Source organism: Microtus pennsylvanicus, chromosome 12, assembly GCF_037038515.1.
Source record: "Microtus pennsylvanicus isolate mMicPen1 chromosome 12, mMicPen1.hap1, whole genome shotgun sequence".
Taxonomy (NCBI): Eukaryota; Metazoa; Chordata; class Mammalia; order Rodentia; family Cricetidae; genus Microtus; species Microtus pennsylvanicus.
The window spans coordinates 3672281-4194950 of record NC_134590.1 but is presented as its reverse complement, the minus strand read 5'-3'; the positions used below and the strand labels follow the sequence as shown (position 1 = coordinate 4194950).

Here is a 522670-nt window from a genome sequence, read left to right as displayed (position 1 = left end):
ACCTTCACCATGTTGGAAAGCCTAAGTAGGTGGAGCCAGTAGCCAAAGCTGCCACATTGGTCTTAGCCATGCCTGCTTTGCAGTTTAAATCAGTGTTAGAAAAGAATTAGAGATACACATTGAATACAATTCAGACAAAAATAAACCACTAATTGGGTGATAGTATGTTTATAAATGTACATAGACTTGAGAGAGAGAGGAAACAGGAGCCAGTCATATAATAAAGGATAATCTAAAGATAGTATATTGTGGGAGAATTGTCTGTATTCTGTCAGTCATATTTTAAATAAATGCTGATTGGCCAGGCATATAGTATAGGCCGGAAAACCAAATAGGAAGTAGAAATGATGCAATGAGAACAGGAAAATTCTGGGAAGGAAGAAGTTGATTCCCCCCAGTCCTGCACAGATCACCGAGGAAGCAGGATGTGACCTCCAGCTGTAAAAAGTACTGAGCCATATGGCAAAAATAGATCAAAATAATGGGTTAATAAAGCTACAAGAGCTAATAAGTAGCCTGAGCTAATGGGCCAATCAGCTTTATAACTTACAGAGATCTCTGTGTTATTTTCTTTGGGGCTTGCTGGTTGTGGGTTACCGGGTGGGACAGAAACCCCAAAGAGCAGGCCCTTCATGTTAAAGTAAATGAAGTCTTTGAAAAAGGAATAGAATAATGAAAATTATAATAAGCCATGTAAAAGTAAAAAATACATGGAGAGTCTGGATTATGAATATCATTGAATTTTATTTGAATTGTTAATGAATTAAGTGCTGAGAGACATTTCATTATGGGGGCTACTAAGTTAAATCAATATGTATGATTTCAAGGTATGTTGACTTCAAAGGTTAAAAATTAAGTGCAGGTTGCTTTAGAAAAGAAGTTTGTTTTTTGTTTCCACAAAAGATGAGAAGCTATGGATCATTTCCAGGTTAATATGGTTTGAATGAGCAAGAACCTCTGTAAGAACTCCGATGGGAACAATGGCCCAGGTGATCCAATATTCAAAATAGCTACAGGGCTACTGGTTGAGATGGATAAACCATTCAAAACACCCCATTCAGGACTTGACCTTAATTCTCAGGATCTCCATAAGATTGCCAGCACCCCTAATCAAGAGGAAGTAGTATAAAAAAGTATACCAAAATTCTCAAAATATTGTTTATGACTGTTTATTTTCATTAAAGGAGGCTTGTGCCGGGCGGTGGTGGTGCACGCCTTTAATCCCAGTACTCGGGAGGCAGAGGCAGGCGGGTCTCTGTGAGTTCGAGGCCAGCCTGGTCTACAAGAGCTAGTTCCAGGACAGGAACCAAAAGCTACAGAGAAACCCTGTCTCGAAAAATCAAAAAAAAAAAAAAAAGGAAGAAAGAAAAGGAGGCTTGTTATAAATGGTTTATGGTATTAGTAAATCTATTTCTGAGGATATTAATGGGAATGTTAAAAGTTCAGCTTCCATGGTTCCCTCTCAGGGTTCAAAGGGAACTAAAATCTGAGGACTAAAAATCTACTCACAATATGTTCTTTCTATCTATTTCTCTGAATTTTTCTCTCTTCCTTGTATTCTATTCTAATTTTTCTGTTCTACCTGTCTATAATTTCTTATCTCTAATTCTCTGTCTCAATCCTAATTTAAATTCCAGTTCTCTGTTATATTCCTTTTCTTCTTCCTTTTCATTTTCCTGTCTCTGCTAATATCTGGGACACTTTTGCTCTAACTAATGCTCCAGCTTCTGTCTGTCCCTGCTCCTTTCTTTTCCTGATTCTTCCTTTATCTTTGTTCTTACTCAGCTATGTAGAGCCACAAAATCTTGTAGGTATAGGTATCCAGGCAACCTATATAAACAGAAAAGGGAAGAGTATTAGCATTAACGTTTTTTAATGTTTATTATTTATTAACTTTTTTTTGTCAAATGTTAGTAAGTTTCAGTGTTAGCAGTCTTTTAAGCTTGATGCTTATCAGAGGAACCAGTGAAGGTTTGTCTTCCTGTGGGCTGTGGGTAGATGGCTAATTCTTTGTCCTGAGAGTAAGGCACAAGCAGTAAATCTACTGAACTAAAATCTTCAGTACACTGAGGTGAAGGTGAGGTGAGGAGTTCAGAATCTTTTAATGCAAGGTTAGTTTGATGTCATTGCTTTCTTTATCTGTACTTGAGGTAAAACTAAGGCATGCTTATTTTTTCTGTCTGTGAGATGTTATGAATTAACAGCTTTGAGTGAGAAGAATTCTATGTCCTTGGATATCTGGAAATGTTTTTAATGGAATGCCTTTGCCTTGACCTTAAATGATGACCAAATGCCTGTCATTAAGGTAACTGCAGAAAGGCAGATCTTTATTTTTACATAGTAGAGGGGAACAAGACCTGGTAGTGGAGAGTATGTTTCCTGACTGTGTGGCTGTCTTCACACAAAACTCATATTGTGCTGAACAGTGGGAAGTAAATTCCAACAGAACAGGAGTCAGCTACACTGAAAAATCTACAGCAAAAAATGTCACTTTATTCCCAAAGCAATAATTAGAAAGAGCCCTGTATTTTGGTTTCAAACTATAACCAAAAGTACCTGACTCTGAATTGCTCATAAAATGAGAGTCATCTGTCTAAATCAAAATATTGCAAAGTAGCAGGATATGATATAAAAGGGTAGATTTTTAAAACTACATTAATTCAGAAAATAGCTGTTAATCTCAAAGTACTTTACATTGGAATGGATTTTGGTTTATTGACACAAATTTGTGGTCAATTCTGTTTAACTATATATATATATTTCTCATCTTGGTTAGGGTATTATGTTTATGAAGTTTATTTAAAAATATAATGTATAGTTAGGACAGATGGACAGGTTATCTTTAAACATTTCTAAGACCTTCTAAATACAGCATTTAAAATGTTTTAAAAACTTTAGACATTTTTCTACAGTGAGACATGTATGTATTGGTAGCACTAATTACTTCAAGAGGATGATGGACATCAAAGAACCTCCTTATGGATTTGCTTTCAATGTGGCAAGGTTAACAATTTGGTCAATATCTGCTCTTCTCTGGACTTCTTGAAAATATTCTGTATAAACTGGACATGCAGAACCCACAAGAAAATGATGGCTGAATTTGCCAAAACAAGGTGGGACAGCTCTTCAGGTTCTTGCTTTATGAAACAGTCTGATAGACATTCTGCAGGACACATAAGAAAATGACTAAAATGTTTTTCCAAAATAGGCCAGACAGTCCTTCAAATTTTCTACTTCACTGAGAAATCTGCCGGATAATCTATGTCTGTAGGGTGAAGATGAATGCCCCAACATTACAGAAGAACTTTGAGTGACTGTTCAGGTAGCTAGATACCTCTGTGATTTCTAGAATTTTGAAAATAGCTTATAATGCACTTCTTATTTCTTCAGGAAGTATTATATCCTTCTGAAATATTTGATGGAGTTGAAAACTAGATAGCTTTAGCTTTCCTTAGTAATGATGACAGATAGATATGAAAGTATAGACTCAGAAATATAAGATATATGATAGAGTATTTTTTTTAATTTTGCCAAACACACATAACCTAGATATTGTAACTGTAATTCTTACTTGATAACTGTTTTGTTATATGTAATTTTACTATGCCAAAGTAAAAATCTTCACTTTTGAGTACACAGAAAAGGGGAAATGATATGGGATATCTTTCTGTACACTGTGATTATGTGTTGCTCTCATTGGTTGATAAATAAAGTGGCTTTGGCCTATGGAAAGGCAGGATAGAGTCAGGCTGGAAATCCAAGCAGAGAAACAGGAAAAGAAGGATGGGGTCTGGTAATGCCAGCCAGTCACTGAAAAAGCAAGATGTGTAGAAGATGAGGTAACACCACAGTCATGTGGCAATACATAGATTCATATAAATGTGTTAATTTAAATTGTAAGAGCTTATAAGTAATAAGCCTAAGCCATTGGCCAGACTTCATAACTATTATTAAGCCTGGAATGCTTATTTTAAAAGAAGCTTGCGGACTAGGCAGAACAAAAAGCCTCCATTTGCAGACCACAAATGGGATAAACTTAAGAAACAACATAAAATCACTTCCAGTTTTGGATCCTGGGATTTTAAAATAGAGTACAGGCATGCTGGTTTCTGTTGAGACTTCACCTAAGTAATTGACCACTGCTCACTTGATGGAAGGAGCCAGTGAGATGTCTGCGGAGCATTGTATAAGAGCACTAATTCCAGTCACAAGAGCTCTGCACCTGCCAGTCAAACATTTTATAAAAGGCTGCCCATCGTGATTTCACCACCTTGTATGGTAGAATCTGAGAGTTGAATTCTTGAGGGAGCTAAATATTTAGTTCATTGTAGTAAGAGTTTGTGATTATAGGCTCACAGTCTCAGAACCTTGGATCTTACTGAGATGAAGTCTTGATATTTGTTTCCCTTCTCTTGGTCCTTAAGGACTGGGGACTCTGGTGATGACTTACATGGATGCGATCAACAGTGGAGCTGTGCCTTGTCTGGATGATGCGGCGATAATGCTGGCCCAGTGTGAGAACTCAGCAGCTGTGCAAAGGGCAACTGACCATGACAGTGAGCAGAAGCCCAATGACTGAAGCTCCCCATTAGCATACTTCAGGAGCTGTATGTGTGAACTTTTCCTGTGAGGAGGAAACCATTCTTGTATTCTTAGTTGTGAATATGACAAGTTATTTTTTTTGACTTATTGTTTCATGTCTTACATCACAATACTCTTCTCATGAGAAATGGTCAAACTGACGTTCTACTGGGTTCTTGAAAGTTTCTCTGTTCTTTCAATTTGGTCACATCTATGCACATTTCTGTTGCAGGAATCAATAGAAAATGAAGGAATTTCTTCAGAAAAATAAAGAGACACCGGTGAAATACAGTCACAGAGGAGAATCAGCTTTAGAGGGTCTAAGAGAATGTATTTCAGCCTTGATGTTTTCCATGCCTAGAGGTTACTTGGGAGAAGTTTGAGCATGGCTTTTGGTGGGTGTCATAAAAGGAGTGGAGGCCTGTTGATTGCCTTGGCGGGTTACTTAGTCTAGGGTTAGTAACCCGCCTGGCAGTTCAGTTATTCCAGGGTCCCAGAGAGGCACTATCTGGAAGATATGAGCTAAGAGAGAGAAATAAGGCTAAGCGGGGGTTCCTGTCAAAGCCTCCGTTTATTAGAGATGGGGTACAGCTTATATAGGGTAAGGAGTTGGGGGGTGGGCACAGGGGCCTGGGCTCTTGCCACGTGGTTCACGTTGGTCACATGGTCCGGAGGTTACCTTCCATCAGGACACCTAGGCCAGGAAGTCACGAGTTGACACACCTAGTTCTCTAGATAGTTTGGAATGTGGGGTGGGTTCTGCTAACAGATAGCTCTCCATTAACAGCCAATTTGGGTGTGGGGTAGGCTCTGTCAATAGAACGATTCTTAACACAATTATGGGTGTGGGGTTCTCTGCAAACTCCCCAGGGTGATGGTTCCTGCAATGATTTTAGGTGGAAATTGGCTCCTGACAGAGGCCAAGATCTGGGAGCATGGTAAAGGGTGAAGCTGATGATTAGGGATCACAGAACAGGAGTGAAGAAGGTGGAGTAGGGAACACAGAACAGGGGTGAATGTGAGGAGCAGAGGGCACTGGATGGGGTGAGGCTAAGTAGTAGGGAGCAACTGTTCTGTTCATTTTTCCTAAGTGACTGGCCGAAGAGCAGGTGTGAGAACATTTAGTTTCTTGCTTGATATTGTTTATATTGGTTGCAACTATAAATTTTGTACTTGATATGTGTTTTTATTATATATAGTTCCGTATTAGACTTAGAACTCTTTTATTCTGACAAAAGGGGATATGATGTGGGAACTCTCTCAGCCAATAGCCTTTAAGATACTTATCCACTTTTGATGTGGTCACTTGTACTATAAGTAGAGATATAAAAGCTTGTGCAACCCATTTTTAGCTGATGGATTTTGCTTCTGATCCTCACTCATGCATAGGACTGCCAGTCTGTGAATCTACCCTTAAATAAAGAAACTCCATTTTGGGCTACTGTGAGACATTTTATTATAATCAACAACTTGTTCTTCTAGCTTGTTGAGGCGATTCTTCCTGTACTTTCTTCCATGCTGGCTCTTCCAGGTTATCAGGTCCTTCAGTTTCCACGTGAATCCCCAAGCTGGCATTTCAAAGGCATGCCCCTGTAATCCCCTTTTCATGGTGTTCTTAGATAGAAATCAGGTTTCCAGTCTCTGCAGATAGCACCCTTACCTGCGGTAAACTACTTGCTACACCCTGAATGGTTTTCAGAGCCATTTCCTTGGTCATGGTTCAGAGGATTAAATTAAGTGCATTGCACATGCTAGACAAGTTCTCTGGCTGCCCTGAGGGATTTTTAAATATAAAAGCTTTTTATCCACTAATAGGGTAATTAGACTTATTTCCTTTCCTGTTTGTATCACTTTCTTTTTCTTTTTTTTGTACTATTTCTCTGAGGATTCAATCTCTGTTTTAAATAATAGTTGAGGGAATGGTCACCCTTGACTTTATCCTATATTTAGAGGAAATAATTTCAGTTATTTACTATTCAGTATATTGTGGTTGGTAAGATTTCCCCAGTATTCTTTATTATGTGTAGGCATAAGCTTTCTCTTCCTGGTTTGTTCCTGGCTTTAATCAAGAATGTGTCTGGTTTTCAATGCCTTCCTCCATCTATTGAGATTATGATATCATTCTTATTCTTTATTAATTTGCATATGTTGAACCGAGTTTGAATAAAATACATACTATTCAATCGACATATTTTTCTGTAGTTTCTCTTGTTGTTTACTTTAACTCAAGTTTCATTATGAACTGATAGGATACAAAAAAATTATCTTTTTGATTTGTTCAAAATTTGTGATGAACTGTTTCAGTTTTTAATATACGATTATCTTTATTTCCTAAGTTTTACTGGATATCTGCTTTGTCAGGTAGAGTGCAGCTTTTGGAGTCTGTTTGGTTAAAATGTGATTTTCCATCCTTTCACTCTCGGTCTCCATATGTTTCTCACTGCAATAGACAATTAATTATCATTTCTTTGCTTTTCAATTTAGCCTGCCATTGTATCATTTACTCCAGAATTGAGACCATTTGTATTTAGGTTAGTGTTGAAATGTTTGTACTGAATGAAACCATGTAATTTAGTAGACTTATTTTCATCATCATCTGATTTTCTGTTTGGGCTTCAATTCTTATGTGTTCTTTTCTTTCTCTATCATCCTAAATGTTTGCTGGGTCACTGACAGTTTGCTTTCTAGTCCTGTGATGAAACATCATGATCACAAGCTACTTGGGGAGGATAAAGTTTGTTTGCTTTATATTTCCACATCACAATCCACCACCAAAAGAAGTCAGGTGTGACCTCAGGCAGAAACTGAATCAGAAGTTATGGAGAAATATGGTTTACTAGTTGCTCCTCATGGCTTGCTGAGCACATTTTCTTAAAAATGCCAGAACCCCAATGTGGGCTTGGCCCTCCCACATCAATCATCAATCAAGAAAATGCCCCACAGCCTTGCCAATCTGATGCAGGCAATTCCTCAGCTGAAGATTCTTCTAAGTGACTCCAGTGTGTGTCAAGCTGACTAAAGCTAACCAGCATACTTCCTGAGTTACTGCTGTTGATTCCTTAGAACTACAGGAGTTATTTTCTCCTAAGCTCTTGTGATCCTAGCTTTCTGTCCTCTTCCTTTATGATTTTATTTTCCTGTGAGTGTCTTCTTCACCACTGTCTCTGTGGTCATGCATTGCTTTAGCTGTGTTCATCTTGAAGGTCTTTATAAAGGACAAACTTGTTTGTAGTCACATTGGCTGTCAGTTCTTTACTTTGAGGGCTTAAAATACACAGTTGCACACTCTGATCTTTAGCATTTCTGTCAAGGAACATACTGTTGTTCTGAGTCATTTGCCAATCAGGTACATTTTAGTAACATGGCTCTTTTCTGTAGTTACTTCCAACATTCTTTTCTTCTTCTGCATTCTCTGAATTTTACCAACAGTGTGATATTACAACAATATTTTCTTGTCATGTCTATGTGATGGTCTAAATTACTCTGTGCTCACACATTCTAATCTTTCAATAGATAGGGATACATTACTATATTGCTTCAATTAATACGTTCTCTATATATTTAGCCTTTATTTCAGTATTCTATTCTAATAAAAATATGTTTCTGTTTGGTCTCTCAGTCTTGACCTGGAGGTCATCATAATTTTTCTTTATTCTTCTATGAATGCAAAAGCTCATTGACATTATATTTGAATCCCTAATATTTTATTTTTCAGTTAATTTAGTCTGTTGGTTTCTTAAGATTTTAAATTGATTTTCAAAGTTTTCCAAAATTTTCATTTTAAAAAATTCTCTATTTACCACTCATAAGCTGTATTTCCTTCAGTTTTCTACCTTTTTAATTTGCAATCCTTTCAAAGTAAACTTCTTGAATAATTTCTTCAGTACTTTACTTAATTTAAATATGCTTAGATTCTGTTGCGCATGTGTTCTAATCTTTTGAGCAAGTTTTGTTTCCTCACACTCTTGTGTTTTGTTGTTGTAGTTCCTGCAGTTGTGGGAGTGAATATGGTTTGCACACTGATGTGAGGATTTGTACAGTAAGCTTCCTTCTACAGAGGGCTTGTTTCCTAGCACTGATCAGAGCAAAGAAGGTAAACCACAGTAACAATATCAGTGCAAACTTCCCTCAATAATCATAATGGAAATAAAAAAGTAATGGACAGAAGGTGGTGATACATGTCTTTAATCCCAGTGCTTGGGAGGTAGGGGCAGGTCAATCTCTGAATCAAGAGAAGTCTGGTACACAGAGTGAGTTCCAGGTCAGCCCGGAACAGAGTAAAATTTTGTCTCAATAAACAAACAAATATTGAGCAAGAAAGTTTATGTAAAAGAAAAGAAGAGGAATGATCAGGAGATTAAAAATGTAGTTATAAAGTTAAAAATGTAAATAAAAGAGATAATGTGCAGGCCTATGACCCTGACCACGGAAGGTGAGGTAGGATATCACAGATCTGTGGCAAGTCTGAACCATCCTCATAGACCCGGCCTCAGAGTCAACAGCAGCAGTGTTAGGTCTGACTGCTACTGTGCTGCTGCTCTGTCCATGTGCACACATCTCTCCAAAGCTTAAACTGAGACAACCTGGCAGGTAGTTTCTGCTGGTGGGGCTTGCATACTACAAGAGAGGCCAAGCGTTTCTGTTCCCTAACCTCCCCTGATTTCTTGAAAGAAAGAGAGAGACTTGGCAAAGTCTGTTCCCCTCTGCTGTTCTCTCACTCTTTCTTTCCTGTGGCAGGGCCCAAGAACAAGGTGACAGGGAATTGACTGACTGTAGTCAATGCTTGAATTCTGATCAGAATATCTGGGGTTAATTGTTTGACTAGAAAAGTTAACAATCTTTTGCCACCGTACTGTGTGGCACCCCCTTCCATGCTGGTGGATGGGATTCACTGCAGCCTGCCCTTGGGTCTGCCCAGGTTGACTTCTGGCCAAACAGGTTTGCCTCTGGGTCTTAGGGTGGTGGGGTGGGGGAGGGTGTCACTGCCTCTGGGTGCTAATCTAAGGCAGCTGTGTTGTGACACTGTAGTCAGTCTGCCATCTACCAGGGCTGCTGGTGTATCCAGATCCAAGGGACTATAATTATCTGCCATCATTTAGAGGGGTTGGTTAAAAATTATTATATTATGAACTACTGAGGAAACAGCAAGATAGATTTGATACAAGTTTTTATGTTAACTGGAAAGTGGGAAAGAAGGCAGGAGACTAAAATAATGAAGAGAGTGGAAGGGAAAGAGGGAGTTGTCTGAAGTAAAAATGCCTAAAGAATCAAAGGAAGGGACTCAAGGTATCTAGAAAGTTGTAGAAGGCCAGAGGGGATGTGAACTACATCTTCTGAGGCTTCTCATACCTGCAAAAACTAAATTTAAAAAGAAACCACAAAATAAGTTAAAAATTTGAACATATTAGGTTAATTCTGGATAAAAAAAAGTTTTATCTGTCTTGTTAAAAAGTTTTGTCTAGTTCTTGAGAAAATTGTATGTTTTTGTTTGGTTGGAAAGTTTGTCTCAGTTTTCTGATGAGCTCATAGTTTTTCTTGCAAGCATGGATCTGAGACAAAAATGGTTTGGATATTTTTGCTGCCTCCACAGCAACACCAACCAGTCAACTGCCACTGAGACCACATTTTTGAGCACGACTCAGAATTTATTTCTGAGCTCTGGTTACTAGATTTCGATTTCCAGAATTCAGATTTTTTTTAAAAAAGATTTATTTATTATGTATACAACATTCTTACTCCATGTATGCCCACATGCCAGAAGAGGACGCCAGGTCTCATTACAGATGGTTTTGAGCCACCATGTGGTTTCTGGGAATTGAACTCAGGACCACTGGAATAGCAGCCAGTGCTCTTAGCCACCGAGCCATCTCTCCAGCCCCCAGATTTTTTATATAGATAGAATTAAAACTGTTTTATGCTGTTCTTTATTAAATGCCTAGCTCTAGAGTTGAATTATGGCTCTTCCTTCACTAGACCCAGACATGCTTATTTGTAAGTTTTCTCTATGTTGCTCTGTCAGCCTGAGCCCCTGATACAGTGACAAAGAGAAGAAAACAAAACAGAATAGCCAAAATATTTGACTTAGTTCTTATGAATATTCTCTACTTTAAAGTTAATAAGTTTATTTTGTTAGATATAATTAAAAATCTGTTAAAATTAAACAATTTAAACAGTTAAAATTAGTAACACTGGAAATTGAGAATCTGAAATCTATGCATGGGTAATTTAAAGGAACCATATGACATGATTCCAATTTGGATTGCCACCATTTTTTAGTCAGTCACATGGTTTGTTGCCATTTTGCTAGAGTTAAAATAAATGAATGTAGTAATATGAGCGGCGGCGGGGCTATGTCCCCAAAACCCCAGCCGCCTGGCTCTGCCCGGCTAGCTTATGCCCCAAATAATTACACGGACACTGTATTCTTTTAAACACTGCTCTGGCCCATTTCTAATAATCTATGTAGCGCCCCTAGGTGCGCTTACCAGGAAGATTCTAGCCTAAGTCCATCCTGGGTTGGAGCTTCATAGCGTGCGTCTTCCCTGGAGCAGGTAGCATGGCGTCTCTCCTGAGGCGTCTGCTCCGGAGTGCAGAGCTGTGGAGTCTGACCTCACTTCCTCTTCCTCCCAGCGTTCTGTTCTGTTTACTCCACCCATCTAAGGGTGGGTCTATCCAATGGGCCTAGCAGTTTCTTTATTGCTTAACCAAGGAAATCAACAGATTGATATATGACACTCCCCCATCACTTCCCCTTTTTCTGTTTAAACAAAAAAGAAAGGCTTTAACTTTAACATAGTAAAATTACATATAACAAAACAGTTATCAAGTAAAAGTTACATCAGAAACATTTATACATATAACAAAATTGACCGTAAATCTCTATCAATAAAGCAAAATGTATACTAATGCAAATTATTCATGTCTATATCATATCCCCCTTTAAATGTAAAAGAACATTTATAAACTATATTTGGGAACATGGGCGCAGTTTTTTCTCTCCAAACTGCTTCCTGCTGAATGGGGGCGTCGTTAATTAGGTCTTTCATGGAATAACCTGTGTGTCAGGGTCAGGTTGGCAGTTGAGTGAAGTAGTTTTCTGAAGATGTTCACAGCAACCCTTCAGGAGGACGTGGTCCATCATACCAAATCGGAATTGAAGAAATGAACAGGGTCTCATCCTCTGTGAAAACAAAAGAAGACTCTCTCCAAAGCATCATATCCTTAGACCCAAATTCTGAAATCGTAATACCCTTATATCCATTCTGGTTTAGCTTGGCAGCCCATGTAATGAAATGTCTCTCTGTACTTAGCTCCTTCACAGTCAAAAATTTTAAAGAAAACACAATGTACATAATCCAGACTCTCTGTGAATTTTCCATCTTTTACGTGGCTTATATTTCTTTATTTCTTTTAATCTCTTAACTATCTGTACTCTGTCTCTTTAAAGACTTTACTTTTACTTTTTTTCTTTTTAAACCATTAACTTTATTCTCTGTATTCTTTTTCTTCTCTCTCCCAAGCCAACGTACTCCAACAGTGTGACTCATTTAGTGGTCTGAATCTGTCCTATTGTGAATCTGCAATTTTTTACTATCCAGGAGCACTTTTGATTTGCGCCTTTAAATCATTAGGCGCTTAAGAATCTAAGCTGTGACATTTCTAGGTTAACTTTTTGCTTTCTGAGCGTACATCTTTGACCTGGAATAACTCTGTAGACCAGGCTGTCTTTGAACTCTCAGAGATCCGCCTGTCTCTGCCTCCCAGGCATTGGGATTAAAGGTGTTTGCTACTACACCTTGAACTCACAGAGATCTGTTTGTCTCTGCCTTTTAGGCACTGGGATTAAAGGCGTGTGCTACCACACCTTGAAGTCACAGAGGTTTGCTTTAAGAATTTTAACTTTTAGTCTGCATATATTTTTAACACACTTTAAACCATTCAGAAATTTTCTGTCTTTGAATCTCTCTTTACTGTATATCTCTCTTTTTCTGATGACAAGAGCCTTTAATTTGCCAAGCAATATCAGTAGGACTAAAGGCGTGGCTTTGCCAGCTAGATCCAGTCCATTCCTTAGCTTTCCAGCCTCATGGCTGAGGTACAGGCTGCAAGGTCCCTGCCAGCCAGCGAGCTACAACAGACAACACTCAAATCCTCTCTCGGTAGCCGGCCCTCCTGCCTCAAACAGTCAGAGTTTGCCCTGGCAGGACAGCCCAGAAAGCCGGCATTTTTAAACGGCACAGCTTTTTTCCAGCTACGGCTGAAAACCGAAAAGCATGTGTTTAGCTTTTCATCAACACTGTTTAAGTGTTTTGTGGCAGGACCTCTTAATGAGCCGCAGAGTTTTGCAGCTAAAGCTGAGTCAGGAAGCCTCTTGAGGCTACCAGGTAGGAGCGGCACTCAGCACTTTAATTCTGAGACTGAGCGTGCAGCACAGAAATTCTTTTCATCCAAGTTACATCCAGATCTGACACGCAGAGCACTACGCAGTCTGAAAACATGTCTCTGTATGGCAGCAGGAATCCGCCATGCTCTTCCGCCTGCCTAAGCCTGATTCTGCCTTCTGCCCAGGGGCAGGCGGGGAGCTCTGAGTCATCGTCAAGGTCTCAGAGCACTCTCCTTCCGATCCCAAGCGGGAACACAAACATAGAGCCAGAGTTTGCACTGGTGGCACTTTCTATGTGTACTACAGCAGCCTTAAGGGCTTGGGACAGAGTACAAGACCCAGGACAGAGAATGGAATCATTTGTCACAGTTAAACAGGGTCAGAGAGAACCCTTCAGTGACTTTTTACAAAGATTAACTAAAGCTGTACAAATGGGGATACCTGACCCAGAAGCAAGACGTATAATAATTGAGTCTTTGGCCTATGAAAATGCTAATGTGGAATGCAAAAGGATCTTGAGGCCTTTAATGTTCAGATCAGCGTCCTTGGAAGAATGGGTCTTGCATACACTAGATGTTGACACATTTGACTATGGCACTGAAGCATGGGTAGAAGAAGCAATTTCCAATGGTAAAAGGAGACACCAGAATACCAAATGTTTTAATTGTGGCAAAATGGGTCATATGAAAAGGAATTGTAAACAACGGGTTTTCAGAAATAATAATAATGCGTCTTCTAGAAATAACAGGAATAGAAGGAATCAGCCTTCAGGTTTATGTAGAAGATGTGGGAAGGGCAGACATTGGACGAATGAATGCAGGTCTACAAGAGATAGACAAGGCAACCTGATACAGACGGGAAATGTGAGAGGGGGGGCCTCTCAGGCCCCCATGGCAAACATGGTTCAGACATTCCCAGTTTCTGCAGAGAACATGCCTCGTCAGGACAATTAGAAAGCCACATGCCTACTGTTACAAGCAATAGTAATCAGAAAGATGAGTTACGTGTGTTTTGGCAAACTTCTATAAATGATCAAAGACCTAAGCTGAGAGTGTGTGTAAATGGCATTTTTATTACTGGCCTACTGGACACAGGTGCTGATGTAAGTATCATTACCCCAGAATCTTGGCATCCATATTGGCCTCTTCAGAATGTAAATGTTCAGCTCCTGGGAATTGGAACCCTATCTCGAGTAAGGCAGAGCACGAGATGGGTTGAATGTATAGGGCCTGAGGGACAAATAGGAAAATTAAGGCCTTATGTAGCCAATATTGCAATGAATTTATGGGGTCGTGACCTATTACAACAATGGAATACTCAAATTAACATTCCTGCTACTTCTAGAGCCCATATTTCTGAAAGGAATATTAAAAGTTATTACAAAAGGACAAAACCGGCCATTAGGGCTGTGCAGGAACAAGCAATTGATGTCCCTTCAGAAATACCAACAGCCTTGCCTCTAAAATGGTTGACTGAGAAACCAATATGGACAAAGCAATGGCCTTTAGCTGAGGAAAAGCTACAGGCTTTAGAACAGCTGGTACAAGAGCAACTAGATGCTGGACATATAGAAGAATCTACCAGCCCTTGGAATTCTCCTGTATTTGTGGTTAAGAAAAAATCAGGTAAATGGAGAATGGTGACAGATCTCAGGGCCATCAACAAGGTTATTCAACCTATGGGCCCTCTGCAATCTGGAATTCCGTTGCCCTCTTTATTACCAAAAGGATGGCCTCTCATAGTTATTGATTTGAAGGATTGTTTTTTCACTATACCTTTGCAAAAAGAAGATAGAGAAAAATTTGCCTTCACAGTGCCTACTTATAACAATTCTCAACCTTCGAGGAGGTACCACTGGACTGTCCTCCCCCAGGGTATGTTAAATAGCCCCTCCCTGTGCCAATATTTTGTGAACCAACCATTGCAAATAATACGCAAGAAATTTCCCAAATCTATTGTATACCATTACATGGACGACATATTGTTATCTGATTCAAACATAGATACCTTGAACAGGCTGTTTGAAGAAATACAGATACTGTTACCTAAATGGGGATTGCAAATTGCTCCTGAAAAGATTCAGAAGGGAGATTCTGTTAATTATTTAGGTTATAGAATAGGTTTGCAAAAAATTAAGACACAGAAGGCACAAATTCGGAGGGATCGCTTACGGACTCTTAATGACTTTCAAAGACTGTTAGGAGACATTTCCAGTTTACGACCAACTATTGGGATAACACCTGATCTAATAATTCATTTGAACAAGACCTTGGATGGTGATAAAGATTTAAACAGTCCCAGAGAATTAACAGCTGAAGCAGAAAAGGAACTGACAATGATTGAGGAGAAATTACAACAGGCACATGTGGACAGAGTGAATCCAGAGCTCGATTGTATTCTCGTCATATTACCATCGAAAATTTCTCCTACAGGAATTTTAATGCAGAGAGATGATATTATCTTGGAATGGATCTTTTTACCACATAAACCAAGTAAGAAACTGAAAACTTATGTGGAAAAAGTCTCTGAGTTAATTATAAAAGGCAAGCTGAGACTTCGTCAACTAGCAGGCATAGACCCAGCAGAAATTATAGTGCCTTTCACTGCTGATGAACTAAAGAAATTATGGGAAGATAATGAACCATGGCAAAGAGCTTGTGCTAATATTTTGGGAGACATTAATAACAACTATCCAAAAAGCAAGCGGCTCAACTTCATAAAGAGAACTTCTTGGATCCTTCCTCGAATAGTCCGTGATGCTCCAATAACTGGAGCCCGTACATTCTATACTGATGCCAATAAATCAGGGAAGGCAGGTTACAAATCAGAAGACTTGGGTAAGGTGGAACAAAGTCCTTATGATTCTGTCCAGAAGGCAGAATTATATGCCATTCTTATGGTACTAAGAGATTTTAAAGAACCTATTAATATAGTTACTGATTCACAATATGCAGAAAGAGTTATTTTACATATTGAAACTGCTGAATTTATACCTGATGATACAGAACTAACCTCATTGTTTATCCAGGTTCAAGATTTGATCAGGAACAGGCTTTGCCCTATGTACATAACACACATCCGATCCCATACGGGTCTGCCAGGTCCTCTAGCACAAGGTAATGCAGAAATTGATCAATTATTGATTGGTAGTGTGCTTCAAGCCTCTGAATTTCATAAAAAACATCATGTTAATAGCAAAGGTTTGAAGAAAGAGTTTTCTATTACATGGCAACAAGCTAAGGAGATTGTGAAGAAATGCCCTACCTGCTCTTTCTATAACCAAACGCCACTGCCAGCAGGAGTTAATCCAAAGGGCACTCATAGAAATGAAATCTGGCAGATGGATGTGTTCCACTTTGCAGAATTTGGCAAATTGGAATATGTTCATCACACCATCGACACTTATTCAGGCTTTCAGTGGGCAACTGCTTTAAGTTCAGAAAAAGCTGATTCAGTAATCACTCATTTATTAGAAGTCATGGCTATCATGGGTATACCTACACAAATAAAGACAGATAATGGTCCTGCTTATGTCTCTAGGAAGATGAAACGGTTTTTTGATCATTACAATATCAAGCATGTTACAGGTATACCATACAATCCTACAGGTCAAGCAGTCATAGAAAGATCAAATCGAACTATAAAGGATATGTTGAACAAACAGAAAGGGGTGGAAAACACCCCTAGAAATAGGTTACATAATGCTTTGTTAACCTTGAATTTTCTCAATGCTAACGAGAAGGGAACGACGGCTGCAGAAAGACATTGGATAATGGAAAAGTCTGCTGAACTAAATCAACCAGTTTATTTCAAGGATGTACTAACCTCACAATGGAAGCCAGGAGATGTGCTGCGTTGGGGAAGGGGTTTTGCTCTTATCTCCACAGGTGAGGAAAAATTATGGATACCGTCAAAATTAATAAAGGTTCGGTTTGAGGAAGAGAAGTCACTTGGAAAAGATAAATAACAATTCATTCACAAGGATGACCGACATACAGATGGTAAGGATTACTAATAGGATGGGGGCAGGGTTCTTTTCTTATCTCCACAGGAAAATATTCATCTCCAAAGAATTTGAGGGACCCTGAATATTTAATTACTGATGGATGGAAAATAGATACGACCCATTAAACATCAACAATAAAATTCTATACGTATCGTAAGTATTGGTTTTATATATATTTATGTATATTTATATGTTTTATTGAACACTTCTTTATAAATGTGTAGAGCTGGTTTTGGAGTTGGACTATGGCTCAGTCCTTCTTCAATTCCAAGCCTGTTGATAAGAGATATTTCAAAGTTTCTGTCTCAGGTCAGGAGCCATGAAATGGGACAGAATAAGAATAATTTTATACTTGATAAACTTTCTTTGCCTTCCCTCACATCTGTGTCTTTCTTTATATGTCAGTATAAGTCCTTGTTGTTAATGTTTAAATTTCCCATAACAAGCAACATATTTTCCTACAGTAATTTTTGAAGTTTCCAGGATGAAGATGGGGCCCCACAACATCAACTCAACTGGTTTTTATGACGTCATGAATTTTTTTTTTTTTAAGCACTAATTTTGGATCTGTTTTTTGGTACCAATTGCAAGAGACAATTTCATATGATGCACATTTTTGACAACACTCTGGCCGGACCTTCTCGAAACACACAGAGACTAGTTATAGTCTTCTTAAGTCAAAGGTTAATTTGGGAATTTTACCATCGTTTGCTTTCACAGGGGCCCCTAAGAAGAATGTCGCCCCCATGTCAGCTAGAAGCAATCTAAGAGGACGACGTCCCCTCTCCCAACAGAGTTTGCCCACAGGGTTAGGGACATCTTTTAGTGGTTGGTTTAGGGGTGAGGGGATGGGGAGATATTGTATGGAATTAGGGATATATATATAAAAAAAAAAAAGAGGGGGATTAACTGGGTTGATGGGATGATTGGTATTTGTGACTTACTGTTTTTAGAAAATTATGTTGGTACTGTTTCTTGTATATTGATATATTGAATATTGAATGTGAGTGTTCCTACCTCTATTTTGGTATAAGAGTATGCTTATATTGTATGGATACATCTATCATATCACAATGTACATTTCTACCTCTGGTCCTATTTATGTAATAACATTGTTTACATTTGATAAGTAATGACATTGTTTACAAGTGAAGATCATTGTCTTCATACATTGCACAATTGTTTATTCCCTTAGTTTTCAAATTAGATAGGTATTGAGAATTACATGTTTGTCATATTATTTTTAGGTTAATCAGGTTTTTTAGATACATAGAGATTATTTTCAGTATAGATAGTATAATCTTCAGCCTCTTTGAAGAGCTGTAGAAAATGGCCTTTAATCTAACCTAAAATTATGTGCCATTGAGACACAATTTACTCCTGGCAACACCACTCTACTCCCGAGAGAACGTTGAGCACCAAAGACACTCCACTGGGAGCTTGTCTTCCTGGCAGAACTGGCCTTTGGGTTAAGAAAAACCCATACCTCAACTACTGACTAAGATATAAACAGGATTGTCTTATCTTGCCAAGACAGGGTAGGATAATCCTAAGAAAGTTCCTTGCATTTGAGAATGGTATGTCAGTTATGTTAGGCCTTAGCCAAAGTTGGTTGACTCAACATTGCAAACGAGATTTTGGGTGATTGCCCAGGCAGTCAGTTGTCTCTGTCATTTGTTGCACATTTTGGATATCTCTTTTTTGTTAAGTAATATTTACTCCCTTCTCAGATCTTTGATGGAGTTGAAGATTATTTAATTGTAGTTACTCTTTAGCAAAACTTTTGCTCTCAATATTGTTTGTTATATTTATCATTTGTTATTATTGTTATAGTTATATTTGGTTTAGTTGTATCTTATTTAGACAAAAGGGGGAGATAAAGGGGTTAAATCAGCTCCCTTTAGAGGGCGGGGTTTGCCTCAGGCAAATCCCTGCCAATAAAGAGTGCGCGGAGAGGCGGCTCGGCCCTTTTGTTCCTCGCTACCTGTGCTACGCTGGAACTTTGGTTCAGTAAGTTTAACAATAAACTGGTAAATATTCTTTGATATCTGCATTGCCTTTATTCTGTGCCGGTACAAATGAATGCCTCATGTTTTCACCACCATCCTGATTAAAGATGACCATGTGGAGTGGGCCCAACTGGTAGGCAATAACAGATCCCTGAGATAGTTTGGATTGGGATAGATTTTTATATGATGAGTCATATCATGTCCTGAAAACAAGGTTTATAAAAAATAGGTTTTAAAGTAATAAAGCTACACCTCAATGCTTTTATACATAAGTCTGTACATTGCTCAGCAGTTAAACTTCATAATTTAAGAGACACCCAGGTAATAATTGTTTTTAAGACATAAAGGGACCACAGGGAACAGCTGAGACTAGAGTCCCAAAGAGAGTACAGTTTCAAGAAATGCCAGTTTTAACAGTTTTAGAAATGCCAGTGCTAGGTGATAGTCACCAGAAGCACCAGCTACAGTGAAATGGAGCTGACTGTGTGACATTTGTGCTTATAAAATGTTTTATATTGTTAATATTTAGACTTAAAATAAAAAGCCAAAAGTTAGGGCCACAGCATAAGCATCATATGCTAGCCAGAAACTGGGATGTTCATTTCTTGTGATGCAGCAAGACAATAGCAATTTCTCACCACCCCGCTCCAGTAGCTTTAAGGAATTCAGAGACAGTGGATGCCATGATGGGTTGATAAACTAAAGTCAGGGCACCTTGATGTGAGAGCCCTTTCTGTGTGTTGCTTGTATTGATTAGTGAATAAAGAAACTGCCTTGGCCTGATAGAGCAGAACTTAGATAGGCAGGAAAGATGGAACTGAATTCTGGGAGAAAGAAAGCAGAGTCAGAGAGATACCATGGATCTACCAGAGACAGATGCTGGAAATTTTATCTGGTAAGCCACTGCCACATGGTGACACACAGATTAATAGAAATAGGTTAAATTAAGACATAAAAATTAGCAAATAAGAAAATAGAATGAATGGGCCAAGCAGTGATTTAATTAACATAGTTTCTGTGTGGTTATTTTGGGTCTAAGCTATCTAGTTGGCCGGGATGAACAAACAGGCTCCCCGAAACAGCGCCTGAGGAATTTTCAGGTCCCAATGGCAACCTTACCACTAACCAGCGCTCATTATTGTTGGCTTCCCACTGACCACACCAAAATAGGATTTTAATTTACCTGGAGTTAAGGAAAGCCTTCAAAATCTATCATCAGATTCTAATGTATGTGGGGGGTGGGAGGCTCAGAGTTGCTGCCAGGTGGCCCACCAATTTGACCAAAATTCTTAATGGGAAGTCCCTACCAGCCTTCTTAGAGAGAAGGATAGGCGACTTCAGGGCCCAGGCTTTAATAGATGTGGAAGCTGCTGACAACAAGCCAGCTGTTATTCTAGTTTTTGTAAATCAGACTGATCCAGACATTAGAAAAAAGGTATAGAAATGAGATGGTTTCACAGGAAATTCTTTGTCTGAACTTCTAGAAGTAGCAGCTAAGGTGTATAACAACAAAGAAAACACAAAGGACAGATGGACAAAAGAACTGGGTTCAAACTCATAATTAATAAGACTGTTGGTGGTCTATGGGTGTCCAGCTTTTGCACAACAACATGAGATTAAATTTCTGGCCTCTGGGGACAACAACATAAGATTGAGTCTGTCTGAAAAGAGAAATAAAGCTCACACACTTGAGATCATATGCCTTTAACCTCAACACTAGGGACCTGGAGATCAGAGTGATATGGCTGGGGTGGAGAGAGGTATATATCGCAGGAGATGTCAGAAGCCAATGGCCATCTGAGGTTTGGTGGAGACACAGGCAGTCTGAGGACAGGATTGCTCCTTTGGCCTGAGCATTTGTAGAGGTAAGAAAATTTTCTAGTTCTGCTTTGCTTTTATGGTCCTTCAGCTTTCATCCCCAGATACCTCTCTCTGGGTTGTTTTATTTTATTTTTTGGATTTTTTGAGACAGGGTTTCTCCATAGTTTTTTTTTTGGTTCCTGTTCTGGAACTAGCTCTTGTAGACCTGGCTGGCCTCGAACTCACAGAGATCCACCTGCCTCTGCCTCCTGAGTGCTGGGATTAAAGGCATGCATCACCACCACCCAGCTCTGTTTTTTTTTTTAATAATTAAGACCAATAGAATTCATGCTACACCATCCAATGTATGTACGACTAGACACAAGTCAACAAACTGTCAACTCTGTCCTCAAGATGTCTGTTTACATGAGCAGCACAAATTGTAGTGTCCTAGTTGAGCTCCTGTTTGTTCAGACACTGGATGCCTGGAGTCAGCTCTGTGCTTTGGAGCAATCTAGCTTTCTTTAGGCAACTTCAGCAGTCATTTCTCTGTGGGTTCTGAATGCCCAGTTCATCAAGCAGTCCATTCAAAAGCAGTTTCTTGCCCAAATGGCTAATCAACTCCATAAGGAGACTCTTCAATGCCCATCTTCCTCTTGAAGTAGACTGGTGCTGCCAGAAGCAGATGTGTCTCATTGTCATGAAAAGCCATACATTCTTAAACATTTTAAATGCCATATTCTATAGTCTTTGAAAGGTTTGAAATTTATCTCTGTACATCTAGGAAACCTAACTATCATGACTACAAACTTGACTATTATAGATGACTATTACATTATGTTTTTAAATGAGCTGCACAAACATAATACCTTATCAAGAGCAGAAATATATAAATACATATATAAATATATATGTATACGATATAACAAAATTGACCTTCAATTTGTATCTATAAACTAAGATCCATACCCTTGAAAATCTCTATAGTATATCCCCCTTTAAATATAAACAAACATTTATAAACAATATTTGGGAATATAGGCATAGTTGTTGCACGGAGAGTGGGGGACCCTTTTTTTCCCTCCCAGCTGCCTGACTAGCTTACACCTAAAATAATCACACAGAAACTGTATTCATTTAAACACTGCCTGGCCCATTAGCTCTAACTTCTTATTGGCTAAGTTTTACACCTTAATTTAACCCATTTCTGTTAATCTGTGTATCACCATATGACTGTGGCTTACTGGCAAGATTCTAACCAGTGTCGGTCTCAAGCAGGAGATCCATGGTGTCTGCTACTCTGCCCTTATTTCTAGCATTCAGTCTGTCTCTCCACCTACCTAAGTTCTGCCCTATCAGGCCTAGTAGTTTCTTTATTGATTAACCAATGAAAGCAACACATAAACAGAAGGACCTCCTATGCCACATAGATCTGCCCAAACTTCTTCCTGCTGTTTATTGGGTGAAGTAATTTTTTGAGGGGTATTCAAGGCAACTTTTTAGGGGGTCTTGGTCCATTAAACCACATTAGTCTGGAAGGATCTGACAGGTTCTCATCCTCTGTGGAAACAAAAGAAGAACCTCTTGTCCAAAACAAAATATTCTTAGACTCAAATTCTGAAGTCAAGATACCTTTATGTTAGTTTAACTTAGCAGTACATACAATGAAATGTCTTTCTGTATTTAACTCCTTCTCAGTCAAAAAATTCAAGAAGACACAATAACATACATAATCCAGACTCCTTATATATATCCTGTCTTTATATGGGCTATTTATTCCTACAAGTTTAATATTTATTTTATTATCTTTACTCCTATAATCTATGACTGTCTCTACTCTGTGGTTTTACTCATTTTCTTCTCTCTTCCAAGCCTACATACATTTATCCAATACTATGACTCATCTAGCAGTCTTTTATGTCTGAACCTGTCATATTGTGTATCTGTAAATCTTTCCTGTCCAGGAACACTTCTTAAAATGCTAAGCACTTCTTAAAAACTTAAGCTGTGCCATTACTAGGGTTTATACAGACTTTCTGCTTGTTCTGTTTAGTCTGACATGACAGAGGAGGTCCATTCACTGCCTCTGAGCCTTGCACACTGCCCCAGTTCAAAGTATGCAGTGGATCTATGTCGAGCCAGCAAGCAGTCTTTAACCTGCTGTTTACAAACCCCATTTAAATGCTCGGCCTCCTGAAAGAGCCAGAGGTTCAATCGCAGCATGGACCAGAATGCCAGCACTTCTTTTTTCCGGCTACTGCTGAATCAGGAAAACCTCTCTTAAAGTAGCCATGCCTTTGCTTCTTTCTAGCAAACAGAACCCACCCAAGAAAATGCCACTACCAAACCACGCTTACCTCTTTTCTTTTGTGTCTAGGATTCCTTTCTAAGCTTTCTCAGGGTTTAAGTGGATTTTACTTGGTCACATGGGTGCCAGTTTGTTGGAGGAGAGAGCTGCTTGTTTGTCCCAGCCACCTAGAACTGAGATAATTACACAGAAACTATGTTAATTAAATTACTGCTTGGCCCATTAGCTCTAGCTTCTTATTGACTATCTCTTAAATCTTAATTTAACTCATGTCCAATAATCTGTTTTCTACCAGCAAAGATTCAGCTCTTCTGTCTCCAGAGGTGGCTCCATTTGATGGAGGAAGGTCATTTGTTAATTATAATAAAGAAACTGCTTGGCCCTATAAGTTAAAACATAGGTGGGAGGAGTAAACAGAACAGAATGCTGGAAGGAAGAGGAAGTGAGCTCAGAGGCCATGCTCCCCTCTCCCAGGCAGATGCACGCGATGAAGCAAGTCGCCAGGTCAGACATGCTGAATCTTTCTTCGTAAGACCGGTGCTACACAGTTTATTAGAGATGGGTTGATCGGGATATCAGAATTAGCCAGTAAGGGCTAGAGCTAATGGGCCAAGCAGTGTTTAAAATAATACAGTGTCCGTGTAATTATTTCGGGGCATAAGCTAGCAAGTGGCTGGGGTGCTGGGGACACAGCCCCGCTGTTCCTACTACTACATCTATTAATACAGTTTCTGTAAGCAGCTGGGAACTAACTAGCAGCCTCCTTACTACAGTAGTCTGTGAGGCTAAGTAGGTTTTCTTAGGTCTTCACCTTACTAGTGTAAGCCTCTTTCTATGTTCTCACTTTAGGAATATTTGATCATGTTTATTGACATGCCTAGAAATTTGCAATTGAAATTTCAGCTCACATTTTTTTTGACCATTCTTCCAGCAATGTCTGCCACACTGATGTGGCAGAGGTTTAGCCCCATAGTTTGTTTTGTCCTAATTCCCAAAGCCTAAGCTTCTGGATCTCAAGGCACAGGGTTTAGAGCATGCCATTGTTCTGAGGATCCAGGTTCCCATGGTGTTGGAATGCTAATGTTTTTCCTAAGAATAACAGAACTTCTGGCAGCTTTGTTTAGCAAGTTTTGTTTTCCTGCCTTTTCTGGAGTTGGGAGGTTTTATGCCTTATGTCAGGAAGGAAGGTAGGAGGGCTTGGCTGGCTTCAGTGCTGCTGTCCCTTAACCCTGGCTGCTTTGGTTGTCATCAGAGCTCTTCACACAGCTGCTCCCACCCTGTCTGCTTTAAGGATGCTCCTGGAGGAGGCTTGCTTGAGCAGCTGGTCCCTCACAGGCAGGAGCTCGCCACTCAATACGGCAGACATTAGAAAGGAAAACTGGCTGTGTTGACAGTGGTATTTTAAACTGTTTCACATGCTCAGTTCACTAAAGGTCATGCTTTAAAGCAGACACTGATAACATGTGAGATGAGACATTCAAATTCCATTGTATTGTTTTTCCTTGGAAGTTTTAAGCTGCTTTACTACTGATTTGGTGTCCCGAATTATGGTCCTTTTGAAATCTATGTCTTCCCAGAGGTTTACTTATTGTCTTTTTTAAAAAATGTGTTTAGTATTGTGTGTCTACCTGACAGGATACCCTGGTAGAGCTGAGGGGACAAATTGTCCCCTCCACCTCTGTGTGGGTTCCAGAGACAGAGCTGGGTCACCAGGCTGGCACTGCTGGAGTCTTTAGAGCCCTTCTCCCCACTGAGCTATCTCACTATTCCTACCTATTCTTTTCTGATTGCTTCTTTTAAAAACTGTTTTTAGATGAAGGCTTTCCATTTTAGAAGAAGTGTTAAAAACATTCAAGCTCTTCACTGAAGAAGCCTGGGGACTTTCCTTTGAGAGAAATATGTTTGCAGCTCTCCTGGGTTGTGTAACTTCCCTAAGTTGGTGCCTTGGGTTTGCTGTGACGTTTTCTGTGCCAAGAACACTGGAGAGAGTTTAAAGGGAAAGAAAATGTAAAAATTATCCACAGTGAGAGGACTGCTCTCCCTCTGGCAGCAAAGTCACTTCATGGCCTTCCTGCCCTCCACCCTCTTAGGTAAGTTAACAGGGCTTTGAGTAATTTACTTTCAGTTTCATTTCTGCTGTACCATGTGATTTTTTTGAACTCTCTCTCCTCTCTCTCTCTCTCTCTCTCTCTCTCTCTCTCTCTGTGTGTGTGTGTGTGTGTGTGTGTGTGTGTGTTAGCTTATAAAAAGAGCAGCATAGGAAGCCAGAGGCAGGAAAGAAAAGGCAAGACTGAGGCAGCTGAGAACTGTTGTTGCACCTACGGAATGGGGCCCAGATATATTTACTTTTTCTTCTTTTAAGAAACAACTGATTCTGAAAGCTGAAGTTAATTTCCATTTCCAAGAGGCCACAGAAGGACATTCTGAAAGGCAGGTATGTTTTGTCTGGTCTGTAGGGGTGTGACTGGCTTTAGGTGTAAGAAGCCCAGTTTCTTTTGACAAGAGACAGATTCTAAGTGGCAGCCTGACACTCCAGTTCCCCTGCCCTGGCAACTTCAGCTCAGGCCACTGACAGGGCTATATGCACTTTGTCATGCTATTGATTTTATTCACATATATGGGAGGAGGTTGAAGAGAACCTGTGACATCACCTGTTATCTAAATGTTCATGATTCTGTACATTCTCCTTCCTCAGCATAATATCCTCAGGCTCATCTGTGTGGCAGCGTGCAGTAGAATTTTATTCTTTTCTCTGGCTGAATAACATTCCACCGTGTGGGCCATCACACTCTGTGAATCTACACATCTGTGGATGATCTGTTGATGAGAGATTGGGTTAGGGTTACATTTTGAGTACTGTGACAATGGCTACTGTGATCATTGGTGTTCAAATGTGTCCAAATCCTTATCTGTGTGTTGTATGTAACTAAAACAGAGTTCTTAGACCAAAGGTTACTATTCATCATATAAAAAGCCAATACTGTGTTCTCCAAGATGTAGCATCATTCTCTGTTCTTAGCTGCAGTGCACAAATATCTAAGTGATCTGAATTCTGGTTCACATTTATTTGCTTTCGTTTTGTGTGGTAGCTGTCCTGGTGGGTACAAAGTGACATCTGGTTTTGAGTGGCAGTTCCTCAATGTTTCTGAAAGCCTCATTATAATGCAGTCTGGGTTTGAAAGATTGTTGAGCAATTAAATCAAGTAGGTCTTAAAATAGCCTCATTCTTGTGTAAACTGCAAACACAAGCAAAATCAAGCAAGTGATTTCAAGTAAGTATGCATGTTTCCCAGAAGCAACACTCAACCTCAGTAAAGTCTAAGAAGTCAAGTCACATGAGATCACATGACTGTAGATGTTTACACCAGTCTCCAAATCAACAAGACAGAAATCTTGTAGCTAAAGTTTCTTAATTTTGTTCTTATATTTTTGTAATAAATTAGACTGACATGTTGCTGTGGGAACATAGACACTTTATCTTTCAGTCTGGTACTTCCCAGTTTGTACCTGCATCTTTTCAAGTAATTTCTTTAAAATTTTAGAGTTGTCTTGTACAGAATGACTAGCAATGCTGAATGTTTTCTCATGTGCTTATAGCCATTCATAACCTGCTTTGGAGAAATAAGAGTCTAGTGTTCTGCCCATTTTGAAATTGAGTTGTAACTGTAGAGGTTTAAGATATTAATCTCGTACCGCATATTTAATGTACAGCGCTTGACACACATTCTTGAATTGCCCTTTTATTATTTTTGTAAATCATGTGGTGCTCAGAAGTTCTTAATTTTACAAAGTAGATTTTTATCTATATTAACTCTGTTGAGATTTTGATATCAGATTAAGAAATAATCTGTCCTTACTATTCAAGTTAGGTAAAACAGAGACCAGGTTAGCCCCAGGCTAGCCTGTTGCAATTAAGGTCTCCTTTGCTTTCTGCAGAGAGAATCTGTCAGGTGGAGGAGGGAAAGTAAACAGTCAAAAGTCATGTAAATACCCATGAATTTCACCTTGATTATTAATTTGGAATCTTAGTGTTTGTGTAATTCATGGGTGTGTTCCAAAGCTCCTATACATTTTCAGCCATTTTAAATTCACAGAGGGAGTAAGTGCTTAGAACCCACTGCTCTGCCGCTTTGCTGGGTCTTTAAGGCTTTGCAAACTCGCCTACCTTATTGGCAGGGTGCAGTAAACTGTAACCTGTAGGCTCTTACAGATTGTGGGGTTTACAAGGTAAGGCATTCATTACAAGGCTTAGCATATTGACAGATTTTTATGAAGATAGCTGTTATTTGGTCTTTATTACATTTGGTCTTTCTTCATACAGGCAGCCCATGTCTTACATAAATCTTTAGAACTGTGGAAGAATGATAGAGAATGTCCTCTGTATCTGCTTGCTACCTTAGGAAATGTACAAATGTCATCAGTCCTAACTCACCTTGGGCTTGAGTAATACTGAGGGGGAGAATGGCTTTGTATTCTTCTTGCAGATTCTTCTAGCTTGGCAAGTTGCTATGGCCAGACCACAAATGATGGCTCCCATTTGTCTGGTGGAGAACCACAAGGACCAGCTGTCTGTGAACCAAACAGCCATCGAGATTCTGGACAACATTTCCCAGCCAGTGGTAGTTGTGGCTATTGTTGGATTGTACCGAACAGGGAAGTCCTATCTGATGAATCGTCTGGCAGGACAGAATCAAGGTGAGTGGCATGCTAGGTACTAGCCAAATGTCTGACTGTCTTTGTGCCATTATCTAAATTTTGATTCTCAATTAAAACAAAGGAAAGCCAAATTCCTTTCAACACATCTACCCTCTCATGATAATTTGCATGAGTAATTACTGTTCTCCAATAATTGGTTCCTGCACTCTCTCATGAGTGCTTAATGTAAGAGGAGGTCTGCTTGTTCGTCTTCGCCAACCAGTACCGAAATAATCACACAAAAACTCTATTAATTAAATCACTGCTTGGCCCATTAGCTCTAGCTTCTTATTGGCTAACTCATACATATTAATATAACCCATTTCTTTTAATCTGTGTATTGCTATGTGGCTGTGTCTTACCGGATAATGTTCCCAGTGTCTGTCTCAGATAGAGGATCCATAGCTTTTCTCTGACTCTGTCCTTTTTTCTCTCATCATTCAGCCTATCTTTCCCTGCATACTTAAGTTCTGCCTTGCTATAGGTCCAGAATAGTTTCTTTATTCATTTACGGTAAACACAGCACATTGACAGAACTGCCACATCAATTAAAGACAGGTCCTTTTCTGATTCCCTAAGCAATGATATCCTGTGCATCAATCTCTTGTCTCATACTTCAGGTTTTCTTTCTCAATAAAATATTTTACCAGGGGAAAGTTGCTTTGAATACGTAAGACTTTATACATCATGGGTTGGGCTGGGGAGATGATTTAGGCCACTCTTGAAGAGGACAGGATTTGGTGCCACTACCCATGCGGTGACTCAAAATTTTCTGTAACTCCAGCTCTGAGGATTTGATGCCATTATTTGGCCTTTATGCATTTGGGGAATGTGCATGGTGCACTTACATATGTGCAGGCAAAATTCTGATATTTTTAAAATGCAATAATTGAATCTTAAAAATTATTTATTTATATGGAAACAAATCATTAAAGAACATTTTAAAGGACTTTATATCCTTTTATGGCTGCACACTCCTTTTTGGTTTTGCTGCTTTTCTTTAATAAATTTGAATATAAAATCTATTTTAACAATTTCCTTTTTCTACTTTCCTGTTTTTCTCTTCTTGATTGTCTCTGACATGGAACCTATATCATTTCCAAAAACTTGTAAAACATACCTCCCTTTTTGACTGTCTTGTTGTTTGGCCTGGCTCTAGCTATCTAGTATCAGCTGCTGTCAAACTACTGACAATTCCCCTGCCTCTGTCTCCTGCCTTCAGGGTTGGCAGGTGTGTACAACCATGGCTGTCTCAAAAACACAGCAGCCACTAGAGTGCACCATGTTCTTTTGTTCCTGAATGCCCTTATGTGGCATCATTCTCTTATTAAATGCCTACTATAGATTGAAGTAGATGAGTCGTAAACTAATATATTTTTGAGGAAAGATAAAGCACCATTGTTAGTGTTGAGAGTCCCAATACTGCCAATTCTACTGCTTAGATCTGATTTTTGTGTTTATTGCTCTCTTTTTTGCTTTTTCATGGCCAGGTCCAAAACACCAGAGAGAATATCAATGGAGAAAAACTTACCTCAACACAGTTTTAGAGATTTCACTCCCCGGTGATTGGGTTCATTGGTCCTGCGACTCTAGTGACATCACAGAGGCAGCTGCATGGAAGATAGGTAGCAGAAACTTGAGGAAAGGATTCAGATCAGTTCAGACTTCCAATATCTCTCCTCTTGCCTCTTTATACTCTGTTGAAGGGAGGCCGATTGTTGGTTCCCATCTGCCCAGCCCTGAAATAATCACAGAGAAACCATATTATTTAAATCACTGCTTGGCCCATTAGCTTTGTCTTCTTCTTTGCTAACTCTTACATCATAATCTAACTCATTTCTCTTAATCAGTGCATCACAATGAGGTTGTGACCTACCAGCAAAATTTAAGTGCATCCATCTCTGGCCACAACTCCATGGCTTCTCCCTGACTCCAGCTTTCTTTCTTCCTCTTTCTTTCATTTTTGTTTTTTTTCACCTACCTAAGTTCTGCCCTGCTATAGGTCTCAATCAGTTCTTTATTAACCAGTGGTATTCAAAGCATACAGAGGGGAATTCCACATCTCCTCTCTTTTTCTATTTAATTAAAAAGAAGTGTTTTAACTTTAACATAGTAAAATTACATTTAGCAAGACAGGTATCTCAAGCAAGAATTATAGTTACAATATTTATATCAACTTTATCTTTTATCATAAATAAGGAAAACTATAACTATAAATTCTTCAACTCCATCAAAGTCTCCAGAAGGATGTAATATTACCTAAGTAAACAGGAAATACATTGTAAGCAACTTCTAAAACTCTAGGATTGACAGAGGCATCTCTTCCTGGACAGTCATTCAAAGTTCTTCTCTACCATTTGGGCATCTATCTTCAGCCTACAGGCTCATATTATCCCGCAGACTTTTCCATGTAGCAGGAAATTTCAAAGACAGTTCTGCCTATATTGGCAGTTTGCCAGTTACTTTCTTCTGTGTCCTGAAGAATGTCTGGTAGACTCTTTCATAAACCATGAACCCTGAAGGACCATCTCACCCATTTCTCTGTGGGTCCTGCATGTCCGGTTCCTCAAGCAGTCCAGGCAAGAGCACTTTCTTTCCCAAATGGCTAGCAAATTCCACCAGTAGCCTCTTTGATGCCCACCTTTTTCTTGAAGTAATTGGTGCTGTCAGGATCAAATGTGTTTCATTGTCATGAAAAGTCCTAAGTTATTAAAACATTTAAAATGCCATATTCTGAATGTCTCTGAAAGATTTGTAGAGTATCTGTCTGAAATATATCTCTACGTATCTAGAAAACCTAACTAATATGACTATAAGTTGACTATTATAAATGGCTATCTATTAACTTATATTTCTTAATTATGTATACACTATTAAGTGAGTTGCACAAACATAATACCTTAATCAGGAGCAAAAATACACAACACATTATAACAAAATTGACCTTAAATTTGTATCAATACACCAAGACCCATACCAATGCAAATCTCTATGGCATATCTCCCTTTAAATATTAAAAAAATATAAACAGTATTTGGGAATTTGGGTTTAGTTCTTCTCCAAATTACTTTATGCTTTTTGTTGGCATAGAAATTTTGGAGGTGTTCACAGCAACTTTTCCAGGGTTCTTGATACATCAAACCATATTAGTCTTGAAGCTAACCACTAGTTCTCATCCTCTGTGGAAACAAAAGAAGAACCCCTTTCGAAAGCAACATATCTTTAGACCCAAATTCTGAAGTCAAGATACCTTTATAATATACATGCTGGTTTACTTCAGCAGTCCATACAATAAAATGTCTCTCTGTACTTAGCTCCTTCACAGTCAAATAATTCAAAGAAAACACAATAATACACATAATCCAGACTCTCTGTGTATTCTCCATCTTTATGTCGCTTATTTTTTCTTTACTCCTTTTAATCTATGACTCTCTGTATTCTGTCTCTTTAAAGACTTTGTTTTATTATTTTATAACTCTCTGTACTCTTTTTCTTCTCTCTCCCAAGCTTGTGTATATTTTAAAAATACACCATGTCTCATTTAGAGGTCTTTTATGTCTGAATCTGTCATATTTTGTATATGTAATTCTTTACTGTCCAGGAGCACTTCTTAAAATGTTAAGCACTTCTTAAAAACCTTAAACTGCATCATTTCTAGGAGAAACATGTCACTTCCTGCTTTCCCCACCCAGACCCAAATGGTGGGGCTGAGGTCTGTTTAGTGCGAGCCATGCTCACAGCCCCAATATCAGGCACCCAGTAGGTCTAGGTTACCATTAAGCAAGTGGCAGCAGTCTGCTTTTAAACTCCATTTAAATGCTTGGTTTCTTCAAAGAGCCAGAGGTCATGCTGGAAGCATGGCCCAAAAAGCCAGCATTTCAAAGCTGCAGCTTTTCTGCTACTGCTGAATCAGGAAAACCTGTCTTAAAGGAGCTGCAGCATACTTCCAGCAAGCAAAGCTCATTCAGGAAAATAAATGCAGTTAAACTTTGGTGTTTTTTAGTGTCTAGAATTTCTTTTCAAGCCCTCTTAGGTTTTAAGTGGATTTTAATTGGCCTCATGGATGCCAATTTGTTGAAGAGAGGCCACTTGTTGGTTCCTGGCTGCTCAGCCCCAAAGAAAACATACAGAAACCATATTATTTCAGTTTCTGCTTGACCCATTAGCTCTAGCTTCTTATTTGCTAACTCTTACATCTTAATTTAACCCATATCCATTAATATGTGCATCACCATGAGGTTGTGGCCTACCAGCAGCTTCAGCATGTCTGTCTCTGGCAGCCACTCCATGGCTTCTCCCTGACTCCCTTCCATCTAGTCTTCAACTCCCCAAACCTTCAAAATCCTTCAAGATGTTACTGGCTTTCATAAACTGAAATTTTAACACACAAGGCTTCTGGACACCAAAGATTTAGTACACAAGGCTTCCAGGCACTTATGTTTAGCACACAAGACCTCTATGCACTGATGTTTGAGGCTACCTGTGTAGGATGTTCACAAACCAACCCTTATTCCTCACCTCTTCCCTCAGGGTTCCCTCTGGGTTCCACTGTGCAGTCTAAAACCAAGGGCATCTGGATGTGGTGTGTGCCACACCCCACCAAGCCAAAGCACACTCTGGTCCTCCTGGACTCTGAGGGCCTGGGCGATGTGGAAAAGGTAGGATGAGGTTCATGCTGACCGTTATGAGCCCTTGTTCTCTAATGGATTAATCTATTCATGAATAGATTTAATAGTTCTACAGACTTAACTATGGTAAGTGAGATAAATACTGATTTATTTAGATTTCAAATTTAGATAAGTTTATATTTTTGTTGTTTCTCTTGTTTTTAAGACAGGGCTTCTCTGTGTAGCTTTGAAGCCTTTCCTAGAACTTTCTCTGTAGACCATGCTAGTCTCAAACACACAGAGATTCCCCAGCTCATGGCTCCCAAGTGCTGTATTAAAGGCCTTCACCACTACTGCCCAATGATCAGAAGTATCACATTAGGTGGAATGTGCCTTTAGATTGAATAATTTGATTTAATCCAATAAAATTTATCTATTAGTTAATTTCCTGGATTCTAGGAATAGTAGTTAGATATTAGTGAACAAGATAAAAGTTTTTCCTCCCAAGAACCGTCCTAGTTTCATTGAGGATTCTTCTTATGTGTATCTGATATTGTCCAGTACTTGGAAAGAAGCAGGATAGAGAGAAGAAAAGTAGTCACAGGGCAGCCTCTGATCTCTGAACTCCAGAAGAAGAACTAGAGAGGGAATTTTAGAACTAACCTGTGTTGGGTCAAAGGTGAGGGAATCTATCTCTATTGCCTAGCCATCTGTTGTCTGAGGTTTTCTGTCCTGCCTGGTTTCTGACTTCCCACCAAATTTTATAGCTGTTTAGCCCCAAAGAAATCACATAGAGGTCTATATTAATGATAAACTGATTGGCCCATTAGCTCAGGCTTCTTATTAACTCTTATAACTTATATTATCCCTTTATTCTAGTTTATGTTAGCCACATGGCTCAGTACCTTTTTCCGTGGGGTAGGTCACATCTTGCTTCTTCCATGGTTGGAACAGGACTGGGGAGGAATGGGCATCCTCCTTCCCAGAAATCTCCTGTTCTCATTGACCCACCTCTACTTCCTGTCTGGTTGTCCCACCTATATTTCCTGTCTGGCTACTGACCAATCAGCATTTATTTAAAACATAATTGACAGAATATAGACAATTGTCCCACACCACCCATCACTGGAAGTCTTCCCTGGAGGCCTTTGTCATTCTAAGTAGATATGAGAGCTGTTACCAATCAGCTCTCACAGAGCTAGATGAACAAGGTCTTCCCTTCTGAAAGGTGAGCCAGGTGGCACAGTGTTACTTCTACTAAAAGTAGTTACATGGAAAGATGTTCCCATGAGAATGTGAATGACATCACAGTAGAAGGAGTTTGGTGAAAGAATGCTTTGATGAGAAGGTGGATGACATCACACAAGGTGCAGTTGGGTGGATGATGCTTTGATGAGAAGGAGGGTGACATCTGCAATCTCAGTTGATGAAGAATGGCTGACTCACCTTCTGAGATACCAAGGATACATTTTGGAAATGGGTTTAAGTAATTAGGTTTACATTTTGTGAGTTATATTATTATTGTGTTTAGTGTATGTATCTACCAATGGGTTTATTCTTGGTTAAAAAAAATAAGGTTTTATCAAGGACCATCCTCTGAAAAATCTCCAATAGGAGCAGATGGCCCAGAGGAGCCACATTTTAGAGAAACTTTGTTGTAGTTTTCTCCAAGTTCTATATCCAGAACAGCTTTAAGACTGCTGGTCAAGATGATTTACCCTCACAGAATATTCTAGTCAGGACTTGACCATAATTCTAAATTTTATTTGGATCCCCATGAGATTATCAGCACCCCCAATCTGCAGGAAGTAGCCTAGAAAACAATTCCCATATTTCCAAAAATGGATTATGAATGTTTGTCATTGTTTAATGTGTTGGTTACAAGTTGTTATGGATAATGGTCAGAAAAAAAGGTTAATTAAAGGTGATTAGATTCAAGACCATTATATTGAGAAGAAAAAAAGAAAGGGTATAGATATAATCTTGTTTTGAAAAGAAAAAAAAGCCAGATTTTTGATACTTGCCTTTAATCCCAGCCCTTGGGAGGGGAAGCAGAGGCAGCAGAACTCTGTGAGTTTGAGATCAGCCTGGTCTATAGAGCCAGTTCCAGGACTGGCTTAATAGCTAATGAGAAACCCTGTCTCAAAAATAAATAAATACCACAAAACTGGAAAATGTAAAGGAAATGGATACTTTCTTAGATAAATATCATTTACCAAAGTTAAATCAGGACCAGGTGAACAATCTAAATAGACCTGTTAGTCGCGAAGAATTAGAAGAGGTTATCAAAAACCTCCCTACCAAAAAAAGCCCAGGACCAGATGGTTTCAACGCGGAATTCTACCAGAACTTCCAAGAAGACCTAATACCTATACTCCTTAATGTATTTCACAATATAGAAACAGAAGGGTCATTACCAAATTCCTTTTATGAAGCTACAGTTACTCTGATACCAAAACCACACAAAGACTCAACCAGGAAAGAGAATTACAAGCCGATCTCACTCATGAATATCGATGCAAAAATCCTCAACAAAATACTGGCAAACCGAATCCAAGAACACATCCGAAAAATTATCCACTATGATCAAGTAGGCTTCATTCCTGAGATGCAGGGCTGGTTCAACATACGAAAATCTATCAATGTAATCCAGCATATAAATAAACTGAAAGAAAAAAACCATATGATCATTTCATTAGATGCTGAAAAAGCATTCGACAAAATTCAACATCCATTTATGTTAAAAGTCTTGGAGAGATTAGGGATACAAGGGTCATACCTAAATATAATAAAAGCTATATACAGGTAGCCGACAGCTAACATCAAATTAAACGGAGAGAAACTCAAAGCCATCCCGCTTAACTCAGGAACACGACAAGGCTGTCCACTTTCGCCATACCTCTTCAATATAGTGCTGGAAGTTCTAGCAATAGCAATAAGACAACATAATGGGATCAAGGGGATTCGAATTGGAAAGGAAGAAGTTAAACTTTCGTTATTCGCAGATGATATGATAGTGTACATAAGCGACCCCCAAAACTCCACCAAAGAACTTTTACAGCTGATAAACAGCTTTAGTAATGTGGCAGGATACAAGATCAACTCCAAAAAATCAGTCGCCCTCCTATACTCAAAGGATATGGAAGCAGAGAGGGAAATCAGAGAAGCTTCTCCATTCACGATAGCCACAAACAGCATAAAATATCTTGGGGTAAACCTAACCAAGGAAGTGAAAGATCTATTTGACAAGAACTTTAAGGCATTGAAGAAAGAAATTGATGAGGATACCAAAAAATGGATGGACATCCCTTGCTCTTGGATTGGGAGGATCAACATAGTAAAAATGGCAATTCTACCTAAGGCAATTTATAGATTCAATGCAATCCCCATCAAGATCCCATCAAAATTCTTTACAGATCTGGAGAGGATAATAATCAACTTTATATGGAAAAACAAAAAACCCAGGATAGCCAAAACAATCCTAAACAATAAAGGATCTTCTGGAGGCATTACCATCCCTGACTTCAAACTCTATTACAGAGCTACAGTAATGAAAACAGGGTGGTACTGGCATAAAAACAGAGAAGTCGACCAATGGAATCGTATAGAAGACCCGGATTTTACCCCACAAACCTATGAACACCTCATTTTCGATAAAGGAGCTAAAAGTATACAATGGAAGAAAGAAAGCATCTTCAACAAATGGTGCTGGCACAACTGGATGTCAACCTGTAGAAGAATGAAAATAGACCCATATCTATCACCGTGCACAAAACTCAAGTCCAAATGGATTAAAGACCTCATTATCAGCCCGAAAACACTGAACCTGATAGAAGAGAAAGTGGGAAATACCCTACAACAGATGGGCACAGGTGATCGCTTCTTAGGTATAACCCCAGAAGCACAGGCATTAAGGGCAACATTGAATAAATGGGACCTACTAAAACTGAGAAGCTTCTGTAAAGCAAAGGACACTGTCACTAAGACACAAAGGGAACCTACTGACTGGGAGAAGATCTTCACCAACCCCGCAACAGACAAAGGTCTGATCTCCAAAATATATAGAGAACTCAAGAAACTAGACTTTAAAATGCTAATTAACCCAATTAAAAAATGGGGCACTGAACTGAACAGAGAATTCTCAACAGAAGAACTTCAAATGGCCAAAAGATACTTAAGGTCGTGCTCAATTTCCTTAGCAATCAGGGAAATGCAAATCAAAACAACTTTGAGATACCATCTTACACCTGTCAGAATGGCTAAAGTCAACAACAACAAGGATAGCCTTTGCTGGAGAGGCTGTGGAGGAAGGGGTACCCTCATCCATTGCTGGTGGGAATGCAATCTTGTGCAACCACTGTGGAAGTCAGTGTTTTGGTTTCTCAGGAAACTCGGGATCAACCTACCCCTGGACCCAGCAATACCACTCTTGGGAATTTACCCAAGAGATGCTCTATCACATGTCAAAAGCATTTGTTCAACTATGTTCATAGCAGCATTGTTTGTAATAGCCAGAACCTGGAAACAACCTAGATGCCCTTCAATGGAAGAATGGATGAAGAAAGTATGGAATATATACACACTAGAGTACTACGCTGCGGTAAAAAACAATGACTTCTCGAATTTTGCATGCAAATGGATGGAAATAGGAAACACCATCCTGAGTGAGGTATCCCAGACCCAAAAAGAAGAACATGGGATGTACTCACTCATAATTGGTTTCTAGCCATAAATAGGGGTCACAGAATCTACAATTGGCGAACCTAAAGAAGCTAAGTAAGAAGGTGAACACAAGGAAAAACATATCGTTATCCTCTTGGATAAGGGAAGTAGACAAAATTGCTGGGGAGAAAAGTGGGATCTTGGGGGTGGGGTGGGAAGGGGGTAAGGGGATATGGGGAGAGAATAGGTAGAAGGGAAGGAGGGGGGACTTGGGGAAATAGGAGGATCGGGATAAAGGAAGGTTGGATAGGGGAGCACGGAACCACAATCCTTAGTTAAGGGACCCACTTTAGGGTGGGCAGGAGAATTGACCCTAGAGGGGCTCCCAGGTGCCCAAGCTGAGGTCCCCAGTTAGTTCCTTGGGCAGCTGAGGATAGGGAACCTGAAATGACCCCATCCTAGCGCAATACTGACGAATATCTTGCATATCATCTTAGAACTTTCATCTGGCGAGGGATGGAGATAGAGACAGAGACCCACACTGGAGCACTGGACTGAGCTCCCAAGGTCCCAATGAAGAGCAGAAGGAGGGAGAACATGAGCAAAGAAGTCGGGACCACGAGGGGTGCACCCACCCACTGAGACAGTGGAGGTGATCTACTGGGAGCTCACCAAGGCCAGCTGGACTATTACCAAAAAAAGCATGGGATAAAACTGAACTCTCTGATCATGACGAACAATGAGGGCTGATGAGACGCCAAGGACAATGGCACGCAGTTTTGATCCTACGCAATCTGCTGGCTTGGTGGGAGCCTAGCCAGTTTGGATGTTCACCTTCCTAGATATGGACGGAGGGGGGAGGACCTAGGACTTACCACAGGGCAGGGAACCCTGACTGCTCTTTGGACTGGAGAGAGAGGGGGAGAGGAGTGGGGGGAAGGGGAGAGGGGTGGGAGGAGGGGGAGAAGAGTGGGAGGAGAGGGAGAAGAGTGGGAGGAGGGGGAGGGAAAGGGGAGGCTGGGAGGAGGTGGAAATTTGTTTCTTTTTTCTTTATTCTTCTTTTATCAATAAAAAATGTTAAAAAAAACAAAACAAAACAAAACAAAAAAAAACAAAAACAAAATAAATAAATAAATAAATAAGAAAAAAAGTAGGAAAAGTATGGGGATATAAATAGGATTGGATAAAAGGGCAGATTATTGAATCTACTCTGGAAAGAAATAGGGAGTATATAGATATAATAAGGTAAAAAGGTAGATTATTGAATCTTTTTCAAAAGCAGCTGCTAGCTTTAAATGTTTTACATTGGACTGAACTTTCTATAGAAATGTTGTATATAAATACAAACTTGAAATTAATATTGTTAAATCATACTGTACATACATTTCAAATCTTGTTCAATGTATTGTACTTATATAACTCATTTAACAATGTAAGGAAAATTTCTAGTCCTTGAAAATTATTACCAGGTATTTAGGATAATAAGAAAGTGTAGGTTAGTAGTTAATCACCTAGTATAATCAAACTTGTAGTCACATGAGGTATGTTTTCAAGATCAAACATATATATTTTTGATAGGTTATCTTCAAAGACTTCAGAGATCTATAGAATATGGCATTTAAGATGTTTTAATAACCTTGATTCTTGTTTTTTTAATGACAATGAGACATGTCTCCTCCTGGCAGCATCAATCTACTTCTGAGAAGATCATGGGCATCCAAGAAACCTCACTTGAACTTTCCTTTCTTTGAAGCAAAAGTAAGCCACTGGGAAAGAATGCCCCAGACAACTGCTGACAGTATTCTGTCCTAATTAGACAAGCAGGACACAAATTATTCTGCTTCACAGAAAAGTCTGTCAGATATTCTAGGCCTATAGGTCAAAGATTGATGTTACAACATTGCAGAGAAACTTTGAGTGACTGCCTAGGCATCCAGCTGTTTCTGTCATTACCCACATATTTGGAAGCCACTTGCTTACAGTTCCTGCTTACTCAGTTAATATTATTTCATTCTTGGTTCTCTGAGGAAGTTGAAGATTAGATTACTACATTTATAGTTTACGAGATGCAGAAAGCAAGTTATGATAGAAAGTAAATTAGATACAAGACTATGGACTCACCAAGTCAGGATAGATATGAAATATTTTCTCTGAATTTGTCAAATGCAGATGAACAAGACACTATTGATGTATTTATTGTCTGTATATTTGTAGTTATTGTACATAATTTTTCTCATATTAGTTATATACTTCTTTTTATTATAGACAAAAATGGAAATGTAGTGGCACTTTGTTTGTATTTTAATAAATAAAGTTTGCTTGAAGACCTGAGAGTCAAACATCACCACTGGTCGACAGTATACACAGTACCTTTAACACACACCTTTAATCCCAGTTGCCTCACTCGTTTGCCATAGAACCTGGGCAGTGCACATCTTTAATCCCAGTCCTAGACAGTATTATAAAATGGGAGGAGGCAGCTCTCAGACACAGTCTTATTTTGAGATCCTTGAAGGCAGGATTGCCATTTTCAGACTGAGTTCAAGGTAAGAGCCAGTGGCTGTCTGCTTTGCTTTTCAGGTTGAACCCCAACTTCTCTCTCTGAATTTTTATTAATGGTTCCTCACTCTGCCTTCTTGTGTCTTCCAGGGAGACCCTAAGAATGACTCGTGGATCTTTGCCCTGGCTGTGCTTCTGAGCAGCACCTTAGTCTACAACAGCATAGGTACCATCAACCACCAGGCCCTTGAGCAGCTGCAGTATCCTTGCAGGACCTGACTGACCACGTTTCTTTGAGTGTTCTGGAATGCATATGGCAGCACTGACCTGCCCTGTCACTGTGTGGCTTTTGGTGGGGCAGAGGACACCCAGGGCAGCAAAAACTCTTTATTGTGATTTATTTTTAATAAGAGAATCATGAGAACGTGCATGTGAATTCACTTTTTCTTAACCCAGTGCCAGTTACGTCACAGAACTCACTGAGCTGATCAGGACAAAGTCTTCCCCAAGTCCTGATGGAATAAAGAATTCCACAGAGTTTGTGAGTTTCTTCCCAGACTTCATCTGGACTGTTCGGGATTTCATGCTGGAGCTGGAGATAGATGGAGAGAGCGTCACGGAGGATGAGTACCTGGAGAATGCACTGAAGCTGATCCCAGGTAGAGGGAGGGCTGGGGTGGGGGACTGGGAAGGGCTGGGATCTGCTGAGTTGCTCCCATCCTCAGGGGGTCCTTCTGTATTTGCAGTGGGATGGAGGTCTGTAGAAATGCTGATTGTCATTGGCTGGTAATGCCTGGGAACTGGAGTTTGATTTCTTTTGAGAAAAGTAGAACCTGGAACACCTCCAAATTATTCCAAATCATGTTCTTTACAGTTTGTACTTTAGCATCTAGAGTCTAAAGCATCTAACCTTCTCCAAGTCCAGACATCCGTCTTGTCTGTTTTGTGTCTGTTTTCCTTTAAGAAAGAGCTGGCTACATAATTCTTATTCATGACTTTGTCATACATAGCCCATCTCAAATACATTTCACAGAGTTATACATTGTTCTTCTTTTGCAGGAACAGAGGTTTTCAATGTTGAATTGGTTATGTTGTCCACAAAAAAGCTATGTTCTAAGTATAATGACAGATGTAATTTTTAAGTCTATGCCATGATAATTCATCACAACATGCTACATGTCAGGATCAGTTATATTGTGATCTATAATCTATTTGCATGTATGTTATTAGCATGAATAATGTGACTTTACAAAGTGTGAAGCCCATGAAGCCTAGTGAAGAATACCAATTCTGATCTGCTCAGTGTTATAATTTTTCTGTCTTTGATCTCTCAGAACATTAAAAACATAGTCGGTAGGAAAGCACTCTGTGAAACCAGTACTCACAGTCATAAAATTGGTTATGAAAAGGAAAGTATCCAGTCCAGGACACCCCAAGACCAAACTCTCAGTACAAAGAAGAGACAAAGGGCAGGGAATGAGACAAACACAGGAGATAGAGGATGAGTGAGAAGGGGAGGAGAAGGGAGAGGGGACACAGATATTTGTTCCAGAATACAAAGGACTGCCTCTGGATAGAGAGGAAACAGATATGGCACAAAGACAAATGGCAGTTTATAAAATGAAAAAGGAAATTTCATGTAACGATGAGGTCTTAATTTTAATTTGGCATGTTAATTAGGTTCAACAAGGGGGCTTAGGGTTGTTGGCCTTAAATACTTCCAAAGAGGGACCTTGGTATTTTGTCTGAGGAAGATGAAATGGCATAATAAAGAAAATGACTATGGTAGTTAGCTTTGAGAATGTAATCTAAAGATCTTTAGCAAAGCAGAAGGAAAGGGGGAAATGGAAAGTCTGCCAGAATCATGCTCACCACACGCGAACTGTCCAGAGTCCCTTTACTATAATCTTTTATTATGGTTTATTTTATTTTATTATTTTTTTTCTGTTGCAGACAGTTTCTTTACTTATCTATATGCCCTCTGTTGAGGGTCGACATTCTTTATGATACTCTTTTTGTTTTTATCATATATGTATGATTGTACACATTGTCTTCAATTCGTAAAATACTTATATGTTTTAAAATCATTTCACATTGAATTTCCTGTTTCCAATTTCATCACTAAAATTTAATATTAGTAAGAACCAGCATTATCCTTATCCTACAGATAAAGAAACAATAACCAAAATAATGAAGATGAAATTATAACCTATCATAGTTAAATGTTAATGATTTAACTATTTTAACCTCTTTTATTTAATTGGCCAAGTTATAGTTAAATGATCTTTTTTGTTATGTACTCCAAAGTGAGATAGGGAGTATGAAGTATGGATACTATTTGTATAGTTAATAAATAAAAGTGAAGATAACAGTAAAAAAAACATATATGGTTTACTAAGCCACAGTATGTTGAGGAATGTGTACTAAAAAATAATACACTTTGAATAGAATAAGAAAGTAAAATTGTAATATCAGTTTGGCAACTAGCATGTCCTTTCCAAATTTAAATTTAGACCTGATTCTGTATTATTTATTTTTATTATTTTATTATTATTTTTATTGTTTATTTTAAAACCAGGAAGCAAATGTAGCCCTTAGCTGTCCTAGTGTTCACTATGTAGCCCGAATCACACTGGCCTGGAACTGACAATTTCTTTTGCCTTTTCCTCCCATGTACTGGGAAAGTGTATGTTACCACCCAGCTTTCCTTTCCTTTCCTTTCCTTTCCTTTCCTTTCCTTTCCTTTCCTTTCCTCTCCTCTCCTCTCCTCTCCTCTCCTCTCCTCTCCTCTCCTCTCCTCTCCTCTCCTCTCCTCTCCTCTCCTCAGTTTTGTAAAATACTGTTTTAATGTAGCACATATGATCTCGTATAGACTTAAGTATTTTGCATATTTTCATAGACACGTCTTCCTTCCCCAGTTGTGAAGAACACATATTTTCTATGAGTGTATACTTATCATTGACAAGAAATGAAGTCTTTAAAAGTCAAGGTAGTTTTCATTTGCTATCCATGGCATCATTCTGAGAATTGCTAATGCTGCTATTACTGCTCTATTATCCTTTGTGGGTCTTCTTTTGAGCCCCTCATCTCCTTCTCTACAAAGCAGTGAATGGGTCAGAAATCACATTTAATCTTTTGTTGCTCAGTCAACAGGATCCACAACTAAAATGTGTAACTAAAATGTGCTTGATGGCATGTTCAGGTCTGTGGATATCAGCTATAAGATCGTCCAGTGGAGTCAAATGTCTCCTCAATATTTCACCAGATGTCTACCAAGTACAAAGCTGGTATACTTTTGATCTGTAAAGAAGTGTTGAATGTTTATGGTAGAGACCTGAGAGTGCAGAACACTTCACAGAGACAAGAGAGTCCATCATTTGTTCTCTGCTCTAAGACTACCGCCATGGATTTGTGTTTCCCTTAACACTAGGTGACGATCCCAGAATCCAAGCATCCAATCTGCCCAGGGAGTGTATCAGACGTTTTTTTCCTAATCGGAAATGTTTTGTCTTCGACAAACCAGTGCGCAACAAAGCGCTTTTACGCAAACTTGAGACTACCTCAGAAGATCAACTGGATCCCATGTTCCAGGAACAAACAAGGGCTTTTGTTTCTTACATCTTCACCCATGCAAAGATCAAGATGCTCAGAGAGGGAATTAAGGTCACTGGGAATCGTGAGTGATATTTTTTAACACACTTCTGCATAGAATAGTATATGTTGAAATTAGTATGTTTATTTTTAAAATATTATCTATACAATGATAATATGCTTCTGCCCCTACTCTGAAAAACCTATATGGTTTATAATTGATTGTAGATTACAAATCCTTTAAAAATGCAGACTTCATCATTGGTATCTATAGCTCTAACACACCTATATGAATTTCTTAACTGATAATAAAATCTCAAGTGAAAAGGTATTTAATTAACTATAAAATCAGCATTTGAACTTCTTAGCTTGATATATTTTCAGAGTGGGGATATTTTGTATATTAATTATTCTTTGAAATGACAATGTGAAATGTAATTTGGAAATTGAAATATTTCCAATATAAGTACTCGTGTTTAAACCATGTAAATCCAGTCTTTTAAGATTTAGCAATAAGTTTTTCCTCGTTATTTTATGCAATCTATTTTCCTTTAAATGCAAAATTTTAAGATTTAAAGACAAAATTATGTTTTTATAGGTAATTGATTTTTTTAGGTAAAGATTGATATTAATTTTTAACTAGAACTAGAAAACCACCAAAGCAAAGAGACAATCCAAAAAAAGATGATGTCTGTAAGGGGTGTGTTTGTATGTGTTTATGAGTGTTCATGTGTAGTTGTGAGAGATTAAAAATGTAGTCTTAAAATTGGATCTCATTCACTTATAAGTTCAATTTATCCCTCCAACTCCTGGTTCGTGAAGGACTGGGGACTCTGGTGATGACCTACGTAGATATCATCAACAGTGGAGCTGTGCCCTGTCTGGATGATGCGGTGACAACTCTGGCCCAGCGTGAGAACTCAGCAGCTGTGCAGAAGGCAGCTGAGCACTACAGTGAGCAGATGGGCCAGCGACTGAGGCTCCCCACAGACACGCTCCAGGAGCTGCTGGATGTGCACACAGCCTGTGAGAAGGAAGCCATTGCTGTCTTCATGGAGCACTCCTTCAAGGATGAAAACCATCAATTCCAGAAAAAGCTGCTGGTAATGTTGGTGTCATTAACTGTCATGATTCTATTCATTCAAGGCTGTGGTGCTGCTGTGCCTTCATGACCTGGGTGTGTGATTTATTAAAAAACGAGCACTCTGTGTTGTCATAGTATACACAGCTGTGGAAGTCTCATGCCCTTTTCTCAAACATCAGGTGCTTTTTATCCACAAATCTCTAATGCCTAGAATAATAAGAATATAGTGTCCTAAATTTTTCATGCAGTTAATGTCTGTGAATTGCAGTTCAGCCTAGAACAACCTACAAGTCATCCCTGAACATGTTATATTCTTCTATACCTACAAAACAGTTTCTCACAAGAGTCCCACTGCAGGCCACTGCTCTTTCATTGCTTCTTGTCATGTCATTGTGTCATTGAAGATAGAATTATAGGATGTAACCCCAATAGGAACCAGAGTTTGTAGCATGCAGAACCATCATTTTTCAGAAAGTCCTGAGGACTAGGAACATCGGGAACATTTCCTGTGTCTTGAACAGATTTCTTAGAGTCTTAATTCAGGGTTTATCATTTCACATTCACTTGTGGTCTTATTACACTACAATACTTTCTTATGGGTAATAGGCTGACTCTTCTACAAAGGTTCTTGGAACTTTATCTCTTCTATTCCTTCAGCATGTCAGATCTCTGTCCATATCCCTTATAGGAATTAATAGATGAGAAGAAAAGGATGTTCATGTTGAAGAATGAAGAAGCATCAGGTCAATACTGCCAGGAAGAACTCAATCGGCTTTCAAAGGTTTTTATGGAAAATATATCAACATTTTTTGTTCCTGGAGGACACAGGCTCTACCTGGAAATGAGGGGGAAGATTGAGCATGACTATTGGCAGGTGCCCCGGAAAGGAGTGAAGGTGAGGAGCAGGGAGCATGGGAAAGGGGTGAGGAGTAGGGAGCATGGGAAAGAGGTGAGGAGTAGGGAGCATGGGGAAGGGGTGAGGAGTAGGGAGCATGGGAAAGAGTTGAGAAGTAGGGAGCATGGGAAAGAGGTGAGGAGTGGGGAGCATGGGGAAGAGGTGAGGAGCAGGGAGCATGGGAAAGGGGTGAGGAGTGGGGAGCATGGGGAAGAGGTGAGGAGTGGGGAGCATGGGGAAGAGGTGAGGAGTAGGGAGCATGAGAAAGAGTTGAGAAGTAGGGAGCATGGGAAAGAGGTGAGGAGTGGGGAGCATGGGGAAGAGGTGAGAAGTAGGGAGCATGGGGAAGAGGTGAGTAGGGAGCATGGAAGGGAGTGAGGAACAGGGAGCATGGGGAAGAGGTGAGAAGTAGGGAGCATGGGAAAGGGGTGAGGAATAGAGAGCATGGATGCTCATAGGAGAGGAAAAATGATGTCATAAAACAGAAGCATGATAGAAGGGGGGGCTGCTTATTGGTTCCCGACCACCCAGCTAGCTGAGACCCAAAATAATCACAGAGAAAGCTGTATTAATGAAATCACTGCTTGGCCCATTAACTCTAGATTCTTTTTGGCTTTCTTATATTAATTTAACCTATTTCTATAAATCTATATATTGCCACATGGCTGTGGTTTACCAGCCAAAGTTCCCAGAATCTGTCTCGTGGTAGGGCATGACTTCTCTTGACTTTATCTTCCTCCTCTCATGCTATAGGCCAAGTCAGTTTTCTTTATTCACTAACCAATAAAGTCAACACATAGACAGAAGGACTTCTCACAGCATTTCCCCTTTTTTGTTTAAACAAAAAGGAAGGCTTTAAATTTAACATAGTAAAATTACGTATAACAAAACAAGTATCAAAGAAGAATTGCAGTTACAATGTTTATATCTATTTTATCTTTTATCATAATTAAGGAAACTATAGCTATAACCATCAATTCTTCAACTCCATTAAAGTCTCCAGAAGTATATAGTATTCCCTAAGTAACCAGGAATTACATTGTAAGCAACTTCTAAAACTGTAGAATTTGCAGAGACATCTTGCTGCCTGGACAGTCACCCAAAGTTCTTTTGTACCACTGGGGCATCCATATTCATCCTTCAGGGCCATAATATCCAGCAGACCTTTCCACAAATCAGAAAATTTTAAACACATTTGCACCTATATTGGCAGTTTGTCAGTAGCTTTTTTCTGTGTCCTGCTGAATATCTGGCATACTCCTTCATGAATTAGGAATCCAGACGGATGGTAACCCCTTTAGGTAAGTCCAACAGTCATTTCTCTGTGGGTTGTGCATGTCCAGTTCATTAAGCAGTCCAGGCAAGATCAGTTTCTTGCCCAAATGGCTACCAAACTTCATAAGGAGACTCTTTGATGCCCATCTTCCTCTTGAAGTAACTGATGCTTCAGGAGCAGATGTGTCTCTGTCATGAAAAGTTCTAAATTCTTAATGCATTTTAAATGTCATATTCTGAAGGTCTTTGAAAGGTTTGAAGAATGCCTATCCATATGAAATTCATATCTTTTCATCTAGAAAATCAAAGTAACATGACTACAAACTTGACTATTATAGATGATTATCTCTTAACCTATATTTCTTAATTATACATTACATTTCTAAATGAGCTGCACAAACACAATACCTTAACCAAGATCAAAAATAAATATACACAGTATAAAAAATTGACCTTAAATTTGTATCAACAAACCAATATCAATACCAATGCAAATCTCTATAGCATATCTCCCTTTAAATGTATAAGAACATTTATGAACAATATTTGGGAATATGGGCATAGGTCTGTGCAAACTTCATCCTATTGTTTATTCAGCAAAGTAATTTTAATAGGGGTGTTCATGGCAACCTTTAAGGGGGTCTTAGTCCATCAAACCACATTAGTCTGGAAGCAATTAACAGGTTCTCATCCTCTGTGGAAACAAAAGAACCTCTTTTCCAAAGCAACATATTGTTAGACCAAAATTCTGAAGTCAAGATCCATTTATAATATACATGCTGGTTCAGTTTAGCAATCTCCAGAATAAATCAAATGTCTCTATGCAGCTAAAAATTCAAAGATAACACAATGATATACATAATCCAGACTCTGAATTTTCCATTTTTGTGTGCCTTATTTTACTCTATTACTTTTTCTAAAAGCTTAATATTTATTTTATTATTTTTACTTCTTTAATCTATGACTGTCTGAACTCTGTCTCTTTAAAGACTTTGTGGTTTTTTTGGTTTTTATAAATGATTTACTTCTTTTTATAACTCTCTATACTATTTTTTTCTCTCTCCCAAGTCTATATATTTTTGTTCAACACTGTGACTCATTTAGAGTTTCTTTCCATCTGGATTTGCCTTTACTACATATCTGTAATTATTTACTGTCCAGGAGCACTTTTTTAAAATGCCAAGCACTTCTTAAAATTTATGCTGTGCCATTACTAGAATATAAACAGTACTTTCTCCTTGCCCCGTCTAATACAGCTTGGGGGAGCCACTTGCTTGCACCGCTGAGCCCTGCAGACTGCCCCACTTCCAGGCACATAGCCAGTCCACATTGCCACCAAGCAAGATGCAGCAAGGTGCTCACAATTCCCAACCAAATAAATGCTCAGTGTCCCAGTTTCCTGAAAGAGTCAGAGTTCATGCTCACAAAAGGGAAGCTGCTTTTTTGAAATGGCATGTTGCTACTGTTGAATCAGTAAGACCTCTCTTAATGGAGTTGCACCTTGACACCAGTAAACAACAAGAAGCTGTGTTAAACTCTGTATTTTTGTGTCTTGAATTCCTTTTCAAGCTTTCTCAGGTTTTTAAGTGGATTTTAGTTGGCCATGTTGGCACCGATTTGGTGGATTAGCCAGTCACCCGGCTAGCTTAGACCAAAATAATCACTCAGAAAACTGTATTAATTAAATCACTGCTTGTCCCATTAGCTCTAGCTTCTTTTTAACTAATCTCTTACATATTAATTTAACCCATTTCAAGTAATCTGTGCATCACCATGAATTTGTGGCCTACCAGCAAAGTTTCAGCACATCTGTCTCTGGTGGCTCCATGGCTTCTCTCTGACTCCACCCTCTTTCTCTCAGCATACAGCCTAGCTTTCCCTGCCTACCTAAATTCTGCCTTGCTATAGGTCCAAAGCAGTTTATTTATTAATTAATGATAATCACAGCACACAGAGGGGACTCCCACATCATCTCCCCTTTTCTGCATAAGTGGAATAAGAAAACACAAGCATAGCATGGCATCTCTAGCTTCATGTTGGTGTTTGTGGCCAACATTTGCAATCAAGCAAATCCTTTACCCTCAAGCCCTATCACCGGAACTATTCTTGACTGAAATGGCCACTATTTATTGTTAGTTCTGAGAAATATTCACATAAAATTCTCAGTAACAACGTTTTTCAAGTTTGTCAGGATGGTCTACTTATTGGTTACTAGTAAATGTAAGAACACAGGTAACATATTACTCTGTTGTTGTCAACAACACCATGGTGAGTTTTTTCCTCAGACCTTTATTTATCTAAAAGACTTTGGGTGATGCCTTGCATTACTATGAGAGTTTACACATATGTACCTTGAAGTCCAAGCAGGTGGAGGGACTTGACTATGAATACAGTCAGCAAGTGCAGAAGGAAGTCAAGCCCACATAATTATGTAGCATTTTACATGGGGATACAATATTTGAAAGCATCATAGGTTGCATTGAGCACATGTGCATGTGATGTGAACAGGCTGGACCTCGGAGCAGGAGGTACCAGCTGGCTCTAGTGAAGATGACTGGGGAAGCCAAGGACCCAGAAGTATCTATTGCCAGTGAAGAGAAGGGGCAGTCTGCAGGCTTCACCATAGCATTTGACAGTGAGGCACAGTGGAGACCATGTTAACTCACATAGATTCTTTCCCAGGATCTCTCAAAGTCTTTGCTCCTTCTTGGTCTTGCAGGCAAGTGAAGTCTTCCAGAGATTTCTGCAGTCACAGGCCACCATTGAGAATTCCATCCTGAAGGCAGATACAGCCTTAACTGTTGGGGAGGAAGTCATTGCAGGTACAGGAGCATGTCTCTTGGCTTTCAGCAGGGGTTAGATTCCCACAAGGCTTCCTGATAGAGGCCACAGTAAATCCATTCCCAGATTAGCAGCTTTCTACCCTTCTGTGGAAGCTCACTCTGTGAGCACAGGAAGTCCAGTCTGTGTTTCAGCCACATGGGCAGGGTCGCCTCCATTTCCTCTGGAAACACTCTCTCCATTGTGTGGACCAGTTTGGAGTCTGTGGTTTCCTTTAAGATCTGCATTGCTCTCTGGGTTCTGGAATGTAGACATTTTACTTGACCCATCACTTTCTTCCTCTGATTCATCCTCAACCTCCCATCACTTTCTTCCCCCTACCCATCCTGAATCTCCCATCACTTTCTTCCCTCCCTGAATTTTCCTGGGGCAGAGGAGCGGGCACAGAAGGAGGCAGCTGAGAAGGAACAGGAGCTGCTAAGACAGAAGCAGGAGGAGCAACAGCAACTGATAGAGGCTCAAGAAAGAAGTCACAAGGAAAACCATGAGCAACTGAGAATTAAGCTGATACATGAAAGAGATCAGCTCATTGAAGACCATAAAGTAATTCTGGAGAATCAGCTGCAGGTAGGACTCCTCCTCCCCCTGGTGGTTGTCATACCCTAGGTAGCAGGAGAAATTATGTAGCCTGCTAATAAGTGGAAGTACCTCCAAAAGGTTGTTGCTGAGGAGGTTTTCCCTCAGGCTTTCAGTTGCTCCTTTAGGGTTTTAATGATTGTAATATTTTGATACACTAATTCAGGATATTTAAAAACAACCTCATTGGTACTCACTGAACAAACTCCCATCCAGGCAGCTTAATAAGGTCAGCAATGGGCCTGGGTTAACAAGGCCCTTATTATGAGCACCTGACACCAACCCTCTCAATCTGAGAATGACCTATGCTGACATAAAACTGAAAGAAATATCCAGACTTTAAAGAGCAGACAATTGGCAGCTTCTGCAGGTCCTGTAGCTGTCTCCAGAGTGGACAGCTGCTTGAACTAGCACATGGCAGGAGAATGATTCTCTCATTGCCCAATTTCAAGCAAAATGGTAGCATACTTCTGAAACAACTGATTGGCTGCCACTGTCTGTATGATGTTGTTGCCACACTGTTTTAGGGGATTGAGCTCAGCACAATCTGACCAGTTGCTTTTCAGTGGGCATGAGTGTAGGAACATCTTCACACCTCTGCCAGCATTATAGCCAAACAGACACGATTGATCAATCCCAGTGAAGTTGCACTATCCTTCCTCACACTGTGTAGGTCTAATTCAGATGATCTTCTTCATGGAAAGGGAAATCACATAGAGGGTACACTAAGGACCACTTGCTGAAGATTTGAAATTATAACTCATGCAATGTTGGAATTTCACAATATTTACTTCACTCTTGTGTTCACTGTTTTAGCATCAAAAGAATTGGCTTGAAGAAGGATTTAAGAAGAAATCTGAGGAAATGTGTGGAGAAATACAGCGGTTGAAATCTGACATTGAGGAAATGGAAAGAACAGCAGCTCCATTATGTACAGTATTATAAATTAATTTGCTACAGTGATTTGTTCTCCTATTTTATTTCTTGTATAGGCTGTACAATGCATTATTTCACTATTTAAATAAAATTTATTCTTCTGATGCAATAATAGACTGTGAATATATACTCAGTCTTTTTATGAAGCTTCATATTTTCATTTTTGTTTCATGAATATCAACAAAAAAAGTACTAGTTAGAGGACATCTGTGCCTGGCTCAAATTAGATAGACCATATACATATTTGCACAGACAATGTTTTTTTTTAGGACAAATTTTTGTTTGTTTTGTTTTTCAAGACAGGGTTTCTCTGTAGCTTTGGAGCTTGTCTTGTAGACCATGCTGGCCTCAAACTCACAGAGATCTGCCTGTAGGGCACAAATTTTTTAAAAGCATTCCTGTGGAAGCTCTGTGATTAGTCATTGTACACTGTCACAGTTACTGTTGGTCAACTTGACTGGATATAGTATCACCCAGGACACAAGCTCTTCTGCACCCTATGATGACCATCTCCCCTAGGATGGCTTGTGGAGGGTCATCTCAGGTTACTATGGTAGAAAACCCACTCCAAGTGTGTGCAACACCATTCCTGTGGACTGGGGACCTAGCTAAAATGTGAAAGCAAGCTGGGCACTAATGTCCATCATTTGTGGCTTCCTGATTGTGGATGCCAGATGGTCAGCCAACCTCCACTTCTTTCTGCATGCCTTCTCTACCATGCTAAGTTGTTGCAAATAGTGCAGGCCCCTTGGTCCATCCCGGCCAGCTAGCTTAACCCAAAATAATTACATGGAAACTGTATTCAGTTAAACAATGCCTGGCCCATTATATCTAGCCTCTTCTTGGCTAACTCTCACATCTTGCTTTAACCCATCTCTAGGAATCTGTGTATAACCATGGGGTCGTGGCTTACTGGGAAGATTCTAACCCATGTCCATCTCAGGCCGGGGAATCATGGCGTCTGCTTGACTCTGCTTCTTTCTCCCAGCATTCTGTTTGGTCTACTCCACCTATCTAAATTCTGCCCTATCAAAAAGCCAAGGCAGTTTCTTTATTAACCAATGAAAGTAACACATAGATAGATGACCCTCCTACACCACTAATTGCATCATCTGGAACCATGAACAAGAACAAAAATTTTCTTAGGTTGCTTTTTTTGTGGCATTTTGTCTCAGCAAGAGAAAATATCATTGTTGATAAATCTGGAAACTACTTAAGCATCATTGAATAATATTGATAACAAATTTTAATATGTTTTGAACCTGGAGTACTATATAGTCAAGAAAGAAAAGTCAGTTTTACTTCCTGTATACTAATATAAATTGAGTTTAAAGCTATCTTAGAAAATAATGTGAAAATACCACATAATAGTGTAATTGTTATTAAAAATGCTACTATCTCAGGCAAATGCACAGGATCACAGATGAAGTGCCTCTGTAAGATTAATAAAAAATGATCTTTTCTCTTTATCTAGGGAAAATAATTGGAATCAGAAGTTGAAGGAACACATTCATTTTATTATGTACTCAGTCATAGGATTCATGAACAATACTTGGAAAACATGAGACATTTGTATTTTAAAATAGTGACAATAAGTTAAAATTCACTATTACATGATGACATTTTGCTTTCTGGAAGTGAAAGCTTTCAGAAGATGAGGATCTGAGTGCCAGGAAGCATAACATTTAGATCTTTATGCAGTTTATTCCCTGTGGCTTTAAAAAAGAATGATTGTAATAATATATTTTATGTAACCCAAATATATCAAAATATTTTTTCCACATGCAGTCAGGATAATTTATGCATGCCACTTACACATTATATTTACTTATTTGCAAACTAAGAGGGAAGCTGTATTCTAAGAGAAATGATAGTATAGAGTATAAAAGAATACATGAATAAAGTGAGAGGTAGACTGTTCAGCAATGGCTCGTTGGTCAAGAATGCACACTGCCATTCAGAGAAGCTTAGTTCACAGCATCCGCATGGCTTCAGGGGACCTGACTTCCTTTTCTGGTCCCCAAGGGCACAAGTAATCCCATCACATTACCCTGACTCCCACATAAACATACTTAAAATAATTTTTAAAGAAATATACTGTCAAGATTGACAATGGGCCATATGAGTGGAAATACTCAAGGACCCTTTCTTATTGCATGTATGAATGCAATGTATTTATGTTATGTCTACTCCCCCTCCATCTCCTCTAAAACTCGTTCAAATACCCCTCCCAAGTTTAGAACTTCTGCCTTTTCTTCTTCCTCCTCTTCTTTATCATCTTCCTCTTTCTCCTGTTCTTCATTTCTGAATCCAATTGGTGCTGGCCTCAAGTTCACGGATATAGAATATCATCTATTGGAACATGGACAACTTATCATGAGTCACACCCCTGCAGTAAAATACACTTTCCTTCTCGCAGTGGACCGCTATCCACCACTAAGAGTTCCTCAGCTAGGAGTGGGGTTTCTTAAGCCTCACCGTTAAAAAGTATAAATCCTGTGAATGAAGGATCTTGATGCTGTTTAATGCAATGACTATTCAGAGGTGGCTATAAATATGCTTTTTCAGAATAAGATCCCTTCATGGGGAATGAGATGCAAACAAAGGAATGATGTAGAAGGGTCTTCTGTCTATATGTTACTTTCATTGGTCAAATAAAGAAACTGCCTTGGCCTTTTGATAGGCCAGCCCTTAGGTGGGTGGAGTAGACAGAACATAATTCTGGGAGGAAGATAACAGAGTCAGGGAGATCCCATGCTTCTCCTACCTAAGACGGATGGTGGTTAAACTCATGCCAGTAAGCCATAGTCAAGTGGTGATACACATTAATAAAAATGGGTTAATCAAGATGTGAGAGTTAGCCAGTAAGAGGCTAGAGCTAACAGTGTTTAAATGAATACAATTTGTGTGTTGTTATTTCAGGTGTAAAGCTAGCCGTATGGGAGCCGAGCAGGACAAAAAGCAGGCCTGCTCTCCTCATCACTACAAAGGAGCATTCAGAAAAAAAAGTTTGATCAAATGCATTGTCAGCTGTGGAACAGACAGACAATTGATACATAAAAACAAACATCAACCGTTGTGTATTTTGGGGATTTTAGTTTGGTGCCTGAAATTGTTTTTGGGAGAGTGGAACTACAAGAATTGAGAGGTCTGTGTGCAGGGTTGGCCAATCACATGGGTGTTGAAGTCACTGTAAATGACAATAATAGCTATGGGAAGACAGGGGAAACAAGTTTAAAGTCAACCACCAAGGAGAGAAATGAAGGAATAGTGGCCTTGTTGAGGACAATGTGATGAAGGAGATTGGATATGTATGGTGGTTGAAACACTTCGAGGAGGAGATAGGTGGCAAGTGATTAAACTAATGCAGGCACCTACTTCCAGTTTAGTTCCTAAGACGGAAGGAAGGTAGAACTTCCAGGGTCTGTTTTAGCTAATTTTTCAAAGCCAAACCATCATGAACCAAGCAAATTCTGTGATCCCAAATCTATAAGAGGGAAGTGTGCTTGTGATGGATGTTTCCCAAAGGCACTGTGCCTGTCAACCTGATTTCAAATATGGCAACCTTTGAACATGTGGGCTGTGTACCCCAGTGCATCCATAGAGATGTCACCAGTTCTCAAAACTCTAACTACATATCACACACACACACACACACACACACACACACACACACACACACACCATTACAGAGAATCTTTGCTCACTACTATGATGATAAGCAGAGACCATCTACAAGTGGGCTCACAGCAGCCCTAAGAGTGAAGTAGGCAGACAACATTTTTCTTTTTTTTTGTATTTTTCGAGACAGGGTTTTTCCGTAGATTTTTGGTTCCTGTCCTGGAACTAGCTTTTATAGACCAGGCTGGCCTCGAACTCACAGAGATCCACCTGCCTCTGCCTCTCGAGTGCTGGGATTAAAGGCGTGTGCCACCACCGCCCGGCCCAGACAGCATATTTTACTACTTTTCAGTGGACATAAAGTCCAATTGGACATCTGTTGGCCACCCCAAGAAATAAGTACTGCTTATGGCAGAAATAGGGATATCCCACCTGACCAATCATTGATGTGGTCATGTGATATATTTATATATTCAATGGAAATATGCTATAGGGAATGCTAATGTCCCCACCTCAAGACTCATCGACACAGTCTTTCTAAGAGTATTTCATTACTAACAAAGGTATTTCAGTACTAACTCTGGTTAAAGAAGTTTAAATGGAACGAAACTGATCACCACATGGGACTCAACATTTTATTTGGAGCGGATTTGAACTCTTGGTACTGGTGGATGTTGGCAGAGATTTATTAATATCTCAAAAGTGTGATTCCATCACAGGTCTCGGAAGCAGTAGGTCTGGATCTTTGGGAATGAATTCTTGTCTGTAGACAACAAGAGTAGCTGAAGAGGTCGAGGACGAAGCCAGTCCCCTCTCTGGCCGTTGCAGGACATGTGCTGAATGCTGACTCCAGTGAGCTGGAAGAAGAAATTTTAGGCTTAGGAATCTTTTGTCCTTTGGCGAGTCTGTACCTTGACAGTCTTTCTTTTTCTGAAAAATTACATTTGTTAATCCATTTATGCACATGGATATGTGCACGCATGCCATGTTGAGTGTGGAGGTCAGTGGACAGGTTTCAGGATTAGTTCTCAACTTCTACACATGAATCCCAAGGATTGAACTATTTTCTGCTGCCTTGGCAGCAAGTGCATTTCCCACTAAGTCATCTTGTCAGCCCCTTCTGGTCAGATTGAATGCAATCTTTTTTTTTTTGTCCTTCTATCACCATCCTATGATCTGAAACCCAGATTTATAGGACATCAGTTGGACCCAAATTGGCTGAATATGAGCACAGAATGAAAGGAAGACCTATCAGAGAATACTGCTCAAGCCTGAGCCCTCGGCAGATGCATAATTTGTCTAAAGTTTCTATCCATTCTGGTTGCTGCTGTGGTCCTTACAGCCTGGTGCATGGATGTGTGCTTTGTGCCTGGTGACTACACCAAGCCACCTACTACTTCCTTCAGCAGTTCACGAGTTTGCTTCTTCTGTTGTAGTTGCTGATGCAGCACTACCATTAGGTTACCTGCAGTCTGCTGGAGAACCTGGAGCTGACTAGATATAAGAAAGCTGTAGGAAGGTCTGGGTAGGACTACTGATGCCTGTTTAGTCCAGTAACCCGGTGCTGCTGGCAGCATGGACACACTGGCAAGGTTCTGAAGATAATGTGGTTACATAATAATCGAAACTCGTATGCTCTGCATATTCACTTCTTGGTTCAGAAATAGGACATTAGATAAGTTATACCAGTTAATCTGCTATTTGAATCTCTTATAGTGTTTATCCAGAAATGGCATAAAGCAACTGTAAGTCAGCAAAGAAGGACATAATCAGCATAGGTCAATGATTTTGTGATCTTTCTCTTAGGAAATGAGTGTGGGTACAATTTTTAACAAGAGTAAAATTAGAAAGAAGTGAGGGATTTGAGTTTACACACACACACACACACACACACACACACACACACACACACACAAATCAGTCTTAAGAAGGATAATCGTGTTGTATTTGGTCCTGAATGAAGGCAAATGTGTCATACCTGGGGTTATGAAAGATGCAGAAAGGGGTGACCAGGAGCCTGCCTCAATAAAGCTAGCAAGAGCATGACATGGATGCTGGACTTCACTCTAAGAGTAAAATGAACTCTCTCCAAATTTCACCCTGAATACTATTGTCACTCAGCTTGTGTTTTAAACAGAGTCCCTTGTCAGGTATCTGGGAAAAGAAAATGATCTCTCCTGCCCATGTCATCAGGTGTGAATGCAAAGCCATAGTTTTAGCTTCTGAAAATCTCCAACCTGTGAAATATTTTAAGGAATAGCTGTCATATACTTGCTCTTGGACAACAAAAAGTGCTAGATATATTAAATATATTTTTTATTTGCCTCCTTCATAAAACACAGACTTCCAGTCATTTTGTTTTTCAAGCTTGAGGGAAAAAAAACTCCTTCAGTTATCTGAAAATGTGTTAAGTGGGAGAGTATGGAAATCCAGCTCAGACCAGAACTGGGAGTGACAAGAGCCATTCGCCTAAGAGGCTGACATCTAAGAAACCAAGATAATCAGATAACCAAGCTACAACCCTTGGACCCATAGAGGTTATGTAAAGACAAGGGGTCTACGGGGGATGCAAGGATTACCCAGGAAAGAGGACATAGATTTTACTGGTGAACCTGGGATTGGTTGGGATGTGAACAAGAGGGATCTCATGCGTGGAAAGAATGGGATAGAGGGAAAAAGTGCAGAGAGAGATGGCTGGAATTAGAGGGAAATTGGGGGTGGAGTGCAAGTTCAGAACAGTGGAAACTTCCTGGAATTTATGAAGGTGATCCTAATGCAGGCGCCTAGTAATGGGGAATATGGAGTTTCTCCAGGGTCTAGCCTGGTGAGTCTCCCTTACCTCTTAATCCATGCACCCTTGCCAAACTGCCAGATACAGCCTCAGTCTCATACCCAGTGATCTGATATACTATGTCCAGTTTTGTCCACATCACAACTACTTTCTAGGCTTCTTCCAGGACTCTACCTATCTACCCAACATCCTATAGGCTCATCCTGCACCACATTCCGTCTTCTGCCAAGTCATATCTTCCCATACTCCAGGTTTAGTCTAGGATACATGTTCTCTACACCAGTCAGTCCCCTCTGCCAACCTGTCTTCATTCCACCCAAGACATTTGTAACTTCTAGGCCCAGCCCCTCTGCAAACCTCTCTTCTACCCCTGTCTGTTTCATTCAGACCTAGAAAACAAAAGAAGTTCACAGCCCATGTATATTTGCAAAAATACAAACTAGGTGAAAGATAAAGCCAGGATATTCTCTTCAAAACCTATTGATCCTGTAGAAATGTTTGCACTGGGAATTATCTAGATGAAACCCAGGACATAGAATTTAAAAGAAAAATCAAAAACTTCATCAAAGAGTTCCATGAATTTAAAAAAGATGCAAAGAAACAGCTGATGTAAAGGAGAAATAACTTAAGGAGTTCTTTAGTGATGCCCAGTAAAACACAAACGAGCCAAATCAAATGATGAAGACAACCCAGGACTTGAGAGTGGGATTCAGTAAGGTGATAGAATAGAATAGAGCTAAAGCTGTGATGGAGATAGAATTGGCAAATCAAATAACACAAGAATAAAACCCAAAGAATCTTGAGTAGATATTTTGAATAGAATAGTACTCAAAGCTAAAGTAGAGGTTCTAGACCATATCATCAAGGAATATGAAGAAACCCAGAAGAAAGGTACACACAGAAAATGTGGGATACCATGAAGAAACAAAACCTTTGAATTATAGGCATAGATGAGGGAGAAGCATTCTAAGTCAGTGACAGAGACCAGACCATCAGCATAATCATAGAAGAAAACTTCCCCACACTAAAAGATACACTTATACAAATCCAAGAATTACATAAAATACCAAAGAGACAAGATCAAAAAAGAAAATACCCACAGCCTATCATAGTTAAAACACTAAATACACATAACAAAGAAAGTTATCCAAAGCTGCAAAAGAATAAACACAAGTCACATATGAATGAAAATCCAACAGAATAACTGCTGATTTCTCAATGGAAACTTTGGAAGTTTTGGAAACCAGAAAAGACTGAAGCAATGCACTCCAGTTCTAAAACTGCTTTAAGAAAAAACAAAACAAAAATAAAATCAAAACATACAAACCAGAGCTGTTGAGATAACTCAGTTAGTCAAAGCATGTGATGCAAAGGCCTGGTTTGATCCCCGAGAAATGTAAAGGTGGAAAGAGAAAACGATCTGCACAAAGTTGTTCAGTGATCCCCACAAGCATGCCACCTCTGTCTCTCTTTCTCTCCCCCTACTACTACTACTAATGATGATGATGATGATAATAATAATAATTTATGAAGAAAAAAATGAATGTCAGTATTCTGACGCAATTGCATAGGTCTAATTTTCTGAGAAAGTGAAAGGATCCACTTCATGGTACTTTTACTACTAAACCAGAAATGTAGGTTTGGAATTGGTTTTAAAAGCCTCTACCACAGCTGGAGGGATGGCTCCACAGTTAAGAGAACTTGCTGTTCTTCCTGAGGACCTAGGTTCTATGCCCAGCACTGACATGGATGTTCCCAACCATCTGTAAATCTAGTTCTAGGGGAATCCAATGCTCTCTCTTGTCTCCACATATATCAGATATGTTAAGTGATGTACAGACATACAGGCAGGCAAAAACACCAATACAGATAAAAATAAAGGAATTAAATGTTCTAGTCAGGTATTAGGCATAACCATTTCCTCCATTGCAGGGTAGAGGCCATGTCTAGAAGCTGAGTTTCTGGAACCTGCACAGGCTCCATCAATGACCAAATCAAAACAAAGACTGTGGCAAATGAAATTTCCTCTTGGCGGTCATATCTCCTCCTGTTTTCAGTATTGTTTGTGGGCATGTGTTTGTATGTATGTGTGCATGTTTGCATATGCAAGTGCACGCATGTGGAAGCCAGAGGTCAACTTAACGTGTTTTTTTTTATTACATCTACCTCAATTTTTTAAAGATTTATTTTAGACCAAGTCTCTCACTTGGTTTAGTACTCCGTGTCAATGAGGACAGTGATTTCCAGGACTGTGTGCATTATCCACTACCCCAGCTCTACAGTCACTGTGTGACCACCTGACCCACCTTGTGCATGTGTGTACTGGGGATGAGTAGGTCCACATACTTGTGCAGCAAATACTTCATTGCCTCTCTCTCCTCGGCTGTCCTCTTCTTTTTTCCAGTTTATTGGCTGTAGAGCAGGTGTGAGAGCCAACATCCAAGGAGAGCAGCACTGAAAGCAGAACCTGCCAACAACCTCAGCATTGGGAATGAAGCCATCATCGTGTGTCAAGTCATGACTCTGGGGCCTTTTGTGCCCTTGTCAATCACTTCCAGAAACCTGTAGCACGGAGTTGAGAAATAGAGAAATTCCCTCAATTATATTTATTCTCAGAGTCTACAGAGGAAGTGATGAATACACTCAAGAATCTGTATCAATATGTACTTATGTGTCAAGAGTTACCTGCCTGTTATCAATCCCTTCCACTTCTCAGTTTTTTCATTATGAAAAGCTCACTAAGAATTGCAATAGATTTTCATTAGTTTCTTGTAATAAAGACTCCTTTACTTAATGTGATACTAAAGCTGTTACATACAAGTATTGGGAAAATTCAACTGACTGTTAGGTCAGAGTTGAGTTTCATTCTCCCATTTATGAAGTAATAATGATATAGTGAAAATGTCTTTATTTTGTCTGGAAATGTATTGCATGTTATCTGCGTGAGGCATGGTTAGGTGTTTCTCACATGACATCTGGTCTAAACTTTGAATCCCCCTGGCCTTCCTATACATTTTCCTCTGTCTTTGTTTTTAAAATGTTTAATGACACACCTTATGTTCTTGGGGAAACAAGAACATTTCAAGTCAACAGAAACAGATGTAAAGAAATAAGATTAGGGTAGAAAATAGTGAAAACAAAACAGGAATACAAAATAAAAAAATAAGATGTAGAACTGGTTCTTTAAAAAGATGAGGAAGATAAATAAACCCTTAGTGAAACTAACCAACTGAAAAGGAGAGACAATTGAAATTAATAAAATTAGATAAAAAATGAAATATTACTTCAGATGCCAATAAAATTCAGAAAATCAGAAGGGCATATTTTATAAGCTAATATTCTATTAAGTGGAAAAATACAAAAGATATTAGTGAATTTCCAGGTATTTATGACCTATCAAAGTTTAATACACTTAGATAAAGAAGAAAAATGAGATGGAATTAGTACTACATCAACCCCAAATGTGCAGGCTCAGATAGATTCAGTGCAGAATTTTACCAGGCCTTCAAAGTAGAACTAATAATAGGTTTTGTCAAATGACTCCCTAGAATAGAAAATGAAGAAATGCTTCCCAAGCCATATTATTAAGCTTACCCTGACACCAAAACCTGTTGTGCGACAATAGTCTGTATTCTGTCAATTATATTTTAAATAAACGCTGATTGGCCAGTAGCCAGGTAGGAAGTATAGGCAGGACAACCAGAAAAGAAATAAAGGAGGGTCAATGAGAACGGGAGAATTCTGGGAAGAAGGAAGCAGATTGTACTAGTCCTGTCCCAGCCACAGAAGAAGTAAGATGTGACTGTCTCGCTGAATAAGGTACTGAGCCACGTGGCTAACATAGACAAGAATAATGAGCTAATATAAGTTATAAGAGCTAATAAGAAGCCAAGCAGTTTATAACTAATGTAAACTTCTGTGTGATTTCTTTGGGATTTAACGATTGCGGGAACAAGGCAGGACAGGAAACTCAGACAACAAAAATCAGACAAAGACTCATCAATAACAAAAAGATGGGTTACCACAGTCATGATTTAAAGAACACATGAAAACAATTGACCATCAAAATTAATTCAACTTCACTCTAGAGAAAGAGAGATCATACACAAATCAATAAAAGTAATACATCACATACATAAACTCAAGGACAAAATCACATGATCATTTCAATATACGTAAGAAATGACCTTGACAGAATTCAACACACTTTCATGGAAACAACCCTGAAGAGAATATGAATGGAGGAGATGTGTCTCAGCGTGATATAGACTAAATGACCTGCAGCCAACATCATTTCACATGGAGAAAAACACAAGGCAGTTCCACTAAAATTAGGGTTAAACCCGGGCAGTCTGCCTTTCTACTTCTGTTCAGAACAGTCCTTGAGATCTTAGCTAAAGCAGCAGGACAAGAGAAAGACAGAAGCAGGGCAGTGGTGGCACATGCCTTTAATCCCAGTATGAAGCTGACTACTTTTTCACACTTAACATTTTGGTCTGTCTAGTTGTTCTATACTGCACACAGTATGCCATCGGACTGCAGGTTAACAGTCTACACTTAGTGCCCCCTCCCCACTTGTTCTTAAGTCACAGAGTTTGATATTTATCCCCGGCATCCAAGCCCCAAAACCTGTGTCAGCCTCTCAGTTATAGAAATTACAATTGTGAAGTGAATTGTTGCTCAAATGATCTCCTCAGAAATAAAATGAAGCTGTAAATAAATTTATATTAACAACCTGGGGTTTTGAAAAATCATATCCTCAGCTGTACTAAACCCTATGTTTGTTACCCCCTCATTTCTTAACTACCTTGTCTCCAGAAACATGACTTTCGTTTTCTCTCTTCTTGGGTTCTGGTTGCCGGCTTCTCATCCTCCAGCCTAGATGTTGGCTGGGCATAGGGCACAGTGCAGAACGCCCAGCTCTCTGGAAGCTTGCCCCGAATGGGAGCACCCCAATCTCATGGCCCCACAGCACCCCCAAACCACAGCGTGCTGACTCCACCCTCTTTCCCCCTCCCTATGACATCCTGACCAGCTCCTTTCTTTCCTATCTTTACAAGACACATAGGTCTCCACCCTTGAAGGAGAGCAGTAGAAGTGGCCTGGATACAGAGGCTCTAGGACACTGTGCGGCAGAAGCCAGAGCCTCAGGCCAGAGCTGCATCTCTCCTCCTATCCTGTGCACAGGAACACTGGCCCTCTGCATCTGACCCTGGTGAGTGTGGGCAGACAGGGCTGGGAAATCCTTTGCAACTCATTTCCAAGTGTAAAATGCAAAGTCCCGGTTATGTCACCTGTCTGTAGAGAGTGTGGTGTTCAGGGTGGGTTGAAGATGTACAGCCTCTGATTTCTCCAAATGTGTGAAGGTGAATAAGGTTGATGATGTTGGGTGGGTAAAAATGTTATCAAATAGTGAAGTTACCATAAGTGCGAAAGAATTTTGTTAACACTGGAATTGTAAGGGACCTGAAAATTTATTCTTTTTATTTATCTCATGATTTAAAACTTGTCCAAAAGTCTTTAGTTTGCTATGCAGATATTCATCAACATCGTACAAGTCTTACTCACCTAGTGCGTAAGAAGTTTGAACAGACAGAAAAACTAAGAGCCAAAACAACTAGAGTGTAAACCTGCCACTGGATTATGTATCTATAATGCTGTCTTCTTTTATTTTCCTGTGTAATACTAGAAATCTATTTGCTGGTCATAAAGTTTAATAGTAACACCTATTTACTAAGCACATGTGTCCAGGCCTGGGCGTTTGCACAGAAGAGTCCTTTTTATGGTATTAACACACATCTCTCTCCATCAGTGAACATGTATCATAACGCACACACATGCAGAGCCTATTTCTGCACTAAACAGTGGCTAAGCATCTGTGAAGCAATTCAAAGGTGGATAAATATGATAAATGAAAAACGTTAGTATCAGAAAGATGAAAAATACCAACATTTTGGGGTTTGATTGATTATCCAACAAAGGCTCCTTTTAAACAGGGTTAGGGGAATTCCATGGAAGAGATATTAGTTTGGGGACCGACTACTGGGTCTGCACAAAACGTTTGTAAAATTGGTAGGTGGCTCTAGTGGTTAGTAACTTTCCAGCTGCAGGGTAGGAAGCTATCTTTAGCTAGCATAAGCCTGTGTGGCGCCTGCTGCTAAGTTAGACCCTGAGCTGTGGTTTTTCCTGATAACTGCTTTCTCAGATCCAGCCAGCTCCAGCAAACTGAAACCTAAGGTCCAGCCTCTGGGGGAGCATCTAGAAGAGCATGCCAGTGCACCTCTCTGGCTCCTTGACCCTCACAGAAAATAAAATACAGACTAGAATGGAGAATTTTTGTGAGAGAGAACATCAGAATGAACATAAACACATTTAGGGGCCCTCAAAGCTGAATTGAGTTACATTTTAAGTGATTTATTCAGTTTTATTTGGTGTGCATGAGTGTTTTGCTTGCATGAATGTAAGTGCACTACTTGAACACCTGGTGCCCCTGGAGGTCAGAGAGGACACTGGATCCCTGGGACTGGAGTTGCAGACAGTTGGAAGTCCCTATGTGGGTGGGAAATGAAATTCAGGTTCTCTTCAGGAGCAGTGTATGTTCTTAACTGTGGAGCCATCTTTCCAGGCCCTTAAGTTGTATTCGTGAGATCATAGCAAGAAGAGGCCAATCAGAGTCCCAGCTCAGGAACAATTAGGGGAAACATCATGACTTTTCAGAAAAGCTTCTCCTGGCCTTTGCTTTTGAGGGACCATTTTTTGTGTGTGTTAATTTGGGTTGTTGAGGAGACTTGAAGGAAGGCTATGCTTAGAACCATCCCATAATGCCAGAGCAGTGCCTCTGCTAAGGTAAACTGTAGTTGTAATATTCCTTACCCTGTTACAGACACCTTGATGAGCAGGTCTTACTTAAAGATGAACCAAGGTTTTCTATAGGTTATGTGAATTTTGTGTTCTTTAGGAAGCAGTTCTCAGGGATTTCCCCCCAAATGTAGGGTACTCTTACATCAATCATCAATCAAGAAAATGCCCCACAGTCTTGCTAATCTGGTGGAGGCAATTCCTCACCTGAGGATTCTTCTTCCCAGATGACTCCAGCATGTGTCAAGCTGACAAAAGCTACACTTCCTGAGTTACTGCTGTCGACTCCTGAAACTACAGGAGTTATTTTCTCCTGAGCTCTTGTCATTGTAGTTTCCTGTCTCCTTTGTGTTTTTATTTTCCCGTGAGTGTCTTCTTCACTGCTGCCTCTGTGGTCAAGCTTTAATTATGTTCATCTTGAAGGTGTTTATAAAGGACAAATTTGCACGTAGTCACATTGGTCATTAGTTCTTTTCTTTGAGTGCTCAAACATACAATTACATGCTCTGGCCTTTAGCATTTCGGTCAAGTATCGTGCGGCTGTTCTGGTTGTTTTGCCAATCAGGTACATGTTAGTAACTCGGCTCTTCTCTTAATAGCTTCTAGCATTCTTTAATTGTCCTGAACTCTTTGACCTTTACTAAGAGTGTGACAAAACAAAAATATTTTTCTGGTCCTACCCATGTGGTGGTGTAAATTACCTCTGTACCCAGACATCCTTATCTTTCTATAGATAAAGGGTATTTTAGAATGTTTCTTGAATGAATAGGTTTTCTATTTTTTCCGTCTGTTTCAGCATTCTATTCTAATAAAAAAAATTCCTGTTTGGTCTGTCTGTCATGTCCTGGAGGTCATCTTATGATCAGCTTTTTTTTTTTAAGGTCAACTTTTCTTTATTCCTATCTGAATGCAGTAACTCATTAACCTTGTCTTTGAAGACCTGGTATTTTTATCGTTCACTTAATTTAGTCTATTTTTGATTCTATTCTTGAATTTTAAAAATTTATTTGTAAATTTTTCCAAGATTTTCATTTAGAAATTCTTTCCTTACTTATTATTCTTATCCTATATAATTTTTTGCTGTTTTCCTTCAGTTGTCTATATGTTTGAGGTTGAAATTATTTTGTTAACCTCAGGAATGATTACTTCAGTGCTCTACCTAATTAAGTATGCTTAGATTCAGTTCCTGACACTTTATGATCTTTTGAGGAAGTGGTATAACCTTGTTTCCTCTTATTCTTGTGTTTTGTTGTTGTGGTTGGTGCACCTGTGGGAGTGAGTGTGTTTTACACATTGATTAGGATGTGTCCAGTAAACATTCATCAAGAGCTTTATCCTCAGCATTGGTCAGGATGGAGAAAACAAACCTCAAAACAACAACAATACCAGAGTCATCTTCCCCAGAGTTATCACAATGGGCATAATAGAAGTAATGGGAAAAGCTAATTCATAAAAAACATGATGTTAGCAACTAATAAAGGTACAAACAACAATAACAACATAATTGAATAAAGGATGTATAGAAAGAAAGGTTAGAAGAAATAAAAGGAGAGGAAGGAGAAAAGAGCAGGAGATTAAAAATATAGTTACAAAGTTTAAAATGTGTAAATAAAACAGATAAACCTCAGACTGATGATCCTGACCCATGGAAGGTGAGGCAGCAGAATCACAAGTTTGTGGCAACGTCTGTACCAAAAAGACTCTGCCTCACAGCCAATAATGGCAAGATTAAGTAAACACAACACAGGAATTTTCTGAAAGATTAAAAATTTTTACATCTTAAAAATGTAAAAACAATGCACTATATGAAAATCACACAAAACAGTTTAGTGTCAGGGAGACAGAGACTTGGAAGAGCCTCTCTCTTGATGCTCTCATAGAACTTGTCAGATCTGGGGCATCGCGATGACAGTTGGTGTGCATCATTCCTCTCTGTTGCCGCCTTCCAGGTTGGTGCTGTCGACGGTACAGAGATGTCATAAGAAGCAAAGTATCATTCGCTCTAAAGACCTCCCATCTTTGTATAGTCTTCCCTACTGCTAGCCAAGAGGCCTGTGGTCCAGGTAGGCACTTCTATTTGTGGGTTTGACTAACCAAAGCCATGTCTCCCAGATGCTATGAAAGGCGGGGATGGCAAAGAAAGCATGGAGTTCCACAATGGAGAGAAGTTTTAGGAGCTGAGCTGTTTGCCTAAGCATCTTCAGATCCTATCCAGCAGCAAACTATCATGCAATAAGGAAGAGGCTGGGGAAATTGAATAACCCTTTCAATCAGGTTCCCAGTTCGCAGCTCCTGTCCGTGCACACACATTGCAGCATGAGGCAGTTTCAGAAACTAAAGAATCTGCCAACCACCTGCTCAGAACTCTCATGCTCAGCAGTCATGCAGAGGAGCCATGTCATTCCTGGTTACAAGAGGCCAGGCTGCCTGTCTTCATTCCTCCACAGCCTGAGCTATGAATCTCTGCCAGTCACTCCCTCCTGCACTACGGTCTCTCATGGTGCTCTACCCACCAGTGTATCTCAGGGCACCATGACATGTGCTAGATGATTTTGGACCTCACCACAGCTCAGACTCAGAGAATAGAAACTCCTGGTTCTGGCACTGTGAGAGATGGGATGTGTAGAGCTTAGACTGTGCCCATTTGTGTTCCTTTGTATTACATAGGACAGGAGTTTTCAGAGTGTGCCTTACCCTGAGTGACTCCATTTATACAGCAGTGCTTTGCTTCATTTTGAAAGTAAATTCTGAGGCAAAAATAACTCTCTATCTTGTGTGTGCAAGGGCCCAGCATAGACAGTAAACATATGTTTATAGATAACTTATTAATACAAACAAATTATTCCTACCTATAAAATATCAAGCCAGGAACAGCTAGACCCATGGATGTTTGAAGACCTAGTTCAAGAAACCAAGCTTGTGTGCTTGTCTAAACCACCAGAACAATGAGAGCAGCAATGCCCTCACTTGGCACAGACCCACTGAGCCATCATCAGCCCACCCCATGCATGCATCACCAGATACAAGGCAATAAATGCTCAACTCTGTCCCCAGGATGTCTGCTCATAGGATCAGCCCTAATTGAAATGACCCAGTTGAACTCCCATTTGTTCAGACTCCCATGCCTGCAGTCAGCTCTGTGCTTTGGAGCAATGTGCCCTTGGAGCTATTTCTATATCTTGAACTGACATTATGCCCTGAACCAACTGAGTATTTATTGGCCTCCCTGTTATGCATGTTCATCTGCTATGTAATTGTGACTTCTATAAATCCATCTGCACACCTGTGCATGTGCACATACGCACAAACACATGCACACACAGGACTTGTGGTAATGGCGGTCATGTATTCAGCCTCTGAACTTATATCATAATATGCTTTTGAAGTAAGACAAATCTGCCTCATTATCTGTCCCCTTCTTCCTTTATGAATTATGAATAGCATTTATACTCATTAGTGCTCATTTGTTTCTTAGGAATTTGGCATCCAAAAGAGTTTATGTCCTCAGTTATGTCTGCTTCTCGTTGGGTCCTTAGGTGATCACTAATCATGTACTGCTCATCAGTGAGGAATCTGCCTATGACTGCACAGTTTAAACAAGCATTAAGTGGGCTGCTCTGTGTAATGATGTTGCTTGTGTGGACCATCAACTTAATATTGCTGTTCCTTCTACAGGAAGGAAGAACCTCTCGAGATGTCTTCCAATAATGACCCTGTTGCAATTCCAGTGACAGAAGTAAATCCCAGTGACCATCCTGGAATGGACACCAGTGACCAGAACACATTGACTGGAGAGGCTGTGTTAAGTTTTCATAACATCAGTTACGTAGAAACAGTGCAGCATGGCTTTGCATGTTGTAAAAAAACAAGTGTGATAAAAAGACTATCAAATATCAGGTATGTACATGAACTAAATAGACAAGTATATTGAACAACTTTTTCAACAGATTCAGACTTTCTAATTATCAATAAACTGTGTGTATATATGTGTTTGGATGTATGCATATATATCTGTTTATGTGTGTAAGTGTATATGTGTATATCTCTGTTTGTATACATATAAGTGTATGAATGTGTATGCCTATATCTGTTTCTGTGTTTCTGTTTGTGTGTGTATAAGTGTATGTGTGTGTTCACATGTGCAGATGTGTGGATGCTATGGCACACTTGTGGTACAAGGCTGCCAGAGGACAATCCTGAACACTGGTCTTCACCTTCTACCATGTTGCAGACAGAGTCCCTCATTGCTCACTGCAGTGTGTGCCAGGCCAGCCGCCTGCAAGTGTCCTGGGATTCTCCTGCCTCTGTCTTCTATCTCTTCATAGAGCATGGAGTTACAGGTGCCCACACTGCAACCAACTTTATGTGAGTTCTGGAGGTTTAACTTAGGTCCTCACCCACACATAGCAAGCACTTCACCCAATGAACCATCCCAGCCTCACCTTGTAATACAGACAGACAGATACATGATCACAGACAGATAGATCCACAATCACAGTGAAATTCATGCTATGGAGACTGAAGAACAGCACAATGGATGAATGGCACAAAACCTGTTTCTTTAAAAATACAAACAAGCTTGATAAACCCTTAGACAAATTTCAAAAACAAAACAAAACAAAAACAATCATGAGAAATGGTTTTAATTCAATAAAATTAAGGATGAAAAAGTAATATAAAAGGCATACTGTTAACATCAAGGAATATGAGAGATTATTGCAAATTTAAATTCTACAAATTAGAAAATATAAAAGAATTGTGTACACATCTATACACACATCCCCTCCCTAAACTGAACTGAGCGTTTATAACAGGCAGACTGGGTCAGTTACCAGTGATGAGATGGAAGTAATGAAGAAGTCCCAAGAGCAGAAAGGCCGGGTCCTCAAATATTTGCTCACAATTCATTAAGAGCTAAAAAGAGCGAAAGCCAACATTCCACACATTGTTCCATAAGATAAAGAAGCCATGCCTTGAGGGATGTCCCTCAATTCTAAACTGAGTGTATTCTAATTAAGAAAGGAAATTTTCATTTTGTGGGTGTGTGTTTGGCTTTTCTATTTTGATTAAGGATCTTCTGTTTGTTTTGAGTGTTAAACTTGGCAACCCTCTCCTGTCCTGAGTTCTTCTTTCTGGTCTTTGGATTTCTACTTAAGATGTATAGATTTTGGTTTGATTCTATTTTAATAGTAAGGACATTGCTACTGGTATTCTACAACTCTGTTTTTTTGCAACGAGGTCTACGAAGCAGCAAGCAGGGTTATATGAAGACACTGCTCATCAAACAGCAAGAAGCTGTTATATGCTCGGCACATAAAGGGCATGTGTGTAATAAAGTCCTCCTGAGATCCTGCTACTTGCTTCACGGACATTGAACTTAAATACACCATGCTTAAAAAATGACAAGTCCTTAAATAATAAACAACAGGTGTTTTGTGATATCTGAGGCATTTTTCTGATAGTGTAGTTTTTGTGAGTTTGTGTTTTTTTTCTGTGTACAATTTCAATAGCATATTTAGTGTAGATCCTAAAGGAACATAACTTCTTTTAAATTGCAAATTCAAGCAGTATGATTTTGTGTTTACAGTGGGATTATGAAAGCTGGCCTCAATGCCATTATGGGACCTAATTATGAGAGCAGATCATTGTGAGTATAACAGACAGCATATGCAAGCCCTTTGTATCCACTTTCTGTGTTGCAAAATTACTTTTATAGGAATTATTTAAGTATTGTGTGAGTGTATCTAGTCAGGTCCTATGTGCTGTTTATAATGTGCAGGTGGATGCTTCATAGCTTCATACCAAGAGCAGGAAGTCTTACAAGGTCACTTTACTGATAGGAAATGATAGAGTGATTGCTATATGATGCTGGGTTAGTTTATTATTTAATGTGGGAGAGATAGTATTAAAATTAGAAAGATGAAGGAGAAGTTTTAAGGAGACAAGAAATTACTTTACCAATTTGAGCAGCATATTACCAGTTTGAGTCCCTAAGGTCAATTACCAGGGAGGAGCAGTCCTGTGGATCACACCTTTCTTTCATAATTTTGGGATGTATTATAGCACACACTGAACTGAAAGGAGTGTGTGTGTGACTTCAGTTAATCTTATGCAGAATTTTTATTCTGAGTATCTGATAGCTTTTACTGAAGGGAGGAAGTAAACCACACAACATATGTAACCCTTGTAGGTTATTAGATGTCTTAGCTGCAAGGAAAGATCCACATGGATTATCAGGAGATATTTTGATAAATAGAAAACCTCGACCTGCTAATTTCACATGTACTTCTGGTTATGTGCCACAGGTAAGTGCTGGTGGGTTTGTAATTTTTAGATTTCTCCTGCTTTTGTATGGGCAGATGCAGTTTATAGATATGTGTGTTTCCATAATTATACAACACATTTATAGGCTATGCTTCCTCTTCAGTGGCTTTTTACAATGGCTCATTAGCCTAAGATTAACATTATTTAGGAAGGTGGGGAGGGATTGGAATATGACATCTGTGGCACAGTATTGGTAATTGCAGCTGTGATTTAATTCTACAGAGGACTACAGTTGTCTTATTTTGCTCTTCCTGCATCTCTCTCCACTGCTTAGAAGATCCTTCTGTAAATAACTGCAGGTAGCAGTCACCAAAATCCCTCTGCTCTACTTGGAAGGCAAATGGAAGGGCAGGTTCTCTACTTGAAATTAGTAAAATTGAAAGAATATTTTTCAGTAGAGTATTACATTGCATATGTTTTATATGAGGATTAGGCTACATTTATTAGAATGATTGTCTTAGTGATAACTGTATTTAATTGAAATACTATTTAACCTTAAGAATGACGTGGTGATGCACACGCTGACTGTGAGAGACAACATAGAGTTCTCAGCTGCTCTTCGACTGCCAATGACTATGACAAGAGAAGAAAAAAGAAGGCGGATTAATGAGGTCCTTGAACTTCTGCATCTGGATGAAGTGGCAAATGTTGAGGTAATGTGAAGAAAGGTCTTGAAATACTCAGAGTCAAAATAAAAAATGGCCACGATGATAATATGACTCCGTTGTCACTTTCCTATAAAGTGTGTGTCAATGTAACTATTGTCTGTATTAATGAGTGTGCAACTGGTTACATGATGTAAAATGGAAAGTGAGCTGCAAAGCCTTCTTTACAATGGCTAAACCTGGCAGTGGACTGTGATCCAGCAGGGAAAAGTGCTCCTCACGTGAGCCTCCTCTTCCCTCAGCCTTAAAGTCTTAATTTTACAGAATTGGACAAGTGCTTTCTTCTGTTTATTGTCTCTTCCCCTAGAGGACTTGTCCCTTGTTGTTTCTGAATGTGCTTCTGCCCTGACACAGGACGTGAGATGGAGAACTCTGGCTCTGTGTTCACTCTGCATTTGTTTCCCTCCAGGGTTGTCCTTGGTCTCTTAGCATTTACTTCTCACTTGTGTCACGCTTGTTATCTTCTGCAGTCTTTCTTTTTGTGTTTATATCTCATCCTGTCAATTTGACACAACCTAAAATCACATTGGAATCCTCTAGAAGAGTCTCAGTGAGGAATTGTAGTCAGGTTGGCTTGTGGGCATTGCCTTGATTAAGTGGTGTAGGAAGACCCAGCCCACTTAGGCAGATCCATTCTTTGAGTTTGGGTCCCGGGAGGCATGAGCATGGAGAAAGTGAGTTGACCACTGACAGACGTGTATGCATTCACCCTCTCTGTGCTCTTGACTGGATGTAACCAGATGTGGCAGCTTCCTACCTTGCCTTCCCTACAGTGATCACCTGTACTTTTAAACTGTGTGTTGAAATAAAACCTTTCACTCCCTGTTTACTTTTTGTAAGATCATTTTATGTTAATAACTAGGTGGAAACCTAGGATATCCTTTTGCTCTCACTCCTTCCTTCTGTATCTTCTGTCAATATTTATTATCAGCTCCTTTTGTCAGGATTTGATGATAGAACCTTGGGCAAGAGCAACAATGAATGGACCTGCTTATTCCTATGAGATTTGTGCAGGATCAGGAGGGGTAATAGATAAGTGGTGAACTTCACAGTTAACTATGTGAGAGTTAGTTAATTTCTTACTAACCTATTTCAAAAAACTTTTATGTGATACTTCATTAATTATTATTAATGTTTAAAAATTAAAGATATATGTTAATTTAATAATCCCATTCTTAAGTATCAAAATTAATAAGTCTTGATATTCTCAGCCCTGTCAGGTCTAAAACTATTTGCAATTCCATTTTTTATTATTATTACATTGGTTATAGAACCTTATCAGGCATTTAACTTATTATATGCCTAGTGTTTTTAAAATATTAGTGGTGTTTCCCTCTTTTTGTCTCTTCCAAACCATCCTGCCTCCACAATGACATCGACTCATTGAATAGATTGTATAGAGATGTCTGCTGAGTAGACATTTGGGGCTATGGATGAAAATGGGCTCCCCAGAATATGATTTTTATGGATTAACTCCTGTGGTGTCTCCTCCTTAGAGGCAATGAGGAATAGGAAGGTACTAGCTGTTGATTCCCATGATCTTCCTCTACAGTTGTTTATGAGATGTTTGCCTTCTTGAAAGAATAATAGAAAAGTGGACATTTACCACACTTTCTTTTGTCCCGAGTGATGGAATTTTGTGGGCTTTGCTCTGTTTATTACATGTTTTTATGTTCACCATAAGGTTCTTTCTTTTGTTCTGTTTTTTAAACAATAATTAGTTATTGCACTAAGTTGTTTACTTTTACTTTTTAGAGATAACATATCAAGATACTTATTAAATTCTTGAAGTCATGAAATGTAATAGATTGCAAGAACTTTAGTATAATTTTTAATGATAGTTTTCAAAAAAGATGTGTGTGTGTGTATGTGTGTGCCTGTGTATTTTTTTACGTGTCTGCCTAAAGGCCATATCACACACATGGAGATCATAGGACACCTTTGTCATGGGTCCATTTTCTTTTCCCACCTTGTTTGTCTTGTTCTGCTGAAGCCCTACATGTACACATGACTGATGCCCTGATCCATGTCCCATCTCAATGTAATTCCATCTTGATGGAGTTACACAGGCAGTTCTGTTGCTACTGCTTTATATGTGAGTTCCAGGGATTGAACCCAGGCTTCAGGCCTACAGGGCAAGTGCTTTTCCCTGCTAAGACTTCTCTTCAGCTTTTCACAAGATTTTGATTTAAGAAATATAGAGGCAGTATGTGGTTTCTGTCATACAGCCAGCACAATAGTACACTTGCTGATACCAGCACCCTGACTTCTTCATGTTTACAACAGTATACTCATTAAAGTTGTTCCTCACTGTAGCATTTTAATAGAACATTAAGTTCTATCTTATTCCTGAGTACTTAATTACTTTTCATTCATAAAAATCTGCTTACCTATAACTCTATTCTTAACTATCAAAATTAATAATTCTTTTATTTTCTCAGCCTTGTCGTGGCCATACTCATCATTTGATGGAGGAGGGTCATCTGGCTATATGTTACTTTCATTGGTTAATAAAGAAACTGCCTTGGCCCTTTGATAGCACAGAAAATTAGGTAGGTGCAGTAAACAGAACAGGATGCTGGATAGAAGGCAGTGAGTCAGTCACCATGAAGCTCCGGCCCAAGATGGACGTAGGTTTTAGGATCTTCCTGGTAAGCCACCACCTCATGGTGCTACACACATTAATAGAAATGGGTTAATCAAGATGTGAGAGTTAGCCAGTAAGAGGCTAGAGCTAATGGGCCAGGCACTGTTTAAATGAATACAATTTGTGTGTTGTTATTTCGGGTGTAAAGCTAGCCATACGGGACAAAAAGCAGGCCTGCTTGTCTCATCACTACAATCCTTGATGTGTGATATCCTTCTGTATATGTGTTGCTTTTGCTGGCTAATGAATAAAAGCTGCTTTGGCCTATGGCAGGGCAGAATATAGCCAGAATGGAAGAGAGATATAAAAGGAGAGAGTAGGTGGAGTCAGAGAGACGCCATGTAGCTGCCAAAGGAGATAGACGCCTGACCCTTACGAGTAAGCCACAGCCTTGTGCCGAATCACAGATTAACAGACATGCATTAATTCAAGATTTAAGAGCTACACCTGAGTCAGTGGCCAAGCAGTCTTTTAATTAGTATAGTTTTTGTGTGATGATTTGGGTCTTGGAAGCCGGGAGCAAACAAGCAGTTTTCGTCTATACATCCACCCCCCCCCCCCAAAAAAAAACCCTTTGTTGAATGTTGATTGTCAGGATAATGATATAGCAAAATTTTTTATTACTAGGACAGGCTGATTCATCAAATGACTATGACTGTAGTTGTTCTTGTTAATAACGATGATCATTGTTGCTTCAGCCTAGGTCTAAAGAACTTGAGAAAAGGACCGGTATAGCAAGGGAGCTGATCACCCAGCATTCCATTTTGTTCTTGGATGACCCCACCACTGGCTTAGACTGGAGCACTACTACTGATGTCATCTCAGTCCTGAGAAGGTAAGTGCTGAAGAAATATTAAGTTTTTTTCATTTAATACCTGGTCACTTGTATGTATTTTTGGTGCAAGAGATTCAGAGGTAAGCTACAGAATTTCTTTCTTGTTTATTAGAAGGAAACAAACTTTAATTAGCAAGGACTTCACATCAAGATCAAAGAGATAGGAGCATGGGGAGAAATGGGGAAGGTGCAGCACTGCTTTAAATAGCATGTCCCCATAGCATGTCCCCATAGCATGTCCCTATAGCATGTCCCCATAACACTCAAGCATTGGTCAAGTGAGCTGAGTAGGTGATATCTGAACAGAGTGCTGGATGGAGGGAAAACGCATTTGTTCTGAGGCAGGGCATGTTTGATGTGTCTGGAGCATTAAAGAGACCAAGTTAACCAGAGCACAGTGACCTGAGGGGATAGAAAGTTGCTAGTTCTTTGCTAAAGACAGCACAGACTGGATGACTTGATGGAAGTTAAATTCTTTAGAGTTCTGAATCCTGAAAGTCAGAGTGTCTGCTGAGGCCTGGGTCACTGAGTTGATACCTCTTCCCTCCTCATGTGTCTATGCTCTGATCTCTTAAATGGACACCAGTTACATTAGGATACCCTAGCAATTTCAATGACACCTAAGTTACCTTTTAAAAGACTCTTCCTCCAATTATATCCACATTTAAAGTTCTTAGATGTGAAGTCTTCAACAAATGAGTCTTTGGAAAGATACAATTCAGTCCTCCACATTCCTAGTTGAAGAGAGAGGGGCTGGTTGGGTTGGATGTAGATTGCCTAGACCCCCTGGACCACTGTAAAGACTAAGGTTTTCCATTGAAGGGGATGTGGGAAAGCTTCTGAGTTTATAGCAATGCATCATGGAGAAGGTTATGCAGTTACACTATGGGGATGTAAAATGTCAGTAGAAGATGGAGATGTGGAGGTTCTGTTGCTAGGAAATAGTGTACTCTGTATAGCTTTGAATATAGAATAAATAGAATTATCTCAGGGATTGACCCTGGATGTGATGGCTGAGAGAATGATTGCTAAGATCTGGGTCCTGACCTGTGGAAGAATGAGTAAAAGCAATGGCACTTTCTTCTCTCAAGAAATAAGTCTGTGGCTGAAACATTTATACAAAAATGTGTAAGGGTTAGTTTTTTTTTATTTTGAAGTATAATAAGAGTTCCCAATTGACTTAATAACCCCAAGAATCATATAAGTACTATCCCATTCCCATAGCCTAGGCTGCTGGCTGTTGAATTTACTGTGTTCTGTCTTTCCTTTTTCTTGTTCTTTCATTTATTCTAACATCATGTTCTATTACCCTAAATACTGTTACCTGTCCCTCCAGTTACCAAGATCACTCTTTTGTTTTACCTTCCCAGTGATGAAGTCAACAACTGGGGCCTTGCCATCTTCTAGCCTGTAGACTCCTTAAGGGTCACCACCTTCCCTATTTGTTCCCTTTCCTGTCTGCTTCAAGACACTCTCTAAGATTAAGTTCTTGCTCATTTTCCAGTATGGGATGCTGCTCTCTGTGCCTGTGTGTCATGATATTGCTCTTCTTAGTGCATTGCATCGGGTCATCCACAGTGTGGCTTCTCCCAGTGTTCTAGCTTCCAGTCTTAATGCATAGCATGGTGTTGTCCCCAGTGTGGTTTCTCCCAGTGTTCTGGGAGCAGAATTGGGCCCTGATATGCTGTGTTCTTGGATTTCACACTCCTGGAAGTGCATCCTTCATGGTAGGAATATTTAATTTTTTTTACAATTATTTGTGTGTGTGTGTGTGTGTGTGTGTGTGTGTGTGTGTGTGTGTGTGGTGTCTATATGTATGTTGCATGGATGTAGAAGTCAGAGGAAAACTCGAGGGACTTGGATTTTTCCTTCCACCAAATGGTTTCTGGGATTTAAACTCTTAGCATCAAGTACCTTTGCCCATTGATCCATCTTGTTTCCCTGGCTTGAATCTTAATCATCTCATAGTGGTGGTGGTTGATAGGTTATATGATATGAAATTACAGTTTTTTCTTTTGTGATATATTAATAGTCTGACAGGGAAAACAATCAGCTCTTATGCCATTATTCTGTTCCTTATATTATCTCTACCGACCAGTTGTGGTGTGAATTAGTAACTTCTGCTCTTGTTTTAATTACTTCACAAACTGACATGGCATTCTGTCTGGGAAGGTGTCTTTTCTCAGTTCCTATTTTGTACAATGTGCTATAATATGTTATTCATCATTATTCTAACTATTAAATCAATCACAGTTTGACTAGTGGAAGATCCTTCTCTGTGAGGTTTTTTTTTTTAGTTTTAATTTATTTTCTAGGAATTTCAAGTAATATACTTCAATCTTATTCTTTCTTTTGATAAGGATTCATATATCTAAAATAAAATTTTTTAAATTAAGTTCTTTGAGGAGAGATGAAATAAGAGGTAAGAGCCCTGGCTGCTCTTCCAGAGGACTCAGATAACATTCCCAGCATCCACGCGGCAGCTCACAACCATTTGTACCTGCAGTTTTAGGGGATCTAATGCAGTCTTCTCCCATCCACAGGCACCAGGGACACGTGGTAACAGACATACACTCAAGGCAATACACCCTGTAAAACAAATGCTTTTTAAAAGAAATGGTTGACAAATTCATATTTTTAAAATAAAAATTTACTTTCATGTAAAAAACACCTTCTATGTGATTCTGTCAGTGTGAGACACTGCCCAGGATTCCCAACTAAATGCTTTGGGAAAAGACACTGAGGCCGCAGATCCTAGATATTACTTTGAGGAAGGCTCTCACCATGTCTGCTCTCTGCTTTTAATCTTTGCAAGCTCCCAACTACCATCCTCCTAATGTTCCAGCTTACAGCAGAAGGGTCTTCCCACACCTAAGATGCTCTTCCTACAATTTCATTTAATAATATTTTATTTCCACACCAGTTATTTATCATTCTCTCTGTCCTTTTTTATCTACCTATGTCTTCCGCCCTGTCTCTACTTCTTATACTCTTTGTCAAACACATTCAGGCTAACACAATCCTTTCTGTGTTCTCATAGTTTATGAGACAGACATTTTATTTTATACTCTGTACAGCTGATTTTTCTCTTCTTAGCTGGTAGCACTTTGTCTTACCTTCTCACTGGGTTGCAAGTCTTTTCTCACAAGGGATCCTCCACTTCTGCACCACCTTGTGTTGGTATTACTGTCTGTCCTGGCTGTCTTTGAGGCAGACTATCATTTGATACAGTGACACCTCACAGCATACGCTTGTGAGACACTTGCCTTGAGGTTTCATAGTTTGTCACTTTATTCCATAGCCCAGGCTGATCTCACGTTCTTGTCTCTGCCTTCTAAGCTGGAGCTCAAGGTGTGCACTGCACTTCACAGCTTTCTCATTCTCGTTTCCATTTCTCCCTCCCCTTCATCCTCTTCTCTCCTTTCCTTCCTTCCTCCCTGTTTTGTTCCCTCCTTCCCGTTCTTCCTCCCCTTTGTTTCATTCTGTCTGTTAGTCTTTTTGAAGTAGAATCTCCTGTAATCTAGGGGGGACTTGAACTCCTGATTATCCAAATTTTTGAAATGTTACAGATATGCCACCATACCCAACTTCAATAAAAATATTTCATAGCAGTTTCAAATACTGATTTTTGTTATTGGTCCTCCTAACAGAAGACATGACCTCCTGAAATGGTAGTTCAGCTTTTTTCCTGCCATGGAATTAAATCAACGATCAAATCCCAAATTTGCCTCTTACTGAGATCCCTTTGTCTGTTGCTTGACCTTTTAAATCTTATCAACACAAAGGGGAAATTATATTAGAAATGACTTATGCCAATATTATGAAAATTGAACTGAGGTTATTGCTGAAGTGTTTAGGGAGAGAAAGTGGTTAGGAATGTGAGTCACATCATCAGAGCAGTGAAAACCAATTCCTGAAGAGACAGAAGTGTGAACGATGGAAGGGAATTGTGCTTACAGTCATAGCTGTAATGTTTGCTCTGTCATTGCTTCTCAAGCTTGGGTGAACTTGTCAATCACCAGGGCTGCCTGCTCATGATATGGATCCCTGCACAGACTCCCAGATATTATGATTTAGTGTCTGGAAGTCTGTGTAGAGATCTATGTGGTAACACTTGAGTGCACTAGTGATGGCCTACACGCTGGAAGATCTAGACTTTTAAATAAAAGCTTTAACTTGGTTTCTCTATCAGGTGCATAGTACCAGGAAGTAAAGTTGTTTTTTAGGAAAATTCAAGCTGAAATGGGAACTAAAAGTATAACTTCAGGAATAAAATATTTTTTTTCAGAATCTCAAGGTTCAGCTGTCAAGAGACTTATGGTTTTTTTCCTCTTTAACCTTAGGATGTCTAGGAGGGGACGGACAATCATCTTCTCCATTAATCAGCCCCCATACTCCATCTTCAGACTGTTTGACAGCCTCACCTTAGTGGCCTCAGGAAAAGTTATGTTTCACGGGCCTGCACAGGAGGCTTTGGAGTACTTCACATCTGCAGGTATGGCTGGATTTGCTGTGAGAGCTCCTTCAGTCATGGGAACTGGGGAGAGAACAGGGATTCTCAGGAATGCTGCTTGGCCTTCATTCAGACTTACTGTGTGTGGGCTTCTCCATTTTAAATACCGGTGACAGGGTTCTGTTGCTTGTGCAGCACGGGCTTGCTGTGCAGGTCTCTTCCTTTCTCCTGTCCTGTATCATGCCTGAGTTACAAGATTTTTACTGAGTCTCTTTTTCGGCTTCCCAGTTGTGGTGACCCTCTTAATTACCATGCAGGGCTCAGGCCCAGTTATCCATCATTTGAACAGCTTTGGAAAGGCCCAGCATCATGTGTTCTTGCTCACATAGCAGATGGTGATTTTCAGTTTTCTCCTAGTGTGACCTGACTCTGCAGAGCTATGGAAACATTCCTTAACTTAGTATTAACTTTGCATTTCAGGTTTAGGCGATGGTTGGGAGCTATAGTTGCTCAAGTCTTTCTTCTGTGGACTCATGTTTTTGGTCTGCCTGTTTTTCTCTGACTGAAATTGGATGATGAAATATTTTTTAATGGCTCATTTCATCAATTTCATCTTAGAGAAATATGGATTAAGTTGTGGATGATTATCTTTGACTACAAATACAGGTTTAAATATTTGCTGTGCAATACTCCTTCCTGTTGATTAATCTTTGTCATTAAAAAATGTGTGAGCATTTGTGCATCTATGGAGTCCAATAAAAATCTGGTCAAATTCTATTGATTTTTTTCACAAGAAGAGTTCACATATCTATGTCTATGTTCATGTCTATGTTTAGTCTACCTCTGTAACCATATCTATGTCTAGTCTATTCTTATGTATAGTTTGTGTGTATGTCTAATTGTCTCTGTCTATGTCTAGGCTATGTCTACTCTGTCTATGTCTGTGTATTACATATGTGTCTGTGTATATGTATGTATAGCACCAACATAAACACACACATGTAAACAATAGGCTGTAAAGTAGTGATTGCTGAAATATTATGAGAGTTTATATAATAGGAAAGATAAGTAGAAGGGGAAGAGCAAGTAGAGGAAGAAATTCTTAGATTCTGTCTCCCTTCCCCTTTCTCACTCTCTGAAAGAGGATCCTCACATTTTTGTTCTTGGTCTGGATTCTTTGTAGATTATGAATATGATTCCCACAACAACCCTGCAGACTTCTTGCTGGACATCATTAACGGAGGTTTCTCTGCTCTATTAGACACAGAGGAAGATGGCCATGATGGTATATGAAGCTTCTAGAGTCATAGGTTTTCATCTAACTGATTTCACTGAAACACAATCATGTATCTCATTAGAATATAATGTTTTATATTGATTAGTCTTATATTTATTAGTGGTCCTAAAATTAGCTAATAGACATTAGTGCAGGGTATTTTTTTATTTAATTTACAAAAGAATATTTATATGATATTGTCACAGGAAAATTTTGGGTTAAAAGTAAATGTACCTATTGTTTTGTTATATTATCTTTGTTATTGTTTTAGATATGATTTGCTCATGTAGCCAGACTGGCCTTAAATGTGTGCTCTTTCTACCTCACCTCCTAAGTGTAGGTATTACAGGGATTTGTCACCATGCCTGACTTTGTTTATAACATTTCAAAAAATAAGATACTTGGCAGTTTGTACATTTACATATGCATTCACTTGAAGCAGAAATCAGAGACCAGAGTTTTATGTTAAGAAGTATAGATCCATAAGGGAAGGAGAACTTTGTTAAGGATTGGGGTTCCAATGGTCACTGGCCATTGAGTTTGTTGTGTCTGTTGGATAATGACTGTAATCAGGTCAGTTATGGACACTTTTATAATCTGTAAATGAATTAACACAAGAGTAATATTTTTAGTCTCACAGTGTGGTGGGCTGAAGATGGAGCTCAGCTGATAGAGTGATTGCCTAGCATGGAGAAAGCCTTGAGTTTAGTTCCTATCAGCACATAACTGGGTGTAAAGGTCATGTCTGTAATCTCAGCACTTAAGACAGAAACAGGAGGACCTGGAGAAGTTTAAGGTCACCCTTGGCTTCAGAGCAACTTTGAGGCCAGTCTAGGGTACATGAGACTGTCTCAAAGAAAAGCTGATACCTAATTTATCTGTTATTCATAAAAAAATATCTCAGAAAAATCAGTTAAATTATTGTCTAATATTTCTTGTCTTTATCCACTTTTATCCTGAAGTCGACAAATATAAAGAACTTTCTGAGAGACAGCACCAAGTCAGAGAAAACTTAGCCAATATGTATACCCAGTCCTCCTCATACAGAAAAATGAAAGCTGAACTGGATCCACTCTTAAGGGAACTGAAGGCAGGGAGGAGCTCAGCCTTGGAGATCACGTGTGTCACTTCTTTCTGGCATCAGCTTCAATGGATTATCTGTCGTTCATTTGAAAATTGCCTGGGTTTTCCAAGGGCCACTGGGATCCAGGTAATCTGATGAGTTATTTATTTTATTGTGAAAAATTCATGGGGGAGCAATTTGTTTCTGAGTCAGTCTACTGCAGGGTCACACTTAGCTTCTCCTCTTTCCATGTGTCATCTCCACTCTGCCTGGCATAGAGAAATATTCAATAGAGCAAGTAGACTACGATTAACTTTTTCTTATGGAAATATTTTTAGTGGTTGTTTTTTATTAACAGGAACTTTAATAACTATCCAAGTAGAAACCTTTATTCAAGGAATGAAAAAAGAAACTCAGCACACCTGGGAGCTCCTCACCCCTGTCTGCTTTATTTCAGCAGTGCATCTTACAAGTTCAAAATCTAGGAATGAGTCAAGGAGGAAAAGGCCTTTATACTGATGTAACTTTCCTTGTGAGGGAAATAAAAAAATAAAACTGTAGCCTGTCAGATGAGAGAGCAGACTTGAAGAAACTTTAAGTAGAGAAGGGTGGAGATGACTGGAGAGGGAAAGGACGGTTGATCTGTGGTTGAAATCATGTGGTGAGGAGACAGGGCCGTAGAACAGCTCTGAGGGAGCCTGAGCATCGACTGCCTGAGATGAGCCAGCTGCAGAGTGCTGTTCCCTCATCAGGAGTCCAGTGTGTGAAAGCAGTAGCTACTCCAAGAGTGCAGCTCACACACACAGTAACTGGGCTGAACAATGCTCTTCCCTGTCAGCGACCTGGAACTGGGAGGAGGTGAAGTTCTACTTTTCTTTAAACTGGCTCTGTAACAAGGATCAGCATGACTCACGATTTTCTGTTTTTAACATGAATGTCACACAGAAATTTGGTTCTACCAGCTCATTGGGCCATTACTTATTCAGTTATCTTTTATTTGATATTGTTGATGATTCTGCTGTGTTAGTGTTTGATTCTGGGGCCTTAGCTCTTAGAGGGCAATCACTCTATAGTAGACCTACATCCCTTTCTCTGTCCATCCAGAACTTAAAGTCAGTTCTGCTGTTAGTGTGTTGCTATTTTATTCGCAGGCATTTAGTTTCTGTTGAGTGTGCAAATTCATGCGTTATTGGTTCTAATGAAACACCATTTACTTCTTAACAAGTGTGCTGCCCTTTACATATTTCAATGTTGCTACTTCCCTGCCTGTATGTAAATATTCTTCATCTGAGTTATACTGTCAGTTGCTCCAAACACTTTGGTCTTTTACTTGGGCACTTATGTCATAAGAGGCATATTTATGTCCATTCTTTCTGGGCAAAAAAGATTCCATATGATTGGAAACAACTGAGTTACATTCATCAAATTGAGTTACTCACTGTTCAGCAGTGAGGAAATATTATAAGGTAAGACGTGTGTGTGTGTGTGTGTGTGTGTGTTAGCAATGTGGGAATTGAAGACTAATTTTTAATATTTTTATATATTTATTTTTCATGTATGGGTGTTTTGCTTGCATGGATATCTATACACCGTGTGCATGTCCATGGAGGCCAGAAAAAGGCATCAAATTCTCTGAGCTGGAGTTACAGAAGGTGGTTAGGGGTCATTTGGGTGCTGGAAACTGAGTTCCAGGTGTTCTGCAAGAGCTATATTTCCAAGCCCTGGAATTTTGATCTCTAATTTATCACATTGCGTGGTAGGATCCTTACCCTTAGATCATAATGTTCTACTTTTAAGACATTATCCGAGGAATAATAGAATCTTCCAAATAAGTTCCAGCATCATGTAGCCTTACTCCTTTGCTAAGTGAAGCACCTTCTAAAGCCATTTTAATCTAAAACCACAGCAGTTCAGGCTCTTGTGATGGTCGGCACAGATTGGATAGATGGAGGGTGATGAGGGTCTGGAGGAGCTGGCAGCTTAGATGAGACTCGAGCCCAGGCTGCGCTGACTGAGGCTGATGGAGCGGCAGTGACAGAGGTGATGGGCAATGGGAGACTGGGGTGACCCAGAGGACGCTGTATGATCACTGTGGTGACAGCAATAGTGCTGGTTCCCACAAAGCACAGATTTCCCTGAGGTGACACAGGTGAGGACCAGCTCACCCCTTCTTAGCACACAAAATCCCATTGCTAGGAACTGTGTTGTGAGTCATTTTTAATTTCATTATTTGATTTGTACTTGTAGTTCTGCAGGGCTCTGCCACTGAGCTGTCCCCCTGGCCTATGGTGCATTTGTTTCTGACTATAAGAATAAAGAAAGCCTGAATTCGTTTGAGCCACTTGAAGCAGAAAGTTGCACATGTTCGATGGCACCAGAATTGAGACCCCAGTTTAGGTGAACACTTTCTGTCACTTACCTGGGTTTGTTCCCTACCCCCCCCCCCAGGCGCCTGCATTCTCTCCCACCCTGTGTCATCCAGGTTTTAATCTGAACTGAGCCCTTCACTGGCAATTCCTGGTTGGGCACTGGGAGAAGTCTTAGCTTTTCCAGGATCTGCACTGTTGGAGCTTCTAATTGCAGAGACCTTTATTTTCAGATTAACATACAAGCACTCTTTTAACACATGTGTTTTATATTCTCTCAGGGCATCTGGCCAAAATATAGTGTTCATCTCACTGGAGAGATCTGATTAGGATTTTAAAATAATGGACAATGTGCAGAATACTTTCTACTCCCAATGGAAATTTTTTTTTTCTTTTCCCTGTTTTCTTTTTGAAAGGCAATTATCACAGTCTTACTGGCCGTGATTGTGGGTACCATTTTCCTTGTCCTACGAAATGTTTGTACTGAAGTCCAGACAAGGTAAGCAAATGAGAAAATGTTGACACTTTGTTCAAACTTATATAAATCTATGAAGAATTGGAATTTGAGACAAGAACAGAGTAAACATTTTATCACATGATAGAGCATGTTGGTAATAAGTGGAAGGCCTCACTTTTCCACATGCTTTTATTGGTTAAAGAATAAAGAAGCTGCTTTTGGCCAGTGACTTAAGAGAATAATAGCCCAGTAAGGTTCCAATGAGTCTGTCTCTGGTGGAGACTTCATAGTGTCTTTCCTAACTCCACCTACTCTCTCTATATCTTTTCCAGCTGGGCTATTATTCTGTTAAGTCACTGGCCAAAAGCAGCTTCTTTATTCTTTAACCAATAAAAGCAACACATATCTAGAAGGACTTCCCACATCACTGCAGCATGCATATGGATGTCAGAAAACAATTGACAGCTGATCCGCCAACAGATGGGTTTGAGGGATTGTACTCAAGGTCATCAAGCTTGGGGGCAGTCATCTTACCTGCTGAACTATAACTTAATTTTCTATGGCCCTTAATTTTTTCTTGCTATTGAGTTAAGGTTAATTTTGTTTCTGAGTTGTGACCAAATGCATGATCCACATACATTTCTTCCCTTCTCTGTGTTTTCATTTTATCTGTTTATAATGCCTTGGTACACAAATGTTTTTAGTTTACCTATTTATTCTTCTGTTGCTCCAATGCCAATTTTCTTGAGTAAGGTGGGTTTGTATGAATGTGAGTGTGGGGTAATAGGATGAGATTCAGTTTTTCCTGACTTGTCCTGTGAATATCACTTTTGTGGTCTTTGTTTAGTTTGAGTTATAACGTGGCTTTAAAGATATCCTTTATAAACTTTTTAATGACTATAGCATGCTCACAAAAGTGTTTCTCATCAGGATCACAATTTTCAGAATTTTCATTGTATTTCATGTGTGACACACCACTATTTGCTCAACTGGGCTCCCTAGTTGACACCCACAGCCTCAGGGTACCTCTCAGTGGCCAGAGAGGCTTGACTATTAAGGAAAGATGATTAAGAACTTCAGGAAGCTTCTCTTGAGAGAGCGAGAGAGAAAGATATACAGATAGATAGATAGATAGATAGATAGATAGATAGATAGATAGATAGATAGATAGATGATAGATCAAGAGGTGTTATTTGTCCAGGTTTGTGTCAGGTGGACTCATGTTCATGTGGGTGTATACACACATGCATGTTGGTGAGTATGCATGTGTCTGCATGTGGAGGTCAGAGGTTGATGCCATGTTTTCATTGATGTCCATGCACTTCCTTTATCAAGGCAGGTCCCTCACTGAACCTAGAGCTCATTGACTTGGCTGTGCTGGCTGATGAGCTCCAAGTGTCCACCCCTGTATCCTTCATCTCTGGAGTTACAGATGAGAAGTGCTGTGCCTGGGGACTTTTTCATGTGTCCTAGGCATCTGAACTCAGGTCGTCAAGACTGCATGACAGACACTTTGCTAAGTGGGACAGCTTCACAGCCCCACAAATATGCTTTGCTGTGTGGAAAATACTTATTATATTTTAAGAAAAAATAAGCATAAAAATCAGTTATTCTATGAATTGTCTTCTGTTTGAATTGGAAGTTAGTCTGCAGTGAGATTCCTGGTACGTCTGTCTCCAGTCTGTCCTCTTCTCCTTCCCTGAAGGCCAAGATCTGAATGCTTTCCAAACCTTCTAGTTCTTGGTTTGTGCCCATGTAGCTGGCACATCTTAACCCAGAACAGCACAGACAACAAAGCAGACAGTGTAGGCACTGTTACAGGAGGCTTGTAGACATATTTCCAAAAAACCTGATGTGGAAATGTTCTTGGAAAATGCAGACATAAAGAAGATCCTTATTAGCTGTTGCTTCATATTCTTTTTAGAAATTGTGAAATGTTCTTAATTTGTATTTTTCACATCCCCTCATTCAGTATTGTATAAAAAGCTGAACTGTGTGACAATGGCCTTTGTGTGTGGTTTATTTCAGTCTTCCTGATAAATGGTTGATAGTTTTGGTTTGTGCTCTGGTTAGTTTTTTGCCTACTTGACACCAGCCATGGTCATGTGGGGAGAAGGAACCTTAGTTAAGAAAATGCATCTATCAGGTTGACATGTAGGCAAGTCCATGGGATAGTCTCTTGATTAATACTGAATGTGGGAAGGCCAGGCCACTGGAAGTAGTACCAACTCTGGGCAGGTGTTTCCAAGTTGTGTATAAGCAGGTGGAACAAGCCAGTAAGGATCACCCATCTGTGGTCCCAGATTCCATCCTTGCCTCCAAGATCCTGCCTTGAATTCCTATATGACTTTCCTCAGAAATGGATGTGTTCTGGATATGTAAGCCAGATAAATCCCACTCTCTGTAAGTTGCTTTTGGTCATGACAATTACCACAGCTAAAGAAACTTAAATAGGACAATTTGAAATACTTCCTTAACATCATCTATGCAATTAAGCCATTACATTATTTTCAGGGTCAATATAAATATTTTCTTCATCAGTAATGTTTAGGAGGCCAAAGATGGTTCTTATATTTGGATCCAATGTTGTCCTTGTGCTTTGTCCAACTTATATCAAGGAACTGGGTTTGAATTTTGTCATATTTGAGCTTCCTTGGCTCAACAGCAGTATAGGGTTGAGGTGGCAGTCAAACATTAAGGAGAAGGAATTAAACGAAATAATTGGATACAGGCATTTATGCTGTGCATATTTACACACATATTTAAAATCATTTGCTCAAAGTTCATGCGAAGACTGATGTTTGCTGGAGCACCATGCATAGTAACAACGTTAAGGGATCTAAGTTCACGTAAACGGTAAAGCAGATGTGACTCTGAATGCTGCTTATCTTCAACATGGGAATTTGTAACAATATGGATAGAATTGAAGATCTGAGGAACATCATGCAAAGTCAAATAGTCCAAGCCTAGAAAGGCAAATGTGTTTCATGTTTCACTGACACGTGGATTGTAAAGGAATTGACCCCCTGTCCGCATAGTGCTCGTTGTCAGGGCAGTGAGGAGTGAGGATACACAGATTCGCTAAGAGTATAAAATCTGTTAAATGGGAGAAATCAGATGCTTTTACTTTGAGATAAATTACACAGCACATTCAGTTCAGCAAATATTAATACACACTTCAAGGTTTCTGAGAATACATTTCTAATATGTTACTATGAAAATGAGGCATATTTGTGGTGATGGACATCACCCTATTTAGTTTGATATAATTATTTCACAAAATAGGTCATGAATCATATTAGTTTTACACCTAAATGTGTAGTTATAGATTGTCGGTCTACAATTATAACCTCTAAAAAGCCAGATTAGAAAGTAGATGCGGTATATATGGTTAAGTATAGCCAGAGCCATAAAGTTCCCTTCCTAAATTCTTGGTTTTGTTGATAAAAACATAGGAAAGTAAACAGGATGGAACTTGAGGACAATTTGTTGGAGATAGAGAGGGAGAATTCCATGAGCACAGGGAATGAGTGTGTGGGAATGGAAGAGTGGAGAGAGAAAGTTGTGCATTTAGTAGAGTGAAGCTTTGGAAGCAAAACAGACTCATTAGGAGAAGAGCAGAACCCAGGTCCTCCACTCTATGGTTGGTCCTCTGCTGTTGTTTGGTCCTTTGAGTGCGGTCCACGGTTGTGACTTGACAGGTCAAGAATTTGTCAAGTAGCCCAGGCTGGCTTTAGTTCCAGGTCCTCTTCTCTGTTTGGTGACTGGATGCCCAAGTTCCCCACTGTATTGTTGGTCACGTGGTGCTCAGGCTTTCTGCTCTAGGTTTGGACCTTTGAAGCAGGGCCACAGTTATGACCTGACAGATCCAGAACTTATCATGTAGCCTAGGCTGGCCTCCAGCTGCAGCGATCCTCATGCCTCTGTACCTCAAATTCCAGGAGTTTGGAGATCTTGCTTCCTCCTCTTCTCAGAATCTTCCCCATTCTTAGTTTGTCTTTTTTTCCCATCCTCTTTCTTTAATCTGGCTTTTTATAGATTGTAAAATGGAATTTTTCTTTGATGGAGAAGGAAACTTGTCTCTAATAAGGTCCCAATCATCTGCTCTGATATCTAACCACCACTGTGTATCTAGATAAAAAGTTACTGACCTCTGACTTTAGTTGAAAAGGTGTAGCAGAGTGTTAGGACCCAGATACCGTTTGTCTTTGAGGAACCTGACATGTGTGTCCAGAAAACAGGGAACTGCAGAAGGCCTTTTACTTCCCCTTTCTTCTGCTTACCATCTCCTATCACATGATCAAAAATTATTTCTTCATAGATAAGTATGACTGGATCCCGTTTTTGACTCTTTGGAAACTATGCAAGAAGTTGGTTGGCCTATTTTAGGGATGATCGTTAGGGCTTTAAAGATGTTTCTACAGTTTGTGTCTGTAGTAAGCCGCTGAGTGGGGATTCCCCCACTGTTTCATTTTTTTCCTTCTTACTCTTCTGTAAATCAGTGCAGCCAACTGAGTATGAAAACTTCTTGGAGCTTTATTTATCTTTATGTTTCTCTCTTTATTAGCACGATGCTTACATTTTTTTTTTTTAGTTAAATTGAAGTTGGGTTGGGCTGCCATGAGTAAATGCAGCAGATTCAGTGGATTTAAAAGCAATGTGTCTCCACAGTGCAGTGTGAGAGCCTGAGGGAAGGATTCTCTCCCAGGCTCTTCCTCTCTGGCCACCTTCTCTCTCTTGGCAGACACTGCAATGCTGTTTCTTCCCATGATGAGGTGATGATGACACAGTTGACATCCTGGGACTCCACTCTCATGATTTCATTTAAACAGGTTAACCCCTAAATTGCATACTCTAGTATTGTTACATTAAGGGCCATTATCAAATTGTTGGATTTTAGAGGACAAACTTCCAGTAATTCCAGTAATAGATACCGTTATGGAGACAGAGGAGACTAACTCATGGGACTCATTCTTCCTGACATTTTAAACCAGAACAGTTCTACATTATCTTTCTTTCTTTTTTAATAATTATTTTATTTTTATGTGCCTGAATGTTTTTTTTAAATTTTTGTCCATACCATGTGTGTGCCCTGAGACCTGTGGCTATCAGAAGGAGGCATTGGATCCTGCCTCAGTTTGGGTTACTATTGCTGTGGTTAAACACATGACCAAAGGCAAGTTGGGGAGGAAAGGTTTTATTCAGCTAACATTCCCACATTGTCATCCAACATTGAAGGAAGCCAGGACAGGGGGAACCCAATTAGGCAGGGATCTGCAGAGGTCACGATGGGTCCTGCTTACTGTCTTGCTCGGCTTTCTTAGAACCTCTGGGATGTACCACCCACAATGAGATGGGCCCTCTCCCAACCATTAGTAATTAAGAAAATGACTTACAGCTGGATCTTATGGAGGCATTTCTCAATTGAGGTTCTCTCTTTCAGATTCCTCTAGCTTGTGTCAAGTTTACATAAAATTAGCTGGCATGGAATCCCCTTGAACTCGAGTGACAAATGGCTGTGATCTGCTATGTGGGTGCTGCCAACCAAACTCAGGTCCTCTGCAAGAGCAAAACGTACTCTTTACTGCGGAGACATTTCTCCAGTCTTGCTTTTATTTTATATTTTAGAACAGATCTGTGTAATGTTATTTATTCTACAGAACAAGGTGTATTGGAAAAAACCCATCCTAATGTTGAACTTACTGTTGCTTTTGCCTTCATTCTCTTCTGGCAGAGCAAACCTCCTCTTCTTGCTCACAATCTTCCAGTGCTTCACAAGTATGTCTACCGGAGATCTCTTCATGATTGACAGGAATCGCTTTCTGTAAGTAGCCCCTGCTCCAGAAGCAGGAATCAGGGGATAACAATCAAAATAATTACATTCATTGTTGGGCCTAGAATGTTATCTCATGAATTACCAGTAATTTCCCCTTTTCTTATTTAGTTGAAAATAAACAAATTATGAAATTTTGTGTTTATCATGTGGCATCATGATTTTTGAAGTATGTAAAGAGATTAATAATATTAACTGAAAAATGGGGGGGATCAAGGGCAGAAGGTTCTGCTGCTCAGAGAAAAATTTCAAAATTGAGGTGAGACCACTAGATCTCATTGCTTCAGACAACACAGTAGTAAGGAACTGATGAAAATCACAGGATATTCATGATGCCCTCGAAGAAGGATGTCAGGGGTTTCATAGAGCTTGGGTGTAGTGGGTTCAGCAGCACATTGAGGATGGAGAGGCACAGCTGCACAAGAATCAGGGTCCTCATGATGCAAGGCTGGAAAGAGCCACACAGCAGCTGCATATGAAAGAGCTGTTTATGTCCTGTGTTGTCAAGCATGGAAGAACCTTTTCCTGGTGGTCTATGCTTAGGATTCCCTGCTCTCAAAGATGGCCAAGATAGGTATGGTCCCAAGTGCATGCCATGGAAAGGAGTCATCAGAGAGGAGATGAGGGTCTTTTTCAGTTGGTAGAGCGCTGGCTTTGTGTGCATGAAATCCTGTGTTAGAGTCACAGTGCCACAAAACCCCAAAAATGGCTGTATGTCTGTAATCCCAGCATTTGGGACTGAGGTAGAGATAGGAAGTTGGTCATTCTTGGGTACATATAGAATTTAATGCAGGGCTGTAAAAAATTTCTGAGATTGTCTCAAAAAAAATCAGAGATATGCTGAAGTCACCTGAAGGGTAAAAGCTTGGGATTTGGAAGAACCAGGAAGGAGAAGGGTTACATTTGGCATCTGGTAGCAATTCGTGGTTGTAAAGAGAGATTATCAAAGGAATACAATTGTCCTAAAGTAAGGGTAGCAGAAGAGAAGGATGTGGTGTCCTGAAGGTGCACTGTGACCTCAGAGTGACAGTGTCACCTTCTTCATAAGAACTGGAAGGAGAGGAATCTCCTGACCACTGTCTGAGGTGAGGTACGAATGAGCTCCTCCTCAGGGAGCCAGCTTCAGAAGGCAGAGACTCTGGTGAGAGTGGGCACATCAAGCTGTTTCCCTGGAGGGGCTGTTGTTTGTCCAGAGTGGACAAAAAAGGGGAGAGTTCTCTGGTGGGGAGAATAATAGTGAGAATATCATAAGGCTGTTGACCTAGCTTGACTGGTCCCTAAGATGGGGCATTATGGGAGTGAGTCGAGCATAGAAGACAGTGTCCTGTTAGGATCCCTGTGGTAGCAGAAGTCAGTGTAGCCAGCATCTCACCTGGACTAATCTAAAAATGTATAACGTGATGTTTGTCTTTATAGACATGAGCACACCAGTGGATACTACAGAGTGTCACCGTATTTCCTTGGGAAATTGCTCGGTGAGCTGGTACCCAGGAGGTTATTCCCAAGTATTATATTTACTGTTATAGTATTCAGCATAGCAGGTAAGTGACAAAGAGAGAGAATGCGTCTTTACTGTTGGGGGAGCATGTTTTGCTTTGTACAACTGTAGAAGACTAAAGTAGAAAAGTGTAAGTAGAAAAGCACGTCTCCACTGTGTGCCGTCAAAACAGGAGTTCAGTGGGAGAAAAGTCTCTAAGACTTGATCACAAAGCACTACAAAAGATGTTCGTGACACTGTGCTTTACTAGAGATTCTGTGCACTGTAATGAGTGTGGAAATAGCACACAGATTTGAGACAGTGCCAATGGAGGAAGGTCAATTTTAGATATCTATCCATGCGTATTATAACATTTTTATTTTTGTTTATTGGTGTATTTGCCTGATTGTGTGTGTGTGTGTGTCTGTCTGTGTATCTGTCCTGTGTGTGCACTAAGTGGATGCAGTGCAGTGCCTGGGTGGCCAGAAGAGAACATCAGATCTCCTGGAACTGTAGTTACAATACGTGAGCCACTGTGTAGGTGCTGGGAACAGAATCCAGGGCCTCTGTAATAATAGCACATGCTTTTAATTAGTGAGCCATCTCCTTAGCCCAGCTGTATATTTTCTCTGTGTTTCTGTATATGTCTCTGTATTTGCATATAAAATATAGAAATGAGGATAATATCTCATACATATGTATATATGTGTGTGTGTGTATAAAAGAACTTAAATGCACACAATGTATTAGTGTACTATGCTACCTAATCTTAAAAAAGAAAGAGGCTACTGAATTTGAGTTTTGTTGAAATTAAATAATATAAATATTATTTGAAATATGTGCACTGATTCATTTGTGCATTATGGTTAAACTTTATCATAGACTAAGTGCTGAAAGTTTACATACTTTTCACACACACACACACACACACACACACACACACAGAGAGAGAGAGAGAGAGAGAGAGAGAGAGAGAGAGAGAGAGAGAGAGAGAGAGAGAGAGAAGCACTGATAAAGCTTAGACTTTGTTTTATAACAGATTTACCATTCAGAGCCAGTCATTTAGGCCATGGGCAAATTACTTGTTCTGTAAGCCAGACAACCTGAATTTGATCTTCAGAATCACAGTGGAAGAATCACTCCAGAAAGTTGTCCTTAAACTCCACATACACACCATGGCTCATGCACATCATACCACATGCATACCCATACACACATGTGTACCATACTCATCTTGATAATCATAACATTAACTTTGAAAACAATTTGGCATTGAACTCAGCTCCCCCAGACTCTGTGTCCTTGTGACTGTTATAAAACACAGGACTATACATGTCTTATAACACTAGCACCATAAAGATTCCAAATCAGTTTTGGAACCCATCGCTTACCTCCAAAGAAGTTATATGGTGATTTTCTAGGAAAACTAAAGTTGCAGGCACCCTCCCATCCTCTCATTATTAAAATCACTGCACAGTTTTTTAACCCTTGCCTTGGATAGGTTTCTAGCACTGTGACAAACACCATGACCAGAATCAACTTGTAGAGGAAAGGGTTTATTTCATCTTACAGTTCAATGTCCTTTAAGAAGGGAACTCAGGACAGGACCCTGGGGGCAGGGAGTGAAGCAGAGTCCGTGGAGGAGTGCTGTTTACTGGCTCCTAATGGCTTCCCCAGGCTGCCTTCCTATAGAACCCAGGACCACTGCCCAGGGATGGCATCATCCACAGATGTCTAAGACCTCCCACATAAATCATCCATCAAGAAAATGTCCCCACAGGCTTGCCTACCTGCCAATCTAAAGGAAGCATTTTCTTAGTGAGGTTCCCTCTTTCCATATGACCCTAGCTCATGTTAAATTTACAAAACAACTAACTGGTACAGCTCGGATCCCAGTTTCATTACTAACGCAATTATAATAAACACAGGGCAATGTGAACATGAATGTGTTGTATTGCTGATTCCTCTGTGAGAGGATCTGATACAATTTTGGCCAGTTGTATTGCCTGTAGCTCTCCATGTCAGGATCCTGTAAATTGCTCATAATTGTGTATAGAGGAGAGAAGCTAATATATGGAAATATATTTTGTGTCAGGTGTAAAAATAAAGCCTTCTGATGGAGTTGGAGAGAGGCTCATTGGTTAAGAGCACATGCTGCTCCTCCAAAGGCCCGAAATTTTGTTCCCAGCATCCACATGATCAGGTTGCAGTTAGAGACGCAGAGAAGTTGGGTGGCCGTGAAACTGTTACCAGTCTCATTGACTATTAAAGTGTTATTTGAAATATGTACAATCTCTCGACTTAGGTGATGAACTGACCCTACTTTTTTTTCTTTCTAAGGAGTAAACACAGATGTGAAGGGTTTCTTCACTATGTTTTTTACCGTCATGATGTTGGCTTATTCGGCCAGCTCACTGCCACTGTGTTTCAAAGCGGGGGGGAATGCAGTGGCTGTACCAACTCTATCTGTGACCATCTACTTTGTGTTCATGCTGGTGAGTGTGAATTGTGGTTTTCTTTTATAATTTTTTAATTTACTTTTTTAAAAATGATCTTTTTCATTTTACTTACCTATCCCAGTTCCCACTCCTTCTGTTCTCCTGCTTCCCCCATCTTCCCTTACCCCACCCCATCCACTCTTCAGAGAGGGTAAAGCTTCCCATGCGGAGTCAACAAAGTCTGACACATCACTTTGAGGTAGGACGAAGACCATTCCCCCTATGTTTAGACTGTGCAAGGTATCCCTCCAAAAAGAATGGGCTCCACTAAGCCAGTTCAAGCACTAGAGATAAACACTGGTCCTACCGCCAGTGGCTCCGCAGATTTTCCAAGCCACACAGCTGTCATCCACATTCAGAGGGCCTCGTTTGGACCTATGCAGGTTCCCCACTATCAGTCCAGAGTCAGTGAACTCCCACTAGCTCAGGTCAGCTGTTCCTGTGGGTATCTCTGTCATGGTCTTGACTCCTTTGCTCATATTGCTCCTCCCTCTCATCAACTGTTCTTCAGAAGCTCAGCCCAGTGTTGGATCTCTGTATCTGCTTCCATCAGTTGCTGGGTGAAGGTTCTAGAATAACAATTAGGTAGTAATCACTCTGATTACAGGGGAAGACCAGTTCAGGTACCCTCTCCACTATTGCTTGGAGTCTTAGCTGGGGTTGTGGATTCCTGGGAATTTCCCTAATACCAGGTTTCTCTCTAACCTCATAATGACTCCCTCAATCAAGATATCTCTTTCCTGGCTCTCCAGCTTTGTCCTTCCTTCAACTCAACCATCCCATTCCCTAATGTTCTCCTCCTCCTTCCCCTTCTCTGTCCCACTCTGCCCTCTCTTCTCCCCTGCCATGCTCCCAATTTTCTCAGAAGATCTTGTCTATTCCCCTTCCCAGGAGGATCCACGTATGTTACTAGGAAGCTGAGGAAGCTAATTTTGACTTTCTTTTTGTGTATCTAAAATCCTTTTTTAAAGACTTTCAGGCTTTATGTGGATGTACTGGCCCCATATTGGGTGCCATATATAAACAGATGGTTCTCTTCCACTCACTAATTCCCAAATAATAACTCAGAGTCTTATAATAACTATAGATGCTTGGCAAGTAGCTCAGGTTTATTACCAGCTAGTTCTTACACTTAAATGAACCCATAATTCTTTTCGATGTGTAGCCATGTGGTTGGTGGCTTGTTACCTCATTTTTACATGGCTTACTTCCTTGTTGGAGGGCTGGCATTTCTACCTGACCCCACAACTCTCTTCTCGCCTTAGTTTAATTGTCCCACCCATACTTCCTGCCTGCTTACATGCCAATCAAGTATATTATTAACAATGAGTGCAGCATTCACAGTGTACAGAAGGACATCCCACAGCACATCCCCAGGCTCAGGTGTCCTTTCCTGGTGTGGGAGAATTGTTTGTATTGTGTCAATTATGTTTTAAATAAATGCTGATTGGCCAGGCAGGAAATATAGGCAGAAAAACCAGACAGGAAATAAAAATGATGTAATGAGAACAGGAGAATTCTGGGGAGAAGGAAGTTGATTCCTCCCACTCCCACCTAGACCACGGAAGCAGCAGGATGTGATCTGCCTCACTGAAAAAGGTATTGAGATGTGAGAGTTAGCCAATGAGAGGCTAGAGCTAATGGGCCAATCAGCTTATAATTTATGGAGACGTATATGTGATTTTCTTTGGGGCTAAACAGTTGTGGGGTACCAGACAGGACAGAAAACCCCAACAAACAAGCAGGCCTGGCCCCCGTTCATGTTATACTTTCCCTTTTAAAGAGACCATGGTCCTAACAGAGAAAATGACATGTTGTCCTCTTTATGAGAGAAGGGCACTTAGGGTGGTAAAGTTCTCAGGAGTCTCTTGCTCTTATTCCCAGATGGGTAGACAGGCCCACTGAAAGCCTCTTATCAACAGAAGATTAATTATTCCTCACACAACAAAAGGATGGATTCTTTCACCAATGGGTGGTGATACCTGTGACAGTTTTATTCTTTTTGTTCAGAATTGTTCTTCTAACCTGGGTCTTTTTTACTCCATGTGAAATTTATTATTGTTTTTCAATTTCTCAGAATTGTACTGAAATTTTGGTGAGGATTGCATTGAACATGTTGATTTCCTTTGGTAGATGTATATTTTTATAATTTTTATCCTCCTAATAAATAAAGATGGGCTGTCTTTCTATCATCTAGTATCTTTAATGTAACAGCATAAATGAATGCAGATAGATTGTAAAAATATATACAGCTTTAATGGGGAAATAGACTTACAGAACCACCGTTCCCGCAGAGACCAGGAAAGCAGAAGGGGCGGCTGGGAGCACGCTTGCCAGATTTATAGGTAAACATTAGCCCAAGGTGAACACGCCCCCTAAGGGGCTGGACTTATCCCTACACTTTAATTTCTTTTTTCCAGTGTCTTGAAATTTTTATTATACAAAAATTTCATTTAGTTAGATTTATTCCAGGATCCCCCATGCCCTCTTTTTTTTTTTTTTTTTTACTTTTTGATGAATGAGATTGTATGCCTCATCCTCCCCCCCCCCCATTATATCAGCAATTTTTACTTAGAAAATTTCCAACTTTTCTGCTTGTCATGGTGCTTTATCAGAGCCACAGGCAAGGAACTAATACAACTGGTTATTGTATCAAGTTTCTATATGGGACTTTAAGAACAAGTTATGAAGGCAAATGTGTTTTCTGTACAGGCATTTGTACAGATGCAGTCTGAATGCATGCACGTACCATCATTGTTGTACACATTCTAGTGTGCTTAAGAGCAGACAGAATAAATTTTTTGTGAACTTCAGAGCTGACCCTTGTTTATCCCCATCAGTGCTTTCTTCCATTTCTGTTGTGATTTTGAGTTTTGGTAGCATTTTTAAATGGGGGATTGAGCACTTTTTCTAGTGCTCTTTACCACATGGTGTGGATTATCAGTTCTAGGCTTGCAGTTGTTTTAAGGTGATATTTTAATTGAATCCAAACTCCTAACGTCATGACTAGAGAGTCAAAAACTCTTATAAGTAACAAGACTTACTGATCCTTGGAAGTAGAAGTGGGTATACAATGATCAGTGCTTATCCACGTTAGGTTTCTATTGCTGAGATGAAACACCATGACCCAAAGGCAAATTGGAGAGGAAATGGTTATTTTGGCTTACACTTCAATATTACTGTTCATCACTGAAGGAAATAAGAATAGGAACTCAAACAGCAGTATCCTGGAGGCAGGAGTTGATGCAGAGTCCATGGAGGGGTGCTGCTTACTGGCTTGTTCTAAGTCCTCACTCAGTCTGCTTTCTTCTAAAATGACGTACCTACAGATGATCTTATAGTGACATTTTCTTTTTTAATTTAATTTTATTTAATTAACATTTTTTATTAATTTTATATACCAACCAATATTTCCCTTCCCTCCTATCCTCCTGTTACTTCTCCCTGAGTCTTATTTGTCCCTTCCTCATCCCCTCCTCTTCAATTTTCATTCAGAAAGGGATAGGCCTCCCATGGGCTTGAACGAAGCACAGCACATCAAGTTGAGGTAGGACCGAGCTTCCTAGAGACGTTTTCTTAATTGAGGTTCCCTACTCTCCTGTGAATTTAGCTTGAGTGATATAAAATGAGCCAAGACAGAGTTCTTCTAGCTGGAGTTCCTAGAAGGTAGCAGTTTTACTAGAGCAGTCACTACAGTTGGCCTGTCATATTGTAAAGATTAAATCAATCACATACTGAAAATATAGGAAACAAACGGCTCTTCTGCTCTGAATATTGCCATCTCCTGAAGTATGATGTATAAACTACAGAAATTAGATATTATAAGGAATCTTAAGAGGATTTTAAATATGTATGGTAGGCGTATGTAAAGTATAAAGAATGTTTATAGGTTGTGTGCCATTTTAAAGATAACATAATATTGTAGGGCTTGAAATCCACAGAGGAGGGGGGCATTCTTTTACCAACCACAAAGAACTTTGGTTTTAACATGAAGAATTCTGTTTAAAGTTTACTGAAGAACTTTTTAAAGAGCTGATCTATGAAGAAACAATCAGAAGGATGAGGGGTCTTGAAGAGAGAGGATCTTGTCAAGAATTCTTAATCAATGGACTGATTATAATTCATAGATTTGTTCTTCATAGGTTTTCTCAGGTCAGTCACTATATTCTGGAAATTTCATACCTGGGCTCTCATGGATTCAGTACTTGAGCATTCCACATTATGGGTTTACAGTAAGTTGTCCTGTCTGTCACTGTATTTGGGTTCTCCAATTGTAGCAACTGAAATGATTCCCAACCTAGTCCTTTCCCCAGCTGTAATCTTTAATCAATCACTGCCAAGGATTTACCTTCTAGGAGCAGAAGATGGGAACTATCCTATTGGTTTTAAGTCAGTCATCTGGGATTTTTCGTAGTCATGTTTTATTTGAGGGAAACAAATGGTGACAAAAACCTCAGGGCAAAGGGGAAAGGTAGATAATACTATGAAAAGAAAGCAGTTGTGATTCTGCCCAATAAGGAAATAAAAAAAGGATCAGCGACTGCGATGTATAGTTTATGTCAGGAAAATATAAGAAAGAATCACTGTGATACCCAGAGCTATACTGGTTTTGCCAAGCTTTCTCTCCAGTAAAGTGTGTTTTAGTAGACTTTCTTACTCCCATAATCACAACTGGTTTTGATGAAAATAATCAAGAATATATTATTTTATAAAGCAATAGTATTATTTTAACTACAGTGCTTAGTGGGTTATTGTCTAGGCAGAGAAAGAGGTGCCTGAGGTGATTTAGTTGAGAGTCTATCTCTTAGTAGTTGGGAAACTTCATCATTTCAATCCTAAATCTCCTGAGTGTGAGGGAGGAGACTGCTTTACTGGGTAGACTGAACTTGGTGGGGTTGTTTATTTAAAAATGTTTTTGCAAATTGCAGTCAAGATTGAAATTGAATTTATAGATGGCTGATTCTGTGGAAACTTATGGAAATACTAAACTATTTGCCTTTCTGTGTCCCTCTTTGTTTTATAGGCTTTGATGCACAACGAATTCTCGGGACAAAACTTCTGTCTAGAAAACAACACAACAAAACTCAGGAGATGTCACAGCTATGTGATGTAAGCTTGAGTTCAATGTCACCATGGGGACACAGATTGCTCCACACCTTAAAAAGGAAACACATCCTTTCAGGATTAACTCTGTCTTCTGTGGGGTCCCTAGAGTGCATCATTGTAACCAATATACAGGCGGCTGTGTTTCCATCTGAGTGTTCCACGGTGTAGATAATGTGCAGAAAGAGTTCTTCTAGGCTTTTAAAAATAGTTTTGGTGTCTTGATTGTGGGTTTGGGTTCCATGTTTCAGAATATTTGAATTTGGCATACACTGCTCTGATAGCTTACAAGGGCATACAGTTTCCACATGTCAGGCAGCAGGGTCCAAAAGGACTGAGCTTTGCCTGGCAGCATTTCAGGGTCTTTCCTTTGCCTCACACTCTAGAGAACTTCGAGAAAACAAAGCGTGGTGTGTGTGTGTGTGTGTGTGTGTGTGTGTGTGTGTGTGTGTGTGTGTGTAAAATGTCCTACCAGAGGATATGCCCTGTAAATGAAACAGACATTTCAGTATGTTGAGAAGGAAATCTCATTTTTGAATAATGTCACTAAAATAGTAACAGGTTTTTAATAAAACAAGTGTATTGTTTTAAAGTTATAGTACTTTCAGTTTCTATGATTGCTCTTTTTAATTTGATTTTGATATATAAATATGAGAGAGGAATATGCTGATACATTAGATCTCTCATGGATGTTAAAATAATAAGGAATAATAGTAAGCCAAATTTAAGTTTGAATTACTGGTAAGAAAACAAGTATGGGAGATATCTTATTTTCCACATCTCCTCTCTCCTGGTGTGGTCTGGCATCCTTGTACTACAAATTCATTACTGGTTTCTTGTCCAGGGTGGGATGGGTAAAGTGCAACCAGAAAAGGATCATCCACAGATCTCGTACTCACAAGAGGACTGTCCTCTCAAGAGGAAGAAGAAAATGGCCCTTTCAGTGGATTTGGGAACTGTCAAATCCTATCAGATACAAGGGAATGGCGACACATAGGAGTGGAGACACAGAGATAGAAGCACACAGATATGGAGATACCCAGAGATGGAGACACACAGGGATGGAGATACACAGGGATGGAGATATCCAGGGATAGAGATACCTAGGGATAAACACACAGGGATGGAGACACACAGAGATGGAGACACACAGGGATAGAGACACACAGGGATGGAGACACACAGGGATGGAGACGCACAGAGATGGAGACACACAGGGATAGAGACACACAGGGATGGAACACAGGGATAGAGATACACAGACAGTAATTGTAGTGTTCAGAAATTATAGCAGCAGCTGTTTTTCTAAGTTGTGTCAGAACCCCTCATCCTGCTGTGCTCCAGCTACTACCCTGGGCTCCTGGGCATGCTCCATAGCTTAGTATCTGAGGTTGTTACTGCTCTCTTAGTACAGGAGCTCACAGCAATTGACTGACTCCTCTCAGAAACCCTTAGTCTCCTCTGGTCCTTGGTCTAGAACTTGATGTATTGTTCTTTTGTGTGATTGTGTGCTGAGTCAGCAGAATTGCACAAAGCTTTGATCTCTGTGTGTGTCCTTAAGAAAATGAGGTTTTCTGCTTCGGCAGAAACATGTACTTCACCTGTGACTTAGCCCTTTGAAGAGAAAGCAGTGATGTAGGTTTATAAATGAATGACATCTTAAAGGCTAAAAAATTGGGTCTTAGTGTGACTCTCTAAATTTGCCCAAGTTTACTAAGCCTCTATGCTTTTAAGTAGATGTGATAGCTACACCTCTTCGGATGGCTTTTGAAATTAACCAAGGTACCTGATTCAAGTAGATTGATAATATATCACAAAGTTTTTAGTATGTCAGTAGCACTAACATTTAAATATAAAGATGAAGTTTATAATGATGTGTTGAAACTGAGTTTTTAAAAGAAAGGAATAGTATATGTAATGAGTAAGCTTTGACATTATTTTTGTGTGTGTTGACTTACAGATGCACTGGAGAAGAATTCTTGACGAGCCAGGGCATCAACCTCTCATCATGGGGCTTCTGGGAGAATCACGTGGCCTTAGCTTGTATAACAATTATCCTCTTATCATTTACCTATGTGCAATTATTACTATCTAAGAAAGCAGAAGTTCTTAGGTCTTGTAGGAGGAAGTTTCAATAGTTGTTTAAAGAGATGTGATTCCAAACTGTCTTCTAAACAGTTACACTCATGGACACATGCATCACCCAGCATTACCCAGGAAAGATTCTCAGTGAAATGAACTGCGGTGAATGCAGAGACTCATGGCTGCTCAAAGTATCAGAGTATGTGATTCTTGAGTGTTTAACCCTAAACAGAACACCTATACCTCTAAGCCTTAGAACTTTGTGGAAGATGGGTAGAAAAGGTAGAGGAGCCAGAAGATGAGAAGAATGGCTGGAAATGCTATATTGTGGGCATGACACAGCCCTTACAACCATGGTCATCTCACAACATCTACAGTTCCCTGCACAAGACTGGGTCCTTCATCAGCACACCAAGGTTTGGAGAGGGACTCAACAGGACCATACTCCATTCTGCTGAACTATTAGCTATTGGTGCATTATGGGAGAGAGATAGTCATTGATTTCACAGGTATACTAACAGGAGAGCTAGCTAGGTTTCTGTGGACAGTCTAAAACCCAGGGTCACACAGACAACCCTGGATAAACACTGCAGGCCATAAGATAAAACCCAAAGATATAAATGTGGGAAAGGGACTTGTAGATAGAGGCACGTGTAGGGGTTGGAAGGGAAATTGGAAAGGTGGGAATGAGTGAGAATGGTTAAAGTGTATTATATACATATATGGAATTGTCAATTTTTTTTTGAATTGTCAATTTTTTAAAATAATATTAAAAATATAAAAGGAGCTTTTGTGTAAAATAATTAATTAAAGCTCTTTTCTCTTTGTTTTCTGTTATACTTAATTCAGCAATGACTATTTTTTAGGCAGCACATTAAATTATAAGTTAAATAATCCGAGGCTCATATTAATTAATTAATTAAGTATTACTGTGTGTTAGTCCATCTCATCAATAATAATCATGGAGGCAGTCAATCAAATTTTCTGACCTGGGAAAGGAGAATTTGTCCTAGAAAACCTTAACATTCCTAAGATCATCTGTGTCAGTTTCTTCATCTTCAGAGTGAGAACATAAGCTATCATGCACCAAATAATAGTCAATAAATCTTTCATTGGCCATTGTCTGGTACTTGAAAAATATAGTGATTCTGTTTTAAAACCATGGCTCTAAAACAGCACTACTCAGTTGTAAAAAAAAATGACATCTTGAATTTTGCATGCAAATGGATGGAACTAGAAAACACTATCTTGAGTGAGGTAACCCAGGCCTAAAAAGATGAATATGGTATGTACTCACTCATAAGTGGATACTAGTTATAAACAAATGATATTGAGCTTATAGTTCATGATCCTAGAGAAGCTAAGTAATAAAGTGAACCCTAAGAAAAATATATACAGATCCACCTGGAAAGCTGAAACAGACAAGATCGCCTGACAAAATTGGGATCATGGGGGTTGGGGAGAAGGGAGGATAGAAGGGAAAGAGGAGCATAGAATGGGAGGGGTGAGGAGAACTTGAGGGAAAGGATAGTCAAGAAGGAGGAAGGACAGAGATGAGAGCAAGAGAAGAGATATCTTAATTGAGGGAGCTGTTTTAGGGTTAGCAAGAAATCTGGCTCTAGAGAAATTCCAAGAAATCCACAAGGATGACCCCAGCTAAGACCCTAAGCAACAGAGAAGACAGGGCCCAATCTTGACTTGTCGTGTAGTCAGACTGATGACTATCTTAAATATCACCGTAGAACCTTAATCTAGCAACTGATAGAAACAGAGGCAGAGACCTGCATCAGAGCACTGGACTGAGCTCCCAACGTTCAGTTGAAGAGTGGAAAGAATGAGAATATCAGCAAAGAGGTCAAGACCATGATGGGTACACCCACTGAAACAGTCTACCTGAGTTAATGGGAGCTCACCAACTCCAGCCAGCCAGGAAAGGAACAAGCACAAGACCAAACTAGCGCCTCCGATTGTGGTTGACTGTTGTATGGTTTGGGCAGACTGAGGGGCCACTTGCAGTAGCATCAGGATTTATCCCTACTGCATGTGCTGTCTATTTGGGAACCTGTTCTCTTTGGATGGATACTTTGCTCAACCTAGATATAATTGGGAGGGCCTTGGACCTTCCCCCAAAGCAATGTGCCTTACCTTCTCTGAGGAATGGATGGGGGTGGGGTGAGGGCTATGTGGAGGGAATGGGAGGAGGGGAGGAAGTAGGAAGTATGTATAATGAAAAAAGACAGTTTGTTTTCATTTTTTTAAAAAAGTAAATAAATAAAGGAAAAAGAAAAAAAACTATGTTACTTCTAAAATTAAAAAAAATAAACTTGGTGGTCCATGCTTGGTGTCATCACTTGGGAGGAGTTCAGTGTCAGCTTCAGCTAGATAGTATGTTTGAGGCTGCCCTGGGCCACACAAGAGTCTACCTCAAAACAGGCAAGCAAACAAACAAAAATGGTCACATAATGAATGAGCATTAAAACATCTTTGATGAACTCTTTAAAGAGGATTTATGAATGGTGTCTTAGTTAGAGTTTCTATTGCTATGAAGAAACACCATAACAAAAAAGAAATCTGGGGAGGAAATGATTTCTTGGTTTATATCTCTACATCACTGTTCATCACTAAAGGAAGTCAGAACAGAAACTCAGCAGGGCAAGAGTCTGGAAACAGAATCTGATGTGGAGGATCTAGAGGAAGGAGTATTGTTTATTGACTTGCTTCCCATAGTTTGCTCAGCCTGCTTTCTTATAGAACCCAGGACCACCAACTCAGGGATGGCACCACCTGCAATGCCTAAGCCCTCCCATATTGATCACTTTAAACCTAAAATACATACATATAAAAGGAATTTAAGTAGAGTCACAATACAATGAAGGAGACAATGACCCTACAAGACATTTTATGTCACCAAGTAACAAGTCACCTAGAGTGTTAGGAATGGATTACATCATGTTGAGTCATTGGTCAAAGGAGTTCCTATAGACCTCTCAAACATCACAGATTACTTTAAAGGCAGTTAGTTGATATCTATAAGATGGTAATAGGACCCTGTTGCCAAAGACCCCACTCACTTATGTCATTGCACAAAAAGAAATAAAACAGGTACCCAATTAGAATCTTCACCTCCCACTGCTAGCATTTGTGGTGCTTGAAAGCACTTTGCATGCCACTAGAGAAGAGTAATCAATATCTCCCAGCTACAAAATCTACGACCTCTACCCGTATCATGTCTGTGAGATATACTGACACAATAACGGTACAGATGTTATGGTTGTAACCAACCATCTTAAAAATAGGTTTAAAATCCACTAAATGAGATGGAGTTCATCGAGCTCATATCTGACACTGCTAAAGTGGCCAAAAACATAAGACTCGATTGTTCCTGGCTTATGGGAAGACTTACTACTATTATTTGTCTAAAGAAACATAGAAATATATTACATAGAAAATTCATTTATATAAGAAAAAAATCAAGTACAGTTTGGTGAATTATTTTAAACAAGGTACATATGAATACCATTCTTGGTTAGGAAATGGGTTGTGACTAACACATGAGAGGTTGTCATGCTCCTCTCTACTCAAGACTTCCTGTCTCTACCTGTTGCTTCTGAAATGAAACAACGTACCGATCTCTGTTTGCCATCAGAGCACTGGTACAGCTCAGTTTGGTCTTCTAGTGTTTGTAGGCATGGATTCAAGTTCCCAATTTATAATAATGAGTTAGCCAATTTATTCTTTCTTTATTCATTAAGACAGATTTGTATATCTTTAGGACAAACTTGCTTGAAATCCATGTCTTCCTGAACTGTTGGAGTTAAAGGAGTATCCTATTACATTTGATTTAATAAACTTTATCTTCAAATACTTTCATATATACGGAAGTTTAGGAAGACAGTGTAGAGAGCTCTTCTGTGCTCTTTTCCCATGTTTTTTCAATGTGCTTTGGAAAAGTTGACATTAACTTTGGGACATTGCTGTTTGCTAAACTGAACACAATTAAAACCCCCCACTTTCCTATTAATACCCCTGTGGGGTTTGGAGACCTAATTTGTAGTCTACATAGCATCAAGTTTCTCTCATTAAAAAATTAACTGCTAGAATTAAAGGGCCTAGGACACTAAACTCAGACCCCTGAGAATGGATTCTGGGTATGATTTAACACATGGCAGATGCTCTGCAGCATCGTTTCAACACAAGTCTAGAAGACAGCGCTACACTGCTTTATCTTTGAACTTTAAGGAAGGTTTTTCCCTTATGACATTGACATTATTATAGCTTACTGTATGTCCTGAATAGTTTGTGAATATCAAGGCCTCATAGATAGCGTTTTTATTTTGAAAAAAACTCCATGACCAAAATCAAATTGGGGGAGAAATGGTTTATTTCATGTTAAAGTTTGTAGTCTATCATCAAGGAAAGTCACGCAAAAACTCAAGGTAAGACTCTGGACATAGTACCCGATGTAGAAGCCATGGAGTAGAGCTGCTTACTGTGTGGTCTTCATGGCTTGCTCTTCTTGATTTGCTTAACCTGACTTTCTATAACATCCAGGACTACCAGCTCTAGGGATGGGGCTTGTAATCAAATAACTCGGGAGGTAGCAAGCACTCTGTCAATAAAATTTGACCTATAGTTTTCATTGCATTTAAATTGCTACTTTTTTTTGATAATTGAACAACAATTCGATGTAAATTTTTAAAAATGCTTAAAGAGGTAGTGAAATAACTGGTTCTATTTTTCTACTGATTTCTTACATAATTCCATATATTCATGGAAAGTATAGAAGTCATCAGCACGTGTACCAGAGACATAGTAGACCAACAAAACAAATGTTTGGCCTTTAGGGAAGAAACCCTGGGAGTCAGTTGCTATGTCTCAGGAAAGGGTTGACAGCCAACCCCTGGACTACACAGGTGTAGGTACCCACCAGATTGTCAACCGATTGACTAACAAAACTCAATGTGACTGGGGGAGGCCAAATCAACAATAGAGGATGATATCACAATTATTTTTCCTTATTCTGATGTCTGCTGGTTCCTATCGCAGGTTAATTCATCTGTGTAACAGAAATATCACCAAGTCACTGAAACTACTTGATGGTCAGTAACAATGTTCTGAATAAATGTGGTTCTTCTGATGCTTTTCAAACTAGGTAAAGAGGTTGATTAGAAATTAGAGGTATTACAGCAATTGCTACATTGCCTCACAAAATAAGAGAGGTTAAGGTTTCTCATGAGATAAGGGAAGATATGTATTGATTTTGGAGAAAAGTGTTGTTTCTATTGATCAGTAATTTTAAAATAATCTTGCCATGGTTGGAATAATATATGGTACCAGTCTGTGTTCTCTTATTTCCCTGACTAACGACTCTACTATCCACACTGGATGGGCCTTCAGTTCTCATTCTGATTGGATTAAGAGCCAGGTCCTACATCTTAAACTAAAACAGGATGAGTCTATAATTTGACTCATTCACTAAAACCAGCGGGGAACGGGTCCACAGGCCTTAGCACAGCTGACTCCATGATGGAAGCACTATTCAGAATGTAGAACTCAGCACATAAACAACACCACCTAAAAACTGAAACAAAGGCCTAATAAATCAAGGTCCATATAGTCCGGGAAAGACTCAAAATGTACTAGCTTTGCTTTTTAGCTTCTATAGTTCTGCTTCTGGTGAACTGTTCTTGTTAACTGAAGTATGTCAAACAAGAACATGCTTTTTGTGCATAAAAGCTCACTTTGAGAAAGTCTCAGTGCTACACTGGGATCCTGAACACCCAGTTAATAAAGTCTTTCTTTTGGCTTAAACACATTTGTGAATAGTCTTCTGTGGTTAATAACCTACAACAATAAGGGCATATCTTACAAACTTATATTCTTCTAAGTGGGAAAACCTCAAAAGTTAGTATTGATTTTTTAGACATTTATGACCTAGCAAAGTTAAGTATAGATGGGATAAAGAATATAAATGGGAGAGAAGTGTCACAACTCCAAAAGTCAAGGATCAGATACAATTCTACCAGGCCTTCAAAGTAAAGGAGTAAGCTCTCTCAAGTAATTCCCTAAAGTAGAGAAGGAAGTAATTCTTCCCAAGTCATTTTATGAAGCTAGTGTGATCTTTATACCAAAACCAGACCAAGACACAGGAATATTAAAAAATATTGTGGAACATAGACACGGACATTCTCCACAAAATTCCTGCAAACTGATTTCAAAAAGAAATGAAAACAACTGTTCATCATAATTGATTTGGCATCATCCTAGAGACACAGAGAGGGTTCAACATACACAAATCAATAAAGGTAATACACCACATAAATAAACCCAAGTACAAAAAAACACATGATCTTTTCAATACATGTGGGAAAGGACCTTGACAAAACCCAACACACTGTCAGGGAAACAACTCTTAAGAGATCATAAATGGAGGGGAATGGAGGTAACAGATCTCAGCATGATACAGACTGAATGACCTCTATCCAACATCATGATCCAGGGACAAAAACTCAAGGCATTTCCACTAAGATCAGGAATAAACTCAGGAAACCTGCACTCTCCACTCCTGTTCAGTACAGTTCTAGAGATATTAGCTAAAGCAGTAAGACAAGAGAGAGATAGTGACACACAAGGAGGGAGAAGTCAGATTGTCCTTAAATATAGATAATAGGAAACCACACATTACAGACCCTAAAGACTCCACCAGAAAATTCTTGATTCTTAGAGCTAATAAGCACCCTCAGTAAAGCGTTCAAACACAAAATTAACAAACAAAAATCAGGAGATTTCCTATTACCAATGACAAATGAATTGAGAAAATAAGCATGAAAACAACATTAACAACAGTAGCCTCAAAAGCAATGCAATATCTTGGAATTAACCTAATCAAGGAAATAAATGATCCCCCCAGTAAGAATTTCAAAACCATGACAAAGGAATTGAGGGAGATAGAGAAGAATGACCTCCCATGCACATAGATCGGAAAACATAATATTGTGAAAATGACTGTTCTACAAACAAAGAAACAAAAATCAAAACAAAAATCCATCACTGTAATCTCCATTAAAATTCCATCATTCTTCATAGAAATTGAAAAAACAATTATTAAAATTATTATATTAATGCTTAAAAGACCCTGGGAACCGAAATCAATCTTAAAAAAGAAAAATAATGCTACAAGAATCATCATGCTTGATTTCAAGATATGCAACAGAGCCGTGGTATCCAAAACATACAGATATAGAAATGTAAATCAGTGGAATAGAATTGGGGACCAGGATATACTCACCTATATGGTAGTTCTATTTTTAGTCCCAGAGAAATTTCCACACTCATTTCAATAGTGCCTGTATCCGTTTATAGTTCACCATCAGAGAGTAGGGTCCTCCCTTCCCCCACATCCTGACCATCATTTCTTTTCATTTATTTTATAAATGATTGTAGTAGAAGGCCACTTGTTTGTTCCTGGCTGTTCAGCCCCAAAATAACCACACAGAGACTGTATTAATTAAATCACTGCTTGGCCCATTAGCTCTAGCTTCTTATTGGCTATCTCTTACATTATTAATTTAACACATTTATATTTTATATTAATCTATGTATCAACACAAGTCTGTGGCCTACCGGGTAAAGTTCCAGTGTCTGTCTTCAACAGAGCTACATGGCTTCTCCCTGACTCTACCTTCTTTCTCCTAGCATTCAGTTTAGTTTTCTCTGCCTACTTATATTCTGCCCTGATCAGGCCTAAGAAAGATTCTTTATTAACCAATGGTATTCACAGCATTTAGAGGGGAATCCCACATCACCTCCCCTATTCTGCTGAAATGAAAAGGAAGATTTTAACATTAACATAGTAAAATTATATATAACAAGACTCCAGAAGGATATAATATTACCTAAGTAAACAGGAAGTGCATTGTAAGCAACTTCCAAAACTCTAGAATTGACAGAGACATTATGCTGTCTGGACAGTCACCCAAAGTTCTTCTGTAACATTGGGGCATCCAATCTTTAGCTTATAGGCCCATAGTATCCAGCAGACTTTTCTATGAAGCAGGAAATTTCAAATATAGTTCCACCTATATTGGCAGGTTGTCAGTCACTTTCTTCTGTGTCCTGCAGAATTTCTGGCAGACTTTTTCATAAAGCAGAAACCCCAAAGGACTTTCTCACCCTTAGCCAAGTTTAACAGTCATTTCTCTGTGGGTCCTACATGTCCAGTTCATACAACATAACATTAAGCAGTCCAGACAAGAGCAGATTTTTGCCCAAATGGCTAGAAACTCTATAAGGAGTCTCTTTGGTACCCACCATCCTCTTGAAGTAGATTGGAGCTGCCGGGAGCATATGTGAAATCTTAAGCTCTTAAACATTTTAAATGTCATATTTTGAAGGCCTCTGAAAGATTTAAAGATAGACTATCTGAGATATATCTCTATACATCTAGAAAATCTAACTAACATGACTACAAGCTTGACTATTATAGATGACTATCTATTGACTTCTATTTCTTAATTATACATTACATTTTAAATGAGCTGCACAAACACAATACCTTAATCAAGAGCAGAAATATACATAACTAAATTGACGTTAAATTTATTGTATCAATAAACCAAGATACATATAAAGGCAAATCCTATATCATATCCAACATTAAATGTAAACAAACATTTATAAACAATTTTTGGAATTTAGGCATAGTTCTTTCCAAACTGCTTCCTACTTTTTGTTGGGCAAAGTAATTTTTGGGTGTGTTCATGCTGACCTTTCTTAGGGTCTTGGTGCTTCAAATCACATTAGTTTGGAAAGATTCCACAAGTACTCATCCTCTGTGAAAACCAAAGAAGAACCTCTTTTTTTAAACAACATAACCTTAGTCCCAAATTTTGAAGACAAGATACCTTTAAAGTATAAATGTTGGTTACTTAGCTCCTTCACAGCCAAAAAATTCAAAGAAGACACAATAATATACATAATCCAGACTCTCTGTGTATATTCCATCTTTATGTGGCTTATTTTTCTTAATCTATTACTTTTTCTACAAGTTTATTAATTATTTTATTATCTTTACTCCTTTAGTCTATGGCTATCTTACTCTGTCTCATTAAAGATTTTGCTTGTTTTAATGATTTAAATTTTGTTATAACTCTCTATATTCTTTCTTCTTTCTCGCAAGCCTACATACATTTATCTAATATGTGACCCATTTAGACGTTGTTTCCACCTGAATTTGTGTTTATTGTGTATCTGTAATCCTTTTATGACCAGGATTTCTTAAAATGCTAAATACTTCTTAGGTCAAAAAAGACACTGCCTACTTGTTCCCCCAGGCAAACATGGTGAGGTGGAGGTCTATTTAGTGTGATTCTTGCTCACAGCCACATTTTTAGGCACACAGCGGGTCTATGTTGCCATTAAGCAAATTGTAGCACTGTGCTCACAAACTTCATTTAAATGCTCTGTCTCTTGAAAGAGCCAGCATTTGTGCTGGCTGCATGGACCAGGAAGTTGGCATTTCAGAATGTGTTTTTTTTCCTGCTATGGCTGAATCAGGAGAACCTCTCTTAAAGGAGCCATGGAGTTAAGCCGTGCTTAGCTCCTTTTTTATGCCTAGACTTTCTTTCCAAACTCTCTTAGGTTTTAAGTGGATTTTAGCTGGCCATGTTGGCACCAATTTATAATAGGAGGCCACTTGTTTGTTCCAGGCTGCTCAGACCTGAAATAACCACACAAAACTGCATTAATTAAATCATTGCTTGGCCCATTAGCTCTAGCTTCTTATTGACTAAATCTTACATGTTACTTTAATCTGTGTATTGCCATGAGGCTGTGGCTTATCCGGTAGTTTCAGTGTCTGTCTCCAGCAGGGCTACATAGCTTCTCTCTGACTCTGCCTTTTTTCTCCCAGCTTTCAATTTAATTTTTTCTGCCTAGCTCTCCTCTGCCCTATCAACAGGCCAAGGCAGTTTCTTTATTCATTAACCAATAAAAGCAACACATAGACAGAAGGACCTCCCATACCATTTCCCCTGTCCGTTTACTGAGAAGGCCTAAGACAGTTTCATTAACCAGTGATATTCACAGCATACAGAGGGGAATCCCACATCAAATGATATCCATTTTTATTGAAGTGAAATAGATCTCAAATCATTTGATTTACAAATCTCTGATGGGTAAGGATTTGTGCACTTTTAAAATATTTATCATCTATTGAGTTTTGTTTCTATTTTCATTCCTTCTCTCTTTTCCTCTCTCCCTCCCTCCCTCTTTCTTTCTTTCTTTCTTTCTTTCTTTCTTTCTTTCTTTCTTTCTTTCTTTCTTCCTTTCTATGTACTTCTTTTATGAGAACTCTCTGTTCATTTCCATAGCCTATTATATCATTTGCTTTCTTGATATTTTCAGGTTTTTCTATATTCTGGCTATTATTCCCTGTCAAGGGTGTTGCCGGTAAGGATTTTCTCCCACACATGTATCCAAAGGACTCTGTCTTCTATTACAGGATACTTGCCCATCTGTGTTCATTGCTGTCCTAGCCATAGTAGAGTAAATGGAAATAGCCCCATGTCAGTGTTAGATGGTGTTGGTGATGAATGTAATGACAATAACTCACTATATAAATCCATGTCAGGAAGATAGAGACCACCACACGAATATAGACAAATAAGCTTCTAAAAGTTATTTAGTTTTGGCTGTTGACCAAGAGTGGGCTCATGCCTCAAAGTCTCCTGGTGCAGAAGGTCAGAGGAACAGCATTTTAAAGGCAAAAACTACAATTTCATTGATGCTGAATGAGGAACAGTTTAACCAGGTATCATTTGTTTTGACAGAACATATTTATTTCAGAAACAACATGGCAACTAATTTTGACTTACACCTTATTCAGTTATTTTAGTTTGAGTTCATATATTGATAATTATTTTGGTTAATACATCTGGACTGCTGAGGTCATGAGAATTTGAACTGTGTTTTCAGAGCAGACATCACTGTGAGTGTGGTGTAGAGGGCTGAGAAGTGTCTGAGCTGACTGAAAGATACCATTGCCTTTGTTACTTTAGAACATGTATATGATAGAATTTTATTCAGTTGTAAAGAAAATGAAATTTGTTGGAAAATGGATGGAACTGGAAGACATTAAATTGAGTGAGGTAACCCAGACCTGAGAAAACAAATTTCACTCATAAATGTTGGTCTTACCTTGAAATTTTTAGATTTCTGCGCTTAACTTGGATTCCTGTAGAGGCCAGAAAGTGTGAAAAGGTCCGCTGTTAGGGCGGGTACTGAAATGTGTGTTATATGCAAAGAGAGAGTGAACTCTGGTCTAAGAAGGATGATGGGGTAAGGGAGGAGCAAGGAGGTGAGAGGTGGAGAGAAGTTCATCTGAAACTAGATAGGTGTGAAAAAGCCATTTGGAAACCTACAATTTTGTAAACAAAATCACCAAAATAATGTAAAAAATGAGTTTGAAGGGCAGTTCTCTGTGGGAGTGGATAACGCTGCTCCCAGAGTCTGGGTTCTTCAATAAAATTCTGACACAGATGTGGGACATCTCCTTGTGAGTTGTTGGTCGAAGCCCTGTGGTTCTGTCTTTCCTCTGTGTCTCACAGCATCTCTCCCCTTCCCCTTCTTTCCCCCACCTCTGTCCTTTTCCCATCCCTTCCCCTCTCTTCTCTTTACTTTCTGCTCTTTTTTTTTTCAAGGTAGAGAGCAGAGACAGTTTCACTTTGTAGCCCAGGCAATCCAGCAACCTTGGGCCTCAGACTGAGTCCTGAGATTATAGGTGTGTGCTCCTATTCCTCCTTCTGCAGTACTGTAAATGTTCAGAAAAAATGAGTCACATTGTAAATATACATCAAACTGCCTGGTCAGATTTTCTATAATTTTGCATGTATGTACATGTGTGGCTGTGCATGGGTATGCATACCTGTGGCGGTCAACACTAGTGTTATCCTGACTCTCACACTGAACCTGAGCAATGAACCAGGACCTTCAGATTATCTCGAATAGCTGGTCCACAAGCCCCAGGGATCCCCTGCCTCCCCCTCCCACTATCAGGCTCTCTACCTGGTGCTGGATCTGAAGTTAAGTCCTCATGCTTACAGACACAGGCCACTGCTCAGCATGCACTTTCTCTGTATAAAAGTAAATGTCAGCAAAAACTTGTGTAATTATTATTTTTTGAGAATTTCATACATATGATGTATTTTAATCATACTGAGCCTCATTCACTCTACACTGCTACTTTACAACAGAATTACCCCCAATGCCTCCTACCTACAACTTCTTCCCCCATCCTCCCTTCCCCTCCCTCCTTTCTTCCCTCCCCCTCCCTTTTTTAAATAACCCACTGAGTCCAGTCAGTGCTGCCCATGAAGACGTATGATTAGACCATTTCTCTGGATGGTCAACATACCAAGGACACACTCCTGAAGAGAACCGACTTTCCCTCTCTTGAGCCAGCCATCACCTGTCTGCAGCTCCTCAGCTGAAGGGAGAGGGCTCGTGTGACCCTCCTCATTCAGTCTAGAATGTTAAAAAAGACCATTAGAGTATGAAATTAATATTTTTCAACATTAGCTCTCTGGTCTGTGCAGTGTCCTACGCTGCACACTGCACCATCTGACTGCAGGCTAACAGTCTGCACTTAGTGCCCCTCCCTGCCCCTTCTTGTTCTTTAGTGACAGAGTTCAATATTTAGCCCAGGTGCCCAAACCCTAAATCATCCTACCTCAGCCTCTTGGTCACAGGGATTACAATCGTGAATGGTGAATTATTTCTCAATTGGTTTTTCAGATATAAAGTGAAGCTATGAATCAATTTATATTGACAACCTGGGCATTTAACAAGCCATACCCTTGGCTGTCCTGACCCCCTTGTGTGTCCCTTTCTGTGTTAAACATATTCCCTCCTGTTTATGACCTAATGCCAATCTATTAAAAAAAAGAAAGAAAACAGACAGACAGACAGACAGACAGACATCTTTGCTTTGCTTTCTTCTTTTCTCTTCTTGAGGACTGGCTCTCCAAAATTCAGCTGTTGTGTGTCTGAGCTAGGGCTCAGTGCAGACTGACCAGATCTCTTTTTGTTGCCTGACCAGGACAGCCTAGTACAAGAGAATACGGATGGACCACAAGGTGGCGCTAGCGCCACTCCTCTCTTCTGGCTCCGCCCAGGCTCACCTTCCTTCCCTGAAGTTCATGATTCAGGCAGAGGCTGAGGACAAGCTGAGCAGCAACCTGGGTTTCTCTTCTTCTCCTGCATCTGACAGCAGTGAGTGTGGGCGACAGGAATGACTTTCTTACAGTATAATTAGCATCACACACCTCACCAACTTACAGAGCACAGATGTGTGGCTATGGAAATATTCAGAGGTGTGCAAACATATCTCCATAATGTACTCTGCTTATTTAATCCGGAGATGCCTTCCCACAAGTTCTCTAGGTATTTTCAGTGTGTGTGGGGTGGGGTGGGGTGGGGGGCTAGGGCACTGTTCAATGTGTGTGGAGATCACAGGATAACTTTTGAGAGTCAGTTATTTTCTTCCAGCTTGTTGAGGAGATCTCTCCTGTACTTTGTTCCATGCTGCGAATTCCAGGGTAGCTGGCCCTTCAGCTTCCAGGAGATCTCCTATGTTGGGATTACAAAGGCATGCCCCTGAGGTCCACTTTCCATGGCATTCTTGGATTGAACTCATATGGCTAGTCCTATGCAGCCGGTACATTTACCTGCAGAAACCTCTTGCTGGACCCTGGATGGTTTTCAGAACCCTTTTCTTGGTATGAGTTCAGAGGATCAAATCCAGAGCCTTGCACATGCTAGGCAAGTGTTCTGCCAGCCTGGTCCGATTTTACATATAAAAGCATTTCATCCACAAATGAGGCAATTTGACTTCTTCTTTTCCTGATTGTATCTCTCTTTCTCTTCTCTCATCTTATTTTTCTGAGGATCCAAGCTCTTCACTAAACAATAGTTGAGGGATGGTTGCTCCTGGCTCTATCCTGTATTTAGAGGAACTGATTTAAGTTATTCCCTATTCAGTATATTTGTTTAATAGGATTATCACAGTGTTCTTTATTGTGTGCAGGAATGAGTTTTACAAAGACTTCCTGTGTCTATTGAGATTATGATATCATACTTATCCTGGAACAAGTTATGTGTTGAATTTTTTTTTACTAATTTGCATATGCTGAACCATGCTTGCAAAAACACAATGTTCTTTCACCATGTGTTTCTGTGCTTTCTCTTACTGTTGACTTTTTCTACAATTCATTATGATCTGATAGGATATAAGAAATTACCTTTTGGATTTGTTAAAAGTGTGTGATGGAGTGTCCCAATTGTTATTATGTACTTATCTTTATTCTTCCTGATATTGCCTGGATATCTGTTTGTTAGGTAGAAATACAGGTTGTGGAGTCTGCTTGCTTAAAATGACATTCCATCCTTTTTCTGTCTGTCTTCATATGCTTGCGAGCTAGCTGAGTTTCCCGCTGCAATAAGCAAGTGGTTATTGTTTTCTCTTTTTCAATTCAGCCTGCCAGTTGCATCTTTTGCTCCAGAATTGAGACCAATTATTTGTAGGTTAATGTTAACATGTTTGTACTGGCTGGTCTTTGGTGGTGCACAACTTTAATCCCAGCACTGGGGAGGCAGAGACAGGTGGATCACTGTGAGTTTGAGACCAGCCTGGTCTACAGAGTGAGTTCCAGGACAGGTTCCATAGCTACAGAGAAAAAAAAAACTTTGTACTGAATGAAATCCTATAATTTGGTGGGCTTCTCTTCACCTGATTTTCTGAATTGGTTTCAATTGCTATGTGATATTTTCTTTCTCTCTCATCTTAGATGTTTACTGGCTCACTGGCACTTTGCTTTCGATTGTTGTGATAAAACATCATGATCAAAAGATACTGGGGGATGAAAAGGTATATTGGCTTACCCTTCCATATCACAACCAACCACTGAAAGAAGCCAAGGCAGGAACTTAGGCAAGAACTGAATCCGCGACCATGGACAAACATGGCTCACTAGTTGCTTCTCTTGGCTTGCTCAGCCTGCTTTCTTAAGTATCCTAGGACCAAAAAGTGGACTGGGCCCTCCCACATCAATCATCAATCAAGAAAATGCCCCACAGACTTGCCAATCTGCTGCAGGCCATTACTTAACTGAGGATTCTTCTTCACAGATGACTCCAGCACGTGTCAAGCTGACAAAAGCTAGCCAGCACACTTCCTGAGTTACTGCTGTTGATTCCTTAGAACTACAGGAGTTATTTTCTGTAGTGATCATAGATTTCTGTCTTTCTTCTTTGTGTTTTTATTTTCCCGTGAGTGTTTTCTTCATTGCAGTTTTGGTGGTCATGCATTGCTTTAGCTGTGTTCATCTTCAAGGTCTTTATAAAGGACGAATTTGTTTGTAGTAACATTGGTTGTCCATTCTTTTCTTTGAGGACTCAAAATACATAGCTCCACACTCTTGCCTTTAGCCTCTGACAAGGAACGTGCTGTTTTTCTGATTGGTTTTTTCCAATCAGGTCCATGTTAGTAACTTGGCTCATCTTTTAAATCATTTCTAGCACTCTGCTCTTGTTCTGTAAATCTGAATTTTACCAACAGTGTGATAGGACAAGATTATTTTTTGGTCTGATGTATGTGGTAGTCTAAATTACCTCTGTAGCTGGATGTCCTTATCGCTCAATAGATACAGGGAATTTTAGGATATTACTTGACTAAATAGGTTTTATATGCTTTTATTTTGTATTTCAGCATTCTATTAAAATAAAAATATGTCTGTATGGTCTAACTGTCATATTCTGGGATCATCATAAATTTTTCTTTATTCCTCTCAAATAAAAAGGAATGCAATAGCTCATTAATCCTTGTATTTGAAGTCCTGGTAATTTTAACTTTCAGTTAATTTAGTCTGTTGGTGGTGGTTTTCCCGAAAGTTTTAAAAGTTTATCTGAACAATTTTCCAACATTTACATTTTTAAAAATTCTCTGTTTATTGTACATATTCTATATTGTTTTGCTTATTTCCCTCAGCTGTCTATCTTTTTGAAGTTGCAATCATTTGTAACTAAACCTCTCGAATAATTTCTTCAGCACTCTATCCAATTAAATACTATTGGAATCAGTTGCTGACAAGTTATGATCCTTTGAGAAAGTTTTGTTTCCTACATTCTTGTGTTTTGTTGTTGTGGTTTGTGCACCTGTGGGAGAGAATATGGTTTGCACACTGATATGAGGATTTGTACAATAAGCTTCTTTCTAGAGAGGGTACTGGTCAGAGAGCAGAATAAACTACAGTAACAACACCAGAGCCAACTTCCCACGTTAATATTAATGGGAATAATGAAATAATGGACAGGAGGTGGTGGCGTACACCTTTAGTTCCAGCATTTGGGAGGGCAGAGGCGGATGGATCTCTGAGTTTGAGGTCAGCCTGGTCTAAGGAGTGAGTTCAAGGACACCCAGTGCTACAGAGAGAAACCCTGTCTCAAATAAACCATAACAGTGACAACTAAAATGTATAGGAAGTAAGGTTAAGAAAAAGAAAAGGAGAATAAGAGAAAAGAGCAAGACCTTAAAATCAATGTAGAAACAAAATACCATTCACACTAAAGAACTCCTGTCTTTGTATAGTCTTCTTCACGGCTAGCACCAGGGGATTTTGTGGGCTGTGGTCCAGGTAGGCACTCTGTGTGTGGGTTTGTCTAAATGAAGCAGTGTCTCCTGGATGCTTTGGAGAAGTGGAGGATGGCAAACAGAGCATGGAGTTCTGCAATGGAGAGAAGTTCTTGGAGCTGAGTTCTTTGCCTAAGCATTTTCATATCCTTTCCAGTACCAAACCACCCTGCAATAGGGAAGAAGCTGTGGAAATTCAGTAATTCTTTTACTCAGGTTCAAAGTTCTCAAGCCCTGTCTGCTGCACACAAATTGCACCATGAGTCAGTTTCAGAAACCAAAGAATCTGCCAGGCACCTGCTCAGAACTCTCATGCTCAGCAGTCATCCAGAGGAGCCAAGTCATTCCTGGTTACAGGAGGCAGGGCTGCCTGTCCTCATTCCTGCACAGCCTGAGCTAGGAGTGTGTCTCAGTCACTCCCTCCTGCGCTACTGTCTCTCATGGCTGCCTACCCACCAGGGCATCCAGGGCACCATGACATGTGCTAGATGATTTTAGATTCCACTGCAGCTCAAACTCAGAGAATAAAAGCTCTGGGTTGTAGCAATGTGACAGATGAAGTGTGTAGAGCTCGGGCTGTGACAATTTGTGTTCCTTTGTGTTATACAGAACAGGAGATTTTAGAGTGTGTCTTACCCTGAGTGACTCCATTTATACAGCAGTGGTTTGCTTTATTTTGAAAGCAAATGCTGAGGAAAAATGACTCTGTACCTTATGTGTGCAAGTATCCAGCACAGACATAAGTCATAGATTGATAAACAACTCATTAATACAAATAATACAAACAAAATTATTCCTACCTGGTTGTGTGACACTGTTCTCGTATACTGTAAAGATTTGTTACTTATATTGTCCAGTAGTTTGGGAAGAAGCATAGGCAGGGTGACCAGAATAGAATTCCTGGAATAGGAAAATGAGAGAGTAGTCACCAGCCAAAGAAAGAGGAAGCAAGATGGGAATGCCACACTGAGAAAAGGTACCAAGCTATGTGTATAAACATAGATAAAATTTATGGGTTAATTTAGGTTGTAAAAGCTAGTTAATAATAAGCCTGAGCTAATAGGCCAAATATTTTATAATTAATATAAGCCTATATATGTTTCTTTGGGACTGAATGACTCTAGGACTTGGTGGGACAGAAACTTCTGTTTATACTACCTATAAACCTAACAGGCCAGAAACACCTAAACCCATGGATGTTTGAAGACCTTGTCTGAGAAATGAAGTTTGTGTGCTTGTCCAAAACACCAGAGTCATGAGTGCTGCAATGCCCTCACTTTGATCATAGCCACTGAGTCATCATTAGGCCATTTGATGTGTGCATCACCAGACACAAGGCAAGAAGCACTCAACTCTGTCCCAGGATGTCTGCTCACATGATCAGCCCAAATTGAAATATTCGTCTTGAGCTCCCACTTGTTCCGACCGCTTATGCCTAGAGTCAGCTCTGTGCTTTGAAACAATATGCCACAAGAACCCTCTCTCTATCTGGAACTGACACTGTGCCTTGAACCAACTGAGTATTTATTGCCTCTCTGTTCCAGGACAGCTCTCTCTGCTACATGAGTATCAGCTCTGTTTTCCCTTCCACAGCTCTGCTTTAACCCTTGCACCACTGTAAGTCTTTATGGATGACTCTTTGCTTCATTGTGTTAAATGCAGTCTTTATCTGAGATACAATATTGATCTGTAGGATCAGAAGGAACCAATTTACACTTGCCAAAAGCTACAACCTCAGAAGAAACAAAAGTGCCTGGGCAATGAAAGGCAAGAAAGTTGATACACTTTATGAATGCCTTGTTCCTCAATAACCTGACATGTGGGTGACATAAGTGTATCCATCCATGCATTTTTTTATATGGCATCCCCATGACAGTGACTGATTCAGTGAGTTTATCCCCAGTACCACTCTGCCGTGCAGGAGCAGTGTCAGGTCAAATATCTGCTGTGGAACAATCCGTTTCTAGTCTCTGAATATGTGTTACTCTCATTGGTTAATAAAAACCTTACAGGCCAGTAGTTGGGCAGGAACTTATACCAGAAAGTCAAACTGAGAATGATGGGAAGAAGGACGGAAGAGTCAAAGAGAAGCCAGCCAGCTGATAAACCAGAAGGATGTGTAAATAAAGAGGTAACAATTATGAGCCACATGGCAAAGCATAAATACAAATATGGGTTAATTTATGTGAAAGAGGTAGCTAATAACAAGTCTGAGTTATCAATTAAGCATTTATAATTCACATTCACCTGTGAGGAGGCCACTTCTTTGTCCTGGTTGCCCATATCTGAAATAACCTCACAGATACTGTATTAATTATATCACTGCTTGGCCCATTAGCTCTAGCTTCTTATTGGTTAACTCTTACATATCAATTTAACCCATGTTTATTAATCTGTGCATCACCACAAGGTTGTTGCCTACCAGCAAAGTTTCAGAACATCTGTCTCTGGTGGCTCTATGGCTTCTCTCTCACTCCACCTTTCTTTCAGCATTTAGTCTAACTTTCCCTGCCTAGTTCTGTTCTGTGTAGGCCTAAGGCAGTTCTTTATTCATTAACTAATAAGAGCAACACATAGACAGAGGACCTACCACACTATTCACCTCTGAGTTCGTTATTTGGGACCAGGCTTTTAGGATAGGAAACATCCATGTACAAATACCCGTGCTGGATTTAAGGTTCCGAAGAGCGATAGGTTCCTCCTGAGAGCCTGTTGTCACCAGGGCAGCCTGTTTCACCTTGGAGCTGCTGGCCTCACACGGTGTGAACATGCACTGAACTGTGGTCTCAGACCCAGTCCCATGTTGTTCTATGTGCTATTGTCATCTGCATTCTTCCATCATATGTGTTCTTATATAGGAACTTCAATCAAGTCCTAGAGATGCCTTCTGCTCCCATGTTGATCTGTATCAATATGTACTTATGTGTCAAGAGTTACCTGCTTGTTATCAATCTCTTCCATTTCTCACTTTTCTCATTATGAAAAGCTCACTAAGAATTGCAATAGATTTTCATTAGTTTCTTGTAATAAAGACTCCTTTACTTAAGGTGATACTATTTTCAGCAAAAGCTGTTACATACAAGTATTGGGAAAATTCAACCGACTATTTGGTCAGAGTTGAGTTTCATTCTCCCATTTATGAAGTAATATTGATATAGTGAATTTTTTTTATTTTGCCTGGGAATGTATTGCATTTTATCTGGGTGAGACATGGTTATGTTTTTCTCAAATGACATCTGGCCTAAGCTTTACATGCCCTCCTTCCTATACATTTTCCTCTGTCTTTGTTTTTAAAATAATTTTTAATGACGCACCTTATGTTCTTGGGGAAACAAGAACATTTCAAGTCAACAGAAACAGATGTAAAGACATAAAATTAGGGTAGAAATTAGTGAAAGTGAAACAGGAATACAAAATAAAAAAATAAGATGGAGAACTGGTTCTTTAGAAAGATGAGCAAGATAAATAAATCCTTAGTGAAACTAACCAACTGAAAAGGAGAGACAATTGAAATTAATAAAAGGAGAGACAATTGAAATTAATAAAATTGGAGAAACAAATGAAATATTACCTCAGATGCCAATAAAATTCAGAAAATCAGAAGGGCATATTTTGTAAGCTAATATTCTAGTAAGTGGAAAAATGCAAAAGCTGTTAGTAAATTTCCAGGTATTTATGACCTATCAAAGTTTAATACACTTAGATAAAGAATAAAAATGAGATGGAATTAGTACTACATCAACCCCAAATGTGCAGGCTCAGATAGATTCAGTGCAAAATTCTACCAGGTCTTCAAAGTAGAACTAATAATAGGTTTTGTCAAGTGACTCACTAAAATAGAAAATGAAGAAATACTTCCCAAGTCATTTTATGAATACTAGAGCTAGTTCCAGGACAGGCTCCAAAGCTACAGAGAGACCCTGTGTCAAAAACAAGAGATAGAGAGAGAGACACACACACACACACAGAGAGAGAGAGAGAGAGAGAGAGAGAGAGAGAGAGAGAGAGAGGGAGGGGGCAGGGCTAAACATGAAGGGAGAAGTCACAGTGTCCTTATGTGTAGATAACAGAAAACCACACATAAAAGATTCTAAAGACTCCACCAGAAAATTCTTCGAGCTAACAAAAACCTTCAGAACAGTGCTAGGATACAAAACTGACAAACAAATATCAGTAGATTTCATATAACCAATGACAAACGGACCGAGAAAGAAATCAAGGAAGCAATATTAACCACAACAGCCTCAGAAGCAGTAAAAACCTTGGAAAAAACCTAACCGAGGAAATGAATGCTTCACACTGTAAAAGCTTTAAAATATTACTCTACTGGTGGAACTGTAAAGCGATACAGGTGCTGTTGAAATCAGCGTGGAATAAAAAGAATATAAATCTTTTTATAAAATATACTTACAAAATATATTTTTAAAAAATAAATAATTTTTATTTTATATAAATAGAATTTTGTATTTTATGTAAATAAATGGAGTTGAGGAAGATATCAGAAAGTCAATCTTCCATACACGTAGATTGGAAAAATCACTGCTGTGAAAATAGCTGTTTCAAAGAAGTCTATAGGTTCAATACAATCTCCACTATAATTCCACTATTCTTCACAGAAATAGAAAAATATCTTAAAATTATATTGAACCATAAAAGAACCTGGGCCCCCCAAACCAACCCTGAGCAATAAATACAGTGCTACATATACAACAGAGCACGGTATTAAAAACATACAGCACTGGCACAGATATAGAGATGTAAATCAATGGAGTAGAACTTGGGGCCAGGATATGCTAACCTATATGATAGTTCCGATTTTATGTGTGTTTCTTCTGTTGAGAGCGCTCTGTTTATTTCCATAGCCTATTGTGTCATTTGCTTTCTTGATTTTTCAGGTTTCTTGTTATTCTGGCTGTTATTCCCGTTAAGGGTGTAACCGCTGAGGGTTTTCTCTTACCATATATATCCAAAGAACTCTGTCTCCTATTACAGATATACTTGTCCACCTGTGTTAATTGCTGCTCTAGTTATAATAGAGGAAATGTTAATAGTCTGGATATCAGTGTTAGATGGAGCTGGTGATGAATATAAAGGAAATGTAGCACCATGGTAAATTCACGCCAGGGAGATACAGACCACCACACTAATGTAGACAATTAACCTTACAAAGTCCTTTCGTTTCGACCACTGAAAAGAGTGAGCTCATGCCTCAAGTGTCCTGTTGCTGATGGTCAGAGGTACAGCATTTTAAAGTCAAAACCTACAATTATGTTGATGTTGGATGAGAAGCAAAGTAACCTTACATCATCTGTTTTGACAGAACATAGCTATTCAGACACAACATGACAATTCATTTCGACTTACACTTTCTTCAGTTATTTTAGTTTAAATTTGATTAGCACTAATTGTTTTGGTTAATAAATCTGGACCATGGTCATGGGAATCCCAACTCTGTTTCCAAGGGAGACATCACTGTTGTGGGGTAGAGAGCTGAGAAGTGTCTGAGCTAACCAAAATCGTGCCAGGTCCTCGTGGCTTTGCCCTTTTCACTTCAGTACATGTATATGATAATACTTTAATCAGTAGTAAAGAAAATTAAATTTTTTAGATTTGTGTGTTTAAGCTGATTATACAAAAATAGTTTAAAAAATGAATTTGAAGGGTGGTTCTCTGTCTGAGTGGATAACACTGCTCCCAGAGTCATGGGATCTTAAACAAAAATCCTGCACAGATGTGGGAAGCCTCCTTATGAGTTCTTGGTCCAGGGGCTCGAGGCACCATAGAAGTGTAAGGCAGGGTTGCAGATCCACTTGGGTTCAGAGTAAGCTCAGTTTTAGAGTTAGGGGGTGAAGAGAATCAACTTCAAAATTCATTACATAGCTATCAAATCTTGGATTTGGGGATATAATTCAGTGACATACTTGGGGCACCAGCTCTACTTCATAATAGAAGTAAAAACTAAATAGAAGTGGATAACAAATGACAGACGTAAGAATGTGGTGGCCTCTGGAGTTGACGGCCATGGTGGAGCCCTGTGGTTCTGTTTTTCCTCTGTGTCTCATTGCTGCTCTCTCCCCTTCCCCTTTTCTCCCCCACCTGTGTTCTTTCCCAGTATAAAACTGACTCACTTTTCAATAGTTAACTTTCTGGTCTGTCTAGTGGTTCTATACTGCATACACTATGCCATCTAACTGCAGGTTTACAGTCTATACTTTATTCTATCTCTCCACTTGTTCATAAGTGGAGCTTGATGTTTAGCCCAGGCACCAAAGCACCCAAACCTCCTGCCTCAGCCTCTCAATTATGGGGATTACGATTGTGAACAGTGAATTATTTATCAATTGGTCTCTTCAGAAATAAAGTGAAGCTGTAAATCAATTTATATTAACAACCTGAGGTTTTGACAAGTCATATTCTCAGCTGTCCTGAACCCCATGTTTGTTACCCCCCTCATTTCTTAACTACCTAGTCCCCAGAAACATTCCTTTAGTTTTCTCTCTTCTGGGGTTCTAGATACTGGCTTCTCATCCTCCAGCACAGATATTGGCCTTACATAGGGTACAGTGCAGACTGATCAGCTCTCTGGAAGCTTGCCCTGAGCTGGAGCACCCCAATCTCATGGTTCCAGAGTACCCCAAAACCACAGTGTGCTCACCCCACCCTCCCTCCCCCACCCCATGGCATCCTGACCAGCTCCTTCCTTTCCTATCTTTACAAGGCACATATCTTTGCACCCTTGAAGGAGAGCAACAGAGCTGACCTGGATACAGAGGCTCTAGGACACTGTGGGGCAGAACCAGAGCCTCAGGCCAGAGCTGCATCTCTTCTCCCATCCTGTGCACAAGAAGTTTGGGCCTCTGCTTCTGACCCTGGTGAGTGTGGGCAGACAGGCCTGGGAACTCCTTTTCAGCTCATTTCCAAGTGTGAGATGCAAAGTCTTGGTCGTGTCACCTGTTTGTAGAAAGTGTGGTGTTCAGGGTGGGTTGAAGATGTACAACCTCTGATCTCTCCAGATGTGTGAAGGTGAATAAGTTGATGATGTCGGGTGGGTAAAAATTTTATCAAATAGTGAAGTTACCACAAGTGCAAAAGAAATTTGTTAACACTGGCATTTTAAGGGACCCAAACAATTTAGTTCTTTTCTTTATTTTATGATTTAAAATTTGTTCAAAAAATCTCTCGTTCGCTATACAGATATTCATTAAATTCTTACAACTCTTAGTCAGATAGTGCATAACAACTATGAACAGACAGAAAAAATTAAAAGCCAAAACAACTAGAGTATAAGCCTGCGACTGAATTATGTATCTAAAATGCTATCTTCTTTTATTTTCCTGTGTAATACTTGTAAGACATGTAACCACTGGTCGAGTTTAGGAAAACAGAAAGTTTTATAGTACACCTATTTATTCAGCACATGTGTCCAGGCCTGGGCATTTGCACAGAAGAGTCCTTCTTATGATACTAACACATGCCTCTCTCCATCAGTGCTTCATCTCCAGTCAAAGTGTACTAAAACACACACTCATACAGAGCCTATTTCTGCACTAAACTCTGGCTAAGCATCTGTGAAGCAATTGAAAGGCGGATAAATATGATAAGTGAAAAATGTTAGCATCAGAAAGATGAAAAAATACCAACATTTTGGGGTTTGATTGATTATCCAAGCAAGGCTCCTTTTAAACAGGGGTAGGGGAATTCCATGGAGGAGAGATTAGTTTGGGGACCGACTACTGGGTTTATAAAAAAAAGTTTATAAGATTGGTAGGTTGATCTAGTGATTAGTAACTTTCCAGCTGCAGGGTAGGGAAGCTATCTTTAGCTAGCATAAGGTTGTGGGTACCTGACTAGCAGCAGAAGGCTGTGGGGTGCCTGCTGATTAGTTAGACCCTGAGTTGTGGTTTTCCCTGATAACTACTTGCTCAGATCCAGCCAGCTCCAGCAAACTGAAACTAAGGCCTGGTCTCTGGAGAGGCTACTAAAAATATTTATCAGACCCCTTCTCTAGCTCCCTGACCCTTTCACAAAATAAAATACAGGCTAGAATGGAGAATTTTTGTTAGAAAGAACATCATAAATACATTTAGGGGCCCTCAAAGCTAAACTGGGTTACATTTTAAGTGATTTATTCAGTTTTATTTAATGTGCATGAGTGTTTTGCTTGCATATATATATAAGTGTACTACTTGAATACCTGGTGCCCATTAAGGCCAGAGAGGTCACTGGATCCCGGGAACTGGAGTTGCAGACAGTTGGAAGTCCCCTATGTGAAGCTGGAAATGGAATCTAGGTTCTCTTAGGAGCCATGTGTGCTCTTAATCACTGAGCCATCTCTCCAGGCCCTTAAGTTGCATTTCTGAGATCATAGCAAGAAGGGGCCAATCAGTCTCCCAGCTTAGGATCAAGAAGGGCAAACATAATGACTCTTCAGAGAAGCTTTTTCTGACCTTTGCTTTTGGGGAAACATCACGTGTGTGTGTGTTAATTTGGGATGTTGACGAGACTCAAAGAAAGGCTATGCCTAGAACTATCCTATAATAGCCAGAGCAGTGCCTCTGCTAATGTAAACTGTAGCTGTAATTTTCCTTACCTTGTTATAGACAATTTGATGAACTGGTCTTACTTCAAGATAAACCAAGGTTTTCTACGGGTTATGTGAATTTTGCATTCTTTAAGTATTTGAAAATACTTACCTTCGAATCACATTGCATATATTTTGAATTTGAAAAATGTGTAAGATCAGTTTAGGGTATCTTTCCTGACATCCCGGACATTCTGTTGACTATTTCTGATTTAAGTTTGGTTATATTTGAAAACCATATGAAGTAGGAAATCTCAGAACCAGCTGCTTGAGGAAAGTAATTAGAATTAAGAAGAATTTTGGAAATGAAAGAACTGGAAAGCCTACCTTGTACACACACACATACACACTACATTGGTGCATAGAAAATTAAATTTCTTTTCTATACAAAGATTACTGTTCAGCTCACTTTAGGATGAGTAACAAAAATTAATAGTCTTGCCGACTTTGGCTTGACATGTTTTCTCATCAGGAAAGGCTTTATTGTAGTGTAATTAATATCACACACCTCAGTGACTTATAGTGCACAATTGTGTGACTATGGGAATATTCAGAGGTGTGCAAGCATATTTCCACAATGTACTCTGCTTATTTAATCCAGAGATGCTTTCCCACAAGTTCTCTTAGTATTTTCTGTGTGTGTGTGTGTGTGTGTGTGTGTGTGTATGTGTGTTAGTTATACTATTTGTGTTAATCACAGGATAAAGCTTGAAAGTCAATTCTTTTCTTCCAAATTCTTGAGGAGGTCTCTCCTGTACTTTGCTCCATGCTGAGTACTCTAGGGTAGCTGGTCCTTCAGCTTCCAGGTGATTCCCCTGTGCTGGAATTACAAAGGCATACCACTGTAGTCCTTTTTCATGGTATTCTTGGATTGAACTCAGATCCCCAATCTTGTATAGCCCATGTTTATCTGCAGAGATATCTTTCTAGACCCTGGATGGCATTCAGAGCCCTTTTCTTGTATGTGGTTCATAGGATCAAATCCAGAGGCTTCCATATGTTAGGTGAGTGCTCTGCCAGCCCAGTGGGATTTTAAACATGGTGGTGTTTCATCCACTCATCGGGCAGTTTGACTTTTTCCTTTCCTGATTATAACTCTTTTTTTCTCTTGTCTAATTTCTCTGTAAATAAAAATTCTGTATTAAATAATAGTTGAGGAATGGTTACCCTAGGCTCTCCAGTATTGAGAGGAACTAATGTGAGTTATTTTCTATTAAGTATAATGTGGTTGGTAGGATTATCACAGCCCTTTATTGTGTGCAGATATGACTTTGTCTTCCTGGTTTGTTCAGGGCTGTAATCAAGAATGAATTTAGTTTTTCAAAGACTTCTCCTTCTATTGATATTATGATCTTTTAGGATTCAAGAAACTATCTTTTTATTGTTAAAACTTGCTTTACAGCTAAAGATGTGATATATCTTGACAAAATATCCACAAGCAGCTAAGGAGGATGTGACTTGAGTGATTGTATCAAATATTCTGTGGAAGTCCTGTGAGTCCATTTAATCTATGGACTTCAGCGATTGTGTGGAATATTCTGTAGAAGTCTTATGAGCTCTTTAATCTACAGCACAGTTTAACTCTGAAGTTTATTGAAGTGTAGGCATCTGGAGAATCTATTGATCATAGTGGGGCATTAGGGACAGCTCCCGTTCTTGCTTTGGCAGCACCTATACTAAATAAAATCTTGACTGATACAGAGATGATTAACATGACCCCTGTGCAAGGGTAACATACAAATTGGAAAAGGATTCCATATTTTTAGGGAAAAATTGATTTGATAGGAAAATGGGGGATCTCCTTAGGAAAGGGGAGAAGCATGTAGAATAATAAAAATATGAATGGATGGCAAAGCAAGATAGAGAGAGGAACTCAGGTTTATGAATTTAGACATGGAAGAGACTGAGCAATTCAGACATAGAGAATGGAAGAGAGGTAAAGAAAACCACATGAAAAATGTAGATTAATAGAAACAGATTAATTTATCAGAACTAATTGGAAATAATCCTAAGGTAAATTATCAAAGTTTCCATAATTCATAATGTCTCCATGTCATTACATTCCAACACAAAGACCAACTATAATCGATGTCCAATGCTGAGGAGCCCAGGTCCAACATCTCCTAACATAGGGTCTGAGAAAATGGAAAATGAATGTACACAGAGTTCATTGCTTGCAGTCTGTAGAAGTACAGCTCTTTTAAGAGACTCTTCTGTGTAACTTTACACTTAAGCAGCTGGTATGCTAGGTATAAACTCCTGCCATGCCACAGGTATACTCTGTTGGGGTCCAGCCCCAACATAAATTGTCTCTCAGACCAGAGTGGAGGTGTGGGAATAATTGAGACACAATTCACAGAGCAATATCAAGAGGGAGTCCCAGGGATCCTTCAAATCCTGCAGATCACCTACATTTATTATCCAAACAGCTTTTATATCAAAAAGTAAACTGAGGGGGATGTTCCTTAGCACTCTGTTTCTGGGGGTAGCAGGACTAAAGTCTGGTCCACATCTATGGCTGCTCTTTCAGGTAGCCTGGATATACACCTCATCCTGGCAATCTCCATAATTACAAAGAAAGAAGTAGAACAATATTAGCATATCCTGATCTTTTGTTTAGTATGGCAACATCGTGTCTGGTGGCTATGTGACCACCTCCTGTGTGGTCAGGTACAAGTTGGCCTGAGAGTCTGGCCATCATACAATGCAGGGCCTGTATAATATTGCCCCACAATTTATTCTTTCTTAATAATTTTACAAAATGTGTGCTTTTGCAATTGAACAGGATGTCACCTGTTATCTAAGTGCTCAGGACTCTGCACATTCTCCTTCCTCAGCATACTATCCTCCGGCTCATCTGTGTGGCAGTGTACAGTAGATTTTTTCCTTTCTCTGGCTGAATAACATTCTATCGTGTGGGTTATCACACCCTGTGAATCTACACATCTGTGGATGATCTGTTGATGAGAGATTGGGTTATATCCACATTTTGGGTACTGTGCCGATGGCTGTCATGATCACAGATGTTCAAATGTGTCCAAATCCTTGTCTATATATTGAATGTAATCAAAGCAGAATTCTTGGATCAAACATTACTATTCCTTTCATAAAAAGCCAATACTGTGTCCTCCGTGAGGTAGCATCATTCTCTGGTCTTAGCTGCAATGCAGAATAAATTCTGGTTCACATTTATTTGTTTTTGTTTTGTGTGGTAGCTGTCCTGGTGGGTACAAAGTGACATCTTCTTGTTTTGAGTGGCAGTTCCTCAATGTTTCCAAAAGCCTTGTTATAATGCAGACTGGGTTTGAAAAGTTGTTGAGCAAATAAACCAAGTAGGTCTTACGATAGCCTCATTCTTGCTTAAACTGCTAGCACAAGCAAAACAAACAAGTGATTTCAAGCAAATATGTACATTAGCCAGCAGCAAGAAAGTATACTATACTATACTCAGTAAAGTCTAAGAAACCAAGTGACACAAGATCACGTGACTATAGATTTTCACACCAGTCTCCAGATCCACAAGACAGAAATCGAGTAGCTAATGTTTCTTAATTTTGCTCCCATTCCCAATAAAGCAGACGTACATGTTGTTGTGGGAATATAGACACTTTATCTTTCATTCTTGTACTTCCAGTTTGTACCCTGCATCTTTTCAAATAAATTCTTTAAAATTTTAGAGTTGTCTTGTGCTGAATGTTTTCAAATGTGCTCATGGCCATTCATAACCTGCTTTGGAGAAACGAGAGTCCAGTGTTCTGCCCATTTTAAAACTGAGTTGTAACTGTAGAGCTTTAAGATATTAATCTTTTCCCGCATATTTAATGTACAATTCTCATCCTTTGGTGCACAAAAGTTCCTAATTTTGCAACGTTTATTTTATCTATATTCATCCCCTTGAGATTTTGGATATCACATTCAAGAAATAATCTGTTCTTGAAATCCAAGTTAGGAAAAACAGAGAACAGTTTAGCCCAGGCTAGTCTATTGCAATTAAGGGCTACATTGTTTTCTGCAGACAGAATCTGTCAGGTGTGTATGGGGGGAGGGGTGAAAAGTCTAGTAAATACACATGTATTTCACACTATTAATTAGGACATCACAGTGTGTGTGTTATTCGTGGGTATGTTTCAAAGCTTCTATACATTTTCAGTCATATTAAATTCTCTTCACAGAGGGAGGAAGGTCTTAGAACCATTGCTCTGTCATTTTGCTGGGTCTTTAAGGCTTTGCAAACTCACTTGTTACATTGGTAGTGTGCAATAATCTGTCATATGTAGGCATTTACAGATTGTGGGCGGACACACACAAAAGGCATTCATTACAAGGCTTAGCATATTGTAGGACGTTATGAAGATTGCCGTTGTTCGGGTTTTATTTCATTAAAGACAATCTTTCTTCATGCTGGCAGCCCATGTCTTACATAAATCTTCTTTAGAACTGTGGAAGAATGATAGAGAATGTCCTCTGTATCTGCTTGCTGCCTTAGGAAATGTACAAATGTCATCAGTCCTAACTTACCTTGGGCTTGAGTAACACTGAGGCAGATAATGACTTTGTATTCTTCTTGCAGATTCTTCTAGCTTGGCAAGTTACTATGGCCAGACCACAAATGATGGCTCCCATTTGTCTGGTGGAGAACCACAATGATCAGCTGTCTATGAACCAAACAGCCATCGAGATCCTGGACAACATTTCCCAGCCAGTGGTAGTTGTGGCTGTTGTTGGATTGTACCGAACAGGGAAGTCCTATCTGATGAACCGTCTGGCAGGACAGAATCATGGTGAGTGGCATGCTGGGTACTAGCCAAAGGCTTGACTATCTTTGTGCCATTATATTAATTCTGATTCCCAATTAGAACAAAAAAAAAGCCAAACTCCTTTCAACACAAGTACCCTCTAGTGCTAATTTGCATGAGTAATTACTGTTCCCCAATAATCGGTTCTTGCATTCTTTCCTTCCATTCTATCAGGGAAACTCTCTCCCAGGAGTGCTCAAGACAGGGCCTTTTCTGATGCCTTGAGTAATTGGATCCTATGTATCGGCCGCTGGTCTCATGCAGCAGGTTTTCTTTCTCAATAAAATATTTCCACTGGGGGAAATTTCTTTGAATACCTAAGGCTTTAAAAATTTGTGTAGGGCTGGAGAGATGATCTAGGCTGCTCTTGAAGAGGACAGGATTTGATGCCAGTACCCATGTGGTGACTCAGCATTCTCTGTAACTCCAGCTCTCGAGGATTTGCTGCCCTTATTTGGCCTTTATGCATTTGGGGCATGTGCATGGTAAACTCACATATGTGCAGGGAAAATTCTGGTAGTCATAAAATGATATCAATAAATCTTAATAACTGTTCATTTATAAATAAATCTTTAAAAACATTTTAAAGGACTTTATATTCTTTTATAGTTGCACATTCCTGTTTGTTTTCCTGCCTTTCTTTAATAACTTTGAATATAAAACTCTTATAACAATTTCTTTTTTCTACTCTCCTATTTTTCTCTTCTTGAGTGTCTCTGACATAGAACCCACACCATTTCCCACAACTTGTAAAACACACCTCTATTTTTGACTGTGTTGTTTATGGCCTGGCTCTAGCTATCTAGTATCAGCTGCTGTCAAACTACTGACAATTCCCTTGCCTCTGTCTCCTGCCTTCAGGGTTGGCAGGTGTGTACAACCATGGCGGCTCAAAACCCTCACTGCAGCCACCAGAGGGCGCCGTGTTTCCCGTATTCATGGACACCTCTGTTTTTATTTGGAGTCCTCTGAGGCATCATTCTCTTGTTAAAGGCCCACTAGAGCTTGAAATAGATGACTTATAAACTAACATATTTTTGAGGAAAGATGAAGCACCATTTTGACTCTTGAGATTCACAACACTGCCAATTTTACTGTTTCCATCGGATTTTCGTGTGCATTGTTCTCTTTTTTGCTTTTCACGGCTGGGTCTGAAAGACCAGTGAGAACAACTTAATGGGGAGTTACTTATCTCGAAACAGTTTTGGAAATTCCACTTCCCAGTGGTTGGGTTTGTTAAGCCTGTGGCTCTAGTGACAACACAGTGGCAGCTGCATGGAAGACTGGTAGCAGCGATTGAGGAAGGGATTGAGATCAGTTAAGACTTCCTTATTCTCGGTCTAGTCTCAACTTCCAGTACCTTCAGAATCGCTCAAGGTGTTGCTGGTTTCCATAAACTAAAGTTTTAGTACAGGAGGCTTCTGGGCACTGAAGTTTTAGTACACAAGTCTTCCAGGCACTGATAATTTAAGCATACAAGGCTGCCTGTGCATAAACTGAAACTTACCCCTCACCTCTCCCCGCAGGCTTCCCTCTGGGCTCCACTGTGCAGTCTGAAACCAAGGGCATCTGGATGTGGTGTGTGCCACACCCCACCAAGCCAAACCACACCCTGGTCCTCCTGGACACTGAGGGCCTGGGTGATGTGGAAAAGGTAGGATGAGGTTCATGCTGACCGTTATGAGCCCCTGTTATCTAACTGGTTGACCTATTCATGAATAGATCTAATAGTTCTACAGACTGAACTACTGTAGGTGAGATAAAGACTGATTTATGTAGATTTTATATTTACACAAGATCAAATTTTTGTTGTTGCTTTTGTTTTTGAGACTGGTTTTCTCTGTGCAGCTTTGAAGCCTATCCTAGAACTTGCTCTGTAGACCAGGCTGGTCACAAACTCACAGAGATTCTCCTGTTTATGGCTCCCAAGTGCTGTATTAAAGACCTGCACCACCACTGCCCAGTGATAAGATGTATTATATTAGGAGAAACATGCTTTTATTTCTTGCCATTTGAGTGAATGATTTGATTCACTCCAATAAAAATTTGTTTGGTAGTAAATTCCTGAGTTATAGGTACAGTAGTTAGATATTAGGAAAGAAAATGAAGTGTTTTTTTTTCTGCGAACCTTCATAGTTTCATTGAGGACCCTACCTGAGTGCTTCTCATATAGTCCAGTACCAAGAAAGAAGCAGGAAGCAGAGGGGAAGAGCAGTCACGGGGCAGCCCTCTGACCTCCAGAAGGAGAACTAGGGCAGGGATTTTAGAGCTAGCCTGTGTTGGTTAAAGGGTGAGAGTCTTCCCTGGAGGCCTTTGTCATTCTAAATGCTGGCATATGAGAGCTGTTACCCATCAGCTCACAGAAAGCTAGGTGAACAAGGTCTTCCCTTCTGAAAGGTGGACCAGGTGGCACAGTGATACTTCTACTAGGAGCAGTGAGTTAGATGGGCAGATGCTCCCATGGGAAGGTGGATGACATCACAGCAGGGGCAGTCAGGGGACAGATGCTCCCATGGGAAGATAGATGATATCACAGCAGGAGCAGTCAGGGGGACAGATGCTCCCATAGGAAGGTAGGTGACATCATCCTATCTCACTTGATGAAGAATCCTGACTCCTCTTCTGAGATACCAAGGATACATTTTGGAAATGGAGTTAAGGAGTTAGCTTTACATTTTTGAGAGCTATATTTTTATTGTGTGTCACGTGTGTGTGTCTGCTTGTGGTATGTGTGTGTGAGTACAGGCATCCTAGGTATCCAGAGGATTTGGATTTCCTGGAGCTGGAGTTACAGAAAGTTAGAAGCAATCTGATGTGCATGTCGGGAACCAAACTGTGGTCCTCTTATCAAGAGCAGTGAGTGTTCTTACCATTGAGACATCTGTCCAACCTCTTGGGTTCACATTTTTTATGGTGAAACTTGTCAGCTGTCCTTGGGGCAATCTGGGGAGAACTGATTCTGCAGGTTCAGTGAAGGCCTGTTTGTTGCACAATAGCTAAATAGGATAAATTTGGCTGTTTAAATAAGGGAACTGAGTGGTTTGCAAAGATTATTGCTGCATGTGAGATGTTACGTGGTACATCTAGATGATTGGTGTGTGTGTGTGTGTGTGTGTGTGTGTGTGTGTGTGTGTGCAGGCACAGGTCACAACCCCTTCCCACTTCATGGGTTCCAGAGATTGAAATAAGCTGTTGCGGTTGCGCAGTTAGAGCCTTTTCACCCTGTGTCATCTTGCTTGCTGATTCATCCTTTTATTCTCCTCTTAGTTCCAGACATAGAACCAGACACTCCACTCTCCTAGATGCTTGCCATGTTCATCTGCATGTTTGTATCACAGGGTTTCTTTCGTGTGTGTCTGCATCTGAGTCTGGTGCAAATGTGGAGCGTGTTTTCTCTGTCCACTCATCACTCCAGGTTAAGTCCCTGCCTTGGCTGAGAAAACTGGAGCCGTTCCTTCCCTGTGCTGCTCTGCTTGCTTCACACACACACTGTGACTGCCATATCCAGGGTCACATCCTAGCTCTTACCTGTATCTATTTCCGATGACTCTTGTGTGTAGTGTGCGTGGGATCTAATTCTGCTTTTCTGTGGGTTGATGCCCTGTTTCCCCAGCACTATCTGTGGAAGGCACCATCTTCCTGCATTGTGGGTTCTTGACAGCCTTTACAAAGATCAGCAGATAGTTAATTCATCGATTTATTTATGAGACTCTTCCTATGTCTCATTGGTGTACATCCTTGTCTTGTTATTATCATACTTCAAGGATACTCCTCAACCCATGTTAATTGTACAAATTAATGGGATTCAGCATGGTATTCTGAGACAGACACCATCCATTGTCTCCTTCTTTGCTTTTCTTGTGGAAATTGTTAACAGCCTATTGGAACATGTTTTTGAAGAAATCATACTATTCTGATTACTATAGTCAGGAATTTGCTTCAAATCAGGATTGTGCTGCTGTTCTTGGCTAATATTAATCACTTTAGAGAGTGTATTTTGTAATTTCTCATGAATTTTAGAAATTTTAATTATAAAGAATGTCATTGGCATATTTGTAAGTACTTTAAAACCGTATGTGAAGCAACAATCATTGTTTTAAAACTTAAGTTCGCTTGGGACTTTGTATCTACTTCCCTTCTAAGTCCTGGAATTTTGTCTCCTTTGAAACCATGCAGACTGCTTGTGATGTAATTCTCTCTGTGACATCATACATGTATCAGTACATAAAAACATGTGCTATCATTTGTTTTATTGTTCTTGGCAATTCTATGAAAGATGAAATTTCAAAGCACTTTGAATTTGTAGCTCCCTGGTGGCTAAGGGGGTGGAACCTGTTTCATGTGTTTCTTAGTCTTTGGTGTTTCATTAAGAGACTTCTTTTTAGTTCTATATACATATTTTAAGTAGAGATATTTGTTTTTTTATGTTCAGTTTCTTGTTTTGTTTTCTCTTCCTTATATATTTTGAATACTAACCATTTATCAGATTATAATTGTTATAGACTTTTTCCTATTTGTGAGATCTTGTTTATTAATTGTCCTTAGAGTCTATGAGATCTTGATTCTGTTCAGAAATTTTTTTTTCCTGAGCAAATGGGTTCCAGCCTGTTCTCTTCTCTCTCTTTCTCTCTCTCTCTCTCTCTCTCTCTCTCTCTCTCTCTCTCTCTCTCTCTCTCTCTCTCTCTGTCTCTCTCTATTCAGGGTGTCTGATCTGAGGTCCTTGCTCCACTTGGAGCTGTGTTCTGTGAGGAACAATATACAATCCACTAAGTTTCTCAGACAGAGTTTGGATTTTTTCTCCAGCTAGAACAAGTGCTCTTGCTCCTCCTGCTTGGCCTCCAGAGTTCCTGGAATAACAAGGCCACGGGGCAGCCCAAATGGGCTCCTGAGGACTGCTCTCCTCCTCAGCTCTCTGCTGTAATTTCATTTCATTTGTATTTTAATAAATAAAGCTTGGATGAGGTCAGAGAGGAAAACAGTCCTCTCCCCACTGGTCATCCTTACAGACTAGGTAGTGGTAGCACACACTTTAAACCCAGCAGCCACACTACTTTTCCATAGAAACCAGGTGGTGCATCCCCTTAATCTCAGCAGTGCACAACTTTAATCCCAGTTCTACAGAGGATTGTAAGATAAGAGCAGACAGTTCTCAGACAGTCTTATTCGAGATTCCTGAATCTCAGGCAGGATCACCATTTTTGGACTAGGGCCAAGGTAAGATCCAGTGGCTGGCTGCTTTGCTTTTCAGATCTTCAGGTTGAACCCAGTTTCTCTCTTTGAGTTTTTATTAGTCATGCTTCATTTCATGCCCAACGTGGGCATGACTTTATGAAAAAGCCATTCTCCTGTGGCTTTTTGCCACTGGCACAGGTGAGAACCTAAACCTAGCCACCCAGGTACAGGAGAAATACTGTGGCTCCCAGCTCCCAGCTTCCCTGGCTTAGCTTCCATATAAGATAGAACGCACAGATGTGTGGATACTGTATGCTATTGTGTTGTGTTTGAATTATATGACTGCTGAGGAAGGAATAGCTGCTAAAAGACATTTGATTATAAATGCTGCTGGATTAATCCAACATATATTTTTAAAATGTCTTGACTTTAAATTTTAAGTCAAAAGGTATGCTACTTTGGAGAAGTCGTTTTGCTTTTGTTTCCACAGGAATGACAGCGCGTGGATTCATGTTAGGTTAAAAAAATAAGGTTTGATTAAGAACCATCCCTGAAATATCTTCAATAGGAGCAGTTGTTCCAGATGAGCCAACATTTTAGAGCACCTCTGTTGCAGCTTCCTCCGAGTTCTACATCAAGAACAGTTGCATGGCTGCTGGTCGAGATGATCCAGCCTCACAAAATACTCTAAGTCAGGATTTGATCACATTCTTAATTTTATTTTTGTCCCCAGGAGATTATCAGTCCCCCTAGTCTGCAGGAAGTAGCCCAGAAAACTACTTCCATATTCCCAAAAATGGATTATGAATATTTGTCATCGTTTAATGTGTTGGTTACAAGTTTTTTCGGATAATGGTCAGGAAAAAAGCTAAACAAAGGAAATTAGATTCTAGACTATTGTATTGAAAAGAAAAAAAAGGAAAGGGTATAGGTATGATTTTGTTTTGAAATGAAAAAAAAATCCAGGTGGTTTGGTGCGTGCCTTTAATCCCAGCCCTTGGGAGGGGAGACAGAGTCAGCAGATCTCTGAGTTTGAGATCAGCCTGGTTTACAGAGCAAGTTCCAGGACTGATTCCATAGCTATTGAGAAACCCCGTGTCAAAAATCCAATAAATATATAAAAAAATTTAAAAAAAAACAAAAAGAGAAGGAAAAGTATAGGGATATAGATAGGATTGGATAAAAGGGAAGATTATTGAAGAAATAGGGAGGATATAGATATGATAAAATGAAAAGGTAGATTATTGAATCTACTTGAAAAAGCAGCTGCTAGCTTTAAACATTTCACATTCTACTGAACTTTTGTATATTGTATAGAAATGTTGTATATTGATACAAATTTAAAATCAATATTGTTAAAGCATACTGTACATACATTTCAAATCTTGTTCAAGGTATTATACCTATGTAACTCATTTAACAATGTAAGGCATATTTCTAGTCCTTGAAAATTATTATTACCAGCTATTTAGAATAATAATAAAGTGTAGGTTAGTAGTTAATCACCTAGTATCATCAAACTTGTAGTCACATTAGGTATGTTTTCAAGGTCAAACAGATATATTTTAGATGGACTTTTATCATCAAAGACTTCGGAGATCTACAGAATATAGCATTTAAGATATTTTAATAACTTACATTCTTTTTTTATGACAATGAGACATGTCTCCTCCTGGCAGTACCAATCTACTTCAGAGAAGATCATGGGCATCCAAGAAATTCCACATGACCTTTTCTTTCTTTGCGGCAAAAGTAAGGCAGTGGGCAAGAAGATTCCCTCGCCTCAACTGCTGACAGTATTCTTTCCCAAATAGACAAGCAGGACACAAATTATCCTGCTTCACAGAAAAGTCTGTCAGATACGCTAGATCTGTAGGTCAAAGATGGATGCTACAACATTGCAGAGGAAGTTTGGGTGACTGTCTAGGCAGCCAGCTGTTTCTGTCATTGCCCACAGTTTTGGAATTCACTTGCTTGCAATTCCTGTTTACTCAGTTAATATTATTTCCTTCTTGAGTCTCTGAGGGAGTTGAAGATTACATAACTAAATTTATAATTTACTAGATGCAGAAAGCATATTAGGATAGAAAGTAAATTAGGTATAAGACTTTGGACTCACCAAGGTAGGAGAGATATAAAATATTTTCTCTGATTTTGTCAAATGCAAATGAACTAGCCATAGTTGATGTATTTATTGTTTGTATATATTTTAGTTATTATATATAATTTTTCTTATATTAGTTATATACTTCTGTTTTATTGTCGACAAAACAGGGGAAATGTAGCGGCACTTTGTTTGTATTTTAATATATAAAGATAACTTGAAGATCTGAGAGTCAAACAGCCACACCGGTAAGCCTTACACACTGGGTAGTAGTAACACATTCTACTGTAATCCTTTAATATCTTTAATCCCAGTAGCCTAACTAGTTTGCCATGGAATCTGGGCAGTGCATGCCTTTAATTCCAGTGGTGCACACCTTTAATCTCAGCCCTTGAGAGGAATATAAAATGGGAGGAGGCAGCTCTCTGGCACAGTCTCATTCTGAGACCCCTGGAAGCAGGATCACCATTTTTAGACTGAGGTCAAAGTAAGAGCCAGTGGCTGTCTGTTTTGCTTTTCAGGTCTTTAGGTTGAACCCCAACTTCTCTCTGAATTTTTATTAATGGTTCCTCACTCTGCCTTCATGTGTATTCCAGGGAGACTCTAAGAATGACTCATGGATCTTTGCCCTGGCTGTGCTTCTGAGCAGCACCTTTGTCTACAACAGCATAGGTACCATCAACCAACAGGCCCTGGAGCAGCTGCAGTATCCTTGCAGGACCTGAGTGACCATGTTTCATTGAGTGTTCTGGAAAGAATATGGAGGCACAGACCTGCCCTGTCACTGTGTGGCTTTTGATGGGCAGAGGAGACCCAGGGCAGCAAAAACTCTTTATTGTGATTTATTTTTAATAAGTGAATCATGAGAACGTGCATGTGAATTCACTTTTCCTTAACCCAGTTCCAGTTATGTCACAGAACTCACTGAGCTGATCAGGGCAAAGTCTCCCCCAAATCCTGATGGAATAAAGAATTCCACAGAGTTTGTGAGTTTCTTCCCAGACTTTGTCTGGACTGTTCGGGATTTCATGCTGGAGCTGGAGATAGATGGAGAGAGCGTCACGGAGGATGAGTACCTGGAGAATGCACTGAAGCTGATCCCAGGTAGAGGGAGGGCTGGGGTGGGAGTCTGGGAAGGGCTAGGATCTGCTGAGTTGCTCCCATCCTCAGTGGGGTCTTCTGTATTTGCAGTGGAATAGAGATCTGCAGAAATCCTGATAGGTCATTGGCTGGTAATGCCTGGGAACTGGAATTTGATTTCTTTTTTAAAAAAAAGTAGAATACTAAGAATATTAAGAATACAAGCTAATTTCTTTACAGTTTGTATTTAGCATCTAGAGTCTAAAGTAGCTAACCTTCATCAAGTCCAGACATCTGTCTTGTCTGTTTTGTGTCTATCTTCCTTTAAGAAGTAGCTGGCTACATAATTCTAATTCATGAATTTGTAATACATAGCCAATCTTAAAATACATTTCACAGAGTTATACATTGTTCTACTGTTACAGGAACAGAGGTTTTCAATGTTGAATTGGTTATGTTGTCCACAAAACAGCTATATTCTAAGTATAGCGATGGATGTACATTTTTAGTGTATGCCATCATAATTCATCACAACATGCTACAGTGTCAGGATCAGTTATATAGGTCTAAAATCTATTTGCATGGGGTCATAGGCATAAATAACGTGACTTTCCACAGTGTGAAGCCTATGAAGCCTTGTGAAGAATACCAATACCGATTTGTTCAATGGTTTTATTTTTCTGTCTTTGCTTTCTCAGAATTTTAAAAACATAGCAAGTAGGAAAGCACTCTGTGAAACCAGCAGTCACAGTCATAAAATTGGTTATGAAAAGAAAAGTATCCAGCCCAGGACTCTTCAAGACCAAACTCTCATACAAAGAAGAGACAAAGGTCAGGGAATGAGACAAACACGGGAGATAGAGGATGAGTGAGAAGGGGAATGAGAAGGGAGAGGGCAGCACAGATATTTGTTTCAGAGGACTTAGGACTGCCTCTGGATAGAGTGGAGACAATTATGGCACCTAGACAGAGGGCAGTTTACAAACTAAAAGAGGACATTTCATGTAATGATGAGTTCTTTAATTTTAATTGGGCATGTTAATTAGATGAGCCAACGTGTGTTTGGGTTGTTAGACTTTGATACTTCCAAAGCTGGATCTTGGTGTTTTGTTTCGGGAGGATGAAATGGCGTACTAAAAAATAGACTATGGTAGTTAGCTTTGAAAATGTAATCTAAAGCCTTTAGCAAGGCAGAGGGAATAAGGGAAAGGCAAAGCCTGCCAGTACCATGCTCACCACACTCGAGATGACCAGAGTCACTTTAATATAATCTTTTATTATAGGTTATTTTTAAACCAGGAATCAAATGTAGCCTTTAGCTGTCCTGGTGTTCACTATGTAGCCCAAATCACGCTGGCCTGGAACTCTTGTCTTTTCCTCTCATTTACTTCAATTAAATGTGTATTCCACCATCCTGATTTCCTTTCCTTTCTGTTTCATTCTTTTTTTCTTTCATTCACACACATAACCCAGACACAGGCAAACAGGGAAACACACCACAAATGTCCACATGATCAAAAGAGAGAGAATCCTCAGTCCAGCAGTTTATTAAAATATTGTCTTGAAGTTCCTCTTCAACTCTCTAGACTTACGTATCCTACATATTTTCTTAGATCCGCCATCCTTCCCTAGTTGTAAAGAGCACATATTTTCTATGAGTGTATACTTAACATTGACAACAAATGAAGTCTTTTAGAATCAAGGTGGTTTTCCTTTGCTAACCTTGGCATCATTCTGAGAATTGCTAATGCTGCTATTTTTACTACTTAAAAAAAAATCCCTTGTTGCTCTTCTTTTGAGTCCCACTGCTCCTTCTCTACAAAGGAGTGCTTGGACCAGAAATCATACTTAGTCTTTTGTTGCTCAGTCAACAGGATGCACAACTAAAATGTGCTTGATGGTATGTTCAGGTCTGTGGATATCACCCGTTTGATGCTCCAGTGGAGTCAAATGTCTCCTAAATATTTCACCAGACGTCTACCAAGTACAAACTTGGTATATTTTGACCTGTAAAGAAGTGTTGCATGTTTATGGCAGAGACCCGTGAGCACAGAACACTTCACAGAGACAAGAGCCTCCATCATTTCCTCTCTGCTCTAAGTCTATTCCCATTGCTTTGTGTTTTCTTTAACACTAGGCAAAAGTACCAGAATCCAAGCATCCAATCTGTCCAGGGAGTGCATCCGACATTTCTTTCCTAAACGAAAGTGTTTTGTGTTTGACCAACCAACGCATAACAAAACACTCTTACGCAAGCTTGATACTATCTCAGAAGACCAGCTGGATCCTATGTTCCAGGAACAAACGCGGGCTTTTGTTTCTTACATCATCACTGATGCAAAGATCAAGATGCTCAGAGAGGGAATTAAGGTCACTGGGAATCGTGAGTGGGTTTTTTTTTAACATACTTCTGCAGAGAGTAGTATATGTTGAAATTAGTATGTGGAGTTTTAAAAATTATCTATACAGTGATAATATGCTTGTGTCTCTACTCTGAAAAAACTATATGTTTTATAATTTACTATAGATTACAAATCCTTCTTTAAAAATGCAGACTTCATCACTAGTATCTATAGCTCCAACACACCTATATGAAATTCTCAACTGATTATAAAATCACAAATGAAAATGTACTTGTTTAAACTGCTAAAGTTGATGTATTTTATTTTCAGAGGGGGTGATTTGTATACTAATTATTCTTTGGAATGACAATGTAAAATGTAATTTGGAAATGAAATAGTTCTAACATAAGTACCAGTGTTTAAACCACGTAAATCCATTCTTTTAAGATTTAATGATACATTTTTCCTTGTTGATGTTAGTTTATCTATTTTAATGAATTTCAAGATTTAAAGACAAAATTAAATTTCTTATAGATAATTGAATTCATTCTGTAAAGATTGATATTAATTTTGAGTAGAACGAGAAAACGACAAAAACAAGAGGACAATAAAAAAGATGATGTCTTGTTGTAGGAGATTGTTTGTGTTTATGAGTGTGCATATGTAGCTGTGAAAGATTAGAAATGTAGTCTTAAATCTGGATCCCTGTCACTTATAACTTCATACTTATCCCCTAAACCTCCTGGTTTGTGAAGGACTGGGGACTCTGGTCTCGACCTACGTGGATGCCATCAACAGTGGAGGTGTGCCCTGTGTGGATGATGCGGTGACAACCCTGGCCCAGCGTGAGAACTCAGCAGCTGTGCAGAAGGCAGCTGAGCACTACAGTGAGCAGATGGGCCAGCAACTGAGGCTCCCCACAGACACGCTCCAGGAGCTGCTGGGTGTGCACACAGCCTGTGAGAAGGAAGCCATTGCTGTTTTCATGGAGCACTCCTTCAAGGACGAAGACCAGCAATTCCAGAAGAAGCTGCTGGTAATGTTGGCATCATTAACTCTCATTACTCTGTCCTTTCAAGGCTGTGGTGCTGCTGTGCCTTCATGATCCTGGGTATGTGATTCATTCAAAGATGAGCACTCTGTGTGGTCATAGTGAACACAGTGGTGAAAGACTCATGCTCCTTTCTCAAACTTCAGGTGCTTTTTATCCAGAAATCTCGAATGACTGGAATAATGAGAATATAGTGTCTTAAATCCTTCATGCAGTTAATGTCTGTGGATTCCAATCCTGCCCAGAACACCTGTAGCTCATCCCTGAACTTCCTTTATTCTTCTGTTCCTACAAAACACTTTTGTCTCACAAGAGTCCCACTGCAGGCCACTGTTCTTCTATTGCTCCTTGTCATATCTTTGTGTCATTGAAGATAGAATTACAGGATCAGATCCCAATAGAAATCGGAGATTGTAGCATGCACAACCATCATTTTACAGAAGGTCCTGAGGACTAGGAACTTCAAGAACATCTACTGTGCTCTTGTACAGATTTCTTAGAATCCTAATTCAGGCTTACATTCTCTTGTGGTCTTATTTCACAATACTTTCTTGTGGGTAATAGGTTGACGCTTATACAAACTTTCTTGGAACTTTATCCCTTCTATTCCTTCACCGTGCCAGATCTCTGTCCATTTCCCTTGTAGGAATTAATAGATGAGAAGAAAAGGATGTTCATGTTAAAAAATGAAGAAGCATCAGATCAATACTGCCAGGAAGCACTCAATCAACTTACAAAGGCTTTTATGGAAAATATTTCAACATTTTCTGTTCCTGGAGGACACAAGCTCTACATGGAAATGAGGAAGAAGATTGAGCATGACTATAGGCAGGTGCCCCGGAAAGGGGTGAAGGTGAGGTATGAGGAGCATGGGGAGGGGATGATGAGTAGGGAGCATGGGGAAGGGATGAAGATGAGGAGTAGGGACCATGTGAAATGGGTGAGGAGCAGGGAACATGGGGAAGAGGTGGGGAGTCGGGAGTGTGGGGAAGATGTTAGGTGTAGCGGGCATGGATGCTCATAGCAGAGGAAGGATGGTGTCATAAAACAAAGGCACACAGCACTTTCTAAGTGGAATAAGAAAACACATGGATAGCATGGCATCTCTAGCTTCTTGTTGGTGTTGGTGACCAAAACAAGGCATTGCGGTCAAGCAAGTGCTTTACCCTCAAGCCCCATCACCAGAACTGTGCTTGACTGAAATGGCTGCTACTTACTGGTAATTCTGAGAAATAGTCACATAAAAATTCTTAGTAACAATGTTTCAAGTTTGTCAAGATGCTCTACCTATGGGCTACTAATTAATGTAACAACACAGCTAACATATTACTCAGTTGCTGTCTTTGACACCATGGAGGGTTCTTTCCTCAGTCCTTTCTTTAGTTATGTAAAATGCTTGGGTGATGCCCACCACTACTGTGAGAGTTTGCACATTTGTACCTGAAGTCCAGGCAGTTAGAGAGACTTGACCATGAATACAGTCAACGAGAGCAGAAAAAGTGAAGCCCACACAGTTATGCAGCATTTTACATGGGGATACAATATTTGAAAACATCTTAAGTTACAGTGCCCAAATCTGCACATGATGTGGACAGGAATGATCTGGGAACAGGTGGTGGCAGGTGGCCCTAGTGTGGATGACTGGGGAGCCATGAACCCAGAAGTATCTAGTGTCAGCGAAGAGCAGGGCAGTCTGCAGGCTTCACCATAGCATTTGACGGTGAGGCACAGTGGAGACTGTGTTAACTCACACAGGTTCTCTCCCAGGATGCATCAAGGTCTTTGCTGCTTCTTGGTCTTGTAGGCAAGTGAAGTCTTCCAGAGCTTTCTGCAGTCACAAGCCATCATTGAGAGTTCCATCCTGCAGGCAGATACAGCCCTCACTGCTGGGGAGAAGGCCATTGCAGGTACAGGAGCATGTCTCTTGGTTTTCATGAGGGGCTATGTTCCCACAAGGCTTCCTGATAGAGGCCACAGTAACCCAACCCCATGTTAGCAGTTCTCTACCCTTTTGTGGATGCTCACTCTGAGCGCAACAGGAAGTCAGTTTGTGTTTCAGCCAGATGGGCAGGGTCTCCTCATCCCCTCCAGAAACACTCTCTCTATTGTGTGGACCAATGTGGAGTCTGTGGTTTCCTTTCAGAACTGAATTGCTCTCTGGGTTTTGGAATATAGACTTTTTACTTAACCCATCATTTCTGTCCCCCACCATCCATCCTCATTCTCTCATCACTTTCTTCCCTCCATGGATCTTCCTGGGGCAGAGGAGCGGGCCCAGAAGGAGGCAGCTGAGAAGGAACAGGAACTGCTAAGACAGAAGCAGGAGGAGCAGCAGCAACTGATAGAGGCTCAAGAAAGAAGTCATGAGGAGAACATTGAGCAACTGAAAATGAAGCTGATGCAGGAGCGTGAACAGCTCATCCAGAAACATAAAATAATGTTGGAGACGAAGCTGCAGGTAGGACTCCTCCTTTCCTGGTGCCTGTCATACCCTAGGGAGTATGAGAAATTATGTAGCCTGTTCCTGAGTGGAAGCACCTCACTTAGGCTTTCAGTTGCTCTTTTAGGGTTTGAATGACTCTTATAGTCTGATACATCAATTCAGGATATTTAAAAACAACCTTGTTGGTACTCACTGAAAAAACTCCCAGCTAGGCAGCTTAATAAGGACAGCAATGGGCCTGGGTTATCAAGGCCTACATTATCAGGCACCTGACACCCACCCTCCCACTCTGAGAATGACCTATGCTGACATAAAACTGAAAGAAATATCCAGACTGCAAAGAACAGATAATTGGCAGCTTCTGCAGCTCCTGTTGCTGTCTTCAGAGTACACAGCCTGCTTGAAGCAGCACATGGCAGGAGAGTGATTGTCTCATTGCCCAACTACAAGCAAAATGGTAACAGATTTCTAAAAGAACTGATTGGCTGCCACTGTCTGTATGAAGTGGTTGCCACACTGTCTCAGTGGATTGAGCTCCACACAATCTGACCAATTGCAACTCAGTGGGCAGGAGTGTAGGAATGTCTTCACAACTCTGCCAGCATTACAACCAAACAGACATGGTGGAACAACTCCAGTGAAGTTTCCACTATTCTTCCTCACAGTGTGTAGGATTAACTCAGAGAACCTTCTTCATGGAAAAGCAAGTAATTTAGAGCTACACTTAGAATTGCTTTCCAAACGTTTGAAACTATAACTAACTTATACAATGTTGGGATTTTACAATATTTTCTTCTCTCTCATGTACACTGTTTTTAGCATCAAAAGGCTTTGCTTGAAGAAGGATTTAGGAAGAAATCAAAGGAAATGAAAGGAGATATACAACGACTGAAATCTACTATCAATGACATGGAAGAAAACAGTGGTTCCTTTGTAGGTCATATTCTAAAAGAATTTGCTACATTGATTGCTGCCCCTTTTTTACTGCCTGTGATGGCTATAAAAAAAATTCGTTCAGTATTTAAATAGGATTCACTCTTATTTTGATGAAGTGATCGACCATGAATATATACTCTGCCTTTTTATGTAACTTAATGTTTTCATTTTCATTCAGCAAAATTCAGCATTAAACGTGCTAATTAAAGAACATGTATGCCTGCCGCACATTAGATAGAACATGTACATGTCTGCACAGACAATGCTTTCTTCAGGGCACAGATGTTTAAACCATTCCTATTGGAAGCTATGTAATTTCTCATTGTACACGTCACAGTGACTGTTGGTCAAACTTGGTTGGATATGGAATCACCAAGGACACATCTCTTCTGCACCCTGTGAGGACCATCTTGACTAGGTTAGCTTGTAGGGAATCATCTCAGGTCACTATGGTAGGAAGCCCATCCCAAATGCGGGCATCACCATCCCTGTGGCCTGGGAACTTATCTAATAGGTGAAACCATGCTGGGCCCTAACATGTACCACTTGTTACTTCCTGCCTGGATGTCATGTGATCAGCCAGCCACTGCTTCTTACTGCATGCCTTCTCTGCCATGGTAGTGTATCATCTGGAACCATGAACCGGAGCAAACCCTGTGTTTCTTAAGTTGCCTTTGTTGAACCATTTTGTTACAGCAAGAAGAAAAGGCATTGATATCATTGGTGATAAATCTGGAACCTACTTAAGCATCATTGAGAAAGATTGGTAACAAATTGTACTATGTCCTGATGCTGGACTACTGTTTAGTCTAGAAACAAGTGTTAGTCAAGCTTCCTGTATACAAATGTAAGTTGATCATAAAGATTTCTTATTAAATAAAGTGAAAACTCCACTTAACAGTGTGATTAATTTTAAAAATAGTTCTATTCTGTTCACATGCACAGGAGCATGGATCAAGTCTTCTAGAAAATTAATGTAACCTGTGATCCTTTGGCTTCCACTAGGGAGAACAAGTTGGAATCAAAAATTGAAGGGACACATGCATTTCCTTATGGTCTGTCTCATAGGTTTCTTGAAAAATGCTGGGAAAACATGACAAATTTACATTTTAAAATAGGGATAATAATTTAAAATTCTCTATTACATGGTGAAATTTCAGTATCCTGAAATAGGAGAAGCTTTTCGAAGGAAACTAAGGTGAGAACCTCAGTGCCAGGAAGCATAGCATTTGCATCTTAATGCTGTTTTTTCTTTGTTACTTTTAAATAGTAATTTAAAAAATACATCTTATGTAACTCAATATATAAACATATTATGTCCACAGGCAATCATTTCAATTTATGTCTGTCATTTTATTATATTTATTTATTTATTTGCAAAGTAAGAGAGGAATTGCATTTAAAGAGTCATTACAGTGTAGAATATAAAAGGTGGATAGCTCAGAGATGCCTCAGTACTCAAGAATAATTCACATTGATCTTACAGAGAAGCTCAGTTCTCAGCATCCCCCTGGGGTATCTCACAAATCCTGCGACTCCTGCTCCAGGGGATCTGACTTCCTTTTCTGGCCCCAAAGGTCACCAGTACTCCCATTACATATCTGTGACTTCCACATACGCACAGTTTAAACAATTTCTAAAGATTGACAATGGGCCATGAGAGTGATGATACTCAAGGACCCTTACTATTGCATATATGAACACAATATATTTAGAATATATCTATTCCGTCTCCAACTTCTTTGACACACTCAAATCCCGCTCCTAATTTCACATCTTCTTTTTCCTCTTCATCCTCCTCTTCCTCCTCATTTTTATTTCTGAATGAAATTAGTGATGGCCTCATGTTCATGGCTATAAAATACCATCTATTGGAGCACAGGCAACTGATCACGAGCCACACATCTGTAGAAAACGCACTCTAGCTCTCCCAGTGGCCAGCTATCAACCACTAAGTTTTCCTCAGCTAGAATTGGGTCCCTTAAGCTCAATGCCACTCCCTGCTGGAGTGACGACCAGCTTGACTGTGTGCATATCTTTTATAGCAACTATAGCTACTGTCATAGCTGCATCATGTCCAAAAGATATTTTGAAACAATAAGGTCTTGTTTTAAAATCCTTATATTTATTTCACAGTTCTGTTGTAAATATCCCCATGACTTCTGGAATTTTAGAGAAGCTTTCTTCCTCTTTCTTAAGTCCTCATAAGATGTCAAGAATGAATCGTGTGGAGAAGGATCTTGATGCTGTTTAAGGTGGCTAGCAATGAACGTTTTCAGAACTACTTCCCTTCATGGGAATGAGTTGTAGACACAGGATCATTCAGAAAAAAAAATGTCTGACCAAATACATTGTCAGCTGTGGAACATCAATAACAAAAACATGTATAACAACAAACATCAGACATTGAACATTTTTGGGATTTCAGTTTGTTGCTTGAAATTATTTTGGAAGAGTGGAACTACAGGAGCTGAGAGGGCTGTGTGCAGGGTCTGTCAATCACGTGGATGTTGAAGTCCCTGTAAATGAATGACAGTAATAACAATGGGAAGACAGGGGAAGCAAGTCTAAAGTCAACCACCAAGGAGAGAAATGAATAGTGCCCTTGTTGAGGACAATGTGATGAAGGAGATTGGATATGTATGGTGGTTGAAAGAAACACTTCAAGGAGGAGAGACCTGGTAAGTGACAAACAGAACAGAGGGACTCCTACCTCAAGTTTAGTTCCTAAGATGGAAGGAAGGTAGGACTTCCAGAGTCTGTTTTAGCTAATTTTTACAAAGTAAAAGCATCAGGAACCAAGAAGATTCTGCAGTCCCAAATCTACAAGAGGGGAGTGTGCTGGTGATGGATGTTTCCCAAAGGCAGTGTGCCGGTGATGGATGTTTCCCCAAGGCAGTGTGCTGGTATTGGATGTTTCCCAAAGGCATAGAGAAAGCATATGTGAAAGGTCAATCTGACTTCAAATATGGCAGCCTTTGAATTTGTAGGAAATAAACACAGTTTGAACTCCCGTATGTCCACAGAGATGTCCCCAGTTCTCAAAAATTTAACTACATCTCAGTCACACACACACGCACACACACACATCTTTATAGAGAATCTTTCCTCACTACGGTGTGGTAAGCCAAAACCATCCCTGGTGTAGGAGGTCCTTCTGTTTATGTTTTGCTGTCATTGGTTGAATAAAGAAACTGCCTTGGCCTACTGAATAGGACAGGACTTAGGTAGGTGGAGTAAACAGAACTGAATGCTGAGAAAAGGGCAGAGTGTCAGATGCCATGGATCTCCTGCCTGAGAAGATAAATCCAAAATTTGTAACAGATGGGAGCACGCTACAGTGAGAAATTCACAGCAAATAACAGTCACTTTATTCACAAGGCAATAATTCCAATACATCTTGTAACTTGGCCTAATTCTCCATATAAAGTCCTTGGCTTTGTGCTGACCTTGTGAAATGACACTAATTGATTACTGAATAATGCTGTAGCTTGTAGCAATAAAAGGGTTTCTAGTCACTCCATACTGGAGCCAAAATCAGAATCATAGTTCATGCCTCTCATTGGATGCCATGGTAGAGAAATATATTCTCTGTCTGCAGCATGGCAGATTTCTGAGGTCTCTCATTGCTGTTGTATAAAGAGGCTCATCCCAGCCACTGCCTGTGGGATTGAGAGCACAGCTGCAGATTGCATGGTGAGTTTCTGCAGACTCCTACAAGGGTCTCTGTAGAAAGACCTCTATGTGCTTTCTATGGGAAGGAAGCATGAGATACCTGTTGCTACCTCCACCATGTTGGAAAGCCTAATTAGGTGGAGCCAGTAGCCAAAGCTGCCACATTGGTCCTAGCCATGCCTGATTGGCAGTTTAAATCAGTGGTCAGAAAAGAATTACAGATACACAATGAAGACAGATTCAGACATAAAGAAATCTCTAATCAGGTTACAGTATGTTTAAATATGTATGTAGACTTGAGCGAGAAAGGAAACAGAAGACAATCATAGATGAAAGAATAATCAAGATAGTAAATGAAGTTTTTGAAAAAGGAATGAATAATAAATATTATAATAAGCCACGTGAAAATGAAAAATACATGGAGAGTCTGGATTATGTATATCATTGCATTTTCTTTGAATGTTTGTAATGAGCTAAGTGCTGAGAGACATTTGATTATGTGGGCTACTAAGTCAAACAAACATGTATGATTTCAAGGTATCTTGACTTCAAACTTTATTATCTAAGTATATGTTGCTTTGGAAAAGAAGTTTGGTTTTTGTTTCCACAGAAGATGAGAAGCTATGGATTCTTTCCAGGTTAATATGGTTTCAATGAGCAAGAACCTCTGTAAGAACTCCAAGGGGAACAATGGCCTAGGTGATACAATATTCAAAATAGCTACAGGGCTACTGGTTGAGATGGATAAACCATACAAAGTACCCCATTCAGGACTTGACCTTAATTCTAAATATTCTCAGGATCCCCATAAGATTACCAGCACACCTAATCAGGAGGAAGTAGTATAGAAAATTATACCAAAATTCTCAAAATATTATTTATGACTGTTTATTTTCATTTAAAGAGGGTTGGTTATAAATAGTTTATGGTAATAGTCAATCTCTTTCTTAAGAGAAAAGGAGGATATTAACAGGAATGTTAAAAGTCCAGCTTCTAAGGCTCCCTCTCAGTGTTTAAAGGAAATAAAATCTGAGGGTTAAAAATCTACTCACAATATATTCTTTCTATCCATATCTCTGAATTTTTCTCTCTTCCTTGTATTCTATTCTATTTTTTCTGTGCTTCCTGTCTATAATTTCTTATCTATAATTCTCTGTCTTAGTCTTAATTTAAATTCCAATTCTCTGCTATATTCTTTTTCTTCTTCCTTTTCATTTCCTCTCTCTGCTAACATCTGGGACACTTTTCTCTAATTTATGCTCCAAGCTTCTATTAGTCCGTGCTCCTGTCTTTTACTGCTTTTTCCTTTCTCTTTGTTTTAACCCAGCTATATAGAGCCACAGAATCTTGTAGGTATAGGTAACCAGGCAACCTATGTAAAACAGAGAAGGGAAAGGTATTAGCGCTTTTGTCACATGTGAGTTTCAGTGTTAGCAAGCTCTTAAGCTTGGTGCTTGAAAGAGGAGCCATTGAAGTTTTGCCTTCATGTGGGTTGTGGGTAGATGGTTAATTCTTTGTCCTGAGAGTAAGGCACAAGCAGGAAATCTACTGAACTAAAATCTTCAGTACATTGAGGTGAAGCTGAGGTGAGGATTTAGGAATGTTTGAATGCAAAGTTAGTTTGAGGCCATTTCTTTCTTTATCTGTATTTGAGGTAAAAAGTAAGGCATGGTTATGTTTTCTATCTATGTGAGCTGCTATGAATTAACACCTTTGTTTGAGTAGTAATTCTAAGTATTAGATATTTGTGAATGTCTTAAATGGAACACTTTTGCCTTGACCCTAAATGCTGACCAAATGCCTGTCATTAAAGATTACGGGATCCAGAATCTGGAAACAACCTAAATATCCTTCGACCAAAGAATGAATAAGGAAAATGTGGTACATTTATACAATGGAGTACTACACAACAGAAAAAAATAACAACATCTTGAATTTTGCAGGCAAATGGATAACGCTAGAAAAAATCATTTTGAGTGAGGTAGCCCAGACCCAGAATGTCAGTTATCACATGCACTCACTCAGAAGTGGTTTTTAAACACAAAACAAAGAAAACAAGCCCACAAATTACAATCCCAGAGAACCTAGACAATAATGAGGATCCTAAGAGAGACATACATAGATCTAATCTGCGTGGGAAATAGAAAAAAGATAAGATCTCCTGAGTAAATTGGGAGCATGGCAACCTTGGGAGACTGGTGAAGGAGAGGGGAAAGGCAGGGAGGGGAGCAGAGAAAAATGTTTGGCCTTTAGGGAAGAAACCCTGGGAGTCAGTCTCTATGTCTCAGGAAAGGGTTGACAGTCAACCCCTGGACTACACAGGTGTAGGTACCCACCAGATTGTCAACCGATTGACTAACAAAACACACTGTGACTGGGGCAGCCCAAATCAACAATAGAGGATGATATCATAATTATTTATCCTTATTCTGATGTCTGCTGGTTTTTATCGCTGGTTAATTCATCTGTGTAACAGAAATATCACCAAGTCACTGAAACTACTTGATTAGCAGTAACAATGTTCTGAATAAATGTGTTTTTTCTGATGCTTTCCAAACTAAGTACACAGGTTAATTAGAACTAGAGGTATTACAGCAATTACTACATTGCCTCACAAAATAAGAGAGGTTAAGGTTTCTCATGAGATAAGGGAAGATATGTATTGATTTTGGAGAAAAGTGTTGTTTCTATTGATCAGTAATTTTAAAATAATCTTGCCATGGTTGGAATAATATATGGTACCAGTCTGTGTTCTCTTATTTCCCTGACTAACGACTCTACTATCCACACTGGATAGGCCTTCCGTTCTCATTCTGATTGAATTAAGAGCCAGGTCCTACATCTTAAACTAAAACAGGATGAGTCTATAATTTGACTCATACACTAAAACCAGGGGGGAACAGGTCCACAGACCTTAGCACAGCTGACTCCACGATGGAAGTACTATTCAGAATGTAGAACTCATCACACAAACAGCACCACCTAAAAACTGAAACAAAGGCCTAATAAATCAAAGTCCATATTGTCTGGGAAAGACTTAAAATGTACTAGCCTTGCTTTATAGTTTCTATAGTTCTGCTTCTGGTGAACTGTTCTTGTTAACTGAAGTATGTCAAACAAGGACATGCTTTTCGTGCATAAAAGCTCACTTTGAGAAAGTCTCAGTACTACACTGGGATCCTGAAAACCCAGTTAATAAAGTCTTTCTCTTGACTTAAACACATTTGTGAATAGTCTTCTGTGGTGAATAACCTACAACAATAAGGGCATATCTTACAAAATTATATTCTTCTAAGTGGGAAAACCTCAAAAGATAATATTGGTTTTCTACACATTTATGACTTAGCAAAGTTAAGTATAGATGGGATAAAGAATATAAATGGGAGATAAGTGTAACAACTCCAAAAGTCAAGGATCAGATACTATTCTACCAGGCCTTCAAAGTAAAGCAGTAAGCTCTCTCAAGTGATTCCCTAAAGTAGAGAAGGAAATAATTCTTCCCAAGTCATTTAATGAAGCTTGTGTGATCCTTATACAAAAACCAGACCAAGACACAGGAATATTAAAAAAATATTGTGGAACATAGACACAGACATTCTCCAAAAAATTCTTGCAAACTAATTTCAAAAAGAAATGAAAACAACTGTTCATCATAATAGATTTTGCATCATTCTAGAGACACAGAGAGGGTTTAACATACACAAATCAATAAATGTAATACACCACATAAATAAACTCAAGTACAAAAATCTCATAATCTTTTCAATAGATGTGGGAAAGGACTTTGACAAAATCCAACACACTCTCAGGAAAACAACCTTTAAAAGAATATAAATGGAGGGGAATGGAGGAAACAGATCTCAGCATGATACAGACTGAGCGATCTCTATTTAATATCATGATTCAGGGAGAAGAACTCAAGGCATTTCCACTAAGATAAGGAATGAACTCGGGAAACCGGCACTCTCCAATCCTGTCCAGTATTGTTCTACATATATTAGCTAAAGCAGTAAGACAAGAGAAAGATAGTGACACACAGGAAGGGAGAAGTTTAGTTTTCTCTGCCTACTTATATTCTGCCCTGATCAGGCCTAAGAAAGATTCTTTATTAACCAATGGTATTCACAGCATTCAGAGGGGAATCCCACATCACCTCCCCTATTCTGCTGAAATGAAAAGGAAGATTTTAACATTAACATAGTAAAATTATATATAACAAGACTCCAGAAGGATATAATATTACCTAAGTAAACAGGAAGTGCATTGTAAGCAACTTCCAAAACTCTAGAATTGACAGAGACCTTATGCTGCCTGGACAGTCACCCAAAGTTCTTCTGTAACATTGGGGCATCCAATCTTTAGCTTATAGGCCCATAGTATCCAGCAGACTTTTCTATGAAGCAGGAAATTTCAAATATAGTTCCACTTATATTGGCAGGTTGTCAGTCACTTTCTTCTGTTGTCCTGCAGAATTTCTGGCAGACTTTTTCATAAAGCAGAAACCCCAAAGGACTTTCTCACCTTTAGCCAAGTTTAACAGTCATTTCTCTGTGGGTCCTACATGTCCAGTTCATACAACATAACATTAAGCAGTCCAGACAAGAGCAGATTTTTGCCCAAATGGCTAGAAACTCTATAAGGAGTCTCTTTGGTACCCATCATCCTCTTGAAGTAGATTGGAGCTGCCAGGAGCATATGTGTCTCACTGTCATGAAATCCTAAGCTCTTAAACATTTTAAATGTCATATTTTGAAGGCCTATGAAAGATTTAAAGATAGACTATCTGAAATATATCTCTATACATCTAGAAAATCTAACTAACATGACTACAAGCTTGACTATTATAGATGACTATCTATTGACCTCTATTTCTTAATTATACATTACATTTTAAATGAGTTGCACAAACACAATACCTTAATCAAGAGCAGAAATATACATAACTAAATTGACCTTAAATTTATTGTATCAATAAGCCAAGATACATATAAAGGCAAATCCTATATCATATCCAACATTAAATGTAAACAAACATTTATAAACAATTTTTGGGAATTTAGGCATAGTTCTTTCCTAACTGCTTCCTACTTTTTGTTGGGCAAAGTAATTTTTGGGTGTGTTCATGGTGACCTTTCTTGGGGTCTTGGTGCTTCAAATCACATTAGTTTGGAAAGATTCCACAAGTACTCATCCTCTGTGGAAACAAAAGAAGAACCTCTTTTCTTAAACAACATAACCTTAGTCCCAAATTTTGAAGACAAGATACCTTTAAAGTATAAATGTTGGTTACTTAGCTCCTTCACAGCCAAAAAATTCAAAGAAGACACAATAATATACATAATCCAGACTCTCTGTGTATATTCCATCTTTATGTGGCTTATTTTTCTTAATCTATTACTTTTTCTACAAGTTTATTAATTATTTTATTATCTTTACTCCTTTAGTCTATGGCTATCTTACTCTGTCTCATTAAAGATTTTGCTTGCTTTAATGATTTAAATTTTGTTATAACTATCTATAGTCTTTCTTCTTTCTCCCAAGCCTACATACATTTATCTAATATGTGACCCATTTAGACGTTGTTTCCACCTGAATTTGTGTTTATTGTGTATCTGTAATCCTTTTATGACCAGGATTTCTTAAAATGCTAAATACTTCTTAGGTCAAAAAAGACCCTGCCTACTTGTTCCCCCAGACAAACACGGTGAGGTGGAGGTCTATTTAGTGTGATTCTTGCTCACAGCCACATTTTTAGGCACACAGCAGGTCTATGTTGCCATTAAGCAAATTGTAGCACTCTGCTCACAAACTCTATTTAAATGCTCTGTCTCTTGAAAGAGCCAGCATTTGTGCTGGTTGCATGGACCAGGAAGTTGGCATTTAAGAATGTGGTTTTTTTTTTTTTTCTGCTATGGCTGAATCAGGAGAACCTCTCTTAAAGGAGCCATGGAGTCAAGTCATGCTTAGCTCTTTTTTTATGCCTAGACTTTCTTTCAAAACTATCTTAGGTTTTAAGTGGATTTTAGCTGGCCATGTTGGCACCAATTTATAATAGACGCCACGTGTTTGTTCCAGGCTGCTCAGCCCTGAAATAACCACACAAAACTGCATTAATTAAATCATTGCTTGGCCCATTAGCTCTAGCTTCTTATTGACTAACTCTTACATGTTACTTTAATCTGTGTATTGCCATGAGGCTGTGGCTTATCCGGTAAAGTTTCTGTGTCTGTCTCCAGCAGGGCTACATAGCTACTCTCTGACTCTGCCTTCTTTCTCCCAACATTCAATTTAATTTTCTCTGCCTAGCTCTCCTCTGCCCTATCAACAGGCCAAGACAGTTTCTTTATTCATTAACCAATAAAAGCAACACATAGACAGAAGGACCTCCCATACCATTTCCCCTTGTCTGTTTACTGAGAAGGCCTAAGACAGTTTCATTAACCAGTAATATTCACAGCATACAGAGGGGAATCCCACATCAAATGATATCCATTTTTATTGAAGTGAAATAGATCTCAAATCATTTAACTTACAAATCTCTGATGGGTAAGGATTTGTGCACTTTTAAAATATTTATTATCTATTGAGTTTTGTTTCTATTTTCATTCCTTCTCTCTTTTCCTCTCTCACTCCCTCTTTCTTCTTTCTTTCTTTCTTTCTTTCTTTCTTTCTTTCTTTCTTTCTTTCTTCCTTTCTATGTACTTCTTTTATGAGAACGTTCTGTTCATTTCCATAGCCTATTATATCATTTGTTTTCTTGATATTTTCAGGGTTTTCTATATTCTGGCTATAATTCCCTGTCAAGGGTGTAGCTGGTAAGGGCTTTCTCCCACACATGTATCCAAAGGACTCTGTCTCCTATTACAGAGATACTTGCCCATCTGTGTTCATTGCTGTCCTAGCCATAGTAGAGCAAATGGAAATAGCTCCATGTAAGTGTTAGATGGTGTTGGTGATGAATGTAATGACAATAACTCACTATAATAAATCCATGTCAGAAAGATGGAGACTACCACACAAATATAGACAAATAAGCTTATAAAAGTTCTTTAGTTTTGGTTGTTGACCAAGAGTGGGCTCATGCCTCAAAGTCTCCTGGTGCAGAAGGTTAGAGGAACAGCATTTTAAAGGCAAAAACTACAATTTCGTTGACGCTGAATGAGGAACAGTTTAACCAGGTATCATTTGTTTTGACAGAACATATTTATTTCAGAAACAACATGGCAACTAATTTTGACTTACACCTTATTCAGTTATTTTAGTTTGAGTTCATATATTGATAATTATTTTGGTTAATACATCTGGACTGCTGAGGTCATGAGAATTTGAACTGTGTTTTCAGAGCAGACATCACTGTTGAGTGTGGTGTAGAGGGCTGAGAAGTGTCTGAGCTGACTGAAAGATACCATTGCCTTTGTTACTTTAGAACATGTATATGATAGAATTTTATTCAGTTGTAAAGAAAATGAAATTTGTTGGAAAATGGATGGAACTGGAAGACATTAAATTGAGTGAGGTAACCCAGACCTGAGAAAACAAATTTCACTCATAAATGTTGGTCCTACCTTGAAATTTTTAGATTTCTGCGCTTAACTTGGATTCCTGTAGAGGCCAGAAAGTGTGAAAAGGGCCGGTGCTAGGGCGGGTACTGAAATGTGTGTTATATGCAAAGAGAGAGTGAACTCTGGTCTAAGAAGGATGATGGGGTAAGGGAGGAGCAAGGAGGTGAGAGGTGGAGAGAAGTTCATATGAAACGAGATAGGTGTGAAAAAGCCATTTGGAAACCTACAATTTTGTAAACAAAATCACCAAAATAATGTAAAAAATGAGTTTGAAGGGCAGTTCTCTGTGGGAGTGGATAACGCTGCTCCCAGAGTCTGGGTTCTTCAATAAAATTCTGACACAGATGTGGGACACCTCCTTGTGAGTTGTTGGTCGAAGCCCTGTGGTTCTGTCTTTCCTCTGTGTCTCACAGCATCTCTCCCCTTCCCCTTCTTTCCCCCACCTCTGTCCTTTTCCCATCCCTTCCCCTCTCTTCTCTTTACTTTCTGCTCTTTTTTTTTTCAAGGTAGAGAGCAGAGACAGTTTCACTTTGTAGCCCAGGCAATCCAGCAACCTTGGGCCTCAGACTGAGTCCTGAGATTATAGGTGTGTGCTCCTATTCCTCCTTCTGCAGTACTGTAAATGTTCAGAAAAAATGAGTCACATTGTAAATATACATCAAACTGCCTGGTCAGATTTTCTATAATTTTGCATGTATGTACATGTGTGGCTGTGCATGGGTGTGCATACCTGTGGCGGTCAACACTAGTGTTATCCTCACTCTCACACTGAACCTGAGCAATGAACCAGGACCTTCAGATTATCTAGAATAGCTGGTCCACAAGCCCCAGGGATCCCCTGCCTCCCCCTCCCACTATCAGGCTCTCTACCTGGTGCTGGATCTGAAGTTAAGTCCTCATGCTTACAGACACAGGCCACTGCTCAGCATGCACTTTCTCTGTATAAAAGTAAATGTCAGCAAAAACTTGTGTAATTATTATTTTTTGAGAATTTCATACATATGATGTATTTTAATCATACTGAGCCTCATTCACTCTACACTGCTACTTTACAACAGAATTACCCCCAATGACTCCTACCTACAACTTCTTTCCCCATCCTCCCTTCCCCTCCCTCCTTTCTTCCCTCCCCCTCCCTTTTTAAAATAACCCACTGAGTCCAGTCAGTGCTGCCCAAGAAGACATATGATTAGACCATTTCTCTGGATAGTCGACATACCAAGGACACACTCCTGAAGAGAACCGACTTTCCCTCTCTTGTGCCAGCCATAACCTATCTGCAGCTCCTCAGCTTAAGGGAGAGGGCTCGTGTGACCCTTCTCATTCAGTCTAGAATGTTAAAAAAGAGTATTAGAGTATGAAATCAATATTTTTCAACATTAACTTTCTGGTCTGTGCAGTGTCCTACACTGCACACTGCACCATCTGACTGTAGGCTAACAGCCTGCACATAGTCCCCCTCCCTGCCCCTTCTTGTTCTTTAGTGACAGAGTTCAATATTTAGCCCAGGTGCCCAAACCCTAAATCATCCTAACTCAGACTCTTGGTCACAGGGATTACAATCGTGAATGGTGAATTATTTCTCAATTGGTTTTTCAGATATAAAGTGAAGCTATAAATCAATTTATATTGACAACCTGGGCATTTAACAAGCCATACCCTTGGCTGTCCTGACCCCCTTGTGTGTCCCTTTCTGTGTTAAACATATTCCCCTCCTGTTTATGACCTAAAATGCCAATATATTAAAAAAGAAAGAAAACAGATAGACAGACAGACATCTTTGCTTTGCTTTCTTCTTTTCTCTTTTTGAGGACTGGCTCTCCAAAATTCAGCTGTTGTGTGTCTGAGCTAGGGCTCAGTGCAGACTGACCAGATCTCTTTTTGTTGCCTGACCAGGACAGCCTAGTACAAGAGAATACGGATGGACCACAAGGTGGCGCTAGCGCCACTCCTCTCTTCTGGCTCCGCCCAGGCTCACCTTCCTTCCCTGAAGTTCATGATTCATGCAGAGGCTGAGGACAAGCTGAGCAGCAACCTGGGTCTCTCTTCTTCTCCTGCATCTGACAGCAGTGAGTGTGGGCGACAGGAATGACTTTCTTACAGTATAATTAGCATCACACACCTCACGAACTTACAGAGCACAGATGTGTGGCTATGGGAATATTCAGAGGTGTGCAAACATATCTCCATAATGTACTCTGCTTATTTAATCCGGAGATGCTTTCCCACAAGTTCTCTAGGTATTTTCAGTGTGTGTGTGTGGGGGGGGAGGGGCGCTAGGGCACTGTTCAATGTGTGTGGAGATCACAGGATAACTTTTGAGAGTCAGTTATTTTCTCCAGCTTGTTGAGGAGATCTCTCCTGTACTTTGTTCCATGCTGCGAATTCCAGGGTAGCTGGCCCTTCAGCTTCCAGGAGATCTCCTATGTTGGGATTACAAAGGCATGCCCCTGAGGTCCACTTTCCATGGCATTCTTGGATTGAACTCAGATGGCTAGTCCTATGCAACCGGTACATTTACCTGCAGACACCTTTGCTGGACTCTGGGTGGTTTTCAGAACCCTTTTCTTGGTATGAGTTCAGAGGATCAATCCAGAGCCTTGCACATGCTAGGCAAGTGTTCTGCCAGCCTGGTCCGATTTTACATATAAAAGCATTTCATCCACAAATGAGGCAATTTGACTTCTTCCTTTCCTGATTGTATCTCTCTTTCTCTTCTCTCATCTTATTTTTCTGAGGATCCAAGCTCTTCACTAAACAATAGTTGAGGGATGGTTGCTCCTGGCTCTATCCTGTATTTAGAGGAACTGATTTAAGTTATTCCCTATTCAGTATATTTGTTTAATAGGATTATCACAGTGTTCTTTATTGTGTGCAGGAATGAGTTTTACAAAGACTTCCTTTGTCTATTGAGATTATGATATCATACTTATCCTGGAACAAGTTATGTGTTGAAGTTCTTTTACTAATTTGCATATGCTGAACCATGCTTGCAAAAACACAATGTTCTTTCACCATGTGTTTCTGTGCTTTCTCTTACTGTTGACTTTTTCTACAATTCATTATGATCTGATAGGATATAAGAAATTACCTTTTGGATTTGTTAAAAGTTTGTGATAGAGTGTTCCAATTGTTATTATGTACTTATCTTTATTCTTCCTAATATTGGCTGGATATCTGTTTTTCAGGTAGAAATACAGGTTGTGGAGTCTGCTTGCTTAAAATGCCATTCCATCCTTTTTCTGTCAGTCTTCATATGTGTTGCGAGCTAGCTGAGTTTCCCGCTGCAATAAACAAGTGGTTATTGTTTTCTCTTTTTCAATTCAGCCTGCCAGTTGCATCTTTTGCTCCAGAATTGAGACCATTTATTTGTAGGTTAATGTTAACATGTTTGTACTGGCTGGTCTTTGGTGGTGCACAACTTTAATCCCAGCACTTGGGAGGCAGAGACAGGTGGATCACTGTGAGTTTGAGACCAGCCTGGTCTACAGAGTGAGTTCCAGGACAGGTTCCATAGCTACAGAGAAAACAAAACTTTGTACTGAATGAAATCTATAATTTGGTGGGCTTCTCTTCACCTGATTTTCTGAATTGGTTTCAATTGCTATGTGATATTTTCTTTCTCTCTCATCTTAGATGTTTCCTGGCTCACTGGCACTTTGCTTTCGATTGTTGTGATAAAACATCATGATCAAAAGATACTGGGGGATGAAAAGGTATATTGGCTTACCCTTCCACATCACAACCAACCACTGAAAGAAGCCAAGGCAGGAACTTAGGCAAGAACTGAATCCGCTACCATGGACAAACATGGCTCACTAGTTGCTTCTCATGGCTTGCTCAGCCTGCTTTCTTAAGTGTCCTAGGACCAAAAAGTGGACTGGGCCCTCCCACATCAATCATCAATCAAGAAAATGCCTCACAGACTTGCCAATCTGCTGCAGGCCATTACTCAACTGAGGATTCTTCTTCACAGATGACTCCAGCGTGTGTCAACTGACAAAAGCTAGCCAGCACACTTCCTGAGTTACTGCTGTTGATTCCTTAGAACTACAGGAGTTATTTTCTGTAGTGATCATAGCTTTCTGTCTTTCTTCTTTGTGTTTTTATTTTCCCGTGAGTGTTTTCTTCATTGCAGCTTTGGTGGTCATGCATTGCTTTAGCTGTGCTCATCTTCAAGGTCTTTATAAAGGACGAATTTGTTTGTAGTAACATTGGTTGTCCATTCTTTTCTTTGAGGACTCAAAATACATAGTTCCACACTCTTGCCTTTAGCCTCTGACAAGGAACGTGCTGTTTTTCTGATTGTTTTTTTCAATCAGGTCCATGTTAGTAACTTGGCTCATCTTTTAAATCATTTCTAGCACTCTGCTCTTGTTCTGTAAATCTGAATTTTACCAACAGTGTGATATGACAAGATTATTTTCTGGTCTGATGTATGTGGTAGTCTAAATTACCTCTGTATCTGGATGTCCTTATCGCTCAATAGGAATTTTAAGATATTGCTTGAATGAAAAGGTTTTATATGCTTTTAGTCTGTGTTTTAGCATTCTATTCAAATAAAAATATTTCTGTTTGGTCTGCCTGTCATATTCTGGGATCATTATAAATTTTTCTTTATTCCTCTCAAATAAAAAGGAATGCAATAACTCATTAATCCTTGTATTTGAAGTCCTGGTAATTTTATCTTTCAATTAATTTAGTCTGTTGGTGGTGGTTTTCCCTAAAGTTTTAAAAGTTTATCTGAACAGTTTTCCAACATTTACATTTTTAAAAATTCTCTGTGTATTGTACATATTCTATATTGTTTTGCTTATTACCCTCAGCTGTCTATCTTTTTGAAGTTGCAATCCTTTGTAACTAAACCTCTCGAATAATTTCTTCAGTACTCTATCCAATTAAATACTTTTGGAATCAGTTGCTGACAAGTTATGATCCTTTGAGAAAGTTTTGTTTCCTACATTCTTGTGTTTTATTGTTGTGGTTTGTGCACCTGTGGGAGAGAATATGGTTTGCACACTGATGTGAGGCTTTGTACAGTAAGCTTCTTTCTGCAGAGGGCATTGGTCAGAGTGCAGAATAAACCACAGTAACAACACCAGAGCCAATTTACTACATTAATATTAATGGGAATAAAGAAATAATGGACAGGAGGTGGTGGCGTACACCTTTAGTTCCAGAATTTGGGAGGGCAGAGGCGGATGGATCTCTGAGTTTGAGGTCAGCCTGATCTATGGAGTGAGTTCAAGGACACCCAGTGCTACAGAGAGAAACCCTGTCTCAAATAAACCATAACAGTGACAACTAAAATGTATAGGAAGTAAGGTTAAGAAAAAGAAAAGGAGAATAAAAGAAAAGAGCAAGACCTTAAAATCAATGTAGAAACAAAATACCATTACACTAAAGACCTCCTGTCTGTCTTTGTATAGTCTTCTCCACGGCTAGCACCAGGGGATTTTGTGGGCTGTGGTCCAGGTAGGCACTCTGTGTGTGGGTTTGTCTAAATGAAGCAGTGTCTCCTGGATGCTTTGGAAAAGTGGGGATGGCAAACAGAGCATGGAGTTCTGCAATGGAGAGAAGTTTTTGGAGCTGAGCTCTTTGCCTAAGCATTTTCAGATCCTTTCCAGCACCAAATCACCATGCAATAGGGAAGAAGCTGGGGAAATTCAGTAATCCTTTTACTCAGGTTCAAAGTTCTCAGCCCCTGTCTGCTGCACACAAATTGCACCATGAGTCAGTTTCAGACACCAAAGACTCTGGCAGCCACCTGCTCAGAACTCTCATTATCAGCAGTCATCCAGAGGAGCCAAGTCATTCCTGGTTACAGGAGGCAGGGCTGCCTGTCCTCATTCCTGCACAGCCTGAGCTAGGAGTGTGTCTCAGTCACTCCCTCCTGCGCTACTGTCCCTCATCGCTGCCTACCCACCAGGGCATCCAGGGCACGATGACATGTGCTAGATGACTTTAGATTCCACCGCAGCTCAAACTCAAAGAATAAAAGCTCTGGGTTCTAGCAATGTGAGAGATGAAGTGTGTAGAGCTCGGGCTGTGACGATTTGTGTTCCTTTGTGTTATACAGAACAGGAGAGTTTAGAGTGTGTCTTACCCTGAGTGACTCCATTTATACAGCAGTGGTTTGCTTCATTTTGAAAGTAAATGCTGAGGAAAAATGACCTTATGTGTGCAAGTATCCAGCACAGACATAAGTCATAGATTGATAAACAACTCATTAATACAAATAATACAAACAAAATTATTCCTACCTGGTTGTGTGACACTGTTCTTTTACACTGTAAAGATTTGTTGCTTATATTGTCCAGTAGCTTGGGAAGAAGCATAGACAGGGTGACCAGAATAGAATTCTTGGAATAGGAAAATGAGAGAGTAGTCACCAGCCAAAGAAAGGGGAAGCAAGATGGGAACGCCTCACTGAGAAAAGGTACCAAGCTATGTGTTTAAATGTAGATAAAATTTATGGGTTAATTTAGGTTGTAAGAGCTAGTTAATAATAAGCCTGAGCTAATAGGCCAAATATTTTATAATTAATATAAGCCTATATATGTTTCTTTGGGACTGAATGACTCTAGGACTTGGTGGGACAGAAACTTCTGTTTACACTACCTATAAAACTAACAGGCCAGGAACACCTAAACCCATGGATGTTTGAAGACCTTGTCTGAGAAATGAAGTTTGTGTGCTTGCTTGTCCAAAACACCAGAGTCATGGGTGCTGCAATGCCCTCACTTTGATCATAGCCACTGAGTCATCATCAGGCCATTTGATGTGTGCATCACCAGACACAAGGCAAGAAGCACTCAACTCTGTCCCAGGATGTCTGCTCACATGATCAGCCCAAATTGAAATATTCGACTTGAGCTCCCACTTGTTCAGACCTCTTATGCCTAGAGTCAGCTCTGTGCTTTGAAACAATATGCCACAAGAACCCTCTCTCTATCTTGAACTGACACTGTGCCTTGAACCAAATGAGTATTTATTGGCCTCTCTGTTCCAGGACAGCTCTCTCTGCTACATGAGTATCAGCTCTGTTTTCCCTTCCATAGCTCTGCTTTAACCCTTGCACCACTGTAAGTCTTTATGGATGACTATTTGTTTCATTGTGTTAAATGCAGTCTTTATCTGAGATACAATGTTGATCTGTAGGATCAGAAGGAACCAAATTACACTTGCCAAAAGCTACAACCTCAGAAGAAACAAAAGTGCCTGGGAAATGAAAGGCAAGAAAGTTGATACACTTTATGAATGCCTTGTTCCTCAATAACCTGACATGTGGGTGACATAAGTGTATCCATCCATGCATTTTTTACATGGCATCCCCATGACAGTGACTGATTCAGTGAGTTTATCCCCAGTACCACTCTGCCATGCAGGAGCAGTGTCAGGTCAAATATCTGCTGTGGAACAATCCATTTCTAGTCTCTGAATATGTGTTACTCTCATTGGTTAATAAAAACCTTACAGGCCAGTAGTTGGGCAGGAACTTATACCAGAAAGTCAAACTGAGAATGATGGGAAGAAGGACGGAAGAGTCAAAGAGAAGCCAGCCAGCTGATAAACCAGAAGGATGTGTAAATAAAGAGGTAACAATTTATGAGCCACATGGCAAAGCATAAATAAAAATATGGGTTAATTTAAGTGAAAGAGGTAGCTAGTAACAAGTCTGAGTAATCAGTTGAGCATTTATAATTTACATTCAGCTGTGAGGAAGCCACTTCTTTGTCCTGGTTGCCCATATCTGAAATAACCTCACAGATACTGTATTAATTAAATCACTGCTTGGCCCATTAGCTCAAGCTTCTTATTGGTTAACTCTTACATATTAATTTAACTCATTTTTAATAATCTGTGCATCACCACAACATTGCCGCCTACCAGCAAAGTTTCAGAACATCTGTTTCTGGTGGCTCTATGGCTTCTCTCTCACTCCACCCTTCTTTCAGAATTTAGTCTAACTTTCCCTGCCTAGTTCTGTTCTGTGTAGGCCTAAGGCAGTTCTTTATTCATTAACTAATAAGAGCAACACATAGACAGAGGACCTACCACACTATTCACCTCTGAGTCCGTTATTGGGGACCAGGCCCTTAGGATAGGACACATCCATGTACAAATACCCGTGCTGGATTTAAGGTTCAGAAGAGCGATAGGTTCCTCCTGACAGCCTGTTGTCACCAGGGCAGCCTGTTTCACCTTGGAGCTGCTGTCCTGGCCTCACACGGTGTGAACATGCACTGAACTGTGGTCTCAGACCCAGTCCCATGTTGTTCTATGTGCTATTGTCATCTGCATTCTTCCATCATAGGTGTCCTTGTATAGGAACTTCAGTCAAGTCCTGCAGATGCCTTCTGCTCCCATGTTGATCTCTTTATTTCCAATTTAGAGCTTCTATTTTCATATGATAATTCTCATTCAGAATGGAGTTCATGTCAAAATCATTATCAGTCATGTATATATTTGGTTCTCCTTTTTTATCTTATTTCTTAAATCAGAAAATAAACTATCTTTTTCATTATACATTCCAATCCCAGATCCCACTTTTTCTTTTCCTCACATTCTCTCCACATTCGCCCCCATCCTATCCCCCATCTGCTCCTCAGGGAGGGTAAGGCACATTGCTTTCAGTAAGGACCAAGGCCCTCCCTCCTATATTTAGACTTAGCAAGGTATCCATTCAGAGAATGGGTTCCAAAAATCCAATACAAGCAGTAGGGATAAATCCTGGTACCACTGCCAGTGGCCTCTCAGTGTGCTCCAGCCAAATAACCATCACCCACATTCAGAGGGTCCAGTTTGGTCCCTGCTGATTCCTTCCCTGTCCAGTTGGAGTTGGTGAGCTCCCATTAGCTGAGGTAGACTATTACAGTGGGTGTCCCCATCATGGCTGTGACCTCTTTGCTCATATTTTCACTCCTTCCACTCTTCCTCTGGACTCTGGACTTTGGGAGCTCAGCCCAGTGCTCTAATGTGGGTCTCTGCCTCTGTTTCCATCAGTTGCTTGATGAAGTGGGTCTATGAAGGTGACATTTAAGATAGTCATCAATCTGACTACAGGGCAAGGCCAGTTCAAGTGCTCTCTCCTCTATTGCTTAGGGTCCTAGCTGGGGTCATCCTGAAACAAGTAATTTCAACCATTGTGTCATCTCTCTATCCCCAGAACGTTCTAGTCTCCTTCTTAATTAATCAGTGTTTAAGTGGTTGCTAAATACATTTCTTGAATCTTAATTATGAGTGTTGTAAAAATAGATTTTGTGTCTTGTGATAAGAAATCTGTAATTCTATTCCTTCTATCTTTGAATGTAGCAATCAGTTTTCATATTAGTAATGGTCACAGATTACTTGTGAACATCCTTCTATGTTCTCACTTTAGTAATATTTAACCATGTTTACTGAAACGACTAGAAATCTGTAACTGAAATTTTGGATAACATTTTTTGAACAGGAGGAGTTTAACATTCATTTTTCCACCAATGTCTGAGTAGAGCACACTGATGTGACAGAGCCTTAGCCCCATAGCTTGGTTTGTCTGAAATCCCAAAGCCTAAGCCTTCTGGATCTCAGGGCACACTGATTTGAGGAAGCCATTGTTCTGAGGCTCCAAGTTTGCTTAGTGACAGACTGCTAATAGTTTTCCTCAAGAATAACAGAGCTTCTGGCAGATGTGTTTAGTAGGTTTTGTTTTACTGTCTTTTCTGGGTTTGGACATGTACTTGGGAGGCCAGGAGGCAACTAGTTTTGCTTCCCTGCTGCTGTCCCTTAACCCTGGCTGCTTTGGTTGTCATCAGAGCTCTTCACACAGCTGCTCCCACCCTGTCTGCTGTAAGGATGCTCCCGGAGGAGGCTTGTCTGAGCAGCTGGTTCCTCACAGGCAGGGGCTTCCCACCCAAGATGTCAGCTATTAGAAGGGAAGACTGGCGGTTGACGATGGTATTTTAAACTGTTCACATGCTCAGTTCACTAAAGGTCTTACTTTAAAGCAGACATTAGTAACTTGTGAAAAGTGACATTTAAATTCCATTTGTATTGTTTGTTGAAAGGAGCGGGGCCCCCTTTTTTCATCCCGCCTGGCTAGCTTAACCCCTGAAATAATCACACAGAAATTGTATTAATTAAAACACTGCCTGGCCCATTAGTTCTAGTCTCTTATTGGCTAACTTTCACATCTTGATTGAACCCATTTCTAAAAAAAATCTGTATGTCACCACGAGGTAGTGGCTTACCGGGAAGATTCTAATGTACGTCTGTCTCAGGCAGGAGATTCATGGCATCTGCCACTCTACCCTTCTTCCCAGCATTCAGTTCTATTTACTCCAACTACCTAAGTTCCACCCTATCAACAAGGCCTAGGCAGTTTCTTTAATAACCAATGAAAGCAACACAAATACAGAAGGACCTCCTATACCATTATTTTTCCTTAGAAGTATTACACTGCTTAGCTACTGATTTGGTCTCCCTGTCCCTGTCATTTTAAAATCTGAGTTTTCCTAGAATTTAAGTATATCCATTAAATCAATGATGATATCGTTGTCAGCAGTTTGTCTTGTTGACTGTGTGAATATTCTTAATGACAATCTGAAGCTGGAAATACCCAGAAATTTCTCCTGAGAGCCATGGAAGTCCAAATTGTTATTGTGTAATAGCCTATAATGCAACATATACCTATACACAACACACACACAAACATGCACACACATAAGCACATGTACACACAGGACATGAGGTGATGGTGGTTATGTATTTTACATCTGAACTTATATTAATCATAATATGCTTTTGAAGTAAGAGAAATCTGTCTCCTCATAAATTCCCTTCTTCGCTCATGAATTATGAACAGCATTTATGCTCTACTTGTTAGGGTTCATTTGTTCCTTACGAATTTGGTATCTACATGGAGTCTATGTACTTAGTTATGCAGAGTTTTCATTGGGTCCTTAGGTGATCACAGCCATATGTACTGTACATCAGGAAGGAATCTGCCTTTGACTACACAGTCTAAACAGTCCTGAAGTGTGCTGCTCTGTGTAATAATGTTGTTTGTGTGGACAATCAACTTACTCTTGCTCTTCCTTCTACAGGAAGGAAGAATCTCTAAAGATGTCATCCAATAATGACCCTGTTACAGTCCCAATATTAGAAATAAATCCTAGTGACCTTCCTGAAATGGACACCAGTGACCTGAACTCATTGGCTGAAGAGGCTGTGCTAAGTTTTCATAACATCAGCTATCAGGAAACAGTGCAAAATTGCTTTCTGTTTTCTAAAAAAACAAGTGTGAGAGAAAAACTATCAAATATCAGGTATGTGCATGAAGTAGAGACCACAACATTGAGCACCTTTTCAACAAACATAAACTTTCTCTATTATCTATAAACTGTGTGTATTTGTGTGTATATGTGTATATATCTGTTTATGTGACTATACAAGTGTATGTGTGTATGCATATATATATGTTTATGTTTGTGTTTAAGTGTATATGTGTGTATGTTCACATGTGCAGATGTGTGAATGCTATGACACACCCATAGCACAAGGCTGTCAGAGGAAAACCTTGAGCATTGGTCTTCACCTCCTACTGTGTTACACACAGAGTCGCTCATTGTTCACTGCTGGTAATGCCTGGTTAGCAGACTGCAAGTGTCCTGAGATTCCCCTGCCTGGTGTAGCTAATCTCTTTATAAGAGAAGAAAATCATCATTCTATGTGTATATATTCAGTTTTTCTATTTTGATTAAGGTGGTGTTTTGTTTTTTATTGTCTTCAGTGTTAAACTTCGCAACGCTCTCCTGTCCTCTGAGTGTGTCTTTCTAATGTTTGGATTTCTACTTAAGATGTACTCATATTTTTTATTCTATTTTAGTAATAATCACATTGCTACTGATGTCCCATGAATCACTGGTTTCTTGTGACAAGGTCTATGAGGCAGCGAGCAGGGTCATATGAAGATATTAATCACAAAACAGTAGTGAGAAGCTGTTATATATTTGACACATAAAGGCCATGAGTGTAATGGAGTCTTCATGAGAAACTGCTACTTGCTTCAAAGAGCACTTATCTTAGATGAACCACATATCACAGAAGACTAGTCCTTAAATAATAAACAGAAAGTTTTCGTGATACCTGAGACATTTTTGATGAGTTTTCACTAGCAACTGACATCTTTTATAAGTAATAGGCTTCTAATAATGTTTTAATTTTATGAGTTTGCACTTAGTTTCTGTGAACAATTTTATCCAACTTTAATATCATGTTCAGCATAGACCCTAAACTAATATAATTTCCTTTACATAAAAAAATCAACCAGTATAATTTTGTGTTTACAGTGGGATCATGAAACCTGGCCTCAACGCAATTATGGGACCTCAAGATGGGAGCAGATCTTTGTGAGTATAATGGAAAGCTTACAAAAGCCCGTTGTTGTAGTGATATTTCACTTGTATTTTAATAAATAAAACTTGCCTGAAGATCAGAAAGTAAAACAGTCATACTGGCCAGCCTACAGACTAGGCAGCAATGACACACACCTTTAATCCCAGTAGCCACACTAGTCTGCTATAGAAACTGATCAGTAGTGGATCACACCTTTAATCCCAGCCCAAGAGATGGTTATAAAACAGAAGGAGACAGCTCTCTCACACAGTCACATTCTGACGTTCCTGGAGGCAGGATCACCATTTTGGGACTGAGGTTGTGTAGTAATATCTAAGAGTTCTACAATAGCCCAGAATGTAGTATAACAAAGGTTTATTTATTTGGGGATAAAAACCCAGTTAGGGTAGCAATCTGCAGTCCTTTCCCTGAGCTGGGGACTGGAACCAAATCCAGCAGAAAAAATGGGGCCGTACTTACTTTTTGTCAGCACTTGCAGTGCAGGAGACCATACCCAAAGTGGGCTTGTATCTTAAAGGCTATTGGCTGAAGGAGTTCGCACAACAGATCCATGTAAGAATCAGTGATAGGTCGATTCGTTTTTCTGGTCTTCAGGCTGAACCCCAATATCTGTTTCTGAGTTTTTATTAATTGTGCTCCACTTTGTATCCAGTTTCTGTGCTGTAAAGATGAGTTATTTCAGTACTGAGTGAGTGTAACTGTGAGTATGTATGGGTGAGGCTGATCCCGTGTGCTTTGGAGAGTGTGTAGGAGGGTGCATTCTAATTTTACACCAGGAGCAGGAAGTCTTACCAGGTCACTTTACTGCTAAGAAATGACAACATGATTGGTATATGGTGTTGGGTCATATTATTATTTCTTGTGGGAGAGATAGTATTAAGATTAGAATGATGAAAGAGAAGTTTCATGAAGAAAAGAAATCACCACCAGGCAATTCTCAAAGTAAAGCAGCACATTACCTGTTTGAGTCCTCAAGGTCAGATAGCAGGGAGAGGCGGTCATACAGATCATTTCTTACATTCATAATTTTGGGCTGTATTAGAAAACATTCTGAACAGAAAGAAGTGAGTATGTGCGTGTGTGTGTGTGTGTGATATTTCAGCCTTTTGATATGCAAATTTTTTATTCTGAGTATCTGAAAGCCGATAGCTGTTACTGACAGAAGGAAGTAAACCACACAACATATGTAACCCTTGTAGGTTATTAAATGTCTTAGCAGCAAGGAAAGATCCACGAGGATTATCAGGAGATATTTTGATAAATGGAAACCCTCGACCTGCTAATTTCACATGTACTTCTGGTTATGTGCCACAAGTAAGTGCTTTGGGTTTGTAATTTTAGGTTTCCCCTCATTCTGTGGGGTTAGATGCTCAGCTAATAGACCTGTGTGTTTCCAGTTCATTAGATGACACATTAAGGCCGGACTTTCTCTACATTGGCTTTTTACAATGACTCATTAGCCTGAGAGTGACATTATAAAATAGGAAGATGTGGAGAGATTGAAGTATGACATCTGCAGCACAGTATTAGTAATTGAAGGTGTGATTTAATTCTACAGAGTACTACAGTTGTCCAAGTTTGTCCTTCCTTCATCCTTCTTCACTGCTTAGTTTTCTGCAAATAATTACAGGTAGCCATCACCAAAATCCCTGTGCTCTTCTTGGATGATAAATGGGAAGGGGTAAAAATGATTTCATCAAGTTCTGTACTTGAAATTAGTAAAATTTAAAGCTTATTTTTTAGGAAAGTATTACATTGTGTATATTTTATATGAGGATTAGGTTGCATTTGTTAGAATGATTGTTTCACTGATCACTATATTTAATTGAAATACTATTTAACATTAAGAATGACGTGGTGATGCGCACGGTGACTGTGAGAGACAACATAGAGTTCTCAGCTGCTCTTCGACTGCCAATGACTATGACAAGAGATGAAAAAAGAAGGCGGATTAATGAGGTCCTTGATCTTCTGCATCTGGATAAAGAGTCAAATGTTAAGGTAATGTGAAGAAAAGTCTTGAAAGGCTCAGCTGACAGAGAGAGAGAGATACATGTGTGGATTACATGACCCTCTGTCAGCAGTTTCATATGATGTATGTAGTCACACTGGCTGCTTTCTCTGCATTAATCAAGTGACTGGTTACAACATTTAAAAGAAAATTAAGCTGGGAAGTCTACTTAACAATGACTAAACCTGGGAATGGAGTGTGATTCAGCATGGAAGAGTGCTCCTCACATGAGCCTCCTCTTCTCTCAGCCTTAAACTCTTGACTCTTTAGAGAACTGGACAAGTGCTTTCTTCTATTTATTGACACTTTCCCTAGAGGACTTGTCCCTTGTTTCAGAATGTGCTTCTGGACAGACACAGGTTGTGCAGTGGTGACCTCTGGCTCTGCGTTCACTCTGCATTTACTTCCCTCCATGGTTGTCCTTGGTCTCTTCGCACTTACTTCTCACTTGTGTAGCTCATGTTATTTTCGGTAGCCTTCCTTCTTGTGTTTTTTCTCATCCTTACTTGTGGTTGCTAGTTTTGACTGTCAGCTTGACACAGTGTAGTATCACATGGGTCATCTAGCAGAGAGCCTCGATGAGGAATTATAGTCAGGTTGACTTGTGAGCATTTCTGTGAGTAATTGTCTTGATTATGTTAAGCAATGTAGGAAGACCCAGTTCACTTAGGCAGCTCCATTTTGGGGGTTTTGGTCTTGGGTGTCATGAGAATAGAAAAAGTGAGTTGAGCACTGACAGGCATGTAGGCATCATCCTCTCTGTGCTCTTGACTGGGTGTAACCAGCTGCAGCAGCTTCATGTGTTGACTTCCCTACAATGGTCAACTGTACTTTTCAACTTTGTACTGAAATAAAACCCTATGCTCCCTTTTTACCTTTAATCTGAGCAACTGCCCATACAACTAAGATGTGTTTCTGCCCTCATTCCCTGCTTTTTTATATTATGTCATACATATTCTAAGACCCTGTGTAAGGTTTTATAGTTACAACCTTGGGCAAGTGTAGCAATAAAGCGGCCAAATGACATTTCCTGTTGAGATTTGTACAGGATCAGGGAAAGTAATAGGCAAGTGGTGAGCTTCACAGTAGAAGGTTGTAATATCTAACTAGTTTCCTGCTGACATATTTAAAAAGAATATTTTATAGTATTTCACCCTTGAATACTTAATTTTTTATCCATGAAAAATAGGGATGTTTGCTTATCTTAACAATTTCATCCTTAACTATCAAAATGAAATAAATCTTTAATTCTGTGATGCTGTACAGTTGAATAATGTCAATTCATGAAGTCTTAAGAGAATTGAAAAGACCTAATATGGAAATGTGAAAGTTTTGAAAAAAGCAGTGAGTTTATCTGTATCTCTGTGTGTCTGTCTATAAATGTGTGTGTGTTTCTATGCATCGCTATGTGTGTGTGTATCTGTGTGTGTGTGTCTATGCATGGGTATGTGTGTGTGCATCTGGGTGTGTGTATGCACGTGTATGTGTGTGTATCTGTGTGTCTGTGTGTCTATGAATAGGTATGTGTATGTATCTATCTCTTTGTGTCTGTCTATAAATGTGTAAGTGTGTGTGTATCTCTGTGTGTGTGTTTGTCTATGCATGGGTATGTGTGTGTATCTGTGTGTGTCTGTCTATAAATGTGTATGTGTGTGTGTGTATCTGTATGTGTGTCTATGCATGGGTATGTGTGTGTATCTGTGTGTATCTCTCTGTGTGTGTCTATGCATGGGTATGTGTGTATATCTGTGTGTGTCTGTCTATAAATGTGTATGTGTGTGTGTATCTGTGTGTGTGTGTGTCTATGCATGGGAACGTGTGTGTGAATGTGTGTTCGAAGGTTGTTAAATATGTACTAAATTTCTAGAGATACTTCATCTTCTCCTGTCCCATCCTCCTCATTGCTCAGACAGAGAATTCACCATGCCAGGTTTGAGTGTGATAACTCATTACCTAAAATATGTGACTTGATAAAGAACAAACAGTAACTGTCATTAGCACAGGCTTTATATCAAGTCTGTCCTGATCCTCTTTCTATTCACTTGGAAAAGAGAAACCTTCTTCTTCTCCCAGGTGCACATATTTTTGTTCCTCATCATATTGATATAACAAAACTTTTTATTGCTCGAACAGGCTTGTTCACCAAATGACAATGACTGTTGGGGTTCTTGTTGATAATGGTGGTCATTGTTACTTTAGCCTAGATCTAAAGAGCTCAGGAAAAGGACCAGTATAGCAATGGAGCTGGTCACCGAGCATCCCATTTTGTTCTTGGATGATCCCACCACTGACTTAGACTTGGGCACTACTACTGATATCATCTCGGTCCTGAGAAGGTAAGTGCTGAAGGAACATTAAATTTTATTAAATTAATGTGGAACAGATGCTTAAAAGAAATCCCACACTAGCTCAGAGTTGAGAAATAGATGGTTATTTATTTGGGGAAAACTCACAAATCAGAATTCTCTGCCTGAATGGAGAACAGAGATCAAATCCAGCAATCCATCAATCTGAAAGTGCAGCCAGGGAAGAAAGAAAAAGGGGGAAGATGCAGGCTCTGCATCAACATTTACAGTATAAGAGGCCACGCCCCAGTAGGCGGGTAACCACAAACTAAGATTTCCTACAGCATCTTAATAGCTGATCTCGTGTGTGTTCTTGGTGCCATTTAAAGAGAATTCAAGCTGCAATGGGAACAGAGAGTACAAATATTTTGTCAAGAACCTCAAAGTTTTTGTTCAGTGACTTATGACTTTTCCTATTTTGAACTTAGGATGTCTAGGAGGGGACGAACAATCATCTTCTCCATTTTTCGGCCCCCATATTCCATCTTCAGACTGTTTGACAGTCTCACCTTAGTGGCCTCAGGAAAAGTTATGTTTCATGGGCCTGCACAAGAGGCTTTGGAGTACTTCACATCTGCAGGTATGGTGGGCTTTGCTGTGAGAGCTCCTTCATTCACGGGATCTGGGAAGAGAAGAGGGGTCCTCAGGAATGCTGCTTGGTCCTCATGCATACTTACTGTGTGTGGGCTTCTCCATTTTAAATACCTTTGGTTAATTTGGTGACAGGGTTCTGCTATTTGTGCAGCACAGGCTTGCTATGCAGGTGTCTTCCTTTCTCCTGTCCTGTATCGTCCCTGTGTTTCAGGATTGTTACTGAGCCTCTTGTTCTGCTTCCTAGTCATGGTGACCCTCTTAATTAACATGCTGGCCTCAGGCCCAGTTATCCATCACTTGAACAGCTTTGTAAAGGCCCAGCATCATTGTGTTCTTGGTCATGCAGTAGACGAAGATTTTCAGGTTTCCCCTCGTGTCACCTGACTGCTGTGAAAAGGTTACTTAACTTAGCAGTAACTTTACATTTCAGGTTTAGGAAATGATTGAGGGCTGTAGTGGCTCAAGTTTGGGTTCTGTGGACTCATGTTTTGGTCTGCCTGTTCTTTTTTTCAGTCAGGTTGGATGATTACATACTTTTAATGGGTCATGCCATCAAATTAATCTTAGATAAATGTGGATATTGTTATGAATTATTGTCTTTGACTACAAATATAGATTTAAATATTTGCTGCCCTTTAAAAATGTGTGAGCATTTGTGAGTCTATGGAGTTCAATAAAAATTTAGGTCAAATTCAAGTGATCCTTTCACTGGAAGAGTTCATATATCTATGTCTAGTCTATGTCTATTCTATCCCCAAGTCTAATCTACATCTATGACCAGATCTTTGTCTAGTCTATTTATATGTCTAGTGTATGTGTTTGTCTAGTTGTCTTGGTCCATGTCTAGGCTATGTCTACTCTGTCTGTGTCTGTGTATTATATATGTGTCTTATAACACCAACATAAACACACATATGTATACAATGGTCTGTGAAACAGAGATTGCTGAAATACTATGAGTGTATATATATAATAGGAAAGGATAAGATAGTGGATGGGAGGGGCAAGAAAAGGAAAAAGTTCTTAGATTCTGCCCCCCACCCCCATGTTCTCACTCTCTGAAAGAGGGTCCTCACACTTGTATTTATGGTCCACCTTCTTTGTAGGTTACAACTACGATTCCCACAACGACCCCGCAGACTTCTTCCTGGAAATCATCAATGGACATCATTTCTCTGCTCTATTAGACACAGAGGAAGATGGCCTTGAATGTACGTGAGTCTTCTAGAGTCACAGATTTTTGTAACACCCGATTCTGCCTTACACCCTCAGTACAGTTCGCTTGCCACTGTACCGTACTGGAGTCTGGCAAGGTCCAGGAGATTAAAAGAACACACAAGGAGACCAGGGTCATTAGAAAGGAGATCAGCCCACAGCCAGTTTATTCAGACTTGAGGAAGTCCTTATCTACCTAACTGCTGCACAAGGACCTCTGCCCAAGCAGGTGGGAAATTACCATATCAACAATGGAGTCAAAGCCCTACAGCTCATCACCAGGTGGGGCAGGGGAAGCACAGGAACTAACAGAATGCTTTGTCAGCTGACCATAAACTGTCCTTGAGATGCACCCCAGGAACAAGGGCAGACCAGGGCCCTACAGATTTTTAACTAATTGATTTCATTAAAACACAACTATTGCCTCAGGGATCAACTTCTATGTAGCTCGGGGTTCACAGGGAAGCCAAGGGGCTGGTGAAGATAAGACCTTTTCTATCTAAGGGGTTAGGAAGAAAGACACTCGCACATTCTGTTGATCATATCCTTCTTTATTCATCAGCCTCTTCTGATGGACTGACTGGGATGAATCTGTTTGTGTGGTCACAGCTGTACAAAAGTGTGTTTATCAATTGTTACATAAAGTATTTCCTCATTCCAAGGTCCCCAAACTTAATCTACATGTCTTTTTGAAGGGAGCATCAAGTGCCTTCAGACTCTAGACTTTCATTAAGCATTGTGTGCAATACAGAAATAATACAAATGCCCCAGCTGTGCATGAGGTGTCCTGTGACCAAGGTCATGGGTGCCCACAAGGCCCCCTCAGTCAAACAATCATTGTCCTCCACATGGAATTTCAGAGTCAAAGTACTTCCAAGAAACATCTGTTTATCCTAATCTCTGTCCCATACATTGATTTTCCTATTCTCCTATGCATACAGGTGACATGTTTTTCATCCCCCTTATAGAATTAAAAGTAAAGTTATCCCAGTATCCCATTTATATTTATGTCTAAGCAACATATTGCAGATCAATAGAGCCTAAGCAGAGAGCAACCATCTCTTCACAGACAACTCCCTTGCCCTTTAGCATGGTGTATACTGTGCTTACACAGAAAGAGTCAGTAATTCTACTGTATATCTATGAAGTCAGTCTCACAAGGAATGCTAAAGGAATCACAAACTGAAGCTTTGTACATAAAAGACAATCAGTCAGCTGTACTTAGATACTCAGGGTGTATACCCATCTATTACTAGTTAGTTGTATCAGGAGAATTGATGGCAGGGATGGCCACATGGACACCAAGACCTGTGTCTGTATCTGATAACTAAAAATAATGAAAAAGAGGCAGCTCCACAGGCACAAGAAATCCAATTAGGTCAAATCAAACCAAATCAAAATGCCCATTGTTTTATTAAGAATGATGCTCTTGGGTGGCCGAGCATATGGTGGGGAAACAGGATAGCAGGGAGCCCATGTAGATCCGAAAACCACGTGTTCCTCCTCTGGGAACACATAACCCAGGGAGGGTTCAGGACCTGGAATGCTGGGATTTGGAGTCCAGACCAAAGCAACTCCCAGGCCAGGTTGGCTGGGATGGATGTCAGGGTGCTGGGGGGCTATGCTCCAAACTTAACATTCTAGACTCTGCATATAGGGATGACAGGAAATTGAAGGCTCTCTTTGGAAAAAGGGCATAGACTCAAATCTGGCTACTTCCTGTGGGCATAGGGCAACAGGGGGAGGGGAGAGCTGGCTGCTGTTGGGTCCAGGTTTGGCAGGTAGTATGGCTGGAAAGACACTTTCCTCACTGTCATCCTGGAGATGCCAGGCATTTGTTTCTTGAGGGAGGTAAGAAGGCAGGTGTCTAGGAGAAAAAAATATATTGTTATTATTGGCTCTAGCTGTGGGAAGAGACACAATAACAGATGAAGCCAGAATTTAGTTGGCAGGTGTCTGTGTCCAGAGGAGCAGGTATCAGTGAAGTCCCAGGAGCTGGTTGGGTGCTTTTGGCATTGTCCTTCCTGGGAGTGCTTTGTAGGTTAGGTCTTTGCTTAGGCAGCAGGAATAACCTGAAAAATATGCTTAAAACTGGAAAATTATAAACCTTGGGTTTTTAGCAGACCTGATTTTAGTGAAGCCATAGACTTTTCCAGGGACCTGTAAGAGAACTGGTAGAATGCTATTAGAATAAATTGAGAACTTTTGAACCTCTGAAGGTTGAAACCTAGTAATCCTGGACTATGAGGCCTGTTAAAGAGTACCTTGAGTTGTCAAATGCCTTAGACAGATCTTGGAGGAATAAATGAGCAAAACCAAGACAAGTTTTGGCCAGCAGGAAACCCCAAGTCCTCTCCTTGTCCTTGGAGAACATCAAGCTTAGAAGCAGTATTTGTCAGTAGCTGTTGAGTGCGAGGGGCCCACAGAGTTTTTTTTGTGTGAGGGGAAGAATGTCTTACCTGGCTAGGCAGATAAGGTGATCAATTCCCTGAGAAAAAGGATTTTTTGCTTTTGTGTGTGTGCTTTGCAAACCCAAAGGAAGCCTGGAAACATAGGTTGTCTGTCTTCTTGGAGGAGCCACAGGATGTCAGTAAAGCTGGCTTGTTTCTGTGTTTTTTTAAAATATGTTTTTGTTTAAATGCCATTGTTCTCAGATCTATAAAGGCACTTGAGAACCAAAAGTCTTTGTCCGGTGTTTTAAACTGGGCATATAAGCTAAATTTTAAAGTTGTTATAATCTGGAAGCACACATAAACAACAAAACTCAAATTCACAACACAAAAACACTGTTACACACATTGTGGCCACATTATTTCAACAGAGAATAGGACAGACTTGGAGACATGTGTCAGCTGCCTCGGCCTTGTAAGAGAGAACAGAAACATAAGGAGAGTTTTAGAGATTTAGAGTGGAAGGACAGGGAGAAAACTGGATTTATTGTCAGTCGAGAAAGTCAGGGCAGCATTGGTTAGAGCACAGACGGCACAGACCAGGGAAACAGCTGTTATTCTTTCTGCAGGGTTGGAGGGTGGAGACGAAACACAAGACACACGGTGGTCCCACGTGGGTGCACTTTAATGGAGGGGCGGTTATGACAGGTGAGGGACGGGGGTGAAGAGACGAAAGGGAAGAGAGAGAGAGCGGCTTGTGGCGACCCCTGTTTTTAAAAGGGAACGCAGGTGTGTCTGGGAGAAATGTCCTGCGCATGTGTGGCTTTCCATTGGGCTGCTGGGATTTGCAGTCCAGAAGGATCCTGTGCATGCGTGGCTTTCCATTGTGCTGGGATTTGTAGTCCAGAAGGATCCTGTGCATGCGTGGCTTTCCATTGTGCTGGTATCCATAGTCCAGGGGAATGCTGGGAACTGTAATCTCCAAAAGGAACAACTTTTCACCCTTTTGGTTTTATTTTAAAAAATTGGGGGGTCTTAAAGGGTAGGGAATGGGGGCGTAGCCCGGTCTTTTATGACTGCTTCCTGCTGGCTTTGGGCGTCGAGGGATCCAGGGAGTGTCTGATTATTCTGACCATGTCTTGTTGATTATGTCCTGTTCGCTGGCATTTTGAGGTGGTTGATTAAAGAAATCGCTTCTGTCTGGCTCCTCCTGAGTAGCTGGGTCATAGTTAAGATGCTGGAAGGCAAAAGTCGCATTAGTAGAGAAAAAAAAATTAAAGGGGAGAGGAGGTTTTGGAGGAGGTTTGGAAAATTAAAGGGGAGATTTGGGGTGGGGGAGTTTTAGGAGGTCTGGGGTTAAGAATGATAAAAAAATTAAATGATACTTATTCCGTTAATGATCCGCTTGTGTTTGCTTTGTTTAGGTGGGTCGAGCTGGCATCTTGGAGCTTAAAGAAAGTGTCTTAAAGGAAATAGATTTTAACCGTGTATTCCTTAACATTTTAGGGGTCACTGCTGCAGTCAGTGACAGACCTGTTATGTCAAGGAACTTTGTTAAGAATCTATTTATTACCTGAACCTTTGACTTGACTCCGTGTTCGATGATGATTTCTGTAACGACAGCTGGATGGTTATTTAGGAATTTAAAGAAGGAAGGGTGTGTTAACACAGGAGGATTAAGTGACGGATGGGACCACTGTTTTCCTTAGACTAGAGTAGAGGGGGCTGAACCTGGTGTCCTTTGGAACTTAAGAGAACAAGGTCCTGTCTGAGTTACCGTGTATGGAGGATTATCTTGAGCTGTGGAGATGAACGGTTTGAGATGTGACAGGTGAATCCAATGAGGAATTCCTTCAAGCTTGGCAGCCGTGGGAGTTAGAAGAATTACTCTGAGGGGACCCTGCCATTTAGGGGAAAGGGGTGAGGGACGTTGGCCTGGAATAATAATACCTTATCTCCCATTTTAACCGGTGGTGGACATGCGTTAGCACATGGTTGAGGTGGTGAGTGATCTGTGAAGTCCCACAGTGGCGCGTAGGTGGAAAAGGAGGGGAGGGAGCAGGTGATCAAGAAGGGGAGAGGTTCCCGATGAGAGGCCGGGGGTCAAAACTGGCCACCTATACATAAGTTCAAAGGGTGAAATGAAAAGGGGGCCCTTTGGGAAAGCCCAAAGCCTGAGAAGAGCCAGAGGCAGAAGTCTTACCCAGTCGAGGTGGAGTTCCTGTGACATCTTAACGAGAGCTTTCTTTAAAGAGCGGTTAGTTCGTTCTACCTTACCTGATGACGGAGGATGGTACAGTATGTGAAAATTCCAGGGGATTCCAAGTGCCCTAGACAGATTTTGAGAAATCTGGGAAGTAAACTCTGGGCCGTTATCTTTTGGCAGATCTGACAGGAGGCTGCTGTAGCTTTTAGGAACCTGATATCCTTAGGTGTGGGTGTTTCAAGGGAATAACAACAGGGGAATGGTGATTAGTGATGGCGGGAGCCTAGAGGGGCTTTGGAAGATTGAGGGGGTGGAGTAGGGCGGGGAGGGGATGGAGAAGGGTCCGAAGAAGCTTCCAGTTGCCTTTGTGATCTGCAGCGGGGGAAAGCCTCCAGCTCCTTGCGGGCCACCTGCTGCGGGAAAAATGGTGTGAAGCGAGGCCCTTGTAGATCTGGAATGGGACCTAGAAGGGGAACGGTTAGGTGACCTGGACGAATATTTATGAGGGACTCTATCAGAGGGGCTAGGTGAAGCCCTTTCAGATCTGGAATGGGACTTTCTTGGGGATCTAGGAAAACGGTTAGGTGACCTGGATGTATATTTATGAGAGACTCTATCGGAGGGGCTAGGCGAAGCCCTTGTAGATCTGGAACGAGACTTTCTTGGGGATCTAGAAAGAAAACGGTTAGGTGACCTGGACAAATATTTACGAGGGACTCCTGGAGACCTAGAAGTGGAATGTTTAGAGGCGTTAGGTGAGTCCTTCCTGTGCCTAGAAGAGACCTTGGAGGAAAGAGGGATGGGTGAGCTGTCGCCGTTGCTCAACTGGGCAGAGCGAGAGAGAGTGGCCCCTCGAGGCCGGGAGGGTTGATGTTTGTCCGTGGGGCCCATGGCAGGAGCAGAGGGTTCCTAGAGGGACAGCATTGATAAGAACATGTGTGCAGGTGAACGGTGAGAAGCAGCGGAGAGTACAATTTTAATGGCCATGTAAAAAAATGCCATAATGTACATCATTTCCTTCCATATAGCGGAACAGTGACAGAAGTTAGCTAATTCCTGTAAAATATTGGGGTCAAAGGATCCTTGAGAAGGCCATCTGAAGTTTCCCTGTAAATTGTATTTTGGCCAAGTCTTAGAACAAAGACGGATGAGTGTAGATAACTTTATGGAGGGAATGAGGGCATGAGGTTTCAGAGCTTCTAACAGCTGCCCCAGGGGGGAGGATGGGGAAACCATTTTAGAAGGCTTAGCACCCATGGCTAGAACCATGGAAATATCTGCAGAAGGCACCCAGAGATGCCACGAACACAGCAGCTCTAATTACAGGCGTCCGAGTGATTAGAGGGCCGTGTTATAGCCTAACTGACCCAAACCTAGCTTCCAACGGGAAACAGGATTCCGGCTAGGAGGGGGCAGTTAAGCCTGGAGGCCGCCTGTTGCAGCCGAGGTGCTCATACTGTAATGAGCCAGTAAAGAAGACAGAAAAAAGATCAGAAAAAAGAGGGGAGAACTGGGAGCTCCGAGTTCCCAGGTGCAGATAAAAAAATCAGGTCCAGTGGAGGGTGGAAGGCCAGGGAGAGGGGAGTGAGGGCAGAAGGCAGGGGAGGGGAAGGGTTAGCACCCGTGCCCAGGACACACCAGAGAAAGCCAGGAGCTCCACCAGCCAACTCCAGGTGCGAGGAGGCGGTACGCCAACCCAGGTAAACTCACGAGTCAGCCGCTGATGGTAGGAGAGGGCCGTGCTGAGATAAATGGAACACGTGGAGTGGTCGCAGATTGTTGGTCCTGACATTGTGCTGGGGAGGCCCCGAGCTCCGGGAGGCACCAAAAACCCAGAGCCAAGGCCTCAGGTGAGGGCACCGGGACAAAAAGGTTCCTGAGTCAGAGGCCACCAAAATATTATTCTTTCTGGAAAATGGAGCGCCCAGCGGGTGCCAGGTCAGAAGCTGATGGGCAAATGAACTCCAGGAACTGGGCACATTGCGTCTTAACTGGGACTTCGCAGGTAGCCCATGCAGACCTGAAAACCATGTGTTCCTCCTCTGGGAGCACACTTAAATACTCTTTAGGAGTGGTCCTGACCATCCCCAGGGAGGGTTCAGGACCTGGCATGCTGGGATTTGGAGTCCAGACCAAAGCAACTCTCAGGCCAGCTTGGCTGGGATGGATGCCAGGGTGCTGGGGGGCTATGCTTCCAACTTCACAATATCTGTTAAACATGAAGAGAATTAAGGCCAGCCTGGCTCCTAAAGAATTCAATTGTTCTTTAATCATTAAGCGAAGCTGTTATCTAAAGCTGTTTCTAAGGTGGAACTCAAAGGTTTTGGCTGAAAAGCATTTTTTATATGTACTTTTATTTTATCAAAGTTCTATATATTATTACCAGTTAGAAAGTACAGCTTAGGGAGTAAGTCATCTTCATAATAATACAAAGATAAAATTGTCCAGAAGAACATGATGTTTTGTAGGGATAAGTCCCTCCCCTTAGGGGGCGTGTCATATCAATCTGTTGATTTCATTGGTTAAGCAATAAAGAAACTGCTTGGCTGGCCCTGATAGGTTAAAACATAGATGGGAGGAGTAAAGAGAACAGAATTCTGGGAGGAAGAGGAAGTGAGCTCAGACTCGACAGCTCTCCTCTTGGGAGCAGACGCCTCAGAAGAGACGCCATGCCCCGCTCCTGGGCAGACACACGTGATGAAGCTCCAACCCAGGATGGATGTAGGCTAGAATCTTCCCGGTAAGTGCACCTAGCTGTGCTACATAGAATATTAGACATGGGCTAGTCCAGGTGCGAGAGTTACCCTAGAAGAGGCTAGATAGAAATGGGCCAAGCAGTGTTTAAATGAATATAGTTTGTGTGTTGTTATTTCGGGCATAAGCTAGCAGGCGGTAGGGGTGCTGGGGATGCAGCCCCACTGCTCTTATTACTACAATGTTTCCAAAGAGAAAAACATTGCCTTACAGGCAGTGGGGGATTTCCCCACACCCAATTCAACCATGCCAGATATCCGGGAAAGATAGCAGCAGCAAGAGAGCAAGCAGGCAAAGGGAAAGCAGAAGCAAAAGACATCCTGGGATCTATGATCTCAGAAGTCCTTGCCTAACTGAGATGATCAAAGGATTTCCTCCTGGTGGGCCAACTCCTGGAACCTCAATCAACACCTGCTGCTCCTCTGACATGGTCTCTGGCATCATGGCCTCTGGAACCCAACCACATGTCTCATTAGAAATAGGTCTTATGTACATTCAGTGTCTAAAATTAACTAACAGGCTTTGTGGTCTGTTATTGCTGGGTTTTTTCAACTTAATTTATAAAGAACTTTTATATGACATTGTCACAAGGGAAATTTCTGCTTAGAAGTAAATGTAACCATTGTTTGCCATGCTATTCTTGTTATTGTTTTAGATATGGTTTGCTTATGTAGCGAGCCTGGCCTTAAATGTGTGCTCTTTCTACCTCACCTCCCAAGTATAGGTATTACAGGACTCTGTCACCATGCCTCATTTTCTTTATTTTAAAAACAAGATACTTGGCAGTTTATACATTTTGGGCCACCAGGCTAGCTTAGAAACAAAATAACTACACAGAATCATATTAATTAAATATCTGTTTGGCCCTTTAGCTCTAGTTTCTTATTGGCTAATTCCTACATCTTAATTTAACCCATTTCTATTAATATGTATATCACCAAGAGGTCGTGCCCTCGAGCAAAGTTTCAATACATCTACCTCTGGCCATTGATCCATGGCATCTCTCTGACTCTGCCTTCTTCCTCCCAGAATTCAGTTCCATCTTCTCTGCCTACCTAAGTTCTGCCCTATCAACAGGCCATGGCAGTTTCTTTATTCATTAACCAATGAAAGCAACACATAGACAGGCCGACCTCCCACACCACATTCACATAAGGCAGAAACAGGGACCACACAGTTGTATTAAGTAGTATATATCCATAAGGGAAGGAGGAATTTGTTAAGACTTAGGTATGGGAAAAGGTCATTTGGCTTGCTGTGTCCATAGGGTAATGGTAGTAGTCAGGACAGTTAGGGACATTTTTCTAATCTGAAATTACACTTGAGTAATTTTATTTTATGCTCAAAGTTTGGTGGGCTGAAGATGTAGCTCAGCTAGAATGCTTGCCTAGCATGCACATATCTGCGTGTGAAGGTGCATGCCTGTAATCTCAGCACTTGAGATAGAAATAGGAGGACCTGAAGTGATGAAGGAAGGTCATTGGTTAACTATAATAAAGAATCTCCTTGGCCCTCATAGGTTAAAACATAGGTGGGAGGAATAAACAGAACAGAATGCTGGGAGGAAGAGGAAGTGAGCTCAGAGGCCATGCTCCCCTCTCCCGGGTACACGTGATGAAGTTCCGACCCAGGATGGACGTAGGCTAGAATCTTCCCGGTAAGCGCCCCTTGGGGTGCTACACACATTATTAGAAATGGGCTAGTCCAGGTGCAAGAGTTAGCCAAGAAGAGGCTAGATATAATGGCCCAAGCAGTGTTTAAAAGAGTACAGTTTGCGTGTTGTTATTTTAAAGCAGCCTGCAGCTCCCACAACACTGGAGAAGTTAAAGGTCACTTTTGGCTTCATAGCTGCTTTGAGGTCAGTCTAGGGTACATGAGAGGGTCTCAAAGAAAAACTGATACATAATTTATGTCTTATTCATGAGTACTGTCCAGAAAAATCAGTTAAATTATTGTCTAACTGTTTCTTACCTTTATCCATTTTTATCCGAAAGCTGGTGAACATAAAGATCTTTCTGAGAGACAGCACCAAGTCACAGAAGAATTAGCCAATATGTATGCTCAGTCCTCCATATACAGTGAAATGAGAACTGAACTGGACTCACTCTTGAGGGAACAGAATGCAGGGAGGAGCTCAGCCTTGGAGATCACGTGTGCCACCCCTTTCTGGCATCAACTCTGGTGGATTATTTGTAGTTCATTTAAAAACTTCAAGGATTTTCGAAGGATGACTATAATTAAGGTAAGCTGATGAGTTATTTTAATTGTATTGTGAAAAACTCACATGTGTCAGTTTACTGCAGGGTCACACTTATCTTCTGCTCCCTTGCTTGAGTTTGTCACCTCCACTTTGTCTGGCATAGAGAAATATTGAATAGAGTAAGTAGACTATGATTGAGTTTTACTTACAGAAAAAGTTTATGGTTATTTTTTATTCATAGAAGCTATAATGACTAACCCAGGTAGGAAATTTAATTCAGGGAATGCAAGGAGTTCAGCACACCTCGGAGCTCCTCACATCTGTCTGCTTTATTTCATCAGTGCATCCAACAAGTTCAAAATTTAGGAATGAGTCAAGGAGTAAAAGGCCTTTTTCCTGATGTAATTTTCCTTGTGAGGGGATGGATGGTAACTGAATAAATATATAAAACTGTAGCCTGTCAGATGAAAGAATGGACTTGGAGAAGGTTTAAGTAGAGAAAGGGTGGATATGACTGGAGAGGGAAAGGACGGTTGATCTGTGGTTGAAATCATGTGATGAGGAGACAGGGCCATAGAACAGCTCTGAGGGAGCCTGAACATCGACTGCCTGAGATGAGCCCATTGCAGAGTGCTGTTCCCTCATCAGGAGTCCAGAGTGTGAAAGCAGTAGCTACTCAAAGAGTGCAGCTCACACACACAGTAACTGGACTGAACAATGCTCTTCCCTGTCAGCCAACTGGAACTGGAAGGAGGTGAAGTTCTACTTTTCTTTAAACTGACTCTGTAATAAGGATCATCAGATCACCATGCTTTAAGGTTTTTTGTTATTTAACATAAATGTCACACAGAAGTGTCGTTCTTCCAGCTCATTGGGCCATCACTTGTTCAGTTATATTTCTTTCCTGATGATGGTGATTCTGCTGTGTTAGTGTTTGATCTTGGGCCTTAGCCATTAGTGAGCAAACACTCTACCGTGAACCTACATCTGTGTCCGCATCCAACCGGCACTTACAGTCATTTCTGCTCGAGTGCATTGTCATTTCATTCTCAGGCATTTAGTTTCTGTCTAATATTGAAAGATTGTATGCTGTTAGCTGTAATAAAACACCACTTATTTCTTAACATGTGTGATGTCCTTTTCATATTTCAATGTTTCTTCCTTCCCTGTGTATGTGAATATTCTGACCATTTGATTTATACTGGTCTTTCAATTTTACTTGAGGACTTATGTCATAAAAAAGACATTTTTATGTCCATTCTTTTTGAAAAAAAAAAAGATTCTATACGAATGGAAAACAGTGAGTTACATTCATCAAATTGGGTTACTCCTTGTTCAACAGTTAGTCAATGTAATGGGGTAAGAAGTGTGTGTGTGTGTGTGTGTGTGTGTGTGTGTGTGTGTGTGTGTGTGTGTACTAGGAACTGAAACTAATTTTAATATTTGTTATTTATTTTTTATGTATGGGTGTTTTGCTTGCATGTATAAATTCTCATGATGTGCATGTCCATGGATGCCAAAAGACAACATCAGATCCTCTGGAACTGGAGTTACATAAAATGCTTAGGGGCCATTTGGGTGCTGGGAACTGAATCTCAGGTCATCTACAAGAACAGCAAGTGCTCTTGTAGTAGGAGATGCTGGCCTGCTTTTTGTCCTGCCCGGCTCCTGTACTGCTAGCTTTATACCAGAAATAACAACACACAAACTGTATTCTTTTAAACACTGCTTGGCCCATTAGCTCTAGCCCTTACTGGCTAATTCTGATATCCCGATCAACCCATCTCTAATAAACTGTGTAGCACCGGTCTTACCGGGAAAGATTCAGCATGTCTGACCTGGCGGCTTGCTTCATCGCGTGCGTCTGCCCGGGAGAGGGGAGTATGGTCTCTCTCCAGAGAGCAGAGCTGTCGAGTCTGAGCTCACTTCCTCTTCCTCCCAGCATTACTGTTCTGTTTACTCCACCCACCTATGTTCTAACCAATAAAATGGGCCAAGGCAGTTTCTTTATTAGCCAATGACCTTCCACCATCATGCTCTAACTACTGAGCCTTATCTCCAAGTTCTGAAGTTTTCATTTCTGATTTACCAAGTTCCGTGGTAGGATGCTTTCCCTTGGATCATAGTATTTTACTTTTAAAACATTATCCAAGGAATATTAGTAAGAATATTTCAAATAAGTTACAGTATCATGTAGCCTTACTCCTTTGCTAATGGAAGCACCTTTGAAAGTCATTTTAATCCAAAACCAAAGCAGTGCAGGCTCCTTGTGGTGGTCAGCACAGACTGGGTAAATGAAGGTAGACGGGAATCTGGAGGAGCTGGCTGTGTAGGTGAGACTTGAGCCCAGGCTGCGCTGACTGAGGCTGATGGAGTGGCAGTGACAGAGATGGTGGGCAATGGGAGACTGTGGTGACCCAGAGGACGCTGTATGATCGCTGTGGTGACAGCAATAGTGCTGATTCCCACACAGCACAGACTTCCCTGAGGTGACACAGGTGAGAACCAGCTCACCCCTTCTTAGCACACAAAATCCCATTGCTAGGAACTGTGTTGTGAGCCATTTTAAATTTTGTTGTTTGGTTTACACTTGAGGGGATTAACATTACTGTATGTTGTGAGGACACTGAGCTGTCCCTCTGGCCTGGGTGCACTTGTTTCTAACTGTAAGAGTAAAGAAAGCCTGAATTCCCTTGAGCCACTTGAAGTAGAAAGCTGCACATGTTCACTGGCACCAGAGCTGAGACCCCAGTTTAGTGACTTTCTATCACTTACTTGGGTTATTTTTTTCCCGGAGCTCTGCAGGCACCTGCATTCTCTCCCACTCTGTGTCATCCAGGTTTTAGTTCCTGAACTGAGCCCTTCGGAGCAGTCTATTGACATGTGTGTTGTATGTTCTTCCAGGGACTCTGGCCATAATAGAGTGTTTATATCACTGGAGAGATATAATTAGTAAATATATATTCCAAAATAGTGAAGAATGTGAAGAATACTTTCTACTCCTATTTGTAATTTTCCCGTTTTCTTTTTGAAAGGCATTTATCATATTCATACTGACTGTGTCTATGCGTATCACTTTACATGTCCTAAGAAATGACTGTTCTGAAGTCCACACCAGGTAAGCAAATGAGAAAATGCTGTCACTTTGTTCAAACCTATATAAATCCATGAAAAATTTAATTCATGACAAGAACAGAGTAAACATTTTACCATGTGATAGAGTGTGTTTGAAGACTGAGTGAAGAACTCACTTTTTCACATACGTTTGTGTAGATAGTAGGAAACTCCACACACCACACATCCCATTTTGCCTGTTTTAGTGTATGGAGTTGTTCCATGTTAGTTGTGTAGACAGTACGAAACCCCACACACAACACATCACATTTTATATGTTTTAGTGTATGGAGCCAAGCTTTGAGTGTGCGAGAACATCTCTTTGAGTCCTGGAGGTTTGCTCTTTAGGTAGAAAGCTAGAGCTGTCCAATCATAGCCCACTGTGTTAACTGTTTGAGGAGCTGCTGTCCTGTCTCCAACTCCACTGTACACTTTTATATCCTCACCAGCACAACACAAGGGCTCCAATATGTGCACATGCTCACCCACACTTGTGTTCTTTCTTGTGTAGAATAAGCTATTTAATAAAAAATAATCACCATTCCTTGGATGCCTTATGAAGTATCTCTGTCACTGTTCTTCCCCCATCTCCCTCATCTTGTACCGTCTAGTTCTCACCCTCCCACACCTTGTTCCCTTTTCCTCCCCTTCTGACTTCCCTTCTCCCCCCCCCCCACACTCACGCTCCCAATTTTCTTAGGAGATCTTGTCTCCCAATTTTCCCCTCCCAGGAGGACCTATCTATGTTTCCCTTAGGGATCTCCTTGTTATTTAGCTTCTCTGGGGTCATGGACTATAGGCTCCTTATTCTTTGCTTTACAGTTAATATTTACCTATGAGTGGGTACATACAATGCTCTTTTTTTCTGGGTCTGTGTTACCTCACTCAGGATGGTTTCTTCTAGTCATATATTTGCATGCAAATTTCAAGATGTCGTTGCTTTTTACTGCTGAGTAGTACTTCATTGTGTAAATGTACCACATTTTCTTTATCCATTCTTTGGTTGAGGAGCATCTAGATTAATTCCAGGTTCTGGCTATTACAAATAATGCTGCTAAAAGAATAGCTGAACAAGTGTTCTTGTAATATGGTTGAGAAGCCTTTGGGGGCAAAAAATACTCAATAAAATAAAGACAAATCAAATCCCCAAGAACATGAAAAAAATCATTCATTGTGGTCAACTTGGCTTCATTCCAGAGATGAAGGAATGTTTCAATGTATAAAAATCTATCAATGTAATCCACTATATAAATAAACTGAAAGAAAAAATCCATATGATCTTCTCATTAGATTCTGAAAAAGCATATGACAAAATCCCACATCTCTTCATGATAAAGGACTTGGAGAGAGCAGAGATACAAGGAGCTTATCTAAACATAATAAAAGCAATACATATCAAGCTGACACCCAATATCAAATTAAATGCAGAGGAACTCAAAGCGATTTCACCAAAATCAGGAACAAGACAAGGCTGTCCACTATCTCCATATCTATTCAACATAATTCTTGAAGCTCTAGCTAGAGTAATAAGACAATAAAAGGAGATCAAGGAGATACAAATTGGAAAGGACAAAGTCAAGCTTTCGCTATTCACAGATGATATGATAGAATACATAAGTGATCCCCAAAATTCTACCAGGGAACTCCTACAGCTGATAAACACCTTCAGCAATGTGATAGGATACAAGATCAACTAAAAAAATCAGTAGCCCTTTTATGCACAAATGATAAAGAAGCTCAGAAAGAAATCAGAGAAACATCACCAATCACAATAGCCACGAATAACATAAAATATCTTGGGGTAACACTAATCAAACAAGTGAAAACCTGTTTGGCAAGAACTTTAAATCTTTAAAGAAGATATCAGAAAATGGAACGATCTACCATGCTCTTGGATAAGTAGGATCAACATAATAAAAATGGCAATTCTATCAAAAGCTATCTACAGATTGAATGCAATCCCCATCAAAATCCCAACACAATTCTTCACAGACCTTGAAAGAACAACACTCAACTTTATATGGAAAAACAACAACCCAGGATAGCCAAACAATTCTGTACAATAAAGGAACTTCTGGAGGCATCACCATCCCTGACTTCAAGCTCTATTATAGAGCTACATTAATGAAAACAGCTTGGTATTGGCATATAATAAAACAGATTGAGTAATGGAATCAAATTGAAGAACCAGATGTTAATCCACACACCTATGAACACCTGATTTTTGATAAAGAAGCTAAAATTATACAGTGGAAAAGAAAGCATTTAAAACTTTTTAGTGACTACAGCATGTTCCAAACATAGTTTCTTATCAGGATGACAATTTTCAAAATTTTCACTGTAATTAATGTGTGACATACCAGTTTGCTCAACTGGGCTGCCTTCTTGACTCCCATAGCCTCAGGATACCTCCCAATGGCCAGAGAGGCTTACCATGGAAGCTCTGTTGACTTGGTGTTTGTGTGTGTGCCTGTGTGTAGTGTTATGTACAAGTTTGTGTCAGACGGACTCATGTTTATGTGGGTGTATACACATGAGCATGTTGGTGAGTATGCATGTGTCTGCATGTGGCGATCAGAGGTTGATACCATGTTTTCCTTGATGTCCCTCTTCTTCCTTTTCAAGGCAGGTTCCTCACTGACCTGGTGCTCATTGATTTGACTTGGCTGTGCTGGCTGATGAGCTCCAAGTGTCAACCTCTGTACCTTTCATGCCTGGGGTTACAGATGAGAAGTACTGTGCCTGTGGATTTTTCAATGTGTTCTAGGCATTGGAACTCAGGTCCTCATGACTTCATGACAGACACTTTGCTGAATGGGCCAACTTCATACCTCCACAAAATGTTTTAATGTGTGGAAAATACTGACTGATTTTGAAGAAAAGAATAAACATGAAAATCAGTTCTATAAATTGTCTTCTGTGTGAACTAGAAGTTAGTCTGCAGTGAGATGACTGCTGCAGCTGTTTCCAGTCTGTCCGCTTCACCTTCCCTGAAGAACAAGATCTGATTTGTGCCCATGTAGATGGCACATCTTAAACCAGAACAGCAAGACAACAAGACAGGCAGTGTAGACACTCACAGGAAGCATTCAGATATGAACTCTGTAAAACTTGATGTGGAAATATTCTTGGAAAATGCAGGCATAAAGAAGAGCTTTATTAACTGTTCCTTCATATTCTTTCTAGAAATTGTGAAATGCTCTTAATTTTTATTTTTTTATTCCCCTCTTCCACTATTGTATAAGAAGCTGGAGTGTGTGACAATGGCCTTTGTGTGTGGTTTATCTTAGTCATTCTGATTAGTGATTGATTTTTTTTTGGTTTGTGTGCCAGTTAGTTTATTGCCAACTTGGTCCAGCCCAAGTCATGTGGGAAGAAGTAATCTTTATTAAGAAATACATCTATCAGGTTGACTTGTAAGCAAGTCTGTGAGACATTTTCTTGATTAATACTGGATGTGGGAGGGGCCAGTCTACTGGAAACAGTGCAACTTCTGGGCAGGTGTTTCTCAATTGTATAAGCAAGCAGTTTGAGCAAGTCATGAGGAACAAACCAGTAAAGAGAAACCCTGTGTGGTCCCCATTTCCATCCCAGTCTCCAAGATCCTGCCTTGAATTCCTGTCTGACTTTCCTAGGGGGATGGACTGTGACCTGTGATGTGTGTGCCAGATCAATATCATTCTCCCCAAATCGCTGTTGATGAGGGTATTCATTGCAGCAGCACAAACCTAAGCAGAACAGCTCAAAAACACTTCCTCAATATCATTTAATAAAGCTATTAGATTATTTGCAGATTCAATATCAATATTTTTTATCACCAATGTTCAGGAGGCAGAGATACTTCTCATGTTTGGATCCAGCATAGCCTTCATACTTTATCTAACTGTATAACTAGGATCTGGGTTCGAATTTTGTGTCATATGAACTCCTTTGGCTCCACAGCATTATGGGGCTGAGGTGGCAGTCATGAAGGAGAAGGCATTAATAGAAATAATTGGATAAAGACAATTATTCTGCACACATTTACATGCATGTTTAAAATCATTTACTCAAAATTCATGTAAAAACGGATGTTCATTGGAGCACTATACACAATAACAAAATTAAGGGGTCTAAGTGTCTGCTAATACATAAACGGTAATGAATATGTGACCCAGAATGCTGCATTTCTTCAAAAGGTGAATTTGTAGCAATATAGAAAGAATTGAAAATTTGAGGAATATCATGCAAAATAAAAATAGTCCAATGCCAGAAAGGCAAATATGTTTCCCTGACATGCAGATTGTAAAGAAATTGACCTCCTGGCAGCAAAGTACACGTTGTCAGGACAGTGAGGAATGAGGAGACACAGATGCGCTAAGAGTATAAAAATCTGTTAAACAGCATAAATAGGATTTTATTCCTTTTAGATAAATTGCACAGCAAATTTAATCTAGCAGATATTAGTAGACATTTCAAAGTTTCTTAGAATACATTTCTAACGTGTTACTGTAAAATGATGTATAATTGTAGTGATGGACATCACCCTATTTAGCTTGATATAATTATTTCACAAAATTTTTCATGAATCGTATTAGTTTCATACCTTAATTGTGTTGCTATAGATTATCGATCTACAATTATAATATTCAAAATGTGAGGGAGAAAGTAGATGTGGCATATATGGTTAAGTATAGCCAGGGCCATAAAGTTCCTTTCCTAAACTCTTGGATTTGTTGATAAAAATATATGAAAGCAAACAATATGGGAATTGAGGACAATTTAGTGGAGACAGAGATGGAGAATGCGCCGAACACCAGGGAATGTGTGTGTGGGAATGGAAGAGTGGAGAGAGCAGGTTGTGCATTTAGTAGAGTGGAGCCTTGAAGGCAAGACTGGCTCATTAGGAGAGGAGGAGAATCCCAGGTGCTCTGGGATGTGGTTGGTCACGTGGTGCACAGGTCGGCTAGGCTGTGGTTGGTCATGTGGTGCACAGGTCCTCTGGGCTGTGGTTGGTCACGTGGTGCTCAGGCCCTTTGCTCTTGTTTGGTCATTAAAGACAGGGCCACAGTTGTGACCTCACAGGCCTAGAACTTGTCATGTAACCTAGCCTGGCCTCAGTCTGCAGCCATCCTCATGCCTCTACTTCCCAAGTTTTCTGAGTTTGAAGATTTTGCTTCCTGCTCTTCTCACAGTCTTACCCATTCTTAGCTTGTTGTTTCTTTCCTTTTCTTTTCTTTTGAAATGTGGCCTTTCCTAGATTGTTAAGTGGAATTATTCTTTGATGTAGGAGGAAACTTGTCTCTAATAATGCTCACCCTCATCTGAGCTGATATGTAACCACCACCGTGTACCTAGATAAAGATTCACTGACCTCTGACTTTAGTTGAAAAGGAGTAGCAGTCTGTTAGGACCCAGTCATGCCATCTGTCTTAGAGGAACCTGATGTGTGTGTCCAGGAAACAGGTAACTGAAGAGGACCTTTTGCTCCCCCTCCTCCTGCTTACCATCCCCTATCACATGATCACAGATTATTTCTTCACAAATAAGCATGATTGAATTCCTTTTTTGAGCTCTTGGAAACCATACAGGAAGTTGGTTGGCCTGTTTTGGGGTAATCGTTGGGGATCTAAAGATGGTTTTACAGTGGATGTCTATATGTCTGTAGTTAGCTGTTGAGTGGGGATTCCCCACTGTTTCATGTTTTCATTCCTACTGTTCTACAAAATCAAAGTGACCAAATGAAAATGAAAATTCTTTGGAGTATTATTCATCTTGTTGTTTCTCTCTTTATACATTGGGAATGATGCTTATGAATTTTGTTAGTTAAATTAAAATCATGGATTGGGCTGCCAAGTAACTACCATAGAATCAGTGGATTAAAAATCAAATGGAGCTGATCTATTGGGAGCTTACCAAGGACAGCTGGACTGTGACTGAAAAAGCATAGGATAAAACCGGACTCTCTGAACATGGCGAACAATGAGGGCTGATGAAAAGCTAAGGACAATAGCATGGGGTTTTGATCCTACGTAATGTGCTGGCTTTGTGGGAGCCTAGCCAGTTTGGATGTTCACCTTCCTAGATATGGACGGAGGGGGGAGGACCTAGGACTTACCACAGGGCAGGGAACCCTGACTGCTCTTTGGACTGGAGAGGGAGGGGGAGAGGAGTGGGGGGAGGGGGAGAAGGGTGGGAGGAAGGGGAGAAGGGTGGGAGGAGGGGGAGGGAAATGGGAGGCTGGGAGGAGGCGGAAACTTGTTTTTTTTCCTTTTCTCAACAAAAAAAAAATCAAATGTATCTCCACACTGCAGTGTTAGAGCATGAGGGGAGGATTCTCTCTCAGCCTGTTCCTGTCTGGCCACCTTCTCTCAGACGTCTTGTGGCAGACCCTGCAATGCTATCTTTTCCCATGATGAGGACACAGATGGCATTATGGGGTTCCACTCTCAGGATTTTATCTATAACCAATTAATTCCTAAATTATATACTCTAGGATGATTACATTAAAGGTTATTGTCAAATTCTTGGATTTTAAAGGACCTACTTTGATGAACAGACACTGCTTTGGAGACAGAGAGGAAAATAATTCATGGGACTCATACACCCTAACCTTTTAATGCAGAACAGTTCTAAATACTTACTGTATTTTTAAGTGTATGAGTGTTTGCCTACATGTACGTCTGTGTAAAATTAGTGTGCTTGAGCCCTGTGTCTATCAGGAAGATGCACTGATTCCTGTTCTAGTTTCAGTTATTATTGCTATGAATAAACAGATGACCAAAAGGCAAGTTGGGGAAGAAAGGGTTTGTTTAGCTTGTATTTCCAAATTGCAATCCATCATTGAAGGAAGTCAAAACAGAAGGAACTCAAAGTAGGCAGGAATCTGCAGAGGCCACAATGGTTCCTGCTTCCTGACTTGCTCCCCATAGCTTGCTTAACCTGCTTTCTTTTACAACCCAAGACCACCAGCTCAAGGATGTAGCCTCCACAATGGGTTGGGCCCTCCCTGATCCATCAGTAATGAAGAAAATGACTTGACTGGATCTTCTGGAGGCTTTTCTCAATTGAGGTTCCTCCTTTTAGATAACCCTGGCTTAGGTCACATTGACATAAAACTCGCTGGCATGGAATTCCCTTGAACTCAAGTCACAGATGATTGTGATCCACCATGTAAGTGCTGCCAACCAAACCCAGGTCCTTTGCGAAAGCAACAAGCACTCTTTACTGCTGAGCGATCTCTCCAGTACTGTTTTCTTTTTCAAAGAACAGATATGTGTAATATTATTTATTCTACAGAACAAGGTGTATTGGAAAGAACCCATCCTAATGTTGAATTTACTATTGCTTTTGCATCCATTCTCTCCTGGCAGAGCCTACTTGCTCTTCTTGCTCACAGTCTTCCAGTGTATTATAAGTGTGACTGCAGGAGAGGTTCTCATGATTGACAGGGATCACTTTCCGTAAGTAACCTCTGCTCCAGAAGCAGGCATCAGGGGTTGTTGGTCAAACTAATTACATTCATAGTTGGGCTTAAAAATGTTATGTTATCAATTACCAGCAATTTCCCCTTTTCTTAATTACTTAGTTGAACATAAACAAATGATGAAATTTTGTTTTTACAATGTGGTACCATGAATTTTGAAGTATGTAAAGAGTTTTATAATATTAATTGAAAAATGGATGGAAAATCAAGAGCAGAGGTTTATGCTGCTCAGAGAAAGTCTCAAAATTGGGGTGAGACCACTCGATCCCAGTGCTGCAGACAACACAGTATAGGGGACTGAACATGACAGAAAATTCACCAATCCCCTTCCAAAGAAAGATGTCAGGGGTTTCATTGAGCTTGGGTGTAGTGGGTTCAGCAGCACATTGGAGCTGGAGAGGGACAGCTGCACAGGAATCAGGGTCCTCTTCATCATGGAGGGCTGGAAAGAGCCAGAGAGCAGCCTAATATAGAACTGTTTATAACCGTGTTTTTCAAACATGGAAGAACCTTTTCCTGGTGGTCTATGCTTAAAATTTCCTGCTCTCAAAGATGGCCAAGTACATCCCAAGGAGAGAAGTCTTCAGAGAGGAGCTGAGGGCTTCGGTTAGTTGGTAGAGTGCTGGCTCTGTGTGTGAAACCCTGTGTTAGATTCACAGTACCACAAAACCTGATCAGAGCTGTATTTCTGTAATCCCAGAATTTGCCAGGTTAGAGGCAGAAAGTTACCCAGTCTTGGGTATGTATGGAACTTAAGCCAGCCTGGACTGGTGATTGTGTATCAAAAACAAAACAAAACAAAAAACAAAAACCAGAGATGCACTGAAGACACTGAGAGGGGAAGAGCTTGGGATTTGGAGGGCAAGACAGGGAGAGGAGAGGGTTAGGTTTGGCATCTTGTAAAGATTCATGGTTGTAAAGAGAGATTATTGGAGGAATACATCTCTCCTAAAGTTAGAGTAGCAGAAGAGAAGGATGTGGTGTCCTTAAGATGCACTGTGACCTTAGAGTGACAGTGTCGTCTTCTTCCTAAGAACTGGTTTGAGAGAAGTCTCCATGACCACTATCTGAGGTGAGGTATGAATGATCTGCTCCTCAGGGAGCCAGCTTCAGAGGGCAGAGACTCTGGGGAAAGTGGGCACATTGAGCTGTTTCCCTGGAGATGCTGTTGTGTGCACAGAGTGGACAAAACAGGGGAGAGTTCTCTGGTGGGCAGAATCATACTGAGAATATCAGAAAGCTATTGACCTAGAGTGGCTTGTCCCTAAGATGGGGACATGTGTTGGAGTCAGCATGGAGTATAGAGGAGACTGTCCTGTTAGGCTGCCTGTGGTAGCAAAAGTCAGTATAACCAGCGTACTCCCTGTGCCTTCTGGACTAATCTAAGGATATATAATGTGATCTTTGTCTCTGTAGACATGAGTATACCAGTGGTTATTACAGAACTTCATCGTATTTCCTTGGGAAATTGCTTGGTGAGCTGGTACCCAGGAGGTTTTTGCCAAGGATTATATTAACTGTTATAGTATTCATCATAGCAGGTAAGTGACAAGGCAAGAAAATGTGTCTTTACTCTTGGGGAAACATGTTTTGGTTTGTACAACTGTAGCGAGTCTAAAATAGAAGATCATAAGTAGAACAGCACATCTCCACTGTGTGCCATCAAAACAAGAGTTCATCGTTAAGAAATTCTTCAAGACTTGTTCACAAAATAGTATAAAAGCCATTTATGAAACTGTGCTTTTACTAGAGATTCTGTTCACTATAATGAGTGTGGAAATAGCTACACATTTGAGACAGTGCCAATGGAGCAAGGTCAGTTATTAGATATCTCTGCGAAGGTACTTTAAAAGATTTATTTTTTTATTTCATTTATTTCTTTGCCGTGTGTGTGTGTGTGTGTGTGTGTGCGTGTACTAAGTTGATCCAGTGCCTAGAGAGGCCAGAGAAGGACATCAGATCCCCTGCAACTGGAGTTACAGAATAGGAACTGCCATGTAGGTGCTGAGATTGGAATCCAGGGCCTTGCAGTAATGGCACATGCTCTTAATCAGTGAGCCATCTCTCTACCGCAGCTATGTATTTTTCCTATTTTTTGTATAAGTGTCTGTATATGTAAATACAATATAGAAAAGTGGATAATATCTCACACATATGTATGTTGGAGGAGGGTGCCACTTGTTGATTCCTGGTTGCTTAGCCTGAAAATAATCACACAGAAACTGTATTAATTAAATCACTACTTGGCCCATTAGCTCTAGCATATTATTGGCCCACTCTTACATATTAATTTAACCCATTACTATTAATCTGTATATGACCACAAGGTCGTGGCATACCAGCAAATTTTTGGCACATCTGTCTCCGCAGTTGGCTCCATGGCGTCTCTCTGACTCTGACTCATTTCTCCCAGCATTCATTTTAGTTTTCCCCACCTAGCTCTCTTCTTTTGCCCTATCACAGCCCAAGACAGTTTCTTTATTCATTAACCAATAAAAGCAACACATAGAGAGAAGGACCCCTCAGCACACCATATTTATATGTGAAAAAGCACTTAAATGTATAAAATGTGTTATGCTAAGGTTTGTTGACAATATGTAATATAAAATGTTATTTTAAATATGTGCACAGTTTCATTTGTGCATCATGGATAGGCTCCACCCTAGATTAATTTGTTCAGAATTTATACTTTTCACTCCCCCTCACACACTCATAAAGACAAACAGACATGCACACTCATTCACACATGCACATATATGCACATACACTCTCTCACAAACATAGACTTTCAAAAATAAGCACTGATAAAGATTATACATTTTTTACCAGAGATTTCTTATTCAAAACCAGTTATTCAGGTTGTGGGATAGTTATGGGAAATGTGCTTATCTTGCAAATTAGACATCCTGAATTTTATCCTCAAAATTCACTTGGAAGAGAGAAACACTCCAGAAAGATGTCCTTCAACTCCATATGCACACAATGGCAACGCACACCATGGCATTGCACACCACGGCACATGCACACCACGGCACATGCACACCATGACACACACACACCACAGCACATGCACACCATGACACACACACACCACGGCACATGCACACCATAGCACATGCTCACCACGGCACATATACAGGGTGTCTCTACAGACCACGATGAAGAATAAGTCAGCCACACAGACTGGCTCTGGCTGAGGAGGGGAAGTGCGTCCCTTGCCACCCAGCCCCTGGGGTCTGGGAGACAATCAGATGCAGCCAGGAGTCGAGTCAAGCAGGAACTCATTGTCTTACAACATGAAACTTATAAAGCAAAACCCCACAAATCACAGAAGAAGTGGGAGGGAAATTAGCCAATCACATCAGCAGTCATGTCTGCATGAGCTGAGGCTCCCATAGCCCCTAATGGGGATCACGAAGGCATCAGGCACTTTACGTCACCTTACCCCATCTCTAACGCCAAACATCATTCGATAAATAAGTAAGATCTCCTCCCTTGCTCCTCTTCAGTGCCATCTTGGCTGGGAGTATTCTTAACGGGCTTGCAACGTCGCTGCTTTTTAATTTCGTGCCCCTTTCTAACTGTTACGCTTTTGGCATAGCTGTCACGCTTTTCGCTTAGCTCTTAACTCTTTTGGAGCCAACTGCACATTTTTCTAAATGTCACTATTTTGTGCTAACTTGTCCACTCCAACCTGCTATATGCTCATACTCGATTAAGCACACACATGCACACCATGGCAACCATACCACAAATTCATTTTGCACACCATGATAGTAATAACATTAACTTTGTAAACAATTAGGCATGAAACCCAGCTTTCCAAGTTCTAACTTGTGTCCTTGTGACTATTATAAAACACATGATTGTTTGTGGCTCAGCCTTAGCTCCATAAAGATTACAAATCAGGTAGTGAAACCCATCTCCTTCTTCCATAGCAGTTACCTGGGGATTTCCTAGGGAAAACTAAAGTTGAAGGCAAGCCCCTGTCTTCCAGATATTAAAGCCACTTCATGGTTGTTTAACCCTTGCCTTAGTTAGGATTTTAGTGCTGTGACAAACACCATGACCAGAATCAACTTGTGGAGGAAAGGGTTTATTTCATCTTACAGTTCAATGTCCTTTAAGAAGGGAAGTCAGGGCAGGAACCTAGGGGCAGGGAGTGAAGCAGAGTCCATGGAGGAGTGCTGCTTACTGGCTCCTAATGGCTTCCCCAGTCTGCCTCCTTATTGAACCCAGGACCTCCTGCCCAGGGATGGCATCATAAACAGATGTCTAAGACATCACACATAAAACATTCATCAAGAAAATGTCCCCACAAGCTTGCCTACTTGACAATCTTATGGAAGCATTTTCTTGGTGAGGTTCCCTCTTCCCAAAGAACTCTAGGTTATGTTAAATTTACAAAAACCAACTGACACAGTCCTGATACCAATTTTATTACTAATGCAATTATAAAAAACACAGAGGAGCTGGGCGGTGGTGGCGCACGCCTTTAATTGCAGCACTCGGGAGGCATAGGCAGGAGGATCTCTGAGATCGAGGCCAGCCTGGTCTACAAGAGCTAGTTCCAGGACAGGAACCAAAAGCTATGGAGAAACCCTGTCTCGAAAATCCAAAATAAATAAATACATACATACATACAGAGGAAAGTGGACATGAACATGTTCTATTGCTGATTCTTCTGTGAAAACTGTAATTAAATTTGGGCCACTTGTGTAGTCTGTAGTTTTCCATAGCACGAGCCTGTACATTGCTCATAATCTTATATAGAGGAGAGCATGTGTTATATGTAAAGATATTTTGTGACAAAATAAAAATAAAGTGATATGATGAGGCTGGAGAGAGGTTCATTGGTTAAGAGCATGTGCTGCTCCTCCAAAGTCCCCAAATTTTGTTCCCAGCATCCACATGATCAGGTCACAGTTAGAGATGTAGAGGATTTGGGTGGCCGTGACAGTTACTAATATTGTTGATTATTAAAGCGTTGTTTGAAATATGTACAATTTTCTTGACATGGAGTGATGAACTGACCATATTTTTTTCTTTCAAAGGAGTACACAAGGATGTGAAGGGTTTCTTCGCTATGATATTTACCATCATGATGTTGACTTGTTCCACCAGTTCCCTAATGCTGTCTCCAGGAGCAGGGCAGATTGCAACAGGTGTACCTACAAAATTCCTTGTGACCGTCTACTTTGTGATCATGCTGGTGAGTGTGAATTGTGTTTTTCTGAGAGGAAGAATTTCCTTATGTTCTTTCTTGCACAGGTAACCTGCTTGACTCATCAGGACTTTGAACAGAGGCCTAATTCTAAAGCTTATTATGGTCTGTAGGAGAGAAGGAACTGCCTTTCCTCCTAAGCTTTGTGGCTACTGCTCTGATGTCAGTCCTATAAAAGGAGAAGCCATGGAACCTCCTGAGATAGAAGTGTTGAAACTTTGCTGGTAACCTCGTGTAGAAATACACAGATTAATGGAAATGGGTTAAATTAAGATGTAAAAGCTAGCTGATAAGAAGTTAGAGCTAATAGGCCAAGCAGTGATTTAATTAATACAGTTTTTGTGTGATTATTTTGGTTCTGGGCAGCAGGGACAAACAAGCAGCCTCCCCCAACATGGTTGGCATGCTGTTTCTTGTGAGATTTTACCAGAAATTTCTTGGAATCATATTAGAAAAATGTAATAAAATAGAACTTCAAGAAATTTGTGTGATTGGCTGATTCCCCAACAACAAGACAGATTGCTGCCTTCACTTAATGCCAGTGTGAGAGACTTGCCTGCTCTTTTAACCATAGCAGAGATGATTTGGTTTATTCAGTAGTCTCTAGTGGGAAAGCATAGTTCGTGGTTGAATTTACTCTTTACTCTTTGCTCTTTTGGGCACCCGCCATCCAGCTCCCAAATAAATCACATTGAACCTTATTATTACTTATAAATGCCTAGCCTTATCATCGCTTGTCTCTGGCTATTTTTTTGTGTACTTATATTATCCAAACTACCTTTTGCCTCTGGGCTTTTTCCTGTTCTCTTTTTATTTATTTTAATTAAAAAATTATTTTACATATCACTTCCTGTTTCCACTCCCTTCCCCCCCTTCAGCACCTCTTACCTTCCCCCAACTCCACCCTTCATCCACTCCTTAGAGAGGGTAAGCCTTCCCACGGGGAGTCAACAAAGACTGGTGCATCACTTAGAGGCAGGACTAGGTTGTCCTCCTATATATATGATGAGTAAGGTATTCCTCCAAAAAGAATATGCTCCAAAAGGTCAGTTCAAGCACTAGTTCTAAATCGTGGTCCCACTGACAATGGTCCCACAGACTGCCCAAGCCACACAACTGTCGCCCACATTCTGAGAAACAAGTTTGGTTCTATGCACGTTCCCCAGCTGCCAGTTAGGGATCAGTGAGCTCCCACTAGCTCAGGCCAGCTGTTTCTGTGGGTTTCCCTAACTTCTCACTTCTGTGTATCTTACTCTCCCCTTACTCCATGAGTGGCGGTGTGAATGGGTGACTGTGTAGCTGGGTCTGGCCCCTAACATCCTCCTCTTCTTTTTTTCTTGTTCCTCCATCATCTCTGATTTCTCCTCCCAGTTATTCTCTCTGCCTGCCAGCCCTGCCTATCCTTTCCTGCCACATTATTGGTCCTTCAGCTCCTTATAAGACCAATCAGGTGTGTAGACAGCAAAGTATTTCAACTTGACAAAGTTAATTAAATGCAATATAAAAAGAATGTGTCCATATCTTTGCATTATTAAAAATGATCCAAGCATAAGCATATGTAACATATCTTAAACCACTGGATCTACTCAGCTTTCCCCATATGTGCCTGTGTCAATGGCCATCTATTGGCACGTGGGTAGGCTCTCATGGGTCACATCCTTAAAGAAAACTGGCTTTCCCTCTCCCATCAGTCATCACTGCCAATAGCTCCTCAGATAAGGGAAGGAGTTCATGGCCTCCTCTCCTCCATGCAGGCTTTTGTCTGTCTTGAACTTGTGCAGATGATGCCCATGTTGTCACAGCTGCTCTGCATTCATATGTGTCACTGTCCTGTTGTGACAGGAAACACTGTCTTGTTGTAGTTGTCCACGACCTCTGGCTCATACAGTCTCTCTAGTCTCTATCATCATAATCCTTGATCCTTGGGAGGAGGGTGTGATATCCAGATGTCCCATTCAGGGCTGGATCCTCTCTCATCTCTATTCTCTGTATGTTGACCTGTGGTAGGTCTGTCTTAATAACTGTCTCCTGAAAAAGGAAGCTTCTCTGATGAAGGTCTGAGATGTACTAATCTGTGGGCGTTACAACAACTCATTAGAAGTTGGTATAATACCATATTCATTTAGAAGATTAACAGTAGATTCTCCCCTGGCACCCATGACCCCATTAGACACAGCTTTAGACAGGATTTCCTTCTCGTATAGCAGGCCTTAAATACAATCAGAAAATGATAGGTTGGTTAGTAGTCTGTCTGATGTTCTCCATGTGTTTCTTTATCCCAAGAAAATGAAAAGCAGATAATCCCCAGATGGGATCATAACTGTCCTTGGGCATACTTGCAACTTCACTACGAGCTTCCTGAAATTCCTACCATATATTTCAGCATTTCTAGCTTACTGCCCATAGTGATAGCACCCCATCAAGATGGAAGTCACTACATATAAGTGATAAAGAGAAACTGATTGAAAGTCATGCCCCATCATGTTCAGGATTAGACTCAGAGTAGTCTGTCAAGCATGCTTGCCTGAACTGTAGATTAGTTTCTGTAAAGGAAGCCTTGGCATTCTGGTTCTTAGACCTAAAACCCTCTACCATTTTGGGGCACTTTTGCTGGGGTACAATGATAATGTTTTCATCTGTGTCATTGTTGGGGTCCCAGACTCCCAGGGCATGTGACAGTAGACAAACTTGGCTCTTATGGATAAGACGATCTATAGAGATTGGTTCTGTTGCCATCCCAGAGCATGGACCCCAAAACATAGCAGAAACAGCAAGACTCAGGAACCATTTCCATCAGCACTGCCCATTGCTGGTTCCAGTCCTTCTACCTCAGAGTATAGAAGGGAAACGTAGTCTTCTTGCAGCCCAGAACTGCCTGAGCACTGTTACAGAAGATTAAAAAATGAAATGCAGTTCTACAGTGACTCCAGTGTGATGGGTGGAGAGTTAAAGATGACAGAATGTGTTCATATACCTAAGATGGAAAATCCTGAGTGACCCTATCCCCTTTCCCTTCTTATGTGTGATTATATATTTGAGGGGGAGGATACGGGTGCACAACAGAGTAAGTTTTTCCGGGAGATTTAAGGGGAAATTTCAAAAGGAATACATTAGATATTACAATATTAAACTGCCTCCTGGAAGTCTCCCTAAATTCTATGAAGTAGACTGACCTTTGCTGGGTTAGGAACCCAGAGGAAATTCCACAAATACCAAATAAATAAATAAACAAACTAAAAGAGAATTTTAATATACAGTGGTAGGAGTGTACCAGCTCCTCAGATGGGTAGAGCCTCCTCCCTTCCCCATGCTGATGCTGGTGTGATGAAGACTATCATAGAGTAACTCAGAACTATACACGTTTGTTTAAGATTACAGTCATTCTCAGAAGGACTGCGAGCCTCTCTTCATATGAATCTTACATATCTCCTGTCCTAGGGAGTCCACTTGCCTTCCCACCAGGAAATGAAGTCATTTTCACATCAACTGTGTTGCAGGTCGCTCCTCCACTTTGCTTTCTCTTAGGTTGCAAAGTTTTCACCCAGAAGCCTCTGCTAAAATTTCCAATTCACGGTTTCCTGCTTGGGAACCAAATACTGATAAAAATCTGAAAAACAAAACAGAAAGAAGTTGAAACAGACCTGGGAGGCCCCTTTCCTGTGTTGTTAACCAAGAGCACAGTTCAGAAGGTTAAGGAGGTGAGACACAGTACTTCTAAGTGAAAGACTGCTGACATCATTGTCCAGAGGATATGGACAGTCTTAGTACAAAGAAAACATTTAGAATTAACATTTAAAAGCGTTGCTTATTATTTTGAACATGATAATAAAAACTTCTTAATGTAACTAAAACAGGTTTAATAACTGTTTTGTTGAGTGCCTAGTCTTAACCTTTCTATGAAAACAAAATAAAACCAAACCAAACAAACAAAGAAATAAACCAGAAAACTTTCTCTGCTGGACTAGTACATGTGTCCCAAGTTGTCCCCTTTGGATCATCAAGGCAGTCTTCAAAAATAATTCTCAAAAGGAACCTAACAATCCCTTATAACCTAAAGGGCATGGAGTTGGCAGAGTTTACTCTCTTTTTACCTTTGCTAAATGTGCTTATAAAACTGACGTGGAGACTGAATACTTGGGTAATCTGTACAGCGCATGTGCCCAAGGAGTGACAGCTACACCTGTGCAGCAGGACATCCCCAGGCTCAAGTATCCTTTCCCTTTGAGTGGGCCCCTCGTCTTCCCCAAGCAAATGGCATATTGTCCTCTTTAAGAGGACACATGAGGTATTCAAGTTTGCTAGAGTTTATTGTTCTTATTCTTAGATATGCAGGCAGCCCCACTGAAAGCCTCTAATCAACAGAAAGGATGAATTATTCCTCAAACAACAAGGACATGGATTCTCTCTCCAATGGGTGCTGATTCCTCTGATAGTCTTATTGTTGATGTTAAAGATTTTTCCCCTAACCTGGGTCTTTTTTATTTCCATGTGAAATTCAACATTTTTTCTATTTCTGTGAATTGCATTAAAATTTTGATGGGTATTACATTTAATCTATTGAATTATTTTTTTTGTAAGTTTGCATTTATTTATCACGCTTGTTCAGTTTTTATATTACAAAGAGAAACAAAAATCACCATCTTGAAGATTCCTGGGTTTGGGGACTTCAGCAACGTCTTGCCCACAGATATGAATTTCAATAATTTTGTTTTTCTGAGCTGCAGGGGGCGCTGTATTCAGCGAAAGCCACTTCATCTGTCTCATAGTAGTCGTAGACTTTCACAATGGCAGGCTGCAGGTTCATTACTGGGATGTCTTGTTGAATGACGAAGGAGAAGGTCAGTGTCTGATTGGTCACCTGATCCACATAGATCAAGGCATTGCTGGTGCTCCCTTCTGTTCTGCTCAGTGCTCTGATCTTTCAAGCCTTTTCATTGTTGCTTTCAATGGAATGAAACCAGATACCATCTTCACATCAACAATAACCATGTTGGAGGCTGGGCGGCTCCCTGTGTAACTGAGTGAGCACACATCCTTCCCCTGACACGTTGATGTCATAGTTCCCAGGGATGTCTGGTAGTGAGATTTGCTGCAGTAACAGGCGGTTACTGTTCTCTACTTGGAACTTTCTGGAAAATGTCCCTGAAGACTGGATGGTCACCAAAGGAGTTTTCTGACTTCTGGTAAAAGTTGCTGCTCCGTACATGGACAAAGCATGGAGAGCCACCACAGTGTCCTGTGTGGAAGAGAAGCCGCCACGGGAATTCTGCTGCTTTGTGAGCCACCTCACAATGAGCGTTGCCAAAGTCAGGTCCTCAGGGCTTGGGAATGGCTGGGCAGTGAAGAGAGTGAGGAGGACATAGGCGTTCATCTCCACTTCAGCAGAGGGAGCCTGCGGCTCATACAGATAGCTCTTTGACTTTCTGGGTTTCTGAGGTCTTTCCCAATGGATGGAGTTGTCTTCTTTTATAGCTTCATTATCAAGTGATTTCAGGATTTCATTTCTCTTATCCTGGCTCCCTGCCAGAGCAAAAGCATAGGCCAGGAGTGCCTTGGTGTACACGAAGCTGCCATTTCCCCCTTGCTCTATTGTCTTCCAGGCTGTCTCCAGGCAGGTCATGGCTTTGGAGACAACAGGACGTGTGTCTTTGAGGGAACTCTCCAGAAGAGCAATGGTTATATAGGCAGAGAGGGTCACTTCATCTTCTACTCCGCCCAAGTGTTTCCTTGGCCATCTCGATCCCAAAAGGCACTGTAGGAGCCGTCTTTGTTTTTGTAGTTCAGCTGCCTCTGATAGCCTGGAACAGAAGGCTTTGAGTGGGTTTTGAAGGAACTGAGACTTCAGGATGTAGGTCTGAAGCCGGAGAGGCCCTCATATATGCTGGCTTATAGGACTGACCAATGAGAACACCGCTCAGTTTCCCCTGTCTATTGAATTATTTTGGTTGGATGCATAGTTTCATAATTTTTATCCTAGGAAATATACTCATGGGAGGTCTGTCTCTCTTATATTTTTTCCTCTTTCCTTTTTTCAGTGTCTTAACCTTCTTATTGTATAAGTATTTTATTTGATTAGATTTATTCCAAGATTCCTCTCCTTCCACTTCTTTGAGGTTTCATGAATGAATGAAACTGTTTCTCTCATTTCATTCCTATTATATTTGTAATTTGTACTTGGAAAAGCTCCTGACTTTTTTATGCTTGTTATGCTTTTTTATTACAGCCTTAGGGAAGGACCTAAGACAACTGGTTATTGTATAAAATTGCTACATGTGACCTTGGAACTAGTTATGAGGCCAACTGGTGTGTTTTCTGTATAACCGTTTGGTCAGGTGCAGTCTGAATGCATGCACACACAGCCATTGTTTGTATATTCTAGTGTATCCAAGACTGCATAGGGCAAGTCTTAGGTGAACTTGATAGCCATCCCTTGTTCATCCCAGTTCATCATTCATAGTATCTGCATAAACTTGGTATTATAAAGAATCTAAAGGGGATTTCTAAATATGTATGATGGGTGTATTTAAAGTTTAAAGAATGTTCATAGATTGTATGCCTTTTTAAAGATTATGTAATGTATGTAAGTTCGGCTCCTGTGGCGTGGGGTGACTGGTTATCCTTAAAAACGCACATGGAGTCTTAGCTTTGCAAAGAGGGAGAAATTCTGTTTAGAGTTAACTGAAAGAATGTCTTAAAGAACTGGTCTGAGCACTAACGGTCAGAAGGTCGAAGGGGTTTGAAGAAGAAGGCTCTTGTCTAGAAATCTTAGTTCCTGAACTGGTGCTAATTTGTGGTTTTCCCCTTTGTAGTTTACCTTAGGTTTGTCAGTATTTTTCGTAAACGGCATACAGGGCGTCAGATGGATTCAGTACTTTAGCATTCCGCATTATGGATTTACAGTAAGTTGTCCTGTCTATCACTGTATTTGGGTTCTCCAACTGTAGCCATTGAAATGATTCCAAACCTAGTCCTTTCCCCAGCTGTAATCTCTAGTCAGCAGCTGCTCAGGAATTTCCTTCTAGGAGCAAAAGATGAGAACTTTCCTGTTGGTTTTAGCAGAAGGTCAATGCATCATCTGAGATTTTCCCATCACATGTTATTTGAGGGAAATAAAGGGTGAGAAGAATTCCAGGGTAAAGGGGAGGTAGATGATATGATGAAAAGCAAACAGTTGTGATCCTGCACAATAAGGAAATAGGGAAAGGATCAGGGACTAAGATATATAGTTTATATCAGGAAAATAAAAGAAATAGAAACCATGTGATACCCAGAGCTATACTGGTTTTGCTAAGCTTTTTCTGGAGGAAAGTGTGTCTTAATAGAGTTTCTTATTCCAATAATCACAACTGGTTTTAATGAAAACAAGCAAGATAATATTGTTACTATAAATCAGTAGTATTGTTTTAAATATAGTGTTTACAGGGGAATAGACTTGGAGAGAAGGAGGAGCCTGGAGTAGCCTAGTTAGTGAGTCCACCCCTTAGTAGTTGGGAACCCCCATCATTATACAACTAACCTTCAAGTGTGGGGAAGGGGACTGCTTTGCTAAGCAGACTAAAATGGTGAGAATAGTTTTGTTTAAGAATATTTCTGCAAAAGATAAATTACAGTCAATGTTGAACTTGAATTTATAGCTGTGTTTATTCTTTGGAAATTTATAAAATATTAAACTATTTGCCTGTCCCTGTTCCTGTTTGTGTTACAGGCTTTGCTGCACAATGAACTCCTGGGACAAAACTTCTGTCCAGAAAACAAAACAGCCCTATTCAGTAAATGTCAGAACATTGTAATGTAAGCTTGACTTCAGTTTCACGTTGGGGACATAGAATGCTCCTAGACTTAGAGAGGAAACCCCTCCTTTCAGGGTTAACACTCTGCTCTCTGCGCATTCCCCAGAGTGAGTCATGGTAACCAATGCACAGGTGGCTGTGTTTCCATCCTACTGTTCATGGTGTAGATAATTTTCAGAAAGGGTTCTTTAGGGACTTTTAAAAATAGTTTGGTGTCTTGATTGTGGGTTTGAGTTGTTTCAGAACCTTTGAGTTTGACATGGCTGCTCTGATAGTTTACAAGGGCATACAGTTTCCATATGTATAGATTATGGCACCTGTGAGCAGAGCCCAAGAATATCAGTAAAACAAAGATAAAAGTGAGTGAAGTTTGTCTGCCAGATTTCAGGGAATTTCCTCTGCCCCACACTCTGGAAGACCTTAAGAAATCAAAAGGTGGTGCACCTCTCTCTGTCTCTCCCCCCCCCCACTTCTCTGAGCCTGTGTTACTGTGTGTATGTGCAAAATGTCCTATAATAAGGCTTGTCCTGCAATGAAAAAATATACATTTCACTATGTTGTAAGGATATCATTTTTGTCTAATACCTTGAAAATACCTTTGTTTTCTATAATTACTCTCATTAATTTGATATTGGTATGAAATGAGAGAGGAATATGGTGATATGTTAAATCTTTCACAGATGTTCAAAATAATAGTGAATTTATATTTGAATTACTGATAAGAAAACAAGTGTTGAGAATATCTTTTTTTTTCCCACATCTCCTTTCTCCTGGTATGGTCTGGTATCTTTCTAATAGAAATTCCTTACCAGTTTCTGGTCAGGAGGACTTGGATGGGTAAAGTGAAAACAAGGAGAGCCATGCACAGACCTCATATCCATAAAAGGATTGTCTTCACAAGAGGAAGGAGAAATCTGTCCTTTCAGTGGATTTGGGAAATGTTAAATTCTATGAGATACCAGGAAATGGAGACACAGAGATGGAGACACATGAGATGAAGACAAGCAGAAATAGAGATAAAAAGGGATGGAGACATTCAAGGATGGAAACACACAGAGGTGGAGACACACAGGATTGGAAACACACAAAGGCAAAGAAACACAAGGATGTAGACATGTAGGAGTAGAGACACACAGATGTGGAGAAACACAGGGATGGAGACACACAGAGATTGAGACATACCATGATAGGGATACACAGGCCGTATTGTAGTCCATCCAGAATTTTTACCAGCAGCTGCTTTTCTAAACTATGTCTGGATCCCTGCATCCTACTGTGCTGCAACTGCTCCCCAGGCTCTGTCTGGAGTCAGGGGCTCCTGGGGATGTACCACAGCTGAGCATCCATGGTCATCATTGCTCTCTTAGTACATGACAACAATGAACTGACTCCTCTCAGAAACCCTTAGTCTCCTCTGGTCCTCGGTCTAGAAATTGATGTTGTTAGTTTGCATGACTGTGTGTTGAGTCAGCAGAATTACACAACGCTTTGGTCTTTTAGAGTGTCCATGGGTGTAATTAATAAGCAGAGGATTCTGCTTTGCGAGAAACAAGTTCGTCATCTGTGCCTTTGTCCTATGGAGAGAGCACCATTGTAGATTTAGAAATGAATGACTCAGTTAAGACTACGAAGTTGGATCTTAGTGTGACTTTATGAACTTATCCACGTTTCCTAAGACTACTTCCTCTATGCTTTTAAATAGATGTGATAGCTGTGCTTCTTCAGATGGTTTTTGAAATTAACAAAGGAACCTCATTCAAGTAGTTTAAATTGACATAATATATAACAAAATTGTCAGTACACCAATACTACTATCAACTAAATATAAAGATGAAGTTTTTAATGATGTGTTGAAAAGGAAGGAACAGTGAATGTACTGAATAAGCTTTGAGATTATTTTTGTGTGTGTTGAATTACAGATGCACTGGAGAAGAATACTTGGCGATCCAGGACATTGACCTCTCATCGTGGGGCTTCTGGAAAAATCACTTGGCCTTAAGTTGTATAACAATTATCCTCTTCTCATGTAACTATGTGGAGTTACTAGCTTTTATGAAAATGAGACATTTTTTAAAACGGTCTTGCACTTTCGTTGAAGTAATATGGCCTTAAAAAAATTAAAACTTTACCGATCTGTGACCATGTCTGAGGAGCAGTAGGTAGCTCTTGAATTTCAGGAATTTGGCCCACCAGAATTCAAGGCACTGATGGGTGGATCATGGACAGGCAAGGCCCTAAGGGCTTTGGCTCCAGAATGTCTCTTGCTACTGCTGTGCCTTTACATTTTTGCTGCTGCCATTTTTCTCTGGTATTTCCATGGTGTGAATGAGTGTGAAGGGATTCCCCTGTCTTTAATGTTTTGTGATTATCTCATGGAAATACCATGAACTACAAGGTAGTTGTACCTATAGATTATAATGAAGGTGATTTTCTCATAAGCTGTATTGTGTAATTGAAGTAATGATTTTACAATAATAGTGGTAGTTCAAATTGAATTTTGATGATTATGGGTTTTTATCAAATGTAGTAAGTGATTATGATAGAGGTTAGTTTAGTGCAAAAGTTAATATAGGTAAACATAGGAAATAGTATTGTCCAAAGCCCTGATACAGCAGGGACTGGAGAGGATAGAAAATAGAAACAATGAATTGTCATAAAACTAAATGTTAATAATTTCTCTTAAAAAACATATAGACTATTGCTTAGGTTAATAATTATGGAAAACAATTGAGTCCCGGGAGTCTGATCAAATTCTTTTTGATACTGGGAAATGTGTTTTCAGTTTTCAGTGTGCACCATAGCTGAAAGAGAGCTGAAAAACAATTGACTTCATGTAACTAGAAAACAAAGAATGTTATGGTTAATTATCAAAATGGGACAGACTCTAAAATATGAAAAGTGAACCTAGTAGTCTCTTTTTCAGACAGTTATAAAAACTACTGCCTAGGTAAGTAGTTGTAGCTGAAAGGCTCTTGATCTACGAGAAGTCTAAAAGATAAATATTTAACTGTATGTGGGTGCTTGGGGATAGTTTATTTTTCACCTGTAATACATAGAATGTTTAATCATGTAAGGGAAATGGGAATCATGTTGTTTCTTACTCGTATTCATTGTAATCATTCAGTAAAAAATAAAATGTAACCACATTGTGATTTTTATATTGTTTAAATATTCTGGTGGGGTATATAAGTTTTAAGGGAAAAATAGAGAGAAAAAAACAGGAAGTGGAGGAAAAGGTAGTCATCAGGATGTAGAGGAGAAGGAATTCATTAGGAAGTAGAAGAGAAGGAAGACATCAGGAAAGAGAAATAAGAAAAACATCAGGGTAGAACAACAGAAAAGAAAAAATATAGGGTAGAACAAGCAAGAGAAAGAAGAATAAAATGAAGAACTAAATTTTGCTCCTTGTGTACCCATTCGTCTGTTCAGTAGCTTGCACGCTCTGCATTTCCTCTTCATTTCTCTGTCCTGCTGAAGGTTTGCCATTCATCAGCACCCTTGCTGAAATCCTGACATGTTGGTGATGTGTGTGGTTGTTTGTTTCCCTTCCTTGCTGTCCACAAAGAGTTAAGTTTTGTCCCAATCGCTAGCCTCATAGAATTCATTTTACTTCTCAGATAGAAAAGTCTATGGGGTGATTAGTCCTCTGACTCTCTGCAGTCCCTTCAGTTCCTGACCTGCTGAATGCTGGTCTCTACAGGAGTAAAACTTACTATTATTTTGTTGTTGTTGTTTCTGTTGTTCTTCTGTAAATCCAACCAAAAATCAGCAACTAGCATTTTAGGTTCTTTGGTATAAGTTTTCTACAATTGTTTAAAGAGATTTGATTGCAAACTGTCTTCTAAATATTTTTACCTATACTTATGGGCACAGGCTACAGCCAGCATTACCCAGGTAAGATTCCATCTGTAATGCACTGTGGTGAGTGCAGAGACTCATGACTGCTAAAGGTACTGACTCTTCACTGTTTAACCCCAAAGAGGGCACTAATACCATCTTCTCTAATGTTCAGAACTGTATGGAAGACTATACAGATTACAGGAACCCTAAGATGAGAAGAACAGCTGGGAATACTATATTATGGGCATGACATACACAGCCCTTGCAACCATGATCTGTCTACTACGTCTACAACTACCTGCACAAAAATGGGTCTCTCATCCACAAACTAAGAGTCAGGGAGGAACTCAAGAGAACCATACTCCATTCTACTGAACTATAGCTACGGGTAGATTCTGATGGATTGGCAGTCATTGATTTCACATGTATACTCACAGGAGAGCCAGCTAGGCTCCAGTGGACAGTCTAAAACCCAGGGTCACACAGAGAGCCCTGATTAAACTGTGTGGCTCACAAGAGAGAACACAAAGACAGGAATGTGGGAAAGAGACTTGTACAGAGGGTTGAAAGAGGGGGTTGAAAGAGAGATAAGAAAGGTGGGAGGGAGGAAGTATGGTTGAAATGCATTGTGTACATATATGGGACTCTCAAATTTTTGAAATAAAAATTACAAATATAAAAAAGAACATCTTGTGTAATGTATCTAATGAAGACTTTTTCTATTCAGTTTCTGTTATATTCTAAATAAGCAACAGTCAATTTTCTTTTAAATTAACAAGATAGTGACAAACTTAATTGCAACGTAAAGGTACCAAGCACCAAGGTAATGTTCTTAAGTATTACATGTTAGTTCATCTCACTGATAACAATCATGAGAGAAACCAATCTAATTTCTTTAACTAGAAAGGGATAATTTGTCCTACAGAACTTTACATTCTTTATAATTTTATATCTTCATCTTCACAATCAGTGCATATGTCCACTAAATGAATCCATCATTGGCCATTATCTGGTTCATAAGAAATTACAGATTCTTTTAAAATCATGGTTCTAAAATATGGTATAAAATATGTTTTATTTCTAAAGTTAAAAAAAGTCACTGCATTTGCCGAACTTGGTGTGGTGGTACAAGCTTATAGTGTCATTTAATATGCCATGTCCTTCTGTATATGTGTTACTTTTATTGGTTGATGAATAAAGCTGTTTTGTCCAATGGCTTAGCAGAGTAAAGCCAGGCAATAAATCTGAACAGAGATATATAAAGAGAGTAGGTGGAGTCAAGATGACATGCAGCTGTCGAAGGAGAAAGATGTTAGACCATTACTGGAAATTCATAGCCTTGTGGTGATACACTGAATAACAAAAATGTGTTCATTTAAGATGTAAGAGCTAGCTAGAGAAACACCTGAACCATAAGCCAAACAATATATAATTAATATAAGCCTCTGTGTATTAGTTTGGGACTGAACAGCTGCAGAATCTGGCTGGACAAATATTTCCATTTACAGTCATTATTTGAGAAGTGAGAAGATCAGGAGTTCAAGGTCATCCTCAGGTAGATAGTATATTTGAGGCTACACTGGGTTGCAAAAGACACTACTTCAAAACAAAACAAAAACAAACAAACCATGCATGAGTGACTATGGAAACATCTTTGATGAGCTCATTAAATAAGATTTATGGATGGTGTTTTAGAGTTTGTATTACTTTGAAGAAACACCATGACCATAAAGCAAGTTGGGAGGAAAGGGTTTATTTGGCTTATACTTCTACATCACTGTTTGTCACTGATGGAAATCAGGACAGAAAGTCAAGCAGAGCAGGAAACTGGAGGCAGGAGCTACCACAGAGGCCATGGAGTGGGTTGCTGCTTATTGGTTTGCTTAGCATAGCTTTCTCAGCCTGCCTTCTTGTAGAAGCCAGGATTATCTATCAAGGCTAACAGCTTGGATAAAAAAAAAAAAACAGAATCCATCATTCTGCTTCATAGATGAAACACTCAAAAACAGATAGCACCTCAGAGTAAATAGTTGGGAAAAAAATTCCAAGCAAATAGACCTAATAAAGAAGGATAATATCAAGCAAAATAGACTTCAAACTAAATCAGTCAAAAGAGACAAAGAAGGACATTTTATATTTGACACAGGAAAAACTGATCAAGAGGAAATCTCAATTCTGTACACTTATGCCCTAAATACAAGGACAGCCTCATATGTAAAAGAAACACCACTAAAGATTAAATCACATATTAAACCCCACACACTAATAGGGGAAGACTTCAACACCCACTCTCACCACTGGAGAGGACTGCCAGGTAGAAACATAACAGGGAAAATAAAAGAACTAACAGATGATATGACTCAAACGGACTCAATAGATATCTATAGAACATTCCATCCAAACATAAAAGAATGTAACCTCTCAGCACCTCATGGATCCATCTAAAAAATTGACCACATACTAGGTAACAATCAAACTTCAATGTAGTAAAAGGGAACGGCGAGCTGCGTTCCCACTGCCCAGCTTCTGGCAAGCTTTACCCGAAATAATTACACAGAAACTGTATTTATTTAAACTCTGCCTGGCCCATTAGTTCTAGCCTCTTGTTGGCTAATTCTCACATCTTTCTTTAACCCATATCTAGTGATCTGTGTATCACCACAGGGTCGTGGCTTACTGTGAAGATTCTAACCTGTGTCCATCTCGGGTCGGAACTTCATGGCATCTGCCTGAGTCTGCTTCTTTCTCCCAGCATTCTGTTCAGTCTACTCTACCTATCTAAATTCTGCCCTATCAAAAAGCCAAGGCAGTTTATTTATTTGACCAATGAAATCAACACAAATACAGAATGACCTCCTCATCACTTCAACAGATACAAAAACAATTGGAACAACCCCAAGTATCCTATCAGATCACCATGGCTTAAAGTTAGAATTCAACAGCAACACTAATTCCAGAAAGCCCCCACACACATGGAAACAAAACAATGCTCACCTGAATTACAAATGGATCAAGGAAGAAATAAAGGAAGAAATTAAAGACTTCATAAATTCAGTGAAAATGATAACACAACATACCCAAATTAATGGGACATAATGAAAACAGTATTAATAGCACTAAATGCCTACGTAAAGAAGCTGGAAAAATCCCACACTAGTGAGTTGACAGAGCATCTGAAAATCTATAACAAAAAGAAGCAAACTTACCCAGGAGGACTAGACGGCAAGAAATAATCAGATTGAGAGGTTAAATCAACAAAATAGAAACAAAGAAAACAATACAAAGAATCAATGAGACCAAGAGTTGGCTCTTCAAGAAAATCAACAAAATAGACAAACCTTTATCCAAACTAATCAAAAATCAGAGAAAGAATATCCAAATTAACAAAGTCAGAATTTAAAAGGGGGACATAACAACAGACAGAGGAAATACAGAGAATTAGTAGGTCTTACTTTGAAAACCTGGACTCCACAAAATTGAAAAACTTAAAAGAAATGGGCAATTTTCTGGATAATCATTTACCAAAATTAAATCAAGACCAGATAAGCAAATTAAATAGACCTATAACTGCTAAACAAATAGAAACAACTGTCTCGAAAAACCAATAAATAAATAAATAAACAAATAGAAACAGTCATCAAACATCACTCAAACAAAAAAAATTCCAGTACTAGATTGTTTCAACATAGAATTCTACAAGATTTTTAAAGAAGAACTAATACCAATACTCCTCATATTGCTCCACACAATAGAAACACAAGGACTATTGCCAAACTCTTTTTATGAGGCTACAATTATACTGATACCCAAACCACAGATAGGCATTACTTAGAAAGAGAATTGCAGACCAATCTCACTCATGAACATTGATGTAAAATACTCAATAAAAATACTAGCAATCCAAATCAAGAACATATTAGAAAAATTATCTACCATGACCAAGTAGACTTCATCCCAGAGATGCAGGGATGATTCAATGTAATCCATCATATACAGAACATGAAAGAAAAAAGCACATGATCATTAGATGATGGAAAAAGCCTTTAGCAAAATAAATACCACTTGAAGAGAGCAGTAATATAAGGAACATACCTAAATATAATAAAGTCAATATATAGAAAGCCAACAGCTAACACCTACTAAATGGAGAGAAACTCCAACTAATTCCATTGAAATCAGAAACAACACAAAGTTGACCACTCTCTCCATATCTATTCAATATAGTATTTGAAGTTCTAGCTAAAGCAATAAGACAACAAAAGGATATCAAGGGGATACAAATCAGAAAAGAAGAAGTCAAACTCTCACTATTTGCTGATTATATGATAGTTTACATGAGTGACCCCCAAATTTCTACCAAGGAACTTCTACAACTCATAAACACCTTCAGTAATGTAACATGAAACAATATTAACTTCAAAAATCAGTAGCCCTCCATTATACAAATGATAAATAGGCTGAGAAAGAAATTAGAGAAACAATCACCCTTCACAATAGCTACAAATAACATAAAATATCTTGGAGTAACTCTAACCAAACAAGGGGATAACTTGTATAACAGGAACTTTAAATCTTTGAAGAAAGAAATTGAAGACACCAAAAAAGAAAAGACCTCCCATGCTTTTGTGTAGGTAGAAGTAACATAGTAAAAAAAAAAGGCAATCTCACCAAAAGCAATATACAGATTCAATCCATTGCCCATCAAAATCTTAGTAAAATTATTTACAGACCTTGAAAGAACAATATTCAACTTCACATGGAAAAGCAAATAACTCAGGATAGCCAAAACAATCCTGTACATTAAAGGAATTTCTGGAGGCATCACAATCCCTGACTTAAAACTCTACTACAGAGCTACAGTACTGAAAACAGCCTAGTGTTGGCACAAAAAACAGACAGGAGAATCAATGGAATTGATTCCAAGGCCTGGATATCAATCCACACACATACAAACACCTGATTTTTGACAAAGAAGCTAAAAATATGAAATGGAAGAAAGAAATAATGTTCAACAAGTGGTCCTGGCTGTAACATATTGAAGACTACAGATAGATCAATGTCTATTGCCATGCACAGCACTTAAGTTCAAATGGATCAATGTCCTCAACATAAAATCAACCACACTGAACCTCATAGAAGAGAAAGTGGGAAGTACACTTGAACACACTGGCACAGGAGACCACTTCCTAAATACAACACTAATAGCACAGACACTGAGAGAAACAATTAATAAATGGGACCTCTAGAAACTGAGATGCTTCTGTAAAGCAAAGGACATGGTCAACAAGACACAATGCCACCCTACTGAATGGGAAAGGATCTTCAGGAACCCCACATCAGACAGAAGACTGATCTCCAAAATGTACAAAGAACTCAAGAAACTTGATATCAAAAGAACAAATAATCCCGCAAAAAATGGGGTACAAACCTAATCAGAAAACTCTCACCAGAAAAAACTAAACTAAAACAGCTGAATGACACTTAAGGAAACGCTCAATGTCCTTAGCCATCAGAGAAATACAAATCAAAACAACTCCGAGATTCCATATTACACCTATAAGAATGGCTAAGATCAAAAACACTGATGACAGCTTGTAGGATGAAGGCCCACTTGTTTGTTCCGGCCTCCCAGCTAGCTTAGCCCTGAAATAACTACACCGAAACTGTATTAATTAAATCACTGCTTGGCCAATTAGCTCTAGTATCTTATTGCCTAAATCTTATGTCTTAATTTAACTCATCTCCATTAATCTGTGCATCACCACGAGGTTATGGCCTAGCAGTAAATTTCAGCATGTCTATCTTCAGTGGCTCCAAGGCGTCCCTGACTGTGCCTTCTTCCTCCCAGCATTCCATTTAGTTTTCTCTGCCTACCTAACTTCTGCCCTATCAACAGGCCACTGCAGTTTCTTTATTCATTAATGGCAATCACAGTACGCAGAGGGGACTCCCACATCAACAACTTATGCTGGAGAGGATATGGGGTAAAGGGAACATTCTTCCATTGTTGGTGGTATGGCAAACCGATACAGTTGTTTTGTAAACCAGGATGGCATTTTCTCAAAAAATTAGGAAACAACCTACCTTAAGACCCAGCAGTACCACTTGTGGGTATATACCCCAAAGATGCTCAATCATACCACAAGGACATGTGTTCAAGTACGTTCACAGCATTATTTGTCATAGCCAGAACACAGAAAGAACCTAAATACCTCTCAACTGAAGAATGGATAGGGGAAATGTGGTGCAGTTACACAATAGAGAACCACATGGAGGGAAAAAATATAATGCCATCTTGAAATTTGCAGGCAAATGGATGGATCTAGAACACTTGATATTGGGTGAGATTACCCAGACCCAGAAAGACAAATAAAATATGTACTCACTAATAAGTGGTATTTAGAAATAAAGCAAAGAAAAACCAGCCTACAATTTATAGTCTCAGAATACCTAGACAACAAAGAGAACCCTAAGAGAGACATACGTGTATCAAATCTTCATGGGAAGTAGAAAAAGACAAGATCTCCTGAGTAAATAGGGAACAGGAGCTTCAGGATCATGAGAGAGAGTAGAGGGGAGGGGGGAAGAAGGGAGTGGAGTGGAGAAAAATATTTAGATCAATAATAGAATTAAAAAAACATTCCTGATTCAACAATTAACTTTATGTGATATTCAGGTGGTCTTTGAAAAATATCCAAATTCAGCCACTGTTTCCTTATCTGGGGCATGTTATCCATGCAGATTTTTCTCCACCTTTCCAATTATGAGTGAGTCATTTATGAGCTCTATATGACACCCAAAGGCTGCTTAAAAATATTGAGATGGCTCCTACATAGACATACCTACAGCTGTATTCAAGCATTCATATGACCTCCTCCATGGTGATCCTAACCCCAGGCCACCAGGGAACCTAATGCCTGAAAGGAAAAAAAAAAGAAAGAAAAAAAATCACTTGGCTCTTATAGAAAAGAAACTTAATTCTCAAAGACTCCTTCATGTAGATTTAATAAACCAAGGGTTCTTGTTACCTTTCCTACTGAGTAAGCACCCACTGCCTGCTTGCGACAGAAAGGGCCTCTACAATGTCTACATTTACTTTTTATTCATTAAAATTTGTGACTGCTATACTTCTCTGGTTGCTTCCTTATGGGGCAAAGGAAGAAGCAGGAACAAAAGCAAAAGTTAGCAGAAAACTGAAACTGAAATTAGGATTGAAACAGAAAATTCAAGCTCACAAGTTATAGATAGGACAGAAAAATTAAAACAGACTACAAGGAAGAGAGAACAGTAAAGAGACATACTGAGGAAAAATTGCCTATGAGTAAATTGTTTCTCCATATAGCCCCTTAGTTATTTTCCTTCACTGGCATTAGCTGGGTCCTGAAGGGGTCTAAATGGCTGGACCCTGAAGACTCCTGCTTTCCCGAGGTAATGAGGGACCTAGCTAAGTAGGTACACAAGTCTATCCAGGGAGAAGAAGTAGCGCATGTCGGAAACATGCCAGTTTGAAGTAGTGTCCCGGGAGATCCAGGAGTGGAGATATCTCCTTAGCATTCATCTATAGCCTAACCCTCACCTGAGAATGCTGCAAGTTCCCAGAGCCAGGTCCCCATTGGAGCAGTGAGCAGGACACCTTTATTCCCCCCATAGGAGGGCACCTCAGGAGGTCCCGTTTGGAAGTGTCCCAGAGATTCTTCAAAATCAGAAGTTCTTTAAAGAGTCCTCACTGTTAGGAATATTTCTTAGGGCGAGCCTCTCTGCTGATGCAAATAATTCCAATCAGGCCAAATTAGACCAAATAAAAGATGCCCATGTTTAATGCAGTACTCCTGGGTGGGCATTGCAAGGGGGAGAGAGAGAAGGGGAGACCAAGCAAAACCGGAAGACCACATGTTCCTTTTCTGGGGGCTGAGGGGGGGGCAGCCTAAATATCCTGTGGGAGTGGTCCTGAACCACCCTGGGGAGGGGCCACCATTTGGTAGGCTTTCTTGACCCTCCCTGGGGAGGGATCACTGCTTGGTAGACTGTACTGGGGGAGGAGTCCAGACTAAGGCACCTCCCAGAGGATGGGGCTTGAAATGGATGCCAGGGTCTGTGGTGATGCTTCTACAACAAACACCCCAGACTTCTTGGATATAGGGGTATCAGGGGCTGGGGTTTCACTTCTGACCAAACTCTACTAGCACGAAGGAAATAAATGCTTGAATTTCCCTCAGTCCCTTGTTCCTTCTAGCCCAGCCACTTAGAAAGAGCGCCTGAGAAAGCAAATAATGGTCAATCATATTTTTGCCGCGTTCTCCCCCAGTTTTCCGGGCTGTCAGTTCAGATCTATGCCTATTCCAAACAACTTGCTTTACTATGACTCCTAGAGACTAAATGGTTAAATTTTGCCCCAAGAACCCCTGGAACTGTCTTGCTGCCTGGAGCCCAGGTGCCCCTGCTGCTCCTCATTTTAAACACAGAGCAGGCTTCGCTGTCAGAAGGACAGACAGCACCTGTGCCTACAGCTATCCCATCCCTCAGGCTGATTTCTAAACTCAAAGGATGCTTTCCCTACATCTCATAAAGTATTTCTCCAGGTTGTATCTCCAACGGATGCACTAAAAATCTGCCTCCCCTTCTCTTTCTATGTGGATGAGGGTCCCTGAGCTTTTGGTTTGTTTACAAAAAATACGTGGTCATGCACAGAACTTCTGGTTAGCCTATCCCAGACAAATCCCGGATAGAGGACGATCTCTGTCAGCTTGTAAAAATTCTACAGGGCTTCTCAATTCACTTGGAGACATCAGATGAACTACAGAAACGCTGCTTCATGAATTCTGATCTCCTCCAGTCTCTATCCTCTGCCTCTCCCACACTGCTCTGTTTTTCCCATCCCCCTACTCTATCCTGTCTACAGACTCAGGGTTCAAAAATTTTAAGATAGGTCAAACGTTATGCTGAAAAGATAAAAAGTATGCCCTGAGGTTTCAGTAAGTTCTATTTTGAGTCTAAATGAGTAGTTTGAGATATAAAATGCAGAAGTTTGGGTTTGAGTAAATCATTAAAGTTTATATGAAGCTTATATGTAAAGATTTTCTAAGTATGGGGATGTGAAAATAATTTTGGAAAGAGAAATGTACCCTGAGTATGTAAAACACAAGTTATTATGATATGTAAAAGCAAGTTATAAAGGCCTGGAGATTAAAAGGCTTGAGTAATAACAAAGATAGCAAGATTTCAAAAGTTCAAATTTTAACATTAATAATATTCTGATAAACTTTTAACAACAACTGCTTGGTTTTTTTTTTTAGACACAAGCTCAGGATTCTAATTTTTTAACTCAAGCCTACAACTTTTAGACACATTTAACTACATCTTGTCATCCTAACTACTATAAATTTTTATATTACTCTTCTGTCTTACTGTAGATGAGAGAGATTTTAAAATCATATATAACTCATCTGTAATCTGACTTTTATTCCCCTGTCAATAGTGTATCTGGTGAGGATTTTCTCCCACACACACATCTGTCTGTTGTTACACAGATACTTGCCAATCTGCTCTATCACAATGGAGGAAAAGGAAACAGCCTGGATGTCAGTGTTAGGTGGTGCTGGTGAGGAACATAATGGAAACATGGCACTATAATAAATCCATGCATTGAAGATATGTACACCACACTAATGTAGACAATGAAGCTCATAAAGTTCCTTAGTTTTGGCCGCTGACTAAGTGTGGGCTCATGCATCAAGGGTCCTGGTGCAGAAATTCAGAGGTGCAGCATGTTCAAGGAAAAACCTGCAGTTTCATTGATGTTGGATGAGGAGCAGAGTAACCCTGCATCACATCTTTTGACAGAACGGATTGATTTCAGAAAGAATATGACGATGAATTTTGATTTCCATCTTCTTCAGTGATTTTAGCTCACACAAATTTCACCCTCAAATGTTAGTCTTTCTCTGAAATATTTGGATTTGCAAGTTTAACTTGGATGCCTGTAGAGGTCAGGAAGGGCCAGGACATGAAGGACAGTTAAATGTGTGTTACATGAAAATAGAGAGGGAACGCTGGCAGATAAAGGGTTACTTGTGGGCAAAGGAGGAGGAAGGAGGTGAGGGTTGGAGGTAAGTTCATCTAAAACTAGATCTGTATGAAAAATCCATGTGGAAACCTACAATTTTGTAAACAAATTCACCAAAATAATGTAAAAAATGAGTTTGAAGAGCAGTTCTCCGTGTGCTTGGATAACGCTGCTCCCAGAGTCTGTGTTCTTCAATAAGATTCTGACACAGATTTGGTACACCTCCTTGTGAGTTATTGCTCCAGGAAACTCCAGGTCCACAGAAGTATAAGGCAGCTGTTACAGATTCACTCGGGTTTAGAGGAAGACCAGGATAGGGTTAGGGGGTGAAGAGAATCAACTAGAGAGCTGATGACATAGTTATCAAATCTTCAGACTTGGGATGCACTCAGTGTCATAAGTGGGCCAGGCCTGAAGCCCCGGGTCAGGTCACCAACTCTACTACATGATAAACGTAAAAACTAAATAGAAGTAGACAACAAATGACAGAAGCAAGAATGTGCTGACCTCTGGAGAGGATGGCCATGGTGGAGCTTGAGGGAAGCCCTGTGGTCTGTCTTTCCTCTGTGTCTCACAGCTGCTCTCTCCCCTTCCCCTTCTCTCCCCACCTCTGTCCTTTTCCCATTCTTCCCCTCTCTTCTCTTTTCTTTCTGCTCTTTTTTTTCAAGGTAGAAAGCAGAGACAGTTTCACTTTGTAGCCCAGCCTGTCCAGCAACCTTGGGCCTCAGACTGAGTCCTGAGATTATAAGTGTGTGCTCCTATTTCTCCTTCTGCAGTACTGTAAATGTTCAGGAAAAATGAGTTTCACAAATGCAAATGTGTCACATTGTAAATGTACATCAAGCTGTCTGGTCAGATTTCCTATAACTTTGTGTGCATGCGTGGCTGTATATGGGTGTGTACCTGTGGAGGTCAACACTAGTGTCGTCCCCTTTCTCACACTGAGCCTGAGGAATGAATCAGGGCTTTCTGATGACCTAGAATGTCTGGTCCTCAAGCCCCAGGGATCCCCTGCCTCCGCCTCCCACCATCTGGCTCTTTACCTGGTGCTGGATCTGAACACAGGTCCTCATGCTGACAGACACAGGCCACTGTTCAGTGTGTACTTACTCTATATGTATCTCATACTCTGATAAATGTTAATGTCATCAAAAACTTGTACAGTTATTTTTTGAGATTTTTGAGAATTTCATACATATGATGTATTTTAATCATACTGAGCCTCATTCACCCTCCACTGCTTCTTTACAACAGAATTCCCCTCAAAGCCCCCTCCAAACAACTTTTTTTCCCTCTGTCCCTCCTCCCTCCCTCTCTCCCTCTCTCCCTCCCTCCATCCCTCCCTCCTTTCCTCCCTCCTTCCCCTTCTTAAATAACCCACAGAGTCCATTCAGTACTGCCCATGGACCCATATGATTAGAACATTTCTCTGGATAGTCGACATACCAAGGACGCACTCCTTGAAGAAAGCCAACTTTCCCTCTCTTGCCAGTCATCACCTGCCTGCAGCTCCTCAGCTGAAGGGAGAGGGCTTGTGTGACCCTCCCATTCATGCTAGGTTGTTAAAAAAAAGACTATTAGAGTATGAAATCAATATTTTTCAACATTAACTTTCTGGTCTGTGCAGTGTCCTACGCTGCACACTGCACCATCTGACTGCAGGCTAACAGCCTGCACATAGTCTCCCTCCCTGCCCCTTCTTGTTCTTTAGTGACAGAGTTCAATATTTAGCCCAAACCCTAAATCATCCTAACTCAGACTCTTGGTCACAGGGATTACAATCGTGAATGGTGAATTATTTCTCAATTGGTTTTTCAGATATAAAGTGAAGCTATAAATCAATTTTTATTGACAACCTGGGTATTTAACAAGCCATACCCTTGGCTGTCCTGACCCCCTTGTGTGTCTCTTTCTGTGTTAAGCCTATTCCCCTCCTGTTTATGACCTACAATGCCAATCTATTAAAAAAGAAAGAAAACAGAAAGCTACACAGACAGGCGTCATTGCTTTTCTTTCCTCTTTTCTCTTCTTGAGAACTGGCTCCTCAAAATCAGCTAATGTGTCCCTGAGTTAAGGCTCTGTGCAGACTGACCAAATCTCTTTTTACCTAGTACACGGGAATCCCGATTTACCACCAGGTGGCGCTAGCTCCACTCTTCTCTTCTGGCTCCTCCCAGGCTCACTTTCCTTGCCTGAAGTTCCTGATGCAGACAGGCTGAGGACAAGCTGAGCAGCAGCCTGAGAGACTCCTCTTCCCCTGCATCTGACAGCAGTGAGTATGGGTGACTTTCTTATAGTATAATTAGCATCACACACCTCACTGATTTACAGTGCACAGTTGTGTGGCTATGGGAATATTCAGAGGTGTGCAGGCATGTTTCCATAATGTACTCTGCTTATTTAATCCAGATATGTTTTCCCACAAGTTCTCTCAGTAATTTCAGTGTGTGTGTGTGTGTGTGTGTGTGTGTGTGTGTGTGTGTGTGTGTTCAGGGGCTGTGGGGTGGGGTGGGGCTAGGGCACTGTTCAATGTGTGTGGAGATCACAGGATAATTTTGAAAATCAGTTCTTTTCTCTCAACATGTTGAGGAGATCTCTCCTGTACTTTGTTCCATGCTGGGAACTCCAGGGTAGCTGGCCCTTCAGCTTCCAGGAGATCTCTGTGTTGGGATTGCAAAGGCATGCCCCTGTAGTCCCCTTTCCATGGCGTTCTAGGATTGAACTCAGATGGCTAATCTTATGCAGCTGGTACATTTACCTTCAGACACCTCTTGCTGGACCCTGGGTGGTTTTCAGAACCCTTTTCTTGGAATGAGTTCAGAGGATCAAATCCAGAGCTTTGCACATGCTAGGCAAGTGCTCTGCCAGCCTGGTGGGATTTTAAATATAAAAGCATTTCATCCACAAATGAGGCAATTTGACTTCTTCCTTTCCTGATTGTATCTGTCTTTCTCTTCTCTCATCTTATTTTTTTGAGAATCCAAGCTCTGCACTAAACAACAGTTGAGGGATGGTTGCTCCTGGCTCTATCCTGTATTTAGAGGAACTGATTTAAGTTATTCCCTATTCAGTATATTTGTTTGCTAGGATTACCACAGTGTCCTTTATTGTGTGCAGGAATGAGCTTTCTCTTCCTGGTTTGTTCTGGGCTGTGATCAAGAATAAGTTTAATTTTACAAAGACTTCCTCCATCTATTGAGATTATGATATCATACTTATCCATAATCAAGTTATGTGTTGAAGTACTTTTACTAATTTTCATATGCTGGACCATGCTTGCAAAAACACAGTGTTCTTTCACCATGTGTTTCTGTGCTTTCTCTTGCTGTTGACTTTTTCTACAATTCCATTATGGTCTGATAGGATATAAGAAATTACCTTTTGGATTTGTTAAAAGTGTGTGATGGAGTGTTCCATTGTTATTATGTACTTATCTTTATTCTTCCTAATATTGGCTGGATATCTGTTTGTCAGGTAGAAATACAGGTTGTGGAGTCTGCTTGCTTAAAATGCCTTTTCCATCCTTTCCCTGTCAGTCTTCATATGTGTTGCAAGCTAGCTGAGTTTCCCGCTGCAATAAACAAGTGGTTATTGTTTTCTCTTTTTCAATTCAGCCTGCCAGTTGCATCTTTTGTTCCAGAATTGAGACCATTTATTTGTAGGTTAATGTTAACATGTTTGTTCAGGCTGGGCTTTGGTGGTGCACAACTTTAATCCCAGCACTTGGGAGGCAGAGACAGGTGGATCACTGTGAGTTTGAGGCCAGCCTGGTCTACAGAGTGAGTTCTAGGACAGGTTCCATAGCGACAGAGAAAAGAAACCCTGTCTCAAAGAAAAAAAACTTTTGTACTGAATGAAATCCTATAATTTGGTGGGCTTCTCTTCACCTGATTTTCTGAATTGGTTTCAATCGCTATGTGATATTTTCTTTCTCTCTCATCTTAGATATTTGTTGGCTCACTGGCACTTTACCTGGGTTTAGGGACATCATTTAGGAGTTGGGAGGTTGGGGGAGGAATTTTATAAGCTCAGGGATCATTTTGAAAAAAAAGAGAAAAAAAAAGAGGGAATGATGGGATAATAGATTTATAATTGTGAGTTACTGCTTTTAGACAAATATATTGGTATAGATTCTTGTATATTGATACAAAGTTAAATTATATTGACTGTTGTATGCATGCATGTTTCTATCTCTGTTTAAAACATTATGTATTGACATATATTGTATTGATAAATATATATTGTATATATTTACCATATTGCAGTGTACATTTCTACCTCTGATTAAGATACTTATATAATGTTTGTGTATTGATATATATTTACCATATTGCAATGTATATTTGTACAGTGTTTATATTTGGAGGTCATTATCCTCATTTGTTACACAGTTGTTTATTGTCTTAGTCTTTAAGTTAGATAGATAATGAGAATTATATAGATAAATAGTCATCTAAGTTTGTCATTTATAATTAGACTAATCAGGTTCTCTAGATATGTAGAGATTATACTCAGTATAGATAGATAATCTTTGACCTCTTCAAAGAGCTGTAGAAAATGGCCTTTAATCTAACTCAGAGTTTCATGATAGTGAGATACAATTGCTCCTGGCAACACCGCTCTAATCCCGAGAGAATGTTGAGCACCAAAGACACTCCATCTGGAGCCTTTCTATTTGGCAGAACTGGCTTTTGGGCAAGGAAATGCCCATACCTCAACCACTGACAGAGATACAGAGCGTGCATCAATGGATAAAACAGGACTGTCATATCCTGCCAAGACAGGATAAGATAGTTTTGAAAAGTTCCTTGCCTTTAATAATGGTATGTCAGTTATGTTAGGCCTTAGCCAAAATTGGTTGACTCAACGTTGCAAACGAGACTTTGGGTGATTGCCCAGGTAGTCAGTTGTCTCTGTCAATTGTTGCACATTTTGGATATATCTCGTTTGTTGAGTAGTGTTTATTCCCTTCTCAGATCTTTTTTTTTTTTTTAATTTTTTTATTGATAAAAGGAGGATAAAGAAAGGAAAAAAAAAACAAATTTCCACCTCCTCCCACCAGCCTCCCATTTCCCTCCCCCTCCTCCCACTCTTCTCCCCCTCCTCCCACTCTTCTCCCCCTCCTCCCACCCCTCTCCCCTTCCCCCCACTCCTCTCCCCCTCCCTTTCCAGTCCAAAGAGCTGTCAGGGTTCCCTGCCCTGTGGTACGTCCTAGGTCCTCCCCCCTCCATCCATATCTAGGAAGGTGAACATCCAGACTGGCTAGGCTCCCACCAAGCCAGCACATTGCATAGGATCAAAACCGCGTGCCATTGTCCTTGGCGTCTCATCAGCCCTCATTGTTCGCCATGTTCCGAGAGTCCAGTTTTATCCCATGCTTTTTCTGGTAACAGTCCAGCTGGCCTTGGTGAGCTCGCAGTAGATCATCTCCACTGTCTCAGTGGGTGGGTGCACTCCTCGTGGTCCCGACATCTTTGCTCATGTTCTCACTCCTTCTGCTCCTCATTGGGACCTTGGGAGCTCAGTCCAGTGCTCCAGTGTGGGTCTCTGTCTCTATCTCCATCCATCGCCAGATGCAAGTTCTAGGATGGTATGCAATATATTCGTCAGTATTGCTCTAGGGTAGGGTCATTTCAGGTTCCCTATCCTCAGCTGCCCAGGGAACTAACTGGGAACCTCAGCTTGGGCACCTGGGAGCCCCTCTAGGGTCAAGTCTCCTGCCCACCCTAAAGTGGGTCCCTTAACTAAGAATTGTGGTTCCGTGCTCCCCTATCCAACCTTCCTTTATCCCGATCCTCCTGTTTCCCCAAGTCCACCCTCCTTCCCTTCTACCTTTTCTCTCCCCATCTCCCCTAACCCCCATCCCACCCCACCCCCAAGATCCCACTTTTCCCCCCGGCAATTTTGTCTACTTCCCTTATCCAAGAGGATAACTATATGTTTTTCCTTGGGTTCACCTTCTTACTTAGCTTCTTTAGATTCGCCTATTGTAGACTCCGTGAACCCTATTTATGGCTAGAAACCAATTATGAGTGAGTACATCCCATGTTCGTCTTTTTGGGCCTGGGATACCTCACTCAGGATAGTGTTTTCTATTTCCATCCATTTGCATGCAAAATTCGAGAAGTCATTGTTTTTTACCGCAGCGTAGTACTCTAGTGTGTATATATTCCATACTTTCTTCATCCATTCTTCCATTGAAGGGCATCTAGGTTGTTTCCAGGTTCTGGCTATTACAAATAATACTGCTATGAACATAGTTGAACAAATGCTTTTGACATGTGATAGAGCATCTCTTGGGTAAATTCCCAAGAGTGGTATTGCTGGGTCCAGGGGTAGGTTGATCCCGAATTTCCGGAGAAACCGAAACACTGACTTCCACAGTGGTTGCACAAGATTGCATTCCCACCAGCAATGGATGAGGGTACCCCTTCCTCCACAGCCTCTCCAGCAAAGGCTATCCTTGGTGTTTTTGACTTTAGCCAATCTTACAGGTGTAAGATGATATCTCAAAGTTGTTTTGATTTGCATTTCCCTGATCGCTAAGGAGGTTGAGCATGACCTTAAGTGTCTTTTGGTCATTTGAACTTCTTCTGTTGAGAATTCTCTGTTCAGTTCAGCGCCCCATTTTTTAATTGGGTTAATTAGCATTTTAAAGTCTAGTTTCTTGAGTTCTCTATATATTTTGGAGATCAGACCTTTGTCTGTTGCGGGGTTGGTGAAGATCTTCTCCCAGTCAGTAGGTTGCCTTTGTGTCTTAGTGACAGTGTCCTTTGCTTTACAGAAGCTTCTCAGTTTTAGTAGGTCCCATTTATTCAATGTTGCCCTTAATGTCTGTGCTTCTGGGGTTATACCTAAGAAGCGATCGCCTGTGCCCATCTGTTGTAGGGTATTGCCCACTTTCTCTTCTATCAGGTTCAGTGTTTTCGGGCTGATATTGAGGTCTTTAATCCATTTGGACTTGAGTTTTGTGCACGGTGATAGATATGGGTCTATTTTCATTCTTCTACAGGTTGACATCCAGTTGTGCCAGCACCATTTGTTGAAGATGCTTTCTTTCTTCCAATGTAAACTTTTAGCTCCTTTATCGAAAATGAGGTGTTCATAGGTTTGTGGGATAAAGTCCGGGTCTTCTATACGATTCCATTGGTCGACTTCTCTGTTTTTATGCCAGTACCACCCTGTTTTCATTACTGTAGCTCTGTAATAGAGTTTGAAGTCAGGGATGGTAATGCCTCCAGAAGATCCTTTATTGTATAGGATTGTTTTGGCTATCCTGGGTTTTTTGTTTTTCCATATAAAGTTGATTATTGTCCTCTCCAGATCTGTGAAGAATTTTGATGGGATCTTGATGGGGATTGCATTGAATCTATAAATTGCCTTTGGTAGAATTGCCATTTTTACTATGTTGATCCTCCCAATCCAAGAGCAAGGGATGTCCATCCATTTTTTGGTATCCTCTTCAATTTCTTTCTTCAATGCCTTAAAGTTCTTGTCAAATAGATCTTTCACTTCCTTGGTTAGATTTACCCCAAGATATTTTATGCTGTTTGTGGCTATCGTGAATGGAGAAGCTTCTCTGATTTCCCTCTCTGCTTCCATATCCTTTGAGTATAGGAGGGCGACTGATTTTTTGGAGTTGATCTTGTATCCTGCCACATTACTAAAGCTGTTTATCAGCTGTAAAAGTTCTTTGGTGGAATTTTGGGGGTCGCTTATGTACACTATCACATCATCTGCGAATAACGAAAGTTTAACTTCTTCATTTCCAATTCGAATCCCCTTGATCCCATTATGCTGTCTTATTGCTATTGCTAGAACTTCCAGCACTATATTGAAGAGGTATGGTGAAAGTGGGCAGCCTTGTCGTGTTCCTGAGTTAAGCGGGATGGCTTTGAGTTTCTCTCCATTTAATTTGATGTTAGCTGTCGGCTTGCTGTATATAGCTTTTATTATATTTAGGTATGACCCTTGTATCCCTAATCTCTCCAAGACTTTTAACATAAATGGGTGTTGAATTTTGTCAAATGCTTTTTCAGCATCTAATGAAATGATCATATGGTTTTTTTCTTTCAGTTTATTTATATGATGGATTACATTGATAGATTTTCGTATGTTGAACCAGCCCTGCATCTCAGGAATGAAGCCTACTTGATCATAATGGATAATTTTTCGGATGTGTTCTTGGATTCGGTTTGCCAGTATTTTGTTGAGGATTTTTGCGTCGATATTCATGAGTGAGATCGGCCTGTAATTCTCTTTCCTGGTTGAGTCTTTGTGTGGTTTTGGTATCAGAGTAACTGTAGCTTCATAAAAGGAATTTGGTAATGACCCTTCTGTTTCTATATTGTGGAATACATTGAGGAGTATAGGTATTAGGTCTTCTTGGAAGTTCTGGTAGAATTCCGCATTGAAACCATCTGGCCCTGGGCTTTTTTTGGTAGGGAGGTTTTTGATAACAGCTTCTAGTTCTTCGCGACTGACAGGTCTGTTTAGCTTGTTCACCTGGTCCTGATTTAATTTTGGTAAATCGTATTTATCTAAGAAAGTGTCCATTTCTTTTACATTTTCCAGTTTAGTGGCATACAAGCTTTTGTAGTAAGATCTAATGACTCTCTGAATTTCCTCTGTGTTTGTGGTTATGTCCCCCTTTTCATTTCTGATCTTATTAATTTGCAAATTTTCTCTCTGCCGTTTGATTAGTTTGGATAGGGGTTTGTCAATCTTGTTGATTTTTTCCAGGAACCAGCTTCTTGATTCATTGATTCTTTGGATTGTTTTTTGTGTTTCTATTTTGTTGATTTCAGCCCTCAGTTTGATTATTTCCAGTCTTCTACTCCTCCTAGGTGAGTCTGCTTCTTTTTTTTCTAGAGCTTTCAGGTGGGCTGTTAAGTCTCCAATATGTGCTTTCTCTGTTTTCTTTAAGTGGGCACTTAGTGCTATGAACTTTCCTCTCAGGACTGCTTTCATAGTGTCCCATAAGTTCGAGTATGTTGTTTCTTTATTTTCATTGAATTCAAGGAAGACTTTAATTTCTTTCTTTATTTCCTCCTTAATCCAGGTATGGTTCAGTAGTTGACTGTTCAGTTTCCATGAGTTTGTAGGCTTTCTGGGGGTAGCATTGTTGTTGAATTCTAACTTTAATCCATGGTGGTCTGATAAGACACAGGTGGTTAGTAATATTTTTTTGTAGCTGTGTAAGTTAGCTTTGTTACCAAGTATGTGGTCAATTTTCGAGAAGGATCCATGAGCTGCAGAGAAAAAGGTATATTCTTTCCTATTTGGGTGGAATATTCTATAGATGTCTGTTAAGTCCATTTGCTTCATTACCTCCATTAATTCTCTAATTTCTCTGTTAGGTTTCTGTCTGATTGACCTGTCCATTGGTGAAAGAGGAGTGTTGAAGTCTCCTACTATTAGTGTGTGCGGTTTGATGGCTGCCTTGAATTTTAGCAATGTTTCTTTTACATACGTGGGTGCTTTTATATTAGGGGCATAGATATTCAGGATTGAGATTTCTTCCTGATGAATTTTTCCTGTTATGAGTATAAAATGTCCCTCTCCATCTCTTTTGATTGATTTAAGTTTGAAGTCAACTTTGTTAGAAATTAGTATGGCCACACCTGCTTGTTTCTTAGGTCCATTTGCTTGATAAGCCTTTTCCCAGCCCTTTACTCTGAGTAGGTGCCTGTCTTTGTGGTTGAGGTGTGTTTCTTGTAGACAGCAGAATGTTGGGTCCTGTTTTCGTATCCAGTCTCTTAGCCTGTGCCTTTTTATAGGTGAGTTGAGTCCATTGACATTAAGTGATATTAATGACCAGTGGTTGTTAACTCCGGTCACTTTTTAAGTAGTAGGGTTTGTGTGTTTCCCTTCTTTGAGTTGCGCTGGTGAAGGGTCTCTAGATGTCTGAGTTATTGAGGTCTTTGTTGGACTCCTTGGTTAGTGATTTTCCTTCTATTATTTTCTGTAAGGCTGGATTTGTGGCTACGTATTGCTTAAATTTGTTTTTATCCTGGAAAATTTTGTTTTCTCCATTTATGGTGAACGAAAGCTTGGCTGGATATAGTAGTCTGGGCTTGCATCCATGGTCTCTTAGTTTTTGCAGTACATCTATCCAGGACCTTCTGGCTTTCATGGTTTCCATAGAGAAGTCAGGTGTAAGTCTGATAGGTTTACCTTTATAAGTAAGTTGGCCTTTTTCCTTTGCGGCTCTTAATATTCTTTCTTTATTCTGTATATTTTGTGTTTTGATTATTATATGACGAGGGGATGTTTTTTTTTTGATCCAGCCTATTTGGGGTTCTGTATGCCTCTTGAACCTTCATAGGTACATCCTTCTTCAGGTTGGGAAAGTTTTCTTCTATAATTTTGTTAAGTATATTTTCTGGACCGTTGAGCTGCACTTCTTCTCCTTCTTCTACTCCAATTATTCTTAGGTTTGGTCTTTTTATTGTGTCCCATATTTCCTGAATGTTTTGTGATGAGAGTTTGTTGGACTTGCTGTTTTCTTTGATCAGTGCGTTTATTTTCTCTATGTTATCCTCAGACTCTGAGATTCTTTCTTCTATCTCTTGTATTCTGCTGGTTATGCTTGTTTCTGTAGTCTCTATTCGTTTACCTAGATTTTCCATGTCCAGCCGGCCCTCTGTTTGTGTTTTCTTCTTTGCCTCCATTTCATTTTTCAAATCATGAACTGTTTCCATTATCTGCTTGATTGTTTTTCCTTGCTTTCCTAGGGTATCATTCACTGATTTACTCAATTCCTCGAACTTTCTGTTATACTTCTCATCCATTTCTATAAGGGCGTTTTTTATATGCTGTTTAAGGGTGTCAATCACTGTCATGAAGTCAGTTTTTTCTCCTTCTTCATGATTAAGGTGTTCATGTCCTCCTGTTGTGAGGTCGCTGGCTTCTGGTGGTTTCGTGTTGTTCTTCAGATTGTTGGGTGAATTCTTGCATTGGCGTCTCCCCATCTCTTCCTTCCAATATTCTCCTATGGATCTTCTTTTACAGGATCAGGTCTTCTTGCCAACTGATGTACCTTCCAAGTGATGTCACTCCCCCGTGCTGTTTCTCCTGGAGTCCAGTTCCAATCTCCTTGCTGCTTGGTTAGCTTCCAAACAAAGGCCCACCCTGCTTGCTGCAGGCAGGTTATGGAGACAAAGGAGCTACCACCTTCCCCTTTGCACTCACCTTCGGGTTCAGTCCCAGCGCCCAGGCAGGCTGAACAGGGAGGCACTCTGCTCCAAGAAGGGAGGGATGGAGGGAGACAGGGGGTAGGGGGATCTGGATGTAAGCTGGATGGGATAGGAAGAGAGAGGAGGTACCGGGCAGTGTAGCCCTGTAGGTTGATCAGGAAGTGTAGGTGGGCTGTTCCCGGGTGCCGCAGCACTCACTCACCACAATGATGTCTCACTAGGTGCCCTGATCGAAACTCCGTGCTGCTTGGTTCGCTCGCAGACAAAGGGCCCACCCTGCTTGCTGCAGGCGGGCTATGGGGACAAAGAAGCCCCCGAGCTCCCCTTTACCCTACGCTTGGGGTTAGGACCCAGCGCCCAAGCAGGCAGAGCAGGGAGGCTCTCTGCCACCAGGACAGGGAGGGGGAAGAGAAACAGAGGGTGGGGGGATCTGGATGTAAGCTGGATGGGATAGGAAGAGAGAGGAGGTACCGGGCAGTGTAGCCCTGTAGGTTGATCAGGAAGTGTAGGTGGGCTGTTCCCGGGTGCCGCAGCACTCACTCACCACAATGATGTCTCACTAGGTGCCCTGATGAAACTCCGTGCTGCTTGGTTCGCTCGCAGACAAAGGGCCCACCCTGCTTGCTGCAGGCGGGCTATGGGGACAAAGAAGCCCCCGAGCTCCCCTTTACCCTACGCTTGGGGTTAGGACCCAGCGTCCAAGCAGGCAGAGCAGGGAGGCTCTCTGCCACCAGGACAGGGAGGGGGAAGAGAAACAGAGGGTGGGGGGATCTGGATGTAAGCTGGATGGGATAGGAAGAGAGAGGAGGTACCGGGCAGTGTAGCCCTGTAGGTTGATCAGGAAGTGTAGGTGGGCTGTTCCCGGGTGCCGCAGCACTCACTCACCACAATGATGTCTCACTAGGTGCCCTGATGAAACTCCATGCTGCTTGGTTCGCTCGCAGACAAAGGGCCCACCCTGCTTGCTGCAGGCAGGCTATGGGGACAAAGAAGCCCCCGAGCTCCCCTTTACCCTACGCTTGGGGTTAGGACCCAGCGCCCAAGCAGGCAGAGCAGGGAGGCTCTCTGCCACCAGGACAGGGAGGGGGAAGAGAAACAGAGGGTGGGGGGATCTGGATGTAAGCTGGATGGGATAGGAAGAGAGAGGAGGTACCGGGCAGTGTAGCCCTGTAGGTTGATCAGGAAGTGTAGGTGGGCTGTTCCCGGGTGCCGCAGCACTCACTCACCACAATGATGTCTCACTAGGTGCCCTGATGAAACTCCGTGCTGCTTGGTTCGCTCGCAGACAAAGGGCCCACCCTGCTTGCTGCAGGCAGGCTATGGGGACAAAGAAGCCCCCGAGCTCCCCTTTACCCTACGCTTGGGGTTAGGACCCAGCGCCCAAGCAGGCAGAGCAGGGAGGCTCTCTGCCACCAGGACAGGGAGGGGGAAGAGAAACAGAGGGTGGGGGGATCTGGATGTAAGCTGGATGGGATAGGAAGAGAGAGGAGGTACCGGGCAGTGTAGCCCTGTAGGTTGATCAGGAAGTGTAGGCGGGCTGTTCCCGGGTGCCACAGCACTCACTCACCACAATGATGTCTCACTAGGTGCCCTGATCGAAACTCCGTGCTGCTTGGTTCGCTCGCAGACAAAGGGCCCACCCTGCTTGCTGCAGGCGGGCTATGGGGACAAAGAAGCCCCCGAGCTCCCCTTTACCCTACGCTTGGGGTTAGGACCCAGCGTCCAAGCAGGCAGAGCAGGGAGGCTCTCTGCCACCAGGACAGGGAGGGGGAAGAGAAACAGAGGGTGGGGGGATCTGGATGTAAGCTGGATGGGATAGGAAGAGAGAGGAGGTACCGGGCAGTGTAGCCCTGTAGGTTGATCAGGAAGTGTAGGTGGGCTGTTCCCGGGTGCCGCAGCACTCACTCACCACAATGATGTCTCACTAGGTGCCCTGATGAAACTCCGTGCTGCTTGGTTCGCTCGCAGACAAAGGGCCCACCCTGCTTGCTGCAGGCAGGCTATGGGGACAAAGAAGCCCCCGAGCTCCCCTTTACCCTACGCTTGGGGTTAGGACCCAGCGTCCAAGCAGGCAGAGCAGGGAGGCTCTCTGCCACCAGGACAGGGAGGGGGAAGAGAAACAGAGGGTGGGGGGATCTGGATGTAAGCTGGATGGGATAGGAAGAGAGAGGAGGTACCGGGCAGTGTAGCCCTGTAGGTTGATCAGGAAGTGTAGGCGGGCCCCTTCTCAGATCTTTGACGGAGTTGAAGATTATATAATTGTAGTTACTCTCTACATTATTTGGATTCCTTGAGATAGAATGTTTAGCAAAGCTTTTGTTCTCAATATTGTTTGTTATATTTATTATTTGTTGTTATTGTATATAGTTGTATTTGGTTTGGTTCTGTCTTATTTAGACAAAAAGGGGAGAGAAATTTTTTACCAGGAACCAAAGCTACAGAGAAACCCTATTACTACAACTTTGCGTTTGATTGTTTTGATAAAACACCATGATCAAAAGCTACTTGGGGAGGAAGAGGTTTATTGGCTTACACCTTCACATCACAACCCACCATTGAAAGAAGCCAAGGCAGGAACTTAGGAAAGAACTGAATCAGCGACCTTGGAGAAATAATGGCTCACTACTTGCTCGGCCTGCTTTCTTAAGTATCCTAGGACCCCAAAGTGGACTGGGCCCTCCCACATCAATCATCAATCAAGAAAATGCCCCACAGACTTGCCAATCTGCTGCAGGCAATTCCTCACCTGAGGGTTCTTCTTCACAGATGACTCCAGCGCGTGTCAAACTGACAAAAACTAACCAGCACACATCCCGAGTTACTGCTATTGAATCCTTAGTACTACAGGAGTTATTTTCTCCTGTAGTGATCATAGCTTTCTCTCTTTCTTCTTTGTGTTTTTATTTTTCTGCGAGTGTCTTCTTCACTGCTGCTTTGGTGGTCATGCATTGCTTTAGCTGTGTTCATCTTCAAGGTCTTTATAAAGGACGAATTTGTTTGTAGTAACATTGGTTGTCCATTCTTTTCTTTGAGGACTCAAAATACATAGCTCCACACTCTTGCCTTTAGCCTCTGACAAGGAACGTGCTGTTTTTCTGATTGTTTTTTTCCAATCAGGTCCATGTTAGTAACTTGGCTCATCTTTTAAATCATTTCTAGCACTCTGTTCTTGTTCTGTAAATCTGAATTTTACCAACAGTGTGATATGACAAGATTATTTTTTGGTCTGATGTATGTGGTAGTCTAAATTACCTCTGTATCTCGATGTCCTTATCGCTCAATAGATACAGGGAATTTTAGGATATTACTTGACTAAATAGGTTTTATATGCTTTTAGTCTGTATTTCAGCATTCTATTAAAATAAAAATATGTCTGTATGGTCTAACTGTCATATTCTGGGATCATCATAAATTTTTCTTTATTCCTCTCAAATAAAAAGGAATGCAATAACTCATTAATCCTTGTATTTGAAGTCCTGGTAATTTTATCTTTCAGTTAATTTAGTCTGTTGGTGGTGGTTTTCCCTAAAGTTTTAAAAGTTTATCTGAAAATTTTTCCAACACTTACATTTTTAATAATTCTCTGTTTATTGCACATACTCTATATTGTTTTGCTCATTTCCCTCAGCTGTCTATCTTTTTGAAGTTGCAATCCTTTGTAAGTAAACCTCCTGAATAATTTCTTCAGCACTCTATCCAATTAAATGCTTTTGGGTTCAGTTGCTGACAAGGTATGAACTTTGAGAAAGTTTTGTTTCTACATTCTTGTGTTTTGTTGTTGTGGTTTGTGCACCTGTGGGAGAGAATATGGTTTGCACACCGATGTGAGGATTTGTACAGTAATCTTTCTACAGAGGGCACTGGTCAGAGTGCAGATTAAACCACAGTAACAACACCAGAGTCAACTTGCCACATTAATATTAATGGGAATAATGAAATAATGGACAGGAGGTGGTGTCACGTCTCCTTTAATTCCAGCACTTGGGAGGGAGAGGGAGGGGAATCGCTGAGTTTGAGGTCAGCCTGGTCTACAGAGTGAGTTCAAGGACATCCAGTGCTACAGAGGGAAACCCTGTCTCAAATAAACAGCAACAACTAAAATGTATAGGAAGTAAAGTTAGAAAAGAGAAAGACCTTAAAATCAGTGTAGAAGCAAAATACCATTTACACTAAAGACCTCCACCTGTCTTTGTATAGTCTTTTCCACGGCTAGCCCCAGGGGTCTTTGTGGGCTCTTGTCCAGGTAGGCATTTCTGTGTGTGGCTTTGTCTAAATGAAGAAGTGTATTCTGGATGCTTTGGAGAAGTGGAGATGGCAAGCATAGCAAAGAGTTCTGCAATGGAGAGAATTCCTGGGAGCTGAGCTCTTTGTCTAAGCATTTTCAGATCTTATGTAGCAGCAAACCATCATGCAATAGGGAAGAAGCTGGGGAAATTCAGTAATCCTTTTACTCAGGTTCAAAGTTCTCAGCCCCTGTCTGCTGCACACAAATTGCACCATGAGTCAGTTTCAGAAACCAAAGAATCTGCCAGCCACCTGCTCAGAACTCTCTTTATCAGCAGTCATCCAGAGGAGCCATGTCATTCTGGTTACAGGAGGCAGGGCTGCCTGTCCTCATTCCTGCACAGCCTGAGCTAGGAGTGTGTCTCAGTCACTCCTGCGCTACTGTCTCTCATGGCTGCCTACCCACCAGGGCATCCAGGGCACCATGACATGTGCTAGATGATTTTAGATTCCACCGCAGCTCAAACTCAGAGAATAAAAGCTCTGGATTCTAGCACTGTGAGAGATGAAGTGTGTAGAGCTCGGGCTGTGACAATTTGTGTTCCTTTCTGTTACATAGAACAGGGGTTTTCAGAGTGGGCCTTTTCCTGAGTAACTCCATATATACAGCAGTGGTTTGCTTCATTTTGAAAGCAAATGCTGAGGAAAAATGACTTTGTACCTTATATGTGCAAGTATCCAGCACAGACATAAGTCATAGGTTGATAAACAACTCATTAATACAAATAATACAAACAAAATTATTCCTACCTGGTTGTGTGACACTGCTCTTGTACACTATAAAGGTTTGTCACTTGTATTGTCCAGTAGCTAGGGAAGAAGCATAGACAGGGTGACCAGAATAGAATTATGGGAAAAGGAAAAGGAGAGAGTATTCACCAGCCAAAGAAAGAGGAAGCAAGATGGGAATGCCACACTGAGAAAAGGTACCAAGCTATGTGTTTAAACATAGATAAGATTTATGGGTTAATTTAGGTGGAAAGAGCTAGTTAATAACAAGCCTGAGCTAATAAGCCAAATATTTTATAACTAATATAAGCCTATATATATTTCTTTGGGACTGAATGACTCTAGGACTTGGTGGGACAGAAACTTCTGTTTATACTACCTATGAACCTAACAGGCCACAAACACCTAAACCCATGGATGTTTGAAGACTCATCTGAGAAAGGAAGCTTGTATGCTTGTCCAAAACACCAGAGTCATGAGTGCTGCAATTCCCTCCCTTGGATCATAGCCATTGAGTCATCATCAGGCCACCCAATGTATGCATCACCAGATATAAGGCAACACGCACTCAACTCTGTCCCAAGATGTCTACTCACATGATCAGTCCTAATTGAAGTGTCCCACTTGAGCTCCCATTTTTTCAGACCCCTTATGCCTGCAGTCAGCTCTGTGCTTTGAAATAATCTGTCCTATGAGCCCTCTCTCTATCTTGACCTGACTGTGCCTTGAACCAACTGAGTATTTACTGACCACCCTGTTCCAGAACAGCTCTCTCTGCTGCATGTGTATCAGCTCTGTTTTCCCTTCCACAGCTCTGCGTTAACCCTTGCACCACTGCAAGTCTTTATGGGTGACTCTGTGTATCATTGTGCTCATTGCAGTCTGAAATCTGAGAGACAATATTGATCTTTAGGATCCGCAGGAACCAGTTTACACTTGCCAAAAGCCATAAGCCTTAGAAGAAACAAAAGTGCTGGGAAATTACAGGCAAAAAAGTAGATTCAGTTTATAAATATATTGTTCTTCAATAACCTGACATGTGGATGACATACATGTATCCATGCATTTTTTTTACATACCATCTCCATGACAGTGATTGATTCAGTGAGTTTATCCCCAGTAGTACTCTGCCATGAAGGAGCAGTGTCAGGTCAAATATCTTCAATGGAACAATCCATTTCTACTCTATGATTGTATTATTCTCATTGCTTAATAAAAATCTGACAGGCCAGTAGTTGGTAAGGAAGTTATGCCAGAAAGTCAAACTGAAAATGATGGGAAGAAGGAGGGAAGAGTCAGGAGATAAGCCAGTCAGTTGCTAAGCAAGCAGAATGTGTAAAAAATGAGGTAACAAGTCATGAGCCACATGGCAAAGCATAAATAGAAATATGGGTTAATTTACGTGAAAGAGGTAGCTATTAATATTGATCAACTGAGTATTTATAATTCACATTCACCTGTGAGGAGGCCACTTCTTTGTCCTGGTTGCCCATATCTGAAATAACCACACAGATACAATATTAATTAAATCACTGCTTGGTCCATTAGCTCTAGCTTCTTATTGGCTAACTCTTACATCTTAATTTAACCCATTTTTATTCATCTGTGCATCACCACAAGGTCGTTGGATACCAGCAAAGTTTCAGCACATCTGTCTCTGGTGGCTCCATGGCTTCTCTCTCACTCGGCCCTTCTTTCTCCCAGCATTTAGTCTAGCTTTCCCCCACTTAGTTCTGTTCTATGAGGTGTAAGACAGTTCTTTATTCATAAACCAATATAAGCAACACATAGACAGAAGGACCTCCCACACTATTCACTTCTGAGTCGGTTATTTGGGACCAGGCCCTTAGGACAGGAAACGTCCATGTACAAATACCCATGCTGGATTTAAGGTTCCGGAAAGGGATAGGTTCCAGCCTATAGTCACCAGGGCAGCCTGTTTCACCTCGGAGTTGCTGCCCTGGCCTCATGCATGTTGAACATGCACTGACCTGTGCTCTCAGGCCCAGGCCTGTGTTACTCTATGTGCTGTGTCTTCTGCATTTTCTTCCATGACAGGCGTTCTTGTATAGGAACTTCCTACTCTTTTGTAAAGTCCTGCAGATGCCTTATGCTCCCATGTTGCTCTCTTTATTTCCAATTTAGAGCTTCTATTTTCATATGATAATTCTCATTCAGAATGGAGTTCATTTCAAAATCATAATCAGTCACGTGCTTATTTGGTTCTCCTTTTTAATCTTATTTTTTAAAAAAGAAAATAAACTATCATTTTCATTATACATTCCAAGCCAGGTCCCACTTTCTCCCTTCCTACCATTCCCTTCACATTCGCCCCCATCACATCCCCAATCCACTCCTCAGAGTGGTAAGGCATATTGCTTCGAGGAAGGACCAAGGCCCACCCTATTATATTTAGGCTGAGCAAGGTATCCATTCAGAAAATGGGTTCCAAAAATCCCATACAATCAATAGGAATAAATCCTGGTACCAATGCTAGTGGTCTCCCAGTGTGCCCCAGCCACACAACCATCACCCACGTTCAGAGGGTCCAGTTTGGTTTTCTTCTGGTTCCTTTCCTGTCCAGCTGGAGTTGGTGAGTTCCTATTAGCTGAGGTAAACTATTTCAGTGGGTGTCCCCATTATGGTTTTGACCTCTTTGTTTATATTCTCACTCGTCCCACTCTTCCTCTGGACACTGGGAGCTGAGCCCAGTGATCCTATGTGGGTCTCTACCTCTCTTCCCATCAGTTGCTGGATGAAGGTTCTATGGTGATATTTAAGATAGTTCATCGATCTGACTACAGGGCAAGGCCAGTTTGGGTTCTTCCTCTCCACTATAGTTTAGGTTCTTAGCGGGGGTCATCCTGAAACAAGTAATTTCAACAATCGAGCCATCTCTCCATCGCCAGAACTTTCTAGTCTCCTTCTTAATCAATCAGTGTTTAAGTGGTTGCTAAATACATTTTTTATATCTTAATTATGAGTGCTGTAAAAATAGATTTTGTGTCTTGTGATAAGAAATCTGTAATTCCATTCCTTCTATCTTTGAATGTAGCAATCAGTTGTCATATTAGTAATGTTTGAGGAATACTTGTGAACATCCTCCTATGTTCTCACTTTAGTAATATTTAACCATGTTTACTGAAATGACTAGAAATATGTAACTGGAATTTTGGATAAAATTTTTTTGAACAGGAGGGGTTTAACATTTATTTTTCCACCAATGTCTGAATAAAGCATACTGATTTGGCAGAGCCTTAGTCCCATAGGTTGGTTTGTCTGAAATCCCAAAGCCTAAGCCTTCTGGATCCAAGGCACAGTGTTTTGAGGAAGCCATTTTTCTGAAGCTCCAAGTTTGCCTAGGGACAGACTGCTAATAGTTTTCTTCAAGAATAACAGAGCTTCTGGCAGATGTGTTTAGCAGGTTTTTCTTTCTTGTCTTTGCTGGTATGGGACATGTACTTGGAGGACAGGAAGAAACTAGTTTTGCTTCCCTGCTGCTGTCCCCCAACCCTGGCTGCTTTGGTTGTCATCAGAGCTCTTCACACAGCTGCTCCCACCCTGTCTGCTGTAAGGATTCTCCTGGAGGAGGCTTGTCTGAGCAGCTGGACCCTCACAGGCAGGAGCTCACCACCCAAGATGTCAGCTTTTAGTTAGGAAATCTGGCTGCATTGAAGATGGTATTTTAAACTGTTCAAGTGCTCAATTCACTAAAGGTCATACTTTAAAGTAAACATTAGGAACTTGTGAAAACTGACATAAAAATTTCATTTATATTGTTTTTCCTTAGAATTATTATACTGCTTAGCTACTGATTTGTTGTCCCTGTCTGTCCCTGTCATTTTAATATCTGAGTCGTCCTAGGATTTAAGCATATCCATCACATCAATGATGATGTCATTGTCAGCAGTTCGAATTGTGGGCTGTGTGAAGATTCTTAATGACAGTCTGAAGCTGGAAATAGTCAGAAATTTCTTCTGATAGCCATGGAAATCCAAATTGTTATTGTGTAATACCCCATAATACAACATATGCCTATACACAAACAGACACATATGCACACACAAGCACATGTACACACAGGACATAAGGTGATGGTAGCTATGTATTCTACATCTGAACTTTTATTAATCATAATATGCTTTTAAGTTAGAGAAATATGCCCCCTCATAAATTGCCTCTTCCCTCATGCATTATGAATAATATTTATTCTGTACTTTTTAGGGCTCATTAGTTTCTTGGGAATCTGGTATCTACATGGAGTCTATGTACTTAGTTATGTAGAGTTCTCATTGGATCCTTAGGTAATCACAGCCATATGTACTGTTCATCATGAAGGAATCTGCCTTTGACTACAGTCTAAACAGTCCTTAAGTGTGCTGCTCTGTGTAATAATGTTGTTTGTGTGGACAATCAACTTACTCTTGCTCTTCCTTCTACAGGAAGGAAGAACCTCTGAAGATGTCATCCAATAATGACCCTGTTACAGTCCCAATATTAGAAATAAATCCTAGTGACCTTCCTGAAATGGACACCAGTGACCTGAACTCATTGGCTGAAGAGGCTGTGCTAAGTTTTCATAACATCAGCTATCAGGAAACAGTGCAAAATTACTTTCTGTTTTCTAAAAAAACAAGTGTGAGAGAAAAACTATCAAATATCAGGTATGTGCATGAAGTAGAACATTGAGCAACTTTTCAATAAACACAAACTTTCTGTATCATTTATAAACTGTGTGTGTTTGTGTGTGCATATATATCTGTTTATGTGGCTATACAAGTGTATGTGGGTATGCATGTATATATATGTTTATGTTTAAGTATACATGTGTATATGCTCACATGTGCAGATGTGTGAATGCTATGACACACCCATAGCACAAGGCTGTCAGAGGAAAACCTTGAGCATTGGTCTTCGCCTTCTACTGTGTTACACACAGAGTCGCTCATTGTTCACTGCTGGTAATGCCTGGTTAGCAGACTGCAAGTGTCCTGAGATTCCCCTGCCTGGTGTAGCTAAGTTTTCTGTAAGAATAAAAACCATGCCCCTTTCAATTTGAATATTCACTACTCTGAATTAATCAATCAGATTATTTGGACATAATTTGTGTTTGTGCTGTACGTATACATCAATAAATAATGTCCTCTACTTGAGGGATGTCTCCCAATTTTAACTGAACATATCCTAATCTCTTTATAAGAGAAGAAAATCATCATTCTATGGGTATATATTCAGTTTTTCTATTTTGATTAAGGTGGTGTTTTGTTTTTTGTTGTTTTCAGTGTTAAACTTTGCAACACTCTCCTGTCCTCTGAGTGTGTCTTTCTAATGTTTGGATTTCTACTTAAGATGCACTGATTTTGGTTGATTCCATTTAAGTAGTAATTACATTGCTACTGATGTCCCATGAATCACTGGTTTCTTGTGACAATGTCTATGAGGCAGCGAGCAGGGTCATATGAAGATATTAATCATAAAACAGTAGTGAGAAGCTGTTATATACTTGACACATAAAGGCCATGTGTGTAATGGAGTCTTCATGAGAAACTGCTACTTGCTTCAAAGAGCACTTATCTTAGATGAACCACATATCACAGAAGACAAGTCCTTCAATAATAAACAGAGAGGTTTTGTGATATCTGAGACATTTTTGACGAGTTTTCGCTAGCAACTGACATCTTTGATAAGTAATAGGCTCCTAATAATGTTTTAATTTTATGAGTTTGCAATTATTTTCTGTGAACAATTTTATCCAACTTCAATATCATGTTCAGCATAGACCCTAAACTAATATAATTTCCTTTACATAAAAATATCAACCAGTATAATTTTGTGTTTACAGTGGGATCATGAAACCTGGCCTCAACGCAATTATGGGACCTCAAGATGGAAGCAGATCTTTGTGAGTATAATGGAAAGCATACAAAAGCCCGTTGTTGTAGTGATATTTCACTTGTATTTTAATAAATAAAACTTGCCTGAAGATCAGAAAGTAAAACAGTCATACTGGCCAGCCTTACAGACTAGGCAGCAATGACACGCACCTTTAATCTCAGTAGCCACAGTGACAGACACCTTTAATCCCAGTAGCCACACTAGTCTGCTATAGAAACTGAGCAGTAGTGGTACATGCCTTTAATCCCAGCCCAAGAGATGATTATAAAACAGGAGGAGACAGCTCTCTCACACAGTCACATTCTGACATTACTGGAGGCAGGATCACCATTTTGGGACTGAGGTTGTGTAGTAATATCTAAGATTTCTACAATAGCCCAGAATAGAGTATAACAAAGGTTTATTTATTCGGGGATAAACTCCCAGTTTGGGTACCAATCTGTAATCCTTTTCCTGCGCTGGGGACTGGAAGCAAATCCAGCAGAAAAAATGGGGCCGTACTTACTTTTTGTCAGCACTTGCTGTGCAGGAGACCACACCTAAAGTGGGCTTGTATCTTAAAGGCTATTGGCTGAAGGAGTTCGCACAGCAGATCCATGTAAGAGTCAGTGATAGGTCGATTTGTTTTTCTGGTCTTCAGGCTGAACCCCAATATCTGTTTCTGAGTTTTTATTAATTGTGCTCCACTTTGTATCCAGTTTCTGTGCTGTAAAGATGAGTTATTTCAGTACTGAGTGAGTGTAACTGTGAGTGTGTATGGGTGAGTCTGGTCCTGTGTGCTTTGGAGAGTGTGTAGGAGGGTGCATTCTAATTTTACACCAGGAGCAGGAAGTCTTACCAGATCACTTTACTGCTAAGAAATGACAGCATGATTGGCATATGGTATTGGGTCATATTATTATTTCTTGTGGGAGAGATAGTATTAAGATTAGAATGATGAAAGAGAAGTTTCGTGAAGGAAAGAAATCACCACCAGGCCTAATTCTCAAAGTAAAGCAGCACATTACCTGTTTGAGTCCTCAAGGTCAGATAGCAGGGAGAGGCGGTCATACAGATCATTTCTTACATTCATAATTTTGGGTTGTATTAGAGCACATTCTGAACAGAAAGAAGTGAGTATGTGCGTGTGTGTGTGTGTGTGTGTGTGTGTGAGAGAGAGAGAGAGAGAGAGAGAGAGAGAGAGATTTCAGCCTTTTGATATGCAAAATTTTTATTCTGAGTATCTGAAAGCTGATTGCTGTTACTGAAGGGAGGAAGTAAACCACACAACATATGTAACCCTTGTAGGTTATTAGATGTCTTAGCTGCAAGGAAAGATCCACGAGGATTGTCAGGAGATATTTTGATAAATGGAAAACCTCGACCTGCTAATTTCACATGTACTTCTGGTTATGTGCCACAAGTAAGTGCTATTGGGTTTGTAATTTTAGGTTTCCCCTCATTCTGTGTGGTTAGATGCTCAGCTAATAGACCTGTGTGTTTCCAGTTCATTAGATGACACATTAAGGCCGCACTTTCTCTACATTGGCTTTTTACAATGACTCATTAGCCTGAGAGTGACATTTTAAAATAGGAAGATGTGGAGAGATTGAAATATGACATCTGCAGCACAGTATTAGTAGTTGAAGGTGTGATTTAATTCTACAGAGTACCACAGTTGTCCAAGTTTGTCCTTCCTTCATCCTTCTTCACTGCTTAGTTTTCTGCAAATAATTACAGGTAGCCATCACCAAAATCCCTGTGCTCTACTTGGATGAGAAATGGGAAGGGGTGAAAATGATTGCATCAGGTTCTGTACTTGAAATTAGTAAAATTTAAAGCTTATTTTTTAGGAAAGTATTACATTGTGTATATTTTATATGAGGATTAGGTTGCATTTGTTAGAATGTTTGTTTCACTGATCACTATATTTAATTGAAATTCTATTTAACCTTAAGAATGACGTGGTGATGCGCACGGTGACTGTGAGAGACAACATAGAGTTCTCAGCAGCTCTTCGACTGCCAATGACTATGACAAGAGATGAAAAAAGAAGGAGAATTGATGAGGTCCTTGAACTTCTGCATCTGGATAAAGAGTCAAATGTTAAGGTAATGTGAAGAAAAGTCTTGAAAGATTCAGCTGACAGACGAGGGGGAGATACGTGTGTGGATTACATGACTCTCTGTCAGCAGTTTCATATGATGTATGTAGTCACACTGGCAGCTCTCTGCACCAATCAAGTGACTGGTTACAAGATTTAAAAGAAAATTAAGCTGGGAAGTCTACTTAACAATGGCTAAACCCGAGAATGGAGTGTGATTCAGCAGGGAAGAGTGCTCCTCACATGGCCATTTCTTAGTGCTCCTCACATGAGCCTCCTCTTCCCTCAGCCTTAAACTCTTGACTCTTTAGAGAATTGGACAAGTGCTTTCTTCAATTTATTGTTACTTTCCCTAGAGGACTTGTCCCTTGTTTCAGAATGTGCTTCTGGACAGACACAGGTTGTGCAGTGGAGAACTCTGGCTCTGCGTTCACTCTGCATTTATTTCCCTCCATGGTTGTCCTTGGTCTCTTCGCACTTACTTCTCACTTGTGTAGCTCATGTTATTTTCTGTAGCCTGTTTTCTTGTGTTTTTTTCTCATCCTTACTTGTGGTTGCTAGTTTTGACTGTCAGCTTGACACAGTGTAGTATCCCATGGGTCATCTAGCAGAGAGCCTCAGTGAGGAATTTCTGTGGGTGATTGTCTTGATTAAGTTAAGCGATGTAGGAAGACTCAGTTCACTTAGCAAGCTCCATTTAGGGTTTCGGGTTCTGGGTGTTGTGAGAATAGAAAAAGTGAGTTGAGCACCGACAGGCATGTAGGCATCACCCTCTCTGTGCTCTTGCCTGGGTGTAACCAGCTGCAGCAGCTTCATGTGTTGACTTCCCTACAATGGTCAACTGTACTTTTCAACTTTGTACTGAAATAAAACCCTATGCTCCCTTTTTACCTTTAATCTGAGCAACTGCCCATACAACTAAGATGTGCTTCTGCCCTCATTCTCTGCTTCTTTATATTATGTCATACATATTCTAAGACCCTGTATAAAGTTTTATAGATACAACCTTGGGCAAGTGTAGCAATAAAGGGGCCAAGTGACTCTTCCTGTTGAGATTTGTACAGGATCAGGGAAAGTATAGGCAAGTTGTGAGCTTCACAGCTGTATGCTATAATACATAACTAGTTTATTGCTGACATGTTTAAAAAGAATATTTTATAGTATTTCATCCTTGAATACTTAATTTTTATCCATGATAAATAAGGATGTTTGCTTATCTTAACAATTCCATCCTTGACTATCAAAATGAAATAAATCCTGATGCTCCCAGCCCTGTCTGGTTATAACCATTCACATTCCCCAAGTGTTCCTTGTTATTGCATTGTTTATAGAAACTGATTAGGTACTGTATTTATTATATGCTTATAGATTATAATATCATGGTTCCTTCCATTTTATTATCTCTTCCAAATAATCGTGCCTCTCACAATGACATCAACTCATTGAGAAAATTGTATATAGATGTTTGCTGAGCAGACATTTGTATATATGGATGAAAAGAAACTCCCCAGAATAGGATTCTCATGGATTAACTCTGGTGGTGTCTCCTCCTTAGAGGCAGTGAGGAATAGGGAGGTACCGGCTGCTGTTTCCCACAATCCTTCTCCACAGACATTTATGAGATGTCAGTGCACAACTTTAATCCCAGCCCTAGAGAGGAATATAAGACGGGAGGAGACAGCTCTCAGTCACAGTCTCATTCTGAGATTCCTGGAGGTTGGATCGCCATTTCAGACTGAGGTAGAGGAAAGAGCTAGGGACTGGCTGTTTTGCATTTCTGACCTTCAGGTTGAACCCTAATTTCTGTCTCTAGGTTTCTATCACTTGTGCTACAATAGGTAAGCAGATGTCCTTATATTTATGGATGAAGACTAAATAAGTACTCAATAGTAAGGAGCTACAAAAATGCTACACAGAGAAACAGCTTCAGTGAGTGCGCTGTGGTGACCCCACAAGTATTATACAGCAAGAGTACAGCTGACAGACCATTAGACAAATTCACAAAAAATAGAATATTGTGAAGAACCCGATTTGCAGAGCTTTGGGAACTCCTGTCTTTTGGATAAGTCACTTTAATTCTGTAGAACCCTTGTGGGATCATAACACTTCTCCCAGCAGTGTAAACATGACTCTTCCTGTAGGGCAACAGGATACCACCCCTCACACCATGAAGCCTGGTGTGAAAGCATTCACTGAGTCAAACCTTTGTTCTCATAGCCAAAATCTACGTAAAGCTAAGGCCCCACAAGTTTCTTTATTGACAGCACTCACTGAAAAGAAAGGAGCCCAAAACAGGAAGAGGTATATCTGCTCTAACAGTAGACTGGGGAAGTTGTAAATTACTGGTCCTTTCTTCTAACCTAACAAGTTATTAATATTCTGTATTTACCATTCACCTTGGTTTCAATTAATATAAGATCATAGCCCAAGAAAACAACTGTTTTTACCTTTACCCCTAGAGATACAGAAAAAAGACTTGAATCCATAAATCAACCTCAGAGAAATCAATTGTCCCTTTGAAAATGGCAGGAACCCTGCTAGAGTCAAAAGCAAAACCTCCAAAATACCCCCTTTAGCTCAGCTAGCTAGACACTAATGCTAATCAAGTCCATGAGTTACTATAGCTACCAATGCTGTGCTCCCAGGCACCAGGGAAGAAAGCAAAAATACCCAGAGAACACAACCACTGTTGCACTTTTCTGCAATTAATCATTAACTCCTAGTTATAATTAAGAAATATAGGGGTTTGGAGAGATATCTCAGAGGTTAAGAGCACTGGCTGTACTTCCAGAAGCCCTGAGTTCAATTCCCAGAAACCACATTGTGGCTCACAACCATCTACAAAGAGATCTGGTGCCCTCTTCCATAATGCAGGCAGAACACTGAATTCATGATAAATAAATAAATGTTTAAGAAAAATGTAGTTGGTGCACAAAAACTTCTTAGAATTCTGTATTGATTTCAAGGTCCCATTCTTAATTGATAGCCTCCCAGTATCTGCCAGGGAGCTTCAGAGCCATGTCGCCTCTAAGACCTAAGGTCCCTCTTTGTCAGAGTCACCAATTTTTTGTGACTCTGTGAAAATGCATGCTTGATACTATTGTTACCACCTATGAAATTGCTAATTTGTTTGTATGCCTATAAAAATTGAAAGCTTTGTATCAAATGGTTCTTCTTCTTCCTCTTTTTTCTTCTTCTTCCTCTTCCTCTTTTTCTTCCCTACCTTCCCCAAGGAATAAAGAAATATACAGGAGGAACATGTTTGAGTCCATCAGTTTGTACCACCCATCAGATCATTTCCCCAGCCAGTTTTCACCTGCCATAGGGGATCTTTCCTGGACCCTGTGGGGTTGAGGAGGATGGTACCTAAGGCTCCCTGATAGTATGCTATTCTAAACACTGGGATCCCAGAGGGCTAGCATTAGCAAGTATACTATTGTGCTGACCATATAACACTTAATCTTTTACAGTAACCACATATTGCCTCTACATTTCTTAGAACAAAATCTTATGAAAGGCTGAAGAGAAGTCTTGCAATGGAAATGCACTTGCCACACACCTGAAGCCTGGGTTCAGTCACTGGAACTCACATATAAAACCACATGCAGTGGCAGGCATCTGTAATGGGAGGTGCACCAGGAGGATCAGACATGCCTGTAGGGCATCAGCTGAACAAGACAGATCCTGGCTTACAAACAAGGTGGGAGGAGAGAAAAGACCTGTGACAAAGGTGTCCTATGACTGCACTGTGTGTGCTATGGCATTCAGGCACACACAAACACACACACATGCACACATGTATATGTGTTCACACTACATACACCTTTTCCTGAAAGCTATCATTAAGAAATAATATTACAAATCTTGAAATCTATTACACTGCATGACTTTTGAGAAGTTAATAAATATCTTTTTTGTTGTCCTCTATAAAAACAAGTAAGCAACTGAGAGCAATGACTAATTATTGGTAAAAGTTAAGCAGAAACTACCTTATTATAAATCCAAAACCATGTAAATAAACAGAGGAAAGCACACAAAAGGAGAAAAGAAAGAGTGGTAAACAGCAGTTTTTCTATTCCTGTGATAAACTAGTGTGGCTGCTGGGATTAAAGGTGTGTGTTACCATTGCCTGGTAATGCAAGGCTGGTCAGTGTGGCTGATTTACTCTCTGATCTTCAGGCAATCTTTATTTATTAAAATACAAAGGAAACATTACTCTAACCTATGAACTTTATTCGTAACTATGAAAATTAATGATTTCTTTATATCCTCAGCCTTGTCCTACCCACACTTATCCACATTCCTCAAACATCCTTTGTTGTATGTTGTGGGTGGAGCTTCATCATGGTTTTTTTTATCATGTTTGGAAAGAATTGTTCCCTAGTTCTGTGTCCCCATAATCCTTGCTATACCCTCTCACCTTACACATGACAGTGGCTGGCACAAAGACTGTGCTAGTTTTATCTGTAGACTCTATGACCTCTTTAATTTGTCTAGAAGGATGAGTCCTTAATTCTGTGATGCTGTACAGTTGAACAAAGTCAATTCATGAAGTCTTAAGAGAGTTGAAAAGACCTAATATGGAAATGTGAAAGTTTTGAAAAAAGCAGTGAGTGTATCTGTATCTCTGTGTGTCTGTCTATAAGTGTGTGTGTATGTGTTTCTATGCATGGGTATATGTGTGTGTGTGTGTGTGTGTGTGTGTATGCACGTGTATGTGTGTATCTCTGTGTGTGTCTCTATAAATGTGTGTGTATCTGTGTGTGTTTATACATGGGTGTGTGTGTATATTTGTGTGTGTGTCTATACATGGGTGTGTATGTGTGTGTCTATGCATGTGTATGTGTGTGTGTATCTGTGTGTGTGTGTCTATGCATGGGTATGTCTGTCTGTGAATGTGTGTTCGAAGGTTGTTAAATGTGTACTAAATTTCTAGATATACTTTACCTTCTTCTGTCCCGTCCTCCTCATTGCTCAGACAGAGAATTCACCATGCCAGGTTTGAGTGTGATAACTCATTACCTAGAATACGTGACTTGATAAAGAACAAACAGTAACTGTCATTAGCATAGGCGTTATGTCAAGTCTGTTCTGAGACTCTTTCTATTCACTTGGAAAAGAGAAACCTTCCTCTTTTCCCAGGTGCACATATTTTTGTTCCTCATCATATTGATATAACAAAACTTTTTATTGCTTGAACAGGCTCCGTCACCAAACAACAATGATTGTTCATGTTCTTGTTAATAATGGTGGTCATTGTTGCTTTAGCCTAGATCTAAAGAGCTCAGGAAAAGGACCAGTATAGCAATGGAGCTGGTCACCGAGCATCCCATTTTGTTCTTGAATGATCCCACCACTGACTTAGACTTGAGCACTACTACTGATATCATCTCGGTCCTGAGAAGGTAAGTGCTGAAGGAACATTAAGTTTTATTAAGTTAATGTAGAACAGATGCTTAAAAGAAATCCCACACCAGCTCAGAATTGAGAAATAGATGGTTATTTATTTAGGGCAAGACTCAAATATCAGAATTCTCTGCCTGAATGGAGAACAGAGATCGAATCCAGCAATCCATAAATCAGAAAGAGCAGGCAGGGAAGAAAGAAAAAGGGGGAAGATGCAGGCTCTGCATCAGCATTTATAGTATAAGAGGCCACGCCCCAGTAGGCGGGTAACCACAAGCTGTAAGATTTCCTACAGCATCTTAAGAGCTGATCTCGTGTGTGTGTGTTTGGTGTAGGAGATTAAGAGGTAAGCTACAAAATTTCTTCCTTGTTTATTGGAGGGGAACTTGAAGTAACAAGGAATACACATCAAGAACAATGAGACAGGAGCATAGGGAAGATGGCTGTGGTGCAGGTGGAGACTGCTTTAAATAGCATGTCCCCATAGCATGTCCCCATAGCATGTCCCCATAGCATGTCCCCATAGCATGTCCCCATAGCATGTCCCCATAGCATGTCCCCATAGCATGTCCCCATAGCATGTCCTCATAGCATGTCCCCATAGCATGTCCCCATAGCATGTCCCCATAGCACTCAAGCCAGTGTCAAGGGAGCAGGGGATGGGTGCGTTTGATCAGAACAGAGTGTTGTATGGAAGGAAAACTTATTTGTTCTGAGGCAGAGCATGTTTGGTGTGTCTGGAACATTAGAGAGACAGGGTGGACCAGAACCTGGTGGTCCGAGGAGAAAGAAGATTACCAGTGCACAGCTAAAGACACCACAGGCTGGGTGACTTGATAGAAGTCATGTTTCTTACAGTTATGGATGCTGGATGCCAGTTATTAGGGTATCTATAGGCTGTGTCTGCTGAGGCCTGGGTCACTGGGTTGTGCATGATGTCTCCTCCCTATGTGTCTATGTCCTGATCTCAAAGGGACACCTTTACACTAGGGCACACTCGTATTCTCATTTAAATTTAATTACCCTTTAAAGACCTAATCTCTAATTATAGTCACATTCTAAGTTCTTAGATGTGAAATATTCCACAAATGAGTCCTTGGAAGCACACAATTCAGCTCTCTACCTTTACAACTGAACGGAGGGGATTGGTTGGTTTGGATTGTTGTAATAAGGAGTGGCGGGGCTGCGTCACCAGCACCCCGACAGCCTGGCTAGCTTATGCCCCGAAATAACAACACAAAAACTGTATTCTTTTAAACACTGCTTGGCACATTTCTATCTAGCCTCTTCTAGGCTGATTCTCACATATTAATTTAGCCCATTTCTAATCATCTGTGTAGCACAGCTAGGTGCGCTTACCAGGAAGATTCTAGCCTACATCCATCCTGTGTTGGAGCTTCATTGCGTGTGCCTGGGAGAGGGGAACATGGCGTCTCTGCTCCTGAGAGCAGAGCTGTGGAGTCTGAGCTCACTTCCTCTTGCTCCCAGCATTCTGTTCTGTTTACTCCTCCCACCTATGTTTTAACCTATGAGGGCCAAGCAGTTTCTTTATTGCTTAACCAATGAAATCAACAGATTGATATATGACACTCTCACACATCACTTCCTCTTTTTCTGTTTAAACAAAAAAAAGGAAGGCTTTAACTTTAACATAGCAAAATTACATATAACAAAACAGTTGTCAAGTAAAAGTTACAATAATCTTTATCATAACTAAGGAAAACTATAACTATCTATATATTTTTTAACTACATCAAAGACTCCAGAAAGATATAATATTACCTAAGCAAACAAGAAATCAAAACTCTAGAAATGACAGAGACATCTCGCTGCCTGGACAGTCACCCAAAGTTCCTCTGTACCATTGGAGCATCCATCTTCGGCCTTCAGGCCCATAGTATCCAGCAGACATTTCCATAAAGCAGGAAATTTCAAAGGCAGTCACTATCTGCTTGTCCTGAAGAATGTCTTGCAGACTCTTTCATGAATCAGGAACCCCGAAAGACCATCTCACCTTTAGGCAAGTTTAGCAGTCCTCTCTCTGCGGGTTCTCTGTGTCCAGTTTATGCAATAGTCCAGGCAAGAACAGTTTCTTGCCCAAATGGCTATCAAACTCCATAAGGATCCTCTTCGATGCCCATCTTCTTCTTGAAGTAGATTGGTGCTGCCAGAAGCAGAGTGTCTCATTGTCATGAAAAGTCCTAAGTTATTAAAACATTAAATGCCATATTCTGCAGCCTTTGAAAGATATGAAGAATGTCTATCTAACTGAAATGCATCTCTATATATCTAGAAAATCTAACTAACATTACTACAAGCTTGACTATTACTGATGATTATCCATTAAGCTATATTTCTTAATTATACATTACATTTTTTAATGAACTACACAATCACAATGTCTTAATCAATAGCAGAAATATACATATAACAAAATTGACCTTAAGTCTCTATCAATAAAGCAAAGTCTATACTAATACAAATTATTCATATCTATATCATATCCCCCTTTAAATGTTAAAGAACATTTATAAACCATATTTGGGAACATGGGCGCAGTTTTTTTCTCTCCAAACTGCTTCCTGCTGAATGGGGGCATCATTAATTAGGTCTTTCATGGTATAACCTGTGTGCTAGTTTCATCTCAGTTGGCAGTTGAGCGAAGCAATTTTCTGAAGATGTTCACAGCAACCCTTCAGGAGGGCATGGTCCATCATACCATATCGGAATAAAAGAAATGAACAGGATCTCATCCTCTGTGAAAACAAAATAAGAAACTCCTTTCCAAAGCATCATGTCCTTGGATCCAAATTTCAAAGTCAAGTCATTTTCAAAATATCTATGTTGGATTAGTTCAACAGCATTTATAAATAAATATCTTTTAGCAGCTGTTGCTCTTTCCTCAGCATTCAAATAATTCAAAGAGAGCATAATAGCATACAGTATCAAAATTCTCTGTTTATTTTCCATCTTTGTGCGCTTTATTTTAACCTCTATTTTGTTTATTTTTACTTTTATTTTTTGCTTTTTGAGACAGGTTCTCTGTATCATTGACCCGGAATAACTCTGTAGACCAGGCTGTCCTTGAACTCTCAGAGATCCGCCTGTCTCTACCTCCCAGGCATTTGGGATTAAAGGCACACACTGCTACACCTTGAACTCACAGAGATCTGGTTGCCTCTGCCTTCTAAGCACTGGGATTAAAGGTGTGTGCTACCACACATTGAAGTCACAGAGGTCAATCTCCCTTTGCCTCCCAAGTGTTGGGATTAAAGGTGTGTACTACCACACCCAACTACCCTCTTTCTCCATTTTTTTTACTTTTAAGAACTTTTAACTTTTAGCTTGCATATATTTTTAACACACTGTAAACCATTTAGAAATTTTCTTTGTCTTTGAATCTCTCTTTACTGTATATCTCTCTTTTCCTGACTACATGAGTCTTTAATTTACTGAGCAATATGGGTGGGATTAAAGCCGTGGCTTTGGCCGCTAGATCCAGTCCATTCCTTAGCTTTCCAGCCTCATGGCTGAGGTACTGGCTGTAGCCATGTTTACTGCCACAACGCTATGGCATTTCAAGGTTCCTGCCAGCAAGTAAGTTGCAGCATTATGTCCACAGACAACACACAAGTCCTCTCTCTGTAGTTGGCCCTCCTGCCTCAAACAGTCAGAGTTTGCCCTGGCAGGATGGCCCAGAAAGCTGACATTTTTAAACGGCGCAGCTTTTTTCCTGCTATGGCTGAAAACCGAAAAGCATGCGTTCAGCTTTTCATCAACACCTTTTAAGTGTTTCATGGCGGACCTCTTAATGAGCTGCAGGGTTTTGCAGCTAAAGCTGAGTCAGGAAGCCTCTCTTAGATGAGAGCGCTTGCTTGCCTCTAGCAAGCAGAGTAGACCCGAGAAATTGCTGCTACCACATCAGGCACCATTTTGTTGTTTACTCCTCCCACCTATGTTTTAACCTATGAGGGCCAAGCAGTTTCTTTATTGGTTAACCAATGAAATCAACAGATTGATATATGACACTCCCACATCATTGGATTTAGATTGCCTTGACACTCTGGGCCACTGTGAAGTCTATGGTTTTTCATGGCAGGGCATGTGGGAAAGCTTCTGAGTTTAGAGAAGAGCAATGCATCATGAAGGACGTTGTGCAGCTGCACTATAGGGGTGTGAGATTTCAGCAGGAGGCTGAGATCTTGTGGTTCCCTTGCTAAGAAATGGTGGACTCTAGATAGCTTAGAATATAGAATAAAGAGCATTATCTCTGATACTAGCTTTGGATGTGATGTGAGGAATGATTGCTTAGGTCTGGATCCTAAACCTGGGGCAGAATGAGTAGAAGAAATGTAGAAGAAATGGCATTTTCTTCTCTCACGGACTAAGTCTGTGGTTGAAATATTTAAAGAAAGTCTGTAAGTGTTGGGTTTTATACATTTTAGAAACTGTAGAATTTCAAACTGACTGAATAACCCTAAGAACCATTTAAGGACTATCCCATTCACAGGACCTAGGCTACTGACTGTTGAACTTTACTGTGCTCTTTCTCTTACCTTCCTTCCCCTTGTTCTTTGCTTTGTTCTGACATCATGGTCTCTTCACACCCTGTCCTATCCCTCTAAGAACCAAGATCACTTTACCATTGTGCCTTCCCCGTGAGGAAGTTAACAACTGGCACCTTGCCACCTTCTATCTGCAGATACCTCCTGTGTCAGCCTCTTCCCTGTCTGTCCTCTTCTGGATACTCTAAGATCATCTTCTCTCTGTCCCTGTGTCTTATGCCATTGATAGTCTTAGTGCATTATGTGGGGTCATCCCAATTGTGGTTTCTCCCAGAGTTCTGGGAGCAGACTCAGGCCCTGATATGTTGTACTTTCCTTGGTTTCAATATCCCACAAAGAGTACCTTGTGGTAGAATATTTTAATTTTTTTCATTTTATCTATCATCTATCTATCTATCTATCTATCTATCTATCTATCTATCTATCTATCTCTATCATCTGTCTAGTGTGTGTTTATGTGTGTGTGGGGGTGTAACATGTTTTTAGAGGACATCAGAAACCTCAAGGGACTTGGTTTAGCCTTTCACCCTCTGAGTTCTGGGGATGTAAATCAAGTCTTGAGACTTGGAGTCAAGTTTCATATTGTTTGCCTTGCTTGAATCTTGAACATCTAAACATGCTTGTGGTTCCTGGTTATATAATATAAAATTTTAGCTTTTTCTTTTGTGATTTATGAATAGTCTGTCTGGAAAACAATTGGCCATTGGGCTATTATTGTGCTCTTATTTCCTGTCTACCAATGTTGTCCTGCTGGAATTCAAGGTGAGCACTACCATGCCATGATCGCTCACTCTCTTTTTCTTTCCCTCCCTTCTTCTCTCCCTATCCTCCTCCCTTCCTTGCTTCTTTTCTTCCTACCTTCCTTCCTTATTCTGTTCTTCCCTCCCTTCCTCCCTCACTCCATTTTTTTTGTTCTTTCTGTATGTATTAATGAAATATAGTCTCATGTAACCGAGGAGGGCCTTGAACTCTTGATCCTCACAAGTTCTGGGATATTACAGATTTACCCAGCTTTAAAACAAACCATGATTCTTTATTGATTCTTTAGGATTTCACATCATGCACCCCAATACTGTGCAAGTCAGTCAGTCCCCCCATATCCACACTTCACCATCAGCATACCCCCTACATGCCTTACAGCAGGTCACAGATGGAGTGCATGTTGGGTTGGGCAAACTCAAAGCCCTGGACATGTGCCTGGGTGGTAGCTGAGCTGGTCAGTCCAGGACAGATATGACACCATTCCCAGCTTTTATAATCATATTTTCAAGGAAGTTTTAAGTACTGTTTTGGATTATTGCTTCTCTTAATGTAAGATATGACTTTCTGAAATGGTCATTCAGTTCATTTTTTCCTATATGGAATTAAACCAACAATCTAATCCCAGCTTTGTCCCTCACTAACTGACCTCTTGGATTGTTGCTTGACCTTTTAAGACTTATGTTGAAGAATCTCAAGAATTTATTAAGGTGAAATAGGGATAAAACTCACTAATACAAAACAAATTAGATCCAGTTGCTGTCCCCTGCCATTCTGCCAAAGGGGATTGTAAACCAGTTGCTGCTTGCTCTGACAGAGGGGGGGGAAAGGAAGAGGGAGAGAGAGAGTGAGAGACAGCAAGAGAGAGAGTGTGACCTCTCTCAGTTCTTAAGAGGTCACTTATGCAGACAGGACCATACCCTAGGCCTTGCTTCCCCCAAAGTCATTGGCTAAATGGATTTAAATCATACAAGACCTTATCAGCACAACACAAAAGAGGAAACTGTACTAGAATTGCCTTGTGCTGATATTGTGAAAGTTGAAATGAGGTTATTGTTGAAATATTTAGTGGGAGAGCAGTGGTTAGGAATGTGAGTCACATCATACTACAGTGAAAATCAATTCCTGACGAGGCAGAAAGTGTGAACAATAGAGGGGAATTGTGCTTACAGTCATAGCTGTAATGTTTGCTCTGTCATTGCTTCTCAAGCTTGAGTGAACCTGTCCATCACCTCAACTGCATGTTCATGGTATGGATTCCCTGCACTGACTCCCAGATATTCTGATTTGGTGTCTAGAAGACTGTGCAGGGATCGACATTGCCAGTAACACTCGAGTGGACCTTGAAATCCTGATGTTCCACACTTCAAGAAGTCTTAATCGTTTAAATAAAGGCTTGGAGCTTGGTTTCTCTATCAGGTGCCTAACACAAGTGAGACGAGTTGTTTTTAAGGAGAATTCAAGATGAAATGGGAACAGAGAGTACAAATATTTTGTCAAGAACCTAAAGGTTCAGTAACTTATGATATTTTCTCTTTGAACTTAGGATGTCTAGGAGGGGACGGACAATCATCTTCTCCATTTATCGGCCCCAGTACTCCATCTTCAGACTGTTTGACAGTCTCACCTTAGTGACCTCAGGAAAAGTCATGTTTCACGGGCCTGCGCAGGAGGCTTTGGAGTACTTCACATCTGCAGGTATGGTGGGCTTTGCTGTGAGAGCTCCTTCATTCACGGGATCTGGGGAGAGAACAGGGGTTCTCAGGAATGCTGCTTGGCCTTCATTCAGACTTACTGTGTGTGGGCTTCTCCATTTTAAATACCTTTGGTTAATTTGGTGACAGGGTTCTGCTATTTGTGCAGCACAGGCTTGCTATGCAGGTCTCCTTCCTTTCTCCTGTCCTGTATCATGCCTGTGTTTCAGGATTGTTACTGAGCCTCTTGTTCTGCTTCCTAGTCATGGTGACCCTCTTAATTAACATGCTGGCCTCAGGCCCAGTTATCCATCACTTGAACAGCTTTTTAAAGGCCCAGCATCATTGCGTTCTTGGTCATGCAGCAGATGATGATTTTCAGGTTTCCCCTCATGTCACCTGACTGCTGTGAAGAGGTTACTTAACTTAGCAGTAACTTTGCATTTCAGGTTTAGGAAATGATTGAGGGCTGTAGTGGCTCAAGTTCGGGTTCTGTGGACTCATGTTTTGGTCTGCCTGTTTTTTTTTTTTCAGTCAGGTTGGATGATTACATACTTTTAATGGGTCATGCCATCAAATTAATCTTAGATAAATGTGGATATTGTTATGAATTATTGTCTTTGACTACAAATATAGGTTTAAATATTTGCTGCCCTTTAAAAATGTGTGAGCATTTGTGAGTCTATGGAGTTCAATAAAAATTTAGGTTAAATTCAAGTGATCCTTTCACTGGAAGAGTTCATATATCTATGTCTAGTCTATGTCTGTTCTATCCCCATGTCTAATCTATGACCAGATCTTTGTCTAGTCTATTTATATGTCTAGTGTATGTGTTTGTCTAGTTGTCTTGGTCTATGTCTAGGCTATGTCTACCCTGCTTGTGTCTGTGTACTATATATGTGCAAGTGTATATGTATGTATAGCACCAATATAAGCATACACATGTATACAATGATCTGTGAAACAGAGATTGCTGAAATACTATGATTGTATATATATAATAGAAAAGAATATGCTAGTGTATGGGAGGGGCAAGAAAAGGAAGAAGTTCTTAGATTCTGCTCCCCCCCACTTTCCCACTCTCTGAAAGAGGGTCCTTGTATTCATGGTGTACCTTCTTTGTAGGTTACAACTACGTTTCCCACAACAACCCTGCAGACTTCTTCCTGAACATAGTTAATGGACATCATTTCTCTGCTCTATTAGACACAGAGGAAGATGACCATGAATGTACGTGAGTTTTCTAGAGTCACAGATTTTTAACTAATTGATTTCATTAAAACACAAGTAGAGGGGATCAGCTTCTAGGTAGCTCAAGGTCCAGAGGGAAGCCACGGGGCTGGTGAAGATAAGACCTTTTCTATCTAAAAGGTTAGGAAGAAAGACACTCACATTCTGTTGATCATATCCTTTATTCATCAGCCTCTTCTGATGGACTGACTGGGATGAATCTGTTTGTGTGGTCACAGCTGTACAAATGTGTGTTTATCAATTGTTACATAAAGTATTTCCTCATTCCAAGGTCCCCAAACTAATCTACATGTCTCTTTGAAGAGAGTATCACGTGCCTTCAGACTCTATACTTTCATTAAGCATTGTGTGCAACACAGAAATAATACAAGTGCCCCAGCTGTGCATGAGGTGTCCTGATACCAAGGTCATGGGTGCCCACAAGGCCCCCTCAGTCAAACAATCATTGTCCTCCACATGGAATTTCAGGGTCAAAGTACTTCCAAGAAACATCTGTTTATCCTAATCTCTGTCCCATATATTGATTGTCCTAATTTCCTATGCATACAGGTGACATGTTTTTCATCTTCCTTACGGGATTAAAAGTAAAGTCATCCCAATATCTTATATACATTTATGTCTAAGTAACGTGTCAACAGAGCCTAAGCAGAGAGCAATCATCTCTTCACACACAAATCCCTTGCCGGCTAGCATGGCATATACTGTGCCTAGACAGAGAGAATCAGTAATTCTACTGTATATCTGTAAAGTCAGTCTTACAAGGAATGCTAAAGGAATCCCAAAAGGAAGCTTTGTACATAAAGACAAGCAGTCAGCTGTACTTAGATACTCAGGGTGTATACCCATCTATTACTAGTTTCTTTTATCAGGAGAATTGAGGGCAGGGGATGGCCACATGGACACCAAGACCGGTGTCTGTATCTGATAAGTAAAAATAATAAGAAAGAGGCAGCTCCACCAATGCAAGAAATCCAATTAGGTCAAATCAAACCAAATCAAAATGCCCATTGTTTTATTAAGAATGATGCTCTTGGGGGGTCGAGTGCATGCCAGGGAAACAGGACAGCAGGGAGCCCATACAGACACAAAAACCATGTGTTCCTCCTCTGGGAGCACATTAAATACCCTGTTGGAGTGATACTAACCATCCCCAGGGAGAGTTCAGGACCTGGCATGCTGGGATTTGGAGTCCAGGCCAAAGCAACTCCCAGGCCTGGTTGACTGGGATGGAACAGGGTGCTGGGGGCTATGCTCCCAACGTCACAATACCTGTTAAACATGAAGAGAATTAGGGCCAGCCTGGCTCTTAAAGAATTCAATTGTTCTTTAATGTTTAAGTGGAACTGTTATCTAAAGCTCTTTCTAAGGTGGAGCTCAAAGGTCTTGAATGAAAAGCATTTTTTATATATACTTTTATTTTATCAAAGTTCTATATATTATTACCTTTTAGAAGGTACAGCTTAGGGAGTAAGTCATCTTCATAATGACTCAAAGATAAAATTGCCCAGAAGAACATGATGTTTCCAAAGAGAAAATCATTACCTTACAGGCAGTGGGGGATTTCCCCACACCCAATTCAACCATGCCAGATATCCGGGAAAGACAGCAACAGCAAGAGAGCAAGCAGGCAAAGGGAAATCAGAAGCAAAAGACATCCTGGGATCTATGATCTCAGAAGTCCTTGCCTAACTGAGATGATCAAGGGATTTCCTCCTGGTGGGCCAACTCCTGGAACCTCAATCAACATCTGCTGCTCCTCTGACATGGTCTCTGGCATCATGGCCTCTGGTACCCAACCACATGTCTCATTAGAAATAGGTCTTATGTATATTCAGTGTCTAAAATTAACTAACAGGCTTTGCTCTCTCTTATTGCTGGTTTTTTCAACTTAATTTAAAAAAGAACATTTATATGATATTGTCACAAGGGAAATTTCTGCTTAGAAGTAAATGTAACCATTATTTGTCATGCTATTCTTATTATTGTTTTAGAATGGTTTGCTTATATAGCCAGACTGGCCTTAAATGTGTGCTCTTTCTACCTCACCTCCCATGTGTAGATATTACAGGACACTGTCACCATGCCTGATTTTGTTCATTTTAAAAACATGATACTTGGCAGTTTATACATTTGCATAGACATTTATCTAGCAAGGAGGGGCCCCTTGTTCTTCTGGGCCACCCTGCTAGCTTAGAAACAACATAACCACACAGAAACTGTATTAAATAAATTACTGCTTGGCCCTTTAGCTCTAGTTTCTTATTGGCTAATTCCTACATCTTAATTTAACCCATTTCTATTAATATGTATATCACCACGAGGCTGTGCCCTCCAGCAAAGTTTCAACACATCTACCTCTTGCCATTGATCCATGGCATCTCTCTGACTCTGCCTTCTTCCTCCCAGAATTCAGTCCCATCTTCCCTGCCTACCTAAGTTCTGCCCTATCAACAGGCCATGGCAGTTTCTTTATTCATTAACCAATGAAAGCAACACATAGATAAACAGACCTCCCACACCACATTCACATAAAGCAGAAATCAGGAACCAGACAGTTGTATTAAGTAGTACGTATCCATAAGGGAAGGAGGACTTTGTTAATACTTAGGGATGGGAAAAAATCATTTGGCTTTCTGTGTCCACGGGATAATGGGAGTACTCAGGTCAGTTACGGACATTTTTCTAATCTGAAAGGAATTACACTGGAGTAATTTTATTATGATCAAAGTTTGGTGGGCTGAAGATGTAGCTCAGCTAGAATGCTTGCCTAGCATGCGCAAAGCCGTGATTTTAGTTCCAGCACATAATGGGTGTGAAGGTGCATGCATGCAATCAGCACTTGAGGCAGAGACAGGAGGACCTGGAGAAGTTAAAGATTACCCTTGGCTTCATAGCTGCTTTGAGGTCAGTCTAGGGTACATGATAGTGTCGCAAAGAAAAACTGATACATAATTTATGTCTTGTTTATGACTACTGTCTCAGTAAAATCAGTTAAATTATTGTCTGTTTCTTACCTTTATCCATTTTTATCCCAAAGCTGAGGAACACAAAGATCTTTCTGAGAGACAGCACCAAGTCACAGAAGAATTAGCCAATATGTATGCCCAGTCCTCCTTATACAGAGAAATGAGAACTGAACTGGATCCACTGTTGGGGGAACAGAATGCAGGGAGGAGCTCAGCCTTGGAGGAGATCACATGGGTCATCCCTTTCTGGCATCAACTTTGGTGGATTATCTGTCGTTCATTTAAAAACCTCACAGACTTTCCAAGGATGACTATAATTAAGGTAATCTGATGAGTTATTTTAATTGTATTGCGAAAAACTCACATAGGAGCAATTTGTTTCTGAGTCAGTCTACTGCAGGGCCAAACTTATCTTCTGCTCCCTTGAATGTGTTTGTCATCTCCACTCGGCCTGGCATAGAGAAATGTTTAGTAAAGCAAGTAAAAGATGTTTAACTTTTTACTTATAAAAAACTTTTTAAGTGGTTGTTTTTATTTAGAGTAACTGTAATAACTAACCAAAGTAGGTTTTTATTCAGGGAATTCAAGGAGTTAAGCACACCAGGGAGCTGCTCAGACCTGTCTGCTTTGAATCAGCAGCACATCCTACAAGTTCAAAATTTAGGAATGAGTCAAGGAGTAAAAGGCCTTTTTCCTGATGTAATTTTCCTTGTGAGGGGATGGATGGTATAATTGAATAAATAGATAAAACTGTAGCCTGTCAGATGAAAGAATGGACTTGGGGAACGTTTAAGTAGAGAAGGGTGGAGATGACTGGAGAGGGAAAGGACGGTTGATCTGTGGTTGAAATCATGTGGTGAGGAGACAGGGCCATAGAACAGCTCTGAGGGAGCCTGAACATCCACTGCCTGAGATGAGCCTGCTGCAGAGTGCTGTTCCCTCATCAGGAGTCCAGTGTGTAAAAGCAGTAGCTACTCAGAGTGCAGCTCACACACACAGTAACTGGACTGAACAATGCTCTTCCCTGTCAGCGATCTGGAACTGGGAGGAGGTGAAGTTCTACTTTTCTTTAAACTGACTCTGTAACAAGGATCATCAGATCACCATGCTTTAAGGTTTTCTGTTATTTTAACATAATTGTCACACAGAAGTGTGGTTCTTCCAGCTCATTGGGCCATCACTTATTCAGTTATTTTTGTTTCCTGATGATGATGATGATTCTGCTGTGTTAGTGTTTGATCCTGGGCCTTAGCCATTAGTCAGCAAACACTCTACTGTGAACCTACATCCGTGTCCGCATCCAACCAGCACTTACAGTCATTTCTGCTCGAGTGCATTGTCATTTCATTCTCAGGCATTTATTTTCTGTCTAATATTGAAAGGTTGTATGCTGTTGGCTGTAATAAAACACCACTTACTTCTTAACATGTGTGATGTCCCTTTCATATTTCAATGTTTCTTTCTACCCTGTGTATGTGAATATTCTGACCATTTGATTTATACTGATCTTTTGGTTTTCTTTGAATTAAAAAAAAGATTCTATATGAATGGAAAACAGTGAGTTACATTCATCAAATTGGGTTACTCCTTGTTCAACAGTGAGGCAATGTAATGGGATAAGAAGTGTATGCGTGTGTGTCTCTGTGTGTGTGTGTGTGTGTGTGTGTGTGTGTGTTCTAGGAACTGAGGACTAATTTTAATATTTGTTATTTATTTTTTATGTATGGGTGTTTTGCCTGCATGTACAAATTCTCATGATGTGCATGTCCATGGATGCCAAAAGACAACATCAGATCCTCTGGAACTGGAGTTACATAAAATGCTTAGGGGCCATTTGGGTGCTGGGAACTGAATCTCAGGTCCTCTACAAGAACAGCAAGTGCTCTAACTACTGAGCCTTATCTCCAAGTTCTGATATTTTCATTTCTGATTTATCAAGTTACATGGTAGGATGTTTTCCCTTATAGTATTTTACTCTTAAAACATTATCCAAGGTATAATAGTTAGAATATTTCAAATAAGTTACAGTATCATGTAGCCTTACTCCTTTGCTAATGGAAGCACCTTTTAAAGTCATTTTAATCCCAAACCACAGCAGTGCAGGCTCTTGTGATTGTCGGCACAGATTGGGTAGATGGAGGTAGACGGGGATCTGGAGGAGCTGGCTGTGTAGGTGAGACTTGAGCCCAGGCTGCTCTGACTGAGGCTGATGGAGCAGCAGTGGCAGAGGGGATGGGCAATGGGAGACTGGGGTGACCCAGAGGACGCTGTATGAATACTTTGGCGACAGCTATAGTGTCGGTTCCCACACAGCACAGACATCCCTTGATGTGGGAGGGCCTTCTGTCTATATGTCAGTTTCATTGGTTAAATAAAGAAGCTGCCTTGGCCTTTTGATAGGCCAGCCCTTAGGTGGGTGGAGTAGACAGAACAGAATGCTGGGAGAAAGAGAGAAGAGTCAGGTAGACGCCATGAAGTTCCGGCCTAAGATGGACATAGGTTAGAATCTTCCCTGTGAGCCACGACATCATAGTAAACATAGATTAATAGAAATGGGTTAATCAAGATGTGAGAAATAGCCAATAAGAGGCTAGAACTATTGGGCCAGGCAGTGTTTAAATGAATACAATTTGTGTGTTGTTATTTCAAGTTTAAAGCTAGTCAAGCGGGAGCCAGGCGGGACTAAAAGCAGGCCTGCTAGCCTCATCACTACAATTGGCACCCAACGTGGTGTCCCTAAGGTGACACAGATGAGGACCAGTTCACCCCTTCTTAGCATACAAAATACCACTGCTAGGAACTATGTTGTGAGTCATTTTTAATTTTGTTATTTGGTTTACACTTGAGGTGATTAGCATTACGGTACATTGTGAGGGCTCTGTCACTGAGCTGTTCCCCTGGCCTGGGTGCCTTTGTTTCTAGATATAAGAGTAAAGAAAGCCTGAATTCCCTTGAGCCACTTGAAGTAGAAAGCTGCATATGTTCACTGGCAGCAAAGCTGAGACCTCAGTTTAGGTGAACACTTTCTGTCACTTGGGTTTGTTCCCAAAGCTCCCCAGGTGCCTGAAATCTCTTCCACCCTGTGTCATCCAGATTTTAGTTCCTGAACTGAGTCCATCACTGGCTGTTCCTGGTTGAGCACTCAGAAAAGTCTTAGCTTTTCCATGGTCTGCACTGTTCAAGCCTCAGATTGCAGAAACATTCATTGTCAGTCTGACATATGAGTAGTCTATTGACATGCGTGTTGTATGTTCTTCCAGGGACTCTGGCCAAAATAGAGAGTTTATATTACTGGAGATTAGTAAAGTATGTATTTCAAAATAATGGACCATGTGAAGAATGCTTTCTATTCCTATTTGAATTTTTACCCTGTTTTCTTTTTGAAAGGCATTTATCATATTCATACTGACTGTGTATATGTGTATCACTTTACATGTCCAAAGAAATGACTGTTCTGAAGTCCACACCAGGTAAGCAAATGAGAAAATGCTGTCACTTTGTTCAAACCTATATAAATCCATGAAAAATTTAAATTAATGATCATGACAAGAACAGAGTAAACATTTTACCATGTGATCGAGTGTGTTTGAAGACTGAGTGAAAAACTCACTTTTTCACATACGTTTGTGTGTAGATAGTAGGAAACTCCACACACCACACATCCCATTTTGCCTGTTTTAGTGTATGGAGTGTTTTCATGTTAGTTGTGTAGACAGTACGAAACCCCACACAACACATCACATTTTATATGTTTTAGTGTATGGAGTCAAGCTGCTGAGTGTGCGAGAACATCTTTTTGAATGCTGAAGGTTTGCTCTTTAGGTAGAAAGCTAGAGCTGTCCAATCATAGCCCACTGTGTTAACTGTTTGAGGAGCTGCTGTCCTGTCTCCAACTCCACTGTACACTTTTATATCCTCACCAGCACAACACAACATCTCCAATATACGCACATGCTCACCAAAACTTATGTTCTTTCTTATTTACAATAAGCTATCTACGAAAAAATAAATCACCATTCCTTGGATGCCTTATGAAGTATCTCTGTCACTGTTCTTCCCCCATCTCCCTCATCTTTTACTGTCTAGTTCTCACCCTCCTGCTCCTTATTCCCTCTTCTTCCCTTTCTGACTTCCCTTCTCCTCCCACATCTACGCTCCCAATTTTCTCAGGAGATCTTGTCTCCCAATTTTCCTTTCCTAGGGGGATCTATATATGTTTCCCTTAGGGATCACCTTGTTCTCTGGGGTCATGGACTATAGGCTCCTTATTATTTGCTTTATAGCTAGTATTCACCTATGAGTGGGTACATACAATGCTCTTTTTTCTGGGTCTGGGTTAGCTCACTCAAGATGTTTTTTTCTAGTTTCATCTATTTGCATGCAAATTTCAAGATGTCATTGCTTTTTACTGCTGAGTAGTACTCCATTGTGTAAATGTACCACATTTTCTTTATCCATTCTTTGGTTTAGGGGCATCTAGATTAATTCCAGATTCTGGCTATTACAAATAATGCCACTAAAAGCATGGATGAACAAGTGTTCTTGTAATATGGTTGAGCATCCTTTGCGGGCAAAAAATACTCAATAAAATACTGACAAATCAAATCCCCAAGATCATGAAAAAAAAATCATTTACCATAATAAAGTTGGCTTCATTTCAGAGATGCAGGGATGGTTCAACATACAAAAATGTATCAATGTAATCCACTATATAAATAAACTGAAAAAAATTCCATAAGATCTTCTCATAATAAAAGCAATATGTAGCAATATCAAATTAAATGCAGAGAAACTCAAAGCGATTTCACCAAATCAGGAACAAGACAAGGCTGTCCATTATCTCCGTATCTTTCAACATAATTCTTGAAGCTTTAGCTAGAGTAATAAGACAATAAAGGGAGATCAAGGAGATACAAATTGGAAAGGAAGAAGTCAAACTATTGCTATACACAGATAATACGATAGTATACGTAAGTGACCCAAAAAATTCTACAGGGAACTCCTACAGCTGATAAACACCTTCAGCAATGTGATAGGATACAAGATCAACAAAAAAAAATCCATAGCCCAGATGTGACCCAGAATGCTACTTCTCTTCAAAATGGGAATTTGTAGCAATATAAAAACAATTGAAAATTTGAGGAATATCATGCAAAGTAAAAATAGTCTAATCCAAGAAAGGCAAATATGTTTCACTGACATGCAGATTGTAGAGAAATTGACCTCCTGGCAGCAAAGTACACGTTTCACGGCAGTGAGGAATGAGGAGAAACAGATGTGTTAAGAGTATAAAAATCTGTTAAACAGCATTAGTAGAATTTATTTCTTTTAGATAAAATGAACAACAAATTCAATCTAGCAGATATTAGTAGACATTTCAAAGTTTATTATTATGCATTTCTAATGTGTTACTGTAAAATGATGTATAATTCTAGTGATGGACATCACCCTATTTAGCTTGATATAATTACTTCACAAAATTTTTAATGAATCATATTAGTTTTATACCTTAAATGTATTGCTATAGATTGTTAATCTATAATTATAATATTCAAAATGTGAGGTAGAAAGTAGATGTGGCATATACGGTTAAGTATAGCCAGGGCCATAAAGTTCCCTTCCTAAACTCTTGGTATTGTTGATAAAAACATATGAAAGCAAGCAAGATAGGAATTGAGGACAATTTAGTGGAGACAGAGATGGAGAATGCGCTGAGCACCAGGGAATGTGTGTGTGGGAATGGAAAAGTGGAGAGAGGGAGTTGTGCGTTTAGTAGAGTGGAGCCTTGAAGACAGACTGGCTCATTAGGAGAGGAGGAGAATCCCGGGTCCTCTGGGCTGTGGTTGGTCACGTGGTGCTCAGGCCCTTTGCTTTTGTTTGGTCATTAAAGACAGGGCCACAGTTGTGACCTCACAGGCCTAGAACTTGTCATGTAGCCCAGCCTGGCCTCAGTCTGCAGCCATTCTCATGCCTCTACTTCCCAAGTTCCCTGAGTTTGAAGATTTTGCTTCCTGCTCTTCTCACAGTCTTACCCATTCTTAGCTTGTTGTTTCTTTCCTTTTATTTTCTTTTGAAATGTGGCCTTTCCTAGATTGTTAAGTGGAAATTTTCTTTGATGTAGGAGGAAACTTGTCTCTAATAAGGTTCACCCTCTTCTGATCTGATATCTAACCACCACCGTGTACCTAGATAAAGATTCACTGACCTCTGACTTTAGTTGAAAAGGGTAATAGGCTCTTAGGACCCAGTCATGGCATCTGTCTTAGAGGAACCTGACGTGGGTATCCAGGAAACAGGTAACTGCAGAGGGCTTTTTGCTCACCCTCCTCCTGCTTACCATCTCCTATCACATGAATACCAATTATTTCTTCACAAATAAGCATGATTGAATTCCTTTTTTGAGCTCTTTGGAAACCATCAGGAAGTTGGTTGGCCTGTTTTAGGGGTAATCGTCAGGGATCTAAAGATGGTTCGACAGTCAATGTCTATGTCTGTAGGTAGCTGTTGAGTGGAGATTCCCTACTGCTTCATGTTTTCATTCTTACTCTTCTGTAAAATCAAAGTGGCCAACTGAAAATGAAAATTCTTTGGAGATTATTCATCTTGTTGTTTCTCTCTTTATACATTGGGAATGATGCTTATGAATTTTGTTAGTTAAATTAACATCATGGATTGGGCTGCCAAGTAACTACCACAGAATCAGTGGATTTAAAATCAAATGTGTCTCTGCACTGCAGTGTGAGAGCCTGAGGGGAGGATTCTCTCCCAGGATCTTCCTGTCTGGCCACCTTCTCTCAGCCGTCTTGTGGCAGACCCTGCAATGCTGTCTTTTCCCATGATGAGGACACAGATGGCATTATGGGTTCCACTCTCAGGATTTTGTCTATAACCAATTAATTCCTAAATTATATACTCTAGGATGATTACATTAGGGTCATTATCAAATTCTTCTATTTTAGGGGACCTACTTTGATGAACAGACACTGGTATGGAAAGAGAGAGGAAAATAATTCATGGGACTCATACACCCTAACCTTTTAAACCAGAACAGTTCTAAATACTTATTGTATTTTTAAGTGTATGAGTGTTTGCCTACATGTATGTCTGTGTAAAATTAGTGTGCCCTGAGACCTGTGGCTATCAGGAGGATGCACTGATTCCTGTTCTAGTTTTGCTTATTATTGTTCTCAAGAAACAAATGACCAAAAGGCAAGTTGGGGAGGAAAGGGTTTGTTCAGCTTGTATTTCCAAATTGTAATTCATCATTGAAGGAAGTCAGGACAGGAAGAACCCAAAGTAGGCAGAAATCTGCAGAGGCCATGATGGGCCCTGCCTCCTGACTTGCTCCCCATAACTTGCTTAACCTGCTTTCTTTTACAACCTAAGACCACCAGCTCAAGGATGTAGCCTCCACAATGGGTTGGTCCCTCCAAGATCCATCAGTAATTAAGAAAATGAGTTGACTGGATCTTCTGGAGGCATTTTCGCAATTGAGGTCCCTCCTTTTAGATAACCCTGGCTTAAGTCACATTGACATAAAACTCCCTGGCATGGAATCTCCTTGAACTCGAGTCACAGATGACTGTGATCTACCATGTAAGTGCAGGCAACCAAACCCAGGTCCTTTGCAAAAGCAACAAGCACTCTTTATTGCTGAGCCATCTCTCCAGTACTGTTTTCTTTTTCAAAGAACAGATCTATGTAATGTTATTTATTCTACAGAACAAAGTGTATTGGAAAGAAACCATGATAATGTTGAATTTACTGTTGCTTTTGCCTCCATTCTCTCCTGGCAGAGCCGGCCTGCTCTTCGTGCTCACAGTCTTCCAGTGTTTTATAAGTGTGACTGCAGGAGAGATTCTCATGATTGACAGAGATCACTTTCCGTGAGTAACCTCTGCTCCAGAAGCAGGCATCAGGGGTTGTTGGTCAAACTAATTACATTCATAGTTGGGCCTAAAAATGTTATGTCATGAATTACCAGCAATTCCCTTTTTTCTGAATTACTTAGTTGAAAATAAACCATAAAATTTTGTTTTTATCACGTGCTATCATGTAATATTAATTGAAAAATGAATGGAAAATCAAGAGCAGAGGTTTCTGCAGCTCAGAGAAAGTCTCAAAATTGGGGTGAGACCACTCGATCCCAGTGCCTCAGACAACACAGTATAGGGGGCTGAACATGACGGGAAATTCACTCACCCCCTCCCAAAGAAAGATGTCAGGGGCTTCATAGAGCTCGGGTGTAGTGGGCTCAGCAGCACATTGGAGCTGGAGAGGGACAGCTGCAGAAGAATCAGGGTCCTCTTGATGCAAGGCTGGAAAGAGCAAGACAGCCGTCGAATATAAAAGAACTGTTTATCTCCTGTGTTTTTCAAACATGGAAAAGTATTTTCCTGGTGGCCTGTGCTTAGGATTCCCAGCTCTCAAACATGGCCAAGTACATGCCAAGGAGAGAAGTCTTCAGAGAGGAGCTGAGGGCTTCGGTTAGTTGGTAGAGTGCTGGCTCTGTGTGTGAAACCCTGTGTTACATTCACAGTACCACAAACCCTGAGCAGGGCTGTATTTCGGTAATCCCAGAATTTGGCGAGCAGTTTAGAGGCAGGAAGTTGCTCAGTCTTTGGTATGTATGGAACTTAAGCCAGCCTGGACTGGTGGTTCTGTATCAAAACAAACAAAAACCAGAGATGCACTGAAGACACTGAGAGGGGAAGAGCTTGGGATTTGGAGGGCAAGGCAGGGAGAGGAGAGGGTTAGGTTTGGCATCTGGTAGAGATTCATGGTTGTAAAGAGAGATTATGGGAGGATGCAGCTGTTGTAAAGTGTGGGTAGCAGAAGAGAAGGATGTGGTGTCCTTAAGATGCACTGTAACCTCATAGTGACAGTCTCACCTTCTTCATAAGAACTGGAAGGAGAGAAGTCTCCATGACCACAATCTTAGGTGAGGTACGAATGATCTGCTCCTCAGGGAGCCAGCTTCAGAGGGCAGAGACTCTGAGGAGAGTGGGCACACTGGGCTGTTTGCCTGGAGGGGATGTTGTGTGCCCAGAGTGGACAAAACAGGGGAGAGTTCTCTGGTGGGGAGAATCATAGTGAGAATGTCATAAGGCTGTTGACCTAGAGTGGCTTGTCCCTAAGATGGGGACATGTGTTGGAGTCAGCATGGAGTATAGAGGAGACTGTCCTGTTAGGCTGCCTGTGGTAGCAAAAGTCAGTATAACCAGCATCTCCCCTGTGCCTTCTGGACTAATCTAAGGATATATAATGTGATCTTTGTCTCTGTAGACATGAGTATACCAGTGGATACTACACAGTGTCATCGTATTTCCTTGGGAAATTGCTCGGTGAGCTGGTACCCAAGAGGATTTTGCCAAGTATTATATTTACTGTTGTAGTATTCATCATAACAGGTAAGTGACAAGGCAAGAAAATGCGTCTTTACTCTTGGGGGAGCATGTTTTAGTTTGTGCAATTGTGGCAAGTCTAAAGTAGAAAAGTATGAGTAGAAAAGCTCATCTCCACTCTGTGCCATCAAAACAGGAGTTCAGCGTGAAGAAATTCTTCAAGCCTTGTTCACAAAATAGTATAAAAGCCGTTTAGGAAACTGTGTTTTACTAGAGATTCTGTGCACTGTAATGAGTGTGGAAATAGCTACACATTTGAGACAGTGCCAATGGAGCAAGGTCAATTATTAGATATCTACGCAAAGCTATTTTAAAAGATTTATTTTTCCTTCATTTGTTTGTTTGCCTTCTCTCTCCCTTCTCTCTCTCTCTGTGTGTGTGTGTGTGTGTGTGTGTGTACTAAGTTGATCCAGTGCCTAGAGAGGCTAGAGAAGGACATCAGATCCCCTGCAACTGGAGTTAAAGAATGGGAACTGTCGTGTAGGTGCTGGGATTGGAATCCAGGGCCTTGCAGTAGTGGCACATGCTCTTAATCAGTGAGCCATATCTCTACCACAGCTGTCTATTTTTCCTATTTTTTGTATAAGTGTCTGTATATGTAAATACAATATAGAAAAGTAGATAATATCTCACACATATGTATGTTGGACGAGGGTGCGACTTGTTTATTCCCGGCCATTTAACCCCAAAATAATCACACAGAAACTGTGTTAATTAAATCACTGTTTGGCCCATTAGCTCTAGCTTATTATTGGCTCACTCTTACATATTAATTTAACCCATTTCTATTAATCTGTACATCACCACAAGGTGGTGGCCTACCAGCAAATTTTCGGCACATCTGTCTCCACAGACAGCTCCATGGTGTCTCTCTGACTCTGACTCTTTTCTCCCAGCATTCACTTTAGTTTTCCCCGCCTAGCTCTGTTCTTTTGCCCTATCACAGCCCAAGACATTTCTTTATTCATTAACCAATAAAAGCAACACATAGACAGAAGGACCCCCCACCACCATATGTATATGTGAAAAAGCACTTAAATGTATAAAATGTGTTATGCTAAGGTTTATTGACAATATCTAATATAAAATGTTATTTTAAATATGTGCACAGTTTCATTTGTACATCATGGATAGGCTTCACCCTAGATGAATTGTTCAGAATTTACACTTTTCATCCCCCCCACACTCATAATGACACACAGACATGCACACTCATTCACACATGCACATATATGCACATACACTCTTTCACACACATAGACTTTCAAAAATAAGCACTGATAATGATTAGATATTTTTTATCAGAGATTTATTATTCAGAACCAGTTATTCAGGTTGTGGGGTAGTTATGGGAAATGTGCTTATCTTACAAATCAGACAACCTGAATTTGATCCTCAAAATTCATTGTAGAAGAGAAAAATGCTCCAGAAAGATGTCCTTCAACTCCATATGCACACCACGGCACATGCACACCATGCACATGCACACCATGGCACATGCACAGCACGGCACATTCACACCACGGCACATATACAGGATGTCTCTACAGACCCCGCTGAAGAATTAAGCCATCCAATTGACTGGCTCTGGCTGAAGAGGGGAAGTGCGTCCCTTGCCACTCAGCCCCTGGGGTCTGGGAGACAATCAGATACAGCCAGGAGTCGAGTCAAGCAGGAACTCATTTATTGTCTTACAACATGCAACTTATAAAGCAAAACCCCACAAATCACAGAAGAACTGGAAGGAAAATTAGCCAATCACATCAGCTGTCATGTCTGCATAAGCTGAGGCTCCCATAGCCCCTAATGGGGATCACAAGGACATCAGGCACTTTACGTCACCTTACCCCATCTCTAACGCCAAACGTCTTCTTCTCCCTTGCTCCTCTTGATTGCCATTTGGCTGGGAGTATTCTTCATGGACTTTGCAACATTTCTGTTTTTGAATTTCGTGCCCCTTTCTGTTACACTTTTGGCATAGCTGTCACGCTTTTCGCTTAGCTCTAAATGCTTTTGGTGCCAACTGCACATTTTTCTAAATGTCACTATTTTGTGCTAACTTGTCCACTCCAGCCTGCTATATGCTCATACTCGATTCAGCCCACACATGCACACCATGGCAACCAAAGCCACAAATTCATTTTGCACACCATGATAGTAATAACATTAACTTTGTAAACAATCAGGATGGAACTCAGTTCCCCAAAGTCTAACTTGTGTCCCTGTGACAATTATAAAACACATGATTGTATGTGACTCAGCCTTAGCTCCACAAAGATTACAAATCAGCTTGTGGAAACCATCCCCTACCTCCAGAGCAGTTACATAGTGATTTCCTAGGAATAACTAAAGTTGAAGGCAAGCCCCTGTCTTCCAGATATTAAAACCACTGCACGATTGTTTAATCCTTGGCTTAGTTATGTTTTTAGTGCTGTGACAAACACCTTGACAAGAATCAACTTGTGGAGGAAAGGGTTTATTTCATCTTACAGTTCAATGTCCTTTAAGAAGGGAACTCAGGGCAGGAACCTAGGGGCAGGGAGTGAAGCAGAGTCCGTGGAGGAGTGCTGCTTACTGGCTCCTAATGGCTTCCCCAGGCTGCCTTCCTATAGAACCCAGGACCACTGCCCAGGGATGGCATCATAAACAGATGTCTAAGACCTCCCACATAAATCATCCATCAAGAAAATATCCCCACAGGCTTGCCTACCTGCCAATCTAATGGAAGCATTTTCTTAGTTTCTTCCCAAAGAACCCTAGGTTGTGTTAAATTTACAAACAACCAACTGACACAGTTTTGATCCCAATTTTATTACTAAAGCAATTATAATAAACACAGAGTAAAGTGGACTTGAACATGTTCTATTGCTGATTCTCCTGTAAAAAAATGCAATAAAATTTAGGCCACTTGTGTAATCTGTAGTTTTCTATGTCAGGATAGCATACATTGCTCATAATCTTATATAGAGGAGTGCATGTGTTACATGTAAAGATATTTTGTGACAAGAATAAAAATAAAGTGATATGACGAGGCTGGAGAGAGGCTCATTGGTTAAGAGCATGTGCTGCTCCTCCAAAGTCACCAGATTTTTGTTCCCAGCATCTACATGATCAGGTCACAGATAGAGACACAGAGAAGTCGGGTGCACATGAAACTGTTACCAGTCTCATTATTTATTAAAGCATTGTTTGAAATATGTATAATTTTCTTGATATAGATAGATGAACTGACCATACTTTTTTTCTTTCAAAGGAGTAAACACAGATGTGAAGGGTTTCTTCGCTATGATATTTACCATCATGATGTTGACTTGTTCCACCAGTTCCCTAATGCTGTCTCCAGGGGCAGGGCAGATTGCAGCAGGTGTACTAAAAACATTCTCTGCGACCACCTACGTTGTGACCATGCTGGTGAGTGTGAATTGTGATTTTCTGAGAGGAAGAATTTCCTTATGTTTTTTCTTGCACATGTAACCTGCTTGACTCATCAGAACTTAGGGCAGAGGCCTTATTCTAAAGCTTATTATGGTCTGTAGGAGAGAAGGAACTGCCTTTCCTCCTAGGCTTTATGGCTACTGCTCTGATGTCAGTCCTATAAAGGGAGAAGCCATGGAGCCACCTGAGACAGACGTGTTGAAACTTTGCTGGTAACCTCGTGTAGAAATACACAGATTAATGGAGATGGGTTAAATTAAGATGTAAAAGCTAGCTGATAAGAAGTTAGAGCTAATAGGCCAAGCAGTAATTTAATTAATACAGTTTTTGTGTGATTATTTTGTTTCTAAGCAGCCTCCCCCAACATGGTTGGCATGCTCTTTCTTATGAGATTTTACCAGAAATTTCTTGGAATCATATTACAAAAATGTAGTAAAATAGAACTTCAAGAAATTTGTGTGATTGGCTGACTCCCCAACAACAAGACAGATTGCTGCCTTCCTTTAATGCCAGTGTGAGAGACTTGCTTGCTCTTTTAACCATAGCAGAGGTGATTTGGTTTATTCAGTAATCTCTAATGGGAAAGCATAGTTCGTGGTTGGATTTACTCTTTACTCTTTGCTCTTTTGGGCACCCACCACCCAGCTCCCAAATAAATCACGTTGAATCTTATTATTACTTATGAAAGCCTAGCCTTAGCATCACTTATCTCTAGCCATATTTTTCTTTACTTAAATTATCAAATCTATCGTTTGCCTCTGGGCTTTTTCCTTTTCTCTTTTTATTTATTTTTATTAAAAATTTATTTTTCAAGCACTGTAACTTGGGATGGATGGTTAGAAACAATAATATATGAGGGTTTCTACTTAACCCGTTGAGGACTAAGCTGTTTCACCTGTGTCGTGATGTTTGCCAGCGTTCAGTACTGTGTCAGTCCCGATGTAGGTTTATGTGAAAGCTCAGTTTTAGCTTATTTCTTGTACCTTGCAGCATGCTACACATTCAGTCCTTAAGGGGTTTACTTTACAAACTGTGCGCCTGTAAGGGTTATTAGCAATAAGATAGAACATTGAGCAAGTTTATACCATAATTTTGTAGAAAAAGAATCTGCTCAATTCCATATTTCATCCATGAAAAATCTGCAATATGGGCAGTTTCTAGGAATAAATAAAAAGGAAATGTAAACCGTTGTAAATGTCTTCTGTGGGATGTGCCTGATGCATGTATCATCGTCTTTGATTTCAGAATACTTCACAATGATAAAATTAAATTCTTTATTACAGAAAAAAATTATTTTACATACCAATTTCAGTTTACACTCCCTTCCCTTCTACAGCTCCTCTTACCTCCCCAAAACTCCACCCCTCATCCACTCCTTAGAGAGGGTAAGCCTTCCCAGGGGGAGTCAACAAAGACTGGTGCATCACTTTGATGCAGGACCATGTTGTCCCCCTATTTATAGGCTGAGATGGTATTCCTCCAAAAAGAATGTGCTCCAAAAGGTCAGTTCAAGCACTAGGTCTAAATCGTGGTCCCACTGACAATGGTCCCACAGACTGCCCAAACCACACAACTGTCGCCCACATTCTGAGAACCTAGTTTGCTTCTATGCAGGTTCCCCAGCTGCCAGTTAGGGATCAGTGAGCTCCCACTAGCTCAGGTCAGCCGTTTCTGTGGGTTTCCCTACTTTTTCTCACTTCTGTGTATCTTACTCTCACCTTACTCTATGAGTGACAGTGTGAATCGGTGGCTGTGTAGCTGAGTGGCTGGCCCCTAGCATCCTCCTCTTCTCCTTTCCTTGTTCCTCCATCCTCTCAGCTTTCTCCTCCCAGTTATTCTCTCTGCCTGCAAGCCCTGCCTATCCTTTCCTGCCACATTATTGGCCCTTCAACTTTTTATTAGACCAATCAGGTATGTAGACAGCAAAGTATTTCAACTTGACAAAGTTAATCAAATGCAATATAAAAGAATGTGTTATTTCTTTGCATCATTAACAAATGATCCACAGCATAAACACATGTAACGCATCTTAAAATAATATTCTACAAGAATGATCAATGTAATTGTTCAGCAGTAGGAGTCTATTTCAGGGCTCATTGTGTTCTGAAAAGTGTTAGAAATAGTGGAAGATTCCAGACTGCTCATCACTCTCCAGTATTAGCACACTACTAATGAAATTTCTGTAATTGGCTACCCAATCTTAGTCTTTTATGAACATGGATTACACATGGCGGTGTCATTGGAGAGTCTGTGGGACCATTGGGAGAGAGAGACTTGGTGGGGAAAGTCTGTTGCAGGACAGGAGGGTATTTTGGTGTTTATATTCCTGTCCCCCTTCCTCTTTCCTCTCTGCTTTATACTGTCACATGAAGATGTGAGCACTCTGCTTCCTCTCTGAACTCCTTTCCTGCTGCCTACTGCCTTGCTGCCTGCTGCCTGCTGCCTGCTGCCTGCTGCCATGCCTTCCTGCCAAATGGCCTCTTATTACTCTGGAAAGCCTAGGCCATGGATCTTTCTCTTCTACAAGTGGCCTTGATCATGGTATTTTGTCTCAGCAACAGGGAATTAATGGCTATATTTCCTGTCATTCTCGCCATTCTCCGCCCCCCCCCATTCTTAGTTTAGATTTTATAAAGCACTGGATCTACTCAGCTTTCCCCATATGTGCCTGTGTCAATGGCCATCTATTGGCACATGGGCAGGCTCTCAAGGGCCACATCCTTAAAGAAAACTGGCTCTCCCTCTCCCATCAGTCATCCCTGCCAACAGCTCCTCAGATAAGGGAAGGAGTTCATGGCCACCTCTCTGTTCCATGCAGGGATTTTGTCTGTCTTATCCTGTACAGGTGATGCTCATGCTGTCACAACTGCTCTGCATTCATATGTGTCTCTGTCCTGTTGTGACAGGAAAACACTGTCTTGTTGTATTTTTCCACTGCCTCTGGCTCATACAGTCTCTCTAGTCTATAATCATAATCCTTGATTCTTGGGAGGAGGATGTGATATCCAGATGTCCCATTCAGGGCTGGATCCTCTCTCATCTCTATTCTCTGTATATTGACCTGTGGTAGGTCTGTCTTAATAACTGTCTCCTGAAAAAGAAAGCTCCTCTAAAGAAGGTCTGAGAAGTACTAATCTGTGGGTGTCACCACAATTCATTAGATTCTCCCTTGGCACCTATGACCCTACTAGACACAGCTTTAGACAGGATTTCCTTCTCGTATAGCAGGCCTTAAATACAATCAGAAAATGAACAGTTGGTTAGTAGTCTGTCTGATGTTCTCCATGTGTTTTTTTATCCCAGGAAAATGAAAAGCAGAAAAACCCCAGATGAGATCATAACTGTCCTTGAGCATACTTGCGACTTCACCACGAGCCTCCTGAAATCCTTACCGTATATTTCAGAATTTCTAGCTTACTGCCCATAGTGATAGCACCCAGTCAAGATGGAAGTCACTACCTATAAGTGATAAAGAGAAACTGATGGAAAATCATGCCCCATCATGTTAAGGATTAGACTCAGAGTAGTCTGTCAAGCACGCTTGCCTGGACTGTAGATTAGTTTCTGTAAAGGAAGCCTTGGCATTCTGGTTCTTAGACCTAAAACCCTCTACCATTTGGGGGAACTCTTGCTGGGGTACAGTGATAGTGTTTTCATCTGTGTCATTGTTGGCGCCCTGGACTCCCAGGGCATGTGACAGTAGAAAAACATGGCTCTTGTGGATAAGATGATCTATAGAGATTGGTTCTGTTGCCATCCCAGAGCATGGACCCCAAAACATAGCAGAAACAGCAAGACTCAGAAACCATTTCCATCAGCACTACCCATTGCTGGTTCTGGTCATCCTATCTCACAGTATAGAAGGTAAACCGAGTCACCTTGAAGCCCAGAACTGCCTGAGCACTGTTACAGAAGATTTAAAAATGAAAAGCAGTTCTACAATGACTCCAGTGTGTTGGGTGGAGGGTTAAAGATGACAGAATGTGTTCATATACATAAGAGGGAAAATCCTGTGTGACTCCCTCCTTTTTCCCTTCTTATGTGTGGTTATATATTTAAGGGGAAGGATATGGGTGCACAACAGAGTTTTTCCGGGAGACTTAAGGGGACATTTCAAAAGGAATACATCAGATATTACAATATTAAACTGTCTCCTGGAAGTCTCCCTAAATTCTATGAAGTAGACTGACCTTTGTTGGGTTAGGAACCCAGAGAAAATTCCACAAATACCAAAGAAATAAACAAACTAAAAGAGAACTTTAATATACAGTGGTAGCAGTGTACCAGCTCCTCAGATGGGTAGAGCCTCCTCCCTTCCCCATGCTGATGCTGGTGTGATGAAGACTATCATAGAGTAACTCAGAACTATACACATTTGTTTGAGATTAAAGTCATTCTCAGAAGGACTGTGAGCCTCTCTTCATATGAATCTTACATATCTCCTGTCTTAGGGAGTCCACAGGCCTTCCCACCAGTAAATGAAGTCATTTTCACATCAACTGTGTTGCAGGTCACTCCTCCACTTTGCTTTCCCTTAGGTTGCAAAGTTTTCACCCAGACTACTTTGTTAAAATTTCCAGTTCACAGGCTGGAGAGATGGCTCAGAGGTTAAGAGCATTGCCTGCTCTTCCAAAGGTCCTGAGTTCAATTCCCAGCAACCACATGGTGGCTCACAACCATCTCTAATGGGGTCTGGTGCCCTCTTCTGGTCTTCAGGCATACAGACAGAATATTGTATACATAATAAATAAATAAATAAATATTTTAAAAAAAAATTTCAGTTCATGGTTTCCTGCTTGGGAACCAAATACTGACAAAAATCTGAAAATCAAAGCAGAAAGATGTTAAAACAGACCTGGGAGACCCCTTTCCTGTGTTGTTATCCAAGAGCACAGTTGAGAAGGTTAAGGAGGTGGGACATGGTACATCTAAGTGAAAGACTGCTGACATCATTGTCCAGAGGAAATGTACAAAGAAAACATTTAAAATTAATAACATTTAAAAGTCTTGCTTATTATTTTGAACATGATTATAAAAACTTTTTAATGTAAGTAAAACAGGTTTAATAACAGTTTGTTTTGTTGAGTGCCTAGTCTTAGCCTTACCTAAGGAAACAAAATAAAACAAAACCAAACAAACAAAGAAAAAAACAGAAAACTTTCTCTGCTGGACAAGTACATGTGTCCCAAGTTGTCCCCTTTGGCTCATCCAAACAGTCTTTAAAAATAATTCTCAAGAGGAACCTAACAATCCCTCATAACCTAGAGGGCATCGAGTTGGTAGAGTTTATTCTCTTTTTACCTTTGCTAAATGTGCTTGTAAAACTGACATAGAGACTGAATACTTGGGTAATCTGTACAGCGCATGTGCCCAAGGAGTGATTGCTACATCTGTGCGGCAGGACATCCCCAGGCTCAAGGATCCCTTTCCCTTTGAGTAGGCCCCTCGTCCTCCCCAAGTAAATGGCATATTGTCCTCTTTATGAGAGGACACATGGGGTGTTCGAGTTTGCTAGAGTCTATGGTTCTTGTTCCCAGATATGCAGACAGGCCCACTGAAAGCCTCTAAAAACAGAAAGGATGAATTATTCCTCAAACAACAGGGGGATGGATTCTCTCTCCAATGGGTGCTGATTCCTCTGACAGTCTTATTGTTGATGTTAAGGATTTTCCCCCTAACCTGGGTCTTTTTTATTTCCATGTGAAATTCAATATTTTTTCTAATTCTGTGAGTTGTATTAAAATTTTGATGGGTATTACATTGAATCTATTAATTGTTTTTGGTAGGATGGATAGTTTCATAAGTGTTATCCTAGGAAATATAATCATGGGAGGTCTGTCTCTCTTATATTTTTTCGTCTTTCCTTTTTTCAGTGTCTTAACCTTCTTATTGTACAAGTATTTTATTTGGTTAGATTTATTCCAAGATTCCTCTCCACTTCTTTGAGGTTTTGTGAATGAGACTCTTTCTCTCATTTCGTTCCTATTATATTTGTAAGTTGTACTTGGAAAAGCTCCTGACTTTTTTATACTTGTTATGCGTTTTTATTACAGCTTTAGGAAAGGACCTAAGACAACTGGTTATTGTATAAAATTGCTACATGTGACCTTAGAACTAGTTATGAGGCCAACTGGTGTGTTTTCTGTATAACCGTTTGGTCAGGTGCAGTCTGAATGCATGCACACACAGCCATTGTTTGCATAATCTACTGTATCCAAGAATGCATAGGGCAAGTCTTAGGTGAACTTGATAGCCATCCCTTGTTCATCCCAGTTCATCATTCATAGTATCTGCATAAACTGGGTATTATAAAAAATCTAAAGGGGATTTCTAAATATGTACGATGGATGTATTTAAAGTTTAAGAATGTTCATAAATTGCATGCCATTTTAAAGATTATGTAATATCTGTAAGTTTGGCTCCTGTGGCGTGGGGTGACTAGTTATCCTTTAAAACGCGCATGGAGTCTTAGCTTTGCAAAGAGGGAGAAATTCTGTTTAGAGTTAACTGAAAGAATGTCTTAAAGAACTGGTCTGAGCACTAACGTTCAGAAGGTCGAAGGGGTCTTGAAGAGGAAGGATCTTGTCTAGAAATCTTAGTTCCTGTACTGGTGCTAATTTGTGGTTTTGTTCTTCGTAGTTTATGTCAGGTCTGTCACTATATTTCATGAACTTCACACAAGACCTTTCATGGATTTACTCCTTGAGCATTCCGCATTATGGATTTACAGTAAGTTGTCCTGTCTATCACTGTATTTGGGTTCTCCAACTGTAGCCACTGAAATGATTCCCAACCTAGTCCTTTCCTCAGCTGTAATCTCTAGTCAGCAGCTGTCCAGGAATTTCCTTCCAGGAGCAAAAGATGAGAACTTTCCTGTTGGTTTTAGCAGAAGGTCGATGCATCATCTGAGATTTTCCCATCACATGTTATTTGAGGGAAATAAAAAGTGAGAAGAATCCCAGGGTAAAGGGGAGGTAGATGATATGATGAAAAGCAAACAGTTGTGATTCTGCACAATAAGGAAATAGGGAAAGGATCATGGACTAAGATATATAGTTTATATCAGGAAAATAAAAGAAGTAGAAACCATGTGATACCCAGAGCTATACTGGTTTTGCTAAGCTTTTTCTGGAGGAAAGTGTGTCTTAATAGACTTTCTTATTCCAATAATCACAACTGGTTTTGATGAAAACAAGCAAGATAATATTGTTACTATAAATCAGTAGTATTGTTTTAAATATAGTGTTTACAGGGGAATAGACTTGGAGAGGAGGAGGAGCCTGGAATAGCCTAGTTAGTGAGTCCACCCCTTAGTAGTTGGGAACCCCCATCATTATACTACTAACCTTCAAGTGTGGGGGAGGGGAATGCTTTGCCGGGCAGACTGAACTTGGTGAGAATAGTTTTGTTTAAAAATATTTCTGCGAAAGATAAATATATTTAAAGATTACAGTCAATATTGAACTTGAATTTATAGCTCGTTTTATTCTTTGGAAATTTATAAAATATTAAACTATTTGCCTTTCCCTGTTCCTGTTTGTGTTACAGGCTTTTCTTCACAATGATCTCCTGGGACAAAACTTCTGTCCAGAAAACAAAACAGCAGAAATCAGTAGATGTCAGAACTCTGTAACGTAAGCTTGAGTTTAGTACCACAGTGGGGACACAGAATGCTCCTAGACTTAGAGGGGAAACCCTGCTTTCAGGATTAACTCTCTGTCCTCTGCCCATTCCCCAGAGTGAGTCATGGTAACCAATGCACAGGTTTCCAACCTACTGTTCATGGTGTAGATAATTTTCAGAAAGGGTTCTTTAGGGCCTTTTAAAAATGGTTTTGGTTCTTGACTGTGGGTTTGAGTTGTTTCAGAACCTTTGAGTTTGACATGGCTGCTCTGATAGTTTACAAGGGCATACAGTTTCCATATGTATAGATTATGGCACCTGTGAGCAGAGCCCAAGAATATCAGTAAAACAAAGATAAAAGTGAGTGAAGTTTGTCTGCCAGATTTCAGGGAATTTCCTCTGCCCCACACTCTGGAAGACCTTAAGAAATCAAAGGGTGGTGCACCTCTCTCTCTCTCTCTCTCTCTCTCTCTCTCTCTCTCTCTCTCTCTCTCTCTCTCTCTGTGTGTGTGTGTGTGTGTGTGTGTGTGTGTGTGTGTGTGTGTGTGTGTGTGTAAGAGAGAGAGAGAGAGAGAGAGAGAGAGAGAGAGAGAGAGAGAGAGAGACTGTGTATGACTGTATGTGTGTATGTCCAAAATGTCCTATCATAAGGCTTGTCCTGCAATGAAAAAATATACATTTCACTATGTTGTAAGGAAATATCATTTTTATCTAATACCTTGAAAATACCTTTGCTTTCTATAATTACTCTCATTAATTTGATATTGATATAAAATGAGAGAGGAATATGGTGATATGTTAAATCTTTCACAGATGTTCAAAATAATAATGAACTTATATTTGAATTACTCATAAGAAAACAAGTGTTGATGATATCTTTTTCCCACATCTCCTTTCTCCTGTGTGGTCTGGTATCTTTCTAATAGAAATTCCTTACCAGTTTCTGGTCAGGAGGACTTGGATGGGGAAAGTGAAAACAAGGAGAGCCATCCACAGACCGCATATCCATAAAAGGATTGTCTTCACAAGAGGAAGGAGAAATCTGTCCTTTCAGTGGATTTGGGAAATGTTAAATTCTATGAGATACCAGGAAATGGAGACACACAGGAATGGAGACACAGAGATGGAGACACATGAGATTGAGACACACATGAATGGAGACACACAGAGATAAACAGGGATGGAGACACAGGGATGGAGACACACAGAGATGAAAACATATAGAGATAGAGATACACAGGTATGGAGAAACTCAGGGATACAAACACAGGGATGAAAACACACAGAGGTGGAGACACACAGGGATGGAAACACACAGAGGTGGAGACACACAGGGATGGAAACACACAGGATTAGAAACACACAAAGGTGAAGAAACACAAGGATGTAGACATGTAGGGATGGAGACACACAAAGGCGGAGAAACACAGAGATGGAGACACACAGAGATTGAAACATACGTTATAGGGGCACACAGGCAGTATTGTAGTGTATATAGAACTTTTACCAGCATGTGCTTTTTTAACCTGTTTCTGGGTCCCTTCTTCCTGCTCTGCTACCCAGGCTCTGTATATAGTCATGGGCTCCTGGGGATGTTCCATAGTTGAGCATCCATGGTTGTCACAGCTCTCTTAGTACAGGAGCTGACAGCAGTTGACTGACTCCTCTCAGAAACCCTACTTCTCGGTCCTCGGTCTAGAAATTGACATTGTGTTCGTTTGCCTGACTGTGTGCTGAGTCAGCAGAATTACACAAAGATTTGGTCTCTTAGAGTGTCCATGGGTGTAATTATAAATAAGCTGAGGTTTTCTGCTTTGGGAGAAACAAGTTCTTCATCTGTGCCTTTGTCCTTTGAAGAGAGCAGCATTGTAGAATTAGAAATGAATTATACAGTTAAGACTACGAAGTTGGATCTTACTGTAACTCTCTGAACTCATCCACGTTTACTAAGCCTACTTCTTCTATGCATTTAAATAGATGTGATAGCTGTGCTTCTTCAGATGGTTTTTGAAATTAACAATGGGACCTCATTCAAGTAGTTTAGATTGACATAATATTTTACAAAATTGTCAGTACACCAGTACTAATATCAACTAAATATAAAGATGAAGTTTTTAATGATGTGTTGAAACTGAGTTTTTAAAAGGAAGGAGCAGTGAATGTACTGAATAAGCTTTGAGTTTATTTTTGTGTGTGTTGAATTACAGATGCACTGGTGAAGAATACTTAACGATCCAGGGCATTGACCTCTCATCGTGGGGCTTTTGGAAGAATCACGTGGCCTTAGGTTGTATAACAATTATCTTCTTCTCATATAACTATGTGGAGTTATTAGCTTTTATGAAAATGAGACATTTTTTAAAACGACATTGCACTTTCATTGAATTAATCTGGCCTTAAAAAATTAAAACTTTATTGATGTGTGACCATGTCTGAGGAGCAGTAGGTAACTCTTGAATTTCAGGAGTTTGGCTCACCAGAATTCAAGGCACTGATGGGTGGATCATGGATAGGCAAGGCCCTAAGGGCTTTGGCTCCAGAATGTCTCTTGCTTCTACTGTGCCTTTACATTTTTGCTGCTGCCATTTTTCTCTGGTATTTGCCATGGTGTGAATGAGTGTGAAGGGATTCCCCTGTCTTTGATGTAGTGTGATTATCTCCTGGAAATACCATGAACTACAAGGCAGTTGTACCTATAGATTATAATGAAGATGATTTCCTCATAAGCTATATTGTGTAATTGAAGTAATGATTTTACAATAATAGTGGTAGTTCAAATTGAATTTTGATGATTATGGGTTTTTATCAAATGTAGTAAGGGATTATGATAGAGGTTAGTTTAGTGCAAAAATTAATATAGGTAAACATAGGAAATAGTATTGTCCACAGCCCTGATACAGCAGGGACTGGAGAGGATAGAAAATAGGAACAAGGAATTGTCATAAAACTAGAACTTAAGAGTTTCTCTTAGGAAATATATAGACTATTGTTTAGGTTAATGACTAAACTATTGTTTAGGAAAACTATTGAGTCCCAGGAGTTTGCTCAAATTTTTATTGATATTGGGAAATGTGTTTTCAGTTTTCAGTGCACACCATAGCTGAAAGAGAGCTGCAAAACAATTGACTTCATTTAACAAGAAAACAGGATATTATGGTTAATTATCATAATGGGACAGGACCATAAAATATGAAAAGTGAACCTAGTAGCCTGTTTTTCAGATAGTTATAAAAACTATTGCCTAGGTAAGAAGTTATGGCTGAAAGGCTCCTGATCTATGAGCAGTCTAAAAGATAAATTTTTAACTGTATGTGGGTGCCTGGGGATAGTTTATTTTTAACCAGTAATATATAGAATGTTTAAACATGTAAGGGAAATGGGAATCATGTTGTTTCTTACTTGTATTCGTTGTAATCATTCAGTTAAAAATAAAATGTAACAACATTGTCATTTTTATATTGTTTGAAATATTCTGCTGGGGTGTATAAGTTGTAAGGGAAAAATAGTGAGAATAAAGAAAACAGGAAGTGGAGGGAAAGGTAGTCATCAGGATGTAGAGGAGAAGGAAGTCATTAGGAAGTAGAAGAAAAGGAAAAGATCAGAAAATAGTGAGAAGGAAGTCATCAGGAATGAGAAATCAGAAAAACAGGGTAGAACAACAGAAAAGAAAAAATATAGGGTAGAACAAGCAGAGAAAGAAGAATAAAATGAAGAACTAAATTTTGGTCCTTGTGTACCACCCATTCGTCTGTTCAGTAGCTTGCACGCTCTGCATTTCCTCTTCATTTCTCTGTCCTGCTGAAGGTTTGCCATTCATCAGCACCCTCGCTGAGATCCTGACATGTTGGAGATGTGTGTGTTTGTTTGTTTCCCTTCCTTGCTGTCCACAAAGAGTTAAGTTTTGTCCCAATCGCTAGCCTCAGAGAATTCATTTTACTTCTCAGATAGAAAAGTCTATGGGGTGATTAGTCCTCTGACTCTCTGCAGTCCCTTCAGTTCCTGAGCTGCTGAAGGCTGGTCGCTACAGGAGCAAATGAGCAATTTTTTTTCCTGTTGTTGTTCTATAAATCCAACCAAAATCTAGCAACTAGCATTTTAGGTTCTTTGGTATAACTTTTCTAGAATTGTTTAAAGAGATTTGATTGCAAACTGTCCTCTAAATATTTTTACCTATACGTATGGGCACAGGCTACAGCCAGCATTATCCAGGTAAGATTCCCTTTGTAATGAACTGTGGTGAGTGCAGAGACTCATGATTGCTCAAGGTACTGACTCTTGAGTGATTAACCCTAAATAGGGCACAAAACCCATCTCCTCTAATGTTCAGAACTGTATGGAAGACTATACAGATTACAGGAACCCTAAGATCAGAAGAAAGGCTGAGAATGTTATATTATGGGCATGACACACACAGCCCTTGCAACCATGGTCTATCTACAACATCTACAAATAACTGCACAAAACTGGGTCCGTCATCCACAAAGTAAGGGTCAGGGAGGGAGGAACTCAAGAGGACCATATGATTAGATTGTGATAGATAGGCAGTCATTGATTTCATGTGTATCCTCACAGGAGAGCCAGCTAGGCTCCAGTGGATAGTCTAAAACCCAGGTAACACAGAGAGCCCTGATTAAACTCTGTGTGTCACAAGAAAGAACACAAAGACAGGACTGTGGGAAAGGGCCTTGTACAGTGCGTTGTATGAAGGGGTTGAAAGGGAAATAAGAAAGGTGGGAAAGAGGGAGTATGGTTGAAATGCACTGTGTACATATATGGGATTGTCAAATTTTTTAAATAAAAATTACAAATATGAAAAAGAACATCTTGTGTAACGTATCTAATGAAGACTTTTTCTATTCAGTTTCTGTTATATTTTAAATAAGCAACGGTCAATTTAACAAGATAGTGACACACTAAATTGTAAAGTAAAGGTACCAAGCACCAAGGTAATGTTCTTAAGCATTGCATGTTAGTTCATCTCACTGATAACAATCATGAGAGAAACCAATCAAATTCTTTATCTAGAAAAGAAGAATTTGTCCTAGAGAACCTTACATTCTTTACATTTTTATATCTTCATCTTCACAGTCAGTGCATATATCCACCAAATGAATCCATCATCAGCAATAATCTGGTTCATGAGAAATTACAGATTCTTTTAAAATCATGGTTCTAAAATATGGTATAAAAACTGTGCTATTTCTAAAGTTAAAAATGTCACTGAACTTGGTGTGGTGGTACAAGCTTATAGTGTAATTTAATATGCCATGTCCTTCTGTATATGTGTTACTTTAATTGGTTGATTAATAAAGCTGTTTTGATCAATGGCTTAGCAGAGTAAAGCTAGGCAATAAATCTGAACAGAGATATATAAAGAGAGTAGGTGGAGTCAAGGAGATGACATGCAGCTGTCGAAGGAGAAAGATGTCAGAACATTAATGGAAATCCATAGCCTTGAGGCGATACAAAATAACAAAAATGTGTTCATTTTAGATGTAAGAGCTAGCTAGGGATACACCTGAATCATAAGCCAAACAATTTATAATTAATATAAGCCTCTGTGTATTAGTTTGGGACTGAATAGCTGCAGGACCTGGCTGGACAAAAATTTCCATTTACAGTCATTACTTGAGAAGTGAGAAGATCAGGAATTCAAGGTCATCCTCAGGTGACAGTACATTTGAAGCTATCCTGGGCTACAAGAAATGCTACTTCAAAACAAAACAAAAACCAACAAACCATGCATGAGTGACCATGGAAACATCTTTGATGAGCTCATTAAATAAGATTTATGGATGGTGTCTTAGAGTTTGTATTACTTTGAAGAAACACCATGACCATAAAGCAAGTTAGGAGAAAAGGGTTTATTTGGCTTATACTTCTACATCACTGTTACTGATGGAAATCAGGACAGAAAGTCAAGCCCGGCAAAAAAAAATTGAGGCAGGAGCTACCACAGAGGCCATGGAGGGGTTTGCTGCTTATTGGTTTGCTCAGCATAGCTTTCTCAACCTGCTTTCTTATAGAAGTCAGGATTCTCCATCTTGGGGTATGATGAACAGTTTCTGGGCATTCTCCCATTGATCACTTACTAAGAAAATGTCTTACAACTGGATCTTATGAAGGCATTTTCACAACTGAGGCTCCTTCTTCTCTGATGACTCTGACCTGTGTCAACTTGTCATAAAACCAGCCAGGACATGTGAATACTTCTCTGTGGTATGTATGGCTCAGGAGTGTTGTCTGGGTGTCTTGACTATAGATGCTACAAAATGACAGGGTTATTGTGATATGAAATGGCTCTTGTGACATTTGATCTGAAAAGTCACTTAAGCTTTGGGTTAACTCAGTGGTATAGAATTTGGCAAGAGGCTCTCTTGAGGAATGTTGCTGAGACACAGATGTTGGGGCCCTGCCTCACAAAAACAGTATCTGTAGAAACTGCCTCTTGGAATCCCTGCCCACTCCCAGATCTGCTTGTTTCCAAGATCCTTTGCAGCCCTAGAGATTACAGACTATGGCTTAGTAGCTTCTATATCTGTACCTTTAAAGTCTTTATTTGTCTTGTGTTTCTATAATTTATATTTATAACTTCTTCATTCAGTCTTTTCCCATAACACCATAGTACTCATCAACAATATATGTGTTTTAAATATCTTATAAACTGATGTACAATGTAACAAAAAGTCCAGTTTGGCTCTTGGTACAGACTCGGTGTGCCCCTAGATCTTCCTGTTGTCCCTTTCAGTGTTCCTTCTAGGTTATGTGTTTTCCTTTCTCACTGTGCTAACCCACAGACTCTCTCTAGTTGGGACCCACAGCTTCTACAACTAGGCAGTACTTAGGTACGGGACCTTTATCTTTCTTCCGGTCCTTCTAGACTTACCCTCAGTCCTGCTGTAGCCTGTCAGTATGTGACACTCCACTCACCAAGTCTATTTCCACTCCCTAGGGACCCATTCTTTTGTTAATGAGCTAAAGAACTCCAAGTTCTTTCCTGCCACCTTGTCAGTATTCCCTTCTAGACATGCTCTCTTCCTCTGTGAATAGTGCTGACTTGCATAACAGTTCTCTACCAGGGTCCTTACAGTTCTCCCAATAGGATGGAATATAGGGACCATATAGCTGCCCAGTATGGCCAGGAGTAGAGTGGGCTGCATCAATCAAAATGACAGAACACCTACCTAACATATACAAGACTGGATAGTTACACCATGAATCACTCAATTATTGTAATGCTAGATACTTAGATCCATGTGCAGAAAATGCAAACATGAACAACCAAGAGGTGCATCTTCCAGAAACCATCGAATCAGTAGCCTCCTTTATACAAATGATAAATAGGCTGAGAAAAAAATCAGAGAAACAATCACCCTTCACAATAGCTACAAATAATATAAAATATCTTGGAGCAATTCTAACCAAACAAGAGGATGACTTGTATGACAAGAACTTTAAATCTTTGAAGAAAGAAATTGAAGAAGACACCTAAAAATAGAAAGACCTCCCATGCTTTTGGGTAGGTAGAACTAACATAGTAAAAAAAAGGCAATCTTACCAAAAGCAATATACAGATTCAATGAAATGCCCATCAAAATCCCAGAAAAATTCTTTACAGACCTCGAAAGAACAATATTCAACTTCATATGGAAAAGCAAATAACTCAGGATAGCCAAAAGAATCCTGTACATTAAAAGAATTTCTGGAGGCATCACAATCCCTGACTTTACTACAGAGCTATAGTACTGAAAACAGCCTAGTATTTGTTGAAGGAGCTGAGCTGCGGGCTGCGTTCCGCCTGGCTCCCAGCCGCCTGGCTAGCTTATGCCCTGAAATAATTACACGGAAACTGTATTCTTTTGAACACTGCCTGGTCCATTAGTTCCAGCCTCTTATTGGCTAGCTCTTACATATTGATCTAACCCATTTCTAATAATCTGTGTAGCCCATGAGGTAGCTTACCAGGGAAGATCTTAACCTGCATCTGTGTTGGGTGGGAGAATCATGGCGACTGACTTTCTCCCAGAATTCTGTTCTGTCTACTCCACCCACCTAAGGGTTGGCCTATCAAATGGGCCAAGGAAGTTTCTTTATTAATTAACCAGTGAAAGCAACAGATTAGAAAGAAATCACTCCCGCATCAAGTATTGGCATAAAAACAGACAGGAAAACCAATGGAATTGAATCCAAGGCATGGATATCAAACCACACACCTACAAACACCTGAATTTTGATAAAAAAGCTAAAAATATGAAATGGAAGAAAGAAATCATTTTTAACAAATGGTCTGGCATACCTGGCTGTCAACATGTAAAAAAAATGTAGATAGATCAGTGTCTATTGCTGTGCACAAAACTCAAGTTCAAATGGATCAATGTCCTCAACATAAACCAACCACACTGTACCTCACAGAAGAGAAAATGGGAAGTACACTTGAACACACTGGCACAGGAGACCTCTTCCTGAATACAACACTAAAATCACAGACACTGAGAGAAACAATTAATAAATGGGACCGCTAGAAACTGAGATGCTTCTGTAAAGAAAAGGACATGGTCAACAAGACAAAATGCTACCCTACTGAATGGGAATGGATCTTCAGCAACCCCACATCAAACAGAAGACTGATATCCAAAATGTACAAAAATCTTGCTATCTAAGGACAAATAATCCCACAAAAAATGGGGTACAAACCTAATCAGAAAACTCTCAACAGAGTAAGATTCCATCTTACACCTGTAAGAATGGCCAAGATCAAAAACACTGATGTTAACTTGTAGGATGAAGGCCCACTTGTTTATCCCAACCTCCCGGCTAGCTTAGCCCTGAAATAACGACACCAAAACTGTATTAACTAAATCACTGTTTGCCCAATTAGTTCTAGCTTCTTATTGGCTAACTCTTATATCTTAATTTAATCCATCTTCATTAATCTGTGCATTACCACGAGGTTGTGGCCTACCAATAAAGTTTGAGCATGTCTATCTCCAATGGCTCCATTTTTCTCCCAGCATTCCATTTAGTTTTCCCTGCCTACCTAACTTCTGCCCTATCAACAGGCCACTGCAGTTTCTTTATTCATCAATGGCAATCGCAGCACACAGAGGGAATTCCCACATCAACAACTTATGCTGGAGAGGATATGGGGCAAAGGGAACATTCTTCCATTGCTGGTGGGATGGCAAACCGGTACAGCTGTTTTGTAAATGAGGATGGCAATTTCACAGAAAATTAGGAAACAACCTACCTTAGGACCCAGAAATACCACGTGTGGGTATATACCCCAAGGATGCTCAATCATACAACAAGGACATGTGTTCAATAAATTCATAGCAGCATTACTTGTCATAGCCAGAACCTGGAAACAACCTAAATACCCCTTAACTGAAGAATGGAAAGGGAAAATGTGGTACATTTGCACAACGGAGAACCACACAGAGGGAAAAAATAATACTGACATCTAGAAATTTGTAGGCAAATGGATGGATCTAGAAAACATCATATTGAGTGAGGTTACCCAGATCCAGAAAGACAAATAAAATATGTACTCACTAATAAGTGGCATTTAGAAATAAAGCAAAGAAAAACTAGCCTACAATTCACAATCTTAGAGAACCTAGACAACAAAGAGAAACCTAAGAGAGACATACATGTATCACATCTTCACCGGAAGTAGAAAAAGACAAGATCTCCTGAGTAAATAGGGAACAGGAGCTTCAGGATCATGAGAGAGAGAGTAGAGGGGAGGGAGGAAGAAGGGAGTGGAGTGGAGAAAGATATTTAGCTCAAATATAGACTTAAAAAATATTCCTGATTCAACAATTAACATTATGTGATATTCAGGTGGTCTTTGAAAAAATCCAAATGCAGTCACTTTTATTTTTTTTTTTACCTGGGGCATGTTATCCACGCAGATTTCTCACCAGCCTTTCCAATTATGAATGGGTCATTTATGAACTCTAAATGACACCCAAAGACTGCTTAAAAATATTGAAATAGCTCCTACATAGAGATACCAACGGTTGTATTCAAGCCTTCATATGTCCTTCTCCATGGTGATCCTAATCCCAGGTCACCAAGGAACCTAATACCTAAAGAAAACAAAAAACAAAACAAAACAAACAAACACTTGGCTCTTATAGAAGAGAAACTTAATTCTCAAGGACTCCTTTATGTAGATTTAATAAACCATGGGGTCTTGTTACCTTTCCTACTGAGTATGCACCCACTGCCTACTTGCGACAAAAAGGGCCTCTACAATGCCTACATTTACTTGTAATTCATTAAAATTTGTGACTGCTATACTTCTCTGGTTGCTTCCTTATTGGGCAAAGGAAGAAGCAGGAACAAAAGCAAAAGTTAGCAGAAAACTGAAACTGAAATTAGGATTAAAACAGAAAATTCAAGCTCACAAGTTATAGACAGGACAGAAAAATTAAAACAGTTTACAAGGAAGAGAGAACAGTAAAGAGACACACTGAGGAAAAATTGCCTATGAGTAAATTGTTTCTCCATATAGCCCCTTAGTCATTTTCCTTCACTGGCCTTAGCTGGGTCCTGAAGGGGTCTAAATGGCTGGACCCTGAAGACTCCTGCTTTCCTGAGGTAATGAGGGACCTAGCTAAGTAGGTACACAAGTCTATCCAGGGAGAAAAAGTAGTGCATGTCGGAACCATGCCAGTTTGAAGAAGTAGTGTCCCGGGAGATCCAGGAGTGGAGAAATCTCCTTAGCATGCATCTATAGCCTAACCCTCACCTGAGAATGCTGCAAGTTCCCAGAGCCAGGTCCCCACTGGAGCAGTGAGCAGGACACCCCTAATCCCCCCATAGGAGGGCACCTCAGGAGGTCCCGTTTGGAAGTGTCCCAGAGATTCTTCAAAATCAGAAGTTCTTTAAAGAGTCCTCACTGTTAGGAATATTTCTTAGGGCAAGCCTCTCTGCTGATGCAAATAATTCCAATCAGGCCAAATTAGACCAAATAAAATATGCCCATGTTTAATGCAGTACTCCTGGGTGGCCCTGGAAAAGCATTGCAAGGGGGAGAGGGAGAAGGGGAGACCAAGCAAAACCGGAAGACCACATGTTCCTTTTATAGGGGAGGGGGGCGGCAGCCTAAATAGCCTGTGGGAGTGGTCCTGACCCACCCTGGGGAGAGGCCACCATTTGGTAGGCTTTCTTGACCCTCCCTGGGGAGGGATCACTGCTTGGTAGACTGTACTGGGGGAGGAGTCCAGACTAAGGCACCTCCCAGAGGAGGGGGCTTGAAATGGATGCCAGGGTCTGTGGTGACGCTTCCACAACAAACACCCCAGACTTCTTGGATATAGGGGTGTCAAGAGCTGAGGTTTCACTTCTGACCAAACGCTACTAGCACGAAGGAAATAAATTTTTTGTTAGGATGAATGAATTTCCCTCAGTTCCCTGTTCCTTCTAGCCCAGCCACTTAGAAAGAGCGCCTGAGAAAGCAAATAATGGTCAATCATATTTTTGCTGCGTTCTCCCCAGTTTTTCCGGGCTATCCGTTCAGGTCTCTGCCTATTCCAAACAACTTGCTTTACTATGATTCCTAGAGAATAAATGGTTAAATTTTGCCCCAAGAACCCCTGAAACTGTCTTGCTGCCTGGAGCCCAGGTGCCCCTGCTGCTCCTCATTTAAAACAAAGCAGGCTTTGATGATAGGACAGACAGCACCTGTGCCTACAGCTATCCCATCCCTCAGGCTGATTTATAAACTCAAAGGATTTCTCCACATCTCACAAAGTATTTCTCCATTGGCGAATGGATGCACTAAAAATCTGTCTCTCTTTCTCTCTATGTGGATGAGGCTCCCTGAGCTTTTGGTTTATTTACAAAAGATGTGTCCAGGTACAGAAATTCCGGTTCTCCCATCCCAGACAAATTCCGGAGAGAGAACACTCTCTCAGTCGATTTGTAAAAATTCTACAGGGCTTCTCAGTTCACTTGGAGACATCAGATGAACTACAGAAACGCTGCTTCATGAATTCTGATCTCCTCCAGTCTCTATCCTCTGCCTCTCCCACACTGCTCTGTTTTTCCCATCCCCCTACTCTATCCTGTCTACAGACTCAGCAGCTGCACTTCTCAGACCCTCCCTGCTGGCCAGCCCAGAAAAAGCTCATTGCTGCTGCTCTTTATGTTAAATCCTACAGCATTCATTATCTCTGAAAGTCTCTCATCCTAACACGAGATCCATTTCTTCAGCTGTCCATTTGTCTTATTAAGCTCCATCTACCTTAAAGGTATAGATAAAAACATAGCCACAATGTATCTGTCTTTTTTGTTTTGTTTTGTTTGTTTTTCCGAGACAGGGTTTCTCTGTGGCTTTGGAGCCTGTCCTGGAACTAGCTCTGTAGATCAGGCTGGTCTCAAACTCACAGAGATCCGCCTGCCTCTGCCTCCTGAGTGCTGGGATTAAAGGCGTGCGCCACCATCGCCCGGCATGTATCTGTCTTTTAAAACTCATTTTAAAAAATATCTGAGCTTACATGTTCTCCATGTTGCCTGTTATCCTTAGAACAGTTAAAATACACTTTTTCCTCTTTTCTTTACTCTTAAAGCAGCCATTTTGGTCTGTGTACAGTGCCTAAGTTGTCTCTGAAAGACCCTCTGGACACCCCCTCCCAGAACCAGCAGCTGGCCTGCTCTCATGAGAACATCCCGTTTGCTTAGGGAAACAGGATGCCTATAGTCAGCACATGTGCCCAACTTAGAATATCAGCAATTCACAAAAGAAACAATTCCCTCTATGAAAGACCCCTACTTAGCAGCATTAAGTTAGCAGCAGCAATAACGCTATTTTACAAGGTTTGAATTTTTGAGCAATATAACTAAAAGCTAGGACAGGGGAGTTCAATTTAGAGATAAGGGCGTTGGTCAACTTAGGGGCAGGGGCGTTGAGCCAGACAAGATATCTATGGTCAACCATCTGGACTGCCAGCAGGGGACTTGGGGTCCAGAAGAAGAGTTTGTACCCTAGATGGGCCGAGTCAGCATACATATCTGATTTCTTGGAAACCACAGAACTGTACTCAGTTTGAACCCGAGCCTTATTTGAATTGCCCAATCAGAACCCTGTAACTATGCGTCTCGCTTCTGTACCCGCGCTTCTGCTTCCCTACTTTATAAAAAATCCACTGCCCCAACCTGAAGTTGCGCAAGCCCTCCGAAAGACTTGCTGCCCACAGGTACCTGTGTTTACTCAATAAACCTCTTGCTAATTGCATCCTGTGTCCTGGTCTCGGAATGTCCTGGTTCTGGGGTCTTCATCAGAGAGGAAAGGTCCTCTCTGAGGGTCTTTCAGTCTCATGGTACATTATAAACAATTCATAATTACCAATCTTTTTATATATTGTATTTCTGATTAAGCGTCCCCTTATGTATTGTATTTTTGGTTAAGAATTTTTGTTTTCATATTAGAGAATGATGCCTGAGGAAAATATGCAGGTCATGAAAATAAATGACACAAGTTCAAAAGTTTTAAGATGTCTAAAATTATGCTGAAAAGATATGCCCTGAGGTTCCAGTAAGCTCTATTTTGGGTCTAAAGGAGTAGTTTGAGATATAAAGTGCAGAAGTTTAGGTTTGAGTTAATCAGTAAAGTTTATATGAAAGTTATTTGTAAAGATTTTCTAAGTGTGGGGATGTGAAAATGAATTTTGGAAAGAGAAATGTACCCTGAGTATATAAAGTACAAGTTATTATGATATGTAAAAGCAAGTTATAAAGGTCTGGAGATGAAAAGGCTTGAGTAATAACAAAGATAATAAGATTTCAAAAGTTCAAATTTTCACATTAATAATATTCTGATAAACTTATAACAATAACTGTTTGGTTTTTTTTTTAGCTACAAATTCAGGACTCTAATTTTCCCTTGCTCATTTCTAAACTTGAAAGTACTCTTAAATACTCCTGATTTTTCATGGAGGCATCTTCTTAATTCATATATATCTATTCTTCTAAACAAAATACAAAAAATAAATGTTACTGATTTTAACCAAAATTATTTTCAGGTTCCCAAAAACGTCTATTATGACTCAAAAATGAGTCTCCTTCATCTTTTCAGAACATGGATTTCTTTACACACCACAAATAATAATAACCTTCTATATCTAACATTTTTGCCTCTTAAGAAAGGTTCTTATAAGCTTTAGGAGATCAATTTAGACCTTCCAACATCATCACAGGTGAAAATAAACTCAGAAAAGTATTATTTTATTATTTGTCCGCAGTTTGTTTTCCCACCTGCCTGCCTGATTTTTTATTTTTTACTTATTTATTTTTTGTGCCGGGGAGGGTTCCCTTTCTCACTGTCCTGAAATGTCTTTCCCTCATACACTTAAAAAAATGCCTGAGATGGCAAAACATAGCCCTCTCCATGTGTAGTTCCTGAGATGCAGGAAGCAATTCCCTCCAGACAACCCAGCGGCAGCTAAATGAGCTTGTTACTTGAGGGCCAAGGAGAAAACACCTACTGTCCCAAGGACAGCTTCTATGGTGTCTGCATACGCATTTGTCAGTGTTACAGATGATTCTGGTTATAGCAATTCTACTAGTGCACTTGTTCTTCATGTTTTTCCTTCCACACCAGTGGCTTCTGAAAATACAGATGTGCTATATGATAATATGAGTCTTCATGATCTGTTAGAGCGGGCAGGCATTGAAGCTGTAAAGCAGGTTATGGGGAAAAATCCTGACTGATGAAAGAATTGGGGAAATTAGGGACAAATGCAGATTATAAAACTTGGCAAAAGAATTATACTGAAACAGAAAAGAACTTCACTATAATGAATAAAATTTCAGAAGAAACTAGGCCTTTAGGGCTGATTGCGTATGGCCTTAAAAATCAAAATTAGAATTTTAAGGAAGAGCAATGGGAGAGGTACGACAATGGAGTAAAACCCACTGAAACATGCTTCTAGAAACTGCAAGTAGTTAATCTCTTAGGTGAAAGCTCAGAAACTGTTGTATGATTAACTCTACAAAGAAGAAGATGAGGAAGAGGAGGAGGAGAAGGAAGAGGAGGAGGGGAGGAAAAGAAGAGGAGCAGGAGGAGGAGGAAGAGAAGGAGAAGAAGAGAAGGAGGAAGAGGAGGAGGAGGAGAAGAAGAGGAGGAGGAGGAGAAGAGGAGGAGGAAGGGGGAGGAAGGAGGAGGAGGAAGAGAAGAAGAAGAAGAAAAAGAAGAAGAAGAAGAAGGAGAAAAGGGAGAAGGAGAAGAAAAGGAAGAAAAGGAGGAGGAAGAAGAAGAGGGTGAACGTGTTTTGCAGTTGATAGCCTGTCAGCTTGCATCAGAACCCTGTGTTCGTGTACCCATGTACCCATTCCACCTTCCAGACATCCCAGATTCAAGACCCATTTCTCTGCTGAGGTTAGTCCTCGGCAAAAAAAAAAAAAAAAAAAAAATCCAAGTGTTCACCTAAGAGATAGCATTTCCTCTCTAAGATTCCTTAACATCACCTTCTTCCATGAACATATATTTATTCTCCCCGATTTATAATCATTTAAAGTGTTACAGATTGCTCTTCCTCTGGCTATGGCAGCCACCTTGCTGTAGCTCTGTGCCCTGCCTTCCAGTTCTCACTCCAGACAGAAACTACTCCATAGATGCCTGCATGCCACACAGAGTCTGAGACAGTCTACTCCTCCACAGAGTTCCTGTGTTTCAGTCTTCAAGACCCACTACTTAGTCCTATGCTGCTTTTTTTTTAACCATATTGAACTATATTGCCCAGGAACTGGACTGCCTTTAAAAATTGTTCTGCAATGAAAATCTTGCTATATTTTGAGACAGTTGATACTACCCTTTCATAGCTAAAATGGTTTGTTATTGCCTTGAATGCAAATTTAACTCATCAGGTCTACTTTCAACTGCAGCCGTGGTCCCACAGACACACATCACTAACTAGGCAAACTCTATGTAACAATGCTTCATCAAAATAGAGTCTACTAATCAAAGACTAATAGATAAAAATAACATTCTAAACTAGCACTCCTTTATTTTTTTAATTCAAGTCTACAACTTTTAGACACACCTAACTACATCTTGTCATCCTAAGTAATATAAATTTTTATATTTTTCCTCTGCCTTACTGTCAATGAGAGAGATTTTAAAATCATATATAACTCATCTGTATTCTGGCTATTATTCGCCTGTCAATACTGTATCTGGTGAGGACATTCTCCCACACATGTATCTACAGGACTCTGTCTCCTATTACAGAGATACTTGCTCATCTGTGTTCACTGCTGTTATAGTCACAATGGAGGAAAGGGAAACAGCCTGGATGTCAGTGTTAGGTGGTGCTGGTGAGGAACATAATGGAAACATGGCACTATAATAAATCCATGCATTGAAGATATGGACACCACACTAATGTAGACAATGAAGCTCATAAAGTTCCTTAGTTTTGGCCGCTGACTAAGTGTGGGCTCATACATCAAGGGTCCTGGTGCAGAAATTCAGAGGTGCAGCATGTTCAAGGAAAAACCTGCAGTTTCATTGATGTTGAATGAGGAGCAGAGTAACCCTGCATCATATCAGAACAGATTTATTTCAGAAAGAATATGACAATGAATTTTGACTTCCATCTTCTTCAGTGATTTTACTTTAAGTTCATACATCACTAATTATTTTGTTTAATGGTCGTCATGGGAATCCCAAATGTGTTTCCAAGACAGACATCACTGTTGTGGGGTAGAGGGCTGAAAACTGTCTGAGCAGACCAAAATGGAATCAGGAAGAGATGGCTTTGCCTTAGTCACTTCAGTACATACAGGAAACAGTATTTTATTCAGTTGTAAAGAAAATGAAATTTGTAGGTAACTGGATGGAACTAGATAATACTATGTTGAGTGAGGGAATCCAGGCTTGGGAAAACAAATTTCACTCTCAAATGTTGGTCTTTCCAAGTTTAACTTGGATGCCTGTAGAGGTCAGGAAGGGCCAGGACATGAAGGACAGTTAAATGTGTGTTACATGAAAATAGAGAGGGAACGCTGGCAGATAAAGTGTTACTTGGGGGTAAGGGAGGAGGAAGAAGGTGAGGGTTGGAGGTAAGTTTATCTAAAACTAGATCTGTATGAAAAAGTTATGTGGTAATCTACAATTTTGTGAGCCAATTAAACAAAAATTCTTAAAAAATGAGTTTGAAAGGCAGTTCTCTGTGTGAGTGGATAACGCTGCTCCCAGAGTCTGGGTTCTTAAACAAAAATTCTGCCACAGACTTGGGACACCTCCTTGTGAGTTATTGCTCCAGGAAACTCCAGGTCCACAGAAGTATAAGGCAGCTGTTACAGATTCACTCGGGTTTAGAGGAAGACCAGGATAGGGTTAGGGGGTGAAGAGAATCAACTAGAGAGCTGATGACATAGTTATCAAATCCTCAGACTTGGGGATGTAGTCAGGGTCATAAGTGGGCCAGGCATGAAGCCCCGGGTCAGGTCACCAGCTCTACTACATGATAGACGTAAAAACTAAATAGAAGTAGAAAACAAATGACAGAAGCAAGAATGTGGTGACCTCTGGAGAGGATGGCAATGGTGGGGCTTGAGGAAAACCCTGTGGTTCACTGCTCCTCTCTACAGTCTGCACTTAGTCCCCCTCCCTACCCTCTTCTTGTTCTTTAATGACGGAGTTCAATATTTAGCCCAGGTGCCCAAACCCCAAATCATCCTGCTTCAGCCTCTTGGTCATAGGGATTACAATCGTGAACAGTGAATTATTTCAAAATTGGTTCTTCAGATATAAAGTGAAGCTATAAATCAATTTATATAGACAACCTGGGTATTTAACAAGCCATACCCTTGGCTGTACTGACCACGTTTTTCCATTTCTGTGTTAACCATATATTCACCTCCTAGTTATTACCCCGACCGTCAGTCTATTAAGAAAGAAGGAAAGACAGACATCTCTGCTTTTTCTCTTCCCAGGCTGCCTCCCCACCGTCCAACTGATTGATGCTAGGCTGATCCAGGGCTCAGTGCAGACCTGAGGCTCCAGGACAACGTTGTACATGAGAATCCCGATTGACCACCAGGTGGCGCTAGCTCCACTCTTCTTTTCTGGTGCCGCCCAGGCTCACCTTTCTTCCTAGAAGTTTCTGATTCAGGCAGAGGCTGAGGACAAGCTGAGCAGCAGCCTGGGTCTCTCTTCTTCTGCATCTGACAGCAGTGAGTATGGGCGACAGGAATGGCTTTCTGATAGTATAATTAGCATCACACACCTCATGGACTTACAATGCACACTCCTGTGATTTTGGGAATACTCAGAGGTGTGCAAGCATATTTCCATAATCTATTCTGTTTATTTGATCCAGATATGCTTTCCCACAGCTTCTCTCTGCATTTTCAGTGTGTGTGCATGCGGAGCGGTGAGGAGCAGGGTGTGTTATGGGTAGATTCAATGTGTGTGGAGATCACAGGATAACGTTTTGAGAGTCAGTTCTTTTCTTCCAACTTGTTGAGGAGATCTCTCCTGTATTTTGTTCCATGCTGCAAACTCCAGGGTAGCTGGCCCCTCAGCTTCCAGGAGATCTCTGTGTTGGGATCGCAAAGGCATGCCACTGTAGTCCCCTTTCCATGGTGTTCTAGGACTGAACTCAGATGGCCAATCCTGTGCAGGCAGCACATTTACCTGCAGAGACCCCTTGCTGGACCCTGGGTGGTTCTCAGAACTCTTGGTATGTGGATTTCCAGCGCCTTGCACATGCTAGGCAAGTGCTCTTCCGTCCTGGTGGGATTTTAAATATAAAAGCATTTCATAAGTGGGGGGAGGGGGAAAAGGGTGGGAGGAGGGGGAGAAGGGTGGGAGGAGGGGGAGGGAAATGGGAGGCTGGGAGGAGGTGAAAACTTGGTTTTTTTTTTTTTGCTCCTTTTCTCAATTAAAAAAAAAGCATTTCATACACAAATGGGGCAATTTGAATTCTCCCTTTCCTGATTGTATCTCTCTTCCTCCTCTCTTCATATTTTTCTGAGGATCCAAACAGTAACCAATAATTGAGGGATGGTTGCTCCTGGCTCTATCCTGTATTTAGAGGAACTGATTTAAGTTATTCCCTATTCAGTATATTTGTTTGCAAGGATTATCACAATGTTCTTTATTGTGTGCAGGAATGAGCTTTCTCTTCCTAGTTGTTCAGGTCTGTGATCAAGAATGAGTTTAGTTTTCTAAAGACTTTCTACATCTATTGAGATTATACCATACTTATCCTGGATCATGTTATGTGCTAAATTTCTTTTACTAATTTGCATATGCTGGACCATGCTTGCAAAAACACAGTGTTCTTTCACCATGTGTTTCTGTGCTTTCTATTACTGTTGACTTTTACTACAATTCATTATGATCTGATAGGATATAAGAAATTACCTTTTGGATTTGTTAAAAGTTTGTGATGGAGTGTTCCAATTATTAATATGTAGTTATCTTTATTTTTCCTAACATTGACTGGATGTCTGTTTTGTTAGGTAAGAGTACAGATTTCCACTCTGTTTGCTTAAAATGCCATTTTTCATCAGTTCTCTTTCAGTCTTCATATGCGTGGCCAGCTAGTTGGGTTTCCCACTGCAATAAACAATTCGTTATTGTTTTCTGCTTTTCAATTCAGCCTGTCAATTTCATCTTTTACTCAAGAATTGAATCTACTTATTTTTAGGTTAGTGCTAAAATGTTTGCACTGAATGAAATCCTATAATTTGATTGGCTTCTCTTTACCTTCTATTTTTCTGTTTTTCTTTTAGTTGCTATATGTTCTTTTCGTTCTCTCTCATCTTAGATGTTTGCTGGCTCATTGGCAGTTGACTTTTGATTGCTGTGATAAAACATCATGACCAAAAGCTATTTGGGGAGGGAAAGGTTTATTTGGCTTATACTTCCACATCACAATCCACCACTGAAAGAAGCCAAGGCAGGAACTCAGGCAAGAACTGAATTAGAGACCATGGAGAAACATGGCTCACTAGTTGCTTCTCATGGCTTGCACATCCTGCTTTCTTAAGTATTCTAGGACCCCAAAGTGGGATGGGCCCTCCCACATCAGTCATCAATCAAGGAAATGCCTCATAGACTTACCAATCTGTTGCAGGCAATTCCTCAGCTGAGTATTCTTCATCCCAGATGACTTCAGCATGTGTCAAGCTGACTAAAGCTAACCAGCACACTTTCTGAGTTACTGCTGTTGATTCCTTAGAAATACAGGAGTTATTTTCTCCTGAGCTCTTGTGATCATAGCTTTCTGTCTTTTTCCTTTGTGTTTTTATTTTCCCGTGAGTGTCTTCTTCACTGCTGTTTCTGAGGTCATGCACTGCTTTAGCTGTGTTCATCTTGAAGGAAAATTTGCATGTAGTCACATTGGTTGTCCATATTTTTTTTGAGGACTCAAAATACATAGTTGCACACTCCGGCCTTTAGCTTTTCTGTCAAGGAACCTTCTGCTGTCATGATTGATTTGCCAACCAGGTACATGCTAGTAACATGGATCTTCTCTGTAGTAACTTCCAGATTTTCTTTTCTTGTTCTCAACTCCCTAAATTTTACCAAGAGTGTCGTATGACAATATTATTTTTTGCTCATATCCATATGGTGGTCAAAATTACCTCTGTAATTTATTACCTCCACTAATTACCCTGATGTCTTAATCTCTCAATAGATATAGAATATTTTAGGATATTGCATGAATGAATAGGTTTTCTGTATCTTTAGTCTCTGTTTTAGCATTCTATTTTAATAAAAACATTCCTGTTTGGTCTGTCTGTCATGTTCTGGAGGTCATCTTAAGTTTTTCTTTATTACTCTTGAATAAAGAAAAATGCAATAACTTATTAACCTTGTATTTGAAGCTCTTGTATTTTATCTTTCAGTTAATTTAATTTGCTGGTGGTGGTTTTTACTGAGTTTTTAAAAATTTATCTGCAAACTATTCCAAGATTTGCGTTTTTTAAAGTTTCTCATTCATATTCTATATTTCTTTGCTTATTTCCTTCAGTTTTCCGTCATTTTGGAGTTGTAATTATTTTTAAGTAAACCTTTGAATAATTTTTTCAGCATTCTATCCAATTAAATACCTTTTGATTCGGTTGCTGACAAGTTATGATCTTTTGAGAAAGTTCTGTTTCCTCACATTCTTGTGTTTTGTTGTTGTTGTTTGTGCACCCATGGGAGTGAATATTGTTTGCACACTGATGTGAGGATTTGTATAGTCTTTGCCACTGCTAACCCCAGATGTCTTTGTGCCTGTGGTCCAGGTAGGACTTCTGTTTGTAGGTTTCTCTAAACAAAGTCATGTCTACCAGATGCTTTGTGAGAAGTGTAGATGGCAAACAGAGTATGGAGGCCCACAATGGAGAAAGATCCTGGGATCAAAGCTGTTCGCCTAAGCATTTTCAGATATTACCCAGCAATAAACCACATACAATAAAGAAGAAGCTGTGGAAATTCAGTAATCTTTTTACTCAGGTTCAAAGTTCTCAGCCCCTGTCTGCTGCCCACAAATTGCACCACGAGTCAGTTTCTGAAGCCAAATTATCTGCCAGGCACCTGCTCAGAACTCTGAGGCTCATCAGTCATCCATAGGGAGGCAGGGCTGTCTGTCCTCGTGCCTCCACAGCCTGAACTCCTATTGTGTTTGCCAGTCACTCACACCTCCATTACTGTGGCCTATGAATACCTACCAACCAGTGCATCCCAGAGCACCAGATCTCAAACTCAGAGAATAGAATCTCCTGGTTTCTGGCACTTTGAGAAGGAGTGTGTAGGTCACAGGCTGTGCCCATCTGTGTTCCCCTGTATTATACAGGACAGGAGGTGTGCCTTGTCTTGAATGACTCCATTTATACAGCAGTAATTTGTCTCATTTTGGAAGTAAATTCTGAGGCAAAATAACTCTGTACCTTATATGTACAAGTGTCCAGCACAGACAGTAAAGCCTATGCTGATAAGTAACTCATTAATACAAACAATTTTTCCTACCTATAAAAATATCAGGCCAGCAACACTTAGGCCCATGAATGTTTGAAAAAGTTGCCTAAGAAACCATCTTATTGTGCTTGTTTAATACACCAGAGATATATTGAAGATGATATTGTAGTGATGGGAGTGGCAGGCTGTGGCCCGGCTCCCACACAGCTAGCTTAGCTCCAGAATAATTACATGAAAACTGTATTCATTTAAACACTGCCTGGCCCATTAGTTCCAGCCTCTTATTGGCTAATTCCACATCTTGTTTTAACCCATATTTAGTAATCTGTGTAGCACGGCGAGATGGTGGCTTATCGGAAAAGATCTTAACCTGCGTCCATCTCAGAGCGGAGAGCTATGGCGTGTGACTCACTTCCCTTCTTCCCAGCATTCTGTTCTGTCTACTCCATCCACCTATGTTCTGACCTATCAGGCAAAGCAGTTTCTTTATTAATTAACCAATGAAAGCAACACATAGAAAGAAGACGCACCTACATCATGGTATTTTAAACTATTTCCTAAGTTGAGTTCACTGAAGGTCTTACTTTAACGCAGACATCAATAACTTGTGAAATGAGACAATTACATTTAATTTGTATTCTTCTTCTTTAAAGTCTTAAACTGCTTAGTAAATCCCTGTCACTTTAAAATCCATGTCTTCCTAGATTACAACATACCCATTAAAGCAATGATGATGTCATTATTAGCAGTTCATCTTGTTGGCTGTCCAAAATTGCCTAATAACTGGAGGTACAATCTGAAAATAGCCAAAAATTTGTTTGTCCCGTTTTCTGTACAAGTCCAACAAATTATGATAGTTGGAAATCTCTCTCTCTCTCTCTCTCTCTCTCTCTCTCTCTCTCTCTCTCTCTCTCTCTCTCTCTCATACACACACACACACACGGAGGAGATGTGGTAGTTGTGGTCATATATCTGCCTTTGAAATACATTATATCAAAATATACTTTTCAATCAAGACAAATGATCTAAGATTCTACTCTGTATGCCGTGAATACCATTGGTTAATAAAAAAGCTGCTTTGGGCCTATTGCAGTGCAGAATATGGAAAGGCAGGACTTCCAAACAGATAAAATGGTGTGGGAAGTCCTTCTGTATATGTGCTGCTTTTATTGGTGAAAGAATAAAACTTCTTTTGGCCAATGTCTTAACAGAGTAAAGCCAGGCAGGAAATTTGAACAGAGATGTAGAGAGAGAGTAGGCAGAGTCAGAGAGTCACCATGTAGCCACTGCCAGAGACAAGTGGCGCAAACTTGCAAGTAGGGCACAACTTTGTGGTAATGCAAAGATTAATAGAGATGGGTTGATTTAAGGTGTAAGGGCTAGCTAAAAATATGCTTAAGCCATTGGCCAAACAGTATTGCAATTGATACAAATTTCTGTATCATTATTTCAGGAGTCTGGGTGGCCAGGAAATGAACAAGCAGCCTCTGCTAACAGATTGATGCCAACATATGCCAACTAAATCCACTTAAAACCTTGAGGGAGTTTGGAAAGCAATTCTAGACACACAAAAAGGACAAGAGTTTAATGCAGCTTCTTGATCTGTTTGTTGGAAGGAAGCAGGGATGTGACTCCTTTAAGAGGTTTCCTGATTTAGCTTCATCAGCCGAAAAGTACAGAGCTTTAAAAAATGGTTGTTTCTTGGTTCACCAGCACGAATGATTCTGTCTCTTTTGAGAGGTCCAGCTATGGAGCATTTAAATGGGGTTTGTGTGCAATGTGCTACTTGTTTAAAGGCAACATAGACCCACCACCCTCTGTGTGCCTGAAAATGAGGCTGTGTTCATGGCTCTCAGAAGCAGTGAACATGCCTCTGCCATGTTGGACTGGGCAGAGCAAGAAAGCAGGACCACAGAGTTGGCCTAGCCACACCTGCTTATCATAAAAAAAATCCACTCCTAGTCAAAAAACAATTGCAGATATGCAATAAAGACAGATTCATGTGGAAAGGTCCTGTAAATAGGTCTCAGTGTTGGAAAAATGTATGTAGGCTTGAAAGATAGAGGAAAAATAGTATAGACAGTTATAATATAAAAGAGTATAGACAGTCAAAGATTAAAGGGTTAAAGATAAAAAATAAATATTAAAGCTCTAGAAAAAGTAATAAAGTAAAATAAACTACATTAATATGGAAAATGTGTATAGAACCTAGATTATGTATATTATTGTGTTTTCTTTATTTTTTTTCTATGAATGAGCTAAGTACAGAGAGACATTTCATTGTGTGGACAGCTAAGCTAAGCCAGCAAAGGTATTTTAAAGACATATTGACTTCAAAATTGAGGTCTAAGGATATGTTGCTTTGGAAAAGAGGTTCTGTTTTGTTTCTACAGAAGATGAGAAACTATGTCTTCTTTCCAGACTAACGTGGTTTGATGGACCAAGATCCCCCAAAGGGTCACCATGAACATCCAAAATTACTTTGCCCAATAAAAAGCAGGAAGCAGTTTGGAGAAAACTGTGCCTAAATTCCCTAAATGATTGTTTATAAATGTTTGTTTACATTTAAAGAGAGATATGATATAGATTTGCATACTTTGCATTGGTATGAATTTTAGTCTATTTTTATGAATTTAAGGTAAATGTATGTTTCTGCACTTGATTAAGGTATTGCATTTGTGATGCTTATTTAAAAATGTAATGATAATTAAGAAATAAAGGTTAATAGATAGTCATCTATAATAGTCAAGCTTGTAGTCATGTTTGGTTTTCTAGATATATAGAGATATATTTCATTTAGGTATTCTTCAACTCTTTCAGAGACTAACAGAATATGGCATTAAAACGTTTTAAAAACTTAGGACTTTTCATGAAAATAAGATACATTTGCTCTTTGGTAGCACCAATCTACTTCACAGGATGGTAGGCATCAAAGAGTCTCCTTGTGGAGCTGATTAGCCATTAGGACAAGAAACTGTTATTGGACTGATTGATGGTATGCTGTATGAACTAGACATGCAGGATCCACAGAAAAATGACTCCTAAACTTGCCTAAAGGTGAGACAGTCCTTCAGGCCTCCTGCTTCATTAAAGAGTCTGCCAAACGTTCTGCAGGACACAGAAGAAAATTATTGACAAACTGCCAATTTACATGGAACTGTCTGTGAAATTTCATGCTTCATGGAAAATTCTGCCAGATGCTATGGGCCTGTAGGCTGAAGATGGATGCTCCAATGTTACAGAAGAACTTTGAGTGACTGCCCAGACAGTAAGATTTCTGTCAATTCAAGAGTTTTGGAAGTTGCTTACAATGCACTACGTGTTTACTTAGGTAATATTATATCTTTCTGGAGTCTTTGATGGAGTTGAAGAATAAATAGTCATAATTATAGTTTACCTTAGTTATGATAAAAGATAAAGTAGATATAACTGTAATTCTTGCTATTACAATTGTAATTCTTGTAATTATAATTACAATATTTATATTCTGGTAATTTTGTAATTTTCCCATATTAAAGTTAAAGTCTTCTTTTTTTACTTAGATAGAAAAGGCAAGGTGTTGTGGAATTCCCCTCTCTTTGCTGTGAATACCCTTGAGCCTATTGAAGCTTCTTTGAGCCTATTGAAACACAGAATAAGGCAAGATGGGAATTCCAAGCAGATAGAAGGAAAAATTAGGCAGAGTCAGGGAGATACCATGTAGCCACCAAAGGAGTAAGACACCCATGCACAGGTACTGATAAACCATGAGCCTCATGGTAAAATATAAAATAATAGAGATGGGTTGATTTAAGGTGTAAGAGCTAGCTACAAATATGTTTAAGCTATTGGCCAAACTGTATTGCAATCAATATAGTTTCTATGTGATTATTTCAGGTTTGGGTGGCCAGGAAAGATCAAGCAGCCTCTGGCTACAGACAAATCTGCCCCCTCATCTGTATCCTTCTTCCTTTATGAATTATGAATAATATTTATGCTCTACTCCTTAGAGCTCATTTGTTTCTTAGGAATTTGGTGTCTAAGGGGAGTCTATATATCCTCATGTCTGCTTCTCATTTGGTCTTTAGGTGATCACAGCCATATATGCTGTTCATCAGGAAGGGATCTGTTTGTGATTACACAGATTAAAACAATCCTTAAGTGTGCTGTGTTATCCAATAATAATGTTTGTGTGGACTATCATATACAATTTCTGTTCCTTCTACAGGAAGGAAGAACCTCTGGAGATGTCTTCCAATATTGACCCTGTTGCAATACCAATGATAGAAAGAAATCCCAATGACCTTCTTGGAATGGACACCAGTGACCAGAACACATTGACAGGAGAGGCTGTGCTAAGTTTTCATAACATCAGCTATCAAGAAACAGTGCAAAGTGGTTTTGCATTTTGTAAAAAAACACGTGTGATAGAAAGACTATCAAATATCAGGTGTGTGCATGAACAATTTTTGAACAAACACAAACTTTCTCTATTATTAATAATCTCGTGAGTATTTTTATGTGTTTGTGTATGTGTATATATCTGCTTATGTGTTTGTGTAAGTGTGTATGTGTTCGGACATAAGATGTGGCACAAGTACATCACAGGGCAACCTTGAGCATTGGTGTTCACCTTCAACCATGTTGCAGACAGAATATCTCATTGTTCACTGATGGTTCTGTCAGGGTACCAGTCTGTAAGTGTCCTTGGATTTTCCTGTTTCTGTCTCTAATTTCTCCATAGAGCACGGAGTTATAGATGCCCACCACTCTACCCAAGTTTATATGGATTCTGGGGCATAACATAGGTCCTCACCCTCCCTCAGCAAGTGCTTCATGCAATACAACATTCACCAGCTTCACCTAGCAATTTACATATTTTACAAATAATAGACTTCTATTAATACTTCAATTTTATGAGTTTATAGTTTTATTATGTGTACGATTTCACCCAAATTAAACTGCATATTCAGTGTAGACCCTAAGCTTATATAACTTCTTTTTAAGAGAAAAATCAACCAGTGTATTTTTTTGTTTACAGTGGGATCATGAAACCTGGCCTTAATGCAATTATGGGACCTCAAGATGGGAGCAGATCTTTGTGAGTATAATGGAAAGCATACACAAGCCCTTTGTATCAAGTTTCTGTGCTGGAAAAATAGCTCTTACAGGAGTTATTGTAGTAATGCATGAGTGTATCTCTGTGTGTACATGTGAGTCTGGTCCCGTGTGCTGTGGATAACATGCAGGAGGGTGTATTCTAACTTTATATCAAGAGCAGAAAGTTTTACTAGGTCACTTTACTGATAGGAAATGATAGAATGATTGGCATGTGTTACTGTGACATATTATTATTTAATGTGATGAGATAGTGTAGTATGGAGTGAGCCGCTTATTGGTTCCCGGCTGCCCAGCCCCCAAATAATCTTACAGAAACTATATTATTTAAAACACTGCTTGGCCCATTAGCTCTAGCTTTTTATTGGCTAACTCTTACAACTTAATTTAACCCATTTCTATTAATCTATGTATCACCATGTGGCTGTAACCTACCAGCTAAAGTTCCATCCATCTCTGGCATGGCTACTTGGCTTCTTTCTGACTCTGCCCTTCTTTCTCCCAGTATTCAGTCCTTTCTTCTCTGTATAGCTCTACTCTGCCCTGCCCTGATTTGCTATAGGCTCAAAGCAGTTCTCTTTTTATTAAGGGTAATCACAGAATACAGTAGAAAATTCCACATCAAGATAGTATTAAAATTAAGAAGATGAAGAAGAGTTTTGTGGAGATAAGAAAATATCACCAGGCCTAACTCTCAAAATACACACATTGCCTGTTTGAGTTCCCAAGGTCAGATTACAGAGAGGGGTAGTCATGTAGATCATGTCTTACATTCACAATTCTGGGATGTATTACAGCACATAATGAACAGAAGACAGAGAGAAAGAGACAGACAGAGAGAGAGAGAGAGATTTCAGCCTTTTGATATGCAGACCTTTTACTCTGAGTATCTGAAAGCCGATAGCTGTTACTGAAGGGAGGAAGTAAATCACACAACATATGTAACCCTTGTAGATTATTAGATGTCTTAGCTGCAAGGAAAGACCCACGAGGATTATTGGGAGATATTCTGATAAATGGAAAACCTCGACCTGCCAATTTCACATGTACTTCTGGTTATGTGCCACAGGTAAGTGCTGGTGGGTTTGTAATTTTATATTTCCCATGCCTCTGTTTTGGTAGGTGCTCATCTTATATATTTGTGTGTTTCCAGTTCATTATATGACACATTTACATGTCCTACTTTCTCTGCACAATGACTCATTAGCCTGAGGGTGGCATTATTGAACATGAAGAAGGGGAGGTATTGGTGTATGATATGTGTGGCACAGTATTAATAATTTCAGCTGTAATTTAATTCTACAAAGGACTACTGTTGTCTAATATTAACCTTCCTTCATATTCCTCTACTGCTTAGAAGATGCTTTATGCAAATAATTGAAGGTATTTATCACCAAAATCCCTGAGCTGTATATAGAAGTTAAATGGGAGGGGGGGTGGAAATGATTGCAACTTCCTCTGTATTTGAAATTACTAAAAATTAAAAGACTATTTTTAAGTAAAGCATTAAGTTTGGGTTCATTATATGTGACTAGGTTACATACATTAGAGAGATGGTCTTACTTATAACTATCCGTAATTAAATTTAAAATTCCACTTAACCTTAAGAATGACATGGTGATGCGCACGGTGACTGTGAGAGACAACATAGAATTCTCAGCTGCTCTTCGACTGCCAATGACTATGACAAGAGATGAAAAAAGAAGGCGAATTAATGAGGTCCTTGAACTTCTGTGTCTGGATAAAGTGTCAAATGTCAAGGTAATGGGAAGAAAAGTCTGGAAAGACTCAGAGTAAAAAAAAATGTGAGAGAAAGGAAGAGAGAGGGGAAGATGGAGAGAGAGAGAGAGAGAGAGAGAGAGAGAGAGAGAGAGAGAGAGAGAGAGAGATCCATGTATGAATAATATGACATTCTGTCAGCAGTTTCTTATAATGTGTGTGATCAAGGTGGGTGCTTTCTGTATTAATGAGTAAGTGATTGGTTACATGATATGGAGTGCAAATTAAGGTGGGGAACCTTAACAATGGTTAAGCCTGGTAATAGAGTGTGATCCAGCAGGGAAGAGTGTCCTTAACAATGGTTAAGCCTGATAATAGAGTGTGATCCAGCAGGGAAGAGTGTCCTTAACAATGGTTAAGCCTGGTAATAGAGTGTGATCCAGCAGGGAAGAGTGTCCTTAACAATGGTTAAGCCTGATAATAGAGTGTGATCCAGCAGGGAAGAGTGTCCTTAACAATGGTTAAGCCTGGTAATAGAGTGTGATCCAGCAGGGAAGAGTGTCCTTAACAATGGTTAAGCCTGGTAATAGAGTGTGATCCAGCAGGGAAGAGTGTCCTTAACAATGGTTAAGCCTGGTAATAGAGTGTGATCCAGCAGGGAAGAGTGTCCTTAACAATGGTTAAGCCTGGTAATAGAGTGTGATCCAGCAGGGAAGAGTGTCCTTAACAATGGTTAAACCTGGTAATAGAGTGTGATCCAGCAGGGAAGAGTGTCCTTAACAATGGTTAAACCTGGTAATAGAGTGTGATCCAGCAGGGAAGAGTGTCCCTCACATGGCCATTTTCACGTGCCCCTCGCATGAGCCTCCTCTTCCCTCATCCTTAAACTCTTGACTTTAGAGAATTTGATAAGTGCTTTCTCCTGTTTATTGTCTCTTCCCCTAGAGGACTTGTCCCTTGTTGTTTCAGAATGTGCTTCTGGTCAGACAAAGGACGTGAGATGGAGACCTCTGGCTCTGTGTTCACTCTGCATTTATTTCCCTCCAGGGATGTCCTTGGTCTCTTTAGCTTTTACTTCTCACATGTGTAGTGGTTGTTATTTTTTGTAGTCTTTCTTTTTGTGTATTTATCTCATCCTGTCTGTGGTACCCAGTTTTAACTGTCAGCTTGACACAGTCAAGAATTATATACAATTATCTAGAAGAGAGTCTCAATGAGGAACTGTAGTCAGGTTGACTTGTGGGCATTTCTGTAGGTGATTGTCTTGATTAAGTTAGGCCATGTGGAAAGACGCAGCCCAATGCAGGCAGCGCCATTCTTAGGATTTATTGAGTTGAGCATTGACAAGCATGCAGGCATTCATCCTCTCTGTGCTCTTGACTGGATGTGCCTAGCTGCATCAGCTTCCTGCCTTGATTTCCCTCCAATGCTCTACTGTACTTTTGAACTGTATGCTGAAATAAAAACTTTTCTCTTTATTTACCTTCTATCTTATCAACTGTACAGAAACTAGGGTACACTTTGCCCTTGCTCCCTGCTTCCTTATCTTCTGTTAATATTTATTCCCAGACTGTCTGGAAGGTTTTATAGATAAAACCACATGCAAGGGACTCTTTCTGCTGAGACTTTAACATGATGAGGAAATGTAATAGAAGGCTAAACTTCACAGCTGACTGTTGTAAGAGTTTACTAATTATTTTACTGATATATTAAAAATATTTATAGTATTTCATCTCCCAATCCCTCATTTTTATCCATAAAAAATACGGACATTTCTTTATCTTCACAATTCAATTCTTAACTATCAAAATGAACAAAATCTTGATATCCTTAGCCATGTCTAATCTATAACCATTTGTAGTAATTGATTTTTTATTATTTCATTCTTTGCAGATTCTGATCAAGCATTTAATTAATTATATGCCTATAGTTTTCCAACATTACTCTTTTGTTCTCCCAAACTGCCATAATTCTTACAATAACACTGGCTTGTTGAGAAGATTATATATAGAAGTCTTTTTAGCAGACATTTGGTGGTATAGATGAAAATGGGCTCTCCAGAATAGGATTCTCATGGATTAACTCCTGTGGTGACTTCTTAGAGGCAGTGAGGACTAGGAAGGTACTGGATGCTGATTCTTACAATACTTCTCCACAGTCATTTACAAGATATTTGTCTTGTTGGGAAGAATAATAAAAAATCTGGCATTTATCATGCTATCTTTTTTTCCTGAGTTATGTAATTTTGTGAGCTTTGGCTCTGTTTATTTATGTGGTTTTATGTTTACAAAAGATACTTTCTTTTCTAGGTTTTTAAGAATAATTATTCAAGCCCTAAGTTGCTTACTTGTTTCTTTAAGGACAACATTATAAAATATTTATTAACTTCTTGAAAGTCATAAAATGTAATAGATTGCAAGAATTTTAATATAATATTTACTAGTTATTTTTAATTTATATTACAGCCCAGTCAAAGTCTCTCCTTCCATTCCCTCCCAGTTGTTCCTCCTTTCTTCTCCTTCCCCCTCCCCAGTTCACTCCTCATTCACCTTTGTCCAGAAATTGCAGGCCTCTATGGGTGGCAAAAAAGCATGGCATATTAGGTTGAGGTAGAACTAAGCTCCTCTGCTGTTATTAAGGCTGCACAAAGCAACCTAGCATTAGGGACAGGTATCTAAATGCTAGCCAAGGTGTCAGGAGTAGGCCTGGCTTTCACTTCCAGGAGTCTGACAAATTGTCCAAGCCACACAACCAACACACATATGAAGAGGACTTAGACTGATCCCCAGCAGACTCCCTAGCCATTGGTTCATAGTCTGTGAGCTCCCATGAGCAGCCCAGTTGCTTCTGTGTATTCCCTTCTGATGACCCTGACCACCTGGCTCATGTAATCCTTCTTCCTTAACATGATTCCCCAGGATTTTCCCAGTGCTTGACTGTGGATCTCCACATCTCTTTCCATCAGTTGGTAAACTCTTCAATAACAGTTGGGTAGTCACCAATCTGATTACAGGAGATGGCCAATGCCAATTCAGTCTATGCACTATTGCTATAAATCTTAGCTGGGGTCATCCTTGTAGAGTAATGGAAGTTTGCCTTGCATCATGTTTCTACATGACCCCCAAATGCTCTGAAATATGTGTATGTGTGAGTGCTATTCCCTCACTTACTCATTCACTGACTGGTGCAAAGACTATGCCAGTTTGACGTGTAGACTATACCACCTTTTGGATTTGCCTACAAGAATGAGTCATGAATTATGTGTTGCTGTACAGTATATATAATGTCAATTTGCAAAGTCTTAAGGGAGTTAAAAAAATTTCTAATAAGGCAACGTGGAATTTTTGATAAAAAAGCAGTGTATATCTGTGTGGGACTGTGTGTTGTGCTGTGTGTGTATTTGTGTGTGTATTCTCTAGAGTTTGTGTGGTGTCCTGTTGTGTTTATTTTGTGTAGATTGCCTGTGTCATAAGTGTGTTGGAAAGGGTGAAATGACTACTAAATTACAAGAAATACTTCCTCTTCTCCTGTCCTGTCTTCCTCAACCTTAAATAGAGATTTCACTGTGCCAGTCTTTGAGTGTGATAACCATTATTCTAGAATATGTGACTTGATAAAGAAACAGCAGTAACTGTTATTATCACGGGCTTTGTGTCAAGTCTGACCTCAGCTTCTTTATATTCACTTGGAAAATAAACACCTCCTTTTTCTCCCAGGTGCCCATAATGGTGTAACAAAAACCTTTTATTGCTGGAAAGTCTCATTCACCAAATGATAATGACTAGCTGATCTTGCTGATAATGATGGTTTTCGTTGCTTTAGCCTGGATCTAAAGAGCTCAGAAAAAGGACCAGTATAGCCATGGAGCTGGTTGCCGAGCATCCCATTTTGTTCTTGGATGACCCCACCACTGGCTTAGACTGGAGCACTGCTACTGATGTCATCTCCATCCTGAGAAGGTAAGTGCTGAAGGAACATTGAGTTTTTTCTCGTAATACATGTTCACATGTGTGTATTTTTGGTGCAGGAGATTCAGAGGTAAGCAACAGAATTTCTTCCTTGTTTATTAGAGGGAAATTTGGTTAACAAGGAATAAACATCAAGAACAATGAGACAGTAACACAGGGAAAAACAGCTGTGGTAAAGGTCCAGCACTCCTTTAAATAGCATGTCCCCATAGCCCTCAATCCAGTGTCAAGTGAGCTGGGCATGAGTGGATCAGATCTGAACAGAGTGTCAGATCGAGGGAAAACTCATTTGTTCTGAGGCAAATCATGTTTGGTGTGTCTGGAATATTAAAGAGACCACATTGACTAGAACCCCATAGCCTAGGGAATGGAAGGTTGCTAGTGCACTGCTTAAGACACCAAGATTGAGTGACTTGACAGAAGTTAAATTTCTTACAGTTCTGGATCCTGGAAGCCAAATATTAAAGTATTAACAGGCCATGCTACTGAGACCTGGGTCACTGAGTTGTGGAAGGTGACTCCTCGCTCTTCATGTGTCTATGCCCTGATCTCTTAAATGGACACCAGTTACATTAAGACACACTAGTAATTTCATTTAAATAAATTACCTTTTTAAAGAGTCTTCCTCCAATTATATCTATATTTTAGTTTCTTAGATGTGAGGTATTCCACAAATGAGTCTTTGAAAGGACATAATTCAGCCCTCCACCTTCACAATTGGAGGGAGAGAGATTGGTGATTGGATGTAGATTGCCTAGACCACCTGGGTCACTGTAAAGACTCTTCTTTTCCATGAGAGGGCATAGGGGAAAGCTTTTGAATTTAGAGTAGAACAATATGTCATGAATAAGGTTGTTCAGTTGCATCATGGGGGTGTAAAGATGTCAGCAGGAGGATGAGATGTGGGGGTTCCTTAGTTAGGCAATGGTGGGTTCTATATAGTTTTGTATATAGAATAAACAACATTATCTCTGGGATTAGCCCTGGATGTGATGGCCAAGGGAATGATTCCTAAGGTCTAGGTCCTGAACCAGGGGAAGAATGAAGTAAAAGAAAAGGTATTTCTTTATCTCATGAAGTAAGTCCGTGACTCAAATATTTATAGAAAAAAGTATACATATTATGTTTTGTACATTTTAGAAATGAATAGTTTCAAACTAACTGAATAAACCTAAGGACCATGTAGACTATTCTATTCCTCTGACCTATGTTCCTGGCTGTTGAACTTACTACTCGCTGTTTTTTCCTTCCTTCCCCTTGTTCTTTGGTTTGTCGTCCATCACCCTAAATATTTCTGCCTGTATCTCCAAGAACCAAGATTACTCTACCATTGTACCTTCACAGTGATGAAGTCAACAATTAGGGCCTTGTCACCTTCTACTCTGTAGACTCCTCAGGTGTCACACTTTTCCTATTTGTTCATTTTCCTTATTGCTTAAGGATACTCAACTAAGATCAGGTTCTTGCTTATTTTTCCAATATGGAATACTTCTCTCTGTCCCTGTGTCTTATGGCATGCCTAGTCTTAGTGCATTGCAAGGGAACATACTAAGTGGCTTCTCCAAGTGTTTTGGGAGCAGACTCAAGCCCTGATATACTGTGTTCTCCTTGATCTCCAACACTCCCGGAAGAGCATCCTAATGTAGAATACTTTATTTATTTTATATTTATAAAAGAAAACAAACTATCTTTTTTTAATTTTACATACCAATCCTAGTTCCCACTCTGTCCCCTCCTCCTATTCCCTGTACCTTTTCCTCCACCCCACCCCATTCACTCCTCAGAGAAGGTAAGGTACATTGATTTGGGGAAGGGCCAAGGCCCTCCCTACTATATCTAGGCTGTGCAAGGTATACTTCCAAAAATAATTGGTTTCCCCCAATGTCAGTATAAGCAGTAGCGATAAATCCTGGTACCACTACCTGTGGCCCTGCAGTCTGTCCCGGACATAAAACTTTCATCCACATCCAGAGGGTCCAGTTTGGTCCCATGCTGGTTTCTCCCCTGTCTGGCTGGAGTTGGCAAGCTCCCATTAGCTCAGGTAAACTGTTTCAGTGGGTGTCCCCATCTTGACCTCTTTGCTCATATTCTCACTCCCCCCACTCTTCAACTGAACTTTGGGAGTACAGCCCAGCACTCTGTTGCTGGTCTCTGACTTTGTTTCTATCAGTTGCTGGATGAAGGTTCTATGGTGACATTTAAGATATTCATCATTCTGACTACAGGGCAAGGCCAGTTTGGGTATGCTTTTTATTATTGCTTATGTTCTTATCCTTGTGGAATTTTGGGAATTTCTCTAGTGCCAGGTGTCTTGCCAGCCCCACAATGGTTCCCTCGATCAAAATATCGTTTTTTCTTGATCTCTATCTCTGTTTCTCCTCCATCTCGACAATCCCATTCCTTTAAGTTCTTCTCCCCCTCCCCTTCTCCCCTCCTCTTTCCCTTTTGCCCTCCCATCTTCCCCACACCAGACACATACTTCCAATTTTGTGAGATGATCTTGTCTATTTTCCCTTCCCAGGTGGAACTCTATATATTTTTCTTAGGGTTAACGTTGCTACTTAGCTTCTCTACGGTTGTGGACTATAGGCTCTTTATCCTTTGCTTTACAGCTGGTACCCACCTATGAGTGAGTACATACCATGTTCATCTTTCTGAGTCTACATTACCTCAATCAGTATGGTTTTTTCCCTAGTCCCATCCATTTGCATGCAAATTTTAAGATGTCATTGTTTTTTACCACTGAGTAGTACTCTTCAGATGAGGGGCTTATAGGTTGTTTCCAGGGTCTTGCTATTACAAATAATGCTGCTATGAACATAGTTGAACAAATGTTATTGTAATATGTTTAAGCATCCATTGAATATATGCCCAAGAGTGGTATTACTAGGTCTTGCAGTAGCTTGAGTTCCAATTTTCTGAGAAGCTGCCATACTGATTTCCAGAGTGGTTGTACTAGTTTGCATTCCCATCGGCAATGGAGGAGTGTTCCTCTTACTGTGCATTCTCTCCAGCATAAGCCATTATTGGTGTTTTTGACCTTAGTCATTCTGAGTGGTGTAAGATGGTATCTTAAAGTCATTTTGACTTGCATTTCCCTGATGGCTAAAGATGTTGAACATTTCATTAAGTGTCTTTCTGCCATTTCAGATTCTTCTGTTGCGAGTTCTCTGTTTAGGTCTGTACCTGATTTTTTAATTGGATTATTTGGAATTTTGTTGTCTAATTTCTTGACTTCATTATATATTTTAGAGATCAGTTCTCTATCTAATGTGGGATTGATGAAGATCTTTTCCCATTTAGTAGGTTGTCTTTTTATCTTATTGACTGTGTCCTTTGATTTACAGAAGCTTCAGGAGGTCCCATTTATTTATTGTTGCTCTCAGTGTCTGTGCTATTGGAGTTATATTTAGGAAGTGGTTTCATATGCCCATGTATTGAAGGCTACTTCCCACTTTTGCTTCTATCAGGTTCAGTGTGGTTGGATTTATATTGAGGTATTTAATCCATTTATTTTGAGTTATGTGCATGGAGATAGATAAGGATCTATTTGCATTTTTCTATTTGTTGACATTCAGTTATGCCAGCACCATTTGTTGAAGATATTCAGGACTTCAGTTTGATTCCATTGGTCCCACTGTCTGTTTTCATGCCAATACCAAGCTGTTTTCATTACTGTAGGTCTATAATAGAGCTTGATGTCAGGGATGGTGATGCCTAAGGAAGTTCATTTATTATACAGGATTGGTTTGGCTCTCCTGGGTTTTTTGTTTTTCCATATGAAGTTGAGTATTTTTCTTTCAAGGTCTGTGAAGATTTGTGTTTGGAGTTTAATGGAGATTGCATTGAATCTATAGATTGCTTTTGGAAGGATTGCCATTTTATTATGTTGATCCTACCTATTCAAGAACATGGGAGGTATTTCCATTTTCTGGTATATTCTCTGGTTTCTTTCTTTAAATACTTAATGTTATTGTCAAATAGATATTTCACTTCTTTAATTAGTGTTATTCCAAGATGTTATTTGTGGCTATTGTAGAGGGTGATGTTTCTCTGATTTCTTTCTCAGACTTTTTATCATTTGTATATAGGAAGGCTACTGATTTTTTAGTGTTGGTCTTGTATCCTGCCACATTACTGAAAGTATTTAACAGCTGTAGGCATTCTCTGGTAGAGTTTTTTTTTTTTTGGATCACTTATGTATACTATCACATCATCTGTAAATAGCAAAAACTTGATTTCTTCCTTTTCAATTTGAGTACCCTTGATCTCTTTTGTTGGCTTATAGCTCTAAGAAGAACTTCAATAACTATGTTGAATAGATATGGAGAGAGTGGACAGCCTTTCTTTTTTCTTATTTTAGTGGAATCACTTTAAGTTTCTCTCCATTCAATTTGATGTTAGCTGTTTTCTTGCTGTATATTGCTTTAAAAATGCTTAGATATATTTCTTGTGTCCCTGATCTCTCTAAGGCCTTTATCATAAAGGTGTGTTGGATTTTTAAATGCTTTTTCAGCATCTAATGAGAGGATCATATGGTTTTCTTTTTTCAGTTTATTTATATGGTTGATTACATTGATAGATTTTCATATGTTGAACCATACCTGCATGTCTGGAGTGAAGCCAACTTGATCATAGTGAAGGATTTTCTGATGTGTTCTTGAATTTGGTTTACCAGTATTTTATTCAGTATTTTTGCATCAGTGTTTTTGAGGGAGTTTGGTATGTAATTCTCTTTTTTTGTTGAGTGTAGTGATAGGAGCGGCGGGGCTGCGTCCCCAGAACCCTGGCCGCCTGCTAGCTTATGCCCCGAAATAATTACACAGACACTGTATTCTTTTAAACACTGCTTGGCCCATTAATTCTAGCCCTTACAGGCTAATTCTCATATCCCGATCAACCCATCTCTAATAATCTATGTAGCACCCCAAGGTGCGCTTACCAGGAAGATTCTAGCCTACGTCCATCCTGGGTCGGAGTTCATTGCGTCTGCCCCGGAGAGGGGAGCATGACCTCTCCTCCAGAGAGCAGAGCTGTTGAGTCTGAGCTCACTTCCTCTTCCTCCCAGCATTCTGTTCTGTTTACTCCACCCACCTATGTTCTAACCAATAAAATGGGCCAAGGCAGTTTCTTTATTAGCCAATGACCTTCCTCCATCAGTTGAGTCTGCTGGTTTCAGTATCAGGGTTACTGTAGCCTCATAAAAAGAGTTTGTCAATGTTCCCTTTGCTTCTATTATGTGAAACACTTTGAGGAGTACAGGTATTAGCTCTTATTTGAAGTTCTGGTAGAATTCTGAGCTGAAACCATCTGACCCTGGGCTTCCTTTGGTAGGGAGGCTTTTGATGACTGTTTATATTTCCTTACAGGTTATAGGTCTATTTAAATTGTTCACCTGGTTTTGATTTAATTTTGTTATAAGTACCTCTCCAGAAAATTGTCCCTTTCTTTTACATTTTCCAATTTTATGGAGTACAGGTTTTTTTGTGGTATTACCTAATGATTCTCTGGATTTCCTCGGTATTTTCTGTTAGGTACCCCTTTTCATTTCAGATTTTGTTCATTTGGATGTTCTCTCTCTGCCTTTTGATTAGCTTGGATAAGGATTTGTCTATATTGTTGATTTTCTTAAAGAACAAATTCTTTGTTTCATTGATTTTTTGTATTGTTTTCTTTGCTTCTATTTTATTTACTTCATTTCTCAATATGAGTATTTCCTGTCATCTATTCTTCCTCGGTGAGTCTATTTCTTTTTGTTCTAGAGCTTTCAGGTGTGCTGTTAAGTCACTAACGTGAGATTTCTCCACTTTCTTTATGTAGGCATTTAGTGCTATGCACTTTCTTCCTATATGTGTGAGTTGTGTGCGTACATGTGTCCATGTATATCCTGCCTGTAAAGGTCAGAGGTTAACTCAAGGAGTTGGTTTTTTCCTTCCACCAAGTGTGTTCTGGTGACTGAACTCAGGTCTTTAGACTTTACATTAAGTTCCTTTACCCATTGATCCATCTTGTTTGCATGTCTTGAATCTTGATAATCTAGTAATTCTGGTGGTTGCTGGGTTATATGATAGGAAATTACAGTTTTTCCTTTTGTTGTTTATTAATAGTCTCTCAGAGGAAACACTTGGTTATTATGCCCTTTATTCTACCCTTATCTTGTCTCTATGCACAGCTCTCTCATTCTCTTTTCCTTTCCCTCCCTCCATCTTTTCTTTTGATCCTTCCCTCTCTCCCTTATTTTCTCCCTTCCTTCATTTCTTATTTCCTACCTTCCTACTCCCTCCTTCCTTCCCCATCTACTTTATTTATTCTTTCTTTTTGTCTATTTGAAACAGGGTCCCATGTAACATAGGTGAGCCTTGAACTATAGAACATCCCAAGTGCTAGAATATTACAGATATGCCACAATACCCAGCCTTCATGAAAATATTTTCGCAATAGTTTTAAACAGTTTTTGGTTATTGGTGCTCATACAGATGTTCTGAAATGGTAGTTTAACTTATTTTTTTCCTGTCATGGAATTAAACCAATGATCAAATCCCAAGTTTGCCCCTTACTAACTGACCCCTTGGTCTGTTGCTTGACCTTTTAAGCCTATCAACAGAAAGGGGGAAATTATATTCGAATCACATTATGCCGATATTGTAAAAACTGAAATGAGGTTATTGCTGAGTGTTTAGTGAGAGAGAAAATGGTTAGAAATGTAAATAATACTATCAGCACAATGAGAACCAATTCTGAAAGAGACAGAAAGTGTGAATGATTGAAGGGAACTGTGCATACAGTCACAGTTGTAATGTTTGCTCTTTCATTGCTTTACAAGCTTCAGTGAACGTGCCAATCACCAGGGCAGCCTGCTCATAATATGGTTCAAGTCTGAGGAGCCTGCTCACTTACAGGATCTACATGGTAACTCTTGAGCAGACCCTGCACTACTGTCATCCCACACTTCGGAAGTCTTAATCTTTTAAATAAAAGCTTGAACTTTGGTTTCTCTATCAGGTGTATAATACAAGTGAGATGAGGTGTTTTTAAGGAAAATTCTTCTGAAATGGAACAGAGAGTGTAACTTTGGGAATAAAATATTTTGTTGAGAATCTCAGGGTTCCTCTGTTCAGTGACTTATGATTTCTCCCTCTTTGAACTTAGGATGTCTATGAGGGAACGGACAATCATCTTCTCCATTAATCAGCCCCCATACTCCATCTTCAGACTGTTTGACAGCCTCACCTTAGTGGCCTCAGGAAAAGTCATGTTTCACGGGCCTGCACAGGAGGCTTTGGAGTACTTCAAATCCTCAGGTATGGCTGGCTTTTTCTGTGAGAACTTCTTCATTCACAGACTCTGCAGAGAGAACAGGGTTTCTCGGGAATGCTGCTTGGCCCTCATGCAGGCTTACTGTATGTTAAATACCTTTGGTTAATTTGGCGACAGAATTCTGTTACTTGTGCAGCAAGGTTTGTTATGCAGGTCTCTCTTTTTTTAAGGTTTTATTCTTATAATTTGGAGAAAAAACTTTTTCAATATAGGTTGGTTTAAAATTTTTCTTTGTTGTTGTTGATTCTGTTATATATAAAATTATTCAAGGAGAGAAACATGTGAAGTTGGCATCCCAGGACCTAAGTAAATTAGGATTTATAGTAAAGTACAATTTTTAATAAAACAATTTAGACTACCCCAAATACTGCTAAGATCTTACATTTCCTCAGTGACTTTTGTGTTCATACATAATATATATTTTTATTTGTTTTTTAAAGTTACAGGCATTAGATTTTTGATTATAGAAGAAATACAAGCTGTCTATAAAAAAGACACATGGCATTTAATGTGTAATTTCACTTAAAAAGCCATGAGCAAAGATTTGTATGCTGCATAAGAAAATTGCAAGTGTTTATACTTTCAAGCTTCAACATAATCTTTAATTTTTCAAAAACTCATACAAGGATTGTTTATTTTTGTTTTGATGGGTTTTCTAAGACAGAGTTTCTCTATGTAGTCCTGGCTGCCCTGGAGCTGTGTACACCAGGCTTGCTTCGAATTTCACAAAGATCCACTTGCCCCTGCTTCCTGAGTGCTGGGATTAAAGGTATGACCACCAGTAATAGCTGTTTTCTTACTTTTCTGTAAGGAGATGCAATTTTTCAAAGATGTAATCAATTTCCCAGGCTTTGTGTCATTGTTCAAAAGCATCAGCCTCCTCAAGGAATTGAATGCTGCATTTCATACCAAATAACCTTGTTTCTTTCTTCTACCTGTATTATATCTGTGTTACAGGATATTTACTGAGCCTCTTGTTTTGCTTCCTAGTTGTGGTGACCCTCTTAATTAACATGCTGGCCTCTGGCCTACTTATCCATCCTTTAAACAGCTTTGGAAAGGTTCAGCATCATCATGTTCTTGCTCAGGTAGCAGATGGTGGTTTTCAGTTTTTCCTAGTGTAATCTGACTCTGAGTGTTTGTAGAGGCATTCCTTAACTTACTAGTAACTTTGCTTTTCAGGTTTAGATGCTGATTGGGGGCTATAGTGGCTCAAGTCTGGCTTCTGTAGACTCAGTTTTTTGTCTGAGTTTTTTACAGTCAGATTAGATGATAAATATTTTTAATGATTCATGTGATTAATTTCTTCTTAGAGAAATATGGATATAGTTATGGATGACTCTCCTTGACTATGAATATAAGCTTAAATATTTGCACTACAGTACTGTTCATTTTTTATTAATCTTTGTCATTTAATAATATCAAGCATTTGTGAGTCTGTAGGCCAAATTCAAATGATTATTTCATGGGAAAACTTCATATAAATGTCTGATCGATGTCTATATCTATGTCTATGTCCTTGTTCATGTCCATACCTATGTCTATGTCTATGCCTATGTATATTCTGTGTCCATGCTCATGTCTTTGACTTTGTCCATGGCTGTGTAGTCTATGTTCATATCTATGTCTATGCCCATGCCTATGTCTATGTCTATATCCATGTCCATGTCTATGTTTATTTGATGTCTATAACTATGTCCTTGTCTATATCTTTGTCCCTATCCATGTCTATGTTCATGTATATGTCCATTTCTATGTCTATATATAGTCTATATCTATGTGTAGTCTATATCCTTAACTAAGTCATTAGTTATGGCCATATCCATGTCTTTGTCCATGTCCATGTCTATGTCTATGACCACATCTATGTTCATGCCTATGTATAATCTATGTCCATGCTCATGTCTATGTCTTTGTCCATGGCTATGTGTAGTCTATGTTCATATCTATCCCTGTCTATGTCTATGTCCATATCCATGTCTATGTTTATGTTGATGTCTGTAACTATGCCCTTGTCTATGTCTGTGTCCATATCCATGTCTATGTTCATGTATATGGCCATGTTTATTTCTATCTCTATGTATAGTCTATGTCTAAGTGTAGTATATGTCCACATTCATCCCCATGTCCATATCCATGTCTATGCCCATGTCTACACCTATGTGTAGTCCATGTCTATGTGTAGTCTATGTTCACGTCTATGTCTATGTATAGTCTACGTCCATATCCATGTCCATGTCCATGTCTATGTTTATGTTGATGTCTATAACTATGTCCTTGTCTATGTCTGGGTATATGTCTATGTGTAGTTTATGTCCATATTCATGTTAATTTCTATTTCAATGCCCATGTCTACAAGTAGTCTATGTCCGTATCTATGCCCATGTCCATATCATGTATATGTCAATGTTTATGCTGATGTCTATAGCTATGTCCTTGTCTATGTTTATGTCCCTGTCTATGTCCATAACTATGCCCATGTCCATATCCATGTCTATATCTATGTATATGTCCATGTCTATGTTTATGTCCATGTCTATGACTATGTGTAGTCTATGTCTATGTCCATAGCCATGTCTATATTCATATCCTTGTCTATGTGTATGTCCATGCCTATGTCAATTTCTATGTCTATGTATAGTCTATGTCTATTTCTATGTCTATGTTCATGTACATGTCTATGTCCATAACCAAGTCATTGGCCATATCCATGTCTTTGTCCATGTCTATGCCTATATCTATGACCACATTCATGTCCATGTCTATGTTTATGTGCATGTCTATGTCATTTTCCATGTCCATATCTCAATGTCTATATCTATGTGTAGTCTATGTTTATATCTATTTCCATGTCTATGTCTGATCTATGGCTATATCTACTCTGTCTATGTCTGTGTATTATATATACATATTATATATGTATAGCACCAACATAAGCATACACATATATTCAGTAAGCTATAAGGTAGAGATTGCTGAAATAATATGAGTGTATATATAATAAGAAAGGACAAATTTGTGGGGATGGGAAAAAAGAGGAGTAAGTTCTTAGATTCTGTCTCCTCTCCCATTTCCCACTCTCTGCAAACAGGTCCTCAACTTTTTATTCATGGGCTACCTTCTTTGTAGGTTACAACTATGATTCCCACAACAACCCTTCAGACTTCTTCCTGGACATCATTAATGGAGGCTTCTCTGCTCTATTAGACACAGAGGAAGATGATCATGAAGGTATGTGAGCCTCCTAAAGTCACAGGTTTTTTGCTTAATTGATTTTATTAAAACATAATCATCTGTCTCATTGGAATTTAGCTTTTGTGTTAATTCAGTGTTTAAAATTAGCTAATAGACTTTGCTGTCTATTAGTGCTGGGTGTTTTAAAATTTAATTTACAAAAGAACCTTTATATGATATTGTCACAAAAGAAATTTTTATTAAAAAGTACTTATTATTTGTTATGTTATTCTTTTTATTTTTGTTGGCTTATGTAGTCAGACTAGATTTGAATGTGTGTTCTTTCTACCTTACTTCCCAAGTGTAGGTATTATAGAACTGTGTCAGCATGCTTGCTTTGTTTATAGAATTTTAGAAACAAAATACTTATCAGTTTATACATTTTCATATACATTCACATGAGGCAGAAGAAGTGACCAGATTTTTACATTAAGAAGTATAGAACCAAAGGAGAAGTAAGACTATGTTAAGAATTAGGGTCTGAACCTGGAAACAACCTAAATGCCCATCAACCGAAGAATGGATAAGAAAAATGTGGTACATTTACACAATGGAGTACTACACAACAGAAAAAAAATAATGATATCTTGAATTTTGCAGAAAAACGTATGGAGCTAGAAAACGTCATTTTAAGTGAGGTAATCCAGACCCAGAAAGACAAGTATCACATGTACTCATTCATAAGTAGTTTTTAAACATAAAACAAAGAAAACCAGCCCACAAATCACAATCCCAGAGAACTTAGACAACATTGAGGATGCTAAGAGAGACATATATGGATCTAATCTACATGGGAAGTAGAAAAAGACAAGATTTCCTGAGTAAATTAGGAGCATGGGGACCTTGGGGAGCATTGAATGGGAGGGAAGAGGTAGGGAGGGGGCAGAGAAAAATGTAGAGCTCAATAAAAATCAATAAAAAAAAACAACCAAACAAACAAACAAACAAAAAAAAGAGTTAAGTCTGGATGGAAAAAAGCCATTCAATTTCCTGAACCCATGGAATAATGACAGTAGTCAGGTCAGTTAGGGACACTTTTCTAATATATAAAGGAGTTACACAAGAGTTATTTTATTATGTTAAATGTTGCAGGCTGAAGATCAAGATCAGCTGGTAGAATGTTTGCCTAGCAAGCACAAAGCTGTGAGTTTGGTTCCTAGCACATAACTGGGTGTGAAGGTGAATGCCTGTCACAGCACTTGAGACAGAAACAGGAAGACCTGGAGGAGTTTAAGGTCACCCTTGGCTTCATAGCAAACTTTAGGCCAGTCTAGGGTACATGAGAATGTCTCAAAGAAAAACTGATACATAATTGATGTGTTATTCATAAAAAGTGTCACAGAAAAATCATTACTGTTTCTTGACTTTATCCACTTTTATCTTAAAGCCAATGAACATACAGAGCTTTCTGAGAGACAGAACCATGTCAGTGAAAACTTAGCCAATATGTATACACAGTCCTCCTTATACAGCAAAATGAGAACTGAACTGGATCGACTCTTGGAAGAACAAACGGCAAGAAGGAGCTCAGCCTTGGGGGAGATCACGTGTGTCACCCCTTTCTGGCATCAGCTTGAGTGGATGATCTGTCGTTCATTTAAAAGTTTCAAGGGTTTTCCACGGACCACTATAATTCGGGTAATCTGATGAATTATTTCAATTGTGAAACTCAAGTGGGAGCAATATGTTTCTGAGTCAATCCACTTCAGGGTCACATTTATCTTCTGCTCCCTTCCATATATTTTTCATCTTCACTCTGCTTAGCATATAGAAATATTCAATAAATCAAGTAGACCATTGTTGACTTTTTAATTATGGAAAAACTTTTAGTAGTTTTTTTTTGTATAGAGGAACAATAATGAGAAACCCAAGTACTAATTTTAATTCTGGGAATGCAAAAACACATTCAGCACACCTGAGAACTTCTCATACCTGTCTCCTTTAATTCACCAGTGCATCCTACAAGTTCAAAGTCCAGGAATGAGAAAAGGAAGAAAGGCTTTTTTCCTGATGCAACTTTCAATGTGGGTGGATGGATGGTAACTGGATAAACAGATAAAACTGTAGCCTGTCAGGTGAAAGAATGGACTTGGGGAAAGTTTAAGTAGAGAAGGGTGGAGATGACTGGAGAGGGAAAGGATGGTTGATCTGTGGTTGAAATCATGTGGTGAGGAGACAGGGCCATAGAACAGCTCTGAGGGAGCCTGAGCATCCACTGCCTGAGATGAGCCCATTGCAGAGTGCTGTTCCCTCATCAGGAGTCCAGTGTGTGAAAGCAGTAGCTACTTAAAGAGTGCAGCTCACACACACAGTAACTGGACTGAACAATGATCTTCCGTGTCAGCCAACTGGAACTGGGAGGAGGTGAAGTTCTACTTTTCTTTACACTGGCTCTGTAATAAGAATCAGCATGACTTAAGATTTTCTGTATTTTAACATGAATGTCACACAGAAGTGTGGTTCTTCCAGCTCATTGAGCCATCACTTATTCAGTTATCTTTTATTTCATGGTGTTGATTCTGTTGTGTTAGTGTTTGATCGGGCCCTTAGCCATTAGCGGGCAATCACTCTACCATGGACATATATCCCTGTCCATGTCCAATGAGAACATAGTCATTCTCAGTCATTTAGTTTTTGTTGAATATTGAAAGGTCATGTGTTGTTGGCTGTGGTGAAACATCACTTACTTCTTAACGTGTGTGCTGCCCTTTTTCATATTTCAGTGTAGCTGCCTTCCCTGTGTTTATGTGAATATTCTTACCATTTAAGTTATACTGTCAATTGATCCAAACACTTTGGTCTTTTACTTAGGCACTTAAATCATAAAAGAGGCCTTTCTAGGTCAATTATTTTTGGAAAAACAAAAGATTCTATATGGTTGGAAACAAATGAGTTTCCCACAGAGGTACAGAGTCCCGAGAGGTGACACAGGTGCGAACCAGCTCACCCCTTCTTAGCACACAAAATCCCATTGCTAGGAACTGTGTTGTGAGTCATTTTCAATTTTGTTGTTTGGTTTGCACTCGAGGGAATGTGACTAGTGTATGTTGTGAGGGCTCTGCCACTGAGCTGTCCCCCTGGCCTGGGTGCACTTGTTTCTAGCTATAAGAGTAAAGAAAGTCTGAATTCCCTTGAGCCACTTGAAGTAGAAAACTGCACATGTTTACTGGAACCAGAGCTGAGACCCCAGTTTAGGTGGACCCTTTCTGTCACTTACTTGGGTTTGTTTCCTAACCTCTGCAAGTGATATGGGATTCCCCTCTGTGTGCTTTCAATATGTTTTATCACCTTTGGTTAATAAATAAACTGCTTTGGGCCTATGACAGCACAGAATAGAGAAATGCAGGAATTCCAAGGAGAAACAGAGGAGAAAAAAGGCAGAGTCAGAGAGATGCCATGTAGCTGCCTAAGGAGATAGACACCAGAACCTTACCAGTAAACCACGAGCCTCATGGCAATACATACAATAATAAAAATGGGTTAATTTGAGATATAAGCGTTAGTTAATAAGAAACCTAAGCTAATGGGCCAACCAGTGTTGCAATTAATACAATTTTTGCATGCTTATTTTGAGTCTGGGCAGCCGGGAAATGAACAAGCAGCTTCTGCCTACACCCACGTGCCTAAATTCTCTTCCACCCTTTGTCATCTATGTTTTAGTACCTAAACTGAGTCTTTCACTGGCCATTCCTGGTAGAGCACTGGGAGAACTCTTAGCTTTTCCAGGATCTGCACTGTTGGAGCCTCAGATTGCAAAGAACTTCATTTTTAGTTTAATATACAGGAAGCCTATTGACATGCATATTGTATATTCTTCCAGAACCCTGGCCAAAATATACTATTTTCCTCACTGGAGAGATCTGATTAGGAAAAATAATGAAATTTTTTTCCTCTATTTTTTTGAAAGGTAATTATCACAATCATAGTTGCTGTCATTTTGGTTACTCCTTTCAGTTCCCTACAAAATGATTGTACAGAAGTCCAGAAGAGGTAAGAAAATGAAAAAAATACTATCACTTTGTACAAACTCAGTTAAAACCATTAAGAATTAGAACTAGAATTCATCACAAGAACAGAGTAAACATTTTATCATTTCATTATGTGGTAGGGAGTGTTGGAACATTGAAAACTGATTGGGAGAACTTATGTTTTCACGTGTGTTTGAGTATAGATAGTGTGAAACTACATATACCACACATTTCACATTTTGCCAGTTTTAGTGTATGGAGGAACTTCATGTTATACAACTATCACCAAACTCTAAATGTAGATCATTTTTTCATCTTCCCATGTAGAATCCCACAGCTCTGAAAGAAGACTCCCCATACTACCCCTTTCTGATTCCTGGCATCAACCATTCTGCTTTCTGTTACTGGATATTATAACGTGGGAACCCTGAATTGGAATCACACAAGTGTCTGTGTTTTGGTGTTGTTTGTATTTGTTTTGGCTGGCTTGTTTCCATTAGTGTGATATCCTCAGGGCTCATCAAAGTACGGCATATGTGAGGATTCCTTGGGCTCTGTAAGGCAGAATAACAGTCCATTGTGTGAACATGCTGTGTTGTTTCCCATTCATTGTGGCTAGAAATGTGCTTTGCTCTCACCTCTGGTTGCTAGGAACCATGCTGCTGAGTGTGCAAGTCCATCTGTTTGAGCCCTGAACTTTTGTTCTTTGAGGCAGAAAGCAAGAGTTGCCAAATCATAGGCGATTGGGTTAATTGAGAAACTGCTATCAAGTCTCCAACCCCACTGTACTATTTTATATCCTCACCAGCACAACACAAGGGCTCCAATATGTGCACATCCTCACCCACCCTTATACTATTTCTTGTTTTGAATAAGATATCAGAGAAAAATGAATCATAATTCATTGGATAGTTTATGAAGTATCTGTAAAACCTGTTTTCCCATTTTAAATTTGAATGTTTTCTTTTCATTCCAAAAGTATTTATTTATTTACCTAGTATGTGCATGTGTGTGAGCATTTATGTTCTACAGCATGCATGTGGAGATCAGAGGACAATTGGCAAGAGATGACCCTTCCACCAAATGGGTTTCAAGGATTGTACCCAAGTTCATTAAGCTTGGTGGCAGTCATCTTACCTCCTGACTGAACCATCTAATTGGCCCTTAATTTTTCAATGGTAATGAGGTATAAGAGTTTCCTTTCTGAGATGTGAATCCCCTACCAGAAACAAACATGATTCACATTTATTTCTTCCCTTCTGTGTATTTCTTTGTCTTGGTGCATAAATGTTTTAGTTTATCTATTTATTCTTCTTTTGTTGCCCTGGAGACAATTTTCTTGACTATATAAGGTTTGTTTGATTGTGAGTGTGGGTTAATAGGAAGAGACTTGCCATATGGATGTCACTTTTGTGGTCCTCGTCTAGCTTGAGCTATAATGTGGTTTTATAGATATTCTTTCATCTTCAAACTTTTTAATGACTATAGCATGTTCCCAACATAGTTTCTCATCAGGATCAAAATTTACAGGATTTTTATTGCAATTTATGTTTGACACACCACTATTTGCTCAGCTGAGCTTCCTTTCTGATGCTCACAGCCTCAGCGTACCACCCAATGGTCAGAGAGGCTTGATCATGGAAATACTGTTGATTTGGTGTGTGTGTGGGTGTGTGTGTTATATTTACATTCAGTCCCAAGGAAACACACAGAGGTCTACGTTAATTATAACCTGGTTGGCCTGTTAGCTCAGGCTTTCTTATAACTAATTCTTACATCTTAAATTAGCCAATAATTCTTGTCTGTGTTAGCCATGTGGCTTGGTATCTTTTATCAGTGAGGCATGCTCATTTTTCTTCCTCTTGGTCTGGGTGACAACTGCAGACTGAGTCTTTCCTCTTCCCAGAATTCTCCTGTTCTTGTCACCCTACCCTGGTCAATTAGCATTTTATTAAACCAGTACAAATGACAAAACTTTACAGGATAGAAAACCATTGTCCCACAGCAATTTGCAGATTTCTTCCAGGTGCACTCATATTTAGGCGGGTGTATACATATGCATGTTAGTGATCGTGCATGTATCTGCATGTGGAGGTCAGAGGTTGATGCCAGGCTTTCCTTGATGACCCCCCACTTTTTTTTCAAGGCAGGTCCCTCACTAAACCGGCAGCTCATTGACTTGGCTAGATTGGCTGGCCCATGATCTCCAAGTGTCAGCCTCTGTACCCTTCATCTCTGGGTTTACAAAAAGGAAGTACTGTGTCTGCACACTTTCACGTGGGTCCTATGTATCTACACTCTGGTCCTCATGGCTGCATGGCAGAAACTTTCCTGAATGGTTCAGCACCACAGCCCCCAAAATCTGTTTTGGAAAACACTGATTAAGTTTGAAGAAAAGAATAAACATGAAAATCAGCTCTATGAATTGCCTTCTGTGTGGATTAGAAGTTAGTCTGTAGCGAGATGATCGCTACAGCATTACCAGGCTGGAACATATTAGTGCTACACCTTAAATAGGTAGCTATACGTTGTCAATCTACAATTATATAATCTAAAAAATCAGATAGAAATTATATGTGTTGTATATGATTAAGCTAGCCAAGGCAATAAAGTTCCCTTTCTAAGTTCTTGGGTTTTTTTTTCTGGTAAAAACATATGAAAGTAAACACAGATTGAAACTTGAGCACAATATTTTGGAGACAGAGAGAAGAAGAATGCACTGAACACCAGGAAATGAGTGTGTGTAGGAATGGAAAAGTGGGCAGAGAGAGAAAGTTGTATGTTTAGTAAAGTCAAATAGGTATGCCTTGAAAGCAAGACTGGCTCATTAGGAGAGGACGAGAAACCCAGGTCCTCCTCTATGGTTGATAATGTACTCAGAGCAGGTCCTCTGCTCTTGTTTGGTCATTAATGGCAGGATCACAGTTTTGACCTGAAAGGCATAGAACTTGTCAAATAGCCCAGGCTGGCCTCCGTCTGCCACTTTCCTCATGCATCTGTCTTCCAAGTTCCAGTATCTTGGGAGTACTGCAAGGAACTAAGATCTGTTCCATGTTTTTCATTTTTACATTTTTGTAAAAGCAAAGTGGCCAAATGAATGTGAATTCATGGGACTCATATTTCCTGAACTTTTTAATCAGAAAAGTTCCACATTTTCCTTCTTTATTTTTGTTAAATACTTATTTTATTTTTATATGTACGAGTGTTTGCCTGTATGGATGTATGTTTACTGTATATGTGCCATTAAACCTGTGAAGATCAGAAGAGTGCAACATATTGACTGGAATTGGAAGGACAAATGGTTGTGAGCCACCATGTATGTGCTGACAACTAAACCTGTGTCCTTTGCAAGAGCAACAAGTACTCTTTATTGCTGAACCCATCTCGCAGTCTTGCTTTTTTTTTCTTAAGCCTATGTTATGTTATTTCATCTATGGAATAAGCTCTGTTGGGAAAAAAGCATTCTAATATTAAATTTTCTGTTTTCCTTTTGCCTCCATTCTCTCCCTGCAGAGCTGTCTTGCTCCTTTTGCTCACAGGTTTTGAATGTATCACAAGCATGTCTTCCAGAGAGCTCTTTATGATTGACAGGGATCACTTTCTGTGAGTAGCCCCTGCTTTGGAGAAGGCATTAGGGGTTGGAGATCAAGTTGATTACAGTCATAGTGAATCCTAGTATGTTATCTCATGAAATAGCAGCATATTTTTCCTTTTTCTCTTGTTTAGCTGAAAAGCAAGTAAATTATGAAAGATTGAGTTCATCATTGTTGGGATTCTATGTATTTTTAAGTATGTAAAGATATTACTGATATTAATGAAAACTGGATGGAAAACCAAGAGCAGAGGTATCTGTTACTCAGTAAATGTTTCAAATATGTGGTGTTGTCACCAGACCTCAGTGCTGCAGACAACGCGGCAGTAGTGGGGTGAAAAAAATCACAGGATATTCATAATGCCCCCCCTCAAGAAGGATGTCAGGGGTTTCATAGAGCTTGGGTGTAGTGGGTTCAGCAGCACGTTGGAGCTAGAGAGACACAGCTGCATAAGAATCAGGGTCCTCTTGATGCAAGGCTGGAAAGAGCCAGACAGCAGCCGCATATAAAAGAGCTGTTTATCGCCCATGCTTTTCTAACATTGAAGAACCTTTTCCTGGTGACCTATGCTTAGGAGTTCCTGCTCTCAAGATGGCAAAGATTTGCCCGTAAGTACATTCCAAGGAGAGGAGTCATCGGAGAGCAGTTGAGGGACCTGCACAGCCAGTAGAGTGCTGACTCTGTGTGCATAAAATCCTGTGTTAGAGTCACAGTACCACAAAACCCTGAGCATGGCTGTATTTCTTTAATCCCAGAAATTGGGGCCAGGGTAGAGGCAGGATGGTCATTCTTGGCTACATATGGAATTTAGAGCCAGCCTGCTCTGGTGATCCTGTATCAAAGAAAAAAAAATCAGAGATGAAATGAAGACACTAAGAGGGAAAAAGAAGACCTTGGGATTTGGAAGGGCTAGGAAGGAAAACGATTAGTTTGGTGTCTGGTAAAGATTCATGGTTGTAAAGAGAGATTATTGAAGAATGCATCTGTCCTAAAGTGAGGGTAGCAGAAGAGAAGGGTGTAGTGTCCTGAAGCTTCACTATGACCTCAGAGTGACAGTGTCACCTTCTTCATAAGAACTGGGAGGAGAAAAGTCTCCATGACCAGTGTCTGAGGTGAGGTATGAATGAGCTGCTCCTCAGGGAGCCAGCTTCAGAGGGGCAGAGACTCTGGGGAGAGTGGGCACACCGGACTGTTTCTCTGGAGGGGCTGTTGTGTGCCCAGAGTGAACAAAAGAGGGGAGAGGTTTTTGGTGTGAAAAATCATAGTGAGAATGTCAAAAGGATGATGGCTTAGAGATGCTGGTCCCTAAGATGGGGACATGTGTGGGAGTCAGCCTGGGTAATAGGGTACATTGTCCTGTTAGACTCCCTGTGGTAGCAGATGTCAGTGTAGCCTTCTGTACTAATTTAAGGATGTATAACATGATCTTTGTCTCTCTAGACATGAGCACACCAGTGGATACTACAGAGTGTCATCGTATTTCCTTGGGAAATTGCTGGGTGATCTGGTACCCAGGAGGGTATTGCCAATTATTATATTTACTGTTATACTTTTCAGCATAGCAGGTAAGTTGAGAAATGTGTCTTTACTCTTGGGGGAGCATGTTTTGGTTTGTACAACTTTGGCAAGCCTAAAGTAGAAGAAAATAAGTAGAAAAGAATGTCTATATTGTGTGCCATCTAAAACAAGAGTTCAGTGAGAGAAAAATCTCCAAGACCTGTTAACAAATTATAACAAAAACTGTTTATGAAACTGTGCTTTTGTTAAGAGATTTCGTGCAGTATAATGACTGAATAAATAACATCCATTTAAGAAGACAGTGCCAAATGAGTAAAATCATTAATGAGATATCTCTCCATATATATATGGATTTATTTTTCCCTTATTTCTGTGTTTGTCTCTGTGTGTGTATGTGTGTGAGTGTGTGTGTGTGCTCTAAGTGAAGGCTGTACCTGGGGAGGTCAGAAGAGGACTTCAGACTCTTTGGAACTGAGTTACAGAATAACCACTGTAGGAATCCAGGGCCTCTAAAATAATAACACATATTTTCAATCGTGAGTCATCTCTCTAGCCCAGCCATGCATTTTTCTCTGTGTTTCTGTCTGACTCTATATGTTAATAAAATATAGAAAAGTGTATAATATGCCATACATATGTACTGTGTAAAAAACATAAACATATACAGGGCATTGTGCTACCTAGTCTTACAAAGAGGGAGAATACTGAATATGAGGTTTGTTGAAATTATATAATGTGTATAGTTATTGCAAATATGTACACCAATTCATTTGTTCATTATGGTTGAGCTTCACTTTCGATTATTTGTTCAGCATTTCCATACTTATAACACACACATACTTACACATACACATAAAAATACACCCACACATTTACACACAAGCACATACATGCATATACAACATAGAGAGACAGATATACACAGAGACCTGTATACACACACAAACACTGTCACACTTTCAAGTATAAATACTGTAACAGCTTAGACTTTGTTTTATAGAAAATTGATCATTCAGAGCCAGTCATTAAGGCCATGGGATGGTTGTGGGGAAATGTGCTTGTCTTGCAAGTCTGACAACCAGAATTTGATCATCAGAATCCACAAAGGACAAGAGAATTACTCCAGAAAGATCTCATTCAACTCCACATACATATCATGGCACATGCACACCATAGCACATGTGCACAATGGCACATGCACACCATGGCACATGCACACCATGGCACATGCACACCATGGCACATGCACACCATGGCACATGCACACCATGGCACATGCACACCATGGCACATACACACCATGGTACATACACAACATGGCACATACACACCATGACACATGTACACCATGGCACATGCACACCATGGCACATACACAACATGACACATGCACACCTTGGCACATGCACACCATGGCACATGCACACCATGATACATACACAACATGACACATACACACCTTGGCACATGCACACCATGGCACATACACAATACGGCACATGCATGCCATAGCTCACGCACACCATGGAACATGCACAACTTGGCACATGCACAGCCATACCCACTCATCTATCATACACACCATGATAATCAAATTAATAACTTTTGAAATAATTAGGCAAGTAGCTCAGCTTCTGCAAACTCTAACTTGTGTCCTTGTGACTATTATAAATACACAGGACTTTGCATTGCTCATAGCATTAGCTCCATAAAGATTACAAATCAGTTTGTGAAACCTATTGCTTTCTTCCAGAGCAGTTACATGTGATTTCCTAGGAAAACTTAAACTGGAGGCATTCTCCTGTCCTCTAGATATCACACCATTGCAAGGTTGTTTAATCTTCAACTCAGCTTTCAGTATACCAATAAGGGAAGTCAGGGCAAGAACTCAAGGCAGGAACCTGGAGGCAGGGAGTGAAGCAGAAACCATGGAGGAGTGCTGCTTACTGGCTTGTTCCTAAAGGGTTATTTAGCCTGATTTATTATAGATTCCAGGACCAACTGCCCAGGGATGCTACCTCTTTCCATATGACCCTAGCTTGTGTTAAATTTACAGAAATTAACCAGCACACTACTGATCTCATTAGTTTTACTAGCACAATTATGATAAACACAGGAAAATGAGAACAAGAATGTTTTCTATTGGTAATTCTCCTGTAAGGGAAAACAGAATAGCTGGCAAGTTGTGTTCCCTGGAGCTCTACATATCCAGATCTCATAAATTGCTCATAATTATTTATAAAAAAGAATAGACATTATATGGAAGGTATTATGTGGCAAGTATAAAAATAAAGCCATATGATGAGCCTGTAGTGATGGCTCATTGGTTCGGAGCACTTGCTGAACCCCAAAACCCCCAAATTTGATTCCCAACACCCTCATCAGGGCTATAGTCACAGCTCTAGGAGAGCTGATGTCTCCAAAGGTAACTGCAGACATGTGACATACATTCCCACAGACACACATTAACATACACTTGAATTAAAACAGAATAAATCTTTACAAATTAAGAGAAGTTTATGTAATCACGTAGAAGGAAGCAATTAAATTGGAGCCCATGATTAGTGGGATGACTGTAAAATTGTTTCTAGTCTCTTTGGTGATTGAAGTATTACTTGAAACATGTACAGTTGTCTGAATTTCAGTAGCTGGACTGATCACACATTTTATTTTTGTTTCTTAGGAGTAAAAACAGATGTGAAGGGTTTCTTCACTATGATATTTATTGTCTTGATGTTGGCTTATTCTGCCAGTTCTCTGCCACTGTCTTTAGGAGCAGGGGAGAATGTAGCAGCTATACCAACACAATTTATAACCACCTATTTTATGTTCATGATGGTGAGTATGACTTATGTTTCTCTGAGAGGAACATGTCCCTTTTTGCACATGAAACCTACTTGATACATCAGGACTTGAAACAGGAGGCTTTATTCTAAAGCTTATTATGGTCTGTAGAAGAGAAGGAGCTGCTGCCTTTCCTCCTAGGCTTTGTAGTTACTGCTCTGATGTAGTCCTGTGATGTGGTTGACATGCCCTTTTTAGTGAGCTCTTAGCAGACATTTCTTGGGATTATTTTACAAAACCATAATAAATTTGAGACAATGGCATGATTTCCCACTACAAGACAGATTGTAACCTTTCTTTCATCTTGGTGTGAGAGACTTGCCTGCTGTTTTAACCATATCATAGGTGATTTGGTTTATTCAATTGTCTCTAATGGAAAAGCCAAGGTCATGGTCAATGCAATTGTGCGGCACTAGGAGTCTATCTCAGTGTTCACTTGTTTTCTGAAAACTGATAGAAATAGAAATAGTTTCCAGATTCCTAAGTACTTATCAGTTACCAGTTTTAGCACACTTCTGCTCAATGCTTGTAATTGGTTATCCAGTCTTAGTCTTTCATGCCCATAAATTACATACTTAATGTAAATAAATCAATAATCTGATAAGTGGAACCATTTCCCACATTTCCCCCAAAGACATGTCAAGTAAATAGAAAGATTGATGTAGTGTGTTAATGTTCATATTCTTTCTGCTAGTGCAGGAGCTTACTGTAGCTTGGCAATTGTGGATTTATGTCCTTGAGAACATGCGAAGTTTTATTTTATTTTCTATTTATATGGTCATATCTGTATGGCCATTCTGTAATGCAAACATATCCTATCTTAAGGAGTTCACAGCTATGCTTCCCCCTATATGAGAGGACACAGAGGGTAGTAAAGTTTTCTAGAGTCTGCTGTTCTTGTTCCCAGATGTGCAGGAAAGCCCACTGAAAGCCTCTTATCAATAGAGAAGATGAATTATTCCTCATCCAACAGCCATTTTTGAATATTCTAGTGTTTAAGTCTAGATAGGGCAAATTTCTTGTGATCTTCACAGCTATCCCTTGTTCATCATTCATAATACCTACATAAATTAAATATTATAAAGAATCTAAGAGGATGTAAATATGAAGGGTAGGAGTATTTCAAGTTTAAAGGATGTGCATGATTTGCACATTGATTTCATGCCTTTTTAAAGATCACATCTGAGAGTTACCTTCTGCAGAGGCAGGATAACAGTCCATCTTTTAAACCCACAAAGAGCCTTAACTTTGCAGACTGAAGAATTCTGTTTAGAGTACTGGAATAATTCTTTAAAGAGCTGGTCTGAGCAGAAATGATCAGAAGGATGAATGGGTCTTGAAGAGGGACTATCTTGTCTAGAATTCTTAGTCCCTGGACTGGTTCTAATTTGTGGTTCTGTTCATTGCAGTTTATCTCAGGTCTGTCCCTACATATCATGAACTTCATGCAGAACCTCTCATGGATTTACTACTTTAGCATTCCTCATTATGGCTTTACAGTAAGTTGTCCTGTCTGTCACTGTAATTGGGGTCTCAAACTGTAGTAACTGAATTGATTCTTACAATGCCTTTTCCCAGCTGTAATCTCTAACCAGACACTGTCCAGAGATTTTGAATGAGAAACAAAAGTTAACAATTTTTCTGTTAGTTTTAGCCAAAAGTCAGTGAGTCATCTGGGATTTTCCCCAGTCACATGTTATTTGAGGAAAATTAAGGTTGAGAAAAATCCCAGTGTAAAGAGAAAGATAGACGATAGATGATGAAAAGCAAACAGTTGTGATAATGCCCAATAAGGAAATTATGATAAGATCAGCGACTGTGATTGATAGTTTGTGCTAAGAAATTAAAAGAAACAGAAAATACTGGGAGCCTTGCTCTTAACTGATCCAACGACCTGGGATGGATGTGTGAAGTCAGCCAAACAAAGAAAACTCTGACCACCTGTTTCAAACAAGTGGCCCCTGTTAGCCTGAAACTTTTTTCTATAGTTTGCATGAAAAGTTTTATAATCACTTTCCATTAGTTTGTTTAAGTTTAAGGGAAATTAAGTTTTCCTTAATTTGTTTCCTTAAGTTTCTAATAACAATTACAATAGTTGCCACTTCGTTTCCTTACCTCATTTCCTTTCCATCTCCTGACTTTCCCACTGGTAATCGTTACCTATTTGATTTGTATATTTAATATTAGAAGAATAAGCAGTAGAGCAGGCAGTAAAGGTAGTTTTCTAATGAGGCACACCTAGAGGAAGAACAGTTGGCAGCACTTGTGGTTACAGTGTTATACAAAGTAAATGAGAATTTTAGCTCTATTGGTTAATATTTAAACACTCACATTCAAGTCGTCGGCCAAGACTGAATCCATCCATTCTTCATTCTATACTCCTCTAATCTCCTGTCATCCTGAAGACTACATAACTAAAAAGCTCACTCTTAATAGTTGGCACTGCTTGTCTCTTGCTCTCATGTCCACTTCCTCTCAGTTTACTACAGCGTTGATGCCTACAGTATTGGCACAGCTATTAGAAATGAGGGCATTGTGGATTAATGTGATTCTGCTTGATTCTCTCTTCTTAGACTGTTCCCATTAACTCCTGATATCCTCTATTTGTTCACATTACTCTTAGACACCTGTGGTTAGAATCATTCTCTCCAGGGCAATTACGTAAATATGTATGTCCTGAACTACAGTGACTCTTCCAAACTAGTCACCAGGTGCGTTAGGAAGACAGCATCCTGTTCTCAAGAATCCTAAATTCATAGTTACACTTTAAACACCAAAGGCTTTAAGAACTGAATCAGATTGACTGCATATTTTTAACAACATCCCCTCTGGCTCACCCAGAGTAGAATCATCAGGGTAAAGTTTTCCTAATACAATAGCCATCTCACCTATGGCTCTAAGGAAGTGAAGCTAAAGGTAACCAACAATATAATTTCTGTAAGAAAAACAAAAAGAGCAGGTAGCACATATGCTTTGGGGGTCATTCCCAGAATTATACAGTGAACTATCCATCAGCCTTACCAAAAAGGATTAAATTCTCCCTGGCCTTGCCAAAAGGAGAACTTGTTCAAGGCATCACATGGCCTCTGGAAAGAAACCATGTGATACCCAGAATCATATAGGTTTTGCCAAGCTATCTTTACAGTAAGTGAACCTTACCAGACTTTCTTACTCCCATTATCACAACTGGTTTTGATGAAAATAAACAAGAATTATTGCCAATATAGATCAAGAGTGCTATTTTATTCACAATGTTTACATGGTTATGGACTTGGCAGAGAAGTAGGATGTAGTACTGAGCAGTTTAGACTACCTACTTCTTAGTAGTTGGGAAGCACCATCATTTTAAGGAAACTTTCTGAGTGTGGGAAGGGGCACTGCTTTTCTGGGCAGACTGAACTTTGTAGGAGTTTGTTTATTTTCTTTGCTTTTTCTTTTTTTTTTTTTTTTGCAAATTAAAGTCAAGATTGAACTTGAAGTCATAGCTGTGTTTATTTTTTGGAAACTTATTAAAATCTTAAACTATTTGCCTTTCCTTGTTCCTGTTTGTGTTACAGGCTTTGATGCACAATGAATTTATGGGACAAAACTTCTGTCCAGAAAGAAACACATCAGAAGTCAGTAGATGTAAGAACTTTGTAATGTAAGTTTGAGTTCAGTGTTTCAAGGACATAGAATGCTACTAGACTTAGCAGGAAAATCCACCCTTTCCTGATTAACACTCCTTCCCCTGCCTGTTTCCCAGAGTGAGATTGCAATCAATGCACACGTGGCTGTATTTAAATCCTATTGCTCTGTGGTGTAGAAAATTTTCAGAAAGGGTTCTTTTGGAGCATTTTGAAAATGATTTTGGTATCTTGATTGTGGACTTGAGTTTCTTGTTTCAGAACATTTAAGTTTGACATAAGATGCTCTGATAGTTTACAAATGTATAAAGTTTCCACATGTGTAAATTATGGCACCTGTGAGTAGAGCCCAAAAATGTCAGGGCATCAAAGACTAAAGTGAGTCAGCTTTGCCTGCCAGATTTCAGAGTATTTTTTCTGCCCCACACCCACCATAGCCCCACACAGCTATTACTTTAAGAAAAAAATGTGGTGCTTGTGTGTGTGTGTGTGTGTGTGTGTGTGTGTGTGTGTGTGTGTAGGAAAAATGTCCTATCAGAAGACTTTTCCTACAATGTAAAAATACACATTCCTCTTTGTTGAGAAGAAAATATCATTTTTGTCTAATGCCTTGAAAATACATTCACTTTCTATGATTGTTCTCAATGATTTTATTTTGATATATATGTGAGAGAGAAATATGCTGATATGTTAAATCTCTCAAGGATGTTCAAAATAATAATGACTAACAGTAACACAAATTTATGTTCAAATTGCTGATGAGAAAACAAATATGGGGGGTATCTTATTTTCCACATCTCCTCTCTCCTGGTGTCTGTCATATGACATCCTTTTAATAGAAATTTCTTATAGTTTTCTAGTCAAGAGGTCTTGGATGGGTAAAGTAAAGCCTAGGAGGGCCATCTGCAGTTCTCATACTCACAAAAGAATTTTTCTCACAAAAGGAAGAAGAAATCTTCCCTTTCAGTGGATATGGGGACTGTTATATCCCAAGAGACACTCAGGGATGGAGACACACAAGGATGGAGACATAACAGGATGGAGACATAGGAATGGAGACACAGGGGTAGAGGCACACAGGGTTGGAGTCACATAGGGATAGAGATTCACAGGAATGGAGACACATAGGGATGGAGATATACATGGATGGAGACACACACACAGGAATGGAGAGACACAGGCAGTAATTGTAGTGTATTCAGGACTTTTAGCAGCAGCTGTTTTTCTAACCCGTATCAGGGCTCCTGCATCCTGTTGTGCTACAACTGATACCCAGGCTCTGTCTATAGCCATGGGCGCCTGGGGATGTTCCATAGCTGAGCATCCATGGTTGTCACTGCAGTCTTAATACAGGAGCTGACAGCAGTTGACTAATGCTTGTCAGAAACCCCTAGTCCCCTCTGTTCTTTGGTCTAGAGTTTGATGCTGTGTTTTTGTTTTTGTTTTTGTTTTTGTTTGTATGACTGTCTACTGAGTCTGCAGAATTGCAAAATCTTTGATCTCTTAGAGTGTCTGTGTGTTATTAGGAAGGTGGGGTTTTCTGCTTCAGGAGAGACAAGTCCTTTACCCATCCATTTGCCCTTTGAAGAGAGAAATGTTGTAGAGTTAGAAATCTCTGATGACACCATGAAGACTACAAAGTTGGATCTTGTATGACTCTCTAAACTCAGCCTTTGTGCCAATAGCTACACCTCTTAGATGGTTTTTCAAATTAACAAAGGGACCTGATTCAAGTAGTTTATATTGATTATAGTGCAAAACTGTAAGTACATCATTATTATTACCAATTAAATATACTGGTGAAATTTTTAATAATGTATTGAAAATATGAGTTTTTAAAAGAAAGGAACAGTGAATGTGTTGAATAAACTTTAATGTTATTTCTGTGTGTGTTGAATTACAGATGTTCTGGTGAAGAATACTTGATGACCAAGGGCATCGACCTCTCACCATGGGGCTTCTGGAAGAATCACATGGCCTTAGCTTGTATAATGATTATTTTCTTATCAATAACCTATGTGCAGTTATTAGCTCTTACAAAAAAGAGAGTTTTAAATTAGTCTTCAATTTTCTTTGAATTAAACTGACATTAAAAAGCTAAAATGTTGCCAGTAGGTGGTCATGTCTGAGGAGCAGATGGTGGTACTTGGGGTTTGTGAGACTGGCCCACCAGAATTCAAGGCACTGATGTGTAGACCTCAGATAGGCAAGTTCCTGAAGGCTTTAGCTCCAGAATGTCTCATGTTACTGTTGTGCCTTTATAAATGTTTTACTGTATGTGGAACTTAATTTTCACCGGTAATACATAGAATATTTAATCATGCAAGGGAAACTGGAAGCATGTTGTTTTTTTACTTGTATTTATTGTAATCATTCAGAAATTAGAAATAGAATGTAACCACACTAATTTTTATATTTCATGAAAAATTCTGCTGGGGTGTATAGACTATAAGGGAAAAATAAGTTAGAAAGAAGATAACAGGAAGTAATAAGAAAGAAGTTATCAGGAAAGAGAAAGAAGGGAAACATCAAGGTAGAAGAACAGAACAGAAAAGACAGAAAAAAACATGACAGATTGACTGATAGAATGTCTCTCTAGGAAGGTAATATGCATGCGATGAAGATTATGTTAAAAAATGAGACATTATCTCTACCTGACAGACTTCATAAATTGGAATCCTCAATAAGGGCATTAGAACAGAACACTGGACAGGAGATCCAGACTTTGCAAAAGGCAGTGGCAAATAGATTTGAAAAGATTGAGGAATGTATTGAATTTGATAACCAGGGAAAAAATGTACAAAGACAAAATTTAGCCTCATTGGTATGTAAAAATCTCTGAGATAACTTCCCCAGAGTTTTCCCTGCCTTTCCAGTAATAACATCAAAAAGAGTATCTGGACCCAAGTACCTAAGGTTGTCAAAGAATATACATGGGAGCCCATATGTATGTCTGATCTAAAGGAAATTAAACAAGCAATTGTAGCTTATGGACTACATTAATCCTTTGTTAGGGAACTGGTCAAAATGTTGGCTTCCAGTAACAAAGCAACACCACAAGACTGGGCTCAGTTAATCTCAGCAGTCCTAGAAAATGGACCACAGTTACTTTGGAGGTGCTATTTTAAGAAAGCAACTTGAATTTTAGAGCAACAGGAAAAAGCAAAAGGACTTGAGATCTCCCTAGATCAAATTCTATTCAAGGAACTTTATTCTGATTCCAAGGATCAATCTTTTTTATCATGAACACACCATGTCCCTATGTAGCACAGCAGCTTTAAAGATTTGGGGTAGGATTCAGAAACCAGAAAGGAGGACTGAATCATATCTTAAAGTTAATTGGGGTCAGAGAGAAACTTTTAGTGACTTTTTACAAAAACTAACAAGAGCTGTACAAATAGGGGTAACTGACCCAGAAGATAGATGTATAATAATTGAAACTTTGGCTTATGAGAATGACAACATAGAATCCAAAAGGATCCTTGGGCCTTTAAAGACCAGATCAGCACACATGGATGAATGGGTCTTGCATACAATGAAAGTTGAGACACTTGACTATGGTACTGAAGCTTTAGTAGGAGAAGCAATTTCCAATAGTAAAAGAAGACATGAAAATACCAAATGTTTTAATTGTGGTATAATGGGTCATCTGAGAAGGGATTGTAGACAAGGGGTTCCTAGGAATAATGGTTCCTAGGGAAGTGGCAGAAATAGGAGGACTCAGCCTTCAGATATATGTAGGAGGTGTAGCAAAGGCCAACATTGGACCAATGAATGTAGGTCAATGTAAGATAGACAAGGCAACCAGTCATTCCCAGTTACTGTGAGGAAAGTGTCTCATCAAGAAAATTAAAAACTCCAATGCCTGCTATGAAAAACAATACTGTTCTGAATGATGAAATAAATGTGGGGGATGACTCAAAAAACTTCAGTAGAACATAGGAAATGTATATTCTGGCTGACTTCTATAAATGATCAAAGACCAAAGCAAAGAGTGTGTGTAAATGGCATTTTAATTGAAGGCTTACTAGACATGAGTGCAGATATAAGTATCATTATTCCAGAACCTTGGCATCTGAATTGGCCTCTTCAAGAGGTAGATGTTCAGTTCCTGGGAATTGGAACCCCATATCAGGTAAAACAAAGCACAAGATGGTTTGAACACATAGGGCTAGAAGGGCAAACAGGAAGATGGAGGCCATATATAGCCAATATTGCAATGAATTTGTGGGGTTGTGAACTATTGTAGCAATAGAATACCCAGATTCACATTCCTGTAGCCCCCAAAACTTATGTTTCTGGGGGGAATATTAGAAGATACTATAGACGGCAGTCACCAGCCAGTCAGACTGTACAAGAACACAAAGCAATTGATGAACCTTCAGAGGTATTAATAGCCCTGTCTTTAAAATGGTTAACTGAGAAACCATTATGGGTTAAGCAATGGCCTCTAGTTGAGGAAAAGCTAAAGGCATTAGAACACCTGGTACAAGAGCAACTAGATGCTCGACATATTGAAGAATCTACCAGCCTTTGGAATTCTCCTGTATTTGTTGTTAAAAAGAAATCTAGAAAATGGAGAATGGTGAGAGACCTTAGAGCTATCAACAAGGTTATTCAGCCTATGGTCCCTCTACAGTCTGTAATTCCTCTGCCTTCTCTGGTACCAAAGGGATGGCCTCTCATAGTTATTGATTAAAGGATTGTTTCTTCACTTTTAGAGGAGAAGGATAGAGAAAAGTTTGCCTTTACAGTGCCTACTTATAATAGTTCTCTGCCTACTAGGATATATCAATGGAACGTCCTCCCATAAGGAATGCTCAACAGCCCCACTCTGTGCCAATACTTTGTCAGCCAGCTATTTTAAATAATATGTAAGCAATTCCCTAAGGCTATAATCTACCATCGGAAGATATTTTGTTATCTGATTCAAATACAGATTTTTTAGAAAGGATGTTTGAAGAAGGAAAGAAAGTCTTGCCTAAATGGGGATTACAAATTGTTCCTGAAAAGATTCAAAGAGAAGATTCTGTTACTTACTCAGCTTACAGAATAGGTTTACAGAAAATTAGAGCAAAAAAGGCACAAACTAGGAGAGACTTATCGTGGACTCTTAATGGCTTTTAAAGATTGTTAGGGGACATTTCTAGTCTATAACTGGCAGTTGGGTTAACACCTGATCTAATAATCCATTGTAAAAAAAAAAAACCTTAGATGGTGATAAAGACTTGAATAGTCCCAGAGACACATGTGGATAGGGTGAATTCAAATCCTAATTGTATTGTAGTCATATTGCCTTTCAGAATTTCTCCTACAAGAATTTTAATGCATGGGGTGATATTATCTTAAAATTGATCTTTTTACCACATAAACCAAGTAAAAAATTAAAAACTTACAAGGGAAGGTCTCTGAATTAATTATAAAAGGTAAATTGAGACTTTGTCAATGTGGAGGTATAGACCCAACAGAGATTATAGTGCCTTTTACTGCTGATGAAATAAAGGAGCTATAGGAAGACAATGAACTCTGGCAAAGGGTTTGTGGTAATTTTTTTGGAGAAATTAATAGCAATTATCCCAAAAGTGATAGACTTAACCTTATAAAGTGAACTTCTTGGATTCTTAACTGAATTGTACGTCATGCTCCAATAACTGGAGCCCATACATTTTATATTGATGCAAATAAATCAGGGAAGGCAGGTTCCAAAAAAAATAATTAAGTAAGGTAGAGCAAAGCTCATAATTCTTAGTACCATAAGAATAGCATACAATTCTACCTTTTGGACAGAATTATAAGGGCTTTCTTCTAATTTACTTAAATCTCTTAATTTGTAACCTCCCCTTAACATCTGGGAGCAGATGAGAGGGAAACATAGAGGACGAATAAGAGGAGGAGCAATTGCTCTAAAGGTCATTTGAAAATCAATATGGAAATCTATTATTGTAGAAGCACCCTAAAAATGTATATATGAATGGAATAATAATAGAGTCACCATAAAATAGAGGAGATGTGCTCTGACAATATATCTTATGTCACCAAGTAAACCTTGAGTTCCAGGAATGGATTACATCATGTTGAGCCATTGACCAAAGGTGTTCCTGTAGATTTTCCTGAGTCTCATAGACTATTGTCAAGACTGTTGGTTGCTATTCATAACCTAAGAGTAGGACCCTATTGCTGAAGACTCCACCAACTTATGCTATTGAACACAGAAAAATCAAGGAGTTATACAGTTAGAGGCTTTACCCCTACTGCTCATATTTATTGTGCTGGAAGGTTCTTTGCATGCTCCTACAGGAGGAGAGTAATAATCAGTGTCCTCTAGCTATAAACTCTGTAATCTCCAGAAATAACCTCCTGCAAGATATTTTTGGTACAATAGTGGCAAAAACATTATGGGGGCAACCAATTATTTTTTTAAATGGGGCTTAAGGTCCACTATATAAAATGAAGCCTGTACCTGGCACTGTCAAGTGGCCAAGGACCTGAGATTAGATAGGTTCTGAGCCTGGGGAAATACCTACTACTACTTTTGGCTAAAGAAACATAGAATGATTTCAGATGACATATTGCTATAGCTATGGACTATAACATTATTCAGCTGTCATCAGAGAAACTTTTTATTGGAGTAGATGGTAATTTACAGAGATCTACAACTGGACAATGTGTAAAGGCTGAAAGACTTTGTAGCACACATCTCTACCTTCCACTGAAGCTCAGAATTCTATGCAGAAGAGAAGGTATCACGGTTTTAAGAGCCAGAGGTGATGGATGACTCCATGGAAACAGCATCCCTTAGAAACAACAGGACCAATGCACATATGAACTCACAAGGATTGTGGCAGCATACAAAAGATCAACCACAGTTCAAGCCAGATAGGATCCCAGCACTGAACAGGGGAGGTGGACACAAAATCCAACACTAACCCAGAAGCTATTTGCAACTAATGCCTACTGGAAAACGAAAAAAAAAAACAGCTTTTTCCAATAAAGTGTCCCTGGGAATATCAACTATACTCCAGGGCAGAACTGGTACCCACGGGTAATTGACCAACATTAAACAAATATCATGTTGATGTTGTACAGCTTTGTTTTGTTATTTATTGTCTAATTGGTTTTCTTTTTCTTTAGTTATTTTGTTTTTGTTATGGTTTTGTTTTTCTTTACTTTTGAGGCCAAGGAGAGAGAGACACAGTGAGAGCTACCATGTATTTAGCTAGGTTGGTAGGAGGGAAGGAGCTGAGAGGAGTTGGGGAAAGAGAAAGAATATGATCAAAATATATTGCATGGAAAATTAGTTTAAATAAAAAATAAGTACGGTTTGGTGAATTACTTTAAACAAGATGTTTTACAAACACCACTCTTGGTCAGGAAATGGGTAGTGACTAACACGTGTGAGGTAGTCATGCCCCTGTCTACTCTAGACTTGCTGTCTCCATGCATTGCTTCTGAAATGACACAAAGTACCCATCTCTGTTTGCCATCAGAACACCGTTACAGCTTAGTTTTATCTTCTAGTATTTTTAGCACAGATTCAAGTTTTCTGTCCACTACTCAATCAATTTATCTTTTCTCATTTTTTTGAGACAGTCTTATGCCCTTAGGACAAGCTTGCTTTAAATCCAATTCCTTCTGACTGTGCCTCCTGACATGCTGAAGTTACATGAATATTCTACTGCATTTGGCTTAATAGGCTTAATTTTCAAATAATTTTATGTATACAGAAATTGTAGAAACATGTCAATATCTAGTGGGTTGGGGTCCCTGAGTAAGGACCTCACACAAATCAGGACACAGGAGATACAGAGTATGAACAACTGCATAACAAGCTTTATTTTGTATGGCTTTTTATACAGACTAAAAAGCATTGCTTCAACTCTTTAACCTTCGTTTGCTCACGTACATGATCATGAGAAACTCTTACCTCACCTTGCAAAAAACAATACCTCAGTTGATAACAGTAATAAAAATGCAAAGAAGTACACAGAAATAAGGCAAAAAAAGTATCAGAAGCAAAGCACTCCTTTATATCTGGTAGAGCATGAAGAACTGAACACAAAGGCCACTTCCTTATCCAGGGTACAGATTCTGACAGAACGTTTGAGAAATGGGCAGAGAAAGTTTGCTTTCATCTATGCTTGGTTTGCCAAGCAACCGTTTCCCACCTTTATCTCATCTGTCCCAGGATGAGCCTGCACTCTGTGCCAGTTCTTTGTCTCCACAATTTCCTCCTTTTTTATTTTTGTTTGAAGTTAAAAGGAATTTAAACCATAAAGTATGTAAATTTTCTGCATTTGATCGAATACAAAACTGATACATAATCAAGAAAAAAACATAAGAATGATTACAATAAGCATACACCAGAGGTATGAAGAATACTTTATAAGAATACCTTAGGATCTAATCCTGTCAATTTTTCAGCAAAAATTTGTGCAATAGTGGAGGCATCTGAATCGGGAAATTATTTAGCCAAAGTAAATACTATATTATTCTGTAAGTGATTAATGAGTGATCAAGCAGAGGCATTACCTAAAACATAAGTTTGAATAACCTTCCATTCATGTAAAGAATCATTATAAGCCAAATAATTAATGCAAAAAGTGGTTGAATTCCAATCATAAGGCAAGGCCATTTGTTCTTGAAAAGATAAATATTTCTTTCCCAACCATCCCACAGTTTGCTTAAGCATATCATTCTCTGTCTGAAGTCGAGCATCTATTTGAGCTTGCTAAATCCAAAGTTCATGAGAGTCTTTATGACATTGCTCTACAAAGTGTTTTGCCTGCAAAGACGTATGTAAAGCAATATCAACCAGAGAAGCAGTAGCAACAACAGAAACAGGGTTAAGAATTACAGCTATAATTACAGTTATTACCTAACATGCACTTTGTTCATTTCAATATCTTTTTGAAGAATTCTACAACAATATAATCTAGAGGAATTTGAGCCCAAGAACGACCTAAGTTTACAGGCAGCCAAATATGTGTATGCTGCTGTAATATCATAAGTGATTGAATATGAGGATTAAATTTAACAGAGGAATTAATACATGAATACAATCAACAATCATAACAACTAATTCCAGTTGTAAAAACTGATTCTTCCAACTAAAAATACATATGTTAGTGGCACACAATCAGTAACATTAGTACTTTTAAGAAAAGTAAATTTATAAGTAGAAGTGGATACTGCTGTTCCAATAAATGAGCCATTAAAAAGCTAAACAGGTTTTAAGCCAGCTACAATCTTTCAAATTGCATCTGAATTGCATTAGGGGCTGTGAGTAAGGCAATGTGATTATCACTGATTCCTCCGTCTCCCCATGCCAGGAGATGGTTTCCAATTATTTCATTCTTGACTTTATTCATCCTGGTAGCATTAAGCAAATTACAAGTGGTAATATTCTATTCAGAACAAGTGTTAATAAATTGACCCCAACTAATCCATTTATTTTTAATTATTTTGCCAAATTTGCCAAAACAAGTTTTCCAAACAAATGGCCGATATTTTAAACTGTCATAAATAAAATCTGGACATATAAGATATGTCACCCATCCTGCAGAGAGACATAACCATATTCTCTACTTTTCACCATTAGCAATGCAGGCTGCCATTCAGCATCTGTGGCAATTTTGTATTCAATTTTTTCTTTTGGTAATGGGAAAATTATAGCAGAACTATCCAGGCCTGTCAAAGTAAGATATCGTTGTCTCCTTGCTGAATTATACAGGCTAACATTTCTTCATAAGTTGTTATTGTTTTAGAAAATGTATGCTTTGTGTAAACCCATTCAAGGGGAAAATATCTTGAGCTAAAATACCTGTAGGATATTGAAAAGTATCAAATAATAATAATTTAATAGGTATGTTAGCTTGTACTCTACTCAAAAAAAGCATTTTTAATATGCTCTTCAACTATTTTTAATTCTGCCTGAGTTTCTGTGGTAAGGGACTGAAGGCTATGTAATTCCAGATCCCTTTGACAAAGAAGCAAAATCTGACAGTTTTTTAGATTTTCTTAAACACAGTCATAACCTATGAAGCTGGCACTACTTTCTGTTTCAACTTAGTGGCCCGTTTTTTCATTTGCTTTTCTAGCCCATCAAGTTTCTCCAAAACGGATTGCAAATCCAAACTAGTTTTCTTGATTATGCTACTTTGGTTCTCCACAGTTTGCTCTTTAGTTTTTTGATCCTTGTCCAAATTTTTTACTGACAGAATAACATCCTTTCCCAAATCTGTCACTAACCGCTCTTCTGCCATAGCTTTGAAAACAGTAAAAATCATAGACTATATAGACCAGAAATGGGCAGGTATTTTCTCACCCTGTCTCACAGTTTTTCAACATTAGTTTTAATTCTTTGCTAAGCATCTCTATCTAAAGTGCCTTCTTCTGGAAACCAAAGATTATATTCCTTAATTACCTCTACACACATTTCTAAAACAGAAAAGGAAACAGAAACACCATGAGTTTTTAGTAAATGTTTTAGCATAGCAAGATATGGAGAAGGCTTAGCTTGTCCCATTACCCTGTAATAAAGATTAATTATCTGGTTAATGTTTTCAGACCCTTCCTGACTTTTCCTCTTCAGGGTCCCTGATTCGGGTGCCACTTGTCAACGTCTACCATATTGGGGTCCCTGGGTAAGGACCTCACACAAATCAGGACACAGGAGATGCAGAGTATGAACAACTGCATAACAAGCTTTATTTTATATGGCTTTTTATACAGACTACAAAGCATTGCCTCAACTCCTTAACCCTCGTTTACTCACATACATGATCATGAGAAACTCCCACCTCACCTTGCAAAAACAATACCTCAAATAATAACAGTAATAAAAATGTAAAGAATTACATTGAAACAAGGCAAAAAAAAGTATCAGAAGCAAAGCACTCCTTTATATCTGGTAGAGCATGAAGAACTGAGCACAAGGCCACTTCCTTATCCAGATTCTGACAGAGCGTTTTGCTGCAGGAGCCCCTTCCACTCCTTCAGCCAATAGCCTTTAAGACACTAGCCCATTGGGCATGGTCTCCTTTGCTTTAAAAAAAGCAGCGGCAGCCCTGCTCTCGCTCCTCTGCTTCCGGCTCCACTCCAGGCTGCTAGACCACGTTCCTGGTCGTGCAGAGGGCTGTTGTCTAGGTCAGTGACAATTTTCCCCTTAAATAAATAACCCTTTTATTAACCATAGTTCCAACCTGGTGTGGGATTGTTTTGTGACTTACGCCTTCAACTTAAGAGAAATGGGCAGAAAAAGAATGCTTTCCTCTATGTTTGGTTTGCCAACCAACCGTTTCCCAACTTTGTCTCATCTGTCCCAGGAGGAGCCTGCACTCTGTGCCAGTTCTGTGTCTCCATTGGAACACAGTATAGAAAGTTCTTGTGTTCCCTTTGCCAAGATTTTATCTATGTAAAAGTTTTCTTTGCCAAGGTACTCAGGTTAAAGGACACTAACATTGGGACACTGCTGTTCATTAAACAGAGCAATGTGTTCACATTCCATCACTTTCCTATTACTCCTGTGTTGTTTGGAGATCTAATTTGGGATATACATTGCATCTGACTCCCATCATTAAAATAAAATAGTTTTAGAAGTAAAAGGATGTAAGACCCTTGTGACTGGATACTGAGTATCATTTAGCACACGGCGGATGCTTGCAGCATCGTTTCAACACCAGTCTAGAAGACATCTCTACACTGCTCTATCTTTGAACTTTACAGGAGAGGGTTTACCCTCATGACATTGGCTTATAGAATCATTGTAACTTACTCTATGTCCTGAATATCAAGGTGTGTTAGTTAGGGTTTCTATTTTGATAATATACCATGACCAAAACGAGTTGCAAAACAAAGAGTTCATTTTTAAACTCTTTAAAACTTAAAGTTTGTAGTCTAACATCCAGGGAAGTCAAAGCAAGGAACTCAAGGCAAGAATCCGGAGGTAGTATCTGATCCAGAAGCCATGGAGAAATGCTACTTACTGGCTTGCTCCCCATGTCTTACTCTCATAGCACCCAGGGCCACCAATCTAGGGGTGACACTGCTTCTCTATTTTGCAGGAAGCTATAGGTTTATTTCCCAGCATTGCATAAACTTGGCATGTTGAAGCATGCCTTACACCCAAATGCAAGTCTCGAAGCAAAATTAGCAAAAAAAAAAAAAAAAAAAAGGAAAGGAAAAATAAGCCTTTATAGCTGGAGGTGGAGCTTTATTGTGAAGAATCCTGCATGTCTGTTTACATTTTGCTCTCCACCTAACAGTGGGCTGGGAGAAGGCTCATTGGGTAAAGGACCACGGGTACATGCATGAGGATCTGAGCTGTGGGACTCTCAACTCCATTTTGTCCATGAATGATGACTCTAAATCCATCATATAATTAAATCATACTATTTGTCCTTTTGTGCCATGCCTGCCTCACTTGGTATAATGTTTTCAAAGTAAAATATTCATATGTAAAATATTCTTTATCTTTTTGGTGAAATAATATTCCATTTTATGCAGTCACCACATTACATTGTCCAGTCATCCACTAGTCTTCCTGTTCTTGTGGCTTTCCAAGTTTATTCATCTTAGGTGGACCATGGAGCAACTGTTCCCAACATTATCTCAGTGTGCCACAGACCCCTTTGGTTTCTCAATGGAGAAAAATAATACAGTGTTGACATTCGACATCTGACCACCATAGGGTACATACCTGCACACACAGGCACACATGAACATGAACTAGTATTTATAACACACAAATCCTACTGTACACACATACAAAATAAAATTGAAAAAATAGTAAATTTTATTTTACATATTTAACTAATAAGGAAAGAGGGGGTTATACCCCTCTCCCCCTTTCTCATGGACCTGCCACCCCAAGCAGAGCAACTTCTGTTTTCTTATGCAGGAAGCATGCCTATGTCATGGCAAAACCTATTCTCTGGGCTAAGACTACTGTGGCAGACTGAGCAAGGACTGCATTTACTGTTGGCCATTAGAACAGCAAACCTGACCTTTGCTGTATACTTGCAGATGTCCAGGGAAAGTTTGAACACGTGTCTAGCTCATGAAAGAGGCTGAACAAGAATAAGTTAAGGAATTTCTATATGAAGCTTTGCTGTGACTAAGGCATCTGAAGAGGAAGTCAAGGATCCAGTCTCAGTGAATAAATGCACTTCGTAACTGTTTGACAAAGAAAAAAGAGAAGTTGACTAGGTAGGGTCAGAATAGTGAACCAAGAGAGCAGTAGTAGAAGTCAAAGAGACAAGTTTCTAGAATACCAAATGCAAGAGAAGTGAAGCACAGAGAGCTGAGAAACCTAGAAAATTTGGCAAAGATGTTTAAAAACACCCAAATTGCTGATGAGTACTTTCCTATTATGGAAAAAGACTGAATGGAAAAAAATTATAGAAACCAAAAGGAAGTATAGATAAAGCTATTAAACCATAGTCTGAAATTTGAGGGATTGCAAAGGATCTTGGGAGCTAGCAGATCTAGGAGTGAGCAAAAATTACAAGAGGAAGTTTCTACAGATGTTGATGTGCAAGGCAGGGCCCCAACATCTGTGATTTTGTAATGTTCCTCAGGAGAGCCTCTTGCCAAATTCTATACCACTGAGTTAACCTTGAGCTTAAGGGATTTTTTTCCAGATCATAGTCTCCCTGAAATGTCACAAGCCATTTCATATTACCATAACCTGTTTTTATACAGAAACTTTAGCCAAAGCCCCCAATCAAGACTGAGCTATTACATCACTGCAGAGAAGTAACCACCTGTCCTGGCTGTTTTTATGACAAGTTGAAATGAGCTATGGTAATCAGAAAATAAATGCCTCCATAAGATCCAGCTGAAGGGCATTTTATTAATAAATGATCAATAGGGAGGACCCAGCTACTGTGAATGGAGTCACTCCTGGGCTGCTGGTCCTAGCTTCTATAAAAAGAGCCTGAGCAAGCCATGATGAGCAAACCAGTAAGCAGCTTTCCTCCATGGCCTCTGCATCAGCTCCTGCCTCCAGCTTCCTGCCCTGTTTTAGTTCCTGCCCTGACTTCCTGTGGTGGTAAACAGTGATAAGGAAGTGTAAGCCAAATAAACCCTTCCCAAGTTGCATTTTGGTCATTGTGTTTCATTAAAGCAATAGAAATTCCAACTAAGACACAATTCATGAGCCTTATTTAACGAGATCATTAAAGTTGCTTTACGGCCACTCATTATGTGTGTGTGTGTTTGTTTGTTTTTGAAATTGTGTCTTTTCTAGCACAAAGTAGCCTCAAATATATTGCCTTCCCGAGGACGGTTTTGGATCTTTCCACATCCCAAGTGAAGACACTGTATGCATACTCTACCACATGAAGTTTATTGAGCTTTTTAATCTTAGGTTTTTATAATCAAATTTAGAGTCATGCTTTTGAGTCAATAAATTTTAATGGACCAGACAAAGGTCAATGAAGGATTCATTGGCTATTATATTTGGTGGATGATAGGTTATGTTCCTACTGTAAATATGAAGATGTAAAAATGTAAGGTATTTCTAGTACAAATTCTCCTTTACCAGGTAGAAGAAATTTGATTGATCGCCTCACATGATTATTATTGATGAGATGAACTAACATGCAATACTTAAGAAAATTATCTTAGAGCTTATACCCTTTTACTTATAATTTAGTTAGTTACTATTTTGTGGACTTAAAAAAAACCATTGCTTATTTAAAGAATAATAATGTTACTAACTTGTAGACTTAAAAAAAAACAACCATTGCTTATTTAAAGAACAATAGAAACCAAATAGAAAAAAGTCTCTATTAGATACTGTACATAAAACATTCCTTTTTTATATTTGTAATTTTTATTTAAAAAATTTTGACAATTCCACATATGTACATAATACATTTCAGCCATTCTCACTCATTCCCATCTTTCTTATCTCCCATCCAACTGTTCAAACAACCTTCTTCAAAATTCCCTTTCCCACATTTTTATCTTTGTGTTTTGTCTTGTGACCCACAGAGTTGAACCAGTGTTGTCTGTGTGGCCATGGTTTTAGACTGTCTGCAGGAGCCTAGCTGCTGTCTTTCCTGTTGAGTATACATGTGAAATCAATGACTGCCTCTCTCTCATAATCTACCAGTAGCCAATAGTTCAGCAGAATGCGATATGGCCCATTGTTGTGCTCATGAGGGACCAAGTCTTGTGCAGGGATCTGCAGATGTTGTGAGACAGACCATGGTTACAAGGGCTGTGTCATGCCCAGAATAGAGCATTTCCAGCTGTTTTTCTCATCTTCTGGCTCCTGTACTCTTTCCACTCCTTCTTCCAAGCTTTGGAGGGAGTTGTATAGGTGTCCTGTTTAGGGTTAAGCACTCAAGCGTCACTTACTCTAGTCCTTTGAGCAGTCATGATTGTCTGCATTCACCACAGTTCATTACAGTGGGAATCTTTCCTGGGTAATGCTGGCTGCAGCATGTGTCCATGAGTGTAAGTGTAAATATTTAGAAGACATTCAGAAACACATCTCTTTCAGCAAATGAAGACAGTTTCTGCCCTACAATCTAAGACTCTAGTTACTGGGTTTTTTTTTGGGGGGGGGGTGGAGGTCTGGATTTACAAAAAAGAAAGATTTTAGTAGTTGTTTTTTTTAAGGTCAATTCAAAGAAAATGGAAGAGTGATTTTAAAATATCTCTTTTTCTTAAGAACTAATAACTGCACATAGGTAATTAATAAGAGGATAATCATTATACAAGTTAAGGCCACGATATTCTCCCAGAATCCCCATGGTGAGAGGTCAATGTCCCAGATTATCAAAAATTCTTCACCAGTACACCTGTAATTTAAATATAGAAAAATGATATCAAAATTTATTCAGTACATTTACTGTTACTTGCTTTAAAAAACCCATAGTTTTAGCACATCATTAAGTTTCTTCTTTATATTTAATTTGTGGTAGTACTGACATACTTACAATTTTCTTATATATTATGTCAATCTCAACTATTTGAATCAAGTACCTTAGTTAATTTCAAAATTCATCCTAACAGGTGTAGCTGTCACATCTCTTTAAAAGGATATAGGAAGCTGACTTAGGAAACACTGCCCTGTCATTTCTAATCCTCAGTGCTGCTCTCCCTGATATGGTGTGTATCAACTCTTGTTCCTCTTGAAGGGGAAAACCTTAGCTTCCTAAGTTCATATACGCACACTCCAAGAAATCAAAGCTTGCACAATTCTGCTGACACAGCACATGATCACACAAAAGAACAAAGTATCAAATTCTAGACCAAGGACCAGAGGAGACCAAGGGATTCCAAGAGGAGTCAGTCAGTTGCTGCCAGCTCCTGTACTAAGAGATCAGTGAAAACCATAGTTGCTCAGATATGGAACACCCCAGGAGCCCATGGCTGCAGATAAAGTCTGGGTAGCAGTTGGAACTCAGATGCAGGGGCCTTGGAAAGGCAGCTATTGTGAAAAGTTCTGGACACACTGCAATTGCGGACTGTGTGTCTCCATCCTCTATGTCTCCATTCCTGTGTATCTTTAAGCTGTGTGAGATACCTTTGTGTATCTCAATTCTGTGTATCTCCTTCCCTGTGTGTCTCTATCCCTATGTGTCTCCATCCCTGTGTGTTTCCATTTCCTTATATTTCCTAGGATCCACTGGAAGGGAAGATTTCTTCTTAATCTTGTGAGGAAAATCCTTCTGTGAATCTCAGGACTGTGGATGGCTTTCCTTGATTTCACATTACTAATCCAAGTCCTCCTAAACAATCACTGATAAGGAATTTGTATTAGAAGGATGCCAGACCACATCAGAAGAGAGGAGATGTGATAAATAAGATATTGTCTTATATGTGTTTTCTTATCAGTAATTCAAACATAATTTTTATTAATATTATTCATTATTATTTTGAACATCCATGAGAGATTTAACATATCATCACATTCCTATTTCACTTATATATGAAAATCAAACCAATGAGAACAATCATAGAAAGTGAAAGTACTTTTATAGAATTAGATACAAAAGATATTTCCTTTTCAACATAGAGAAATATGTATTTTTCGTTGTAGGACAAGTGTTCTGATAGGATATTTTACCCCCCCCCCCACAAGGCATACACACACACACAAACATACACACTGCCTTTTGATTTCTTAAAGACTTTTAGAGTATGAGGCAGAAAAAATACCCTGAAATTGGGCAGGCAGTTCACTCACTTTTATCCTTGCTGCCCTGACATTCTTGGGCTCTGCTCACAGGTACCATAATCTATACATGTGAAACTGTATGCCCTTATAAACTATCAGAGCAGCTATGTCAAACATAAGTGTTCTAAAACAACTCAAATCCACATTCAAGACACCAAAACCACTTTAAAAGGCCCCAAAGAACCCTTCCTGCACATTAGCTACACCTGGGAGTTGTAGGATGGAAACACAGCCAGGTGTGCGTTGGTTATAATGACTCACTCTGGGGAATGGGCAAAGGGCAAAGACTTAATCCTGAAAGGATGGGTTTCCCCTCTAAGTCCACAAGCATTCTATGTCCCCGTCATGACACTGAAGTCATGCTTACATTACAAAGTTGTGGCATCTACTGACTTCTGCTGTTTTATGTTCTGGGCAGAAGTTTTGTCCCACGAGTTCATTGTGTTGCAAAGCCTGTAACACAAACAAGATCAGGGAAAAGTAAACCATTTAATACATTCATAAGTTTCAAAAGAATAATACAGTTATAACCTCAAGTTCAATCTCTACTGTTATTTGTGAATGTGTTTAAGAAAACAACCCACCCCCACCAAGTTCAGTCTGCTCAGCAAAGCAGTGCCCATGTAGGCTTAGGATTGAATTGATGGTGCTTGCCAACTACTAAGAAGTAGATATTCTAACTTGACCACACTTGTACCCTCCTTCTCTGCCTAGTCCTTAACCCTGTAATTGAAACAATACTATTGATTTATAGCAACAATATTTTCTTGCTTATTTTTTTTTATCAAAACCAGATAAAAATATTTTCTTTCTTATTCGAGTAAGAAAGTCTACTAAGACAAAATTTACTGCAGAGAAAGTTTGTCAAAGCCGGTATGGCTATGGGTATCACATGGTTTCTGCTTCTTTTAATTTCTAATATAAACTTTCTATAACAGACCTTGATCTTTCATAATTTTCTTATTGTATATAATCACAACTGTTTGTTTTTTTATCATATCATCTACCTTTCCTTTTCACTCTGGGATTTTTCTCAACCTTTATTTCCCTCAAATAACACATGACTGGGGGAAACCTCAGATGACTCACTGACCTTTGGCTAAAATCAATGGGAAAGTTATAAACTTTATACAGCTATCCTTGATCTTTCATAATTTTCTTATTGGATATAATCACAACTGTACGTTTTTTATCGTATCATCTGTCTTTCCTCCTAACCCTGGAGTTTTTCTTACCCTTTAGTTCTCTCAAATAACACATGACTAGGGTGAAAAGCCCAGATGACTTACTGTCCTTAGGCTAAAGTAAGCAGGAAAGTTCTCATCATTGCTCCTGGAAAGAAATTCCTGGGCAGTGACTGGTTAGAGATTACAGCTGGGGAAAGGACTTGCCTGGGGTTCATTTCAGTTGCTACAGTTGGAGAACCCAAGTACAGTGATAGACATGACAACTTACTATAAATCCATAGTGAGGAATGCTCAAGGACTTAATCCATGAGAGGTCCCGCATGAGGTTTACGGAATATAATGACAGACCTGAGATCAACTACAAAGAACAGAACCACAAATTAGAATCAGTCCAGGGACTAAGAATTCTAGAGAAAATCCTTCCTCTTCAAGACCCCTTCATTTTTCTGACCATTTCTTCTCAGGCCAGTTCTTTAAAGCATTCTTACAGTAAACTCTAAACAGAATTCTTCACTTTGCAATATCATGGCTCTTTGTGGGTTTAAAAGAAAGACTTGCCCCTTCCTCCACGGGAATGGAAACTTGTGCAACCACTTTGAAAATCAGTGTGGCGATTCTTCAGGAAATTTGGGATCAACCTACCCCTGGACCCAGCAATATCACTCTTGGGAATATACCCAAGAGATGCCCGATCATATAACAAAAGCATTTGTTCAACTATGTTCATAGCAGCATTATTTGTAATAGCCAGAACCTGGAAACAACCTAGATGTCCTTCAATGAAAGAATGGAGGAAGAAAGTGTGGAATGTATACACATTAGAGTACTACGCTGCGGTAAAAAACAATGACTTCTCGAATTTTGCATGCAAATGGATGGAAATAGAAAACACTATCCTGAGTGAGGTAACCCAGACCCAAAAAGATGAACATGGGATGTACTCACTCATAATTGGTTTCTAGTCATAAATAAAGGTCACTGAGTCTATAATTTGTAATCCTGGAGAAGCTAAATAAGAAGGTGAACCCAAAGAAAAACATATAGTTATCCTCCTGGCTATGGGAAGTAGACAAAATTGCCGGGCAAAAAATTGGGATCTTGGGGGTGGGGTGGGATGGGGCTAAGGGGAGATGGGGAGAGAAAAGTGAGAAGGGGAGGATGGGGGGAACTTGGGGAAACAGGATGATTGGGATATAGGAAGGTTGGATAGGGGAGCAGGGAAGCACATATCTTAGTTCAGGGAGCCACCTTAGGGTTGGCAAGAGACTTGAACCTAGAGTGGCTCCCAGGTGACCAAGGCACTGTCCCCAGTTAGTTCCTTAGGCAGCTGAGGATAGAAAACCTGAAATGACCCTATCCTATAGCCATACTGATGAATATCTTGCATATCACCATAGAACCTTCATCTGGCGATGGATGGAGATAGAGACAGAGACCCCACACTGGAGCACTGGCCTGAGCTCCCAAGGTCCCAATGAGGAGCAGAAGGAGGGAGAACATGAGCAAGGAAGTCAGGACCACGAGGGGTGCACCCACCCACTGAGACTGTGGGGCTGATCTATTGGGATGTCACCAAGGCCAGCTGGACTGTGACTGAAAAAGCATGGGATAAAACCGGACTCTCTGAACATGGCGAACAATGAGGGCTGATGAGAAGCCAAGGACAATGGCACGGGGTTTTGATCCTACTTCATGTTCTGGCTTTGTGGGAGCCTAGCCAGTTTGGATGTTCACCTTCCTAGACCTGGACGGAGAGGGGAAGACCTTGGACTTTGCACAGGGCAGGGAACCCTGACTGCTCTTCAGACTGGAGAGGGAGGGGGAGAAGAGTGGGGGGAGGGGGAGAAGGGCGGGAGGAGGGGGAGGGAAATGGGAGGCTGGGAGGAGGCGGAAACTTTTTTTTTACTCAATAAAAAATTTAAAAAATAAAAGAAGGACCTGCCACCCCTCTCTGCAGGAGTCAAGCCTACAGATGTTTGTAAGGTTTATATTTAAAAGAACATGCAATCTATGCATAGTCTATTGAATAGGCTGGGCGGGCACAGCCCATTGTGGGTGGTGCCATCCCTGATCTGCTGGACTTGGGTTCTATAACAAAGTAGTCTGATAAAGCCCTTAAGTAGTTCCCTTCCATGGTTTCTGCATAAGCTCCTAACTCCAAATTCCTGCCAGTTTGAGCTCTTATTCTGGATCTAATCAATGGTCAACAGTGTTGTGGAAGTGTAAGCCAAATAAACCCTTTCCTACCCAGCTTGCTCTTCGGTCATGGTGTTTCATCACAGCAATAGAAACCTTAAGTAGGACAAACACTGAACATCACAAGCTCACTTCTATTCCAAGAATCTATAAGTCTTGTTATTTATAAGAGTTTTGACTCTCTATTCATGATCTTAGGAGTAATTTTGGATTCATTTTAAAATACCACCTTAAGACAACTTCAAGCCTAGAACTGATAATCCACACCATGTGGTGAAGAGCAGCAGAAACAGTGCCCAATCCCCCATTTAAAAACACAAACCACAGAATCACACGGAGATGGCAGAAAGCAGTGATGAGGACAGCTCCAAAGTTCACATACAACTTACCCTATTCACTCTGATGTACACTAGAATATGCAAAACATTGACTGTCTGCACACATTCAGACAGCATTTGTCCAAATGCTTATGCAGAGGACACAACATTTGGCACCATAACTAGTTTAAAGGTCCCATTTAGAAACTGCATACATTAACCAGCTGTCTTAATTCCTTTCCTGTGGCTATGATAAAACACCCTGACAAACATAGAGGAGTCAGGAGCTTTTACAAGTTCAAACTGCAAACATAATGGGAAAGAAATAAGGGAAACAATCTCACTCACAAAAACCTCAAACAAAAGGGAGGTGAGAGATCTTGGAATAAATATAACCAAATGAAATACTTGTATAATAAAACATGAAGACACTGGAAAAAATAAATTGAAGATACTAGAAGATAGACCTCCCATGCTTACAGATTGGTAGGATAAGTGCAAAAATATCCATGCTACCTAAAGCAGCCAACAGATTCAACGCAATCCTCATCAAAACTTCAATACAATTTAAAGAAATTGCAAAATAATACTAAATTTCACATGGAGAATCATCAGACTATCAGATCAAGTCTGAACAACAAAACAGCTAGAGGCATTACCAAGCATTGGTGAAAGAATCCAACCCCTGTCATGTGAGGGATAACTCATTCTCTCTATTGTTAAGAGGCTTTCAGTGGGACTGCCTGCACATCTGGGAACAAGAACAACAGACTCTATAAAACTTTACCACCATGTGTTCTTTTTTCATAAAGAGGGTAGCATGCCTGTTAACTTCCTAAGATAGGAGACATGAAACACTCATGTGGAGAGAGGCACCCAGCCCTTCTGATAGCTATTTTAATTTTCAACAAATCTATGTAGTTCTAAGTTACTCTAAGATAGTATTCATCACACCAGCATCAGCACAAGGAAAGGAGGAGGCTGCTATCACCTGAGGAGGTATTCTTTTAGTTTGTTTCTTTGGTATTGGGAGTTCATTTGGGTTCCTTCAAAGGGCTTCATTTAAGATCCTCCATGAGGATTTTTAATTATTTTCAACCCCTTTTCCTGTTTTCACAATTACACATCATTAACACACACCTGATTGGCCCACATACGTGTAGACCTCATCTAAACTTTGTTTCTATTGCTCTGATAAAGACACTGTGACCGAAACTATGGGAAAGAAGGTGTTTATTCTACTTTTCCATGCTGACCAGCCACTCAGCCTCAAGCTGCTGGAGGCCTGCTTGCAGCTGGGAAGGAGGCAGTGGCCTCTCTGCCAAAACACTTGACCAAGATATGGGCAGGACCAGAAGAATTCCTGCAGGAGCCCCCAGAAAGGAGCTGCACATCCTCAAGACTACACTCATGAATGAAAGCTCACAGATTTATTTCATTGGTACTTCAGTTCTAATTTTTTTAAAGTGAAGATTATATTTGTTGTGGATGCATATGAAATTTAGGAGACAAAGAACTCTCCATAGCAAAAGAAGACAGGGAAACCAAAGTTTAAAGGCTGAGAAGTAACAGCAGCAACAGCAGTAGGGATAGATGTGGTTTGGGACAGCCCATCCTAAACAAAGGCCAATATATTTCACAAAATGTAGGAAGACTTCCAGGAGACAGTTTAACACCAAAATACTCTGTGTGTCCCTCTTGAAAAATTTTCCACATATTCTCCGGGATAAAGTTACTGTTTTATACCCATATTTTTCCCCTTAACTATATATTCACACACGAGAAGAGAAAATGGGAGGGCTTACACAGACTTTGTCCATCTTATTAAAATGGACACATTCTGTCATCTTTAACCCTCCACTAATGCACTGGAGTCACTGTAGAACTGCATTTCATTTTTTAAAATCTCCCATTACAATGCCCAGACAGTTCTGGGCTCTGATGGTGACTTGGCTTCTCTTCTATACTCTGGGGTAGAAGCACCAGAACCAACAATGGGCAGAGCTTCTGGAAACAGTTCCTGGTCCTAGTTGTTTCCACTGTGCTTTGGGGTCTTTGCTCTGGGATGGCAACTGAGCCAATCTCTACAGTATGCTCCTGCACTAACAGAAAGAACATGAATGTTAACACACTACATCAATCTTTCTATTTACTTGATATGCTTCTGGGGGAAATGTGGGGCCTGGTTCCAATTATTGGTTGATTTATTTACATTAAGTGTGTAATTTACATGAGAAACTAAGACTGGGTATCCAGTTACAGCCAGTGAGCAGTAGTGTGCTAAAAGTGGAGACTGATTAGTACTGAGGAGTCTGGATTCTTCCACTTTTTCTAACACTTTCCAGAACACAAGTGAGCCCTAAGACAAACTCCTAGTGACATGACCTTGGTTTTCTGACTATAGACAACTGAATAAACCAAATCCCTTCTGCTGTAGTTAAAATAGCAGGCAAGTCTCTCACACCAGTATGAAAGAAAGGCTGCAATCCATCTTGTGGGATATCAGTCAATCATACTATTTTCTCGAAGTTCTAACTGACTATGGTTTTGTAATGTGATCCTCCCAAAAAATGTCTGTTAAGAGCTCACTAGAAAGGGCGTGTCAGACACATCCTAGGACTGACATCAGAGCAGCGGCCACAATGCCTAAAAAGAAAGGTGGCCCCTTTTCAACCACAGACCACAATAAGCTTTAGCATAAGACATCATGGCTCAGGTCCTGATTTGCCTAGCAGGTTACATGTGAAGGAAGGAACACAAGGAAGATTTTCCTCTTATAAAAATAATTCACACTCACCAGCATGAACATAAAATAGATGGTTATGAGTTCTGTTGGTACAGCTGCTGCATTCTCCCCTGCTCCTAAAGACAGTGGCACGGAACTGGTACAGCAAGCCAACATCATGATGGTGAATATCATAGTGAATAAACCCTTCACATCTGTTATTACTCCTTAGAAATAAAAAAAAAAAGTGGTGTCAGTCCAGTTACCAAAGTCCAGGCTATTATATAGTTTTCAAATAAGACTTCAACCACCAAACTCTAATTTAATTGATTTTTTCAATGGGACTACATAAAGTTGTTATACAGTTTCCATTTTAAAGATTTGTTCTATTTTAAGTCATGTGTATATTAATGTGTGTCTGTGGGAAAGTATGCCATATGTTTGCAATTACCTTTGGAGGCCAAAAGGCAGTATCAGATCTCTTAGAATTGTGGTTATAGGCAGTGAAAGCTGCATGATGATGAGGGTGTTAGGAACCAAATTTGGGGCTGTGGGGAGCAGCATGTGCTCTTAACTAACGAGCTATTTCTACAGCCTCATCATATGGCTTTGTATTTGTACTCGGCACAAAATGTCTTTCCATATAATGCATATTCTCTTTTATAGATAATTATGAGAAATTTATGGGATCCTGATATGTAAAGCTCCAGGGAACACAACTGGTCAAATCTTCTGCCTTCTCTCACAGGAGGATCACCAATAGAAAACATTCTTGTCCTCAGTTACCTGTGTTTATCATAACTGTGCTATTAAAAATAATGGGGTCAGTAGTGTGCCAGTTAGTTTTGTAAATTTAACACAAGTTAAAGTTCATATGGAAGAGATACCCTCAACTAAGGAAATGCTTCCATTATATTGGACCATAGGAAGCCTGTAGGGGCATCTTCTTGATTAAGGATTTATTTGGGAGATCTTTTCAACTGTGAGTGATGCCATTCCTGGGCAGCTTGTCCTGAAATCTGTAATAAATCAGGCTGAACAACCCATCTGGAGCAAGCCAGTAAACAGCACTCCTCCATGGACTCTGCTTCATTCCCTGCCTCCAGGTTCCTGCACCGAGTTCCTGCCATGACTTCCCTTCTTGACATACTGCAAGCTGTCTAAGGGAAGGATTAAACAACCTTGCAGTGGCTTTAATATCTGGAGGACAGGAGAATGCCTCTGACTTTAGTTTTTCCTAGGAAATCACCATGTAACTGCTATGGAGGAAAGCAACGGGCTCCACAAGTTGATTTATAATGCTTATGGGGCTAATGTTATGAGCCATGCATAGTCCTATGTAGTCAAAAGATCACAAGTTAGATCACAGTCTGGGAATCTGAGTTATATTCTTAATTGTTTTAATAGTTATTGTTATGATTACCACAGTATGTATGGTACATGTGTGAGTATGGGTGTCCATGACTATACATGTGCCATGGTATTCATTATCATGGTATGCAAGGACCACAGAGTGTATGTTTCATGGTGTGCTTGTGCCATGGTGTGCATGTGTCATGGTATGCATATGCTGTTGTGTGCATGTGCCATGGTGTGCATATATCATGTTGTGCATGTGCCATGGTGTGTAAGTGCCATGGTGTGTTGGAGGAAAGGTCGCTTGTTCATTTTCAGCTACCCAGCCAGCTTAGACAGAAGGATGTTCCACACCAACAGTGTACATGTGCCAATGGTGTGCATTTGCCATAGTGTACATGTGCCATGGTATGCACGTGCCATGGTGTGTGTGTGTGTGTGTGGAATTGAAGAACGTCTTTCTGGAGTGATTCTCTCTTTCACTGTGAATTCTGAGCATCAAATTCAGATTGTCAGACTTGCAGGAAGAGCACCTTTGCCCACAACTATCCCATGGCCTATCTGAGTGGTGCTCAGTGATCAGTCGCCTATAACACAAAGTCTAAGCTGTATTGGTGTTTATACTTGAAAGTGTATCTATGTGTGAGTGTGTGTGTGTGCAGAACTGCATGTATGTGTATGTATGTGTGCTTTGTGTGCATTTATATGAGTGTTTGTGGGTGTATAAATCTGTGTGTGTTTGTATGTATGTATGTGTGTGCATTTAGACGTGTGTGTGTGTGAAAAGTATGGAAATTCTGAACAAATAATCTAGGCACATTAACAACAATGAACAAATGAATATGGGCACATATTTCAAAAAACTATATATGTTATATAATTTCAGCAAACCTCAAATTCATTATCCTCTCTCTTTGTAAAATTAGGTGGCATAAGACATTGTACACATTTAACTTCTTTTACATAAAAGCATGTACTAGCATTGCAGAGACCCTGAATTCTGTTACCAGCACCTACACTGTGGCTCATATTCTCCTGGAACTCCAGTTAAAGGTGATCTAATGTCCTCTTCGGGCCTCCCCAGGAGCTTTATTCACTTAGTGTGTGTGTGTGTGTGTGTGTGTGTGTGTGTGTGCACGTGCACACACACACACAGGAAAACAAACAAAAAAAAGGAAAAATAAATCATTTACAGTACTTATGATAGATATCTAATAGTTGATTTGCTCCATTGGCACTGTCTCAAATGTGTATGCTATTTATACATTCATTATAGTCCATGGAATCTCTAGCACAGTTTCATAAACAGCTTTTGTAGTATTTTGCTAATAAGTCTTGGAGACTTTCCTCACACTGAACGTCTGTTTTACATGGCACACAGTGAAAAGGAGCTTTTCTACTCTTGCTCTTCTACTTTAGTCTTGCCATATATGTACAAACCAAACATGCTCCCCCATAACAAACACAGATTCTCTTGCTTTGTCACTTACCTGTTATGGTGAATACTATAACAGTAAATATAATACTCGGCAATAACCTCCTGGGTACCAGTTCACCCAGCAATTTTCCAAGGAAATATGAAGACACTCTGTAGTATCCACTGGTGTGCTCATGTCTACAGAGTCAAAGATAAGGTTATACATCCTTAGATTAGTCTAGAAGGCACAGGGGAGATGCTGGCTACACTGACTTCTGTTACAAGGATCTTCACAGGACAGTGTCCCCTATTGTCCATGCTGATGCCCATACACGTCCCTGGCTTAGGGACCAGCATCTTTAGGTCATCAGCCTTATGACATTCTCATTACAATTCTCCCCTCTAATGAATTGTCCTCTATTTTTTTCCTACTCTGGCCACACAATAGCCCTTCCAGAGAAACAACCCAATGTGTTCACTCTTCCCAAGTCTCTGCCCCTCTGAAGCTGGTTCTCTGAGAAGCAACTCATTCGTACCTCACCTCAGACCGTGGTCATGGAGACTTCTCTCCTTCCAGTTCTTATGAAGGTGACACTGTCAGCCTGAGGTCACAGTGCACCTTCAGGACACTACATCATTGTCATCTGCTGATCTCACTTTGGCAGATGTATTCCTTCAATAATCTCTCTTTACAACCGTGAATCCTTACCAGTACCAAATATAATCTTTCCTTCCTGATATCTTCTAAGTCATCCAAATTCCATGTTCTTCCCCTCCCAGTGACTTCATTGTATCTCTTATATTTTTGAGAATAAACCACTAGTGCAGTCTTGCCTCAGAATCCATATGCAGCCAAGAATGATTAACTTCCTGCCTCTTCCAGAGCCCCAAGAGATGGAATTACAGAAACACAGTCGTGCTCAGTGTTTTGTGGTACTGTAACTTTAACAGAGGGTTTCATGCACACAAAGTCAACACTCTACCAACTGAGTGGAGCCCTCAGCTCCTCTCTCCTGACTCTTCTCCTTGACATGTACTTGGAGGCAAATCTTGGCCATCTTTGAGAACAATGAATCCTAATCAAAGGCCACCAGAAAAAAATTCTTCCATGTTTAAAAAACACAGGAGATAAAACAGCTCATTTCTACACAGCTACTGCTTGGCTCTTTCCAGTCCTCCATCAAGAGGAGAACTGTGATTCTTGTGCAACTGTGCCTCTCCAGCTCCAATGTGCTGCTGATCCCACTACACTTAAGCTCTACAAAATCCCTGACATTCTCCTTAGGGGGTTCATGAATTTCCTGTGATTTTCAGTCCCCTACTGCTGTGTTGTCTGCTGAGTTCTGAGGACTACACCCCAAATCTGAAGTATTTACTGAGCATCAGATACCTCTGCTCTTAATTACACATTTATTTTTCATTAATATTAGTAATCTCTTTACATACTTCAAAATGCATGGGGCCACAACAATGATGAACACAAACTTTCATTATCTGTTTACTTTTCTGCTAAACAGATAAGAAAAAAGGAAACAATGCTGATATTTCATGAGATAGCATGCTAAGCCCAAATACGAATGTAATTAATTTGATCAACAACCCCTGATGTCTGATACCTGAGCAAGGGATACTCACAGAAAACGATCCCTGTCAATCACAAAGAGTTCCCCTGTAGTCATGCCTGTGATACATTCAAAGCTTGTGAGCAAGAAGAGCAAGGCAGCTCTGTAGGGAGAGAATGAGGGCAAAAGCAATAGTAAATTCAACATTAGGATGGTTACCTTACAACAAAGAAAAACAAAACAAAAAATAAGGAAAAGGAAAGTCAAGGTAAAACAATCAAACATGTGAAGGAAAGAGTTCAAGACCTGAAAATTGAAATAGAGGCAATAAAAAAACACAAACAGAAGGAATTTTGGAAATGAAAAACACGAACTTCAGATACAAGCATCATCAACAGAATGTAAGAGATGGAAGAAGGACTTTGTGGATTTAAAGATCCAATAGAGAATAGATTCATGGCTCAAAGAAAATGTTAAATCCAACAAATTCATAACACAAAAAAAAATCTGGGAAATATGGGACACCACAAAAAAACTGACCCTAAGAATAACAGGGATAGAAAGTAAAGAACTCCTGCTCAAAGGCACAGAAAACATATTCAAAATAATCATAGATTTCCCAACCCAAAGAAAGGCATGCCTATGAAGATACAAGAATCTAACAGAACACTAAAAATATTGAACCAAAAACGTCCCTTTACCAATACTTATCAAGACACTAAATATAGAGAATAATGAAAGAATATTAAGAGCTACAAAGGAAAAAGGCCAAGTAACATATAAAGGCAGATCTATCAAAATTACACCTGACTTCTCGATGCAGAAGGTCCTGAACAGACATTTGCAGACACTAAGAGACCCTGGAAGTTAGACCAGACGACTCTACCCAGCAAAACTTTCAATTACTATAGGTGGAGAAAATAAGATATTCCATGATAAAACCAGATTTAAATGATACCTATCCGCAAATCCAGCCCTGTACAAAGTACTAGAAGGAAAACTCCAACCCAAGGAAACTAGCTGTATTCACAAAAACAGACAATAGATAACCTCATACCAGCAAACCACAGAGAGTGGAAACATACATACACTCTAGCACCATCATCACCAAAAATGGAAAAAAAATAACAGGAATTAACAAACACTGGTCATTAATATCTCTTAATATCAATGGACCCAATTCACTTGCAAAAAGACGGAGGTTAACAGAATGGATAAAAAAAAACAGGATTCATTTTTCTGCTGCATATAAGAAACATACCTCAAAGATAGATATTACCTCAAAGTAAAAGGTTGGGTATAGTGATAGGTCACTTGTAACATAATAAATAAAGCTTGCCTGAAGATCAGATAGTAAAACAGCCACACTGATCAGCCATAAACACCAGACAGTGGTGGCACAACCTTTAATCCTACTAGCCACACTACTTTGACTTAGAAACCAGGCAGTAGTGGCACACGCCTTTATTCTCAGCACTAGAAAGGAATATAAAATGGAAGGAGACAGCTCTCAGGATCAATCTCATTCTGAGATTCCTGGAGGCAGGATTATCATTTTCAAACTGAGGTAGAAGAAACTCCACATGGAGTTTAATATCTCTGTGGCAAAAGTAAACTACTGGGTAAGAAAATACCCTTGATTCAACTGCTGACAGTATGCTTTCCTAACTGGACAAGCAGGACACAAAAGAAAGTGATTGCCAAAGACAAAGAGGGACAGCACTTCAGAATATCCTGTTTCACAGGATAATCTTTTAGATATATTAGGTCCAAGACAGATGACCCAACATTGCAGAGGAACATTTTTCTATCATTTCTCACATTTTTGGGAATTTCCTTGCTTACATTTCATGCTTACTCACTTAATATTATTTCCTTCTTGGATCTCTGAAGGAGTGAAAGACTAGATAATTACAGTTATAGTTTTCCTTGTTTACCTGACACAGAAAGTAATTTATTATAGAAAGTATATTAGGTATAAGACTTTGGAATCACCAAGATAGGATAGATACTGACTATTTTCTCTGAATTTGTCAAATGCAAATAGAATATACATTTTTTGCCTGTATATACTGTATTTAGTTATTAGATTTATTGTATATAGTTCTCTTATATTAGTTATAGCCTTCTTTTTTATTTTAGACAAAACATGGAAATGTAGTGATATTTCATTTGTATTTTAATAAATAAAGTTTGCCTGAAGATCATAGAGTAAAAGAATCACACTGGTTAGCCTTACAGATCAGGCAGTGGTGACACACACTTTTAATCCCAATAGCCACAGTTTGCCATAGAAACTGGGAAGCAATGGTACACACCTTTAATCTTAGCTCTTGAGTGGAATATAAGACAGGAAGAGACCAGCACAGTCTCATTGTTAGGATTTCTGGAGGCAGAATTGCCATTTTGGACTGAGGTAGAGGTAAGTGCCAATGGCTAGCTGCTTTTATTTTCTGGTCTTCAGGTTGAACCTCAATATCTATCTCAGGGTTTTATTAATCTTGTTACAGTTGGGAAATATTTTCCAATCAAATGAACCCAAGAAACAAGCTGGTGTAGCTATCTGTAGTGATAAGGTAAGCAGGCCTGCTTTTCGTCCCACCCAGCTCCGGCACAGCTAGCTTTACACCTGAAATAACAACACACAAATTGTATTCTTTTAAACACTACCTGGCCCATTAGTTCCAGCCTCTTAATGGCTAATTCTTATATCTTGCTTAACCCATTTCTAATAATCTGTGTAGCACCATGAGATGGTGGCTTACCAGGAATTATTCAGTATGTTTGACCTGGCAGCTGGCTCCATGGCGTCTGACCTCACTTTTTTCTACCCAGCATCCTGTTCTGTTTACTCCGCCTACCTAATTTTCTGTTCTATCAAAGGGCCAAGGCGGTTTCTTTATTAACCAACGAAAGTAACACATAGATCCTCCTCCATCAGCTATCATAATATCTAACAAAATAAACTTGAAACTATAGTTAATCTACTGAGGGAAAATGGTGTGTTGTACCCTGTAAAGATTACTTGTATTGGTTTAATAAGATGCTGACTGGCTAGTAGCCAGTCAGGAAGTATAGGTGGGTAACCAAAACAGAAGAATTCTGGGAAAAGGAAAGGCCCAAAATTCAGTCATCATGCAGCTTCTAAGGAAGCAAGATGAGAATGCCTCACTGATAAAAGGTACCAAGCAACATAGCTAACATAGACAAGAATTATGGGTTAAGATATAAGAGTTAGTCAATAAGCAGCCTGAGCTAATAGGCCAACCAGTTTATAATTAATGTAGGCCTCTGCGTGTTTCTTTGGGACTTTCTATGGGACCAAGTGGGATAGAAACCTTAGTCATCAGATGGTGCCAATGTGGAAAACTACATCCACATACAACCTGAGAGAGCTTGGGAAGTAATTCTTGACACAAAAGAACAGAGTTAAGCATGGCTTCTTGGTAGCAGCACTTTCTCAGGTGGGCTCTGTTTGCTAGGGCAAAGCATGTCTCCTTTAATACAGGCTTTCTTACTCAGCTTTAGCTGCAAAAACCGAGCAGCTCTTTTAAGAGCTACCACCAAATACTTATGCTGTGGGACAGTGGTCTGTATTCTGTCACTTGTATTTTAAATAAATGGTGACTGGTCAGTAGCCAGGCAGGAAGTATAGGCAGGGCAATGAGAACTCTGGAAAGAAGGAAGTTTCAGTCTGCAGTTGTCACCCAGACAGAGAGGAAGCCAGACACAGAGCAAGCAAGATGTGACTGCCTTGCCAAAAATGGTACCAAGTCACGTTGCTAATACAGACAAGAATTATGAGCTAATATAAGTTAAAAGAGTTAATAAGAAGCCTGAGATACTAGGCAAATCAGTTTATAATTAATGTAGATCTCTGTGTGATTTCTTTGGAACTTAACGACTGTGGGAACTGGCAGGACAGAAACCTCAGTCAATAGAATGCCGTGCCAAAGTGGGGCTGATCAAATCCACTTAAAAGCCCGAGAGATCTTGGGAAGCTATTCTAGATAGAAAAGAATAGAGTTAAACATGGCTTCCTGATAGCAGCACTTTCTTGGATGTACTTTGCTTGCTAGAGGCAAACACTCTCATTTTAGAGAGGCCTCCTGAGTCAGCTTTTGCAGCTCTTTTAAAAGCTCCTGTCGTGAAACACTTAAATAGTGTTGACGAAAAGCTGACTATATACTTTTTGGTTGTGGAAGGGACCTTGAAATGCCAGAGTTGTGGCAATAAACATGGCTCTGGCCAGTACCTCTGCCATGAGGCTAGACTCTCAGAAAGAAGCTAAGTAATGGGAGGATCCAGTCATCAGATCCATGGCTTTAATCCTAGCCATATTGCTTAGTAAGTTAAAGACTCATGTGGTCAGAAAAAAAGAGATATATAGTAAAGATAAATTCAAAGTTGAAGAAAACCTCTAAACAGTTTACTGTGTGTTTAAAATATATGTAGGCTTAGAAGAAAAAAAAGAATAAAATTCTTAAAAGAAAAAAAATAGAGTACTTGGATGTGGTGGCACATACCTTTAATCCCAACACCTGGGAGTCAGAGATAGGTAGATCTCTGGGAATTCAAGGACAGCCTGTCTACAGAGTGAATACCAGAACAACCAAACATACACAGAGAATCCTTGTCTCAAGGAACCAAAAAGTAAAAATAAAAATAAAAAAATAGAGTTTAAAAGAAAGTCACATGATGATGAAAAATACACAGAGAATTTGGATACTCTATGTTAGTGTGTTGTCTTTGAATTGTTTGATGTCTGAGGAAGGAGCGACAGCTGCTAAAAGACATTTGTTTATAAATGATGTTGTATCAATCGAACACATATATTTTGAAAATGCCTTGATTTTAAAATTTAAGTTAAAACATTATAAACAGAATTTTAAAATATTCAAAAGAGAAGAAATATATGTTGATCATTTATCTGTTGGGAAATTCACATCTTAGAAATTAAAAAAAAAACCTATAACTTAGTAGAGAAAAATTAAGGGTCAGTGAGATGGCTCAGCAGCTGTGATGACTGCTGCCAAGCTTGACATCCTTGAGTATAATCCCTGAAACCCCTGTGGTGGAGGGATCAGCTCTTCTCCATTGTCCTCTGACCTTTATGTGCTTGGTGTAGAACATACATGCTCACACACATACATATGCTAGATAAATTAATAAATAATCTTGGAGTGAAAAGGAAACATTCCATCTTAAAATGAAAAAATGGGTTATACAGACACTTCATAAACTATACAATGGAATGTGATTTATTTTTCTTAGATATCTTATCCAAAACAAGAAAGAACATAAGTTTGGGTGAGGATGTGGACATATTGAAGCCCTTGTGTTGTGCTGGTGAGGATTTAAAGTAGCACAGTAGAGTTTGAGACAGGATAGCAGTTCCTCAAACAATTAACACAACGGCCTATGATTTGGCAACTCTAGCTTTCTACCTTACAGAGCAAAATGCCAGAGCTCAAACAGATGGACTTTCAGGCTCAGCAGCATGGTTCATAGTAGACAAAGATGACAGCGAACCACATTTTCATCCACAATGAATGGGAAGCAACCTGGCATATTCACAAAATAGATTATTATTCTGCCTTACAGAACCTAAGGAATCCCCATACATGCCACACTTAGAGGAGCCCTGAAGACATTACACTAATGAAAAGAAGACAGTCAAAAGAAACAAAACCCACATCAAAACAACAGCAGAACATAGATACTTATGTGACTCCAATTGAGGGTTCCCACGTTAGTCATGTTCAATGACAGAAAATAAAATGGTTGATGCCAGGAATCAGGAGAGAGTAGTGTGGGGAGTCTTCTTTCAGAAATGCAGGATTCCATTAAAAAAGATGAAAAATTACCTACATATCAAGTGTGTTGATAGTCGCATAACATGAAGCTACTACATACAATAAAACTGGTAAAATGTGAAATGTGTGGAGTGTATAGTTTCATACTATCTGCACACAAACATATGTGAAAAAGTGAGTTCTTCCATTCATCCTTCAGTGTACACTCTACAACATGATAGAACATAACTCTGTTCTTATCATAAATTACAATTCTTGATGGATTTATATAAGCTTGATCAAAGTAACAGCATTTTCTCAATTTCTTACCTTCCCTGGACTGCAGTGCAATCATTTCGTAGGACATGGAAAACTGTACCCAAAATGATAGCCACTATGGCTGTGATAGTTGCCTTTCAAAAAAAATACAGGGAGGAAGTTTACATTAGAGGAAAGTAGTATTCTACACACTGCTGATTATCTTAAGATACATGGTTTCCTGATCAGATCTCTCCAGTGAGAGAAGCACTATATTTTAACCAGAATTCCTAGAAGAATACAAAACACATGTGTTACTAGACTGTATGTTAAACTGAAAATGAAGTTCTTTGCAATCTGAGGCTCCAACAGTAGACTCTGGAAAGCTAAGACTTCTCCCAGTGCTCCAGCAGGAATGGACAGTGAAGGACTCAGTTCAGGTACTAAAACCTGGATGATACAGGGTGGGAGAGAATGCAGGCACCTGGGAAGCTTAGGGAACAAACAGTTAAGAGACAGAAAGTCTTCACCTAAACTGAGGTCTCAGCTCTGGTGCCAACGAACATTTGCAGTTTTCTACTTCAAGTGGCTCAAACTAGTTCATGATTTCTTTACTCTTATAGTGTACCCCAGGCCAGAAGGGAAGCTCAGTGGCAGAGCCCTCACAACATACACTAGATGCTAATCCCCTCAAGTGCAAACCAAATAATGAAATTAAAAATGACTCACAACACAGTTCCCAGCAATGGGCATTTTGTGTGCTAAGAAGGGGTGAGGTGGTCCTCACCTGTGTCACCTCAGGGAATTCTGTGCCTGCGTGGGAACCAGCACTATTGCTGTCACCAAAGTTTTCATACAGCATCCTCTGGGTCCCTCCATGCTCCCCTTGACCATCATATCAGTGATTGATGCTCCATCAGCCTTAATCAGACCACCTTGGGCTCAAGTCTCATCTAAGCTGCCAGCTCTTCCAGATCTTCATCTACTCCATCTACCCAGTCTGTGCAGACAATCACAAGGAGCCTGCACTGCTTTGTTTTGTTTTGGGTTAAAATGGCTTTAAATGGTGCTTCACTTAGTAAAGGAGCAAGACTACATGATGCTGCAACTTATTTGAAAGACTCCATTATTGCTCCGATAATATTTTAGAAGTAGAATATTATGATCTAAGGAAAGCACTCTAACATGTAACTTGATAAATTAGAAACCAAAATCCCAGGGCTTGGAGATAAGGCTCAGCAGTTAAGAGCACTTGCTGCTCTTGCAGAGAACCTGGGATTCAGTTCCCAGCATCCTAATGATCCTTCACAACCATGTGTAGCTCCAGTTTCAGAAGATCTGATGCCTTCTTTTGGCCACCATGGGCATGCACATGATGAAAAGTTAAACATACAGGCAAAATACTCATATACAAAAAATAAATAAATAAAAATTGAAAAAATAGTCTTTAATTTTTAATTGCAATTTGCTAAAACACTCACACACATAGACATAAACACATACACTACTTACCTTATGATACTGCCTCAGTATTAAACAATGAGTAATCAGTTTAATGAATGTAACTCACCCATTTCCAAATCATATCAATTTTTTGTTGTCAAAAAATGTGACATAAAAATGCTCCCCTTTTATGACACAAATGCCCAAGTATAAAGAACAAAGTATTTGGAGCAGTTGACAGTATAACTCAAATGGTCAGAATATTTACATACACAGAGAAGAAAGCAACATTAAAATATGAGAAAGGCAGCTCACATGTTAAGAAGTAAGTGGTGTTCATTAAAGTCAACAGTACATGACCTTTCAGTATTCAACAGAAACTAAATGCCTGAGAATAAACTAAGAGAACACTTACAGCAGAACTGACTATAAATTCTGGTTGGACAGGGACAGGGATGTAGGTCACAGTAGAGGGATTGCCCTTTAATGGTCATGGCCTGGGCCAGGATCAAACACTAAACGACAGAATCAACATCATCATAAAATAAAATATAACTGAATAAGCAGTGGTCCAATGAGCTGAAAGAACCACACGTATGTGTGATATTGAGGTTAAAACAACATGATGATCCTTGTTACAGAGCCGTAAAGTAGAACTTCACCTCCTCCCAGTTCCAGTTGGCTGACAGGGAAGAGCATTGTTCAGTCCAGTTACTGTGTGTGTGAGCTGCACTCTTTGAGTAGCTACTGCTTTCACACACTGGACTCCTGATGAGGGAACAGCACTCTGCAATGGGCTCATCTCAGGCAGTCGATGCTCAGGCTCCCTCAGAGCTGTTCTATGGCCCTGTCTCCTCACCACATGATTTCAACCACAGATCAACCGTCCTTTCCCTCTCCAGTCATCTCCACCCTTCTCTACTTAAACGTTCCCCAAGTCCATTCCTTCATCTGACAGGCTATAGTTTTATCTATTTATCCAGTTACCATCCACCCCCTCACAAGGAATGCTACATAAAAAAAAAAGGCCTTTTACTCCTGGACTCATTCCTAGATTTTGAACTTGTAGGATGTGCTGCTGAAATAAAGCAGACAGGGGTGAGACACCAAGGTGTGCTGAGTTTCTTTTTGTCATTTCCTGAATTAAGTCTTCTACTTGGATTAGTCATTACAGTTCCTATTAATAAAAAAAAAAACCACTAAAAATCTTTTCCATAAGTAAAACCTTAATAGCGGTCTACTTGCTTTATTGGATCTGTCTCTATGCCAGGCAGAGTGCAGATGACAAACACATGGAAGGGGCAAAAGATAAGTGTGGCCCTTCAGTAGACTGACTCAGAAACATATTGCTCCCATGTGAGTTTTTCACAATACAATTAAAATAAATCATCAGATTACCTTAATTATAATGATCCGTGGAAAACCCTTGATATTTTTAAATGAACGGTGGATGATCCATCCAAGCTGATACCAGAAAGGAGTGACACACGTGATCTCCAAGGCTGAACTCCTCCCTGACATCTGTTCCCCCAAGAGTGGATCCAGTTCAGTTCTCATTTTGCTGTATAAGGAAGACTGGGCATACATATTGGCTAAGTTTTCTCTGACTTGGTGCTGTCTCTCGGAAAGCTCTTTATCTTTCTCGACTTTGGGATAAAGGAGAATAAAGACAAGAAACAGACAATAATTTATCTGATTTTTCTGAGACACTTTTTATGAATAACATAAATTATGTGTCAGTTTTTCTTTGAGACAGTCTCATGTAGCTAGACAGCCTGTAAAGTTGCCATGAAAGCTGAAGGTGACCTTAAACTTCTCCAGGTCCTCCTGTTTCTGTCTCAAGTGCTGCAATTACAGGCATGAATCTTCATACTCTGCTATGTACTGCTAGGAACCTAATTCAAGGCTTTGTGTGTGCTAGGCAGTGCCCTCCCAGCTGAGCTACATCTTCAGCCCATCATGTTTTGAGAATAAAAATATTACTCTTGTATAATTCTTTACAGAGTAGAAAAGTGACCTGAGTACTGTCATTACCCCATGGATACAACAAACCGAATGGCCTTTTCCAAACCAGATCCCAATTCTCAAAGTCCTCCTTCTCTGATGGATCTATATGTTTTAACATAAAAGTCTGTTTTCTGCTATTTGCTTCAAGTGAATATATATGCAAATGTATATGCAAATATAAAATTGCCAAGTATCTAATGCTATAAACAAAGGAAGGTATAGTGACATAGTTCTGTAATACCTACACTTGACAGGTGAGGAAGAAAGAACACACATTTAGGCCAGTCTGTCTATGTAAGCACACCCTATCTAAAACAGTAGAAAGAATAACTTGACAAGAGGGATATTTACTTTTAACCCAAAATTTCCCTTGTGACAATATCATGCAAATGTTTTTTTGTAAATTAAATAAAAGAAACACCCAACACTAACTAATACCAATGTCCATTAGCTAATTTTAGGACAGTTAGTTAATATAAAATATATATTCTAATGAGACACATGGTTTTGTTTTAATGAAATCAGTTAGACAAAAGTTTGTGACTCTAGAAAACTCATATACCATCATGGCCATCTTCCTCTGTGTCTAGTAGAGCAGAGAAACCTCCATTAATGATGCCCAGGAAGAAGTCTGCATGGTTGTTGTGAGACTCATAGTTGTAACCTACAAAAAAGGCAGACCAAGATCACAAATGTAAGGACCCTCTTCCAAAGCGCAGGAAAGTTTGGGGAGACAGAATCTAAGAACTTCTTTTTCTTTCTCTTCCCCCACTACTTATCCTTTCCTATTATACATACACTTACAATAGTGCAAGAATCTCTGCTTCACAGTCTCTATTGTGTACAATATGTATCATATACGTATGATTTTGGTCATAGACCTAGACTAGACATAGGCATAGACATGTGAAATCTTCCTGTGAAAGAATCATTTGAACTAGGCCTAAATTTTTATTGGACTCCATAGATGCACAAATGTTCACAAATTTTTAAATGACAAAAATTAAGCAAAAACAAAGAACAATGGACAGCAAATATTTTAATTTATATTTGTTGTCAAAGATAATCCTAAATGCATTCACATTTCTCTAAGATGAAATTGATGACATAAACCATTAAAAAATATTTTATCATTGAATCTGAGTGTGTAAAAACCAGGCAGAACAAAACCATGAGTCCACAGAAGCAAGACTTGAGCCCCCTAAACATTGCCTAAACCTGAAATGCAAAGTTACTACCAAGTTAAGTAAGGTCTCCTCCACACCTCCTCAGAATCAGGACACTAAGGAAAAGCTAAAAACCACCTTTTGCTATGTGAACCTGAATATGATGATGTCAGGCCTTTTCAAAGCTGCTCAAGTGATGGATAACTGGGCCAGAGCGGACAAGTTAATTAAAAGGGTCACCACACTGAGAAGCAGAACAAGAGGCTCAGTAAAAATCCTATGACACAGGCACGATACAGGATAGAAAAAAGAAAGAAGAACTGCCAAGAAACCTGTGCTGCATAATAACAGAATCCTGTCACAAAATTAACCAAAGGTAAATCAAAGGGAGAAGCCCACACACAGTAGGTCTGCCTGAGGACCAAGCAGCATTCCTAAGAACCCCTGTGCTGTCCCAGATCCCGTGACTGAAGGAGCTCTCACAGCCAAAGCCAGCCATACCTGCAGATTTGAAGTACTCCAAAGCCTCCTGTGCAGGCCCGTGAAACATGACTTTTCCTGAGGCCACTAAGGTGAGGCTGTCAAACAGTCTGAAGATGGAGTATGGGGGCTGATTAATGGAGAAGATGATTGTCCGTCCCCTCCTAGACATCCTAAGTTTAAAGAAAGGAAAAGTCACTGGACAGAAGAATTTTGAGATTCTTGACAAAATATTTTATTCCTGAAATTATACTCTCTGTTTCCATTTCAGCTTGAATTTTCCTAAAAATACCTCGTCTCACTTGTGTTATGCACCTGATAGAGAAACCAAGCTAAAGCTTTTATTTAAAGACTAGGACTCCCAAAGTGGGAGAATTCAGTAGTTCACTCAAGTGTTACTATGTAGATCCCTGAGCAGTCTTCTCAGACACTGTACCCAGTACCTGGGAGTCAGTGCAGAGAATCCATTCATGAACAGGCTGCCCAGGTGACTGACAACATCACTCAGGCTTGAGAACCAGTGACAGAGCAAACACTACAACTGTGACTGTAAGCACAATTCCCCTCAATCACGCACCAGCCTCTTCAGGAATTGGTGTTCACTGCTCTATGATATGACTCACTTTGCTAACTTGCTCTCCCTCTAAACACTTCAGCAATAATCTCGTTTCAACTTTCACAATATCAGCATGAGGTGATTCTAATATAATTTCCCTCTCTCTGTTGATAAGGTTTAAAAGGTCTAGCAATGGAACAAGTGATCAATTAGAGAGGGTCAATCCTGGGATTGATCATTGGTTTAATTCCATGATAGGAAAAAATAAGCTGAACTACCATTTCATAAAATCTGTACGAGCACCAATAACCAAAAACAGTGCTTAAAACTGGTGTGAAAATAAGGAAACCCTACATCTCAGCCTCCTGTTGACATTTTACACCCCCATCGTGCAGCTGCAGAACCTTCTCTATGATGCATTGCTCTGCTCTAAACTCAGAAGCTTTTCCACATCCCCTGCCATGGAAAACATTAGTACTTACAGTGGCCCAGGGGGTCTAGGCAATCTACATCCAACCAACCAAACCCCTCACTTTAACTAGGAATGTGGAGTGCTGAATTGTATCCTTCTAAAGACTCATTTGTTGAAGACTTCACATATAAGAAAATAAAACGTGGATATAATTGGAAACTAGGGTGTCCTAACGTAACAGGTTAAGACAAGGTTAAATCTCTTGATTTAAAAGATCAAGGCATAGACACAGAAAGAGGGAGGAGATGCCCTCTACAACTCAGTGACCCAGGCCTTAGTAGATACAGTCTGTGGATACCAGAATTAAGAACTGTAAGAAATTTAACTTCTGTCAAGTTACCCAGTCAGTATGTAGTGTCTCAATGCACTAGCAACTTTCCATACCGCCAGACCACTGGGTTCTGGTCAACTTGATCTATTTATGTTTCAGACACACCAAACATGCTTTGCCTCAAAACAAATGAGTTTTCCTCCATACAGTACTCTTTTTTTCTCATTGCTCTTGATGTGTATTCCTTGTTAATTTAAATTTTCTTATAATAAACAAGAACACATTCTGTTACTTACATCTGGATCTCTTGTACCAAAAATACGCACAAGCAACCAGTTATTAAGTGAATAAAACTCAATTTTCCTATGGTACTTACATTTTCAGAACCGAGATGACATCAGTAGTAGTTCTCAAGTCTAAGCAAGTGGTGGGATCATCCAAGAACAAAATGGGATGCTCGGTGACCAACTCCATTGCTATACTGGTCATTTTCCTGAGCTCTTTAGATCTAGGCTAAAGCAACAATGACCATCATTATCAACAAGAATATCCAAGGTCATTGTCATTTGGAGAATGAGCTTGTTCAAGCAATAAAAGATTTTGTTATATAATTATCCTGAGGAGAAAAATGATGGGCACCTGGGAGAAGAAGGAAGTTTTACTTTTCCAAGTAAGTAGAAAGAAGCAGAGGTCAGACTTGACATGAAGCCCATGCTAATGACAGTTACTGTTTGTTTTTTTATCGAGTCACATATTCTAGGGTAATGATTTATTACAACCAAAGGCTGGCACAGTGAAATCTATGTTTAAGGAATGAGCAAGATGCGACAGGAGAAGAAGTATATCTAGTAATTTAGTAGTCATTGCAGTCTCCCAAGAAACACAAGACATAGGCAATCTGTACAACACAATATCACACACTACACAACACACACAAATGCACACATATTACACAACACATACAAAATACAACACACTGACTCACTGGAACATATACAACACACCAATTCACAAGCACACAGACACACACTGGTTTTTTTTAAGCAAAAATTCCACATTGCCTTATTAGAAACTTTTTAACTCCTTTAAGATTTTTATTTATTTATTTATTCATTTAATATTTCTGTTTTATTCCCTCCACCACTTCCCATATCCCTCCTCCTCCCCCAATCAAGTACCCCTCCCTCATCAACCCAAAGAGCAGTCCGGGTTCCCTGCCTTGTGGGAAGTCCAAGGACCTTCCACCTCCTTCCAGGTCTAGTAAGGTGAGCATCCAAACTGCCTAGGCTCCTACACAACCAGTACGTGCAGTAAAATCAAAACCCAGTGTCATTGTTCTTGACTTCTCAGCAGTCCTCATTGTCCACTATGTTCAGCAAGTCTGGTTTTATCCCATGCTTTTTCAGACCCAGTCCAGCTGGCCTTGTTGAGTTCCCGATAGATCATCCCCAATGTCTCAGTATGTGGGTGCACCCCTCGCAGTCCTGAGTTCCTTGCTCATACTCTCTCTCCTTCTGCTCCTGATTTGGACCTTGGGATTTCAGTTTGGTGTTCCATTTTGGGTCTCTGTCTCTGTCTGCTTTCATCGCCCGATGAAAGTTAATCTCCAGAAGAATGACTATATGTCTTTCTTTAGGTTCACCTTCTTATTTAGCTTCTCTAGGATCACGAATTGTAGGCTCAATGTCCAGCAATACCACTCTTGGGAATATACCCAAGAGATGCCCTATGATACAGCAAAAGTATATGCTCAACTATGTTCATAGCAGCATTGTTTGTAATAATCAGAACCTGGAAACAACCTAGATGCCTTTCAGCAGAAGAATGAATGAAGAAAGTATGGAATATATACATATTACAGTACTACTCAGCAGTAAAAAACAATGACTTCTTGAATTTTGCATGCAAATGGACGGAAATAGAAAACACTATCCTGAGTGAGGTAACCCAGACCCAAAAAGATGAACATGGAATGTACTCACTCATAATTGGTTTCTAGTCATAAATAAAGGCCACTGAGTCTATAATTTGTGATCCTGGAGAAGCTAAATAAGAAGGTGAAACCAAAGAAAAACATATAGTTATCCTCCTGGCTATGGGAAGTAGACAAAATTGCTGGGCAAAAAATTGGGATCTTGGGGGTGGGGTGGGATGGGGGTAAGGGGAGATGGGGAGAAAAAAGTGAGAAGGGGAGGATAGGGGGAACTAAACCAACATATAGATTTTAAAGGTATCTTGACTTCAAAATTTGATCTAAGGATTTGTTGCTTTGAACACGAGGTTCTTCTTTTGTTTCCACAGAGGATGAGAATCTGTGAATTCCTTTCTGACTAATGGACCCAGACACCGTCAATTGTCTCTGTAAATGACCAAAATTACTTTGTCCAACAAAAAGCAGGAAGCAGTTTGGAGAGAACTATGCCAAAATTCCCTAAATGATTATTTATAAATGTTTGTTTACATTTAAAGGGGGTATGCTTTAGAGATGAATACTTTGTATTGGTATGGATCTTAGTCTATTGATACAAATTTAAGGAAAATATTATTATAATATTATTATGCTTATAATATTATTATATATACATATTTTTGCTCTTGATTAATGTATTGTGTTTACGCAGCTCAATCAAAAATTTAATGTATAATTAAGAAGTACAGGTTAATAGATAATCATTTATAATAGTCAACAGTAGTCATATTAGTTAGGTTTTCTAGATGTACAGAGACATATTTCAGATGGAGTATTCTTCAAACCTTTCAAAGACTAACAGATTATGGCATTTAAAATATTTTAAGAACTTAGGACTTTACATGACAATGAGACACATCTGCTCCTGGCAGCACCAATCTACTTCAAGAAGATGATGGGCATCAAAAAGGCTCCTTATAGAGTTTGCTAGCCATTGGGGCAAGAGCCTATTCTTGGCTGGACTGCTTGATGTTATGCTGTATGAACTGGACATTCAGGACTCACAGAAAAATGATTGTTGAACTTGTCTAAATATGAGATGGTCCTTCATGGTTCCTGCTTCATATAAGAATCTGCCAGACATTCTGCAGGACACAGAAGAAAGCAACTGATAGACTTTGTCATTACAAGGCAGAACATATCTTCATATTTCTTGCTTCATGAAAAAGTTTGCTGAATAATATGGGCCTGTAGGCTGAAGATTGTATGCCCAATGTTACAGAAGAACTTTGGGTGACTATCCAAGCAGTGAGATGTCTCTGTCAATTCTAGAGTTTTGTAAGTTGCTTACATTGCACTTCCTGTTAACTTAGGTAATATCATCTCCTTCTGGAGTCTTTGATGGAGTTAAAGAATATATAGTTATAATTTTTCTTAGTTATGATAAAAGATAAAGTAGATATAAATATTATAACTATAATTCTTGCTTGATAACTTTTGTTGTATGTTATCTTGCTATGTTAAAGTTAAAAGTTTCTTTTTTATTTAGATGGGAAAGGGGAAATGGTGAGGGAAGCCCTTCTGTATTTGTGTTGCTTTAATTGAATAAAGTTGCTTTCAGCCAGTGGCTTAACAGAGTAAAGCCAAGGGGAGGAATCTGAACAGAGATGTAGAGAAAGAGTAGGTGGAGTCAGGGAGAAGCCATGTAGCCACTGCAGGAGACAGAAGCTTCTACAGGAGCCTGATGGTAGGCCACGACCTCATGGTGATGCACAGATTAATGGAGATGAGTTAGTTTAGAATCTAAGAGCTAGCTGGTCAAACAGTATTGAAAATAATATGGTTTCTGTGTGATTATTTTGGGTCAGAGAGGCCGGGAATGAATGGTCTCTGACAACACTCACACACGCGTGCACGTGCACACACACAGTGAAAGCATGCACATGTGCACTCCACTTTTTGAAAGCTATCATCAAGAAATTATATTAAATTATATTAAAATTCTTACAATCTATTCCATTGCATGAATTTCAAGAAATTAATAAATATCTTCGTATGTTGTTGCTTATAAAACAAATAAGCAACTGAGATCAATGATTAACTATTGGTAAAAATAAAACAAAAAATGACCTTATTGTAAACATAAAACCATGTAAATAAACAGAGCAAAGCACACAAAATTCCATCACTCAGAAAAAAAAGAAAGTATGGTAAATGTCAGTTTTTCTATTATTATCCTCAATAACACAAACATCATAAACAACTATGGAGAGGATCATGTGAATCAATAGCCAATACCTTCCTATTCCTCACTGCCTCTAAAGAAGAGACACTACAGGAATTAATTCATGAGAATCCTATTCTAGCGAGCCCATTTTCATCCATATTACCATATGTCTTCTCAGCAGGCATCTATATAAAATCTTCTCAGTGACTTGATGTCATTGCGAGGGGCAGGACAGTTTGGAGGATGCAAGAAGAGGTAAACAATCCTAATGTTGGAAAACTCAATATATATAATAAATTAAATGCTTGATCAGATTCTTTAAACAATGAAATAATAAAAAATCGGCAATTACAAATGATTATAGATTAGACAGGGCTGAGGATATTAAGAATTTGTTCATTTTGCTAGTTAAGAATCGAATTGCTAAGATAAAGAAATGTCCTTATTTTTATGAATAAGAAATGAGGAATTCAGAGATGAAATACTATAAATATTCTTTTTAATATGTCAGTAAAAAACTAGTAAGCTATTACAACAATCAGCTATGAAGCTCAACAACTTTCTGTTACCTTTCCTCATACTGTAAAAGTCTTAGCAGGAAGAGTCCCTCGATCCATTGATTTGCACAACTTGCATGTGATTGTATCTATAAAACCTTCCACAGGGTCTGAGAACAAATATTAACAGAAAATAAGGAAGCAGGGAGCAAGGGCAAAGTGTACCCTTTTTTCTGTACAGTTGATAAGATAAAAAGTAAACAAAGAACAAAGTTTTTTATTTCAGAACACAGTTTAAAACTACAGTAGACCATTGCAGGGAAACCAAGGCAGGAAGCTGATGCAGCTAGGTACATCCAGTCAGGAGCACAGAGAGGATGAATGCATGCATGCCTGTAAGTGTTCAACTCAATAAATACAAACAATAGCGCTGCCTGCATTGGGCTGGGTCTTTCCACATGGCCTAACTTAATTAAGACAATCACCTACAGAAATGCCCACAAGTCAACTTGACTACAGTTCCTCATTGAGACTCTCTGCTAGATGATTCTATCTAATTCTAGATTGTGTCAAGTTGATAGTTAAAACTGGGCACCAGAGACAGGATGAGATAAAAACACAAAAAGAAAGACTAAAGAAAATAACAAATACTACACAAGTGAGAAGTAAAAGCTAAAGAATCCAAGGACATCCCTGAAGGGAAATAAATGCAGAGTGAACACAGAGCCAGAGTTCTCCATTGCACGCCCTGTGTCAGTGCAGAAGCACATTCTGGAACAACAAGGGTCAAGTCCTCTAGGGGAAGAGACAATAAACAGGAGAAAGCACTTATCAAATTCTCTAAAGTCAAAAGTTTAAGGATGAGGGAAGAGGAGGCTCATGTGAGGAACATTTGGAAATGGCCATGTGAGGGACACTCTTCCCTGCTCGATTATACTCGATTATAGGATATTACCAGGCTTAAGCATTATTAAGGTTTCCCAGTTCAATTTCCACTTTACTTCATGTAACCAGTTACTTACTCATTAATGCAGAAAGCAACCACCTTGACCACACACATTATAGGAAACCGCTGATAGAGTGTTATATTATTCACACATGGATTTATATCTCTCTGTCTCTCTCTCTCTCAACTCCTCCCTCTCTCTCTCCCTTCTTCTCTCTCTCCCTCCCCCTCTCTCTGCCTCTCTCTCTCATTTACATCTTTGACTCTGAGTCTTTCAAGCCTTTTCTTCACATTACCTGGGCATTTGACACTTTATCCAGATGCAGAAGTTCAAGGACCTCATTAATCCGCCTTCTTTTTTCATCTCTTGTCATAGTCATTGGCAGTCGAAGAGCAGCTGAGAACTCTATGTTGTCTCTCACAGTCACCGTGCTCATCACCACGTCATTCTTAAGGTTAACAGGAAGTTTGAATTTAATTATGGATAGTTATCAATAAGCCCATCACTCTAATAAATGTAACCTAGTCACATATAATAAATCCAAACTTAATGTTTTACTTAAAAATAGTCTTTCAGGTTTTAGTAATTTTAAATGCAGAAGCTGATGTATTTAAAATGATTTTCACCCCCCTCTCATTTGACTTCCAAGTAGAGTACAGGAATTTTGGTTATAGTACCTGCAAATACTTGCAGAGAACATCTAAGCCATGGAGAAAGCTTAAGGAAAGGCAAAATCGGACAACCGAAGACCTTTGTAGAATTAAATCACACCTGCAATTACTAGTGCTTCAGATGTCATACTCCAATCTCTCCACATCTTCCTACTTAATAATGCCACCCTCAGGCTAATGATTCATTGTGAAAAGCCTTAATGTGTCATCTAGTGAACTAGAAACACACAATTCTGTGAGCTGAATGTCTAACCATATAGAATCAGGGGAAACCTAAAATTACAAACCCACCAGCACTTACTTGTGGCACATAACCAGAAGTACACGTAAAATTAGCAGGTCGAGGTTTTCCATTTATCAAAATATCTCCTGATAATCCACGTGGATCTTTCCTTGCAGCTAAGACATCTAACAACCTATAAGGGTTACATATGTTGTGTGGTTTACTTCCTCCTTTCAGTAACAACTGTCAGCTTTCAGATACTCAGAGTAAAATTTCTGCTTATCAAATGGCGAAAAAATACCATCCCTCCCTCCTTCATTCTCTCTCTCTCTCTCTCTCTCTCTCTCTCTCTCTCTCTCTCTCTGTTCATTATGTGCTGTAATACATCCCAGAATTATGAATATAGCACATGATTCACCTGACCTCCTCTCCCTGTGATCTGACCTTGGGGACTCAAACAGGTAATGTGCTGCTGTAGTTTGAGAATTAGGCCTGGTGGTGATTTCTTGTTTCCACAAAACTTCTCCTTAATCTTCTTAATTTTAATACTATCTTGACACATTAAATAATAATATGACCCAACACCACATGCCAATCACTGTCATTTTCTGTCAGTAAAGTGACCTAGTAAGACTTCCTACTCTTGGTATAAAATTAGAATGCACCCTCCTGCACACTACCCACAGCACATGGTACCAGACTCACACGTACACACTCACACAGTACTTAGATAACTCCTATAGGAGTGATTTTTACAGCCCAGAAACTGGATACTGTGGACTTTGTAAGCTTCCCATTATACTCACAAAGATCTGCTCCCATCTTGAGGACCCATAATTGCATTGAGTCCTGGTTTCATGATCCCACTGTAAACACAAAATCTTACTTATTAATTTTTCTATTAAAAAGAAGTTATAATAGCTTAGATTTTACACTGAATATGTAGTTGAATTTGGGTGAAATTGTACACAAAATATCAATATAAACTCATAAAATTAAAATATTAATAGAGTCTTATTATTTACAAAAGACGTCAATTGCTAGTGGAAACTCATCAGAAAATTGCCTCAGAAGTCACAAAACCCCTTTTATTTATTATGCAAGGAATTGTCTTTATTGAAACAGGTGCATCTAAGTTCAGTGTTTTTGAAGCAAGTGGCAGGTTCTCAGGAGAACTCCATTACACATAAAGCCTTTATGTGTCAAGTACATAACAGCTTCTTGCTAATGTTTGATGATCCATATCTTCATATAGCCCTGCTTGTTGCCTCATAAACTTCATCACAAGAAACCAATGATTCATGGCATGTAAATAGCAGTGCCATTACTATTAAAAAAGAATCAAACTAAAATCAATCCATCTCAAGTAGAAATGCAAAGACTAGAAAGAAGCACTCAGAGGACAGGAGAGTGTTGCCAAGTAACACTCATAAACAAAACCCAATCCCAGAAGGACAACAAACAAATTGAAAAATGAAAATAAACAAACCCACTGACAAACAAATAAAAAAAAAGTTAATCAAGATTGAAAATCTAATACACACATACAAAATGATGATTTCCTTCATCATGATAAAGACATTAACATTCACTTAATTTAGATTTGGGAGACATCCATCATATAGAGCACATTATTTATCGATGGATAGGTGCAGCAAAAACACAAGCTGTGTCCAAAAACAGAGAATACCCAGATTGAAAAAGGCGTAGTCTTATATTCTTATAGAAAACATAGCTATGCTCCCATTTGTTATTTCATATCCAGACAATGTGTCAATCCCATGCCCCTCTTAGTAAGACAATGGTGGAAGTTGTAGGCTGAGGAACAGAAACGACCAGTGCCCAAGAACAGCTGCAATGGTTGGGGTCGGGAGGAAGAGTCTATGCAGATTGCGTGGGGAAATCTTAGATGTGTGCTTTGTCCTCAGAATTGGTTGGAAGTATGGCTTCTCTACGTCATGGAACAATGTGTGGAATGTTGCTTTTAGCTCTTTTTAGCTCTTAATGAATTTTGAGCAAATATTTGAGGACCCAGACTTTCTGCTGTTGGGACTTCCTCATTGCTTCCATCTCATCAGTGGTAACTGACCCAATCAGCCTGTTATAAACGCTCACTTCAGTTTAGGGAGGGGATGTGTGCATATAGATGTGTACACAATTCTTTTAAATATTGAATTTCTAGGAATTAAATTTTCAATATTCTTTCATCATACTTTGAATTTAACAGTGTGTCTTTGATATTATATTTTCATCCCAAATTATTGAACTAAAATAATTTCTTGTGATTTTTTTATAATATGCTTATGGGTTTATCAAACTTGCTTGTATTTTCAAAGAACCAACATTTTGTGTCATTAATTCATCATGCTGTTCTTTTAGTTTCCATCTCATTAATTTCACTGTGATCATGAATCTGTCTGTATGTATGAGAAGGTGAGGCTAGGGGACGGTTCATTGAGTGAAGCACTTACTTTGCAAGGGTGAGGGCCTAAGTTAATCCCCTAGAAGTTATGTAAAGTTGGGTGCAGTGATGGGCACTTGTAGCTCCATGCTCTATGGAGAGATGGAAGACAGAGATAGGAGAATCCCAGGAATCCTGCAGGCAGCTGACCTGGCATACTCTGGAGTGAGAAATGAGGGACTCTGTCTGCAGTATGGTAGAAGATTAAAATCAATGCTCAAGGTTGTCCTCTGACAGCCTTGTGCCATGAAGTGTCATAGCATCCAAATACCTGCACATGTGAACACACACACATATTTATACATATATATATAGATATATAGACATACATAAACACAAACACACACAGTTTATAGATAATAGAGAAAGTCTGTGTGTGTTGAAAAAGTTGTTCAATACACTGGTCTATTTAATTCATGCACCTACTTGATATTTGATAGCCTTTCTATCACACATGTTTTTTTACAAAATGAAAAGCCATGCTGCATTGTTTCTTGATAGCTGATGTTATGGAAACTTAACACAGCCTCTTCAGTCAGTGTGTTTGGGTTACTGGCGTCCATGCCCGGAAGGTCATTGTGCTTTCTTTCTAACATTGGGATTATAACAGGATCGTTATTGGAAGACATCTCAAAAGGCTCTTCCTTCCTGTAGAAGGAAAAACAATAGTAAGTTGATGGTCCACAGAGACATTATTACACAGACCAGCACACTTAAGGATTGTTTAAACTGTGTATCCATAGGTGTATCCCTGATGAACAGCTAGTTCATATCGCTGTGATTACCTGAGGACCCAATGAAAAGCAGACATGAGGATATAGACTCCTCTTAGACACCAAATTCCTAAGAAACAAATGAGCACTAATGAGTAGAGTATAAATGCTATTCATAATTCATAAAGAAAGAAGGGGGAAGATGATGGGGCAGATTTGTCTTACTTCAAAAGCATATTATGATATAAGTTCAGAGGCTGAATACATGACCACCATTACCATATCTGCTCTGTGGGTGGAGGGGAGAGGGAGGAAGGGAGGCAGAGAGATAGAAAAACACAGAGAGAGATTTGGTTCAACTAACATAATTAGTTGAAGTTGCATAGCAATCAGGAGAAATTTTTGAATATTTACAACTTCAGTACCTTTGGCCATTAGGCATGTTTAAACAGCCAAGAAGAGGAACTAATAACGATGGCATCATCATTGCTATAATGAGTATGTTGTAAATCTAGAAAGACTTAGATTTCAAAATGACAGGGATTAGGGACACCAAATCAGTAGCTAAGCAGTTTAAGACTTCCATTAAAAAACAATACAAATTAAACTCAAATGTCCCATTTCACAAGGTATTGTCTTCTTTAAAGTAAGGCCTTGAGTTTATGAAACAATGCCATTGTCAACACAGCCAGACTTTTTTTTATTAGCTGACATCTTGGGTAGTGAGCTCCTGCCTGTGAGGGACCACCTGCTCAGACAAGCCTCCTCCAGGAGCATCCTTAAAGCAGACAGGGTGGGAGCAGCTGTGTGAAGAGCTCTGATGACATCCAAAGCAGCCAGGGTTGGGGGACCGCAGCAGTGAAGCTGACCCAACCCTCTCCTGCCTTCCCTCCTGTCTTAAGCACAGTAAAACCTCCCATACAGGGTCAACTCCAGAAAAGGTAGGAAAATAAAACTTGCTAAACACATCTACCAAAAGCCTTGTTATTTGTTAGCAAAAGTATTAGCAGTCTGTCACCAGACAAACCTGGAGCCTCAAAAAAATGGCATGCTCTAAACCCTGTGCCTCGAGATCCAGAAGGTTGAGGCTTTGAGAATCAGGACAAATCAAACTATGGGCATAAACCTCTGCTACATCACTGTAGTCAATTCAGACATTGCTGGAAGAATGTTAAATACCTCCTTTCAAAAATATCATCCCAAATTTCAATTATGAATTCTAGGGATGGGAGTAACAAGGATAAAGATTCCTAAAGTGAGAACTTAGAGGGAAGTTCACAATTAATCCAGACAGTGATTAGCAATCATTAATAATGTGACAATTGATATTTAAAGACAGAAAGAAAGGAATTACAGATTTCTTATCAGAAGACACAAAGTCTATTTTTTAAAACAATCATAATTAAGATTTCAATAAATGTATTTAGCAACCACTTAAACACTGATACCTCAAGAAGGAGAACTAGACAAGATTGATACTGAAATGAAATCATTGTGAATGAGGATAATCATATGAAAAAAGAATCTTCAAGGTGGGAAGAAAGAGAGCTATACAGGAACATAAGGTGTCTGCAGGACTTGACAAAAGGGTCTGAAGTTCCTATACAAGAACACCTGTGACAGGAGAAAACAGCACATAGAGAAAGACTGATATGGGCCTGAAAGTACCAGTCAGTGCATGTTCCACATGTGTGAGGCCAGGGGAGTAACTCCAAGGTAAAACAGGCTGCCCTGGTAATGACAAGCTGGCAGGAAAAAACCTATCACTCTTATGAGACTTAAATCCAGCACAGGTATTTGACCTCACACTGGCTCCTCCTCCATGGCAGAGCAGTACTGGGAATAATTCTCTGGATCAATTAATGGCATGGAGCTATCATGTGAAAAACTTGGATGGGTACATGTATGTCATCCATATGCCAGATTATTGAAGAACAAGGCATTCATAATCTGCATCAACTTTCTAGTCAACTTTCATTTCCCAGGTACTTTTGTTTCTTCTGAGGCTTGTGCCTTTTGGCAAGTGTAAACTGGTTCCTTCTCATCCTAAAGACCAACACTGTCTCTCAGATCTCAGACTGCATTGAGCACACTATACACAGTGTCACCCATAAAGCCTTACAGTGGTGCAAGGGTTAAAGCAGAGCTGTGGAAGGAAAAACAGAGCTGATACACATGCAGCAGGGAGAGCTGTTCTGGTGGTCAGTAAATACTCAGATAGCTCAATAGGAACAAATGGGAGCTCCAGTGTGACACTTCATTTCAGGCTGGTCATGTGAGCAGAAGGCCTGGGGACACATAGAGTTGAGAGTTTGTTGTCTTGTATCTAGTGATGCACACATCAGGTGGGCTGATGGTGGCTCAGTGGGTATGGTCCAATGAGGGCACTGCAGCCCTCATTGCTCTGATGTTTAGGACAAGCACATAGGCTTTGTTTCTTAGACAAGTTCTTCCAAAATCAATGGGTCTAGGTGTTTCTGGCTTGATATGTGTGTAGGTAGGAATAATTAGTTTGCATTGGTGAGTTATTTATCAACATATGTCCTACTGTATATGATGGACACTTGCTCACAAAAGGTAAACATTCATCTTGCCTGAGAATATACTTTCGAAATGAAGCAAATCACTGTTGTATAAATGGAGTCACTCAGGGCAAGGCACACTGAAAACTCCTGTCCTGTATAACACAAAGGAACACAAATCGCCACAGCCTGAGCTCTACACACTTCATCTCTCACATTGCTACAACCCAGAGCTTTTATTCTCTGAGTTTGAGCTGCGGTGGAATCTAAAATCATCTAGCACGTCATGGTGCCCTGGGATGCCCTGGTGGGTAGGCAGCCATGAGAGACAGTAGCGCAGGAGGGAGTGACTGAGACACACTCCTAGCTCAGGTTGTGGAGGAATGAGGACAGGCTGCCCTGCCTCCTGTAACCAGGATGACATGGCTCCTCTGGATGACTGCTGAGCCCGAGAGTTCAGAGCAGGTGGCTGGCACATTCATTGGTTTCTGAAACTTTTTCATGGTTCAATTTGTGTACAGCAGACAGGAACTGAGAACTGATAACCAGGGTGAAAGGATTACTCAATTTCCACAGCTTCTTCCTCATTGCATGGTGGTTTGCTGCTGCATAGGATCTGAAAATGCTTAGGCAAACAGCTCAGCTCTTAAAATTTCTCTCCATTGTGGAACTCCATGCTCTGTTTGCCACCTCCACTTCCCCCAAAGCATCTGGTAGATATGGCTTTGTTTAGACAAGGCCACAAACAGAAGTGCCAACCTGGACCACAGCCCACAGAGACCTCTGTGGCCAACAGTGGAGAAGAATCTCCAAAGGCGGGAGGTTTTTAGAGTGAAAGACGCTCTGGTACATAGTGACTTTAATCTCTTGCTCTTTATCTTATTCTCCTTTTCTTTTTTCTGATCTTACTTTCTGTACATTGTTGTTGCTGATGATGTTGTTGTTTATTTGAGACACAGTTTCTCTTTGTAGCCTGCCCGTCATTAGAACTCACTGTAGGTCAGACTGACCTTGAACTCAAAGATCCACCTGCCTATGCCTCCCAGTTGCTGGGACTAAAGGTATACACCACCAACACCTGTTCATCAGTTCATTATTCCCTTTATGATTATTGAAGGAAGTTGGCTCCCGTATTGTTACTGTGGTTTATTCTGCACTCTGACCAGTGATCTCTGTAGAAGGAAACAATGTTAAAATCCTCACATCAGTGTGCAAACCATATTCACTCCCGAAGGTGCACAAACCACAACAACAAAACACAAGAATCTGAGAAAACAAGGGAACACAACTTCCTCAAAAGATCATATGGTGTCAGCAACTTAGTCTAAGCATACTTAATTACATAAAATGACGGGGGAAAAAATCATTCAAAATTTTAATTTAAAAAATTTAACTTAAAAAGTATAGAACATCCAAAAGATAAACAACTGACAGAAATAAGAAAAAACAATATAGAATATAAGTCATAAATGGGGAAGTTTTAAAAATGCAAATTTTGGGGAAGTTTTGCAGATAAATTTTTACATTTAAGGAGAAAGCATCACCAACAATCTAAATTAGCTGAAAGATAAAATGCTAGGGTTTCAAATACATGGTTAATGAGTTATTGCATTTGTCTTTATTCAAGAAAAAGAAAAAAAAACTTACAATGTCCTTCAGGACATGACAGACAGACCAAACATGAAGGTATTATTAGAAAAGAATGCTGAAAGAAGGACTAAAGGCATAGACAATCTATTCATTGAAGCAACATCCTAAAATTCCCTGCATCTACTGAAAGATAAGGATGTCCAGGCACAGAGATAATATAGACCACTACATAGATGATCAGGAAATATTCTAGTCATATCGCACTCATCATAAAATGTAAAGACTTCAGACTAGAAAAGAATGCTGGAAGCTACTAAGAAAAGAGCTATGTTAATAACAAAGTACCTGATTGGCAAACCAACCAGAACAACACGTTTCTTGACAGAAATGCTGAAGGACAAAGCATGGAACTGTGTGTTTGGAACAGTAAAGGAAAAGAAGGGACAGCCAATGTGACCACAAGCAAGTTTGTCCTTTATAAAGATCTTCAAGATGAACATAGCTAAAGCAATGCATGACCACAGAGGCAGCAGTGAAGAAGACACTCACAGGAAAATAAAATTACAAATGGAGAAGACAGAAAATTAGGATTGCAAAAGCTCAGGAGAAAATAACTCCTGTAGTTCTAAGGAGTCAACAGCAGTAACTCAGGAAGTGTAGCTTTTGTCAGATTGACACACACTGGAGTCATCTGGGAAGAAGAATCCTCAGTTGAGGAATTGCCTCCATTGAATTGGCAAGTCTGTGGGGCATTTAGTTGATTGATGATTGATGTGAGAGGCCCAGCCCACTTGAGCCTTAGGACATTTAAGAAAGCAGGCTGAGCAACTAGTAGGCTATGTTTCTTCAAGGTCTCTGATTCAGCTCTTGCCTGAGTTCCCACCTGACTTCTTTCAGGGATGGGGTGTGATGTGGAAGTGTAAGACAAACCTTTTCCTCCCCAAGTAGCTTGTGATCATGATGTTTTATCACAGCAATAGAAAGCAAACTGGCAGTGAGCCAGCAAACATCTAAGATGAGAGAGAAAGAAAAGAACATATAACAATTTGAAACTCAAACGAAAAATTGAAAGATAAACAGAAGCCCGCCAAATTATAGGATCTCATTCAGTACAAACATTTAACACTAATCTAAATATAAACGGTCTCAACTCTGGAGTAAAAGATGCAACTGACAGGCTAAAGTGAAAAGCAGAAAACAATAACCAATTGTTTATTGCAGCGGGAAACTCAACTAGCTGGTCACGCGTGTGAAGACTGAGAGTGGGAGGATGGAAAACGGCATTTTAAGCAAACAGACTGGAACACTCCACTCCTACCTGACAAAGCAGATAACCAGCCAAAGTTAGAAAAAAAGTAAAAATAACTACATGTTAATAACTGGAACACTCCATCACAAACTTTTAACAAGTCAATAGGGTAATTTCTTGTATTCTATCAGATCATAATGGAATTGTAGAAAAAGTCAACCGCAAGAGAAAGTACAGAAAAACATGGAGACTCAACACTGTGTTGTATGCAAGCATGGTTCAGCATATGCAAATTGATAAAAGAAATTCAGTACATAACATGATCAAGGATAATAATTATATTATAATCTCAATAGATGGAGGAAATCTTTGAAAACTAAACTCGTTCTTGATTACAAACTAGGAAGAAAAAACTCACACCTACACACAAGAAAGGGCACTGTGATAATCCTACCAACGGCAATATACTGAATAGGGAAAAACTTAAATTAATTTCTCTAAATACAAGATAGAGACAAGAGTGACCATCCCTTAAGTTTTATTTAATATAGAGCTTGGATCATCAGAGAAATATGATGAAAGAAGAAAAAGAGAGATACAAACAAAAAAGGAAGAATTACCCTATTTGTGGATAAAATGCTTATATATTGAAAATTCCACAGGCTGGCAGAGCACTTGCCTAACATATGCAAGGCTCAGGATTCGATCCTCTGAACCACATACCAAGAAAAGGGCTCTGAAAACCATCCAAGGTCCAGCAAGGGGTCTCTGCAGGTAAACGTAGTGCCTACACAGGATTGGCCATCTGAGTTCAATCCAAGAACGCCATGGAAAGGGGACTACAGTGGCATGCCTTTGCGATCCCAATACAGAGATCTCCTGGAAGCTGAAGGGCCAGCTACCCTGGAGCACCCAGCATGGAACAAAGTACAGGAGAGATCTCCTCAACAAGCTGGAAGAAAAGAACTGACTCTCAAAACGTTATCCTGTGATCTCCACACACATTGAATCTACCCATAACACACCTTGATCCTCACCGCCCCGCGTGCGCACACACTGAAAGTACCCAGAGAAGCTGTGGGAAAGCATATCTGGATCAAATAAGCAGAGTACATTATGGAAATATGTTTGCACACCTCTGAATATTCCCATAGCCACACAACTGTGCACTGTAAGTCCGTGAGGTGTGTGATGCTAATTATACTATAAGAAAGTCGTTCCTGCTCGCCCATACTCACTGCTGTCAGATGCAGAAGAAGAGAGACCCAGGTTGCTGCTCAGCTTGTCCTCAGCCTCTGCCTGAAACAGGAACTTCTAGGAAGTAAGGTGAGCTTGGGCAGCACCAGAAAAGAAGAGTGGAGCTAGCGCCACCTGGTGGTCAATCGGGATTCTCATGTACAACGTTGTCCTGGCGCCTCAGGTCCACACTGAGCCCTAGATGAATCCACCATCAGTTGGACCGTGGGGAGGCAGCCCCGGGAAGAGATAAAAAGCAAAGCAAAGGTGTCTGTCTTTCCTTCTTTCTTAATAGACTGACGGTCGGGGTAATAACCAGGAGATTATATGGTTAACCCAGAAAGGGAAAAACGGGGTCAGTACAGCCAAGGGTATGGCTTGTTAAATGTCCAGGTTGTTCATATAAATTGACTTATAATTTCATTTTATATATGAAGAGACCAATTGAGAAATAATTCACTATTAACGACTGTAATCCCTATAACTAAGAGCCTGAGACAGGAGGATTTGGGGTTTGGGTGCCTGGGCTAAATATCAAACTCTATCCCTAAAGAACAAGAGATGGGAGAGGGAACTAAGTGCAGATGTTAACCTTCAGTCAGTGTGTGCAGTGTAGAACACTTGACGGACCAGAGAGTTAATGTTGAAAAGTAAGTCAGCTTCATACTCTATCAGTCTTTTCTTTTTAACATTCTAGCGAGAATTAAGGAGGGTAACAAATGCCCTCCACCCTCCAACCGAGGAGCTATAAATTGTAGACACTGCCAGGAGAGAAAAACCCGCTTTTCTTCAGAAATGCTGTCCATAGTATGTTGACTATTCAGGGGATTATCCTCCTCCAGTGTGTTCATGGGAAGCACTGACTGGACTCTGTGCATTATTGAAGAGGGAAAGGAATAGAGAAGGAGGGAAGGCGGGAGCTGGGAGGGAAAGAGAGGTTGGGAAAAAAGTTGTTGGGAGGGGGACTTCCGGTGGAATGCTGAAATAAAGTAGCAGTGGTATGATTAAAATACATAATATGTATGAAGTTCTCAAAATTCTCAAAGAATAAAAGTTCTAAAAGTTTTTATGAAGATAACTCTTATTGGAATACAAGATACATACAGAGAAGGTACAGGCTAGGCAGTGGCCCAAATCCGTCAGCATGAGGACCCGAGTTCAGATCCCAGCACCAGGAAAAGAGCCTGAGTGTGGGAGGGGGAGGCAGGGCATCCCTGGGGCTGGAGGATCAGCTTTTCTAGATAATTAGAAAGTCCTGGTTCATTCCTCAGGAACAGTGTGAGTGAGAGAAAAACACCAGTGTTGACCACCACAGGTATGCACACCTGTATACAGCCACACATGCACATACAGTATAAAAATATCTGACTAGAGAGATGGAGGTATAATTTCAGTATGACACACTTGTTTTTGTAAAACTCAGATTTTTTCTGAACATGTAGAGTACTTCAAAATGCAGAATAGGAGCATACACCTATAATCTCAGACACTCCACCTGAGGTCCAAGCTTTGCAAGTTGAAGGACAACCTGTGCTACATAGAGGTTACTGGCCAGCCTGGGCTACAAAGTGAAACTGTTTCTGCCCTCTATCTTGAAAAAAGAGCAGAAAAGAAAGAGAATAGAGAGAAAAACGGGAAAGGTCAGAGGTGTGAGAGAGAAGGGGAAGGGGAGAGAGCAGCAGTGAACGACGGGGCTTCCCTCAAGCTCCACCATGGCCATCCTCTCCAGAGGTCACCACATTCTTGCTTCTGTCATTTGCTGTCTACTTCTATTTAATTTTTATGTCTATTATGTAGTAGAGCTGGTGACCTGACCCACGGCTTCAGGCTGGCCCACGTATGACACTGAATACATCCCCAAATCTGAGGATTTGATAACTACGTGATAAATTTCTATTTGATAACTATGTGATAAATTTCTAACCAATTCTCTTCACCCCCTAACCCTATGCTGAACCCAAGTGCCTCTGCAGCACCTGCCTTACACTTCTGTGGCACCTGAGCCTCCTAGACCCAAGAATCCTAAAGAGGTTTCCCACGTCTGTGCCATAATTTTTGTTTAAGAACCCATGACTCTGGGAGCAGTGTTATCCACTCACATTGAGAACCTCCCTTCAAAGCTGATTTTAAAATTATTTTTCTTTAATTGACTTACAAAATTGTAGATTTCCACATGGGTTTTCATACAGATCTAGTTTCAGATGAACTTCCCTCTGCTCTCTCACCTCTTTCCTCCTCCCTTACCTCCAAGTAACCCTTTATCTGACAGTGTTCCCTCTCTATTTTAATATAATGTGCATTTACTGCCCTCCCCAGCAAAGGTGTTTTTACTCTTTCCTGGCCTCTACTGGCTCTGATTTAAACACACAGATCTAAACATTTCAAGATAGAACCAACATTTGAGAGATAACCTTTGACTTTCCAGACCTGGATTACCTCACTCAACATAATATTATCTAGTTCCATCAAATTTTCTACAAATTTTGTTTTCTTTACAACTGAATAAAATTCTATTACATACATGTACTGAAGTGACTAAGGCAAAGCCATGTTGTCCTGACTCCATTTTGGTCAGTTCAGACACTTCTCAGCCTTCTACTCCACAACAGTGATGTCTGTTTTGGCAACACATTTGGGATTCCCATCATCATGGTCCACACGTATTAACCAAAATAATTAGTAATATAAAAACTTAAACTAAAATAACCGAAGAAGGTGTAAGTGTCATGTTGTGTCTGAAATGACTATGTTCTGTCAAAACAAATGATGTGAGGTTACTCTGCACCTCATCCAACATCAAAGAACTGTAGATTTTTGTCTTTAAAATTCTGCACCTCTGACCTTCTGCACTAGGAGTCTTGAGGCATGAGCTCACTCTTGGTCAATGGCCAAAACTAGAGGACTTTTATAAACCTAATTGTCTAAATTAGTGTGGTGGTCTGTATCTTTCTTGTGTGGATTATTATAGTGCCACATTTCCATTACGTTCATCACTGGCACCATCTAACACTGACATCCAGGTTATTAGCATTTCCTCTGCTGTGACTAGAGCAGCAGTGAACAGAGATGGGCAAGTATCTCTGTAGTAGGAGACTGAGTCCTTTGATACATGTGTGGGAGAAAACCCTCACCAGCTACACCCTTGACAGGGAAATAACAGTCAGAATACAGAAAACAAATGACACAATACAAAAATAGGTTATGTAACTGAACAGAGAGTTCTAAACAGAAGAAACCCAAAGAAAGAAAGAAAGAAAGAAAGAAAGAAAGAAAGAAAGAAAGAAAGAAAGAAAGAAAGAAAGAAAGAGGCAAAGGATAATATTATTTTAAAAAATACTCAAATTCTTACTTATTGGGGACTTGTAAATTAAACGATTTAAGGTCCATTTTTCTCCAATCAAAATAGATACCATTGCAAGAACAAAAGACGACAAATGATGGTGGAGGTGGGGACAGTGGACCCCTTTTCACTGCTGGTGGAGGTGGGGACAGTGGACCCCTTTTCACTGCTGGTGGAGGTGTAAACCATTACAAGTGCTGTTGGAATCAGTATGGAGATTCCTGAGAGAACAAAAATAACACTACCATATAAGTGATTACATCCATATTCCAGATTCTATTCCATTTAATTACATACCTCGATCTGTGCCAGGTCTATGTGTTTACTTCCATGGCTCTGTTGTAGATCTTGAGGTGCAGCCTGCGGATGTCTCCAGAATTAGTTTTTCTTCCTCACAGGTGCTTTGAAGTCCCAAGGTCTTTTACGCTACAATGTAATAATTTTAGCATATTTGCTTCATTTTCTGAAGAATAATGGAATTTTAATGGAGATTAAATGGTTAAGTTTTTTTTTTGCTAGTGTTTGTGTGCTTGTTTGCTTGTAGAACAACCATTTCCACAAGAATAATTTTTCCATTCTATGTGCCATGGAGGCCTTTCTTCTGGAATCTTCGTCAATTCCTTTGTCAGGGTTTTAAAGTAGGATCATTCCAATGTATTTTACTGTTTTGGGGGCTGCTGTACCTAATATTGTTTCTTTCTCAGTCTGTCTATCAATGGTTATATGAAGAAAGACGCTTAAAAGAAATCCCACACTAGCTCAGAATTGAGAATAATAGAGGGTTATTTATTTAGGGGTAGACTCACAGATCACAATCCTCTGCTGGAATGGAGAACAGCAACCAGCATCAGGACATCATGTCAACTAGGTGAAGTTGTTGTTGTGGAGCCCCATATTCTTCCTGGAAACTTCAAAGATTACTGTAGAAAAATTCATTGTTCTTTGTGGAAAACTTAAACATTATTTATATAGGCATACGTAGATATATGTATTCAATAAAAGATATAATAGAGACAAAAATAGGTATGAAGAAAAGTAAATTATTTTTCTAAACTCAGTTTTCTTTCTGTCCCATATCATGGATCCTGACATGAGACAGAAACTCTAAACTTTTCTTTTAAGAACATGCGTGGATTTAGATAAGGACAGAGCCAGTGTCCAACTTCAAATCTAGCTTTGACTTTTAAGTGAACCATGATTAACATTTTAGTTTGTGTTTTTTAGATTCTTACCCTCAAATAACATGTCCTTATAAGTCATAATTCTCTTCACTTGGTGATCCTCTCTGGATAATTATATTTTCCTCTTTAGGCATCTAGATGTCCAGGGTCTCTTGACCTTTTGAAGATAAATATTTTTCTGCAAAGACAAGAACAAAGTCCTATCCCAACCCTTATAAGGCTTCCTTACCACCTGTATGGTTCTCACCATTTTGAATGATCTGTCATATCTCTTTATCAAGAGATGCTTCTTTTCAAACTGAATCTTTATTAATTTTGATGGTATCCATAGTTTTTCTTCTCCTGTGGAAGCAAATGCAAAACCCCTTCCCCAATGTAGTACATCTCCTGGCTTCCATTGTGAGGTCAACACATCCTTGAAATACACTAGCTGATTTAATTCCGAAGACATTTCTATTATCCAATGTCTCTCTGCTGCTGTTGTCCCTTTCTCATTAGTGTTAAAGAAATTCAAGGTTAATAAAGGATTATATAATCTATTTCTGGGGGTATTTTCCACCCCTTTCTGTTTGTTTAACATAGCCTTTATAGTTTGATTTGATCTTTCTATAACTGCCAGACTTGTAGGATTATGTGGTATACCTGTAATATGCTTAATATTATAATAAGCAAAATTGGTTTCATTTTTCTAGAGACATATGATGGACCATTATCTATCTTTATTTGTGTAGATATACCCGTGATGATCATAACTTCTAATAAATGTGTGATTATTGAATCAGCCTTTTCTGAGATTAAAACAGTTGCCCGCTTAAAACTTGAATAAGTCAATGGTGTGGTATACACATTTTAATTTTCTAAGTTCTGCAAGTGGAACACATCTATATGCCATATTTCATTCCTTTCAGTACCCCTTGGTTAGCCCCTGCAGGTAGCAGTGTTTGGTTATAGAAAGAGCAAGAAGGATATCTCTTTATAATCTCCTTAGCTTGTTGCCATGTAATAGAAAACTCTTTCTTTAAACCTTGCAAGTGACATGATGTTTTTATAAAATCCTGAGTCTTGCAACACACTTCCAATCAATTATTGATCTATTTCTGCGTTACTTTGTGCAGAAATTGCCAGCCCCGTATGTGATTGGATGTGTGTTATGTATATGGGGAAAAGTTTATTCCTGATTACATCTTGAACTAGTATGAATAATGAAGTCAACTTCTGTATCATTTGGTATAAATTCAGCAATTTCAATATGCAAACAACTCTTTCTGCAGATTATGAATCAGTGACTATATTAAGAGATTCTTTAAAAACACTTAACACCATAAGAATAGCATGTAAATCTGCCTTCTAGATAGAATTATAGGGGCTTTGTTCCACCATACTTAATTCTTCTGGTTTATAACCTGACTTCCCTGATTTATTTGCATCAGTATAAAATGTATGGGTTCCAGTTATTGGAGCATCACATACAAATCAGGGAAGAATCCAAGAGTTCTCTTTATAAGGTTAAGTCTATAGCTTTTTGGGTAATTGCTATTATTTTCTCCCCCAAAATTATCACAAGCTCTTTGCCATGGTTCATTGTCTTCCCATAACCTTTTTATTTCATCAGTAGTAAGAGGCACTATAATCTCTGCTGGGTCTATTTCTGATAATAGACAAAGTCTAAATTTACCTTTTATAATTAATTCAGAGACTTTTTCCACATAAGTTTTGAATTTTTTACTTGGTTTATGTCTTTAAAGATCCATTCTAAGATAATTTTGTCCCTCTGCTTTAAAATTACTGTAGGAGATATTCTGGAAGGCAGTATGACTAAAATACAATTAAGATTTGGTAGAGCATCTCTTGGATATATTCTCAATAGAGATGCTCTACCTTACTACAAAAGTATTTGTTCAACTGTGTTCATAGCAGCATTATTTGTAATAGCCAGAACCTGGAAACAACCTAGATGCCCCTCAATAGAAGAATGGATAAAGAAAATGTGGAATATGTACATATTAGAGTATTACTCAGCGGTAAAAAACAATGACATCTTGAATTTTGCATGAAAATGGATGGAAATAGAAAACACTATTCTGAGTAAGGTAACCCAGACCCAAAAAGATAAATATGGTAAGTACTCACTCATACGTGGATTCTAGCCATAAATAAAGGACATTGAACCTATAATCCATGATCCTAGAGAAGCTAAATAATAAGGTGAATCCAAAGAAAGACATATAGTTATCCTCCTGGATATTGGAAGAAGACAAGATTGCCAGGCAAAAATTGGAAAACTGGGGAGTGGGGGTGGGGTGGGGATAAGGGGAGATGGGGTGAAAAAAGTGAGAAGGGGGATGGGGAGAGCTTGGGGTAATGGGACAGTTGAGATGGAGGAAGGGTGAATATGGGAGCAGGGAAGTATATATCTTAATTAAGGGAGCCATTTTAGGGTTGGCAAGAGACTTGACTCTAGAGGTGTACCCAGGTGTCCATGGAGATGTCACCAGCTAGATCCTTGGGCAGCTGAGGATAGGGAACCTGAAACGACCCTATCCTATAGCCATACTGATGAATATCTTGCATATCACCATAGAACCTTTATCTGGTGATGGGTGAAGCTAGAGACAGAGACCCACATTGGAGCACTGGACTGAGTTCCCAAGGTCCAAATGAGGAGCAGAAGGAGGGAGGACATGAACAAGGAAGTCAGGACCATGAGGGGTGCACCCACCCACTGAGACAGTGGGGCTGATCTAATGGGAGCTCACCAAAGCAAGCTGGAATGGGACTGATGGAGCATGTGATCAAACCGGACATTCTGAACATATAGGATGAGGAGGGCTGACTGAGAAGCCAAGGACAAAGGCACTGGGTTTTGATCCTACTGCATTTACTGGCTTTATGGGAGCCTAGTCTTTGTGGGATGCTCACCTTCCTAGACCTGGATGGAGGGGAGAAGACCTTGGACTTCCCACAGGGCAGGGAACCCTGACTGCTCTTTGGACTGGAGAAGGAGGGGGAGGGGAGTGGGGGAGGAGGAGGAAAATGGGAGGAGGGGAGGAAGTGGAAATTCTTAAGTAAAAATAAATAAGTAAATAATAATAAAAAAGATTTGGATTCACCCTATCTGCTTGTGCCTCCTGTAATTTCTCCTCAACAATTGTCAATTTCTTTTCTGCTTCAGCTGTTAATTCTCTGGGACTATTCAAATCTTTATCACCATCTAAGGTTTTATTTAAATGAATTATTGGATCAGGTGATATCCCAACAGCTGGTCGTAGACTGGAAATGTCTCCTAACAATCTTTGAAAGTCATTAAGAGTCTACAACCAGTCTCTCCTAATTTGTGCCTTTTGTATCCTAATTTCTGCAAACCCATATTGTAACCTAGGTAACTGACAGAATCTCCTCTTTGTATTTTTTCAGGAGCAATTTGTAGTCCCCATTTTGGCCAAACTTTCTTTACTTCTTCAAACATTCTTTCTAAAGTATCTATGTTTGAACCAGATAGCAAAATGACATCCATGTAATAGTAAATTATAGACTTAGGAAATTGCTTACGCTTTTGTCTTTCCTTGATCATTTACAGAAGTCTGTCAGAATATGCATTTCCTATTGGAATTTTTAACTTATCCTCCATGTTTATGCCATCATCTATAACAGTATGGTCTTTTACAGAAAACTGTGGATTTTTTTCATTTTTCTGCTGAGACATATCCTCCACAGTTACTGGGAATGACTGGGCCATTTTTGGCTTGGGGGCCTACAAGAGGCCCCACAGGAAGTTTCCTTATAGTATTGGGTTGCCTTGTCTATCTTCATTTAATCTGCATTCATTGGTCCAATATTGGCTTTTGCCACATCTTCTGCATCTACCTGAAAGCTGAGTCCTCCTATTCTTGCCATTCCCAGAGGAGCTATTATTCCTAAGAATTCCTTATCTACAATCCCTTCTCAGATGTTCTATTCTAAGACAATTAAAACATTTGGCATCGTTTGGAAATTGCTTCTCCTACCCAAGATTTAGTATTATAGTCAAATGTCTCAATGTTCATATATGCAGAATTCATTCATCCATAGGTGCAGATCTAATCTTTAAAGTCCCAAGTATCTTTTTGCATTCTAAGTTGGCATTTTCAAAAGCCAAAGATTCAATAAGTACTTATCTAGCATCTGGATCTGTTATTCCTATTTGTACTGCCTAAGTTAATCTTTGTAAGAAGTCACTAAAGGGTTCTCTATGGCCCTGTTTAACCCTGGTATATGATTCAATTAGTTTTCATAGTTCTTGAATTTTGTCCCAAGCTTTTAAGGCAGCTTTGTGGCTTAGAGAAATTTGTTCATCATAAAGAGCTTGAACCTGTGGGTCAGCATAAGTGCCCTCACCAAGAATTTGATCTTGGGATGTCTCAAATCTTTTTGCTTTTCCCTGTTGTTCTAAAAATTTTAGCCTCTTCCTTGAAATAACATGTAAACATCAACTGGACCCATCATCCAGGCCTGCTGAAACTAACAGAAGCCAGTCATGTGGTGTCGCCTTAATGCTAGAAATCCCTTATCTCCCTAACAAATGCAGTATGCAAGCCATAAATTATGACAGCTTGCTTAATTTCTTTTAGATCATTCATTCCTATAGGTATCCATCTACCTTCTTTGGATCCTTTTGGGCTTTAAGAACTTGATGCTTTGTCAGAGCAGATTATAGGGTAGGAAGCTCAAACTCTGGGCAAGTCATCTCTGACAGCTACTGGTGATGTTAAGTGCTGTCCTTGTGTCTTCTTTCCCTGCTTATCAGCTCCAATAATTTCCCCAATCATTTCAAATCTTTTTACTACTGTCTTTTGTAAAGCCTGAATCTCGTGACCTATATATATTTCTAGTGATTTCATTGAGGCACCTAGCCTCTGGTCCTAATTCTGCACATGTGATTCCAAGGGCTGAAGTTTCTCCTTTAAAGATAACACCTTATTCTTGGACATTATTTGGATATCATGCCAACCTGGAGAGATACTCTGTCTGCTAACCTACCATAACTTTTCAACAAATTTTGATTGTCAAATTCAACAGTATGAATTCTTTCTGATTATTTCTCAGTACCCTTAGACATGCATTCAATTTTGTCTGTCAAATTAATGTTACCCTTTTCAATAGTATTAATTTTTCAGGTAACTTTTGATTTTCAATGGTATTAATTCTGTAAACTAGCTGTTCATTATTAGTCTCTAAAGACTGTATCATTTCTAAAAGTGTCAATTCTTTCTTAAGAATAAAATATGAAGAAAAAACTGAGTCCCAATATCCAATAAGTGGAAGTATCACCATAACCATTTAAGTCTTGCAGAATACAATCCATAGTATTAGCAAAAAAAAGTTACTAAAAGTTTCAATGTTATTGTAGTCTGCCATATTGTTTTATTAATTATCTGTTATGAGATCCTGTAAATTGTTTTAGGTGTAATAATGTGTACTGTCCAGCAGGTGTCATGGTTGCAGAGTCGTGACTAGCAGCGAATCGACCTGTGGCCACACAAAGGGTCCTGAGCAGCTTTAACTTTCCGCCTTTGGTACTGGTTAAATACTGAGAAATATGCTTTGTTTGGCAAACTAAAAGCAGTTAAATCAATTCCATATACGAAGCAAGAAGCCCAGATCTCATGAGCAGGGAACAAAACCTGGAAGTGTACAAGAGACACCACGCAGCAGGAATATGGCAGTGGAGGCGAGGGCAGGTGTGCTTGTGCTTGGTAAATTTCCAAGTTGCTGTAAACAGTTAGCACTGCCAAATCCTCCTGCCTAAACTTCTAGGTTATAGGGCTTACAATTGTGAATGGTGAATTATTTTTCAATTGGTTTCTTCAGAAACAAAATGAAGCTATAAATCAATTTATATTAACAATGTGGGCATTTAAGAAGCCATACCCTTGGCTGCCCTGACCCCCGTGTTTGTCCCTTACTGTGTTAATCATATATTCTCCTGTTTGTTACTCCCACCACAATCTATTAAAAAAAGAAATAAAAAAATACAGACAGACAGACAGATGCCTTTGCTTCCCTTTTTTCTCTTTTTGGGGCCTGGATCCCCAACATCCAGTTGATGTGGTCCTGACTTAAGGCTCAGTGCAGACTGGAGGCTTCAGGACAACGTAGTAGACGAGAATCTCGATTTACCACCAGGAGGCGCTAGCTCCACTCCTCTCTTCTGGCTCCGCCCAGGCTCACTTTTTTCCCCTGAAGTTCCTGATGCAGACAGAGGCTGAGAACAAGCCGAGCAGAAGCCTGAGAGGCTCCTCTTCCCCTGCATCTGACAGCAGTGAGTATGGGTGACTTTCTTATAGTATAATTAGCATCACACACCTCACTGATTTACAGTGCACAATTGTGTGGCTATGGGAATATTCAGAGGTGTGCAAGCATATTCCATAATCTACTTTGTTTATTTAATCCAGATATGCTTTCCCACAGCTTCTCTCAGTATTTTTTTTCTCTAGATATTTTGTTTTATTTATTTTTTCTTGGAAAAAAAATTTTCCACCTCCTCCCATCCTCCCATTTCCCTCCACTTCCTCCCACTCCACTCCCCCTCTCCCCACTCCTTTCCCCCTCCCTCTCCAGACCGAAGAGCAGTCAGGTGGAAAGCCCAAGGTCCTCCTCCCTCCATCTAGGTCTACGAAGGTGAGCATCCAAACTGGCTAGGCTCCCACAAAGCCAGAACATGAAGTAGGATCAAACCCCAGTGCCATTGTCTTTGGCTTCTCATCAGTCCTCATTGTTCAGAGAGTCCGGTTTTATCCCATGCTTTTTCAGTTCCAGTCCAGCTGGCCTTGGTCAGTATTTTTAACGTGTGGGGGGGGGGAGGTGGGTTAAGAGCACCAGGAGGAGGGAAGAGAACTAGGGGGATGTTCAATGTGTGTGGAGATCATAGGATAAAATTTGAAAATCAGTTCTTTTCTTCCAAGTAGTTGAGGTATCTCTCCTTCACTTTGTTCCTTGCCGGGTACTCCAGGGTAGCTGGTTCTTCAGCTTCCAGGTGACCTTCTGTGCTTGGATTATAAAGGTATTCTTCTTTTGATGGTGTTCTTTGACTCTACTCAAATCACCAATCTTGTGTTTCCAGCACGTTTACCTGCAGAGACCTCTTGGTGAACCCTGGGTGGTTTTCAGAGCCCTTTTCTTGGTATGTGGTTCAGAGCATCAAATCCAGAGCCTTGCATATGCCACTGGAATTTTTAATATATAAGCGTTTCATCCACAAATAGGGTAATTTGACTTCTTTTTTTACCTCTTTGTAACACTCTTTTTCTTCTCTCATTTTATTTCTCTGAAGATCCAAGCTCTGTATTAAATAATAGTTGAGAAATGATCACTCGGGTCTATCCTGCATTTAGAGAAATTTAAGTTATTCCCTATGCAGTATATTGCTGTTGGTGGTGTTATCACAGTGCCCTTTCTTGTGTGTAGATGTAAGTTTTCTCTTTCTGTTTGTTCAGGGCTGTAATCAAGAATGAGTTTAGTTTTTTTTTAAGAACTTCCCCCATCTACTGAGATTAGAATATTAGTCTTATCCTTGATCATGTTATGTGCTGAACTTCCCTTACTAATTTGCATATGCTGGACTATGCTTGCAAAAAACACAGTGTTCGTTCATCATGTGTTTCTGTGCTTCCTCTTGCTGTTGACTTTTTCTACAATTCCATTATAATCTGATAGGATATAAGAAATTACCTTTTTGATTTGTTAAAAGTTTGTGATAGAGTGTTGCAATTATTAACATGTGGTTATCTTTATTTTTCCTAACTTTGGCTGGATATGCTTTGTCAGGTAGGAATGGAGTGTTCCAGTCTGTTTGCTTAAAATGCCGTTTTCCATCCTCCCACTTTCAGACTTCTATGCATTGCCAGCTAGTTGAGTTTCCTGCTTCAACTGGTTATTGTTTTCTGCTTTTCAGTTCAGCCTGCCAGTTGCATCTTTTACTCTAGAATTGAGACCATTTATATTTAGGTTACTGTTAAAATGTTTGTACTAACCGGGTGGTGGTGGCACATGCCTTTAATCCCAGCACTCGGGAGGCAGAGGCAGGTGGATCTCCATGAGTTCGAGGCCAGCTTGGCCTACAGAGTGGGCTCTAGGACAGGCTCCAAAGCTACAGAGAAACCCTGTCTCAAAAAAGTAAAAAAAAAAAAAAAAAGTAACTAACTAAATAAAAATGTTTGTACTGAATGAAATATTGGTGGGCTTCTCTTCACCTTCTCATTTTCTGATTTGGTTTCAATTGCTATGTGATATTTTCTTTCTCTCTCATCTTAGATGTTTGCTGGCTCACTGGCACTTTGCTTTTGATTGCTGTGATAAAACATCATGATCAAAAGATACTGGGGGAGCAAAAGGTTTATTTGGCTTACACTTCCACATCACAACCAACCACTGAAAGAAGCCAAGGCAGGAAATCAGGCAAGAACTGAATCAGAAACCATGGAGAAATGATGGCTTACTAGTTGCTTCTCATGCCTTGCGCAGCCTTCTTTCTTAACCACCCCGGACCCCAAAGTGGGATGGGCCCTCCCACATCAATCATCAATCAAGAAAATGCCCCACAGCCTTGTCAACTGATGCAGGCAATTCCTCACCTGAGGATTCTTCTTCACAGATGACTCCAGCGTGTGTCAAGCTGACAAAAACTAACCAGCACATGTACTGTTACTGCTGTTTATTCCTTAGAACTACAGGAGTTATTTTCTCCTGTAGCGATCCTAGCTTTCTGTCTTCTTCCTTTGTGTTTTTATTTTCCCATGAATGTCTTCTTCACTGCTGCCTCCGTGGTCATGCATTGCTTTAGCTGTGTTCATCTTGAAGGTCTTTATAAAGGACAAATTTGCATGTAGTCACATTGGCTATCCGTTGTTTTCATTGAGAACTCAAAATACACAGTTGCAAGCTCTTGCCTTTAGCCTTTCTGTCAAGGAATGTGCTGTTCTTCTGATTCGTTTTCCAATCAGGTCCATGCTAATAACTTGGCTGATCTCTGTAATCATTTCCAGCATTCTTTTCTTGTTCTGTACGCTGAATTTTACCAACGGTGTGATATGACAAGATTATTTTCTGGTCCAATCTATGTGGTAGTCTAAATCACCTCTTTGCCTGGATGTCCTAATTTCTTCATAGATATAGGGAATTTTAGGATATTGCTTGAATGAATAGGTTTTCTATGACTTTAGCCTGTATTTCAGCATTCTATTCAAGTAAAAATATTACTGTATGGTCTTTCTGTCATATCCTGGAATCATCATTATTTTTTTTAATTTCTCTCAAATAAAGAGTAATGCAATAAATCTTTAACCTTGTATTTGAAGTACTGGTTAAAGCCTTCCTTTTTTTTGTTTAAACAGAAAAAGGGGAAATGATGGAGGAAGGTCATTGGCTAATAAAGGAACTGCCTTGGCCCATTTTATTTGTTAGAACATAGGTAGGTGGAGTAAACAGAACGGAATGCTGGTAGGAAGAGGAAGTGAGCTCAGACTCGACAGCTCTCCTCTCGGGAGCAGACGCCTCAGAGAGACACCATGCTCCCAGCTCCCAGGCAGATGTACGCTATGAAGCTCCAACCCAGGATGGACATAGGCTAGAATCTTTCCCGGTAAGACTGGTGCTACAGTTTATTAGAGATGGGTTGATCGGGATATCAGAATTAGCCAGTAAGGGCTAAAGCTAATGGGCCAAGCAGTGTTTAAATGAATACAGTTTGTGTGTTGTTATTTCGGGCATAAGCTAGCAGGCGGCTGGGGTGTTGGGGACGCAGCCCCGCCGCTCCTATTACTACACTCTGTTTTCCCTTCCACAGCTCTTTTTTAATCCTTGCACCACAGTAAGCCTTTATGGGTGACACTGTGTGTCATTGTGGTCAATGCAGTCTGAGATCTGAGAGACAGTGTTGGTCTTTAGGATGAGAAGGAACCAGTTTACACTTGCCAAAAGCCACAAACCTCAGAATAAACAAAAGTGCTGGGAGATGAAAGCCATGAAAGATGATGCAGCTTGTGAATTCATTGTTCTTCAATAACCTAACATGTATCTATCCATGTTTTTCACATGACATCCCTGTGGCAGACATTGATCCAGTGCATTTATTCCCAGTTCCACTCTGCCATTCAGGAGGAGACAGTGTCAGGTCAAAGAACTGCAGTGGAACAATCCTTTCCTACACTATGAATGTATAATACTCTCACCGGTTAATAAAACCTCACAGGCTGGCAACTGGGCAGGAGGCTAGGTGGGAAAACCAAACTGAGAATGATGGGAAGAAGGAGGCAAGAGTCAGGAAAGATGCCAGTCAGCTGCTGAGCAAGCAGGTCATGTGGAAAATGAGGTAACAAGTCATGAGCAACATGGTAAAGCATAAATAGAAATATGGGTTAATTTAAGTGTAAGACGTGCCTACTAACAAGCCTGAGTTATCAACTGAGAATTCATAATTCATATTCATCTTCTAAGTCAGCTATTTGGGACTGGGCAGTGGGGACAGGAAACGTCCATTTACAAATACCTATGCTGTAGTTAAGTCTCAGGAGATTGGTAGGTCTCTTCTGCCAGCCTGTCTTCACCAGGGCAGTCTGTTTCACCATGGAGTTGCTGCCCTGATCTCACACATGCTGACTGTGCACTGACCTGTGCTCTCAGGCCCCGTCTCATGTTTCTGTATGTGCTATTGTCTTCTGCACAGTCTCCCGTCACAGGTGTTCTTGTATAGGAACTTTAGACCTTTTTGTCAAGTCCTGCAGATGCCTTATGCTCCCCTGTACCTCTATTTCTCTCCAACATGGAGATTCTTTTTTCATATGATTATTCTCATTCAGAATGATTTAATTTCAGTATCAGTTGTGAGTTTCTCTACTTCTCTTTCTTGAGCTATCAGTGTTTAAGTGGTTGCTAAATACATTTTTGAAATCTTAATTGTGATTGTTTTGAAATAGATTTTGTATCTTGTGATAAGAAATCTGTAATTCTTTTCTTTCTGTCTTTGAATGCAGCAACCAATTGTCATATTATTAATGATTGATAATTGCAGTATGGATTACTTGTGAACCTCCCTGTAAATTCTCACTTAAAGAATCGTTGGTCTTGTTAATCCCATGCCAAGAAGTTCGTGATTGAAATTTCAGACAACAGTTTTTGAACAGGAGGGGTTTCACACTGAGTAGAGCACACTGATGTGGCAGAGGTTTAGCTTCATAGTCCTAATCCCCAAAGCCTAAACCTTCTGGATCTCAAGGCACAGAGTTTAGAGCATGTCATTGTTCTGAGGATCTAGGTTTGCTTGGTGACAGACTGCTAATAATTTTCAAGAATAACAGGTCTTCTTGTGGATGTGTTTAGCAGGTTTTGTTTTCCAGTCTTTTCTGAAGTTGGCCCTGTACTTGGGAGGTTTCATGGCTTGTGGCAGGAGGAAAGGCAGGTGGGGCTGGGCTGGCTTCCCTGCTGCTGTCCCTCAACCCTGGCTGCTTTGGTTGTCATCAGAGCTCTTCACACAGCTGCCCCCACCCTGTCTGCTTTAAGGATGCTCCTGGAGGAGGCTTGCCTGAGCAGGTGGACCCTCAGAGGCAGGGGCTCCCCACCCCAGATGTCAGGTCTTAAAAAGAAAAACCAGCTTGTTGAAGATGGCATTTTAATCTATTTCACACACTCAGTTCACTAAAAGTCTTACTTTAAAGCAGACATTAGTAACTTGTGAAATGAGACATTCAAATTTCATTTTTATTTTGTTTTCTTCCAAGTCTTAAACTGCTTAACTATTGATTTGGTGTCTTTAATCACTGACATTTTAAAATCTGAGTCTTCCTAGAATTTAAACTTACCTGTTACAATAACAATGATGTCATTGTCGGCAGTTCATCATCTTGGCTGTCTGAAGATACCAGAGGTGCAGTCAGAAGCTGGAAATAGTCAGAAATGTCTTCTCATCGCTGTGAAAGTCCAATTTACTATCTTAGTTGACCAAATCTCTCTCTCTGCCCCCTATACACACACACACAAATACACACACACACGCACATATACACAGAAGAGATGTGGTAATGGTGGTCATGTATTCAGCCTCTGAACTTAGAGTGTATCATAATACGCTTTGGAAGTAAGATAAATCTTCCCCCTCTTCTTTCCCCTTCTTCCCTTATGAATTATGAAGAACATTTATACTGCACTCATTAGGGCTCATTTGTTTCTTAGGAGTTTGGTGACTAAGAGGAGTCTATGTCCTCAGTTATGTCTGCTTCTCATTGGGTCCTTAGGTAATCACAGCCATGTGAACTGTTAATCAGGAAGGAACCTGCCTATGAGTGCACAGTTTAAAATAATCCTGAAGTGTGCTGTGTTTTATGATACTGTTGTTTGTGTGGACCATCAACTTACTCTTGCTGTTCCTTCTACAGGGAGGAAGAACCTCTCTGGATGGCATCCAATATTGACCCTGTTGCAATTCCAATGATAGAAAGAAATCCCAGTGACCTTCCTGGAATGGACACCAGTGACCAGAACACACTGACTGGAGAGGCTGTGCTAAGTTTTCATAACATCAGCTATCGGGAAACAGTTCAGAGTGGCTTTGCATTTCGTAAAACAACACGTGTGATAGAAAGACTATCAAATGTGAAGTATGTACATGAACTAAATAAACCAGTGTATTGAACAACTCTTTCAACAAACACAGACTTAGATTTCCTCTATTATCAATAATTTTTGTCTCTGTGTGTGTACATTTATGTGAATGTATGTGTCAGTGCGTGTACATATATCTGTGTATGTGAATATATCTGTTCATGTGTGTGTATAACTGTATTATGTGTGTATGTGTATATATCTGTTTATGTGTGTGTATAAATGTGTTGTATATGTATGTGTATATATCTGTTTATGTATGTGTATATATCTGTTTATGTGTGTGTATGAGTGTACGTGCATGTGTCTACATCTATTTGTGTGTGTATAAGCATACGTGTGTGTATTCACATTTACGCCTGTGGCACAAGGCTGTCAGAGGACAGCATTGATCACTGATCTTCACCTTTTACCGTGTTGCAGACAGAGTTCCTCATTGCTCACTGCAGTGTATGCCAGGCTGGCAGAATGCAAGTGTCCTGCGATTCTCCTGCCTCTGTCTTCCATCTCTTTATAGAGCATGGAGTTACAGGTGCCCACCACTGCCCCTAACTTTATGTGAATTCTGGAGGCTTAACTGAGGTCCTCACCCTTGCACAGCAAGTGATTCACCAATGAACCATCCCCAGCCTCACCTTGTTATACAGAAAGATCCAAGATCACAGTGAAATTCATGAAATGGAGACTGAAGAACAACACAATGGATGAATGGCGCAAAAGCTGGTTCTTTAAAAACACAAACTTGGCAAACCCTTAGACAAAATACAGAAAACAACAAAGAAATTATTTAAATTCAATAAAATTCGGGATGAAAAACATATCAAAAATGAACTGTTAACATCAAAGGATAAGGGATACTGAAAATTTATTTCCTAGAAATTTGAAAATATTAAGGAACTATGTACACATTTATACATACATGCCCTCCCAAAACTGAACTGAAAGTTAATAACAGGATGACTGATTCAGTTACCAGTGATGAGAAGAAGCAATGAGGAAGTCCCAACAGCAGAAAGTCCGGGTCCTCAAATATTTGCTCAAAATTTATTAAGAGCTAAAATGAACATATTTACAACCAATTCCGAGGACAGAGCATACATGCCAAGCTGTCCCCACGCAGTCTGTGTAGACTCTTTCTCCCGACCCCAACCATCACCTCTATTATTGAGCATTGGTCGTTTCTGCTCCTCAGCCTACAACTTCCATCATTTTCTTACTAAGAGGGAAATGGGCAGGGCAAAGGATATTCTGAATATGACACTGTCTGAACATTAAATCAGAAATGGGAACATAGTTATGCTTTCTATAAGAATATGCCTTTTTCAATCTGGGTATTCACTACTCTGAATCAACCAATCAATTTTTGGGCATAATTTGTGTTTATGCTGTACTTATTCAGCAGTAAATAATGACCTCTACTTGAGGAATGTCTCCCAATCCTAAACTGAGCTTATTCTGATCTCTTTATCAAGGAAGAAAATCATCATTTTTGTTGTGTATTTAGCTTTTCTATTTTGATTAAAATGGTATTTTTGTTTTGTTTTGAGTGTTAAATTTGGCAATGCTCTCCTGTCCTCTGAGTGCTTCTTTCTAGTCTTTAGATTTCTACTTGAGATGTATTGATTTGGGTTTGGTTCTATTTTAATAATAGCAGCACTGTTACGGATACCCCTTGTATCATAGCTTTCTTGTGATGAGGAATACAAGGCAGCAAGCAGGGTTATATGAAGACAGTGCTCATCAAACATTGGCAAGAAGCTGTTATATGCTCAGCACATAAAGGCCGTGTGTGTAATGGAGTCCTCCTGAAAACCTGCTACTTGCCTCAAGGACACAGAACTTAGATGCACCATGTTTCAAAAAATACAAATTCTTAAGTAATAAATAAAAATGGTTTTTGTGATACCTGAGGCATTTTATGACAAATCACCACTAGAATTCCAAATCTTTTAAAATAATTGACCTCCATTAATATTTAATTTTTTCTTAGGAGTTTGTGTTTATTTTCTGTGTACAATTTCATCCAACTTCAATATCATATTCAGTGTAGATCCTAAATGAATATAACTTCTTTTAAACAGGGAAATCAACCAGTGTGATTTTGTGTTTACAGTGGGATCATGAAACCTGGCCTCAATGCCATCGTGGGACCTCATGATGGAAGCAGATCTTTGTGAGTATAACAGACAACAAATGCAAAGACTTTGCATCCATTTTCTGTTCGTACAAATCACTTTTACGGGACTTATTTAAGTTATGTGAGTATATCTCTCTGGCCCCGTGTGCTGTGGATAACATGTAGGAGGATGCGTTCTAATTTTATGCCAAGAGCAGGAAGTCTTACTAAGTCAGTTTACTACTAGGAAATGATAGAGTGATTGGCATATAGTGTTAGATCATATTATTATTTAATGTAGGAAAAATAGTTTAACATTAGGAAGGTGAAGCAGAAGTTGTCTGAGGGCAAGAAAACATCACCAGAAATAATTCTCAAACTACAACAGCACATTACCAGTTTGAGTTCCAAAGGACATACAGATTGTGTCTTGCATTCATAATTCTGGGCTGTGTTAGAGCACATACTGAACAGAAAGGAGTGTGTGTGTGTGTGTGTGTGTGTGTGTGAGAGAGAGAGAGAGAGAGAGAGAGAGAGAGAGAGAGAGAGAGAGACTTCAGTTAAACTTATGCAGCATTTTTATTCTGAGCATCTGAAAGCTGACAGCTGTTACTGAAGGGAGGGAATAAATCACACAACATATGTAACCCTTATAGGTTGTTAGATGTCTTAGCTGCAAGGAAAGATCCACGTGGATTATCAGGAGATATTTTGATCAATGGAAAACCTCGGCCTGCTAATTTCACGTGTACTTCTGGTTATGTGCCACAAGTAAGTGTTGGTGGGTTTGTAATTTTAGATTTCCCTTGATTCTATATGGTTAGATGTTCAGCTCATAGCATTGTGTGTTTCCAGTTCATTATATGACGTATTTATAGGCCATACTTTCTCTACACTGACTTTTCACAATGACTCATTATCCTGAGGTTGGCAATGTTAAACAGGAAGATGGAAAGGGATTGGAATATGACATCAGCAGCACAACAGTCATAATTTTAGCTGTAATTTAATCCTACAGGAGACTACAGTTGTCTAATTTTGTCTTTTCTTCATCTCTTTCCTCAACGTAGAAGATGCCTTATGGAAATAATTTCTGATAACAGTAACCAAAATCCCTGTGCTCCACTTGGAAGGCTAATGGGAAGGGGGTGAAAATGAGTGCATCAGGCTTTCCATTGAAATCAGTAACATTTGAAAGAATATTTTTAAGTATAGCACTATAGTGGATGTGCTTTATGTTAGGTTACATATATTAGAGTGATGGTCTTACTATTTGTAATTAAATTTAAAATCCCACCTAACCTTAAGAATGACGTGGTGATGCGCACAGTGACTGTGAGAGACAACATAGAGTTCTCAGCTGCTCTTCGACTGCCAATGACTATGACAAGAGATGAAAAAAGAAGGCGAATTAATGAGGTCCTTGAACTTCTGAATCTGGATAAAGTGGCAAATATCAAGGTAATGTGAAGAAAAATCTTGAAAGATTCAGAGCTGAGAGAGAAAGACAGAGAGAGAGAGAGAGAGAAAGAGAGAGATCCCCGTGTGGATAGTTAAGAGTAAGTGACCTGGTACATGATGTAAAGTGGAATGTACGCCACAAAGCCTTTTTTTCAATTGTTTTTATTGAGCTCTACATTTTTCTCCGCTCCCCTTTCTCCTCTCCCCTCTCCTTCAACCCTCCCCCAAGGTCCACATGCTCCCAATTTACTCAGGAGATCTTGTCTTTTTCTACTTCCCATGTAGATTAGATCCATGTATGTCTCTCCTAGTGTCCTCATTGTTGTCTAGGATCTCTGGGATTGTGGTTTGTAGGCTGGTTTTCTTTGTTTCATGTTTAAATACCACCTATGAGTGAGTACATGTGATAATTGTCCTTCTGTGTCTGGGTTACCTCACTCAAAATAATGTTTTCTAGCTCCATCTATTTGCCTGCAAAATTCAAGATGTCGTTATTTTTTCTGCTGTGTAGTACTCCATTGTGTAAATGTACCACATTTTCTTTAGTCATTCTTTGGTCGAGTGGCATTTAGGTTGTTTCCAGGTTCTGGCTATGACAAACAATGCTGCAATGAACATAGTTGAGTATATATATCCTTGTGGCATGATTGAGCATCCTTTGGGTATATACCCAAAAGTGATATTACTGGGTCTTGAGGAAGGTTGTTTCCTAATTTTCTGAGAAATCACCACACTGACATCCAAAGAGGCTCTACCAGCTTGCATTCCCACCAGCAATGCAGAAGTGTTCCCTCTTCCCCACAACCTCTTCAGCATAAATTGACATCAGTGTGTTTGATCTTGGTCATTCTGACAGGTAAAGATGGAATCTCAGAGTTGTTTTTGATTTGTATTTCTCTGATGACTAAGGATGTTGAACATTTCCATAAGTGTCTTTCAGCCATTTTAGATACCTCTGTTGAGAGTTCTCTGTTTAGGTCTGTACTCCATTTTTTATTGGATTATTTGTTCTTTTGATTACCAATTTCTTGAGTTCTTTGTATATTTTGGAGAGCCTTCTTTAGAAGGGCTAAACCTGGGAATGGAGTGTGACCCAGCAGGGAAGACTGTCCCTCACATGGCCATTTCCAAGTGCTCCTCACATGAGCCTCCTCTTCCCTCAGCCTTAAACTCTTGACTTTAGAGAATTTGGCAAGTGCTTTCTTCTGCCTATTGTCTCTTCCTCTAGAGGACTTGTCCCTTGTTTCAGAATGTGCTTCTGCACTGACACAGGACAGGAGATGGAGAGCTCAGGCTCTGTGTTCACTTTGCATTTGTTTCCCCCCAGGGTTTTCCTCGGTCTCTTTAACATTTACTTCAAACTTATGTATTGAAAGTTATTTCCTGTCATCTTTCTTTTTGTGCTTTTATCTCATCCTGTCTGTGGTGCCCAGTTTTAACTGTCAACTTGACACAGTCTAGATTCACATTGGAATCATCTAGCAGAGAGTCTCAATGTGAAATTGTAGTCAGGTTGGCTTGTGGGCATTCCTGTGGGTGATTGTCTTGATTACATTAAGCGGTGTGGACAGCCCCAGCCCACTTAGGCAGCTCCATTCTTTTGCTTTAGGTCCTGGGTGGCATACAAATGGAGAAAGTGAATTGAGCACTGACAGACATGCCTGCATTCACCCTCTCTGTGCTCTGCACTAGTTAAACTGGCCAGAAAACTAGGGTATGCTTGTGCCCTTGCTCCACACTTCTTTATTTTATGTAAATATTTATTTCAAAACCCTGTGTAAGGTTTGATGGATACAACCTTCGGCAAGTGTAACAGTGAATCGACCAAGTGATGCCTCCTGTTGAGATTTGTACAGGATCAGGAAAGGTAATAGATAAACAGTGGTTTCGCAGCTGAATGTTTTAGTAGATAAGTAGCTTCTTACTGACATATTAGAAAGAATGTTGAATAGTATTTCATCCCTGAATACATATTCTTTATCCATGAATGTTTACAGAGCCTGAACAGGTATTTAATTTATTGTATGCCTAGAGTTTTTCAACATTACGGTTGTTTCCCTGTTGTGTGTCCTCCAAACTGTCATGCCCCTCACAATGACATCAACTCATTTAAAAGATTATATACAGATGTCTGCAGAGCAGACATTTGGGGATATGAAAATGATCTCCCCAGAATATGGCTCTCATGGATTAACTCTTGAGGTGGCTCCTCCTTAGAGGCAGTGAGGAATAGGGAGGTACCAGCTGCTGATTCTCACAGTCCTTCTCCACAGTTGTTTGTGAGATGTTTGTCTTGTTGGGAAAAATAGTAGAAAAGATGACATTTACCACACTTTCTTTTTTATAAGTGATAGAATTTTGTTTGCTTTGACTCTGCTTATTTATGTGGTTTTATGTTTTCAATAGGATACTCTTCTATGTTTTTAAGAATAATTATTCATTTCCCTAAGTTGTTTATTTTGTTTTGTTTTTAGGGATAATATAATTAGATATTTAATAACTTCTTGAACATCATGAAATGTAATGGATTGCAAGAATTTTAATATAACATTTTATTAATTAATTTTTTTCATTTATTTTACTTCCTGATCAATCCCCTCTCATCCCTTTCCCTTTCCTTATCCCCCTCCCCAGTCCACTCTTCCTCCACCTCTGTTCAGAAATTGCAGGTCTCTATGGGTGTCAGCAAAGCATGGCATATCAGGTTGAGGTAGGACTAAGCTCCTCTTGTTTTCTGTACGTGTTTTTGAATTGTGTCTCTCTGTGACTGTATGTTGGTATGTTATTTTGTGTGTGTGCCTATTATGTCAGCATATTGTGTCCTGTGTGTATTATGTATTATATGTATTTGTATGTGTGTTGTGTAGTGTGTGTGATGTTGTGTTATTTTTATGTTGTGTAGACTGCCTCTGTCCTATGTGTGTTGGAAGGGTATGAAGTGGTGACTAAATTACTACAGATACTTCCTTTTCTTCTATCCCATCTTCTTTGTTCTTTAGACAGAGATTAGCACAGTCTTCATGTCATGTCTGACCTGAGTCTTTCTACTCACCTGGAAAAGAAAAACCTCCTTTCTTCTCCCAGGTGCCCATATTTCTGCTCATCAGGATAATAATATAACAAAATCTTTTACTGCTGAAACAGGTGTGTTCAGCAAACAACAGTGACTGTTGTTTTGTTGTTGATAATGATGGTCATTGTTGCTTTAGCCCAGATCTAAAGAGCTCAGGAAAAGGACCAGTATAGCAATGGAGTTGGTTGCCGAGCATCCCATTTTGTTCTTGGATGATCCCACCACTGACTTAGACTGGAGCACTACTACTGATGTCATCTCAGTCCTGAGAAGGTAAGTGCTGAAGGAGCATTAACTTTTATTGACTTAATGCCTGATCATATGTGTGTATTTTTGATGCAGGAGATTCAGAAGTAATGCTGACTTGGGGGTGATGGCCTCCAGTCAACACCAAGGTATGAAAAAATTCCATGGATGTGGAGAGAACCATGAGTGTTTCCATCTGAGGGGAAAAATAAGAAAACACATAAGCTTTCTCATGGTAACTTTTCCTTCATCTTTTAAAATCCTCTCTGAAAAATTCTCTCTTGCTCCTCCACATGGCTCTACACAGCCTCCCCACACACACAGCCTCCCCACACACCCAGACTCCCAACAATTATATGTTACATTTTCAGGATCGACCCTGTCTCAAAAAACAACATAGTCACATGTTTCTCCATGGCAGATGATGTGGGAAAGTTTTTAAGTTTGGAGCAGTTCAAGGAATCATGGAGAAGGTTTTGCAGCTGCACCATGGTTTAGTGAGAATCACAGATACACTATGGGAATGTAAACATGCCAGTTGAAGGCTGAGATGTGAGGCTTCCTTTGCTAGGAATGTTGGCCTCTGGGTAACTTCATGTATAGAATAAAAAGTATTGTCTCTAGGATTAGCCCTGGATGTGATGGCTGAGGGAATGATTGCTAAGATCTGGGTCCTAACCTGGGAAGAATGAAGTAAAAGGAATTGTATTTCCTTCTTTCCAGAAAGATGTCTATGGCTGAAATATTGATAGAAAAAGTGTAAGGGTTGGGTTTTGCACATCTTAAAAATTAATAGACTTTCAAACTGACTGAATAACCCTAAGACTATATAAGGACCATCCCCTTCCCATGACCTAGGCTCCTGATTGTTGAACTTTACTGTATCGTCTATCTTTTCTTCCCCTTGTTCTTTGCTTTGTTCTGACATGATATGATGGTCCATCACCCTAAATACTGTTGCCTATCCCTCAAGGAATGAAGATCACTCCCTCACTGTACCTTCCAGTGAGGAATTCAACAACTGGGGTTTTGCCATCTTCTAGACTGTAGACTCCTCAGGTGTCACCACCTTCCCCAGCCATCCCTTTTCCTGTCAATTTCAGGATACTCTTAGATCAAGTTCTTGCTCATTTTTCAGTATGGAACACTTCTCTCTGTCCCTGTGTCTCATACCATGGCTAGGCTTAGTGCATTGCATGGGGTCATCCCAAGTGTGACTCATCCCAGTGTTCTGGGAACAGACGCAGGTCCTGATATGCTGTGTTCTTCTTGCTCTGAACACTCATAGAAGTACACTCTAGTTGTAGAAAAATTTTTTCTAATATTTCTATTATATGTGTGTTTGAGTTGCTTGGTGTGAGTGTGTCTGCATGTGTACCTCTGTAGCCTGTCTGTAGAGGTCAGAAGACAACTCAAGAAGTTGGCTTTCTCATTCAACGAAATGTATTCTGGGGACTGAACTTGGATCTTTTGACTTGGTATCAAGTTCCTTTACCCACTGAGCCATCTTGTTTGCCTGTCTTGAATCTTGACCATCTAGTGACGCTGGTCGTTGCTGGGTTATATGATATGAAGTTGCTGTTTTCCTTTTGTGGGTTTATTAATTGTCTCTCAGGGAAAACAATCAGTTATTATGCCTAGTATTCTGCCCTTATCTTGTCTCTACAACCAGTTATCCTTTGGGAATTCAAGGTATGTGCTACCATACCCGGTTCTCTCACTCTCTTTTCCATTTTCTACCTCATCTTTTTCTCCCTCCCTCCCATCTTCTTTCCCATCTTCTCTCCATTCCTTCATTATGTTCTTCCTCCCTCCCTCACTCTCTCCTTCTTCCCTCTCTCTCTCTCCTCCCTCCATTTCACTTAATCTTTCTTGGTGTGGGATAATGGTCTATATTCTGTTAATTATATTTTATATAAACACTGATTGGCCAGTAGCCAGGCAGGAAGTATAGGTGGGATAGCCAAACAGGAAGTACAGGTGGGTCAATGAAAACAGGAGAATTCTGGGAAAAAGGAAGTCCTAGTCTGCAGTCCTGATCCAGCCACAGAGCAAGCAAGATGTGACTACCTTGCTGAAAAAATATCAAGCCATGTGGCTAACATAGACAAGAGTAATGGGCTAATATATGTTATGAGTTAAGAAGCCTGAGCTTATGGGCCAATCAGTTTATAGTTAATATAGGCCTCTGTGTGATTTCTTTAAGACTTAACAATTGTGGGAACCTGGCAGGATGGAAGCCGCAGACAACACTTTCTCTTTGTCCTTTCAAATAGGATCTTACATAACCTAGGTGTGCTTTGAATTATGGATCCTCCCAAGTGCTGGGATATTACAGATATGCCACCATACCCAGCTTTTAGAGAAATATTTTCTTAGCAGTTTTAAGCACTGTTTTTGGTTATTGATTCCTCTAACAGAAGAAATGACTTCCTGAAATGATCATTCAGATGATTTTTCATGCTACGGAATTAAACCAATGATCAAATCCTAGGTTTGCACCTCACTAACTGTGACCCCTTTGTCTGTTGCTTGACATTTTAAGCTTTATCAACAGAAAGAGGGAAATTATATTAGAATTGTCTTATGCCTATATTGTGAAAATAGAAATGAGGTTATTGCTGAAGTGTTTAGCGGGAGAGCGAGTGGTTAGAAATGTGAGTTACATAAGAACAGTGAACATCAATTCCTGAAGAGACAGGAGGTGTGAATGATTGACAGGAATTGTGCATACAGTCACAGCTGTAATGTTTGCTCTGTCATTGCTTCTCAAGCTTGAGTGAACCTGTCAATCACCTGGGCTGTCTGTTCATGATATGGATTCCCTGCACTGACTCCCAGGTGTTCTGACTCAGTGTCTGAGAAGACAGCACTGGGATCAACGTGGTAACACTTGAGTGCACTACTGACGTCCCACATGTTAGAAGTCATAGACTATTAAATAAAAACTTGGAACTTGGTTGCACTATCACATATATAATACAAGTGAGACAGGTGTTTTTAAGAAAAATTCAAGCTGAAATGGGAACCTAGATTATAACTTCAGGAATAAAATATTTTTTGAGAATCTCAAGATTCCACTATCCAGTGACTTATAATTTTCCTCTCTTTGAACTTAGGATGTCTATGAGGGGACGGACAATCATCTTCTCCATTAATCAGCCCCCATACTCCATCTTCAGACTGTTTGACAGCCTCACCTTAGTGGCCTCAGGAAAAGTCGTGTTTCATGGGCCTGCGCAGGAGGCTTTGGTGTACTTCATATCTATAGGTATGACTGGATTTGCTGTGAGAGCTCCTTCATTCACGGGATCTGGGGAGAGAACGGGGGTTCTCAGGAATGCTACTTGGCCCTCGTGCAGACTTACTGTGTGTGGGCTTCTCCATTTTAAATATGTTTGGTTAATTTGGTAACAGGATTCTGTTGCTTGTGCAGCACGGGCTTGTTGTGCAGGTCTCTTCCTTTCTCCTGTCCTGTATCATGCCTGTGTGCAGGATTTTTACTGAGTCTCTTGTTTTTCTTCCCAGTTGTGGTGACCCTCTTAATTAACATGCAGGGCTCAGGCCCAATCATCTGTCATTTGAACAGCTTTGAAAAAGCCCAGCATCATCGTGTTCTTGGTCATGTAGCAGATGATGATTTTCTGTTTTCCCCTAGTGTGACCTGACTATCAGAAACTGTGAAGAGAATGCTTAATTTAGTATTAACTTTGCATCAGGTTTAGGCGATGCTAGGGGCCTGCAGTGGTGCAGGTCTGGCTTCTGTGGACTCATGTTTTTTGTCTGCTTGTTTTTTTTTTCAGTCAGATTGGATGATGGCATATTTTTAATGGTTTATGTCATCAATTTCATCTTTGAGAAATATGGATATAGTTATAGATGATTCTCTTTGATACAAATATAGGTTTAAATATTTGCTGTCATTTAAAGTTGTGTGGGCAATTGTGAGTCTATGGAGTCCAATAAAAATGTAGGCCAAATTCAAATGATTCGTTCACAGGAAGAGTTCATATATCTATGTCTAGTCTATGTCTATTCTATGACAATGTCTAGTCTACCTCTATGACCAGATCTATGTCTACTCTATTTCCAGGCTTAGATCTAGTCTATGTGTATGTCTAGTAGTCTTTGTCTATGTCTAGGCGATGTTTATTCTGGCTATGTCTGTGTATTATATATGTGTATGTGTGAATGTGTGTATAGCACCAATATAAACACATATATGTATACAATAGGGTGTAAAGCAGAGAGTGCTGATATATTATGAGTGTATATAAGTAGAAAAGGATGAGTTAGGGGAGGGGAGGGTCAAAAAGATGAAGAAATTCTTAGATTCTGTCTCCCCCCTCCCACTTTTCCATTCTCTGAAAGAGTATTTTCACATTTGTATTCATGGTCTTCCTTTTTTGTAGGTTACAACTATGATTCCCACAACAACTCCACAGACTTCTTCCTGGACATCATTAATGGAAGTTTCTCTGCTCTATTCCACACAGAGGAAGATGGCCATGAAGGTATGTGAGTCTTTTAGAGACACAGATTTTTGCCTAATTGATCTTATTAAGACACAACTGTTGTAGCCTTGGGACCAGCATCTAGGCAGCTCAGGTTTCAGAGGGAAGCCATGGGGCTGGTGAAGCTAAGACCTTTTTTACCTAAGGGGTTAGGAAGAAAGACACTCACATTCTGTTAATCATATCATTTATTCATCAGCCTCTTCTGATGGACTGACTGGGATGAATCTGTCTGTGTGGTCACAGCTGTACAAATGTGTGTTTATCAATTGTTACATAAAGTATTTCCTCATTCCAAGGTCCCCAACCTTGATCTACATGTCTTTTTGAAGGGAACATCAAGTGCTTCCATGACTCGAGTCTTTCATTAAGCATTTTATGCAGTACAGAAACAACACACGAGCCCCAGGTGTGCATGAGGTGTCCTGTGACCAAGGTCATGGGATGACCACAAGGCCCTCTTAGTAAAACAATCCTTATCCTCCACATGGATTCTTCAGGGTCAGAGTACTTCCAAGAAACACTGTTTATCCTAATCTCTGTCCCATATGGTAATTTTGCTAAATTCCTACAGTGTACAGGTGACATGTTTTTCATCTCCCTCACAGGATTAAAAGCAAGGTCATCTCAATATCCCATATACATTTACACCTAAGTAACATATTGCAGATCAACAGAGCATAAGCAGAGAGCAATCATCTCTTCACACACAAATCCCTCGCTGGCTGGCACAGTGTATACTGTGCCTACAGAGAGAGAATCAGTAATTCTACTGTATATCTGTAAAGCCAGTCACACAAGAAATGCTAAAAAAATCACAAACTGAAACTTTATACATAAAAGACAATTTATCGGCTGTAATTAGATCCTTGGGGTGTATACCCATCTATTATTAGTTTCTTGTATCAGGAGAATTAAGGGCAGGGATAGGCACATGGACACCAAGACCTATGTCTGTATCTGTTAAACATTTAAGAGAATTAGCGCCAGCCTGGCACCTAGAGAGTTCAAATGTTCTTTAATCATTAATCTGAGCTGTTATCTAATCAGTTTCTAAGGTGGAGCTCAACGGTCTTGACTGAAAGGCATAAGTTTATATAAACCTCTATCCATAAAAGTTCTGCATATTATTGTCAAATAAAATGGACAATTAGGGAGGAAGTCATCTTTATAATAATTCACAGTTAAAATTGTCTAGAAGAATAGGATATTTTCAAAGAGATAAACATTACCTTACAGGCAGTGGGGAATTTCACCACAACCTGTTCAATCATGGCAGATATCAGGGAAAGATAGCAACAGCCAGAGAGCAAGGATTCAAAGGGACTGCAGAAGCAAAAGACATCCTGAGATTTATGATCAAGAGGTCCTTATCTAACTGAGATTAACCATCAATGTGTTTCCTCCTCTTGGGCTGACACCCCAAACCTCAGTCACCACCTGCTGCTCCTCTGACATGTCCTCTGGCATCATGACCTTTGGCACACAACCACATAGAAACAGCTTTTATGTTAATTCAGTGTCCAAAATTAAATAGCAGACTTTACTGTCTGTTAGTGCTAAGTGTTTTTTTAACTTAATTTATAAATGAACATTTATATGATATTATCACAAGGGAAATTTCTGTCTGAAACTAGATGTACCTATTGTTTACCATGTTATTCTTTTTATTGTTTTATATATTGCTTGCTCATGTAGTCAGACTGGCTTTAGATGTGTGCTCTTTCTACTTCAATTCCCAAGTGTAGGCATTACAAGGCTATGTCACCATGCCTGGCTTTGTTTATAACATTTTAAAAATATGATACTAGGCAGTTCATGAATTTGCATATACATTCACATGTGGCATAAAGGAGGGACCAGACTTCTACATTAAGAAGTATAGATCCATAAGGGAAGGAGGATTTTGTTAAGAATTGGGGTCCATATGGTAAAAGGCCAATCAGATTGATGTATCCATGGGGTAATGACAATAGTCAGGTCAATCATAAACACTTTTCTAATCTGCGAAGGAATTACACAGGAGTAATTTTATTATGCTCAGAGTTTGGTGGGCTGAAGATGGAGCTCAGCTGGTAGATTGCTTGCCTAGCTTGCACAAAGGCTTGAGTTTGGTTCCAGCACATAACTGGGTGTGAAGGTGCATACCTGTAATCTCAGCATTGAGACAGAGACAAGAGAACTTGGAGAAGTTTAAGGTCACTCTTGGCTTCAAAGCAGCTTTGAGGCCAGTCTAAGGTACCTGAGACTGTCTCCAAGAAAAATTGATACATAATTTATGTGTTATTCATGTGTACTGTCTCAGAAAAATCAGTTAAATTATTGTATGTTTCTTGTCTTTATCCACTTTCATCCCAAAGCTGATGAACATAAAGAGCTTTCTGAGAGACAGAATCACATCAGCGAAAACTTAGCCAATATGTATGCCAAGTCCTCCTTATACAGCAAAATGAGAACTGAACTGGATCAAGTGTTAGGGAAACATAAGGAAGGGAAAAGCTCAGTCTTGGAGAAGATCACGTGTGTCACCCCTTTCTGGCATCAGCTCAGATGGATAATCTGTCATTCATTCAAAAATATCAAGGATTTTACACGAATCACTGTAATTCAGGTAATTTTTTGAATTATTTTAATCGTGAATCTCAATTGGGAACAACTTGTGTCTGAGTCAGTCTACTGCAGGGCCAACTTATCTTCTGCTCCTTCCATGCGTTTGTCATCTCCACTCTGCCTGGCATAGAGAAATGTTCAATAGAGCAAGGAGAACATGAGTAACATTTTACTTACAGAAAACCTTTTAGTGTTTTTTTTTTTATCTAGAGGAATTGTAATTACTAATCCAAGCAGGAAATTTAATTCGAAGAATGCAAGAAGAAATTCAGCACACCTATGAGCTCCTCACACCTGTCTGCTTTATTTCACCAGTGCATCTTACAAGTTCAAAGTCCAGGAATGATTAAAGGAGTAAAAGGCTTTTTTTCCTGGTACAACTTTCCATGTGGGTGGATGGATGGTAACTGGATAAATAGATAAAACTGTAGCCTGTCAGATGAAAGAATGGACTTGGAGAAGGTTTAAGTAGAGAAGGGGTGGAGATGACTGGAGAGGGAAAGGACGGTTGATCTGTGGTTGAAATCATGTGGTGAGGAGACAGGGCCATAGAACAGCTCTGAGGGAGCCTGAGCATCCACTGCCTGAGATGAGCCAGCTGCAGAGTGCTGTTCCCTCATCAGGAGTCCAGAGTGTGAAAGCGGTAGCTACTCCAAGAGTGCAGCTCACACATACAGTAACTGGACTGAACAATGCTCTTCCCTGTCAGCCACTGGAACTGGGAGGAGGTGAAGTTCTACTTTTCTTTAAACTGACTCTGTAACAAGGATCATCATGACTTAAGGTTTTCTCTATTTTAACATGAATGTCACACAGAAATGTGGTTCATCCAGCTCATCGAGCCATCACTTATTCAATTATTTTTTATTTCATGATTATGTTGATTCTGCTGTGTTAGTGTTTGATCCTGGGGCCTTTGCCATTAGAGGGCACTCACTCTACCATGGGCCTATATCCCTTTCCCTGTCCAACCAGAACTTAAAATCAGTTCTGCTGTTAGTGCATTGTTATTTTATTCTCAGGCACTGAGTTTCTGTTGCATACTGAATGGTCATGTGTTGTTGGCTGAAACAAAACATCACTTACTTCTTAACATGTGTTCTGTTTTTATCATATTTAAATGTTTCTTTCTTGCTTGCTTGTATGTCTGTAAACATTCTGAGCATTTGACTTGCACTGCCAATTGCTCCAAATACTTTGTTTTTATAATTGGGCATTTCTGTAAAAAAGGAGGGCATTTTTATGACCTGTGTCTTTGGGAAAAGAAGATTCAATGTGATTAGAAGGAAGTGAGTTGGTTTCACCAGATTGGGTTACTCATTGTTCAACAATAAGGGAATATCATGAGGTGTCAGGGGGATGTCTGTGTCTGTATTTGTGTGAGTGATAGCAATGCTAGAAATTGAAAACTAACTGTTGAAGGAGCTACGGTGGGCTGCGTTCCCACCCAGCTCCGCATGGCTAGCTTTACCCGAGATAATTACACAGAAACTGTATTCTTTTAAACACCGCTTGGCCCATTATATCTAGCCTTTTCTCAGATAACTCGCACCTGGACTAGCCCATTTCTAATAATCTATGTAGCCCAAGAGCTGGCTTACCAGGAAAGATCTTAACCTGCGTCTGCCTGGAGTGGGAGAATCATGGTGACTCCTTGACTCAGCTTCTCTCTCCCAGCATTCTGTTCTGTTTACTCCTCCCACCTATGTTTTAATCTATGAGGGCCAAGCAGTTTCTTTATTGCTTAACCAATGAAATCAACAGATTGATATATGACACTCCCACATCAACTAACTTACTAAAATTTTATTTATTTTTTGTATATGACTTTTTTGCCTGCATGTGTATCTTAGCATCATGCGCATGCCCATGAAGGCCAGAAGAAGGCATCAATTGGACTTACAGAAAGTTGTTAGGGGCTATTTGTGTCCTGGGAACTGAATCCCAGGTCCCCTACAAGAGCAGCAAGTGATCTTAATTCTTGAGCCATGTTTCTGGATGCTACAAATTTGGTTTTTGGTTTAAATAATTAAGTTACAGGATATGATGCTTTTCCTTAGATTATAGTGTTCTATTTTTAAAAATTTACGAGTAGTAGGAAAGTGTCAAATAAGTTACAGTATCGTATAGCCTTACTCCTTTGCTAATTGAAGGACCCTTTAAAGTCATTTCAACCAGAACTGAAGCAGTGCAGGCTCTTTGTGACTGTCAGCACAGATTGGGTAGATGGGGGTCGGTGGGGGTCTGGAGGAGATGGCTCCTTAGATGAGACTTGAGCCCAGGCTGCTCTGACTAAGGCTGATGGAGCAGCAGTGACAGAGGTGATGGGAAGTGGGAGACTGTGGTGACCCAGAGGACGCTGTATGATCATTGTGGTGACAGCAATAGTGCTGTTTCCCACACAGCAAACTCTTCCCTGAAGTGACCAGCTCACCCCTCCTTAGCACACAAAATCCCATTCCTAGGAACTCTGTTTTGAGCAGTTTTAAATTTTGTTGTTTGGTTTGAACTTGAGGGGATCAGTGCCTTGTGTATGGTGTGCAGGCTTTGCCACTGAGCTGTCCCCCTGGCCTGGGGTGCACTTGTTTCTTAACTATAAGAGTAAAGAAAGACTGAATTCCCTTGAACCACCGGAAGTAGAAAGCTGCACATGTTCGCTGGCACCAGAGCCGAGATCTCAGTTTAGATGAACACTTTCTGTCACTTACCTGGGTTTGTTCCCTAACCTCCCCAGGTGCCTGCATTCTCTCCCACCCTGTATCATCCAGGTTTTAGTACCTGAACTGAGTCCCTCACTGACCATTCCTGCTGGAGCACTGGGAGATGTCTTAGCTTCCAGGATCTGCACTGTTAGAGTCTCAGATTGCAGAGACCTTCATTGTCAGTCTGACATATGAGCAGTCTATTGACATGTGGGTTGTATGTTGTCCCTGGAAGGACAAAATATAGTCTTCATCTCACTGGAGAGATCTTATTAGTAAACCACATATCTTAAAATAATGAACAATTGTGTAGAATAATACTGACTCCTAATGGAAATTTTTCCCTGTATTTTTTTGAAAGGTAATTATTGCAGTCATAACAGCTGTGGTAGTTGGTACTATTTTCCTTGCCTTACAAAATGACTGTACTGAAGTCCACACCAGGTAAGCAAATGAGAAAATGCTGTTACTTTGTTTAAGCTTATATGAATCCATTAAGAATTCAAATTTGTGAGTGGTGCTGGCATACACATTTAGTACCAGCATCAGGAGGCAGAGGCAAGCAGACTGTTATGAATTCGAGGCCAGTCTGGTCTACACAGCTAGTGCCAGGATGAGCTCCAAAACTACACAGAGAAATCCTGTCTTGAAAAACCAAATAAAATAAAATAAAGAGTTGGAATTCATGACAAGAACAAGAGTAAATAGTTTGTAATGTGATAGAGTGTGTTGGTACATTAAAAGCTTAGTGGAAGACCTCACTTTTCCACATGTGTGTTTGTATGTAGAGAGTAGGAAACTACACACCACACAGTTCATGTTTTACCAGCTTAGTGTATGGAGGAGCTTTACGTTATGTACCTGAAATGTGTGGGTTTTTTTTTTCATTTTCCTAAATAGAACCCTGCAGTTCTGAAAGAAGACTCCCATACCACCCACCCCTGATTCCTGGCATCAGCCATTCTAGTTTTTGTCATGAATATGAATAACATGGGAACCCTGAATTGGGGCCACACAAGTATCTGTGTTTTGATGCTGTTTTGATATTTTCCTTTTTTTTGTTTGTTTGTTTGTTTGTTGGGGGCAGTTGATTTCCTTTAGTTTAATGTCCTCAGGCCCATCAAAGTGTGGCGTGTGTGGGGATTCCTTGGACACTGTAAGGCAGAATAACAGCCCACTGTGTGTAGATGCTGCATTGCTGAGCATACAAGTGCATCTGTTTGAGCCCTGGACTCTTGCTCATTGCGGTAGAAAGCTAAAGTGGCTCAAGCATAGCTGTTGGGTTAACTGTTTGCGGAGCTGCTGTCCTGTCTCCAACCCCACTGCACTGTTCATATCCTCACCAGCACCACACAGGGCTCCAGTACGTCCACATCCTCATGCATGTGGAGGTCAGAGGACAACTGGCAAGAGCGGATCCCTCCAGCACTTGGGTTTCGGGGACTGTACTCAAGGTCATCAAGCTCGGTGCAGTCATCACAGCTGCTGAACCATCTCACTGGCCCTTGAGTTTTCTCTGCTGATGAGTTATAGTGCTTTTTGTTTCTGAGCTGTGACTCCGCCACAAGTTACATTATAGTGGAATTGTATTTATATTTTAATAAATAAAGCTTGACCAAAGATCAGAGTACAAAACTAGCCACAATACTCAGCTACACAAGCCAGGCAGTGAGATGATCATTATAGCTGTTCCCAAGTTGTAACACACTAGTGTTATACCTTAAGTGTGTAGCTATAGGTTGTCAATTATAATATCTAAAAATCAGATCAGAAAGTAAATATGGTATATGATTAAGTATAGCCAGGACCACAAGATTCCCATTCTAAGTTCTTGGTTTTGTTGATAAAAGCATAGAAATGTAATTACATATGGAGCTCTAGGACAATTTATTGGAGACAGAGAGGGAGAATGCCCTGAGCACCAGGGAGTGGGTGTGTGTGGGAATGGAAGAGTGGAGGGAGAGAAAGTCCTGCATTTAGTAAAGTTAAATAAATGAGTCTTGAAAGCAAGACTGGCTCATTAGGAGAGGAAGAGAACCCAGGTCTCTGCTCTATTGTTGGTCATGTGGTGCTCAGGTCCTCTGTTTTGGGCAGGGCCATGGTTATGACCTGACAGGCCCAGACCTTGTCATGTAGCCCAGACTACCCTCTGTCTGGAGCCATCCTCAGGCCTCTGTCTCCCAAGTTCCAGGACTTTGGAGATCTTGCTTCCTGCTCTGCTCATAGTCTTACCCATTCTTAGCTTGTCTTTCATTTCCAACACTTTGCTTCAGTGAGGCCTTTGGTAGATTATAAAATGGAATTTCTTTCTAATGTAGGAGGAAAACCATCTCCCATAAGGTCCCATATCATCTGATTTGATATCTAACCACCACCTAGATAAAGAGAGTCACTGAGCTCTGACTGTGAGTTGAAAAAGTGTTATGTAGCAGGCTGTTAGGACCCAGTCATACCATTTGTTTTAGAGGAACCTGCCATGTGTGTCCAGGAAACAGGTAACTGCAGAGGGCCTATTATTCCTCCTCCTCCTGCTTACCATCCCCTACCGCATGCACGCAAATCATTTCTTCATAAATAAGAATGAATGAAGTCATTTTTTTCTAGCTCTTTGGAAACCATGCAGGAAGTTGGTTGGCCTACTTTAGGGATCATCATTAGGGCATGAGAGATGTTCTACAGTCAATTCTGTAGTAATCTCTTGAGTGTGGATTCCCCCACTGTTTCATGTTTTAATTCATATTCTTCTGTAAATCCGTACCTATTTAGCTTTATGTTTCTCTCTTTATACATTACGAATGATGCTTATAACCAAGTTTGTTAAATTGAAGTAATAGGTTAGGCTGCCACAACTAAATACCAAAAGATCAGTGGATTTAAAAGCAAATGTGTTTTCATACTGCAGTCTGAGGAGAGGATTCTCTCCCAGGCTCTTCCTGTCTGGCCGCCCTCTCTCAGGCCTCATGTGACAGACAGTGCAATGATGTTTCTTCCCATGATGAGGACACACCTCTCTCATGGTTTAACCTAAATCCAACTAACTCCTAAATTATATACTCTAGGATGATTATATTAAGGGCCATTATCAAATTGTTTGATTTTAGAGGACAAACTTTCACTAACAGATACTGCAGTGGAGACAGAGAGGAAGACATGGGACTCATGTATCTTGACCTTTTTAATGTAGAACAGTTCTACATTTTCCTTCTTTCTTTTTTAAATACTTGTTTTATTTTTATGTGTATGAGTGTCTGTCTGCATGGATGTATATGCATTATGCATGTGCCCTGAGACCTGTGGAGATCAGAAGAGGGCATCATATCCACAGGAACTGGAGTGACAGATGCTTGTGATCCACAATGTGAGTGCTAGCAGCTAAACCTGGGTACTTGGCAAGAGCAACAAGCACTCTTTACTGATGAACCATCTCTCCATTATTTTCTTTTTTTAAAAAAAAAAAAAACTATGTTATCTAATCTACGGAACAAGCTCTGTGGGGAAAAAATCTAACGTTGAATTTTCGTTTGTTTTTGCCTCCATTCTCTCCCTGCAGAATCGTTGTCCTCCTCTTGGTCACAGGCTTTGAATGTATCACAAGCTTGTCTTCCAGGGAGCTCTTCATGATTGACAGGGATCGCTTTCTGTAAGTAGCCCCTGAGCTAGGAACAGGAATCAGGTGATGGTGATTAAGTTGATTACATTCATATATGGGCCTAGGAGGTTATCTCAAGAAATACCAGTGTTTTTCCTTTTTTCTTATTTGTTTAACTGAAAAGTAAACAATCTATAAAGTTTATGTTCATCATTGTTGCATCCCCAGGCGTTTTAAAGTATGTAAAGTGATTACTAATATTAATAAAAATGTATGGGAAATCAGGAGCAGAGGTGTCTACTGCCCAGTGAAAATTCCAATTTGTGGTGTGATCACTAGATCTCAGTTCTGGAGACAACACAGTATTAGGGGGCTAAGAATCACAGGAAATTCATGACCCCCCCCCAAATAAGAATGTCAGGGGTTTCATAGAGCTTAAGTGCATTTGACCTGGAGAAATACAGCTGCTCAAGAATTAGTGTCATCCTTTTGATGGAGGGCTGGAAAAAGCCAGACAGCATCTGAGTTTAAAATAGCTGTTTATCTCGCGTGCTTTTCAAAGACGGAAGATTTTCCTGATGGGCTGTGCTTAGGACTCTCTGCTCTCAAAGATGGCCAAGATTTCCCTCCAAGTACATGCTAAGGAGAGGAGCCATCAGAGAGGAGCTGAGAGCCTTTCTCAGTTGGTAGAGCACTGTCTTTGTGTGCATGAAACCCTGTGTTAAAGTCACAGTGCCATGAAACCCTGAGCATGGCTGTATGTCTGTAATCCCAGCACTTGGGGCCCAGAGAGAGGCAAGAGGATGGCCATTCTTGACTACACATGGAATTTAGGGCCAGCCTGCGCTGGTGATCCTGTAACAAAAATTAAAAGTCAGAGATATGCTGGAGAAACTGGGAGGGGAAGGGTTTAGGATTTGGAAGAACCAGAAAGTGAAAGGGTTAGGTTTAGTATCTTGTAAAGATTCATGGTTGTAAAGAGAGATTATTGGAGGAATACATCTGTCGTAAAGTGAGGGTAGCAGAAGAGAAGGATGTGGTGTCCTGAAGGTGCACTGTGACCTCAGAGTGACAGTGTCACCTTCTTCATAAGAACTGGAAGGAGAGACCAGTGTCTGAGGTGAGGTATGAATGAGCTGCTCCTCAAGGACCAGCTTTAGAGGGGCAGAGACTCTGGGGAGAGTGGGCACATTGGGCTGTTTTCCTGGAGGGGCTGTTGTGTGGCCAGAGTGGACAAAAGAGGGGAGAATCATAGTGAGAAGGTCATAAGGATGATGGCCTAGAGATGCTGGTCCCTAAGATGGGGACATGTTGGGAGTCAGCATGGAGCATAGGGGACAGTGTCCTGTTAGGCTGCCTGTGGTAGCACAAGTCACTGGAGTCAGCATCTCCCCTGTGTCCTCTGGACTAATCTAATGATTGTAACATGATCTTTGTCTCTCTAGACATGAGCACACCAGTGGATACTACAAAGTGTCATCGTATTTCCTTGGGAAATTGCTCGGTGACCTGGTGCCCAGGAGGTTGTTGCCAAGTATTATATTTATTGTTATAGTATTCAGCATGGCAGGTAAGTGACAAAGCAAGAGAATGTGTGTTTACTCTTGGAGCATGTTGACTTGTACAACTGAGGCAATGGTGTAGGAGGTCCTTCTGTATATGTGTCGCTTTTATTAGTTAATAAATAAAGAAGCTGCTTTCAGCCATCAACCTGGCAAGCCTTAAGTTAAGGGCAGAAGTAGAAAAGTATGTCTCCACTGTGTTCCATCAAAACAGAAGTTCAGTGTGAACCAAGTTTCAAGACTTGCTCTCAAAAGAACTGCAAAGCTGTTCATAAAGTTCTGATTTTATTGGGACTCTATCTATACTAATGAACAATAACTTATACATTTGAGACAGTGTCATCAGATCAAGATCAATTATTAGTGTCTATCCATATGTATGATAAAAGATTAATTTTGTTTCATTTGTATGTTTATGAATGGGGTGTGTGTGTGTGTGTGTGTACACGTGTGTACGTGTGTACGTATGTACTAAGTGGATGCAGTACCTAGGGAGGCCGGAAGAGGACATCGGATAACTTGTAACTCCGAGAATATGAGCCACAGTGTAGGTGGTGGAAATGGAATACAGGGCCTCTGCAATAACAGTACATGCTTTTAATCAGCGAGCCTTCTCTCTAGCCCAGCTCTACATTTTTCTTTGTGTTTCTATATAAGTGTCTGCATATGTAAATAAAATATAGAAACTGGATTATATCCCTTACATATATACATATGAGTAAAATATTTAAATGTATACAATGTCTTCCTTTATCATCTTAAAGAGAGATGACAGTACATTTGGTCTTTGGTGAAATTATATAACTATTATTTAAAATATGTAAACAGAATCATCTGTGCACATGGTTAGACGTCATCCTAGACTATTTAGAATTTCCATAATTTTCACACATATACAAACACTCATGTACAATCACACACACACATATACACACAGGCACACATACATAGACACATAGACACACATATATACACACAGACATGCACACACTCACACAGGCACACACACCCCCAACACACACACACTCTCTCACACATATTCTCAAACTTTAAAAGATAATACCGAAAAGCTTAGACTTTGTTTTATAGAATACTGATCATTCCAAACCAGTCATTTGGACCATGGAATGGTTATGGGAAATGTTCTTGTCCTGCAAGCCAGACAACCTGAATTTGACCCTCAGAAGCCACAGTGGAAGGGAGAATCACTCCAGAAAGTCCTTCAACTCCACATGCACTCCATGGCACATGCACACTATGACACATGCACACCTTGGCTCTTGCACACCATGGCTCATGGACACCCCGGCTCATGCACACCATGGCGCATGCACAGCCATACCAACACATGTACTATACACACCATGATAATAAACAATATCTTTGAAAACAATTAGACTTGAAATTCAGCTCCTCTAGACTCTAACTTGTGTCCTTGTGACTATTATAAAACACACAACAATGGATGGCTCATCACATTAGCTCCATAAAGATTACAAATCAGCTTTTGAGACACATTGTTTTCCTCCAGAGTAGTTACATGGTGATTTCCTAGAAAAACTAAAATTGAAGGCACCCCCTGTCCTCTAGATATTAAAACCACTTCCAGGTTGTTTAACCCTTGCCTTAGTTAGGTTTCTAACACTGTGACTAACACCATGACCAGACTAACTTGAAGTGATGAGGGTCAAAAGGTTAATTTCATCTTACAGTTCAATGGCCTTCAAGACAGAAAGTCAGGACAGGAACTCAGGGCCGGAACTTGGAGACATGAAGTGAAACAGAGGCTGGGGAAATTCTGCTTACTGACTTGCTTCTAATGGTTTTCTAAGTCTGGTTTCCTATAGAACCCAGAACCACCTGCCCAGGGATGGCATCATCCACAGTTGTCTAAGACCTCCCACATAAATCATTAATTAAGAAAATGTCCCCACAGGCTTGCCTACCTGCCAATCTAAAGGAAGCATTTCTTAATGAGGTTCCCTATTTCCATATGACACTAGCTCATGTTCAGTTTACAAAAACTCACTGGCACAGTCCTGCTCCCAATTTCATTACTAATGCAATCATAAAACTCACAGGAGAATGTGAACATGAATTGTTCTTTTGCAGTTTCTCCTATAAGAGACAGCAGCAGAAATTTTGCCAGCTGTGTTGCTTGTAGCTCTACATGCCAGGATCTCATAAATTGCTCATAGTTGTGCATAGAGGAGAAAGGCTTTTGTATGTAAACGTATTTTGTGTAAAAATGAAGCCATATGATGAGGCTCATTGGTTAAGAGTACTTGCTGCTCCCTGCTTCCCACAGTCCCCAAATTTGGTTCCCAGCACCCTCATCATCAGGGAGCTTTCACTGTTTGTAACCACAGCTCTAGGAGATCTGTTCCTCTCTTCTGCTCTCCAAAGGCAAATGCACACATATGTCGTACATTCCCACAGACACACATAAAGATACACATAAATGAAAATCAAATAAATCTTTTATGTGGACACATGGAATTAAATTGGAAACTCAGAGTTGTAGAGTGACTGTAGAATTGTTACTAGTCTCCTTAGAGATTGAAGTATTATTTGAAAACTGTACAATAACCTGGATTTCAGTAGCTACACTGACCCCCCCCTTTTCTTCCTTTTAAGGAGTACGAACAGATGTGAAGGGTTTCTTCACTATGATATTTACTGTCATGATGTTGGCTTTTTGTACCAGTTCCCTGCCACTGTCTTTAGGAGCAGGGGAGATTGCAGCAGCTGTACCAACACAAATCATAACCATCTATTTTCTCATCACAATGGTGAGTGTGAATTGTTTTTTTTAATAGGTAAAATTTCTGTGTTTCTCCTTGCACATGTACATGCTTATTAACACATCAGGTCTTGGGGAAGAGGTCCTATGATAAAGCTTATTATGGTCCATAGGAGAGAAGGAGCCACCTTTGCTTTCACATGTGTGGCTGCTGCTCTGATGTCAGTCCTATGACATGGTTGGCATGCCCTTTCTAGTGAGCTCTTAACAAACATTGCTTGGGATCATATTACAAAGCCATAATAAATTGGAGCTTCAAGAAAGTGGTGTGATTGGCCGATTCACTCATAAGACAGATTGCTGCCTTCTTTTCATGCCGGTGTGAGAGACTTGCCTGCTGATTTAACCACAGCAAATGTGATCTGTTGTATACAGTAGTCTCTAGTGGGAAAGCCAAAGTCGTGGTCAATGTAATTGTTCAATATGAGGAGTCTATCTCAGAGTTCATTTGTTCTGAAAATTGTTATAAATAGTGAAAGATTCCTGACTACTAAATACTAATCAGTCTCCTGAATTAGCACACTTCTGCTCATCTGTCTGTAATTGGTTACTCAGTCTTAGTCTTCCATGCCCATGAATGACACACTTAATGTAAATGACTCTGATGTAGGAAGTCTTCTGTATATGTCTTGTTTTTATTGGTTATTGAATATGTGAGCTGCTTTGGCCTGTGATAGGGTAGAGTAGAGCTAGACACAAAAACTAAACTGAATGCTGAGAGAAAGAAGGCAGAGTCAGGGAGAAGCCCTGTAGCCACCACTGGGAACAGATGTGCCAGAACTTTGCCAGTAAAACACAGCCAAGTGGTGATACCCAGATTAATAGAAATGGGTTAAGATATACGAGTAAGCAAGAAATATGTTTAAGCTATTGGCCTAACAGTATTGCAAATAATATAATTTCTGTGTAATTATGTCATGGTCTTAGGGGACACATCCTGAAAAAAAACTGGCTCTCCCTCTCCCAGCAGTTATCACTGCCAATAGCTCCTCAGGTGGGGGTAGGAGGTCATGGCCAACTCTCTCCTCTGTGCAGGGATTTTGTCTGTCTTGATCTTGTACAGGTGATGTCCATGTTGTCACAACTGCTCTGCACTCATATGTGTCACTGTCCTGTTGTGACAGGAAACACTGTCTTGTTGTAGTTGTCCATTGCCTCTGGCTCATACAATATCTCTAGCCTCTCTATCATGATCCTTGATCCTTGGGAGGAGAGTATGATATCCTGATGTCCCATTTAGGGATGGATCTTCTGTAGTCTTTATTTTCTGTATGTTGAGCTGTGGTAGATCTGTGTTAATCACTGTCTCCTGCAAAGGGAAGCTTCTCTGATGAAGGTCTAAGATGTACTAATCTGAGGGTGTCAAAACAACTCATTAGAAGTCAGTGTAATACCACATCCTTTTAAAAGAGTAACAGTAGATTCTCCCCTGTGACCTATGACCCCACAAGCCACAGTGTCAAACAAGATTTCCATCTCATAGAGCAGGCCTTAAATACAATCAAAAAAATGAATGGTCTGTCACAGATGATCACTGTAGTAGTCTGCCCAATGTTCCCCATGTATTTCTTTCACTCCAAGAAAAAGAAAAATAGAAAACTGTCAGGTGGGATGGTGAGTGTCCTTGAGCATTCTTGCAACTGCAACCCATGCCTTACTGGAATCCCCTTGCCCATATTTTAGCATTTCTAACTTACTGATCATACTTACAGCACTCAATCAAGATGTAAATCACCCCATAGAGCAGAAAAAGAGAAATTGATGGAAAGTTCTGCCCCATCGTATTTAGGATCAGTCTCAGAGTATTCTGCTAAGGCTGCTGTGCTGGACTGTAGTCTAGTTTCCGTAAAGGAAGCCTTAGCATTCTGGTTCTTAGACCTAAAAACATCTTTGATTATTTGGACGCTCATGTTGGGGTATACTGATGATGTTTTCACCTTTGTGATTGCTAGGGTGCCAGACTCTCGGGGAATGTGGCAGTCGACAGTCAAAGTACTAGAGGACCAATTTATCTGTAGGAAATTGGCTCTGCTGCCATCCTAGAGCATGGATCCCAAAGCACAGTGGAAATAGCAAGGCCCATGACCACTTCCATTGTTGGTTCTGGTCCTTCTACCCCAGAGTGTAGAAGGGAAGCCAGGCCATCTTCAGAGAAGTCTCCAGTGTCTCCAGTGCATTGGCTGGAGGGCTAAAGATGACTGAATGTGTCCATATAAAGTTCCCTTCTGTCATGTGATTATATATTTAATGGGGAAAACAGGAGTGCAAAACAATAAATTTATCCCAGAGAATATATGGGTAGAAGTTCTAAAAGGAGTACACCTGATATTTTGATGTTCATCTGTCTCCTGGAAGACTCCTGCTTTCTTTGATATAGACTGGCCTTTGTTTGGGGTTGGCTGCCCCAAACCACATCTCTCCCTGATGCCATCACTCTTGGTCTTTGACAACCTCTCTACTTTGGTTTACATGTCTACTTTTACTATGGGGATTTCTTAGCTCCTAAATGTCATATACTTTCACAACAAATATAATCTTTACTTTAAAAAATTAGAACTAAGGCACCATTGAAACAAATATGTGAACTTCCATGCTAAGTACACCCTAGAGGATGTGCAGCTCCTCGCAGGGAATCTCTTGCAGGACATTTTCTTGCCCTGCCCATATGTTACTCCAGAAAATTAGAAGAGAGGCCACTGCCACCTCCCAGTAGCAAGCAGGCCTCTACAAGTTTGAAGCTGAGTCACTTGTCTACCCTTAATCAAGCTTTCCCTTTCTCTTGATAGCACTTTAGTATTACCATAACTTTAAATATGAAGGATATGCATAATACTTTTTTCTGATATAAACTTAAAATCTTAAAGAAAATTTGTTTAGTTACACAAGTCTCTTCAAAATAAACCTTTAAAATCATGGCTTAGGACTTGCCATCTTTAAATGGTTACTAAAGAAAGCTAATTTGTGGACTCCCAGCTAGGCTGTGGACACCACTGCGTGCCAAGTCTTAAAATGAAGTCCCTTATTATAATACACACTTAGAAATTTGTCCACTGTCAGACAGCCTACAGAGCCCTTTAGCGGTTTTGTTGTCAACAAAAAGCTATAGAAGACAATACAGTGGTTTCTGTCACCTATTCTTTTCATTGGCATAAGAAAATATTAATTCTTGATTATTAAAATAAATGATTAACCAATAAACTTTCACTCAATGAATACAGTTTCCCATACTTTTGCCAATATGATGAAACCATGCCAAAATTTAGGCACCAATAAAACAGAAAACTCTAATTCTAGCAACATCCTTATGGCCTCTAACATGTTTCAAATGTGAAAAAAAAATGATGCTACCCTTTTCCTGTCACTGACAGGCTTCTGACTGAGATAATTAAACTCACCAATGGATTTCAACAGCAACAGAAAAACAAACTCTAAGCTAGCATGTTATTGTTATTGATATAAAAGATTTCTCTTTATTCCTCTTCTGTACCCTGATAATAAAGAAATAATTGATTTTCTGTACCTACCCTCAATATTCAAACACTCATGTCCCACGGGAGTTTTAAAAAGTAATATTTTTTAAAAGGTTATAAGAATATAAAGGTAAGACAACATAGTGGAGCATGCCCTTAATCCCAGCACACAAAAGCCAGTGGGAGAGGGAGGCAGGGAGATCTCTGTGAGCTGGGAGTTCAAGGCCAGCCACCAGAGTAGTGAATTCCAGGGCAGCCAGGGTTACATAGAGAAACTGTCTCTCAAAATAAAACGAAAAAAGAAGGGGGAGGTAAAGATAGATTTTTAATTAAGAAAGATTGATGTATGAAAATTTATATGGCTGGGTGTTTTCAGAATGGAAAGAAAAGCTAGAAAGTTAAAACAAGTTGCAAGGGTCTAAGTAAGCTAATTGACATTTAAGAAATGTGAAAGATAAAACTTAGAGATGATATAAATGATATGGCAATGTGTAAGTCAAAGATGAATACACCAATGTCAAACCTCAACTTAAATAAAGAGTTGTCATGGGGTATTGGCCAACTCATGATCACAGTTATAAACACTGGCTTCTAAAGCTTTACCCAACCAATTTCAACTATCTCAGATATAAAATAAAAATACATGTGATCAAGATAGTTAATTGTGGTTTTGCTAACAATGTTAGACTTAACTCCTTGAAAAGCAGAACCGAGATTTATCTAAATGCTGCACAGAGCTCTCCTATGTTTTCAATAGACTTTGAAAGCCTACAACAAAGAGGATACAAATGGTCAGAGAGGCCAGGCAGGATTTTGGCCATTGTCTTCCTAGGTCAGACAGACACCTTTGGTAAATTCTTCGTATTTTTGATCAGAGAGTCCATGTAGTATCAAAAGAGCAAATACTGACCAGCCTATATCTTACAGTAAATCCGCGGGGATTCATGCTGGCTGTGATGTAATACAGAAGTTATAATTGTGTGGGAGTTGTGCTGGTCAGTTTTTTTTTCTTAACTTAACATAAAACCTTGGTCATAGTGAAAATGAAACCTCTTCAGGAGTTAGTGGCACATGCCCAGGGTCATCCTGGTGTACAAGACAGCAAGGACTGCAGAGAGAAACTTGGTTTCAAACAAAACAAACCAAAACCAACCTCTGTTTAGAAAAGATTCCTTCAGATTCACTTGTAGGCAAGTCTAGGGAGGAAGTGTTCTTTTATTAATGATTGATGTGGAAGGTCCCAGCCCACTGTGGACAACATTACAGTAGGAAGGTCATCCAGGCTGTAGAAGCCATGATGAGTAAGACATTAAGCACCATTCTTCCATGCTCTCTGCTCCAGCTCCTGCCTCCAGGTTCCTCCCTTGAGTTTCCATGTTGATTTATTTTAATGACAGACTGTGGTCATGATGGGAAAGCCAAATAAACCCCCCTTTCCCCATACTTTTGCTCACGGTGTCTTTATCACAACTGTAGAAACCAAACTTAACTGGAGTTTATGCAGGTTGTGCCAGTCATGTTAATGATGTGTCATTTACCCAAAGAGGGAAAGGGGTATGGATATAATTAAAAACCACATGGGAGATGTGAACAGAAACTTTTCAAAGGCATCCAGATGAATTTCCACAAATAACAAGGAAACAAATTAACTAAAAACAAACAAACGAACAGAAACTTAAATATACACTAGTAGGAATTTACCACCTCCTCAGATGGAGAGACATGAAAGTTATATTTCTCCTATTTGGGGGACCCCTCAGGACTTCCCACAAGGGAAACTAAAATCCGTTTCTCAAATATTGTGTCATTTCTCCTCCACTTTTCTTTCTCTTAGGTTACAAAATTTTCATCTAGAATCCGCTGCTAAAATTTCCAGTCCATGGTTTCCTCCTTGGAAACCAAATACTGCTAAAAGACCAAAAACAAAACAGAAAACAAGTTGGAAAGGACCTGGGAGGCCCTCTTTCTGTGATATTAACTGAGAGCACAGTTCAGAAAGTCAAAGACGTGGAACACATTCCACCCAAGCGAAGGACTGCAGAAATGATTGTCCCAGAAAAATGGACAATCTCAGTATGAGGAAAACCTTTCAAAAGAACACTTAAAAGTCTTGTTTATTATTTTTAACGTGGTAATGAAAACCTGTTGATGTAACTAAAACAGCTTTCCTAACAGTTTGTTTTGATGAGTGTCTAGTCTTAAGCTTACACAGGAAACAAAATATACATACCAACAAAAACCAGAAAGCTTTCTCTGATGAGCAAGTACATGTATCCCAAGTTGTCCCCTTTGGATGATCCTGGCAGTCTTTAAAACTAATTCCCAAAAGGACTCTATAAATCCCTCATAACCTAAAGGACATGGAGTTGGTAGCATTCACTCTGCTTTTACCATTGCTAAATGTGCTTACAAAACTGATGTAGAGACTGAATACTTGGGTAAACTGTACAGCGCATGTGCCCAAGGAGTGACAGCTACACCTGTGAGGGAAGACATGCCCAGGCTCAAGTATCCTTTCCTCTGAGTGGAACCCTGGTCCTACCTGAGCAAGTAGCATGTTGTCCTCTTTATGAGAGAAGGACACATGGGGTGGCCAAGTTTGACAGAGTCTGCTGTTCTTGTTCTCAGATGTTCAGATAGATCCACTGAATGCCTCTTATCAATAGAGAGAATGAGTTATTCCTCACAAAACAGAGAGATAGATGCTCTCACCAATGGGTGGTGACACATCAGCTGGATGGTGATACTTCTGACAGGTTTATTGTTGATGCTCAGGATTGTTCCCCTAACCTGGGTCTTTTTTATTACCCTGTGAAATTTTATATTGTTTTTCCAATTTCCAAGAATTTCCTTAAAATTTTGATGAGTATTACATTGAATCTATTGATTGCTTTTTATAGGATGGATATTTTCATAGTTCTTGTCCTATTAATCTATAAGCTTGGGAGGTCTGTTTATCTTGTATTTTTTAGTGACTTAAACTTTTTGTTGTACAAGCATTTCATTTGGTTTTTTTCCCCCCAAGATTCCTCCTCCCTTTACTGAGGTAATTGTGAATAAGACCGTTTCCCTCATTTCTTTCCCATTATGTTTGTAATATGTACTCAGGAAAGTTCCTGACTTTTCTATTTTTCCATGGTCACAGCCACAGGAAAGGAACTATGACAACTGGTTACTATACAAAATTTCTATATGGGACTTTAAAACTATTATGAAGCTGTAGGAGGAGGAGCAGGCTGCATCCCCCCTCCTGGCTAGCCACACAGAAACTGTATTAATTAAAACATTGCCCAGACATTAGTTCTAGCCTCCGTATTGACTAACTCTCACATCTTGATTCAACCCATTTTTAATAATCTGTATGTCATTACGAGGTCGTGGCTTACCGGGAAGGACTCAGCATGTCTGACCTGGCAGCTTCATGGCAGCTCTCCCTGTCTGCCTTCCTCCTCCCAGCATTTAATTCTGTCTTCTCGCCTATCTAAATACTGGACTATCAAAATACCAAGGCAGTTTTTTTATTCAACCAATGAAAGCAAGACAAATACAGACGGACCTCCTTTACCATGAAGCCAAATGTTGTATTTTCTGTGTAGGCATTTGGTTCAGTGCAGTCTGAATGCATGCACACAACATTGTTTTGCATATTTTAGTGTACTTAGAAGTGGTAAGGCAAGATTTAAGTGAAGTTCATAGCTGTCCCTTGTTCATCTTTGTTCATCATAAACAATACCTACATAAACTGGATATTATAAAGAATCTAAATAGGGTTTTAAATATGTAGAATGGGTATATTTAAAGTTTAAAGAATTTTCATAGATTGCATGCCATTTTAACAATTGCATAATATCTGTAGGTATAGCTCCTGCTAAGTGGGGTGACTGATCATGCTTTTTTTTTTGTTGTTTTGGATTGAAGATGAAATTCTTTTTTTTTTAGTTTTTTTAATTTTTTTAAATTTATTTATTTATTAAAGATTTCTGCCTCCTCCCCGCCACCGCCTCCCATTTCCCTCCCCCTCCTCCAATAAAGTCCCCCTCCCTCATCAGCTCGAAGAGCAATCAGGGTTCCCTGACCTGTGGGAAGTCCAAGGACCACCCACCTCCATCCAGGTCAAGTAAGGTGAGCATCCAAACTGCCTAGGCTCCCCCAAAGCCAGTACGTGCAGTAGGATCAAAAACCCATTGTTCTTGAGTTCTCAGTAGTCCTCATTGACCGCTTTGTTCAGCAAGTCCGGTTTTATCCCATGCTTTTTCAGACCCAGGCCAGGTGGCCTTAGTGGGTTCCCGATAGAACATCCCCATTGTCTCAGTGTGTGGGTGCACCCCTCGCGGTCCTGAGTTCCTTGTTCGTGCTCTCTCTCCTGCTCCTGATTTGGACCTTGAGATTTCAGTCCTGTGCTCCAATGTGGGTCTCTGTCTCTGTCTCCTTTCATCACCTGATGAAGGTTAAGATTCAGGAGGATGCTCCTATAATTCGCGATCCTAGAGAAGTTAAATAAGAAGGTGAATCCAAAGCAAACATATACGCATCCTCCTGATCATGCTTTTAAAATTCACAAGAGTTTTGGCTTTGCAAAGAGTGAAGAATTCTATTTAGAGTTAACTGAAGTAATGTTTTAAAGAACTGGTCTGAACAGAAATGATCAGAAAGATGAAGAGGTCTTGAAGAGGAAGAATCTTGTCTAGAATTGTTAGTCCCTGGACTGGTTCTAATTCATGGTTTTTTCCTCTGTAGTATGTCTTAGGTCTATCACTATATCCAGAAACCTTGAAACCTGAGTTCACATGGATTCAGTACTTGAGCATTCCACATTATGGGTTTACAGTAAGTTGTCCTGTCTGTCACTGTACTTGGGTTTTCCAACTGTAGCAAATGAATGATTCCTAACCAAGTCCTTTCCCCAGTTGTAATCTCTAACTAGCTGCTCCCCAGGAATTTCCTTCCAGAAGCAAACGAAGAGAACTTTCTGTTGGGTTTAGCCAAAGGTCAGTGAGTCATCTCAGGTTTCTCCCAGTCTTGTGTTATCTGAGGGAAATAAAGTTTGAGGAAAAATCCCAGAGTTAACAGGAAAGGTAGATATGATGCAAAGCAAACAGTTGTGATTATGCCTAATAAGGTAATGAAAGGATCAGGGATTGCTATATAAAGTTTCTATCAGGAAATTAAAAGAAGCAGAAACCATGTGATACCGAGGGCCATATTGGCTTTGCTAAACTTTCTCTGCTGTAAAGTGTGTCTTAGTAGACTTTCTTACTCCCATAATCACAAGTAGCTTTAATGAAAACAAGCAAGAATATATTATTGTAAAATCGATAGTATTATTTCTGTTACAGTTTTTACACGGCTATGAACTGGGAGAAAAGGAGGTGCCTGGAGTAGCGTAGTTAGAGAGTCCACTGCTCAGTACTTGGGAAACGCCATCATTCTTATCCTAAGCATTCTGAGTGGGGGGAGGGGACTGTTGTACTGGTCAGACTGAACTTGGTAGGAGGGGTTTGTTTGTTTAAAAAGATTTTTTGGAACTCACAGTCAAGATTGAACTTGAATTTATAACTGTGTTTATTGTTTGGAAACTTAAGAAAATGCTAAACTCTTTGCTTTTCCCTGTTCCTGTTTGTGTTGCAGGCTTTGCTGCACAATGAACTCCTGGGACAAGACTTCTGTCCAGAGCACAGAACAGCAGAAATGAATAGCTGTCAGAACTTTATAATGTAAGCTTGACTTCAGTGTCACAATGACACAGAATGCTACTAGACTTAAAAGGGAAACCCATGATTTCAGGATTAACTTTCTGTCCTCTGCCCATTCCCCAGAGTGAGTCGTGGTAACTAATGTAGACATGGATGCGTTTCCATCTACTGTTCCATGTGTAGATAATGTACAGAAAGGGTTTTTGGGGCCTTTAAAAATGGCTTTGGTGTCTTCATTGTGGACTTGGCTTCCGTATTTCAAAATATTTGAGTTTGGTATAGGCTGCTCTAGTAGTTTACAAGGGCAAACAGTATTCACATGTACAGATTAGGGCACCTGTGAGCAGAGCCCAAGAATGCGAGGACAGAAAGGCCCAAAAGGACTGAGCTTTGCCTGACAGCATTCAGGGTCTTCCCTCTGCCTTACACTCTAAAGAACTTCAGGAAATCAAAGTGTGATCTTTGTGTGTGTGTCTGTATATGTCTGTGTATTTGTGCAAAATATCCTACCAGGGGATATGTCCTATAATATAAAATACCCTATGTTGAAAAAACACTATGTTGAAATGGAAATATCATTTTTGTCTAATGCCATAAAAATACCTTTACTTTCTTGATCACTCATTTGAATGAGAGAGAAATATGCTGATATGTTAAATCTCTCATGTGTGTTCAAAATACTAATGAATAGCAATAACGCAAATTTATGTTTGAACTACTGATAAGAAAACAAGTGTCGGGAGTATCTTATTTCCCAAAACTTTTTTATCCTGATGTGGCCTGGTATCTTTCTAATACAAATTCCTTACCAGTTTCTGGTCAGGAGAACTTTAGATGGGTAAGATGAAACCAAGGAAAGCCACCCACAGTTCTCATATTCATAAAAGGATTGTCTTCACAAGAGGAAGAAGAAATATGCCCTTTCAGTGGATTTGGAAACTGTTAAATCCTAAGAGACACACAGGGATGGAGATACACAGAGATGGAGATATACATGGATAAAGATATACATGAAGTATTGTAGTGTATCCAGAACTTTTAGCAGCAACTGCTTTTCTAACCTGTATTAGGGTTCCTGCATCCTGTTGTGTTCCAACTGCTACCCAGACTCTCTCTTTAGCCATGGACTCCTGAGGATGTTCCATAGCTGAGCATCCATGAGTGTTACTACAGTCCTAGTCCAGGAGTTGATAGCAATTAACTGACTTCCATCAGAAACCCTTAGTCTCCTCTGGTCCTTGGTCTAGAATTTAATGCTGTGTTCTTTTGCATGACTTCTACTGAGTCAGAAGAATTGCACAACACTATGATCTCTTAGAGTGTCTGTGTGTCCTTAAGAAACAGAGGTTTTTTTCTTCGGTTGAAACAAATACTTCATCCATGCCTTTGCCCTTTGAAGAGAGGGCAGCATGTAGATTTAGCAATGAATGACACAGCCAAGTTTGCTAAGCCTACATCTTCTATGCTTCCAAATGGATTTGACAGCTATGCCTCTTTGGATGATTTTTGAAATTAACTAAGGTACCTGATTCAATTAGTTTAGATTGACATAATATATAACAAAATTGTAAGCAACATCAGTACTACTCCAATTAAATATAAAGATGATTTTTTTAACAAGGTGTTGAAACTGAGTTTTTAAAAGAAAGTAACTGTGAATTTACTGAATAAACTTTAACATTACTTTTGTGTGTGTTGAATTACAGGTGTAATGGTGAAGATTTCTTGATGATGCTGGGCATCGATCTCTTATCATGGGGCTTCTGGAAGAATCACGTGGCCTTAGTTTGTATAATGATTATCCTCTTATCAATTACCTATGTGCAGTTACTACTTCTTAAAAATAAGAGAGATATTTTAAAATACTCTTCAACTTCTGATGAATTAAACTGACATTAAACAATTAAAACGTTACTATGTGGCCATGTTAGTGCCCCAGCAGGTAGCACTTGAACTGAGGAGTTTGGTTCACCAGAATGCAAAGCATCAATGGGCATATCTTGGATACGTAAGGCCCTGAGTGTTCTGGCACCAAAATGTCTCTTGCTTATGCTGTATTTTAACACGCTTGCACTCTTCTCTGGTATTTAGAATGGTATGAATGGTTGGGGGGGGGGGCATCCCCACTGCCTTTAATGTAGTGTGGTTATCTCATGTAAATATTTCTTTCTACTGAGCGTTTTTACCTGTGGGTTTTTATGAAGATGATTTCCTCTTAGACTGTATTGTTTAACTGAAGTAATGATTTTAAACAATAGTAGCATTAGCTTAAGTAAAATTTTGATTATTAAGGGTTTTTAACAAATGTAGAAGGGAGTATGAGAGAGGTTATTTTAGTATGAAAATCAATATAGGTAAACATAGGATATAGTGTTGCTCCTATCCTGATAAAGCAGGGGCTGCAGAGGATAGAAAATGTTGCGGGAGGTCCTTCTGCTCCTCCAGCCTATCATCGCTGAGATACCAGCCCATTGGGGCGTGGTCTTTCTCCCTTTAAAATAGCAGCGTCTTCCCTTCTTGCTCTTCTTCGCTTCCTGCTCAGTTTCTGGCGACTAGACTCCTTCCTGATTGCGCAAAGGGCTGTTGTCTGGGACGGTTATCTGTAAGTTTTTCCCCCTTTAAATAAATACCACCCTATTAATCATAATTCTAAACTGATGTGGCATTGTTTGTGACTTATGTCTTCATACGACCAAGAAAAGGACCAAGAAAGTGTCAGGCAGCTAGGACTAATGAGCTTCTCTTGAGGAGTCATATAGACTATGGTCTAGGTAAATGATTAAGAATAACAATAGAGTCCCAAGAGTTAGCTCAAGCATTTTTTTTTATATTGGGCAATGTTTTCATAGGTTTCAGTGTGCATCATGGCTAAAACAAACCTTTAAACAATTGACTTTATTTGACTAGAAAACAAAGAATTGGATGGTTAATTAAGATAGTTGTACAGGACTCTAAAATATGAAAAGTGAAACTAGTAACCTGTTTTTCTGGCAATTATGAAAACTACTGCCTATGTAAACTATTATGACTGAAAAGCCCCGATCCAATAATTTTAAAAAATAAATGTTTTAACTATATGTGAGTGTTTGGTGACAATTTCTTTTTATCTGTAATTCGTAAAATATTTAATCATGTAAGGGAAATGGGAAACATGATGTTTTTGTACTTGTATTCATTGTAATCGTTCTCTTAAATATAGGATGTAAACACATTGTCATTTTTATATTGCTTGAAAGATTCTTCTGGAGTGTATAAGTTTCAAGGGAAAAAATAGTTAATGGGAAGTAAGGCATCAGGAAGTAGAGGAGAAGGAAGTCAGCAGAAAGTCATGAGAAGGAAGAAATCAGGAAGTAGTAGTGAGAAGGTAGATAACAGGAAGTAGTGAGAAGGAAGTTGTCAGGAAGTAGTAGTGAGAAGGAATTCATCAGGAAGTAGTGAGGAAGAAGTCATTAGGAAGAAGTGAGAAGGAAGTCATCAGGAAGAAGTGAGAAAGTAGACATTAGGAAAGAGAAAGAAGGGGAACATTAGGGTAGAAGAACAGATCAGAAAAAGAATAGAGTAGAACAAGAAAACAATAATGAAATGAAGAACTAAGTTTTTGCTTCCAGAAAAGTCCTCATGTATCTCTTTCTCTGTCCAGTATTTTGCCTTCTCGGTATCTCCTCTTAGATACAGAGTTTTTCTGACATGCTGAAGGCTTGCCATCCATCAGCATCCTAGGTGAGATCCTGACATTTTAGAAATGTGTTTGTGTGTGTGTGTATGTGTGAGTGTGCATGCACATGGGTGAATGTGTGTTTCTATTTTTCACTGGCTCCATAAATCTAAGTTTTACTCCATTAGATAGAAAAGACAATTGAGTGATTGATTCCCTGGTCTGTGTCTCCCCTTCAAATTTCTGAGCTGCTGAGGGTTGATCTCTACAGCAGCAAAACTAGTTCTTGCTAAAGTTCCATAAATCCACTTTAAAAAAAAGCAACTGGGATCTTAGGTTCTATGATGGAAATTTTCTACAGTTGTTTAGTAAGGTGTGATTCCAAACTGTCTTCAAAATAGTTCCATTATACTCCTGTACAAATGCTATAGCTAAGACTACCCTGAACAGATTCCCACTGTAATGAACTGTGGTGAATGCAGAGACTCATGGCTGCTCAAGGGACCAGAGTAAGTGATACTTGTGTGCTTTACGGTAAACAGGACACTAATACCACCCCTCTAAAGCTTAGAACAGTGTGGAAGAGGGGTGGAAATAGTACAGGAGCCAGAAGATGAGAAGAATATCTGGAAATGCTATATTAAGAAAATGACACAGCTATTGCTACTTGGCCTTTGTAGATAGAGACTGCACTTTACTTTCCCAGTTACTCAGACTCACATAATAACACAAAAACTATATTAATTACAACACTGTTTGGCTGATGGGTCAGACATAAATCTAGCTAGCTCTTGCTTTTTAAATTAACCCATTTCTATTAGTCTATGCTTAGCCACATGGCTTGGTACCTTTTATTAGTACAGTATTCTAATCTTGCTTCTACCATGTCTTGGTGTCAAATGACTCTTTGCCTTTTCTTTTCCGAGAATTCTCTTAAGATGATTGCCCCACCTATACTTCCTGGCTGGCTATTGGCCAATCAGTATTTTATTAGATCAATACAAGTGACAAATCTTTACATTGTGCAAAAGCATTATCCCACACAGTCATAGAGTCTGTCTCATAACATTTTAGCACCCTGTACAAGACTGGATCCCTAATCCACACATCAAGGGTCAAAAAGGGACTCAATAGGGCCATACTCCATTCTTCTGAACTGTTGATACTTGCAGATTATGGTAGAGAGTCAGTCATTGATTTCACATGTATACTCAACATGAGAGCCAGATAAGCTCCAGTCGATAGTCTAAAACCCAGGATCACACAAATAGCCCTGGTTAAACTCTGTGGTTCACAAGACAAATCGCACAGTTATAAATGTAGAAAAGGAATTTGTCAAGAGGGTATTTGGAGGGATTTGAAAGGAAATCAGAAAGGTAGGAGGGGGAAGAATGGTTGAAAAGCAATATATATATATATATATATATATATATATATATATATATGTGTGTGTGTGTGTGTGTGTGTGTGTGTGTGTGTGTGTGTGTGTGTATGTATATATGTGGAATTGTAAAATGTCTTTATAAAATTACAAATGTAAAAAAGGGAATTTTTGTGTACAGTATCTAATAAAGATTGTTTTCTATTTAGTGTCTCTTATTCTGTAAATAAGTAACAGTTAATTTTCTTTTAAAGTTTATAAGACAGTAACAAACTAAATTTTAAGTAAAATTAAGTGACAAAGTAATATTATTAAGTATTGCATGTTAATTAATTTCATTGATAAAATCATGAGAGGAAACCAATCAAATTTCTTTTAACTGGAAAAGGAGAATTTGACTTAGAAAACCTTACATTCTTTACATTTTTACAACTTCATCTTCACAGTGAAAATATAAGCTATCATCCACCAAATGTAATAGCCAATGAATGCATCATTGGCCATTATTTGATCCATAAAAACCTGCACCAATTCTCTTTAAAATCATGGTCTAAAGCATGCTATAAAAACCTATGTTACCTCTAAGTAACATAATTTTTTTTAAAAAATCAGTGAAGATGGCAGTACATGTGTAAAGTGTAATTACTTGAGAGGTGAGAAGATTAAAAGCTAAAGAACATCCTCAGGTAGATGTATGTTTGAGAGTACCCTGGGCTACAAAACCTCAAAACAAACAAAGCAAAAACAAACAAAAAACTCACACATGGCGAGTGACCATAAAAACATCTTTGATGAACTCATTAAGTAAGATTTATGGATGGTGTCTTGCAGTTTGTATTGCTCCAAAAAACACCGTGAGCAAAAAGCAAAGTTAGGGAGTAAAGGGTTTATTTGGCTTATACTTCTACATCACTGTTTATTATTGAAGGAAGTCAGGACAGAAAGTCAAGCAGGGCAGGAGCCTGGAGACAGAAGCTAATGCAGAGGCCATGGAAACTGTTGCTACTTATTGGTTTTCTCATCATAGCTTTCTCAGCCTGCTTTCTTATAGAAGCAAGGATAATCAGCCCAGGGGTAGCCCCATGAACAGTTCCTACAACTGAATCTTATGAGTCATTTCCACAACTAAGGCTCTTTCCTCTCTGGTGACTCTGGTTTGTATCAACATGTCATAAAACAAGTCAAGACAGTCCAATACTCTGTGGTGATGTAATTGATCATGAGTCTTGAATGAGGACCTTGGCTAAAGTTGTAGTAAAAAGGCAGGTTCTGGTGATATAAAATGGTTCTTGTGACATTTCCTGGGTGACTCTGGATCTAAAAGTCACATAAATTCTGATTTAATTCAGTGATATAAAACTTGGCAAGAGGCTCTCCTGAGGAACATTGCTGAGACACAGATGTTGGGGTCCTGCCTTGCACATCAGTATCTGTAGAAAATGCCCACTCCCAAATGTGCTAGTTCCCAAGATCCTTTGCAGTCATAAAGATTACAGACTATAGTTTAGTAGCTGCTATATCTGCACATTCACAGGTCTTTATTTCCCTTAGGTTTCTATAATTTATATTAACTTCTTCATTCAATCTTTCTCCATAACAGGATAGTATTAATCACTAATATGGGTGATTTTTAAAAATCTTAAAAAATGATGCACAATGTAACAAAAAAGTCCTGTTTGGCTCTTGGTTCAGACTCGTTGTGCCCCTAGCTCTTCCTGTTGCCCCTTTCAGTGTTTCTGCTATCCCATCTGCATTCCTTTCTGACTCTGTTGATCCACAGACTCTCTAGTAGAGATCCGGATCTGGCACACTAGGCTAGTACTCAGGTAAGGGACCTTCATCCTCCTTCCTGTCCTTAATTCTGGTCTCTCTAGACTTACCCTTAGCCCTGCTGAAGCCCTTCAACATGGGCCACCCCAATCACTAATTCTATTAGGGGCCCTGTCTTTTGTTAATGACCCAGAGAACACCTAGCTTTTTCCTGTCACCTTGTCAGTATTACCTTTCAGCCAAGTTCTGTTCCTCTGTGAGTATTGCTGAATTGCAGAAGAGCCCTTTAGCAGGGTCCTTACAGTTCTCCCAATAGTCTGGAATATATGGACCACATAGCTGCCACACCTGGTTAGGAACAGAGTGAATTACAATAACAGAAATGACACAATACCCACCAAAAAAAGACAAGCCTGGATAGTTACATCACGGAACACTTCAAATATTGAAATTCCAGATTCTTAGATCCAAGTGCAGAAAATGCAGACATAACCAACAAAGACAATGCACATCTTCCAGAATCCAGCAACCCTTTCAAAAAAACCTGAAAACTGTTCTACCACAGATCCAGCTAGAGGACTCTTGTATATAAATCCAAAGGACTCTACATATTACTACAGAGGTACTTTCTCATCTATATTCTCTGCTTCTCTGTTCATTATAGCCAGAAATTAGGAACAGCTTTTGTAACTGAAGACTATGTGTGTGTTTCCTGGCTGACCAGATCTGAATAATCACACAAAACTATATCAATTACAACACTGTTTGGCCAGTAGCTTAGTCATCTTTCCAGCTAGTTTTTATATCTTAAATTAACCTGTTTCTATTATCCTGTGTTGCCACGAGGATGTGGCTTACCAGGCAAGGTTCTGGCATCTGTATCCTTTGGCAGCTACAAGGCATCTCTTTATTTCTCTCTCTCTCTCTCTCTCTCTCTCTCTCTCTCTATATATATATATATATATATATATATATATATATATATATATCTGTTCAGATTTCCTGCCTGGCTTTACTATGCTAAGCCACTGGCCAAAATAGCTTTATTCATTAGCCAATAAAACATTGCATGTACAGAAGAACATTCCACATCATCTTCCTTTTTCTTTCTAAATAAAAAAGGCTTTAACTTTAACATAGTAAAATTACAGATACAAAACAGTTTTCAAGCATGAAGTATAGTTACAATTATTAGTCCATTTACATTTGGCAAATTAAGGAAAATACTCTACCATCTATTCTCTATTTATGAGTCTAGAGTTTTATATCTAATTTATCTTTTATCATAACTATGAAAACTATAACTATCCATCTTCAACTCCATCAAAAATTCCAGAAGGATATATTATTACCTAAGTAAACAGGAGGCACATTGTAAGCAACTTCCAAAACTCTAGAATTAACAAAGACATCTCACTGCCTGGAAGGTCACCCAAAGTTCTTCTGTAACATTCTTCTGTATGTTCTTCTGTAATAGCAGAAGTTCTTCTGTAATAGCATAAGCTATTATTGGTATTTGTGATCTTAGCCATTCTGGCAAGTGTAAGATGGTATTTCAGAGTCATTTTGAGTTGCGTTTTTCTGATGGCTAAGGATGTTGAACATTCACTTAAGTGTCTTTCAGCCATTTGAAATTCTTCTGTTGAGAATTCTACATTTAGATCTGTATCCAACTTTTAGTTGGATTATTTGATATTTTGGTGTCTAATTTCTTGAGTTTTTTATATTTTTTGGATATGATTCCTCTGTCTGATGTGGAATTGGTGAAGATCTTTTTCTATTCAGTAAGCTGCCTTATTGTTTCATTGACTATGTCCTTCAATTTGAGGAGGCTTCTCAGTATCAGGAAGTCCCATTTATTTACTTTTGCTTTCAGTGTCTGTGCTGCTAGGGTTATATTTAGGAAGCGGTCTCCTTTGCCCATGCATTAAAAGCTACTTTCCACTTTCTTTTCTATCAGTTTCAGTGTGGCTGGCTTTATATTGAGGCCTTTAATACATTTCAACTTGAGTTTTGTACGTGGGGATAGGTATGGTCCTATTTGCATTCTTCTACATGCTGATATAGTTATGCCAGCACCATTTGTTAAAGATGCTTTCTTTTTTCCACTGTATAAATATTATCTTCTTTGTCAAAAATCAGGTGTTCATAGGTGTGTGAATTAATATCCAGGTCTTCAATTTGATTTCATTTTTGGTCAACCTGTCTGTTTTTATGCCAATACCAGGCTGTTTTCATTAGAGCTATAATAGAGCTTGATGTCAGGGATGGTGATGCCTCCGGAAGTTGTTTTATATACAAAGTTGTTTTGGTTATGCTGGGATTTTTGTTTTTCTATACAAAGTTGATTTGAGTATTGGTCTTTCGAGATTTGTGAAGAATTGTGTTGGGACTGTATTGAATCTGTAGATCGCTTTTGGTAGGATTTCCATTTTTATTATGTTGATCCTACCTATCCAAGAAAATGGGAGTTCTTTCCATTTTCTGATATCTTCTTCAACTTCTTTCTTCAAAGATTTAAAGCTTCAACCTATAGCAGGGCAGAATATAGCCAGGTTGGAAGAGATATAGAGAGAGAATAGGCAGAGTCAGAAAAAGACACCACAAAGTTGCTATAGGAAACAGAGACCCCAGAACCTAACCAGAAAACCACAAGCCTCCTAGTAAAATATGAAATAATAAGAATGAGTTCATTGAAGATGTAAGAGTTAGTTAATAAGAATCCTGAGCTAATAGTATAAGCAGTGTTTTAATTAAATGGTTTCTGTGAAATTATTTCAGGTCTGGGTGTCCAGGAAACAAATGCATCCTATATTAGTGGAACCCATAATGTCATCTGGTTTTGGTCATGGTGTTTTATCAATATAGAAACTCTAATTTACACACCATGATATTCACAAAATATTCAAGATATAGAGCAAATTATAATAATACTCATGTTATAAGGGGAAAAGATTCTTCCATTAAAATAAAGCTGTATAGCTGATTTTAAAACGATACTGCACTATGTCACCATATGCTAAATAATATGACAAATCCAGTCACATGGGGATACGTTCAGACATCTCCTAGGCCTCTTTACTTCTAACAGTTTATTTGTTAATGAAGGGATCTTGATGCAATGTATATCTCGTAATAGATCCCCCAAATCTTCAGGAGTATTAATAGGAAAGTTGTGGAATGTGAATATAGTATAGAGTTTAATGAACAGTGATGTCTCAATGTTAATGGCAGCATTTCCAAAGTACACTGACAAAATATGGGAAAGGTGCACACAAGTGCTCTCTACACTGTCTTCCTATGTTGTAGGAGCTGCGGGCTGTGTTCCTGCCTCCCCAGCTCCTGGTCGCCTGGCTAGCTTATGCCCCGAAATAACAACACACAAACTGTATTCATTTAAACACTGCTTGGCCCATTAGCTCTAGCCCTTACTGGCTAATTCTGATATCCCGATCAACCCATCTCTAATAAATTGTGTAGCACTGGTCTTACTGGGAAAGATTCAGCATGTCTGACCTGGCAGCTTGCTTCATCGCTTGCATCTGCCTCAGAGAGCAGAGCTATCACGTCTGCCTGGGAGAGGGGAGCATGGCGTCTCTGAGCGCACTTCCTCTTCCTCCCAGCATTCTGTTCTGTTTACTCCACCCACCTATGTTCTAACTTATCAGGGCAAGCAGTTTCTTTATTTAATTAACCAATGCCTTCCTCCATCATTCCTAAATTTCTATACACTTAAAATTATTTGAAAATTAAATTCATTAAACCATGTGCTGTGGGATACTTATGTAACTCATGCATATCAGGAGGAAGAATCAGGAGGACATGGATTCCAAACAAGTTTGTACTAAGGGCAAAAGAAGGTATCTCAAAAAATTAAATATGACTAGATGAAAAAGTGGATGAAGAACTTAAATTCATGCCTACAAATGTTAGCAGACAAACTGAGCTGTAACAATGCTCTGATGGCAAACAGAGATGGGTACATTGTGTCATTTCAGAAGCAACAGGTGGAGACAGGAAGTCTTGAGTAGAGGGGCATGTCTACCTCACATATGTTAGTCAAAACCCATTTCCTAACCTAGAGTGGTGTTCATAATGTATCTTGTTTAAAATAATTCACCAAACTGTACTTAATTCTTTTTTAAACAAATTTTCCATGTAATATATTTTGAGCTTATTCTTTCCCTTTCCCTAACTCCTACCAGATCCTTCCCACCTATCTACCTACCAAATTCTATGATAGTCTTCTCTCTCGGCCTCAAAAAATTAAAAAAATCAAAACAAACTAAACAAAGACAATAAATACCAAAAACAAAACAAAAATTACATAAAACCCGCAAGAATTATGTTTTGTGTTGGCCAATTAATAACACAAAACTCCAAACATGCAATTTTTCCAGGCATAGGTCCTGCTCTGGAGTATAGTTGATATTCCCAGGGATTCTTTATTGGAGAAAACTGATTTTCCTTTTCCAAGCAGATACCAATTAGATATAACTTCTGGGTTTGGTTGGGACTTTGTGTCCACTTCCCCTGTTCAGTGCTGGGATCGTGTCCGGCTTGAGCTGTGCATATCTTTGTGTGCTTCTGCAATCTCTGAGTTCATATGTGTATTAGTTTCATTGTTTCTGAAAGATGTTGTTTCCTTGGTGTCATCCACCACCTTGGCTATTAAAACCTTTTTACCTTCTCTTCTGTATATGATGGGGATGGCGCCAATTGAAATAATCCCACACTAGCTCGGTATTTAAAGGGGAACTCAGAGCACAACAGGGAACAGGAACAGAATTAAGCATCCAGGTTTGAGATGGGTTGGGAAGAGAGCATGCGGGCAAGCTCTATTAAATGTTTTTTAATTATTTTATCTTAAGGAGTTTATGTCTTGTATTAGAAATGGCTTTGCTAGGTCATAATAGGAAAATAACTAAGACTAGTTAGTATTTAACCGCACTGAAGGCGTGAGAAGGAAGATAGTATTACTTGAGTAGGCAGGAATAACAATCAAGCAGCTTTTAAAATGTATAGCAAATGACAGAGACAACTGGCTACCTGGGCAATCACCCAAAGTCTCATTTGCAGCATTGGATAAAACAACTTTGACTAAGGAGGCCTAGAGTAACTGACAGATGATTTTTAGAGACAGGAAAGTTTTCATGACCCTCTTACCCTGTCTTGGTAAGGTTTGGCAGTCTTTTTTTCTGTATCCTGTTTGTCCAGTCCAGACACCAAGTATTTTGTCACTGGTTGATGCATGGGCAGTTCCTTGCCCAAAGGACAGTTTTGCCAAGAAGTAAACAAGCTCCAAGGGGAGTTTCTTTGGTGCTCAACATTCTCTCAGGAATAGATTGGTGCTGCCAGAAGCAATTGTGTCTCATGTCAACAGAGCTGTAAGTTATTTAAATGTCATATTTTGGTATGGAAAAATTGTATTCTGTCAATTATGTTTTAAATAAATGCTGATTGGTCAGTAGCCAGGCAGGAAGTATAAATGGGGCAACCAGACAGGAAGTAGAGGCAGGGAAATGAGAACAGGAGTATTCTGGAAAGAAAGAAGTTCTTTCCCCACTCTTTCCCAGACACTGAAGAAGCAGGATGTGACCTTACCGGGAGAAAAAGGTACTGAGCCATGTGGCTAACATATACTAGAATATATGTTAGCCATGTGGCTAACATAGGTTATAAGAGCTGATATGAAGCCTGAGCTAATGGGCCAATCAGTTTATAACTTATGAAGACTTCTGTGGATTTTCTTTGGGACTTGCCAGTTGTGGGGTACCGGGCGGGACAGAAACCCCAACAAGCAGGCCCTCATGTTACAATATTTCACAGTTTTTTGAAGTTTTTGGTGATTACATATCTATGTAGAATACAATATCTGTGTTTCTAAAGAACCCAATTAGTCTAAGTATTACAAACATGGATGATTATTGATCTATAATTTTCAATACCTATATAGCTTAAAGACTAAGACTTCATGTTAAAATATTAAACAATTTGGTCCTACCTGGTCCCTTATTAGCTGCCTACCCTCTGTGGTTATTCAGATTGAAGCACACATGTCTAAAAATTAAAAAATCAAGATCACATATAAAACAATATTATACTTTTGGGGGTCTGGGTTACCACACTCAGAAAAAGTGTTTGTAGATGAATTGTTTTACTTGAAAATTCCATAGTTCATTTTTTTCTAAACAGCCGAATAGTGTTCCATTCTGTAAATGTGCCACATCTTCAGTATCCATATGTCAGTTGATGGACATCAAACATGTTTCTAATTTCTGGCTATAGTGAACAGAGCAGCAGTGAATACAGATGAGAAGAACACCTCTATAATAAATGTAGAGTCCTTTGGATCTATATCCAAGAGTTCTCTAGCTGGATCTTGTGGGAGAACAGTTTTCAGGGTTTTGATAGGGTTGCTGCATTCTGGAGGAGGCATACTATTTTGGTTGGTCATGTTTGTATTTTCTGCACTTGGATCTAAGAATCTGGAGTTATGATATTTGAAGTGTTTTCTGCTATACATATCTGGTCTTGGCTTTGTTTGGTGGGTGTTCTATCTTTTTGGCTGCTGTGTCCAACTCTGATCCTAGCCATGTATGGCAGCTCTGTAGTTCCAGACTATAGTGAGAATTGTGAGGTCCCTGGTATAGAGCTGTTCTGAAAGTCAACAGATACTCACAGTGGAACAGAAGAGCTTGGCTGGAAGGAAATAGTCTAGGATGGAAGGAAAGAGATAAGAGTTCTCTGGGTCATTACCAAATGCCCAAGTACCTAGCAGATGGACACAGTGTGTGTGGTGACTCCTGAGGACAGGCTGCAGCAGGACTGAGTGTAAGTCTAGAGAGGCCAGAATGGAGGGCAGGAAGGAGGATGACTGTCCCCCACCTGAGTACTAGCCTATGGTGGCAACTGCAGCTCCCTGACAGAGTCTGTGGCTCAGCAGAGTCAGAAAGGAATGAAGATGGGATAGAAGGAACACTGAAATGGGCAACAGGAAGAGCTAGGGGCACAACAAGTCTGCACCAAAAGCCAAACTGGACCTTTTGTTACATTGTGCATCATTTTTATGATATTTTTAAACACCAATATTGCTGATGAGTACTAGCCTCTTATGGAAAAAGACTGAATAAAAAAGTTTAGAATATAAATTATAGAAACCCTAGGGAAATAAAGATCTGAGAAGATGTAGATGTAGCAGCTACTAAATCATAGTCTACAATCTCTAGGCCTGCAAAGGATCTTAGAAACTAACAGAGTGAGGAGTGGGCAAGTATCCCATGAGGCAGGTTCTACAGATACTGATGTAAAAGACCGGGCCCCAACATCTGTGTCTCTGCAGTGTTCCTCAAGAAAGCCTCTTGCCAAATTCTAAACCACTGGGTTAGCACAGAGTTTAAATGACTTTTAAGATTCAGAGTCCCCCTGAAATGTCACAAGCCATTTCATTTCACCAGAACCCTTTCTTTATAGTGCAGATTTAGCCAAAGCCTCCAATCAAGACTGAGCTATTACATCACTACAGAGAAGTATCCACCTGTCCTGGCTGGTTTTATGGAAAGTTGACACAAACTAGGGCCATCAGCAAAGAAATCTTAATTGAGAAAATGCCTCCATTAGATCCAATTGTAAGGCATTTTCAAATTAATATTCAATGCAGAGTACCCAGCAACTGTGGGTGTGGCTGCTACACTGGGCTGGTGATCCTGGCTTCTGTATAAGAAAGATTCTGAGGGAGTGATGTGGGAGTCCCTCTGTGTGCCGTGATTTCCATTAATGAATAAAGAAAATGCTTTGGCCTGTTGATAGGGCAGAACGTATGTAGGTGGAGAGGACTGGACTGAATCCTGGGAGAAAGAAGGGTGGAGAGAGAATCCATTGAGCAACCAGAGACAGACGTGCTGAAATTTTGCTGGTAGGCCATGACCTCGTGGTGATATACAAATTATTGGAAATGGGTTAAACTAAGATATAAGAGTTAGCCAATAAGAACTTAGAGCTAATGGACCAAGCAGTGATTAATAAATATAGTTTCTGTGTGATTATTTCAGGGCTAAGCATCCAGGATGTACAAGCAGCCTCCTCCTAAAAAGGAGGCATGTAAAGAACCAGTAAGCAGCACCCCTCGATGGCCTCTGCATCAGCTCCTGCTTCCAGGTTCCTGCCTGTTTGAGTGCCTGTCCTGACTTCCTGTGGTCATGAACAGGGATATGGAAGTGTAAGTCAAATAAACCCTTTCTTCCCCAAGTTGCTTTTTGGTCATTGTGTTTCATTAAAGCAATAGAAACCCTAACTAAGACACCATAGACAAATCTTACATAATGAACTCATTGAAGGTGTTCTTAAGGCCACTCATTATATGTAGTCTTTTGTTTGTTTTGGTTTTGGTTTGAAGTTGTGTCTTTTTTAGCCTTGTGGAGCCTCAAACAGACTGACTACCTGAGGATGACCTTGATCTCCAGATCTTTCCACCTCCCAAGTGAAGACACTATAAGCATGCACCACCACACCAAGTTCACTGATTTTTTAACCATAGAAGTAACATGGGTTTTTATAACATATTTTAGAACCATGTTTTTTAAACAGAATCAATACATTTTAATAGACCAGATAATGGCCAATGGTGGATTCATTTGGTGGATGATAGCTTATGTTCTCACTGCAAAGATGAAGATGTAAAAATGTAAAAAATGTAAGGTTTTCTAGGACATAGTCTCCTTTCCCAGGTAAAACAACTTTTTTTGTTTCCTCTCATGATTATTTATCAATGAGATGAATTAACATGCAATACTTAATAACATTGTCTTGGTGCTTAGACCCTTTTAATTATAATTTAGTCTGTTACTATTTCGTGAACTTAAAATAATAACCATTGCTGATTTAGAGTCAAACAGAAACCAAACAGGAAAAGGTCTTCATTAGATACTGTACACAAGAAGTTCCTTTTTTATATGTATAATTTTTATTTTAAAAATGTGACAATTCCATATATGTATAGAATGAATTCCAGCTAATCTTACTCCCTCCCACCTTTATTTTTTCCCTTCCAACCCCTTTAAATACCCTCTTTACAAGTCTGTTTCCCACATTCATAAATTTGGATTTTGTCTCGAGACCCAGAGTTTAACCAGTGCTGTCTATGTGAATATCTAATGGAGCCTAACTGTCTCTCCTCTGAGTATACATGTGAAATCAACGATTGCCTTTCTCCTATAATCTACCACTAACCAACAGCTTAGCATAATGGAGTATTGTCATGTTGAGTCCCTCTGTGACCCTTGCTGTGTTGATGAGGGACTTAGTCTTATGCAGGTCACCATAGATGTGAGATTGAGCAGGGTTGCCAGGGCCATGTCATGCCCACAATGTAGCATTCCCAGCTGTTCTTCTCGTCTTCTGACTTCTCTTCTCTTTACACCCCTCTTCCGCACAGTTCTAAGCTTTAGAGGGGGTAGTACAGGTGTCCTGGTTAGAGTTGAGCACTCAAGTGTCACTTACTCTGGTCCCTTGAACATCTATGAGTCTCTGCATTCAACACAGTTCGTTACACTCAGAATCTTTCTTGGGTAATGCTGGCTGTAGCATGTGTCCATGAGTAGAAAGGTAAATATTTAGAGGACAGAATGAGACTGCAGCTCTTTAAATAACTGTAGAAAATTTTTACTATAAAACCTGGGTTGTTGCTTTTTTTTTTGGCTGAGTTTACAGAAAAATAAAAACTTTTTAGTTGTTATTTTTAAGGATAATTCAAAGAAAATGGGAGAGTGATTTTAAAATACCACTTTTTCTTAAGAGCTAACAATTGTATGTAGGTAATTGATAAGAGCAAACTCATTATACAAGCTAAGGCCACAAGATTCTTCCAGAATCCCCATGAAGAGAGACTGATGCTCCGCATTGTCAAGAATTCTTCTCCAGTACATCTGTTAGTCAACACACAAAAAAAGAAATGTCAAAGTTTATTTATACACTCACCGTTACATGATTTTAAAAACCCATAGTTCCAACATATCATTTACAGTTTCTTTTTTGTATTTAATTGGTTGTAGTAATGATGTACTTACAATTTTGTTACATATTATGCCAATTTAAACTACTTGAATCAGGTACCTTAGTTAGTATAAAAAACCATCCAAAGAGGCATAGCTGTAACATCCATTTAAAAGCAGTGGAAGTAGGCTCAGTAAACTCAGGCTTAGTAAACTTAGGCTTAGTAAACTTAGCTGTGCCATTCATTTCTAAATCTACAATGCTGCTCTCTTCAAAGGGCAAAGGCATGGATGAAGTATTTGGTTTCTCTTAAGTGGAAAACCTCAGGTATATAATGACACACAGATGCTCTAAGAGATCAAAGCTTTGTGTGATTCTTCTGACTCACACACAGTCATGCAAAAGAACACAGCATCAAATTCTAGACCAAGGGCCAGAAGAGAAGAAGGGTTTAAGACAGAAGTCAGTCAGTTTCTATCAGCTCCTGTACTAAGAGAATGGTGATAATTATGGATGCTCAGCTATGGAACATCCCCAGGAACCCAGGACTACAGTCAGAGGCTGGGTAGCAGTTGGAGCACAGAATATTGCAGGGGCCTGGACACAGGTTAGAAAAGCAGCTGCTGCCAAAAGTTCTGGATACTCTACAATACTTCCTGTGTATCTCCATCACTGTATGTCTCTATCTTCGTGTGTCTCCATCCCTGTGTCTCCATCCCTGTGTCTCCATCCCTGTGTCTCCATCCCTGTGTCTCCATCCCTGTGTCTCCATCCCTGTGTCTCCATTCCTGTATGTCTCCATCCTTGTGTGTCTCCATCCCTGTGTGCCTCCATCCCTATGTCTATCCATTCCCTTGTATTTCTTAGGATTGAACAGTTCCAAAATCCACTTCAAGGGCAGATTCCTCCTTCCTCTTGTGAAGACAATCCTTTTGTGATAATGAGGTCTGTTGTTGATGGCTGTCCATAGTTTCACTTTACCATCCAAGTCTTCCCGACCAGACACTGGTAAGGAATTTGTATTTCAAGGATGACAGGAGAGAAGAGACATGGAAATAAAATAAGAAACACCCCACACTTGTTTTCTTATCAGTAATTCAAACATAAATTTGGCTTACTATTATTCATTATTATTGTGAGCATTCATGAGAGGTTTAAGATATCAGCATATTATTCTCTCATTTATATATCAAAATCAAATCAAAGAAAACAATCATAGAAAGTAAAGGTGTTTTATAGCATCAGACAAAAAAAATATTTCCTTCTCGATGTGGAGACACAGAACTGGCTTACAGTGCAGGCTCCTCCTAGGACAGATGAGACAAACTTGGGAAACGGTTGCTTGGCAAACCAAGCATAAATGAAAGCAAACTTTCTCTGTCCATTTATCAAACATTGTGTTGGAATCTGTACCCTGGATAGGGAAGTGGCCTTTGAGCTCAGTTCTTCACGCTCTACTGGTTACTAAGGAGTGCTTTGCTTCTGTATACATGTTGTCTTGTTTCTATGTACTTCTTTTCATTTTTATTGCTGTTACTAATTGAGGTATTGTTTCTTGCAAGGTGAGGCAAAAGTTTCTCATGATCATGTACTTGAGTAAAGGGGGGTTTCAGAGTTGAGGTAATGCTTTTTAGTCTGTATAAAATGCCATACAAAATAAACCTTATTATGCAGTTGTCCATACTCTGCATCCCCTGTGTCCTGATTTGTGTGAGACCCTTACCCAGGGACCCCAACACACTAGACACTGACATCTCAACATTGCGAAATGTGTGTTTTTCATTGCAGGACAAGTCTTGATCGGACATTTTACACACGCGCGCGCGCACACACACACACACACACACACACACACACACACACACACCAGCTTCTGATTTCCTAAAGTCCTCTAGAGTGTGAGGCAGAGGGAAGACCCTGAATGCTGCCAGGCAAAGCTAAGTCCATTTGGTCCTTGCTATCCTCCCATTCTTGGGCTCTGCTCACAGGTGCCATAATCTGTACATGTGAAAACTGTATGCCCTTGTAAACTATCAGAGCAGCTATGTCAAACTGAAATATTCTGAAGCAAGGAACTCAAATCCACAATCAATATACCAAAACTATTTTTAAAGGGCCAAAATTTCTTTCTGCACATTATCTACACATGGAACAGTAGGATGGAAACAGAGCCACCTGTGCATTGGTTACCATGACTCACTCTGGGGAATGGACAGAGAGCAGAGTGTTAACCCTGAAAGGATGGGTTTCCTCTCTAAGTCTAGGAGCATTCTGTGTCCCCATCGCGACACTGAACTGAAGCTTACATTACAAAGTTGTGACATTTATTGATTTCTACCGTTCTGTGTTCCGGACAGAAGTTTTGTCCCAGGACTTCGTTGTGTAGCAAAGCCTATAACACAAACAAGAACAGGGAAAGGCAAATAGTTTAACATTTCCATAAGTTTCCAAAGAATAAACACAGTTATAACTTCAAGTTCAAACTTGACAGGAATTTCCAAAATATTTTTAGACAAAGAACTTAGTTCAGTCTGTCTAGCAAATTTAGTGTCCCTCCCCACACTGAGGAGTTTCAAGATTAAAATGATGGGGTTTCCAACTACTAAGATGTGAACTCCCTACCTAGACTACTGCAGGATCCTCCCTCTTTGCCGAGTCCATAACCCCATAAACACCATAATTGAAACAGTACTACTGATTTATAGCAACAATATATTCTTGCTTGCTTTCATCAAAACCAGTTGTGAAAGTCAATATGGCTCTGCTATCACATAGTTTCCGTTTCTTTTATTATCTAAATTATATATCTTAGTACCTGACCCTTTAGTTATTTCCTTATTGAGTAGCATCTCAACTGTAAGCTTTTTATCATATCATCTGCCTCTCCCCTTTACTCTCACCCTTTATTTCCCTTAAATAACACATGACCAGGGGAAATCCCGAGATGACTCACTCACCTTTGGCTATAAAACCAAGAGGAAAGTTCTCATTTTTTGCCCCTGCAAGTAAACCCCTGGGCAGCAGCTGGTTAAAGATTAACAGCTGAGGAAAGGACTTGGTTGGGAATCGTTTCATTTGCTACAGTTGGAGAACCCAAGCACAGTTACAGACGGACAACTTACTGTAAATCCATAATGCGGAATGCTAAAGTAGTAAAGCCAGGAGAGGTCGTGCATGAAGTTTATAGAAAATAGTGACATACCTGTGATAAACTACAGAGAGCAAAACCACACATTAGAACCAGTCCAGTGAGTTAGAGATCTAGACAAGATCCTTCCTATTCGAAACCCCTTTGTCCTCCAAACCACTTCTGCTCAGATCAGCTTTTTAAAATATTATTTCAGTTAACTATAAACAGAATTCTTCACTCTTTGCAAAGCCAAGGCTCTCTGTGGTTTCAAAAAGGAGGACCTACCACCGCTCTCTGTATTAGTCAAATGCATGCTTGTATTGTTTATCTTTAAAAGGGCATGTAATCTACCCACAATCTATTCAGTGGTCTAGGAGAGCACCACCCATTGTGTGTGGTGTCATCCGTGATCTGCTGGTCCCACATTCTATAAGAAAGCAATCTGATCAAGCCCATTAGCAGCACCCCTTTATGGTCTCTGTATCAGCTCCTGCCTCCAAATTATACAAGTTTGAGTTATGATTTTGACTTCTTTCATTAATGAATAGTAATATAGAAATGTAAGCCAAATAAACCCTTTTCTCCCCAACTTTTTTTTGGTCATGGTGTTTCATCACAGCAATAGAAACCCTAAACAGGACAAACACTGAACATTATATACCAACTTCTACTTCCAAGGATCAGTAAGTCTTGTCATGTATAAGAGTTTTGACTCTCCCTTCCTGCCTTTAGAATTAATTTTGGATTAACTTAAAATATCACCTTAAGACAACTTCAAGCCTAGAACTGATAATCCACACCATGTGGCGAAGAGCAGCAGAAACAGTGCCCAATCCCCCATTTAAAAACACAAACCACAGAATCACATGGAGATGGCAAAAAGCACTGATGGGGATGAACAAGGGACAGCTCTGAAGTTCACATAAAATTTGTTCAGTCCACTCTTAAATACACTAGAACATGCAAAACAATAACTGTGTGTGCATGTACTCAGACTGCACCTAACTAAATGCCTATACAAAAAATACATTTGGCTTCATAACTGGTTTTTAAAGTTCCATATACAAACTTTATACAATAACCAGATGTCTTAGTTCCTTTCCCTGTGACGGTGATAAAACACCATGACAGAGAAAAGTCAGTTTTCCCAAGTATAAATTACAAACATAATGGAAACAAAATGAGAGACTTGGTCTCATTCACAGTAACCTCAAAACGGGAGGAGGGGAAGAGAGGAAATATATTACAATAAATCTAAATAAATAAAATAATTGTACAAGAGAAAAATTAAGATATGGATAAACAATTGAAGATACAAGAAGATAGACAGACCTTTATGCTTATAGATTCATAGGGTAAATAGGAAAGTATCCATCCCAACAAAAGCAACCAACAGATTCAGTGCAATCCCCATCAAAATTGCAATAAAATTTACATAAATTGAAAAAAATACTAAATTTCACATGGAATCAATCCTGAACATTAACAATAAACCTGTCAGATGTATCACTACCAATTGATGAGAGAATCCATCCCTCAGTAGTGCTAGGAATAAGAGGTTTTCAGTGGGCGCTTCCACACAGCTAGCTTAGCCCAGGAAATAATAACACAAAAACTGTATTCTTTTAAACACTGCCTGGCCCATTAGTTCTAGCCTCTTATCGGCTAATTCTCATATCTTGATTAACCCATTTCTAATAATCTGTGTAGCACCACAAAGTGGTGGTTTACCGGGAAAGATTTTAGCCTACATCCATCACAGGTCAAAAAATCATGGCGTCTGACTCACTTCCCTTCTTCCCAGCATTCTGTTCTGTCTACTCCACCCACCTATGTTCTGACCTATCAGGCCAAGCAGTTTCTTTATTAATTAACCAATGAAAGTAACACATAGACAGATGACACTCCTACATCAGAACAAGAGTGATAAACTCTGGCAAAAGTAACCACCCATGTCTCATAAAGAGGGCAACATGCCACTCCACTCAGAGGAAAGGATATTTGAGCCTGGGCATGTCTTCCCTCACAGGTGTAGCTGTCACTCCTTGGGCACATGCGCTGTACAGTTTACCCAAGTATTCAGGTCTCTATGTGTGTTTTATAAGCACATTTAGCAAAGGTAAAAGCAGAGTGAATGCTACCAACTCCATGTCCTTTAGGTTATGAGGGATTGATAGAGTCCTTTTGGGAATTAATTTTAAAGACTGCCTGGATGATCCAAAGGGGACAACTTGGGACACATGTACTTGTCCACCAGAAAAAGCTTTCTATTTTTTATTTGTTTGTAGGTATATTTTGTTTCCTAGGTAAGGTTAAGACTAGACACTCATCAAAACAAACTTTTAGAAAAGCTGTTTTTGTTACATTAACAAGTGTTTTTATCACGTTAAAATAATAAACAAGACTTTTAATATGACTTTCCACTTCCCTGGGACAATTATTTCAGCACACTTTCACTTGGCTGGAATGTGTCCCACCTCCTTAACCTTCTGAACTGTGTTCTTAGTTAACATCACAGGAAATGGGTCACCTAGGTTCTTCTGAACTTGTTTTATTTCTTTTTTCTTGTTGTTGTCTTTTAGCAGTATTTGGTTCTCAAGGAGAAAAACAAGGGCTGGAAATTTTAGCAGAGGATTCTGGGTGAAAATTCTGTAACCTAAGAGAAAGTAAAGTGGAGGAGTAATCCTCAACACAGTTGATGAGAAATTGATTTTAGTTTCGCTGGTGGTAAGTGCGGTGAACTCCCTAAGACTGGAGACATGCAACATTCGTATCTATTCATCTGAGGAGAACGTGGAATCCTACCAGTGCACATTAAAGTGTTTGTTTGTTTGTTTGTTGTTTAGTTTCTTTGTTTCTTTGGAATTTGTAGAAGTCCATCTGGATTCCTTCAAAGGGGTTCAGTTCAGATCTCCCACGTGGGTATTTAATTATATCCATACTCTTTTTTTTCTTTTGGCAAGTTCATTAACACTCATACTGGACTGATACACACCTGTATAGACTCTAGCTAAATTTGGTTTCTATTGTTGTGATACTATGAGCAAAAGTATGGGGAAAAGGGGGTTTATTTGGCTTTCCCATCATGACCACAGTCTATCATTAAGAGAACTCAACATGGAAACTCAAGGGAGGAACCTGGAGGCAGGAGCTGAAACAGAGACCATGGAAGAATGGTGCTTAATGTCTTACTCATCATGGCTTCTACAGCCTGGATGACCTTCCTACTGTAATGTTGTCCACAGTGGGCTGGGACCTTCCACATCAATCATTAAGAAAAGAACACTTCCTCCCTAGACTTGCCTACAAGTGAATCTGAAGGAATCTTTTTTCAACAGAGGTTGGTTTTGTTTTGCTTTGTTTGAAACAAGGTTTCTCTGAGTCATACTGGTTCAAATTCATTTAATATTTATGCTGAGAATTGCAGTTATGGGTTGGTTGTGTAATCATTAGGTGGTACTAGCTTCAAGAAAGCATTAGACTAGACCAGATATCTTATTAATGGTTTTTAAAATCAAGTATCCTAGTAACAACACATAGTTGTAGGATCAGGCTCAGTTGTAAATACAAAAAAAGCCAAGTGATTGCCAGCAAGCAAATGATTAATTCCTTTCACCCATTTCTGACCTCAAGTTTCAATAATAAATTCAGACAAATCAAGGCTACAGAAGATAACTTTACTCTGTAGCCACAAATGAGGGCTGCAGGTGTTCTTGGATAATTAGAAGCTATGCATAATCTTTATGTTTGGAATGTGACTTTTCATGACTCTTATACTGCCTGAAATTGTTGGCTTGGATATAAAACTATAAGAAATACAGAAGGCAAAGAAATGTAGTAATTCAAGGATCGACGAGAAAGAACAAAATGAATGTAACAGCAAGAGGGGCCAACCTGAGAAAATAAAGACAAGTAACCACCAAGAGTATGCATGAGTTTTTAAACTTCCCCTAAAAAGACCTTAGATAGAAGAGGTCTAAGTTATTTGCGATGCTGTGGGTTTCTCTTTGAGATTTAGCCTGAGACTAGTTTCCTGGGAATGGAATAATGTAAATCCTGTCTGATGTTGTGGTTAGTCGGGTCATAGGTTCCAGGGGAAAATCTACTGTTATTCTTCTAAATGGATATGGTATTAACTGACTTCCAATGAGTTGTGATACTCATAGATTAGTGCATCTCAAACTTTCATCAGAGAAGTTCCTTTAGCAGGAGACAGTGATTAACAAAGCCACACCACAGGTCAACACAGAGTGAAAAGAGACTACACAGGATCCAGCCCTGAATGGGACATCTAGATATCACACCCTCCTCCCAAGGATCAAGGATCATGATAGAGAGGCTAGAGATATTGTATGAGCCAGAGGCACTGGACAACTACAACAAGACAGTGTTTCCTGTCACAACAGGACAGTGACCGTATGAGTGCAGAGCAGCTGTGACAACATGGGCATCACCTGTACAAGATCAAGACAGACAGAATCCTGCATGGAGGGGAGAAATAACCATGAACTCCTACCCCTACTTGAGGAGCTAGTGGTAGTGATGATTGCTGGAAGGGGGAGAGCCATCTTTCTTTAAGAATGTGGCCCCTGAGAGCCTACCCATGCTCCAGTAGATGGCTCTCCACACAGGCACGTATGGGCACAGCTAAGTAGACACAGTGGTTTACAAAATCTAAACAAAGAATGAGACAGGGAGGGTAAAATGGTGAGAGCAACAGGAAATGTAGCAGTTGCTTCCCTGTTGCTCTAACACAACAAGTCAGCTTGTAGAAGGGAGAGTTCCTTTGGCTTTGGGTTTCCAGAGAGATAAGAGGCCATCTTGGCAGGGAGCCTGGCAACAGGCAACAGGCAACAGGCAACAGGCAACAGGCAACAGGCAATGTAGTGGGAGAGGAAGCTGAATACTCACATCTTCACATGACAATGCAAAGCAGAGAGGAAGGAGAAAGGGGGACACTATAGACACCCACAGCCCCTCCCCTGCCCAGGGACAGACTTTCCCATCAGTCTCTACCTCCTAATGGTTCCAGAGCCTCTCACACAATATCATCATCTGTGAAGCAAGTGTTCAAGTTCCTGAGCCTTAGGGGACATTTCTCATTAAAAATTTTACAGGGCAGAATTTGGGAGAGAGAAAATTGCATGAACTTCATTTAAACACTTTATGTGTATTTAAGAATTTCTCAACAAAAAATAATTAATAACGTATTTGTTGAAAGTTTACATTAGAGACATTAGAGGATGGTCATACATTTATGACCATATAAATAAGAATAAGAACAAATTTTTGCATTTTCTCAATGGAATGCATCTGCCATTGCCAAGCAATAGTATGTTCCTGCACTAACAGAAAGACGTGAACAATTAATACGCTACATTAATCGTTCTACTTACTTGATATGTTTTTTTTAAAAATGTGGAATCTGGTTGCATTTATCAATTGATTCATTTACATTCAGTGTGTAATTCATGGGCATGAAAGACTAAGACTGAGTAACCAATTACAGACAGATGAGCAGAAGTGTGCTAATTCAGGAGACTGGTTAGTACTTAGAAGTCTGGCTGGAACCTTCCACTATTTCTGTCATTTTTCAGAACAAGTGAACCCTGAGATAGACGCCTTGTACCCAACAATTACACTGACCATGACCTTGGCTTTCCCACTAGAGACTTCTGGATAAACCGAATCATATCTGCTGTGGTTATAAGAGTTGGCAATTCTCTCAACCAGCAAGAAAGGAAGGCAGCAATCTGTCTTGTTGTGGAGCAATCAGCCAATCACACCACTCCAATTTTTTATGGCTTTGTAATATGATCCCAAGCAATGTCTGTTAAGAGCTCACTAGAAAGGACATGCCAACCACATCATAGGACTGACACCACAGCAGCAGCCACAAATGTTAATGGAAAGGTGGCTCCTTCTCTCCTACAGACCATAATAAGCTTTAGCATAAAGCCTCGTGTCCCATGTTTTGAGGTGTCAAGCAGGTTATATATACAAGAAGGAACACATTACCTATTAGAAAAAAAATAATTCTTACTCACCACCGTGAACATAAAATATATGGTGATCAGTTGTGTTGGTACAGCTGCTGCATTCTCCCCTGCTCCTAAAGACAGTAGCAGGGAACTGGTACAGCAAGCCAACATTGTGACTGTAAATATCATAGTGAAGAAACCCTTCACATCTGTTCGTACTCCTTAGAAAGAAAAAAAGGGGGGTCAGTCCACTACTGAAATCCAGGATATTTTACAGTTTTCAAATAATATTTCAATCTCCAAAGAGACTGGTAACAACTTTAGAGTCTAAATAAAGCAAAAATTAATCCTTTATAATACATATGAATAGATACCTAATAACTGATCTTGCTCCACTGACACTGTCTCAAATGTATGTTATTAATTAATTATAATACATAAGATCTCTTAGTAAAATAAGACCTTTATAAACAGCTTTGCAGTTCTTTTGAAAGCAAGTCTTGAAGACTTTTTTTGAACTGAACACCTGATTTACATGGCACATAGTGGAGACATGCTCTTCTACTTTAGACTCGCCACAGTTGTACAAACCAAAACACGCTCCTCCAAGAGTAAAGACACATTCTCTTGCTTTGTCACTTACCTGCTATGCTGAATACTGTAACAGTAAATATAATACTTGGGAATAACCTTCTGGGCACCAGCTCACCCAGCAATTTCCCAAGGAAATACGATGACACTCTGTAGTATCCACTGGTGTGCTCATGTCTAGAGAGACAAAGATCATGTTATACATCTTATATAGATTAGTCCAGAAGGCACAGGGGAGATGCTGGCTAAACTGACTTCTGCTACCACAGGGAGCCTAACAGGACAGTGTTCCCTACTGCCCAGGGTGACTCCCATACCTGTCCCCATCTTCGGTACTAGCATCTCTAAGCCATCATCATTATAAAATTCTCACTATGATTCTCCCCACCAGAGAACTCTCCCCTCTTTAGTCCACTCTGGCCACACAACAGCCCCTCCAAGGAAACAGCCCAATGTGCCCACTCTCCTCAGAGTCTCTGCCCTCTGAAGCTGACCCCTGGCTCCCTGAGGAGCAGCTCATTCGTACCTCACCTCAGACCATAGACATGTGTTGGGACCAATTGAGTCCTGGCCTCCAGCTGCTCTTCCCTGTCTAGAGCCTTCTAATTGAAGTTACTAGAAGCTGTGCCTCGCCTAGAGGATCAGAGGATGGGATTTTCACCTGTTGGCCATTGACTGCAGGGTATTTAAGCCTCCATGGTGTTATTAAAGAAGGGCTTTTGTACCAGTGATTAGAGGTCCGTGTGCTGGTCTGTTTCTGCGTGTGTTTCCTCAACCCCCAACCCCTTGCCCGAAGCTTGCGAACTGGGTACTAGCGCTCAGAGAGCAGGGGCGGGAGTGGGGGTGCGCGGCAGTCATGGAAACTCCTCTCCTTCCAGTTCTTATGAAGAAGGTGACACTGTCACTCTGAGGTCACAGTGCAGCTTCAGGACACCACATCCTTCTCTTCTGCTACCCTCACTTGGGGCAGATGTATTCCTTCAATAATCTTACTTTTCAACCATGAATCCTTACCAGTACCAAATCTAATCTTCCCTTCCTGATATCTTTCTCTACGCCATTCCATGGTCTTCCACTCCTAGTGTCTTCATTGTAGCCCTGATTTTCCTTTTTGAGAATAGACCACGAGTGCAGGCTGGACTCAAACTCCATATGTAGCCAACAATGACCGTCCTCCTGCCTCTATCCTGTCCACAAGTGCTGGGATTACAGAAATAAAGTCATACTCAGGGTTTTGTGATTCTGTGACTCCAAGATGGGATTTTATGCACACAAAGCTAGCACTGTACCAACTGAGCAAGAGTAGTGGCATTGCAATTGTATTTTAGTAAATAAAGCTTTCCAGAAGATCTGAGAGTAAAACAGTTCCACTAATCAGTCTTACACCAGGTAGTGGCAACACACAACTTTAATCCCAGTGGCCACACTGGTTGCCATAGAAACAGGGTAGTCCATGCCTTTAATCCCAGCCCTAGATAGGATTATAAAACAAGAGGAAATGGCTCGCAACACAGTCTCATTCTGAGATTCTTTGAGGCAGGATTGCCATTTTGGACTGAGGTCAAGGTAATAACCAGTGGCTGGCTGCTTTACTTTTTGCTCTTCAGGTTGAACCCAAAATTAAGTCTCTGAACTTTTATTAATCATGCTTCATTAAGGTACCCAACATAGGCACAAATTTACAAACAAACAAACAAAAAAAAAAACAACAAAACATATGCCTGAGGCTTTTTAGCCACCAGCCCACGCCAGGCCTGGGATTGGAATTCCAGCTTTGGAAATTGGAACCCAAACCTAGCCATCTGGGTTTGAGAGAAGCATTAGCACTCCCATCTATCCCAGCTCTGCTTCCTCTCATACTGGGCCCCCCACGGGCCACCCACGTGGTTTTCCTAAGCCCCATGTAGCTTCCTGTGACTTCTGCAGTTCTGCAGCTTTCCACCAGTCCCATATGCATGCAGCTCCTACATAGCTACTGCGGTTTCCCACTTCCCATGGTTCTTATATGCTACTGCTGCACAGCTGCCCCGACCAGCATCTCTTTACCAAAATTCCATTCAGTTTTGGTTTTGAGTTCTGCTTAGAAAATCCACAGGTTTTTCTGGCCCACATTTTTATTACACCTTAAAAGTCTCAGCTAAACCAGAATTTTAACAGAGGCAAAACATATATATAAAGACAACTATAATTTTTTTGTAAACCACTCCTAAAATAATGGCAGATATTATAATCATCTAAGAATTTAATAACCTTTGCATTTCTATTATGGATAGAATTAATAACCTACCTGGGACTTCCACCTTATTAGCCATAACTGTCATCAATTTGATTATTAATATTATATCTTTAAAGAAATTGTTCAATAACAGAGTCAAGAATGAGAAACTTTTAAAAAATGATACAACTTTACAGACTAATAATGAGAAGTTGGCTGAAAGGATTCATACGATTAAAAATCATGAACATAATTTGAAAGGGAAAATTCAATCCATGTCAATGGGTGATGAAAACCTTACAAAATGGTACTGAGAGATTATCTGAAAGAATACATATTGTTGAAATTGACAATCAAAATCTGTTAAACGTTATGACAAGCTAGCAGATAGAACATCCCTCCTAGAAGGAAATCTATGTACCATCCAAATAGTCTCTAAGGATGAGAAGATATCACTAATGGAAAAATTTTAAAACTTGGAATCACATTATCATAATGAGAATCAGAAAGTAATTGATTTGAAGAAATAATTAGAAATAGCCACAGGTCAAGAGGTTCAGATCTTACAAAAGACAGTAACAAAAAGATTTGAATTTGTTGAGAAACTTATCAGAACTGATAAGGAAGGAGAGGAGTTACATACAAAAGACAATTTTAGATATTTAGTATTGCCAATACCTCTCAGAGTCAGAAATGACATACCAAAAGATTTAGCTATAACTTATCCTGTTATTACCTCTGAAAAGCCAGCAAAGACTCAATACCCAAAAAGATATACAGAATATAAATGGGAACTTATATGTATGAAAGATCTGAAAGATATTAAGCAATCAGTATCTTATACATTTCTAATCTTCTTCAAGGTATTATACTGTACAGCTCATTTAACAATGTAATGCAAATTTATAGTCTTTGAAAATTATTATTACCAACTGTTTAGGATAATAGGACATACGGTTAGTAGTTAATCACCTACAATAATTGAACTTATAGTCACGTATGGTATCTTTTCATGCTAAAACATAGATATATTTTAGATAGATAGGTCTTCTTCAAACACTTCAGAGCTCTACAGAATATGAAATTTAAATATTTTAATAACCTAGGCTCTTCTTTTTATGACAGTGATATCTATCTGCTCCTGGCATCAGCAATCTTCTACTTCAGAGAAGATAATGGGCATTGAAGAAATTCCACATGGAGTTTGCTTTCTTTGTGACAAAAATAAGACACTGGGCAAGAAAATGTCCTTGCCTCATCTGCTGACAGCATGCTGTCCTAATTGGATAAGCAGGACAGGAAAGAAAGTAACTGCCAAACGTTGTCAAGACCAAGGGGGACAGCCCTTCAGAATGTCCTGCTTCACAGAAAGATCTATTGGATCCATTAGGCCTATAGGCTGAAAATGGAGATACCCTATTGTTGCAGAGGAATTTTGCGTGACTGTCCAGAAAGTCAGCTGTTTCTGTCATTACTCACATATTTTGTGGAAGTCACATGCTTGCACTTTCTGTTTATTCAGTTAATATTATTTCCTTCTTGGGTCTCTGAGATAGTTGAAGATTAGATTAGGTTATTAGATTAGAATAGGTTATTAGACACAGAAAGCAAGTTATGATAGAAAGTAAATTAGGTACAACACTTTGGACTCACCAAGATAGGATAGATTTAAAGTATTTTCTCTAAATTTGTCAAATGCAAATGGACTAGACATTGTTGATATATTTATTGCCTGTGTATATTGTATATAGTCATTGTACTTATTGTATATTGTTTTCTTATAGTATAGCTTTCTTTTGACTTTAGACAAAAAGGGGAAATGTAGTGGCATTTCAATTGTATTTACTAAACAAAACTTGCCTGAAGATCTGAGAGTTGAAACAGTACTCCCCTATCAGCCTTACACCAGACAGTGGTAACACACACCTTTAATCTCAATGGCTACACTGGTTGCCATAGAAACCAGGCAGTGCATGTCTTTAATCACAGTGGTGCACACCTTTAATCCCAGCCCTAGAGAAGATTATAAAATGGGAGGAAACAGCACTCAACACAGTCTCATTCTGAGACTCCTGGAGGCATGATCGACATTTTGGACTGAGGTCAAGGTAAGAGCCAGACGTTGGCTGCTTTACTTTTTGGTCTTCAGGTTGAACCCCAATTTTAGTCTGAGTTTTTATTAATCATGTTTCAAGCAAGGCCCTCAGTTCCTCTTTGATGACTCCCCTCCTCAGCATGTACTTGGGGGCAAATCTTGCCCATCTTTGAGAAGAGTGACTCCTAAGCATGTTTGAGGAACACAGGAGATAAACAGCTCTTTTATATTCAGCTGCTGTCTGGCTCTTTCCAGTACTGCATCAAGAGGAGGACTCCCACTCCAATGTGCTGCTGAACTCAGTACACTTAAGCTCAATGAAACCCCTGACATACTTCTCTGAGGTTTCAGGACCTTCCAGTGATTCTCAGCCCCTACTACTGTGTCTGCAGCACTGAGATCTGGTGACCACACCCAAAATTTGAAACTTTTACAGAGCATCAGACACTTTTGTTCTTGATTTCCCATTCAGCTTTTCATTAATATTAGTAATCTCTTTACATGCTTCAAAACGCCTGGGGCCACAACAATAATGAACACAAACTTTCATAATTTGTTTACTTTTCAACTAAACAAATAATAAAATGGAAAAATACTAGTATTTCATGTGATAACATCCAAGCCCAACTATGAATATAATTAGCTTGGTCACCATGACCTTAAGCCTGCCTCTGGAGCAGGGGCTACTTACACAAAGCGATCCCTGTCAATTATGAAGAGCTCCCCTGCAGACGTGCCTGTGATACACTGAACACTTGTAAGCAAGAAGAGCATGACAGATCTGCAGAAAGAAAATAGAGGAAAATCAAACAGAAAATTCAACATTGAAATGGCTTCTTTACAACAGAGCTTTCTATAGATTAAATAAAATCATATAAATTTATTTTTAAAAATGACAATAAAGAAGCAGTATTGGAAAGAATTGCTGCAGACTGAGGCCAGCTTGGGCTGCATGACAAGGTCTGGGCCTGTCAGGTCACAGTTGTGTCCCTGCCTCAAAGGACCAAACAAGGACAGAGGACCAGAGGACCACGTGACCAACCATAGTGTGGAGGAGCTGAGCACCATGTGCCCAGCAATAGAGCAGAGGTCCTGGGTTTCTCCTCCCCTCCTAATGAGCCAGTCTTGCTTTCAAGGCTCTGCTCTACTAGATGCACAACTTTCTTTCCCACCACTCTTACACGACCATACACACCTGTTCCTTAGTGTTCATGGAATTCTCCCTCTGTCTGCCTCCAATAAATTGTCCTCAAGTTCCCATCTGGGTTTACTCTCATGTATGTTTATCAATAAAAGCCTAGATCTCACTCAGCCAAAGAATGGATAAAGAAAATGTGACACATTTACACATTAGAGTACTCCTCAGAGGTAAAAAGCAATGACATCCTGAAATTTGCATGCAAATGGATAGAACTAGAAGAAAAATCTTGAGTGAGGTAACCCAGACTCAGAAATATGAACGTTGTATGTACTCACTCATAACTGGATACCAGCTATAAAGCAAAGGATAATGAGCCTATAGTCCATGACCCTAGAGAAGCTAAGTAATAAAGTGAACCTTAAGAAAAACATATAGGTCCCCCTGGAAAGTAGAAATGGACAAGATCTCCTGACAAAATTAGGAGCATGGGGGTGAGGAGAGAAGGGACGATAGATGGGAAAGAGGAGAGAAGAAGGGGAGTGGGTAGAATAACTTGAGGGAATGGGATAGTCAAGATGGAGGACGGACAGAGATGAGAGCAAGGAGAGAGACATTTTGATTGAGGGAGCCATTATGGGGCTAGCAAGAAACCTGGCACTAGAGAAATTCCCAGGAATCCACATGGATTTCCCCAGCTAAGACCATAAACAATAGTGGAAAGGGTGCCCGAACTGGCCTTACCCTGTAATCAGATTGATGAATATGTTAAATATCACCATAGAAAGTAATTTAATAGCTTTATTCCACAGAGCCTGTTGAGGAAGTGTTTAGAGCTATGCTACTTAGGTTTCTGTTGCTGTGATGAACACCCTGATTGAAAGAGGCTTAGGGAAAATAGGATTTATTTGGCTTACATATCCCAGGTCACAGTCCATTCCCAAGGAATGTCAGACAGGAATTCATGGCAGGACCGTGGAGGCAGGGATAGAGGCTGGGGCCTTAGGAGAGTGCTCCTCATGGCTAGCTCAGCCTGCTTTCTTATTAAACTCAGAACCACCTGCCCAGGGGTTGCACCGCTGTCAGTGGGCTGGCCCCTCCCACATCCATCATTAATCAAGATAATGCCCCACAGCCTTTCCCACAAGCCACCCTAATAGATGCATTTTCTTAATCAAGGTTCCTTCTTCCCACATGACTCTGACTGATGTGAAGTTGACAAAAACAAACCTAACCAGGACACTATCTAAAAAGATCAACCATTAATCAGGAAGACTGGAATAAACCATACACAAAGGCCATTGTCACACAGTCCAACTTCTTATAAAAAAATATAAGACAAAAGCCCCCCTGGGATGAGACCTCAGTGGCAAGGAGATGGTAGGCAGAGGCTGCTGAGGCACAGTCAGTACAACTGGGAGAAGGAATTGATTCATAAGAAAATTTCCATCTACACAATATCCCCAAATTGTACACATATTAAAGTTCCCCAAGCATACAGCACATAGAGATCACAAACAGAAATGGAGCAGTGTCACCCATGTGGCTCAGCTTTGTTGGATCTTTGTCAAGCAGCTCTGCTGGCATTAGGACCTTTGCCATTCCCACGAGATATGGCTATGCCAGGAAAGCTTTTAGATCCTTGCCTTCAGGGAAGATGAAAAGCAGACAGAGTGAATAGCTGCAATGATCATCTCACTGCAGATTATTGTTTGATCCACACAAAAGGAATCCACAGAACTGATTTTTATGTGTATTCTATCTTTCAAAACTGGTTATTGCTTTCCATATATCAAAACAGACTTATGGAGCTGAAAGGTGGCCCGTTTAGCAAAGTGTCTGCCATTTTGCCAAAATGACCTGATTTCAGATGCCTAGGACCCAAATAAAACTGAGAAGTTTCTGTAAAGCAAAGGACACTGTCACCAAGACAAAAAGGCAACCTACTGACTGGGAGAAGATCTTCACCAACCCCGCAACAGACAAAGGTCTGATCTCCAAAATATATATAGAACTCAGGAAACTAGACTTTAAAATGCTAATTAACCCAATTAAAAAATGGGGCACTGAACTGAACAGAGAATTCTCAACAGAAGAAGTTCAAATGGCCAAAAGACACTTAAGGTCATGCTCAACCTCCTTAGCAATCAGGGAAATGGAAACCAAAACAACTTTGAGATACCATCTTACACCTGTGAGAATGGCTAAAATCAAAAACACCAATAGCCTATGCTGGAGAGAATGTGGAGTAAGGGGAACACTCATCCATTACTAGTGGGAATGCAAACTTGTACAATCACTTTGGAAATCAGTGTGTTGCTTTCTCAGAAAATTGGGAGTCAACCTACCTCAGGATCCAGCAATACCACTCTTGGGAATATACCCAAGAAATGCCCAATCATACTACAAAAGCATTTGTTCAACTATGTTCATAGCAGCATTATATGTGATAGTCAGAACATGGAAACAACCTAGATGCCCCTCAATGCTAGAATGGATAAAAAAAAGTGTGGCACATCTACACATTAGAATACTACTCAGCGGAAAAAAATGACATCTTGAATTTTGCATGCAAATGGATAGAAATAGAAAACACTATCCTGAGTGAGATAACCCAGACCCAAAAATATGAATATGATATGTACTCACTCATAAGTGGATTCTAGCCATAAACAAAGGGACATTGAGCCTATAGTTCACGATCCTAGAGAAGCTAAGTAATAAGGTGAACCCAAAGAAAAACATATGTAGATCCTCCTGGAAATTGGAAACAGACAACGTCACCAGGCAAAAGTTGGGAGCATGGAAGTGGGGTGGAGGAAAGGGAGAGGGGAAGAGAGAAGGAAGAAGGGGATGGCTGGGGAGAGCTTGGGGGAGTGGTATGGTTGAGATGGAGGAAGGATGGATATGGGATCAGGGAAGGAGATATCTTAATTGAGGGAGCCATTTGGGGTTTAGCAAGAGGCTTGGCTCTGGGGGCGTTCCCAGAAGTACATCTGGATGATTCCACCTAGGACCCTGGGCAGTGGAGGAGAGGGTGCCTGAACTGGCCTTGGTCCCATAGTCAGACTGATGACTATCTTGAATATAACTATAGAACCTTCGTCCAGTGACGGATGGAGATAGAGACAGAGACCCACATAGGATTACTGGACTGGGCTCCTAAGGTCCATTTGAAGAGCAGAAGGAGGGAGAATATGAACAAGGAAGTCAGAACCACGAGGGGTTGGTCCACCCACAGAGACAGTGTGCCTAAGGTAAAGGGAGCTCACCAGATCCAGCTGGACTGGGACTGAAGGAGCATGGAATCAAACTGGACCCTCTGAATGTGGCTGACAATGGGGGCAGACTGAGAAGCCAATGATAATGGCACTGATTTGTCTCTACTGCATGTACTAGCTTTTGGGGATCCTATTCTATTTGGATGCATACCTTCCTAAGCCTGGATTGAGGGGGGAGGGTGTTGGACTTCCCACAGTGCAGGGTACCCTGCCCTCTCTTAGGACTAGAAGGGAAGAAAGGAGGGTGAGTGGGGGAGCAGGAGGGAAGTGGGAGGAGGGGAGGAAGTGGAAATTTTGATTAGTATTATTTATAAAGTAATAAAAAAATAAAAAATAATATATTCAGACCAAGAAAGCGTGAGGATGTGGACATATTGGAGCCCTCGTGTTGTGCTGGTGAGGATATAAAATAGGACAGTCGAGTTGGAGACAGGACAGCAGCTCCTCAAACAATTAACCCAATGGCCTATGATTTGGCAGCTCTAGCTTTCTACCTTAAATAACAAATGTCCAGGGCTCAAACAGGTATACTTGCACACTTAGAAGCATGGTTCATAGTAGCCAAAGTTGAGACCAAACCACATTTGCAATCACAGATGAATAGGAAATAGCACAGCATATTCACACAATGAAATATTATTTTGCCTTCCAGAGCCCAAGAAATCTACACACACATACATACCACACTTTGATGAGTCCCGAGGACATTGCACTAATGAAAACAAACCAGCCAAAATAAAGAAGTACAAAACCAAATAACACAAAAAGAGAGATACTGTGTGACTCCAATCAGGGTTCTCACAGGACTAATTTCAAAGACAAAAAATAGAATGGTTGACATCAGCAATCAGAAATGGGTAGTATGAGTAGTCTTCTTTCAAGGTATGGGATTCCTTTTGGGAAGATGAAAAATGACCTATATTTCAAGTGTGGTGATAGTTGCATAATATGAAGCTACTCCACACACTAAAATGGGTAAAATGTGAAATGTGTGGTGTGTCTACTTTCCTACTCTTTACACACAAACATGTGAAAAGTTGGGTTTGCCCATTCAGGCTTCAACGCACACTCTACCATATCATAAAACATTTACTCTGCTCTCATCATGAATTTTAATTCTTAATGGATTTCTATAAGCTTGAACAAAGTAACAGCATTTTCTCAAAATCAGGATGTAAATTTGCTTACCTGGTATAGGCTCCACCACAATCATCTCTTATAATATAGAACATGGTACCCATAAACACAGCCACTATGACTGTGATAATTGCCTTTCAAAAAATAGAAGAAAAAAAAGAAAAATATTCCATTAGGAGAAAGTAGTATCCTACACATTGTGCATTATTTTAATATATATAATTTCCTAATAAGATCTCTCTAATGAGACAAACATTATATTTTGGTCAAAGTGCCTGGAAGAATATGAAACACACATAAACTGCTTGTGTGTTAAACTGAAAATGAAGGTCTTTGCAATCTGAGGCTCCAACAGTGCAGGCCCTGAAAATGCTAAGACTTCTCCCAGTGCTCCACGAGGGACTCGGTCCAGGTACTAAAACATCGATGACACAGGATGGGAGAGGAGGCTGGTGCCGGGGATGGTCAACTCTGGTGCGAGCAAACAATTGCAGATTTCTACTTCATGTGGCTCAAAAGAATTCAGGCTTTCTTTACTCCTATAGTTAGAAACAAGCACACTAAGGCCAGAGGGACAGCTCAGTGGAGAACATACAGTGGATGCTGTATGTACAAACCAAATAATGAAATTACAAATTACTCACAACACAGTTCCTAGCAATGGGATTTTGTGTGCTAAGAAGGGATGAGCTGGTTCTCACCTGTGTCACCTCAGGGAAGTCTGTGCTGTGTGGGAACCAGCACTATTGCTGTCACCACAGTGATCATACAGCGTCCTCTGGGTCCCTCGATGCTCCCATTGCCCACCATCTCTGTCACGGCAGCTCCATCAGCATCAGCCAGAGCAGCCTGGGCTTAGTCTCATTTAAGGAGCCATCTCCTCCAGACCCTCATTGACCTCCAACTACTCAGTGTGTACAGATTGTAACAAGGAGCCTGCACTGCTTTGATTTTTGGGTTAAAATCACTTTAGAAGGTGCTTCCATTAGCAAACGTGTAAGGCTACGTGATGCTGCAACTTATTTGAAAGATTCTATTATTTCTCTGATAATGATTTAAAAATATAATATTACAACTTAATGCAAAGCATCCTAGCATGCAACCCTATAGATTAGAAACAAAATACTTAAGGCTTGGAGATATGGTTCAGTAGTTAAGAGCACTTGCTTCTCTTTCAGAGGACCTGGGATTCAGTTTTCAGCATCCTAATGGCTTCTAACAACCATGTGTAACTCCAGTTCCAAGAGGCCTTCTTCTGGCCTCCATGGGCATGCAGATGCTACACAGATATACATGCAGGCAAAACACTCAAATACAAAACAATAAATAAGTAAAATTTTGAAAAGTTAGTCTTCAATTCTTAGCATTGCTAACACACACACACACACACACACATATTTCTTACCTCATGAAATTGCCTCACCACTAAACAGTGGGTAACCCAAAATAATGAATGTAAACCACATATTTTCAAATCATATCAAATCTTTTGTTCTCAAAAATGGACTTAAAAATGTTTCTTTTATGACACAAATGTTCAAGTATAAAGACCGAAGTATTTAGAGCAACTGACAGTTTAACACAAATGGTACGAACGTTCACAAACACACAATCAGGAAAGGAAGCAACATTTAAATATGATAAGGGAAGCTCACATATTAAGAAGAAAGTGATGTTTCATTACAGCCAACAACACCCGACCTTTCAGTATGCAACAGAAACTAAATGACTGAGGATAAAATAACAATGCACTAACAGCAGAACTGACTGTAAGTTCTGGTTGACCAGGGACAGGAATGTAGGCCCATGGTAGAGTGAGTGCCCTCTAAGGGATATGGCCCAGGATCAAACACTAACACAATAGAATCATCATAATCATGAAATAAAAAATAACTGAATAAGTGATGGCCCAATGAGCTGGAAGAACCACACTTCTATGTGACAATTATGTTAAAAATAACAGAAAACCTTAAGGCATAATGATCCTTGTTACAGAGCCAGTTTAAAGAAAAGTAAAACTTCACCTCCTCCCAGTTCCAGTTGGCTGACAGGGAAGAGCATTGTTCAGTCCAGTTACTGTGTGTGTGAGCTGCACTCTTTGAGTAGCTGCTGCTTTCACACACTGGACTCCTGATGAGGGAACAGCACTCTGCAGCAGGCTCATCTCAAGCAGTCGATGCTCAGGCTCCCTCAGAGCTGTTCTATGGCCCTGTCTCCTCACCACATGATTTCAACCACAGATCAACCGTCCTTTCCCTCTCCAGTCATCTCCACCCCTTCTCTACTTAAACCTTCTCCAAGTCCATTTTGTCATGAAAAGTTGCACCAGAAAAAAAAAAACTTTTTTTTTCTTTACTCATTCCTGGACTTTAAACTTGTAGGATGCACTGGTGAAATAAAGTAGACAGGTGTGAGGAGCTCACAGGTGTGCTGAGTTTCTCTTTGCATTCCTTTAATTTCCTACTTGGATTATTCGTTATAGTTTCTCTAAATAAAAACTGGCCACTAAAATGGCTTTCCATAAGTAAAAACTTGTGTTCTACTTGCTTCGTTGAATATTTCTGTATGCAAGGAGAGTGGAGATGACAGACACATGGGAGGGAGCAGAAGATAAGTGTGGACTTGAGTAGAATGACTCAGAAATTCTTCACACTTGAGTTTCACAATTAAAATAATTCATCAGATTACCCGAATTATAGTGGTCTGTAAAAAACCTTTGAAGTTCTTAAATGAATGACGCATAATCCACCAGAGTTGATGCCAGAAAGGAGTGACATGCGTGATCTTCTCCAAGGCTGAGCTCCTCCCTGCCTTCTGTTCCCCCAAGAGCGGATCCAGTTCAGTTTTCATTTCCCTGTATAAGGAGGACTGGACATACATATTGGCTAATTTTTCTCTGACTTGGTGATGTCTCTCAGAAAGATCTTTATGTTCATCGGCTTTGGGACAAAAGTGGATAAAGACAAGAAATATTAGACAATAATGTAACTGATTTTTCTGAGACAGTATACATGAGTAAGACAGAAATTATGTATCAGTTTTTCTTTGAAAGAGTCTCATGTACTCTAGACTGGCTTCAAAGTTGCTATGAAGCCAAGGGTGAGTTTAAACTCTTCCAGGTCCTCCCGTCTCTGTCTCAAGTGCTGAGATTACAGACATGCACCTTCACACCCAGTTATGTGCTAGGAACCAAACTCAAGGCTTTGTGCATGTTAGGCAAGTAGTCTACCAGCTGAGCTCCATCTTCTGCCCACCAAACTTTGAGAAAAAGAGAAGTTACTCCTGAGTAATTCCTTCACAGATTAGAAAAGTGTCCCTAACTGTCCTGACTACTGTCATTATTCCATGGATACAGCAAACTGTATGGCCTTTTCCCTATCTATACCCTAATTCTTAACATAGTCTTCCTTATTTTATGGTTGTATTCTTAATATTCATAAAGAGTCTGGTTCCTGTTTCTGCCCTATGTGAATGTGCTGTGGGAAATGCTCATGTACACTGTAAAGATTTGTCACTTGTAGTGGTTTAATAAAATGCTAATTGACCTGTAGCCAGGCAGGAAGTATATTCAGGGCAACCAGAGTAGGAAAAGGCTAGGAAAAAGAAAGGCTCAGTCTGCAGTCGCCAGCCAGATGCAGAAGAAGCAAGATGAGAATGCCTCATTAAGAAAGGTAACAAGCCACATGGCTAAACATAGATAATATTTATGGATTAATTTAAGATGTAAGGGATAATTAATAATAAGCCTGAGCCAATAGGCCAACCAGTTTATAATTAACATAAGCCTCCATGTGTTTTGTTGGGACTGAACAGCTGCGGGAATGGGCAGGATAGGAATGTTCATCTACAAATGGCACCAAGTTTGGGCAATTACATCCACATAAAACCTGAGAGAGCTTGGAAAGAAATTCTAGACACAAAAGAACAGAGTTAAACATGGCTTCTTGGTAGCAGCATTTTCTAGGGTGGGCTCTTTTGCTAGAGGCAAAGCACATCTCCTTTAAGAGAGGCTTCCTGACTCAGTGTTAGCAATAAAAACCTCACTGCTTTTTTAAGAGATCCTTCCACCAAACACTTAAATGGTTTTTATGATCAATAGTTGGCATGCTTCTTGGTGGTGGCCTGGACCTAGAAACTCTACAGACTTGTGGGGGGGGGGGGTGGCTCCCACCAGTACTTTTGCTGTGGATCTAAACTCTCAGGAAGTAAAGGAGTGAGGCAGATCCAGTCACCAAAGCCACTGCTTTAATCCTAGTTATATCACTTAGAAAATTAAAGACTCATGTGATCAGAAAAAGAGAGATCTATAGTAAAGACAGATTCCGATAGAAAAAGAAAACTCTAAACAGTTTACCATGTGTTTAAAATTATATGTAGGCTTGGGAGAAAAAGAAAAAGGATAGAAAAAATTATTTGAAAAAGAGGGAAAAAATAGAGTAGTTTGGTGTGGTGGTGCATGCCTTTAATCATACCTAGTACAGAGTAAGCAGAGACAGGTGGATCTCTGAGTTTAAGGGCATTCTGGTCTACAGAGTAAGTTCCAAGACAGTCAAAGATGCACAGAGAAACCCTGTCTGAAAAAAAGCAAAAGCTAAAAATAAAAATAAAAATAAAAATAAAAGAGAGTTGAAAAAAACTAAAGCCATATAAAGATGGAAAATACAGAGAATCTGGTACTATATGTTATTGTGTTGTCTTTGTATTGTTTCACTGCTGATGAATGAGCAAAAGCTGCTAAAAGACATTTGATTATAAATGTTGCTCAATTAATTCAACCTATAAAATTTGAAAATGCCTTGACTTCAAAATTTAAGTGAAAAGATATGTTACTTTGGAGAAGAGCTTTTGCTTTTGTTTCCACAGGAAATGAGAGGCTGTGGATTCATACTGGGTTAAGAAAATTTAAGTTTGATCAAGGAAGACCCCCTGAAAAATCTCCAATGGGAACAGATGATCCAGATGATCCAATGTTTCAGAGCACCTCTGCTGCAGTTTCCTCTGTGTTCTACACCCAGAACAGCCTCAAGATTGCTGACTGATATGCTCCAGTCTCACAGAATACTCCAGTCAGGACTTGACAATAATGCTAAATTTTCTTTGAGTACCCATAAGATCATCAGTGCCCCCATTCAGCAGGAAGTAGCCTAGAAAACTATGCCCACATTGCCCAAACATGGATTATGGATGTTTGTCATTGTTTAGAGTATTGGTTACAAGTTGTTATGAATAACATGAGAAAAGTTAAACAAAGAAAATTAGATTCAGAGTTCTTGTTTTGAAAAGAAAAAAGTAGAAGTGCTGTGGGAAATCCTCTTGTACATGATAAAGATTTGCCGTTCATGTTGGTTTGACAAAATGCTGATTAGTCAGTAGCCAGGCAGGAAGTATAGGTGAGGCAACCAGACTAGGAGAATTCTGGGAAGAGGAAAGGCTCAGTCTGCATTCACAAGCCAGATATAGATGAAAAAAAAAATAAGAATACCTCACTGAGTAAGGTACCAAGCCATGAGGCTAAACATAGATAATTATTATGGATTAACTAAAGTTGTCAGAGCTAGTTAATAATAAGAATGAGCTAATAGGCCAGTTTATAATTAATATAAGCCTCTGTGAGGTTTTTAGGGACTGAACAACTGCAGGACTCAGCAGGACAAAAATGTCCATCTACATGAATATGTATGTAAATGTATAAACTGCCAAGTATCTCATTTTTAAATGTTATAAACAAAACCAGGAATGTTGTCATAGCCCCGTAATACCTATAGTTTGGAGGTGATGTAGAAAGAGCACACATTCAAGACTAATCTGGTTAAATAAGAAAACCCTATCAAAAACAATAGAACAAGCAACATGACAATCAATAGGTACTTTTTAACAGAAATTTCCCTTGTAACAATATCATAAAAATATTCTTTTATAAGTTAAATTAAAAATACACAGCACTAGCATACAGTAAAGTCTATTGGCTAATTTTAGATACTGAATTAGCATGAGATACATGGTTATGTTTTAGTGAAATCAATTAGGCAAAAATCTGTGACTCTAGAAGGCTCACATACCTTCGTGGCCATCTTCCTCTGTGTTTAATAGAGAAGAGAAACCTCCATTGATGATTTCCAGGAAGAAGTCTGTAGGGTAGTTGTGGGAATCATAGTTGTAACCTACAAAGAAGATAGTCTATGAAGATAAACACGAGGACCCTCTTTCAGAGAGTGGGAAAGGGGAGTGAAGACTGAATCTAAGAACTTCTTCCTCTTCTTGCCCAACCCCCAACAAATTGTTCTTTTCTATTATATATACACTCATAATATTTCAGCAATCTCTGCTTCATAGCCTATTGTATGCATGTATGTATTTATGTTGGTGCTATACATACATACATATATACATACCCATATATAATACTCAGGCATAGACAGAGTTGACATATCTATAGGCTCTGACATAAACATATATGTGTGTGTATACATACATACATACATACATATATTGTGAGAGTCATGGACCTAGACATAGACTACACATGAACACAGACATGTAGGAGAATGGTGCTTGTTCTTCCCGGTGACCCAGCTAGATTAGACAGGAAATAATTGCACAGAAACTGTACTAATTAAAACACTGCTTAGCCTATTAGCTCTAACTTCTTATTTGCTAACTCTTACATCTTAATTTAACCCATTTCAAGTAATCTGTGCATCACCATGAGGTCGTGGCCTACCAGCAAAGTTTCAGCACATCTCTCCCCAGCGGCTCCATGGCTTCTCCTTCTCTGCCTTCTCCCTCTCTGCCTCTACCAACATTCAGTCCAGTTTTCCCCTCCTACCTAAGTTCTGCCCTATCAACAGGTCAAGGCAGTTTCTTTATTCATTAACCAATAAAAGCAACGCATAGAGAGAAGGACCTCCCCCATCAAAGACATGAACATATGGACATGAATATAGAGATAGATATGAACATGGATATACATGTAGATATTGATATGGACAATAACTTAGATATGGAGATAGACATGTACGTGGACTTGGACACTGATGTGGATCTAGATATGCACATGGATATAGACATAGACTACACATAGACATGGACATAAACAAGAACATAGATTTAGACTACATAGACAGAGATATAGACATAGGCCATATATATACATACAGACATACACACACACACACACACACACACAAACACACACACGGACTCATCTTGCGAAACAATTATTTTAATTTGGCCTAAATTTTTGTTGGACTCCATAGACCCACAAATCTTTACATATTATTAAATGACAAAGATTAATCAAAACAAATAAATAATATTGAGCAGCAATTATTTGAACCTATATTTGTAGTTAAAGATAATCAACAATAGCTATATTAATATTTCCTAAGATAAAATTGATGGCAAGAACCATCAAAAAATATGTCATTATCTAATCTCACTGTAAAATAAAACCAGACAGACCAAAAACATGAGTTCTCAGGAGCCAGACTTAAGCCACTACAGCTCTCAATTATCTAAACCTGAAGTGCAAAGTAACTACTAAGTAAGGTCTCCATAGCTCCTCAGAGTCAGGTCACATGAGGGGAAAACTGAAAATCACCATCCGCTATGTAAACAAGAACACGATGGTGCTGGACCTTCCCAATGTTGTTGAACTGATGGATAAACGGCCCTGAGCCAGCATGTTAGTTAAGAAGGTTACCACAACTGGGAAGCAGAACAGGAGACTCAGTAAAAATCTTGTACAACAGGCATGCTTACAAGACAAGAGAAAAGAAAAGAGACATGAACAGCAAAAAGTCTGTATTGCACAACTAAGAGAATCCTATAATCAAATTAAACAAAGGTATTTAAAATAAAGAAACCCATACACAGTAAGCCTGCACGAGGGTCAAGTAGCATTCCTGAGAAACCCTGTTCTCTCCACGTATCTCATGAATGAAAGAGATCTCACAGCAAAAGCCCGCCATACCTGCAGATGTGAAGTACTCCAAAGCCTCCTGTGCAGGCCCGTGAAACATGACTTTTCCTGAGGCCACTAAGGTGAGGCTGTCAAACAGTCTGAAGATGGAGTACGGGGGCTGATTAATGGAGAAGATGATTGTCCGTCCCCTCCTAGACATCCTAAGTTTAAAGAGGGAAAAATAATAAGTCACTGGACAGAGAGGAACCTTGAGATTATCGACAAAATATTTTATTCCTGAAGTTATAATCTAGGTTCCCATTTCAGCTTGAATTTTTCTTAAAAAACATCTTGTCTCACTTGTATTATGCACCTGATAGAGAAAACAAGCTCCAAGCTTTTATTTAAAAAATTAAGATTTCTAACATGTGGGGCGTCAGTATTGCAGAGTCCACTGAAGTGTTATTATTTAGATCCCTGTGCTGTCTTCTCAGACAGAGTCAGTGCAGGGAATCCATATCATGAACAGGCTGCTCAGGTGATTGACAGGTTCACCCAAGCTTGAGATGCAATGACAGAGGAAACATTACAGGTATGGTTGTATGCACTATTCCCCTCAATCATTCACACTTTCTGTCTCTTCAGGAATTGGCTTTCACTGTTCTATGATGTGACTCATATTCCTAACCACTTACTCTCCTGATAAACACTGAAGCAATAATCTCATTTTGATTTTCATAGTTTAGGCATAAGGAAAATCTAATAGAATTCCCCCATTCTGTTGTTAAGGCTCAAAATGTCAAGCAATAGACCAAGAGGTCAGCTAGAGAGGGTCAAGCCTGAGACTTTATTATTCATTTAATTCCATGATGGGAAAAAAAATAAGCTGAACTACCATTTCAGAAAATCTGAGCACCAATAACCAAAAACTGTTCAAAACTTCTATGAAAATGTCTTCATAAAATATGGGTATGATGGCATATCTGTAACATTCTAGCACTTGGGAGGATCTATACGTCAAGGCCCATCTATGCTATGTGAGACCCTGTTTCAAAAAGACAAACAGAAAGGATGGATGAAATAGAGGATGAGGGAAAGAGGGAGTAAGTAATAATGGTCAGAAATACTAAAAGAGGGAAGAACATAAGAAAGGAAGGGAGAGAAGAAGGGAGGGAGGAAAAATGTGAGGGAGGGAGGGAGAGAGGGAGGGAGGGAGGGAGGGAGGGAGGAAGGGAGGGAGGGAGGGAGGGAGGGAAAGGAAAAGAACATGGTAAGTGCACATCTTGAATTCCACCAGGACAAATGGTTTGCATAGACAATATAATGGCAGAATAATGGGCATGATAACTGATTATTTTCTTTGAGAGACTATTAATAAACCACAAAATGAAAAGTGCAATTTTATATCATATTACCCAGCAACCACCAGCCTGACTAAACGATAAAGATTCAATACAAGAAATAAGATTACTCAATGGGTAAAGAAACGATGCAAAGTCTTAAGACCCTAGTTCATTCCCCAGAACCCACTTATTTGGATGGAGGAGAAAGTGAACTCTTTGCGTTCTCCTCTGACCTCTACATGCATGCTATACAAGTACACATGTACACACACACCAAACAACTCAAGCACACACAAAATAAAAATGTTTATAAAAAGAATTCTACCACTAGGATGCACTTCCAGGAGTGTTGGAGACATAGGAGATACAGCATATCAGGGCCTGAGTTTACTCCCAGAATACTAGGAGAAACCACACTTGGGATGACCCCATACAATGCACTGACTACCCATGGCATGAGACACAGGGAAGGAGGGTAGCATTCCATACTGGAAAATGAGCAGAAACCTCATCTTAAGGTGTATCCTGAAGCAGAAAGGAAAAGGGACAGAAACAGAAGGTGGTGACACCTGAGGCAAGAAGGTGACATAGGCTAGATGATGGCAAGGCCCCAGCTGTTGACATCATCACTGGGAAGGTACAATGGTGGAGTGATCTTCATTCCTTGAGGGACAGGCAACAGTATTTAGGGTGATGGACCATGATTTCAGAACAAAACAAAGAACAAGGAGAAGGAAGGAAAGACAGAAAGGGCTGTAAATTCAACAGCCAGGAGCTTATTTCATGGGAATGGGATAGTTCTTACATAGTTCTTGGGATTAGTCAGTCGGTTGTAAACTCTGTTAATTCTAAAATGTGCAAAATCTAACCCTTATAAATTTTCTATAAATATTTCATCCACAGACTTATTTTGTGAGAGAATAAAATATCATTCTTTTTACTATATTCTTCCCCTTGATCAGGACCTAGACCTTAGGAATCATTCCCTCAGTCATCACATCCAGGGCTAATCCCAAAGTTAAACCTACTTACTCTATATTAAAGCTATACAGAACACACCAGTTGCTAGCTAAGGAACCAACATAACTAAGCATTCTGCTGACACTTAACACCCCCACAGAGCAACTGTACAACCTTCTCCATAATGTATTGCTCTGCTCTAAACTCAGAAGTTTTCTCACATCCGTCCCTTGCCATGGAAATCCTTAGTCGTTACATTGGCTCAGGTGGTCTAGGCAATCTACTCAATACAACCTCCCTTCAACTGTGAATGTGAAGAGCAGAATTGTAACCTTCCAAAAACCCATTTGTTGAAGACTTCACATCTAAAAGCTTAAAATGTGGATATAATTGGAGACAGAGTCTTTAAAAAGGTAATTAAGTTTCATGAAATTACTAGGGTAACCTAATGTAACTGGTGTCCATTTAAGAGATCAGGGCATAGACACGTAAAGAGAAAGAAGATACGATGAACAATTAGCGACTTAAGTCTCAGCAAACAAGGCCTGTGAAGACCTTAATATTTGGCTTCCAGAATCCAGAACTGTAAGAAATTTAACTTCTATCTAGTCACCCACACTATGGTATCTTTGAAAGTGTACTACCAACTTTTCATCCCCTCAGACCACTGGGTTATAGTCAACTTGATCTCTTTAATGTTCCAGACACATCAAATATGCCATGTCACAGAGCAAATGAGTTTTCCCTCCAGCCCGCACTCTGTTCAGATCTCACCCACTCAGCTCTCTTGACACTGACTTGAGTGCTATGGGGACATGGTATGGGGACATGCTATGGGGACATGCTATGGGGACATGCTATGGGACATGCTATAGGGACATGCTATGGGGACATGCTATGGGGACATGCTATGGGACATGCTATGGGGACATGCTATGGGGACATGCTATGGGGACATGCTATGGGACATGCTATAGGGACATGCTATGGGGACATGCTATGGGGACATGCTATGGGACATGCTATGGGGACATGCTATGGGGACATGCTATGGGGACATGCTATGGGGACATGCTATGGGGACATGCTATGGGACATGCTATGGGGACATGCTATAGGGACATGCTATGGGGACATGCTATTTAAAGCAGTGCTGCACCTTCACCATAGCCATCATTCCCTATGCTCCTGTCTCATTGTTCTTGATGTGTATTCCTTGTTAGTGGAGTTTTCCAGCTAATAAACAATGAATTCCATTGCTTACTTCTGAATCTCCTGCACCAAAAATACACACATGTGATCAGGTATTAAGTGAATAAAACAATGTTCCTTTAGCACTTACCTTCTCAGGACTGAGATGACATCAGTAGAAGTGTTCAAGCTTAAACCAGTGGTGGGGTCATCCAAGAACAAAATGGGATGCTCAGTGACCAGCTCCATGGCTATACTGGTCCTTTTCTCAAGCTCTTTAGAGTTAGGCTAAAGCAACAACAACCATCATTATAAAAAAGAACATGAACAGTATTTGTCAATTGGTGAATGAGCCTATTCCAGCAATAAAAGATTTTGTTCTATCATTATTCTGACAAGCAAAAATATTACCACCTAGGATAAGAAGGGGATTTTCTTTTTCAAGTGAGTAGAAAGACTCAGGTCAGACTTGACATAAAGCCTGTGTTAATCTCTGTCTAAAGAACAAGAAAGACAGCACAGGAGAAGAAGAAGTATCTGTAGTAATTCATATGTTGTAAAAAACAAACCAACTAAACAACCTAGGGCAATGAATAATTATTCTTCTAGAAAAGAAAGCCTGAGCCAGGACCTCAGCCACTCTGGGCATGAATCCAGTAACTCTGAGGGAGGAGGCAGGAATCAGAGATCTCTGTGGGGCCAGGCATGAGTCTGGGACCACAGAGGGAGTAGGCCTAAGCGAGGACCTCTGTAGGTCCAGGGGTTGGTCTGGGACATCAAAAAGAATAGGCAGGAACTTGAAACCTCTGAGGGTCTGAACATGAATCTGGGACCTCTGAGGGAATAAGCCTGAGCCATGTTCTTTGTGGTTCTGGGTATACCCTAGCCTGAAAACTCCAAGGCAGTAGACTTGAACCAGGGACCTTCGCAGGGCCAACTCCAAGCCAGGGACTTCTGCAGGAGTGGATCCAGACCAGGATTTACAGAAACAGGTCAAAGCCAGTAACCTAGGCCAAAGTAGGCCTGAGGCAGCAAGCTCCAAGGGAGCAGAGCAAAGCCCAGGAGTACTGATCTCCAGGAACATGGAGTAACCAATGGGGTACTAGAACTGTGGCACTGACTGTAACATGAGGAACAACCATCTGAACTTTGGATTCACTGGCACCTAGATTAACCAACAGAATCTCAGACAGCCCCAACCACACCTAGTAGAGGAAAAGATGACTAGAAAGGGTAAGAACATACATACAACACCACAAAGAGCAACACAACACCAGTAAAATCTAAAGATCCTACAACAGCAAGATTTGAAGATCAAATATAGATAAATCAGAAGAAACTGACCTAAAAAACAACTTCAAAAGAATGTTTGAAACTCTTAAAGAGGAAATGAGAAATTCTCTCAAAGAAATGGAGGAAAAGGCAAACAAAAATTGTAAGACATCAACAATCCCTTAAAGAAAACCAAGAAAAAGCAATCAAACATATGAAAGAAACTATTCAAGATTTGAAAACTGAAACAGAGACAATATAGAAAACACAAGTCAAGGGAATTATAGAAACAGAAATCATGAGAAAATGATCAGGAACCACAAATACAAGCATGAACAACAGAATATAAAATATGGGAGAGAATCTCAAGCACTGAGAAGAATATAATAGAGAAAATAGACTCTCAGTTAAAGAAAACATTAAATCTAACAAAAGCTTAACCTAAAATATACAGGAAATGTGGGACACCATTAAAAGGTCAAATCTAAGAATTATACATATAGAAGAAGGAGAAAAATTTCAACTCAAAAAGCACAGAAAATATATTTAACAAAATCTTAGAAAACTTTCCCAACCTAAAAAAGATATGTCTATGAAGATACAAGAAACTTATTGAACACCAAATAGAATGGATCCAAAAAAGATCCCTCACCACATAATAATCAAAACACTAAACATACAGAGTGAAGAAAGAACATTAAGAGCTTCAGAGGAAAAAGGTAAACCTATTAGAATTATACCTGACTTCTCATTGGAGACAATGAAAGCCAGAAGGTTGTGGTCAAGCTTTATGCAGACCTTAAGAAACCACAGATGCCAGCCCAGACTACCATACCCAGCAAAACTTTCAATCACCATAAAAGGACAAAACAAGATATTTCATGACAAAACTAGATTTAACCAATACCTAGCCACAAACCCAGTCCTATATAAAATACAAGAAGGAAAATTCCAACCGATGGAAGTTGGTTAAACCAACAAAAACACAGACAATTGATGGTCTCATAACAGCAAATCCCAAAGGAGAGGAAATGCACAAATTAACATCACCAGAAATGACAACTAAATTAACAGAAGATAGCAATCACTGGTCATTAATATCCCTTAATATAAATGGACTCAACTCACCTATAAAAATGCACAGGCAAACAAATTAGATATAAAAACATAATCCAATGTTCTTTTGCATACAAGAAACACATATCAACCTTAAAAACAAACATTGTCTCAGAGTAAATGGTTTGGAAAAAAATATTCCAATCAAATGGACCTAAGAAACAAGTGGATATAGCTATCTAAAATCTAACAAAATAGACTTCAAGCTAAAATCAATCAAAAAAGACAAAGAAGGTCATTATATACTAGTCACAGGAAAAACTCATCAAGAGGAAATCTTAATACTGAACATCTATGCCCCCAAATACAAGGGCACCCTCATATGTAAAAGAAACACGTCTAAGTCTTAAATAAAACCCCATACATTAAACCACACACACTAATAGTGGGAGACTTGAACTCTCCCCTCTTACTACTGGCAGGTCAATCAGACAAAAAAATGAACAGAGAAGTAAGAAAATTAACAGATGTTATGACTCAAATGAACTTAACAGACATCTATATAATATTTCATCCAAACAGACCTTCTCCTCAGCACCTCATGGAACCTTCTCAAAAATTGAACAGTAACAAAACAAACTTCATCAAATACAAAAAAAATTGAAATAACTCATTGTATCTTATCAGATCACCATGGTTTAAAACTAAAAGTCAACAACAATACTAATTCCAGAAAACCCACAAACACATGGAAATTAAACAATGCTCACCTGAATCATCAATGGGTCAATGATAACATAAAGGGAGAAATTAAAGACTACCTAAATTTAATGAAAAGGACCACACAACATACCCAAATTTATGGAACACAATGAAAGCAATGTTAAGAGGAAAGTTCATAGCACTAAATGCCTACCTAAAGAAGCTGGAAAAATCCCACACTAGTGAATTAATGGAACATTTGAAAAATTTAAAACAAAAAGAATCAAACTCAGCTAAGAGAAATAGTCAGCAGGAAGTAATTAAATTGAGAGCTGAAATCAACAAAATAGAAACAAAGAAAACAATGCAAAGAATCACTGAAACAAAGAGCTCGTTCTTTGAGAAAATCAACAAAATAGACAAACCTTTATCCAAACTAACCAAAAGGGAGAGAGAAAATCAGAAATGAAAAGGGGGACATAACAACAGACACAAAGAAAATACAGAGAATCATCAGGTCATATTTTGAAAACCTGTACTCCACAAAATTGGAAAACTTAAAGGAAATGGACAACTTTCTGAATAAATATCACTTACCAAAATTAAATCAAGGCCAGATAAGCAAATTAAACAGACCTATTCCTGCAGAAGAAATAGAAACAGTCATCAAAAGTCTTACTTTTTGATGTAAATAAGCCAAGAACCAGATGGTTTCATGATGTAGGAGTGTCATCTATTTATCTGTTAATAAAGAAACTGCCTTGGCCCTGATAGGACAGAAAATTAGGTAGGCGGAGTAGACAGAACAGAATACTGGGAGAAAGAAGCCCAGTCAGGCAATCGCCATAATTCTTCCACCCTACACAGACGCAGGTTAAGATCTTCCCTGGTAAGCCACCTTGTGGGCTACACAGATTATTAGAAATGGGTTAGATCAATATGTAAGAGCTAGCCAATAAGAGGCTGGAACTAATGGGCCAGGCAGTGTTTAAAAGAAGACAGTTTCCCTGTAATTATTTCGGGTATAAAGATAGCTGTCCGGAGCTGGGCAGGAACGCAGCCCACCACAGCGCCTTCAACAGTTTCAGCTCAGAATTCTACAAGACTTTCAAAGAAGAACTAATATTAACACTCCTCAAATTATTCCACACAATAGAAACAAAAGGAACATTGCCAAACTCTTTTTATGAGGCAACAATTACCCTGATACCCAAATCACAGAAAGACTTTACTAAGAAGGAGAATTACAGACCAATCTTACTCATAAATATTGATACAAAAATACTAAATAAAATACTGGCAAAGCTAATCCAAGAACACATCAGAACCATCATCCACCATGATCAAGTCAGCTTCATCCCAGAGATGCAGGGATGGTTAAACATATGAAAATCTGTGAACATAATCCACCATATAAACAAACTGGAAAATAAAAACCACATGGTAATCTTATTAGATGCTGAAAAAGCTTTCAACAAAATACAACATCCCTTCATGATAAAGGTCTTGGAGAGAGCAGGGATACAAGGAACATACCTAAACATAATAAAGGCAATATACAGCAAGCCAACAGCCAACATCAAAGTAAATGAAGAGAAACTCCCAGTGATTCCTCTAAAATCAGGAACAAGACAAGGTTGTCCACTCTCTCCATATCTATTCAATATAGTTCTTGAGGTCCTAGCTAGAGCAATAAGAAGCCAAAAGGAGATCAGGGGGATACAAATCAGAAAAGAAGAAGTCAAACTCTCACTATTTGCTGAAGATATGATAGTTTACATAAGCAACCAAAAAAAACCTACCAAGGAACTTCTATGACTCATAAATACATTCAGTAATATAGCAGGATAAAAGATTAACTAAAAAAAATCAGTAGCCTCCTGTACACAGATGATAAAAAGGCTGGGGAAGAAATCATAGAAACAACACACTTGACAATAACCACAAATAGCATAAAATGTCTTGGAGTAACTCTAAGCAAACAAGTGAAAGACTTGTATGACAAGAACTTTAAATCATTGAAGAAAGAAATTGAAGAAGACACCATAAAGTGGAAAAATCTCCCATGCTCTTGGGAAGGTAGAATCAATGTAGTAAAAATGGCAATCTTCCCTAAAACAATCTACAGATTCAATGCAATGCCCATCAAAATCCCAGAAAAACTCTTCACAGACCTCCAAAAAACAGTACTCAGCTTAATATGGAATAGCAAAAAACCCAGGATAGCCAAAAATCCTGTACAAGAACTTCTTCAGGCATCACAATCCCTGACTTCAAACTCTACTACAGAGCTGCAGTACTAAAAAAGCCTGGTATTGGCATAAGAACAGACAGGAGGACCAATGGAACCAAATAGAAGACAATGATACTAATCTACACATTTTGAATATCTGATTTTTGATAAAGAAGCAAAAAATATAAAATGGAAAAAAGATGGTGCTGATATAACTAAACACCTACAGGTAGACTCATATCTATCACCATGCACAAAACTCAAGTCCAAATGTGTTAAAGACATCAACATAATGCCAGCCACACTGAACCTTACAGAAGAGAAAGTGGGAAGTTCACTTTAACATATTGGCACAGGAGACCACTTCCTAACTATAACCCCAGAAGCACAGACACTCAGAGAAACAATTAATAAATGGGACCTCCTGAAACTGAAAATCTTCTGAAAAGCAAAGGACATGGTCAACAAGACAAAACAACAGCCTACAGAATGGAAAAGATTTTCACTAACTCCACATCAGAAAGAGGTCTTATCTCCAAAATATACAAAAAAAACTCAAGAAATTGGTCATCGAAAGAACAAATAATTCAATAAAAAAAACGGAGTACAGACCTAATCAGAGAACTCTCAACAGAGGATTCTAAAATGATGGAAAGACACTTAAGGAGAAGTTCAACATCCTTAGTCATCTGAGAAATGCAAATCAAAAAGCTCTGAGAGTCCATCTTAGACCTGTAAGAATGGCCAAGATCAAAAACACTGAAGACAACTTATGCTGGAGAGGTTGTGGGGAAAAGGGAACACTCCTGCATTGTTGGGGAGAGTGCAAGCTGATACAGCCCCTTTGGATGTCAGTGTAGTGATTTCTCAGAAAATTAAAAAACAACCTTCCTCAAGACCCAGTAATACCACTTTTGAGTATATATCCAAAGGATGCTCAATCATTCAATCATGCCACAAGGACATATGCTCAACTATGTTCACAGCAGCATTGTTTGTCATAGCCAGAACCTGAAAACAACCTAAATGCCCCTCGACCAAAGAATTTATAAGGAAAATGTGGAGTACTACATAGCAGAAAAAATAGTGATATCTTGAATTTTGCAGATAAATGGATGGAGCTACAAAACATTACTTTGAATGAGGTAACCCAGACACAGAAAGACAATTATCACATGTACTCACTCATAGGTGGTTTTAAACATAAAGCAAAGAAAACCAGCCTATAAATTGCAACCCGAGAGAACTCAGACAGCAATGAGGACACTAAGAGAAACTTACATAGATCTAATCTACATGGGAAGTAAAAAAAGACAAGATCTCCTGAGTAAATTGGGAGCATGGGGACCTTGGGGAAGGATTGAAGGGAGGCGGAGAGAGGCAGAGAGGGGAGCAGAGAAAATTGGAGAGTCAATAAAAAAAAACATAGGAAAGAAATTATCTCATTGTAAACATAAACCACATCAATAAACAGCAGAGCCAAAGTTCACAAAATTCCACCACTTAGGAAAAAAAGAAAGCATGGTAAATATCAGCTTTTCTATTATTCTTCCCAACAAGACAACCATCTTGCAAACAAATGTGGAGAAGGATGATGGGAATCAATAGTCAGTATGTTCCGACTTCTCACTGCTGCTAAGGAGGAGCCACCAGAGACATTATTTGGCTGTGGGAATTCCTTCAACCAATAGCCTTTAAGATATTGACCAACGTCGGGCTTGGTCTCATGTACTATAAATTCAGATGAAAAAGCAGGCACTGACCCTTGGCTGCTAGATTTGGTTTCAGTCCCCTGTTCATGCAGATGACTGCTGATCATTGCTTTTATGTGAGTCTACATCTAAATAAATGAAACTTTATTATATTCCATTCTGTGTTAGTGTGGGATTATCTTATTATACATTGCAACATTAATTCATGAAAATCATATTCTGGGGAGCCCACTTTCATCCATATCACCAAATGTCTGCACTAGAGACATCTATATATACAATGAGACACATCTGCTCCTGGCAGCACCAATTACTTCAAAAGGAAGATGGGCATTCAAAAGGCTCCTCATGAAGTTTGTTAGCCATTTGGACAAGAAACTGCTCTTGTCTGAATGCTTGATGCTATGCTGTATGAACTGGACATGCCAGAGACAGAAATATGACTGTTGAATTTGCCTAAAGGTAAGATGATTCTCCAGGGTTCCTGATTCATGAAAGAGTCTGCCTGACATTCTGCAGGACAAAGAAGAAAGTGACTGACAAACTGCCAATATAGGTTCAACTGTCTTTGAAATTTCCTGCTCTGTGGAAAGTTTGCTGGATACCATGGCCTATAGGCTGAAGATGGATGCCCCTACAATACAGAACTATGGGTTACTGTCCAGGCAGCGAGATATCTCTGTCAACTCTAGAGTTTTGGAAGTTGCTTACAATGCACTTCCTGTTTACTTAGTAATATCATATCATTTTGGAGTCTTTGATGGAGTTGAAAAATAGATAGTTATAGTTTTCTTTAATTATTATAAAAGATTAAAGAGATGTAAATATTGTAACTGTAATTCTTGCTTGATTATTTTTTTGTTATATTTAATTTTACTATGTTAAAGTTAAAAGCCTTCTTTTTTATTTAAACAGAAAGGGGAAGGTGATGTGAGATTCCTGTCTATATACTATGAATACCATTGGCTAATATAGAATCTGTTTCAGCCAGTTGCTTAGCAGAACAGAGCTAGGCAGGGAAAACTAAACTGAATTTTGGGTAGAAAGACGGCAGAGTCAGGGAGAAGCCATGGAGCCGCCACCAGAAACAGACACATTAAAACTTTGCTGGTTGCCATCAACCACATGGTGAGGCACAGATTAATGGAGATTGGTTAAATTAAGATATAAGAGTTAGCCAATAGGAAGCTAGAGCTAATGGGACAAGCAGTGATTTAAATAATATAGTTTCTGTGTGATATTTCGTGAGTCTGGGCAGCCATGAAATGAACAAGCAGCTCTTACAACATCTTCTCAATGAACTGATGTCATTGTGAGAGTCAGGATGGTGTGGGTAACACAAGAAGAGGGAAGCAACTTTAATGTTGAAAAACTCTAGGCAAATAATAAATTAAATGCCAGATCAGGTTCTGTAAACAATGCAATATTTTGAGGAATGTGAATAGTTATAACCTGTCAGGGCTGATGTTATCAAGATTCTGCTCATTTTGATAATTAAGAATGGAATTGCTAAGAGAAGCAAATGTCCTTATTTTTCATGGCTAAAAAAGAGTATTCTGGGATGAAACAGTTTTCAATATTCTTTCTAATATGTCAGTAAGAAATTAGCTAGCTATTATAATAGTCAGCTCTGAAGCTCACCACTTATCCATTACCCTTCCTAATCCTGTACAAGTCTCAACAGGAAGCATCACTTGATCCATTTATTGTTACATTTGCCCAAGGTTGTATCTATTAAACCTTACAGAGTCTGGGAATAAATAAAAGTAGAAGATGAGGAAGCAGGGGCAAGGGCAAAGTGTACCCTAGTTTCTGGCCATTTACTAAGATAAAAGGTAAACAAGTAGGCTAAACGGTTTTATTTTGGTACACAATTCAAAAGTATAGTTGACCATTGCAGGGAAGTCAAGCAGGAAGCTGATAAAGCTGACTACATATGGTCCAGAGCACAGAGAGGATGAATGCACGCATGCCTGTCAGTGTTCAGCTCACTTTATCCATGCTCATGACACCCAGGACCTAAACCCAAAGAATGGCATTGCCTGAGTGGGTTAAGTCTTTCCATGTATCTTAGCTTAATCAAGATAATCAGATGCCTTCTCTGATTTCTGACAAATAAAATTGTCCACAAGTCAACCTGACTATAATTCCTCATTGAAACTTTCTTCTAGATGATTTTAGGTAATTCTAGACCCAGTCTAGTTGACAGTTAAAACTGGGCACCACAAAACACAAAAAGAAAGTCTATAGAAAACAACATGCACTATACAAGTTATAAATAAATGCTAAAGAGACCAAGGACAGCCCTGGAGGGAAATAAATGCAGAGTGAACACAGAGCCAGAGTTCTCCATCTCACATCCTGTATCAGTGCAGAAGCACATTCTGAAACTACAAGGGACAAGTCCTCTAGGGGAAGAGACGATAAACAGAAGAAAGCACTTGTCCAATTCTCTAAAGCCAAGAGTTTAAGACTGAGGGAAGAGGAGGCTCACATAAGGAGTATTTGAAAATGGCCATGTAAGGAACACTCTTCCCTGCTGGATCACACTCCATTCCCAGGTTTAGCCACTGTAAAGAAGGTTTTGCAGCTCAGTTTCCACTCTACAGCATGTAACCAGTCACTTACCCATTAATACACAGAACAGCTGCATTGAGCATACACATTATATGGAGCTGTTGACAGAGGGTCATATATAATCCATACATGAATCTCTCTCTCTCTCTCTCTCTCTCTCTCTCTCTCTCTCTCTCTCTCTCTCTCTCTCTCTCTCTCTCTCTCTCTCGGTCTTTCAAGATTGTTCTTCACATTACCTTGACATTTAACTCTTTATCCAGATGCAGAAGTTCAAGGACCTCATTAATTCGTCTTCTCTTTTCATCTTTTGTCATAGTCATTGGCAGTCGAAGAGCAGCTGAGAACTCTATGTTGTCTCTCACAGTCACTGTGCGCATCACCATGTCATTCTTAAGGTTAGGTGGAATTTTAATTACAAATAGTTATTAATATGACCATCACTCTAAAGTATGTAACCTGATCACATATAAAGCACACCCAATGCTCTACTTAAAATTATTCTTTCAGGTTTACTCCTTTCAGGTACAGAGCCTGATGCAGTAACTTTCATTCTCCTCCCACTTTCTTTCCAAGTAGTGCACAGGGATTTTGGTGACTGCTATCAGCAATTATTTTCAGAAAATATCTTCTAAGCAGTAGAGAAAGTAGGGACTATATATGTGTCATATACCTAACTGAAAAGACACATATCTACAAGTTGAGCATCTAACAACACAGAAAATCTAAAATTACAAACCCACAAATACTTACCCGTGGCACATAACCAGAAGTACATGTGAAATTAGCAGGCCGAGGTTTTCCATTTATCAAAATATCTCCCGATAATCCACATGGATCTTTCCTTGCAGCTAAGACATCTAATAACCTACAAGGATTACATATGTTGTGTGGTTTACTCCCTCCCTTCAGTAACAGCTATCAGCTTTCAGATGCTCAGAATAAAAATGCTGCATAAGTTTAACTGAAGTCACACACACACACACAAACACACACTCCTTTCTGTTCAGTGTGTGCTCTAATACAGCCCAGAATTATGAATGTAAGACATGATTCACCTGACCTCCCCTCTCTGACCTTGGGAACTCAAATTGGTAATGTGCTTCTGTAGTTTGAGAATTAGGCCTGGTGATGATTTCTTGTCCCCAGAAAACTTTACTTCACCTTCCCAATTTAATACTATCTCCCCACATTAACTAATAATAATATGACCCAATACCATATGCCAATAGCTCTATCATTTCCTATCATTAAGGTGCTCTAATAAGACTTGCTGTTCTTGGTTGAAAATTAGGAAGCCTCCTCCTGCACATTGTAACCTGTACTGGGGACCAGAATATATACACCCAGATAATATTTAAATAAGTCCTATAGAAGTGATTTTTACAGCACAGAAACTAGATACAAAGAGCTTGCATATGCTTTCTGTTATACTCACAAAGATCTGCTCCCATCTTGAGGAGCCATAATTGCATTGAGGCCAGGTTTCATGATCCCACTGTAAACACAAAATCATACTGGTTGATTTTTTGACTTAAAAGAGGTTATATTTACTTAGAGTCTACTCTGAATATGCTATTGACATTGCATGAATTTGTATACAGAAAAAAAGCACAAACTGACAGGAAAAAATTAAAATATTAATATAGGACTATTATTTATTTATTTTTAAATGATTATTTTTTAAAAGAAACCCTTTTCTCATTTTACTTATCTATCCCAGTTCCCACTTTCTCCCTTTCTCCCACTCCCTCCACTTTTCCCTTCCCTATCTCACTCCCAATCCACTTCTCAGAAAGGGTAAGGTTTTCCATGGGGAATCAACAAATTCTAGAACATTACTTTGAGGCAGGACGAAGACCCTCCCCACTATATCTAGGTTGATCAAGGTATCCCTTCAAAGAGAATGAGTTCCAAAAAGCCAGTACAAGCAGTAGGGTAAATCCTGGTCTCACTGCCGGTGGCCTCACAGTCTTCCCAAGCCATACAACTGTCACCTGAGGTCTATTATTTAAAAAGATGTTCAATTCTAATGGTGACTCATCAGAAAAATGCTTTAGATATTACAAAAGCCCTGTTTTTTATTATTTAAAGACTTTTCTTTTTTGAAACACGGTGCATCTAAGTTCTGCATCCCTGAAGCAAGAAGCAGATTCTCAGAATTCCATTGCACATACGGCCTTTTGGTGTCACACATATAACAGCTTCTTGCTAATGTTTGATGAGCAGTACCATCATATAGCCCTCCTTGCTGCCTCTAGACTTTGTAACAAGTAGCCAATGATTAATGGGATATTAGTAGTGTTGTTGCTATTATTAAAATACAATAAAACCACAATCAATCCATCTCAAGTAGAAATTCAAAGACTAGAAAGAAGCACTCAGAGGACAGGAGAGCGTTGCCAAATAAATCAAAAGAAAACAACCTTATTCAAAATAGAAAATCTAAATACACTTCCACAAAATTTTGATTTCCCTCCTTGATGAAGAGATTAGAATATGCTCAGTTTAGGACTGGGAGACATCCCTCAAGTAGACGACATTATTTATTGGTGTATAGGTACAGCACAAACACACACTAAGTCCAAAAAACTGACTGACTGATTCAGAGTAGTGAATATTCAGATTGAAAAAGGCATATTCTTATAGAAAACATAGCTATATTACCCTTTCTTACTTCATATTCAGACAGTGTGTCAATCATTTGTCCTCCCCATTCCCTTCTTAGTAAGAAAATGATGGAAGTTGTAGGCTAAGGAGCAGAAACAGTCCAAGAACAGAGGCTATGATTGGGGTCCGGAGGAAGAGTCTATGCAGACTGCACGGGGAAATCTTGGTATGTGTGCTCCTTCCTTAGCATTTGTTTGGAAACATGGTTCTCTAAGTCATGAAACAATGTGTGGAATGTTGGCTTTAGCTCTTTTTAGCATTTAATGAATTTTGAGCAAGTATTTGAGGATCCGGGCTTTCTGCTGTTGGGACTTCATCATTACTTCCATCTCATCTCTTCATTAATAACTGACCCAGGCAGCCTGTTCTAAACTCTCAGTTCATTTTTGGAATGGATGGTGCATAGATGTATACACAATTCTTTCATACATTCTAATTTCTAGGAAATAATTCTCAATATTTCCTCTGAATTCTTTTATTTTAATAGTATGCGCTTGATATTATATTTTCATCCCTTATTTTATTGAATTAAAATTATTTCTCAGGGTTTTTGTTGTTGTTTTGGTAGTAAGTCTAAGGGCATATAAAGTTTCTTTGTGTTTTCAGAGAACCATCCTTTGTGCCATTCATCCACTATTTTGTTCTTTATATTAATTAATCAATCCCTCACATTGATTTCACTGTGATCATGAATCTATCTGTCTGTACAACAAGGTGAGGCTGGGGACAGTTTATTGGGTGAAGGGCTTGCTGTGCATGGCTGAGGACCTCAGTTAAGCCTCCAGAACTCACATAAAGTTCGGTGCAATGGTGGGCACCTGTAACTCCGTTCTCTTTGGAGAGATGGAAGACAGAGGCAGGAGAATCCCAGGACACTTGCAGGCTGCTAGCCTGACACACACTGCAGTGAGCAATGAGGGACTCTGTCTGCAACATAGCAGAAGATGGAGACCAGTGCTCAAGGTTGTCCTCTTATTGCCTTGCATCATGGTGTGTCATAGCATCTACACATCTGCACACGTAAACACTCACATACACACACATATATAAACATACACACATAAACACACAGCTTATAGATAATAGAGAAATTCTGTGTTTTAAAAAGTTGTTCAATGCTGTAGATTCTGCTTCATGCACATACCTGATATTTGATAGTCTTTCTACCACACGTGTTTTTTTACAAAATGGAAAACCACTATGCACTGTTTCTTGGTAGCTGATGTTATAAAAACTTAACACAGCCTCTCCATTCAAGGTCTTCAGGTCACTGGTATCTATTCCAGGAAGGTCATTAGGATTTCTTTCTATCATTGGGATTGCAACAGGGTCATTATCGGAAGACATCTTGAGATGTCTTCCTTCCTGTAGAAGGAAAGGCAACAGTAAGTTGATGGTCCATGAAAACAACAATATTATACAGAACAGCACACTTAGGGATTGTTTGATTGTTTGAAACTGTGCAGTCAAAGACAGATTCCTTCCTGATGAACAGTACATGTCACTGTGATTCTCTAAGGACCCGATGAGAAGCAGACATAACCAAGTACAGACTCCCCTTAGACACCAAATTCCTAAGAAAGAAATGAGCCTTAATGAGTAGAGTATAAATGCTATACACAATTAATAAAGGAAGGCAGGAAAAGATGGGGGGAAGATTTGTCTTACTTCAAAAGCATATTATGATTAATAAAGTTCAGATGGAGAATATATGACCACCACTACCACATGTCCTGCGTGTGCATGTGTATGTGTGTGTGTGTGTGTGTGTGTGTGTGTGTGTTGCATTATGAGGTGTAACATAATAACAAGTTAGACTTCCACAGTGAACAGGAGACATTTCTGACTATTTCCAGCTTCAGAATGCACCTCTGGTCATCAGGCATCTTCAGACAGCCAAGAAGATGAACCACTGGTGATGACATCATCATTGCTATAATGGGTTTAAATTTTAAGGAAGACTTAGATTTTAAAATGATAGGGATTAGGAACACCAAAATAGTAGCTAAGCAGCTTAAGACTTCCAAAGAAAAAAGAATACAAATGAAATTTAAATATCCAATTTCACAATTTAATGTCTGCTTTAAAGTAAGACTTTTAGTGAACTGAGCATGTGAAACAGTTTAAAATACCACTGTCAACACAGCCAGTTTTCCTTTCTAATGTCTGCCGTATTGAGTGGTGAGCTCCTGTCTGTGAGGGTCCACCTGCTCAGACAAGCCTCCTCCAGGAGCATCCTTAAAGCAGACGTGGGAGCAGCTGTGTGAAGAGCTCTGATTACAACCAAAGCAGCCAGGGTTGAGGGACAGCAGCAGGGAAGCAAACCCAGCCCCTCCTGCCTTCCCTCCTGCCATCAGCATATCAAAACCTCCAAGTATAGGGCCAACTTCAGAAAAGGCAGAAAAACAAAACCTGCTAAACACATCTGTCAGATGCTCTGTTATTCTTGAGGATAATTATTAGCAGTCTGTCACCAAGCAAATGTGGAGCTTCAGAACAAACCCTTTGCCTTGTGATCCAGAAGGCTTAGGCTTTGGGATTTCAAACAAACCAAACAATGGGGCTAAGGCTCTGCCACATCAGTGTGCTCTGCTCAAATTTTGATTGAAGAATGTTAAACCTCTCTTGTTCAAAAACTGTTATCCATAATTTCAATTGCAAATTTCTAGGCATGGGGTAAACAAGACTAAAGATTCCTAAAGTGAGAACTTAGAGGGAGGTTCACAAGTATTACAGACTGCAATTAGTAATCATTAATAATATGATAATTGATTGCTACATTCAAAGACAGAAAGAAAGGAATTACAGATCTCTTTTCACAAGATGCAAAATCTATTTTAAAAACCATCATAATTAAGATTTCACTAAAGGCATTTAGCAAGCATTTAAATTAATAAGGAGAACTAGAGAAACCCATGACTGATACTGAAATGAAACCCATTATGAATGAGAAGTTGAAAAGAAAGAGATGTACAAAGGAACATCTGCAGGAATTGATGAAAGGGGCTAAAGTTCTATAAACGAACACTTGTGATGGGAGAAAATGAAGATGACAACATCACATGGAGAAACATGGGCCTGGGCCTGAGAGCACAGATCAGTGCACGTTCAGCATGTGTGAGGCCAGGCAGCAACTCCAAGGTGAAACAGGCTGCCCTGGTGATGACAGGCTGGCAGGAGGAAGCTATAGCTCTTCTAAACCTTAACTCCAGTGTTGCAGAATGGCACCAACATGTGGACGATTGTATCCACATAAAGCCTGACAGAGCTTGGGAAGTAATTCTAGACAGAAAAGAATAGAGTAAAGCATGTTTTCATGGTAGCAGCAATTTCTCAAGTCTGCTCTGCTTGCTAGAGGGAAGCAAGTGCTCTCATCTAAGAAAGGCTTCCTGACTCAGCTTTAGCTGCAAAACCTTGCAGCTCTTTTAAGAGGTCCTGCCATGAAACACTTACATAGTGTTGATGAAAAGCTGACTGAATGCTTTTTGGTTTTCAGCCATAGCAGAAAAAAAGCTGCGCTGTTTTAAAATGCTGGCTTTCTGGGCCATCCTACCAGTGCAAACTCTGACTCTTTCAGGCAGGCAATCTGACTATGGAGCTATTGAGTGTGGTTTGTGAGCACACTGCTGTAGCTTGTTCACTGGCGGGGACCTTGAAACGCCATAGAGTTATGGCAATAAACATGGCTACAGCTGGTACCTCTACCATGAGGCTAGAATCGCAGAAAGCTAAGGAATGGGTGGGATCCAGCAGTCAAAGCCACGGCTTTAGTCCTTTCCTTAAAGACTCATGTAGTCAGTAAAAGAAAGTTATACAGTAAAGAGAGATTCAAAGAAAAAACCTCTAAATGGTTTACAGTGTGTTAAAAAAAATATATATATGCAGGCAGAGCAAGCCGTGAGAAGCAACTAGAAAGCCATTATTTCTCCAAGGTCTCTGATTCAGTTCTTGCCTGAGTTCCTGCCTTGGCTTCTTTCAGTGGTAGGTTGTGATGTGGAGGTGTAAGCCAAATAAACCTTTTGCTCCCCCAGTATCTTTTGATCATGGTGTTTTATCACACAATCGAAAGCAAAGTGCCAGTGAGCAAGCAAACATCTAAGATGAGAAAGAAAGAAAGTATCGCATAGCAATTGAAACCAAATCAGAAAATCAGAGGGTGAAAAGAACCCACCAAATTATAGGATTTCATTCAGTACAAACTTTTTTTTTTTTTTTAGCTTTTTGAGACAGGGTTTCTCTGTAGCTTTGGTGCCTGTCCTAAAATTAGCTCTTGTAAATTAGGCTGGCCTCGAACTCACATAGATCCACCTGGCTCTGTCTCCTGAGTGCTGGGATAAAAGTCGTGCACCACCACCGCCCAGCCAGTACAAACATTTTAACAGTAACCTAAATATAAATAGTCTCAATTCTGGAGTAAAAGATGCAACTGACAGGTGAATTGAAAAGCAGAAAACAATAACCAATTGTTTATTGCAGCGGGAAACTCAACTAGCTGGTCACGCGTGTGAGGACTGAGAGTGGGAGGATGGAAAACGGCATTTTAAACAAACAGACTGGAACACTCCACTCCTACCTGACAAAGCAGATAACCAGCCAAAGTTAGAAAAAAGTAAAAATAACTACATGTTAATAACTGGAACACTCCATCACAAACTTTTAACAAATCGAAAAGGTAATTTCTTATATCCTATCAGATCATAATGGAATTGTAGAAAAAGTCAGCAGCAAGAGAAAGTACAGAAACACATGATGAACGAACACTGTGTTTTTTGCAAGCATGGTCCAGCATATGCAAATTAGTAAAAGAAATTCAGCACATAACATGATTGGGGATAAGTATGATATCATAATCTCAACAGATGGGGGAAGTCCTTAAGAAACTAAACTCATTCTTGATTACAGCCCTGAACCCACCAGGAAGAGAAAACTTACACCTACACACAAGAAAGGGCACTGAGATAACACTACCAACAGCAATATACTGCAAAGGGAATAACTTGAATCAGTTTCTCTAAATGCAGTATAGACACAGGAGTAACCATTCCTGAACTATTACTTAATACAGAGCTTGGAAAATCAGAGAAATAAAATGAGAGAAGAAAAAGAGAGTTACAAACAGGTAAGGAAGAAGTCAAATTACCCTATTTGTGGATGAAATGCTTTTATATTTAAAATCCACTGGGCTGCAAGACCACTTGCCTAGCATATGCAAGGCTCTGGATTTGATCCTCTGAACCACATATCAAGAAAAGGGCTCTGAAAACCACCCGGGTCCAGCAAGATATCTCTGCAGGCAAATGTGCTGGAAGCACAAGATTGGTGATCTGAGTTAAATCAAAGAACACCATTAAAAGAATACCTTTATAATCAGAGCACAGGAGGTCACCTGGAAGCTGAAGGGCCAGCTACCCTGGAGTTCCCAGCATGGAACAAAGTACAGGAGAGACTGACTCAACAAGTTGGAAGAAAAAACTGACTCTCAAAAGTTATCCTGTGATCTCCACACACATTGAACCTGCCCCTAGTCCTCTCCCCTCTTCCTGGCGCCCTTAACTCTCCACCTCCACACACATTAAAATACCTAGAAAAGCTGTGGGAAAGCGTCCCTGGATTAAATAAGCAGAGAAGATAATGGAAATAATGCTTGCAAACCTCTGAATATTCCCATAGCCACACAATTGTGCACCGTAAGTCGGTGAGGTGTGTGATGTTAATTATACTATAAGAAAGCCATCTCTATCGCCCACACTCACTGCTGTCAGATGCAGGGGAAGAAGAGAGACCCAGGCTGCTGCTCAGCTTGTCCTCAGCCTCTGCATGAATCAGGAACTTCAGGGAAAGAAAGTGAGCCTGGGTGGAGCCTGAAGAGCGGAGTGGAGCTAGCACCACCTGGTGGTAAATCGAGGATTCTCGTGTACTACGTTGTCCTGAAGCCTCCAGGCCGCACTGAGCCCTAAGTCAGGACCACATCAACTGGATGTTGGGGATCCAGGCCCCAGAAGAGAAAAAAGGAAAGCAAAGGCGTCTTTCTGTCTGTCTCTCTGTATTTTTTCTTTCTTTTTTTTAATAGATTAGCCGTGGAAGTAATAAACAGAAGGTGAGTATATGCTTAACACAAGGGACAAACAAGGGGATCAAGACAGCCGAGGCTATGGCTTCTTAAATGTCCACGTTGTTAATATAAATTGATTTATAGCTTCATTTTGTTTCAGAAGAGACAAATTGAGAAAAAATTCGCTGTTCTCAATTGTAAGCCCTATAACAGAGAAACTTAGGCAGGAGAATTTGGGCTATGGGTGCCTGAGCTAAATATCGAACTCTATCCCTAAAGAATAAAAAGAGGGGAGGGGGGACTAAGTGCAGACTGTTAACATACAGTCAGATGGTGCAGTGTGCAGTGTAGGACACTTCACGGACCAGAGAGCTAATGTTGAAAAGTGAGTCAGCTTCATACTCTGTCAGTCTTTTTAACATTCTAGCATGAATGGGAAGGGTCACACAATCCCTCCCCCTATTCTGAGGAGCTGCAGACAGGTGATGAGTGCCAGGAGAGGGAAAGTCGGTTTTCTTCAGGAGTGCGTCCTTGGTGTGTCGACTATCCCGACACACCATGTTCTAATCATATGTGTTCATGGGCAGCACTGACTGGACTCAGTTGGTTATTGAAGAAGGGAAGGGAGAGGAAGGGAAAGGAGGGAGGGGAGGGGAATAGGTGGGGAGGAGAAGAAAGGAAAGCCAAAAGAGAACAGGGAGAAGTTGCTGGGGGGGGGGGGGATTTGGAGGAAAATTCTGCTGTAAAGTAGCAGTGGTGAGTGTGATTAAAACACGTTGTTTCTATGAAGTTTTCAAAATTCTCAAAGAATAAGAACTGTACAAGTTTTTTGAAAAAGTTAACTTTCATTGGAGTACAAGATGCGTACAGAGAAAGTACAGGCTGTACAATGGCCTGTCTCTGTAAGCATGAGGACCCAGTTCAGATCCCAGCACCAGGCAAAGAGCCTGATAGTGGGAGGGGGAGGCAGGGCGTCCCTGGGGCTGGAGGATCAGACATCCTAGGTCATCAGAAAGTCCTGGTTTACTCCTCAGGCTCAGTGTGAGAGTGTCTCTCTTAGGGTTCTTTGTTGTCTAGGTTCTCTGAGATTGTGAATTGTAGACTGGTTTTTCTTTGCTTTATTATTAAAAGCCACTTATTAGTGAGTACATATTTTATTTGTCTTTCTGGCTCTGGGTTACCTCACTCAATATGATGTTTCCTAGATCCATTCATTTGCCTGCAAATTGTCATTATTTTTTTCCTGCTATGTGGTACTCCATTGTGCAAATGGACCACATTTTCCCTAGCCATTCTTCAGTTGAAGAGCACTCAGGTTGTTTCCAGGTTCTGGCTCTGACAAATAATGCTGCTATGAATGTACTTGAACACATGTCCTTGTTGTATAATTGGGTATCCTTGGGGTATAAACCCACAAATGGTATTGCTGGGTCTTAAGGTAGGTTGTTTCCTAGTTTTCTGAGAAATTACTACACTGGTTTCCAAAACAGCTTACAAGTTTGCACTCCCACCAGCAACGCAGAAGTGTTCCCTTTTCCCCACATCCTCTCTACCATAAGTTGTTATCGGTGTTTTTGATCTTGGCTATTTCGACAGGTGTAAGATGGAATCTCAGAGTTGTTTTGATTTGCATTTCTCTGATGGCTAAGGATGTCGAGAGTGTCTTTCAGCCATTTTAGATTCCTCTGTTGAAAGTTCTCTGTTTAGGTTTGTACCCCATTTTTATGGGATTATTTGTTCTTTTGATATAAAATTTCTTGAGTTTTTTGTACATTTTGCAGATCAATCTTCTGTCTGATGTGGCATTGTTGAAAATCCTTTTTTATAATTGTCTGTTCATTGCATCTCATTTCAGACTACAAAAACAATAAGTCTCATGTTTTAAACTGGTATGTACTTTTAAGTCTCTTACAAAAATACTTTATATTTAATCCAACCCTCAACTAAAATATATTTGGATGTTCTCCACTATTGTCGGTTCTGCCATTAACCTTCTATTGCAAGCAGTCTTTTTTTCTTTCTGTCTTTTTTGAGTGTAAATCTTACCTGCTAAGTTGAGAGCCAGTACAGTCAAGCTTGGACCCAGCTCTCCAGGCACATTCTATACTGTAGCTGTACCTGATAAACAGTCCTCAACTGCTCAGAGATGTGGGGAATATGGTATTTAAATATTTAATTATTAAAAAAATTTTTAATAACAAAGAGTCAGTTTGGCTCCTAGCGGCACTCTACTTCCTCCAAAGAAGACAGAAGACAAATGAGCACAGAACATCTATCTACAGTTCGCTTCAACTGCCAAGCTCTGACCACTGGGAAAAACTGCCTTTCATCTAAACTAAAGATCTCCAGATTTTGACAGAATCGCTGGAATCGACAGCCTAGCTGCTCAGGTGAAGGTAGGCTTGTCTTCCTACAGATTTCTCAGCCCACAGGATCTTCTGGAGCCTAGTAGGCCCTGCGCTAAGCAACAGAAAACAAATACAACCTTCAGTGACCATAGAGGACCTGAGGAGTAGCTCTGGGTGCCAACCAAGTAAGTTATCTGTCCTTCTTAAATCAATAACTCAAGTAAAATTTTATCCTTCTCAAAGATCTCTGATGCAGTTTGACAGCTGAGAGGTTTTGTCAGTTTAAAAGGACAACCTCACCAAACAAATTTCAGTAAAATACAAATACAAGACCTGCAAGTTATAAAGGTGTGAGGACAGATACAAGTTATCAAATTTCTCTCTCATGCTGCCTTCCATAGTCTTAAAAATACTTTTCATTGTACAAAAATCTTTCACAGTCATCCTGACACAAATATGCTACTGTTTATACAATGTATATGCCTAAAACTTCTGTTTTCACAAACTCAAAGAATTCTTGTGAGTTTCAGGGATCCAAATTGAAGGATCCACCTTAAACAGGTCAGATACACTCCCTCAATTCCCTGGTCCTAAAAATTTTTTCATTAACTTAACTTTGTTCTCTGTTCTGCCAATACCTTAAACAGGTGTAAGAGATACCAGGTGTTTCCATACCACAAACACTGGACAGTAGTAGAGACCAGCTATGCCAGGATGTGACCAGCACCCAGCCTTCTCAGGTTCTCCACAAAGACAACACCCACAAATAAGCAGGAAGTGGGCTTGAGAAACCCTGCCCCAATTCCTTTAACCTGTGGTGCCTAACCTTCCACCTTTTTATTATAAAAAAGAGATGGGAGTGTAATGATCTGTCCTGTTCCTTTAAGAGACAAGCCATACCCACTCCCTCCCCCATCTGCCAAGGCAAGGTGATCTTCATCTTCCAGCCTGAGTTTCTTCCTCTTTGCCATCTCTCTCTCTCCCAAAGAGGTCATGCAGTTTTTTTTTTCAAAATAGAAACTCTAAGAAACATGCCTTGATATTCCCAAACTATGCAGAACATTCAGTAAGTTATAATAATGCCAATGTCATGAGGGAAAAACCTTCTTTAAAGTTCAAAGATAAAGCAGTGTAGCGATGTCTTCTAGACTGGTGTTGAGATGATGCTGCAGAGCATCCACCGTGTGCTAAATGATACCCAGAATCCAGTCTCAGGGGTCTGCGTTCAGTGTCCTAGGCCCTTTAATTCTAGCAGTTGATTTTTTAATGAGAGGAGCTTGATGCTATGTATACCCCAAATTAGATCTCCAAACCACACAAGAGTATTAGTAGGAAAGCAGTAGATTTGAACGGAGTCTTCAGTTTAATGACCAGCAGTGGCCCAATGTTAAGTTAGATTTTTTCAAAGTACCCTGACAAAATAGGGGGAAAGGGCACAAAACAACTATTTACGCTATCTTTCTAAATTTCTGTACCCATGAAGTTATTTGAAAATTGAACCTATTAGATCAAATATAGTAGGATACTCCTGTAACTCCGACAGGTCAGGAAGCAGAATCAGAAGGATATGGATTTCAAGAAAGTTTGTCCTAAGAGCATAAAAATCGGTCTTAATAAAAAAGAAAGAATAAATTGACTAAAAAGTGGGTGAGGAACTTGAATCCATGCCCACAAACACTAGAAGACAGAGAGGGGCATGACTACCTCATCTGTGTTAGTCACAACCCACTTCCTAACCAAGAGTGCTGCTCATAATGTATCTTGTTTAAAGTAATTCAACAAACTGTACTTGAAATTTTTTCTTATTTAAATGAATATTATATGTAACATTTTTTGATCATATTCTTTCTCTTTCCGTAGCTCCTCCCAGATCCTTTCCACCTCCCTACCCACCTAACTCCATGATAGCTCTCTATCTCCTATTAATCCATCTACCTACCTACCTAACTACCTATTTTTCCCAGCCTCAAAAAATAAAGAAAAACAAAGTTAAACATAAAAACTAAAGAAAAAGAAAATCAGTAAGACAATAAATAGCAAAACCAAAACTGCACAAAACCGATAAGACATCTATTTCATGTTGGTCAACTTCCGCTGGGCACAGGTCCTGCTCTGGAGTGTAGTTGATAGTCCCAGGGACTATATTGGAGAAAACTGATTTTCATTTTATGAGAAGATTCCAGTTACACATAGATTCTGGAATGAAGTGGAATCTTTTGTTTAATCCCCCCTTTTAGTTCTGGAATTCTGTCTGGCTTGAGCTGTGCAGGTCTTTTGGGTGCTGCCACAATCTGTGAGTTATTTATGTCTTAGTCCTATTGTTTCTGAAAGATGCTGTTTCCTAGGTGTCACCCACCATCTCCTATTCTTAAAACCTTTTTACCTCCTCTTCTGCATAGACCTCTGAGCTTCAGCAGGAGGGGTTTGGTGAAGACGTCCCATGCAGAGCTGTGTGCTATAAACTCCCAATCTCTACAAATTAGCCCGTTGTGGACCTCTTTGTAAATTACTATATACTGCAAGAAGAAACTTCATTATTGATAGTTGAGCAATGTTTTGGTCTATAGATATATCAATATGTCATTAGAAATAACTGTATACGATGCTTCTTTAGACAAATAATAAGTAAGTTTTCCCATAAGCCAGGAACAATCGAGTCTTACGTTCTTGGCCACTTTAGCAATGTCAGATATAAGCTCAATCTTATTTAGTGGACCTTAAACCTGTTTTTAAGAGGGTTGGTTACAACCATAGCATCTGCACCATTACTGTGTCAGTCTATCTCACAGGCATGACACTGGTGGAGGTCACAGAGTTCGTAGCTGCATGATACTGATGACTCTTCTCCTCTAGCAGTGTGAAAAGTGCCTTCAAGCACCACAAATGCTAGCAGTGGGGGTGAAGATTCTAACTGGGAACTGTTTGATTTCTCTACGTTCAATGACATAAGTGAGTGAGGTCTTTGGCAACAGGGTCCTATCACCATCTTATAGATAGCAACTAACAGCCTTTAAAGTAATCTGTGATGTTTGAGAGGTCTACAGGAACTCCTTTGACCAATGACTCAACATGATGCAGTCCATTCCTAGCACTCAAGGTGACTTGTTACTGGGTGACATAAAATATCTTGTTGAGATATTGTCTCCTCCATTATATTGTGACTCCACTTAAATTGTTTTCATATGTGTGTATATTTTAGGGTTCTTCTATGGTAGTAAATTTGCATATGGTATTTCACATGGCCTTTAGTGTTTGATGTCCCTCCCCTTATTCCACCCCCTTACTTGGCCTCCCCCATGCCTGTCCACATTAAATTCTCCTATTCTAATTTTCCAGTTACCTCTTAATAAAAATATACACTTATTTCTCCTTCCTGGCCACCCCTGGTTCCTTACTAGCTAGCTAAAGTCTGT

At 39.7% G+C, this 522670-nt stretch overlaps 9 protein-coding genes, 1 long non-coding RNA gene and 1 other non-coding gene across 19 annotated transcripts; 8 read left to right on the top strand and 3 right to left on the bottom strand.

The window, feature by feature from the left end:
- The first annotated feature begins 25352 nt into the window (after nucleotides 1-25352).
- Nucleotides 25353-50849, top strand: LOC142832686 (guanylate-binding protein 6-like). Its single transcript, XM_075943371.1, is given in 12 exon segments — nucleotides 25353-25521; nucleotides 27572-27782; nucleotides 32313-32440; nucleotides 39701-39810; nucleotides 40013-40209; nucleotides 42981-43226; nucleotides 43964-44244; nucleotides 44914-45120; nucleotides 49115-49217; nucleotides 49610-49803; nucleotides 50629-50713; nucleotides 50716-50849. Coding segments are annotated over 11 exon segments (1785 nt in total). The 5' UTR covers nucleotides 25353-25521; nucleotides 27572-27595; the 3' UTR covers nucleotides 50763-50849.
- A 4199-nt stretch (nucleotides 50850-55048) lies between these two features.
- On the bottom strand, nucleotides 55049-62087 carry LOC142833110 (uncharacterized). The gene is made up of 3 exons (XR_012907325.1): nucleotides 61968-62087; nucleotides 59467-59722; nucleotides 55049-55226 (listed from the first exon to the last, which is right to left on the bottom strand). It is a non-coding gene; the product is annotated as an uncharacterized LOC142833110 (long non-coding RNA).
- Nucleotides 62088-62291: 204 nt separating this feature from the next.
- Nucleotides 62292-101838, top strand: LOC142832681 (ATP-binding cassette sub-family G member 3-like). The gene is made up of 16 exons (XM_075943362.1): nucleotides 62292-62375; nucleotides 67694-67915; nucleotides 69606-69665; nucleotides 70209-70323; nucleotides 70843-70995; nucleotides 74353-74489; nucleotides 78833-78984; nucleotides 80126-80227; nucleotides 81181-81428; nucleotides 84064-84146; nucleotides 89839-89928; nucleotides 91354-91478; nucleotides 93755-93909; nucleotides 98055-98144; nucleotides 98936-99021; nucleotides 100976-101838. Exons 2-16 carry the CDS (start codon nucleotides 67713-67715, stop codon nucleotides 101151-101153), a joined length of 1977 nt encoding a protein of 658 aa, XP_075799477.1. The 5' UTR covers nucleotides 62292-62375; nucleotides 67694-67712; the 3' UTR covers nucleotides 101154-101838.
- Nucleotides 62294-147180, top strand: LOC142832685 (guanylate-binding protein 6-like). Of its 3 annotated transcripts, XM_075943367.1 has the most exons (12): nucleotides 114305-114366; nucleotides 124500-124653; nucleotides 130933-131143; nucleotides 132685-132812; nucleotides 139031-139140; nucleotides 139342-139538; nucleotides 141652-141897; nucleotides 142612-142892; nucleotides 143554-143760; nucleotides 144712-144814; nucleotides 145172-145365; nucleotides 146170-147179. In XM_075943367.1, the coding sequence occupies exons 3-12, from the start codon at nucleotides 130957-130959 to the stop codon at nucleotides 146377-146379; spliced, it is 1863 nt and encodes a 620-aa protein (XP_075799482.1). In that variant the 5' UTR covers nucleotides 114305-114366; nucleotides 124500-124653; nucleotides 130933-130956; the 3' UTR covers nucleotides 146380-147179. The 3 variants fall into 3 exon arrangements, with proteins under 3 accessions (XP_075799485.1, XP_075799483.1, XP_075799482.1); XM_075943370.1 differs by lacking the exons at nucleotides 114305-114366; nucleotides 124500-124653 and adding an exon at nucleotides 62294-62375 and having other exon boundaries at nucleotides 146170-147139; XM_075943368.1 differs by lacking the exon at nucleotides 124500-124653 and having other exon boundaries at nucleotides 114303-114366; nucleotides 146170-147180.
- LOC142832687 (ATP-binding cassette sub-family G member 3-like) lies at nucleotides 114315-212946 on the top strand. Its single transcript, XM_075943372.1, has 16 exons — nucleotides 114315-114366; nucleotides 168611-168832; nucleotides 169856-169915; nucleotides 171122-171236; nucleotides 171771-171923; nucleotides 174133-174269; nucleotides 174707-174858; nucleotides 175979-176083; nucleotides 185432-185679; nucleotides 188673-188755; nucleotides 196104-196193; nucleotides 197633-197757; nucleotides 201271-201428; nucleotides 208250-208339; nucleotides 209146-209231; nucleotides 211150-212946. Exons 2-16 carry the CDS (start codon nucleotides 168630-168632, stop codon nucleotides 211340-211342), a joined length of 1998 nt encoding a protein of 665 aa, XP_075799487.1. The 5' UTR covers nucleotides 114315-114366; nucleotides 168611-168629; the 3' UTR covers nucleotides 211343-212946.
- On the top strand, nucleotides 128023-128126 carry LOC142833257 (U6 spliceosomal RNA). Its single transcript, XR_012907383.1, has one exon. It is a non-coding gene; the product is annotated as a U6 spliceosomal RNA (small nuclear RNA).
- A 12387-nt stretch (nucleotides 212947-225333) lies between the features above and the next one.
- Nucleotides 225334-343258, top strand: LOC142832567 (ATP-binding cassette sub-family G member 3-like). The gene is made up of 15 exons (XM_075943096.1): nucleotides 225334-225405; nucleotides 310561-310782; nucleotides 311374-311433; nucleotides 312405-312519; nucleotides 313059-313211; nucleotides 316992-317128; nucleotides 324287-324438; nucleotides 327584-327685; nucleotides 329076-329326; nucleotides 331596-331678; nucleotides 335170-335259; nucleotides 336690-336814; nucleotides 339451-339605; nucleotides 341021-341110; nucleotides 343169-343258. The coding sequence occupies exons 2-15, from the start codon at nucleotides 310580-310582 to the stop codon at nucleotides 343256-343258; spliced, it is 1806 nt and encodes a 601-aa protein (XP_075799211.1). The 5' UTR covers nucleotides 225334-225405; nucleotides 310561-310579.
- Nucleotides 225338-345706, top strand: LOC142832677 (ATP-binding cassette sub-family G member 3-like). 6 transcript variants are annotated; one of them, XM_075943356.1, is made up of 17 exons: nucleotides 225338-225405; nucleotides 243787-244008; nucleotides 245187-245246; nucleotides 246527-246641; nucleotides 247177-247329; nucleotides 252591-252727; nucleotides 259599-259750; nucleotides 260872-260976; nucleotides 264035-264285; nucleotides 267351-267433; nucleotides 271760-271849; nucleotides 273249-273373; nucleotides 276621-276778; nucleotides 283442-283531; nucleotides 284351-284436; nucleotides 286633-286712; nucleotides 292452-292539. In XM_075943356.1, the coding sequence occupies exons 2-17, from the start codon at nucleotides 243806-243808 to the stop codon at nucleotides 292520-292522; spliced, it is 1959 nt and encodes a 652-aa protein (XP_075799471.1). In that variant the 5' UTR covers nucleotides 225338-225405; nucleotides 243787-243805; the 3' UTR covers nucleotides 292523-292539. The 6 variants fall into 6 exon arrangements, with proteins under 6 accessions (XP_075799471.1, XP_075799470.1, XP_075799468.1 ...); XM_075943355.1 differs by lacking the exons at nucleotides 286633-286712; nucleotides 292452-292539 and adding an exon at nucleotides 345141-345706; XM_075943353.1 differs by lacking the exon at nucleotides 292452-292539 and having other exon boundaries at nucleotides 286633-288148.
- A 12002-nt stretch (nucleotides 345707-357708) lies between these two features.
- LOC142832680 (ATP-binding cassette sub-family G member 3-like) lies at nucleotides 357709-516663 on the bottom strand. Its single transcript, XM_075943361.1, has 16 exons — nucleotides 516611-516663; nucleotides 393001-393222; nucleotides 390920-390979; nucleotides 390192-390306; nucleotides 389515-389667; nucleotides 384016-384152; nucleotides 382362-382513; nucleotides 381257-381358; nucleotides 380086-380333; nucleotides 377317-377399; nucleotides 371265-371354; nucleotides 369703-369827; nucleotides 366929-367083; nucleotides 361887-361976; nucleotides 360799-360884; nucleotides 357709-359049 (listed from the first exon to the last, which is right to left on the bottom strand). The coding sequence occupies exons 2-16, from the start codon at nucleotides 393201-393203 to the stop codon at nucleotides 358869-358871; spliced, it is 1980 nt and encodes a 659-aa protein (XP_075799476.1). The 5' UTR covers nucleotides 393204-393222; nucleotides 516611-516663; the 3' UTR covers nucleotides 357709-358868.
- On the top strand, nucleotides 411018-452856 carry LOC142832688 (ATP-binding cassette sub-family G member 3-like). Its single transcript, XM_075943373.1, has 16 exons — nucleotides 411018-411217; nucleotides 416813-417034; nucleotides 419152-419211; nucleotides 419811-419925; nucleotides 420463-420615; nucleotides 423825-423961; nucleotides 427054-427205; nucleotides 428347-428448; nucleotides 430809-431059; nucleotides 434122-434204; nucleotides 437311-437400; nucleotides 438795-438919; nucleotides 441549-441703; nucleotides 449922-450011; nucleotides 450813-450898; nucleotides 452584-452856. The coding sequence occupies exons 1-16, from the start codon at nucleotides 411186-411188 to the stop codon at nucleotides 452768-452770; spliced, it is 2040 nt and encodes a 679-aa protein (XP_075799488.1). The 5' UTR covers nucleotides 411018-411185; the 3' UTR covers nucleotides 452771-452856.
- Nucleotides 466675-516663, bottom strand: LOC142832679 (ATP-binding cassette sub-family G member 3-like). 2 transcript variants are annotated; one of them, XM_075943359.1, is made up of 16 exons: nucleotides 516611-516663; nucleotides 512002-512222; nucleotides 509626-509685; nucleotides 508941-509055; nucleotides 508427-508579; nucleotides 498790-498926; nucleotides 495214-495365; nucleotides 493301-493402; nucleotides 489930-490180; nucleotides 487293-487375; nucleotides 482377-482466; nucleotides 477428-477552; nucleotides 476851-477005; nucleotides 470796-470885; nucleotides 469980-470065; nucleotides 466675-467606 (listed from the first exon to the last, which is right to left on the bottom strand). In XM_075943359.1, exons 2-16 carry the CDS (start codon nucleotides 512202-512204, stop codon nucleotides 467420-467422), a joined length of 1989 nt encoding a protein of 662 aa, XP_075799474.1. In that variant the 5' UTR covers nucleotides 512205-512222; nucleotides 516611-516663; the 3' UTR covers nucleotides 466675-467419. The 2 variants fall into 2 exon arrangements, with proteins under 2 accessions (XP_075799474.1, XP_075799475.1); XM_075943360.1 differs by having other exon boundaries at nucleotides 476851-476915.
- Nucleotides 516664-522670: the final 6007 nt, after the last annotated feature.

Bases quoted from the DNA above. Each gene is read 5' to 3' on its own strand.
- LOC142832681 (XM_075943362.1), top strand. From the start codon at position 67,713: ATGTCTTCCAATAATGACCCTGTTGCAATTCCAGTGACAGAAGTAAAT. The intron at 84,147-89,838 runs GTAAGCAAATGA...CTCTTCTGGCAG, and splicing joins TGTACTGAAGTCCAGACAAG to AGCAAACCTCCTCTTCTTGC. The intron at 99,022-100,975 runs GTAAGCTTGAGT...GTTGACTTACAG, and splicing joins AGATGTCACAGCTATGTGAT to ATGCACTGGAGAAGAATTCT.
- LOC142832685 (XM_075943368.1), top strand. From the start codon at position 130,957: ATGGCCAGACCACAAATGATGGCTCCCATTTGTCTGGTGGAGAACCAC. The intron at 139,539-141,651 runs GTAGAGGGAGGG...CTTTAACACTAG, and splicing joins TGCACTGAAGCTGATCCCAG to GCAAAAGTACCAGAATCCAA. The intron at 141,898-142,611 runs GTGAGTGGGTTT...TGGTTTGTGAAG, and splicing joins AATTAAGGTCACTGGGAATC to GACTGGGGACTCTGGTCTCG.
- LOC142832687 (XM_075943372.1), top strand. From the start codon at position 168,630: ATGTCATCCAATAATGACCCTGTTACAGTCCCAATATTAGAAATAAAT. The intron at 185,680-188,672 runs GTAAGCTGATGA...TCTTTTTGAAAG, and splicing joins GAAGGATGACTATAATTAAG to GCATTTATCATATTCATACT. The intron at 197,758-201,270 runs GTAAGTGACAAG...TTTCTTTCAAAG, and splicing joins TATAGTATTCATCATAGCAG to GAGTACACAAGGATGTGAAG.
- LOC142832677 (XM_075943353.1), top strand. From the start codon at position 243,806: ATGTCATCCAATAATGACCCTGTTACAGTCCCAATATTAGAAATAAAT. The intron at 246,642-247,176 runs GTAAGTGCTATT...TTTAACCTTAAG, and splicing joins CTTCTGGTTATGTGCCACAA to AATGACGTGGTGATGCGCAC. The intron at 271,850-273,248 runs GTGAGTAACCTC...TTGTCTCTGTAG, and splicing joins ATTGACAGAGATCACTTTCC to ACATGAGTATACCAGTGGAT.
- LOC142832567 (XM_075943096.1), top strand. From the start codon at position 310,580: ATGTCTTCCAATATTGACCCTGTTGCAATACCAATGATAGAAAGAAAT. The intron at 310,783-311,373 runs GTGTGTGCATGA...TTTTGTTTACAG, and splicing joins GAAAGACTATCAAATATCAG to TGGGATCATGAAACCTGGCC. The intron at 317,129-324,286 runs GTAAGTGCTGAA...CTTTGAACTTAG, and splicing joins GTCATCTCCATCCTGAGAAG to GATGTCTATGAGGGAACGGA.
- LOC142832680 (XM_075943361.1), bottom strand. From the start codon at position 393,203: ATGTCTTCCAATAACGATCCTGTTATAATCCCAATGTTAGAAAGAAAG. The intron at 390,307-390,919 runs GTGAGTATAATG...TAACCCTTATAG, and splicing joins CAAGATGGGAGCAGATCTTT to GTTGTTAGATGTCTTAGCTG. The intron at 361,977-366,928 runs GTGAGTGTGAAT...TGTTCTTTGTAG, and splicing joins TCTATTTTATGTTCATGCTG to TTGATCTCAGGTCTGTCATT.
- LOC142832688 (XM_075943373.1), top strand. From the start codon at position 411,186: ATGCTTTTTCAGTTCCAGTCCAGCTGGCCTTG. The intron at 419,926-420,462 runs GTAAGTGTTGGT...CCTAACCTTAAG, and splicing joins CTTCTGGTTATGTGCCACAA to AATGACGTGGTGATGCGCAC. The intron at 441,704-449,921 runs GTGAGTGTGAAT...TTTCCTCTGTAG, and splicing joins TCTATTTTCTCATCACAATG to TATGTCTTAGGTCTATCACT.
- LOC142832679 (XM_075943359.1), bottom strand. From the start codon at position 512,204: ATGTCTTCCGATAATGACCCTGTTGCAATCCCAATGATAGAAAGAAAT. The intron at 508,580-508,940 runs GTAAGTATTTGT...CCTAACCTTAAG, and splicing joins CTTCTGGTTATGTGCCACGG to AATGACATGGTGATGCGCAC. The intron at 487,376-489,929 runs GTAATCTGATGA...ATTTTTTGAAAG, and splicing joins TACAGACCACTATAATTCGG to GCAATTATCACAGTCATAGT.